Genomic DNA, 576716 nt, shown 5'->3' on the forward strand with positions numbered 1-576716 from the left:
GAAACAACATTAAAAAAACAAAACAAAAAACTTCAAAGAAAGATAAGGTTGTTTTGCTTTGCAGTTTTTTTGTTTGTATTTTATTATTTTTTAATCTGATTACAAGTAAGTGCTCTTGATTACAAGTATATACTGTTTGTACTTTTACATATTTGCTAGCTTTTCAAAAACAAAATATAAAAACCTCTCTCAGTGGCAGCTGATATTTTCTGTGGATTATATGATTGTAATTTAGAGTCTCCTTTGTGTTTGTGGTGAATTGAGTAATATATTAAAACCTTGGCACTTGCTGCCTGTAACAGAGTGGAGCCTTCACCTGTCTCTTCCCCCTAATATCACACCTTTCCAAGTAAATGGAGAAAAAAAATACTGCTTCTTTCAGCTCCTTGCTACATCCTTTTTCTGTCCAAAAGCTTTATGCATTCTTTGCAATTATCTTTTTGCTGTTTTTATAATATACTCAGGAGATTTTCTTTGTTCAGGGGCTTTTCTGGTTGGGATATTGCCCATATAAATAGTATGGGCTGCCTGTGTTCCTGGCTTTTAAAACACAGACTGGCCCTATGGCTGTAAACTGCAAATATCTCTGTGCTGGGGAGGGGAAGTGCTGTAATAAAACCTGCAGTCCTACTGGGATAGCTTTTCATTTGTAGTAGTTCTATGCATTCCAAGTTAGTAATAATAGAATGTCATGGTTTGTAAAGTAGACAAAATGTTGTGTGCTGAGGTGAGGAAGGGTTTGATCTTTTGGTGAGGGTAGTAGTAATCTCTGTTGCATAGTACTCGTGGGAGGCATAAAATTCACACAGAACCTTTTGTACACAAAACCTCCCCCCTCAACCAGTCAAACAAATAAAAAAGAAACCCATGGGAAAAGGAGAAGGCAGTTTGGGGAAAAAAAATGCCAATGAGGCAAGGGAAATAATCATTTTATGGTGAAGGATATTAAAATTCCTCCAAAGTATTAAGGTAGAAGCTTTTAGTCAAGAGTGAAAACTGAAGTAGGTTTCCTCAGGCTAATACACAGGATTCTCCTCTTGGCATCTGTAAAACACAAAATTATTAAGAAATATCATGAATGAAATGAAGAAAAGATAATGTATAGGACTAAATGGAAAGCAAAAGTTTTAGAGAACTATAGCAGATGGTATGGATTTAGGATTTTAGGTTACTTATTCTGCAGGTTTATGGGTATGATAGGCATGACGGCTTGTCTTCTTACTCATATAGTAAAAACTGATTTTCTTGAATTGTCAAAGCAAAATGAGTAGTTAGTAAATAAGACAGACTTATTATAATTGAACAGGAGTAGTAGTATATCAGAACAACAAATGTTAATATCTCCATTTTATGAACAGTAAGTATTTAGTTGAGTCCAGTGATTTTACTGCTACACAATAACTTTGAGAAATGGCATTAAGTACAGGAACATTTTTGTTTTCTAGAACATGTTATGACTGCAGATTACTGTATAAAAGCTTTTATTCTTTGTACACCAATAGATTGCAAATAGGGCAAGTGAGGAGAAAAAAGTGGATAGGTTGGAAAGGTGGCATACACAACATTGGAACAATACTGTTGAAATGATTTTGTTTTTTACCATAGTTGCAAAGCTATTTTCCCTTAAAAGTAGTCTAGACTAACAAGAGTGTTACAGAGCATCCTCTATGAGATTGTAAGTCTCACAGAAGTTGGAAAAAATGACAGTACAATAATAAGTGAGAGCAGTTATTCAATTTATTTTTAAAAATATAGTAATTAACAATATAAGAATTTTTATTAGTCTATAATAAACATTGTAGGTAGACCTGTGTCCAGCTCCCAAAATTATGTGAAAAGGTCTATGAGAAATGGACAGCAAATTGCCAGAAAATGTAAATTCTAGTTTTAAACAAAAACTCATAAATTTAAATTAGATTATACAATAAAATTATAGCTAAATATTAAGATGAAGGGCTTAAATGAACGAAATACAAGTAGAAAACATCCACATGTACTGTTCTTTCATAATAAACACTTATTTGAAGAATGTGCTGTCTAAACTCTTTCTGACTGCCACTAGATGGTGACAGTGATCTTTAAACAGTGTGGACTTGATCAGCTATGCTGAAAGTGGCTTAGCAGACTGCTATATAGAGTCTGGAAGCAATAATATTCACCAGCTCTGTAAAGCTGGGATGGTATGCAACCATTTCCTGTTTCAAAGTAATTTTTAGAGCCATTACTTATTAAAGACCTAAAATCCTGTTTTACCTCACCCTCTTTCTGGAGTTTAAGGCCAACTGAAGGCTTTTGATCTACCCATAGATTTAACAGAAAATTTAATAGGCTATCCAATTCCCTCTCTTAGGGATATGCAATTCAATGCATGCCCATCCCCTTAAGTTACCTCAGCTTCAAAGCCTACTTTCTGCATTAGGGTTGACTCTATTCCTGTTTAGTCCTATTTACCTATCCAGAAGTATTAACATGTAACTCTTTCTTATCAGATGACTTTGAGTCTTGCAGCACTTATTTTGCTTAGCCAAAGAAAAAGTAATCAATATTCTTCAATGCAGTAGGCCCTTAAACTTTAAGACATGATGAATTCAAATTGGAAGTCTGGTCCAAATAACTGACAGCAAGACATGTCTCAGGTTTGCTCAATTTGCAGATTGGTATGTGTAGTAATTTAAAACTGAGAGTCAGCCAATAAATAACTATCTGATAAAGATGACTAGATGACAATGGCTTTCAGAAAAAATTACCTTCGTTTCTGATTTTATGTTGAAAGCTTATTTTCCCTAGGGTAATGTTCCCCATTCCTTTATGTATATTAAAATCACTAGCATGACTGTTATCCCTTAACAAATCTGCTTGAATTCCACCTCATGAGAAAAGTAATACATCTGGCAGCCTTTCAGTACGGCAAACACCGGCAGTTTAGGCTGGAAGAGAAGTGCCATGAATAGCCCAATTGTCCTGCTTTCTGTGCTTTGACTGATGTTGTGGAGTTGTAAGTGTCTTAGTACTTGAACTTCAGTCCTCAGAGAAAACCAAATTAGAGATGCTTTCCAGGAGTGTGTTCAATGCACATCAACCTTCAGTGGCTATTTGGTCCCCTGAGCCAGTGTGGAGCTAATTCAAACAACTTACAAAATGTGTAAATATGGGTAGTAAGTTGTCAACCCATTTATTCAGACTTGATGGTTTCTTATTTGTCTATGCTTCTGGCTAAAAAACATGATCTTATAGTATCAAAATTGGAAGATGTTTGCCTATTCATAATTTTTTAGGTTTGATGGGCTTTTGGGGTTTTACTTGGGTAGCAGCAGTAACATTGAATCCCTTAAATTTGCTAGGTAATGCAAGAAGAGCTGTGGGGGCACAATTATAATCTCAATGGCTAAATAAAAGTGTTCCCAATATTTGGGATTGGGTTTATTGCCCAATAAACCATATATTCCAAGGTATAGTTAGGAACTGGAAAGAGTGGGGTGCTATAGTCATAAAGTCACTTCTTTAAATTATGGATGCTATTAAAAGAAGACCAGATGTCCCACTGAGCCAATTTTGCTCCCAGTATTTTTCCTGTAGGTACTATAAGAAGTAATTATTCTGGCTTCAAAATAATGAAGTCAGCTCGGAAGGGGCAAGCTTTCAATAAACATGCCAAAAATGACCTCTTTTGTTAGTGCTGTTTCTTGGACTTGGCTGTGGAAGTATTATACGTTGTTTATTTCTTTGTAAGAAAGTCATTTCAGCTAACTAACTAGTTTGTCAAGATTATTGACCCATGAGAAAACAGCACTCATTATAGAAATGAAACTACAGTACAAGCTTTAGATCATTTGATGTAAACATTCTTCATAATTTATGATACTGAAAATTATTTTTGCCAATAAATATGTTGATATGTCCCTACTTTATTTATCAAGTCTTGCTCTGGAGTGCTGGTGGGAGTTCTCAAGTAAATACTTCACAATGTGAAACAAGGAATGTAGCAAACTAACAAGCACCTTGCTATTTTTAACATACTATATATATGTTTTCACCTCACTTTACAATACACAATGAAGTTTAATAACTTATTGCTTTTTTAAAAGGCATCTGAATTGAAAAATCTGAATTTCCATGTATAAATACTTGGTTTCTACCTTCTACATGTTTTTTTTTTTATTTCTGCACTGTTGCATTATGGTCACACTGCATGTGTTTTCATAAATTCTAGTGGTTTTCCAATACAAGATTTAATTTCTGCTCTTCACTTTCAGTCAACTGTTGCATTTACTCAGAACTAAATTTTCTTTGAGTAAGTTAGCACAAGGCTCTGCAAGTTAGCACTCCTTTATTTATTTAATATCTATATCTGCAGAATGTTTCCAACAGAGAAGCCTACAGGAATTCCTAGAAACACCAGTAATTTGAATCATCAGATAAAGAAACTCAAAATATGTAATAGATACTTTTTTCCCTAAAATGTGTCTCAGTTTGCTCCTATTGATGCAGAAAGGCAATTGTCATTTCTGATATACAGTGCTGGAAAAGCTGATTATATGGCCATGGATGGTGCTGTTGATGGATGTTTTGCACTGTATGCACTTCCCTTGCTGTTAGAAATATGTTTTACTGGAACCATAAAGTCTGAGAACTGAAGTTATTTGTTTTAATAAGAGAAGAATGTATGAACTTTGTGATCATAGAAACCATTAACAATAAAAGACAGCGCCATTTTACTTAAAAATAACAACAAAACACCCAACAACCACACTGAAACTTTTCCTGTTAACTTTATTTATCATGCCTTATGGAGTTTATTTCTCCCTAGGCATCCACAATTTATTATTTAAGACATGCTTTCAAAAGACATTAAAGAAAGAGAGAAATTTAATGCTGGAAAAAGGAATTGACATCCTATTACTCAATGGTAGGAATTACAGAGAGTAATTATTCAGAATGGTGCTGAACAAGTGAGAAATAATGCTATCCATATATATTATATTTGAAGTATTGTCTGCTCTAGCTGCGTAGGAAAAATAAGTAAATCAACCTCCTCTAGTTAGCAATTACAATTTTTTAGCCAATAAGACTTACATACTTGGGTTTTCCTCCAACATCATACTTAATTTCTTGAAAATAGAAGATTATAACATAAATATAACACAAACATTTTTACATGACTCAAATGAATTTCAACACAGGGACAGAAAACTGTGAGGAAAGATTCATAAACGTTAATAAGTCCTTTCAGAAATATATTAAATCTGAAAGGTGTGGTTGCAGACAACAATTTTGAAGTTCAGTATGATGACAGAGAAAAAGAATTAACCTCATGTATACTGGCATGTTATGTTGACATGTAAGATACAGCCTTGCGACTCAAATGTGGCAATTCAACACTAATGTTGGTCAATTGTCTTGGAATGATTATTCATGGCTTATATTGCCAGTAAGTTGAGTTGTACAGCACTTGATTTCATGTTCTGCACTGGTCTGCATAATATATGGTCCATTTATAAAATGACTTTTACCTGCAAGAAAATTTTGCTGGCTGATATATAAAACATTTTCAGGCTGTTCTGCCCAGGACATTATATGCATATGTGATACATGAAGAAATTTCTAATGTGTGAGGAGATATAACAGAAAGAGGAAACATAAAAGTAACATAATGGATTATTGCACAGACTCAGAGAAATGGAGAGAATTATTATCTAGTGAATGTTGCAAATTATGCTGCCATCTTTTGAGAACTATGCTGTATTTGTAGAATGCATTCAACGAAGGGAATAATTATCATGTTCTCTGATGAGTCTTCACCAGACAAGGGGTGAAATTTAGAGCAATAGAGCTTATTTTATGTTTTTTTTTTTTGATCCAGACAGACCCAAATTACAGATTGAACAATAACTCTACAAAAAGCCTGGTAGGAAAGAGACACGCTAACTTTGCATCCAGAAATGTTGCCTTTGACATCCAAGAAAATAAAAGATCTCCCCTTAAATCTTTGTGGAAAACCATAAAGGATTGCAGTAGCCAGTGAATGTAGTTTTTCTGCTATTGGGATCAGAAATAGATGTACACTTGATCTAGATGTTTTTACCTTGCTGGTGGCTGAACAATAAAAGGACAAGATTAATAGGGGATGTACTTTTTTAAACAAGTGAGACAAGAATACCTGCATGCAAAGTACTGCCTTTCTCATTGTCAACACCACACATTCAGAAATTTATGTAAATTTATGTAAGTTTAAGATTTATGAGCTCCCTCATCTAATTCTCTTTGCAATAGCCCAGGTGAGTGAATACCACTGCAAAATGTGTCCATTTTAGTTAAGGCTGTCCTCCACATTTGATGATCTTGCTAAGTAGAAGGTAGCAAGGTCACATTTGGTTTTGGGGATGGAATATCCGTACTAATCTGTAATGCAGTTGCATTAGGGGCATACTGCAAAACAATGTCAAGTGGAGACATATCATCTCCTAAACATGATGCTGCCAGACAGGAAGTAAATCTAAGTATGGTTCAGGTTCAAGTCTGTGCAAGTCTCACATCTGACAGATTCACCTCCAAAAGATACTCAGCATTGCTAACCTTGCACTCTCAGTCTACCTATACTCCTCCTGGGTCACTCTTCCCCATTTCGTACTCTTCATTTTTGTATCAAATCTTTCATCAAGAGGTACTTGTTCATCCATACAGGTCTTCTGTCACCTTGCCTTGATTTCCTGCTCATTGGGATGGACTAATCTTGAGCTTGGAGGTGATCCTTGAAAATCAACTAAGTCTCCTGATCCCATCTTTAAGACAGTATCCCATGGGATTCTTTCCAGCAGGTTCATGAATTGATCAAAATTTGCTTTTCTGAAGTCTAGAGTTATGATCTTGCTGTTTGACTTATTTCTTCCTCTCAGGACTCTGATCTTCATTATCTCACTATTACCACAGGGAAGACTACTCCCAACCCTTATATTCCCAACCAGTCCTTTCTTGTTTATCAGCAGGAAGTCTAGGAGAGCACCCCCCCATAGTGACTTCTGTATTACTTGTGGCAGGAACCTTGCGCCCTTGGCAATGTCTGCTGTGTTGTCTCTCTAGATGATAGTGGGGGTCTAAGTCCCTCATAAGAGCAAGCGCCTTTGACCATTAGACTTCTTCCAACTGTTTAAAAAGGCCTCATCTAATTCTTTATCCTGGTCAGACAGCCTGCAGCAGACATCCACCATGATGTTGTCCCTGTGTCCCTACCAATCCTGAACCATTAGCTCTTAGCCAGCTCATGGTTTCAGCTTGCTGTTCTTTATTGATTCTTTATTGTTCTTGATTGTTTCCTTCGTCATTTAAAATAATATTCTTACTTGCTTACTGCTTGATCAGATTTTCCTGGGCTTCTTTATAATATCTATGATTCCTGAGGAACTAAGAGCAGGCTAAGGGAGAAAACCATTCAAAGCCAAGTCCTAATTGCCAAAGAATGTAACTGCTACAATTAACTTATTTCCAACTCTTCTTCGAGGCAAAAAAATGTAACATTCAACTTTCTTTTACTCTTTTGATGTAGTGTCACCAAGAGTTCAGTAATGTGACACAAAATCTTGTACTTAAACTTTCTTCATTTTGTTTTTTGTGGGAAATATGTTTCATATGCCTTAAATTTTTGTTATGAGGAGCTTGTTGGAATTTGCAATATATATTGCACAAATCTTGTTTGGGCAGCTGCCATTTACATATTCTATACAAGGAAGCAATCAACATGTCGTGCTAGACACTCTCTTCCTTCTCTGTCTGTGGAACACACTTGAATAATGTTCTAACATAAAAGTAGCTACTGTGCCTAAAAGCTTTTTAAAAGCCATGTAAAACTGCTTGAGACAGAAGTAATGGTCCTTCCTTCATGAAAAGTGAGAACAGAATGTGCAGTCAACAGCAATACAGTAAAAACGGGGGAAAAAACCCAAGAACTTTCCTAGAGTAATTTCTCATACTGACAATCACTTTGTATTACCTGAGTTTTCAGGAAATGAGAATCCCTAAAGGATTTTAATTAGTAATCAATAATATTGCTAAGTTTTTTCAATAATCTGTTTAATAAACAAGTAAGAAAAGTCAGCTATCCTGTGATATGTCATTTAATTATAAACATAACTCTAATAAAGAAATGTAGTGATTCTGTCCTAAATAGGAACAAGCTGTACAGAATCATTCTTCTGCTTCTGTAAGTCTCCTTTTTCAACTGATAACTGCTGAGAGAAAGTAAAATGTCAACATGCTAGATATTAAGAAAAGAAATCTGCTATTATTTTTCAGTAAAAGAATGTTATTTTGTAGCAAGCTGAGGTAATGCTGCTATAATAGGGGTATATCCTGCTTTTATTTCTCTTCTTTTGTTATGAAAAACCATTATGAAAAGGTGCTGAGAGATCAGGTGTGTGTATAAACACAGAAAAGAACTGAGACAATGCAGCAATACTATATTCTGAGAACATCTGGGTTTTGGATTATTAGTCACTTGGAATCTGAACCTTTTGCATCTTTTCTTTTTCAGAGTATGTATAGAGGAATGAACTTTCAGTGACATTCATGACTCTAATGAGAGTTATTAATATGACCACACTCCTCAAGTCTGCTCCTTGAGGAAGCAGAAGTAACTGGCTTAGCTATGCTTCTAAAAAGTGTAATGAACTGTATTATAGCCCAGGTTAAGGTTTGACTTACATAAGCAAAAAAAGAAATTTGAATTGAGGGAAAAAACTTGGCATGTGTTTATTCTTCTCTGATACAATTTTAAAATGTCTCTTAAAGCAGAATGTATCATTGGGCTAATCTGTAAGTCTGTAATTACAGATGGCCAGCAAATGCTGAGCTGTTCTAGTATCATAAATGAATATTTCTGTATATGCTAATATGGTGGGACAAATTTTATTCATTGGGTCTATTTAAATTAGAGCATTTATTATGGAAGAAATTATTAAAATGTTATTTATGACATAGAATATTTAAACAAAGTTCGTTCTTATTCTGCTAGGACTTCCACAATGCCATAGTCTAAATTAAAAATGAGAATCTGAAGGAAGAAAAGGAGACAAAAAAGTTCTTTTGACAGATGGGGTAGGAAAGGAGCGTGAAACTGTCGGAGAGTGCTTAGAATATGACAATTTTTTCTTGTATTTCCTTGTTTTAAATTTTTTTTGGGTGTTCTGAGGGCATAACAAAGACAGCTTCAATAGGCATCCTATCAAATAAGCACCTACATGAATTACAGATGCGGCTCTTGCTGGGGCATGTTTTTATCTCTGTGCCACACACATCTTTACTTTAAGACACTTGTCATTCCACTGTGCAGCCTTGAGCATTTGTTTTGTCTTTTCTCTCCTGTTGAGCCAAGGAAACAACTTCTTAGCTCCCCTGTCTGCATTTCTGCATCTGCTGTGCCTTTGTGAGTGGCACATGCCTGGCTGCCTCACTGGAGTGAAAATGATTCTGGTTAAGAGCAAGAAACATCTTATTATTGGCCTCCCTCCATAGGTCCCAATCCAAGGGGTTCTAACCACTTTTCTGGATTATACTTTCATTCCTAGTTCCTGCATACCTTTTCTTCTCCCTATCCTCCCCCACTTTGCACTCCCCCACCTTTTAATTCCCCTTTTTTTTAAAACAGTGCTATGCCTAAAATGTTTGGTTAGGATGGAGCCACTCTTATTTTATTTCATTATTTCAGTAAATACTTTGAGTCATGTATCTTCCAGAACAAAATGGATTTAAATGATTTGGGAATGTTAACTTGGTTTACCCCAACTACAGATCATTCTGAATAACTCAGAGACAGGGGAGATAACCAAATTGACTTGCCATTGTTTTTTTGTAAGATCAAAAATCATGTACTCTGTACAGCTCTGTAGAAGTACTGACTGTCTTTGTTTTGGGTTTCGGTTTGTTGCCTTGTTTTTAATTCTCATTTCATTAGTATATCTGAAAAAAGGGTGATTCTACTAGTGCCTTACAAACACATGTAATAATATTTTCCACTTTTCCAGATGAGAAAAATGAATTAGGGATATAAGGAAAAGAGTTGCTCTGTCTGTTGTTACTGAATGCCACTTTGAATTTCATTTTCCTCTGGTAAGATCAATTTTTCCCAAAGGGACTGGGCTCTTTGTCATGACAATAAACATGTGGAAAAAAAAAACCCCAAGAAACCCAATTTCAACTTTGTAGGAAATTATTACTTCATCTGGGTAACTCATCTTTCTGAAGAGGTCCTGAAAAGTTTTGCATCTCCTCTTGTGCAAATGTTTTTGTCCACTTGTATTGATAATGGACACATTCTTCTGATACTTTCTCAAAACACCAGAATGCAGTCTTTGTTTGGGCTCGCGGACAATCCAACAGCAGCATCCTACAGAAAGAATGACAAATTTTTATTTCTGTATGTTATAAAGCCTCAGTTGAAATTGTATGCTCAAAGTTAAGGATATTTTGTAACTTTAGGACAGCAAACTCATGTATGTTGTGAGAAGGTCCTTTTAAGTACATGCAAATGCTTTTGCCCTAAAACTTGATCAAGCTAGTGTAATCTCTTTTGTAGTTCAATTTACCACAGCTTGTTAGAATCTTGATAAACTTCAATCAAATATTACTAGAGGCCAAAATATCTCTAGATATTTTGGGGTTTTTGTGGATTATTTTTGTGGGGGTTTTTTGGGTTTATTTTTTTTTTTCTTTTCTTGTTTTTGAAGGGGGTTGGATTGGTTTGCTTGGGGCTTTTTTCTGCTGCTTGATTGTAAGGAATAGTAATAGGGGCAAAAATTGCCCCCGGTTGAAGACGTTTTCCTGTTCTGATAGAATGTGACGTATGCAGTTTCTTTTTTTATTTAAAAGAAAGTAAAGGATGCTGCCACCATACCAGATCGAGGCAAGCCAGACACTGAGGTGTAATGCAGGACAACAAGGAAGAAATCTTTGAGTTGAGCCCAGATGTTCCTCAAAATTAGGTCCAAGGGACTCTGCCTGCTTAACCAAGAAGTGTAGCTTCTATTGGGTTCTGAGGGAATCAGTGATACTTATTAAATAAGTTAATTAGTAAGTTGAGTACAGAGGAGAATAATTGTCTTATAGCAGCAATTATTTTCAACAATTTGTTTAACCAGGAATAGTTTTTCTGGTTGGAAAGATCTGTGCTTATAAATAAGGTAATTAAATGGCAGTATGCAATATACTGTAATTATAGTTTTATATTCCTAAATATAACAGAGAATGTTGGGTTAATTCAGTCATAACAATACAACTATTTTGAACCACATACTGCCTTGGAAGATATGTAATGAGAAACTTTCTGAAGTAGAAATTCTTTCAAAGAATGTGATGATAAAGTTAAATAAACATATTTAAACATAAAGTATTTTAAAATTAATTTTTATATCAAATTTTCCTGTGGTTTTTCCCAAGATGCTATTGTTTAAGACAGATGCTAATTTTGGAGTCACCTCTGATTATGATATTTAGTCTGTGGGTTTTTTTTCTAAAAAAGCAATAGAAAGCTATGTTACCAGTCCCTTAATTTAAATGCTTATATTATTCCAGGAAGAATGAAATATTAATTTTTGTCAGCCATAGATAAGGATTAGAAATATTTATGTATAGGGGATTCAGATATGGTGCTTGAAACCATTCCCTGGCTTGCACAGATAGCAGCGTTTAATAATTGTATCCAGCTGCATGTGCATTGTGACACTAAGCAATTTCTTATATGTGTCTATTGTCAAATTCTACAGTATGCGTCTCAGTATAGAAAAATGTAGGATCTGAAATTTTAGTTTTCAGTAAAACTATTGTCTGTGAAGTTGAACTTAAATGGACATGAGAGGAATGATAATTTTATTCTGAATTTAACATTATGTATATTGAGTTGAGATTAAGCGTTTGTGCATTTGTGATTTGTTCAGTTGACATGTTTATATGCCTCAATTTACTGTGACAATGCAGTAAAGGAATTGGGTCTTTTAAAGAGTAGTAGGGGCTGCTTATTTGGACATGCTAAAAAGATTGTGTGGCAAAATAGTAGTGCTTGACTTTTACTAGCTGACTAGTTTATTTCTTGTATCAGATGTTCCCTCAGGAAATACATGGAAGGTCAGTCAAAAGCATGAGGATTTTCCTCTGGCTCTGTACTATGAACAATCTTTCTTAAATTTCCTCTGTCCACTTTTTTTTTTTTTTTTAATGAAAAATTTGGTTGCTGAGGATGGAAAAAAATGGATTTGTTCATTCTAGTAATTAGCTTGTGGTTGTGAGTGCCAGTGGGAGAAAAACAAGAAGTCCTGTTAAGGAATAGTAGGACAAGTTATTGGGGTTTTGGGAAGTTTTTCTACTTACTCGTGTCAAGCAAACCTTCTCCGCAGAGATCACAGTATCTCACAATTTATGCTAAATGGTACTTGCAGTGGGAGGCTACTAAGATCAAGAAAAACCTATGAGAAAATCAATACAAACCCTAGGAAGCAGATGATTTGAGATTAGCATTAAAAGGCCATGATAATCTGAATGTTTCTACAAGTCTAAGATAGACCTCTGTTAAAAAATCAAGTTGCGCATAAACACTTTGTTTCTATTCCATGCAGAAGGGGATGGCTCTAGCTGTTTTGTTTGTGAAAGCCAACTCAAATTTTCTTCTGGAGTGAAAAGGTGTACATGACCAATGAAAGGAAAAATTAACTGTGAAGTTAATAAAAATTATTAGGAGGACACTTGCTACTTCTGTATTGTCAGATTTACCACAGGGCTACTTTCATCATCCCAGAGGGAGTTACACGATTAATGATCTGAGTCTTGCCTCATGGCTGGAAACAAATAAATATTAAACATCTTCCTAAAGGCTTGTGACCTCAGCTTTGTGTTTCTAAATATTTGCTTTTATTCCACATTTTGAGTTCCTCTGGAAGGAAATATTTCCTTTTTTTTCATTATGTGGGGAAGAGAAAGAAAGCTGAACAAGAACAAAAAAAACCTTGTATTAAATCCATTCAGCAGAAGCCATATTTTTTTCTATGTGCTGAAATGAACTGTATCATTCCCACTTCTACTATATTTATTATTGTATCATCTAAGCAGAAATTAAACTTGCTGATTTAAAGATTAAAATAATTAAACTGATGGTTTTTTTATCTTACTCCATACTACATACTCAAGTGGATTTACTAGATAATTTTATTTAGTCTCCCAGATTATGATGCAAGCTGTATATGTGGCCTTGAGTTTTGGTCTTTTTTTAATGCAAAATTGCTCTACTCAAAAAGGGACAATGGATTATTCTTGTACAATAATTTTAATATATGCAGCTTTATGTATTTTTTCCTCATGTTTTAAAATATTTTTTAAAATTATTGTAATTGTCATGTGTATGTTTTACATTGAAGTCAGGGGTATTATGATGAAGAAAAACATTTGAAAAAAAAAGAAAAGGAGTTGGGCTCAATGATCCTTATGCATCCTTTCCATCTCAGACTATTTTATGAATCTATGGCTGTCTTGAGACCCTGGGACACTCTGAGAAAAGAACAAAAATCTTAGTCTTAAAAATTTTAGATTAAGTAGATTTCCTCTCAATGAGTCATTATGTAAAGGAATAAAAAAAGATGGAGAAAGAATCTATTTAATGTTTGAATAGGGTTGCTTTTTGTTTTGCCAATTAGCCTTTATTTCTACTGTCACAACATTAGCTACAGAGAAGGCAGGTTGACAGAATGAGTTTAAATCTTTTGTTGACTGAAAATTAAACTTCAAATCACTAAGATACTGACAGTGCTGATCAGCAGCTTCCTGGGTGCATACCTTCAGACTCTTAGTGAGTACAGTGCCTTTTGCACAGAATGCTGCACCAGCTGAAGAGCATTACAGCTTTAATCTCCAACCTAACAACTCTGTGTTAAAGAGGAGGATTAATAGAGTTCAGATGAATATTGTTCTCTTATTTGTGGGTCACAGTACAAACCTCCTTAATTCTGCAGGAACATCTCTAGAACAAATGATCTCAAAACTGTAGAAATGAAAGAAGCTGCTTTAACCCTGAGGTCTTGTTTCTTAGCCAGCTGGGCTAGTCAGGGTCAGATACATTGGAACAGCACTGTCTGCTTGGATTTGCTTAGAGAAGAAGAGGTGCAATGCTGACTGCACAGCTGCTATATCAGGGTCTGTAAAGTAGCAGTGATGCAGTAACATCCCAGTGATTAGGCATGGAAAACAGACAAATCCACAGAAATAACTTCGCTTCTGGTAAAGTGCCAAAATCTTATCAATCTATCCCAAGCTATTCTATACATTACGGCTGTGAATGAGGAGGGTCAGCTCTGTGGCTTGGCTACATGTTCCAAATGAGTTACGTCTGCTAGTAAAAAACTTTAGGAACAGCAGTAGAAGTTAGAAACTGTGATGTGCTCAAGCTGTAAAAAATTTTGGGTGCCCTTCTGCCCACTGCTATGAATGGCCCATGATAGGCATTTTTTTGTTCTTGTTATGTTTGAAATTTTCCTTTATTGATGGAATGCTTTAATTCTTTGTGTTTGTTGAAGAAAGAGTAAAATGTAATTAAACAAAGGTGAATTTTTCTTGTTTAATTCTCCAAGAAACCTTCTAAATACTTCAGATTCCTCAGTGCCTTTTAGTCACAGAGTATATATGTATACTTCATGTTAAATTTGACTGCAGTTTACTTCAAATCCATACTAAAATAGATTTTATAAACTGCATCTTGGGTTTTTAATACTTTGGTTTAGAGCAAATAAACACTCCAGTCTTGATTCTCAAATGGAAGAAATTAGTAATCAAAATATAAAAGTAGCTTAGGAAGCAATCTATGCCTTGAAAACATGCCAACTAGAGGCTGTTTTCTTTCCCAGAAATTGTGTGATGAAAGGATACTAAAGTTAGTCTTCTGTCTTAGCCAAATCTCTGTCTTACACCTGACAGCTGAAGCATTTCTTTCCTCTCTATTTCAGTCCGATGATCAGCAGGTTAATTTAAACCATTGTGAGAGCAGAGCAGGATCTCTCAGGTAATTGTCTTGTTTGCTTCTGGGTATTGCTTGCTAACGAGTTCCACGGTGCTTTACTGCAATGTGAGATCCTTCCCCATCTGTGGGCAAATAACACTTATGTCCAGAGAAGTTCTGATGTATTATCTGGAAGAAGGTAAAATGATTCATCCATTACAGTTCACCTTGAATTAAACATTAGCAGCAGGTTGGAATAATGAGAAGAAACAGATCCCTCGCAAGCAAACCTAGCTGCATTCCTGTCTCTGCAATGGGGGTTTCCACTGATGACCTTGACTGCTTACACTGTTGTAAGTAGTAGGGATTTTGTTGAGGTCAAATTATCATGGATGATTGTGGTCCTTCCTTTTTTTTTTTTTTTTTTTTTTTTTCTCAGATCTCTTTGCTGCATACCTCATTAATCTATTTCCCCCACCAACAATCAGCTCACTTTTATTATCTCCTGCCTTCCTCTTCCTGCCAATCCCCAGGGCTGGCACCAGTCTTCATTTTAGGGCTCTCTCAGCTACAACCCCTTGCTTTCCTATTGCTGCTTCAAGGCTTTGAAGCTCTAAAATGAAGGTTGCCATTAGGTAGGGAAAAAGTAAAAAACAGTAAGGGAAATAATATCTTACAGAAAGGTCACTTCAAGCTCAGATACTACTTCCTTACCTCAATCATGGCTTTGTGCAACCTAATTGATACATCTTCTTTTCTGAAAGTGCTTTGACATTGTGACATCCAACATTTCAGAGTTGCTGTCACATGAAGTTTGTCAATATCCAGTACAGGACCTCTTTTCTAAGATTTGGTTGTACTTCAAATGTTTACCTACCTCAATGGAGAGTGGGAAAGAAAGACATTATCAACATCAAAGAAAGAAGTCCCATTTCTATTGCTGCAGGAAATGAAAACTTGCTTATCCAGGCCTACCTAAACTTTCACCTGACAATCAAAATTTGAGCTTATTTTAAATCACCAGAAAACTACAGAATAAAAACTGAGCTATCCACAGAAAAAAATTATTGATACAGGAACTGGTAAAGGAGTACTTTAACAAATGGTAGGCTGACATTTTTTCTTTAGTATATTTTCTCTCAGATTTTTTTTTAAAGGAAATGGTTCTTATTACTTTGTCAAGTGATATGACAGTTTAGTCTGTTTTACATATCATCTGGAGTGATGTATCAAGTCCAAGGACCATTGCATTATACCAAATTTTTCAGATCCTCAGAATTAATTTTAGCCTGGAGACTGAGCAGTCATTAGGACAGGAAATTTATTTCTAGGTAAGGACTCACATGGTTCTTCAGAATAATTCAAAGAACTTTACTTTCATCTATTATTCTGTATTTGCTCTTTTGGAATCTGAGAACCTAGCTTCTGTCACTACTAGCATGCAAGTACTCATTCAACTTCCTGAAATTGGAGAACACAGAAAAGGGAGGAGGATGACTTCCTTTAAATTTCAGCTACATCTGAATAATATAATCTGGAAATAAATTGAGTGTGTTATTCATAAAACTTATCATCCTGACCCTTTCTGTAGTTATAAATACATTTTAAGGATGTAAGAGAAAAGCACTTCTGATTTGAAGAAGCAATTTATTGATGAAAGATTTTTTTGGTTTTATGTGACAAACATATTTCAAGTGGTTATATTACATATGTCACACTTTGCCTTTATTGGGATAAAATTGTAACTTTAATGATTTGTTAGTGACAGCAGTTTATCTTCAGTCTTGAAACCACAAGTGTAAAAATTTGGACTGAATTACAAATTAAAAGCACTTGTTAATTGTCAGATATTGAGGCTACTCTTTCTTACATGAAGATAGATTTTAAGGGGAAGAAAATTGCCAGAATGCACATGTTGGAAAAAGGAACAGATGAAAAGTTCAGTGACAAAAACACACAACAGAAAAACATATTCTTCCAAATTAAAGGAGGAACAATGTCTTGCACAGCAACCAGGATGGCAGAATTATTTCTTAGTGGAGGGCACTGAGCAAGGGATACAAACATTCTAGTCTGTGTTGGAGATTATTTTATTACACTGCTTTAGGTAAATACTTACAGAAAAACTTCCACAAACACATATTACATAGGATTTAAACTTTGGAGAAAAATTGAAAAAATTTGCTGTAAAATTGTTATAATGTTTCTTTTTTGTTTTTAACTTCATGAAATCTGAAAGTAAAGAGGTGTTAATATGCTTTGCTTCTTTGAGGAAATCTTTAGGTCATTAAAAAATATACACAGGAGTTGGGAATGGAACTTTCCAGGGATGATAACTTATCCAGCAACTTTGAAAGGAAAGTGCAGATTTATAGACTTCATTGCTCTAAAATGATAGTACACTCAAGTTGGCAAAATAACATGCAAATGAACTTAACTCTCATTTGTAAATAAATGGAAATATATCTCACCCAATCTAAGCTGTAATTTGGAGGGAAAATCAGTTTATTATAAGTAGCTTTGTGGAACAAAGTTAATAACTGCTTAATTCATTCAACTGACCAGCCACAATATTTGAAAGTGAACCTGATCAAGAAATGAGAGACTTTATAAAACAGTAACTGGAAAAGAAAAGCTGCTTTACCAGCTCTTTATAGCAATGACATGGCTCTTCAAGGTTTCTTGTATTAAGAAAGCATATATTTGATAGGGTTTTTTTTAATCTGAAACACATTACAATTATCAAAATCTGATTTCTTGAATATTAAAATGCAATATCACAATCAAATAATTAGAGCGGGAAGGGCCATTTATTTTGGTTACAATGCGTTCCCTCTTGGGAAGTTTCCCTTCTTAGAAAATTTCAGCAAAATGGTTAAAGTTGAAAATCAGATACTTGAATGTTCCTACATATTTGATTTCATTTAATTAAATCTATGTCTCCACAGCATTTTTGTTTTTTATAATGCAAACAGAACAGTCAACACATACTAGGTTTCTTGTTGAAATATTAACAGAGAGTAACAAAATTGAAAAGAAGATTTGAACCAACTGATCTTAAATTGCGGAATTTATGTTGATAGGAATTTTCATGGGTAGATTAAAAAAAAGCTAAACCAACATTCTGTGCATGCTAAAATATATGCTGATGTTATTATACAGCTAAGTAATTTGTCTTGGCAATTATGCATAGTAGAAAAAAGATAAGTCATTTAATAACTGTCTTACTTTCTTATATGGTATACAAACCTCATTATTGTAATTTATTAGTTATTGTGTTTGAAGAAATTACTTAATACATTTTTTGGCTTACTTACTGGAAGGACAGAAATAAATGGCTCTACAGGAGACAGATGGCTAAATAATTACATGCTGAATTTATTAATATTGAATACAAAGAGCTACAACATCAACAGTTGGGAAAGATGTTGTCATGGCCAGCCTTACCTTTGTTGTAACTCAAGCATGCAGCTTTAAAAATGTATCTCTCAACAGCTATGGTATTTGTAGAGTGAATTCCAACTTTGACTTTCTAAAAAACAAGTCAGTCACTGTGTGACATATTAACATAATTAGTTTTCATAAAGATGCAAGCCTAAAGATGTACTTGCTAATGAGCCATCTGAAATCTGATGTGTCTTCCCCTTGCCTTCCTACCCCAGTTAATGTTTTTTTTTTTTTCCCTGAGAAGTGGGGATTGCATCATTACTTCCCAAAATGATTGACTCTGATCTTTCATGCTAAAGCATCTGACCTGGGTGATCTAGATAAAGTGGAAAATTTCCCATTACAAGAATGTTGTTCTTTATGTGTTCTGTGGAAAGTAGAATTTTTCAAGTTTTTAAATTAGTCTTTTCACACTTTTGGAAAGATATGTTAAATCTCAATAAAAGGTTAGAAGCTATGCTCTTGCTTTCCCCTTATACATCACAGAAGGCTTTCTCATGATCAGATGAGTATTATATAATTTCTGTCATCTTGTGCTAAAGCCTTTGAAAGAATTCATTTATCCTGTTACCAGTTTTCGGCTGTATAAAGGAAACATATACTCAGTTAAGTGCGGAACTCAGAGTGAAATTAATGAGAATCTCATGTTTGAGTTGCCTATGAAAATTCCCTGGTACCTAAGTGAATCCAAATGACACAACCACCTTCAAATCTCTGGCTTTTAAGGAATGCTGTCATATTTCTGCGCAGAGGTTGGGAAAGAAATCAAATTTTCAGAATAACTGACTTTAACAGGGATGTTCCTTCAAAGCCAAGTGCTTTGATTGCTGCTTTTTCTCTTTCAGTTTTTTTTTGCTATCACTTCTAAAACTAATTTATATACTGACATATTTTTTAGTATAAACTACCAAACATTGGTATATAAAAATATACACACATGGTGTAACACTTCTTGTGATAGGAATAGCATTGTGGAATTTGAAACAAAGATCTTGATTGCTAGAGCAATCTGGAGTTCCAGATGTTTGTTTTACCTAGCTCCTGATATTGGGGAAGGAACAAACTGTGATCCAATAATGCATATTTATAATTATCTGTTCCTGATTAGATAAAATACAGAAATACAGCCAAAAATTATAAAACAGGCTTGTACTTGAGCAAGGTGTCTCATGAGGGCAATCCCAAACTTCTCCTTATTAACTGCATATTGTTATAGTGCAGATGTCTAGAATTTTTATAGTTATAAATGGAAGTTATATCCATTGTATTATATCAAATATATATGTTGATTATAAATGCTGCAGTGACCACTTTTTACATCACAACTTCATTCAGAACTCGTGTGGTAAACAGTAAATTTGGGGTTAACCATTTTTGCTGGAAGGTTTAAAGGCGTGTCTCCCAGGAAAGTATTCTAATGGCCTAATTAAAAGCCTGAGTACACTCTGCTGGCCTGTGCAGCTGTGTAATTTTCATCAAACAGGAGCAAACAGAAAGGAAAGGAGTTGTACTATGGTCTTCCTCCTTCTTCTTTGTTCCAGAATTCTTTTTTACATTTTACAGTTTAGAATCAAAGAGATGAAAATTTCAGAGGTAGAAATTAGAGTTACAAATCCTCACTTTGAAGTGCATAGGCTTTAGGTCTCTTGGCTCTCTGTTATTTTTGGTTCCATTAATATCTCTCTCCAAGAGGAAGCTGGGGGCTAGAAGTGTATGCTTTGCAATTACCTTGCTGATTAAGGCTCTTCTGCCCTGTTAAGAAATGGGGCTTCTTGGAGGATTCTATATGCTAAAGAGTTCCATAAATTTTCCTGACCAGACTACAGATGTTCTAAGATAAAAAACTTATACAGCCAGAACATTTTTAGTCTAATCGAGAAGTGTCTTGCAAGTTAAAGCACCCCACAGATTGGGACAAAAATGTTGAGCAGAGATTTGTGGATTTAGTCTGGGATTTATATAAGAAAATACTGAGGAGCCTAAATTCTAACTTGGATTTAAGTATTGATGTACACTAACACAATGGCAATGTAGTTTACACCAGCATTTTTCACTTGCTTAGAGGAGAAATGGTTGACAGGATGTGCAATATGTCTCTGAGAAATACATTCACTTAGAAAAAAACAAAAAAAAACCCAAAAAGAACCGAGCAAAAAAACCCACAAAAACTCATGAAACTCCCCAAATCTAAAGCAAGCATCTCCAAGCTGTAGAATTCATACCATACAACCTAAACAATGTACACTGTTGTCCTTGACTATTAATAAGAAATGTGGAATGAAGATTTAACACTGCAAAAAATTATTAAGTTTGATTAGGAGAGGCATACTGACCTTACAAATGTGAAAATGAGATTTGGATGGAACGTATCATAGGGAATCAAGAAAGCTGTGCAAGAGGATTAATAATTACCTGATTACATCCTTCTGGATTTAATCAAAAAAGCTGAAGTGGGTATGAACCTCTATCACCCAGAATAGCTATGGCAATTGAATATGTGTTTCTGCTAAAAGGAGAGAAAAATCTAACAAACTAATTTGCGAGGCTCCAAAAAGCAAAAAGCACCCAACCAGCAGCAGCACCCCCCCAAAAAAAAAAAAAAATTGGTTTGGCTTTTGTGTTGCCATTAGAAGATTCAGTAGTGACAGAACATGGAGTACAGATATGACAGAAAGTTTCAATTAACATTTTAAGAGATGTACACGTACCTAGATGTAGAGTACATGTTCCATTTACTATTTCTCAGACACTGAACTCATGTTTTTTTAATTCATTCAGTATTGTAGTGTGCATTAGTGAATCAAATGAATACCCCTGCTCATGCCCCTAAACCATTATATTATTAGCAGAAAACTGGATGTTAAAAATTACTGACATACCTGGTCCTTCAGACTAGGAGCTAGGCTTGAAAGAGAGCCCTCTGTTATACATCATGGCTTGTTTCTTTGTGCACTCACTACAGGTTGGTTTTCAGTGTGCTTTTTGCTTTGTTTTGCTATTTTCAAAGTAGATTATGCTTTTATAACCATTAAGACCATGGCTGGCTTGTAGCTAACTATTTAATTGAAACAGTTATTCACAATTTATGTGTTCATTTTAATTTTAATATCATCTTGTCTCAAATTTAGCTGTGAAATTTTTACTGAATTTGAAATGATAGCACATTGAGTTTTGTAATTTCAAGATTATAACTCATTCCAGCCATTTTTAATGCTGTTTTTACATTAGAAATTCTGATCACAAGTCCATTATGATAAGAAAGCAAAGAGATTTCCTTAAAATCCTAGAGTATTTTTCAAGATAAAAAAAAAATTGTTTAATTTTTTGTCTAGCTTTGGATTTTTTTTTTGTTCTTGCATTAATATGCTCAGAAACAATTCCACGGTTTATTTTATAATCAGAGAAGAGTTTACACTAAAATAAATTTTAAAAAGGGAATTTGTTAAGTTGATAAAAATACAGATGGGATGCTAAGAAAAAAGGAAACAGGATGCAGGATTTCTACTTCCCTATCTGTTTAATATTATCCACATAAATAGCTCTGCTTCAGGTAATTTCTCTGAAGTTAATAGTAATCTTTGAGTTGAGGTTTTTCAATAAAAATTTTACTGTGTTTTGGTTTAGGCTCTGAGGGCCCTCATTCACAGAATCATGAAATGGCTTGGGTTAAAAGGGGCCCTCCAAAATCATCTAGTCCAAACCCTCCTGACAAGGGAACAGACACCTCCAACTGGACCAGGGTGCTCAGAGCCCCACCCAGCCTGGCTTTGAACACCTCCAGGCATCTACAACTTTCTCTGGGCACACTGTTCCATCTTCATAAAGATTTTATTACCTAAAGATGCAGATGAGTCACTAATACAGGTGTTTTTGAAAAACCTAATACACTGATCCGCTTCAAAAATGTGTCCATATTTACTATGTGAAAAATTAATGTCGCTGAAGGTGTTTTGCATTGAGTTGCCATGATTATCGTCTGTGGAGACTAGCAGGCAGCAACTCATCTTAACTATGTAGCCCTCCCAAAGAAACATAATTAAAAATGTAATTTGTCCCTTCGCATGAAATGAGTTTTAACATGAATGCTTCAGTAAACAAATCTACCTATATAATTAAAGTAACATACAAAATCTATTTTAGGCTCAGAGAAGGAGAAATATAATATAAGGTCAGCTCAGTATTTCATCCTACTATCATTTTCATTGCCAATTAGACACAGGTGTGTGCTACATAAGTAAGGAAAACTATGAGTGTGATGGATGTGATTATTATTCATCTCAAACAGCCTTTTCCTTTTTTCCTCCCTGTTCTAATTAGATAGTTTCCAGCTGTTCAGAATGTGCTGCTGAGATATGCCATTGGAAAATCACATCAAAAACACAACACAACCATGCTGAATGCATCATTCTCTTAAAATAGTGTTAGAAATGTTATAGTAAACATTGAAACAGACTTAGACAAAAAAAATCAGTACTGCAATAAAAGCAGTGAAGAGAAGAATGTGTTTCAACTTAATAATGTAAAAACAGAATGAAAGTCAGATGTACAGTGAGGGGAGAATGCAAGGTCTCTTGGAAAAAGTAGGTGACTTTATGGGAATGAAAATTACTCATGTATAATTCTATAATGGTAAAAAAAAAATTAATGGTCATCAACATGGAAGATCTTAGCTGCATCTTTCCATTCATTACCTAACATTCCCAGAAATGGGCTACACCCTTATAGAAGTCAAACTGGAAAAACGGTAGTGAAGTACAGCTTTACAAATTTAAGCTTGTCTGGTTCACAGTCTGGTGTGATGCACAAATATTGCTATCAACTCTCTAGGGCAGTTCACAAAACCAGAAATCACAGGCAATCAAAGTAGCTACAGAAATGCACCTACCCACAGAGCCATAAATTGATTGCTAGTCTGCTTAATTAAGAACAGGGAATTGTTGAACAAGGAGCATATTATTTGGAGGGTTTCTTCCTCCTCATTCTTGGGTGTGGCTGTGTTTTTATGTTTATGCATCTCCTAACACAGTTTATTTACCTGGGTTTTGGTTTTCTTCCCCATTGGTCAGCAAATGTGCCTGAGTCCCATAATCTGTGGGATGTTTCATTTTCAGTGTATAAATACCCTTTTTATCTGTTACTCTGAAAGTATTTTTTTCCCTGCTACCAAGGTTGCAACCCTCCAGGAACAGGTGGAGACCCTTAAAGTTTTGTGATCACAGGGCCTCTGTGATCATCCTGTGCCTGTACTGCTGGGGTTTCCTGTTAAGGCTCCATTTTATTTTCTTCAGTGATCAAGCTGTAATATCCTGATAATGTAAAAAAATAATTTTGTTAGCACAGCCTGTTTGCAAATATTTCACATGTATTTCTGTCCTAGAGTCATTGATTAATTGACTCTACAAAGAGAGCCTAGATGCTATTAGGAGATAGATCTATCCATCTATCTGTCTGTCTATCTATCTATCTATCTATACACACACATATATATACGTAATGTTTTCAGGACTACTTGTTAAAAAAGTTGTTTTGCAACGTGAATAATAAATTGTTTTCATTGTTTCATTTGCCTTAAAAATCTGGGAAAGGGGTCATACATGGTATGCCAATGTGTGGCAATTTTATTCAGCTGTCCTTGAAGTTCTGACTTCATTTCTGCATTTAAATACATGAGGTAGTTTGAGAAATTATTTTTGGAGGCCTGTAGGGAGAAAAATGAGTAGGTAACACTATGAGCTTTGTCACACTCAGATTGCATGTCCTGTCAGCCCCCTGTGTGCTGGCACCTGAGGTGTGTGCATGTAGGGCTTTTAGGTAGGATGGCAGAAGACCCTGCAGCAGTAGCCAAGGGGCTATAAAAACTCTCAAACTCTTCTGGAGGGCATGGATGTGGCTGCAGAGGCTGTCTGGAGCCAGAGAGCTAACACTGAGTAGTTAACTGCTGGAGCAGTCCCTGGTGAGCTCAGAACCTCCTAATTAGTGTTAGAGGCACCTGCTGCTGCCCCTCCCCATTACCTTCCCCCAATCAAGAAAGCAAGTTTCTTCTCCCAGGGCACAATATGCCCCCTTTTTATAAATCCCTGATGTTTTTCCAAATGATCAACAGGATTTTAACACTGTGCTCCTTGAGCTTCTTAGAGCTGTACAACTTGTGAGTACCAAGGCAAATATTGCTGTTTTGTTGAGCGCCAGTAAATACATATAGACTTGCAACTTGGAAAGTCATCTGTAAGTGCCAAGGTTTCATTTATTAAGGAATAAAATCCTCTCAGAATTTCAGCTGCACAGTTTGAGAAACTGATATAAGCTTTGCAGTACTTTTTGCTCTCTGTAGTTAGACAAAGACAGTTTAAAGACTTAAAGATATGTTGCTAAGGAAGATGCACAGGAAAATGTAAAGTATACAGTTTGAGAAGTCAAAGAAAGGTAAAGAAAAACTTCAAAGGTATTGCTGCTGTTGGAAGAAGTTTTTGCAATTCTGGAGTAACTTGTGATTAAATATTTTTGGCCTTTTAATACTGTTTTCTTTGCTAATCACTAAAGCTATTTTTGTGACTTGCTAACAAAGTTCCTTTTTATTTTCCTGCTAACTGTAGATGAGTATGAATAAGTTCTAGGTTTTAAAATTTTGCTTGCTTCTTGTATTGTTTGAGTTTTTAATGATGATAAGCTGCCTCTTTCTTTAAATGCTTGATTTGTTATAAACTATAACTGTTAATTTTGTATTTTATGTTCTTGAGAGATTATTCACTAGGAGTATAATACGCCAATTAAAATGCTATTACCTTTGACAAAATTAATTACAATCCAAACTCAAGGCAGGAAAAAAACACAGGGGAAGACTTCAGATGACAAAAGAATGCCTTGTTAGATTTCCAAGGTTTCTCAGGTTTCTGCTGAGGTCAGGGGTTGGGGCATGACTAAAGTTCTTGGGAGGAATTAATACTCTTTCTACTATGTGTATCTGAATTTCCAAATGTTTATCAGATGACAACGAGAAATGGAAATAATTTAGGGTGATGTTTCCAGCTATTTCTATGCCCCAGCCTAATGCATATATGTTTAAATTGGACAAAAGTGAGTTTGGTATGCTTCCCTATCCTTATGGCTATAGGCTCATGTGTCTTCCAACTTAAGTTTTCCTCAAGGCCTGATTATAATATTATTTTTTTTTTCTGTTTCTCATTGTCTATGAGCACATGCTCATCTATCCTCTCAGCTTTTCCTATTTCACACTTTCTTAAGAACTATATTAGATCCTAGAAAAGCCTGAAGATGAAAAAAAATTCAAATGAGTGTTAGCTAAAAAAAATATTTATGTCAGACTTGGTGATTGCAGGTATGAAGCTGCTCTAACATTCTAGGGAAACTCATACCATAGCAACATATTTGGTGAGTTTTTTCAAAAGCCAACATTCTTGGTGACAGTATTTTAGTTGTGCGCAGCTCCTTCCCTCTAATAACAGTTGTTTTGGCTTTGAAACAAAGCAGATTGTGGAAAAGCAGTGGCAGAAATTCAGAAGTGTTAACATTTAGGCAAAATCATGACTGCTGTCTTTTATTTGAATTAATTTCTCATCTGCAGATGGTCTATGCATCCATACACTGCAGTTTTTTAAATTGCTTTCTATATCTTCAGTGATAGCAAGAATGAACAGTCAGAAATCAAAAAACCATGGTGATGGGAGGGGCAAACATGATCACTTGTGTTGTTTCTAAAGTAGAAAAGAAAGGATTTAGTTCTACTGACGTCATTAATACGGGATAGCCTTAAGACTCTCATGCCATCCTGCCACTCCCTCCAAAACAGGGAATATCAAATGAGATTTTGTAGCAGCTCAGATTTGGGTTAATATCTTGTATAAAAACTGTTGCTTTTATTTATTTGTATAGAGCCATAAAGCAGTTTGCTAAGGGTTTCAGAAATAGAGTTGAGCATCTCCGCTTGCACAGACTTGAATGCAAGTAATAGGCATTTGTTACTGAGGTGATAAAATGCAGCATACTCTGCATGTACTCACGTATTTTATGAATATTTTAGGATAAATTTTTCAGTTCAGAATGTATCATTCCACTGGTATGGAACAGAACATTCAGGGCTGGAGGTGGGTATGTTAAATAGGATTCTAATCTGCCCCATAAAAAAAGGTTGGGCGGGGGGGGAAAACTCTTAATTTTATATATCTAATATAAAAAATAAAATTTATTGCATGGAGATGCTGGGAAAAAAAAAAGCATGAATGTTTCTTGATCCTGCTTCAGTGGACAAAAAGGATTAGCTTGGGTGTGTAAACCTAAAGCAATCAGTAAGATGTGCTAAGGTGCTGCTTCCCACATACAAAGGTGTGTTAGTGTTCCATGTTGTGGACTGTGTACACGTGTGCCCTCTGTGTGTGTATGTGCCTACTGGGAACAGGTGCTTGGTCTTGCTACAGTTTGGAATTGGGGGCATGGCCTTTGCTGTACCAACAGATCTGGCTCTATTCCTCTGAGAAAGAGGTTGTTTCTGGATAGAGATGATGAACTGCTTTTTCTTAATCTAACACAACATTTGGCTAGTCAATGTCGGAAACATAACATTTCTGCCATGACCATTTAGGTTTTTTGTTTAAGGAGGAATCAAAGACTATTTTCAAATGAGAATAACTATATGGGGCCTGACCAAAATTTTTGCTGAATCAGGTGTCTTGTCTTAGATAGTGGTGGGCAGCTTGTGTCTAGGAAACAGCACCAATTCTGAATGTGATGTGCCGCTTCAATAAAATGCTCCCCACACTACAGCTTTTAAGCTTAATGGAAAGCCTAGGGAAAGATACAGTCTTTCTAAAATTTCACACTAAGATAAAGTAGGCCTCTTGAAAGAATGTAAATTGGAGTGTAGTTGTTTTTTAACATTGGTGGTTCTGGTTTAACCATGGCTCAGCGCAAGATATGTGTCTTGCTAAAACGTGGTTTGCAAAGTACCAGCTCTCTTCTATGGAATTTAAATTTGTCTCTGTTATGTCTCAGTGACAGTGAGAATCTTGAGGGTTTTTTGGTTTATTTAAGCCTCTCTAGGCTTCACATTTAGAGAGAAAGAAAGAATAGTATGGTTATTCACCATCTCAATAGGTTGCAATCATACCACACAACATGTAGGGAAAATATGAACAAGGTCCCCTCTTTGTTCATTAGTTTTCCTTGTGATTTTGTCTATTCCTTATTTGTCTTGAATTTTACTACTGGGTAGTAGTACAATTGAGACTGGGGGTATGTGGTTTTCAGTCAGTTTTCTTTCGAATGCAGTTCTGGGCATATAGGAGAGCTTGTCTGGGAGAAGCACTTGTACAGGAGTACAGTACTCCCACAGGGCTTACCAAGGGGATCAGAAGTGCTATAATTCTGTTTGAAAACTGTTTCTTATCTTCTCAGAGTTTATATTTATTGAGGGCCAAGAAGGAATAAATCCTGCTAATGCTCTAATAGGCCTGTCATGGTTTAAGCCCAGCTGGAGATGAAACACCACACAGCCACTCACTCAGTCCCCATTTCCCCATGCTCCAGTCTGCAGAATGGGGAGGAGAATCAGAGTAAAACTTGTAGGTTGAGATAAGAACAGTTTAATAACTGAAAATTAAGTAAAAATACCTTAATAATGGTAAATTATAATAATAATTACAATAATAAGGAAAAACCCCAACGAGTGCTGCACAATGCAATCGCTCACTACTGAACCTAAGTCAGCCCCCCCTTCGGGGTAATTCCCCAAGTTTATATACCAGGCATGATGTGCTGTGGTGTGGAGTATCTCTTTGGCCAGTTTGGGTTACCTGTCCCAGCTATGCTCCCTCCCAGCTCTTTTTTTGTGTACCCCCTCACTGACAGAGGATGAGACAAGGAAAAAAGAAATGTTTGACTTAGGATAAATGGACTTCACAAAACCCCAAAACATCAGGGTATTATCAACATCATTCTCATTCTGAATCCAAAACACAACTGGAACAGCTGTTGAGAGAAAAAAATTAACTCTATCCTAGCTGAAATTGGGACAAGACCTATCACAGAAGCAAATTCTAATTCTATTTGAACTGCTAGTACATATTTCTGACTACTTCATCACCTTTAGGATGCTAGTTGTTGTATGTAATACAAGTTGTTAGAAAGATAAAGATATATTCACTGTTTTCACTCTGCTTAGTTTATTTGTAAGGGTGAAGGCCAAGAGCTTGTATGCTTCCTATTCTGTTCCCAATAAGTGTTTGTTTTTTGGGGTTTTTTTATCAGTTATGGGATAATTTACTTTTCAATTATTAATATCCATAATTCTAAATGGCTCTCTCTAGTTCATATGTACCACCTGCTGTTAGTATCTTTTTACATACTGTTTTACATACTGTTTTTTTCCTGTGTACTCTTCTAAAAGTACTCTTCATTACTTTTCCACATCTGACCCATTTCCCATTGAAAAGTACAAATCTTGTTCATTGCATTGCTTCCGTGAATATGTTTTTAAAGTTTGTTTTTTTTTTAAGATCTGGGAAAATATTTAGGTGTGTTTTTTCTTATGCATCTCAAGATAGTTCAACCTTTAAGGAATTTCTAGGAATTCCTACAAGCTTTTATTCATTATCTAGAAAGAAGTTCATTAGAGTAATGATATGATAAATGTTGTTGAACTTCTCTGCAGAATTCTTGGCAGTTCCATTAAATATGAATAATTTAGTGGTCTTTTAATTAAACTTTCATGCACTGTTCATGAGCATGATAATCCTAATATGTAACTCTAATTAACAGAAAATAGAGTAATATTTGTTGCAATGAAGAGGCTAATTTTTTTAAAACACAGACTCTCTTCAGTTTAAATGTCAAAATACTGTAGTGTTGAGACTAGCAAGAAGCAAGCCTGTCATCTGTTAAACTACCTCATTCCTTATTATGAATATCTTTCACAAATATCTTAGAATTACTTTTCTTATTCTCATTATTTTAGTGAACAACATCTTCTTCACTGTCTTGAAAACAGTTGAATCTAACAAATAATTCCTATCACGTTGTTATTTTTATAGCATTCTTATAAGGACTTAGAAAAATGGTGTAGGCAGTTTTTTTCTGTTTATGTATAACGCAATATTTGTCATTGCTAACACCTAACTCAAGCTAGCAGTTATCTGTATCTTGAAGACTAAGATTGGCTGATTTCTCTATATGGTCTAATTACATGAATATTTTAAGAGGTTATTATTTTTGGGCACCCAGTATAAAGTAAAGGAAGAAGGAGCTGTCATATGTCTAGCTGCGTATTAAATTTTCCAAATGAGAGTTTGAACTTGAAGTTGCTTCCACAAGATTTCTCATTAGCCAAGCTGTCTTATTTATTTATAATTTTTACAAGGGCATATATGTCACAGAGTTGAACAGTATACTTCTACGTGTCTTGCTTCTAACAGCATAGTTGAGGTGAAGGGCTGTGAACAATCTCAATGCTAGAACTTTAAAACAGATTCATAAGGAGATTAAATTGCAGAATTGAGTATAAAATTTTGTACCCTTTATGCATTCATATTTTATGGAGTCTTGGCTACTGGGTAATGAAACATATTTGTTTTGGTTTTGTGTCCTAGCTAGTAGATGTGATGCTAGATGAGAATTCTTGTTCCAAATGCAAAGCAACAAAAAAAAATTTTTAAATGCTTGCATGTTTTTTCATAATTCACTTTTATTATTTTGCTTTTTTTTTCCTGTCCCTCAAAGAAAGTTTGTTCATGATCAAACACTGAAACCAGCAACCTGTGCCTTACTAAGGCGGCGAGTGCAGTTTGACTGGGGAAAAACAAAGTGAAAATGATCTGCATTTTAATTTATTTTTTTCTCCCATGCACATTGCATTATTTCAAGTGTCTGAGTCATGGACAGATTTGCTGAGTAGGCTATTGAATCACTCTTCAGTCATATCCTCATTTTACCTGTAATGGGTTGCAGCCAGCATTGTGGAATCACATCCCACACTGAGGTGTGGTTGGCCTCTGTCAGCCTAACAGTCTATGAAACTTTAGTCATTGACCTGAGCACAGTGGATATACTGCCATACAAAATTCAGAGAACTAGATGCATATGTATTCTTATCAGAACCTCAGTCAATCAGTGATTTTTGACTTATTTTTAAAGTGTCTCTTTAGCTATATTTGTTCCTGATTAATACATAAACTGCAGAGAGGGTGTAATTGTGTACAGGCTGAATAAATCATAGAAATGTTTGGTGAAATAAAATCTAAAGATCTGGCAAATAGTTGCATTGTTTTATGCACTTGCTATATAAAACAATATTCACAGACTCATAATAAAGATGAAAAAGAAAATGCTATTTAAATTCCAAAATTTTTTGGGGGTAAGGATTACCATTGTTGCCTTGGCAATAAAACCTTCATGTAAAGCAACATGTGCTTCAGCACCACAGTATGTGGAAGAAGTAAGAACAGACCTTTGTGATTTTGCCTAGAAGGGCATGAAAACTCTGACCTGTGCTGTTTGCTGATGGACTTTAGCCTGCCCTGCAACACTGCTATGGTGCTGTGTGACATTTCAATGCCCTAAGTATGCATCTGCTGGCATGCTGCCACTGTGGATTTTATACTTCTTTCCCAACCCCAAGAACAGGAATTATTTAATGTTCACTTGAGATGGGGAGAGGGGATGTGTAGCAGTCCAAAGCATTAGGTTAATAACTGCTGTAACAATGTAAAAAAAAAATAAAAATTAAAGTTTCACTTTTATGAAACCTCGGATCATAGAATCACAGAATGGGTCAGTTTGGAAGAGACCACAGTGGGTCATCTGGTCCAACCTCCCTGCTTAAGCAGGGCTGTCCTAGAACACATTGCACAATATTCTGGGTAACTTTTTTGGAGACAGGAATGTCACTGCAATCTGGGGTTGCAGAGAAGAACCCATACTTAAATACTGCTACTAGTTTAGAAGAATAATTTCCTAGTATTTTTAGTAGTCATTGTATTTGCAGCACTGCAACCTGCAGAACATATTGATGAATGTAAAAGGACCATACTTAGTAGGGTTATAGAGGATATAGTTTTAAGACATCCTGATACATACTTACAAAATTATAGTGACCATATTTAGATTTTTCCTATTTTGCTTGGTTTGAATCTCTGCTGAAACTGTTGAAGCAGCCTAAAAATACTTTTTACCATGGTTAATCACCTCTTTCCCTGCTCTTTAATTTGTAATTTAATTTGAAATTTGTAAAGTAGTGTTGACAAGCCCACAGAACAGGAGAGAAGAAGGGGAAATGCATGCTGAATACAGCAAACAATATAAATTTTGAAGAAAGGGAAGAAAGCCACCAACCCTTCTGATTCTACCAAAATTGATATTTGAGTAATGCAAGTGATTAATATCAATGTTTTATGTCAGAATGGGCTGCATTGTTGTATTTATTAAATATTGTCTATATTTTATTACTGTGATCTTTTTGCTGCCTGAAGTGCAGAGGACTGGTCAGATTTCTGCATTCCTTTCAGGGTGTTCATCCTCTTGGTACCCCTTCCACTCCTCCTCTTTTGAATTCACATAATTGAGAAAAGGATATCAATGGAGATAATCTGCTTCAGCAACAATATTTTTAACCACAGGCTGGCATAATAGCAATTTTAAAACTCAATCAGTTTAGCAGGAACACATACCATGTTAAAAAAGGAAAAAAAAAAAAAAAAACAAAACAAAAACAGGCACAAAACCTAACCACGTCTAGTTTGATACCTTTATTTTTTTAATCTACTTGATAACATTTTGTACCATCAGGACATTGTCAGCATATTGTTAATCCTAGATTGTAAAGCAACCGCTGTTTGAATGTGTGAGTGCACATTGTAAATATTGCTGGGATAAGAGGCTGTAAAGCTGTAATTGCAAAATTTCTGTACAGCAGCTCTGTTTTCTATGTTCTGCGTTCATCTCTGAGTTATTAGGAAGTTTTGCAAACCAATGCACAGGCACGATTTCATGTTAAAGAATGGGCAAGTCTGGGTGCCTCATTCAGGGCGTTCCCAAGCAGGCAGGGGGGTCTGAGGGAAGGGTGGGTGGAAGCAGAGAAAGAGTTTTCTGGACCACTGTGTCAGAGCAGAGCCCTGATCACATTTGGATGTTCCTGCCACTGGTCTGAGGGAAGCGTTGCCCTTTCAAGGCAATACTGAATGAGCCTCATTTCCAGAAGGGCAGCCCCACGAACCCAGCAGTGGATGGAAAGTTTAGATGCAGTCACCAGCTATGATCATATGTATTTGCTTCCCAAGTACTATGAGCTAGAAGTCTGGTTGTAATTAGTAATTTCTAGTAAAGGTATAATGTACATAGTGTTGCTATTTTTGAAGGAAAGTCTTTATTTCAAAATTCCTATGCTGAAATGTCTTATTTTCTTGGTATCTTTGGAATTATGCCGAGCAGCATAATAAGTAGATCAGAGGCTCTTTTTTTTCTTTTTTTCCCTCATTGTCTGTAGCAGAAATTGAATCAGTCCTTTAGTTTTCATGTTTGGTGGGGGGGTTTTCCAAACCATATATATGTGGAACCCATACAAATAACATGATTTTGCAAATAGTGGGAATAAACATTGATTTCTGCTGCTTGGCAAGTTTGAAAAGTTTGAGATGTATGTTTTAGTATGATTATAAAATTGTCGGGTTTTTGTTTCTCTTGGAAAGTCTAAGATTTTTTTTTCCCCATAAGAATCATTGGGTGCAAATCTTAAGTGATATGGGGATCACAGCCACAACTGTGTTGTCACTAGTGTGATGATCTAACCAACAGTTTATCTCAGGGGAAAGTGAAATTACAACAGAAATTTAAAGGTAAAACATCTTTTTTTTCACAAGAAAAAAAAGGATGTGAGGTATTGTTAAATACAATTTTATTTACTGAAATATTACATAATTGTTCCTAGTTTAAAAGGATAGTGCTAAAATTGAAATGTAAATTGTTCTCAAGGGTAATTCAAAAGGTACCTGAGCATTTTGAATACCATTCCTTTTTATTTTTTGCATTTTATATTATTTTAGTGACTGAGTCACACTGCCTGCAGAAAAAGAATTCTTCCTATAGAAGAGAGTATCATGAAGACTGATATCGTTGGTATCTTAAAAGATATTAAGGCAATGACAAAATTACCTGTATAGTAGAGAATTAATAGTGAATTAAGTGAATTATCCTCCTTCTGGTACAATTTTTTTTTCATGCCTTGTCAGAGTGGTGATGCTGATGTTCTGCAAAGATCTTGTCTTGTGGTGACAGAGCAATGGCTAAGCAATTTTAATTACTGAATCCCAAAAGGAAGTATTGAGCAAGTATCACCAGAAGAAAAGCAATAGGAGTATGGAGGAAAGGGAGGGAATGCTGTCACTGTTGAACTTTTCCATGAACCCAAAATAAAAATCTCAACAGCTGAGGAAACAGATATCCAAGACGAAAGTAATGCTCATTTAAAACGTTCAAGTACTGCTGACTTCAAGAAGTATTTAATGAGCTTCATACTTGACATGAAAGTTATAGTTTCAGCAATAACAACAAAATACCCTTTTCCACTTTCTCAAATGTAGTTTGAGGTTTCATTACAGAAAACAGTCTTTGAGAAAGATTTCCTTGAACAACCATTTCATGGAACTTTTGTAAAAATATCTGCCTAAATAAAGTATTATAACTAGTAGGCGATGAAAAACTTTAACTGGAAAGCAATTTCCTAATGAGGTGTAATGTAAACAGCCTGTAAATTATGGGCTAATGTTGGTATCTTTTTACACACTTGGATTGATGCTTGACCTTTCGTTACTCTGTTACTCTGGTCTACAGAAAGTTTTACATCATCAAGCAAGACTGATTGCATAGTTAAGAGATGCTGTAGAATCTCCGACCCTGGACATATTTCTAAAAAAAACCCCAAAAAATGATTAAATTGTATAGAAAAATGATTCATAAGCAATTAATGAAGCCTTATTTAAAGCCCATATTTTTGCATAAAATAATTTCAAACACCAACTAAATATATAGTGCATTTTGCTGGAGTATGGTTGTTTTGTTTGGAGATTTTGGTGTGTGTATGTGTTAGTTTTTTTCCCCAGAGAAAATGTCAACAGTGATATTTGTGCCAGTGCCAGGCCAAATTATTATTATTTACATTACAATAGACAAGTGGTATCAAACGTTCAGATGGAAGGTAAACCATAATAAAAATAGTGCTTTCTGTATTTTACTAGTAGATGTTTTGCTTTTAAAACTAAAGATTTTTTTGTCCTCTTCTAGTTGTTTTTAAATCTAATGTGGTCTTACTCAAGGTGTATTAAGGCTAAGAAAAATAATTATTATTATAATTTTTGTACATGGGGAAATATTTTGCTTGCAGCTGTTTGATTTGACCCTATGCAGTTTTGTGTAGTGAAACCTCTTGGGTCCACTCTGTACACCAGCTTCATTAAGAATTACTCTGTACAGAGCAAATTATCATCTTGGAAATGATCAGCACAGAGCTGCAGCTGGATTGTTCCTGCTCCCTGGTTTGTCTGCTTGTCTCAGATTGCATCCTAGTGTAGACTCAGCCCAGGTATTCGCAGCTTTCAGTGTACCTGTAAAATCAAACCCACTAACTAGGCCAGTGGAACATGCCTAGCTTATTTGTCTGAAACCATCCCTGTGCTGTCTGAGCTTATGCTAGGGTCTTCATTAAATGCTTCTAGCTTGGAGCTTTGCACCTGTCAGAATAGATACATAAAATTGCATTTGAGTCTTTTTGAACTCTCTGGGATTGGAGTCTTGTTTAAGCCAAAGAGTGCAACAAATGCTTTGCTGTATTTGAACTCATCACACATCTTACAGGAATAGACTCATAATTCTGTATATGAGAATAACTGTGCATAGTCCAAAGTTCAGGAAATGCTGCTCATGCAGTCACTGAATGACAGAAATTTGTAACTAGGATCATGGAAGTCACTTTTAATCTTGATCTGACACTATGAGAAAGACACTATCCATTATGTATACTGTTTTCTTAGGATCTTCATAAATTTCATACAGAAACAGTAGTGACATAAACAGGGTATTTTTAGAGTAAGGATTTCCAAGATGTCAAGTTACACCTTAACAAAAAAATCTAATCAAAATAACACAAGATTTTTACCTCAGAGATTCTGAGTACCTGCTGTGACCACAATATCTCCAAATCTCTCTAACTCCTTCTCAGTCATACAATCAGCATTCAAGAATAAATCAGTAGTCATTGAACATTTCTAGAAGTTCTACATGGGGGCAAAATTCTTCCCTCAATTTCATCTCATCTATTCTGGAAACTGGGTTGAAACAGGACTTTAGGGAAGAAACACTTTAATGAGCTCAATGTACATTAAAATACTCCTTATTCAATCCCCTCTGGAGATGCTGTTAAAGAGTCTTCCAGAAATGTGTAGCATGATAGCACTTTGCAATTTTCTGATGGAAAGCATAAGTTTCTGCATATTGAAGACAAAATGAAGTCTTCCAAAACTCTGAGTATGCTCACAATGGGCTGTTAAATTTTACAGACAAAATCTGTAGCACTCCCTGTTGGGTGCATAATATATTTCATTCTGTGCTAATTAGTGCATAGCCAAATTCAGTTAAGAAGAAAGTCACTAGAGTGAGAGGAATTGAGCTGAGGTATCTGAGACAGGCAACTGGCTTTTTTGTAATATAGATTATGTTAAAAAAGATGCCATGTGCAGGATCACTAAAATATGTAGTTATTGAAAGCCATAATAAAGGGCAATAAGAATTTTTCTTAGTGTATATAATACAAAGAGAACATATTTCTAAGAATTTTATTTGTTTATACTTAGCTAACAATCCTTAGAGGTACTCATCAATTTTTCTCAAGGGATGGGAGTGGGGATGGGGTGTGGAGGGAAAGTATCTAATATTTTTACTTCAGTCATAAAGTATATTTCTGATTTCAGACAATTTTATGGATATAGATGGCTTCAAATTTGAGTCTGCTTTCCAGAAAAAGTAATAATCTTAGGATTTTTAAGAGTTTGCATGAAAGAAGAAAAAATGGGTTATTTTCGTATCATAAAATTGTACTCTACAGTATTGTGAAACAAAAGAAAACCAATGAAAACTGGGTAGGGGCTGTAAAGATTCACCTAGAAGTGAAGGGCTAAAATATTAGTATTGAAATATGCAGTGTCATTTTTGCTTAAATACAATGTAAAGGTTGCTTATTAACTCCCATTATTTGAATTACTATCTAGATTAATATTTAAATAGTACTTAAATTTTGTTCTAGGCATCATTTAACTGTTGGCCATGATATTATTATTGTCACGAGTCTTAGCAAAGATAAAACAAACGTTAACCTTAGCATCTTGTTACAGACAAAACAGGCAAAGACCTTTTACGGAAAGTCAGAATTTTTTATTTTTCTTAATTGACATCTTCACAGATTAATCTAAGAATCATCTTTAGCAGTTAATATTTAATTATTACAGAAAGAAAAATAATAAAAATGCAAATACTAGTACAGGAATAAGACATATATTTAAGTAATCATACAGTTAAACACTCCTCATAACTCTTAATATTTCCCTGTTGCAAGGAGTAGTGAGAAGGAACAAGATAGAAAAATATAGCAAGTTACCAGCATCCTTTTGCTTCAAGAAGTTTGTTCATTATGCCTTCTTTTTCCTTGGACTAGAGCATATAAAATTTTAGGTATTCTTACATGTTGCTAGGATATCCTTCCACCTAGTTTCTTCACTATTCTGCAAGTGTGCTCTGTGGTGAAATTTACATGTTAGATGCAAACCCCATGGTTTAGTCTGAAATTGGATTAGTCAGTAGCCTGTAAATCCAGAGTTCCCATTGCCAGCCCAGGCACCTACTCAACAAGTACACTTCTATCCTGCATTTGGCACTGCCCCTTCTGGAAGCCTTTGCTGTCATTCCAGGCCTTTATTTCTCTAATTTTTTTTTAATTCTAGTAAAGCCATAAATCCCCCACTCTACACAGAATAACTACTTGCTGCTACTACACACATTAAAACTATGTGTGCACCACACCAAGAAAAGGACACATAAACCAAACATGCCCATCTGGTTGTTAACAAATCCCTGTTAGAGCTAAACAGAGCAAAAGGAAGGCTGGAGGCAGGTGAAGACAAGTTCAAAGCAAAGAAAGCAAACTGATAAGCTTTAGCCCTGAGGCCTTGCAAACCCAATAGGAAGTCTGTGACCTCCTGATATTGATGGCAGGACTGTATTCATAGGACCACAGAGCTACACATATCTTATGTTCATTTGCTTCTGAAGGGACAAATGAACAATGCTGCTGTTGGGCAAGTGTATCTTTTAATAAAGTATTTACATCTCGTTTTAATGGGACAAAGAAAGAGGACACTATTTGTAGTCAGTGCAAATATTGACACCATCTGAACTACGTGCATTTCTAGTCAGAATAAATTGTTAGACTTTCAGACAGCTATGTCAAGAAGATCCTGTTGATTGCAAAAATATCCTTTCACATCATTTTTCCGCTGGCATGCCTAATAGCAATTACTAAGGTTTGGGGGAAATAAATCATGTTTCAATATTTACAAAACACTTTGTAAATATTAAACTAATTGTTTTCTTGGTGTTTTTTTTTAAAGGAAGATAAGAAAAAAACAGTTGATTGACAGAATGTCAATTAACTGTTACTTCTCCTAGTATGAAGACATAACACTACTCTGAGGATCCAGCATATTGATTCTTATACCTACCACACATTAGGATTTCTAAGTCTCTGTAAAATTAGCCCACAGATCTATTTTGGTTTATCTGCTTGTTTGGAGTTTACGGATAAGATTGTCTTACTCATTTTTAATAATATTTTTAACTTAATTATTAAGTTTTAAATTGTTATTATGCTTATAATGTGATCTTTAAATATAATCAGAAAGTCATAAGCTCAAAGTATACATGTCATATTTTCTGCATTTTGATATTTTTCGTGTTTTGATAACTCCAAAGATGAATGTCCAAACCCTCTGGACAATCTATTCCAATGTTTGTCAGCTCTTACTCTGAGGATAGTTTTCTTGCAAGTAGTTGGGAGTTTCTCCTGCAAATTCTATTTGTTGGCTCTCATTCCACTGAGCACTTCCAGAAGAAACCAAGTCTATATTTTCTCCAGATCCTTCTTAGGCAGTCAGAGGCAGCAATTAAATATTCTCTGAACTTCTGACTTCAGACTCAGCTCTCTCATCTCCACTTTAAGTGGTCTGACAGGGTATGGCTGTGGTGGCAGTCCTCCACCTATTCCTTTGAGAAACCTGCTTGAATATACTCTGTCTAGTTACTATTCTGATGCCACTTTTCAATGGCAGAAATAGATAAAGACAAAGGAAAAGGAAAAAAAAAATGTGGCTTTAAGTTGGTTATAGAATATAGCATTACAGAATTTCACTTTCTCATGTGGTTAAAATAAGGGAATTTTGCCTTCCTAAACCAGTGTTTTTCTGCACACATTTTGAAGGCTGAAATACTTCCTAATTTAAGGGTTACATCCCATAAAGCAAAAGCAGCATTAAGCATTATATTTCATTGTTTTCAAAGAAATGTTACAAGGTTCATAAAAGATACATTTATATGATTTTATTCAAATTTCCTAAACAATGGAACAGAACATCAGAAAATAGGAACACAGGAGAAAAAGAAGCCAGTTCCTTCATAGATTTACTGAAAGACATTCTAATTATTCCTTTCATAGGCAGCCAAATAACATTTCAAAGAAGGGGTCAGGTGGCTTTTGCCTAAATATACATTCAGTGTTACTCCTGAGACTGTTTATTTGACCTGAATCTGTGGACAAGTATATACTATTTATTGTTTATGACAGTATTATCTTTGCTTTGACACAGAAATAAAATTTAGTTAGCCTTGTTTTTCACATAAGGCTTTTTTTACAAACTTGTGTTACATTCTGAGTTATTCTGTTTCTTGGCAATGGTGAATAAACCAAGATCCTCTCCTTTAACCACTGAGCCTCACTACTCCAACCCAGGGTTCATTTATTTGTTTCAGTCGTAGTCTTCAGATGTAGAATTCATCTTCCTTGAAAACAAATGATCATACAGCCTTCAGGTGAGCCTGTGTGTGCTACTGCCTGGGGTTTCATGTGTAGAATGAAATTTTCACACAGGAGCTACAGTTTCTTGCTTTGTTCCAGAAACTTCTGGTACAAGAATAAAATCTGCTGGTATTTTTTACAGGCCTTTATCTTTCTTATATTTATATTTATGTTCCATATGTATAACTCCCCAAGTTTTTCTCACTGGTTCCTTCACAGTATCCTACAAAAATCTTCTACCTGCAGCTTTGTATTTAAAAAACATTTATTTTTCTACTTGCTCTTAATCTTCTACTAGCATTGGTCTTGAGGTTAGTGCAGAGACAACCTGAGCATTAAAGCAAAGCCTTGCAGCTCTTCTTCCTAATTCTGAAGGAATCTGAAAAAGAAGTTAAGGTTAAATGATTCGCTTTATTCACAGAACAGAAAATTTCAATTTTTTCACATTAAAAAGGATGTGATTTGGTAAGAGAAGTACAGGTCTTACAGACCCTTTCCTAATGAACAACTCCTCAGTTCCAGGCTTGGTTTCAGGCAGCTCTAAAGCTTTTTGACCATCAGTCTTTTCTGGATAGTTTGGTCTATAGGACTATGCCCTTTCTGTCCTAGAAGAAGGGTTCTCCATCACCCTATTCTTTTAACTAGTTTCTGAATTGCACAGCAGCTCTGTATTTCCACTTCCTTGCTCCTGCTGAGCCCACTGTGGGGAGTCTCTTACTCCTCATGGGAGATGCAGTTATGCTGAAGTTATCCATTGTGGTCTAAACAAAGTTCTTGAAACTCCCACAGTGAGTATAGTGAGGAGAAACATAAAAAAGAGACACTAAAGCTGTGCTTTAACCCACTCTTTAAACAAAAGTTAACTGGAACGAAGTTGGGCAGTCATGGAGCAGTGAATGTCTAAGCACAACACCAAATGAATGTGGTAGGTGTAGGGCTGGTTTTAATCAGAGTGCTTGGTTTTTTGCTAAAATACATATTCACTCAGGTCAAAAACGTTTGGCTGCCAAGAACAAAGGCATGTTGTAACAATTATTTGCAACAAGTAAATTCTAGTTAATTCTAAGCAAAGAAGATCTGTGATTTAGGGAGAGTCATAAATTATGGGGAAACGTTTTTATGAGAGTTGGACTTGAAGGGATCTTCGTGGATCCCTTCCGACAATATTCTGTGGATCCTTATGAGTTCCTTGCAAGTCAGAATATTTTCTGATTTTGTTATATATCTGGCCTTGGAATTGTTTGGATATGAGATATTTTTGGTCACAAGCCTACAAAGTGGTGAAGGGTGAACAATGTGTGGCAATAAGATTTATTCTTTTTTAAGGCATCTAATATGCTACCACATGAAACTCTGCAATATCAGTTTTAATTGGCTCAAATATTAATATTGTAATGCTTTCTGCACATATTTGGAAGAAAAAATAGTTTTAAAATTTATTAGACAAATATGAATCTTGAATCTTGATATATTTGATCACTTGAAGGGAACAAGAAGCCATTGATGGTTTTGTTTTACTTAAAAACCATAAACACTTAGCATGTTTATGGTGACCTTTTTATTTGTATTTTACTTCCAGTAATGTAGTTCACAGTCTGTCTTTACTAAACTGTTCCTTTACTCATACTAAGTATGATTTTAAGTAAAACATGTACCTATTCAATGTTATAAAAAAAATTATAGGATAGCTGTTGAATTTTTCAAGTGATAATAAAGGAAATTAAAGAGATCCAAAGTTGGAAACTGCAGTTAAGGAATTATGTAGACACTTGCTGGGCAATCATGTCTGTGTGAAAATGAAAAGATGGGAAATTTATCACTGACTAGGGGTTATGCACTACATGAAAAATAAAGTAGTTTGGCCTTGCATCTAAGTTGCTTTCAAGGAAAACTTGTAGATTTTCACATTCTTGAACAGAGATAAGTCATCCATCAGTGTTGAAAACAAAGCAAAATTGATGTGGTTTACTATATTTGATTAGAAATCATTGGGCATGTGCACAAATGAGTGGTGATCTGAGTGGGATCTGATTCACCAAGTGAAAATTAGTAACTTAAAAAAAAAAAAAAGTCCAATATAAATCCTTCAGAAGTTTTATTATAAGCCCCCCAAACATATTTCACATGGTGTTTTTAATACTAATCTTGCTTTTAAAAAAATTATTTTTATTATGAATAACTATCACTGATTATTTTTCTGAGTTAATTTTCCGCCTTTTGAGTTTTGTTTTTTTTTTTTTTTTTTTTACTTTTAAAACACAATTGTTTATCTTTTCTGAAAGAAGTGCCATGAAATATTTTGAATAAAATGTAATGTCACATGTCTGTGCAATAGTGAACCTCCATACTTAGGCTGGAGAATAAACACACATTTATCTGGGGAGTAAGATACTCTTATGCACACATATACAAATGTACCTATAGACATGTACACATAAAAATCTGGTGGCCTGTATACAGAAGTAGACAGTGGAAGTATTTATAGCAAACTACACACTTTTCATTATCACTTTTCTCTATATAAATCTATTAATAAATTACTTCAATTTTTCATTGGGAGGTAGACTCATACTTTAAATTCATAAAGATCAGTTTCTGTTTGTTGAACTGACTCAGGTGGAAGTGGAAAACATTTCAGGCGAAGTCAACTGAGAGGACAGTACTTGAATTGATCAGTATAGTATTGACTCATGACACTGTATTTTATATGGCCTTTTATTTAATCATTTTTAAACAGTAAATACTTAAATGATAATTTTGAAATATTTAAAACATTTTCTCTCACTGAGTGTGGCATTATTTTTGGTTGTTGGACTTTTTAATTGTATATTCGTAGGGTATGGGATGGCATGAACACATGTAGGTGCTAGAAGGAAGAAGAAAGGCAAATGAGATGAAACTAGAGTGTTATTCTGGATTATAGGAAACTAACTAGGCATTTCTCTAATAAACTGCCTTATCAATTGTGTTGAGAATCTCAATACAAGAAAATTGAGAAATACATTTTGAAAGCAATTATAAAAACATTGTATCACTAGAGCAGGTATTGGTTGGACAATCAGGGGATAAGTCTGCAGCTGTGAAACAGGACACACTAGCACCTCTTTTAGTTTTCATTTTTTTCACCTCTCTTCTCTTCTATAGCTTCCTTTCATGGTCCAGTGCTCTGACACACTCACCCAAAAAGGGTAGTGGTAAGCAAATGAGGATCAGTCTGAGCCAAAACCTTCACTTTTTCTTACAAATAAAATCATGGTTAACCTTTTGGTTTATTTAGAGGTACCAATAGAATAAATAAGCAAAGTTTTCCCTTGACTTTATATATCTTTATTTACACATTGCTTAGCTAAATGTCGTTCAACTCAAAGGAAAACCTCTGGGAAATTTTAATAGGACCAAGAGTAATGTAGTAGGCATTGATTCAAATTATCTTTAATCTCTTGGTAAAAACTGATAAGCTTGGAAAAATATATTATATTGTCTTGTTAAAAAAAATCACAAGCTAAAATGTACTAGTAACCAAGAAAATTAGTTTAAGTGCTCTGAGACATTTGAGTTTTGTCTTTTGTTAAGGTAGCGCCTATTTGCTGTGACAGCCAGTTCTCCTATTAAGTCCATGCTAACGTCATTTATTATTATCATGTATGGAGTTATGGAGAAAAATACAATGACAAAGAGTTAGATGTGCATAAGGCAAAGCAGAGAAAAGCTGTTATAAGTGGTTGTGTGGTAATGGAATGGCAGCCTGAGGTACGAATCTTTATGTGCACATGAGAAACTCCTAATCAAAACTGCTCTGAACCATGGCAACCTGTGGTTTTTATTTTGTGTTTGTCTGTCTTAAATACCAAAATTCTTGCAGAACTCCAAAGCTCAAATAGTGATAAAAAATTGTTTAAGTGTTGTAAAATCCATTATGAAACCAATAGATGTGGAAGGCTGGGCTACCCAGCTGGCTTTTGCTACGTCTGTGTTATTTTGTGATAGTCCATATTCAGTGGAACGTGGTACTCTTTTGCTGTTGTGTTACAGTAAAACAATACTAAAGATATTAGTATTATAATTAGTATTAATATAAAGGTAATACCTGTATGACCATGTGGCTGTTGTCACTGTGGGCTCATGTGTGTGTAAGATGGCAAGCTGAGGGTTGTGGATGTTTTCCTGTCACAGAGAAGACTTTCAGCTGTGATGCCAGGAGTGCCTTTAAAGCTGAGATTGCTAGGAATTAGATGCACTCATCAAATGCACACATTTACACTGCAGTTTTGGACATGAAAGTAGAATTGGTGTAGACACTGATGGTCTAGATATGTGTGTAACAAATTTAACTAGATTTGACTTAATTTAATCAGTGACTTGGTATTAAAAACAGCTTGAGTATTCACTATCAATCAAGAAGAGATAAGAACTGGTTATGACAGTAACTAAACCTTATTTTAACAGTCTGATATTGTCAGAGCTTAGTGCAGTATCTCTGTATTTGTGGAAAAAAAACCCAAGATAAGTGGTTATAGCTCTCTTTCCCCCAGCTTAAATCTTGCATTTTAATTCTCCATCAATTTCATTGTGTCACTTAAGTAAGTAGCTACCAGGTATAACTGTGCCTCTTTGCCTGTTTTCTTTTTATTCTTATATTTAATAAACATTTGTATGTATTTGCCACTAAAGCTGTGATTTTCTGCCAAATTTAATGTTTTATCCTTCTACACTCTAGTATTTATACTGATATTTTCTCTCTGTGTGCCATATAATCAACTACATATTCTTCTTTCTTTTTAGGTAAGACTTCACTTTACTGTTTTATGTCTTCAATTGAAATGTGGCTTTCTGCTTTCTAATTTTCTCCCAGAAAGAATTTTTTTTTCCTGTCATAATATTATTTTAAGAGTGTCTGCTTAAACAACAATCCACAGCTCAGGAAAAACCCCAAAGACAAACTCATTAGGAGAGAAATAAAATCTGAAATGGTGAAAAATTTGAAACCATTATATCTCTACCGACTTATATTTGAGTACTGTTATTTTGAGAGGAGGAGATTGCAGGAGAAGGCTACAGATTGGAGTGTTTGGGGGTGAGCAGAGGGAAGCACTGCTGGGTAAAGGGATGTTTTCTGTTGGGCCTCATGACCTAAAACTGCATCTGCCAATCCCACAGAGAATATCACAGATCATATGGGTGCCATCAAATTAAAACCTTGGATAAAATGTACTGTAATTTGAATTTATAGTATCTAGGTTTACCATGTTGCAGGGGTAAGGGACTTAGAGCAGTAAATCTATGTTTATTTTTCCAGTTTCTAGACCCCTGGTAATGTATAAAACCAAAGGAAAGAAGCAGTACTCATTTTCAGGGATCCAAATATCACGGTTCTCATATTTGCTCAAAGCTGCCTGGAGGCTGAAGCACACTAGTCTAATTACAGTTCTTATAGCAGTGATCATTTGTGAGCACAAATAATACCACAGGAAGCAAATATAAGAAAAAAACCCCATAGGTCCCTGGAGATCTAGAAGTCGTGATGGAAAGAGAAAACATGATGCGCTGAACTGGTAAATTTTGATCTGACAAATAGGAATGTGTTGAAAAGTGTGAGCATTCTGTAGCAGCCCTGTTCTGTCAGCAACCATTCTGTTGCTTTCTGGTCAAAAGTCTTAAAATAGAGCCAACAAAATATAGGGAAATGGAGAAGCAATCTCACTCGGCATATTAAGTGCATGCTTCAGAAGAATAACAGAAATAAGAGACAGACAGAAAACTCTCTGAATAAGCCCTTTTGGTACAAATGCATAGAATCCAAATTTAATGTACTTCTCTAGAGATGCAGTTCTAGAAAATGTGGGGGAAAAAAGGATTATTTTCCATTTAAAAAATGGGACTCCAAATTAGCAGAGCTTTTGAATTAGAAGGTCCTTACTTCACAAGAGAGGCGGGGCAAGCCTTAGAATGGCTAAAATCCTACCCTCTTGAATGCGTGGTGTTTTATTTTTCCACTGAATTTGAAAGAATTATGATTTCATAAAATCTCCCAGATAGACTGCACAATAATGTTGCCCAGATGAGAGGATTTCATATAAAAATCCTCACTGATGCTACCAGAGCTTTTCCTGTACAGATGGGTACCCCTGAATCATCTGGCCATTATATTCTCTTGCAGAGGATTTAATAAGATTGAAGAGAGTTAAAAATATGGGATAAAAATAAGAGACACATAACTATTTTTGCTGAAAAGAGCTTACAGAGAGGGGGAGCTTGACAGAGGCACTCAAAGCAGCTACTGGTAAGCATGCATGTAAAACCAGTGTCAAAGTGCAATTCCGGATTGTCCCAAGCTGAAATATGGGAAAAGTATTTTTGAACATTCTTGTTGATTTAATGACTTCACTAGTATGAGACACCAAATACTCTGAAAAGGATCAGGAAAATGAATAACAATAGCGAAGCTGGGAGACTGCAAACTTGGTCTTGTATAACACTTAGCTGATGAAATTTTCCCTGTATTTACTCTCAAATTAATTTGCTCTAAAATCATTTAAACATTAACAAATTGCAAACTACGTAATCTTCAGATTGAAAGAGTTCTCATACAAAATAAAAGTGTTCAGTTTCTTTCTCCCATTAGTTCCCCAGGCAGTTGCACAAAAAACCAGAAGGATACAGAAAGCATCCCTCTTAAATCAATTTGACACCAGAGAAAGTTCTTATTTCATAAGGGAGAATTGATAATCAAAGACTCAGGCTGCCTGTTCCTGGAAGCTGGGTTTTCACCACAGATTTGTGATATCACAGACAAGTTGGAGGTTGCAAAGAACTGTGATCTCAGAAGAGCAAGGTGGACAAGTTCAATAGATTACATGTTTGGAAGTGTTATTACTTATCCTACTTATTGAATGAGTTGTAGTGACCTCCTCAATGCTCTGATTCTTCTGCTCCCATTTCAGGCCTTTGTTTTTCTCAGCATTGCTACAACAGGGACTAATTTAAGAAAGGAAAGAGAACTTTTCTTTTAATATAGTCTCCAGGTAATACGCTAACACAGGAACAAACAGAATCATCATAACAATACCTCAGCTGGCTTAACTAGAAAGTAAAAGACTAGCAAATAAAACAAAAGTGCACAACTCTGAATAGTTAAAACTAGCATTTAGTGAAAACATGTAATTCTTAGTATTTTTGTAGCAGGATACAGAAGTTAATGACACCATAGAATGTATTTTTTTTCTCCTAAAGTATGTTTCAAACAGTAACATTCATATTTATATCTTTTGGTAACTGCTAGATGTGTGTCACAGACTTTGTGTTGAGCCAATGGCAGTTCATAAACATCAGCTATTCTTGGAGAATATGAGGGGAGTAGGGTGTAGAACAGTTATCACACGCATTTCTGTAAAACTGTGTTCAAGACTTTCCACAGGTACTTTGATCTCAATTCAGATTTAAACCGCCATACAATTTTCTGTACACCTCTGCATAAGAAATAGAATAACATGCTAGACTATCACTACCAAAATGAGTGATTTTCATCATGGGCATTTTAACCAAAATCACAGTGACTGTAGGTTAGTTTGAGTGCTGCCTTGCACCTCTCTCCTACAATTTTTGACACTGGCTATGAAGCAAGTCTTTATTCTTACAATTTTTGTTGGTGGGTATACTTTGACTAAAACTCCATACTAAATTAATGGACCAAAAGAATATGTATGTATGTAGCAAAAACTTTATTTATGGATAATCAGATTATTGGGGTTTAGTAGGTTGGTAATATTTGAGTTGAATTCTTGCAGGATGACTAAATGTCTATTTGGACATGGTATCTCAAGTCTCATTTATTAAACATTAGAGAAATTCTCTAATTGTTTTGAAGAAATCAGGAAATCTACCTAAAATACTGGACATTCTGAAATTCCACCAAAAAAAATCCAACATCCTTTGGATTAGGTGCTACAGGAAAATGAATGTAAACTTGTTTCCTAGAAGAAAATGTGGGCAAAATCTCAGTGATAGTGATGAAGCCCAAAGGAATAACACCTGATGTATTTGTTTACTAAAAGGGTCAAGAATTTTGAAATTAAGAAGGCAAGAGCACTGTAAGTATAATTTTGAGGTGTATATTGAATTTATAAAAAAAATTACATGGCTCAAATTAAGTAACTGTAAATAAAGTAAGATAAAGACTATGCAGTTCAACAATATATCAATGATTTTTCAGTATTATGAAAATGTGATGCTTTCCTTTTTTTGTGAGTTTATTAAAGCTTTAGTAATTTAATTATTATTACCAAAAGTCAATTAAAGTCAAAAGTGGTTTTTATAGCACAGTACAGCCACAGTCCACAAAATCAGAAAAATTAATCATCCCCTGTAAGGAAAGAATATATGGTTAAATTTTCATTTTATGTTTATGTCAAATTATTAAAAGCAAACAACGTACTTTTTTCATCTCTAGGATGAAGTATGACCTTTGAAATGCCCATGTCTAAGGACAGCACTTTTCTAAAAATTCTGATCTGCACTGTGCTGTGTAGTCCGTAGAGCTCCATAGGATGCTTTTAGGTATGCTGTTTACTTCTGAGTCATATAAACTTGCAAGGGAAGGAGGAAAGCAATGTAGAGTGAATATTTGATGTTCTACAGATCGTTCCACTTGTTAATTTTTTCAATAACACAGATTACACTTCTACGCTTCTACATTTCCTCTTCAGAACACTGCATGTGACAGATACGATTTAGCACACCAAGGAGTTTCTCCTGTTTCATGTTTGATGAAAAAGTCACAAAAGATAATGGAAACAAAAAGCACAGCTGCTAATGCCAGCATGAAATTTGGAGCTGTATGCGGGATGACAAAATAGACCATGAGAAGGTGTGCCAAAATCAACCAAACATTCATATTGAGAGTTTCCTAATTATTTTGTGTTTATCTAATCAAAACAAACACTGCTGGAAGAGCTCAAGTAGAACAAGCATGATTATTCTTCAAGTCTTGATGCTCAAAATCTGGTATCTAAATCTTCAGTTAGACTCTAAGGGAATGTATCAAAATAATTGTCTCATTGCTTTAGAGATCATTAAAGGAAACAACATAAGAATAGTCTTAATCATAAGCTAAATAAAAATTCCCTACATTTAAAATCACAAGAGTTGCCCTTTTTAGGAGATTTTGAGGGCTGGATTATTAAAAAAAAAAAAAAAAAAAAGACTACTCATAAAAAGAAAAATGTTTGGTTGATGATGTATCTGTAGACTCTACGAAGTTGAATTCTAAAACAGAGAATAGTTCCAAAAGCTACAATATGCAATCAGTTGGAAAAGTCATTAAGTCAATTACAGCTTGGATCAGTCCAAATTTTACTTAATTCCTTCAAAGACACCATGTGGAAAGAATCAATATAAACTGAAGCACAACTTATGACAGTTTTTTTTAATACCACACAATAATTTGTCTGTCCAAAACAGACTTTATTAACTGACCTGTGTACAGTAAGGTGCAGACTGCTCATTAGTGTGTTAAGACCTGTTGGATTTATCTAAATACAAGGAATAAAGGCCAGTTGCATAGTGACCTTATTTTGGGTTTAATTACAATAAATTATACGTTTCAGATGGGTATGAATGAGTGATTTGAAGAAAGATCTGAAAGCTGAGATAGAATTTAAAGCAGGTTGGCCATACATGGAGGTAAGGTTTACTAAGCAGTCATTGCTTATAGATTTGAAATGACACTTCTGCATCCCAACATGCAGGATTGGTCTGATGAAACTGTACTGGGTAAATAGTCCACAGATTGGACAGAAATAAAATCCATGCATCAAAATATGTCTAAATAATCTATATTATTTTCCTACTTTGTTTACATGACAATGCACTTTTTCATACCATCCCAGCTATGATTTAATATTGCAGCCGTCACTCTGTTTCATATGTAGTCGCACACTGTTTCATACAGGGTCAAACAGATGCACTGGACCAGCTGCAGTCCTAGTTGAATAGATCCAAGGGCAGAAAATCAAAGCATTTCCTATAACAGTGCTCTTAATGTTTGAAATTAGATGTGTTGTACCAGTTTCATTTTTTTTGAACTGTTTTTTTAACTCTTTTCTTATAGTGTTGCTGGAATGCTTTAGCATATTCACAGCATGATGAACTTGGCTTTGTTTCTGCATATTTAGTTTTAGAGTAAGGCTACTCCACTGAATATAAATGTATCATCAAATTAGGAAAGAGTGAGAGCATAATCTCCACAATTATTAAACTGTATTTTATTTTAAAACTGTATTTCAAAGGATAGTTGCACTAAAGCTGCTCTACCAGTAGGCCGTGCAATATCTCATTCTGCTTTGTTACTACAGCCCTGTCTTGGCAGGGGGATTGGACTACACTATCTCCAGAGGCCCCTTCCAACTCTAAAAATTTTGTGATTCTGTGACACTTGTACCTGACTTAGTGTTAAACTACCTACAGAGTTATTTCTATGTTGCACGACGGGGTTAGCAGCCACAGCTGAGATAGCTGAAACTTCACTCTTACGACTTCTGTTTTGCATCCACAGACACTTAGACTAAAATATGGTCTTATGTGAATGGCAGCTTAAAATAAGATAATGTAGTTTTGCTATGCTTTTATGGCTGGTCTAAGCAAATCTCTTAATAGGTCATGTACTGCTTGGCACCTATAGAAGGTTTGAGTGCAACAGGATTTTATTTTTAAGAGCTTTGGGTAATTGCTAGACAGTTATGTGTTGCTAATTCTACCATAAACTGCATTACTAAAGCTTATACATAGTGCACATGATTTGTCCTTTTGATTTCTTTTTATTACCTGCATTTTGGGAGTACTAGCTAAAAAAAAAAAAAGAGCAAATATATTTCATGGATATCTCATTAATTTTGCCATTTCTGTATTTGCCAAATCACTGGTTCTGAAATACAATAATTATTCAAATTTATCTGGGAGTTTATTAGGAGAATATATTTTCATCTGTAGACAATTTTTAATAGATGATTATCAATATTACCAATGTATATTTGGTTTATCATTTTCTGTAATAGACATAGACATTCTAACATGACATGCAAGTTATTATTTTCAAGCAGCTACTGAACTGAGGTTTCTTAGTTCTGCAATTCAGAGTGAGTTTTTGTTTATAGTTTGCTATTTTTTGGATGAAACAAGTAATTATTCATCTCTCTGACTTTCCTCTTTGCTCCTTTCATTTTGAACAAAATCTTGCTTAGTGTTCTCCATTAAAAAAGCAGGTGAAACCTGAGGTGATTTCATTATATTTATTTTCCCTTTCCTCAGTATCATATGTACTAAGTTTTCTTATCCATTCACTGTCACTAGCCATTTCACGTATTCCAGGAACTTAATTCTGTTCTCTCTTTCTCCATCTCACCTGCTTTTTCTTCTATTCTTCAACTCTTTCTTTGGTCTTTTAGTAATTTCTTGTTATCTCTACTTCCTGTACACAGCTGTCCAGAGAAACTTTTTGTCTGTGTTCTTGTATTGCCATTTAACCTCTTTGGTTGTTTCAGTGATGTTTCTCTCAGGAAATACCCTTTCCTGAAAATATAAATGTCATTACTTCAAATCCTTGTCTTCTGTCCCTGTTTTAATGTTGCCAATTCCATACTAGTTGTAAGTCACTTTACCTAATCCACACCTCTCTGTCTAAACCTGGAGTTTTTTTTCTCTGTCACCCCTCAAAACTGTGAAAGACACCAATACATGGTAAAATACCTCCCATATGAAACATTTCTAGTTGCAGAACACTAAGTTTATGTTGTGCATGATTGCAAGTAGACTAAGGAGAGGCTTTCTGGGTTTATTCACCTGCTTGCTGCCTTGAAACTTGACTTCTGCCTCTTTGGGGCTCAGTAAGCCACTAAGAACAAACACCTCACAGGTGATTAGCAATTACATGTGCCTGAAGAAAATAACTTTTCCATGTAGACAATTGTCTCACCCATACCTATTCACTGAATGAAGAGCTGCTGGAGAAAACCACTGGTGGTGTGTGTGGGCAGAAACTGTGCTAGAATATATATGCTTACAGATAAGTACAAAATGAGTATGCGTATTACACCTGCATTTCAAATCTCATGGTTTATTTAGCAACTTTGTAGCCTTTTATTATAGCTTTCTAATGTAAATTTACATGGATGTGAGTAGCACCTAATACACTTTTATAATGTATGCTATGAACTGTGTAAATCTCTGAATTCTGAAACTTCAGAATGATGTTGGCTTCCTGACTGAAAACAAGTGACTGATTTAGCAGAAAAGCAAATGCAGAAGTGTGGTATGTATTCTGATCCTGCTTCAAGGTGTTGACAGTGTAACTGTACTGTCTGCATCTCTGGAGGTTTTTAGTGAAATAAAAAGGTGTGTATATTCTGCAGCACATGCTAAGCAAAGTGAGAATAGCAGGCATTTTTACAGTGACTATAAGTATTTTTCCTGAATCAACAGTATTGGATTATATCAGCCAAGCAGTGCTATTTATGCTACAAGGCAGGCTACTGTGATTTTTCTGAACTCTCCTTGAAGTTCCGTTGTGTGTCTTTTTTCATGGTACTGAAATATTGGATCATCACTATTGATGACTTGTAATCGCTGCTTTTAAATTGACATGTGGATTGATAAGGCAGGATTATCATATGATTAAGAAAGAATAAGAAATAGGAAACTTCTGTTCCCAGCATTGCCCCAGATTTCTTTTGTAACTGCTTAAACAGCTTAGCCTCTCAGTATTTTTACCATTTAGGCAAAAAGAGGGCATCTGTGTTTTCTTTTCTTGTGGAAGTATATGGAAGTAATGTGATTTGTAGTTGTGAATAGTAGTAAAGTAATCAGACGTGTTAAGGATAAACACAAAAATTTCTTATTTAATGAATTTCAGCAACTTCTTTGTAATTACTTTTAAAACCAAAATAATATTTTCTCCTAGTTTTTTCTTCCAAATTTTATTATATTCATGGGTAACTGGGTAAAGCTTCTCAAATTGCTATAAATTCACAAAAATGATGAACAAGAACCTACTTGGCCTATTTCTGACTTAAACAGAAATTACATAAAGGGCAGGATAAACTACAAAGAAGGAAGTCTTTTAACTGAATATTTAACAAGCTGTAATGCACTCTTTTTTTTTTTTTTTGTTCTTCTTGAGTAAAACACTTGGAGAAAATCTCGTATTTTTGGCAAATCAGATCTCAACTTTTCAAATAATACTGTACTGGTAAAAATAGATTTTTCTACATTTAATTGGATAATATGTCATATGTAATTAAAGGCCTGTCACTTTAAATTAGATAAGTTTTGGAGTAGAGATGGCTGATTCCTTAATTGGGTTCATTGAGAGGTATAAAAACTGAGGAGTCTCAAGAAACCATTTCACATCCCTCATATTATTTTAAAAATATATGCTTATTAGTATTTAACAGTATATTAGTGGCAGGAATAAGTTTGTTTCTTGTGAATATCAGAGTTTATAGATTGACCTATGAAAAGAAAGGAAAATGAAATCAAATTAATAAAATGTGTGCATAATATGAGACTGCAGCTTGAATTTCATCCCAGGAACTATTTTATAAGTAAGAAGTATGAAGATATCCTTTTTCTTTTAGGATGTGCCAACATGAAGCTGTCATACTACCCCTTTTACATTGCATTGTTCCTCTGTGCAGAAGCAGTGGCAAAATGGTTAGAAATTAGTAGCGAGGGGATGAAATTTCCATTTTTCTTGAACTGCTTAACTGTATTTTTTTTTTCCTCTTATTCAGACTGTTAAAATGTTGTCTGGAAAGACAAAGAAGGATTTTGGCTGAGTAGTGCTGTGAACTAGCTAATATGTAGGATAATGGCATTGTCTCCCAGCTGAAAAGTTCACTGCATTCTTTACCATATGTAGTTTTGTAATATGGGTATGAACCTTTGATGAGATTTATTTCTCAAAGAAGTGAGAAATTCTGCTGTATCAAAGTCACATAAACCAGAATATTCATCCCATTTAATATTCCTTATGCTCTTCTGGGACAAGCTGATTGGTCTCAAGGAGAGACAGGGTGTAAGATGTGTCTACATCTCTTATTATATTCTCCTCTTGTTCTCAAGAACTGTAGGAAAAGTCTCTTACCCTGTACAGATATCAGAGTTCACAGACCTACTTGCTTCAAAGTCAGTTAAGTGCATTCTTTGAAGAACTGGTTCCTTTATATTCTTAGTACCACTGAGGATGGGATCAGAAGCATGATGAGATACATGACTAGGAGGGCATTAGGCTACACAACACTGTATAATAATTTAGACTTTTGTTCCAGACATGCAATTACTATTTTTAATGGCCTATTCCCGAGGAAAACCCACTTGAAAATAAGTGATTGTGCTTCATCTCCATCACTGAGATTTAGGACAAATGAAGGAAGAAGTCTGAATGTCTTTTCAAAATTTTTTGTGAAGTGTAATTCCTGTAGCAATGCATAAAATGAACATAAGGATGATATTTATCCACTGTTCAAGGGGATTTTTATTGGTTTGGAATAAGTTACCTAAACTGCAGTGATAGTGGATATTAGCAACTTGCCAGTGTGCCGCAGCAGCAGGTTAGGTGTGTTATTGTTCTGGGTTTGGTGCTGGTGTTTTTTAACAAGGTTCTCCATAGAGTTTTTAAGTGACTATTACTGGTCACAGACTACTAGAAAACACACAAAAATGTTAAAGGAACAGAGAGAGGCCCTTATAGAAATTTTGCTTAAAAATAAATCCAACTTTATGAGGCTGATATGAGGTGCTTGCTACTTCATGGATAACATTTCAAAAGCTATCTTTTCTGTAAAATAAGTTAAACAATCTTTTTCTAGCACAGGCTATCTAAAGTCCTTGCTACATCCAAGATGTCTCCAGAAATCACCTGTGAGGGATTTTGAGGAAATGAACTATAAAATAGAGGATATTCTGTATTAGTGGACAGAAATAAATCAAATGGCAAAAGAAAATGATATGGCAAATTTTTACAGAGGTCAGGATTACTACCAGAGAATTTCATAGGTAAAAAATCAAAAATCTAAATATCTAAATACTCTGAAAAACTGTCTTAAAGAATCCAAAAGCTTAACCCAAAGACTTTGAGATTCTTGTCAAGACATAATTCCTATTGTCGTAATACGACACGAAAGGACGACACGGACACTGCTGCTCTCCAGGTGAACAAAAAGAGGGACCTTTATTTTCTGACTCCAACATTTATAGTTTTCCAAAAGTGACAGTGGATTGGAGGGTGACAGTGCCACCTCTCCAATGACACTGGACAGACCAAGAGTCCATCAATTCTTTCCTCCTCCATGAAAGAATGCAAAACATAAGTTGTTTACAGAACTGTGTGTGAGAAAGTTCGTTACAAGAATGCAAACATCAGAAGGCTTAGCAAAGTCTTAGAAAATCAGGGTGACATTCCTATGAATCAAAATTTTCATCATGGTTTTAGTAATATTTTTAATGTAAAATATTTTAATATAAACACAACATTATATATTTAACTTAACAGACATTTAAATAGTCAAGAGCTGCCAGATTCTGAAATGTAAAGTATTAGCTCTTTCCCTTCCATCAGTGAATACCTTCAGCCATGAAGTTTTCTCATTTGGTTATTTGTATGAAGTATTACAGTCAATAGAAAGAGGACTGCCCAGAGGAGGAAAAAAAAAAAAAAAGGCTGAATTAATGTTCTGGTTAAAAATGTGTTAGAAAGATTTTTACCCATTTTACAGGCATTCTTTGGCATGCAATGCTAAAGTTCCCCAGTAGGTGCCCTAAGAGATCTCTTATAAATGTTATCACTAGGCACTGAAATTGACTATCTGCACCTTTCTCTTTGTGTGGTTTTTTTTTTGTTTGTTTTTTTTTTTAATAGAATCTGTATTATCTACTATTGAGTGGTAGTATGCTTTCAGATTTCAACGATAATGAATAATGAAATTATTTGATCCCAAATGAAGTTGAAAAAAGCGAGATGACATGAAATTAAATATTTATCCTCATTGCCTAATTCTTTTCCAATAGTAATTTTTAATGTGGATATTAGTTCTGCAGTATATTATCTCCTTCCTATTTAATCAGTTGTTACTTTATTTTCACAAGATGAGAATGGGCACAGTGTCATCTTGTCAGAATCACTATCATTGCAAATCTGCTACACACTGAAATGAATTTATAGCATTTATTTTATTAGGCTTCCCCCCATCCACTCCAAGTCTCTACATCTGTTATTTTGTGGCACACTTTTGAATTATTTTGATGAATTTCAAAGGTAGGTTCCTTCTGTGTGAACAATAAAGCATATTTCTTTTATTTGTGTCCCTTTGGGAGAACTGGCTTTGAGGAGATATGGGGAAAACCTTAATGTGCCTTTATGATTCTTGCTGTCATTTGGGAGATCTCCTGTGACAGATGGTTGGCACAACCTTTCTTCAAGCCATGAGTAAGCTAATTTTCCTCTCTGCCATTTGCCAGTGTCTGTCATTCTGGTGCTCACGATGCCCTGCTGTCATCAAAGCGCCAGTCCAGGTCTCAATGCATTTCTTGTGCTTTTTGTTCAGGACTGAGTTTATAGTGGATGCACTATCACCTTTCATTAAAACAGTGAACAGACACTGAGTGAATTAGACCAGTGGAAAATGAGGGAAAGATGTATGTGTCCAAACTTCACGCTGTGTGTGTGCAAGAGAGAGAGATTTGGAGGATTATTCATGCTATCTCATATCAGAGCATCCTGAGAGTTCCTTTGCTGTCATTGACTTCAAGCTAATCAATGATCTTCACTAGTAACAGCTGCACTGAAGGGGCAGCTGTTGTCTTCAAAAAAAAGAGGAATAATTTGTTAAAGAAGAAATGGAAATTGAATCCTATCAAGGGCTGTATACTTTAGACTGTATATTTTTGAAATAAGATTTCATTATTGTTAGAATTTATCATGCCTAAAACCATTTTTGATATTAAGCTACAAATATAATTGTAGCTTAATATCAAAATTGTGTTTCAAGTGTTGCATATTCTTCATTCAAAGACAAAAATATTTAATTTTTTGGTTTTTAGTCTTATTTACCACATTGTAACTGTTGTGTAGTTTTGGACAACAAATTAATTAACATTTAGTAGTATCAGATATTAATATCCTAAATTTTTGGTAACTATTAATGAGAATGCTTGCAATTCACTTGTTTAAAGATAAATCACAGAAAAATAAATTTTTTCTATTGAACTTGCAGGTGTTTTTTTAAACGTCCTGGTTTTATCCCTGACTGATTATTGACACAAAATCCCAAGCACAAATTAAAAAAAAAAAAAAATTGTGTTAGAAGTGCTAGTGATAGAAAAGCCAAGGGAAGTAAAACAAGCCACTTCTGAAAAACTATGCTTATCCTCTAATTCTACATTCATTTTGGGTGCAATGCTGTTTACAAGGAATATAACCCCTTCTCCACATTTTTTGTAGTAGAAAAGGAGATACAAATTAGTCAAAGAAAGTGACTATTGTTCTAACTTCAGTGAGTTTCGGAGAGGCTGTGAAGTGTAAGAGCAAATGTTCTGGTCCTGGTTTTTGGCTGCTAACTGGAGTTAGACCACAGCATGGACAATACTGAATAGGTTGTTACAACTTTTATGATTTATTAGTTGCATTAACTTCCCTTTAATATATTGAGACTTTGATCTTTTCTTTGTCTTGCATAAAGCTTCCTGCTGTATCAGATACTAGATTGAGCAGCATCTCATAAATACAAAATAGAGAATCTTTATTAATAATATCTATAATCTAACCAAACATAAACCAGCTTTGAAGTTCTTCTGTGTTCCTAATCTTTACAAGAAAACCCCAGTACTTACTGCATGTGCTCTCCTCTGCCCAATGACAAATGTTTCAAATATAGTGATTGGGGTAGAAAATATAGAAGCCAGATTTAACTGATTGTCAAGCACATTGGGCTCAGAAGTATACAGAACAGAAAACTGTCTGGCATATTATGTGGGATGTACCAGACATGATCATAAAGTGTCCAAATTAGGATTATGGAAATCAGAAATATACTACTAAGCAGCAACAGTCTCTCTGGACTAGCAATTACTTGTTAGGCACAGAGTAAGATCTTCTTTGCAATAATATATATTGGTCTGCATTACATCCAATAAAGTAATATCCCAGTCACTCTGTAGATGAAAATGTCTGAACTGCAAAGTGATGATGTAACATATGGGACACAAAACAATCGCAATAAAAAAAATCTTTCACATATTTTGTGTGTGAGTGTAGGAACAGATCCAATAATGTATGAAATGGAGATCACAAATAATATCCATTAAGCAGAAGACAGAAGATGTCAGGATGTGAATGAACAAAATTTATTTTCCAGGTATGGTCTATAGCTGATACAGATATAGATTAGAGGAAAAATTAGAAAATATGTATGGGCTAAAAATACATTAATTTTAATTAAATATGAGCTTTTAAATTGAATACCTCAGTGAGTTTACAAAGAATAAAGACACGTATGATCACATAAACACACTCAGAAATGCAAGAATGCCAAGATACCTTAATGTATTACGCAGTTGTATCATTATTTACACTGAAATTTAGGAGTGCAAGATAGAGAGATTTCCAGAAGTTTTGAGGGTCTTCCATATGCTAATTCATTGTCTACTAATTTGCAAAGCTAACAAGTAAGTTATGATACGTCAGACCTTGCATAATTTGACCAGCTTCCCAAATACTTCAATAATTGGGTTATATAAAACATCTACGTAATTGTTGTTTGTTTCATGTACTTTCATAATGGCAAAGAAGAATGGATGAACAAGGTCCCTATTCATCCTCACAACATTTCAGTTTCCCCTCAGTTTTGAACAAGCCACTTTGGGGTTTACCTCTGTCCCATGAGAGTTTCTGGTGCAGCTGTGCCAGTAGACTCAGTGTCAATTTTGTACTGCAAAAATTGTCCTTAAGTAGTCCAATTATATTGTCTGTACTTTGCAAAAAAAAAACAACCCAAAAAAAACCCACCAAAAAAACCCTGAGAGGGCTTAAGAGAAAAACAAGAAGTAAAATACTAGGGTTTCAGAAATGCAACCCAGATGCCAGACAAGCTGCCTTCATGATAACTGGCAATTAGAAAGGGTTGGGTCAATGAAAGTCTGCTTTATTTTGCTCTATACTCTACACTTTGTGTGTCGAAGTTAATCATGTTCCTTCTTGCAGTGCCGTGACCTAATTATTAGTCCAGTAAGAACTCCCTCAAAAAATAGTAATAAGCTAATGCAATCCAACCTGTCCTGTTTTATTATTTCCTATGTTAACTAGTTCTGTTTTTAGATATGGCGTTTACCATACCTAAAACTATTTATTTTTATTTCTTACTGCGTGTTCATTCCACATGTAGACACAAGTGTAATTAACCTAGAAAGCTGATGTACGTCAGAGCAGTTGACCTCTGTCTGGCTTTACCCTAGCCATGGGTGATTTAAAGACAGTTTAATACTTTAATCTGTAATGTATTTTCCCAAAAGGCACGGAACAGGTAACCTATAATGGCATGAGGAGTAGATACTTAATTTTCATAGTGATTTCACATTGAAGATGAAAGAGCTACTCCTTAAAAGTGGTGGAATGGATAGCAAATTAATTTAAAAGTAATAAATCAGATAACTAAAACGGTTATCTCATAATAAAGCAGATTCAAGTGAGACTTCAAAATACTGTTTCTCTGCTTAACTTCACATAAATATATCTCTAAGTTTTTAGGCGATTAGTTTCCAGTTGGATTTTTTGTTTTGATTGTTTCCATTCATCCAAAGGCACCTCTTCTCGTGCTTATAAATGGAGCACGTAATTAACGGTCTTAACTCAAGGTGATTCCCCCCCCCCCCCCCCCTTATGTTTGGAATAACTAAATAAGATTCCAAATCACACGTCCATGTTTCTGGCAAGGGTTACCAGGGACCTCTACCCCGGCATTCAAGCACCTCAATCTGGTGTAGACGTTAGGGCTTACCGATACAGGGGTGCAAAGCCTCCAGCACACTCGAGCTTTGATATATTGACATATTAAAGCTTATGAATATTGCATAACAACCCCCTGCTTGGAAGACGCCGGCACAAGACCCCTCTGTGCTCCAGGGGGGAGTTCCTCGCTGTTTCGCAGCAGTTGCTCCGCTTGCTGCCGGCGCCAGCGCTGCCATCTGCCCGGGCGTTGGTGCCGCCGCCCGGGCCAGGGCTCGGGGAGTGCGGGCAAAGGCAGCGGGGCCACGGCGCTGCGGAGGGGAAGCCGGAGGAGGAATTCGGTGACCTCTGCCGGGTAACAGCCCCCTGCGCGGGCAGAGAACCCCCTCGGCGAGAACCGCCTGGGCAACACGACACGTCCCACCCGGCCGGCCCGTGGAAAAACGCCACAAACCAGGAGAGGGAGGCGGCCGGCGGCGGAGCGCAAGTTTGGGAGCCCGGCCGGGCGGCGCAGGGGGCGGCGCGGGGGCGGTGCGAGCGGCGCGGCGGGGCGGGCGGCAGCGGGGCCGGGCGGGAGCGCTGCTGTCCGCGCCGCGCCGGGTGCTGAAGGGCGCCCGCCGCCTCCCCGCGGCGCCTCGGGCCGCGGAGCCTCCCCGCTCCGCCTGCTCCCGCCGGGAAGCGCCCTGCCGGCAGCTGCGCCCACTTTGCCCCGGAGTAGTCGCTCGCTCGTTCGCTCCCTCGCTCGCTCGCCGGATCGCGGCGGAGCCGCTTGTGGCTTTGTTAAAGGAAGAAGTGGTGCTCCTCTCTTTGCGATTTGCACGAGGACTCCGTCGAGCTGGGGTTTTATATTTTTTTTGTTGGGTTTTTTTCCCCTTGTGGATTTTAGTGACTCTTGGACAAGGTAAGCAGCAATATCAATATATATACACGCACAGACGTATGTATTTTTCACGTAAATGGTAGCGGGGTGCTGGGTGGGATGGAGGAGCTGGCAATTAAAGGCAGAGCAAAGTTGGAAGCTTGGTAGCCCTTAGGTCAGGGTAGGGGCAAAGCTTGGAAAAAGGGTGCAGCTTTCAGTGAAAAGGGCTCTATAAACAAAAGATTCATCTGAGTGAAAAGTTCAAGGCTTGTTTTTATTGAAAACTGGCTCTCAGGGTAATTTTTAAATGGTTGAAAATGTTTTATATTAGGAATCTTGAATATTACAGAAAGATCTCAAAAGACATTACAGAGCCTACTTGGTATAAAAAGCGATTTGGAGGGACTAGAGAAGCTCTGGTTGATTCTGTCTGGGGGAGGACAGGATATGTGAGGTCATTCTGGGAAGTAGAGAGTAAAGACGGAATTAAAGAGGATTTGAAAGCATAGCCGCATGTTGCTCTGTGTTCTTGTGCGTGCCTGTATACGTGTGTAACAGAAGGACGGTGATACCCTGTTACTTGACAAACAATTCAGCACTGTAACGCTGTCAACTTGGGAAGCAGCACCTTTATGAAAGGCATCATCACCACCTCTGCCTCCAAGGTCAATGTGGGATGTGTGTGTCTGTGAAAGTCGTGAATTTTTGTCCTTTGATGTTGGCTGAACATCAGGCCTGCTCCCAGGCTGCAACTAGGCGTAAATGAGAATCTTGGATTTAATAATACTGTATTATGTTGCACTTGTAGGACTGCTGTTGTCAGTAATTGAATAGAACTGAGAAGTGTGGGCAGATGTAATGTCTTTTTTTTTTTTTTCAGCAGCGTTTAACATTTCGTGAGCTTGGTACAGAGCTCTGCTTCACAGAGGAGTTCGCTGCTGCTTCAGTGAGTTGTCAGAGTTGTGCACATGCAGAGCTCAGTGCTATACAGGGATTTCTGCGCACACTGAGCTGAGTGCCGTGCAGTGACTTCTGCACACGCAGGGATGAGCACCACGCAGGGGTGTCTGTCTGAGATTAAGGCAGATTCCAGAGGGAATAAGCTGCTGCTGCTGCTAGCCACTACTACTGATGAGATAACTGAACAGAATAAGCAGGCAAATGAGGTCCCCACCTTGTGTTTTTAGGATTATGTAGCACTTCATACTCTTTTGGTTGTGATGAATTTTCTTAGGAACTGGGACCTCAACCACAAGCATTTCTGTACACAGATGCCCTGCGCAGGTGCTAGCAGTTGTAGTAGCTGTGAACATAAAGTAACTTTTGTTGATGGGATGAAGCTGATGAAAGATGATTGCTTGTTAGTATTGTAGCATTTTTTTACTCCTGCATCATTTCCTTAATGTTAAGGCGGGTTCTATTTTGCTGAGTGTATCAGCTGGAGTATAAAGATAACCATCAGGCAGCAGCACAGAGCTACTGATGGGTAAAGTTGAAAGCTAGAAAAATGAGGAGAAAGTAGCTCAGATAGCCAAGACTTTCATTGCATTTGGGTAGAATTAGGAAATACGTTTTTATTGTTCTCTCCCCAGTCATAAAGCAGCTCTCTTCTTCCTCTCTCAGCAGTAGGGAATGAAAGTTCATTACATAGCACTTGCACTAGTTGCAAGCCTTCATTAGCAGTCTGTCCATCAGCTAAGACAGCTTTTATCATCTGTCATTCACATGAATATTGATTTGCTTTGAAATATTCTAATATAATTTTAAATTATGTCTTTTAAGGTATGGAGATTCAGGATGCTTACTTTTTGAAGTAGGCACTACAAAATTATTTTGAAAAAGTTACTGTGAACCATGTGGTGCAGGCGTTACAATAATACTGAGGGGAAGAAAGACCCACAACATTGCAACACAAACCTACCAATTATATATCTAAAATTTTAATGTTTATAGAGGGCCTGAATCTGCAAATCATTGTTCACTTGAGTGGTGTCTATTCATACACGTAGTCTTTTTCAGTTAACAGGACTACCTCCATCATTACATGATTAAAAGTCATTGACCTTTCTGAGATCAGTCATTTTACCAGCATAAATCAGATGATAAACTTTGATGCTAAGATATTAATTCTTTGCTTTTAAATTTATATCTAGTTGTTTTATTATGTAATAATTTGCCTTCATTTGTATTAGGCTGATTTATTTGACAAATCATGTTTGAAAAAGGGGTATTTGAAATTATAAATATACTCCAAAGGAGATAAAATGATGCTGCTATTTTTCAACAAAATGGTGTTCTAAATAGATGTAGACATTAAGTCTGGTCCATAGCCATTTTGGTCATTGGTTCTAACTAGAAGAAGTCTGTCTGCAGTGTCTGCAGCATGCTTGTTCAAGCACATTTGTAAACTTGTAAGAATGTGATTTTGTATAACATGTAGTTCCAACTCCTTTATCAACATCACACAAAAGTTGTTAATGACGTGACCAACCACGTGACTGGAGAACTAATGTGAAATCAGGGAGGAGTTTTATTACAAAAACAGGATTTAAAGAAAATTGAGTTTTAAAGAACTACTTTATGGACCCTTCTTAAGCTGACCAATGCACAAATGTGTGCATATGAGAGCACACAACTATTGAAAATATCAGCATATGCACAACCCTGTTAGGGGTCCAAAGCTTACTTTTTTCAGTGGATCACTTGGTTATTTCCTGATTTAAGGCCTTTGACAGCAAATGGTGATCCATAAAAGCCCAAATATTCTGGTTGCTCCATTCTAGGTTCTAGATGTACCTAGACATGGTTCTAGATGTACCATGTCTGATCATGTCAGTTTTTCATCCTGTTTTTATTTGTGTGTGAGTTTATCCAATCTCTGTTTAAAAGCAATGTTCAATCTTAGAAGAGTTGTTACAATCATGATATTACAATCAATTATGCTTTTTAAAAATACCAAACTTTTATTTTTAGAAAAATTCATGCTGTCCCAAACTGTGACTTTATATAACTTTTCAGAAAATACAAATTTTGTGTCACTTTTCTCTTTTAGAGACTATAAAATAATATTAAAAACAAAGCTCTGCTCAATTTTGTTAGTTTGAAATCTAAAGGTGGAGCTCCAATAGGAATAGTTCTGCCATTTAGCAGATCTGAACTTGGCTTTGTTATCTCAAAGGTAAGAGGTCAAATGAAGTTTCAGAAGTCATTTCTGATTAATTTTCTCCGGACTGGCAAATATTATGGGATAATTGTGGACATTAAATATTGCAGGAGTGAATCATTGGCTCAAGGGAAAGCAATGACTCAATTGCCACTCTTGACTTTGTTCTACAATTTTTCTAAGCAAAAGCAGGACTGTATTTGTTAACCATTCAGTGTAGCTTGTTCTGTTATGCTACATAACTTTAAAGCAAATAGATTAGCAAGTTTGTTTGTAAATCTGTTTAATCCTGTTTTTTTAGTTAAGGTTTTGTTTTTGTTTTTGTTTTTTTACCTTCTGAAGCACAGGGGATAGCTGTCAGCAAATGAAAAGACTGGAAACTTGTTTGCATATTATATTGTACATATTTAATGCAGCATGCTTTTTCCTGACTCTTGGTAGACGGAAAAGACAACAATTTTATATTATCAGAAGAGCAGCAAATCAAATGTTTTCTCTGTAGCAAAGAGACATTGATAACTCTTGTGGGCTGACCAAGAGCAGTGGTAGTCTAGCCCCTTTGAAAAGAGCGCCCTGTGAATTTCCCTTTAACACCTCCAATATCAAGGGTTACTACTGCCCTGGAAAAATATTTAGGAGAAATCAAACCCACAGCTTTATTCTCTTCTGTAATATTTTACAAGTTCTTTCTTTAGGTTTTGAATTGAGTAACCTCTAGTTACAAAGTTCTGGTAGGTTGTGTTCCTTTCTAGCACTTGCATTTGTTAACAGATGCATCTGCATTTGGATGGGCCAGTGCAGATCAAGGAATTACTGCACAGTTGTCGTTGCAGAAGAACTTCGAAAAGGCTCCCTAATTGCTGGTATCTTTCTTTTCCTCCATGCCATTGTTACTTCTGTTTGTATTGGCTAAATATACTGGCCAAGAGAGGTTGCTGTGGTTTAGCCAGGCATGATTCCTTACCAAGTGGGCATGGGAATGACTGGAAATGTGCTATTTGTTATCCATTTTTAGCTTTCTTTGATAGCAATGTTTATGCAGGTATTTAGGCCTTCTATCCTAGAAATTATTATGGTAAGTCTATTTAATTAATCTCTCTTTACATCATACATTATGTAAAATTAGTGGTGAATTATTTGGCTGAATTTGGTGAATTATATTGCTGAATCCTGCAAGTTGTAAGAAAATAAGTTCTAAAGAGTTAAATGAGGGGAGAGTTGGCAATGCTTGTACTGATTGCTTGAAGTAGGTTGAAGTTCACAGTTTATTTGCATTTGAATTACCTGAGGTTGGTGTCCAGCAGTGCTGTTCAGAGCAGACTTTTTTTTGTGCAATAAAGTAGTTGAAAGTGTTAGATGGAAGATGAAGGATATTTAAAATACTTCTTTCTTTTCCTGACAGAGAGAGCTTTCTTCTCATTTTATTCCAACTGAGGCTTATTGTAATCTGAAATATTTTTACCGCTGAATAGGCAGTCTTGTGGTAAAAGCCACTATCATTTTCACATCAGCATATTAAAAACTTTCTGAAAGTATTTTTAGTTCCTTCATAAGGAATTTCCTACTATCTGCAAAAAAACCAAAGTAATTTGAAAACAGCTCATAACTTTAATCAGATAAAAAACTTATTCATTGCTAAAAATACTCTTTTATTAAATGATAGGAACTTCGAAATTATTACTGTACATACTTTTGCTTCCATTAGGAAATAAAATGTTTTAGAGGCTTCCTTCATTGTAACTCTGAACTGTACGTGCTTTTGTTATTATAAGAGGCCTTTGTCTTCCTAAATAATATGTAAATCATTATACATATTTAAACAAATCAATGAGCAATAAAACAAAACAGGTAGAAAATTCTTACATGATGAGCAGAAGAAATAAACTTTGTTTTCAAAGAGCTTGCAGATTATGATTTGTTTTTGTTTCAAAGTTCAACATTTCAAGTTCTATTTCCTTTATGCCTTTTCTTTTGTAAGCTTTATTTAAAACACCACTATAACTGATAATATATGTTGGTTTTGGGTTTTATTAAATTTTGCTATAAATTATTGCTGGGAGAGAAAAACCAAAGCAATTTCACATCATTCTGGTAGATCAATGGAAATCTTGATTCATATGCAAAAGCAGTCAAAAGAATAAATGCCACCTTTGATTCTGTTACAGCGTGAATATAGTGCACTAATGTTACAATTATTTATGTTGTTGAGGATTATATTTGGTGGCAATCATGGCCTCCCAGTGACACTGAGAAACATGCAAGGTTCAAACACATTTAGTATATACACAGAAAAGACTAGTGTCTGCTTTCTGAGGACAAACTGTAGTGCAATGGGAAGCTAAATGCACATGAATGAATGACTAATTCACAAATACCTGTGGTTAAGAGTTGCAGTAGTCCAAATTTTTATTCATAGAGCAGAAAATTGCCTATTGTACCTAAATAAAAGAAGAGATGCACATTGTTAATTTTGAAAATGCTTTTGCATTTGTATTTTAAGAGAAGGAGAATTATTTTGTCACATTTTGGAGAGGTTTTTGTTCCTTTTGCATCATCATTTGTAGCAGTGTCTAATTTTCTCCCTCCTAAGGGTCTGGTTTGAGTCTTAAATCAACAAAAAGTTTTTGTAAGATGTGATGTTTGTACAACATCTTGGTTAACTATTCACCTTTTATGAAAGGTTTGAGACCTAAAAGAAATCTGAAATCCTGTAGCTTTGTTAAAGGCAGATTTTCTCAGTGTTTTACGGATATTCCTCAGGTCTGAGAGATGAATGCTCAGAAAATTCTCTGAAAGACAGTATCATTTCCAAACATTGGCGCAGTTATCTCTGCGATATTCATAAGAGTGCAAAATCTGATATTATCAAGGAGAGAATGTTTTGGATTGGGAGGACCGAAGAGATCTTCTCTTACCAACCCCCTGCCATGGGAAAAGACACTTTCCACTAGGTCAGGGTGCTCAAAGTCAGTCCAGTCTGGATGTGAACACTTCCAGGGCTTGGAACATCCACAGCTTCTCTGAGCGAGCTGTGTGTCAACACCCTCATAGTGAAGAATTTCCTCCTAATATATAATCTAAAACTGCTCTCAGTTTATTCTCCCTCATCCTATCACTACATGCCTTTGTAAAGCATATTCCTTCATCTTTTGTGCAGGGCCCCTTTAGGTACCAGAAGACCTCAGTGTGGTCTGCCTGGGACCTTCTCTTCTGCAGACTGAACAACCCCAAAACTCTGAGCCTGCAGAGGTGCTTCATAGGAGAGGTGCTCCAGCCCTCTGGTCATCTTGGTGGCTGGATGCAGTACTCCAGCTGGAGTCTCACAGGAACAGAATGGAGGGGGAGGATCACCACCCTTGGCCTTCTGTCCACAATTCCTTTAATGCAGCCCAATATTTTCTGTGCTCCAAGTGCAAATTGATGAGTCTTGCTGAACTTCTTGTCAACCAACACCCCCAAGTCCCTCTCACCAGGGATGCTCTCAATCAATTCTCCACCCTACCTTTATTTGTACTTGGGATTGCCACAACTCAGGTGCAGGACCTTATGCTTGGCCTTGTTGCACTTGAAGAGTTTTGCACAGTCCTCCCTTGCAAGCCAGTCCAGGTCCCTCTGGATGGCATCCTTTCCTTCTGGCGTGTTGACTAGACCACACAGCTTGGAGTCAGTGGCAAACTTGCTGATGATGCACTCGATCATGCTCTGCATGACACTGACAAAGATATTAAGTAGTGCCAGTCCCAATACCAACTCCTGAGGAATGCCACTTGTCACTGGTCTCCACTTGGATATGGAGCTGTTGACCACAGCACAGAGGGTCTGACCATCCAGCCAATTCCTCATCCACTGAGTGGTCAATGGATCAACTCCATGTCTCTTTACTTTAGATAAAAGAATATAATTTAAATTAAATTTAGTTTTGTTTTTTTTTTTTTTTTTTTTTTTTAAAGTAGCATCTTATTTTCACAGTGAGATCCTCTTTTCTCTCTGCTCTGTTTCAAGATGGAAACATAACTTCATCTCATAATGAGTTTTTGCAGTGGAAAGGCCACAGAGAAAGAAGAGAAGCCCATTATGACAATACTTTGGGTTTGTCCTTGTCAAGTTGAATTAAGTTGCACAGATCCTCCCTCTCCTTGCAACAGCCAAGGTTAGCCATAACCTCAGCTTCAGTGAGAAATTGATGTTTTTAATCTTGAGGGCTGATTTTTAAGTTGAAATTCAGTTCATCACAGAGCTGCTCTTCCATATTATCAAGTGCTCTGATGGAGAGAAAATTCTTATTTAAAATAAACTACAAGACACAGCACCATGTTATGATAGTTTGATTATATTTTTCATTTATTTCCTATGCTTTTTAAGGTGAATGAATCTTAGCTAGTATATTGGAGAGTTAAAATACTATTTTTTAAAATTGTTTGCCCTCTAACCTATATGTTATGTTTCTATCTTTCTTTTATACTATCTTTATATTCTCATGTAATTCAGAATCCCAGTGATAATTAATGCTATGGTAGTATTTCAACACAAAAAAAAAAAGTTTCTCCTTTAGATTTTTTTGGTATTTGCTCAAGGCTGATTTACAAAACAGTAATATTCTGTAAAGTTTCCTCTAGACCTAGATGCATGGGCTGATTTAGTTGTTTCCTTAGGACACTGAAAGAGAAGATCATCATTAACATCGCTCCTGATATTTAACTTTTGTATAATGTTAATTATTTTTTTTGAGCTGAAGATAGTTTTTCTAGTGGATTTAAACTGTGCTGCTTAGCTATAGTTGCAGTTTAGTCTAATGTCTAATAATAGGCTGGTTCTCTTATTTTATGCTTGGAGAATTTTTCTCTCAGAAATGTTTGAACAGTCTACATTTGTCTGTTCTTGGTGCAGTCAGCAGGTGGGGGGAGTTTTCTGCACCTTGGAGGTTGCATTTGAAACATTAGTAGACTGCTTCAAGCATCAGATCTTAAAATTGGTGTCCGCAAAAGACTAAAAATCTAATGTTTTAATATATTTATGTCCTTTATATCTTTTCTATGTGATAGCCACATTCATATACTGCTCTAGGCTTTCAGTAATCTCTTCCATGCATAAGTAAACTTCTGAAAGGGCTGCTATGCTTTTCTTTGTAAAAATATACATGATATGCCCTTAAATCATTAATAAATCTATACTGAAAATTTGATTTATACTTCCAAAGTCTCAGAAATCCATATTAAAAAAATAGCACCCCCCCGTTCTCATGGTTTCTCAGATAAAACAGCTCTCACAATAATAAAGAGATTTAAATGACAGTTTGTGATATAATTTGCTGACTCTAATGATTTAGAGTGCTTTTATTAATTTATGTGCTGCATCTGACTCTTCAATGAACAGTGTGAAGTATTATGGCAAATAATTTCAGTTTTATCATTTTCTGCTTGGCCTTTGAAAGACAAAGATCCAATCTGAGTGAGTTAGACTTGTAGTTTTTATAAGCTGGGCATGTTTCTGGAGTTATGAATAAATGGTGAAAGCCTAAAGAGCTGATCATGAAGCTCTCAATGGTTAAAAAAGTAAGCAAACAGATTTGTGCCTTCATTATTTTTTCTAACGAAGAAAGTAAACGGGCATGCATGGATGGAAATTCTCAATTTTGAAATTTTTATTGTTCAAGTGTTGAGTGCTAAATATTTCCCATTAAGAAAAATGTCTTCACTAGAAGGGTGGTCAGTCATTGGAACAGGCTGCCTAGGGAAGGGGGTTTGCCACTATCCCTGGAAGTGGTTGAGCAACATGGGGATGTATCACGTGAGGACACGTGTTAGTGGTGAACACAGCTGTGCTGGGCTAATGGTTGGACTTAATGATCTCAGAGGTTTTTTCCAATGATTAATGATTCAGTGATTCTGTTCAGTTGGGGCTCTTCCAAAAAGAGCTATGAAAGAAGTTGTGGTGTTATACATAAGCATTGCAAAAATCATGAATAATTGTTGGGGTTTTTTCAATATTCAAAGTAACGACTTGTTTTAAACTTCTCATACATCTGAGATCCTTAACATCTCAGATTATAATTTTGATTTTCAACATCAACTTTCTTATCCCATCATGCAGCAGAAGGTTTCTGTGGCATATTGATTTGTATCCATCAACTATGAGACCCACTTCAGTGTTTTAAAGGAAGGAAGATATTTGGGACTTTGAGGGATTTTGAAGCATGTGTTTACCATTTCTCTCTAAAACTGGATTTCTGAGGTTAGTATTGGTAAAGGTAACCAATTTACAAGCCACAGCAAATTTGGTGGGGGTTCAAGGAGGCCATTTGCTTCAAAGAGTTCACTGCTATCACTCTAATCAGTGAACATTTAAAGAAAAGTGTCTTCTCATCAGTCTTTTTTCTGTATTTCGACTACGTTTTTACACCAATAATCATTATGAATTTTTGATTGCTTTTGACCAGTCTGAGGGATCAGTTCTTTTATAATCCTGTAATAATTGCATTGGAATTATTTTTGAGTGGAACAGAAATAATGATAAGTAATTTTGTTCTATTTCTGGTATTTAAGTCCATCAGTAATTATCACTTTGTTTTCCCTGTGTCATCTTTTACACTGGGTTTACTTCATCTATTTTTGATAGTAATTTATTTTACAAAAGGCCTTTTTGGCTTCAAAAAACTTTTTTTTTATGTTAAAGATTGTGTATTTAATAATTTGTAACAAGTTGTAGCTGTTCATCATGTATCCTTTCCATGGAATACAAAATGTCAACAGCAAGACTTGACAAATTAAAACACCTCCGTAAGGAACTTAAATTGATGCACAGTGAAATAGAGAAGTGCTACTGAAAAGAGTCAAACTGCTTTAAAGTGAGTATGCAGTGTTGTGGAGGTTCAACTAATTTGCAAAGATATGAGGCCTAATAGTGAAACTTCAGACTTGAAATTCCCTGATTGAAAAGGGTACATCTAGGCAAAAAAAATTATTCTGAAGTTTGTTAGTAAGTACAAGCAGAGGAGAAGCAATCTAGAGAAAGACTTTTCCATAGTAAATGTTTAGTTATACTCCATGGAAAGTGGGGGCTTGGGAGTGGAGGGGAAAGCCGGTATTATCATGATGTGGAAATTTCATCTTTGAGTGTTTGAATATGAAAAATTACTTTTTAAGAAGTGTTGCTCATGAATTTCTAATTTAGGACATTTCTGAGTTTACCTAGTCTCTCCAGACTATAAAGAATTGGAGGACAAAATGGGAGGTTCTGCTTTCTAGGAACTGAACAGTATGAACAGGAGTTGAATCCTGCTCCTCCTTTTGGCTTGTACCAATGTCCATCTATACTGAGAAAAAGACACATAACTGCTCACAAGTGAAGGCTCAGAATTTGGCAAATCTGGGCTTAAAATCAGAGTGGAAAGGGAGTGGTGAAATAAAAACCTAGTAATTGTACATACAAATGACCAAAAACTCTAGCATGTGCTGTTAAGTATTTTTACAGGGAAGGACTTTAGGGACTGAGAAAGTTTTTCTTCTATTGTTCCATGTTAAGGGACAGTGTAATTTTTCTCTTCAGCAAGAATTAAATTTTAGTGTAAGATATTTAGGCAGAGGGTGGAAGCTTTGGACATATTTCACTGGAGAAACTCTTTTTTTTGGTGGTTATCACAGCATCTAGAAGAAGCATGTCATAGCATCTAGCATAGAAGAATGTAATTCCTTCTAAAAAGAGAATGAAATTCTTTGTGTATTTAAGGGAAGTAGCTACTTCCCTTAAATACATGAAAGAGAAGAAAAGTCTGCAATAGCTAAACCTGTAACTTGGTAGTTACTTTTCTTTCTTTCACTTTCTAGTGGGAAAAAAAAAGTGCAATTACTAAATTACTAGTGGAAAAAGAGAAGGAAAAAATAGCTTTTCTGTGCTCCCAGACTGAAAAGTGGTATGGTTACATTTACATTAATATTATCATAGCAAGTTTGCATCAGTGAAAATATGAGGATAAATCAGACACCATATGTGCAGCTCCACATTTAATTACTAGACGAACACTTCTGTAATGAAGATTATGGCATTGTTTTGAAATTTGCATTCTCCTTTTTATCCTTGCATGTATATTATTTCTGGCCATCTGCAGGAAATGTTATAAAATTGGAACAAGTGGGAACATCTAACAACAGAAAACTATTAATGGCAAAAGTCAGTATTACTAAAGAGTAGTCCTAAATTGCTGGATGTTCATGAAGGGCTGTTATGACGAGAAAACCACCCTAAAAACTAGAATGCTACTCTAAGATGATATTTACAATAGATAAAATACTAGGTAATTGAGAGTCACAATAGCACAAAAGTCTTCCATTTTGCTGTGGGGTTCTTGGTCACGTTTGTTGTCACAACAAAGTAAGAGAGACACTGATGTACTAAGCTTGCTTAAACAGCCTGTCAGTTATATTTTAAATAAGTTGATTTAAAGTTTATTGTATTCGCTTTGATGTGACTGGGCAAGTAAAGCTATGATCAGAGAATAAGGTGTACAATTTCACTTTATAGCTAAATCGATTAATAGTATTAATTGAACTGTGTTGGGGTCACTGCTATCCCTCGTGTCTCATTACACCTGTTGATCAGTCTTTCCACTGGCCAGTGGTGTTGATATGAGTGGTGAGCAGGATTACAGAGCTGATTCATGGGTGATGTTCGAAGAAGTCAAGTGACTTTGGAAATAAGGGATACTTTTTTATACTTATAATGGCATCTATTCTCTTTTTTTTCCTCAGTATGTACTGAATATTCTATGGTTCACTCAGAACTGTAGGGAACTCGGAGGCTGTGGTATTATTTAGGAACATTAATAGGGAGTATGTAGCAGAACCTTACAAACTGGATCTTGGGTTGTTGGTAGGGCTGGCTTCAAGCACAGGAGGCTGCCCAAAACAGTCAACTTTGAGAGAGAGCAGCAATGGCTGTGCTCTAGTTTTGTTTCAAGTGTTCAGCATAGAAATTGTAACCACTGGGTGCAGTGTCAGCACTGAGTGTTGACACTCTTTTATTAAGTGAGGAATTAGGGAATATGAGCAGTGTGCATTGCTACATGGAATATCCCCTCTCCCACCTTAGCAGCATCTGCTTTTCCCTCATCTGCACCATGCCAAGAAGATGAACAGTGAACGTCATTCATCAGTTTGGTCCCCTGCGTTTACTGCCTTTATTCTTCTTTGGCACTTTCTTTTTCTTCCTGCTGGAACTTTCTATTGCTACAGATCATACTCAGTATTTTTGGAGGAGGCAAAGAGAGAAAGTCTGACCTGGGTTTGCTATCAGCTGTGGTTTGAGATGATCTGTGTCTTACTCTGGAGGATGGAAGTTATCATCACTTCTCTTTGCTGAATGTCAGATTGCCTCATTTATGCAAATTTAAGACTTTGAAGATGACAAAGAAAGGTGGATTCTTCCCTCTATCTATAGGCAGGGTAATCCTGATTTTTCGAAATTAGAGATTTTCAGAAGGCAAGAATGATTCTATGAAAGTAATTAATATTAAAGTGATTAAAGTCACTTGGCTATCCTCCACTGGGGCTCTTTCCACTGCTTAATAGTCACATAAGAACTGCAAGAGAGTAAACAGTCTTCAGACTCTATTGCATGTTGCTGAATCAAATAAAAACCTTCAAAATAACTGTATTTTCCTTCAAAATTTCTGTATTTTGTGGCTTCTCCTCTGGATAACAAGAAATACTTGAATTTGCTGAGAGGTAGGCATTCCCAGACCTTCAAAATACAGACAGAGGCAAGAGAAGCTTTCAGTTCTGATAGCATAGGGATGCTTACCTTAGTCAGCACTGAGGGTAATTCATGTGACAGTAACTGATTCATCAATAAAGAGCCACTTGGACATTTGCCACGTGATCAGTATTTGTGACAGAGCAGCTGGAATGTGATGTTCAGCAATATCTCCTGGCTCCTCTTTGTGAGCATTGCACTTCAAAGAGGTGTCCTGGACAATCCCAGAGTCAATGTGGTTGAATCAAAAAAATGGGAATAGTGTCAAGGTGGGTTGAAAGAGGGGGCACAGACTTGTATTTCAGGGAGGTGGGGTGGTCATTCTTCAGGCTGTAGCTTCAGAGTGACATTTTCACATGACAACAAATGGGATGCTCTTGCCTATGCACAGAGTTCATACCAGATGTGATATGGAGTGTCTGGTGATGGCATCTGAGCGTTAATTTCTACTAGAAATAAAGGGGTTTTTTTGGTTCAGAGGCTGTTTCTAGTATTTCCTGGCACATTGATGGTCAAAACTTAATTCCAGTCAATTCTATATGAACATTTTTTGTATTTCTGCTGTATAAATAAAACTGAAGATATTTACCTTTTTGCCTTTCCAAAAGTAACCAAACAGTGCAAAAAATTCCCCTAAAAACCTAAAAAAACCCAAACCAAATAAAATATATAAAACTTTTTGGTTTTTTAAGTCAATGAACACAAAAAAATTGTTTTCAATGCATTATACAATGGTGGTTGAGGAGACACAAAATACATTCCTTTCGCATACTACCATTTCATCACCACATACTGGCTGCTCCTTGCTTTGTATTATCTGCATTCCATTCTTCTTAGAAATGACAATTGTTTAAGCTCAAGAATTAAAAAAACCTCCTGTTTTTACAATCGTATTTAGCTACAACCTAATCAGGAAATGGCAGGTTTTTCTGGTTTACTGCCAGCTTTCCAGCATGCATGTGGAAGGCTTCTTCCTAGTAGTTATATTAGAGTGGTATAAAACTATAAGCAATATAACCCAGTAAAATAGTATAACACAGTTAAAACATAGCAGGAAATGAAGGTTTGGATCCTATTGAATGGGGTTACAAGCATGCAATATGAGAAATGCATTGTTTGATTGGAAATATCTTTGCAAAATTTAAAGAAGACTTCATTTTTTCTAGGAAAAGTACTAAAATGATGAACTGCATTTAATATAGATAATAGAACGTAAATGACCAAATCAGCTGTCAGTTTGGTTTTTTTTTTGATCAGGTATGATAGGGTGAGGTTTTTTTGTTCTGTCAGATCTCAGAAAAAGTGTGTGTTTGCTTCCTGTCTGGTTTTTTTCAGTCTGTTAATTTCTTTTTATGTAAGGTGAGAAAATCCTTCTTTTGTAGACTTGGACTTGAACATCCAAGCACATGGCACTAGGAACCTCTGCCAGCTTTATGACTTATAAAACAAGTGCTATTTTCTGTATTTCTTTCTGATTGTGCTGAATTGAGGCTCATGAAGAAAGTTGACCTTTGTGACAATAAAGAAGAAAGAGAGTTGAGTCACCACAAAGCAGGAAAGGAGAGAGGCAAAAAACTCCACAGCAGTTATATTGAAAAAGAGAAAATACCTGTAACTAGTTTGGCTATTCGAGTACAGAACACTTCACTCTATTTGTATACTTCTGTTAACCTGTATGAATAGACATAGATTTTTTTCTAGAAACAATAACAAGAAACTTTGAATTTTTTTCATTTTAGTTAACGGAGTAATTTTAAAGTTTTGTTTCCATTCTTGTGAATGTTCATTGCAACTAAATACTATAAATAGGGTGAAATTCTGTACCAAACATAATAAATGTAGATTTTAGAGTTGTTTTCATGTTGTCAATTGGGTCAGGATTTCATCTATAGTTAACTTAATTATATTAATGTGGGCATTGGGGGAGAGTACTGGAGGGCAAATGTATTTTTGGTTCAATCCTGATAAGGACAAACTGCCCTCAGCTACAGATAGTCCTTGTTTATTTTAATAGCTGCAACATTCGTCAGTCCGTTTGGTTACTGATTGAGCTGTGCTTCTATCCAATTGCACCAAAATCCACATGCATCTTTATTCTCTGCAGTTTGATAACTTCATGTTTCCTGTCAGTGCTTGTACTGCTGTGTATGCTCCTCTCCATCACACCAGAGTGCATCCATGTCCTTCTGTGTTTCAGGAGCTCGTGGTTACTTACATGTCATGGACTTTCCCACATCACATCTCTTGCTGATATGCACTCTTGTAATCTTCCCATCCTATGAAGACTGCTGAAATGCTACTTCCCCTGTCCCTAACTACCTTCTCTCTTCACATTTTTGTGGTTTAGGACTTGGTTTCCTTCTACTGTCCTTTATAATTCTTTCATTATTTCAAATCTGATTAGAGGCAAATAACTCAAATCAGTCTATTCTGATCTTGCAATTTTCTTGGTGATCTTGAGGAACAATCTCCAGGGGGGTTGAGTTTAAAGCAGCTGAGTTATTGAAGAATCTCTTTCTCTGGGTAAAAAAGATGGGATCCATCTCTGTTGGCTACAGCACTTCAATGCAGAGAGTTTCATAGGTGTAAAGGGATAAAATCATAACATTACCCAGAATACTTAATGGAAAGTGATTCTCCAAATTATTATGGCTGTTCATATCATGGTTTAGCACTCATATCATGGTTTAGCACTTACCCCAGGAATTCAGTAACACAAAGGTTTCAATGGTTTTTTTGGTAACTACTGTTTTACCAAACCTCAATGTTTTCTTGAGTAACAACAGAGAGAAGTAAGGATGGTAGATGAATACCTCACAGCAAATATGGAGAAATTTAATCTTTAATTTAGCAGCTCACCTGTTTAAAAAAAAATTGTATCTTAAGTGGCCATTTTGCTTTCTCTAGGATAATGTCTTTTCTCAAATGTGCTCTTAACAATTTACTATGGAAGTGCCAACAGCTGTTGTTTCTTCTTACATTTAGTTAATGTTACTAGTGTTTGATTTTAGAAGGAAAACATTAAAAGCTTGAAAACCAAAATATTTATCTTTTCTAGCATGTGCAAAGGACACAGCTACACAATGGTATGCTAGGTGTCAATTTACAAATTTTGTGAAATATTAACAGTACCAAGATACTCACCTGAGTTCTAAGCTGGCAGGTTTTCTGTTTCTGGTTTCATAACATAAAGTGGTTGAATTCCCATCAGTTCAGATACTGCCATGATGGTAAACATTAATCCTCTAGGATATTGAGGAACCAGCTGTGACAAGTTTGCTTAATGAGGGAAGAAAGAGACCACTTCACTAACAGTATAACCTCCACAAACCAGCAGTTGCATATATCAATGATGCTAAAATCACCCTGAGGTTGATACTGAAGTCTTGGGAGAAAAATAGATCAATACACACAACTCAAATCCTTTAAACAAAGCTCCTCTGAGTAACTATAGTACTCTCATTTTGTTCTTCTTTCGGAAATATTAAAGACATTATGAGACCATGTGAAGAACTTATAAGAAGGCTTTAAAATTGCCATTTCTCATTTTATTATAATTCATTGAAACTGGGGTTGCTAACACTAAGACATCTGGGTGTCATCCTTTGTATAAATAAATAAATATACTGAAAATGGTAAGATAAAATTAGAGCATGAATTTAATGTTAAAGGTAAGTGTCCTTGCTGCATCTGCATTTCAGGAGCTTCTCAGAAATGGCCCTGGCATGATCAGGCCACTTGTGTACAGGTTCACATGAGCCACTGCAAATCTTTAGGGCCAATCCCAAAGAAGCCCTTCTAGAAAAGCCCTGGGCAAATGGATCTTGCTTGCATACCCCCACAGAGAAGGGATGGGCTGCCTGGGCTGCTGCTCTTACCCACCAGCACCTGGCAGTGCAAGTGGCGGAAGGCAGAGAGAGTAACAGTGAAAGGCAGGGAAGTCTGGCCCTTGTGCTGGCTGCTCACCACGGTGATGCCTGGATGTTCAAGGGCCTGCCCTCCACCTTCTGCTTATGCGGCGTGATGGTTTTGCAGTTTAAATCAGGAAAGGAGCGAGGGAGAGATGGACAGGAGTCAGCAGAAGGCAGGGTTACATCTGGCATGATGACGGCTTTCTGTGAGATTTAAAAAAAAAAAAGTTTCTCATCCTGTGTGTTCCAGCACATGAGCTGTCAGTGGCATTGCTGGCTGTTCCAAAATGACTTGCCAGCCTGTTTTGGTGGGTGAAGGATGAAGAGCATGTGCCTGCACAGTGAGTGGCTGTAGCCACATAAAGTCGCAGCTGAGAGACAGAACAGATTGGTGCGCAGATGTACGAGCTGTCGGCTGCTGTGGCAGCGCTGCACTTCACTGTTGCAAGCCCCAAGCCTGCTGTACATAGTTAAGGTGACCTAACCACTCTGGTTCAGAGTGTAGCTGCCACTTCTGGAGGAGAACTGGAAGGTGGCAGCATGAAGTGTGCAGTGCTCAAAAGCTGTCAGGAAGTCGTGGGGTTGAGAGCTGCCCCCATGACACTGTGATCTGCTTTCCACGGTGCATTTTGACAAGGAGAAACATTCCTGGATATGTATTTCAGCTACATTCATAAGAAAATATGATACTGTGACTACCTTGTAAGAGACTCATTTTTGGTGTAAAGATAACTATTGTAAGGTTTTTGAAGGCAGGCTGTGTGTGAAGATGTGGGCACTAGGGTAGAGTAGAGGCAGGCTAATGGGAAAAGACATGCTTTTAGCTAAAAATTCTGCTATTCAGTCAAAGTTAATGCAGTATAATTTTCTCTGCACAAGAAAATACTTTCTTTGCTGCTACCTTTCTGCCATGAAACCATAAGGGTAGATAAAGGTATCTTAAGAAATGGTAACAAAGTATTCTTTCATGCCGGGTTATTTGTGTCCATCACGATATGCAATGAAATCCTCAAAGTCATGGGCGATGAATCATGGTTTATATTTATTACTGCGGCTGTATTATAAACCTATTAATAACACTGAATATGGTGACATAGCTTATGGTCTTTTTTCTGATCCCCACAAAACAGACAATTAATTTTATTCTTATTTATTTTCAGATTAATAATATCTAGAAGACAGAGACTGACATTTTCTGTAAGCATACAGTGCGACTCCTTGATATGTTGAAATTGACCTTTTAAATAATTCCCGGTTAATATCTGATATATCTTTTCTTTTAAAGGCAGGAGGAATGCAGTAATTGGGCCATTATTTAAGATTTCATTTATTATACTTTGTAAGGGTGTTAAGTTGATCATATCAGTTTATTGAGGTGGAATATTTACATTTTCAAATGAATTATATCTCTTCTCTTAAAGCCAAATATCCTGGCTAGTCACCATTTATCAACACAGAACAGAGTATAACAGCTGAGAAATTCTGGGGGAAAAAAAAAGAGCTGAAAAATGGCAAAGTTCTTAATTTGAAGTATGTATGCATTTTAAAATAGTGCATTCTTGTAACTGGGTGTATGTTTCAACTCTTTATATAAAGTCTGGCTGAGCCAGGTTACATTAATTATATTTTTTTAGTGCGCTGTAAATACACATTGTCACATTTGGAAGTGGTTGTGTAAAATACAATATCTTTTCAATCTTCTCTGTGAAGATTACAGCATGGGGACAGGTAAAGTAGTGCTGATTGTGCCTTTGCTAGACTCTCATAGGCGAAACCTCTTTCCTATTCCAACAAGAAAAAGTTAGGCGAAGAACAAAATTTGTATTACCAATGAACTGCTGAGAAGATTTAGAAATCATAATAACTTTGAGAAGAAACATTCACTATGGTATTGTAGACTATGTTAATTATTATTAGATATTTATAGATAAGGTGTCAGAACTGGGATTTAGTTTGTTTTCCACAAAGTATTGGAAAAGTATTGGAAAAGCACTAGCAGGAGAGAAAAGGGAGATATAGGTTTGCAGTACATTTCCTCAAGAATTTTAAGACATTGTCTCTAACTCAGCAGTGACTATCTGATCATCAGGGTGATGGTGGAAACGCTGTGAACTTTTCTTTGCTTTAAAAAGAAAAAATCTCTGAAAATTATTTCCCTTACCTAAAAAAGGCAAGTGAGATATCCTAAAGTATTCCTTTTGCCAGTTCAGAAGCTATAGCTCTCCCAGCAATGCTTCTCATCCAAGAGTTTTAAGGTATAAAGCTTGACACAGAACAAAAAAATCCTCTTATAGGTTATAATTTATAAAAAAAATTCAGAATTAACTGAAATGGAAAGAAATCAATAGTGGGAAAACTGCAGAGTACATCAGATTCATGAATGCTCTGGAAATGGGCTAAAAAGTGAAATGATAGATCCTTCTGAGAATCAGAAAGTAAAATCTAAATTTGATACTGATTAAATTACTATACAGTGAGAAATAAGGAACAGCCATTATGTGTTCGACATCCTTCGTTCTATTCCTCCTCAGCTCATGAGGAATATCTAAGGATGATAAACAGCACATACGACTTCTACAGCATCGATCAATTTGATGCTAAAATAGTGCATTAAGCTCATTGTTAGTAAGAAAATTAATGCACATTGAGGAAAGAAACTCAGCACCCTACTTATTTGTGTGCAACTGGGGAGAAGCCCACCCCCTAATTATTTACATGCAATAAGTGGCTGTAAATTAACTGTTTCCATTAATAAGATGGATGATATGGAGTTACTGCTAGTAGTTGTTTAAGAATTTCAGTTCAGTGTTTACAGGCAGAAAAATAGTATATATATGTTAAAATATGTACAGTTAAAATATGTACTGGAATATTTAATAATTTTTAAATTTTTCTTTGCATTTTAACCTATAATCTACATTATAAGTGAGCAAAGAAAGTGTGCAGAGAAAGAAACAGGAAAATGCAGAGATAAAGACCGATATCTGCTTAAAGAGAGAGTAAGCCAAGTAAACTCATCAGATTTCCATACATGGTTATATGAATACAAAGAAGCAGTCTTCAGTGAAAATAAAAGTAGACATATAGTAATAACCTAGAAGCAATTATTTTACAAATATTTAAGTAATGAAGTTAAAATTACAGAAGAATGTTATCTAAACACTGAAACACCAAGTTCTGCTGGATTATAATAATGAGTAGAGGGTCTATATAATTAATGCAAATTTGAGTTCAGAAATATGTAATTTTGCCCCAGAATGCATGATATAACAATTTTTCAAACTTTTTTTTCATTTCTTGATAATACAGTGTTAAAAGAAAATTAAAACCCCTCTTTGTTTATAATTTGGGCTGTACCTTCAAGTAGAAATGAGAAAGAAACAATTTTAGGTAACATGAATATATAGTCTTGATACCTTATTTCTTTCTGTTCAGCTATGTGCAGCACCAAAATCTGGAGTTGTAATGAGGCTTTGAAAAGTCATTTTTACTCCTGACCTTAGTTCAATGCACTAACAGTGTAAGTCCTTACGACAGATCATATTTTCTCTTAAAATAAAGGCTTCATAATAGTACTGTATTAAGGAGAACTGTGGTTTTGGTAATAATTTTATAATAAGTAATCATTTAAGTTACCCAATAAATTTAATAGAAAACGTATGCTACTTAAAAAAGGTGGATATTTTAATTTCTAAAAAGGCAAAAAATAACTGCATAGACCCTGCATACTTTTTGGATTTCAGGTGGCATGTGTCCAAAAAGCTTATTTTTTAAATTTGTGTTGTAAGTGTTCAAGTATCAGGCAATGAAGTCAGAAACTGAGCATGTAATAATTTTCTTTTCTGTACTAGTACAAAGGATAAGCCTTTCAAGGTCAAACAATTTTCAAAACTATAAGGACTCTATTCTTTTACACCATGTGAGACTAAAATATATTCAGTTCGTGGGAGGGTGGTGGAATGTGGCTGCTCTTACAACCTTCTGTGAAATGACTGTTTTCCAACCAAATTTTCATTGTACAGAGAGGTATTCTAGAAGTGCACAAAGTGGACAAAAGTTCAACCATGCTAGTCTTAGCATGCACAAGTGCTAAACAAATCTGATTCTGACCTTGAAAGTCAACAATTAAGTATTTTTAAAAAAATTCAACAAGCACAAATAAATGTTTTCTTTGAGATTAAAAATCAAGGTTCTGATTTTCCATATTTCTTTTGTTCTGTTTCTTGTGGACTTCTTTTTTTGTGGTTTTTTTTGTTTGTTTGGTGTGGTTTTTTAATGGACTTACTTTTCCAGTAACAGTGATATTGAGAACTCACACATAGTCAGTGAAGGAAAATGCCATTCCATAATGTACTTGAATCCTCAGAGTTCTGAAGCAGTCTTTTTTTGGTGTTTCCTGTCAGTAAACTAGATTACTTCTAATAATCCCATAGCGAAGATCCACCAGGACACCTGATTAGCTCTTCTGTTTTGGTGGAAGATTGAGGGGAACTCAAGAAGAAAATTTCACTGTGTCATTTCCTATCCTCAGTATAATATCCTCTTACTGAGCAGGTGTAGAAGAACAAGCCTCAAGTTATTTATGTAAAATATCCTTCTGTAATAGAGCTTGTTTTCTGTGTTTCAAATAATGCTCTGCTTAATGTATTCTGTGCAAGCTCTCCTAAGAGAGATACTTCTACTATGTATATTAGAAAAGCTGGAGTGACAAAGAAAGGTAATTGAAGTGAAAACTGTTGGAAAAAGTAATGATAAACGAGATGAAATGTTACGTTTGATTAATAGGGAGAGCCAGAATGAGATTGGGTTTGGTGGAACAAAAGGTAAGTGATTTCAAAGTAATGTGGTGTATTAATGTCGAGCTTTTGTTTGAATTACAAGTGTGAAGGCAAGGCAGGCTGGTAAAAATCCGCTGAAATGAGGATGAAACAGACCTTTCAGTGGTTTTACCAAGTTTGGTAGAGTAGTCCCCAAGGAAGGGTAGCAGACTTAAGTAGGATCTGTTACTGAGACTGTGAATAGAGGTAAGAGTAGAGTCCATTTACTACATGTAATATCTCCACAGGAATTAATTCTATTCAGTTTCTCTGCCTTCAGGTGACTGTGAAGACTACTGCTAAGAGAGGAATGATAGGAATCAGAACCACAGTTTGTGTAACAGTATTGCCAGGAGCATGACTGTAAATGATACAGGATAATAAGTGATCCCCAATTTGTTCACATTTTATGCTCAGATGGTTTCCCATAGAAAAGAAAATGTCAGGCAAGACTTCAAAATTTGGTGCACAGTCTGGCTGCTAGGGTACTCTTATGATGTTTTGTACTTATTCCTGTATATCTTGATTCTTATCAGAGGTTTCCATATTGGCAGGCTAAGTGAAATAAAAGCAAAGTAGAAAGAGGAAAAAAAAACCCACTCATGCATGAAAGTGGCTCATCTCTGCCCCATAATGCAGGACAAAATAATATAGACTAGCAGACTGACTTGGGAATATTTTGAAGTAGTGAAGATCAATTTACTGTGTTGTCTGTGTAACATGATGGTTTCAACACAAATGCTGATTATCAATAATAAATACTGCATATCTCTAAAAGGTTCTGAAACCACTTATGTAATGTATGTGTGTACATTCATTAAGAACTGTATAAGGTAACTCTCATGCCATATGTATCTATGATTCTGTGAGTATGATTATTATAAACTTTTAGGTTGTGAATAGTGCATCACAAGAGACCACATTTAAAATAAAAAGTTGATTAACATATGATTGATGATAATTTCTTTTCTTTCATCTGAGAAAACTTACTGCATTTTTCACCACTGCTTTTCTTTTATGTTCTGTCTTTTCTTTGGCTTTTCCTGGTTGTTTCCTCAGTGACTCCCTCATATGAGTGATAAGAAAATTATTAGTTCAACACAACTGAATTGATACTGCTGTCCCAAATACTACCACCATTTTTTCTCTTTGCTGTTGTGCCAGATGGATTGTCCTGTATCTACTGCATTTATTCAAGTCCACAATTGGATTATCAGCATTGTAAACCTTTATTATACAGCTTATGCTAAAGTAATATTGCATCTCTGAACTCGTACATTTTATTTTCACAGAAACAGACCTGTAAAGATGTTTATGTGGTGGTCCACTGTTTTACTTCTTGGATGCATTTTGCTGGGAGCAGAGGGGTGGCCAGTCAAGGAAGGATACGACTTTAGACCCTATCAGCCCCTAATAAGATTACGGCACAAGGTATGGATTATTCTCTAATAGTTCTTCCTTTTCTTCCATGGTCAAGGGATAAATTGCACTCTAGCCTTGTCTTTTTTTGTGTTTATTGGAGTTATGTTCAGAAAACAACTTTTTCAAAGGGAATGAGATAAGATCTGTTTTAGCTTCAAAAACAAGAAATGAGTTATATTGACAGAAACTCAGAGGGGGAGCCAGGAGAGGCTCTCTCTTAAAGCAGCTGTCAGCATCTGCTTAAGGCAATGACTTGTCCCAGTCCTCAGTGAATTTCAGTCCAAGCAGCATACAGGGAAACTGCCCATGAAAGAAGAATGGTGTTGAAATTAACTGATGAATAGAAGCTTGTTTATAAGAGGTAGATGTTCCCAGGGCTTGCTGAATTTAGCAGTTTTGGACCATGGCAAAGTGCAGATGTTTTGTGAGTTACATGGTTCCCATACTCAGCTACTACGTGCCATTCAAATTTTGCCCACCTGATGCTCCTTTGTCGTGAATCCAGGACTCTCAAAACAGTTCTCAGCTGCCCTTCTTCTGGTAGCTGAAAGGGAAACTTCTGTGGTGCTTCTGTAAAACAAGGAAAAGGGCTGAAATATTTCCATGGGCTATCTAAAGTTAGCATAGTTCTGATCAACTTAATTCTTTCTTGGCATGGTAGTCATGGGAGCAGCAACTGAGGTGTCTTAAGACCTACAGTCAGGCCAACAGAAATAATAAAAAAATTTCACCCTTCTGAATTTCTGTGTTACAAGTAAAAGGTCTCAATTATAGCCAGAAATTCTAAATGTTAGTTTCTATTAATGTTTCAAGATATTGCTAGTTTTATTTCTCAGTACTTTTTTTTGTGAAGTATGAAAACTATTTCTTTTTGGTCCTCAGTTTAATAAAAAGACCCAATAGTGTGTCATTCTATCTCAGCTTATAAGGAGGAACTGACAACATGAGTTCTCAAACAAGTATACTACTTGCCTATTAGCTAATTATTGTATGCTGTGTACATTAAATACAAAAGGGTTCTTAACAGATAGAAGGTAAATCTTAAAATCATACAATTATGCACCCTCTAGAGAATGTTCTCAATCAGAATATGACTGAATCAGGCCACAGTTAAGGAAATAATAACTGTATCAGCACACAGGTTTTTATGCTGAGTATTTTTCAAAACTTTGTCTCGTCACTTTATTTCCATTTGACAGCTGTAAGCAAACTAAAATAAAATAGCAGAAGAAAAGTACTTTGAAATCTAGAAGGAAGACAGAGACTAGTAATGAAACCATGGAATAAATCATGTGAGAGAGAAATCACATGTGCAAAAAGCCCCTACACAAAACCATGAGGACTGAGAGAGCAATGAAGGATAAAATGCGGGCTATGATTAGCATTATATCTGAGGTTAGATGGTCTCTGGTCTTAATGAATGTATGTGGAACTATTCATATGTTGCTGTTTCTTAATTATACTTTTAATATACTGATAACTCTCATATAATTCTTGGAATATGCTGTCATAAACTTTTCATGTTTAATATTGGGGGAATCACACATATGCAAATAACATACAAATAATTAAAACTTGATATAAAGCTTTGTATTGAAAAATATGGTGGGTTTTTCCTTAGGCAATATGTCTAGATAAAAATTGTTTTAGTGTAGTTCAGCTTTTAGTATTAGGGACATATGTTTCTCTAAAAAAACCCTAGGAATGTAAAACTTTTCTAAAGTCAATTTTTAAAACCAACTTTAGCACAGGTAGGCATACTCAAAATGTAAATAATATGGTAAAAAACTTTCTGCTTCAATCAAACACTTAATAAATCAAGTGCTTAGATTAAGTTATGCTGATAGAATACTTACAGCAAACAGATGATAATGAATATATGCAGTTATATTTGCTTTGATCAGGCAATATGTATGCAAGTTTATGTGTGAAAAGATTAAAAAAAAAGTAAAAAGAAGATTAATCTCTCTTGCTCTAATAAAGGGGAATTTATCTGACTTGAACAATAGTCCAACCAGAGCAACTTTAAATGTCAACCTGCAGGGAAAAGCAATCCTGTTGGTACTTAGGTATTATCTTGAAATAATGATTGTGTTTGTGGTGGAAACAGGCATTCATATCATAAAGGTTGTGTTGTTTTAAAAGGGATTATGAACAATTTCAGCTTCTCATGCATAGAAATTACAAGTAGGAATTTCGTGTGTATATATGATAATCTGAAAGCATAAGAATAGCATTTCTATGGAAAAAACTTTATAAGTAGGAAAAAATTATGCATAAGAAAGCATTATTTTACTTTGAGCACTGGAACTGATTGCCTAGAGAGCTTGTTGAGTCTTCATCTTTGCAGGTGTTTAAAAACTGTCCAGACATGATCTGGGACAGCCTGTCACGGGTGATCATGCTTGAGCAGGGAGATATGACAGGGTGACCTCCAAAGGCCCCAGTATTCTTTGATTCTGTACGTTATTATAATATACCATTAATTATAATAATGTTCATTATCATGGCCGTTATAATGGTAATGAAGATCAAATGTTCGACTGCATTGTTTATATATGAAATATTCAAACCCAGGAAGAGATGAGTTCTCTTGAACCAGAACTGAGAATGATTATTACAAAGCACTCCTCAAAGTTGTTTTCAGTCACCTTCCCTTGTTTATCTGCCACATTTATGTGGTTATGCTGAAAAGTACTAGGCTGTGTCTGAACAGCATGTGAATTTTTTGTTGAGCCAGGTAATCCTGGGTTTTTCATTTGTCAAAACACTGGAAAAGTTTGTAAGGTACTTTCCATTTGGGAGTCTTCTTGCATTGCTGCTGAAGTATTGTGAGCAATTTGTTAATACCTAGGTTCCCACCTGATATTGTTAGGAAGTATTTTTAGCATCCTAATGAATTTTCTTCTGGTAATTTGCATGCCTCTGACAGAGACCAATGTTTATGCAATGTCTTCAGTGAAAGAGTGTATGCTCTGAGATTTCCAGGTATAAACAGGCAGGTGGCAGCCAACAGAATGGCAACAGTTGGCTGCAGATTCTCTGTCAGACGCTAAGAAATATGGAAAATAGCCTGTACATCCATATGCATACTCCAGAGCATGCCAGCTCTGCATATCTAGCTAACACAGGCGTGCACAACCCTCCTTGGCATGCCAAGTGATTCACATGGTTTAGGAGAGAATGATACCAGTGACAGTGCCTTGTTGTTAATGAACTCCTCATGGGTGGGGAGCAGTTCAGTTTTAGTCTCAAGGGACAGTCAGTGAAGACGTAACTTAGTCCTTGTCCCCTGGACTTCTTCTACTTAGGCCCAGTGCTGAAGTTTTGAGGTTCCCAATAGTCAGAGATCCCAACAGTCAGAGTTAACCCCTCACAGAGAGCAAGCGCTGCCCTGAGAGCATGGGTGCGGGTGGGAGCGGAGAGGGGAGAATCCAGGGAAGTCGGAGTTTAGCCTGAGCCTCAGACTTAGCCTTGGCCTGTGCAGGATGCTCCATCAGAAAAGAACTTCTGCTGTCCAGCTGAGCAGGAGTGTATGGAGGATACAGCAAAGGGAGCGTGCCAGGCTTTCACTGGTTTCTGGTGATCTGTTGATTCAAACTTCTTTCCGGCCTTGTTTGTTTTCATCTTGTTTTTACCAAAGGGCTAGGGGGAAGTGACTCAGCTGTGCAATCCTCACTCTTGTCTGTGATATTTCTCCAGACTAAAATACTTCTTTTAACCTATAAAAAACACGCCTCTCTTTCTTTTCCCTCTCCTTCCCTACTTACTGTTGCTATTTGCTGCTAAATTCATCAGTTCAACCCTGATTCATGTTAAATTAGGTCTCAGGGCTAGGTCGTGTTAGAGGGGTTTAGGTTACATTAGAATTAGATCCAGTTTAGAAGTGTTTAAGCAGTAAGGACTTTGAATTAAAAAAAGCAAGAGAAGAACATAAACTTCTGTCCCATGTTATTAAACGCAAATTTGAATGCATAAGCGCAGAAAAAAAACCATGTATGACTTCTAGGTTTTTGCCCAAAGCTTATAAAATGTTCTCCCTCTACAAAGAGCACTGAAATGCCTGAAATATAGACACCCTGAGTGTTCAATGATTTTATTGTCATTTAGGGTGTCATGGCCAAGAAAGAAATGTGCAGAAAGTAGTATTCCTGGATTCAAAAAATAGGCTGTGCTTTTCCTGTGTTGTCTGGTCTCCAAACATCCTGAGATTTATAACTCACAGTGTCTATCTGGAAAATCTGTTTGCTTGCAGGATCTGAGAAGTCATAAAATTTGATCCTCTAAAATCCTCTGTTCTACAGAGAGAAGGGAAAAAAATCTATTGAAGATGAGCAGTGAATCCTGAGGACTAAGAGCAGAGCTTTTTCAGTCATGTCAGTGCTGTTCTCAGCTCTAAAGCAACATGAGGATTTTCTTCCTTCTGAGGTTCCAGGATTAGAAGAAGCAAGACTCAGTTTTACTTTTTTCCCCCTTAATCACTTGTAAATGTAGTCAAGAAATCTTTGTTTTTTGTTTTAATTTTTGTTGTTGTTTTTTTATTTTGGTTTAATTTTTATTTTATTATCCTTTTCTTAGGAAAGGGAGGGAATTCTGCAATCTAATCTGATTTTTTTCCTGTGGGCAATAGCATTAAAAAGGCAAGCGTAATTTTTTTTTAACCCTATTACAATCACTGTGCATTAATAAGCTAATATCAATTAAACATTTTTTTTTTTTTGCTGTCTCTCACTACATGCTCAAAGCATTTTTTAAGTCTTGGGAAAGTTGCTTCTAAAATTTCCCTGTAAAATGTCTTCTATAGTCCTTCTTCTGATTAGTCAGTCACTGGGGGGGGTGCGAAGTGTCAAAATCTGGAAATAAGGCAAGGCTGATTCCTCCTTTCAAGGTGCCTGCTGATACTTGATAACAATGACTAGCTATAAACTTGTAGTCAAATCAAGAGGCCCAGACAGGGCGCAAAGGTGCTTCTCAACTACTGGGCTGGACCTTTTGCTGTACCTATCTTTTTTGTTCTTGTTACTGAGCATCATCACTGTGGATAAGATTAATCTCAGCCAAATATTTTGAGGGGTGATGAGATTCACATCTAGTATCTACTAGTATATTTTGATTGACGTTGTTTTTTTTTTTAATTTCTCGTGCCAGGTTGGCAACAAAGAATAAAATATAACACGGTGGTGTATGGAGGCAATGTAATTATCTTCTCCAGTAGTCAACTTGGCCTTCTCACATTGAATCCGAGGAGGAGGATTCCTCTGTATAGATAAGAAATGTTTTTTTTACCTTTCTGGTATTTGGAATTCAATGCAAACACAATCTGTATCAGCTGTCATTTCAGATTCTTGATTAGCATGTTTTTTCATATTCTGTTATGATGGCAAATTGTAATCACTAATTGCAATTGCAGTAATAGCAAAACAAAGTCAGGTGAGATTTATTTGTTATATATTACTTGAGATGATTTGTTCCTGTTTAAATTTGTGCAGTTTGGATTTCTGAGATCATGAAAGATGCCAAATACTTGAAGTGTGTGTTTATGAAATCTGGCTCTTCTCCATAGCTTCCTTGTTGCTTCATTTTCTTTAGGTCCTCAAGACTAATCTATAATTTAATTCCATCTCTTATTTTTTTTTATATTGGACAAATGCTTTATTTTATTATTTTCCATTTCTTTTTTTTCTCATTTTCCCCATGGATTTAATACTTCTATTTATTGCCTAGAAGATGTAGACTTTTATTGTCTATATTAACCTTTATTATCTTGGTTTGTTAAAATGAAAGTGATATCCAGAAGCATAGACAATGCTTATAATATGAGAAATAATATTCAAAAGTCAATATAAAATTATATTAAGTAATAAATACGATGTGTAACAGTTTCATTGGTATGTAGACTGTAGGCTGTACCCCAGATTATTATTATTATTTTTTAAACTAAATAATAATCAACCTATTTTGTGGTTTATTTTTCACCTCTTATTATCTATTGAAATTCTGGTTTTAAATTAAAATAATTTTGTAGTTTTAGCATTGGCTTTTGTGTTGGGTTAGCATGACCTGGTTTTTGTAGCAGGGGGCTGCAGGAGTGGAAACTGCCAGAGGCTACCTTCATGTCCGACACAGCCAGTGTCAGCTCTGGACTCAGGATTGACTCACTGCTGACCAAGGCTGAGACAATCAGAAATAGTGTTAACCACTGGGATAAGAAATTTAAGAAGGAAGAAAAGTTATTGTGCAGATACAACTGCACTAAGCCAAGAGCAGAATGAAAATAAGTGAGAGGAGCAGCTCCACAGACACCAATGTCTGTGCAGAAGGAGAGGGAGGAGGTGTTCCAAGTGCCCCAGCAGAGATTTTCCTGCAGCCCGTGGTGAAAACCATGGTAAAGCAGCTGTGCCCCACATGGAGGAGCACGGGGATGCAGAGATGCACCTGCAGCCGATGAAGGAGACCCACACCAAAGCCGGTGGATGCCTGAAAGGAGGCTGGCAGGGGCCTGCAGACCCATGGAGAGAGGAGAGCTCGTGCTGGAGCAGGTTTCCTGGTGGGACTTGTGACCCCATGGGGAACCCATGTTGGAGCACACTGTGCCTGAAGGACTGCACCCTGTGGAAGAGTGACCTGTGTTACAACAGCAGCATTAAACTATTGCAGAAGGGATGAATTCAGGTTGGAGAACTTAATGAAGGACTGTTTCCCAGGGGAGGGACCTCGTGCTGGAGCAGGGGAAGGGCTTCTTTCCCTGAGCAATGGCAGGAACAATGTGTGATGAACTGAGCAAATCCCTCACTCCCATCTCCCTGCGCTGCTGGGGCAGAACAGGTAGAACTCATGATGGAGGGAGGAGTGGGAGGAAGGTGTTTTTAAGGTCTTATTTTCTTCTCATTATCCTGCTCTGATTTTGTTAGCAATAAATTCAGTTAATATCTCTGATTCTAATGTCTAAAACATTTCTCTAATGTTTTGCCTGTGCCGGTATGTGGCCAGTGATCTCTCCCAGTCCTTAACTCATGAACCTTTCATTATACTTTCTCCCTGCTGTCCACTTGTGGGGGGGGGGGGGGGGGGTGATAGAGCAGCTTTGGTGGGTGCTGCCATCCTGCCAGGGTTGGCCCACTACCGTTTTAAACATTAGTATACAATGATGTATTCCCAACTGAGGAAGTGTAACACTTGTATACAGCAATAAAAGAAAGAAAGAAAGATCTTTCTTACACTGGGTTTTAGTATAAAATCAAATCACAATTTTCGTGCACTATTAGACTCCTTTTAAATTGTCTCAAATTAGATTGGCTAAATATTAAGTTTTGCGTTTATGTTTTTTTTTTCAATATCCATATTTTAAAAAATCCTTAATACTTTTATTCCTATACTTTGTGTGGTAGAAAAACAAGTTCAGAATAAATTATCTCCTTTTAGGAGTGAGAAAATATATCCTATTTTTAACTCTTTCTTCTTCATTGCTTACTTTTTTCTGAGTAGGTTTTCAGTTGTCATTTTGAACTTTGATAAATTTACTAAATGTGTGGTATGCAGTGGGAGCACAAATTGGTATCTTTTAGATAAAATCATATTTAATTAAATAGTACTATACCTTTCTCTTTTACAGTAGCCACTGTTCTGATTTTATGTTACCAAGATGTCAAGTAACACAACCCATCTGTACTTCCTGTGAATCATGGCTTCTGTAATCTTAAAGTACAAATATTTGCCATCACAATAGCTAAGCAATTTCTTAGCATTTATTGTCCTGATTGGTTTAATTTTTTTCATTTGAAAGCATTTCAAAAAGGCATGGTAAGAAGCATTGATCTGTGTTTATGTGTATTGGGTTTATGTGTATTTGATTTGGCTCTCTTCATCAGCCTTTCCTTTTGAGAATTTTGTAACTTGAAAAGTCAGTGGCTTCATCTCCATTTTTTATAAAGCAAAATAGCAGTAAGAAAGTCTCTGACCTCGTGGACTTACTGAAATAGGCTATGCTTACCTTAAAATGCCTTCAGTTCTGGGTAAGGTGACTGCTAGATCACAGTAGTTGTTATGAAATGTTATTTTTTCTCTTCTATAATTCCTGATGGAATCATCTAATTAGTCCAGCTCAGGGTATTTTATTTGTTCTTGATAATTAATTCCATGGTAAATCATACCAGACAAGAACACTACATCCATCAGAATATTCAAATCCCTTCAACCATGAGCTAAGGGAATGTGATGTCTTTCAGTTTCAGATTTTTTTTCCATTATCAAGAAAACCCAAACAACTGCATTAGTAACAACAACAAAAAGCCCCGGCCTCCTTTCAAAAAATGAGGCTAAAGAATAGGATACCTATTGAAAGCATTAAAGGTTTTGGTATCTCTGCTTAGGCCTGACACAAAGAAGATGGAGAGCTTAATGACAGCCTAACGAAAGATGTCTAATTACATCTTTTTTTCTTATTGTTATGCATTGATACAACTACAATTAAATAATCATAGTCTTAAAAACATGGACGCTTAATGCCTAAAACATAACATTCAAAACAAACCTCTCCCAAACTTTACTAATACAAAAATGTTGCTATATGACTTCATTAAAACTGCTCACAGAATCACAGAATGGTTTGGCCTTGAACGTATCTTAAAGATCAGCTAGTTGCAATCCTCCTGCCTTCTCTGTGGGCTGAAGAACCCCAAGTCTCTCAACCTGTCTTCATAGGAGAGGTGCTTCAGTCCTCTGAGCATCCTGCTTAATGTTCATTGTCAGTTCTATCAAACAACTTTATGGAATTGAATTCCCCTGCCCAATGCATTCTAACAAAATAATATTTGAAGTAAGAAAACTCTAACAAGCTTATTCTGTGCCCCTTCTTCCAATGAAAACAAACCAAACAAAATTTATTAATAGTTTGTTTCATGTACTGCTTGTAACTCTGCTTTTGTAACCCGGAATAAGCAGCCTGTAATTCAAGTCTATTTTCTAGGGATAAGTAAGGCCTATCACTCTCTTGAGGCATCAGTGGAATTTTTATTTCACTAGTGTTTCATGAAAATGCCATTACTTTCTATTACTGTTATCTGAGGATTATTGTCATACATCAATGCAAGTAATAAAGCCCTAATATTACATAGTCTTAATGGAATGTATTCAACTTGGTATATGTGTCATTATTTGGTGTTGCATAATTTACAGGCTACAATTCTATAATTAATAGTAACTACTGTATTACTAAATAACTAATGTATTACTACTGATAATAAGCTAATAAGCTGATCCCAAAATTGTAAAGGACTGATCCCACTGCAACAGATAGTGGTATTTTTAAACAGGTCTGAAAAACTATTGCATTGGTCAGTCTGACTTTCCATATAAAGCTCACCTATTTATTTCATTGCTCCTTCATTCCCACTCTAAGTGAGGCATGAGTAAAGCATGCCTTTCAAAGAAATTGCTGTCTCTTCAAATATTTTCTGTACCTTCATATTTTCAAAAAAAATTTTTGGTGGTTTAATATTAGCAATTAGTAAAGAACAGAGCTTACCGTTTGGATATATCTGTATTGTTTTGCCAGTGACTGCTTCCTTGGTTTGGTATGAGGAGATATTTTCAGGAGATTATTTGAAGATTATTATTCATAAAAAAAGTCTAATTTATTTTTTTTACTTGTATCAGTCTAAGACAGGGAAGAAAAATAGATGTCTCTTATATATATATAAAGGAACTGTAATTAAAAATAAAATACCATCAATTAGATTAGAACTTCATCTATTTACTAGATTGTTGCTTCAGGTCTCTGCAACCTATTTTTTTAAAACTAATTGTTTCCAACATGGATGCCAAGAGAAAATAACTAAAAGCTTTACAGTACATTGCCTACTGCACAGTAGAAAAAGTGTAAGCAATTTTTAGTATATCTGCAGAGTGTATAGCTGCACTTCATAATTCATTTTGGAAAAGAAGTTGAAATTCACCTATCAAATACTGAATTAATCCTGAGTTTTCTAAGATTCAGTAGAAGAAAATATGATCCTAATTTTACTTTCTAGTTTCCTAAATGCCACACGGTAGGTAGTATGATATAACCTTTCATCAAAACTCTGGTTTAAATGAATGTATTCCTCAAACATAGAGTTGAACACTTTGCAAAAGGGCAGTTGCAATTGATTAATATTCATATCATGAACTTCTCTTTTGCTTTGCTACACTACCTTATTTGCCCTTATAAGATGAATAGTAGAAACAACCTGTTTGTAACCTAGCAGTGTCTCAGCATACTGGTTTTAATCAATATTGGTAGATAGACTACAATTTTACCCATAATTATGTCTTAATGCAGACTAAATATTACTTGAATTCCTGTTTTGTAAGAAGGTAATTGATGTTTATGCTCTCATGTCTATACTCCCTAATTGTCATTCTTCCTGTAGATTTTCTTCTGTCTGTACAAAAATTTGCCAAGAGGAAAAATGAAAAATAAGATCTGAATGAGCCTCAGACAGACTGAATAATAAAAAGCAAAATACATTATGTGGTTTTAGAAAATTACACTTAAAACCACCTCTGAAATTTAGAAAGAAAAACGAATGGAGATTTTAGGCAAATTGCTTCCATTAATGTCATTGGGAATTTTGTGGCCAGGATCCATCTGTAGTAGCTTGATTTTGCTTTTTTTTTTTTTTTTTTTGCTTTTATTTATTTATTTTTTTAAAGTAGTATTATATTTTCAGGAAATATACTACTGTTCAGTAATTGTGAGGGTACCTAGAGCTTTAGGAACTCACCTAAAGAGGAAGGTAATAGAATACCCATTAAATACTGTATCCTAAAATTTCCAGGGATAATTCACTATGCTAAAGTGTTGCTTCTTGGAGATCTCTTTCCCCCTTCTTTGCCTATTCAAGGCTAGAGTGTTCTCAGATAATTGCAAAATAAATATATATCCACTGAATATGATTGAGATATATCAAGTGTATCGATCTGCAGCACCTCATTGACTGTTCTGTGTTACTGCATTTCTTTCTTGGTGGGCTTGAAGAAGCTGCATCTTATGCTGTCTATGGATGGGGAAGCAATACTACATTGAGTGTATGAGCATGTAAAGTTTAATGCAAAATATGCACAAATAGCAGTAATAACTTCTGTAAAGTCTTTATTTATGTAGCTCCTCCAACTTAGCTAAGGAGAGCTGTAGCCTGGATTTAGCTACATAAATTGGCTTGAAAAATTTTCAGTATATAAGTGGTTTTGTTCATAGTAGTACATGTTCTAATGCAAAAGTATGCACTTCTTCTGCTGCTTGAACCATGCATTAAGCATCTTAATGCTTAAAGCGTTATAAAAACAGCAACGCTGCATAGCAGCATAAAATTGGTGGAATGTTTTTCTATCATGTGCTGTGAAAGTGCTTATAAATTTTGAATGTATTTGGTCTGTCATCAAAGAACAAAGTATGAAGACGTCATATTAAAGAAGCTATAGTTACACTGTATTTCTGTAAGAGTGAGTGCTGTGCAGAGTAACCTTCTGTGCATGTTCCATTGGGATTCTTTTTCCTGAGTTCAGCTCAGAACTGTGACCAGTTCCAGGACAATTGATGAAAATCAGGTGTATGGATAGAAGGGCAACAGCAAATGGAAGAATTAATCCTTAAAGTCAGCATGTAGATTTTATTAGATTTTTTTCATTGTGGAAAAATGACAAGATTTGGAAAACAGGCCATTCTCTGCTTCAGTTAAATGAAGGAATATATATTTGGCCTTTTACTACAGCTTCAATGGGCCTGTAGGATCATTAGGATTCCTCATGGACAAGGTAATACATTAGAAAAAAAAAAAGAAAAAAAGGGATAATTTTATAGTACTACTAAACCCCAACAATTTAATGAAATAAGAATCCTTGAAATTAAAACTCTAAACTATTACTCAGCTGCCTTTCAAGGCAAGAGTAATTAGGGCTTATAGGTCCTATAGGGTGCTTATTTGCTTATTTGTCTTGGGAGCTACCTGCAGCCTGCTACAGGCAGGTCTTTTTTACACTAGCATTGCTTTGAAATGTGTCTACATGGATCGTGAGCAATCCTACCAGAAGGAATTGTTTCTTTGAAAATGTTCTAATCTGACTGACTCTGCCTATTTTAAAAAAGAAATATTATTTTATAGAATGCAATACACGGTGTATACATTTGGTATAAACAGCATTACTGTGTCATTAGCAGGAAGCTGCTTCAATTCAGTTGGTACTGAAGAAACATTGTGATTTATACAATAGCTTTAGCCCAGAACTGTTTCACCTTGAGGGCAAAGGCTTTGTCTGCTATGCTTTACATGATCCAAGGTTGCCTTTGAGAATAATATATGCCCTTGCAGCCGTCTAGATTATTTGCTTTTATATCAGACAGGTCTGAATAGAAAAACCTGTGGATCTTTGTGTGGAACTTCATCTGTACTTTTCATCCATAGAAGTCACACACTTTGTTGAAGCCTAGTCTAGAGATAGTTTTCCTTCAGAGTATGTAGACACAGACAAGATGTTGGACTTTTTAATACCTTTATTTCTTCTCTGCTTCCTCTTTGCTTCTAAGTGATTGTAATCTGCATGCAGAGAGGAACAACTGCTTCAAACTCGCCTTCCTGGGTCTGCCATGATTGTTCTTCATGTTCCTCAGGGACCTAAATCAGCAAACCAAGAACCAAATCAGTGTATTTCATAGTTTACCCTTCCCATCTCTCTGGTTGGGCTTTTCTTGGTTTGGTTTTGTTTTTAATGACAATCATTTCACTCTTGTATTGAGGCTCCCCAGATGCTGTTGGGTTGCTTTCATATAGATTCATGAATTCAAGACTTCATCGTGTTTCCTCCTCAAGCCTGTAAGGCTTACTCTTAACACTGTAATATTCAGTAATATTCCCGGGAACACCATTAATTCTGAGCACTTCAACAGCTTTATATATTACCTTATTTTTGCCTAGCAACCTTGCTTCACATCTTGTTTTCTTCACACAATCTTATATTCATGTGATGCCTTAATCAATACAAGAACAACCCGTGGCATATTATTTTCTCAGAATTTGCTGCTATAAATGGTGGCAATCTCTAAAAAGACTGGGCTGTGTATGCAGAATACCAGCTCAAGAATCCTGCTGCAAACATTAAACTAAAAAGCTTTCTGCAGTAAATAGCATTCTGACAAGAGCAAGAGGAAAATGCTTCACTTTTTGCACATTCTTTCTTCCTTACCATAGTAAGCAAGGCCTTGCTTACTGCTGCTTAACAGAACAGCTTTACAAATGTAAATGTCATTGCTTCTGCTTTGCATGCATTTCCAGTTTAAATTGCAATTGTACTTCTGTTGCTAAGAGTCTGCTGAAGTCTGATTCTATAAAACTTTTTGAAACACAAATGTTCAGCCTAATGTCATTGATCAAATTGGGTCTGAGAATAGTTTACCAGATTGCTTTGTGCAGTATGTGTGCAGTATGTGTGCTTGTATGCCTGGCTGTGACCATGCTGCTATTTCATCCATGAATAAAAGGTTTATGTACATTTGTAATTCAGAATTCTTGTAATTAAAGTTGTTGTATTAATTTAAGTGAATGTATTGTTAATTCAGCTACTACAGCTTGTACATGTTTTAACAATAATAACTGTTCTGGTACCTCTCTTAATGAAATATTTTCTTTAATAAAAATTATTCCATTATTATTATTGTTATCATTTTCTGAATAGTACCTCTACTGCAGAATTAGCCATAAAGGCAATGAACACAAAACTGATTTTCTACATTTTAACTATATTTTATTATACATCTAATGGTAACTTTTTGTTATAAAATGTTATAAAAGCAAATAACTTTACACTCTTTTTCATCAGCTTCTGTAATTAATGGTGTCTGCTTCTTAAATTTTTTAAATGTTTGTCACATGTCAAGGACAATCTGCCATATGCTTTATACTAATTAGTACTTTGTTTATTTTAGGAATTTGATTAATTCAGCAGCCACTTTTTAAATAGAGCCAGCATAGCAAAGGAGGCTTTGTCTGAGTTTTCCAAAGACAAAATAAGGCTCCTCTTTTTTATCAGTTGCCCACTCTGGCAGACGCATACCCAGATCCTCAGCAGATGATTCAGGCAGAGCCATAAGTGGGGTTCTGTATGAAATACAGTTATGTAGTTTGTCTTCTTAAAAATCATAGAATTAAGTGGCAGTCAGAATGCTTTTATGTGCAACATCCAAGGTTTATAAACAGTAATTCTCTTTCAGAAAAGGAAACAAACAAACAAAATTTGCATTATGTATATTTAAATGAGGCTAAGAAATGAGCTTTACTTTTTCTTAAGTGGTTGGTGCATTTTCTTAGTCCTAGAATGTCATTTACCTTTACAGATCAACTCTGGTCTTTCTTATAAATAGCTTTGTACCTTCTTGGTAAATTAAGAGTCCCTTTTATCGTCCTTCTCTATACCCTTTATTGGTAATGTGAAGTCCTTCTAAATAAGACTTGGTACTGTGCCGACCTTATTTAGCAAACATGACATTTTGGAATAATGATATCAAAATGTTTTAAGAGATGTTGGTAGTGTTTGTGTATTAAGACAAAAAGAAAAATAACACTAGAAAAGGAGCTTTTATACCTTGGAAAAACATTTGTGTATATTTAAATAAGTTTCTTTGCAGAGCCTTATTTGATTTATATTGGAAATAATTTTTGACTAACAATTTGTAACAATAGTTATTTTTATGGTCAACCATCTGTGATCTTTTTCAGTTCACAAACACAACAGAAAATCTGACATTGTCTCTGTGAAAAGTTTACTTTAAAATCAGCCTTTTGGGCACAAAGGAAAGTTTCTTTACAGTTCTAATATCTTCTGCATTGATACGTTTCATCAGGCTGATACACTGTAATGCAACACAAAGCCATAAAATGCCATTCAACCTGTCTGAATAATTTGTTTGGAGAGTGTTAAATTCAAAAGTATTTTGCTATATTGAAGCTGATACAAATATCCTAGAATGCAAAATGGTTGGTTCTGTTTCCAGATGGCTCATATCAATAGGTACCAATATAGCATTGTAGTTCATGTAATCATTCTAGACATATAGATCCAGAATGATTATGTGAATGAAGATATATATGTGTGTGTGTGTGTGTGTGTGTATAAAATTTATTTTTAAATTTATTTATACATAGTTTTTGATTGTTAACACATTGGGTAGAAATATTTTGTTTGTATATCATAATGCAGTACAGGAGAAAAATAACCAAAATATGTGTAGTAGTAGTTCTGTAAAGTCCTCCACATGTGTTTAGACAGAAGTATGTTTTACTTAATACCATGATGCTTGCACATTTATATATTTCCTAATAGTACATGGGTAGAATTTTGTTGTTTTCAGGCCAACAAGCATTAAAATCCTAGCCCACTGCACAAATGCAGGTGGAAATAAATGTTATTATGAACAATTTATTCATTATGAACCATACTGAAAGTTTCAATAGTTCATTTACCTTTCTCACATTCCAAGACCCTTGTTTATTTGTTTGTGTGTTTCCCATGAGGATGAGCAGTTCCTTTTCCCCTGAGCATCTGAAATTAATTTTTCTAAGTTTCAGCAGCTTTCAACATTGGGTCACTAGCATAATTCATTGCTTCTTACTCATTTTCTACAGAAAATATTTCACATCACTTATCTTTCAATATTAAGGAGGAATCTGTATTTAATTCACCCTCAGTATAAACTTGTCTGCATTTTTTAACTCTGTGTTTTCTGTTGAAAAGTCTTATCTAGCAAGATTTCTCTAGGCAGAAAACTGTTTTCTGAGTTCAGAGATGTTGCACCTAGTCTGATCACTGGTTAATTTTGAAATAACTTGAGGCATAGAGACTTTTCTTTCTGTGTGAGTGCTCTTTGCTGCTACCAAGCATCTTGGCTCAAGGAATATCACACCGAGGTTGGTCAATGATCTGCTAAGAACGTCTTTTCTTTCTAGTTTGAATGGCAGCTTAAAATTAAAATTTGAGTGTTTTGAGAAAGCTAAGCCATGAAAGTTTGCTCCAAAATCTTCAGCTGAAATTAACAAAATAAAGATAGTTGAAAAAATAGGTCTGAAAAGATATTTTCAGTTAATGCCTCCTTTCCTTGAAATCTTAGCACAATTCATTAAAAAAAAAAACCCGCAATCTGGTTTTTTTTATGTTACAATTTCATCTAAATCCTTTTGTTTCTACTCTAAACTTTGCCAAGTTTGTTGCATTTTCTTCTTCCTAAAAAGTAAGTCTCATCCTAATTACTGTTTCTCTTCTCCTTTGACTTTTAATGTTGCTTTCCTGCAAGGCTACTTTGATCTAGTAATCAGTTACCGGATTAAGTCTTTAGAATCTATTGCAGCTTTGTTGGCAAAAAGTTCCATTCTTCTGATTCAAACTAAAGAAGGGAGAAAAGACCAGTGAGTTTTGTGGAACTGGACAGTGTCTGTGGAGCCCCTAAAATTGCACTATCTGAAATGCTAACACAACTTGGCTACATCTTGACTCTAAATCTTGGTGATTGGTTGATATTTTAATAAGCACAGACTTTTTATCATGAACAAGATTCTCTGTGTTTACACTGCCCTATTAAAGGCTAAATTTCACTGCATTACTTCTAAAGATATATAAAATAAAAGTTACAAGCAAGTTTTCCTTTAGAAGACTAGAAGAAAGTACTAGACAGGTCCTCTAAACCAAATGCTGATTGTAGTGTAAAATGAAATGCGAAAGAAATTCAGTAATACTAAAACTATTGCTTTAAATTTAGTATAGCATGGAAATCAGAATGGCATGAAAATTGATTCTGGTAAATTCAGCACATCATATCGAGTATTTCAGGAAATACCATTCATTTGGTTTAGAAAATACTAAAAATGTATCTAGTACATCACATTTTACTGATAATGAATTCTTTCCTTTTTTTTTTAATATCTCACTAGTGTTTCTAGTGTAGTCATGGAGAAATTTGAAAACATATTTTCCAAATACATACAAGTTTTGACATACTTATTTGTTTGAAAAGAAACAAGAAAAGATCATTGACTTAGATTTGTAAAATTGGCTTGCAGGGAACACAAAAATACTGCATCACTAGCTGTATTATTTATTTTTTTACAAAATTAAAAATGTTGGAACAGTATGTTTTATGTGTTTAAAGATAAGATGGCCTTGTGCTTAAGTTCATGTTAACTAAACATTTCCATATCCCTGTGAGTTAGAAAATATTAACTGATATGCTGTTAAAGGACATATGTATTGGTCTAGAAGTATTAATTTCTTTCTATAGATTTCTGTGTACAGTCTGAATGTTTTTAAGACTAAATGAACCTGTTATGAGCACAGTAATAATAAATCCTTGGTGTTTATACGTAAAATAAAACAGTGCAATTAGTACTGAAGGGTAATCCATACACTCTCTTTGTTATCAAAAGCTAAAATGCTTAAAAATGCCCATTAAAATTTGCAGCAAAAGAAAAAAAAAGCTATGTAACTTCCTTTTTTTGTTAAAATTGTAAAAGAAAAGCTATCTTTTAATGGAACAAAATTTAGAAGTGTTTTGAATTTAGCCTATTCCTAATGCTATTTTTACTGGCATAAATTTATATAGCAGCAAATATTTGAGGAATTGCAATACCTGAAATAAATAGCATCTTTTTGAGCAAATATTATGTAAAATCGAAGTTTGAAATTTTGGGGGCAGATTAGCGCATCGAGTAAATTTTCATGCTTCAGAATTACATCATGGGACGAGTCCCAGTTTTACAGGGACTTGAATTATGAGCATCTCCCAAGACAGAGGTCAAGTGACAGAGACTGCATGGCCCTGTTGGGTAGTGTGTTCCAGCACTTAATCTCAGTCTTTGTGGGAGGTAAAAAAAAAAAAAGTAAAAAACACTAGGGGAGTTTACAAATGGGTTACACAGGACTCTTTAGGCATCAGGCAAAGTGTAGTTGATTTTACATTGGAGCAGGATGGGGCAGGAACTATACTGTCTCACTTGGATCATGTATGTCTATGATTTTATGATTTTTGTGATAACTAATTCTGCAAGTAATACATTTTTCTTCTCTTAATTGCAGCAGGAAAAGAATCATGAAATCTCAAGAAATAAAGGTAAGTGCCAATTATTTTCAAAATGTGGTCATTCTTGTAATTATCAAAAATGCAACATTCATTTTTGGTAAAGAAACGTCCAGATGGATTGTTTGCTAAATGTTTTACTATTAGAAATGACAAATATATATTTAGGAAAGGGGCTGAAATTTAGAAAGTAAATGTGTTAACTACTAATTTTGGAGCCCTGAGATGAACAACACTGATTGCTGCACTCTGGATGGGATGGGCTGCACAGTTTCTCACTCAGTTCATGTCCTTGACTATGTCTGGTTATTATCCTTTCATAAAACATCAGAGCCATCAATTTAGTTTCTCCCTTTCCATTCAGTAAATCTGAAACTGGGTGTGATTCCAATTTGTGCACAAATTAATCATATCCTTAATAGGTTGTCTTGCAAAACAACTGTTGTGAGTGGTTTTTGCATACAATTTATATTTTCACTGCACCTTACTCTCTGCCAGTGGTTGCGCACTATCTGAAATAGAATATCCATGTTAAAGAAGCAACCTTTTTTAAAGAATATTAGGACTTCCTAAACTCAAATGCAGAATTCACACCTTTTTTTCCTAAAAGAAAGTATGTTAAGAGACAGAACATCCAAACCTCTTTATTAAAAATTGCTAAGCAAGCAATGAAAAGCAAATTTGCCAATGGTGGCAAAGCTTGTTCGCTTGATATTTTAGTTTTTTATAGAGATAGGATATGAGATACTTTAAAAAGGAAACAAAGGGAGCATAGGAGAAAGAGCACCAGTTAAATGTTGAAAAGAAAGGAGGGAATTAAGTGACAAACCAACCTATATCTTTTTTATTTTTGAGCAATGTGTAATCATATCATCTGAGTTAGCTGTTCTTAATTCAGTTATTTATGTATCACAGAACTCATTCATCTCAATTTTCTTGCTTTCTCTCACATGGAGGATAAACACAAGCATCTAAAGGCAAGCTAAAGCTGATGGTTGATTTGAGTTGTGTCAGGACAATTAGGTTGCTTATTCTGATATGATAATTTACATCATCTGAATGACCTATGGTCCTTCATTTGAAGAGTGTGCATGGGAAAAATAATTGAACCAAGAAATGCCCTTTATTTTCAACCCATTTTTGATTTATAATTTTCTTTTCAGAGGTGATACAATATAAAGGTGAATCTTCTCTAGATGTAGTGAGTTTCTCCAAGATGTATTGTTCAAAACGCTTTCCTGTCTGATGACTTAATACAAATTATAAAAAAGACTGTGACAACTCTGATCAGATTACAGGAATAAATTATTTGTGAATACTGAAGGATTCTGAAATGGGCCATTCTTTGTGTTTTTTTATGATTTATGGCAGTCATATATGATGTTTGACAGTCTTTCTCACACACCCATGCTGTTGCCAGGTGGTCGTCACGGTATGTATGTGAGCAACCAGTAAAAGTTGGGACAAAGTAATGAGCTTGATGGGAGTGCCCATCTCATTCATTAGCTGTTACTTTAGTGAACTAACCAGGGAAACAATTTTCAAAGGATTGTGAAGGGGTGTCCACACCCCCAACCAAAGGAACCCATTAAACTCTACTTGAAGGGAGACATCCATTTTCTTCAGCTAGGCAGTGATGTTGGTGCTGAGCTGCACAGAATTTATTGTGATTCTGGCTGTAACATCACTTGAGGAAATATTTAACCTACTAAACTTCCTGCAAGATATGTTTGTCTCTGCTTAAACTGACAATTCAACTTGGAAGATTTCAGTGTTCTGGAAGACTAATTATGCACAGAGTAGTCTTTGAAACATATATGTGTCTACAGATATTCTTTATTGTATAATGCCATTTTAAGGTGAGTTTATTATTGGGTTTTTTTGGTGGTGTTCTCTTTTCATATTCTTTGAATTTATTTGTTTTCATGTATTCTTTATCCATGTAATTGCAAAGTTTTAGAAAGACATTTTTATTTCACTTACAGCATCTAAAAATCGTAAAATTCTTTCTACTTAAAATACTGGTTGGCTCAGATGAAACAAGACTAAATTAATGTTTCAGCATAAGCATTTTTGTCTTGTCAATGAGCAACTGCAATTCACATGCAATATCTAAATGTTTTGTGCTCTGCATATGTTCTTCTGAGATAGGTCAATTTTCCTCAAGTTCTTGGGATGGGTTTCTAACAATATTCCTTACACTCTACATATTTCAGCCACTACATATGGTAAAAGGACAAAAAGTTTTCTGTGGTTTCTTGACAGTTCTGATGCTTTCAGAAGCAATGTGTTCCTCTTAATTCAGAGGGCAGTTTCATCCTTATCAAGAGAAATGCTGATGTCTCTATTGTGCCTTTTAACTTCTATTGAAGTCAGTAGTTCAGTATCTAATTTTTATTAATAATTTCATTAGGCTGTATCTTTAAGAGGGGAGGATATTTCAGCAGAATTCAAGTCAAATGCTTCTTGACTTCAGCAGGATCAATATATTAGTATAAAGGAGCATTCTGTATCTTTTATTACATTATAAATACCTATGAATTTTTCATTTTAACTAATTTATAAAAATTGCTGTACCGTACATCTGATTACTATTTTTATTTTAGTAAGGGTGTTTTTATTGTTCTGTAGTGTTTTTTTTCCCTCCTGATGCATTTCTGATGTGTCTGTTTTTCCCATCTGTTGCTTCTGTGTTCAGCCTCTTAAGTCAATCACACCAGGATAGAAGCCAATACTCAAACACCCCCTGTTCTGACACTAGTCCCATCTCCTTCTGATCTGTGATACTCTTTTTCTTGTTTTACCTAACAGGTAACAGATCTTTTTGTACGCTGCTTGAGAAAAGCAACACTGCTTTTATGTAAAACACTATGTTAATATTTTACAGTTTAAATGTATGCTGGCAAACTTCCTTATGCTTCCGAGAATTTTTTGTATGTGAAAATGATTATTACCAGGGCAAAATACAAATAAAATTAGTTTTATAACACTTCTGTAATGTGAAAGAAATAACAAGGCAATTACCAACCAAACTTTGCTAGCTTTTAATTGCTTGCTTGAAGTCCCATTTGACCTTCCTTACCTTTCTTTTCCAGTGTTAACTCCTTCAGACAAAAGAATGTTTTATTTCCAAACCTATAGTGGAAGATAAAATAGGCATTTTTGTGATGATTTGGAAGCGTCAGAAATTGCGTAACATTTAAGCAATGTGCAGAATTTTCTTCCCAGCCTATGTTTGACTTTGGAGACACTAATGTGCTTTTAATAAATAACAATATAAACTTTAAAGTCGAAATAGTTTCTGGCAGTATTATTCTGAAAAAAATTTACTTCTAAAGTACCAGAAAGTTGACCCATTTCAACTATTTGCCAAACCTTGAAGGCATCTCAGTTTCTTTCCACAGGAAAAACACTGGCACATAGGAAATGATGAGCCACAAAAATATTTCAGTGAACTGGTAGCATTTCAGATCAGTCCCTAAGCCTGGTAATAGTTTGAATTACAGTACAAAAACTTTTTTTTTTGACAATTAAAAATGGATTTCAGTATAGAGAAACGATGTGTAATATCTTTCTAAAAAACCACGAGCAAAATCAGAAAAGTGTCTGAATTTAGGCTGAGAGTAAGGTGGTTGTTGTGTTTATATTGAGCAATGATACAGTAGCGTAACTTTGCCTAATAGTTCTAGCAACTTAGAGAACACCTTTTGAAAGATAGAAAAAGTGCTCCAGCTAACATTTGGAAAATATGCACTTTTCATAAGATTTTCAAAGTGTGCATGCAAATAATTTTAATGATATTAATTTGAAGATTTTTATTTTACATTGGTTAAGAACACCTGTATAGGTGTCGCATACCAGCTGTATAGGAGGCTTTTACAATGTTTGCTAGCTACTATTGATCTGAGCTTTGAACATCACTAGCACTCAAAATTAAACCATTTAGAGAATTTTGACTGACATAACTTTAATTACAACTTGGATTTCTAATTGTACTCAATACTTCTCACTTTATGCTTACCTTAATAATCTGAATGTAAAACCATTATTGACTCACAGATTAGTTTAAAAAACATAATTATCTATGATTATGAACATATTGCCAGACTCCTCTGATATCATTAACAAACATCTGTTCCTTTTATAATCTTTAGCTACCAGAATTAGAGAGGAAATCGTATAGGCATCACCAGCATATCTTACTTGCTTTTTTGCTCTTTAAATAGTTAGCATATCTTCACCATATTCCTGGTCTTTTCTGAAATCCCAGATTGGTGTAATCTTTTTCTATGCACTGGTGAATGTAAGACAAGAAGAAATGAAAAAAAGCTTAAGAAATTTTAAAATTTGGAGAATTTAAGGGACAAAATCAGTAAGGCCTTATTTGAATAATAACTTGTAAAAGTGAAATTGTGTCTGGAGATACTCTCAAATGCCAGTGGGTGAACAAACTGTTAGATCTATTCTGCAATATGTCTGGCTGTTATTACTTTTGGTAATGGACAAAGCTATGCATGTTCTGATGCAGAATACATGATATCAGCATTCTGTGTCATGTTAAAACCATTAACCGTGGCAAAAAATACAGTTCATTACATTCTGTAATGTATCCAGTGATTCAATTTGTCTACTCAAGCATTATTAAAATATCCTAAAAATTATAATTATTAAATATTATATTAATATTACAGTAATTATAATACTAAATATTCTAGACTATTATACATAATAATATCTATAATATAATATTTATTATATTGTGTTATTGTGTTAAAAATCATTAAACAAATTATTCTTAATTCATTTTTCAACAGACCTCTATTAATTTTGTGTGGTTAAAATCTGACCTACAATCCTCCTGGACTGAACTGACTAATGTTTTAGTTTCTTATGCTCTGGTAGCTTCTGTACTAGATCAGTACATTTCAGAAAAAAATGTAGTAGCAAAATGTTGGTACCTGACCTGTAGTTTTTGTTCTGAAGTTCTTTTTATTTTTTTTTGTGGTTATGTTCCAATTTACCTGAGTGAATAAACTTTGAAGAGTTGGTATGAGGATTTTTGAACTAAGTATGTCAAATCCTATCCCCTTTATCCTGTTCTGTTCTCCTCCAAGGCCTGGTCAACTGAAACTCAAATCTCTTTGTTACTTAAGAATTGTCACAAGAAATGGAGTTCTGTTTTACACCTGAATAATTCTCTTTTCCCTTTCTTACAAAAGACCTACAGACGCAGTATTATTAACTGAATGTTTTGGAGTGTTCTTTCTTTATTATTATATTGGAATGGCTTTATCATGATTAACTTTTATAGAAATGATAATGCTAAGGTCTGAATCAATTCAGAGTCCGAATATGAAATGCATTTAAAAGAAACAAATTTCTTCATGTGTGAAAATAATTTTAATATATCAGTTAATCTTAGGATTTATTTTTCAGCAGACCTGAAGCTCATTTTGAGAAAGTAAGGTGTGTGAATCAGTGTCATGTATCAGTTCTAGGTGATATCTTTGATAACAGTGTGATTACCTGACACAGAAAGTATACACTAAGAGCAAAGTCTCTACTGTATATACAGATTTATGAAAATGTTTTCTTATTTCTTTTAAGCAAAGCATTATTTGACAATGCTGAAATCCATTTTTGATATCTATCTGTCAATGCAGCACAGTATTTGTATACTAACCTAGTCAGACCTGCTACCAGTGTGATGCCATGGACATAAACAGTGTAAACTGCACAAATATGGCCTCACCAGTTGTTATCTTGAGGTAAACACACTTTATCTTAGTCAAGAAATTAATTAAAAAGGCTAAAGTAATAACAAGTGAGTACAACATGGTGCATATATTTTACAGAATTGCAGCATTTACCTTAAGATTAATTCTAGACCTACATTCCATACTAGTGAAAAATTGCCTTCAGTTTTATTGTATTAGTGTCAGGGGAGGAACAGTATCACATGGAATTTCTTGAGTGTTTTGTTACAAATTATGTCTGCATTTTCACAGTGGAGTTATTTCCAACTTTATACTGCTTGCCTGCAAAGTTTCCAAGTCCATTTTTGCTGTAAGACTAAAGAAGTTTTTTAAATTATACAAAAATTCATAGCTGTGAGCCTATATTCTAAAAATCATTTGGAATAATTAGATGCATCTTTAATGTTTCTTAAATGCATAGCCATTATTTCTGCCACTTTTTAAAACTATGTGGGGGGATGCCCATATATTCTGATAATGACTACAGAGATAACTACAGATATTTATTATGTATATTTATGTATTATATGATATTTTATATATAAATGATCCTATATATGTTATGTAATAGTGTATATATAATAATAGTGGAGAAAATATGAAAGCAAAAATGTTCTACAACTGTGTCTGTTGTATTCATAAAAGGATGAAGTTCTTCATGCCTGATTTGTTGGCAGCTTTAAGAATTATACATACAGAGAAGTTCGTTCTTCTTTGGATTTTCTTTACACCAGGAAAATGTACATCTGAGTTTGGTTTTCTTCTCATATGCAATATTCATGACTTTCAGAAAATTTGGAAGGGAAAAATATGGTCTGTGTTAAAATTCCAGGCAAGAACTCTTCTCCAATATGATTTATCTATTCCAACAAGAGATACAAAGGTTATTTCTGCATGTAGTAGTTTAGTAGAACTAACAAAAGAGATTGGTATCCCTCTTTTGTTTTTCTAAAAAAGTTCATCCATGTCCTCCTAAAATTTAAGTTGCATTCTGTTAAATTATTAAATCTACTTCAAAGCAGGCATTGTGAACTTGACAAGAGAGAATAAGTTCAGTGGTATTCATGAAGTTTCTCTCTGTAGTGCACAAACACTTAACTTGAACAGATACAGTGGAGAAGAGATTCAGCACTGGCAGGGGAGGGGAGTGCTGAATACTGACTGGAATACATCTTCATTCCTATTAAGACTTTACTATCTTTAAAGAAGTCACTCAGAGGATGAATGTAGCAATTTTGGTTATTTAAATTTAAATGTATTGGTCGTCTGAATTTTAATGTTGTGTGACCCACAAAAGACTTTGAATAGCAATACAGTTTGATTTTTTTTTAAGCTTCCATGTAAGAGTCGCTACTGTTTAACTTGAATGTTATAGTGAAAATGTTTTGGGTAATTTCTTGTGTTGTTTCAGGAGTAGGCTGAGAAGAGCTAATTAATATGACTTGACTTAAAGTTAGTCTATTCTTTTATTATTAATAATGTTGAGGTTTTAAAGTTAAAAATTAATGCTAAAAGCTTTGTAGTTTTATATATTAAGATTCTTTTTTGTGCTTAAAAAAATGTGTATTTTCAATAATGGCTTTCATTTACCTCTTTCATCTTAAAAGAGGTACACTAACCGCAGATGGCTATATGAGGTAATTTGAATCAGCTCTTGAGCACTGAAGGTTTGCACTAAATTCACAGAAAAAGTATTCTTGGATCCTTTAATATGGCTATAGATACATTAGTGCAGTGTCTGTAGGCTATGCATGCCATGTTTCTCACATGTGGTGAATATTCCTTTGATTACGCTAACAATAGAAATCTAAATGTAAAATGGGTCATTTCCTGTGAAGCTTAGCTGGTTTAAAGTATTATATACCTTTTCTGTGTGCCCTATGCTTTTGCAGAGCCTTCATTCTCAGAATGAATAGCAAAATATGATTTGTTTCAACACCACAGATACCTCAGTTAAGTTTGGCATATAAAAGCCAGGTGGAGCAGGCTATTTCACACTGCTTGTGTAGTGTAGCAGGAAGTTATTATGCTTAAAAATAAACAAATGAGAATGATAGAAATTGCAGCTCACATTTTGTGTAACAGACTGGTGAAGCAAAATAATCTTCCTATCTGAACAACTTGAAGTTTTCCTTTTAGAATAGATTTTCAAAAAGCTAAGTGCGGGTCAGAAAATATACTAATGCTATTAAATGAAAAACTTGTGGTTTATTTTTAAATAAAAAAGTATACAATGTAATAGCTAAAAATGTATATATGAATTTATACTAGAAGAAAGCAACTTCTGTTATTGTGTTTTATTTGCCTATAGCATAGCCCTTGCTTTATCAGTAGATCTCACTATTATCTCTATGTTTGTATAAAATAGTCTGCTGTGATACCTTGTTACTGCACAGAAAGGAGGCCATGGTGTGTATGTGTATATATATATATATATATATATATATATATATATATATATACATAGAGATAATTTTTAAAATCCACAGAGATCTTTACATGCTCTATAATAATTTTTTAGATATGAACTTAAGATCCAATGTAGGCAGCAGTTTCATTAGGCTATTCATACAGAAGTATTTAAAGTTGAGAAAGGGTTGTCATGAAAGACAAAAGTGAAGTTGAGGAGAATACATAGCATTTAGAAGCAAAAGATCTGAATAAAAACTGGTATTTCAGAAATAAATTCCATTTAATTTTTATATTTTTTCAATAAATACCTGTAAATAGATATCTTTTTCATTCAGGTATGAAGCCACTGGTTTTATTGCATATTTGTAACATTGACAGCTATCAACATAACTTGCATATAGGTTTTCTGTGCTGTTTATAGGCCATAAACTTTTAAGAACACTTATGTGGAAAAAACCTGACACGTTAGTGTTGCATAGAAGAAATTTCCATAATCATGCCATCTTAAAAAGAATTAATTTTTGCATTCATATAGTGTTCTTCAGAATGCTGTTGATTATAAATTAAAAACATATTTTCTCCTATCAAATGAGTCTTGCAAGCAACTTAACGGACAATCAGAACTTGTGTAAACTTGAAAAATGAGTCTGTTGAGCACAATTTCCACCTCAAATCTCTCTCCCAATTATTGCAGCACTGTGTATCATTCAGATGCTGGTTGAGACAATTACAGTATTCATATTTTGCCTTTGTCTCTGAATAGCAAGGGTAGATGTGTTTCATTATCATTAAGGTCGTGTTCTGGTTTACTCCAAGCACGCTCTTTTGTCACTTGCTTTAGACACCAGAACATGATTGATGGTGTCAGATCCTGTTAAGGCTTACATCATAACTGAAAGTAGGTGTTACAGTGGAGTGCAAATTACAGGCTGCTAAAACGCCTGTCACTAACAATTATGGTGGGGCAGTATAAAATTTCTCATTTGTTTCCAAAGGTCAGATTAATAAAGCTGCGTGGCACATTATCATAAAGGGTGGACCCGGCTGTCTGTTTAGATTATGCTTAAGAGTCCGGTGTTTCTAAGGAAACTTTACAGGGAATGAATGCATCCATTTTAACTAGCAGTTTAAATGTGGGTAATTATTACACCTTCTTCTGAAGGGATCCAAACCAGAGGTTGCAGTCTGTCCTGGGTTGGCTATATGTTGTTTGTATGTCCTGTTGTCCTGCCAACCCAGCAAACAGTCACTCAAATGTCTTTCTGCTTAATTCATATATATGTATTTTTTTCATACACACACACACACACACACACACACACACACATATATATATATTTGTATATGTATATATGGGACCTTTTTTATAAATTTCTTTTTTAGTCCTCAAATTTAAAGTAGCTCCCCAAGACCTGAAGAGCTAATTCCTTAGATGAATGAGCTGTAACAAAAATGCATCAAATAATAAAAATAGGCCCACTCATGTGTATTCCTACGTGACACAAATTAGAACAACAAGGAACTTAGCTATTTAAATAAAATATTTTAATTCCATTAAAACAATAAATGGATATTTTATAGCTTAAAAATAAAGAGAGTAAAATTAAAAATTATGTTTCTATTGTAGCTATTCAAGTGATTAGTACAAAAAGCATACAAAATTTTTTGATTATGCAATTGTGTACATCTTTAGCAAATGGATGCTGCTTTCTAACCTTTCTTCCTAATAATGAAATTTCTGTTCATTTTTTAAATTAGCTTTTAAAATATTTTCTGAAACATAAAAGTTAATTTTCTATTATTAAAAAAGGTGGTGGTTTGGTTTTGTTTTCTTTTCTTTAAATATATATAACAGCATCCTGGGAAGAAAAAAAGGAGACTTCTGATTCGGCAAGAAGTTGGCAGTAGAGTTACTGAGATGTAGATCTGAATATACTACTGAAGGCATTAATGTTTTAGATTGAATTTACTTTAATCATAAGCAATTATAGAGAATAGTTATTCCAGTGATAAGACAGTATTTTTAAGTAAAACTCAAGGACATAGTTTGTTTTTCCTAGCAGAACGGGATACTTAGAAAGCATGTTGATACAAATGCTTGAAAAAAGCATGGAATTCCTGAAATGAAAAGTTAGGTATATTATAATTATTTTAAACAAGAGGCAGCACTCCTTGCATGCAGGAGGATATTTCTTCATGTGCAGTTTTCTCCTCTTTGCATGAATTAATATGATAATAAAAATGCTATGTGTGATCGTGTGCAAATAATAAAGTAAACATTGAATGAAACATCTTTCAGGAGGCATTTCCCTGGTTCTGTGAAGCTAAGCAGGAGATTTGGTGCTTTACCTGTGCACAAATTTATTTGAGTTCATGCAAAGTGACACATTATTGAAAGAAAAAACCTCAGGAAATCGCCTGAGAGAGATGATACAAGGAGTCACTCAGCTTCTCCTTTAAACTGAAGCAAGATCTCTCTTATCTGGAAGACTAATTTAAGGTGTTCTGTTTATAGGGCAAGGTAAAATGTTTCATTTTATGGGTTATGATAATGGCTCTGTTTTTCTCCTTTACACACCTGTGTAAATATAATTTTTTTTGTTCAGCCATGGCCTGGATCATTTTCTCTAAAGCCTTCTTTTTCCATGTTCTTTCCCACCTGTGCCCCTTTTTGCATAAGCTCTGTCTCCCTTTTTCATACCAGCCATTCATATCTTTCAAGATTTGACATGGCAGAAAGTAATCTGTGTTCTCTGGGGGAGAATATCTGTAAGGCTTAAAATGCAACCTCCCTTGAATATTGAAGGGTAGGATATGCCTTTGAACTTTCAAAGGTTTTTTAGAGATTAAGTATTTGAAGTAACTTCTAGCTTTCTTCATAGTCATGGGGCACACGTGAGCCTAAAAAGTACAAACTAAGTTTTCAGTTTCAGGTTCTGAAAAGGAGTGAACTTTAAAGGTCTGAGTGAAAACAGTCAAGGTGAACATTCATTTTGGATCATGTCTTTACAAGCTTATTTTTTGTAAATTTATCTACCATCACCTTTGTGAGCCTGGTGATTCTTCCAGAAATAATTAATTTTATTAATTAATAGCGATTCAAATATTTTCTACCCTTAAAAATATTATCTGAAATCATGTCAGAGTAAATTTTGACTGATTCTTGAAGACTTTTTAATTTTATATGACATATAAATAACTGTCAGAAAAAGTTTGTATTTCAAAATTGTAGTAGTTGACAATAAGGTTTGCCAGATTTTGTTTTGCTCAGCTATGGAAAGGATATCCATATAGTATCATTGCAATGACAGCAACAAACTGTAATTCTATGTGACCCTGAATAACTGCATAAAGTGAGGCCTTTGGCTGTTTAGGCAACAGTTATTGATCAAAAAGCTGTTTATCAGAGTTTCCAGCCTGGGAAAGAAATACAGTGGGATAGATTTTTGTCCATGCACTTATCAGAATTTTCTTGCGCGAGGGTTGGTTAAAAGGTAAATCCACAGCTGATAAAGTAAGGCTGATGGTTTGTTAAATAATCTGAGAGATTTGACATGAGTGGTTCCACATCTAAATATCATCTATAAGCAAGTGTCTTTGTATTCAATGGCAGCGTAACAGAGTGGGATTCTTTCTTCTCTTTGTGCTCTCACTGGACTTTGTAGCACCTGTAATTTATTTGCACATATGATGCCCAGGCTATAAATTTTTGCTTCTCTAGCATTTGGTGTCCTGTCTAGACCTAAGTGTAGGCTTAGATTGCTATGCTGGAAGGATATCAAAACAAAAATTCTCAATAATAAGGTTCAAATTAGTCTTCATTTAAATTATGCACAAAATCCACATACACATTTGGGAATGCTGGTCCACTAGCAACAATCAGTCAAATCTTGATGTTTTCATTCTTTTAAAAGACTATAAAAATCCATGGCAGTGTTACTTTAATGGCAATTTAAGAAAGCATTTCATTATCTCAGAAATAAATAAATCCAAGAACATTAAAACAAGCATTTTTCTTAGCTTTTTAAAGTCCTGCATTGAGCTGATTAAATGAAGGCTCTCAGAAAGAAGGAAAGATTAGAGAATTTTAGCAAATAGAAAGGCGTACAAAATTCCCATTTGTGTTATAAGTGCCACCAACTTTCTAATAAGCACACATTGATTCTTCCTCATAAAATGTAAAAGCTGTGATTTGTAGCCTTAAGGATAATTGCCCACTAAAAATGCATTACAAATGGAGGAAAAAACCCAATAAAAACACTCTGGTATCAGACTCATGATTTCTGTGCTCAAAGGATCATATATGTAGGTTGCACACAGGTTTAATTAGCAGTAATCTGACCTTCTTTCCCCAGAAACATTGAAAAATCTTATTACTCTCTATAATTGTAATTGACATCTCAAAATAAAAACAGTACATAGAGCTAGGAGTATCATAAATGAAATATGTTGGCAGAAGTAATACAGAATTATGAAAGCTAAAGATACAAATATAAAGCTATTTATATTGCCTAAACATGGTCTTTCTAAGGTGGTTCAACATATATATTAATAAACTTATATAAGTAAATCTGTATGTTCACAGATGTACAGATAAAATGTCAGGACAGACATACAGTTAAAAATGTGTAGAAAGAGGATCTCAGGACAGAAATCAGAACCTAGGAAAAAAAGGATTTCTAGTGAAATCTTTAATAGCCTTTAAATACATATTTTAAACAACCATTTTGCGGTATCATGTCATCTATAGAAAGTGTAATAAAAGCAGCAGGAAATGCTGGACTTTTTCCCTTTCATTTCTTCATTTCCACTTCAAATTGAAGTGTTTGATTAGGCAAAACTTGTAAGTGTAATGTAGTTCAAGATTAAAACATACAAACCCAAATGTACAGTATTATAGATATTTCTTCTTATAAATTTGGGGTTTTACAGCGTGTTTGATGAGGTTTTTGGTAAAACATGTTACGTGACTCTGTATGACTGTATGCACTCATTCTGGATGAGCACTTTTTAAAGCATTACATTTTTTGTAGGTCTGTGTTCCACACTTGCTGGACATACTGATTGCTGAATTTGGAAGGTGTGTGCCCTGTTATCCCCTCTCCTTGCTTATTAAGAAAAGAAGTCTTTTTGTGTGCCCACTGATCTTCATAAGCAGTCAGTTGCAAATGACAGGTCTTCCTTTCCTTGTCTCTCTGGAGAGGTAATATGAGACATGAAACATGTTTACTTTCTTTCAGGCTCTTCTGTACTGACTGAGATTGCCCTTTTCCACATGTCTGCTTTATTCTTGCAGTTGTGGCAAACGCTCAGAGTTTAGGGGAATCATAAATGCAAGCGAGCTAGAGGCTTGCCATGCAGAGCATGAAGGTCAGTACTGTTTCCCACACTGGGATTGCTGTGTCTCATCAGGCACCTTAGCAATCTGATCTAGTTGCTATCAGAAAAGTCAATATTTGCATTTTGTTGAATATGCATGCCCAGCAGTGTTTGGAAAAAGGGTTATTTGGTATCTGTGCTTGTGTGATTATCTTGTTTGCATTCACAAGATACTATCTGCAAATCCTCTAATGATTCAAAGACAACGTTGTATTGAAGTTATTTCATTATTAGGATTAATTCATTGCTATTCTAAATTAAACAGGCTTAGCATTTTTGTTCTTTAATTTCAGATAGGGCACTGGAAGGACAACTTGAAGAAAAATGTCAAAAAAAGCTTTAACTCATGGAATGTTAAGTGTACACAGAGAAGCTATTGTAGTTCATGTTATGTTTGCATATCACTTTTTAAAGAACTTTTGAATCATGCTGGTTGCTGAAAAACATTGGTTTCCCTGCAAACAGTAGTGCAAAATAGATTAATGATTTTTAAATGGCCTAAGAATTAATAGATGGAATTTTAAAAAGCCCTCTCATTTGAATATGAAGATTTTCTCAGCTTGTGTGCAATCATCTTCTGCAGGCCATAGAGTCAAAAATATTCTCTACTGGTATATTTTTATATACATATATTAAATTTGATTAACTTCAGTGGCATTCTGCAGGTGTGCTTGATTTTAATGGCAGACAGAGAGGTAAACCAGAGGACATAATTCTGAAAGAATTAATATGTAGAAGAAAGTTCCTTTTTCAGAGTACCATCAAAGCATCTTAGCAATACATTTACAAAATTTCTCCCTTATGCTTTGGGAAATATAGGGCAGAGGTCAGTCATTTAGAAATTTGTATCTCGTTTCGGAGTGATTCAGTTCATGAAAATCACACAGGAAATTCTAAATCATTGATTAAATTGAGGTAGAAGAGATGGGTTGTGCTTAGCATGAAAACAGGGACCAAAAAGATCCTGCCATCTTCCAACAGCAGATGGAAACAATTTATTGCTTATTATCAAACATTTTAAGGTTTTCTTTTGAAGGGAATACCCCTCTGTTAAACATTGACCAGCCAATTTAATTGTGCCTCTGTTCATCAAAAACAGTATCTTTAGAAGATGAAGCTGGACCTCAGAGCAACCAGGAAAGTGTTTTAAGGTCGTAAGAGGGAGATCTGTCCACTTCTTCTGGCACCATTCTCAAAACAAGAGAGAAAAGCTGGATACCAGTGTACCAATTTAGTTAATTGTGTCTTAATTTTCCTTGGTCTTTGACTCAGGGCTCGTGAGCTTCTCATCAAGTGGGTGAATCATATTATGCATACAAGGAAAGCTAGCAGACACCTAACTATTTATTCTATCCTGAATGTTTTCTAACTTGAGATGGTATGGAGGCCCAGAGAACCTGACTTAAGTTGCAGGGTGGACTGTGGCAATGCTACTTAGTGAAATGTAAGATTTTCCACTTAAGAAATAGGCAGAGAGAAAAGCTCTTCTATAACTCAGTGAGCAGGAAAACCTAGGGGCTAAATATGTTGTTATTTTCTAATTAAAAATAAACAAGTGCAGTTTAGCAGCCACAACATACAACAGCCCATGCTGCAAGAATAATGTTAAATTTAGAACTGTCTATAGGATATACATCCTCTTATTTGAAGGAATACTCATGCCGTATTATTATTTGGTTCTATCAAAGTTATGGAGCACATTGTAATACAGCCAGCTACTGAAAATGACCTTTATTTGCAGTATCTGTATGTCATCAGTTATTAGTCTTTCTTTTATTCCTTAGAACTCTGTGGGATAAGCTAGGCCTTTCAGAAGCAGGAGCTGAAGTGCATGTTGCATGCAGTGAATTTGTTAGAGCCTTTAGTCTGTTGGTCTTTCCACAGAGGTTCATGGCCAGGAGCTTGAAATACACATTATATTCATTTCAATGCCAGTGCTTATATATTGATTTTGGAAACTTTGTCATGTCATGTATAACACAGAAACTGAAAGCCGGTTTCACAGTGGCAAATAAGAAATATTTTAGATAAGGAGAATTCTTCCACTCAGCTTTACAAAGCCCACAGAAATTCTTTAATTTTGGTGTATTCCTCTCATAACTATTTTCTCACTAGTAATTATTCCATGGTTTCATAATATTTGTTTTCATGTGGGTACTGTTTGATTGATTCTATTTTGTTGTCCCAAGAGCAGGAGAACAGGATATGTCTTATTCTTTTTTTGTTCACCTTTTACATTTTGAAATGTTTTTCTGGGTTTAGAAAGAATGTCATCTTGAACAATATCAAACTGATTTTTTTGGCTGTTGGGTCGAAAATGTTTGGCTACCCTTATACTAAATAAATAAGCAGCAAATGATAAATAATGAAGCAGTCATTTTCTTCTACTAAATAATGAAATTCATATAATGAAAAAATAAACCATTCTATTTTATGTTAGCTGAAAAATTGATAACTAGTTTGTAGGCTTTACATTATTCAGGTAACAGAAAATATGCAATACATTTGGATTTGATCTGCTTCTTCCCTTCAGCTCTACAACTACAAGGTGTAGCAGAATATGTTTTATCTGTGCACTTTGAAACCCATAAACATATATATTACAGATATAAAAAATTGAAGTTTATTTTTTGGCTTTCAATGGAGTCATAGTTTTTGACTAACTTTTTGCCTAAAAGGTAGTCTTGAAGAGCAACTGCTATTTCTTCAAAGATAAAAATGTATTAGCTAATTCCTTGGTACTAAAAATATATTTCCTGCTTTTATTTTACTAAGAAATCTGTAATTAATTTATGGAACAACAATACCTACCTTTTTTAGTAATAATTGTTGACAAAATTGGTGTTACCTTGATTCCAGTTTGCACATACCACCATATGCTGGTTTTGACAGAGAGCCATGTGTCTGACATGCAAATTCACATGCAAATATCTTAAAGGAATATCGAAATGCTTGACGTTCTCTTTCATAGTACTCATGTTTAAAAAAATGTGTTATGTGTGCTTTAATTGTGAATTTCAGGACCACACTGAAGAGATGTGGCATAAATTATGCAGTGCATTGAAATAGTGTTTTGTACTTCTGTTGGTCACATCTCATACGTTTTTAGAACCTCAAAAGTCACTTTATTGCCGAAATGGTTGCAACTTAATCAAAATGACATAAATTTTTGGATGAATCTATGAGCTAAAATTGGTAGCACTTCTACCTTCTTGGTAGATTTGTATTTTTTTTCCTATATAAGTAATAATTTTGTTAATCTTAAATACAAGCAAACAATGAATATAAATGAAAATTCATCCATTGCAGCAAAGTCCTTGTACTATAAGAAATGCAGAACCTCACAATTAATGTCAGGCAAGCAAACCTTGTTTTCCTTTCCTTTCTTTATTCCTCTTTTCTTTAATAATTTATAAAGTTTGGAACAGTACTATGAAAATCCTGTTTAAAATAATTAAATAAAAGCCCTTAAATCTAAGCAACCTTTTGTGTTTGAAAGTTATAAAGACAAGCTAGAAAACGTTTGCCTTTTTTTAACAACATTTTTAACAGTTGTGAAAAGTTAAAATGTTTTAACAACTGACTAACAGACTAACAAAAATAAATGCTTGAAAAGATATTCAGGTTAAGAAAATAATGCCTTTGAATTCTTGTAACTTGGTTTTCTGAGCTTATGTTTGGAGATGTAAATTTTATATGGAATAAAATAATTTCAACATAGAGGGAGTGAGAAACTCTTTAAGAGAAATCAGAATGTGTAGAAGCTAAATGGATGCTAAATGACTGGTGAACTTACACCTCTATTGACACTGCTGAAAAGACAGTTTTGTGCTGTCTAATGCTTTTGACACACTGTTACAAGTCAAAAGGTTAATTTTATGGTTGTAATTAAAAATTTAAAAAGTTTGATTATATGGTCTGGCAATAAAACATAAACTTAAGCCAATAAAAATAAAATAAATAAAATTTTATGTAATTAACTGTAATTTTTTAATATTAACAATAACAACATAAACTATCAAAGGCTACAACTAGAGGTTTTGAGTAGATTACTCAGCAAGACATGGCCACCCCTAACCCTGACCAACACTGGGCAGGAGTCACTTTGTGAAATGAAGATTATACTCTGATGTTTGTCGTGTAAAGGTTAAAATGTTCTTCTAGGCTGTGAGAGATCTAAGTTTGAGTCAGATCCTACTGATTTCCCTATTGAAGTTAGATCATAACACTGCTAAACATGATGGCAAGACTGTGAGAGACAATTTGACCTTGTGGTTTAGCAGATACTTAATTTTGTTTCAACTCAACTTTACATGACTCATTTGCTTACAAGGTCTGATCAGAACTTACTGCGAAGTCTGTGGTGTTGAGTTCATGAAGCAGCTGCAAATATTTTGTGTTTTAGCGACTGCCATCCTGTACTTTTAAAAAATACCCTGAAAGAGCAACAAAAAAAAATCTTTCAGGCATCAGAACAACAACTGAGCTTCCTTCATATATGTGAGCTGCCACAATTAATTTAATTCCTCTAGTTTAATACACTCTTGAATGCTAATTCATTTGGCTGATGCAGGGGATAGCAAATTATAACATTCCACATATATTTGTGTACTGGAGATTCCCTCATGTAGAATGTAGTAGTCAAAGATGCAGAAATTAATTTTAGCCCATGCAGTTCTCTTCTGTAGCAACTTCATGCTCCAAGGGTTCTACTAAAGTTACAGACTTTCTTGTCTTTATTTTTGGCACTAAATGACAATACATATTTTACATGAAGCATATCAAATCAGATTATCGTAGGGAAATCTTATATCTCTCAAAAAATGATACTTTGCTGCACAGACCTTGACTGTACATCTTTAATGTCCTCCAGAGCTTTAATCTGAGGACTTCTGTACTTTTTTTGTCAGCTATTCTTACTGAAATATATATATATTTCTTTATGTATGGAATATATGAAAGCACCCTACTGACTTATACACACAAGGTAGGTCACAAGTCGTATTCTTCTGTACCTAACAGATATTTTAGTGTTTTGGTAGCAGAATGTTTGAACTAGAGAGCTAGCCCCAGTATGAGATTACATTTGTAATCCTTGCTTGCATTAAAGGAGTCCAGAATTTTGTCTCAGAGGAAACCATTAAAGCATTTGTAAACCACTAATCTGTTCAGGGATTTTGTATTGTTTATCTAGGGCAAGCCTACTGGGTGGCAGTTCTATTTATTATTTTCTTATTTGGAGGAGACAATGTTAAGACACACAGAACAAAAGTAGTATACAAAATAGAAACTAATCATTAAATAATCAAGCTAGCATGAATGAACCCATGTAGAGTCTAAAGCTGGTGTGGTCTTATGCTTATTATTTAGAAATTTTTAAAAAATTCCAAAAAAGCAGTTTAAAAAAATCTAGGTTTGATCTTGAGGAAGACATCTCTAGTTGCTTAAAATTGTCTTACTTGACTCAGCTGAACATGGCTGAAATGTCTAATTACAATAGAAAATGCCTGCGCTATTGTTAAACATTTATATTACAGCTTTAGATGCCTGTGAGTGGTGCAAGTTCTATTATTAAGCCACATTATTTATAATTTTGCCTAGGGATCACTAGTTTCTGCTTGAGAGGGAAAAAAAATAAATATTGGAAATTTAGGAACATGAACAGGTATTCAAAAACTTAGGTAATCAAGGCTACATGCTTAAGGTATTAAATTTTCACTGAATCTAGTGTACAACTTACAGGTGAATGTGCAAAAGAAGGACTAGATTTATGCCAATAGGCAGGGAGATGATTGCATTCATATCGAGGTTGCCTAACATGACAAACAGCCTTCAACTTGAGGAAATGAATCTCATATTTGTTTATTTTTCATTTCTGTTGCAGGAATCTATTTCAAATTTCTGTTGTTCTGGAATGTGGCACTCTGTGATAGGGAAGAGAGGCAATTTTTATGTGTCCCCAAACCATCTAAGGTTAAAATTGGAATTCTACTAGAAGATAATATAACTCAGGCTAATCACAGTTCAAATTCTGATGTGAATTTTGCTGTTAACAATCAGTCAACAAGCCTGTATCCGTCTCTCTCTTTCAGAGTTTAGTTTTGTGTATGAAGTACATTTATATATACCAAAAAAAAACCCCCAAAACAATACAACTGTCAACTGCCTTAGAGGACACAGGCAAGGGAGGAAAGGCTCAGAAAATTAAAGGCATTCTTGTAGATACAGTAATGGTATTGACACAAAGCAGTGCCAGGAGTCTAATAACAAGGAACTTGTATTCTGAATATTTGCATTCTATCTCAGGCGTTGTAAATATGGTTACATTTCTAGCAATTTATCATTATATTCTTGACTTTAGGGAGACAGCTATAAGAAATGAAAAACAATTTTTTTCAGAACATATAATGTATTTTGGTTTAGTGAATGCAGAGCATATGAGCACAATGAGGTGTATGCTTCTGTTGGCTTAACTCTGACCTCGTACCTTAGACAAGCTAGTTTCTGAAGCATATCTATATAATATATACAATACCTATTGGTATTCAAAGTTTTAGTAGTATGAAAAACAGTGGGGAAAATTGAAGATATGAAAGCAGTGATTTTTCTTTCCAAATCTCATTTTCTATAATTTCTTACAGCTAAAATTGGATTGGATGTTGTGCAAATAATAACAACAACTTTAATTTCAATAGTTAATGTGTGTTTATATGGTACTAATTCCCTTTTTTTTTTTTTTCTGGTAGCTGGTCACATTATCCACCAAAATAGGAAATTAACTTTCTATGCCACATTTTCTAGTTAATAGGAATTTTATGCTTTATCTGCTATGCTAGAAGTAATTTTCCTTTCATTCTCCATCTATCTATACCATCCACAGAAGACAAAATCTTTTGAGATGCATATGCCTTGAGTGTTGGTGCTGGGGTTTTTTTCAAAAATGTTGCCCTTCTGCTTTTTTTTGCCTTAGTTAAATATAGTGAAAATGTGAGTAAACTGTATCATGAAAGGTACATATGCTTAAAACTAAATGAGGTAAAACCAAAAAATAAGAAAAAATCAATTTTCACATTATCTCCTTACTACAGAATAATAATTTAGGTTTTTTTTTTTTTTTTTTTTTTTTTTACATCCCTGAAACTTGAGAACTGGAGCTTCCTTAATGCATACTGGGATTTCTTTTGATGAGTTTTCAACACAAGCATGCTCTTAGTATTTGTAGTTAGAGCATTTTAAATAAGAAATTGCAACCTAAGAAAGAAAACATTCTCATTTCTAAAATCCACTGAGCCTTTGTGTAGCAGTGGTCATTCCAAGATGCTATGCAGAAAAACTTTGTCCTCGTTATTAGGAGCAAAGGAGCTTATACTCCTCAGTGACATGGCTGCTGTGATACTGATGGTGATTTACTTGAAGTGTTCAGTGCTCTCATGCATCCCACAACTATAGGCAGCAGTCTGAAAAGTCTGTCTGCTACCAGATTTTCTAGGCTCTGAAAAAGCCCAACAAAATTAAGAATGAAAAGAGGGAAAACAGAGCAACTGGCATTTTTTCTCATCACTGAAACAATATTTTAGCTGTGGCATCTCTGCATTCTGTGATTTACCCTGGTTACTCTGGATTTGCTTCTGTGTCTTTACGTAATAGGGTGTTAATTCCACTGTGATTATAGAGCAGAGATCCACCCCTAAGCCTGGTTATGACAGGACCACAGAGAAAAAGGAACACTTCTAGCCCTGAGGAGAAATTGCAAAGATTGGAAATGTTTTCTATTGGTGTGCTGAAGAATCTGAAGATGGGATGAAGGAGATTTCAGGACAGCATATGACTTTTAGTACAGCTTTCAGCAAATCTAAACTATCTGCAATTTCAGCTGTCAAAATTTTGATGTCAGTATTTAGTACATGAACTCTTCATTTTCTTCTACTGTCATATTAAAGTATATAAAATGAACATTGATATAGAAGTCATCTGTGATTCAAGCACAATTTACAGACAAAAAATCTATTTTAAGAGGATTTTATATTTAAGAGGATTGTATTTTTGTAGCTCCGACCTTCTCACACTTGCAGTGAGCAAGTGTATAAATGTCTGTAAAATTTAAGAATTTATTTTTATTATTGAATTTGGGACTATTTAAAAGATGTTGTAGGTGATTAACATTGAGAAAAATGACAAGAAAATTTATGCAGTGGTGAATACAGCTAACAATGAAATAGGCAAACAAATCCAGGGACAGCATTAACTTGAACTCATCTTGCATTTATAAGATGCTGACTGCCTTTGATGACTGCAGTGAAGCTGTTTAATAGCATCAGGAATGTGTTTACTTACAAGATGTTTTATAGACCTAGTACAAGGAGTTTAACTGCTGGATGAATTTTAGGTAACATTAAAATTATTTTGAATCACTCTCACTCTAATAAATCTCCTGGTGGTCATTCTACTTTATTGTTGTTGTTGTTGTTGTTGTTGTTGGGTAAGTTGTTTTCTTACTCTAACTGTCCAAAGGTAAATTAAATACTTCCTAGTCAGTACATCGTTAACTATTTATTAGCTGCCATTTTCTTCCTTATATTTTCCTTTTTCTCCTTATATATTTAGAAAAGGAAGCTTATAGAGTCATCTGAGTTATCTTTTCCTTTTTTTTTCTCCTGACAGTCCCCTCATAATATTTTTTAAAGCATATTGATCAGGTTGAGTCAACTTGGAAACAGAAACTGTAGTTTTAGAAATACATTCTATCCTGTTTATCTTAGTTAACAACTTTGCAAAATTAACTATTTAATTAGAATATCACAGACAGAAAAGATGTTTTCAAGATGTACTGCACATAAGTATTGTCAGGCTAACTTCTGTATACCTGCTGGCATGTCAGTTGGTGTGTCTGTTTGGTCTGTTCACCATATACTGTGACTGTTATCTGGTAGCATGTTATAGGAGACATGGATTTACTGTAAAATATGAGAAAATTTTGGGACAAGGAAAAGAAAAATACAAAGGCAGTGCTGAGAGACAGAAGACTATGAAAACACAAGTTTCATTGGGCTGGTGACTCAAAGAGCAATCTATACTCTTTATTTTTAGTTCTTACTAGATATAGCCAAATTATTGTAATTTCCGCCATAAGAAAATTATGTAAGTTCATAAAATACATGGAAGAAAGCAAAGTGGGTTATAAACATTTTTCTGCAGAGGGAAGACTGAGTGTTTTCCACAGAGAAGACCTCAGATGTGGTGTAGGGTACTCAGGATTTAAACAGAAAAGTGTCTGAGACATTGAATCCTAACCCTAATGCAAGTAGATATGTGGACCTTAACACTCATTTTGTTCGTATATCTCAGGACTGAATCTTGTGGGCTTTGAACACCTGATTCAAATTAGTCATTAGCCAACAGGGGGTAGGTAACATGCCTGTCTTTTCCCTTTGGCTTCCACCTTTTCCTTGGATCATGGGTGACCTGCATGGATAGTTTCCTGTTGATGCACAAAGTGGTGTGAATTGCTTTGTTTCCCTGCAGTGACCAGGAGAGTGCCTACTATTTTGAGAAATAAGTTTGCATTAACCTGGCTTAATTCTGCCTTCTGACTGATTTCTATTAAATGGAGCTTGGCTATTTTAAATAAACTTTTTAGAAAGTCATCTCATGCAAGTTTGCATACAGTGCCTTTGTAATAACACCATATTGTTTATGAAGCATCACTATTACTCTGTGGTGTTAATATGTTGTTTATCAGAGTACTGTTGTGGAGAAACAGCTCCAGTCGCATGGTATTCTGTGGGGAACAAAGCTATTGCAATTCCTTCTTAGCTTTACTAGAATTACCCTTGGGTGGGTGAGAACATTTCTCACTTTTTAAAAACTTGATCTCAGAAGAAATAGCAGGAGGCATTCAGAAGATATAATTATTTAAAACTGGAGTAGTAGAAATTTAAAAAAATGAAAAAAGTTCTAGGTTCTGTTCTTTAGGAGTAAGAAGACAAAATTTTGTTCTAAAGTGTTGCAAATGACAGTAGAGAAGAGAGATGTGCATGAGTATTAGTGCAGAATGAATAGCATTCATCATTTTCCTTTTCTGAAATTACACCAGAAAGAATACTCATTTCACTTCATGAGGATGGAAGAGTTGAGGTCTCTAAACAGATTAGAAGACTTCTGTACTCTGTTATGTGCTGTCAGATTTTTATATAGTTAAATCTTAACTCTGGGTGGGTTAAGAAGCTTTATACTACTGAGTACCATCACTGTGAATAGTATTGATGAAAATCAAGCTGTGGAGGGACTTTTTTATTTTACAGTACAGCCCTGCACTATGTCAGAGACATATGGTGAAGACTTCCCCTATATGGGGAAAATCGAAAGTATACTCAAGCTTGGACAAATTTTTGACTAAAGTTGATGGTCCTGTTCTGTCTCAGAAGTGAATCAAAATTTTATAGTGACAGTGAGTTGAGACTTCTCAGAATTGCAACTTGTTCAGAGCCAAGGGGCTTTTTACCCTCAGTAAATTTTATTGCCTTCAAGTATTTTAAATGTGAGCTGTTTTAGTATCCTGTGTCCTCAGCAAAAATCAGGCTACTGTCTATTAGAGTCTCAGCCACTTTACCTGGTCATTTTTTTCAAGTGAATATCTTCCCATGGAGAGTTTTTTTTCCAACAAATTTATATTTTCTAATAAAAATCTATGTTACATTATTTCATTCTTGCTAGAACAGTGTTTCCAGTCAGCTTCATTCCATATGATCGTTATTCACTTAGGATCCTTAGCATCAAAATGCTTACTACTGCATTTTAAACTCATCTGTGACCCTGAAGTGTACTGAATAGTAAAGAAAGCAACTGAGATGACTTTGCTGTATTTTGTGATTTTATCACATGCAGGAAAACTTGCAGTGTGACTTTAAAATCTGAAGGTAAAGTTCTCTCTTGCAGAAAACTGTATTTTCCTTAACTGTTCACCAGGATTCTTTATTCCTTAATAATTTATTAATTTCCTTTGATTTGATAAATACCTGTCAAAAGCATAAAACAACATAATGATTTTTGTAATGTTCTTCATTAGAATGCCTGTGAAAAGGAAGAGTTGATTTTTGGACAGAGTTTGGTTATTTCTTCATGTTGCTGAGTGCAATATATATCTTCATTACAAGTTCAATTTTGGTTTTGTGGAATCACTTGTCATATGTTATGTAGACCTGATGCATAAGAGTCCTAGCAGACAAAGCATGAGGACAACTGTAGTACAGCAAAATATTTTTTATGTGACAGGTTGACTTTCCCTAATGATATATTCGGCTTTACTATTAAAGATGTGCTTCAGCCTTTTTAAATAACACATTTTACTCTTCCTATGTATGAATGTTCAGAATGTTACTCTTCCTAACCTTTTTAGTTACTTCTCTTTTTAGATCAGTTTCTTATACTCTTTTCCCATATTGAGAAATTGCTGATTTTATTAGCAATTACTCTAAAGTTGACCTCTTATTCATAGAATTGTTCATGGGATTATCATACCATGTATGGGGAACATGATTAGAAAAAGATTAACAATACCTTGTAGACAACTTACAACTATTTTACTTTGTTTTTAACCTTTAGGTATTATTTATGTTTAATCTTTAGGCATGTTGCTCACTTGAAGGCAGCATTAAAAAAAACTATTATGCAGAGATGAATATACCAACTAATAAAATTTGGTGAGATATGATATTTCCTCTTTTCTGGTTTAAAGAAGAATCTATAAGTATTTGTCAAGTACTGTCAAAAAAGGTTGGCTTAATAATGAGAAGAAGACCCTAATGGACACAAGAGTAATTTATATATTACTGAGGGATTGGGTTTTTTATAGCTATAATATCACTAAATTCTTTTTTCTACTTTTGTTACATCACAAAGATACAGCAGCATTTGATATCCAAACAAAAAGTGTTGGAATTCTGGGCTCAATAATCAAACATGTGAAAAGATTTTAGATCTTCTCTGTAGTGACAGAAGCACTTTTTTGAAGTGCCTTTGATATGTTCACGAGTCCATTTTTATCATTTTAGTCTAATGTTTTGATTTCAGAATGATGATTTAATGAGAATGAAATTTTTTTCAAAATTTGAATGCTATTTCAGAAAAGAAAGTGAACTGGATTTCCACTAGCAGTATATGCAGTGGTGGATGCACCCTCCTTTTGCACAGTTCCGCTATCTCACACAATAGGTTTTTCAGGGAGAATTTTGGCAACTGACTGATTTTTCTTCTTGAACTGGAATAGATGAGCAGTGATACCTTCCCTAAATTTGTGCCCATTTCAAAAAAACAAGTATCTCCATGAAAAATCTGCTCACTGCTTCTTGAAGGGATTTTTTTTTCTGTATATTTAAAATTGCCTTTATTCTCAGGAACTATTTAATGATCAGTGATTTGTGCTTTGTCCATGTTAATTGCTGGCGTTACTATGATCTGGATTTTTTTTGTAGTTTTCCTTTTGATCCCTCAGAAATATTCTACTTAAAAAGGAAACGGAATCTGATTGCAACTTAAATGTGTAAATATAGACTTTTGAATTGGAGTTTTGTACAGAGAAAATTTATTAAGGTTGAATGTTTCCTCTTCTCTATAAACAGATTATTTGACTCCTCTCTAGATCAACAGCTCATTCTGAACCTAGTCTTTTTCTGGAGAAATCCATAAGCATCCTGCTTTGTTACACACCACTTTTTAGTTTTTGTTTCTCATCTCCGTATAATTCTTACAGATATGATGTTTACAAACTATTCATTTCTGACATACCAGGAATACAAAACGTATTTCAAAATTCATCCATTGTTTGTAAGAGTGTGAGTCAGATATGTTGGCCTAGGTGGACTCAAATAGAAGCATGACTTTCTGTCATAACTTCCAGAATCACATAATAATGGATTTCATTATTGTTCTACCAGAGGTAAAAAGAAATAAATACAGAATAATAAAGCTACCTGCCAAAGCTTTTCACATTAAGCAAACTTTGATTGACTAAGCATAAATGTGTAGGTGTTTGCAAATCTCAGGAAGAGAGAATTTTCTCTGTCGTTGGAACAAATGAAAGGATAGTAGAAAGGAAAGAAAGTTTTTGGAGGGAAGAAAAAGGAAATGTTAGGCCAGAGCACCTTATTTCCCCCAAAAGATCCACTATCTCTTTTTCTCAACTGTAAGAATGGGTGAGAGACACAGCAATAAAGCAGATTTTCTTGAGGAAGGAGAGGGAAATAATTTATTTTTACCCTGCTACATTTCCATTTTATTTTTCAGAAAGTATGGCAGTATTAGGAAAAGCAGTCAGAGAGTTCCAGAATAACATCTTACTTTTTCCATTACAGAGAAGAATGCAAATGTCCTTTGCTCTTTATGCTTCCCTGTTATAGGACAAGATATGTTTATTATATTAAAACATTCTTGAAATGTAGCTGTCAGTAACAGCTCTTTTCACCTCTTATACTTTCCTTTGTTTTCTCTTCTTCAGAATTACACACATTGCTATATATTTTGTACTCAGAACACAGTTCATGTCAGTATTTCATAAATTTAGTTGTGTAATAGCTTGGAATTCACAGTTTATAAAACAGTTAGATATGTATACTAACATAGGGATATAGAGTTATATGCCTGATGATAGATGTTATCAAACCTATTCATAAAAAGCATTTTTCAGTTTAGCCTCAGATTTTGTTTATCCTTGAAAGTCTGTGTCAGCACCAGCATTAAAGTAAATCTAGTTTTTAATGCTATTTGAGTTCATTTTATGAGACATTATAGAAGATGAATTATGCATTATTTTATGCATAGTTGCAATGGTGTCTTTTAGAGTTTAGATTTCATTTTATTTCATTTCATAGTTTTATTTAACACTTGAATTGTCATGGCCTTGCAGTGTTCTACTGTTTTGGACTTCAGCCTAGGGTCTATAGACCTTCTATTTTCCTCCTATTTCTTCACAGGCCTGTAACAGCTCTTCTGTTTTGTTTTTACAACTGTTCTTCAGGGAAGCTACTTTTTCGACAAGATTGTTTCAGAATAGTCCAACAATAGTATCAGAAAAATAAACAGTGAGTTTGTTTAAATGACTATTTTCTAATGTTGTTCTTATTCTAGGGGGAATGTAGAAATTATAGTCTTTTTGCACATTCCAGTCCTAATCACTAGTGTTTCTTTTAAGAATACCATGCTTGAGGGAATTCATCTTGCTTACAAAATTTCATGATCTCAAGAAACAATTGCCAAATCCCTTATGTTTATCTTTTTTTCTTTTTTTTTCTTAGTGTAGGAATTCAGGCTATTCAAGGCCCAGAATTTACACCTGACTGAATGAATTCCAAATTGGATTTTCATGGAATTTATTAGGGAAGCTATGTAAAATAAGGCTCTAGTAGAGAAGCAGTAATGAAAAACAACATCCTTGCTTAACTTTTACACTGGTAAATTCATTTATTTATTTATTTAGGTACTGAAGAGGAAAAACCCTGTTGTTCAATACAAGGCCTCTGGGTTTTATTTTGTTTTGAAAACTGCTTACATTCTTAAGCTTTCTCATTTTCTTAGAAAAAATCAGAAGCTGAACTATTTTCTGCATGATTGCTGAATGCTTAAATCAAGTCCACACAGAACCCTTGACTAGCACAAACAAAAGTGGAGAGTTCAATTGAGGTCAAGAACAGATAAATGTTTGAAATAGCAGCAGGTTAAAATATGAATGCTTGATGTTTTGGTCTTCAATTATTTCCCCTTTCTTATGTTTAAGTTATTGGCAAAAAAATGCTATGTCTTATGCATAGGAGGATATTCTTGCCATTAGAAAACATTGCTAATATCTTGGCATTGAAAACAAGTCATGGTGGACATGCAGATTATTACCACATTTGAAATCATAACACAGACATGTCTTTTTTCCAAATGCTTTGGGTGAATCAAGTAAACAAATGAAACCTGAAGATTTACTTTTTTTTTTTTTTTTAAGCTGTGTTTTGTGTATTTCCTTAGATGCAAACTTAGGAACCAAAATCACATGCTTTTCATGTTGATTTTTCATTAATTTTTTTCTTGTCTTTGTGTCTTCCATCAAATATAAGTTCATGTCTGGAGAACTAGTTTCCCATGGCTTGGACAGGTATATTCTTCACTGGTTTATAAACTGACTGGATGGCCAGCCCTGGAGAGTGATGGTGAATGGAGTTGCATCCAGTTGGTGGGTTGGTCAGAGGTGGGATTCCCCAGAGCTCAGTATTTGGCTCAGACCTGGTTAGTATCTTTATTGATGATCTGGACAAGAGCATTCAGTGCACCCTCAGCCAGTTTGCAGGTGACACCAAAGTGGGTGGGAGTGTTGATCTGCTGGAGGGCAGGAAGGCTTTCCAGAGGCCAATTATAGTATAGGCCAAGGCACAAAAAGGCCAAGTGCTTGGTCCTGTGCTTGTGTCACAACAGACCTGTGCAGTGCTTGTGGCAGAATGGCTGAAAAAATGCCCAGCAGAAAAGGACCTGGGGGTGCTTGTTGACCACCAGCTAAACATGAGCCAGAGTGTGTGCCCAGGGGCCAAAGAAAGCCAATGGCATCTTGTCTTGTATCAGGAATAGTGTGGCCAGCGGGACCAGACCATGATCATCCTCCCAGACTCAGAACTGGTGAGGTCACACCTGAAATCCTGTGTTTAGTTTTGAGCCCCTCGCTACAAGAAAGATGTTGAGGTTCTGCAGTGTGTCCAGAAAAGGGCAGTGGAGTGCAAGTCTGATGAGAATTGGCTGAGAGAGTTGGGGTTGTTTTGCCTGGAGAAAAGGAGGTTCAGAGGGGACCTTATTGCTCTCTATGACTGCCTGAAAGAATGTTTTAAGTGGGGATTGGTTTCTTCCAAGTGAAAAGCAATAGGAAAAGAGGGAAAGGCTTCAGGGTGCATCGGGGTGTGTGTGCGTTAGATTGGATCTTAGGAAAATTGCTTCACTGAAAGAGCAGTCATTGGAACAAGTTGTCCAGCGAAGTGGTAGACTTTCAAAAAATGTAGATGTGGCACTGGAGGACATGGTTTATTGTTAAAGATGGCACTGCGGGGTTAACAATTGGCGTCAGTGATCCTAAAGGTGTTTTCTAACCTTAATAATCAATGGTTCTGTGGAAAATTGATTTTTAAAAGCATTACACTGTCTATTTTCTAGGTTGGTGATTATCCCTCTAGAAGTCTAAATTGGACCGAAGCTTCTTCCTCTCTCTCACATATTGCAATAAAGAAAATAAACCAAAGTTAGCCAGAATTATCTTAAATATGAATTCAGATGTGAGAACAGGAGTATGGCTATTGCTGTTCACCAGTAGATTCTAAAACTGAAAATTAGGAAAAAAAGTAATACTTTATTCATCTGCTGTTTCTTATGGTGTATTGTCTTTTAAGGTGTCTGTTGGATATTGTTATGAGATTGCACATTATTTTAAAGTAAAAGGCACTAAACAATCCCTGAGAAATTTTCAAGAAAGGTTTCATTTTTATTAAAACACAATATTAATAGATAATAATGTTAGAAAAAATATTCTATTTACTAAACACTTTTTGTCAGTTGTTTTGTTATGCATTTATTCAGTATGATGCATTACTTCTCAGTTTTACAGTATTCAAGTTAAGCAAATGCCAAAATAAAATGGCAAATAGTCCACTTAGAGGGGAATAAAAAAGAACTGAAACAAACCAAGTAAAACCCAGACCTTGAAAGTCTAAAGAATTTAGTCATTAGCACTTGGAATGCTCTCTGTATTAGCTGCAGGAATTTCACAGTACTGACACAATTTCAGATGGTTCACTTAACACTTTGCTAAATCATTTGTACATTTTTATCTGTTTCAGCTGGCATGGCTGCCTTGGAAATCTTCAGTTTCTCTTTTATCATAGCACACAGGTATCAAGTTACAGGAAAGTGTGCCTGGTTCTGAGAAAACCGTTTGACTTGACTGCAGTGCAGAATCCATGGAACTTTTTTTTCTTGCTAAGTTAATTTGTGGTATTCTTGTGGTGTCCCTGTGAGTGGAATATTACTGTCGAGACTTCTGCCTATTCAAAAAAGTTCTTCAAGAAGTGAAATGTGGGAAGGAAAGTCATATAATTGTTATGGGGATGAGAAGAGGAAAAGAGAGGAAGATAGAAATTCAGTACCTGCACATTGTCAAGCGCACATGCCCAGACAAAATCACTCCAGTAAAGTTGTGTTTGAAAAAAAATAGGACATATATACTGATGAATATTGTTTACACTGTATAATAAATTCAGGAGGAAAATTTAAAATAAATATAAAGGAAATGCGTAGCCTTTTTTCAAGGTACTGGGCTTTCCACCTCCTTTTCAAAAAAGGTGCAAGAGCTCTAGAAAGCTTTATAAATACATTATCCGTAATTTTTCTGTTTTCTTGAATTTGTAGTGCTAACAGAATTGTGTGAAATTCGTTTACAAATACATGTGTAGCAATGGTGTTAAAATGTCTTTTAGCTTTAGTTGAACATTCGAAGAGTGATCCAGGTTAAATTCTGTATGAACTAAAGAATAGGTTTAAAGACTCAACAAGAAGTTTGTCTTAGCCAGAATGACTGGAAGTACACTAGTGCTCAAATTCTTCAGAAATAGCTATGGCAGTTAATGGATTAAACTGATTTAAAAATCATTCTTATTCCTACTTGTACTTTTTTTTCCCTAGACTGTAATACTGTGCTATTTCATGTGCAAAAAAAGTGAAATTATGACAGTAAAATAAGTTCTGCCATGACTTAAAATGGATTATATGAATGTTACCTTACAATGCAGTGTTGAAAAGAAAATCATACAGTTATAATTCAGTCATGCTTGTGCATAAGGATGAATTTATAGTGCCAAGAGGTGAGTGTTTTATGGCAAACAAAGCCAGTTAACCGGGTCATTCCAGCAACTTTGAACTAATGAGTCATTTCACACAGATCTCATATAGGTTTGTTTGACAGTTTCCAAAATGCTGTAAAGGCAGCATTTAAGAATAGAGGAAAATCTATTGTGGATTATAATTTCAGTCATTCAACTAAACTGTTCATGAGTAAAACAATTGTAAAAATTTAGTTACAAAGGCATTGCTACTTTCAAAGGACTTGTGATTAAATATTTATTTCTGCTTCAATTAATAATTTAGGGTTGCCAAGCATAAACAGGCTTTGGTGACCTGAAATGACTTTCAATTCACTTAAATAAATAAAAAAATACAGCAGCTCAAAATAGTTATTCCCATGGCAAAGTTTATTTCTCTAGTTATAAAGAGTAAATTTATATCTGTGTATCTCATTTCGTAGATTTCTTGACATTACCTAAGAAAGTATGATGTGCAGCAAACTCTCTAGCTTTATTGATGGGCATGAAAGTTAGTATTGCTTTTAGAAATTCAATATACAACAAGTATTATAACAGGATTTTCGTTTTTATTCATTTGAAATATTTCTGCACTTCAGTAGCTAGACCATGGAAACAACAGACAGGGCTTGGTAGCTGTGGTGGCCAGAGGTTTCAGTTTAACACTCTGCCATTTTCTGGTGGGAAGAAATGCGACAGATGAACCAGTGTGGAAGTTATGCATCCCTAGAAATGTTCTTGTAGATAGCACTCCATTGAATAGAAGTTTAAAATTATCTCTTATGTTTTTGTACAATTAGTTCTGTAGCTTGTATGTCTTAAATGCATAATAAGGATTATCTATTACTATAGCCCTAGATTAATTCTTACGTAGAATGTTGGTGGGTTTTATCAAATTCTAATATTATCTGTGAAAAAAGTTGTGGTTTTTTTCCATGTTTAGAAGGGCAATTTATCACTAGACAGAAGTTATATCAACTAATACAAAAAACATGACTGTTGAAATATCTGACTAGAATTTTTCTTTCTATTGAAAGCTAAATGCTTTCTCATTTGTGAAGATATATATGGTTTTCTCATAAGATTGATTTTCTGTGAAGTAGGTGATAGGATTGTTTGTAATTTGACTTCAGTTTCCTTTTACATATTTATTAGAAGAGAATAATCGATTTGATAGCAAACTATTTCTATGAAGACTACTGGATATAAAATTGAAACTTTATTACTCAGGTTTAGCAGGAAAACTATAATTTATTCTCTTTTTTTACCTAGGATTTTTATATCACAGAAAATATCTTTAGTCTAAACACAGAAAAATTTTTCAGTAGTCACATTGCTTGAATGAATCATCTCACTTGGGCATTATTTTCTGTGAAAGTAATCACATATATATTATTTGAGTGGACATCTCTGGTTTTTCAGGTATTTTTAATAGACATACATAGATGTAGAAGTAATTTTAAATGGATTGTTCAGGTAGATTATTCTCATATGTCAAGATAAAGATTTTTCATACTTTACTTTTCCATATTTTTTTTCTTTTCATAGAGCAATATTCTCTTCTTAAATAGGTTGGTAAAAGCACTTTGAATTTTTGTGTTAATACTACCTAGCATTCAATGTGAATTTTCATATTTCTAGATATTATGAGTTAATTCTAACATCTTTAGGAAAAAACCCACGACTTGGCTGAATTTAGGGACCAGATAGGATCAATACTGCTCTGAAAAAAAAAAAAAAAAAAAAGATAAGAGGTGTGTGCACAGTGCATGGGGCTCTGCATCACGTTTAGCTTACTTAAAATGGCAAAATTAAGTCAGGAAAGTTTAAGCATAATTAAGAATATTTTCTTCTAGCAAAGTCCAGAGGGAAATATTACTTATAGAAACATTATTTTTAAAACTCTCTCTTTTCTCTAAAATATTTACCTTTCATATGTTGTTTTTTGGGGGGCTTTTGGGGTTTTTTTGTCTGTTGATTTTTTTTGTTTGTTTTTGTTTTTATTTTCCTTTCAGAGTCCAAACATGGGTCAGTGGTGTCAAAGTTTGTTAGCTAATTGTCTCTGAGAGCTACATTCATATATACAAGTGTGTAGTGTTTTGCTGTTCTTTGTGAAGGGCTTGTAAAGATCGTATCTCACCTTAATAATCTTTACCTTTCATGTGTTTATGTTTCACACATGTAAAGGAGATGGAAATTGTTAGTATCTTACTGCTTTTGTAGAAGAAATTGAATGAGAAATTCCATATAACAAAAATATAATGATATTCTTCTAAATATATTTTTTTTCTAAAACGTGCCACTGGTTAACAGTTTGGATTACAGCACACACATCCACTTGCCCTTTGCTGGATTATTAATGCCTGGAAAATCTCTCAAAGCTCCCACAGTGTTCCTGTACGGGGTAATTCCATCATGAAAGCAGCCCACATTATACTCTCATTGGTGACCACAACAGCTGAGTTTTAACACTGAACATTCTTGAATAACATAAAGGCCTTTTTTATTTCCACTCTGCTCCTCTGAAAGCAGGAAGCTGGGAGAAGGCATGGCTGGTGGAGCTGGCCCAGACTGGCCAAAGGGGCATCCCACTCCATAAAACATTCTGCTCAGTGATAACAGCTGGCCAAAAGGAGGAGGATGGGCTGGGAGGGGGAATATTGGTGGTTAAGATATGGTCCTGTTACTTCTGCTGTGCTCCAGAAGATGGCTGGGGATCTGCCTGCCAGTGGAAATTAATGAATGAATTCCTTATTGAATTCCTTCTGTAGTCCTGTGACAGTGAACAAGCCATCGGGTGAGCAGTAACAGTTCCTTACTAACAACTGGGAAAAAATGGACAATGTAAAATTTACTAGGAGCAAATGTTTCACATCAGTAAACCTGAAAATACTTGACATTTCTTTTTTAGCTTTCCTTAAACAGAAATGATGCTGCACTTTAACCATATGGTTTAAATGCTGCTCAATGTGTGTGCTACTTTTTCTAGTACAGGTCCCTGGGGAAGGTAGCAGAAAGACATCACAGATTTATCTGTAAGAAGGGCTTTGAAGTTAAAAACTCCAACAAAACAGTGTTGTTTAAATGTCTAACACAGGAATAGAATAGTATCTAGATTATGGTATGCTAGTTTTTAACATGGATAATTGAATTACCTATTTCATGACAGCTACTTGATCCGGGATGACTTAAATTTTATCTTTAAAAGGCTGTTTCATACAGAAGCATATTTAATCCCAGGGAAAGCCATATATAGCTATCAAGGAAACAATAGTTTTTTAGTATAATATGAGCTCAAAATGGACAAATGGTTCCTTCATGTGAAGAGTTTGCCAAAGAGGAACAGTTAATATTATTGTGTGATACGGCAGTTAAACCTCGCTTCTTGAAACCAAATCCTGACAGCCTTCCTAATTTTAACTAAGTAAAAGGAAAATTCTAGTCAATAATTTACTCAAACTTTTGATTGTTTTGATCATTGTTGCTAAAACTAATCAGTTTGGCTTGTGAATAACAAAAAAAAAATAGGTTGTTTTGTCTGACTGAGAACTAAGCTAGCCCTTTGTGATATTCATAATGCTTATTTCAAATAAGCATTAAAATGTGTGAAAGGTTGTTCAGACTATGACCTTTTCAAAACTGCTGTCGCTATGATGCACATTTCCTGCTCTTCCTGACATTGGGTGATGTGTTTGGCAGAATAGAGGATTGCCTGCTGTGCTGCAATTGAAAAGCAATCAACCATTTGAATAAGGGTCCATGTATCTGTGATGAGGCAAACATGTAATTTGTTTCCTGCTTTGTGTTAAAGAGACTCTTTTTGCCACTGGTTTGATGTTAAATGAATTATAAACATTTTTTTCAAAATAAAGATAATATGTGAGAAAGACAAACACAGCTAATGCTAATCAGAGCTAAGGATTTAATTGAAAGTAATGAATTGCTGGCTTGAAACTGCTCAAAGACATCAGTCTATATTTATACTTAGAGCCAGCAGTCCTCTTAATGCAAATCTATTCAGCTGTTTATGGCAGACCTGTGTGCATTTTCCATTCCCCTTGTGTGAGGCAAGTAGCATGTCTGGAGCCTACAGACCATTTTATAAATTAAATGGTCGCTGGTCAAATGTAAGGAGGGTGATTAATGAAGGAGATTTTTACAAGGTCCATATTGTGCCCAAGAATCACCTCCTAGCAGTGAGAGAATTGGGCAACTCCTTCTTGGTTCGCATGAGCATGAGGACTGTGCTTGCCAGGAGAGTAATGTCACCTGAGGGAGCTGGCAGGTGAGGTGGCACCTGGACCCTGCTGTGTGGGCCCTGGGCACAGGGCCAGAGCACTGCTCAGCATCACTGGGATGGTGAAATCGAATTTGGTACAGGCAGAAATCCGAACAGACACCTCACAGGAGGAAAGGCTCTGCAGTGGAGTTGTCACAGGCATTTGCTCTGATGTCAAACAGGTGTTTCAAAGCCCTGTTAGCGAGCAAGAAAGTTTACTGAAGCAGGAACACATGGAAAGCCTTTGTAATTGCAGAAGGCAAGGGTCAGGCAGCTGCTGAGCCCCCTGATGTGGGCACCTGGAGTGGAGTAAGCCTATAAAGGGGTTGCAACGAGAATGAGAGAGGACCAGGGGAAGGCTCTGGAAAGGGGGAAAAGTTTCTGCCTAATAAGCAAAAGAGGTTTTTGTATAGTTTTGGTTGCATTGTAACTTCTCATTTTCTTATGTGGCATTTTTTGTTCTTGGTCTTCCATTTCATTCAAGTAAAGAAGGTATGATTTGATTTTTCTCTTTTCTGAGGAAACTAAATTCTGTGAATTTTGCTAAAGATGGTTTCTAAGTGCTGGCAAGAAAAACAAATTCATATGATCAAAGATGCTAACTTGTTTCTGGCTGACAGATGGACTTTTATGGGAGGTTTCAGTATTTCAGGTTAATAGCAAGGCAATTCAGCATTTACAAATCTCCCTGATATTACTTGGTATTATTTTGTTCTCCTTTTTCTTACTGTATTTTTGCACATTATTTCCTTTAAAAGTGTGGCACATTCTCCTAATTTGTTCCAACTTACCTTTTTAGGGCAATAAGAAAGTCACTTTATTTGAATATAGGCCCCCTATTCTCATAAGTGTATTTAGGCTTGACTATTAAGGTTGAAAAAAATCATATACAGTCATAATGCCTGTGTCAGTTTCTGTTAGCTGGTCCTCACTGATAAATACTGAGTCCACCAGAAGATCTCAATCATGTCCTATGGAGGTGTAAGTCTTTACAGTACTTCCAGTGCCCCTACCGGGAAGGAAGGAGGAACGGTAGATGTGTGTCTGAGGGCAGAGGGAGATGGCAGGGAAGAAGGAAGGAGAGACGATACAAGACCCAGCCAAAAACTTATTTTAGACACAAGTGGAACAGACTTTTGTATAAAGCACTGGACCTTACTTGCCTGGGGCTGAAAGAAAACCGTGCCATGGACCGATAATGGTGAGCCACGTGTATGGTTTTCTTTCACTCCTGCAGGTAGGAGCAGGGCTGAAGGGTGTGAGCTGCAAGGTGCTGTTTCTGAGGGCCATGGGCTGCAGCTCCTCATCCTACCCCTGCATGGCTATGGGGCTTTTGTTTGTCCTTGCTTCCCACCCTCCCATCTTTGAGCCACTAGTTCTCCTAAGTTTGTTAAGATATGTGCCGTTATGTGGTGTCAATTAATTACTATAATCATTATATTGGCAAATTTTTGAAAAATTTTTTATTTATTCTCAAACAATCCACTCTTTTCTTTAAATTTTGTCTTCTGCCCAAAATATTCTGAACCAAAATTAAAAAAAAATCTAAGTTTCTGAAGAATTTAATATACCAAGACTTCTGGATAATGAGTAGTGCAGATTTAGTGTCATGTTGAGTCAATGTAATTATAAGCTGTTCTGGCTAGTGAAATACAAAAAAAATTGTTAAAGAACTGTTGCTAAAATGCTACAGTTCAAAAAAAGAAGTCTAGAGCTTTAATATTTATGAGCAGCTTCTCACAGGTCATACTGGGGTCTTGCTCAGTGCTAATGCCCTACGAGTCTTAATGGTAGGTGATGATAAATCTTATTTGCTACTAAAACCTGAGACTACACTGAGGACCTACTAAAATAAGCATTACAGTCTTGGTTGGGCCTTTCATAGATAGCATTTTAAGCAAAGATATAGCTGTAGAGGTGGAATTGTAATTTGCAGAATGGTTTTAAATAGAGGAAGGGGGAATGGGACTAAAGGTCTTTTGACCCCAAAAATTACCATTAGTTATTTGCACACAAAATATCAGTGCATCGTCTTGAAAAATAGCTAAATAGCTACCACTTTGTTTTACATGACACGTGGGTGATGCAGCAGGTTAGGACAGAAGCCATGAATGTAAATTATGTTTTTAGGGTAGTAAGAAAACAGTCTGAGTTTGTGAGAGAATGCTCAGCACACAGAAAGCCTCTGTGTGTGTGTGTGTGTTCCTGCCTGGGGCCAACTGTAGAACATGGTGATTCGTACTCTCATGAATTTCCAGAGTTTCACTGTGCAATGTTTCTCTAAACTGATTAGATAAAAGGATAAAGTATCTGTGTATTTCTGTGAGTCTTTAGCATGCTAAAACATCAGCTTAATTCCCAGATGTAAATGAATCAAACTGTGACCTACAACTTGCTCAGCTATGGATGCTGTTGAAGTATCCTTTAAATAGGCAGCCTGTATGAGGAATCCCAACTGAAAACTTGAAACTGTATTTTTTTTTTTAAGGTAAAACTATTTTACTTTATTTACTTCTAAAAGTAAAAGCTTCTGCCCTTCTATTTGGTATCTGTTTAGAGTTTTAAATTTCAAGAGGATCTGAAAAATCTATGTGACTTCTTTGACTGTCTTGGGTGTAATACATTTTCAGTGATAGTTCTTAAAGTGAGGTTTTTTTTTAACTTAAGGCTGTGATGATTTGAATGTTTATTGACTTATTTTCAGATGGAACAAAGTACATTTTGTTTCCTGTAGTACTTTAGATCCTTTCAAAATGTGTAAATATGATACTTTTTTTAGCTGAAAATTTAGAGTACGTAGCTCATATGGGTACATGCGTCCCTGTTTTTGTGTTGTGGCATTTGACAAATGTAGACTTGCCTATCATCGCATAAGCAATAACAGTTGCTGCAAAAATATTTGCATTCATGGCTAGATTATTTGTCATCCCAAATTACTGGCTTTCAGTCTCTTAATATTGAATAGGCTGCTTTCCTTCTCAACTAAATTACTGAATTATATATCTAAATACAGCATCCTAAGTTCTTCTCAGACTAATTTACTTTCTAAAACGTGTGCTTATATAGAACAACAGCCTTCTGAAACACTGTGTTTGTGATGATGATGGTCTCCTGAATGGGTGCTGCACCGTAAGCAATTTCATGCCAGGAGACTTAGCTACACTGACATTCAGGAAACCCACCCAAACAACCAAAAAAATCCCCAACAAACTGAAAAAAACCTCATCAAGGTATCAAAATTATACCTCCAATAATAATATATCCAGGAATGAATAGCAATAGTGTCAATTTCCTGATGGTGACTGAAATAGTCAGCCATTCGTGGATAGGCTGCATATCGCAGCCCATATTGGTTTAAAATGTGATTTCTTTTTTGTTAATGGCAAGATTCCTGTAGCTTAGTAGCAGTTCTAGTCCAAGATTAAAATTATGGAAGTACCTTTTTGGAAACAAAAATAAAATGAAGGATTTGCCAAATATAGTGATTTTTGCAATTTGGACTTGAGCAGTGAAAAGCAGCAGAAATTGATTTTACTTAAGCTCATTTTTGGTTTTTCATTTGTTTTTTAACTTATATCTAAACCCATTTCTTGATATTTCTCAGTACCTCTTTAGATTGATTGATTTGTTTACTGTGGGATTTGCAGGGGTCCCAGGATGAGGGAAGAGACAAGAATCTTGACTCCATGTTTCAGAAGGCTGATTTATTATATTATGATATATATTATAATAAAAATGCTATATTAAAACTATACTAGAAGAATAGAGAGAAAAGATTCATCAGAAGGTGAGACAGGAATAGAAAGCAATCAATAACAAAGTCTTGTGACTGCTCAGAGAGTCGATGCAGCTGGATCCTTGATTGGTTATTAAGTAGAAACGCCTCACATGGACCAATCAAAGAAGCACCTGTTGCATTCCACAGCAGCAGATAGTTATTGTTTACATTTCTTTCTTGAGGCTCCTCAGCTTCTCAGGAGAAGAAAATCCTGGCAAAAGGATTTTCATAAAAATGTCGTGGTGACAGTTTACATTTTCATAATTGTGCACGTTTAGTTCAAATTTATGGTTGTGAGCATTTTGTCACCTGTTTTGGAATTACATGGATTTAGTTTGTTTCTTTGCTGTGAGCGATCTGGTAAACAGAGTTTTGTGGAGTGCTTCAGTGTTCACTTCTACCTGCTTTTTCTTAAATATGTGCTGTAAACACCACATAGCTGCTTCTTCTCAGTGCAGAACAGTACCTGTTCAACATGTTAAAACGTATGGCTATAACATAATGCTGACTGAAGGCTTTAGATTGTATCTGGAGAAAGAATTCTGCTTCTCTTGAGGTCATTGGGAATTTTAATACAGACTTCAATTGAAGGAGTTGCATATGCAGTGATGTATGCAAATTTATGTATTGTTTTGGAGCAGTTAATGGTGTAAAATGAAGACATATATAAAACATTTCATAATAAATACAGTTTTTCATTAAGGCAGAAAAGTTGCTTGTTTATTGCTGTACATAATTGGTATATGTTGACAAATACCAATATTATAAATATCAATATATGTAATGTAAATTATTCTCTCTTATCTGAAAGAAAGTGTTTTGCATTCAGGCATCAGATTCAATTATAGTGCTAAGATGAAGTCCCAAGAGAACTCTTAAATGAGTTCTATTTTCATAACATACAGCACACTACATTTTTGAGTCACCACACACCTCTCAATAATTCAGAGCAGTTGTCAGATGGAGTTATGAGATCTTTATCTTCAGTTCAGAAAGCATAAATAATAATGGTTTATGTCCTTTGTCCTCAAACTGTAACAATTCCATCACTTCAGAGAAGTTCTTGCATTCTGTAATGTGAATACATGACATGTGCTGTAAAGCACTTTTGGGTATTCCAAAGCTTTTCTTGAGCTTAGCTTTAGTATAAGTAAAGAGGGAAATTTGGTTGACCATAACTTCTGTCAGTTGACAACTGTTGCTCATGTATAGTGGTGATACATTGGCACAAGGAGGCATACTTTCAAAAACTTATGGGAAAAACCTAATGTTGAATTGGGTTTTCCTGTTTCAAGTCATTTTGGTGCATAAGCAGGTAAACCCATTGTCAATTGGGTCTTTACATGTATATAAAAATCACTGTGGCTTAGTTATATCAGCCATACAACACCTGAGGTGAATATGTAGTCCTCTCAACTTTGTGCTGAAATTGTTATCAAGTAATACAGTGAAAGCATGTCATTAGAGCTGAATTTCATGGTTGTGTGCTTTCTCTAGTACATTTGTCTAGAAAAATTTGTGCTGTGTGAGAAAGCAAGAAATCAAAGCATGGTTGTCTAATAGACCTCTAGGCTTCAGAAGAAAAAAATGGTGAGATTTTATATCTGTCACTGAAGTGAAAAACAGAAATCCTCAGTGGCTGAAGAAATGTGTGTCAAGCTCTTGTATTCACATGTTAGCATTTTGCTATGGAAAATGAATCTAGAATGATCAAATTACTACCAAATTATGCATTGTGATTTCCTTCTTCATGCTATTTTTATGTGGGTTAGCCAAGGATGGATTCAGCTAGGATGTGAGGATAAGGGAAGTATTGCAAGGAATTAGAATAACAGGTGTTTGTTCGGGATATTAGGAGTACAAATTGAGAGACTAAAATTAAGTAACTGTGAAGGGCAGTGTCTATTTCAGCATTTGGAGGCATTTTAGTATTTTTATTTATATTTTATGACACAATTATGTTATCAAATAACTATTTATTGATAATTGCAATTGACATTTCTGCTTTCATATTCACATCGTTTTCACATCATACACTTTCTCTTGCCAAGAAGCCATAGTTAGTTCTATGGCAGTCAAAATGGAAACTGGGCATATAATTAGGAAATATTATTGTTCACTGAACTTCCCCTTTCACCAAGAGATCTGCTACTGACAATAGTGCTTATCTTACATGGTGGCAGCAGCACAGATAGGATAGAAAGCAGACAGATGGCTTTGGTAGCCTAGTGTAGACAATCCATATCCTTATTTTAGGAGCAGAAGGAACTGAAAGTTATGGCCAGCAGAAACTCCTCTTTTCTACTGCAGCAGTCTTAAAGCTCTGTTTGCCATCCAAATCACATTTGTCATAATTCATGTGACTCATTCTAGCCACCATTCACTTGATATATCTGTCCTGCTCTTCCATGCTCTGTTTCCTGAAATGTCATTGTAATGCCACCACAGAGGTTTTGTCTTTTTTTTTTTTTTAATTCTCCATATTGATTCAGAGCCCTGATTCAGCTTTAGTTATTCTCATGGATCAGTCTCAATGTCTAAATGTCTATTTTATCTGCCTGTCAGAGTTTGTGGTGTTTTTGGAAGATGCTATTAGTCATGTGGTTTAGGTTCAGGTAGTCCTGCAAGGAGTGCAGAGTTAGATTCAATCCTTATGGGTCTCTTCCAATTTGAGACCGAGCCTATGTTTTAAATTCTAGAGAATACATTGTTCCATTGCATGCAACAAAATAGCAATCTTATGGTGGAAAACTTCAGCATACATTAAAAAAGTAATGATTTACTATGAATTTTTTAATGAAGAGTAACTCTTGTTACTAGGTCTTGCTCTAAATTACAGTTTGCCTATGACAATGATTAAAAGTATAAAAGTCATGATAAGGAGACTAATTTTTTTAAAATCAGGCTGACCTATATTTAATATTAGTCAAGGATGTAACAAAAGACATAGTCTCACTTCATTTACTCAAATTAATCCAATCCTTTTTGTATCTTGCATGCAATTAAGCAAAATGAAGCTATTAAATAAAAACCTATTTTTTTTTTCCGTTTTTAAAGGGTATTTTGGTCAGGATGGCCATTTTGGATCATGTGAAAACAAGTACTGTGGTCTGGGCAGGCACTGCGTTGTGAGTGGGAAGACTGGCCAAGCCGAGTGTGTGTGCATGGAGCACTGCAAGCCACATTACAAACCTGTGTGTGGGTCTGATGGAGAATTCTATGAAAACCACTGCGAAGTGCACAGAGCTGCCTGTCTGAAAAAGCAAAAGATCACCATTGTACACAATGAAGATTGTTTCTTTAAAGGTAAGCCTGGCTGAACAATATCTGGAATATTGCTATTGGGTGTGTGTTTTCAAGCTGTTCAATTAAATCTCTATAGCGTCTGCACTCAGTGTACAGTGAATAAATGACTTGAAATATTAATACAGCAAGTATTGCACTCCAGAGTTACCTTATGGATTTTTTTTCCCTTTTGTTTATACTCAATGCTCTAGGCATTTAACCTGAATAAACCAGTTGTCTCTTAGAAACTAATCTACGGCAGCTTGCCTTACAAATGTGGTTGCTGACCTCATTCATCTCAATGTGCTTATATCCCGAAGCCTGAGGGATGTTAATCTTAGTTGCAGGAAAAACAGAATTTAGGATTTCAGAGGAATTTTGGAAGGTTGCAGGACCTGTGTTGAATTTGGTGTTGAAGTTGATAGATCAGCAGCTTGTACATGGCTTAATGGTTCTTTCTTGCTTTGAATTTGGATAATGAAAGTTTACTTGTGTAGTCATCTAAGCATGCAAGATTAGTTACTTTTTAATCTTTTGAATGCTGAGATGTCAGCCTGAATTCTGAGAGCTACACCTTATGCTAAGCATTTTATGCTGACAATGTCAACAATTGCAACATGCTCTTTTTTTGTATAATTTGAGCACACCTTGCAGGTTTCTGGAACTCTGCCAGTGCAGACTTTGAATATTTGTGACTACTTTGACAGATTTTGAGTGTGTTTTCACTGGTTAAAAAGAAGTGGATGGTTTTGGTGGGAAATTTTTTTAATAAGGCCCTTTTTTATTAGTCTTTTTAGTGCTTCTTGAAAACATCATAAACTCAGCAAGTTCATCAAAAAATGCTGAGGTACAGGTATCCATAGGTTAAACTGGGGGTGTGGAAATCTTCTAACAGGAATCCCTATGTAAGTAATAGCAAAAGTTTAACTTTGTTCAAAACTAACTGTGAACATTGTATAAAATTGGTATGTCATTACAATATATAGGCCTTAAGTACGTAGCATGTTTTCTGAGGTAGTGGAAAATAAAAATGGGATTCTAGGAATATAACATATAGTGCTTGTAGGGAATGGTTTGTGCATTAACAACAAAACATGAATGCTTCCATCTTAACAATCACAATCTCTTTAAAAAAACAAACAAAAACTTTGATGAAGTACTCTGGTAGACGAAATTACTCTAGAAAACCACAGAATTTTTATATTTATGGGGCTAATTTCAGTTCTTTAGTATGGTGTATACAACAGAAATAATTTCAGAGCATGTGTGGGAAAAAATTATAGCATTGCTAAATTTTTTTCCCCTTAGGAAAAGAGAGATTTATTTATGGAAATAAGGCAGTACTTAAGGTAGAAATATAACCCAAAGGTTGCCTTAAGTTTTGTTAGCTTATCTTTGTTTTAAATTCACCATGCTTCTTTCACACTCGTTGTTGTGGACAATGGAGTATCTGAATGATGTTCAACTTCAGACACCTAATTTAGATGCTGGATTAAAAAAGTTAAAAAGTAGGTTTTTGCTTTAGTCAATTACAGTCTTTAGCAGAGAGTTAGGGTATCTGACTTTGTCCGAGATGCCTTCTGAAAACTATTATTTGTCAAGATACTCAAGTTCTCTAATTTGGGCTATAACTGCGTGCCTAAAAATAATGTTAAATATTTCATTTTCCTTCTTGTTTCTCCTCTTATTTTGACTTCAGTAGTGTTAAACATATGAGATGAGAACAGTTATTTTTCTTTTTATTATTTCATATATATGGGCCTTATCAATCTCAGTTTCTTCTACGTTAACTTCACCTGCTTCATTGCTGTAGTAGAGCGCCATGCTGTTAAAGCATTGTTGCCTTTTGTGACTATCTTCCAACATCTCCCGTATTTTGTAAATATCTTCCAACATCCACTGTATCTATATGGTAGTGGAGGCAGAAGATGTCATGCTATTTTTATATGATTTCTTTCTTTTACAAAACATTTCTAAGCTAACCACTAGTAGATTGCCTTCAACAAAGCTGAAGGTTCTGCCAGTTACAGGTCAAAATTATTAAAAAGCTAATAGGAAAAGCCCTTAAGAGTGCTCCTCCTGGATGGAGAAGGTGAACCCCTTCACTACTGATGGTGTCAGAAGGGCACTGCCACATGTCCTCCTTGTTAGTTTAGCTGACGTCCTCCAGCACAAGTGATCTCATTTCAAGGAGCTGCTTCTGAGACCATAAAAATTCAAAGAAGATCAGAAAACAAATATTCTGATGTCGGAACCCAGGACACCCCTCTGGGTGCCCTGGATGGCCCAAGCCCCTGGCAGGGGCCTCTGAGACCCTGGCATGCAGACAAAGACACGATCTTAGCCCATGGAGCAAATTATCAACTCTGTATGAAGAATTACAAGCCACACAAGTTTAGGTATTACAGTAGAAATAATCACAAAGTGAAGGAAAGAGTTTTTGAGTGCTGTACAGGGGGGTTTTAAGCCTTGTACGCAGGGGTCTAAGTTTTGTACATGGGGGTCAGAAGTTCTAAAATGGAGGGATTTGGGTGTGCCCTGTCCTCCTTCTTTCTTCTTCCTAACCTCCATGTTCATGGTGATGTTGGCACTTTTAGATTGGCTTAGAATAGAAGCTGACTGTCTAACATAGGTGATAGCTATTGGAACGGAATAGTACACGTAGTTTTTAGTATAAAAGATAGCACCAGCCTCGGGGGCGGAGAGTGTGCCTCTGGCTGACCTGCTGAGCAGACTGCAACAGCTCAGGGAGAACATCTTTTAGATAACTTACAATAAACTACCTTGAGACCGGACAACTGAAGACTACTGAGCCTTTCTTTGAAGGCACGGGTTGGAGGAGAGACTTTTCCATCTTTCGGGGTCACCCCTGACCTGGGGGACACTCTGACATTCTGAGTGCTTTGTTCAGGCTTTCAGAAAATCCTTTAAAAGAGGCTGGTCTGAACTGGGGCAGGGTGTGAGGAGAAGGAGTGCCTGCAAGATGCTGTTAAATTATAAAATAGTCACTGTCAACAATGACTAAATAAAGACAGCAGTTAAGTATCTTTAATTTCTGGTTCATTGCTAATCATTGATTTTTAGATCAAACTAGTGTGTACTTAGCTGCCTTTTTTTTTTTCCTTTGGTGTATTTTATCTCTAGCAAGGCCATGCTTTGAGGCATTTGTGCTTGAAATCCTCATACTGGGTTCTCTGTTATCCTCTCTTTGGGGGAAATATTTCTTGATGCAGAAAATTTAAGTTTTAGATTGGGTATGGAGCTCAAGATGAGAGAAGCTGAGAAAGACACCTTATTTAAATGAGTAAGCTTACCAGAAAACACTAGTATTCTGTGTCTGGAGAAAAAAAATTTAAAAACCAATGTTCTATATACCAAATTAACATTATAATAGTAGCTAGGTAGCTATAATTATTTGAATAATACATCTAGTAACCAAATGATTTATAGTTGATCTCAAACATCATGAGTTCTACTTAATGGTTTGAAAATTGCCCTTTTAAACACCTACATGCTAAGTGGAATTTAAAGATTGCCTTGCTAAATGAAAGAGTTCTTTGGTTTATATGTTGAAACTCCATTAAAATCACTGAGAAATGTGTCTCAGCTAAGCTGTGCATAGAACACAGATAAAAAGCATCAAGGCCGTCACAGAGAGCAATTTCTGAAACAGTTGATAAATACATTTTGAGGTAGTAAAAGCTGTGTCAAAGCTGCACTCTGCTGACATGCTGTTTTTTTAAACTAAAACTTCAAATTCTGATGCATTACCTGCTTTATATTGTAACTTATTTATTTCCAGATTCATTGGACTACTTGCTTTTTTCCTTTTTTTTCCTTTTCACTTGCTATCTTTATTTCTTCACACCAAATAAAATCACACCTTTTTCTGAAATACTGTGCAAAACAGTGAATGAAGTTGAAAGTTTTTCCTTGATGATTGAGACTGTTATGCAAATGTTATGTTTTTCACACAGATCAAGATAATGGCCATACTAAATTAGAAATTACTTTTCCTCCACTCCTGTAATTATTCCCTCAGTTACTTATTGGCATGTCATGATGCATCAGACACCGAATGATTTTTCCTACTGGCTTGGTTAGATGTTTAGATGCCAACTGTGACCCTGAGAGTTAGTCAATAAACTGTCTCAATTCTTCTCATATAGATACAAAATGAATTCTAAAGAGAAGCTAATTACTTTTAATCCCCTTTTCTATGAATTTAAATTAGAAGTATTTTGTATACCTGTAGAGTCTTCTATTTCTCTTAGGTAAAGTCCAGTGTCCTGTAACTGGATGTTAGATTATGAAAATTCTCCAATTACTTTCAGAGGAGCTCTCAGGCCTGAATGACCTAAAAAATGTAAAATATTTAAGATTATTCTAATAAGAGATTAAAAACTTTCCATGACAAATTCATCTTGTATTTTCTATGCACCCTGAGCTTCTTGTATATTTTACATTATATTTATTTCCATACAGTGATACACTCAGTCATTATGGCAAATGGCAATTTACTTTGAATCTTCAGGAATGTAGCAAATGCTCCTATATGCTTTGAATTTTATAGAATATTTGTAGAATAAAGTTTACTTCATATGTAAACTTTTTACTTATATATAGCTTCTTTGACATCTTTATGATATTAACATTATTTTAATCTCTTATCTTTCTTTTTTGGTCTCATTTTCATTTGGTGAATATTTTCATCTGTAAAAAAGTCTGCGAGCTTCAGATTTATTACTACTATTACTAAAATATCTAGATATCTAAAGACTGCCATGACATTTGTATTTCCCATGAGTGTTCCTGAAAGACAAAGTAGAAAAATAGATTTGAAAGCTTGTTCCCAGTACTAAGCTGTTCAGGGAAGAGGATAAGAGCTGACTGTGAAACTGACTTTCAAATTATTTATCCAAAATAAGTACAAGGAAACTGGAAAAAGTTCAGAAAACATTATCAGGAATGAGCAAAAGTAGTAAATGGCTTAAAAAAATATATGAAGGCGTCTTAAAGAATCATCAGGGCGACCTTAAAGTGGATGTGAGTAGGCTGCATTGTATTCCAAGAAAAGAAATAAAAATTATGAAATAAGAAAGCAGGAACAAATTCAGAGCAAGCTTTTTTTTGATGTACAGCAGATCCTGTGAGTAAAAGCTACTTAGGATTTCAGCAGCAGACTGTAAATACTAGGGAAAAGCCTATAGGCTTTCTTTGATTTTGAAGAGGGTTGGGGGAATTAGTTAAAATGAACTAAATACTAACCCACAGGAACGATCTAGGATGCCTGTCTAGCCTCTACAGTGACTTCCACAGATTAGTTCAAAGACTGTACTTTTTAAATTTTTGTTTGTGTTTGATTTGTTCCCTAGGTGATCTAAGACTAGTTCTTAAAATATTGGCACATTAATTTAGAAGCGCTGACATTTATTTAATCTTACCTGATGTTCATATACTTCAAAAGCAAGCATATGAGTCTCTAGAAGTTTCACTTCTAGAAATATTTTATCTTGTATTTTATATAAATCTTAAAGCCATTATTTGAGTTTGATCATTAGCCATCTTTCAAAAAAAATAGGGTATGTTTATCTGAGTATCAATCCAGTATTTTCATTGAAAAGGACTTTTTTCTAAGATGTATTTGCTTTTTTACTTTGGCCATCCATTAGCTTCTCTGTTGAAGTTCTCAAAAACATCATTATTACACTCTTTCTAAAAGCCTGAATTTCTGCATATAACATCACCCTTAAGGTTGCTGCCAATAAAGTGTCAAGCTTCAGTTATCACTCCAGAAGTATATTCAACACAAGCTGTATTGTGAAAAGAAATCTGAAAAAATCTTTCAGAACTCAAAGTTTCTGCTTGATCTAAAAACATTTGATAGGGCATAGGAATTATTAAACTTAGATTACTAATCCAGTTTGTGATCTACATATCTTACCTTTAGTGCAACACTTAAGAAATTAATATTAAATCCGGAATTCATGCAGAGATAACATTAGTAATTGCACATTGACAGAGTGGTAAAAATCACTGCTAATGGCTGGCATGCTACTTTTTTCAGCACTTTGTTGGAAAGTGATGCTCTAACCAATAGAAAGCTGGATCTTTTTAATACTCTTTGAAACCATACTAAATTTTAGCGCTGTTCTTCTACTCTGCTTTCCCCACGCAGTTGATTTTCCTGAGTTGCATTGCTCATGAGATTTGGAAAACTGCTGGTTTTTCCTCCAATATCTATGCAAGATTTGTCTCAAATATCTCTCCTAAATTCCCCAGTGTTACCTTAAATTGCTGAAACTAACTGGCATGCAGGGCCAACATATGTAATATCTGCTACTAGATCCGCAGCGTGAAGCTAAATTCAAGGTATATATGAGAACATGCATATAAGAAGCTTAATTTAAAAACTGAACATTTACCATTCCCTCCTTCACTGCTGTTGGTGATATTGTATATCTTTGCAACTGAAGTCTTGAACTCTACTCTCTCTTTCCTCCTTTGCATTGAATTCAAACCTCTGAAATGTTGGATGGGGCAATGACAATGGGGTAACTCTTGAAACAAGTTATGAGTGTAGGCTTGGCTTTTATTGCCTGGCTAAAGATCTACTGCAAAGACATAATTTATTTTCAGTGTCTGGAACAGTCCTAATCTTTGTATATCAATGCCTTCAATGCTGGGATAAATCTATTAATCAGCTCTAACTTATTATGTATTCTATGTTTACATAGTGATGAAGAATTAGTGTTCTCTAGCTAATCTGTACAAACTTAACAAAGTTTAAAATTTCTTGTAAGGTCATCACTGCTGTTTGATACCACACAAAGAAATGGGTCTATGGACATCACAGATTTTCACTGGTAGAAAATTTTAAAACTTTTAGTTTTTTTTGACGGAGCATATTGTTGGCCTTTAAAAATCATTAGCAATTGGATACATATTCAAGGAATTGGCATGATATTTGTAATTCAAGTTGGCTAGTATATGGTATAACAACTTAAAAAAAGCCATAGCTTCTTTCACAAAATCTGAATATTTTGAAGAAAAATAGGCATGCAAAAATGATATTTAACTTCCATTTCTGGCTCTAATAGCTAATAATTGATGGAATAAGTAAATTTACAGTGGATAAAACCTGTAAGTTAAAAGCTTTCTCCTGTGGTTTGCCATTTAGTCTCTTTTAATATAGGATGGTTGGGTGGGGTTTACAGGAAACTAAACTAGAAATGTAGCATTGCCTTTTCAGGCTTATCTGCTTGTTAGTAGTCTGTAGCACCCTAGTGAAACCTGAGAAATGAAATTGGTTTAAAGAAACTTAATCTACTCAGTTGACAGTAGCTAGTTTAGGCAAATTGTCAGCATCTGTAAATATTTTTCAACTGTGTTTTTTTTACATTTCTTGGAATCGTATTGTACAGAATATAAGTAATGAAATGCAACAGCCAGATGCTTCCAGATTACATTTTATAGTAGATTGCTACCTAGATGACTTCCAGTTTTTCCCTTTGTCTCATATTATGACTAGAAAACAAAGGAAGCTTCCTGTCACCATGCTTGTGATGGCAGCTATCATGTTATTATTATTATGCTTTTAATTTTTATAGTATGAACATGTACTAGAAGCAACCAGAAAATAAGTAGCCATAAGCACTTTCTAAAGAAGAACACTTGGACAGCATACTCTGCCAATTGTCACAGACAGGAAAATAAAATAAACAAGGTAACATGATTTTGATGAATATTGTATATATTCTATTTACTGCCAGGACTTAGCAGTTTTTAACCTTAGTTAAAAAAAAATAAAAGTATTTATACCACTGTAACCAAAATTTATACTGTCACTTCTGTAACAGCGAACATTGCAAGCAAAAGATAATAATTTAAAGTTTGACAGAGACTTATAATCAGTGATTCAATTACAGCACTTTTTTGTCATGGAATTGTTGATTATACAATACTCCTTTTGACATAAACTGTAATTAAAGTAGATAATATTATCAGACTTTATCTTGAGATTAAAAAAATGTGGCTCATATTTAAATTTATATAGAGTGGCCCAAAGAATTCTCCAGCTGAAATTGATTTTAAAATATTAATTTCAGAAAATCAAAATAGTTAATTTTTTCCTCCTTCTAATCCATTTTTCTTCTTTTTTGGCTCTGAACTTCTCCCTTTTGCTGTCATTGAAACCAGATCTTTGTAACTGATAACTTATAATAATTTATATGAAATTTATAAAATTTGTATTGTTTGAAATTTTTACTTTTCATGAAGAAACTAGTCTTTCTCATTTGCCTTAGCAAATGTACTTCTCCTTATACTCATGCAGAGAGTAAATAAAATTTGATAAACTGGGCAACGAAATGTTATTAGACCCTTTAGCTTTCTCTTTATCTGGAATGATAATGTGAATTTAATTTAAAATTGTTGAAATCAAACCACAGAAATAAAGGAAAACAGATTATAGCAAAAATAAGTTAAACTATAGCCCTAAGAAATAAGCTAAAATAAAATTATACAAAGCTTCCACTCACTAAGAGTGATGTTTTATATTTTTGCATGTATTTGTATGAGCTTTGGGTGCAATTAAATCCTGAACTATATACTGCCAGGAAAGTTTGTTCCCCTCAGGGCTGGAACAGATGGTGGAGATTCTTTACTTTTCTTCTCACCATTTAGACACCAAGTCTGCTGAATCTCTACAAGAAAAAGTATTTATGCCAAAGAAAACTGCTGATGTTGGCCTTAAAGCAGTAGAATTCTTAGCTGTATTCTCTAGAGGGTAATTACTAAGAATCCTGGTAAACAGGCAGTGCACTGAAGTTTTGCTATTAGCAGTGTTTTAATACAGATTTGATATCTGTCTAATCATGGTTTTTTTACAGAATAAAAAAGTGCTATTGACTAATAAAACTGCAAATTTTCACTTAGTATTCAGCCTGTTTGTCAGGATATTTCACTGTGCAAGGAGGACGCTATGAATTAGCATTTCCCAGTCATCACTTTGATAATTAGAAGAATAAAATTCTAAATGCATGGAGAATAGCAGAAGTGTTGTTAATCATGAGCACTCCATATTCCTAATCCCACCTGGAAAATGAGAAAAAAGCACTCCTGGGATCTAGTAAAATGGCAAGCCTTGTATATCACTAAAAAAAAAAAATCTAAAAGAGGGAAAAAATATCCTTGCTGTGTTAAATACTAATTATGGTCAAGAAGTTTCATTAGTGCTTTTAAATTTAAGACAACTGCTTAATGCATCAGATCTTTGTTATTTCCTCTTCCATCTTCTCTTTTATACAAGTTCTTGCCATTCAAACAGTATATAAAGATTTTTATTGGTCCCTTATGATGCAAACTATAGTTGTACAATCATCATTTTAGAATATGTGCTCTGTGTGCTCTTAGATTTGCTGTCACTTTATCTCAATTGTAGAAGCATCTTGAAGTGTATTTGCTTAAGCAGGTGGTGAATGGCCACACTGGGAATATATCTATCTTCTTTACTGTATGATGAAGTTTTAAAGCAGACATTTTAGCTATGGTAGTAGGAAAAACATACTTTCGTGATAAATCTTGTAGGGGAAAAAAAACCAAACTGGTAAAAGATTCGAAAGCCCCGAATAATACTGAGTACATGAAGTTGGTGTAAATTGGATAGTTGGGTGAGCACAAATGGCACATACAATATATGAGTGTTAATGCTTTCTTTCATTTTTACAGTATTTTATAATTAATTTTTTTAAGGAAACTAAAAATTATGAGTTTTAGATTTTCATTTACAAAAAATCCCAAACTACTAAGGATTACTGTGAGAAAGGGAAAATCTTCTAGTTTATATGAGAGTTTCTCCAACCCTATCATTTCAGTAATCTCAGGATTTAATTCAATCCTCCCTACTGAGTTTAATGAAGATTAGGTTCATTGAAATCAGTCAATTGATGGGTATTTGCATGCATGAAAGATGTAAAAGGGAGCCCAAGGAAGAGAACACTGGGTTAGAAGTTTGAAATAAATAAACCATAAAAAAACAAAACAAAGACCACACATACACTCCTCCCCCCCTCAAAAAAAAAAAAAAACAGAAAAAAGTGGAAAAAAAGTCAAAACCACTGTGTATACAAATAGTGTGATGTAAACTTGAATGTTGTCCTGAAATGGTCTCAGGATTTGCCTGAAACATAAATCCAGTTGATTTGGCATACGTCACAACTGGTGGCAGATCTTCACTTATATTGGATGGGCTTTACCTACTCTGTAGGTTATGGAAATTTGCCTCAGAGTTTAATTTTTTGATGATTTTCTTTTATGACTCCTTTGAAATATTAAAAAGTTTAATATTCTGAAATTCTTGATGCTCTTTAAAAGGTAGAGTTACACTTGCTTTGCCTATGTCTAATACTTGTAGAGAAAAGGTAGTTGAAAAAAAGGAGAGACCAGAAAAGACTCCTATGATGTTTCATGTGCTTGTGATGGTTTGGGGTTTTTATTTTGTCACGTTTTTGGGGCTTTTTTTGCTCCTAATACTCCTTATTTATTAATGATTTTTTTTTCATTTTTGTGGTTCACTGATAAATGAATGTAAGTCTAGTGTCCAATATGTTTAGCCATTACAGTAGTCTTGATATTCTCTTTGCATAACCAACCTATGCAATCATATATTTCTTTGACTTAAATTAAAAAAAAACCTCCCACTTCCCTTCAAAAATAGTGTTAAAAAATAAATCTTTGCTTCATTTCTTTAGTTGTTTTAATCTATAAGAAATGTTAGTGGTGATGGTGGCAATGAAGGCATTTTAAAGCCTCATGGGATGTGGGTGTGCATTGTAATATTTCTTTTTCATACCATGAATGATGTGTGAATGGAGCCAGTCTGTGGTGCCTGTTTTGCTTCTTCTGGAAGATGAAAATCTGGGTATGTAGGCCAAACAGAATTGTTTTCCTGAGCAATGCTATTGTTTAGTTGATCAAAGGGCTGTGACACTAGGATGCATTGTAGATCCATTTTCAGTCTACATGTGAGAAGTATATTTTCCTGAGTTGTATACAAATTTTTCACAAAACATTCTGGACCTTGCTTGAAGTTAAAGAAATTTTTGAAATGTGAATGGTGGCACATGATAATCTGATAACACAAAATGTTGATGCATTCATGCATCACCTGTTGAAGCTTTGATAGGTGCAATATTTAACTACTCTTTTATAATGCATAATTTAAGGACTTGAGTTTTCAGTGCAGAATATTGTATAAGGTATTATTTTTTTTAAAAGACACAGGATAAATCAAACAAAGCATCGTAATTCTCTGGCTCTTGTAAAAGTGAGTGATTGTACATAAGATTACAAGTGAAAGTGACTTCATTTTAAAATTGTAACCCTTTTTATTTGCTTATTGGACTTGTGGAAAAGAGAAGGTTCAGTTTTCAAGAAGTTGAATGCAAATCTAACAGAAATTACTTGTGGAAGTAAAAACTATCTGGAATATTCTTGGGAAATTCTTCCACTGTTACTTTAAAAAGTATTTTAAATGCCAGTTCTTCATTTCTAATTGTAAAAGTGATAGAAAATGGATGGACAAAGCTTTTCTTTGTGTAGATCTGAGTAGATGCAAGAGTACAAAGCCAGGATGATTAATCCCCACAAAATGTAGAATAAGGCCAAGTAACTTCCCAGAGATGACATCAGTTTAAATTTATTTACAGTCTTTATTTATGAGGAAAGAAAAGTAAAGAAAAAAAAAAGAGAGAAAAGCTTGTTCACAAAAAAAAAGGATCTGTATAAAAGCCAAATATGTAGAGTTGTGAGATCTCTTTCATTAAACCAAGAGTTATTATGCAGGCGATATAGTACAATCACAATTTTGACCAATCAAGATGGACATAAACTTTTGATAAACTTTGAAAAACAAGTTGTGGTGAAAAGAGAATAGGGTGAATTACTTGGATTTTCTCTTTTAAGTTACACTTCTTTACTTCTTGCTTTGCTGTACGCTGCTAGGTTATTTGGTCACCTGCAGTGTTGTGTGTGTGATTTTTTTGAAAAAGTATCATAATTTTTTATATTCCAAGTTATTCACAACAATTTTGACTTCTTTTTACTTACTTGAAATTGCTGAAAGACTGAGAAACTGAGATACTGAAGAGTCAGTTCTTGAAAAAAGTCGAAACTAATCAACCAAACAAAACCCCCAACACAAGAACACTCAACAAAGAAAAGAAGCTGTCAGACTGGAATTCCCATCAAAATAAATTGTAAAAAATTTAATCTACAGGCATTTCACCATTTTCCTTGACATACAAATGCTGGCCACTCCAGTCTGTGAATTGGCTGGCCTTGTCTCCAGTCTCTGTCTTTGGACAGCAGTGGTACTCAGACACGTTATAAAGATCTCTTCTGATCTGAGGTGTCAAAAAAAATGGAAAGTTATGAGTGTGCAAGTAAAAGCTTGTATAATTATCTCATTATTCTGATTGTGTTTCTCACTTATTACTTTCCTAATTTCAGCAAAGTAGGAAGATTCTCTTAACTTGATGCAATGTACCTCAACCAATTGACTTGCATAGATTATTGAAAGCTCAACTCATTCTGAATACTCCAGAAGTGTTTCTGAATGCTGAGGTGAGGCTATACACAGTTTGGTGTGCTTATTTCAACAAATCACTATGTTTTGAAGTTCAAATTAGCACATTCCTAACATTAAATTTTTACTGTGTGCACTCTTTAAATACTCCTAAAATGTGACTCTGAGAATAATGGCTTGGGCCTCCGAAATGTAGAGAATTGCCAGAGAAGTGAATTGTGTTTTTCCCTTTAAATTCTTGTCCTTATTGGTAATGGAGGAATAATGGTGTTCAGCAGTGTGTATGCTCAGGTAGAGCAATACTAGTATGTTATGGAACACAGGGATAGAGATTTCCTGAGAAATTCCATTTCCTGTTGACTTTATATGTCTTAGTCTACTGGTATTTTTGGGTAGGTATATTTTTTGGATTTTGCTCCCTGTAAGACCATCCTAACTTGGAGAATGGAGAATTTTTCTGTATGAATGACTCAGAGGGATTTATTTTCTCTCTGAAGAGGATGCACACCTATTATGAGAAACCTCCATCTTCCTTTGTATTTTAGGTAATAGAATACAGAAGAGACACTCACTGAGTCTGGAAATTTTGTTGTTCTGCTTTGTTTTGCATTTTGAAAAATTGCATCACTGAGGTTTTTTTCCTCTTCCTTATGTGACAGGTGTGACAGTTGAGACAAATTGCTGTCACACCTTTCAGTGTTCTGTTATTAAGTACTCTGAATCTACTTGGTCTTTCTTCAAGTGTCCTTAGTCAATGTTTTTTTAAGGTTGAAGTTTTCTTTCTTGTCTCCGTCCTATCTCAGTGTCTGTAGAAGGAATTGTAAATAGCTCTTTGTTAAAAAAGTAACCTTCCAAATGAAGGGTTTATTTAAAGGAACCTTGATGGGTTTTCATTGTGCTGCTGAGATTGAGTTATCTGTTTTGAATCTCTGCAGGGAGTATTTTCATCAGCATGAGCACTAAATGACCAGTTCAGACTTGCCTATGGGAAGAAGTTCCCTGATTACTTGATAATCCTCTCTGCTAATAATAAAAATTGTTCTGCTCTGGGCAGCATTTTTAAATGTTCTGGTGATCTGAATTTTTTTGACTGCTAATAGATGCAGGAAGAGACATCAAGTAGCTTTGGGATACATTTCAAAGTACAGGCATTTAATAGTGTTTTAACTGCATTTGCAGACAATAGCACCATTTTCTTAATAGCACTATTTTCTTAAAGGTGGAATCTTATCAACTGAAGTATTTTCAATTTCCTCCACTGACATCCAGTATCAACTCTCAAATACATCTCCTACCATTATGACAGTCATAGCAATTCAGACAGTCTAATAAATATACAATTGTTTTCTTAATTCACAATTTAAAAACAGTGTCTTTACACAGTCTTCCACACATAGTTTTTATGGCCTAATTCATAAATTTGTATACATATCTGTAGGCCTTTTGCTGTCTAATTATACTTTGAGAGTGCACAATAATTTGCTTTTGATTGCAAATCCAAAAATATTTTATTTTTAATTGAGTTGATATTAAAAGAAAAAAAGGGAAAAGTTATGTTTCTGGTAAATTTTCTGGTGCATAAAAATAATAAAATATCTGTGGCTAAGGGAACACAAAGTTTGTCTATAGATACACATACAGTGCTATTTCTAACAAGGAGAGGACAGTGTGGCACTTCTGATTTAAGGCCTAATACGAGAGCCATGTCAGTCTTTCAGCTGACTTCAGTAGGTACTTGAGCAACTCAACATTGTGTTAAACAACTAAGAACACTGACCAGTTTAAATGGCTGAGTTAACTTTACCTCTTGTCATCAACTCAAGAACCCGTAGGACTGAGCTGGGCATTGTGTACCAAGAGTCAGGCAAGAGATAAGTTCTGTAGAAAACTGCTGCTGTGTCATGGAAACAAAATCCTTTGCATTTGCCAATACAGAATAACTCATGCAATTTTTATGAAGACACAATATTTCTTTCAACTCAATTTCTTCTGCTGGGAATGGGAACTGCATTCAATGGTCTGCCTGAAGTAACATTCTGCCTGAAGTACCATCACTATTATGTTCCTGTTCTACTTGTTAATATAGAGAATAATGGAAATTGTACTTATCTGGTGGAGTTATATTAGTAGCAGTGATTAGAAGAGGCATGTAGCATGGCCAACAAAAGACGAAGTTGCTGGGGGAGTGTCTGTGTGTGTGTGTACTCACTCTCCCTCTCTCTTCCTCTTCTTCTCCCTTTCTCCCTTTTTCATAGAATCACAAATGGTTTGGGTTGGAAAGGACCTTAAAGGTCATCTAGTTCCAACTCTCCTGCCAGGGGCAGGGGTGCCACCCACTAGATTGGGTTCCTCAAAGCTCCATTCAGCATGACCTTGGACACTTCTGATGGCAGATAGGTGCAATGTCCTTGTGTCACTGAGCAGGTCTGCTTTTGTTCTGTGGAGTACACTTTATACACTACAAACTCCACTGCTGAGGATAATTTTCCTGCAGTTGCTTAATCAGATAGCAGCTACAAACCACCTCTACAAAGTGAGCATGAGACCATCAGGTGCCTGTTTTTACCAATGTGTACTTTTCCAGAGTGGGCCTACAAATGCTATATTCAAATACATAAGCCAAATTAAATATCTGAAATTATCTGAAGAAGAGTGCAGGAAAAATCAGTTTTGCTGTGCACTATATGGAATTCCAATGATGAACTACTAAATGATTATTGGTTTGGAAATAGTAAGTTTGTACTCATTAAAAAAAAAAAAAAGCCTCAATTATGAACATTTTTGATGAGACAGATGCTCAGCACAGTAGAGTACTCAAATGTTCTAAGAAGAAAGGATTAATACCTCCTAGCCATACTGAGAACAATATCCAGCAGGGGGAAAAGAGACTGAAAATGAAGTCTGAGAATGAGTGTCAGTGATGGATGAGAGGAAAAATCCCTTAAGAAATATAATCAGAGTTCTATCAGGAGGAATGGATGAACCTGTAACTTAGGCAATTCTAATGCAAGTAGTTGTAAAATAATATATCTCTGTAAATCAATATGAAGGAAGAAAAAAAGCTTGAGGTTTAAACTCAGAAAAATAGGGAAGTAAGACATTATAAAGCAAATAATTTCAGATATGCTGATTGCAGCCTGCAGTACAGTTCGTTCTATCAACACAGCATCCATGCCTTGAGCAGGGAAAGGGATTTTGGAACCTCTAGAAAAATGTTGTTTTACACTATAGCTTGTGATTGATATAGAGAATTGTTTTATATTTAAAACAGATCTTTGAAAGATCCATTTCTGAACTCTGAATCCTTCATGTGATCTTTCAAAAAGAAGGAACAATGTTATTTTGACTAAATAGCTGAGAGCAGTAATGATGGAGGTATCCAAGATGTCCCTTGGCAGATCAGTGAATATAAGATCCAAGAGGAAAAGCAATTGCAGGAAAATTACATGAGATCTTTAATTGAATTGCCAGTCACTCTCTGTACACTACCATAATCCTTAAACTGGGTTTTGTAATTTACATGCTAGTGATCCTTTCAAAAAATAATTTGATAAAACACCCTTGTGTTCCTACCACATTTAACATAAAGAATTTCTGAAAGTATAGTCTGCTTTTGTGCAGCTCTCATTTGATGCTGGATGGCAAATGGACTTTGAAAATGGAATACAATTTTTTTAATGCTTTTCACTGTAGTTTAGACAAGGGAGAAGTAGGTGTGGTCACAATTGTTTATTAATTTTTGTATGGAAGCTACTATTGTTCAAGCATAAAAAATACTAGGCTGACCTTTTTTGTAAGAATTTTAATTTTATGCATGGAAAAATATTGTTAGACTTGTTTTCAGGAAATAGACAAATTTATGAGAGATATTTGACTAATAAGCGCAAGATATGCAAAGAATATTTTGCCAACATCCATTTCCTACTTTGTGGTACATTATGCAAGGTGAAACTGTTAACTTTTGTGGTTCGAGTTAATGATTCTCATAATTTCTAAATCGTTTATGAGCTGCAAATATCCATGATGAGTTGGCTGAAGTTTCATTTTTGTAAATTTGAAGGTACTATTTGACTTGAACTGGTGATCAGATGCTTGGATTTTGCTTGCTTAGTGGTTTATGACCTGAAGAATATTACTTAGCTGATGTTTCCATATGGAATATATTTTTTTTCATCGCAGCAGACTTAATGGTTCTAAAGAAGGTTGAAAAATGAATGTGCATGGGTTATGTGATGTTGTCACAAAGAATGATTATAAAATGTGTTTGCAGATAGCAGTAGGAATAGCATTGCATAGGAAGTTTAATTCTGTGTTTTCTGCTTCACAATACAGTCTACCTTGCCATTTCAGACACATTGTTATATGTGTTATCTGTCATTTTTATGCTTTAGAAAGAAAGTTTTGAATTTTGTGTACAGTCTCAATTTTTTTGTCCTTTTCAAAAATTTGCTCAGTTTTGTCTGAACCTATTGGTTAACTTGTGCTGTTGCTTGCTTAGTGGAAGGTAAATTTTGCACAAGATAAGCTCCAAAGATTTAATCTGAACAGAATGTGCTGAAGTCCAGAGATGGAAAGTTTGCACAGATAGCTATTTTGTTATTAAGTTCCTGCTGGAATTTAATTAGAATCGAGAACAAAGGAGTAGGTACCTGTGCTGCTACTCACAGCAATAGAGAATATAAAAAGTTTTGGATGGGAAGGGACCTTAAGATCAACTAGTTCCATCCAATCTGCCATGGGAAGGATGCCATTCATGAGACCAGGTTGCTCAGGACCCCATCCAACTTGGCCCTAAACACAGAATCACAGAATGTGCTGAGTTGGAAGGGACTCAGAATGTTCATCAAAGTCCAACTCCTGGCACTGCATGGGACGGCTCCAGGAGTCACATCATGTGCCTGAGAATGTTGTCCAGACATTTCTTGAACAGCATCAATCTTGGCTCTATGACCAGGCCCTGGGGAGATTTGTTCCAGCATTTAACCCCCCTTTGGATGAAAAACATTTTTGTAATGTCTAACCTAAACCTCCTCTGACACAATTTCAGGCCATTCCTTCTTGTCCTGTCACTGGTCACCACAGAGCAGAGATCAGTGCCTGGCTTTCAAGCCCTTCCCTTCTCAAGGAAGTTGTAGGCTGGGATGAGGTCCCCCCTCAGTCTCCTTTTCTCCTGTCTGAACAGACTGAGTGCCCTCAGACACTCCTCATTCGGCTTGCCTTCAAGGCCATTCATTATTGTTGCCCTTTGCACATTCTTTAATAGTCTAATGACCTTTTTATATTGTGGTGCCTAAAACTACACACAGGATTCAGGATGAGAGCAGAGCAGAGCGGGACAATCCCCTCCCTTGCCTGGCTGGTGATGCTGTGCCTGGTGCCCCCCAGGACACACTTGGCTCTCCTGGCTGCCAGGGCACATTGGCTCGTGGTGATGCTGTGCCTGGTGCCCCCCAGGACACACTTGGCTCTCCTGGCTGCCAGGGCACATTGGCTCGTGTTCAACTTGCTTTTGACCAGGACCACTAGGACTCTTCCTGCAGTGCTGCCCTTCAGCCTCCCAGACCCCAGCCTCTGTCTGTACATCCAGGGATGGGCCCTCCACAACCTCTCTGCACAACCTGTCCAGTGCTTCACCATAGTGAAGAATTCATAGTGAATAATTTCTTCCTAACATCCAATCTAAACCTGTCATTACAGTTTAAAACCATTGTGCCTTTCCTTGTCACTATCTGGCTGTATACAAAGTCCTTCTCTATCATTTTTATAAATACCATATAATTTGCAAGTATTCCTTTCAATATGATGGCTAAAATAGATACAGCATTAATAATTCTCATAGATCCTCATCCTCTGTGACAAATTTCTCATGTCTAGGTTTGTTGGGTTTTTTCCCCCTTGTATGGGTATAATACTAATAAAATATCTGTACAAGAAAATGTGTGTACATCGGGAAAGTGATCTAGTTGATGTTCCTTTAACAATAACAGCTATTTAAAATACCATGGTGTTGGCTTTTTGGTGGGTTGTTTTCCGGTTTGGGTTTTTTTTTGTTGGTTAGTTGGTTGATTCTGTTTGGTTTTCCTCCTGTTTTTCTACTAACATGCTTGGGAAAACTAGCTTGCTGTGACAGCTACTCTGTTCACAGCATATGTGTCTGTCCTATGAGAGTAGCCATTCAATTTCTCCTAATATCAGCTAGATAAAATGTTAGTCTGCTCCACATTCTAGGTTTAAAGATTTTAATAATTTCATATGTTTTTCTAATTATATTTCAAATAATCCATACTTTAAAATTTGCAATTTACAAATATGTAATAAAATCTATGGAAGTTCCATAAAATCTATGAAAGTTAGGTTTGTAGGGAATTAGTTGTTTTATTTTTTTATTATTAGTCGCTTTGTGTTAAGATGTAATAACTGACTGTAGGACAAATACAGGTCAATACGCACATATTGGTCAATATTCAATTGACCATTTATTGGTCAATGCACACATATTCATTTCAGTAGGATAAACACAGTTCAGCATGTAAGTTCCTCATTTAAAGCATCCTAGATGGGATTTTTGGGGTTTTAGACAGTAGGTCTATAGGTTTGCTGTTGTCAGACATGTAAATATCACTGAGAGACTTTTGGGTTACCCAGAATGTATCTGAATCTCTCCCCTAATGGACCCATCACTGCAGTGGGATTTTCCAGGCTGTTGGCTCTGTCTCCTGCCTTGCAGTAGGAGTCACAGAAAGCTGACTCAGCTGAAGTCACAGAGTGTTTCCTTGTTGGCTTTGTTATGGCCAGTAAATTTCATCACAGAGAGAAGGAAAGAAGTTGTAAGGAGGCCAAAGTAATACCAGGTATCACATCACTTGTTTCAATGTCAATTGGCATCCCTTCGTAAGGACTTAATGCATTTTATGTCCTTATCTTACATCATCAGTTTATAGGAGTAGAAATCACATCTTTATGACTTAAATCTCCAGTGTTATAGGAAACTATTTTTGAAATTACTGTGTGTTTTCTGGGAAGAGACTATGGCTTTGGTGGCAAGGATTTGTGTGAGGGGGTAGAAAAATATTATTTATTAACTTTTTAATTGATACTGGCTCAGAATACTCTTGCAAGTAAGCGATATTTTGATATAATAGCCTCGTAATATTTACAAATATTGAAGTTGCCCTCCCATTTGTTTATGGTTTGGATTTTTTTTCAGTTCATTTTCAACAGAGTTTTAATCAAAAAACATTGACTAGCAGGAACACTGACTGTATATATATTTCACTACAAGTTATTTATTTCTAGCAATGTGTTGAATGTAATAAATTAGTAAATTCTTAGGAACAAAGAACTTCTTTGGAATGGCATGATGGAACTTTGTTTCAGTTCTGACTTATGATAAATAAAATGCTTATTGACACTGAAATTAATAGTTGATTTTATTTTAAATGTTGAAACAACTAAAAAATTTCTTGGGAATTATCAAGAATATAATTTGCCATAATCTAATCTTTGTCTTATTTAGAGTTATTTTATGCATACTTATCCTCAGAGTAAGAGCTAACAAATGGAAGAACGTTGTTTTGCTTCAACAGTTTCAAGTCCCAAAACTTGCATAGGTAGTAGCTAGCAAATATAGAAACAGTCAATGCTTACTTTGGCTGAGATATTTAATATTTTGTCTTGCTTTAATACAGCCATCCCTCTCAAAGCTACCATATGACCTGTGCTTCTGATACTTTCTCAGTATATACATGTGTAGGTATCCAGCCATAAAATGTATTAATTTACTTATTATAATTTTACAGAAATTTAGGGATAGCAACTGAATACTTAGGTTTTTTAATCACATTTTTATTTCTCTCCCACACATACTTTCATAGCTATGTTTCTTGAGATTCCAAGCCATCTACTCAATTGTTGTGATTTTATAGCTCCCCTTCTCTTTTACTTGAGCATTAAATATTAGTACTATTTTTCAAAGTAAAACTCTATGCTGGGGGAGGAGAGATATTAGTTTTATTCCTCTATGCATTTGTATAGTTAGTCTCCTTGGCTGTCTCAACTTTTATTTTTCCTTTAATTTCTTCTTCATTTCCATTGCATGTTGCTTTGTCTGTTCAGTTTTACATGATTCATCAGTGAAAAATATACTTAGTTTACAGTTTTTTATCTTTATTTTTCTCTTTTTCACTTAACTTTCATGCCTGTGTAGCTTTTTTCTTTTTCATTTGGCTTAATGTCATCTTCAATTTTTTTCAAATCTGGACATAATCTAAAGTAGCAGTGAACCTTCAGTGCTGAGAAACACAAACCTGTAATTGCTGAGTCTGAGAAGGCATGCATTTTCAAATGGATCTTTATTTTATTTTTAAATATTGTTCCATGGCTTAGCTCTTCTGCTGGATGTGTGGGTGCTATAGCACATACCTCACTGACTTACTGTATGCACATTATTCTTGGCATATAATATGGTAAGATCAATTAAGTCAAATTATATATAGTGTGATAATAGTGAATACTTCTGAAAAAGAAGCAAGAAATAGAAGATGGATTGTGTCATTCTCACAAGTATATCTTTCCAGATTCTGGTAACTAGGAATTTTAAGGACTGGGAACTCCAAGCTGGCCTGTTCTGAAGCAAATCCAATTATGCTTTTGTTTTATGAGACATTCCATAAAAAGGAATTTTTAAATGGAATTGTGCCCTATATGGAAAGGTCTTCCTTTTGGGTTTTAAATCTACTGATTAGAAAATTTATTTTCAATTCCTTTCTTTGAGTGAGACAGATAATTCGTGGCATGGCTATACTCCGCATCACTGGGGATTTTCAAGCTACCAAAATACTTTTTCTATGCCAAATCTTGCATTAAAAAACTCTCTAAGATACACTGGGAAATGGTCCTCTCAGAATAAAGCTAATTGGATCTGTTTTACTTGTCTTACTGTTGCTGTTCTCTTTTATTTTTTATTATTTTTAATGCAGTATTGTATAGTAATTAGCTTCAGCATATCAAACTCTATGGGACTTGGGCAACATATGTACATTATTTTCAAAGTAAATATCCTAGTTCTTTTTCCTAATAGAGAAATGTTGTCACATCGGATTTTGATTCTGGTGTTTATTTTGGTGTTCCAGTAGATTTCCATGAATATTTATGGAAAATTACATTTAAACAACAACAGGAAGTAGTATGAGGTTAAAATCTATGGTGATAGCAGAAGCAGCATGTTGGAAAGATTAATTTAAAAAAATATGATAGAAGAAAAAGTGTGTTGATAAGGCATGACAATCAAAAAATACTCAAGGTATGAGACATTGGTAGACCAACAAGAAACAGACAATTGCATAGTAACCCTCATGGTAACCACACATTTCCTCAAATTCCTGCCAGTTCCACCCCAATGCCTTAGAGAGTAAGGACTGAGTTCTTTGCTTGTTTTTTTTTTTTTTATTTCACCATCCCTTTAGATTTGTAGTTTAGCATTTCAATGCAAAAAATAAGTATGTGCATTTCTTGAGAAAGGACCTGAGAGCTTTTTGCTGCCAAAGTATGTGACTGTCACAAATATCCTGAGTTAAATTGCTTGGAATCTGTCTGGCAGAGAGTCAGAATGTTGTTTTTCTGTGTATTTTACCTGTAGGGACTGCTTCTGCTAGATGTATTCCGAGCTCTGTTGAAGCAGCTATAAATTTTATTGAAATGGAGATGTTGTTGTCCCTCTTGGATTCATCACGTGGTGGGGAACACGAGTCGGGTGCTCCGTCTGCTTCATTTGGGGTGTAGACTACCCCAAGAATTGTAGCTCACAACATTTGTTAAGTTTAAGGGTTGACCTATTCTGTTATAAAGCCATTGTGACAGTCAGTGACAGACAGACAGTCAGAAATAGTCTCCAGGTCGCCAGTTGGAGCACTAATGTGGGAGGATCACATCCTAATTCTTATTTCAGGTACTGTTTTAAGCTATGGAAGTTCAACTGAATAGAGAGGTAGATTTTTCATAATACTCTCAATTCTCATAGCTGAGGAATCTTTCTGGAGATGAGGCATCATAGAGAGAATAATTTGTCTAAAGAAAGCGTCCAGTTTTTAATTTTTTTTCCTACATCTGTGAATGTATCAATTGGAAGAAATATTCCCCACTGTTTTGTTTCTTCAAGCCTCACTCCATTTCTGGATGCTTTGTGGCTCTAAGGACTTTTGTAAACAGAATGTACATTAATTTGGAGAATTTAATACTGATTTGAAATGGGGTAACTAAGGGCAAAATGTGGTCCCAAATGTGCTTTGATATGAATGTGGTGGTTATGATAGAGTCTCTCAGAATTCCTTAACTATGGCTATTAGAGTTGAAAACTTTAGGGATACAGTTAGCTGGTTTGCCATAATTAAAGCAATTTCTTATTGTAATCTGCCTTTAGTCAGGCATACCTGAGAGCTGAAATTAACCTTTTGAAAATTCTCATCTTTCATGCCTGAGAGGCCCTTGAAGTGTGAGTGTATTAGAATGACTTTTTTGCTTATTTTATTCTGCAGCAGAGATTTTTTTTTTTTCTTTCCATGGCAAGTTTTTAAGTCAGCTGTCTCTGAAGTATATCTTTTGCATATGTACATTTGAGTCCAGATAAGCTAATTACTTACAGAATAAAGTGAATTTAGTTTGTAAGAAAGCTAGATTTTGATTATTTTTTCTATTTCTATTCTCATTTACAGTTTATTATAAATATTTTTATTACTGATAGTAGAATTTCTAGTCAGAATACTCTCAAATATATACCTGCTGTTGAAAAACATGTTCTGTTTTTCAAATACTAAACAGTAGAAGTCCTGAGATACCATTTCTCAGCACTTCAGTTGATACTTTTGTTCAGGAATTTCTGGTATTCATGCTCTCTCTTAGCTTTTTGCACTGGTTTCCTTTTCTCAGGCATTGATACATCACTGTTTCCTGCTATATCCTAATTTTGTCCCTGTCCTGTGTGCCTCTTCGCTTCTTTAAGTGTTTAGAGTCCTGGACTATCCTAGCTTTATTTTCCAGAGAAGCTTTTCTCAGTGTCACAGAGAGAAAATTGCATCAAGTACTTTTACTCTAGTCTTAGAATATTTTCTCATTCAATTAAATGTTTCATTTTTGTAAAATTTAATGTTGGGATTTTTTTTCATATGGCAATTAAATCTTCAACATTATAATTTAACCTTACTGTTGTATTTTTATTGGTATTCTTTGGGTGTTCTTGGTCCTTGCTGAGGACAGTAGTTCATATTTAGTTCACCTAAATCTGGTAACATAAAGTTCCTTCAGGCATTAAAGTTCTTTACTGTTCTTCAAATCTTTTTTTAATTTCCTGGTGATATGCCCAGAACTGAATATGCTGTTCCAGAAGCAACTGTGGAAGTGCAGGATACCAAGAACTGAAACACTGTTGTATGTATCTTTTGATGTGCACAGTCTAGTGCAGCAAAGGGGTTTTGCAACCAGTTCACATCAGTAAAATATATTGTAGTTCTTAACTCTCCTGATTTTATGTTTCTCTGAAAATTTTTCTTTTTCCTTCAGAAAATTTTCCAAATTATTTTTCCCCAGTATAATGCAATTCCATTATCTTCAGGTTGTGTTGTGAAAATCTTTATCTCTGGTGCGATTTATGTTATTTCTTCAGCTTATTACTTATTGACTGTTCCAGGTTATTACTGAGGATGCTGAGTACTGGGCCCAGTAAAGTTCTGTATATCATTCTAGAAGGGTCCTTTCACTATTCAATGCACACCATGTCTTAAAACTCTTTTGAGTATAGATTGAGATTTTCTTCCCTTATGGATTCCGATAAATATGAATTAACTTTGTAACTGTGCTAAATCACTCACTGAAATAGGAAAAGTTTTAATTTGTTAGATGGCTTTGTTTACCTTTGTGCTCCTCTGAATAACAAGGAAATTCAATCAGAAATCATATTTCAAAATTGAATGACTGTTTTCTTCCCTGTGGATTGAGACAGTTTTTCACCCCTCCTTTTTAAAATTAACATTTGATATTGATTTCTAATACTGCTTTTGTATATTATTAATTGCAGTGTACCAAACTAGGCAGAGTTTGATACTAATGAAAGAACATATTTTTTAGATCTCATTCTCTAAAGTGAGCAAGCATATGCTTGCACCAGTTCTAGGAAAATAAATCATGAAGACTTGCTCTGTAACCAGTGTTGTATGTCCCCTCTCATAATATGCAGAATATGGTTTCCAAGGCTCTAAGTAGTCATTTATTCAGAATATAACTTCATTTTTCGTCGCTGAAGATACATACATAAGACTTTCCAAGGTATAAGATGTTTAATTACACGTAAGTGGGTAGTCTAGTCTAGAAATCTCTACTTGGACACTTTCCTCTGAGAATAAAGCTCTCTTTTCTTCTTCCCCTCGCCACTAATTCTTCTACCTTTTGTGGGGAGAGGTGGAAAGAAGGCAATACTGAAAAGCCAGCTCAGGAAAGGAACATACTCTATAAAATAAAATGCCTTCCAAGTACAACGTTTTGATTTTTGTCTGAATGTGTAAAACTCCTTAATATATTATACTGAGTCAGAGGTGCTAACCGTTTGTTTGAGCCTGAGCATTTTTTCCCTGAGCCCTGTCTGTATTACAGACTTAATGATATGCATTAGCACTTGTTCCTTTAATGCAGTATCTGATTGGTTATGTCCACTGAAGTCAAATTAAGTTCAAACCAAATAACATTAGCTTACACTTAAACTTTGTGACATCCTTAATAGTTTATCTATGTCTTTAATATTTTAAACACTTTATTTCTTTTTTAAGAAATAAACTAGAACCAGTTGATGTGTGTTACCATGTTGCTTTTCTGTAGCTGGGCTGGATTTCTCAGGTTCATGAAGGACATTTCTCCTGCATGCTCAGAGCTTCTGAAACAGTGCGATATAACCCATTGCTTAGGAAGAATAAAGGAAGTATTTGTCCATTAGTTTCATAGCTTTTTCCTAGAATGTCAAAGTAAAAATGGCAGCTCAATATCTGATTATTGGCTCTTCAGATTTTATGTCTTTCTGGCCCATCCTCTGTCACACAATCAGTCTCTTCTCATGTAATAGTACCTCACCTGCGCGCAACAATTTCAGTCTATTCCTCATGTAAGTCTCAGCTCATCTAAGCTGCCAATGTTCTATTATTTCCTTTATGGCTCCTAAACACTTTGTCTCACCAGCAGGACACTTTCTACTTTATTGTGTCTGGACAAGAAAAATCCTGGAATAACAATGCTGCAATGCAAAATCAATTCTAGATCTCTTTCTATAATGCCCTTCAGGAAAAGCAATTGGATATGGGGAGGGATTAATCCCTTTGTGGTCTATAGTCTTTCTGGTTGTGAGGCATGCTTGTTGAAGTGGAAACGTTTAGCTACCAGAGTAAATAAAATCTATGTTGATTTTTTTTTTAAACTGACTAGTGCTGGAGGAATTATTGCCAGGAAAATATGTCTTTGTAGTTGCAAAAGGAATCCTCCACCCAGTCAGGTTTCAAGCGTGTTGGAGACATTCTTTGTATTTATGGTAACAAGAATGCTCCAGAAATAATAGTAAAGATGTAAAAAACCTTTAAAGCCAGTGCATTTTGTATATGTTATCGTACAAAGCATAACATGATCATTGTTAAATTTTTAAAAGGACAAAAATGACAAACAATATTGCAGTCCAAATGCTTAAATTTTGGCATGGTTAGAATAATGTACAGCAGGATGCATCATGGAAAATGCTAAAATAATAATTCTACAGAGAATGACCTTAATAGAAGTTGTCCCTTGACAATGAATTAATGGCAATAATATTTAGCTCTTCTATAGCAATTTCCATTTTCAAAGTATTGCACTTATTTAATAGATTTGATAGACAGCAAAACAAATCTTGTCTAAAGCTCTTAAATTACTTCATGTTTTCTCTTAGGGCTGGGTGAGGAACCCTTTATGAGGGAGAAGAGCTTTGAACTAGAAAGAGTTTCTTCAGTCCTGTAGAAAGACCTGACTACCTCTTTTTATGTATTCTGAATATGAAATGAGTAGAAGTAAAAACCTTTTTAGAACGGTGGAAACTGGAGAACACCAAATGTTCTACCACGGAATCCTTCTAACCAGCAGAACTGATAAGTCCTAAAGCAGTTTTCATAGAATAAAACTATAACCCAGGGTTCTGGAAACTAAAGGCAATTTTCTCTTGTATCTCTTCTTTCAGTGCGATGTTTGACAAATTTCTGTGGTTTTTTGACCACTCAAAGTCATGCAACTCTAAAAGATCTTTTAAAAATAAACCAATTTATATAACTGAGGGGGGAAAAAAAGGGATGGACACTCTCATGAGATCAGCATTGACCTTTAGAGAGTTAGTCCCTAGAGAAGAACTAGGCTTTTTGCCATTTTTTGGTAATCTTGTAGTTCAATAGGAAGGGATTCTTTCAGAAGCTTTCTTTATTACTTCTGAAGATTATCAGTAATTAAGTAAAAATAAGATGGAATGAACATGCAGCAAAAGACTGTAAACATGTTTACATGTTTTGATAAACATTCCTGCATTTTTTTCCTCTTGTAGCATTGATTCATCTGCATCATACTAAATGGAAATGAGCAAGATGTAAAATTAATCCACCCTTGTAACTATCTGAAGAGAGTAATTATCTGACGCTTACAAGCTGTTTCTAGAATAGATCCTTTCCAAGCTACATTAAATTTTATTGTGTCTGTGTTTGCGTTTCAAATTACAGTGGATCACGTTCTTTAACAATGTAAATGCTCTGGGTCCCCTAAAGTCAGTGGAGCTGTACAGATTTTTCTTTTACAGGAATAGTGCCCCAAAGTATCTAGATCTCCATTGCAGTTTAGATATTGCAATAGATGATAACAATTTATGTGTGCTTACTGTGAGAAATTAGTGTGTATGGACTACTTGCAGTGCCTGGTTAATTGTGTTCAGTTCCCATATCACAAGTGCTCAAACTGGAGCCGTGTAACCAAGCCCTTAACAAGCATGACACTGTTTGCATAGCAGGAGCTCAAGAACAAGAACACTCAGATTTGACTGCTAACTTTAGGCTATGTGTACATAAAAGAAAATATCCTCTCTTGGAAAATCAGTTTACGACTTTTGGGGAATGGAGAATGGGAAATTGCCAGATTAAAGTATAAAAACGGATGAAGGATTTATTAGGTTTTTATTCTGTGTAAGTTTTGGTTTGGTTTTGGGGTTTTTTTGGTTTTTTTTTTTATTGGTTTGTTTTGGGTTGGGACTTTTTGTTTCAGAGGAAGTGAAATGGCTAAGTCCTCACTTGAGGCAGACCAGACCAAGAAAAGCTAAAGACATCTTGATCTAGTCCAAAGAAGCTGTTATCCTGATACTAATACTCTGTACTAATAGCCTGCAGACTGGGATCATAAACCTAGAAAGCTTTCTTACGCTGAGTTCTGAGATAGGTAAAAGATTGTTTTTATGGTAAGAGTTCACATACTCATCAGTAATAATCAAGTATAGTTGCAGGAACCTGTAGGAAGTTCTAGACAAGTCAGGTTAACAATGACAGCAATTTTATATATTAAAATAAAATTTAATTTGAGAGTTAAAAATTCAAACATTTAAAGATTGGGGTTTTTTCCATTTGTATCTAAGGTATTAGAAAACTGATGCTGACACATTGGAAGGAAGCACGTTGACTGGCTGCAAGAAACAGAGTAATATCACTTTTTGCAGCAGTTTGGACTTGAGTTAAGTAGCTCATGAAATTGCACCTTTACCCTTTCTTGTACATTTATGACATAGTTATTTTAAAAAAAACTTTTAAAAAAACCCCAACAAACTCAAAATTTTAAGAAAATGATGCAAAGAGCTTCTGTACGAGGTGTTCAGGAAATGATAGAGGACAAACAAGAGCCTAGCTGCATAAAGCTATGTATGAGAATTACTATTCAATTTCTCAACAGCAGAGGAACTGGAGAGTGTGTAAGGATTTAATGTGACCAGAACTGTCTTTCTGAAAATTCATAAAGTTTCCTCCAAGGTTTTTTTCTGAAACGTGGTAGCGAGAACTGACAAAATAAGCCAATTGTAAGCCAGGTTTGAAAACTTTCTGGATCTTCTGTAAGTGACTTTCTCTTTGTTAAACTCGTAGCACATTCCAAACTTGTTTTTCAGCAGTGCAGCAATGATTTCCAGACCTTGTGAAAGTGTGAGTGATGTGAGTACATTATCTCTCTCTGAACATAATTACGAATCAGATTGTATTTTAGAAATGAAGTGCAGCTATTAATACTCTGTAAATCAAAGGGATTATTTAAGTGGAAATGGAGTCCATTTATGTAAGAGAAATGAGGCATAAAAGAAAGGCTTATGGAAACCTAACCTTTTTTCTTTTATTTTTCTCCCCCTAATGCTGCCTTTATTTTTTTAGTATTCAGCTCCATATAGCATTAAAAGATAAATATGTTAGCAACATAAAAGCCCCACTTTCAGTAAATACTGATGATAAGATTTAAGTTTAATTGGAGTCTCAAATAGAAATATAAGTTCTCAGTCAAGGCTTTTCTAGACTTTACCTTGATGGTTTGCCCTGCTTGTGGTCTGACTTTGATCTCAGTGATCTGCTCTTCAAGCTTTTTTTTCAACACCTTTTCTCTTAAAAAATCCTGTCCACTCAGGTTTAAGATTATAAAATGGAGCCTGTCAAAAGTTTCATTTGTTCTGTCATAGATCATGGTGACCAAATCAGTGGCCTGGACATTAATTAGCTTATCTTTTCAGGCTTGCTAGTGCGTGATCACTTCTCCTGAAACCATTCTCCCTCTCCTGAAACCTGGCCTTTGTTTCTGTCTTTGTTTAACATGCTTGTGAATAGAGCTTGGATAAAAGTGGAAATTAATATATTATGGGAAGCCCTAGTCCCAGGATCTACTGAGAAATATAGGGACTCTCTCACTGGTCTCCATGGATACGGAGGAAAAGCAAGTTGAGTTCTTGCAGGTCTTTAGGGTTGTGGGAGTTGGTCGTCAGCTCCAGAACATTGTTTGAAAATTCTTAGATGATTCCAACCTTGAGAACCTGGGATTTTCATTTGGTTTTACTTACTGCAAATTGAAAGAAATTTATATCTTGTTTCCTCTGTAAAGTGTTATAGAAACCACTGATGAAGAGTGCTATATGAAGCTTTCTCCAAGAGGAAGGAACTTAAAAAAAAAAGTGTCCCAGTGAGGAAGATAATTAAACTCAGTAGTATTCGTTTACCTTATCTAACTGTGTTTTCTGAAAAAAAAAAATCTGAAGAGACTTGCATTGAATTTTCTAGCTTTTTTTTAGCCAGTGAAACACTCAAGGGGAAAAAAAATTCTGTACTTTTATCCCTAGGACTGTAACACTTTAGGCAGAGGCTTAGTACACTACTTTCTCTAATTCTTTTATTGTTGTGAATTATCTTCTGCTGAGAGCTTATAACCTTTTTTTTACAATAATTCTTGATACTTGATCTATCTGCTGCTGCATCAAAGAAGATTTGAAGAAGATCAAAGTGTTCTTCCCAGATTTTGTCCTCTAAGAGTTTAGGGTTACTTTAAAAAAAATTCCAGTTATTGCTGTGTTATTTCATATTACAATAACTCTTGTCATGTGACTTTCATTTTTGCCATTTGGAAAGCACCAATACTGGCTGCTTTGGAGAAAATGTAAGATTAAAACTGTGCAAAAAAAACCCCTTGAGTTCTTTATGACCATAACCACAAAGACAAGTTGGAAACTTGTCAGATTTCCCTTTGTTGTTTCAAAGCTGGTGTTTTTCCTATGAATGGGGTCATACAGGTCATCATCATCTTCATCTCATTGTACGTATGCTTTATGCAGGCTATCACCCACTCTTATGGCCCACGCACTCTTACGGCCTTTGCTTTTATATTGAGTTCCTAAATATTTTCTTATAAAGAGCATTGCTTTTTTGAATTGTGACGTTGCGTCCTGGTTGTGGGAGGCGATCGGGATGCATGTCAGGAGGAGCTGCACCCTGCCTTAGCTGCTGGCAAGCAGGATCACGGTTCAGCCACTGGTGGTGGTCATAAACCGCCAGAGGCGGCCGATAAACGTGGACCCAATGCTGAAGGATCGAGGTAAAGGAAAAAAGGAAGGACTCTCTGCTTGCTTCTCTGAGCTGCATTATTTCTTTCCCGCGCAGTGCTGGTGCCGGGGCGCCACCGCTTGGAATTGGCAGCGTGGCAAAGGAGTTATTCTTTCCCGTGGCGGAACCCTTGCCCCGCTGGGACTCGAAGGGGATGCAGTGGCAGAGAGCAGGAAAAAGAGGAAAACAGTGGCTTTTAAGCAGGAGGGGGGTGTGGAAACTTGGGAGGGGATTGTCTGGCTAGCTGTAAACATAACCTGAAGCGGGAAAGATACAAACCAATAGCAGAAAGGAAAAATCCCAACTGACAGTGAACTCTCTAGACAAATGGGTGTCTACAAGGGCAGGACCTTCAAGGACAGAGAAAAATCTGGAACTATTAGCTGCCACTGCTAGACAGGGGGCCAAGAACCCCAGACAGAGACTAAACATATTCCTCAAACCCCTACTGCTCTAAGCAGGGAGAGACCAAATATTCAAACCCCCACTGCCACAGAATTGCTAGTAAAAAAACCCGAAAAAAACCAAACACAAACCAACTACACAAAACTCTATATTTTATGATAATTACCTGGTTCTTCTTGCCTTTAATAAAAGATGTTAGGAAAATCCTTTTCAGGGGAAAATGACACATTCCCTAGAAATGTATAAAACTCTGCCTTAATGCCACCTATTGTTATTGCCAGATGAGGAGGTCACAAAGTCCCATAATTTATTTTTGTGGCTTTGATACATGGCTTTTGTAAACTCTGGAGGAAAGCTTGTTTAAAAAGGCACTTTGAGCCATAAGAAATGCTGTTAAATTAGATTTATGCGGTTTACTTTGCTAGGAAGTGCTGTGCAAAATAAACCCTGAACATGTGATTTTAATACTGCATGAAGGCTTTTGTCCCTAAAGTAAAACAGTGATGAAAGTTTATAAGACAGTACCAAAAATTTTTCTTTTCTTGCTAGCTGAATCAATCTGGCTTTTAGACTCAAGTTGTACACTGTCTCTCATTGTTAGATGCTGTGCTTGACATTATGGGAGTAGGAAGGAGCTGTGGCATTGTTGGGATTGACCCTATTATCAAGGCTGCTTTGAACACTGGGCACAGTTAAGCAGTAAATGGGCAGCTGCTGCACACAGTGGCAGCCTTTTTGCTGCTTCATGGCACTGTGCACTGAAGCTTTTGAGCAGGTTGTGTGTGAGGGTGGTCAATGGTGGTGTCAAACATGAGGTGATGAGTGTGAGAATGATGACACTGCAGTACAGCACTGCAGCATCTCTAGCCCTGCTTGGCCCAGCAGGCAGTTTCTTTTACATATCAGCTCTGCAAATGGGTGAGATTACAGGGTTAGCAAAATGTGTGTGTGTGTGTGTGGAGCATAACCAGAAGCCACAAGAGTAGTTCATTGTCATTCACAGTCCAGTACTTGTAAGATCTGATTATTTGTTGAGTGGCTGAAAACATCTTTATTGAGGTTCTGTAATGAGTCAGAGAACTTTCTCTCTTTGTCTCCACTGAAGCTAAACCAGTATTAGAACTCATTGTCTATTCAAGATGAATTGCTTAATCTGTTTTAAAACGTCTATAAACCATGTCAGTATTTATTAGGAACAGTTTTTAGTATTATTCTAATCCATAAAGACTGCATCTTTGTCCATCTGAATCCATAAAAGCCATCCAGTTTAAATCCCTTCCACAACCTACTGGTCATGCAAATATTTACAATTCATTGGTCAATAGAAGCAGTATTATATACTCAGTTTAAGATTTGTAATTGTTTTACATTAAAAATTTACATTATATACAACCTGTGTATACAATCAGAAGCTGGAAAGGCAGTAGTTACTTGTTGAAATATGCAGGTAACACACATTATTCTGTGCCTTTGTTCAAACTGGCTCAGAGTAACACTGAAAGATATTAATTTAAAGATCAAAGGGATTTTTAATTTTTTTCATTGAGAAGCTACTTTGGTGGATGGGACTACACAATTATATAGCCATGAACAGAGTGATTCAAGTTTCTCCAGGGGTATTCCTATTCAAGGACTTGGAGTCAAAGAATATTCTTTTATCTAGACAGGAAGGATTGCTTCCTCCTGCCCAAATAATTAACTTTTGGCATGGTTTGCTTTAAGGTTTAAATGTCACATTCAGGAATATCATAATGAATGGAAAACTTGAGTTTTGCTTTACTATATGTGATATAATGGACTTAATCTATAATGGGCTACCTGATAATCTAAGATGGAAAGCATGACTACCAGGTCTGCCTCAAGCAAAAAAAGTAATTTAAAAAGAATGATGTGGAAATCTTAGCTATGAAGGAAGTAGTGCTGTTTGGAGGCCTGTTCAAGACTATAAATTGAACTCTGTCCAGACCTACAGAAACATGACTGTGTTCTGCTCCAATACTTGGCACTTCTCTTGAGCATTTCTTTCTCTAGCAAGATATAAATATGTACAGCAGCAGATATACTTGCTATAAAAGAGAAATGCTAATGAAGTATGCCATTCCACTTCATGCCTCTTTTGATGAGGGTTTGGGCACAAAAAGGTGCATGTTATGTAATTTCCTTTGTTTAGTGAGCATCCTAAAATCCAATCTGACAGTCTGGGATGGCTTAGTATAACTTCTATAAAGAAAAAATTAAGTTAAAAAAGTTAAATACAGAAGCAACGTTGTCTTAGAAAATTATCATTCATCTCCTAGTCAATGGCCAACTCTGTCCTTTGATAGCATAAATACAGCCAGCAAAAGAAACTTTATTAACTATATTCAGTTTTTGAAAGTCTGCTTTTTTTTCTCTCCATGTACTATACGATTATAGTTGAATGGCTAAATTTAGGTCTGGTGTTCTGCCATCTGTCTTTTAAAACACTGTAGTGTGTTAATGATTTTTCCTCAGTCCCTCCTTGTAAACAAAATCTGTTGTTGGTTCTTGCTTGAGTAATTTTTCCTAAGCTCTTTACACTATGTGTTGGCACTACAGTCAGTTTGAAGTATCCTTCCACTGCACGATAAGTTAATGATCACAGCTGATGAAATTCAAAACAATGTTCTTACAGCACACCTGCTCATGCAAGGGGATATTGACTGCAGAAAGGCTTTTATAATCCAACTATATTTAGTGAACAGCTATGCTAGATTAAAGAGAGAAGAAATTTAAAGTTTAGTTGTGAGTTCTGAGGCCACATTTGTTTCTGAGATGTAAGGGGATTCCATTTATATAATGCTTTGTATCAATGCAATCCTGATGGTACTTCTGAAAGAATTGATTAGAAAGCACTCTAAAACATATATGTCCATAAAATAAAATTTAAGCATGTATAATGTTATATCAACAGCTGTTGCATATTCCTTCAAAGGCTGACAGGAAATGTTATGTGCCTGTACATACTGTTTTAAAAAGAGAGAGACTATGAAGATCAAAGATAAAGTGGTTGTTTGTCTTGGAGACACTGGCACTTTCCCATTACATTCGATATTAAAAAGTGTTTCAAATATTATGGGGAAACCTCTTGGAAGTTTAAGCCTAAATTCTTTGTGTAAATTAAGAAAATAATACACTGAACATGTAGCTTCAGTCTGTAGGACCATCCCATTTTACTTCAAATCCATATTCAGACTTGAATGTTTCCCTCTATATTACTGTGAGTACTAAAGCCAGATCCTAATCAGTAGTATTTCCTTGTGAAAATTCAATGAAACTGCTTAATATTTTTGCTTTCAAATGTCTTATGTATTTGCATAAAGATCATTAAGATAAATCATAGGAATTTTAGTGTTTTTTTGAATATCAAAAAGTGCTGACCTATATACACACACATATGTAGAAACAAATGTGGATAGATAGATATTTATTAAAAACTTAATAATTAAATGCACAAAAAAAGCTATAGGCTCAAACTTCCACATATGAATGATGTTATCTTATGCAACCTCTTGTAATAGACATGTTATACAGGCTCTCGTTTTGCTTAGGGTTTCAGTGAAATATTTTAAAGGTTTATATTTTAGCTACTTAATGGAAATGTTGAGAGGAAGAAGGAAAATTGAAAAGGAAAACCTGTCACTTATTCCAAATGGCTCAGGGCTATTATAAAGGACAGAATCTTGAGTAATTAAGAGCAAGCACCTTATGCCTAAACCATATGAGGCAAAGAATGGTACCTGTTAAAATTAAAGGAAAAAAGGTTTGTTTTCTTTTTTTTTTTTTGAACCATCACATACTTTGCTGTACAGAAAAGATTTGCCAGTAAATTGTACACTAGAGTTATGTAACACATTAATGTGGTCTGAAAACAAAGACTCCTTCCCACCTTCATCCATTTTCTGCAAAATTCAAAACACAGGAGTTCTTCATTTTTTCAGTCATAGGCACATCTTCATTATAAATTTAGTCAAAACATGGGTAAAAAAATGGTTTTGAAACTTCCTTATAGATTTACCTTCATTCTGATCTCAGTCTCCTTCTAATTTAAAAGGAAGCTATTCTGAGCAGAGGAATTTAAAATTAATTTATGAAAGAACGTATTTTTATTAACATGGAACAACATTCATGTGTAACTAGGTGGACAAAAATAAACACTAATGCTACATGCACGTTTACATGCAATGTTTGAACTCAGTTATAAAAAATTGGCCAATTATTTCTGATGTTTTCTTGTTTGCACTGTTTTCTGTTTGGAAGCAAATATACACCTTGCATGTCACTTCACATCAAAGGCTCCTCACTATGTATTTCCAGCTGGGCTAATTACCTCTAGCTGTAGGTATTTCCACTGTTTGCCAATCTCAATTTTGTTGAAAACTGAGGCAATGAGAAGATAGAAATGCATGTATGTCTATGGAATTATTACATGGCCAGCAAGTCATGCCCACAGTTAGGACTAGAAGGCCTCTTAAGTGTTTTTTAATGTGCATAAAATGATTCTTTTCTCACTGCTGCAAATAATTGGCTTTGCAAAATATGGGGGACCCTAAAATTTCTATGGTGCATAGCTACTGTGTCTTTGATAGTAATTTTGTTCCAGCAAAACTTAATTCAAAATAGATTGTAGAAGGAAACAGAATTGATATATAGCCATTTCACTTCCTTGGGCATGGTGTCAGCATTTATGGAATTAATACAGAACATATACTTAATCTCCTTTGGATTCTGGTTGTTTTAGACTTTTGGAACACCTGACACCAATTAAAAGGAGCAACCACATGTGAATCTCTCTGGGAAGAATCTCTCTTGGATCCTTCTGCATGATGTAATAAAGTGCTTTCATATCATATTTCTTAAGGTCAGGAAAGTAAAGTGGCTGCTCCATCTGTATGACTGCTGTAATTTTATGATTTATATATTATCCATAATACTTTGAAAATTTAAAAATTAGATAAACACTAAAACTAATTTAAAAACCACTAAACCAACCAAATTCATTAATGTGTTTAAAAAAAGACTTAATTACATTCTAAATATTTTTTAAAGGTTAAATTTTACTAATTAGATATTAAGCACTAGGGAATGTTCATATATTTGTATACAAAACAGTGCTTTTCCATTGCACTTTAACGACTTCAAGTAGTAATAATAGGCCTGTTTGTCCCATTAAGGAGCACTGTGGATCCATGGTTTGCTCTGGGAATTCAGCAGTTAACACTGGGTCATTACAGCCCCACCATTTTCTAGGAATACTGATGCAACATGGATTTGAATCATACTGGTTCACATAAAATGCAGACAACTGTTTAAAAAGTGCTGATATGTCATGGAATAAAATGAAAACATTCTTTTAAGAAAAAGATTTATGCAGCCTCAATGTCCATAGAATCCTATCTTAGAAAGAAGCAGATCTGGAAATATGACTGTGCATTTGCTTTACTTGTCCTTAACTGAAATCCTAGTCTTAAATCTTGTGGACTGCCATTCTCTGAGGAGCACATTTCTCTGCCCTCTAGTCCTTCATATAGAAGCCTTAGCTATTCATGGTACCTAGAAATAATTTTTAGTCCTCTCATTTATTTTTTTTCAAATAATATTAGCAGGCTTTAAAGTACTGATAGGTATAGAAGTCAACAAGTGTGGCCCTAGAGGGTTTTGAGGCTTACCTGATAATAATTGAAGGATTTTTCACTACCTCTATTCTTAAAAAGTTCCAGATGTGTATGCTTTTATTAATTGCTTAACTGAGATTCTGGCATTATGACATAATTCCCTTTATAAAACAACTGAATACAGAAAAGCAAGTAGGACTTATTCCCATATTTTTATTTCATCTTGCCAAATTATGAGGTCAAGTTGCTGATTCTGTCCTGACCTTTTTATAGGTAATAGTGTTGATTTGCTTGGGTTATCTGTACAACTTTGATATGTTGTTTTACTGCATATAAACACATTTCATATGGATGTTCAAGAAAAGTGGAGACAGATTTCTGGTGTTTTGGTTATTTTTGGTGCTATCTGATTTGATTACTCATTATATTGCCATGCATATGCAGGTGGCAAAATGTGAATACAGGGCACTAACTGTTATGATCATTTACTTTGCCATTGAGGAAGCACAGATGTTGACTATATAATAACAAGGTGTTTGTTGTTGAAACAGTCCTGCTGTGAGGTCCCCCTGCTACTACAGTAGTTTGCTGCTTCAATGTGTTGGAGAGGTCTTTTTCTGGGAGCTTGTAACTATACTGTCTATTTTTTTAATCTGTTTTTAAATTTGTAACGTCTCAAAACAGGAAAAAGAAAAGGAAGTTAAGTTTGCATTGTGTTTTGTGTTCTGCATAAGATATTTCTTATTTGAATTTCTAATATTTTATTCTTTGGGATTGTATTACCTTGCTGTATGAACAGATGAACTTAATGTACATTTGGAATAACAGGCAAAAAGTACTGAAAAGTATTGCTCTTTTTAGACCTTGCTTCTTCTATTATTTGTAGTTTTGTTAATTGCTGTTTGCTACATCCTAACAAATACTCGTGCTAAGTTGCCTAATAAATATTCAACTTGAATGTTCAAATCCTTGATAATGTTGCTTTTTTCACTTGTGTGAAGTTATCTATTTACTGAATATAGTTGAATCCATAAGTCCTTTACAGTTTCAGTCTCGGTGGTTAAAAGGACTTGGATTTTGGAGGGCAAGCAGGGAATTAAAGCTGAAAAATGAAACAAAGGTCAAAGCTCTGGGAGAGATTTAACAAAAACCCAAAAAGCATTTAGTAGAACTACCTGTATATCTGAGGTCCCTATTCACTGAACATTTCCCATCCTTGAGTTTCTCGGAGTTCAGGGCACTTCTGGAGTCCTCAATGACACTATTAAACCATGTAGTCATGTTTTCCTAAAGTTAAAAAGGAAAGAAAGGAAAAAATACCTGAAAGATGAGATACTTTGTAACATAAGGCTGAAAAGTAGATGATCCATGGTTCAAGCTCAATTATTGATAATTGTTCATGGAAATAAAAGTCTCAACTCTGAGAAATGTTTCAGCATGTTTAGAACTGAGCAGCCTGGTTAATGACAATAGTCAGCACTATTGCTCCTCCTCTGTTGGACTGTGCTTGCAATACGAGCTCGCAGCTTGAATACAAAGTGGAATTCAAGGTCTACATTTTAACCATCAAAGCCATTCATTGGATTAATCTGAACTGAGACAGACTCTCTCTTTTAGTCCATGGCTATGCCCTGCCATAAGAACTGCAATGAAGCTACCAGGCACTTTAGGACTCCTGAGCCCAGCCTGTCAGCCCACAGATATACAGTTCACTGCTGTTGCAAGACAACATTGCAAAAGAGGACACAAATACTGTCAGCACTGCTGGACAGAGAGGCCTCATAATATAATTAACAAGCCATGCAGATTCCTGAATAATTTGCATGTGCTAAGCAAATAGGTTTTTTTTTAATTCCTAAGAGATATTTTTCCAACTTTTACTTCATTTTAAAAGATTTAAATATTCCATATGATAAATAGAAGAAAGTTAAGAATTTTGTGTCCTTTTTCCTATTGCTGATCCTGCAGAGAATTTCAGTTGTTCTGTTTTATGCTAAAGCCTTTAAAGACACTAATCATAGGCATTTAAAGTATCACAATACAGAATATGAAGTAATGCATAAAAATTGAATTGAATATTGAGAATATTGGACAAATTGAGTTGGTCTTTTCATATGCCAAAGTGATATGCAAAGATCTTGCTGAGTTACCAGTACTGCTATTGGCAGGGTACAATTCGTTCCTAAATTTTGCTGAGCATTCACAATGGCACAGTGCATCTGGACCTAATGAAATAAAGGAAACCAAAAAATATTTTATTTTGTTTCAGAGAAAAAAAGTTTTAATCTCTCTGGAAAGCTGCTTCCTATTTGTTTGCAACATGCATCTTTCTCAAACAATTGATACAATTTTTACAAAGAAATGGCAGTCCCTAAACTCAAAATCACACCTAGGGGTTTTTTTCCCATTTCCATACCGTTGCTTTTAATTTCTCTACAGGTCTATAGTAGACATATAGATACAGACACATTAATATTAGTCTCTAGCAGTGCAAACATATCTGTTCGGGGTTGTTTTGCTTGTTTGTTTGTGTTTTCATTGTTATGGTTTTGTTTGTTTGTTTTTTATTTCTAATACAATGTCAAGAAGTGACAATCTGTGTCACACCAGGTTGTCTATTTTGTAGTTTTACAATCTTAAGTAAATGTGAGATTGATTTCTTATCCATTTCAGCAGGTTACAGAGTATTAAACCAGTATACTTATGGCTGGAAATAGTCCCTGGTAGCCAGGATTGTCCTGACATTTTTTTGGTAACATGCAATCAGTCATAATATGTGATCAGTCATAAAATCAAGTTAGCGAAAAGACCGCGAGTTAAGAATTTCTTACTTCGATGCTGCGAAGATGCTCACATGCACCTTTTCTTTCTTTTCAGTAGCAATCATCTTACCCTTGTATTGTTTGAGGAGCTTGCTCAACTACTTCTATGCAGTGCACTTCCCAGTACTGCTGGTGCTTTCAGGAATATACTTATTTCCCCTCTTAAATTTAGTTTACAGGCTGTGGAGTAGCAACTTAATGAGTGATTGGTGGCTTGTTTGTGTTCTACTTGAGTCTTATCCTTTCCTCTTAGTCAATAAAAGCTTTTTTTCCCTTTTTTTCTGTCATCCTGGCTTGTGACATTTCCCTAAGTAGCTCGCTGTGTTTTCTGACACTGAAATCTGCTCAGTTGCATTACAACATTCTTCTGGCAGCCTTTTGAATGCTCTATTATGACTTAGCAGTCTCTGAAGATACCTTGTTTGGCAAATTCTAAATGCTTGGTGAATTATTACATCATGTTCTTCCAAAAATCTATTTTTTATCCTAACAGTCAGTCTTTCTTCTTGTAATCCCAAGAGTAGCATAATATTATGAGTTGCCCATTACAGTGGGTTTTGAATCCTTAAAAGGTTTTTTTGGGGAAAGGGGTGGAAATTGTGTTTACTGGGTTAGGATTTTGTTGTTGAATCAAAGTCTCTCTCCTTTTTTGTAATGATTTGGTTTAGCTTTATAAAATCAATAGAAAATTATTAAAGTGTCAACTTTTTTAGAGCATGTGATTGTCAAAAGTCAAGCCACAGTTTGATGTCTCTGTCTGACATGTATCACTCCATACACAGAGTTCCAGTAACTAAGATTTTTCCACTTGTTCTGCCTAGTTCCAGCATTTTAACTCTGGAAATATACTTGAGAAATTCTGCCGTGAAGTGGGTGTGAAACTACTTCCATGTAGCCTCTGAAGGACTCATTGCAGAGTAGATTGGACAAGAGGAAGAATGAGCTAACAGGAATTGACAGAGAGACAGTTTGTCTCAAGACAAAACTGTAGACTGGGCACTTTGATCTGAATGAATTAACAGAGATCTTTTGCAGTTCTTATTTTTGTGTAGGTAGTAATCTAGATAGATTAGCCCATCAATTTTTTTAGTCATGAGAATTTCATATGAATCGACATTGCTAACTGCAATCTTTTGGACTACAAAATTAAATCCAAAAAAATTTAAATGATAAATTATTCAGAGCCCATTTTCCTGACCTGCAAAGATTGCTGTGATACTTGAAATAAAATAATACCAGTGCTGGGAAAAGCTTAAAAAGGAAAGAGCTCATTCTCTTTAGAAATTAGACTGGGAAGGAAGAGTTTTAGGAGGTTTTGATTTTGTGTGAACTTGTTGAGTGTGATCTTCTATACAGTTCAGAAATTAATAGGTATCCTGTAACAAATACAGGGGGAAAAAATCACTTAACTTTATTATTGTCTGAGATACCAGGAGAATAACTGCAACTGTCATTTTAATAGTTATATAATTCAGTCAATGAATTTGATGATGAATTCAGATAATTGGTGTACTGAGTATTCTTAATCTTCATGGGGATGATAACCTTTCTTGAGTATACTTTTCTTAATTAGCGTGGGTGAAAACTTTGAGCAGTCTATGTATTAAGAACGTGCAGCATTTCTGGAGTACAAAACCACTCACCTACTTCATGTGGAGCACCACTGAAGACTGAGCTTCCAAACACCACCACTAGACCCACACTTTTCTATTTGAAAGAGAAGTGGCAATTGTAAAAAACCACGGCAAGCAGTCAGAGTGGGGAATTATTTAGCAAAGTTGGTATCGGTACAAGGACAAAAGACTTGAATTACTAATGTGAGAGAGGCAGACAAAACAGACCAAGGCAGCCTTGTCCCTTCTTCATAACAGCATGTGCATGTAACTCCTTCAAGCAGCTGAAGTAGCAGAATCTACATTAACTTTTCCATCCATGTGAGTTTTTGAACTAATCCATCTACTGTCACCCTGAATTTCAAGCCAAAGAATTGATTTATGATGAGATTGCATATGCAATGCAAAGTGTTCTTTAAGACATACTGTGGAAACCATTTTATTCTAATATAAAGATTGAGAGGAGGAGGAATATGTTACTTAGAATAAAAGGAAGAATACAAAATAGAAGAGAGATGAGAAGAAAATGGGAAAAAATGAAAATATATTTTCAGGAGGTTTGGAAATGCTAAAGAGAGTTCAAAGGACATTGCTGTGCATGTAGAAATATTTCTTGTGTATTTCTACTGAGGGCTCAGTGCAAGAGAAAATATTTTTTCCCATAAATACTGCCTTTTTCTTTTTTTTTTTTTTCTTGAAAAAGCTACACCCTGTAGTTCTTACTATCAAAGATTCAATGAAAACTGTTCTTTGTATTGAATTTTTTTTTTAAGTTTATTAATTCAATTAACTTTAATTGGGAGTTATAAGGAACATCAGCTAATTGATGCCTTGTTTTGCTAACATGAAATAGTTTGAAAGCATGGTTTCAAAAAACTCATATCACTGGTTTATATTAAAAATAGAAGTATTTTAATGCTTATATATTTGTTCTTTTATATCATTATCCTATACTTCTCTTGTCAAACTTCATGGTCAATGACTTGCTCATAAACTAATCTGTTCAAAGTAGTTAATATGCAGGCATGCTCTATTGAAAAAAGTATGATTTGTGGATTTATTAATTTAGGAAAAAAAATCAGTTTGTTTATAAATTACATACTGTTGGCTTGTACTTTTATCTTTTGGTCTACCTTGAAAAAAACCAAAATAAAGGGGTATTGCATCTTGCATTTGGTACTTTCAGAACTCTCCCTTATGGATGTAAGCTACATTTTATGTTTCATCATGTTTGGACTAATCACAATACAAATAATTGTCATATTTTATAATAGTAAATCATAGAAGGACTTCACTTTTCAAAATGCAAATTTTCAAGTGAGAAAAATGATCTATTTTGATTATTACCTGGAAAAATCATTAGAATGCCAACATACCTTTCAAAGGATAAGTTAGTTGCAGTCAGTATGAATGTTCCCTGAAAATATATTTTTAGTGTGGAGCAAAATTCAGGCTACCAGCCCACACACACTTCTTTAAAAACTCAATTAAAGTTCAATTAGGTCCAATTAAGCATTAAATATTTCAACTGCTTCACTTACCACTTTCTTAATTTTAAAATCTTTGAAGCCCATAATAATACAAAGTAAAAGGTATAGACTTCTTTTTAGCTGTACTTGAAAGGCAGCAGAAAATCTAAATTTTTGAGTTAAATTGTTTAGACTTCAAATATGTGGAAATTCAATTAGACTTGGGATAAGGAATATGTATCCTTGTATTATGTTAGTGGGATTTCGCTTTTAGTTTTCTAGCTGCATTTTTCACAAACCAGTTCTACATACATTTTCTAAGAATATAGCTCTCACTTTGGGCTAAGGACAGGATGTGGAAGACAGCTTTGTAATCTACCAGCAGTAAGCATATTTGACAACTTATTGACTTCACTAATTGTGTTTTACCCATGGAACCATTAAGAATTGAAAGTAGTTCCATAAACTGGTTCTTTGTTTGGTTGGCTAAGTCAACAGAAGTTTGTTTTTTGCCAAAGCGATAAATTTTCTGTGTTAGTATGTATGTATGTTTGTGTTATAATATTTTAGTGTGATAACTCAAAAGTAGGGTTGTATTTTTTCTCAATTAATTGCCCTTTCATGAAGTTCTTGTACTCCTGTTGGATTTGTAGACTAAGTATATAAAGCAAAATTGCTACTGTTTTCAAAAGAGCAGCAACATTAACAGTGACTGAACTGAAAGAAAACTTGTTTTGATAAGTAGTGGGTTATGTCCCCCAATTTACCTGTGTGTGTGGAATCATTCAAGCTCTTCAAGTATCTTTGTTGCATTGCATTACATTTCCACATTGGGCTTGTAGTCAGGGTTGACTGCTTTCCAGATTGCATGCTATTTTTCAGAATGTGCTCATCTACCAGCAAATCATGCAGTGCATAAACTGTCTTGTAAATTTTTGAGTAGGCTTGATAATATATGTGTGTTAATAATATCTACATAAATACTTTTAGAAACAAATAACAGTTGGGAACAGTATTACTAGTTTTGGAAATTTACCAGAAATTATATTGTATGATGAGGTAACAATTCTTAGAGGTCACTTAAGGTTGGTTTTGCAATTTCTCTCAAGGCTGATAAAGACTAGCTTCCCCTAAAGCCTATAACAATAAAATCCATTAACATTTTGGAATTGCTACTAATATTACTATCTAGATAGAGCTGAAATACCCCAGTAATTATAATTTTAACTGTTTGCATAGAGAGTTTTTCAGTAAGAGAGCAGATTTCAAACAGATTACACAAATATGTAGGTTATTATTCTGGAGGAGAAGAAAAACAAGCACAAAACCAGTATCCTAAATCATCATCTTAACCTGCTTCCAGTGTGCTTTTAAAAATTAAATGGGTCATAAGAAAAACATTAAAATACAAAATATATTAAAATACACATACAGGTTAAACACTATTCTGTCTTGACAGAAGATATTTTTAATTGTTTTATTTTTTCACCAGAAACATAGATTAACCATCTGATTAGTTTCTGTAATTACAGCATAAAATAGAAGAGTTCCTTTTTTTAACTCAAGAAACATAAACATTTAATGGGGAATTATAAATAAATTATTGTCTTTTTTATGTATAATTTCTGAGGCTTCCGAGCTTGTAACTTAATATTATATTAGGTTATCAAGACCTTGGTGAATGAGTGAAAAATGTAGTTAATGTTAACATTTTTTATAGAATCTACTTAAATTTATTTTGTATTTATAAATATTCTTTATTTTTGCAGAGATAATATTTTCTTTCCAAATATAATTTTTATCCAAGAAGAAATCTATTTTCTGCATAGTAATAAATTGCTATGAATACAAAAAAATCAAACTGTGTTCTAAAATTTCAGTCCTAGTGTTTTTAGACCCAGAGCTGTTAGATTTTACATGGGCATGGAAAAGAGGCTCTGCGGAGAAGGACGTGAGGTCCTGGTGGACAACCAGCTGTCCATGAGCCAGCAGTGTCCTTGTGGCCAAGAGGCCACGGAGTCCGGGGAAGCATTAGGAAGAACCTTCCAGCCAATCAAGGGAAGGGATCCTGCCCCTCTGCTCAACTCTGGTGAGGCCACATCTGGAGTGCTGTGTCCAATTCTGGGCTCCTCAGGACAAAAGAGATGTGGAGCTCCTGGAGCACATCTGGTGGAAGGCAACAAGGATGATTGAGAGATTGGAGCATTGCTTATGAGGACAAGCTGTGGGAGCTGGGCCTGTCCAGTCTCACGGCAAGACAACAGAGAGGGGACCTCATCAATATCTGTCAGTATCTGAAGGAAGGGTCTTAGAGGATGTTTCCAGGCTATGCTCAGTGGTGCAGAGCAATGGAACAAGGGGTAATGGGCAGAAACTGATGCACAGGAAGTTCCACCTGAACATGAGGAACAACTTTTCTGTGCAGTGACTGAGCACTGGAACAGGTTGCCCGGAGAGGGTGTGGAGTCTCCCTTACTGGAGATATTCAAGAACTGTCTGGACCCAATCCTGTGCCTTGTACTCTGTGATGACCCAGCTTGATCAGGGAGGTTGGACCAGATGTGACACACTGTGGTCCCTTACAACCTTTCCCATTCTGTGACCCTGTGAAGTAAATTTCTTATTCCCTTGGCTTAGTGTTCCCAAGAACATGGCTTTTGGAATAAGCAATGTTCAACTGTAAAAAGAAAAGTGTTTACTTCCTTTTAACAGTGAACAGAATGTTCCTAATTTAATGGAGGAGTAACCTCTTGTCCACAGCAAGAGGCTGAATTTGCTTTTTTTTGTAATTTACAGGAGTTGTACCTAAGCAAATCCTTCAGCCATCTGCCACTAGTCAATAAATCCTTTTTTAATTTCCATTAATTCTTGTTAGAAAGATTGAAGAAATCCACCCATCTGTTTGATGGAAACATTATATCCACAGGGGAAGCACATAGAGAATTTTATCACTCTTTGCTTTAGGGGTGGGGGAAGATAATCTAGAGCAACCACAGTAATGTGTAGGAATGTTCAGTGTGCAGTTCTTAGATAAACCTTGCATATTAATTCATTGAGTAAATGAGGAATGAAATATTCTGATAGTCAAGAATTCAGTGCCAATACAAGAGTGCAAGAACTCATTTGCTTTTAACATAGTTAATCCTACTCTAGTTAGTAAACAAACTCATTTAACAAGTCAGAAACCATCAAGGAAAATTAAGTGGTAGAGAAATAGAAACGGGTAAGGGAATGAGGTAAGTGATCATATTCTGTGAATTTGCCTTTGGAATATAAGTTCTTCTGAACAGATAGCATTTATATTTGCTGAGCATGACATTTTTAGCATTGAACAAATACTAATCTAGATAAATTGGACCTGATTTTCATGTCAGATGGCGAAAGGACAATAATAGAAACCACATCTGTTTAGAGAGCTGCTCTCTAAACAGCCCATTTTTGTTGCTGACCAAATACTTTCTTCTGTTCTGACAATATCTAATGCACACCAATAAATGGTTATATGACATATGACTGGTGAAATTCTACTTAGAGGACTACCTTAGACAAAAAAAAGTCCCCATCAGTATTGTGTGATAAGAAATAGCTTTGAAGGAAAATATTTACTATAGACTGTGTTCCAGAAGGTCATACCATGGCAGCATGCCTTGATGATGAGATAAAAGAACACTCAAATAACTACCTAAATATATACCCACTTGTGAATACTAAACTGGGAAGAGTTTCTGCTGAGAAGAGTTTCTGTGTGTTCCTCAACTCTTTTGCTGAGATATGCAACATAAAATTACTTTATGCTCAGATTTGAGTTCAGATTTCTATATCTGACCCTTTGCAAGGAGATTTGTTAGCAAAGTGACAGTGTAGCAGTGGTAGGGTTTTGTTCAGCATGAATTGCAGTATATACTTATTTTTAATGTATATGTCAAAATGGTGTATTTCAGAAGTGTTTATTACTGGTATGTGCTTTGGCTTCAGCCATCAAGTATCTATTGAGGATGTTCTGTGCTCATGCATGGATAAAGAAGTTGGTGTGTCCACTCACATCCTTAATTTTGTCTTTCTGTTCTGATTTGAAATATTAATTAAAAAAAATGTTGAGTGATTGTTGGAACTACTCACTTTTAAAAATATTTGTCCTTATCATGATGGTTTTCTTTTTACATGTCTGGTCTCTTTTTCTCCTGGGGGAAAAATGGAATGATAAATTTGGTAACCTGCTTGTGACCTTCACAGGTCAGGTATTGCTTGGTCTTACTGTTTGTAAAAAACCTGGCACATGTGGACTTTTGAATTTATTCTGCTAAGGCTTTTTTTACCTGCCTTTTTCTTAGTGCCTTAGAACTGTCTGATGGTAACCTAGAAGATTACACCCAGTTAAGATATAGACTGGTTTCTCAGTTAATAGCCAGGATGTCTGCTCTCAGCACCTGAAAGGCACCTGAGCTCATGCCTTGTAATTAAGAAGCTTCCCCTGTGAAAGCCGAGGGTGTTGATCTGAGGCAGCAAATGGATAAGCTTGTAGAAGCTGAGGTGTCAGTGTCATGCAATGGCTGTGCCCCACTGCCTGGTGAGGAACGTGACTTGATGAGGCTGTCTTACTTTTTTGCAGTATGTTTTAGTCTCAGGCCTTTCACACTGAAATCTGTTCCAGTTCCTCTGCTTCAAATTCTTGTTGCCCTCTGGCACCTGTTCAGGATCTGAGACTGAGCCTGTGAAGATGCCTCAGGGATGCCTCTGTAGCCTGGGCACTCATTCAGGCCTAGGAAGGCTGTCCCCATCTTCTTTAAGGTCAGATCAGCTTTATTTTTAGCAGTGCAGCTGAGAATAGAGTGTAATTCACTTTACTGACACACACTAATTTACAGAACGTGAGAATTAAAGTAAAATGCTCGCTTCTTAATGAGATAATTTCTGTTGCCTAGAATAGTTTGGAGTTTGGGCACACACCTCTTGTCTCTTGTGATACATAGTATATCTAAATAGAAAGCGTTCTTCAAGGGGGTTGAAAACAGTTATTTAGATTATTCTTAGACTTGAAATGCCCTTCCAGAAGAAACCACTACACACTTACATAAAAAATTAAGCAGTGAATTTGGTGTAGGTGATAGGTTCAAATTAAATAACAAATTCCACCTTCATTAGTGTGTCTTCTCAAATTACTGTTAATTTTTTCAGAAGGACTTGTGATGCTATGAAGCTCGCCATGTATTGGTATTTAATCTCAAATGCAGTCCCCAAATTCTTGACCGTTTGTCTTGGTGGATTTTTGAAGAATAACCAATGTTTTTAAACCTCTTACAAGTCAGAAAGGATGAAACTGCTTTGAAGTTTTACAACATAATTCAGCTGACCTATAAATATAAGTAGATGATCCCTTTCTGGGAGATAGTTATTGTGGTTTCTTGCAGTTTCTGTTTACACTCACACAGCTGTGTATCCCTGCTGAATTAGCTATCATTAACAGCTTTTAATGAAGGTTGCTATTCCCAGGTGAGACTCAAAGTAATTTTAATTGGTGTGGGCATTTCTTGAAGTAACTAAAGTTTTGAATTGACAAATAATTGCAACTCCTTAGAGTTTTAAAGAATCAGTAATTTAACAAAAAGGGAGCTCTTAAAGAATTGAGTGTCACGTGCCCTTGCTTTCCAGCCTTTTCCTATTTATTCCAGTGTTATGTTATGTGTAGTATGTGCACAAGTGGCCACGTTGCAATTTACACGCTGATATATTGTCCAGTTCATTACAAGGCTGAAAATATTTCTTAACCCCTAGCATTTGTAAAGGATAAATGAACAGGTTCACTTTGCATCTCAGAGTATTCTGATTACTGTTAATTAAATTTGGTTAATATTTACTGTCTGTTTGATACTTCAAAAATATATTTTCAGTATCTGTGAAGGTTGACTCTCCTCTCCTTACAACAGAATGGGTGAAGTTGGAATGCAAAATAAGGTTATTCATTTATAAAGATGATAATTTGTATCTAAGTGCCAATGCATATAATGAATTAATTATTTCTGAGAAGAATGGAGATGAGAATTTTTAAATTCATGTTTTCCCTTAAAACAAAACAGAATCCAGAAACAGCCCCCTGTTAACCCAGATCCAAAGATATCTATATTTACAATTCTAAAATAGCAGGACAGCAATAGTACCAATGACTTTTAACATCTCAGTATTTATCCAGTTTAAGGGTTATTTTTTAATTTCTAAAAGACAATTTTATGTCCATTCTCACCACTTCCCCTTTATTATATAGGGAATGTAGAAAAAGAAGAGAAATAAAGATTGAGTTTCATTCTCAAGGTTATTTTCAGAGTAAGTCTTTCTGGAAAGCCTGCTTTTTCAGAGCTACTGGAATGTCTTGTAAACATAATTACTCTTATTTAATCCCACTCTTTTCTCAGAACAGGAATAGTAATGATAGTAGTATTAGCAGTAGTAGTAGTAATAATAACAGCAGCAATAACATCCCTTGCCTCTATTACGTGAATGTTGTGGTAACCCTTGGTTGCAAAAGATAGAATTCAGTCTCCAAGTCAGATGGCAGACTGAATTTGGGTTACTTGTCACTGGTTGGAAGCTCTGCAAACTACCTAACTTGAAAAGAATCTCAGAATTAGGATAATATGAAGCTCTTTTTCACCTTTTTTTCCCCTCTTCTTCCCTTTTCAGTTAAGGTCTAGAGGTAAATTTTGGGTTAAACCTGTGTAAATTTACAATCCTTAAAATAAGATTGTCATCCATTAACACAGTGTGGTACCTATCACAGTACAATCTTCTTTCCAGTGTACTGCTTTTTCTAAAGACTTCAGTCTTTAAGGCAGTTTTGTATTCCTATGGATACAAGAATAAAAAGGCTTCAAGAGTAATAGTAATTAATACATGCTTTTTATTTCTAGGCAGGGATTTTTGAACATTTGTGTTATGTGTCTTATTAGTTACAATGAGAAAAGTCTGGTCCTAGTATGTGGAATTCAGTCAGGCTGAATCACTAGAGATGTTGTCACCACTTTTCAGTGCATATAAATTATGTTTTTACACAGTATGCATTTTCTATGAATTTCTTGTACATAACTTTTTTGACTAGAATGAGTCTACAAAAGTAGAATATAGTTTGAAAAAATCCACTAAGTAATCTGATAGTACCTAGTACAACTGTATTTGTGCATTTTCTGTAATGTATGGAAAGGGAATATCTTTTTTCAAAGTAAAATTTCTTTACCACGGTGTTGTTCAATATAAGAAAGTAAAATTGAGGGAATTTTATCTAAATCAAATCTGTGCCTGCTATTTCAAGCAACCAACTAAGATGAAATTTATAGATCAAGTTTGTTTCTAGAGTTTCTTGAATGAGTTTGTGGATTTAATTTCTATTTAGTACAAAAATAAGAACTGAGGATACTTGTTTATAGCTCCAATTATTTCTATGCAACACCTAGTACTTTATTATAGTGTTCCCACTGTGTTCCTGTTTTCCTGAAACAACAAAAATATAACAGCAGCTAAACTTGTTCTGCAGTAGTATCTTAAGCAGTATTATGCAGATACGATTTTCCCATGCTTAACAGGGTAGTTTACACCTTTACAACATTAAATTGTTTAAACAACTCATCTTTTATCTTATTTGCATTTGAACCTGGCTGTTGCTTTATTATCATTATTACATATAAAGTATACATATTTATATACACACTCTGTTTCTGGCATAATTTCCCAACGTATTTTCTCTTCAACTGTAATAGCAGTATCACATGACAGGGGGTTACTTTTCATTTGCATTTAATGTTTAATGTATCTACTCTTATTTGTTAACCTGTTTGATATTTGCACCTATTGTTTAGCAATCTGAAAATTGAAACAAATGTGTTTTCACAATGGATTTGTGTGTGAAGTTTCTGTGTTGTCCACACCTTGTCTTGCATTACTTTCCTCCTGTTGTAGTTCTGTTAAGCAGCACCACTGCTACTGTCTTGTAGCTGAGGCAACTCAAATATCACATTTGAAACTGGAACTGTTTTTATTCTAGAATAATATAATCATATCAGGTTTTCCATTATATTTAGGAAGAATTTGAATGCAATGATTTCTTTAATAGCTTTGAGGAAAACTTGGCCCTTCTCACTAGTTTTCTTTCACGGTTAAGGGTCTTTTCAGTAGGCAGATGTTAGTTTAATTCAGTCACTGAAAGATTCTCTGCTCTTGGCGTTTGCTGTCCCGGCACCTTCTCCATAAACTAGCTGAACCTGTATGGCTTCAAGACTGTGCAGAAACTTTACAAAATTTATGATGGGGCAGAGCATTTTAGTATGGTTCAAGATGAGAATCCACCTGAAGAGAAATACCCCAAAAGACAACCTATCATGTCCTTTTTCTTTCAGAATTTGTTTTTAGGGATTGAGGCCTATTTACTTCTGAGTAAAAGTGTGAAAGGAGGAAAATACAAACAGCAGGTGTGGGTGTAACACTTCTACAAATAGACAAGAATTGTATCCCTTTTGCAGGTTGCATATTTTGAAATCTTACACTACCTCCCTTCATTTATCTGTCAAGATGAGACATATAAAATGAAAATTGTCAGCTATTGTGAGGGGATAGATGTACCCAAAATTGCTCTGTGGCACATACTAGTTGACAGGTTGAAAGTCCATATTTTAAAGTGTTGGATGTTATCTTGTGATCACTGTCATGTTTCCATATGTAAACCTGACCACCTCTTTCAGAGATTTTATATAAAATTTATATAAAAATAATATCTCAATTAAAACATATATTTATAGGAATTCAGAAGTATTGAATTCAAATATTGATCTATTTTCTGGACTGTGAAAGAAAACAATGATCAAAACACTGTTTAAGGATGACTGGTCAAACTTTGTGCATAATCTGAGAACTTTGCAAGGTTCACACTGCATCTCTAAATAGAAGTCAGATTATGTTGGCCTGGCTTTTCTCTTGTATTGATTTACACCTCTCTAACTTCGAGTATGAGCACAAATTCAGGCACAAGTATGTGTGATGCCATGTTATTGTTAATTTTTTGGTTCCATATATACACACACACTCATAAAACTAAGTCTCCTTTTCTTATAGCAAAAGACTGAATGTAACAACTTCTGCAATTAGCAGCAAAACTCAACTGTGCTAAAGGTGAAACAGAGGAAGAGGTGGGCATAGATGATGGTGGAGAAAAAATAGAAATGGAGCAACAGAACTGGCTTCTTCCCCCCCGCTCCCCCCACCAAAGTTTTAGTACTGCTTTAGTTAGGCTTAGCCCAGTCTTCATACCTCACCTTCATAAACCTATTAATACTCCACATTTCTGGGAAGCTTTTAGGAAAAGGAAGATTGTGCCTTAATATTTCATCTGTTTCAGTAGCTTTCTCTTTCTTTGTTTTTAGTAAGAGAAAGCCCCCTTCTGCTTCCCAAGAAGTAGAATTCTGGATAGATTTTCTGGTGAGGCTTACATTCCACATGTGGTTTTTTTTGCTGGATATATAGGCCTATAGCATTTTACAACTTTCATAGCATCACTTTAGATACTTCAAGTCAAAAGTTGTTTAAGCAATGTGGGAGGAAGACTAACAGCAGCAATGGTTGCATTAACTCCACTAGAGGGGAAAATAAAATGCTGCATTAAACTTCTGTCTCAATCTTCATTTTTAATAATGCCTTCCTTTGGGACATTTCTCTTTTTTTCTCTCTCAAATTTCTTTTAAAGAGGACAAGGAAGCCCAGATTATCTTGTTAATGTTATGCATTAATGTTTACTGATGAAACAGAAGGTTAATTTTTTTAAGGTGATACAAATAGAAAAACTGATCTAAAAGCTTGAGCTGGATACAAGAAAAAAAAACCAACAAAACCCTTCATTTGTAAAATGCACTCATTTTCATCTCTTCTTTACCATGGTATAATACCTCAAAGTTAGCATGAAAGACATGAGAAGTTCTGATAAGTGATATTATTGTATGAAATCAGTGTGGATTTGAGTTGTTTCACTACAGGGTCAGTCCTGTACAAGAGTCCTGCATTTTCCAGTTTTAGACTAGCACTGCTTACAGTGTTTGTGGTGCTAACATGCAGTCCACACAAGCCCAACAGTCACTGGTTTCTCAGCTGTGGAAAATGATGTTTTGCTCATTACTGCCAACCTGCTAGAGCATTTAAATGCCAGCTTGAAGGTGAAAGTTTATATGACCTATTTTCTTCCATCCAGAGATCTGTGATATAACAACTACTCTGCATTAACGACCAGAACAACAACACAGATCATTACCACAAAAGCTGATTTCGTACTTTTTGTAACTGATTTTCAGGGTTTTTTTTTGGTTAATCTTAATGCAAATTTATTAAAGCTTCTTGTGTCTCTTAACTTAAATGGCATTTCTATAAGGAAGATCTGAATAGTATATCTGAACTATTGATTGTTTAGGCACTGAAAAGCTGTTTATATGTGTCCCCAGATAAGTCTGGACCCCAGACTTGTGCCAATATGTGGAATTAAGTGAAATTATTACTTTTGTCTACTGAATTTTAGCTTTGAAAAATTGCAGTGGTTCAGAACATTTTAACTGGTGGTATCTGATGAAAGGACAATTATTCCTTATTCACAAAGTACATCTAAGGCTTTGAAAATCTAGATTAATTTCTGTTTATATACCAGCTATGGTAATTAATTAGAAGTATTTTTCAAGGACAATAACAGATATAGCTTTAAACTTTTGTTGTTTGTGTGCCTGTCTCTGGATAATTGCATGGTTTGTTTATGTGGGAGCTATTTTTGTATGTATATCCTATAACAATAGAGAACACTGTTGAACATTCTTAAAAAATTTGTAGCTATTTAAACCTATTTGCACAACAGAATTGACTGACTTTAGCAGTAATGCCACATTTAGATTTTAATAATTGTATGTGTCATTAGAAAGTATGGATGGATGCTACACAATAAGATGTAAAGCATCACAGCTGCTGTGTGTAAATTGCCCAACACCCCCTCCCCCCCCCAAAAAAGAAAACACCCAGAAGCCAAACACAGATTCAAAATGTCTTTTTTTTATTTATTTCTTTTTTTTTCAGTGACTCTGAATGTGTAAAGCTGAGCAGCTGTTGGGCCAAAATTTTTAGGCCTGAAATCTCTTGTTTTGTTTTGTTTTTGTTTTGTTTTTTTTTTCTAATGGTAGAAAATTCTCAAATTCTCACCTTTTATTTAAAAAGGAAAAGCTTTGATGTTAATCCCTGTTTATTTGCTTTGAGTGTAAAGCTTTCCTCTCCACCTGCTTCAAACTCTGGGCCATAGGTCAAAATTTAGTTCTATTGGATGGGTGAGATTGTTTCTCTTCTAGGTCCAGAGCCTCAGTGAGGAGACCAAAGAATAAGGTTCAAAACTTTTGACCTCTAGATTTGGAAGATATGAGTTTTATATTGAAAAATAAGATACTGTGTAATGATATCTGACTTGAAGTCTCTTTCAGATTAACCTAAGCAATTTTGGTGGTCCAAAGTGTCCCTTTATTTGTTAGGGCTACAAGTAAGATTACAGCTTTCATGCTTTAACTATAGACAGATGTTGAGAAATAGCTGAATGGATGAAGAACTTCAAGTTTTCCCTTATGTTTGAAATTGATTGATATCAGATATGTGCATGTGTATATGTATATGAATGTGTGTGTGCATATCTGTATAAGTTTCTGTGCGTGTGTATGTACGTGTACATACATATATACCCATATATATATATATAAATCTTGGATTAATTTCTCATGTTTGCTTCGTGCAATATAATTTGTAATTTCGCAGTGAATCGTTTTGATTAATTAGATTATTCTGAATATGTTCAGAATGTAGAAGGTTAGAGGTTGCTGCTTATCAGGTCTGTTCCATTTCCTACAATCTGATTTGTGTGTTTATCTGTTTTGGATTATTTAAAACGGGTTATATGAGTTATGCTTCACTGAAAACTAGTTGTCATGTCTTAAAGATCCAAAGTTATTTTAATTTTAAAATAATAATGTGGAAACCATTTGTGCTATATAGATAGAGATAAAAATCTATCAATAGTTAGAGATAAAACACAGTGCAAAATCACATCTCAGAATCAAATTGTATCTCAGCAGCTGATGTCTTTTGTAGGGATAAACATGCTGTGAATATTAGCTTTCTGACACAGGGATTGTTCCTGCTAAATGGAGTGGCTCAGACAAAGAAAGGCTAAAGTATTAACCATGAATGTGATGAAAGAACTGAGAAATCAAGTGGTTTGCTTTATTGTGTTTTTTAAATAGGTGCATTCTTTTCTTCTCTGTCTATATTAGTATTTTTCTAAAAACTACAAAATACAAGAAACTGAAATCTGACTTTGAATGTAAGGAGTGTTCCCTAAATTAATATCTTAGCTGATTCTTTAATATTTTTCTGCAGGCGTTAAGAATGTGTATATTCCTTTCCTACATTTTCATAAATAATTATTTAATTTTGTGACAATTTTTTCTCTTACAAATTAAGCATGACTAATTGTCAAACAGAACTTTTTCTGTTACAGGCAGATACCACTATTCAATACTGACTAGAAGGACAATAGCACTCAAAATCTAACTTAGAGCTGTTTCCTAGGTAACAAAGATACAGCTACAAAACTGTTGCACTGAATGGAAGGAAACAGCAAATGTTTCCATTTTTTTCTACTATTTTTGAGTTTGAATGAATTAAACCATAAGAATATCACTACTTCAGAAAGTACAAGATATGGAACTGGAGACCTGCACTTAGATGCCATTGTGTTTTTTCTGTCACTTTTAGGTTTTTGCACATCTTCTGTAATTGTTCTGCACAGAAAATGTCAGAAAACTTGTGAAATAAATCATAGTAGGGGTTTTTTTTGTTTTTTTTTTTTTTTTTGTTTGGGGGCGTTTTTTGTTTGTTTTGGGGTTGGTTGGTTGGTTTTTTGAACAAAAACTCTTGTGTAGTATAACTGGTGCTTTCAATGAATGAAATGAACAAAAAAGGAAATTTTGTGTTTTCTTTCTCTATTATTACATTCTAGGATTTTTTCAGAAAATAGCTATTTATTTTTGTAGGAATTCTAGTTGAAAAATAACAGAAAAAAGTACTATGGAAAATGGAATTAAGTTAATAAATTATGTACATGTTGGTTACCCTTTCATGTATGTAGCTAATTATATAGAATTTAGTAGGCTGTTTTGGATGTAATATATTTATAGTGTATTCCAGTAGTTTGTCTTTCTCAGTTTTGTAGAGCATAAATTACTTTTCCTCACTATAAAGGTTGACGTACTTAATCCCCATTTACCATTCATGTGTCATTGAGACAACTATTTCACAACTAATGCTTACTAAATTAGAACATAAATAAAGCAGCTGAGTTTTTCTCTGTGCTGCTACTCCAGCCTGGGGGAGGTCTCTTGGAAGCAGAGACTCATTCCTGTAATTCAAACATCAGCTTCACACTTCTTCAAATACTGCAGTAAAAGGCAATCATGACAATGAGATAAGAAGCAATTTGTAAATGAAATTGTGCACTGTGTTCACTAGGAGTCTCTCATTGTTTCTTTGTGACTCCTTTATCTGTCAGTAACATCCATCCATCATGTTTGTCCTTAAATTACAGATGTTAGTGTAAAGACTACTTTCAATTAGGTATAAAATAAAAAGGTTTTAATGTAGTGTAGCTGTGGAGACCTGGTTTACTGCAGCTGTAGTTAGCTAAGAGCATAAACTGACAGTTCATCTCTCAATGGCTTCAAGTGAACTGCTAAAATTCAAGGTAATATTTAGAAGGTGGGTGTTAGATCAAAATAGGTATAATATAGTACTTCTAGCAGATTACTTTGCTTAATTTGTGAATGAAGTTTTTTCTACAGGAACTACCCAAACTTGTGGCACTAGCAGTCTCTCAGATTATTTTGTATTAGACAGCATTTATGTTTTATATTAAAAAATGGTACAAATACTTTTCTGGTAAAATGTGTAAATAGTTTATGGACATGCAATATTTAAGTGCTCTTATATTACTCTTATACTAGCTACAGAAGCTTGTGCTATGCAAAGAGAAGTAGAAATGCCATGGAAAAGATGTTCTCTCTCTGAACAGGTGTTGTGACAGAATACATTAGTTCATTTTTCCTTTAGTTTTAGATGTGAAGTTAATGTCTAAAGTACATTTTAATGTCTTTCTTGGACTGTGATCAAACTTCCTTACAACATTTTCCCATAAATTCTATTTGGAGTTAAAAGTAGAAAACACAACTAATTATTGCAATGTTTTTCATGATTATGTGATACATACATTTAATTGTTTTTCCTCAAAATTTGCATGTCTTTTTAAATCATTTGTGGCAATATTTGTGCAATTTGCGCATAAGTTGTCCAGAATTTATGATTAAATAATCTTCAATATTCAAATGAACATTAGTATCATTATTGCCTTCATAGACATGAAAACCTCTTTTCAATTCTTGGTCAGTCATTAAAGTGAGAGACATGGTTCTGTGCTTGAAGGAAAAAAAAATCATCAGTTTGAGTTTCTCTTTTAAACTCAGATGTGAAGCAAATTGTCAATGCTGCTGTGACAAATCCACGATTTAACAGATATTATTAAGAAAATTAACTCTTTTACTATGTGCTGTATCAGTAAAGAATAGCTCTTTGCAGATTTAAACTTGCAGAATAAGACTGGTCATTTTAGGGGCTAAAATCTGAATGTGGTAGCTAGCTCTGATAGCCAAACACTAACAAATAAGATTTGTCTTGTCTTTCCTGCCATCCCTGCATCCCTGCCATGAGCATAGGCAAAATGGTGTTAATCATCACCTGCAGCCAGACTGTCTTTTCAAAGGCACCACAGCCAGAAAAGTTTTCTAGGAGAGACAAAGATGGTACTTGTTTTCTGGCCCAGTCTCTTGGAGTCCACCCAAATGAATTAGAGTATGTTCAAGTTAAGTGCTCTTTTCCCTCCCCACCACCTGGAGCCTGCATCCCTTCAGATGGCAAGGTTTGCTCACTGCAGCTTCAGAATGCCTGAGGAATAAACATGTTTCCCTACTGAGTATTTCTGCATTAGACCCCTGAAAAGCAGTCACACAGAACTCAACTCTTACAAATTGTATGGCCTCAGTCTTCATGCCCCTGGCAGATGAGGACAAATATGTAAATATTATGCATAGCTTAGGCTGTCAGTTAAATACAACTTGAGTTGTCTATTTCTGTTACTTTAAAACATAACAGTTGGTGGCTTTTAGAAAAACCAAAACAAAAAAGGCTAGAGTGGTTTTGATTCCAATAAAACATTTTTTCCTCCATGACTTAATATCTATCATAAATCCTTCTCTTCTAGATCTGAGTCTTTCTAGGATAGTGAGAAGCATTTTCCCTCTCTGCCTTTTGAAATGTCTGTGAATATGTTCATAGTATCACCATAACAATGCACATGCCATTAAATATACCAAAATAATTAATTCCAGTACCATGCATGTAAATTAGATAATTCTTAAAAGATCCACTTACAAAAAAAAACCTGCCTACAAAGTTTCCATGAGGTAAATAGTGAGAAACATAGTATGAGAGACATAATAAATGTTTCTCATAAATCCTTGTATCTTCAGAATAGTGACTAAAACAAAGGTTGCAAAATACCTTTCTTTGCTAATCATTATGTTGCTCTAGCCTTGAAGTCACTGCTTAAAGTATTGGCTAACTGCAAATATACATCTGCAATGAATACATGGTGTTAGGCTGGTACACATTTGCGTTTCTCATCTTATAGAAAACCCTTTCAAAATCCTAAGATTATCTTAATAAGAAACAGAAAAACACCAAACAAACTCTTTTAAACTGTTTCTCTATCCAGTTTGAAATATGCAGCAACTGACATGCGAGAACACTAGGCATACATTATTTTGTGGTTTGGTTTAAAATAAGTACTGACTGTAATCATTGTATGCAGGACATTTTTGTGACATTTTTCACTTTATAGAAGACTTGAAAATGAAAGGAGTAAATCAGATCTTGTCAAAGATATCCTTTCTTTTCCGTTGGCAATCCCACCTTTTCTTGTTCAAATAAGCTGGCTATGTCCAAGAAATGAAAAGATAGAGATATCTTATAAGCACTCAAGAGTAATTTCTGCTTTCTGAAGTCAAATATTATTGTGAAATATATAGCATATATTTTTCTATCATATTTGCAGGGGTTTTTGCATACATTGCATTTCTATATTTATATGAGAAGTTTTACTAAAGGTAAAACTTTAATAAATCTTCCAATGCACATTTACAGAGTGATAAATTTAAAAAACACAGGCTTGGAAACTGATAGAAGTTTCCTTAGTTTCTATAAAAAGAAAACCTTGTCTAGAAAAATGCCTAAAACTGCAATACTTTGTTTTTGTTTTAATTTGAAGTCCAGACAAAGAAATGTTCAAACTACTATGGAATTAATTTCTCATCTCTTAAAAGAACCATGTTGGTAGTGCTGTATGCTTTTTCATGTGTTTTGGTTTTGTTTTGTTTACCTTTAAACTTCTAATAGGAAATCAATTTCCAAATAATCTTCGTTTGTGTATTTTCTTTTCAGGGGATAAATGCAAACCTACTGAATACACTGAAGTGAAAAATATGTTACTGGATCTACAAAATCAGAGATACATTGCACAATCAAAAGATAAATCTGTTGCTGAGAAAATGGCATTAAAGAAACTTCTTATAGATCAAATGTTCAATTATTTTGATTCAGACAACAATGGACTTGTGGATATTAACGAGTTATCTCAGGTAAGGTTTAATTTTTGTTTCTATTAGCACAGTGATTATTCAGATGTCTTTTTCAGGATATGTACAGAGGGAATATAATTTAGAAAATGTGAGTCTCTGAGATGGAAAACATCATTTAAGAATTTTTGACTGTCTAAATTATTCAGAAATTCTGTAGTGATTATTTAGAAATTTGAATATAATGCTTAGAAATATACTGCAGTGTGTTAGAACACTCTAGGCTGCTCTTACCATGAGTTGTTTTATTATCCATGGCACGCTATCATCAAGTCCAAGTGTACAGATGTATTGGAGAAGTTGAAAACAATTAAAATAATGAGGTAAATCACTTCTGAAATACTAAAGAAGTGTTTCTGCTTTATCTTAGTTAGGGCTAGAGAAGTACAGAAGAAATCTTCTGTAAGATCATAAAAAATGCGAAGAGAGTTTATGGTGGTCTCTAAATAGCAAATTTTAACTAATAACAGATCTAAACCAGTAATTGTTACTCTGGTAGACATAGCAGCACTAGCTTTAATCTACCTGAAAGGATTGATTCTATTAAAGAGTGTTGATGGCAAATGTACCTTGATTTACTAGAGATCTGTGTTTGAGAAACCTAATCATGGCTAAACTGTATTAATGAGTCTAATACTAGGCAGCTGATTAAAATTTTTTAAAAATGGGATTCTTTTTAGATGAGAGTGTTGAACATTATCCTATTTTAAGTTGCATGGCAGTGTTATGAAATATGCTGGAGTTAGCATTTCCATACAGCTAACTTCAAAAATTTTAGTTGCAATTCCAAGGACAAGAGGGTGATTGTAAATATAAGTATCATGTCAACTACTAATACACTATTTCAAAAGATTAATTTAAAAGTATTTTTCTGTACTTTTCCAATATTGATTTTTCCTGCAGCTCTTAGAGTCTTTCAGAACTTCAACTTTTAAGGGACTTTGATGCCTGTATATATCTTACAAATAATAATTTATCTATGAATATACTATATGAATAGATAACATAGATAGGAATCACATATATAGATTTGAAAACTATGTTTAATTCTTCTTTATTCAGTTACTACATGTATACTTTTCCTTTTTGTGTGTGCATTAAACATAGTTTAAAATAATTCTTAAATTTATTTTTAAATAAAATTACCGTGTTTTCAAACTTTCTATGCACTTTCTACTTTTTCCCAACATGCTTTTTTTTTTTCTATAAAAAGGAATTTATACTAGCAGATGTAAAGTAGTTATTTTTTACAAGTATGGAGACAAGTCATCCTTAAACCCCAAATATGTGGGTTTTGGTTTTTCTAAAACTCATTGCAGAAACATCAAATTATTCAACCTACAGATGAAAGTAAAGTAAGTTCATTGTTAGTGTTGTTTGCGTTGTTATTGTGTGTTTGACAAGAGACTCAATTAAACCCATGAGGGACTCATGCTGGAGCAGTCAGTTCCTGAAAGACTGTGTCCTTTGGAAGGGACCGATGCTGGAGCAGTTCATGAGGAACTGCATCCCATGGGAAGGACTCATGTTGGAGCAGTTCATGGAGGACTGTCTCTTGTAGGAGGGGAAGACTAAGAGGAGTTCTCTCTCTAAGAAGGAAGGAGTAGAAAAGAGAACATGTGATGAACTGACTGCAGCCCCCATTCCCTATTCCCCTGCTCTGCTGGGGAGGGAAAATACAGAGAATATTTTCAGTGAAGTTAAGTCCCTTGGAGAAAAAGAGTTTTTAATATTTAGTTTTATTTCTCATTTATCTTACTCTTGTCTGATTGGTATTGAATTCAGTTAATTTGTCCCCAGGCTGAGTCTGTTTTGGCCATGACAGTAATTGGTGAGTGATTGCTCCCTCACTTTATCTTGGCCCATGAAACTTTCATTATACAGTCAGGGTCAGCCATCCACAGGGAGACATTACCATACTCCTGAAAATGTTCTCAGAATTAGGAGAATTTTTCTCAGTTGTGCTCACAGTCAAAATTTTGAAATCTGCAGAGTTGTCATAAATAATAGCTCCTGTCTGCATTTTAAATGTAATCATATTAAGGGGATAAGAAAAGCAACATACTTGCTGTAGAAAAAACAAGGACTCCTGAAGTTAATTTATGTTCATGGGAATATTGAATTTCAGTTTACAGTGCATCTTAAATTTTACATCTCGTCAATCTTGCTGTGCAATCAGGCCCTTGGATTGCATTTATTATCTCATAGGTGTCCATATAGTCATCCTACCTAATGTAAAATTGAAATGAATCAGTTGGAGATTGGAAATGGTGACAGCAGCATTCCAATTTTATTGATGTATTTTGGAACAAAAGTCATAAGGTTATTGAATTTGCATCTTGATGCAAGAGAAACAAGTATTTTTCTCCCAAAAAAAGCAAAAGTAGTGTTCTTCTTAAAAAAAAACCCAACTATTTCAAATAATAAGAAAGGCTTGGGGTTTTTGGATTAGGTTTTTTGTTTTGTTTGGTATGGTTTTTGCTTGGGTTTTTTTTGTGGTTTTGTTTTGTTTAGTGGTTGGTTTGGGTTTTTTTTAATACTTCAAGAATAATTGCAATACATTAAAAATTGGCAGACTATTTTTTCCTACTGTTTGAACAATTTTGTCATCTGGGTATAATATTTTTCATGGCTTTGTAGTCCAATAGAGAATTGCAGCTAAAGAAGAATTTTAACTCCAATACACTGTGTAAATGTAATAGGAAAGCAGTGGGGTTACGTAGCTCCATGAACGCTCAATGGACATTTTTTTCCAGTATAAATTCTTCTCTGCCTTGACTGCTTTAATCATTACATCTGACTCATGTAATGTTTTAGTTTCCAAATCCTGTATTGGCAAGTGAGATGTGGCTTGATTTTAAAAGGACTTATGACTTTAACCTTTTAGACCACTCTGTTTTGAGAAGTCGATTCTAACCAGAGAAAGTATCTATCTTTCCAAACTGGGAGCTGTGAAATAGGCAGGATTCTCATCATCTTCATCATATCTGAGCAATATATCTGCAAGGTTTCCAGTAAGGGGAGGTGGTTCCTTGGAAGGTTTGGTTTGTTTTTAAAGCACTTTGGCACATTTTAAATGAATCCAAAATAACGGAAGATAATTGAATCTTCTGGTTAGCTATGAATGTTCAGTTGTTAACAGACTCATTCATTTATCTGTTTTATCTTATGCAAAACCAAACTGGAATTTAATAAAAATTTGTAAATTAAATATCAGTATTTCTATCACTGTAGACTGCTTGATTACTTGTTTTTGCTGTATGGAAGAGAAAAAAGAGCAGAAGTGTTATGGGTGGGCATGATGGCAAAATGTGTTTTTCCAGTTATGAATGCAGTTATTCTACTATGGTGGAACTGCCATTTTATAAACAGTAAGCCTTTTCTAGTTGCCATCAGTGAAAGATGCATAGGCTCTAAAAGTGTTTCATTGCTTAACAATGAAATTCAAGGTTCTTTTTGAAGGAAGAAGTGTGTGAAGTGAAATAATCTATACTTGATTAGACTTAGAGGGGTTTTTTTATTTATTTCCTATACTAGTGAACTAAGAAAGCAAAAGGGAAGTGACATAGCCTGAAAGCAAGTTGAATATATAGTAATAAATTTTCCCCTTCCTTTCCCTCCTTTCAATAATCAGGTTTTAGATTCAAAAAAATAAGTCAGCATCCTTATTTATGAACTGGTATCTGTAATTTCAAACACCTGAATACATTTCTTTTACTTACTAGTTTAAATTAGGACAAATGAAAATACATTATATTTCTATAAAAACTCATCCTTACTTCTGCAAAAACAAAGTTATTTTGGTTTTATTTCTGTATTAATGATAATACTTTTGCACTTTATGCCAGCCGATACTTTATGGGATTTGTTTGCAGAGGCATAACTTATATAAATTGCATCTCTCTGTCAGACTTTGTTTCTTAAACTGATCAAAATACTTGGTTGGACCTTGGCTTTTAAATTGTTACCTTCATGACTTCTGATTTGGCATCTAATCAGTGATGTTATTAAGAGTTATTTGGAGGGCTTGGAGCTCAGAGAAGGGATAATGAGTCTCTCTCCTCTTTGTGTTCTTAATCAACTTGTTACATAGGCAGAAGAAAATTTTGCATGTTGAGTTATGGTTCTATTTATTTTCTGCTGTTAATTAGGGACATATTATTTAGCTTGCATTATCTATTTTTAACGTTACTAATCTAGGAAAAAAACTAAACATGCGCTATATTCAATTCTAGGTTCAAAATAAAAATAAGAACCCTACATGAAACTTTCAAATTGGGGGGAATTAAGACTCTCTTAGGGATGAGTAGTGAGATAAAGCTTACCAACTCTGTGAACGTCATGCAAACTCCAACATCTTGATCTTTCTTGGGTGCCTTTGATTTTATCAAGTAGCAGCATTTCCCATTATGTTCTTGCAGGCCGTGAAGGAAGCAGGAGCAAGTGTCATTTCTTGAGAAGATTCAAGGACTGGCACTAAGTGGGCACAATGGTGTAGGATTTTGTTTGCACTCATTGTTTTATCTTAATTAAGTCCAGAGCCACAGTCTCAGAGTCATGGTGGTTCCAGGTTTGATTCTGCAATGTAGAATTTTATCCAGCCTATCTGTGTGGCTGTAATACCTATTCTGGTCTTATACTGTGAGCTAGGCATCTATAGCATTATATTTGCAGACACCTAAAGACACATTTACATCTTCCGAGTCAGATTAGGTCTTCCCTCTGCTAAATGCAGAATTGGAAAGGCCGGGAAATGTGCCTCTCATTGGAGGAAGTTCCCAATTGGAACTAATTGGGAAATTAGTTTGCAGAAATATTTCTCATATCTGAGCTTTGTAACTTGATCAGTTTGGGATAGTATTGAAGTAATATCTTTAAACGAAATTGAGCACTTGCCTTTGTAGGCCATTAGGTGTGGGTTTAGCAGTTCTGGTATCTATTTGCTCAGGGATCTCTGCATCATTCTGTGATGCACATGTCCTGTATCTTTACATATATCAATGGTTTCACACTACTATAAATAGAGGATTGTGTTGCTGCCTGACAGAACTTGGTGGTCAAGTACAAAAAATATTGATTTAACTAGATTAACAGGAGCTAAAGCAAGGAACAATTTACCAGCCTTTATTATCAATTTGGTTTTATAATTAATCAATTATTTTAATTTTTTAAAAGTTATAGTGCTGTGGAAGATGGTGCAACAAGTAATTGAACCCCCTCTTTATGCAGTCAGAATTAATTTGAAGCACAGTTCTCACAATGCCTGGTGTTCGATGTACTTGGTGTTTTAGTGAGCACTGAGTGGCACTGCTGTGATAAGGTACTTGCTTTCAGGGAAGATGAACGCCCATTAACTGAGTGACCATATTTGATTCAAAGGAAGGTTTTGTTTGTAGTTGCATTTATGTAGCATTTTCCTTGGGGAGGTACATAAAGACCATTAATCACAGGCAAGCAAAAAAACTGCTGACCAATAACACTTCAGGTTAGGTGGGCTAATGAAGGATGTGTTATGTTATTTGTGGTCCAGTTTCCTAAGAGCCACATATTTTTCATTTTGACTGTCAGGAACCAGATTAAAAGGAATGAAACAATCTATGCTGATGTGCAGTTTGTAATTTTTAACCAGATTAACTTTCCCAATCTTCTAAAATTTGGAGTTGTATTGACTAAATTTCTGAGAGGCTCTGAATTGAGGTGACAGTATGGTGTTTCATAGAAAATAGATAATTGTGTGCTGTGTCTTTTAGACATTTAATCTTTTCGACATTTAATCTTTTCCAGAAAATGCAAATCCTTCTTCCATGTTTCAAAGAGTATTAAATTCTAATAGATGAATTTCATTTTTTGAGAAAAGACATATTTAGTTTGAAAATGTAGGTAAGTTTCTAAGTTTTCAGTATTTATAGGGTTTCACCATGAACCATCAGCAGTTTTGCTGTATATTCTGCCTTTTACTAGTTTATAATATTGAAAGTAAATGCTTCACTGTCTTTATGCAAATTCAAACTAAAAATTGTGGGCATAAGTACTTGTGAACCTTCTCTGGTATGAATTTTCGACTTAAAAGTTGGAAATGAAATAATCCATGTTTGACCTGTATGGCACAATCATAAAATTGTGCAGACAATCTTAATCAGGCTTTAGCCTTTATACTTAATTTCTAGGTTGTGACTTGCTAAAAATTTTGCCAGTTTTTCTTCTGCCTTGCTGACAAATCATCATTTAGTTTAATTTAGGAGTAGACAGCTTGGGTTTAAAGAATTGGCTTAAGAAACAGTTTCCTTGTATTTTGCTCTTCTCCATGGACAGAAATTAATAGATTAATAGAATTTAAAATTTGAGGTGCATTGTTGGATCATCTGTGAAACACAAGTGTGATTACATGGTGGTGTGTCATATACATGGAATTTTATTCTATTTATCCTACACTTTTAAGTAATGTCTTGCAAAAAACTTCTATAAGGAAGTGTGCAACCTTAATTTGTCAGGCATTCATATTGGTTTTGCTAGAGACTCCATTTGCTGGGGTCTCATATGGCTTGTTAACTTCATATCACAATTGATCTGCAATTCAAGTTGCTACAGAAACAGGTGAATTTTCAAAATCCAAACCCCCACACCCTGAGTTGTACCTGGTTCTGAGTCATATGTCGTGATAGAATATTAGTCTCCCTCCCCTTCAAAAGGAAAAGCCAACCAACAACCCAAAAGTTCTGTGAAGGTTAATTTTTCTTCTGATGACAGAGCTGATCTGATCCACAGATCCCATTGGAGAACTGGGAGATAGCTAGATCCTGCACCAGAGAATTCAGGTTGGAACAGCTCTTATAGCAGGAAATCACAGACACAGATAATTAAGATTAATTATCATGTGAAATCCCTTCTGTAGCTTATAAAATCTATTTTCACAGACTCACAGGTTGGATGGTTTATCAACAGTGAGCGTATTTTCCAAAGAATTTCAGAGTACATCACCAGCATAAAAATGTCTGTGCAAAAACAAACATTGAATCTTTTATCTGTAATCAAAATGGTAGATTTTCTGTAGACAAAAATTAAGTAATTGCCAGGATGATAAGATGTACCTGTCTGTAGTATCATTATTAGAAATAGTAGAATCATTCTATCCAATATTTTTTTAATAATTCTTTTTGAAAATATGTTGCTTTTCATTTATACTTGGTCAATTTGAGCAGATAACAGATTTTAGTTTGAAAAATGGAAGCTAAGAACATTAATTTTAAATTTAAAATGTGGTACTATAAAGCCTGGTGTTTTGGGGATTTAAAAAAAGGTTTTCTTCAACCTTAGGTATAAAGTTTCATCTTTATTTGTACAATTGAAGATAATGAAAGCAAGCATTTATAACAATGACACAATGAGAGGAACAATGCTTTTCGTACTGAATGTTCATGGCCTTGAAATTTCAGTAATTGCTAAAGTTTCCAATATACACCATTACATATTTAGTTTGTCTTGTATAACTCTAATGGGTTTAGAGTTTCTAATTTTTCCCAGATTACACTTTTGTCCTTTATGTACCAGCTGCAAGATCTACACAATTTCATGTTTTCTTAATTCACTTTAATGTGAACTCAATAAAAAGGCTTTTAAAGGATAGGAAGTAGTTAGCACTAATATTCAGGTAGCATAGTATGTATTTTTAATTGATAATAGCAAAAGCTGGTTTTGTAGCGATTTTTCTTATCTTTGTAAATGGTTTTCATACTCTCTAATGTACTAAAAAGGTGATTATCCTTTATAATGCTTTTATATTATTATGTAGGAGATGACTTCTGGTAGCATAAAATGTTTGTGTCTTTTCCTCTAATGCTCCTGTTATTCCCTATTATTCTTTTAGGTATTTTGTGTTGACATGAATAGTAACTAGACAAATTCCTTTGCAGAACAACTGAAACACAATTGCCCCTCTATTCCTTGTTTTTCAGAAGATATTCTCTGTTGGTACAAATATAATAGTGGTTTTGCAATTATCATAGGAGACTGAAAAAAGGTTGGAAGAGTAATTATTTTACCTAGAAATTACCTGCAGTTACATTTTTTTTCAGTGCCTAATTTAAAACTGTAAACTGTGCAATATTGCAATGCAAAGTTGCATTAGTTTGGGCTCTTTCAGTTATGAGGTAGCACTTCTAATACATGCCCCATATAATATGACAATTCTAAATCCCTCTCAGCATCTTAAAAATTCCTCAGCTGGAACCTAAGAAGATGTCTATGACGTACACAGACCTAAACCAAAATGGTGCATATATTGAAGAACGTTTCTGTGGGATAAGCTCATCAGGGTTAAAAATCTCACAGCTATTAATTTTGATCTATTTACAAATTGTATGTGTCCCCAGTGAGAAACAGAAGCCTTTTCAGGTCAGCTACTTATATAACAAGTTTTGGTAAGGTAATAGGCTTGCCAAAAGCCTGTAAGAACTTGATACAATTAGAAGGGTAGTAAGAGTTTATATTAGCTATTTTTGGAAGTGTCTGCATTTAGTTTCTGTAGGTTAGAAATTAGAGGAAAAAGACATTATGCCATTTATACTTGGGAAATTAATATTTTAGGTGTATTTGAATGTTTCCTAATCACCATTCCTGTACATGTAAAGTAAAATCAGCTTTAAAATTCCCAATGTCTTCACAGTGCTTCAGTCTGTCTCCATTATATGCAGTGTATAGTCTAAAAAACTTTTGTGTAATTTCAGAGAGTCTGTCCTAAAGGTATTAACTTTAAAAAGTGTAATAAATAATTACAAAGTAACTGAAAATCCCTGACTTTACACAGCTGCAGTTCATTGCCCCACAGCAACCTTAAAATGATCTATTAAATGATTATTAGAAACAATTAATTATACCAGAGAACTCAAAGAGCTCAAATGTAATTTCATGGTTATAATTTTCTTGTCAGGTAATAAAACGGGATGAGCTTGGCAAGGAACCATCTGACTGCTCCGTGTTCGATTTGCTGAAATATGATGATTATAACAGTGACAAGCACCTGGACCTAGAAGAATTCTACAGAGCTTTTCGTAAGTACCAAGACTAGCCTCTTCCTTGAATCTTATTTTCTCTTTCATGCTTTGTTTTTCTAAATGGTACTTTTTTTGGTTTTTGAAGCCTGAAACATTTGGATGCCGTACTTAAATTTGTGCAATTTAATAGTCATGAAACAGCAGAAAACTTTTTTAGCAGAAATCAATGATACCCAGTAGCTTCCTGATTTATGAAGGATTTTGGTAATGGAGAATTCATGGATAATCTTTCTTGATGCCAACATGCATTGATAAGTCTGTGTTGTGTGCAAGTGGCAAGTAGCGTGATCAAGACATAATCAATGGAACCAAAATACCTTCCCTCACCCTTTGTTTATGAGTGCTGATAAAAGCATTTTTGACAAACCCAGCAACAAATGTAACACTTCTCTTAGGTGCCTTATGGCCTCACAGGACTCAGAAGGAGATAAAGATTCGTGGTGTAGTTTTGCAAGGTATTTGTTCTCTGGATGCCGCAGTGGTCTCAGGGCAAATGTGTGTAGTACAAATAAACAACTTGACCAAATCACTGGGTTAGCAGACAGAAGAAATATATTGATGAGCTTTTATACAGTAATATCCATATATTTTGTTATATCCAGATAAGAACTGATGATTTTTCACTCTTGTCTACCCCAAATTCAAGATTCAATCCTAAAATCTGACTTCAGTTTAAAAGCTGTTTCTCCAAACTCAGTAACATGGCAGCACAGGAGATCAAGTTTTTCCTAAATTATTTTTATAATTACTTATTATACGTTGACTAGCCCATTAATGTATCTTTATTTTGAGTAATTACAGACTATTTCTTTAGTCTTCCAATAGTTTATCTTTGGGCAGATGAGCACTCAGCCACTTCAGGTGATGTCAAATGAAAAAGGGATAAAAAACTGCTTCGTTTTAAACTATAAAGTAGTGAGTTGATATTAGAAAAATAAAATAGATGCATGGTAAGCAAAAATAATAAACATGAAATAAATAATCAAAACAGACTGCCTGAAAGTATCTTAGTTTTTTACCACTGAATTAGATTTTTATTTTCCTGAAAGTCTTTCAGAAAGTGTGATTTTGTGATGCAGCTTAGCTGAACAAATTACTTACAGCTTCTAAAAATAACTTGATCCTGCTTCCTGAGGTTATCTGACTGGCTTTCTTGCAGTGTCCTAACAGTCACAGTCTCTCCTGTGAGTCACTCACTAAGTCAGCAGAAAAATATTCACCCTCCACATCCCACCCTAATCCTGTTGTGTGACCTGAATTGATTAAGTGAAGGGTCAGACCATAACTCATGCAAAAGAAGTGTGAGCAAAGCCAAGAAATAAAATAAGGTGGAGGAAGAAAATGGAAGCTATTAGGACATTGTGATGGCGAGGTAAATTAATTCATCTGCAGCAGCAAAACACTAGGAAATACCTTAATTTCTTTTTTAAAGGTTGTGATACAAGTTTGGCTTACAAAAATGTGCATAATTATGTAGCATCTGTAGAAAAACACACATTAGCTATGATTATATGGCTAGATGTTGTACTTCTAGATCGTGATTAAGTGCATAGATGTTGAAGTTGATTTAGATTTATCATATACAGCAATCCAAGAAGGTGAAAGACATGTTTAAAGCATTAGCATGATTTCTGCAAACATTGTATTAATGGAAGCATAACATTGTTCTTCGAAATAAGACTTCGATGTGTCTCTGAGGGACTATTTTGTATAGTTGTAAAACTCCAGACATAAGAATAGCTTTTTGTTATGTATTTTTAATGGACTTTTGAATAATGAAAATAATTTCCATATGGTATGTTAAGCATTGCCTTGATATGAATGTTAATGAAAATATTAGATTATATAAGATTAGGAATCAATTAGGTTTCTTTGTTGCAGTAGAGTAGTGGAGAAGACCCTATTTAAAACTAAAAGGCTATCTTGGAAGATGATTTCTAGAATAAGATTCACTCTTCTATGTCATTAACAAAACTTAGATGTATTCATTGCATAGTAAAAAATAAAATCTAAAATCAGCTTTTACTTCATTGTACTGTGTGTGCCCAGAAAGCCAAAGAAATGCGACAAAGTATTAGGCTTTGTAATGAAGATATCTTGAAGTAAATTTGAGGAATAACCCTAGTTCGCTTTCATTTTATCTTAAGAGAGTTTGAATTCAGTTAGACTTACCTCACCAGCATTAACAAAAATTATATAATGCTATAAAAGTATACTTTGCTAAGCAAAACCAAAACCAATTGAGTGTGGCACCTGGTCACTCGACTAGAGCTCTTATGGCTAAGCAAGATGACACAAAGCTGAAAGTAAGCTGTCCACACAAGCCATGCCAACCCAAGGTAAAGCAGATGTGACAGCCCCTCTCCAGAAGCCTGTGGTGTTTGCCTATGGCAAAGCTGGTGAGATATTACTAGTAATGCCACGTCTGGATTTACCAGGATAAAGAGAATTAATATATACATGGAAGCAGATCTGTGTGTGGAAATGTACGCAAGAAGCATCACAACACATTTTCCACACACTATTCCACAAAAAAATATCTCTTCAATTAAGCACCCACCTACAAAATAATTACACATTTTAATTTTCTTCAATAAGTGGTATAGGAAGGTTGCAAATATTTATTCCAAATAGAAATAAACCTGGTTTTTTTCCAGGATTTTCTTTGGGTACTTAATATTTTCAAGTTTACATTCTATTTTCTTTATTAATTAAGTTATTTACTAATTTATTTATTCTTTGTCTTATTGTGTTTCATTGTGATTATATGTTGTATCTTTAAAATAATCCCATTTTACAATATGAAAAAGATAATTTTTAACCAGCTTGGACACCTTCAAACATCTTGAGCAAATAGAAAGCAAAACAAGAAAGTTTTTTTTCCCAAATTATTTTTATAACTATCTAATGAGTGAAAGATTATAATTGAGTAATGGTATTTCCAAGGGATTGTCTCCTAAAATATAATAGTGTTACTTGTTATTTGGAGACATTTAAAAGACTTAGCCATTAATTGAAATAAAAAAGTGCTTCTAGGATTTTTAACCTCTTGCACGATCCCATCAATTGAACTTGACAGTGTGTTTCTCATGTTTTTTCCATTCCTTTATATCTACCATTATAGTGTACATATGGAACCTAATCTCAGTTTAATACCTGCTATTCCCAGTGGAATTGCCTCTATCCCTAATTGTAATGAAGGGGTGGATTTGAGAAATGTCAAGTTCTCATTGAAGTTTGTGCGACTGCTCGAATGTGTTACTGACTTTTATTCACTCAAAATGGCAGTGAAGAAAATTTGGCTTTGCAGTGATGGAGAAATTGATGCTATTCAAAGCTTCCACACAGAATTCAAAGGAGTTATTTTTTTCTTTTATTTGTGTAACAGAAATCTGAGTCGTATGAGCACAGAAATGCTAAGGCAAGGTGGTAGAGGTTGGGCAGGGCATTAGGGGTCACAGCACCACAGTTTTTCTGCATGGCAATACCACAAGGGTTCTTTTCAAGCCATTTTGTACCTAGCACTGCTAAAATATAAAATGTACAATAGTTAATAAAATATCCTATATAAAATTTACAATACTTAATAAAATATCCTTTAAGTCGTATTTGAATTTGATCAACATTAAAGGGGTCTCATTTTCTAAAGGTAATTGTCCATCAGCATGTTCTATTAAGAATAGAGGAACTTTTGAGAAAGCTGGAGAAGGTGTGAGAAAAGGCATAAGAGAAATTTTTGTCATCAGCCTTGGCCTAAAAAGGGAATAGTGATAATCAAGCATACTACTAGTGTGCACTTTTCCAGCTGTGATATCAAATAGTATTTAAAAACACTTAAGTAAGATTTTGAACACAGATAGGATTGAAAATCATATTTATTGTGATGTTGAACACTCTGCTCCATTAAAGTAGTTTCTTTTTAAAGAATTAGGCAATTGCATTTTATTTAAATAGGAATGCCTATCTTTGGAATTAATTATCAGTCTTATTTCATTAGCATTTGCAGGTAGGACATTTTTTCATTGGCATACTTAATTAGAAATTTTCCTCATAAATACCAACAATTCTATTTTTAACTCTGGCAGTAGAAAAGGAACCACCTTAAGGGCAAAGATGAAGCATAGGCTGTTTTAAAGGTATTAATATGCACATAATTCTATATCTATACATACATACATATACATGCTCACTTGTATCCTGTGATTTACTTTCGACAGTCTCATTTTATCTGACAAAATGGATACACATTAGACTGGACAGCCAAATGTAAATAACTATGTGCAATGGAATAAAAAAAAATCCCTTTCCCCTTTGAAAGGTCAGATGCTGAGGCAGTAACAAACAAGGAATATATCTCAGCCTTGAACGTTTCTGCCAAGCTTCACAGAATGTTGCAGACAGATGAAGATGCTTACTGGCTTCTGTAAAGTTTTACCTGCTATTTTCTGGGTATAGGCTGTTTTCATATTGTGAGGCGTAAATTGTAGTGCTATAGCATCTATCTCCTAATTATTTGTCTGCTATATTCCGTAACAGTTTAATTAGATCAATAGTATGTGCAGAGAGGAACCTGAAAAATTACTTCCTCTAACACAGGCAGATAAAGCAGAAAGTTTAGCTCTAGCTGGATTTTTGGAGCTTGGGACAGAAGTAATCAGCTGATTCAGTCCTCCACTGCTTTGGCCACATCATGTAAAATTTTATCCTAAAAGTGATCCAGTTCCATCTTGGTGTTTTGTTGTGCTTTTCTGCATTCCTTCCTCATCCAGTCCCAAGCTAAAGGATTTTCATCAGCAAACATTTTTTTAGATGGGGAAGGATATATTTAACTTTTTCTGAAAGGGCAGGCAAAATCCTAAGATGAAGGAGCTGAACAAAAGCTAAAAGGCGTGTGGAATACAGTTTATATGTTCTGTAATGCAAATCTCAACCAGTGTGCTTCCTTTATTTTTCAAAGGTTTTCTTTCTTTGGTTAATGTCTCCTGTGGTATCATGATAATTTTGTGTTCACTGTAAATGTTGTCTCCTTTTGTTTTTCTTCTAGTGTTCTTTTCTTAAATAAATAATCTTACTTGTTTTCCTCCCATATAAATAAAATTTCAAAGCAGATACTTCAAGTGGCCTTCATGGTGGGCTGTAAAATCTCAAGGCATAGCACAAGGAAATAAATAGTAATAAATTATTCTGTTTGATCACTCAGCAGATGTATATGTAGGCACTTCTCCTTGTAATTTCAGTAGAAAGAATTACACTAACTTAGACATTTATGAATAGAACTGATTTAATACAATTAATATAGACCCCAAATTTATTTTACATAGTTGAACTAACAGCTCAATGTTTCAAGTGACATCCTGCATGAAACATAGAGAAAAAAAAAAGCAATGTCTCTCAGCATTTATTTCTATTGTTAGTGTAGAACTATTCTTGATGTTGTCTTATGCTCAAAAAAAGGGGCCACAGAAGGGCTGTGGGCAGTGAGGACTTACATGACATACAAGAAAGTGTGAGAATTATCTAGGCAGAACAAAATATGACCTAATTGTCATTCTTCAATTAACCATGCTTTTTAGTTTTGCTGGAATTACTTGTGCTTTCAGGCATCACTCGACACTGTTAACAATATCTAATCTGTTGTGCAGCTGTTATTTGGGATCTTGTATGTTGCTACTGTACATACTAATCTGTATATATTTAAAAGTTCTCTCAGTTTTGAAATGACATTCAGGTCAAAGATATCAAATTTGGATTTCAAGCAGTCCTAGTTGCAGAAGTATTGGTAAGAAGTGATTTATACACCTCCAGTCATAACAGATATTATGGAATTTTTTTAACTGGTCCAAAATTACAGAACCTGATTTGGGCTCAACTTTTAGGAGAAAATTCGAGGCTAGAGACTAATATGACTGTCAAAATCAGTGCTTTGTCATCTTGAATCATGTGGAAAGGAAGCAGCCATAAGTTCCTATAAATACAGTGGTCATTATGAACACAAATGCTTAGTTACTGTATTCTCTCAGTCCTGAAAAAATATTCTAAAACATCACTGCTTTCATTATAATAGCTCTACTTCTACTTTAAGTTGTCAAATGCAATAATTACAGTTGCATGTTCAGAAATTGTATTTTGAGATGTGAATCTTTGTTTCTGAAGCAAAATAGATCAGAATTAAAAAACAACCAACCAAAAAACCAAACAACCCTACAACAAAATCTAAATTTTAGAAAGGCTATACTGAATTACTCAATGAAGCAAATGAGACATCCCACTGAATTCCTTAAGTTATCTTGAAGTCCACAAAGGCTAATTAAAAAAAACCCTTATGTAATTTATATTTCAAATTGATTCAATATGAGGTCTCAAATATTGTATTTAGTGTGTAATTTGAGTCAGAGCTTTATGGCTGTGATGAGTCTTCAAAAGTAAAACATGCTAACAAATAGTAGAGGAAACATTTTCTGGGGGAAGAAGAGGTATTATTCTGTCTCCTGCTACCATTAATTCCTTTTCAGCAACAACTTGAGCGTATTAGATTGTTCCAGGGGGTGTTGTATTTCACCACTAGCCTCTGAAAACACCAGTAAACATCATACTGAGCAGGAGCTATTGGACTTCATGGTAATTTTTTTTGCTCAATCTGATCTATCTCTCAAATTCTTACCTGTGCTGTATTTATTTTCAATCTAGAGAATCTCAGCTGGAAGAAAATGAACCCTCTTTTATTTATGGGCTGAACTTTAAACTGATCATTAGAAACAAGGAAATATCTAAGGTTTTAAATATTGTTTCCTGGATTGAAGTTGTGTACCTGAAATTTCTCACATGCCACTAAGGCAACTCATTTTGATGCCAACTGATTTTTCTTCATGTTTTGGGGGAATCAAGTAACATATTTATGGTCACCATAGGTTTGCATGAGTAAATAAAACAAATATTCCACAGGCTCTTTGGGCATCATACTGAAGAAACCGGGAGATGTTAATGAACCTTGAGCTCTGCTGATCTCTAATCCTATCAGCGCATTTACCTGAAAGCTTTTGTCTGCTTTGGTGATGTAAGTTACTAGAGATAGCAGTATGAAATACAGGATTGCAGAGGATGAGGACTGGAACAAAACACCTTAGTTATACTAGCTTTGTTTCAGACTAGGGGATTGATGGAGATTGACTTGCATGGCATTTGTTACTGGCTTGACTTGCCAAAGACTGAAGTCTTACGTGTCTTTCACGGAGCTTATTCAGGAGAATGTCACAAAATGGTGAGGAAAAAATAAACACCAAACAGCTACACATATTTGGCTATGGTTAACAAAACACCTCAGTAGTTGATCTGTTGCTTATTGGTCAGGAATAAGTTATCTGTGGTGAGGTATAGTATTATTGCTAATATTTTTGTTGGGTTGTGAATTATGGGAATATTTTCATTTCTGCAGAGCAGTGTACCTGTGGATTTAGGCTATGACTGATGTTCCAACATCCACAAAAGCCTTTATGTAGATGTTTTAAGGAAATTTCAAGGAAAATTTTAAATAATAATTTATAATTAGTTTCCTTTACAGACTATTTTAAGGGAAGCTCTCTTCTTAATGGGGGTGAGGTAGAGAGAAGAAAGATGCTATCAGAAACTGAGAAGTAATGACTGGGCATTAAAGGAGAAAATCACCAGCTAATCCACAAGGAAGAACATTAAGTATCTCTACTTCAAGGCAGAATTACTCATATGGAACTATAATGAATAATAATAGCTCATAAAGTATTATTTAGTAAGAAAGCCATTTGATTAATCTATTCATTGTTTTGCTTTCTTTTGCCTACTGGTGCTTTTTAAATATCAAGCACTAGTGTTCATTTTAGAAAAGTGTCGCATAGTAATTTTATTCAGAACTTTTCTGGGTTTGGGTTTCTTTTCTTTTTGGTTTGTTGATTTATTGTTTGGGGTTCTTTTTTAGGTTTTTTTTGGTTTTGTTGGTGGTGATATGGGACTTTTTTAGAGAGGTCTGGTTTGCGTTTTTTAGTAACTCTTCTACTCTACTTTCTTTGCTTGTTCTCCCATTTGGGTAAATAAAAATTTTAAAAAATCATTAGAAGAATGTAGAAAGTTTTAATTAATTCCTTAGACATCTGGATTTCTTAAGAATATCTGACATTTCCACTGTAAAAGAAAATCTGCAGGCATGGTTCTGTACCAGATCTTATAAAAGTACTTTGAAAATTCTGTAAAAAGAGTTAATAGAAAAATAATAATTCCAGTTTGGCAAAACTTGTGAGCTTTCCTCACTAGACCTTAGAGAAAAGTGAATTACATTGCTCTGTGAAGATTTTTGTTGAATGCCCTCAAATATCCATTACATACAGTAAGGAGAAATTGCCTCAAAACATCTGCATTGCAAAGAAATATTTTGCAGAAGAAACCCTTTTAGTTCCCTTCATTGTTCATGGTGGATTAGGTTCCAGTAAAGTTTTCTTATTTCTGGGAATTTCATTCCTAACAATTTTTCAAAATAATGGGGCAGTTAAAAGTTTTATTGTAGCGTTTCACTATAGCTTTTGAGTTTGGTATTTTTTTTTTCTCTTTAATATAGTGATTCCATAGTGTGAGGGTTTTTTTATGTTGTATGCTTTTGCAGTTTATGACTATCCTAGTGCATATGTATTTTTGGCTAACTGAAGTACACAGTGAAGGATTTATTTTATTAAATTTGCAAAGAAAACTTGAATAAAATAAATTTCAATAATAAAATTATTGATATATTACCTTTTAAATAAAAGTATATTGATCTTAGCATCCCAAAAGTATATGAAAATACATTCACTTCAAAAAATATATTAAGGTTTGGGTTTTTTTAAGGCACGATATTGTTCTTTAACACATCTAATTATCTTATTGGTCTACTTTGTAACAGTTGCTAGTACATACGTTAGAAAATGTTAGTTGTTTTAGTACATTTACAAAGTGCATAGAAAAAAGGATTCCATCATGATAAATTATTATTTCTGATAAGTACTTAGCTTCATTTTCTGAAGTTATATATTGCATGAAGGAAAATATAATATAATTTCCATGTTGTTATTTTAACTCAGGAAATTAGGACCAATTCAATCCAGTAGTTATAGAACTGCTTGGTATGTTTGGAAATACACATGAAAATCTCTTTATTTCATTCTGTTTATTTTTTTAAAATTTTATTTCAATAAATCTTAATCTTTTGTCATCAAGTGTTTGCCTGGTTAGTACAGCACAGATCTCTAAGTGTTTGTAACTAGCTTCCAATATACTGTCACTCCTAAGAATATTTGTATGTGTCTAGAGTTAAGGAGTGTGAATTTAAGCTGCTAAAACTTGGTATAAATATTGACAACTGTATGGGTAGGGCAGAAAGAATATCAACTACTCCAGCTATTTTAGTGGTCTGTGATATTGTAAACTGTGAGACTAATTGCTTCTCATCACTCCTGGCTTTCCAAATCTTCAGAAATAAATATCTCATAATTGCATGCAGTATTGTTAATGTCTTCATTAAAGAATCACATGTGAACTGAATTCAGTAGGAAAATTTATGCATGTATGGATTGCATATATTTGATAAAATTATCTATCATGAAATAGATGAAATCATCTGACTCCACTCCCTCTGATGACTGCAGCCCTTATTTAGGTGGATGAATATTATCTGAGATGTATAAATGTGACACTTAGTGGCATGGTTTAGTCTGGACTCCTCAGTGCTGGATTAAAATTAGAAATTATTTTTTATGTCTTTTGTAATCTAAATGATTCTGTCATAGTATCTACAGCCTAAAAACATCTTTGCAATTTTCCAAATGTATTATGGATGCTGTTGGATATTAAAAAAGCCTAATCTTTTCTCCAGCCCCCAACAAGAAAACCTGAACATTTGCTACCAAAGGAAATGACGAAACAGGTTAACCAAATATCCTTGTGCCTGTATTATATACAGAATTAAGTTGTTAGTAGATTCTCAAGCTGGTCATCATGCTCACAGAGTGTCAAATCTTATCTTAAGTAGGTTAGCAAGTGATTTATATGGAAATGCAATTTTGACTGTAGTAAAAAAGAACGTGTCATACAAAGGCTATGAAGCAGAGGCTTACATAGTGCAATATTGTGTCAAAAGAGGTCTTAAAAAGAGATGCAAAATAGTGAAAACCTAGAGGAGAGTAAAACCACATAAGCCTTCTTTATGTAGTTATTTGGTATAAGAATTGCGAACCTGATTGTGTAAGATTGGTAGGGGTCCAACAAGTAGTCTTTTTGCCACTCTGGCACGAATAAATATTTTGAGAAAGGGTAATTTTTTAAAAATTTCTTTTGCATTATGATTATAATTCTTCCCAACCAAGACATGTGGTAGAGATATATTTCTTGGAGGGAATTTTAATAGTGTTTTAAAACTTCATGAGTAGTCTTTTTAAGAAATATTTGATGCTAAACAAAGATTAATGTTGTCTTCCTGCTCATGAATTGTTGAGTTAATGTCTACTTTAAGTAACAACATATACATGCTAACTTTTCTGGGTTAGAACAAAGGTATATCTACTGCAGTGTCTTCATTGTAAGAGTGCTTATGGAAGGTTGCTAAAGAAGCAAAAGCATATAAGTTTCTTATAAAATATTTTCTCTTTTTTAGTTGTTTTTTTTTTCTCTGAGGTTGCCTCTCTTTCATAGCTCTTGATGGATGCCTCACTCATAGGTTTGTTTACTTTTTAAACCCAAGTGGAATTAACATCTACAACATTCTGTTTCAGAGACACAATGAAATGTGTCCTAGATACAAGTTTTCTTTTTTTTTCTTCATGATACACACCTCCTGTTTAGTTTATTAAGTTGTGTGTGATAAGAAACTATAAACAATTGTTCCATGTTTTTTTCTGAAACAGTTTTGTTGTGTTTTTTTCTTTATGTTCCTGACATATCTTTGTAATCATCTCTTTTCCATTCTGAAATTCCTCAGTCATTTTATAGTTGCTTGTATGGAAAAGCTCCCACATCTTCGGTCATTCTTGTGGTTCTCTGCTCTTTTTCAAGTTTTACTGGAAGTTTTTTACAGAGGGAGAGACATGAAGCAAACAGTCAAGTTGCTCAGGCAACAGTGCCATAGGATTTTTTTTCTGAGTATTGGTCTTTACCTCATAATTCCTTTTATTATCATATTACCAGGAATGAGTAGATGTTTTCATAAAACTGCAAAGTGTACTCTAAAGCCTGTGTGCTCAATACCTGAGCAATGCTAGCTATTTGAGAGCCTATCATTGTGTAAGGTTTGGCACTTCTTAAATTTCCTTCATGCCATACTTTCCGTATTGAATTAAGTATATTGAATTTGGCATGCCAGTATCACAGGTAAGGCCTTAAAGCAAATCAGCTTCTATGTTTGCTACCTAAACTACCCAATAAGTTATTCTCAAGACATTCTTTCCCAGAAAAATTTATCACTTCATTTTCTTTCCACTTCTGGATGATGTTGAACAGTGTGATTTTCAGTGGAGGTCCAGATGCTACTCCACTGGTGACTTTTCTTCATAAGAGACCTGCCAACGGATTTCAAAATCTGGTGTCTGAGAAAGGGTAGAAAATACTGTGAGTAGGACTGTATGATACAGGACTGAAGTGCTAAGAGTCACAGCTTAATCCTATCTGTCTTTAGGTTGTGCTTTAACCTTTGTGCTGTTCTGCTTAGATGCATAGCCCATTGCCTGCTTTGATCTTGGGGAAACATAACAGATATGCAAAGCTAGGAGCAGAATATCCACAGTCCTTGTTCTCAGAATATGTTAATGAGCTCAACAAGAAGTCTTGGTCCTTTGCACAAACACCTGAGAGGAGTCTTAAGAGGAGTAAAACTCTCCTCAATGAATAACAAAAATTAGAAGGCTTAAGAGGAGTAAACATAATAAATAAAAATAAAGTAAAAATAAATAACAAAAATTAGAAGGCTCTGTACAGTCAGGTAACAGAGCCTACCTTGAGTTCTGCTTGCTTTATTTTTCCCCTCTAAATGTAAATAGGCACTTCAGCCAGCTGATGATTTTTCAGAATCTCTTTCATACTAAAACAGCTTTCATTTATTCTTGTTTCTATGTTAAAGATTTCTGTGAGGAGCTGCTTCATAACTCTAGTCTGATGATTTCAGGGAAGTATTGAATAACCGTTGCTTGGACCCCTTCTTTTTATGTGGAAATATAGTTGTTCTGCTATGCTTTAGGCTCTCTAACCACATTCACAGTTCAGCTAATTTAATCCTGAATTACTATTTTAGAATACTGACTTCTTGTTCTCCTCACAGAACTGGATGAGGAGATGGTTTTTACAAAATTTGGTCATTATGAAACTGCAGACAGGTTCAGAAATCTAAAATGTTTGGAAATTCTAGATGCCATTCTGAGAAAAAAGCCTTGAAATTTGAAAGTGAAATGAAGGTACACAATAAATAAAATTGGCAAATTATTACATTTATAAATGTAATAATAAATATATATATATAAATAAAATTGGCAAATTATTACATTTATAAACTGAGAGCTTCATGCATAAAACTGTGAATTACCAAGGCTGTCAACTCTCCTCTTAAAATTCCCATTTCATTATTGATTAGTTCCAGAAATACTTCATAGATTGAAGCATTTTAAGTGTTTCATTTTAAGCAACAGCAAATGTGCAGTATTGGTGCTCATCATCTATATTTGCAATAAACAGGAGCATTAAATTTGGATCTATACTAGTAAAATTACTTGAAAATATTTATGCTTACTCTTAGCATTTAGATAAAATGGTTTTACTTGAACTAGTCATGTGCAAATACAATAAGCATACAGAAATTGATTTTTTGCATAAACTCCTGTTTTTGTTTAGACAAATTCAGCAACATATTCTACAATAAATAAGGCCAAAACAAATTATCACTCTTACTTCAGTGAATTAACGCTTCTGTGTTCTCTGGATAAGAAAACTGTGTTTAACACCCAACTTCATTTTCTGTGAAACTTCATTTCAAGAGAAATCGAGAAAACATTATAAGGAGTAATGGACTAGATGTCTTTTTAATTGTGTGTTATTCCTAATGCACATTTTTGGCTGTTCTTACCCAAATACCATTTTTCTTAAGTTATTGCTGTGTAAATATTTTACAATATAAAGTAAAAGTATAGCATATAACAAAAGTTTGTTTCTTGCCTATATTTTGCCTGTTCCTTGCCTGGATTTTTAACTTGTCCATCATTATGACTTCATTGCAAAAGGGTGGTTTAGATTTGCAGATGTTTTGAGGTTCATTTTAACTATTCAATCGTTAATCTGAGAAACAGAGTAAGGAACCATTCTCTGATTACATTTACCTTAAGGTACTTTCAGACTTCTATAATGATGGAATTTTTGTATATGATGCAAATTTAGTTTGGCTTGCAGAGAGAGGGCATTTGATAATATTTGAGGTATTATGTCCTTTGCTTCCCTATGCTTTAATAGATCATATAGAAACAAGGAATTGCAAAAACCATTGCTTTTTGGATAATGTATAGGTCAAGAAGTGAATATTTATGCTGCAAGTTAATTAAAAATAGCTGAGTTAGCTTTAAAACAACTACTTTAGATAAAAAAGTTGAGTGCAACACACAGTTTGCATGATCTAATCCACAGCAGTCTCCAGCAGGAAATGTGGCTTGTTCTAACTAAACAAGACATTTTGGATATCTTTATACTCCACAATGGACCCATCTTGAGCCTTTGATTAGTAAGTTTTTCTGAGGTCATGTGTTATTCAGTGAGACACCATTAGTTTCAATTGATTTCTTTGACAGCAACTAGAGAGTAGGTAAATGATGATAGCACTGGTGGCAAGAGTTGCTGAAGAGACAAATTACACAAGGAGGCAGTTTGATACAGTGATGGATAGAGTGAAAGAAATTTGCTAAACAAAAAGATGTAGAAGAGGCTATAATTGACAGCCACTCCCTCAGAACCTGAATCTGAAAGGCATGATCCTTGGTCATTTCTCTTGGACAACGCCAAATAATTGGGGAGTCCCCAGCAGAAATAGTTAGCAATGCTTGCAGAAAGAAAGATAAGAGGCTGTGGCAGCTCTTAGGCCTCCAGTTATTTAGATCAATTTGGAGATTCGTATACTCTGGAGATTTAAATCCATGTAAGCTTGGCTTTCACTAGTGCTAGATGGTGGGATTTTTACTGATATCCTCCTTTTATTATAATTTATAATTCAAGTCTTTAAATAGGGTATTAAAAAAAGTTTGTCTCTACTTGACTTTTTGTTACTGCTTTATGAAATTTTAATTATCTTTGCTCATATGCCTTGGTGTTCTGTCTCATTTGATGAAGAGAATGGAGAATGAATCATAAGTAAAGTGCAAAAATAGCTTTTGTCTGTTAAAACTTCTGTGTCTTTTATTATTGATGCTGAACAGTGTTTAGTGAAAAAGACAGATAATTAAAATTTTAAAAAAAGAGAAAACTAATGGTAAACAAATGTGTGTTTTTAAGTGGAAAAATTGCTTTTACTTTTGAGTCAAAGCTCCTAACTAGCGCAATGCATCAGACTAATAGTTTATTCAATTTAGATTAATTGTTTAGCAGGGCATGATTGCATATTCCTCATGTTCAGGATAAAGGATGCATTTGCAGAGGTTCTAGGTAGTCTTAGATGAAACTAGAGTGAACTGAAGCTGTACTTTGAGCAAATGAAATGGTATCCAGATAAAGAACAGTATCATGCTGGGAAGCTAGGCCTGTTGAACACTTGGACGGTTTACCCTTCCTTTGGCTCACTTCCCATGCCTCTGCTATGTTTTGTCACTATTACTGCTCCCTAGACTCACACTGGGACATGAAGTCATGCTGACAGAGTTTGTAAAACATGTAGCTGTCCTTTCAAAGCTCTTGATGAAGACTTGAGGGATACTGTTAAGAGCTTTTCAGAAATCTGTCTGGGCTTCATGGACTGGATCACCTTTGCCTTTTGTAACCCTAACCACTAGCATTAATAATTCAGATTTTTCACGGACTACTTCAGAACTGGGATTATTGAAGTACAGAACATGTCAGAGGGGAATTCTTGCAGGCATTTGTCCAAACTCCTTTATTCACATTCCAGTTGTCGTCTACCTGAATCCTTGTCTTCAAAGCTGATTTCTAGCCAGCTGAATCCCTGTATTTTTACAGGTACTTACTATGTCCCAAGTGCAAGACTTTTCATTTGTCTTGGTAGAATTTCAGTTTTTCAGCCCATTCCTTCTGTTTATAAAGTTCCCTCTGAAGGACAATCTTGTAGAAGTCTGCTTTCTGATGCTCTGAATTTGGTTACAGCTGCAAGATTTCTGAGGGTCCATTTTGTCCTGTCAGCCGAATCACTAATGAAAACATTAAACAGTATTAAAACCACTTGTAGTAAACTGACTTTTAGTCTGTGAAATGCTGACCCTTTGAGCCTGAAGGCAGAGTAAGATACTTGCAGTTCACTCATGCTATCCACACCTCCCTAAGTGGGGTTCAACAGGGCTCTGAGTGAATCAAAGCCCGCCTAGGGTAAATGATGTTCACTAGTGTTCACTGATGTTCACCACATTGCTCATCATTTCACAGGAGAAACAGGTTCAGGCCTAAATTCATGGGTATAGTCTGCTAAGTGTTCCCCACACAAAGCTGAATAGATACAGCTTTTTCATGTCTCTAGGAAATCCTCTGATGTTAACCCCAGTCTGTCTTTATAGGCTGCAAATTCGCTAACATTGTATTTTTAATTTTTTTTTTATAAAATTATAGTTCATTCTTTAGCAATCTCTGTATCTGAATTTGCCATCACCACAGGGTGCATAATTTAAATGGATTTATTCAGAGTTCAAAAATTACCATGTAGTTTTGTCATATAACACCATTCATAAGTACTTATGTGTGCCATTGTTTTAATGAAAAATATTATTTTCAACTTTATGGTATTCCTTTTTTTTGTCATTGCTAATTTCCGGTACTGGGTGAACTTTGTGCCCGTGATGTGCTAAACATTTGCAATTCATCTCGTAATGAATCATAATTGGCTTTATTCCTCATCAGAATTCCTGTGAGGATTTAGAAAATGTAGTGTATAATCTTCCCTTATGTTTATTGGTATTATAAACCTCTTGTGCATGCTCCAAACTGGAATGTCTTTGTTTGAAAGTAGTCAGTCATCATGCTTTATTATTTGTATCTTAAGGTTTTAAAGATGCTTTAAAGAAAAGTACTGTCAGTGGTTGTTGATGAATATAGGTGATAATAAAAAGTCAGTGTGAGGTGTCTTTTAGAGTTGAATTTGACCCGAAGGTGGTGGTGTTTGTCTCATTCTTGGCTTTTTTCAACATCACCTTGTAACCCTATTATTGTTTACCTAGAAGTGTATTTACTACATGAAATTCAATTATATCTCATTCATGTAGAACGTAAGGGCAAACTTATGACAGAGACTTTTGTGAAGGTTAAGCAAAGAGAGTCTGTTGTCAGTAGTTTATGCTTGCTAATCAGCAGCTTTCACAACAGCTGGACCTTTGTATGCTCCTGAAAATTAAAAGCTGTTGAAAGTATCCAAAGTAGAAACTGAATGTAGTCTACTATTAAAAACTGTCTTTAATATCAGGTCTTTTGTTCATAAATTGTTTTGCTCATCCATCTCAGATTTAGATCAGAAGTGAGATTAAGGATAGACAAACTGATTTGTAGTGACTGAATTTTTGGCAGAATTTTAGTTTATATTTCACTGCTGGTACAGCTTGTGGAGAATATTTGGTCTTTTGTCTGCTAGATGAGTAACAGGGGACCTAGGGAAAATCTCTCTCTCCCAGAAAGATGGGAGCTTAGAAAATGAATCCAAATGGTGATGTCCAGTGAAGCTGGGAAAAAGTGAAGGGACATGTACAAGCTGAGGTGAACTTCTTAGTAGACAACACACAGTTAGATGGGAGTTGTGTAATAGTTGAAACAAGCTACATATTTTGGTGTAAGCAGCCCAAGAAAGTTAGTAGAATCAGCTTGAGGAAACCAAAGAAACTGACACCTGGACTGAGTGTAGAACTTGAAATCCATGTTAAAAAATATGTTACAGTTTGCAGGGATGGGCGTGTCTGTGGAAATCAAGATGATTGAAATGTAGTTTTTATTATAGAAAAGCTTTCAATTTTTTTTTATTAAATACACATTCTGATTCAATTTTCTAAATTTTTTATAGCACTTCCAAGGGGTTTTTAATTTTCCTGATCCTATTTCATCTTAAAAAATCCTGCCTTTATTTCATGTACATTTTCTTATGAAGTTGTTTGTAAGTAAAATTTCTGTGTCTGTGAGAAGATAGATATATACCAGAACTTCATCCTTTACATTTGTGCTTATATGTTTGGATTAAATGTGTAGTTATCATAATTGCTACTATTGTTTTCCTCTGACAGCAGTAGTTTAATCTTTATCAATAGAAAAGGTGTACATTTTTCAGATTTAAAACCTAATAATCAATATTATTTTCATAGATTTGAACCACTCAAGAGTTTTTAGTTTAGGAGTCATAATGAATTAATATCTGAGATTTACATTTTTTTAGGTTTTTTTTTCCTTACAAGAAAAAAAGGCAGTCATTTTGGTAATTTGATTTGGGTTATATTTTCTTTGGGTTGGTTTGGTTTTCCTCTTTAATATCACCTTAATATAAAAAAACATGATGACAGGATTTTATTTTCCTTCTTCTTCATTGAAAAATACTCCCTCCATTCCAAATTAAGGTATTTAGATTAAAGCAGTGGAATTGTTGAGTTCTTCAGCTAACAGGACAGCTAATGCTTGTCTGTGTTCCTTTTCTTCCAGGATAGTTTACTCCCCTGACTCATTATGCTAGTGTCACTACCATAAACTGTCTCTCCTGGCAATTTTGTATTGATGGGTGCTAAAACAATATTATCACTCTGTGCTTGCCTGGTGTTTTCTTCCTTGTGCTTTTGCTGTTGACCACTATTAGTTACAGGATACTTTTGTTCTGACCATATGGATTTATTCATCTGATTAGGGTGGCTTTATTATAAAGCTGTGTTACTGCAATAGTTCATGGACTGTGCTTCTAGAGCTATGGATTCTTCTTGATGTTCCAAATTCAGACTACATTTGGAGTTTAGACTGCAGACTTTAATCTATGTGTTATGTGTCTCATTGTGTTTGTGTCCCAGCCTTGTGTGTATATCCCACTCCAACACATCCTCTTTCCTTTTGTCATTCGTCTTTAATCATTCTTTGTGAAAAGTGTTATCAAGAAGAAGCATTTTTCCGTATCAGGAATTTATCAGCGGACGTTGAATAGGAATTTTTATATTTCAGAAGATGTATCTTCCCACATCTGAAGCCTGATGTGATGGCTCAGTACCATAAGTCCAGATTTTGAGGAATTGTCAGGAAAAGAGTGATCTGGAGTAGGGAGAAGTGAGACTAAGTTTGACTTTCTAAAACTTTGTGAAAACTTTGTTTTAAAGTTTAAATCTACATCTGCAATATGCATTGGCATGTTCTGTGAATGACTGAAAAGATAAACTGTGAAACTGTGCAGTCTTGGATGGGATGGTGGGAAAGCCCATATTTCAGCTGAGGAAGTCTTCCAGAGATGACAGGACCTGACACTGTAGAGAGCTGAATGCTGTTCCAGGTCTTGTCAAAAAGCTATACAGGAAAATCTGGAAAGAGTGGTCTAAGAGGTGGTTTCTAGAATCTTTGTTTTATATTGTGATGACACATGGTGACTGGGTCCAAAGAAGATGACTTCTACAGGATATACATGGAGAGAGATAATTGCAAATATTTTTATGTGTTTTATACACCTATGGAAAAGTCTGAATAGTTTCTAGTATCAATTTATATTGGCTAACATTTATATTTGTGATCAGTGTTTTGAAAACAATTTTTTTCTTATCTTGGAACAAACTGAAAAGTCAGTAGCAATAGAAGACAATCTGGTTAATATGTTTGTATTTAATTGTACATGCTCCTCCAATTCTGACAGCAAGTTATACTCTGGTAGTATCTTCTAAAGGGTGTGTTACTGCTTAGATTAAGATTTAAATCTGAAAAAAAATTATCTCAGATAAATTGTTGGGTGAAAAATAAAGTGCTCGCTGTCATGATCTCCCTGTTTCCAGACTAGCATACTTACTAGATAGAACACTGGAGCTCCCACCTTGCTATACAGGAGGAGATGTGAATTTGGGAACAGACACATCATTCCCAAAATTCAGGCAGGAAGTTGTAAGGGTGCATACCTGCAAACTCTAATGGGTTATCACACCAACTTGTGCTGCCAAGCCACAAGGGAGGCATAGCTGTGAACCCTCCTCCCCTCCCTCACCCAGTGATGAAGCCAAGTCAGTTCCAGATGTGGTAAAAGCCAGCTGATGCTCACTGCAGTATCTAGAGTTATTACATAAATAGTACATCTGGATGCATTTAAGAAGGGACTAGATGAACTAACAGGATCAGTGGATGTAAATAGTAAGGTAGAAAAACAAAAGGGGAAGTAGGACTGGGGAGGAATAAAATATGAGAATAAGAAGAGATGAAATGAAGGGGTGGGAGGAGGGAAAGAAAAAAGCACAGACTGTTCTAAATGCATCTGACATTCTGTATAGCTGGAAAAGCATCTAGAAGAAAAAGCAAAAATTTATTAACAGTTTTTAAATGAAAGTAAATCAGAGAAGGTGTCAAAACATTGATGTTAGGTATAACAATCTCATGAGGTTGTGTACATATACAAATAGGTGTGATTATTGATTTGCAGAGAAACACTGAGGTCAGTGGCTGTCAACCTCCTGGTTTTCTTTCTATGAAGTATTATTTTCATATGTTCTTTCTTTTTTTTTACCTGAAGACAGTTGTTTTTTGAAGCTATTAGTGAAAAATAATCTTTTTGTCTTTTGAATGGAACTGATGCCATGAAATGATAAGTATTTTTTAAACACTTTTATGGGGAGAAGTATTCTGGTTTTAAGTTTTATCCACCATGATGAATACCCCTTTAGTTGGGCTATTTAGAAGCCTTACTTAGGCTGCTCACAGCTGCAAGTACATCCCCATTTTGGAAATCTGTAGCTTGATCTGCCTCATTGCATTTCTTCCTCACTATTGTGTGAAGTTTTTGTTACCACTCATTACATATTCTGGTACATCAGAGGAACATTCAGTGTTCTTTTCAGAAGAATGATCTCTTTGTAGTACTTGTTTCTGTCTACATCATTCCAAAACTGAAACATAAGATACTAAATTTATAAATTATCCAAAACTCAAATGAATAAATGCAATGGTATGAATAATTTTTTTTGAAACAAACTAAACCACACTGATATGTAACTGAAGGAACATAAGTAAGAAAATAAGGAAAATAAAGACCTTTTCCTGAACATTTTCTCCCTTTCTAACTAAATATAATCATAATTTGAAGACAGTGATATCTGTGCTATCACTGCCGATATATGCCTATAATGCAAGATCAATCGTGCACCCAGCTTAGGATTTGAAGTTACTGAATACATTTACAGTGACTGTAGAAAGTCATCATATTTTTATTTGCTTTTTTCCATCTGATCAGTCACTATAGTAGTCAGCAAATCCAGAAGAAAAATTGTTAAAATATATATTTTTAAATGTGCAGTTTTGGTGTAGATAATTTCTAGTGCACAGAAATATGTCCCAGAGGAGTTGGTGAAATGCACAGAAACTGACAGCACGCACAGAAGTATCAAATTGAAGCTTTTCAGAAACTTGGTCATGTGCATAAGTTGGTGTTGATGTGACGTTATCAGCAAAACTAGAGAGGTGTTTTGGAAATGGTGCATTACATTTGGCAAAATTGAGCAATGCTCCTTCTCAAAAAGAAACAGGATAGGTCATGTTAGTAATGAAATTGAAAAATTTATTCAAGCTAAGTAACTTTCAACATTTTTTCAATTAGTATCTTTTTTATATGCCTTTTCTCACTCTCTTTTGCATTTTTTCCTCTTTTGAACATCCTAAATATCTTTCTCATCACCGTTGCAAAGACTCAGCACAGCAATTTTGGAAGATTTGAAGTTCAGCTTTGTGCACCTAAAAATACTAACTTCAGAAAATTAAGCACTGAGATGCCCCAAAAAGTGCTGAGACTAAATTTAACATCCCATCCATGTTGCATCAATACCTGATATGCTTTCTGCTGTGGTTTTTTTTTTTTTTTGACTGCCACAGTCCAATTCTGCAATGGTTGTTATTAAAAATACACTAGCGTAGCAAGAATTATTTTTTCTATTTTAAAAGAAAATATCTGAAACTCAAACACAGGCAGTATTTTTTAGTAACAGTGTCAGTGTTGTTGTGAAGAGTCATTCTCCATATTCTGAACAAAGACACAAATTCTCTGTTGAATTTACAAGGATATAAGAGTAGAGCCTTAAGTGGTAAACACAAAATAAGAGAATTTGTAAGTCCATAAGGTTTTTTAAGTTCTAATATATCACATTTGAAGTACACATGCTAATACTGCTCTATGATCTGCTAGATTTTTGTTTCTGCTTTATTTTTGCACAGGTCATTTTTAGCATATGTTCTTCTCTTACCTTAAATTTTTTTAAAAAAGCATTTTTTCATAGATTATTAAAAAGTAACTTTTGCTGCAAGAACAACTGTCTTTTAGAAAATGTGTTAGAAAATGTTGAAATGCTCCGGATGCAGTCATTATTCATGTGTGTCCACAGAAATGATAATCGCTTTGGATGTGATGTCACATATCAGGACAGATATGCTTGGAATTTGTAGTTTGGTATATTTTCTTAAATAGCAATGTATCATTTTATTTGAGAGAATTTATCACATATTCTGGACTGTTGTGGTTTCTGTTATTTTGGAAATATTTTTATGTACAAGTGTTTTAACTATATCTTGCTAATCTTAAGTGTAACCTTTAAAATGGGATCTAAGTCTAAAAATAGGAGTAGGTTAGCTGAAAATTATTACTTCATTTACTCAGAGATCCTTTTCTAAACATAATTTATAATTAACTTCTGCAGCAACTTTATAGGCTAGAAATATATTGTTGTCTACCTTGGAATATTGAATCTATAAAAGTTGCAAGTTTATATACACATAAACCTAGGATACCACATCTGACTACTTTCAGATCAGCAATTCCAGTAACACACATCAAATCGAATTTTAACCCATCACAATAACTTTGAAATTTCCCTTAGGATTCACTGAATGGTGCATGAAATCAGTTACAGAGCATACTGAGAGGATATGTTAAGGTTGGGCAGGCAGTTTCAGTCTGCTGAGATGATAGTAGAGACAGGAGAGAGAGAGAGACTTAATATTTGCCACTTCGTTTGCTGTCTCTTCAAGAGACTTAAATGCATCAAAGCTGGAATTCCATTCTTCTTCATGAGGAGAAAGGACTAGTCTGTCAATCAGGATATGCAAAGTTTGGATTGTTTTGCTTATGCCTAATAAATAGTCTGTGAGAAACAGGCTGTCGACATTATGGGAGCAGATTGCTGATTTCCCTTGCAGTGGAAGACATTGAAGCTGTACAGATCAGGAGTTGACTTTCTTGGCCTGGTTTTTCCCTTAGTCTTCCAAAGATCTCATAACAATTGAATTCAACTTCACAGGGTTCTCAAAACAACATAGTCTGTAGGGGAGACCCTTTATCCTCACTCTTGTAAATATCCTTAACAAATGCAGTAGTGATACTTTTCAAAACATGCTCACTATTACTGTAATATAGATACAAGAATATAAGGCAATAACTAATACATATGGATTTTGTGCCCATTTGTGTAAAACACAGGGTCTTGAGGAGGAGTTTGAGTCAATAGACATAAATTAAATTACTTAAATTAAAGTGAGAATTAAATTTAAAACACACGTATAATGAGCTCAGAAATTTTGTGTTAGCTTAATCAGCTTATGAATTTGAAATTAACAAAAGGTAATAATTGCTGATTTTAATAATGATTGCCATTATTAATATTTTTTAAAACTTGAAATACATAATTTGTGAGCAAAGATATTCAGAAGAAATACTATTAAAATCAATTAAAATTATCAGAGGGCTAAAATTATTTTCAAGAGGTAATACACCCTGATTATTAATTCAACTGCATTAATTAATGTATTGCAGTTGATTTACTTGTTTCATTAAAAATGTTAAATTACCTTAAATTACATTCACTTAATTTACTAAATGAACTAACAGTTAAAGCTTTCTTTCCATAAAGAAAACTTGTAAATCCCATTTCCTGGGTGATTTCCATGTAGAATTAAGAAATATGCCTCAACACTATAAAAACAACTGTATTGGACAGATCCAGCCAGTCCAATGCTTTCTTTCAACCATGAACTTGAGTTGATGTTTAGAGAAGTTTAAAAATAATATCATAATTTCTCCCAATTGTTTGTGTGATCTGCACATATAATCTTCTGGAATTTATAATAACCTTTGGAAAAGATTTTTTTTCATATATATCACTTGAAACTACTGTCCTTTATTTTGAACCTGGCCTCTCAGTTGTTTTGATGACTTTCCAGTGTTAAAAGAAAGAATAAGCCATCGTGCTGTCATGGAAATGCTTTTCGAGCATTTCCATAACATCCACGATTTTGCTGACTTCTGTCAAAGCTCTCTGCATTGTTAGTTTTTTTTTTAAATAAAAATTCAAGTCTTTCTGATTTTTAATATATATTTGAACTGATCCATGCCTTTATCACTCTTATCTTTCCTCTGAGCTTTTACCTACCATGCAGAGGACACAGAGCTGCATATGGTATTCACGTCTACAAATGATGGAGCAAGATTATTTTGTTTTTGTTTTTTTTTTTGCTTTTAGTTGCTTTGCAAAGAATTCCTAATCATTGATTTGAATTTTTCTTGGCTGGAGGGGACAGAGTTGATAAAGATGCTTGTCATCACTTCACTATTTCTCTCTTGACAAATGAACTTGCAGTCCATTAATCCAAAAGTCTTTCAGCTACTTCTTACAGTCACAGTCTACAGTCATTCTTCTTCTTCAAATAACCATTAAATAACAGACTTTGCTTCAATGGTAAGCACTAAGTACACACCTCTATAAAATTCTAATGAATAGAATAATCTGAAAATTATTTAGCAATTTTATTTATTTCATTTTTTTAAAGAATTTTATTTAAAGAATTTTTGCTTCTCTAGTCATTTTTGGTCCTAAAAAAATCAAAGATGAAAGCTGCTTCAGTAATAAAAGAATTTGATGCTAAATTCACTGAAGCAAGAGGTCAGCTGATATATTCTACTTTATCCCTTATGCTTTTAAAGCAAGAAGCACTCAATGTTTTTAGATATTTGAATAAAATATAGTGTCTTCTTGTGAGAGGAAACAGAAACCTTGTGGTTCACATTTGTCTTTCAGAGAAGTTGTAACTTCTCCCATAAAGTACATGTTTCCTAGGATGCCATACCAATTCCTGTCTATTAATTTCATTAGCTATTACTATTAATAAATGCAGAAAAGATTGTGTTTCCTTTCCTGTTTTCTGATATTTTTTTCATGTAATTGGTTTCTACAGGATTTCCTAAAACCAGGAGCTATTACAATATTACATTTTCAACAAAAAAAATGTTTTTCAAGTCTCTTGTTAGTGACAACAAAAGACAACAAAAGTGATAATTATAACATTAAGAGCTTTCAGCTTTTTGTAACAATTGTCTGAATTTCAATCCAAGCTCTGCAGCTAAAACATTAGGAGTCATGAAAAAGTTATTTATGCTTGTTTGTTTGTTTTAGGTGGTTTTTGTTGTTTGTTTTGTTTTTAGGGGGTTTTTTTGGCATGTTTGTGTGTGTGCTTTTAAATGGATTGTGGGAACTGAATGACTTACTAGCTGGCATAAGATCTTAGAGAACAGGCACTCATGAACCATGTTCTGTTACTTTTCATACTGAAAGAATCTACAAAATATGTGAATAATATGTTTACAACAAGTTCAAAGCAGAATATACAGCAGATAATGACAAAATTAGTCATGCTAATGGTGATGTGTGCTGATTTTAAAATTGCTGTAAAAGAACAGCAAAATGACACTGATGAAAAAGCTTTTGTTACATCATTTTAAGGAAAGTGGGATCAATGCCAGAAGAGTAAAAGGCACATTACCTAACTGGATTTCACCTAATTCAAGCTACTAAGTAATGTTATACATTAAGTACAGAGCTTACTGCAGTTCATAGACAAAAGGCTTTTTGTTTGCTTTTAAAAGTTGTTTTATTTTAAATTAGGTTTGAAATAGGCAAACAAAATAAATACAGGCCTGATGTGGTCTTAATTTTAAATAGTGGGTACCATTTGACATAATATTCATTAGTTTAGACTTGGAAGAGTTTTGTGGCTGCTTTGAATAAATACACAGAACTTAAGGAAGCAAATGAGAAGGTTCAAATTGCACATTTGTTAATGGTTTTAAATTAACCAAGGCAGTCTATACAGTTGAGTAAGAACTTCCTCCCTTCCTCCCTTTAACAACATAATAAATTGTAAAGTGATACAGAGACTACAAATGTAATATCTTCTCATACATTTTAGCTTTTAAAACCTTTTTTTTCAGGGTGGTATTGTGGTTTTTCTTTACTCATCTTAAGAGACAGTAAGGAACTATTTAGCCTCAATAAATTTCATACACTTCCGTGTTTCTCTTCCTATTAGCCTGACTTGGTATTCTAAGACCACAGATGGCTTTTGTGATTGTGTACAGTTCCCTACAGGCCATTTGGGCCATCAAAGGAGTTGGAGATTGGATTTTTTCATGTATAGGGAAAGAACTGAATTAGCCCTGCTTTTACTCTTTATTCATTACCTTCTTCAGAAAACTCAAATCCAAATATAACAAGTCTTTCCCTAAAAGTAAATTTAGACCATCAAACTATTCCATGTGATGCACATCAACCCAGTGTACTTAGGATTAAGAAAAGAGAATTGTTGGTCAAAGCACTGCACAGCTATCACTATCTCTTTTTTTTCCTAACAGAGCCCTACTGCCCCACTCTGTTTTAAATGTACAATGATATGTTATCTGTCAACTTACAAGAATATTGATAAAACTTAACTCATATTAAGAATGACAACCCAAGATGCATGACTTTTGAAAACAACAACGCTTGAAATAAGGCTCCATTATTTGTTTGTCTGTATTGCTGTTGGAATATTTTTTGCAACATGGTCAGCTTTGGAAACTCCTTTTTCCCACCTTTCTCACTTTAATGACTATATTTTGGTTGAACTGAGAAAATTGAAGCACTTACCTTCTAATATAACTGATCATCATTTGCAGTGTTTCTTGATTCAATTGAAGTGATGCCATTTTGAATTTATTTCAGTAAGTTCTGAAGATTTTTGAAACATATCACAAATATAATTATATTAGAAAGTATTTAGAAAATTATAATAGACAAACTACTTAGAATTTTATCTAATTTTAACCAAAGGACATACAAAAGTAGGTTTATAGCATAGATTCTAGATAAAGAGAAGCAATGAGAAAAAAAGTGCTTTCATAATTTCAGTAAAGCACTTGGGATGTTTGCATATTAGAATCTGTTTAGTGTCAGACAAAATCATGGGAGTTAGTAGTGGTAAAATGAATAAAGATCTGGATGAAGGGGAGATAATATGGGTTCAGTGAAACAGGAAAATACCAGTTTGAGAAGAAGTTATTATTGAAGCTCTCCAAAGACCATCTGGGAAGCAAACTTTTTAAAAGGTTGGAATTGAATAACCTTATAGCCTGGCACAGTAAAAGTGATATGAAAATTAATGTTACAAAGTACAAGTTCTTATACTTGGTTAAGAGTAAGAAATTTTACTTGAAGCTAAGAAGTAATCTACTGGAAAGAGCAGAGTAGAAGAAATTTGTGTGGACCTGTCATTTACAGGGCAACTGTGAGGAACCAGATGAGATCTGTGTGAGAATCGCAATTGCATTGGACAGATGTATTGACTGAAGTCTTTCAGGAAAAGATATGGATTAGTTGATAAATTCCACTTCATTAATCCTAAATGTTGTGTAAAGTTTTCACTCGTGTTTTAAAGAAGGATAAATTCAAGTTGGATCAAATACAGTGATAACTTCAGTAACAAAAACAAGGTGGGAGGTGCCAGAAGGACTTGGCTCAGGACCATTAAGCAGGATGAAGGGTAGGGGAGTTGGCAGAATGGCTTCAGCAGCCAGGGCACTTATCAGATCCTTTAAACCATCTCTCAGCCAGTGTAAGAATGTCTCATATTTAAATTATTAGTTTTGATTTGATTTACTTGTTTGGGTTGGTTGGTTTGTTAGTTGGTTTTGGTTTTCCTTTGTTGTTTAAAATCTTTGATTTTTTGAGCCTTTCGAGTAAGTTTTCCTTTTCCCTGGTCAGTGTTAAAGTTCTAAAATGTCTTACCAATAGTTAATGTTTATTCTGCTTTCACATCTTTTGTCCTGTTTAATAATATCTTTAATTTATTTCCAACCAGATATTTTTGCACAATTGTCTGTTGTTTTTGTCTCCTAACTATACTTCTAGCTTTTATTTAAATGTTTGGGTTGTTTTGGTTTGGTTTTTTGTTTGCATTTCTCCCCTTTATCTGAAAGAGTGTATCCAGTAACTTTTATAATTAAGAATCAGGGATGCGTGTCAGATTGATATTGCATCTGGAGGAGTTACAAGCAAACTCATTAATATGGTACACCATAGCAGACGATCCATGTTTCTAAAAATAGCAAGCTATAAAAGGTAGTCTCTACTGGCTACTTAAAATATTACTGCTCTGTAACCAACAGTACCCATATTTACTTTTTTGTGCGTGATGGTGCCTGTAAACAGAATTAATTTTGCTTCCAATTTTTCTAAACCTTTGCTCTGCTTTTTCATTTAATGTTAAATAAGCAAAACGTGTGTGACTAAACTTCAAACAGTTATTATTGATCTACAAAGGCAACATAGAGGGGAAGCTAGAAGTCATCCTAGTCAGGAGTACCTCTTAATGACACAACTTCAGTACCTGTCCAAAAAGTATTTGCTCTCAGAACCATATTTCTTTCTTTCAAGGAGAAAATAAGAGATGGTAAATGCATCATTTAATTCCTGGGCCAATGTTTTTTATTTCCAAAGGAATGCCATAGTGCCTGAACTCTGAGACAAGTGCTGACCTGTGCACCTGACAGTTTTGCACACACCACACTCCTTCCACCCCCAGCAGTGTTTGCCTTTTTCACTGTGGTTGCAGGCAGTTAATGGACAGCAATTTTCAGGGAGTTACCTGCCAAAGATTCTGCACCAGGTGCTGCCCCCTAAGCTTTGGGCTTTTGGGGTTGGGTGGTAACTTTTTTTTCCCCCTAATAAGGAGAAATGTGTGCAATAGTTTTCTCTCAAGAAAATATGAAAAGCTATAATGTAACTTATATGCCTTTTTTCCTATTAAATAATAATATGAATATACATAATTGTATAGTTTTATGAAGGTTTTTACATAAATTTTCACTATTTTACAGGAAAGCAGTGATTCTAGTGCATTGATTAAAACAGGATTTTTTCATAACTTTTAAAAACTAGATAACATCAGTGCATTGAATAGTTCCAGGTAGTACAACTGTCTTCATTTTTTAAAATTCTGCATTTGGCCCTTTTGTTACAATAGTCATGACTTAAATAATTGCAAATGACATATCAATATATTATATTGAAGACTGAAAATTTCTTTAGAAATTCTTTGGGAGTTTTCTCTGGCAAAATTAGTGTTGTCATCCTATGTTATTATTGTTATTTTTGTTGTTATTATCATCATTATCCTAATCATTATTTATGATAAGGCTGTCATTATTGCTAAAACTAGGACAGTTTTAAAAAAAAAAACATTTGAACTCTTGGTGTCAGTAAAATGATAGCCTCTCAGTTTTGATTTCAGAAAATCATCTTTGCTTATGTAGGAAATGTTAAGCTTTATATTTGACAGATGCTCTCTTTTCTAGCATCATTCTCTAATTAAAAATTATAAACATCTGTAGCAGTGACTGCCATTGTTTATGTAGGAATCCATACTAATACTGAAGTTGATTGAGAAAAAGACTTGAAAATCTTGCAGAATATAAATTGCCTGTTTCAGTTCATTGTGTGAAGGTTGGCAATTTTCACAGATAGCCCAATAACACCAGCTGATTTCATGATCCCTCCTTCATGCCTTTCCTAAATTGAATAGTGAATTTGAAATATACAGATAATATAAATTTGTAAATGAAATATCAGAATGCTTACTTCACTTTTGAGATCTTTGCATAGTGAGCTGAGTAAAGAAGCAAAATATGTGTGCTATTAGTTGGCTACCAGAAGTTCTGAATAATTCAGTAGCCACGCAGCTGTCTCAATGTCTGAAAGATAGTGTCACTGAGGAACCATCTCTTGTAACATAGAACATGAAGTGCTTCTGAGGATGAAGTGTATTTTTAAAAGTACAGTAAACAGCAGAAGAATCAATTTAATTTAATTGGTATGTTTCATTTTCCTTAGTGTAAGGCATTGTGTCAGGTAATGCATCTGGTTAAAAAAGGTCAGTCTCATTTGGGCATGTCTGCTGGGCACTATCACTCATGTTTTGAGTCACAGAGCACAATCCTTCTAAAAGAGGAAAGAATCAGGGGCTTCTCTTTAGAACTAAGTATAGAATTATTACTTTTAATCACATTTTTAAAGAATTTTCTTCAATTATTGAACAGCTAAGCTTACTTTCATGCTTTTCTAATGCTTGCACTTGTAGAGGGGGATTGGGAGGAGGGCGGGGAGATGTGTTAGTTACAAAGTATTGGTTGTATAGGGCTGAAATGAACCTCTAGAAGATCTTAGCTTCCTTACAAGCTCCTTCTTTTCTATAACGAAAGAGTAAATGTCTCTTATATGAAAGTATTTGCATAATTAAAAGAGAATAGACACATGATGCCTTTTGTAGTTTACTTGAAGAATGAAAGATAAAAACCAGAGATTTTTCATGCTTTAGCAGCTGAATGGAAAAATTTTTATTTGGATGATCTTTAGTTCCTATGTAGTTCTTTTATCTAATATGGCAAAATCCTTACAAATCTAGAACTTCAGCAGGTTATGTTTAGTCAGGTTCACTGCAGGTGAAAAGCTAACTCTCAGCTGATCAGTCTGTAACTTTAGGCAATTACACAAGAGGGAAGAGTCTGCAGTGTTTCATCAGTTTGATGTGTATTGCTCCTTTTTTATGCAAGTGTCCAAATGAATTCTGAGACATAGAAGTGAAATGACCTCCTGTTAATATTGGAGCTGCTTAGTAAATAAAGGAACAGAGAAAGTTTCAAGGTCTGGACTCCTATCACATATGTCTAATTTTTTTAAAGATTTTTTAAACATTGACTAATGAGGAATAGCTAGTTAGCCTGAAAATACAGAATAAATGTTCTGACTAGTCCACTGTGCCTACCTTAGCTATCAGATAACTTCCAGCGTCTGACTTTGTGTATTACAGTCCTACCTCTGGAATTCACTTTCATGTTAAATGCTGCTTCTTACAGGCTGATACTTGCCAGTCAATTTAATTGAAATGTCACACTGACCTTTTTATGAAAAACACTGAACTTACTGGGGTTTTTAGAAGCTTCTTTTACTTTTGCTCCAGTTAAAGTTCTTAAATTACCAGTATACAAAAGTTCATGCTAATTAAGCTCATGAAACTGCCTGCTCATCCATCTTACAAACAATACATTTTTTTGCAGATATAGTTCAGCTGAATCTGCCTGAAGATCAAAAAATAAGCACCACTGCAGCAACAGTGGGACAGAGTGCGGTCCTCAGTTGTGCCATCCAGGGAACCCTGAGACCTCCTATCATCTGGAAGAGGAACAATGTCATTCTGAACAGCTTAGATTTGGAAGATATCAGTGTAAGTACCAGAAAGTCCTATTTAACAGCTTTTTATCAAAAGCTCTCATAAATAATAGAAAAGTGGTGCATAACAAGCTACATACTCCTTCCTGATGCTTCAAAGGAAAGAAATGGAAATGATATGTGACAAACTCTGCCTGTTTTTATTTGCTGTGTATTTTAACCCCTGTTAAATATAGAGAAAATATGTTTCACAGAGCAATCATTTAAAAAATAAATATAGCAATAAAAGAACATGAGGGCTAAATTGCAGCCCAAAATACAGTCAGCATTATACATTCAGGATTGTAAAGCCTTCACATATTTAGAAGAAAAGAGAAATCTGTAATATGTAATATGTAAATCTGTAATATGAACAAACAGATCATAATAGTAGTTTTCTTTCATAATAGTTCAATAGAAATATATTTTTCCCCAAATAAGTATTTCATAATAAAATTAGTTGTTTTGCCTGTTCCTCCAAATATTCAGCAGTGCATATGGTACCTCTCAAGGAATGAAAAACAGAATATTAGTATAATTTGTAAATCTTTTTGTTTCAGAAAGGCAAGTGTTTGCCACCTAACATTACCATGACCTAAAAATACAGAGGAAAATAGAAAATGAGTCTTAGAATTACATCCTCTTGCAAGACTAAAAATAGGCTTTCATCTGTATTTTGTGTGCTTCCGGGTGTGCTTTCTTTGTTTTGGCCATTTTGCGTTATCTAAGTTGTAAATGTGGACAAATTGTTACATTGGGAGTTGTGCTGTCTGTCTAGCCCACGTGAGTCTGAAATCACCTGAACTGTTATGTGTGTGGAATATTGCTACAATGAAATATCTAGTTTGTCTATTTTTATTTATTTTTTTTATGAATGCTTTATTTTTAAGGTGAAAATTGTTCCCACACATCATCTCTCTTTTATGTCTGGTTTTGTTAGTTCTGATGGTAAACTGAGCTTCCTCAGTGTGGTGCTTTGTAAAATAATGGACAATTTCAAAGCTCATCTTGCTTGAGTTATGGCTTTAAGTCCCTTGAGAGGCTTAGGATAAACCCAACATAATCTGAAAAGTTCTCTGTTAAATATAATTGCTTTTGTTAGTTTGATATTAATTACATGACTTACACTGAAAAGTGTCTTGCCCATGTCCACAAGATCCTGTCTGCAATATTTGTTATGTTCAAAACCATTATTTGGAGTTCTTACTAATCAGTGCTAAGTGTAATAGCTGGCATGGGCTGTTGACATAAAAAGGAAGATGCATCCATACACACAGAAATAAAAGGGAAATGATGAATGGAAATGATGAAGCTAACAGCTCAGCTTAAGACTGAAAGGTTCAGTTGGCTTTTTTGCAGACATGAAAAGAGCAAGTGATTTCTAAGCTGGATACATACATTTTTGAGTATGAAAAAAGCCAAACAAAAACCAAAACAGAAAAAAAACAAACAGAGAAAGTTCTTGTGCTGGGTGCAGGTGCCCAGGAAATGGCAGCAGGGGCCGCAGGTGTGGCTTCTCAGGGAAAAGGACAGGGGATGTCACGTGTTGTGTGCAGCCATTCCCAAGGCATTCCCAGTGGCTCAGACACACCCATGGCACCTCTGAAAGAACATTCAAAAAAGGGCAAAGAAAACAGGGAGAGAGAGAGCGAGAGAGAGAGATTGGAGAACAAAAAAGAGCAAGAAACAGCAGAGGTAAGTCCAAAGCTGGAGTCCAAAGCTGAAGGTACTCCTTGGTGAAGCAGATATCCAAAACATCTGCATTGGAGCAGGTTTATCTTGAAGGACTTGACCAATTGCTTGACCAGTCTGGTGACTTTTTATGATCCAGTGGTGGCAATGGTTGACAAGGCTGGACTAACAGATGTCACCTATCTCGACTTCTGCAAGGCCTTCAATATGGTTCGATGCAACATCCGGATGGATGGATGGATGGATGGATGGAAAGATGGATGGATTGATGGATGGAGCCAGAGGCTGGAGGTTGTGGTCAACAGCTCTATGTCATAGTGTCTAAGTGGAGGCCAGTGACAGGAGGTGTCCCTCAGGGGTCTGTCTTTGGCCTAGTGCTCTTCAACATCTCTGTCAGTGACACAGACAGTGGGATTGAGGGCACCCTCAGCAAGTTTGCTGATGACTCGAAACTGAGTGGTGCATTTGATACATCTGAAAGATGGAATGCCCCCCAGGGGGACCTGGACAAATCTGAGAGGTGGATCCGCAGGAACCTCATTGTTCATAAGCAAAAATTATGTTGTAGTTTAGTCCCTTAATATTAACAGTTTAGTTATGACTCAAATACAGAAAGAGAAGGTCAGGTTCAATATCCACAGAGTGAGGCACTAAAATTAATAGAGCTCAAATCTATGTGTATGTGGGATATTAATCTCTCTTTCCAGATAAAGTAAAATAGGGAGGAAGAAAGAATTAATAGTGCCTGGATTAAAAGAAGAAACAACAAAAGAATAGAGAGAATGACATTGAGTTAGATTTGTCCCCAGACCTTGTTTTCTTCAAAATTTATGTTACTTTTCACTGTTTTCATAGATTTGATCTGCCTCTCTTTATTTCTAGATTCTGTACTCCTATCATAATGTAAGATGTCCCCAGAAGCAGTATACTCCAAGTTTTACTACAGCTGTATTGTAAACTATAATGATATTTGCCTAACTCTGGGAATTCTTAATTTACTCAGTTATACAAGAACCACATCTGAGCATCTCAAGACTAATAATGTGTAAAGAGCTGTGCGTTTTCTGAAAATGACAAGGCAAATACTGACCTGGAAAGATAGATAGATAGTTAAAGTTTTGGGTTTTTTTCAGTAAAATGGATCAAAGATCAACATAACTGGAAGTCAACAGATATATAGGAAACCAGACTAAGCAGTAGTGGCAATGTGATTTTGTAAATCATAGAAAGTGCTCATACTTGGAAATTAAGCTTTTGTGCTATCCAGTTCTCAATGTGAATTAAGCTATTTGCTTTGAGGAGGGACAAACCCAGAACAATGTAATGTCCTAGTATTTTGTCAAATGGAAAAATGCAACAATGAGGAAAGGAATCCAGATCTAAATTGAAATTGATAGTTCAATTTATATTTTTTTTTACAATATTCCACTCCTCTACTGAAAGTGTACAAGATATATCTTTAAAGCTGTCAGCTATGGAGTGGCTAAAAATTTGTCTTGATAATGTCTAATGTGTTGTATACTCCAAGACATTTTAAAGAAATATTAAATACTGTTTGACTTTCAAATGATAATAATAGAAATTTTTATTTAAATAGTATATTTTAAAATGTTCTATGAAGTGTGTGTTAATAACATTACTGATAATATCCAGCTGATAATTTTAAAAGTCCTTAGTTCTCCCCAGCTCTTCTTATGGTACTTATGCCTACTTTTTGCAGAAGTACTGCATCTTGCTACTAATCCTTCTCTTACTGAAACTGATGGGAGGCAGGGATAATTAGCACCTATCTGAGTGAAATTATGAAAAATTATATGCCTCTGGAAATCTTACTTATATTGTAATAGAATTGTGCTGTGAGTCACTACAGAAGTGATATCACAGGGCATTTTGATGATATTTCAGTACACATATAGAAAGGTTTTTTTCCTTTGCTGTTATCTTGCGTCCTAAATTTAATATTTGCCTTTCCATTTTCCTCTTGTTTTTATCTAACCTACTATTCATTAGAGATAATAATTCCCATGTATGAAAAATAGCAGATGTATTTCCCAAATGCATTGCATATTACTTTTTTAGTGTTAATTCATTCACTATTTTAAGTCTTTGTAACCTAATTTATTTTATTGTTTTTCTGATACTTTATTCCAGCTTTGCCTTCAGGTTCTTTCCTATGCATGTGAGCAATCATACTTTTCTTATAAGATATTGGCCCTTTTTCTTACATTTATTGAAGATCTACTGGGATGGTTTCTCCACATGCAAAGTTTAACAGTAACTTTTCAAAATAGTGTAGTTCAACTTTTTCCTTTTGGTAAAAGCTCATTATATCTTTCTCTTTAGATGCTTCATGGAAAGCATCTAATATTTTCATTTTGAGGTTTTTGAAGTTATGTATAGGTTACCTTTTTCTCAAAACTTCTGATTTGTTTATCTTGTTAAAATTAATTTGCATATTAAAGATGACCCTTTTTTGGTGGCAGTTGGCATTTTCTTCTTGTTATCTTTGCCCTTCACCCACCAAGAAAACCCAAAAGACAGTAAATACCAGTAAAAACTAACGTTCTCTAAAGAACACAATAGCTTTCATTGTGTAGAGTTCTAATCAGAAACTGATGACAGAAAGGTTTTCAGATTCTCCAAAACATTAAGCACCTTTCCTAGAAAGGACTCCAGACATCTGACCTCTTCTTTTTCTTCCACCTTCTCATTCTGTGTTCCCCCTTTTATTATTCTCAAGAAAACTCTCAGGAGAACCTCATGAATTATTCCTTTCCACATTGTTTTCTCCCATGGGATAGTATGGACCTACATACAAGCTTCTCTTTATGCATTGTTGAATTGCTCTTAATACAGCACAGTTATGACTCTAATACAATGTTAGAAATATGAATGTCTGAGAAAAATATGTGTGTGCGCATGTGTGTTTGTACTTTTGACAGAATCCCAGGTGAACCATAAATGTCAGGGGAATATTCTTCAATCTTTTCCTCAAATCACATAAAACAACTCTTAAAAGTAATTTTTTTTTTTAAAGGAGTTAGGACATAAACTAGAGGACTTAAATTTGAGAGTGAAAATTAATAGTTTAAACTGAATAGTGTCCTGGTTCTGGCTAGACAGGTTAAATTTCTGCAGTAGCCAGGAGGGAGCATGTCTAGGACCCAGACAGTAGTCTTCCACTTCACATCATTTTTTGGGAATGGGGGAACAGCTCCCTTCCACATGGAGTAGCATGGCAGAGGGAGCAGTCAGGTGTTTTCTGTGGAGGAAGGTGAGCAATCATGTATGAATCGTTCACTTCTTTTCCTCTTGTATAATCTGTCATTAGTATTGTTGCTGTTACTCTTTGTTGTCTTATTTCACTGTTATTTCCCATAGATTGTTCTCACCTCAAGCCATGATCTTTCCCTCTTGCTCCTTCAATTCTCCTCGCCAGTCTTCTACATGGGGATAGGGTGTGATTGAACTCCACATGGTTTGGCAATTTTCAGTGGGAACATTACATCAAGGAATACCTTTCCTAAACCTTGACAAAAAGATATTCAAAGTTTGTGTACATTTCTTTTTTCTCAAATATCCTAAAAGAGGGAATGCCTGCTTGCAATCAATGCACTGACTTTCTGATTTGCTGCAGCAAGCTCTGCATGCTCTTGTTTTATTCCTGAGGAGGTTTTCCTCCTCCCTGAAATGTTGCTACGGGCCATCTTACTACACTTGCGTGAGGGAAAGCATAGTGGTCCTATGAAGGGAGCCCCAGAACCTACTTCCCTTCAGAAGTGATGCTTCTAACCTTGTCCTTTTTGGAAGACAGTAACTCATATGCCAACAATGAAGAAATACAGTTCCATAGGAAAAAAGCTAGCAGTCTTGTTCAGTACGAAATCTGGATCCTGATCAGTTTATTTTGAGCTTTAATTACTAAATGGCAGTGCAGCAATTTCAGCGTGTAATCTTCCGTGTGGTATTGTGTGTGTTACAACCCCAATATATATATGAAGTTGTATATGTATAACTTCATTGTATTTGAGGTTCATTTTAAAAGCTTAGTTGCAGGTTTTCCTTGTACATTATGTTTATGACGCCTCTTAAACACACTACATCTCTCAGGTATTTTCCACTCATTTTTCTGATGAGGTGGTTGGATTTGATTAGCAGTGACTCATCAAAGTCAGCATGTTTCTATTTTTATCTATATTGAATTGCCCTTTATCTGTTACACAGTTTTTCTTTTAAGTAGGATGCATTACCTTTTCTTTTGTATTTCATGACTTGAATACCAGTTTTGTTCTTTTCTACTCCACTTGTTATGATCCGATTGTTGAGAGATGCCTCTGCCTGAATTAAGGTACAAATGAGACCACATACCAAAATCACTAGTATGGATTTAATTTAACAGTAAATGTGAGGTACAGAGATAGAAAGAAATAGGAAAGAGTGGGGGGGAGTGAAGGAGAAAGAGATCAATAAGAAAATAATCACCACAGTGCAGATCTAGAGGCATCCCATTGGTCCTTCTTCACCTGGTTTTCTTGGTAGTGGGGGTCCCAGATTCTTCTGGAGGTGCCACTTCACTTTTATACAGGCCAATTTGTGGGTACCCATGGGTATTCACAGATGTTCCTGTAACTGAGGGTGGCATGTGTATAAGCAGCTGTTTCCTCTCCCACAGTTAGCCATAGTGGGAATTTTTGTCCAGATGCATTAACCAGGGTGTGTTAACCAAACTTGAGCTCCTCTAGGCCTGGAATAAGCACCTTCCTGTTGCAAATTCCCGTCTTCTGTGCTTAATCTCAAGCTCACGCTGCTGTGGCCTTGACAATGTTTGTGGCAGTTGAGGTCTTAAAGTCTCTTTTTAAGTCTCTCACATCTCCCTGTGGCTCAAACAGTGTCTTCCTGAGACCTTTTTTTCATTTCACAGTTTGCCCTTGGGGGTGATGTGTTTGTAGAAAAGTCAGAGAAAATATGAAAACAGCAGGAAAATGACACAAGCAATTGTACAGTGTACAATAGCTATCCCAGCAATTACAAATGTAACTCCAGTTGCAATCAACCCAATTTTCATTATACCCATTGCCCCCACCCCATGAGTAACAAGGATTAGAATGTGGACATCAGCAAGGAAGTTAGCCTTGGGTTTGGAGTGATTGGAAAAGCTCTGATATTTGACCACCAATTTCTTCAATTTTGGCTTGGGCTTCTTCAATTGATGATGCATTGTGAATGGTAGTGCAACAGTCCATTTCAGTAAGATTTAACATTCCATGTATTCCTTGTTCCTTTAATAATAACATATCTCATGCCAACTGATTTTTTAAAGCCATTTTTGACCCTAGTTGGTCCTGCAAGTTCAGCTGTAGGAGCAGATACTTGGCTCAATTACCTGGGGGCATGTACCTGCCATGTAACATTTCCCAATGCCCATTGGTGTTGTGTGATAACTATGGAAGGTGTAAAAAATATAGGAAGTCTCAAAGCTATATTTTTTCCCTACTGTGTAATAATCACATCTATTACTGATCAATTCCCATCTTTTTTCAGGAGAACTTGTTTTCTTCTACATCTTTCCTGATAATGAATAATGAAAGGTGGAATTTGGGTAAATGGATGGTAGTTCTATCCTGCACCTTAGACCAGCATGCTCAGTTAGGAACATCCTGAAGCTAATCCATGTGGTGCAGGGTAGCTGCATATCCAGGTGTCTATCAAGTACATTTGGGGCTTGAATTTAGGAGCAACTCCTACTCCTTTTTTTTTTCAGGCACCAGAATTTTTATCATACTTTTTTTTTTTTTTTTTCACTCTTGCCTATCTTTCTTGTATTTCAAAATTAGTGGAAAGCTGTTTTATATTTTGTGTTACAAGATAACTTCTAAAACTTCTTAAGCATCTTTTCTTCACTCCCATAATATCTTTCTTCCTTAAGCTTTTCTTTCAATTCAAATTCATTGTTTTCTCTGTTCTTTTCTGTATATCTGTATAAAGATGCAGATTATGTCTGCATTCAATATTGGTGTTACTAGCAAATTCATTTTGTGCTATTAATTTCTGATTAGTTCATTAAAAAATTGCAGTTCAATTTTTTTGTATGGTAATAGACATACTCTTCTCACTTCTTCTGCTTTATACATCCATCAACTGGGTGAAAAACAGCATCATTTCTGAATAATTTTATTACTAGTTACATATTTGTTCCTCCAACTTTTCCAGGTCATTTTGCAGTAGTTTTGCTATCCTTACTGCTTTTCACAGCTTTCAGAAGAATTATGCGAAAGGGTTTTATAGTACACAGAAAGAATACTAAGATTTTCAGGTTATTATTTTAGAAAAGAAGTCATGAAAGAGCAACCTGACTACGCTACAACTAGCAGTAAAGGTCACTCCTTCTAAAGAGCATGAGAAAGATGCTTTGTTAATAATGGCCTCTTGTGGCTCACAGTCCTGACTTTCCAATCATTGCTACAGTACATTAAATAAGAGGGCCATATCACCAGCAATATAAAGACTTTGATCCAGGAGTCTGTTTCATTGAACAGAGAAGCACAAAATACAAAAAAAACAAAAAACACAAAACCAAAAAAAACCAGAGAGAAAACCAGTCTGGCCCACCATCACAAGCAGCCCAGGAGGAAAAATTAGGATAGGTCGGATAGGTAGGATATAATTACCTATTGGGAACTTGGCTCAACTGTCATTTATATATTTTCAAAAATAATATATTTTTTTTAAATACTGCAGAAGTTTACAAGGCCAATTACTTAGTACTGACTCAGGAAGAAAATTTCTACCTACCTGACATATAATTGGTACTGCTACTTGCAAAAATGAACATGAAGCAAATTGTTTATCTATACTAAGTTTGATCAGTTTGTGAACTCTGACTAAATAACAAGAGAAGAGGATATATCTGCCATGATTTTCAAATGATGATATTTAAGATTTCTCTGAATCAAACTGGTCACTGATCTATCTACTCATAAACCTGACACCATGTATCCGTTTATATCTAAATTGATTTAGATCTACTTTAGCTCAGACTGATTTCTCTTTCACCTGTTAATTTTATCACCTTCATATGCATTCTTCCTTCCTTTCTTTTTCATTGTTGTACTGTACTTACATAACTATCTTCATAATCTAGAGCTTCCTTTTCAAAAGGATACATTCAGAACTTTTTCTGTTTGGGTATATACAAGAGCCTTTCTTTCCATGGCAGAGTGTTTTCTTTGATCTGTTCAAAAGGAGAGATAAAGGAAACTCAAGGTTTTTCTAATTTAGTATGATTTAAGAAACAGATCTATCAATGATGACCATCTGATTCTCCTTTCATGTACAGCTGGCTTAAAACTGCAACTAGAAATAGGGAAGTTGAAACAGTGCTCCTAAATAATATCTAATTTGGTTTGGTATAAGAAATTTTTCTTGAGTAAGGAAACTTTAGGTGAGTTTACAGAGGATCACTGAATGTGATTCTTTATTATACTTTTATGGGTAAAGAGAGATAGAAGTGCCTGGATTTTTTGACAGTTACTGAAAAGCACCTGCTAAATATGTTTCTAAATATGTTTTGGTTTTGCTGATGAACATTTTGCTTCTAGAACTTTCTAAGGAAAATACAGTAAAGTTTTCAAATTATAAGCATTTGCATATGGATACTTAATTGAAATCTTGAAGAGAAAAAAAAAATTACATAGAAAATAAATTTCAGAGTACCTTAATGAAATCACACAGTCTTATCACTCTCACCTGAAGTATGTTATCTTGTCTGGTTTAAAAGCAGATTTGTGTGCTTTAATTTTTTAAGGATTTTATTTCAAATAGTTCTGTTACTTAAGTGGGAGGAGGCTATGTCTTCCTTTCTAGAATATATGCTCCTTCTAGGCAAAAATCTGTCTTTACAGACCTGTTCATATTAATGAGAAATAAAATGGAATTGCCACAATCTAGCACAGTAAAATATCAATGCCATACACCTTTTGTCTACAAGATACTTAAAAGTTTGTGCAGAAATTTGGCAAATGCCATGAATTCTGTGAAGTTCCTGCTACTGTAACCTATAGTTAATGAAAGATGACTGAAATCCTGTTTTGCCTTCACATTTTTAACATGATATACATAGTTATAACATCAGAGGAGAAATTCATTCATGAAGAAGACTTTGAAGTTTAACCTGTGATTATTGAACAATTAACATGTCAAAAGGAAGGCAGGGAAGAAAAAGCTGCCTTTTCTCCTACCCCTCTCTATTAATAGAGACTTTATTTCTGACATGGATTCTATGATTAGTTGGCAACAGCTAATGATAGAGTTATAATTGGGGTAAAATATAATTGAAACCAAGGGTTAGCTAGAGAAAAAGAGCTTTTGTACATTTCAGTCTTCCAAAGTAAGACTGTGCTGTATATAAGGAAAATATATTATGGTTTTTCCATGATACAGTTTTATATGGTGACAGTAGCATAGAACCTTTTAATGAGTAGTGCTGGCTCATTTTTAAAAATAAAAGCAAAGAACAAGGGTGAAAAAAAGAAAATACAGTGTATATAGCTTCATATTTTGTAAAGGCCTTGCACTTCTAAAAAAAAATTTGGGCCCATTACAGAAAACAGAATTAGAAGGGCAAAAATTAATTACAGGATGCAAATAATGGTCCACTAAGAAGTAAAATTATTTTGGTACATCTTGTAGAAACTTGAAGTGTGTTAACAAAGAGTTAGCTATTGTTGCAGCAGAGGAAATGTGCTTATTGTGATTGGCAGACCAGTGGTAAAATTGAAGTAATGTCTCACAGAAGAGAGAACCTGTTAATTTAAAGAGAGCACAGGAATGTGATCATGACTCAGTGTGATCCTGTCATTTGCATATAAATTTTTGTATAAGCATATCATTTAACTGAAGTTTGTGGTCTTATTTTTAAACTGTGCAATTGAAAGAACTTGTGTTCAATTTTTTTTTAGAAATATTGTAATGTATGGGAAACACGTGTACCTCTATTAGGTACTTTGCTTTTAAATAACACACAGTTTACCAGCAATAGGATATAGTAAATGTTTTATGTATAACAAATATGAGCATTTAATATTAGCAATGTTTCTAAATATCAGCAATACCTATTTATTAATACTATCCATAAAATATTTATTATGACTATCTCTATTTATTATGACAATCCCTTTTGAAATGGGGAATTTCCAACCTCATTTTATGACTTGAACACAGACCACATGTAACAGAAAGAAGAAACAGAAATATCTTGTTGATAATAATGTATAGACACTAATGAGATTTTGCTAGTTCAGCATTATACTATTGCCTTTGTGTATGAACAACCATTATGATACCTCTAGGCTTATCATAACATCTTGGCTTCATATCAGTAAAAGAACAGAAGTCCTGCTTGGTACAGCTCTAGAAAAATATGTTTGTCAGTGCCACTAGATGCTGAAAAGTCTTAGTTTTTTTTACTGAAAACTTTTTGAACACCCTAATTTTTCTTGTTTTATACCAGGATGTTCTTCCACTGTCTTACAGTTAACCTGACCAGGAACCAGAACCAGACGATACAATGAGACTAAAAATATCACAGTTCATTTCAGTATAGACGGAAAACAAAACAAACAAAAATCCTGACTCCAAAGCAAAACCCAAATAATTTTCCCTGCATAAATAGTTCTGTGCTTACAGTAAGAGGTTGCTGCCTATGACCTTGAAGTGTCTTTTCTTTCATTGATATCAAGGAATCAATCTTGCCAGTTAAGATTTCTTGTGATAAAGAATTAGACTGATGGACATGGATTGTTGTATTAGTGGTTCGAGCAAAGACAGTGTGTGTGATGCTTAGATAACCAAGATTAGTATTAAATGTAAATTGTCCCAGCTTTCAGTATTTTATTAGTGTAAATTCATCATCTTCTATTTGTAGTACTCCAGTTTCAGGCTGAGTCCTTAGCTCAAGTGACTGGAATTTTCTGTTTATTTAAAAGGCTCTAAGAAGAATATTTCAGAATTATTGGGTGTGTCAATCTTGGTTAAACCCTTAAGTGAATCTGCTGCGCTGGCGTTCAAACTGCCAATATTTTGATTTTATAAGAAAACAGAAAAAGATGGCAAGGAATGGATGACATTCACTTTGTTGTATGTAATCAGTGAAAGTGTTGTATGTATAAGTGAAAGAAAAAAGTTTAGTGTAGAAATTACATCCTACATTCATCCCAGAATCTTTTTAAGCATCTTTGTGCCTATTTCTTCTATGACGTACTGGATAACAAACTGACGCAAGTGGGATTGTATCAATAATCCAAGTAATGTGTGACTGGCCCTGCTTTCTTTCTACTCTTGTCTTTAGATCATACATTAATGCTGTATTTAAAATTAGAGATCAACTTTATAAAAAGTGTGTGAGTTATAATGTGTTTGTTCCCCCCTAGTATAATAAGAATGGGCCAAAGTGAATCATTCTGATTTTTAAATCATTTTATGGTACAAGTTTCCTTTTTTTTCCCCTGCCACTTACCCCAGTATATCCTCTTCAGCTGCCATATAGTGGGGGATTCTCAAAAAGTCTCTATCTTTTTTTGTTTAGGTTGTTTTGTCTGCAAGATATTTAAAAGTTGTTTGAAAAGATGTTTTTGTTGTCTATTTATTGATTTATCACATGTACGTAAAGGAGTTTGTGACAACCCATAATTTATCCCACTGGGCTTTTGTGGATTATATAACCCTTGAAGACACTCTACCTACTTGTCTGTCTCACTGCTGGATAATTCATAAATACATGGGATGGACTAGATAATAATTGGATTAAAATTTGGGAAATACAGAAATTTAAGAGTTGTTTGTTTGTTTGTTGTAGATTCTCTTGGGTTTGTAAAGAAACATCTGGAGAAATTTGTTTCTATGAAATAAAGTGGGTTTTTTGTTTCAGGATGAGTGCAGTTCAGGAACCAGAAATATGAATTACTTTCAATGTAAGAAAAGGGGTTTGGGCTGATGCAACTGAAACTGAAATCTAGTGTTTTATGCAGTAGGAAAATCAAAAACTCCAATAAACTTTATAAATTTAAAACTCAGTAGTTTGTAGTATAAGTATTTGAAAGCAGATTAAATCTTAGCGCCCTGTAATTATATAATGTGATATTTTTAGAATCAGAAAAATTTAGGGAATATTCAGTGATTTCTTTGCACTCTTTCTACAAATAAAATGTCTTTAAAAAAGGAAAGTAGAAAGGGGGATGCGCTTGCTAAAAGCTCATCCCACAAATCTAACTCTGAACTGAATCACCTTACAGAGTAAATTACATCAGTACTTCTGCTTCTCTGGGCCTTTCTAACGCTTAGATACACTTTGAAATATGATCCAAGTAAACTGCATAGTGCAGAGCTAGTCTCTCTTTGCAGAACTAACTTGGAGCGTAGTAATAAATGCATCTACAATTTAAGCTGACTAAAAAAAAAAAAAGGAACAGTTGGGGGAATGATAATAAACTGTGCTAATTGGGTAATTATTATAAATTCATTTCATTGGTTGTGAGTCTAACTTGAAAAATACGTGAGGAATGAATGTCAAATAGATTTATCTGTTTAAATCTGATTATATAAGAATTTGGTTTGTTAAAAAGGAGTAAAAGTTGAATGGTGTATGGGTCATTTTGAAGATCTCTATGTAACATGAAGCAATAAAAAAGACAGCTGTATCAGAGCGTGCTGAATTTTCCATTTAAAATATACTGCATCTACTCAGTTGGAGATTTTGAATGTCTAAATAAATTAGCAGTCCTTATTGCCGATTCATCACAAGAGAACATAAAATTACGGAGTTTTTGGGGAAGAAAAAGGTTAGTGATGTTTTATGCCTAGCCTCAAGAGCTCTAGTACTTTGGCAAAGCTCTCACTTATGTCTAGTGTCTGCTATAAACAAGAAAAAAATTACAAACTCTCTTTACACATCTACATGTCAAATGAAGTCATTATTCTCACTGGTGATCTGGTACTGAGTTTTATGTCACTTTTCTGTGTCATCCCTCTTCAGGTTCTTAAGAGGTATGAACATTATTAGATTTCAAAATAGCAAAACCAATTTTTAATCAGCTGACTTTTTTTGGAAAGCACAAAGCAGTTGCATGTTTTGTGTAGAATAATGGATATTTTTATTAGCTGATACATGTATTAGCTGTTACTATGGCCTCATGAAGTGAAATTGCAGTCCTTACTGTATCCTAGAGAATAAAGGGAAAATCATACATATCTAATTAATTATTTAAACAGGTACAGTGTTATTGTATTCATTCATAGTCAGAGAAATAATCTTTTTCTCAGATTTGCTGAATACAGCCAAATCCTTCTCAATTCAACTACCGGCCTGGTCTCATGCATGACAAAGTCTTATTTTAGGAAGCAAGAATAGAGGGTGACCTCTGCACTGAGCATTTGTAATACAAGCTTAGGAAGGTATGCATGAAGACTTTCTCAGCATGGGAGATTTAGCTAGATGTTCTGAATTACTCACCAAATGTTCACCACTTTACTCAGTCATCAGTGGAGTAAGGCTAGTAAAGCTATTTTGGGGTAATGAGATACAGCCTTTGTAAAATTCAGTCAGTAGTTGCTTTTTTCTTTCTGTTCTCCCCAGTGTCAAGGAAAGAGGAGCCAATGAAATGCTTGGAATATCTAATTGTAGCTAGGAAGTTTGTTTTCATGGTCAGCAGAGAGAGGTGGGCGGCAGCTAAAAGAGTGAGCACTGACAGATCCACTAAATGATCCCATAAAAGGATTTTGCTACACTGAGCTTTTTCAAATGACTGTAAAAGAAGCTTAGGAAGATTAATTTCCTTTGACCAAAACTAGTCTGCATTAATAGTTAGGAATTGGTGTCTGGTGTTGTATTTTTGAGAACATAGTTTCTTTTAAGATTTTGTCACTTTCTACTGCATGTACTGTACTAGTGCTTATGTTAGACTGTGCACTTTCCTTCTTTAAATATCACACTTCAGCATGATTTGCAGTTTTCTGTCAGGCTGATTCTTCAACCAGTGGACTTACACTAGATTCATGATTTCTTCTTGTTGCAGCTGTAAAATATGAGACTGAGAGAAGGTATGCAGAATTTGTGCTTATGAAATGTAAGGTTTATTTTCCCTCTAAATCTAGAAGGAAAATTTTAAAAAAAACCTTGGCTTTCAGCCAAATGCAATTTTTTTCAGTGTTCTTTGTGGAATATAATTTCTTTGTGACAGTCAGTAGTAAAATGCAGAGTTGCATTGCTTTGCCAATGTGAACAGAGAAACTGATTACTTGGAAAATAGGAGTTGTAACATTGACATTAGCACAAAAAGCCCGAGCTGAGTTTGTCTGGCAAATGAACCATACATAAATAATTATTTTTAAAAATGTTTTCAGTTAACCTTCAAAAGGACATCTACTCTCTGTGTCCTTGTAATAAAGGAAGTTAGAGATACTGAAAAATACGTAAAATATGAGCAAGAACATGATATTAGTATTACTGGTACTTCCATGAGTTGACTGAAATAAAATGCAGAAAGCTTGGGAGGATGTAGGGGAAATAAAAGGGAATATGTATACTGGTTGTGTTTTACAAGCAAACAACTGTTGTTCTGAAAATACCTGGTTTCAGTTATTGATACAGCCTTCCCCTAGCAAACCAATATAAAATTTTAATCCTTAGCTTCAGATTTTCTACCTGATCAGCTCAGAGACAGATGATGTGGGGTATTTTGCCTTTCCCCATTAAAAAAAAAATCAAGATTTTCCCTTAAAAATAAGGGAAATGCCCCCACCCAGCGTGTGTTATCATTATAATTTAACTACTATTGATAACTATCAATAAAAAAGTGCCCAAACAATATATTTTTTCTTTTGCTGTGGATTTGTTAAGAACTGCAAATAAAAATAAAGATAATATGAAAAAGTATGAATTCATAATATTTGGTGTTCACTAATTCAATTTATTAAGAACACAATAAACTATTTTTTTCTGTTTGAGGATAATGTAAGTAAGAATTCACATCTTCAGTTCACATAGCCTATGTACTTTTCTTTATTTTTTTAAAAAAAATATTTATGCAAAGCAAAAAACCTCAAAAAGCTGTTTAGGAAAGCAATGTATAGGCAAAAAAATGCTGGAAAAAAAAAAGAGAAAACAAATGGCACAAACCAAAGCAAAAATACTCCTGGCTTCTATGATGATGAAGAAATTCAAGCAGTCTGTTTCATTATATGTTCTCCTGTGGGGAGAAAGCTAGGAACAGTCTTCCTAGAGCTCTTAATGAAGAAATGCTGGAAAATGGTCATAAATTCTCTCATATGCAAAGTGTTAACATATGAAAGCTGGTTATAAACCCCAAGGAAATAATTGCTGATTAAAACAAAAAATCACCTCTAGTTTTAGTTTTATAAACAGTAAGAGAGCAGAGCAAAGATTCACTATCAAATTGAAGTCTTTCTTTATTAGTTTGCTCATTATTTGTAGCATATATCATGATTTGTAAAATGTCACATTCTTCAGGAGAACAGAATTGCAGTGGAATCATTGTTAAGGTAATTGTTCAATTCTATCTTTTCATATATGACAAAAATAATTAGAGTTTCTCAATGTAATTTTAGAAGTGCCTTGCCATTTCTGTGTGAACAGTAGGAGAATAAAAATTGAGCTTGTAGCAATTTTATTTTTTTTTACTGTAATCAAATATATTTTCCAAAATGTAAAAACCACAACTTTTCTGTATTTGTTGCTGTTGATTTTTGAAGGCTGTGTTTCAAAGATGTTTGTGTGTCAGTATAGATACAGGGTTTTTTAAATTACTCAGCTTGTTAGTCAATAAAACACTAAATACTTGTCAACATGCAGTGTCAAGTAGCTCTGTTTGTACTTCACCATCCCTTTTCAAACGCTGCTTACAACATTAAGTTCGCTTTGTATTGAGTGGTTTGCTTTAATTAACAAAACAAACATTGAACTCAGTATAACAATAAGCTGGGGACTTTTATTTTCTAGTTGTAAAAAAAGCCAAACCAAACAACCAGTCAACAATCACCACTACCAACAAAACATACTGTCCATAAAATTCTAACTCTCTGAGAGTCATCATGTGTGAATTCTATTGAAATACTAATTTAAAATAACCACAGGAGTGTTTCATCCATGGTTTCTATGAAAAAGAAGGGAAAAACCATTCACAGGCACACATTTACTTGGCAAATAGCGATGGTACCTAAAGATATCATGTGCCACAATGAATCAGTTAAAGAGCTGAAGCAGGTAGGTATGCTTCAAAGTAATATCTAATAATTTAGCATAAGGAATGTTAAATTAAACTAGTCTCTAGACTGCATTGTAGCAGCTTAATTTTTATACACTCCATCCTATTTTGTTCACAAATATCTTTGGCAGAGATTAGGCAAAAAATTCCAAATGCTGATAACAAAACCTGTTTTCCAGATAAAATGTAACTACCTGTAGTGTGGCTCTTTTGAATAACTGTCTTTTCATCTTTCACTAATAATGCTGTTGAAGAAGAACGCTTTGAAAACGTGTGTTCAGCTAGTAAGGGGGAAAAAGTAAATTAATCTTCTGCTTCATATATTTTAGAACAAGATAAAGATCAAAATATCCAATGAGAAGTTTTTTTAAAATTAGTTGGGTGGGTTATTCTGAAGGGGAATTGTGTTGGTTCGCATCATCAGTTAAAAATGAAGTCTTAAAGAGGGTGCCTTTTTTGATCTTTGCAGTGGTAACATGTAATGGTATATTGAAGATTTGGTAGAAATATTTTCTGTATAGTCAAAGTGCTAATATAGAAACCTATAGTTATCTTGAGGAAGTCAAGTTATTGATAGTATTACCAGGTAGATTTATTTTTTAGGCATGTTGTTTTGTTCCCCAAGGAACAACTAGCAGAAACATTGGAGCACAGAGTTGAACAATGTGAGATTTAGCTGCCCACACGTCTTTGGATGAAGAAATTCAGAGAGACACATGTTTTTTGAATAATATTTTGAGTGTATTTACAGAAAGAAAACTGAGAAATTAAAAGGAATTTCATAGAGATTTCAGTTCTGTTGTTTTCTCTGAGTAAGAATAAAAACTGGAAAGTGAGAACTGAAAAAAATAAATCCCAATAAGTTGCAAAAGTTGTAGGTGAGATCATGGAAGGATGCAAGAATAGTCGTAATGAACCAGAGGTTAATGTAGTCCAGTATTTCTCATTTTTAAGATCCAAAGGACAGAATGTAGGAATAAGGCAGCACACAGTAATATTTTCTATCAAAGTTCTTTTACTGTGCAATTTACAGTGACTGAGGTATTGTAGCTGAAGTTTTGGATTTTGCTAGCTTTTGATAAAATCTTCCTGGATTTGAGGACTTTATAGAGAAGGTTACAAAGTTTGTGAAGAAAAAAAATAAGGAAGAACAGGTTGGGGATCTGAAGGCGAGGACAGCCTTGGCTACAGTGACTGTGAGATGGATGAGTCAAGGTGCCTAAGAGGGGACAGCAGTGCAAAAGGCAGTACAACCAAGGACTTCAGGAAAGGAGACTTCAGCCTGTTCAAGGATGTGCTTGGAAGAATTCCATAGGAGATCATGCTGAAAATAAAAGAGGTCTAAGAGAGATGGTTGATTTTCAAGGATGACCTCCTCTATGCTCAAGAACAGGCTTTCACAATGAACAGTAAATCAAAAGCAGCAAGTCTGTATTAATGAACAAGGAGCTCTTGACATAAATAAAAAGAAAAAGGTGTAAGGAATGACAGGTGACCCAGGAAGAACCTGGAGACTCTATTTGAATGTGCAGATAAGAAAAGATGAAGCCATCCCAGAATTGGATCTGGTCCAGATATTTGAAGGTCTACAGAGTTTCAGAACTATATCAGCAGCAAAAGAAAGGGGAAAATATGGCTCTTTTGCTGAGCTGTCATGGGAGCCAGTGCCAAAAGTAGATGATAATGTACTAAAACCCTTTTTTGCCTCGGTCTTGGTCATGAACATTTGCTTTCAGGAATCCCAGATCCCTGAAATCAGTTTACAGCAGTAGTGCTTCTGTAATGTATCAGTGAATCTAATGAGAAAAACTGAAGAAAAATGAGGATTTTTTTTTTTTTGTCATGTCTGCTCATTACAGAGGATGGCAACACTTCCACAGGATGTCATTTAACTTGTTAACTTTTGCATAGATTTAGTTTTTCTCTCTGATCAGATGCAATTCTCAACAGCTTTTCTTCTGCAAATAACTGTCATAGCTAAGTAAACATATTGCTTCTGCTGAGTTTATCTAGTTGTAAAAATAAAAGTTGTATTTTCTTTTACACTCACAATATATGTAGCCAGATTAAACAACTCCACCATTCACAAGTATAATATTTGAATTTCAGATTACTGTCAGATATGCTGGTTTAATATTTCTGATGTGTGATGTCTGATATTTGCATCACAGCTTTGTTGCTGAGATGATGAGCGTAATTAATGTAGAGATGTGGGTTTAATTATGATAACCTTGTTTTTAATCTTTCCTGGTAGGATTTTGGAGATGATGGGTCCTTGTACATCACTAAGGTTACCACAACTCATATGGGAAATTACACCTGCTATGCTGATGGGTATGATAAGCTCTATCAAACTCACATTCTCCAAGTGACTGGTAAGGAAAAATGTTCTAATTATCAAGTCATAAGAAGCCCGAATTTTGTTATGCAGATCTGTTGTTTATTTTCTTCTTTTTTTTTTTTTGTATTTTTGTATTGTGTTACATCTTAATAGAAAAAGGTATATAATTTTTTCTTCATTGATTGCCTTCAAATAACCTTAAAATAACGAAACACAATAATTTTAATTTATTGCTTCCATAGAATAATAACTAATAAAAGGTGTAAAGATAGTCCAGAGGACTTGCTTTGCACCTGTGATGTTATGCAGAACAGTAAGTGGTTTATATACACATATACACACAGATAAATTAGTATTAATTTAGTAACCTGGAGAACACACTGAGAAAAATAAATGTGTAAGTTTCTTGTGTGAAGAATGTTTTGTTGAATATAAGATTATTAGAATGCACCTCCCTGAAGGTTTTGTAATTGATGTAGGCTTCTAAATTCACTTTTATGTTATTGAAATCTACCCATGATTTTAGTAGATTAGCTTGAGGCACCCGAGTTTGAAAACTTGCTCTTTTCATTTTCTTACATCTGTTCAAGTTCCAGGTGACACTTCGTTGAATTCTGTACGTGGACAAAATTTAACTGCTTTGTTACTGGGGCCCTGAAGACAGGCCTTTACATTCTCTCAAGCTGGTGTACCCTCTCCTTTTTCTTATATGCAATTTATTTCTTAAAGTATTTTAAGGAATTCTTTTCCACTGCTTAAAGATCTGCTTTACCATCATTGAGGTTTAATGTCTTTTTTTTTTTCTTAGAGTGCTTTCATGTTATTTCAATTAATAATTATCTTTGATTCTTAAGACTCCCTTTCTACTGTAAACTACTAGTGTTTGTCATTCCATGTTGTTGTTTAATCCCATCCAGAACCATGTTTGACCTCAATCTTCTCCAAATTTGCTTTGCATTAAGAGGGTCTATTTCTCTTCTGAGGCATACTCTAGCCCTAGTTTCCTGGCCACTGCTGTTACCATTGTTCTTTGTTTTGTTACCTATTAATCAGTTACATGAACCCTTATTCAGCTGACTTTTTTTAACATCCAAAAATGCTGAAATATTTTCTTTTATTCTTATCTTTCATGTATATATGTATGAAATACACCTTCCAAGATTATTTTGGCTTTTAATATGATTTTTCTTCTTTTAATGGCCTTTCCCCCCTTTTCTGTTCTTAATATCTTCACATTTTAAATTAATTTGACGCTTAGTGCTTGTTTGCAGTTTCAGAAACATTTTGTCTCTGCTGTTACGTTTCTTCAGGAAGCTGGCTTGTAATATTTCTCTATCCATATATTTCAACTTTTTTTCCCCAGTTTCTTCCCCTCCTGAACCACAACATATTGTACATAGAGTGTTGTCCCCGAGCTAATGAGGACGTGTCATCAACATATTTTCCTCCAAAGTTTTCCTCTGGGATTATTTTCTGTCTTTTAAAAAGCCAGGTAGCAACTACTGGCTAAACTAGTGAGAAGACTGAAGCGCAGTTTATTGCTATTTTAGATCCTGAAGACATAGCAGAGTTATTGGCAAGCTGAACACATTAGTGGGTTCTTGACCAACATTCTCCTCTGTTTTATGGGATTTGGTTCACCCTAAATTATTAACAAAATTATATTCTTAAAAACACATTCCTGACCAATCCCAATGTGTAAACAATCCCCCAGAGGAGCACAGCAAGAGTTAAAATACTAGAATTCGCGTTTGGCTCAGTTCAGTCCATAATGAGGCAAAACTCCGCTCAAGTTGAAGGTTTTCTGCAAGACTAGAAAATCAAGAAACATAATTTGAGAGAGATGAAAGAGGACAAATGTAGGTTTTTCTGGTGATAATGTGTCTGTCAGGAAATTGGTTTTTCATCTGGAAACCCCTGTAAACCTCAGATAGCTGCTATTCCAAAAGCTGGCACTGGAGTGGTACCTTCCTAAATGATTTTGGATGTTGATCTTTTGGGGAGTGAGAAACAGGAAAAGGAGACCTTTTGAGCAATAGGATTATTTGCTGTGCATGTTGTGGATAAATTGAGTTAAATCCACTGAGATTAAAGGTCAAATGAACAGCTCTTCCACAGTTTAGATCTGTACTTCTAAGGAATAAGCTTCTTAAGCACAGGCATGATGGTCAGTACTTGTAGCTGTGATAATGACTAATTAATATAATGATACTTGTATTAACTGGAGAGTCAGTCAAAAGGTTAATGGGATAATGAGACTACGTTGATCACAAAGATTTAATGTAAAGGTTCAATGAAAACAATGTAATTAGATTTTAAGTTCTTTCTTGGTTTCCATTTTTGTACAGCTATATATTTTTAGGAAAAAATAATATATTTTAGGCCAGTATGCAATTATTATAGATATAAATCTGATTTATTTTTAAGATTAAACTCTAAGACATTTTTAGTTTTGAATTATCTGGCACAGTAGTAAAGAATAATGAGCTTCCTTTGGAGTCTTAAAAATACTTTAATGAACACTGTAAAAGACTTGTGTTATGGTGAAATAATCAGTCTACTCTTATACAAATAAGCAACCCTATAAATTGATATTTTAAGCCTTTTCATATAAACTAAAAAAAAAAAAAATCACCAAAATAAAAACTTGTGATCAGGAAGAAGTAACTCTTTCATGACACAGTCTTCATTATTAGTATTTACATAATACCTAAACTTTCCACGTGTACAATTTTGAGATTGTATGACTCTGAGACTATATGACTAAATGAATTTGAGTCTTTCAGTTTGATCTTTATTTTTCTTCTATGTCAGTGATACTTAAATAAGATCAACAATTCTGATACCTTAAGCTACAGAAAGCAGAGCCCAGTCCCTCAGCCAGATGTAAGCAGGGAATGTGTACTGTCTGAAGAATCGTTTGCCAGCTTTGTTTTTCCAAAGTATCTAAGTTTAAGCAAGAATTATTATATATATATATATAGGAGTTGATATAGTTCACTATAGCTATCCGCTGTTTCTTTTTTAAACGCGTGCATTCTCCTGGATTCAGGACAGCTGGAATAGACTATTTTCTCACTTCCTTTTCCCATGAGACCGAGCTGAAATAATGCTCAAGAGGTTTTATAGCAAGTGCTAGAGCTATTGAATGGTTACATATCCACCATATTTGGAACCAGAAGTCTCACATTGCTTTTTTGAATTGAAAGATAAGGGATATGGAATTCACTCAATTTTGTGTTATACTTTACTCTGCCAAATACAAATGTGTGGTGTCTCCCTTCCCTTTTTAATATATGTAATGAACTCTCCCTTGTAAAGTGAGCTTTTTTAGCTTAAGATGCTAAAACATATCTCTTTGAAAGTCAGTGGGAACAGTCACATTGATTATGTACTTAAAATTTTATTTCTGGTGATATTTATTTATTTATTAGTTTTTGGTCGGCTACACCAAAAAACCAAATAAAGACCACAAAAACAAAACAGACAAACAAAAACCTAATTCAAACAAACCTAAAAGACTTTACATTGAACTTGTCACATCAAATTAACTTTTTAGGTTGAGCCCACAACGGCACTTATATTTCAGTTGTCTGCAGCATGCCTCAGTGGCACAGTTGTTCCTTAGTGGAATATGACAAATAGTCTTCAGGGTAATATGAAATAAAAATTATAATGCAAAACAAGTGTTGAAAAACATTTCTAGTTGTATAGATAACCTATCAGACACAGAGTTGCTGAGGAAAGAGGAAAATGGCAGTAAATAGAGGAAATACCTGGCAAGAAATAAACCCTACTCTCATGCAAGAACCTCTCTGTTCCTGGAAAAACAGTGGCAAAGGGAACAGGATCTACTATAGAAATAAGGGATGATAAAAGAAAACTGAGACATATTTTCACCTGAGCAGGTCCTCTTCTCCCTCTCACATCTCCTAACAACCCTTAAGTAGTTAATTTAGCAACAATAACATTTTGTCATGCAGGGTGAGATTTTATTTGTTGGTTTAGGAAGAACTGGATTTCAGTTATAATATTTTCTAAAACTTTTTTTAGGAATAATATTGCATCAGAAATACTGCATGCCTTTTGCACAAATAAAACTAATACATTCCTCTTTCCTGTCAGTGAAAGTTCTTTGCAATGGAACCGTTAAAAAAAATTCTCTTCATGTGTGTTCAGTAGAAGTCTGTCAAGGTGAGGTAGTTCAATACCCATAAGGTTTTATATGCAATTAGACTATTTTACTGACACAAAAAGAGACTAGAAGTATCCTGGCATATGTAGTCAGAACACAACTAATTGCAGTACCTTGCTATTGGTCCTAAAAGTTGTTTTTGTTGCTGATATGCTTGAGAGTGTTCAGTGATGGTAATCCAGTCTCTAAGGAAGTGGAGGTCCTTGCTTTCCCAGAGACCAGGTGGAAGAATAAGCCATTTGCTTTGCTGCAGTGGGAAATCTACAACATGAGGTAGGCTACCTAAAGGACCTTGGGTCAAGAAATGCTGAACCAGGCAGACATGAAAATTGGACTTTAGGAACTGTGGCAGAGTGAGACTGGGAGCTGAGGTGCCAAAAAATGTTGAAACCACTGAATGTGCAGTCAAGCAGGGCCCATTCTGAAGAACACGGTGGGGAAGGCAAGGTCTCAGTATGGAGAACACAGTGCTATGCAAGAGGAGATAGAAGAGGGAAGAAATGGAAGGGAAATAGGAGTGTGAATGTCAGGCTTGAGATGAAAAATTAAAATCCACTTCCATGAAAGCAAAGTCCTTTCCAGAAAATCAATAGAAGCCTTAAATCTCTGATATTTATGTGCTCTTCCTCTCTGCTGGTAGTCTAAGAAACTAAAAGCCATATTATCTAATTTTTAACCTTCTCCCATGTTATTATATTACATTTTTGCAATTTGCATATTGGGGTTATGTAGAAAAGACTGTCCTCTCTAACTGGGTTTAAAATATCCCTGAAACCTACTGATTTTTGCATCCTATCTGAGATAAGGTAGTTTTGTGCATTTCTTGCAATGTAGAAATGTAAGGCATTTCTATGATCTAATGGGACAGCATGCTGAGACATCTCTTGTAAATAGTTGAATAGGATTTGAAAATATTTAATCTCATGCCAAAAAAGACAGTTAATTTTTGATCTTGTTATCTTCTTTCATTATCAACTGATACTTCATCCTCTACCCAGCTGTGTTTTGTGACAACCTAACTATTCCACACTTTTAGAGCTGCATTAAACAAAACTTTGGCAAATAGGAAATACACTTCCTTAATCTTATTACAGTTAGTATTTTTTTTTATTTTTAGGAACAACCTCAAGGAAGTTGTTTCTATAAAAAATAAAGATAAGATAAATAATTATTCATCTAAAAAAATCTACATAGCAGGATTTTTAAATCTTGCTTAACCATTGATTACTAATAGGAATATATCCACTGCAATGTCATACATTTTCTCTCTGACACTACTGGTGTATGTAGAAGATTTTTAATTGGTAAGTGTATACTGCAGCAAGTTTTCAAACCTTGGAAAAATGATGTCAATAATTATTATTTTTTTAAAAAGAAACTCATAAGACTAGTCTTATACATAGGATCACAGAATCTGCTGAGTTGGAAGGGACCCATCAGGATCATTTGAGTCCAACTCTTGGCCCTAAACAGGACAGCCCAAGTCACATCATGAGCCTGAGAGCATTGTCCAAACACTTAATGAATTCTGTCAGGCTGGTGCTGTGGCCGCTTCCCTGGGAGCCTGTTCCAGTGCCCAGCCATCCTCTGGGTGAAGAACTTTTTCCTGAAATCCAGCTTAAACCTTCCCTGACACAGTTTCATGCCTCTCGCTCAGGTTCTGTCACTGTCACCACAAAGAGATCAGTGCCTGCCCCTCTTCCCTTCATGAGGAAGCTGCAGACTGCGATTAGGTCTCCCCTCAGTCTCCTCCAGGCTGAACAGAACAAGTGTCCTCAGACACTCCTCATAAGGCTTCACCTCAAAACCTTTCACCATCCTCGTGGCCTTGCTTTGGACATTATCATTTGTATGTTATGGTGCCCAAAACTGCACACAAGATTCGAGGTGAGGCTGCCCCAGTGCAGAGCAGAGCAGGACAATCCCCTCCCTTGCCCAACTAGTGATGCTGTACCTGATGGCACCCAGGACATCCAAGGTTGGCCCTCCAGGGCACTGCTGATTCATGTTCAACTTGCCATCAACCAGGACCCCCACATCCCTTTCCACAGCACTGCTCTCCAGCACCTCATTCCTCAGTTTGTACAACCAACCAGGGTTGCCCCATGCCAGGTGCAGAATCTGGCATTTTCCCTTTGTAAACTTCATACAGTTTGTGATTTCCCATCTCTCTAATTTGTTGAGATCTCTCTGCAGGACGTTTCTGTCCTTGAGGGAGTTAACAGCTTCTCTCAGTTTGATGTTATCACCAAAGTTACTTAGTATTCCTTCAAATCCTGTGCTGTGTCCAAGTCTTTAATGAAGACGTTGAAGAGAACTGAGCTGAGGTTAAGCCCTGTGGAACCCCACCAATGACTGGATCCCAGCCAGTGCTACCCCATTCACTGTATCTCTTTGTGCCTGACCCATGAGGTGGTTGTTCACCCATCCCATAACACAGTTATCCAGCTGTGTGGACATTTTGTCCAGAAGGATGCATGTCTTGTTTAACATCTTAATTAATGATCTGAATAATGGGGCGGAGTTCTACCTAGAACAGTTTTGTAGATGGCACCAAAGTGGGAGGAGTGGCTGATAAACTACAGGGTCGTGCTGCTATTTGTTTGGAAACGAGGAAATGAGCCAGCAGGAATTTAGGAAGTGCAAGAGTCCTGCACCCAGGGAGGAACAACCTTGGTGCACTAGTATATCCTGAAAACCACCTAGTGGAAAGCATCTTGGCAGGAAAGGACTTCAGAGGGAAATCAGGTTGAATATAACCTAGTGATGATAAGAAGGAAAGTGGCATCATGGGTACAGAAGGTCCTGTCTGAACAGGTATAAAGAATTATAAACCTGAACAGGTTTTATGCATGTAGAAGGGATTGTTACTAGGTGTTTTGGAAAGAGGGGAAAGGTGGAGATGAAATGTTAAGATTTGTGAAACAGGTAAATTAAAATCTCTGTACAACATATCATGACTTGCTAATTGTACATTAGTCAAATTTTATAAAGAAATATAAGGAAAAATAAAAATCCTATTACTCAACCACCAGCTATTTAAGAATTGAGGCTTCCTTCTTTGATACCACAGAGAAAAGAGGTTTTTCTCACAGAATATTTTTTCTGCTTCATAAATTTTTTGAGACAGAATTCTGCATTGAATGTCACTGAATATCTGATGAATACCGCGTCTGTATGTAGTTATATATAGCTGCAGGGGTCTTCTGAATTGCTTATAGTTATTTTTCTTAAAATGAAAATACTGTTCTCCACTAAATTATAATTGTTTTCTGTATTCAGTTCCACCAGTTATCCGAGTCTATCCGGAGAGCCAGGCGAGGGAGCCAGGTGTGACAGCTAGCCTTCGGTGCCACGCTGAAGGTATTCCCAACCCACAACTTGGCTGGCTGAAGAATGGAATTGATATCACTCCAAAGTTGTCCAAACAGCTAACTCTTCAAGGTAAAGGGGTGTATTTGTTGTTTTCTACATCTTGCTAATGTTTTATCCATGCATCATTTCCATGCTAACTGCCCTTCTTCCATAGTTTTAACAAAGGCTTAAAGTCTAAGCTAAAACATTTCAAAAGATGTGATTTCTTCTGTTACTCCCCAAGACACACCTTTCTGCTTTCTCTCTGTTAGAATAATGATTTTACTTACAGACAGCATTACCAGTAAATTCCAGTATGCTCTTCTCTGTTTGAAAGTGTGCAGTATCTGAGTGGAGCAGGCAGTGCAAGACCTGGTCCCAGTCAGAACTGATAAGAATTTTGTGAGATTTGGGGACCTGATAGTAGAAAGGACTGGAGGAGAAATACCTGAAGTGGATGTGCTGTTTTCTGAAGGGTATCAGCAGACTTCTGTGGGAGTGCAAAGACATTGCACACACACACATGAGCCCTACCTCCCCCGCTAAAAAACCCCCAAGCCCCTCAAACCCCAAAAGCCTGCAAAAAAAAACAAACTGAAAAAACCCCAGCCAAAACTAAAGGAAAGTCTTACCTTTAGCACCAGCTCATTTCTATGAATCTTCAGGGCTCCGCAAAATCAGTGGACCTGTCCAGCATAAAATCTCCATGCTTCTTCAGTCTTTCTGGTAATTTTTTGATCAAACATAAGAAAAAATCTCCTGCTGTTCTTGTTCCCTTCAAAACAACTTCTCCCTCATCAACAAAATGATTTTAGGATAGGACAGCACTCAGCTTTCACTGTTAGAAGCAGTGGGACAGACATGGCAAGTGCTTCTCTGAAGTGTTACTTCCCCTGGAGGTGTCATTGTCCTCTGTTCTTTCAGGTACAACTCTCCTGGATATTTGTGAGCAATTGCCTTGCAGAAACACTTTCCACTATGAGTAGAAAGTTATGAACTTCTCTTCCATAGCAACATTCTCTTTAACTTCTCCTCTAGGGATTTAAGAAATTTTTTCTTGCCTTTCTCTCTGTTCCATATATTTATCACAAATAAATTAAAAGGGTTCTTCTCTAAGCAAAATACATTCAATTCAATTTTCTAGCATGGACTTATTTGAAATAAATTTTTGAAAATCTCATTACATTTTCCCAGAGACTTTTCTGAGCTAAACTATCTGTGAACTTGCTTCAAGCTAGAAGGGTGCTACACCATAAGACAATGCCCCTTTTAGTCCATACTTTAGAAAACCTACAAAACTCGGGTTTTGTGTAGTTCCTACAGCTGAACAAGTATACTATACTTAAAATTCAATAAATTGTTGTTCACAAAAATATTCACATCATATTTTAAAAGACCTTTGCCAGTGACACCTGGATTGTTTGTTGACATTCCTACACAATCTGACATAAAATTCCTGAGGTTTCCATAAGCTTCTACATTGATATAGGTGAAAATTTTCAATGCACCCGTTTTCTCTGTTGTTACACTGTAGTCACACAAAACCAAAACTAACTAGGTGCCTCTGGTTAGGAGCAACAAATTAAAATTTTTATTTATGTTGAATGTTTGGCCTATTTTATTCCTTGGGTTATTTTGTGTAAAGGAAATGATGTTGTCTAGTAACCAAATGCAACATAATAAAAACCTAATATTTACCTAATATTTACCTAATATTTACCTGACTTTAAAAAAAATCATAGTAATTTAAATATATATAAAACCTCAGATCGATATTTGTCTCTGAAGTACAAAATCAACTGAGGCACTCTGAATAACTGTGAGATGAAATAGTGCATGTAATTCACTAGCCAGTTGAATACCTTTGGACTAATTTGGCATGCCTCCAAGTTATGAACTCAGGAATGAAAATGGTTTAATTAGTGTAAGCAGAGAAACCCTTCTGAATTTATAATCTGAAAGCACTAGCGTGTCCGCATGTTGATTTTTTCCTTTCCTTTCAGCAAATGGTAGTGAGGTTCACATTAGCAATGTGCGCTATGAAGATACAGGAGCATACACTTGCATTGCAAAGAATGAAGCAGGGGTGGATGAGGATATTTCTTCTCTCTTTGTGGAAGATTCTGCTCGAAAGACTCGTAAGTATTGTGAGAAATATAAAAATACATGTCCCCCACACTCAAACATTTAATCAGTATTAAAACTATGAAACATTAAATAAATTGGGTTTGTGTAGATAGGTTATTTAAAAAAATAAAGTTCAATTAATGGTATCCAAGAGTCATTGAAGGCAGAGTGTGCAATCTGCAGTGCATTTAGAAGTAAAATGAAATCTCTGATTAATTGTGTGAACAACCATGTGTTTTACATTGCTGGTAAATTTTTGATAGTTTCCTCATAAGAGATGTGTTGCACAAAGGGAATGTGAAGGGAAAAAGGAAAGGAATGTCTGTATATGGCAACTATTAGTGTGTTTTCCAGTGGTTGATGGGGTGTGGGAGGAAGACCTTTCCTTCATGTCTGTTCTTGACATATACCAAGAGTCAAAATCAGCCTCATGATGTGACAGTAATCACATGGCTTGATCTCACCTGCTGAAGTGCTCGGCAGGTCCAGAGCAGTTCCAGCCTGCCCGTGCTGTCTTATGCCTGGAATGTGAAGGAAAAATGAACACATTCGCTTCTATTTTGGGAGTTGAGTGTGCCAAAGAAATCATTATCACTACTAACAAGCAGCGTTCTTTATCCTCTGTTAAATGGTAGTGGGATTTATAAACCCTGTTTTCCTCTTTGTCTAACAATATTTTTTTGTCTAACAGTATTTTTTTTTCTGTTACCTCACTGTGCTTAGAAAAATCCATTCCTGAGTTTATACTTCACCCATTTTTTGTTTGGTTTGATTGGTTGATTTTGTATGTTGGTTTGGTTTTTTTTGCTTTTGAATCTCTTATTTTAATGAGTACTACGTACTTATTAAAAATACATCCAGTAAAATTATAGTTATCTTACTAGTGAGTGCGATTGCATTAACTTAACACATTCCTGTTTATTTAAAAGCAAATTCAGCAGTGTCAGGTACTCAGCAGGATGCCAGAGGCAGAATTAGTAGCACTGCAAATCTGCCTGACACTTACAAGCCACAGGACATTGAGTTCAGTTACATATAGGTTTTCTATGCTTCAAATATTTCAGAAGAAATCTTCCATGCAGGAAAATTTTATAATCTAAATGTTGATATCTTTACTTAGCTCTTTAAGTAAGACTAATTATTAGTGTGATTTTTCAAAAGCTTTAACATGGATTTTTTTAAAGTGTCATGTCAGTACTGCTCAGACATTTCTGAGAAGACACCTGAGGATGAATAAGTTGTTTCATCATGTAGAGTTTCTGGTAACCTGGTAATGTGAAGAAGTTTGCATTTGCCTATTGCATTGTGTGAAAAATATTGTGAATGTTGCCAGATTTCAAGACCCTGATGAAATCTAGTTGGTGTATGTTTGGTTAAAACTAGTCTGGCCTTAAAAACAAATTATTTGTAGCCAGTTTGCAAGTGTTTTATTTAAGTTAGTCAGTTTAAGTTTAGTTAAGTCAGTTCACAGTTCTGAAGATCTGATCTGCTGTGAATATGTATGGATATCCACAACAATGTAGAACGCTTTTTTCAGGACTTGTAATATGATGTAATAATTTTGGATCTGCTACCTTGGCAGGATTTGTAAAATCACATGCCATACAGTGAACACAGCTTGTAACAAATGCTTTAATATCTGCTAACAGTAAGTTGTTAGAATGACCATTGGTGTCATGAAAGGTGTAAATGAAGGAAGAAAGAATAGAAACCAAACTATTTCTAAGACAATTCATCCAAAGGATATAGTCATTTTCCTTCCTATAAAAATAATTTACTCTGCAAATTCTGTGTTGTATGTTGAAGGGAAGCATTTTACCATTATGTTCCTTGGCATTTGAACATGGTTTCCCAATAACTGATGCATGTGTAAATACTCATAAACCCAAAAGATGTATAATTATAACATTCAAATTTAGATGTAGCAGATATTTACATGTTAAACTCCACTTTGTTCAGAATCCCATTTTAGTATGTTTAAGACTAAGGTATGTACTAATACAGAAAGCACTGACTCTCAAAATCATTGTCACAACTACATGAACAAATTACAACAGGTACACATTTTAATAGATGCAGTTTAAAAAGCTGCTGCTGTTTTTAAAAACAATTTCTTTACACGGAGGAGTTGCTAGCATTGCAGAGCTGCTATCAGAAGAGGAAGGGCCTCATTTTTACCCCTTGTCTGCTTGTTTTTATATTACCTCCAAAACTCTTCTTTATACATTAAATTAGGGATTATTAAGGAATAAAATAGGTAAATAGGTAAAACCACTTGGGTGGGATTGTGGGCTTTTGCTTTACCCTACCCACACACATTAGGCGCAATGCTATGGCTACTTCTATTTCAAGCCTCTTAGATTAGGTCACAAGTTACATTCTAAAGATAGTCTCTGGTGAATGTAAATGTGGTTCTGTATGATCTCGTATAAACTATTTCTGTAATTTATGACATTTTTATAAATTATTTTGCTTTTATCCTCCTTTAAGAGAATAAAGCAGACATACTTCTTAATTTTTTTTGGGGTGCTCCTTATTAGAGAGCTCCATTTTGGATAATCTTAGGATACTGTTTTGAATAAAATAAGATCACATTCTCACTAGCTTGTCAGTTGGTCTGGGCTTTTCTCCTTTGTAATGTCATATAAGATAAAAATCAAAGCAAAATAAAAGCATTTCTGAACATTGAATTGATTTTCTATTTGGAGTTTAGTGAGAACTTTACAGTTGAGTTCTAAAATATAAAGTACAATTGCACTGCCTTGAGCATGACAGTAATTTCAAAAGCTACATAAGAAATGCAGAACACGATTCTTATTGCCAGTGCATATATTTTATTTCCTAGGAAGTGTAATAGTCAAAGTAAATGTTCACTTTTGTACTTATCTGACCCATTGTTTGGGTGCATGGGAAAACTTTGGGGGTTTAATGTTACTTCACACAAAAACCTAAATTATTGTTTTTGTGTGGAATCTTGCTTTCAATACATCCCAAATTTATTAAAAACTCAGTTCAATGCTTTGAGAAAAAAAAAATAGTATCTGTGACAGAAAGGGCATGGCTAGTTGATTTCTCTGTAAATTGGTAATTTAAACAGCTCCTAAGAGAAAATACTATATTTTCTGCTACCTTGGACTAAATAAAAATCAGTGTAATTGTGGAAAAGTAGATTGTTAAATAATAAGCAAACATTTACCTCACCTGTCTGTCTTAAAGTGCTATCAGGTTGCTAGGTTTTCATAATTCATAGGATTGTTACAGAAGCATGTAGTGCATGTGTCTGTATTATAAAGAGAAAAGAAATGAAGGCAAAGCTGTACTGAGCTGTGGGAAATGTGATGCTATTAGAAAAAAAATAAAGTTTCACAATGTGAAGTATGAATTAAGGGTGCTAGGAACTTGTTTATTTTGAAGTTTCCACTTTCAGAAATTTGAAGTCCACTTACCAAGAAAAGTCAATATACTTTGATGATAGTGGTTCATCATCTGGATGGTAATCTAGGTGGAAGTGAATGGAAAATATTCTGAAAATGCTTTGTCATACAGATGTGTTCAGGAAATGCCAGCACTGAACAGGGAAGCATTGCTCTGTCTCACATAAGTAAAGGTTTGAATAGTGGATAATAGTCTCAAGGATAGTTTGACCTCCTCTTAGCACATCAGCCTTTTTCAATGTGCACTAAAAATAAGACTTCTGAAAACATGCTTTAATTTTAACATTGTCTTAAGTGAGAGAAATGAAATTATTTTTAACTACTTTAACTTTAGCCATGCCTTTTACCAATTAACTCATTCTGTAGCTGAAATTTTATTTATTTATTTATTTAACAACTATGTCCCAGTACATGGATCCTTTTCACTAGATTTGTGAAGCTATAATGGAAAGTTTTAGTTTATATTACATATATAAATGTCTCTTACAAGTACTGGTGATAAATTTCTACTGCTTTCTATTATCAGAACCTATTTAATTCCTCTGATGCTGATAATAGCAGTAGCATCTAAAATACTTCTGAATGTGAGACTGTGCTGTTTTGATCCTCTAGAGACTGAAAATTCTCTTTTTGCTGTGGATTCCATTTTCCCCTCAAGCCTGCAGTTACAGCCATTGAGAATGAGATAGCTGGTCTGGTTGATAGCTGAATAACCCCTGTGGTGACTGGTAAAAACATTCTGGGGATTAATGACCTGGTCTAAATCTCATTGAAGACACAAGAGTCTCCCCTACTGTCATGATCCTCTAATAATACCTGAGACAGCTCAGCTGTGTTGGAAGGACTCTTTGGTGTAGTCATATTTGTAAATACAAATAGCAGTTCAAAATCTGGTTTTATTTTCATTCCAACGTATTTTTATTTTTCAGAACTGGTGTTGCATGGATTCATAGATTTAAGCATGATGGAACCATTTTATCTAACTCTATTCCATCTTCTACATTTCACAAGACATTGAATTGCATTCTGTTCTGCCTGAATACAGAGCTAATGCTTTGTTTGCCTGAAGCGTGTCCTCACAGAGATGCGTATACCTGAGTCAGACATGCAGAGAGTCAAAAAATCCCTCGTTTCTCTTGGTATTTTGCTTCATTTAATAATCAATTTCACTAATACAAAATAATGCTTAGTTTCCATTTTGAAGTCAGTTTTTCTTCAGTTGCTTCCTTTGAGTCTCTCTCATTTTTTTCTCTCCAATAAATTGACCTCTTAAGAATTCTTGCCCTATGAATATATGAATATTGATTGCAAATTTTCACACACACACACACAATATATAAGTTTCTCATAATAAGACAGTTACCATAGTATTCAGTCTTTTTGTCTTAAGAATTCCAATTGGTTTGGTACAGTTTTTGGTTTGTTTGTTTTTTGGTTTTTTTTTTAAATGAGTACTGCTCTTTGCAGAAGAAAATGCAATATTTGTTTTTTTAATGTTCTGGAAAGAGAAATATTTATTTGGTAATTTTTTCTTCCACATCCTTTAATCCTTTGTCACTATTTTGCGCTAATACCAGCAGTGGAAGTTTGTTTATTTGTTTATCTCCTATATGCTATCAGACCTCACTTTCCAAATCCTATTCCTTATCACCTGTCTCAGTTAGGCATAGTCTGTTCTTTGTTTTCCAAGACATCTACATTTCAATTTGGATAAAAAAAAAATAATTTATTTTACAGATGAACTTGACAAAGTCATTCAAACAGTTTGTTAAAGCTGTTGTTTATCATTACAGGTAATTCACAGACTTCTGAGGAAATGATTTTGTCTTTGTTTACAGATCACTGGTGAAAGTGGTTAAGACACGATTCACTACCTGTTGCTCTAGACATGCTCCAGACCTTTCTCCTTCACCTTTTACTAATGATTTAACTACATTTTCAGATTAATTATTTTGGCAGTTTTTAATTCCATTAACATATATTTTACCATTATTAAATAATTCATATTTAATCAGAGTATTCTGTCTTAACAAATTATATGTTTAGCAAAATTATGGGTTACAACTATATGAATTTTTACTTTACCAAACTACTATTTACATTTTAAAAATATCAGGTTTGTCTATGAAGACCTGGTCTCTGTTAGAACATATTAGCTAACTTATAATTTTATTCTTGGTTTTTGATTTCTTACTGAATTTAATTCCATGGAAGTGTTGTCTGTTCTTTTTCTGGGTCATATACCCAGTCTAACTAGCCTACAGCTACTTGAGTTATTGAGTTTCAGGAAGTGGGGCAACTACTAGGAGCAGATATAGTGGTACTTTATGGCACTCTTAAAATTTATGATGTATTCTGAAATGTATTCAAAACTAATAGCACCATACCAGCTGAAACTTTTAGCAAGTATTCTATGCACTGCATTTGGACCTAGTTATTTTAAATATTTGTCTTGACTACACATCATTTACCCTCCCTTTTAGTCCTTTGTAGGGTAGAAGGTATTCAATCAAGCTCTGGCTTCAGTTATTATCCTGCTCCTGTACAAATGCAGGACAAAAATATTTATAGAAGAATATTGTCAACAGAACACTAAAAAACCCAAACTGGTTCATTGCAGTACAATTTAAACCTTGAATAGCTCTGATGTGACAATGCTTTTCTTCTACCTTTAGCAGCAATCTGTGATGTTTTCCAGGGTTTTTGCTGCTGCAATGGTATAAAGGAATGTCAGACGGCTTGAAGCTCTTCTGCTAGCAGAAAAATGGGATTTCATCATAACCAAGACTCCTCATTTTCTTTAGGACTCCAATTTCTCTCTTTTTGTAAACAGGTTCTATATTTTCGCACCCAGCATCTCTGCAGCAACTGATAAAAGATGGCTTTTCATTTTCTAGCTTGTAGTACGTGCAGGTACATTTTAAGAGACTCTCAAATCTTTTATTAACAGATAACTTTCTCCTCCATACTACTGAATTTAGCATCATTTAAAGCATGAACACACAAATGGACAGCTCCACTGTAGATCTCTGTTGGTGATTACATATGATAATCACAGACACAGATTGGATCAGCCCAACTCCTAGAAGCCATATGGCAAACCAAAGCCATCATCTTGCTGTTGTTGAAAAACTGTTTGGAAGCTGAAAAATTAAGTATAGGACAAAGATAATTTGATAGTGTATCTTGACAATATATTTATGAGAAAGGTGGAGCGGGAAAAATGTTACTGCATTTTTTGTTGATACGCAGTAGAATAATAATTTCAAAGAGGGGAGGAAGAAATTACAACTTCCATCTGCAGAATTTATTTATTTTGTGAGATGCCATTGAAGTAGTAGTAGGACCAATGGAATTGGTCCAAATTTTATTTTTTAATGAAAGTAACATTAACAGACTATGGAATATATTACATAGCTAAATATACCAAATAAACCATTTTGTTAACTTAGAAAAAAGATACCTAGGAAGACTTAATCTAATAATGGAATATTTAATATAAATAATAGAGTAGAAGATATCACTGTAATTTGATACACATATGGAATATCAAATTACACTGAATATAGGGGTTTTTTTTTCCCTAAATAAGAATATCTGGTAGTATAGAAAACAGGAAAATAAAAAATAGTCATCACCAAAGAAAAGTGAATAATTTCAGGGGTAATTTTCAAGTACTTTTTTTTTTTTTCTTAGCTACTAGCAAAATATTTTGAAGTAAAGTAACTTTAAAAATCCATATTTTTTTGTTGTTTCTTGATAACTATGACAGGTACTTTTAATGTGCTTTACTTTCTTTTCTGTTTCAATTTAGATTAATTCTACTATACTAGAGCCATACATCATAAAAACTCATGCTGTTCCTTTTGAAGTGAAATAGTTCTGTGGGTTTGTGGGGGTTTTTTTTTAATATTTTAAATTTTCCTAACTGTTTCTAAAAAATTGTGCTACAAAGTGCAGTTCAGTTTGTGATTGATTAATATGACTTCTTAGGTGTTTCTCTAAATTTTTTTTGTGTCATGTGTGCATCTTAGGGAGACAGCTATCATGATAGAGAGTTGTCAAGTTAAACTATTAGGAAGGACATTTCCAAGACTGATTTGAAAGTACTTGAACTTTTAATATTTGGTAGCTTTTATTTTAGTTATCAGCCACAGGCTCTGGTGTTACTGAATTCACCCACTATGACATCATCATATATGGCAAAGTAATTTATCTTACAGTTTCTTTCGCTTAGTCACAAAAAGCAAAACAAAAGTTCCCTTTTTATATCTCTCCTTCACTGTATCTTAGGACTAAATTAAAAAAAAATAATATAACTGTTCCATGTCATTAAGTAGCTCTATTTCTAACTGTGCCTTTTTTAGGTAATGTCATAGTCTTCTCACCTAAAAAGATTATGTGGTCTGAATGCTACTGACTTGACATGTTTATGGCCATCATAAGCAACAAGACATCTCCACTGTCTAGAAGTGGGAATAAGACTAAAAGCCTTTTGACTGTGATTTATGGCCTAAATTCTCTCTGAAAGGCTTTATGCAATTTTAATAGAATCTTCCTGTCACATCTGATACTGAGTGGTACCTATTTACCTAATTTTCTCAGAGATAATTTATGCTGGCATTTTATTTTATGGTAGAGCTAAACAAGTTTATACTTGTTGACAGCATTGTGGGCAAAGACTTTATTTCAAACTTCCAAGTAATTCAGCTCATGAACCATTTTTTCTTCCTGCTAGGGTACACTGGATTGAGTTAATGTGCTATGGGAAAGGACTTATGCATGATTCATTATAAAGAGTTATACAAAATGTAGAAAAATAAGGTAACATGTTCATATTTGACCAAAATTAAAGTGTCAACTGTTGACTTTTAACTGATAAATAATAGTCTAATATATATATAAACCAGATCTTCAGTTATTGTATTAACCTAAAATGAAATTGAAGTGCATATCACGTAAGAACAGACTGGAATTTGGATAGAATTTGTAATGACAATTATTTTTAAAATACTTGAAGCAAGCAATAGAGAACTTTAAAAAAGTGTTTGCTTCACAAATAAATTAGGTTTTATATATTTGCATTTGTATATAAACAAAACCAATCTGAATTTCTTATAGAAAATGAAATTAAAAGTAGGTATGTGATTGTGGCATCTCAGCAAAAATGTAATTCATGTAAACCTCATCTTCACTTTTAACCCTATTATTTCTAATATAAAAATAATAATTAAAAATTATGTAGTTCAGCAAAAAGATAGTAATTTTGGTATAGATTTACCCTGTAACATAAGGGCAGGTTTTTATACATTAGAGATGTGAGAAAAGAGAGTAAGTAACATATACACTGTCTTTATCCTGTGTTTAGGATTAATCAAAACAGTTGTCAATGGTGGTGGCTATGAGTGGAGTAAGAAGACAACATCCCTTTAAATATCTTGAAATAACGCTTTTAATGCAATTGAAAGTACAGCAGATTATGATAGCACAATTCTAAAAAATTATGTTGAAATACACATTTTTTCTTATGACTTTATTGTGTTTTCCTCATTGTCCTATTTTCTATTACATCTATTTATAACCTCTTGCCATCATGGAACTGAAGGCATTGAAAGGGACAGTGGCTTCCTATCTTTTAATTGATATCCATTTTCTTTGAGTATGTCTGCATATATAGTATTGCATGCTGATTACTAAAAATTTTGAACAGCTAATAATGCCAAAAGGAAGTAGAAGAGTTACATTTAGTCTTCAAACTCACTCAATGTAAATTTTGCCTACACACACACTTTATTTCCAAAACGTATGGAATGTTTCATGAGAAGAAAAGTAGGGAGGAATAATACTAGTTGACAGTTGAAATCTTTGAAATTGTCTATTGAGGCAGAAAAGTAAATGTAATGAAATTTATTACCAATACAATAAGAAACAGAAGGATACAAAATTTATTTGCAAAGTGATATTGATGCCCTCATTCATTTAGTACTAGAAATACCATGGATTTTTGCAGTTGTTGATTCCATCCAAAGTGGATAAGAATTTACACTGCTATTAGTCTGCTGCAGAATTTCATTAATTACTAAGGACAGAGTTTAGTGAAACATGTGCAACCTATTACCATTCAACCAACACAATGTATAAAAAAGGTGGAGAACAGGCATTCAGATGTTCTATTAGCTGATCCTAATTGAAGGCTGGGGCTGTACAGAAAACCATAGGGTAGCTGTGGAAGGACCATGAAGAGTCATTTTTATGGAGCTGTAAGTGTGCTGTAAAAGAAAAGAAAAAGAAAGAAAATATCTTTCAAGAAAACTTGGATTCTCTTGTGTCTTGTGTCTTACATTGCTGGGGGACAAGGGAGAAGGAGGAGCAATGCAGACTTCTTTTTGATGACAATACAAAAGGCCCAACAACAAATGATGTAATAAAATAGCTGCTTAAAATAAGATATAATAAAAAGAGGAATATAGGTAGTGTGTAAATCTTGCTGGGCATCACAGATTTATTTATGCAGCATGGGATTAATTGTGCGTGGATTTTCCCACAGCAAGCTGCACAGATCCTGTCCATGGAGAGGTTCCTGCTCCCTCTCATGCTGTAGTGGTTTTATCTACTGTAACAAAGAAAGCCATATATCTTCTGGCATGTTGCAATTTGTCATAAGGCCCTGACATGAGTGTGCAGCACAGGTTTTTATGGGCATTCCAGCACCTACCCTTGCAGCAGGTACCCATGTGACATGCAGGCTTCCCTGTCACAAGGCCCCGTGTAGAAGACGTAGCCTGCTCAAGGTCACAAACTTTTGGAATACAATGTCTTCTGCAAAGCTCCCAGTACATCTCCTAATACTATTTAATAACTCTGTTGAATCATGGCAAAAGAGATGGTACTCCATCTCGAAACCAGAGCATGTTGCTGAGATCTATCAATAATTCTGTATGCTTACATAGTGAAGTTTACAAATGGTTGATAATTTAGTGTAAGTGAGGCTGAAAAATGTTAATTTTTGCTTAACCAAAAAGGAAGTCAAACAATATGCTCCTTAGCATACTTTATATCTATGCATGCTGTACTTGTTCCAGCATTGACCTCTTTATCTTGAGACTTGGCATCTTTCCTGAAAAGAAGTTATAAGTCTGATTAAAAAAATAAGTGAGGTTTCTTGTTCTGTTAGGTGAGATCGTGGCTGTTGTTTATAATATTTTATTGCATTCTTAAATTATATCTCAATTTTCTTCTAGCTGATTTGCTAATTTTAAAATTAATATATGAGGCTTTTTTAAAGCACTTTTATTATCCTGCCCTTTTTCTTGAGCAAAGCTCAGAATCATGCATATCATTTTGCATTAACAGAAATTACTGTGTTCTGTACTTAGCATCTTAAATCATTTTGTTTGATCCTGTACAGTTCCCCACACTTGTGTAATTGTAATTACTTTTTTTATTTTCTTTCCTATGTCACCCCTAGAAAAACGCTGATAAACTGCAGAACATTATGGCTGAATTTATGGGACCTCAGGTGTCATGTATTACATGGTTATTTCCTCACAATGTAAGAGAAAAGTAATTTTAAAGGAAATCCTCCAGATTGCTCTGGGGAAATAATTTTGCTTTATTTCATAAGGAAGACTGTAAGATAACACAGGCAAATACAGAATTGTGATCTGCATGTGGAGACACTGTCTAGGCATGTAGGGATAAATTTTGAAGTTCTAGGGCTCATTTGCAGCTGAGCCTGGTGAATGACAAGAGATGGGCTTCTACAGAGACATCAGCATGAAAAAGAAGGTTAAAGGGGAATATGGGCCTGTTGAGGGGGACGGGGACCTGGTGGCAAAGGATCTGGAAGGGAGCAAGTTGTACTGAAGGTTTCTTCACATCTGTCCTTCCTGGCAAAACTGTTCCTAGGAAGGTTTGGGAAGGAAGTCATCCTCTGGCAAGGAAGCTTTCTTTTTTCTTCTGTGGTGTATAGGGTCTGATTGAGACCATTTCAATGAAGTGAACTTTCACAGATGAAAGGGCCTGGTTAGGATGCATCCACAAGCACTGGGCAAACTGGCCCATGGCATTGTGAGGTGACTCTTGACAATCTGTGAAGGATCATGGTGATAAAGGCGTTTCCTGCAGACTGTAAGAAAGCCAGTACTACTCTTCAAGGGCAAGAGGGAGAATCCAAGACTCGATAGGTGCATCTGCCTCACGTCAATTTCTGGAATAGAAATGGAGCATTTCACCCTGGAAACCATTCCTAGAACTAGAAGGTGTTTAGAGTGATCATCATGGATTTACAGAGGAAAAAAATCTTGGTCAGCCTGACCGCCTTCTGCAGTGAGGTGACTGACAAGGTGGATGTAGGGGATGTTGTTTAGGAAGTCCTTAGAAATCTTTTGGACACACTCAAAGACAAAACCATGAAGTTCAGGCTGGAAGCACCAACAGGGGGGTGCATCCAAAACTGACTGCACTACCAGACCCAAAGGCCTCCATCATATCCCAGGGCTGTTTTTTCCCCTGTCCTGTCTGTTCAAGTACAAATTATGTGGGAAAATCTTAGTCTCCAGGCCATTTCTAGAGTGTTAGTTTCTGTTTCCATTCTTAAACTTCTGCTATTAGCAGATGAGGAACTTCTGTGTGCCAACATAATTCTTTATAATATGTCTTTCATTGCTTTTTCCAAACTTTTTTTAAAAGCATACTAATGTTATTAGCTTTTGTAGCACTCTTAATGAACCTTCCAATATTGTTATGTGTGTGTCTGTGACATGTTTTCTGTGTTGTATTCCTTTCCTTTTTTTGGGATTTTTTAAATTTCTTATGTTACTTTGGAATATGTGTTGGTTTTCAGTGATAGTGTTTTAAAAATTTGATTCTGTTGCATACTGAGTTCTAAATATTAAAAATTTGCAAGACTATATTTGTTTTCTTCTTTTTTTTTCCTCTGAAGACAGAAAGAGCAATATTAGGATAATATAATTTCATTGGTCTCAAAGGTCTAAAATCCAGTTGTAAACAAGATGGCTGAATAAAATTTATGCTTTCAGGGAAAAAAATCAGTGTAAAAATTTAGCTGGTTACCATGCCATCTTATACTTCTATTCTTTGTCTTCCAAGGAGAATGGTGAACATTATAGAGCATGACAGTTTTGGTAGCATGGTTGAGCTACAGCCATAGAGAAAAATATCTTGTGTATATATTAATTTTGCGTATCTGTCTCATAACTATGTTCTGAAATTTTTCTCTTTGAAGTCCACGGTTTAAAGGAAATCATGAAAATTGCATCACCTGTCATTAATATGTATAATTTATGTACATGAAAACTGCACATGCTTTTTGTAATGGATTATAAAACACACTGTTGATAATGGTTAATGGAGTACTGGAGCTAGCTTGGAGGGCTTTATTGGGAGTGATGGGGTTTACCCTGTCCCCAGTAACTACTATGGCTAATCACAATTTGGTCACATGACAGGGAGAAGTATTGTTAGTTTGCTGTTTCCAGTGGTTTACCTGTAGGAGTATTTTAGTGAATCAGAGGTTAAAGCATTATAGTGATTTCAGAATTGATGTGTCATTTCTTGTTTTCCCTTGTTCATTTGTATTTTCTGTTCTTTCTCTTACATGCTGCAGTTGCAAACATATTATGGCGAGAGCAAGGTACTAATAGAGATGACTTTTGTTGATATTTTCTGTAGTGTGATGAAAAGCTCATCTGTTGTTTCTTGTGTGTATGTATCTATGTTTGTTTGTACTCTACAGTTTTGGTAATTACCTACCCCCTTGCAATACTGAGGAATTTGACTTTAAAAAATTAAAGTGGAAATGAATCCTAAAAATGCTTATACTTTTGTAACCTGCTTTTCCTGTTTGGGAGAGAGAAGGAAATAAGCTATTCACAATTTTCAGACAATTGTTTAAAGATACACAACAAGAAGCTCAGATTTAAAATGTAACCTTTAACTTTTGATTGTTGTAATGGTAAAACTTCTAACCAGTCAGCCTATATGCTGTTGAGATTGATTTTCTTGTATGAATCTCTTTTATTTGACAAATTTACAATCTTAAACAGTTTAAAATTGATAAACCTGTTGTTGTTTAATTAAACTAAGCATTTTATTCTTACACTCAGGAAAGATTTGTAAATAAATGTTGGGGCAGGAAATGGATGTTTGTGATGAACTGAAAGATAAACTGAAGGATAAATAAAGACACAATCAGGTGTTGTTAACATAAAAATCATGGAAATATTTTTTACAAGCAAAAGATAGGTATTAATTTTCATATATAGACATGATTTCAAAAATTATCCTCATATTCCAGAAAAATACCATAATCAAAGAGTTGTCATGAGTTCCCATTCTGTTGCTCTTAGTAGCCTGTTCTTCATCTAATGTTGCAATTTTTGGAATTAAAATATTTCAGTAGAAAGAAATTATCTCAATTATTTCCATTAGAAGATTCATTATACAAGGTAACAAGTGAATCAGGCTTTGCTGTGAATTCACACTAGAAATGGTATTTCTGTAGACTCTTTAAAATTTTGTTTTTAATTAATTTAAAGATTTAAAACTCTGGCATTTCATTTGCCTGTATGTAGTAACCTTTGGCACTCCCAGTGTATTTATAAATATGAACTAGTTTTATTTTTTTATTCCTGTTTTATCAGTTGCTCAGCTGGTACAAGCAATAATTTCTGTGATTGTAGTGGAGCTCAGCTGTGATCCTCATGCTCTATTGGCCTTGCAGGGTACAAATAATGTGTTTAGAGTTTCAAACAATTACACTGTTAATGATTGAACTGATATGCAACAAATTTGTACCAAATTCTCAAAAGTATGGTGTTCTCATCTCTTGTTGGGAAAGTATTAAGTATAGTTCATCTCAAAATGGAAAACATGATTAGTATCCCCTTGATTTTTTAATTTATTGTCTTTTCAAGTCAATTTGTTGCTTCCAGTCATTAGAATGCACCTAGGAAAATTTAAATTCTGTGACAAAAAATACCAGTTTAAAATAATAGCTTACCAGAGCCCTTATGGTAAAGATGTTCAAAATCCTCCACAACTAATGTGAAACTAATAAAAAAGCAATGTATAGTATCAGATTTTGTGTCTTCTAGAGCAGATATTCTCAATCTCTCCTGCATTTCTCATTGGCTTATCCTTGTGTTTTGAACATATTCTGTTACTAATTACAATGTTGGAAGTATTTTACAAGAGAGCAATACCCTGATGATGCCAATAAACATCACCACCAATTTCTCTGGGCCATCCATATTCTGCCATTATCTGTTATGAAAGAATTACCAGATAGGAAGGGAGGGATGGGTGATTAGTAGGACAATCAAGATCATGAATCCATACACAGGCCTAAGTGCCAAGAGATATTTCTGTATCAAGTTCCCAAAATCTTTATCACAACCACTTGCATCAGAAAATCTGAAAGGATTTTGAAGGTACACGTATATTACAGTAATAATGTAATATATAAGTAAATGTAAATCTATTCATATACATGCAAAAGAACCCCAACCACTGCCATTTAAAAAAAAATGGTGTTAGCCAGTTTTAAGTATCAATTTAGTCTAAATAAAGCAGATCTATTTATCTATTGCTTCTGGGACTGAATTAAAAATGTGCAGGATTGTATTTAGTGGGAGGAGGGTTGCAAAATTAAGACTTCAAAGGAATAGTTCCTGCAGTTCTGAGAAAGTGGCTTGCTGAGGGGATTAGATATTTATGCAGATTAGGTACTCATACAGGTATCTGTAGCCACTCACTCAAATGAGGAGTTTTGGGTCATAATAAGTTGGAAAGGGGAATTAACTAATTGGATCCAGAGGTAAAGGTTTGTTATATGAACTGACTTCCTTAACTTGGTATTGAAATGGAAGAAGGACATTTCATACTGTATGTCTTTCACTGTTTTTGTAGAACAGTTTGGTGAACATTGTTATCCAGACTTTTGAATTAAAGCCTTAAAACTTTGGGCTGTTTATTAGTCACAAATAATATCTGTGTGTTGGGAATATTACTTCAGAGTATTGGCACTTGAGGTGGAGATTTTAGGAGCCTGATTACCAAATGTCTGGGTCACCCAGGGCTGTCATTGGAGCTACTTTCTCACATTCTGGTATTGCTTATCCTGCTAATAACTATAATACATTTCAGCCAATGAGAGGATGGAGAAGGGAAAACCCTGTTTTGTGCCCAGCCATGTTCACATATTCATCTCCAAGGCACAATATGCCAGTTGCTCGGCTGTAGATCTCTGCACTGTGTTCATTGGTACAGGCAGCCTAACATCAGTCAGGCTTATCTGCAAATTTCAGCTGTTCTTACATGATACAATGTCAGGCACTCTCTAAAGAGGGACCTGGACATGCTCTCTCATATAGGCTGTGTGGTTTATCTGCATACAAGGCACAAAAGTGCCCACTGGCCAGAGTGGGCATATTGCCCTGAGTGCACCCTGTGCTCTGAATAGACATGACTGGGGAGTTTTCCATGAACCAAGCCTGCTTCTATGTTATACCTCATGCAGCATAGACAAATTTCTCTCCCAATATTTGCTAGCCTATTAATAGATAGATTCAATATAAAGTGAGGAAAACCCTTCTTGGAGTATTTTCCCTTTCTGGGAAAATTTGGCCGGACATGGGAAATAATTCCACAAGGTTTCTCAAAGATAATTGAATGTGTTTGTTCTGGGCATAGCCTGCCAATCTTCTGTGTATTACAACCTTTAAAGAACTGTGTTAGCTTGTGATTCCTAACAGGGATTGGAAACTTTTATGTACACATGTACATAAATGCATATATACATACATACATAAACATTCATTCCCCCTACCCCCTCTTGATTTTCTCATTATTTTATTTTGTATTAAGACCTGTTCTCTCTCTATTAACATTGGTTTTCCCTCAGAATTTAGGATAAGCAGAATTTCAGATTAAAATTTCTTTTTCATGTGTTCCTCTGTGTTCCTATACCAAATATTGTTATGTCAAGTGAAAGCTTAGGTCCTTTGCCCAGGATGGATGCAAATCTGTAGCATTGTAGCCAACAGTTTAGTTGTCAGAATGGTTATAGTTATGATTTTATGAATACTATGATTTTCTTCAAAGAATTTTATGAATATGAGCTGATCATCCATTACAGCATCCACATAGCAAATCAACCATTGTTGTCTTAGTTGGCACACAGAAAACTAGTGAGACTGTCCTTTTCTGTGGTCGTGACCATAACCACAGATATTGTGAGACTTCATGCTACAGATATTGTTCCCACCTTCTCCACAAAACTTAGCATCATGTATTTCAGCAACATTGTGGAAGAAGGATTGAATGGTTCTGTAAACACCTATGGCCCTTCAACATTGGAATCAATATCTGCCCAACTGTCTGTCATAAAATAAAATAGAGAATATTTCCTTTTCTAATGGAAATATCAAGTTTATAACAAAGATGCTTCTCTTTTAATGTTGTAAAGAAATTATGTCAAGTCCTCCATCCCTAAGCAAAAGTAAAAAAAAGCATACATAGAGAATTTATATTAATTTGAGTTCAATGTAGATGATTTCACAAGATCACTTTTATTGCTGTAGCTGTCAAACTGTGTATTTCTAGATCTGTATTCATAAACACACTGTCTTGCCAATGGAAAAAAATGCTATGAAAAATTCTAAATAATGTAACAGTTTTGCTTCAGTTTTACAACAAAAGATCCCATAGGTTTAGCTGTATTACCATTGTACGCATTAACAAACTGATCTCATACCAAACTGTGATTAGGTTTTTAGTTCAAGACAAGGATTTTCTTTTTTGTTCTTATTTAATTTTATACATTTCAATATGTTTTTCTCCCTAAGGTCTGGGAATTGGGAACATGTTTTATGTTTTTTATGAAGATGGCATCAAAGTAATACAACCAGTGGAATGTGAATTTCAGAGGCATATTAAGCCTAGTGAAAAACTCCTCGGTTTTCAGGCAAGTTGTCTTTAAAAATCTATTTGTAGTGTTTTCTCAATTATAATTTTCTTTACATACAAATTTATTATTACTAGTTCAGTGTTTTCTGCTTGATAAATTCAGCCATGTCTTCTGAATGAATAAATAGCTTATAATAGTGATCTCAAAATTTCTTGTATTGTCCTCTATTAAATCCAAGCTTTCAGTCCCTATTTTCTGTTGAATATTCCCTGAATACTTTTGCAAACCTTTTCTTTCTTTGGCTATCTTTCTCCTTTCCCAGTTCTTTAACAGCTCTCTATTTCTGGATTTGTTGTTGGCTTTTTTTAGTCCCCAACAGCTTCCCACCTTCAACCCACCAGTTTAAGTTCATCTTAGTGAATCAGGGATTGGTTCTCTCTATATTAAATATAGGATCTTTTGAGGAGCAGGGAAGTGTTAATGTTTTTTTTTTTCTCCACTGGAAGTTTGTCTATATTGAACTCATGAGGCAAATCCCTACCCTGGTAAACACTCTCACAGCTTCCACTGAAGATAGTAGAGATGATTGATGCTTTGGTTCCGACTTAAAATTCATATAAGTAGTTTCAATAACTTTACTGTTAACATATTTATAGCTGATTTTTCCAAATTCTTAGAATTTATGATATAGTTTTCCTGAGCAGGATGCATAAAAACACTAGTGTATTCTCCACTTCCATTTATTCTTGTGATGTTTTTCCTTTACTGCTAATCAAATTGCTAGCAGACATGATGCATGTTCCCTTTGGAACACTTGATACTAGTCACTACATTAAGACTTACTCTATATGATATATCAGCTTTCAAAAATAGTAACTTTTTCTCATTTGGATTTGAATGAGTGACCTTGAAATATCTACTAAGCATTGAGTTGTACACTTTGGGTTTTTTTGGTTTTTTTTTTCACTAATGCCTCAATGACAGCAGAGCTAGAGCTGTCTCAATGGAATTTGCCTCTTCTGTTATCATTAGTGATGTCAAAGGCTGCTGTGCTCAGCAACAAGAGTTATTTTAGTGTGAATAATTATGCTTTGAACAGCTAATCATACCTTGATTTACGCTGCTTAAGTGAAATTACACAGTGTTGACACAGTCAAAAATAAGCCAAAAAGTTTTTTTTTTTAATGGCTGTTTAATTAAAAAGCTGATTATTTAAGAAGTCTGACAAAATTTTATTGATCTGAAGTGCAGTCTAGATTTGAAGAGTTTTTTTATTGAAATGTGTCAATCAGGATGAATAGGTAAATTTTGTTCCCTTTTGGAACCTCTCAAACCTGGAGTAGCATAATAAGTGTATCTTCTTGGGGGGGGAAAAAAAGGAAAAAAAAGAAAAGCCCAGGAAAGTAGGCTACCTGATAACTTTAATTCTAAAGGTTTTTAAGAAATTTCTTTTAAAAAATTATTCTTCTCCTTTGAAGAATATCATATGTTACTCAAGCCTCTTTTGAAAGTCTGTTTCCTCTGAATAATAATAATAATAATAATAATAATAATAATAATAATAATAATAATAATAATAATATAACCCAGTTCTGTCCCAGGATCAGATTTTATCAAGTTCAGCGTGTAATTGCTTAGTGGTAGCAGCTCATGGCATAAATTGCTGGTTAGTAATTATCTTTGGCTCTGTCATATACTTTTACTAATCAGAGATGTTAGTAAGTATACCAAGAATATTTTGATGTAGCTTCGCATGGCTTTTGCCATTTGGGCATCTCCATGACTTAACTATTAACATATTAATAATAAAGGAAATATGTGCCTGCTTAAACCTCTCCCATTTCTCATTTCTTTACATGTCTCTGAATTATCTGTTCAAATGATAAGTAAAACCACAGGAGAGTTGTTTATTGCCAAGCAGTTGCTAAAGCATGGGGACATTTCTAAATTCAGCAGTGCAGTTTAGATAATAGAAAATGTCTGGATATTACACATGACATGCCAGTGTTCCTCCACAGGTTTACTGTTTGTCTGTCAACAAACCTGAACTGAGCTTCAGTAAAAGAATGAGCTCAGATGTTTCTACACAATATTGCACTGTATTGTGAACAACACTGCAGTATTTATACGTGTACATATTTAGGTATGCTAATTTAGCTAAAGGTAAATATATTTTCTCACTTGCTATATACTTGAGAACCCTTATCTAAATATTTAATTACCTCTTATGCAACTGAGTGTCAATACAGCAAAACACTTTGGTGTATATCTAGCATGGGAATCAATTAGACTCACTGGGTTTAAAGTGAAGGAAAATATTTCGTGCTTTACTGGATTGTCATGGGTCACAGAAATTGTAAAGATCTCCTTCCTCTTCTTCCCAGAATCTCCTAAATTACTGGAATCTTCTTCATGTCAAGTGCAAGTAGAAATTTATTAGCCTGATATTGAAAATTCTAGATGCCGAGGGACAGAAATAAACTGATATGTATTTGCTGATACAGTTAGACCTGCTTTGACAGCTGTTTGTTTAACCTGTTGTCAAATAGATTCTTACCATGGTTCAAGTAGAGTTCACCTGTTTAAATACCTCATCATTGAGAAGTGCTTGGGACATTTTCCTCACTTAACATTCAACCTCTGTTTATCCTCTGCAAATTAATATTATCCAAAGATTTAAATTCTAATTCTTATGCAAAAGTGTTTTTATTTTCCTTTCACAATGAATCCCAATTAGAATGATTATTTCCAGAGACTGGGAAAAAAGCAATTGAAACAGATGCCTTTTGGAGACTAATGAAAAAAATCCTTTTGGCTTCAACATAAAGCTGATTTTCTGTTTATTACAAGAAGTAGCACATAATGGCCAAATTTCAGTAAAATATGCCATCTCACATTTGAATATATGCTGGAGGTCAGAGCAAAATACCTCATTTTGTTATAATTAATGTGACTACATGGCATACCAAAATTTCCATGGGAAATTAGATTGAAGCATACTTTGTAGTCTACAGAAACTGCTTTGGTTTACACTCTTACAGCACAGAAAGTGTATTAAATGCTAGGCTTTTTTTGTTAAAAAAAAAGTTTACAAAATTCCAGTCTGATTTTTAGCATAGAATGTCAAGAAAATGATTTAATGTAAAGGGGTGATACATAAATTAATGAATTAAAACATGCACTGTTGCAGCCTGTTGGTATAATCTTACTCTTAGGCACTTATAACATAGCTGGACATTTCATTGCACTCCATAGAGGTTTGACTCTCATCCTGTTAAAACACTGAGGACCCTTGCAGTAAGTGTAAGTTAATAAACACAGAATTTGCACATATAAATCTGCAAGTACGTGTTTCCTCTTGAGATTTTCTTGCCCCAGACTATCTTGAAAAACTTTCTCTAAGGATTTATTTTCCTCCATCTGCTGACTTGTTACAGAGCAAGTCACTTTTTGATTAAAAAGTCTGGGAGGAATACAACAATGAGGTAAATTAATGTTTTATCAGATGTTAATTTTTTTTCAGAGAGAATAAATTAGGAAAAAGTAAATTGCTCACATTTTAATTAGAAAAAGAAAATGGTGGGTTTATGTTTATATTTTAAGGAGAAATAATTTTAACCAATTACCCAACCACTGGGGAAATTAATATGGAACCTCAGAATAACAGCCTGTATGTAAAAGAAGACCAAACTGTCTAATGAGATAAATGTTATATTTTCAAAAGCAAGATTTCAATTCTGTTGAAATAGCTTCAGATAAATGTAGATTTGAATAACTAGAAGAAGTTTAGAGAAGCAACCACATAAACCAGTTTATACTGGGAAAAAACACTCTGTTTTGGATATATGAATTCTGGTGCATAATTTTCACTGTTACATTGAAAAAAAAAGGTTTTTGCTTTTATTTTATATTTTCAGTCTTTTTGGGCAAGGTGAGAATTGGCATTGGATTATAGAAATTTATGAGAACTTGAAAAATATTTTAGAACCTCTCTTGTGTATGTAGATATGTATATGTGTGGTTATGTGTATATGTATATAAGGCTATATTTGTACTGGTGTTACAGTGAAAAAATCTTTAAAAATGCACTTCTGAGCATTTTAGACTCATATTCAGGAAAATGTTTAAGGCAGTAGCTCATCTCTGGATATAGCTGTAAGTGCTTAAGTTAGAGTATTTTGCTATTCTGCTATACATCCCACAAGGGGAGGTGGAATTAGAGAAATCATTTACACTAATCTATATGATGCCATGTGAGAGAAACACAGATTCCTTCAGCAGAAGTCAGCGTTATTTTTGATTCAGATATTGAATATGTCCTTGTAGAATTCAGTCCCAGAAACTCATGTAAATTAATGTGAGTCCCTGAGAGACGAATGAAAATAACAGCTCTGTGTAGATTTGTTACAAACATTTGTGGGTTCATTGTTTGAAGGTGCTCACTCTGAGGAATAAGAGGATGGTGTAGAACAATCTAGATGTAGTTATCTGTTTAGATAAAACATGAAAATAAGACAGGGTATATTTAGAACAAGTATGAAAAATAATGAGATCAGTGAAACAACCTTCCACTTGAAGTGACAATTACCCAGAAGGCAAATGACAATAAATCACTGATATGATGATTGCACATCATATTAAAGACATACTTGTGTATGTTGACTTTATGCAACAATGAAAAGCGTTTAGCTACTTTTAAGAATGAAAATCCCATTTGTCCCATGCCTGTCATTCCTTAAAAAATCAGATTTTTCACTTCACCTTTGATCTTCATGGCTTTTTATCAGCACAAACTAAATCTCACTTGTTACTTATTTCTAAGTTGTCCTGAAGTTCCTGATGATGTGCTATCGTGTGGTACCTGAGTTTAATAACCTTTCCTTATCATGTGATTCCTGAAAGACCTTCCCTTTGTTGAGGTTTAAGAGCCATGTAAAAGCAAGCAGTGGCTTTCAATCTTCTGCAAAGAAACTCCCTTTTTTAAAGCTGGAAATTGATTTATTTCTTCTTTTGACGTATAAAGATTGAGTGTGTTTTCAAAAATGTAGAGGCATGGCAGGCAAAGAATGTTGATGATACAGAAAAGGAAGTGTTGAAATGCATCATCATCTTGAAGAGCATTGCTTGGTGCCAGAGATGGTGTTCTGCCACATAATGTTTCCTGTGCCTTTTAAAAGACATTTGATGCTTAGAAACAGAATTCTTGTTTAAGAGCTCATCATATCTTGCTGCTCATTCTACATTGAGTCATTATCTGCTGACATATCATAATTATTTTCACAGCGGCCAGTTATGATGTATCAGGCAGAGCATTCTAAATTAGGAATAAGCAGCAGATAAGTGGCAAAAAGAAATAATACTTATGATTTGGTAAAATTGTCCCTTGTGATGCAAAGAATTTAAAATAAGAGGCAAAAGAAGAAAAGGTCAGGAAAACAAAAACACTTGATACATCCTGTAATTTTCCAAGTAGAGTGTTTTTCAGGTCCATATTTTTAAATAATGTCTATTATAGGAAGGATATCATGTTATTTCATAAATGGAATTTTCACATGTAGTAATATATTTGACCAAGTAACCTTTAATTTTGATACAACCAAGCTTTTTCTGGGAGAAAGTATTCAAAAATAGGTGGTTAAATACATGATGATTTGCCATATATTTCTACAAATTAGGAATAGTGAGCATGTAAACTGCAGTAAGCTATTTTGACTGAGAGTGCATAGTTATATGTATTATGAAATATCAGTTCACTGAAGTGAACAGATTTTTATTTTTTTCAAATTTATCCTTTTTGTAGGAATAGAAGGGAAGAAAGGGAAGGAATTGTAGTAAGAAGATATTTGGTATTTATTGGGTTGAACACTAGTAAGATATGCCATGAGAATGTCTTATGGCAGAGGTTGCCAAACTTATTTAAAGCAACTTATCAGTACTCCAAGTGACCAAAACAGCTGATCTCTCTAACAACTGCTTTGCCCCTGTGCCATGTGACAATTTGCACCACACCACCTCCCTTTTCTCTTCATGTGTACAATTATCATCTTCCCAGTTACATGTTTGCCTGGCTTACTGCTGTGCTCTCAGCTGCAGGGTAAGCCATGCCTGCACTGCCTCCCTCTGCAGGGCACTGTGCTGCTGCTCAGGTGGGAGCTGCCTGCTCCTGCAAGAACCAGGGACTGGGTGTCTGGGTTGGTTTTCTGGTTTTAAGATCTTCCTGTCCTTTGCTCGCTTTATTTCTACATCTATGTTTTTTTCTCAAATTGGTTTCCTTGTCACGTCAACAGTACTTAATTCCTGAATTTCTAGAAAACATCCTAGAATTTGGTGTATGAATTATTTTATCGTGCTTGTGAGTTGTGGTGCTTACAGATGCCGTTTGGCTAACATGAGTTTATGTCCTGGTGTCAACTCTCCTTTTTCCTTCCCTACATTTTCTGAGGTTTTATTTTACAGTTAAAAAAGAAGAAAATGGCTAAAATTTGTCTTTCTATTACATTGTTGACTGTTTTGATTCTTATACTTTTCCTGTTTTGCTTGAAATATAGGATGAAGTTTGTCCCAAAGCAGATGGTGATCCTGTTCAGCGGTGTGTTTGGGCAACTGCTGTTAATGTAAAAGACAAGTTCATATACGTGACTCAGCCCACACTTGACAGAGTTCTCATTGTTGATGTACAGTCTCAGAAAGTTGTACAGGTATTTATTTCTCATTTTTAAGTTACTATTTAATTTATACTATAGAATTTAAGACTTTCCTTCATATTTCAGAAGCAGAAATACAATTATATCTAGAGTAAACACTTTTTTGGAAAAAAGTTCACCTTCTTCCAACATTTAGCAGCAGTTTCTGTTTAGCAACTGTTCTTCTCAATAGACAATTGTAAGGAACATAACACAAGAGTAGCTGTAATAAATATTATTCGAGTAGCTGAGAAAATGAATTCTTTAGGAAGTTTCTGACTGTGGAGGTACCTTTCAGTCTAAAACGATGATTGGCTAAAAGAGTCTTATCACAAGGATGTGTCTATCAGTTTTGACAGAAAGGTTAGGTTTGGCTACAGAAGGTGGAGGACTGTTACTCTGTCACCCTGTCACTGTTACTCTGCTTTAAGACACAGAAATTACGGAAACAGTAAAAATAAACACCACCCCTAGCTAAGACCAGAGACTTTGAATTCACACTTATACTCTACTCCTTTTTCTTGGTCTCTGGGATGCTGGAGATACTCTGCTTAGTGAAAATAATTCATTGAGTAAAAGAGAGAAATCAGTGCTATGCTGCAGCAATTAATACAGTCACAGATTTTGAGCAAAACCAGGTGTGGTGTGTCGACCTTGACTGGAGGCCAGATAGCACTAAAGCCACTCTACTACTCCTCTCCCCAGCTGGACAGATGAAGAAAAGGTTCATGGATTGAAATAAGGGAAGGGAAAGATCACTCACCAGTTACCATCACAGGCAAAACAGACTTGACTTTGATAATAAATTCAGCTCATTTCCCTACCAAAATCTAAGTAGGATAATGGATAATGCAACAAATCCTAAACACCTGTCCCCCAGCGATCCCTCCTTCCTGGGCTTAGTTTTATTCCTGACTCTCTGCCTCCTCCCCCACCAGCAGTGAAGGAGATGAGGAATGGGAGGTCAGTTCATCTGTTGGGTCATGTAATTTCTACTGCTGCTTCTTCATCAGAGAGAGTAGTCTTTTCCCTGCTCTCTTGGTGGGCCATTCCCATGGGAGACAGTCCTCCATGAACTCCTCCAGTGTGTCTGTCCCATGGGCTTCAGTTCTGCACAAACTCCTCCAGTGTGACTCTCTTTCCGTGGGATACAGTCCTTCAGGAACAGATTGCTCCAGGTTGGGTCCCCTATGAGGTCATGAGTCCTGCCAATAAACCTGTTTCAGTGTGAGTGCCTCTTCACAATTTCACAGGTCCTGCCAGGAGCCTGCTCCAGTGTAGCCTTCCCATGCAATCAGAGCCTCCTTTAGGCATTCACCTGCTCCGGTGTGGGGTCCTCCAGGGACTGCAGGTGCATCTCTGCTCCACCCCAGACCTCCATGGGCTGCAGGGGCACAGTTGCTTCACTGTGGTCTTCACCACAGGCTGCAAGGGAATCTCTGCTGGCTCACCTCAAGCATGTCCTGTCTCTCCTTCTCCACTGACCTGGGCATCTGCAATGCTGTTCCTCTGACATATTCCTACTCCTCTCTCATCTGGTTGCAAGCACAATAGCACTTCTGTGCATCTTAGCTATGTTATCCCAGAGGCTCTACCCCACCACTGATTGACTGGATATTGGCCAGCAGCAGGTCTGTGCTGGCCCCAGCTGGCACAGGCTGTGTCGGGCATGGGGGAAGTGTCTGGCATCTTCTTACAGAAGCCACCCATATAGCTCCCCCCTGCTATCAAAAGCTTGTCACATAAACACAGTGCACCAAGGTACAAGGCAGTGCTTATAGTATCATCATATTTATAGGAAGCAGGTGTTCTTTAGCTAAATAAAACACAGATTTTTTTCTTTTATTAGAAACCTCACTGAATTGTTAATAAAAAACCACACTTGAATAGAGCTTTTCTTCATGCCTTTTGGTTTTCTCACTGCTAAGTGAACGAAAAATCTTTAAAGTATAGATTTTATGTTATGCTCCAAGGACACAACATTGTGTCCTTAAAGGGGACTTATAGGGAAGTTGGAGACAGATTTATTAATAGGGACAGTAGCAATAGGCAAGGGGTAATGGTTTTAAACTAAAAAGATGGAGGATGCAGACTAGATATAATGAAGACATTTTTTACAATGAGGTTTGCCAAACACTGTCAGAGATTGCTCAGAGAGGTGGTACAAGCCCCATCCCTGGAAACCTTCAAAGTCAGTTGAGATGGGACTCTGAGCAAACTGATCTAGTTGAAGATGTTCGTGCTCACTAGGGAGGCTTTGGACTAGATGACTTTTAAAGGTCCCTTCCAGCTCAAACTATTCCATCATGTAAGTGTACACCTGTATTCTGTATAGGCATATAACATTTAAAAATAAATAATAAAATTGCATTTATAAAATTACATTAATTCAAAAAATCATTTTAATACTTTTGCACACTTGAAACACCTGCTTTCTGAATTCTGTGTCAGCTGACTCAGATAAGGCTTCCTCAAAACTTGAACTATCCAAATGGTGGCAAGGACTTATAAAATATTTTCTTCAAGAAGTTAATAATAAAAAGATGGGTTTTTTTTTTTTTTTCCAAAATTTACTTTTGCATATTAAAATAGAGATAAAATGAGTGGGTAATGATTTTTTTTTCCTGAAAATGATACTTTTTTACAACCGGTTTGATATATTACTTCAGGAAGACAGAGTAAAAACCCAGAGTCTCAACACAGTCTACAAATTCGAGAGACTGGAATATCTGGCAGTGTATTCCATGGTCTCTGACTGACATTCAGGTGTCAGCTTCCTTTTCTCCACAGGAGGGATGAAATATCAATATAATTGCATTTATTAGCATTTAGACTTCAGTGTCAAAAGCACATGATTCCTCTTGAGCTCACTGAAAATTGGTTTTAATTTAGGCTTTATGAAATATGTTCATTGGTAGACTCTTCTAATTTGTCTTTAGTTACATTATTTATTGCTTTAAATATGTAAAAATATATATCACTTTACCATTAAAAAATTGCAGAGATACTTACTGCAAAGATGTATGTTAATTAAAAAGTAAAATTCAGTAAATTAACCACTAATTAAAAGTTCAGCCCTTACCCAGAAATATGTAAAGCAATTGGGCAGTTTTTGAATGACATTAGATTGTTCTATCAAAAAATATTCAAGTTTGGAAAAAAAACAAAACACTTTCAAAGGAATTTTATTTTGAGGGATAGAATAGCATTGCTTTTCCCCTAATTTAATAATATCCAGATTATGAACTAAGGCAAGTATAGAATTAAATTTACCCCTGCTGTGGAAAACTTCTGCAGGAATGGAAGTCTTGGTTTTGATGGTTCTAGGAGTTTAAGTAATCATAATAAATTATTTTTCCTTGTCACAGTACTTAACAAAGATTTTTGGTGAGGCAATATAACCAGTTTAACTAGACAAATAAACTGGACAGTTTAACCAGATAAATAGATTAAACCAGATGTGTTACTATCAGTTTTGAACACATAAGTAGAATTTCTACTATTTTTTACTGATCTGAATGTTATTTCCTAGGATATGCTTAGCCAAATACATGGGAGAAGTACAAGGGGACTTGCTCTGTGCCCAGCTTACCCATGCCATTATTCAAAATAGACTTAAAAACCAAGCAAAACCAAGCAAAAAAAAAAAACAAAACATAAAACCTATACAATCTTTTAGCATATAGTATAAAACTGTAAAAAGTAAAACCACTGTTGATTCACAGATGGGTTTTAGAATTGAAGTAAGGCTAATTTGGAATTTAGTACACAAGTCAAGAGATATTTTGTTTAGCATTTCCTAAAACATGCATGGCTCTGTCTTCTTGTCTTTTAAAAATAAGCATTTATTTCCTAGCTTTATTTTCTGCAAGCACAAAGAATTCTAACCATTAAATGTTGCTCTATTCATGTGATATGCACTTACAAAAACACTTCTACAAACAGGAAGCACAGAAGGGAATTTAGTTTTCCAGATCAGTCTATTTTCATTACTTAGAGTACTGCCTAGCACGGAGTAAAATAAAGATTTAATTCATTTTTGGAAAATAGAGACTCAGCTCAGAAATGAGAGCATTTCTCTTGTTAAACTGCTTTTTTCCTGAAGATCATATTGATACATGTACACGTGCATGTAACTACTTCTAGTCTACATCTTAATAAGAAAGCTGTCTAATAAAAAAGTCTACATTCTTAATAAGAAATCACCTTGCAAAAAAAGCACATAGGCTAGTGGGAATAAATATGGAGATAATTTCATATTTTAAAACCAAGAGCACTCTAATGAAACTTTCTTCACTGTGCAAAAACCCTAAAGAAAATTAAAAATTTATTTGAAAGGACTTTAAGTCATGTAGCAATGCTGTTTTCTGTGTAAAAATAATGTTTATTTGGTCTTGCTTATTACAATGATTTCTCTGAAGTACTACTGTACATGTTATTCCTCTCTACTATGAAAGTTAAAGTAAAAGGTGTGCACATATGTGACAACTGGATTTGAGGATGATTTATTTTTATGACAGGTACATTTATCAAAGTAAGTACTTTAGAGGATTCTATAGCAGATTAAATTGAAATATATTGGAAACATGGATGTTGTATCTTTAGAGATTTATATAGATGGAGACTTTTTGACATCCAGCTAATTCTCATTCTAAAGTCAAGGGAAGCATTTGCTTTCATTTTTAAATTCTTGAAAGCAGGAATTGTGCAGTACTGCATAGCAGCACACCACTAAGTGGGAAGACTTAAGAGGCTGAAGTAGACAGAGTCATCGTCCTTCAGTCCTCAGTGTGCTGCTGACAGATCAGCCTGGTCAGCTAGAAACAGCTGTGGAAGTCTGATTCTGAGATGCTCAACTCCTTTTTGCTGCTGGCTTCCCTCTGGGGAGCTGTACTGCCTGTGCCTGACCCTGCTGGCAAGTCCTTGTGCTCCTCCTGGCTGTGCCACGACCCCAGCTCTGAGAGCAGCTGGCAGTCCTCTGGCAGAACATGTATGGGTCAGACCTTTGTCTGGGGGAGCCAAAAGGAAATTTGACATGCCTTGACAAATTAGCTATACAACAGTTCAAGTGTTATTTTAAACAACTTGTTTTCTAGCGTGTAGCAGAAATAAGTTATCAAACACAAATGACCTTTTTCAGGGGGTAACTTGTGATTTTAAATGAGCTAGTGAGCAACCTGGCTTCATATTCCATTTTCAAAAGGAAAAACAAATTCTGCTTAGATGAAGTGGTCGCTTGCAACACCTCAGGAGTACAGTTAAGTATCATCAGCAGTCTCAGCCAGCCATTAGTGCATTATCTTGAGGATCTACATCATTAGTTTAAATTAGGCTCACTTAATTAGCCAGCTGGTACTCTCCTTGACACACTGATAAACAAGCTGTGCTTTACAGTTCCATAATGGTAAGACTAAAAAACAATTTCCACCTATTTTTTCTTCTTAAATGATAAAAAAAGTAATCCCCCCACTTGTTTAGCCTGTGCATAACATCTCTTAATCGAATACATTGTTCTCCCATTTAATACCTCTGAATCCTTCCGTTTTTGTAACAAAGCAAGTTTAGAGCTCAGCTGTTTAATAGATTCATGGTCCCAAGTGGCAGTGCTTAAAGTTGTAGGGAAAACACTTCAGTTCTGATCTCAGGTCTATCAAAGTAGCAAGTGTAATTGGAAAACACATGAAAACAATCCTTCCTACTTTGACAAAATATGCACATTTTAACAGATAGGAAGTTTTGGGTGCGGCAACATCATGGTGATTTTTTGCAGTAACACCTTCATTAATTCCAGTATGTGGCTTGAGAATACTCTTCCATTTTTAACCATTTTTTGGTTAAAATGGTGTAGTTTTTCAACCAATACATGTTAAGTGAGAATGATGGCAGGGAAGGAAGGTAAATAGTTTTGTACTTGATTAAAAACTTTTGTTTTGAACTTCTTAAAGGCTTCAGTATAGCATAGTTTTGATACATTGTTCTCCCATTCTCTCTGCTAAGTGTTAGAGTACAAAATAAATAAAAAACACATTTTCAGCAATTCAGTAACAGAGGGCTGTTTCAAAAATTGACAACATAATTCCTAAATACAGTCTGAAAGTATCTGAAAATGTATATCTACTCATAATTTTTATTCAAGCATATATATTATGTTTCCTTTGAAAATGTGACAAAGGATTTCTTTTTTTTGTTCTCTTTCAGGCAGTGAGTACAGATCCTGTTCCAGTGAAACTACACTATGATAAATCACATGATCAAGTTTGGGTACTGAGCTGGGGAAACATGGAAAAGAATTCACCAACTTTGCAGGTGAGGGGGTCACAATGATTATATGTAAAGAAATACAGACAAGTTGAACCTTGGTGTAATTGCAATGTGTTGCATATTTTCCTTTAGGAGTTATTATCATGATCCCAGCCAGGGCAGAGAAATGATTTTGAGAGCAAACTGTTGCTGTTCATGATATTTTTGTACCTAATTAGAGGATAAACTGGACTTTAGGCATACTTCCATTTCATTAAGGTCATATTGACATTCTGGAGGTGTCAAGCTCTGTCTTTATTGGGTTTTTTAATATGAAAAATATTAAAAATCTTGATTTTTCCCATATCTTGGAGCAGTGACAAACATAGGGACAGTCCCTAAAGAAACATCTCAAGAAGCTGTACTTACCTTTATACTTTTTTATTAATTTCTGTTCCTTAGCTACAGCAATCCCCTGAGACTATGATGATCAGCCTTATATCATAATTTAATTTTTTTTCTAATTTGTTTTCCTTTTCCTCATAAATTAATGAAATTCTTATGCATTTAATATATAAATATATATAAGAAAAAGCATGAGATTAATTTTTTGAGCAAAATTAGTAACATTTGAAATCACCTTTTCAGCACCTACAGACCCTTAATAACTTTGACCATGCAAGGTAGTTTGTGGAAGTTTAGTTACCACTCCTCCCCAGAACTGATAATTGAGTCAGCCTTTGTATATTTTAAAGTGGCTGATCCTACTCACCCTCATTTTTAATTACAGTATAGATAATAGATTGTTTCCTTTTCTAAAAAAAAAAAAAAAATTAAAAATCCACTCTTAAATGCAAATATGTGAAAATCATGGTGGCTATTATATGGGATTGTCTTTTACTCACCCATAAACATTTGCTTCAGAGAAAGCCCAAGATTTTGGGATTTGAATAAAATTGGTTCGTAACAATTTAAGTAGTATGTAAACTCAGTTCAGCTTGCTCTTCTGAAATATCTCTGTGCTATGTTGAATTATCTCACGATTGACAAGAATTGGGAAAATGCATAGCCATATGTTCCTGTGGATTTGTTGATAGCATCTTTTCACTCTGGCTGAAGTGCTTAAAAATTTAATCTCATTCTAAGATCTAGTATAAGAAAAAAGATAAACAAAAAAACTTATTTTAAACTAAGAACTGTTAAGGGCTTTGGTAATATAAATTAATAAATATGGATTGATAAAAAAAGATGAAGGAGAAAAATAAGTATGAAGACTAAGTGTTCCGGTATGTAATAGTTCTCTGAAATCTGTAATGTTGATCAGCTTTATTCACTGTTATTTGCACTCTTTTTCTTGGTAACATGGGAAAGACAACACAAGAGAATACAGAGGCAATGCTATATATTCATTCATTTGGATTGAGATTTGAGTTTTAAAGAGTGCTTCTATATTTTATGCTGATGTTGTTGTGTGCAGGTGATAACGCAAGCCAGTGGGAGTGTTTCTCACCACACAATCCATACTCAGCCTGTGGGGAAGCAGTTTGACAGAGTGGATGACTTTTTCATTCCAGCCACAACCCTTATCATTACCCATGTGCGGTAAGTTTGTCTGAATGTAGGGAATGTTGGGTTGTCTTTGTGTTCATCCCAAGAACAGGTTCTGGCTGTGACGGAACTGAACCATTTGATCAGCTGGATTTTAAAAGAATATGGAAGAAAGAGAGGCTGAGGAAAACAGGACACTTAACACAGGCATAAAGCAGAGCTCTCCTCAAGACCTCTTAGAGGAAAATCTATTTTTCTTTCTCAAAATACACTAGTAAGAGTGTGATATATAATTTTCTTTCTATGTTTTTTTTTTCCTGTAACATTTCTATCTCTAGATAGTGAATAATTCTGCAGTCTAGGATTTTTTTCATCTGAGTATTGCATTAATGTGTATTAGTAGTTTGTATGTTTACAACTTCTAAGCTGTTTTGCAAGCTGACACAGATCCATTTTGCCTCAAAACAGCTCTGCCAACAGTTATCCATTATTTATTCTGATATCCCAAGTTCAAATTTCTGTAGGAATATCTTCTTAGATAATCTTAACTTTCATCATTCTGTTCTAGCAAAATTCTCAAATTACAGGTGTAAATAGGCAAATCCATTAAAAAGGATATAATTTCTGATTGTAGCGACTAGTAGTCTTCTAAATGTGAAAACATGCAATTTAGGATGATTTTACAATTGATTTTAGAATTCCCTCTGTATGTGCCTGGGAAGAATCTAGTCTTCTGTATCAAAGAACATTTGGCTTCTAAAGAGGTTGTTGATGAGAGATATTTTTTTTATTTCCTACAACACTCTAAACTAACAAGTAAGTTAGCAATCAGCCATATGCAATTTCAAAAGAAATGTATAGATTTATATACCTGACTAATACATTGACTCTTAGTACCATAATTACTATGTTTCTTGAACTGAGTAGAAAAATTCCTGTTGTGTCCCTGAAGTAATCTGTAGCCCTCACATTCAGCCTTAGAAAAACATTAAATTTTTCTGCTGTATTTGGAACAGATATGTATTGTGAGGTCAAAAGTTACTGTTTCATAAACTAGCAGGTGCTAGAGGTACTGCCCAAACAGAACTAACACCAAGATACTTTAATGTTCAAGTAAATAGGAAGATAGAACCATGGATAGGGATAAACATCATACTAGGAGGGAAATCAGGACTGGGGAAAGAAAAATATGGCCAGTCCAAAGCTAGTGTTGGATTTGCCTTGTCTAACTCAAACTATTTTAGGTTGATATTTTGCCCAAATACGTCAAGTAGATGCTTTGTGCTTTGCATGTTACCTTCAGCTGCTGAGTCATTTCTCACGTCCTGTATGCAACTCAACAGAAAATACAATGAAAGAATAAAAGAAAACACACAGGAATAAAAAAGGAGTATGAAATCAATTGAACATAGAAAGAATAAAATCTGATACGTGCCTCAAGATATATAATAAACATGTACATCAATTCAGGCCTAGTAAAGTTTTTTAGTTTGCTTGTTGTTTGTTTTTTGGGGTTTTTGTTGTTGTTGTTGTTTGCTTGTTTTGTTGTTTTTTTTTGGTTTTTTTTTTTTATATTCACATGCCAGATAAAATTGCCAAGATTGCCAAAATAACAAAAGAAAATTCCTGGTCTGGCAAAAAAGCCTGCAGTAGTTTGTCCACTGCTAAACCCATAGATTTGGGGGTTTTAATGAACAAAATCAATTAGATTTTATCAAATAATGAGCTTAAGGGAAATGCTATTAATTCTGTGTGCCTTTTCTAAGAAGAAAATTTTTAAAACACTATGTATACAAGTACAGTGCTTTTCTTTCAATGTACTCTTCAAGAGCTGTTTATGTTAATCAGTTGTTGAAGAATTTGTCTTCCATAGCATCTGGCCTGCAAGTACCTTGCTTTTTTTGCTTAAATTAGAATGCAATATGTGAACAATGTTACGGGAAAGATTTAAAATTAACTGTATTCATCAAATTAGTAGTGATATAGAAAATCCCAGTCTATTAAAGTTAATATGACCAGTCAACAAAAAACAAAAAATAAACAAACAAACAAACAAAAAAAAAAAAAACCCAAAAAAACCAACACAAAAAACAACTCAATCACAGAATGTGTTTCTTAAGGCTGTTAGGCAACAAACATAAAGCTTGAGTTTATTATTCTTGGGAGTGTATAACAACCAGGGGAGCAATTTATGAGTATGAATTGCAAAAAACAGCTAAGAGGGAAATAACCCCACTGGCTGAGTTGGCTAGTGTAGTTAATTGCCCGAGGGCCCTATTTGCTCTTTGTCAGAAATCAGCTCCCTTTGACCATGCAACACCAGCTCCTTTCAGAAAAATGAAAACTTTCTGTAGCTAGGTGCATTTGTCACTTGTAAACTAAAATTTTGAATGATGAGGCAGAAGACAGTATGCATGGCTTACCAAATTAGCATCCAGAACTAAACACACTGTCCAAATAAAGGCAATTCTAAGCAAAAAAAAAAAAAGCCGTATAACTTATAAGAATTAAATAAGTTTCCTAACAGCTAGCACAAACCATCTGATACCATCTGCAGTGTATTACTGTCTACAGCATATTCTGTCCTATAGGTTGACTTGTTGACCCATAGGAACAGAAGTAAAGGCAAATTATCTAAAACCATAGTGAATCACTATTTTTTAAAAATTTTTAATAATAGCTAAAATGGTAATTGCTAGTAGTAAGTATATAAGTATTTAAAACTTATTGCAAAATAATTTATTTAAGAAGTGGTGGAACTATACTTTTAATTTACCTAGGTCGGTTATTTTTATATATGAAAATCCAAATGGACTGCCTATTATTAGAAAAGAAAAATCCACACATTTTAATGCTATTTTGGGCAGCAGACAATTTAGAACACACTTCCTCCAGATAAAACATTTGAAGAGATACTATAAATTTTGGTCTCAGGTAAACAGTAATTCATTCCAAAGGAAAAAAAAATGTTTTCCCATATTTTTCCTACCAGTGACTGAGTTAATTTTTTCTTGTACTTATCATACAGCAGGAGTCAGAGCATATAACCTTTTGGTTTGGTAACCAGCAGGCATAATATTCCTTCATGCTCTGAACAACTGTGATGCACCATCGAAACATAACTAACCAAAGTAAGCATGAGCCAAAAGAAGTAGAGGAAGAATAGATGAATTTATTGTCTCTAAACTTCCTTTTATAATTGGTGGCTAGTTGATTTGTGTACAGAAGAGGACAAGAAAAGAAACTCCATCATTTTGGGGAGAAAAATGTGGTAGGTTCAGTATGACCAGTTAGTTTTGGCATGTTAGGAAGGTACCTTCCTCTCTTTTATGCTCCAGTAATACTATTTCCTTCCACTCAAACACCATTAGGAATCAAACAATGTTTTGTCTGTAATCCTTTTGTAGCTGCATTTCTAAAGATATAGATGTGTGTGTATGTCTCTATAAAAAAAAGAAGATATCTCTTTTTTATTGAAAATGTACTAATTATCTCCCTAATAATGTCTAGAGCAGCCTCACTGATGTTTCCAGATAGCAAGTTCATGCTTCTGCAGAGTCTCAGTTGCAGATAGACTTGGTTGGCATCCCATTATAGAGCTGACTTCATTCTAGATTTTCCTGTCTGTATTTTTTGACAAGACTAGTTCACCTACTGACTCTAAGGGAGGAATTACACCATCCCTTTGAGCATTCCTTCATGATGGAAATAAATTTCTTTCTTTTTCTCACTAAGCAAGCTCAGAGTTTAGAGAAAGTCAGTTTCCCATGAGTTTTCATGAGTTTCTTGTGCCAGCTGGTTGTAGTGCAATGCACAACAGATCTTCATCTTGGAAAAAGAGGTTATGACACAAAACAGTAAAACTTACTGTTAGAAAGAACACTGAAATAAATTTGTTCAGTCTTGCAGTTAGAAATCTGAAGATTTCAAAGGGAAGAAATTATATATTTATCTTGCCTATCTTGAAAAACAGCCCATCCTGCTGTTATCATTGGCTGTGCACTCACTGTCAATATACTTTGAATTATACAAAGAGAATGAATGAATGTAAACTACTGATTTTCATGCACACTTTCATGCCCATATTTTCAGTACACACAGTTGAAAAAATTCCCCCTTTCCCCCAGTTCTGTTGAAAAATTACCAAACTCCAGGGCCACAAACGTGTGTAGGATGAGATCTGTCAAGCTGTAATAAATAGTACAAATGCCAAGGTGTTTTTCTTCAGCTCTTTCTGAAGATTTTTCCTTCTGTAGATGCACATTGTGGATATACGTTTTCAATATTTGTCTTTATACGTTTAATAAAAAGAAAATTTTATTCAGCAAGCTATTTCTGTTCCAAAGCAATTCAGGACAACCAATGGTCTTGTCCTTAATTGTCTGCTAATACCACTCCTTATCATAAAAATAGACTTTTGCAATTAGTATGTGGGATGGTTGCAGAAAGATGACTTCTACAATACTCTTGAAAATATATTTTTGGAAGGCTAAGGAGCAAAAGGGCTGATTATCTGAGCTCCAGTGTTCATAAATCAAAGCGAACAAAAGATAATTGGAATAAATTAAGGTCTTTCACTACACTGCAAAATGTTTCAAAAGCAGTATTAAATGAACTCACTGTAATGAAGTAACTCCAGGTTTTTAGGTGTTTTAATCTTTGAGCAGTGTTTTAAATGTCATACTGTTAGCTGACCTAACAAGTGGAAGAATGAGCAATCAACTCACTGGTGAGATGGCTCAGGCTCTGAAAAGAGTTAATATATTCTGTTTGAATCTTTTTCTCTCTTTTTTGCCTCTGTTGTGTAAGGTAATAGGGGAAGCAGTCTTTCTAAAATTACACCTGTTCATTTGCACAAAACAATCCAAAAACTAAGCTTTTCTTTAAGAGGTAATTGGAATGTGCTGCCAATGCATTCCTGTGAACCTTCTTAAATGAAACCCATGTGGAGCAGTGAGTCGGTACATTCACATTTCATTTCAGAGTTTAAGCTCCTACAGAGGTGTGAAGTAGCTGACAGGGTGTGAGAGCATTTTCAGTGTTTCTATGCAAATAATCAAACAGAAGATACTATATCTGTTGCAAAAATCCTACATAATCAGAAAAAGCTTTCTATTCAGTAGTTTCCGAGTGAAACAATGGAAGCAGTACATGCTAAGTCAGCTGTAGATGAAACATTAACAAAAGAAATATAATTAATTTTGGGGTTGAATTTTTCACATAGTATGATTTAGTGTGAAGATAAGGAACAATTTAATATTTTACAAGTTCAGTTAACAATGCACATTAGGGGAGCAGAAATTTTGACATAGTTCTTAGTCATCGAGCTATAAGCCTATAATGATACAGGGAAAATAGGGAAAGAGCTTGAAAGCTTGAGGAAACTGAGATAGCTCAGTAGTACCAGGGCAAGAAAATAAGCTCTAGAAAATATTCTGCACTTTCTAATAAGGATTGTGGAATCTAGCAGTGAATCCTACATGGTGACACAGTACTCAAAGGAGGGATAGAGGTTCACTCTGCAGCCTCCTACTCTGTGTCTCAGTGAGAGACTCATGCTAAATGAACTGAAGAATTGTGGTCATTTTTTTCCCCTCTCCTCATATTTGCCCCCGCAAAAGAAGGAGCCTTCTGGTCCATAAATATGTTGCTTTAGAAAAATATGGTTTTTTGGGAAAGATAGAGAGGAGACAGCAAGAAGTCTTTTTCTCTATCTGTTTTAGGCTTTAAATAGTGGATTTTAGAGCATCTTTGTTCCAGAGGGAATCTAAAGAATGAAAGATTGAGAGATTCAGCTCAGACAGTCTTACAGCATTGAAACTTACTTTGTCCAACTACCACCAGTGGCAACAACAACAACTATTAAAATAAGTGACTTTTTAGAAATGTGAAGTCCTCTTAAGTACACCCAACTTATATTCTCTACTTCAGTCCTTCTCTGTTCACTTGTTCCCACCCAAAAATTTCATAAACGTAGTCACTACGTATCTCTAAACTACGAAATTCTCAGTCTTTTAGGTAATTAGGAAATTCTCAGTCTTTTAGGTAATTACAAGATATACCAAGTGCCCAAATTTACATCTACATCCTCTTTTAGCTCCACTCCTATACTCCAACTGAAAAGGACCAGTGTTTAAAATGTGCTAGGGAGTACGGTTTCCCAGCTGCATCCATGAGAAAACACCTACAGAAATGATGAAAATGAAGATTATTGCCATAATTCCACAAGTCCAGTTAAGATTTGCTGTCACTGAAATGATGTTCAGAGGTGTACATAATGTTTTTGAAGCCAGGGCATTTTGGAATTCAGGAAGAAAATATTTTTAAAATTCATGTTCATCTCAGTGCTATGAAATTTAATAAATAATTAATTGCACATTTAAATTTAGCCAATATAAAAGAATTTTAATATTTTTATTCTGTGTGACTGCTTCTAACATTGCAAAATAAAGGTATGCACACGTAGACACACACACATATGTATAAGGAATCCATCTGGAAAACTGTCTTGTTTGTGGAATCAGTTACTCTGAGTGCCTTTTCCCACATCAGCTGACAATTCAATACTGCTCGACCAATTTATTTAACTTGTGGTCCAAATCTTTTCCTCTAAGGTATCTTGAATAAAACTTCACAAAGTTCTTGAACAACAAATTCCAGCTGTCAGCAGGAAAAAAGATTACATAAAAATCCATTTCCACTTCAGTGTGACTGTAGAAATGAGAATTCCTTTCAAATGTTACCTGAAACATGACGTTGCAGCCAGCCTTTGTAGCACTATAAAACAGCATCAGTCAAAAACAAACAAACAAAAAAAGAATTCTTTTGTTCTACTTGATCTTCCCCATTAGCTCAGAGAGTGCCTGGAACTTGATTTAAGTAAGTCTAGTCAGCAAAATAATAATACAGCAAAATGTAATTTTGCTGTATTGTAGTATTTGTAATGTAATTTTGCTAAATTGTATTTTTTTTTATTTTTCATGCAGTAAGGTTTCTTCTCTTTTGCATGTGCAGAAGTCATTACAGGAATATTTACCTTTGGAAAAAATACCATCTTCCATCTGATATAAAGGATATAAAGAAATATATAACATACATATATATATATTAATATATCAAAGTGGACAAAGCATTGCTAAAAATAAATGTTGTACCTGTCTCCTAGAACCTACCTTCTTTTAAAAATTCAGCATCTACCAGTACCAGTATGTAGAAATACATGAAACAATGTAATGTTTAAAAACATAATCAACTGTAAGAAGAAACTAATCCCTGCGATTATGGCACATAAGTTGTTGTCCCTGGTAGATAGAAGTTATCTTAGTGTTACCTTAATTACTCGGTGGTTTACAAAAAATGCCCCAAATTATAAAGACTCATTTATTAGCTTGGAGGCAATCTTAAAATGATGCAATCAACCGTTTGTTTGTTTGTTTTGGTGGGATTTTTGGGGTGTTTTATTTTTTGTGCGTTTGTTAAGAAACAACCAAAACACTATTATTTTTAAAAATTTTGCTGGGTCTGGCTTGGATGGAGCTAGTTTTCTTGATACAGCAAGAATCGTGCTGTAGTCTAGATCTTTGACAACAACCTAGTGAAAATGTGATAGGAAATTTTCATTTGTTCAGTTCAATTTTTTAACATTTAGAATAGATTTTTGCTAATTGTGTTTAAGCTGTCCTATTTGTTATGTTACAAACCCATTGTAAATGGGTTTAAATCATATGAATCAGACTGTAAGGAAACTTCCAAATCTACACAAATAGACTATTTTTGTGTTCCTTCCATGGGTCCTCAGCCATCAGCATGTAACATCTTATGGTGAATAAAACATCCAACTTCCATCCTAACAGAGCCAGTCAAACCAGCTCCTACACCCTGTAAAATCTACAAACTAAAACAGGAATTTGCCCTGATGTGCCTGATCATTTTTGCCATGACAATCATGCATGTTTAAATCAAATGTCACCTCTAATGCTTCTATGTGCAAAAAAAAAAAATTATCATGTTTTTTAAAAACAAAAATTATGAGGTTTTTTTCTTGTTGGTTTTTCTTTTGTTTGTTTTGTTTCTGTTTAGTGTTCTTTTGAGGGTTTTTGTTGTTGTTGCATGTAATATTTTCTTAATTTGCGTCCCCAGTAGAAACTAAAAGGAGAGAAGGGAATTGTGGTAAAGCTCAGTATTTTTCTTGACATATTCACATATCCCCAGCTATAACAGTATGTGGACTTCATGTTTAAAATGAAGAAAAAGATCTATTGAGACTGTTTTGCTGTATGTTATTTACTACCTTTGTAGTCCTTATCTCTACCTCATTATTCATTTTGTGCTAGTGTTGACTATTTCTTTTGACATAAATAAATTTGACTGTTGAGTCCATATGGCATCGGCCCACTTTGATGTTACCACATTTTCTGAAGTGCCAGATTGTCTTAATCCTGTTCTACCTTGTACTGATATTTAGGAGCATCTTTAGAATGTCTTTTGTTTGCTGTGTCTGTATAGCTAGCCATTTCTTTGACTTTTATTGCTTTAAAAATGATTGGGATTTTTTGAATTAAATTTCTAGCTTTCCTTCCCTAGAAAGTATGAGAAAAATGCATTTGCTGCCAACACTAAAAATAGATTTCTGCTGTGTGGGTTCCTTTATGCTATAACATGAACAGTTTCATATATTCCTGGATACTAAAAATGTAGAAATTAAGTTACTTCCCTTTGTCCTAAAATTTCTTGGACTGTTTTTTGCCAGCATTGGAAAAGAATTTGCAATATTTTTAAAACTTTTTGTAATACACATCTTGCAAGTGCTCCCCCAGGGAGACCTCAAGCAATTCATAGACACCTGCATCACTAGTACCCTAAAAATTCAGAGTTTATCCCTAAGCTGTGCAAATGTGCACTAAAAGTCAGAAGTCCTGGGCTTTATGCAGTGTGTTACAAGAAATCATCTCTTCCCACAAGAAGTGCTTGCAAGCACTTGATTTATCCAGTGGAGTTACAGAAGACATCTTGCATGGACTTTCCCCAAATAAATGCTTAAAAGATTGTATCACTTTTGGTTTTTCCACCCTAGTGAAAATTATCCCAATAAGAGGGAGGATTTTGTTGATGGCACTTACAATGTCATTTACTTCAGCTCAGCAGCATTAAATTTGTGGTGTTCATTCTTTAATCCGGAGCCCATCTTATTAACTATGTTGTAGGATAAACTCAGAAGCTGAAAGTTTAGCAATGCGTAAAACTATCTATTTTATAATATTATCTTCTATCTCTGTTATATATTGTCTAGTAATGGATTTTTTTACTATTCAATCTCAGAGTACAAAGCTTAATTTGAGATCTCTTTATTCTAAGAACATAACACTTGTCAGGATTCCTTTGAGCCCTTGCTGAAATATTTCTTCCCATCTGTCTTGCATGGCTGTCTTGAAGTCCTTGATATCCTTATTTTTCAAAATAATGGTCAGAATGGGCTGAGAGAGTAAAGGAAAGAGAGAGAAAAAAAATAATCATTTTTGTATATTTGACCATCATTGACTGTGGAGTCTTTGACATCTAATTTAATCCTCTCTACACTGAGCTCCCTCACTGAGAATGGAAATAGAGGCACCATATTCCATGGAAATAGAGGCACACATATGAAGTATATAAAAAGCACTATCAAAAAAGAATAAAATCTTCAGAACAGATCTGTGAATATCAATATCTGCAGTCTTGGAATACTTACTATAAAGATCACTTTCAGATCTCTCAGGTGATATTCAGCACTTTATCCCCTTTGTGTGGGACAGCAGGTCACTTATGTTTTTATTTCTTCTCCCCCTAGTCTTTGCAATGTCATTTTCTATTATATTTTAATACACTTGAGCATCTAATCAGGAATTTTTTCATTATTAAGACTGTCTGCCCCCACAGATCTAAAAATATTCATTTCATACTACTTACAATTGAATATTAAGTTCCTTTCTGAATTAATCTATATTTAACCTATATTTATTTTTTCAGTATTATTAAGCAAACATGCTTTCTGATAGATTAGATCTCTGCTGCCATCTATTCTTATCATAAAAAGGTATTGCCTAATCCACATAATAATAATAATATTAATAATAGTAATAATAATTTCAATGAAAGCTAGTTATATCTGGCTATATATTAGTTTTCCTCTTCCATCCTATATAGGCTGTAAATTTCAAAGGTTGCCTGTTATTGAATAGATATTTTTTCTTGTAGTTGGAGAAGTATATATGAGATTTTTAATGTGCAAATCTGTAAGAACACAAACATTCATGTTTTGAAACCTGAAGTTTTCAAACCCCAGAACGTCTTCCCAAGCAGAAGTATAAAAAGAGTCAATATTTTTAGAAAATTAGACCTGCCATCAAATTCTGTTCTTCATATAACAGAAATTATAGTGATGACCTTGTTTTACTCTAAAATGGCTCGTTTTTCCATAAGAGTGGCCCCACAGCCTTATGTTCTGTGGGTTATAATTTTTCCCCCATTCCTAAGCATAGAATATTGGGAAGATTTAAACAAAATTTTTATTCACTCAAGATAAAGTAGATAATAGTTCAGGGTTTTTTTCTTGAACAAAATCATTTGGGTAAGAAAATTTCTCCTTTGTACAAAAATACTGCTCTTTGCTTCTTATTCAGTATAATATAATTATATAATATATATCATTATATAATATATCTTATATAATTTTGACTTTAGCTTATTTAATTATCTTCTGTTATATTTGCTTTGTATTTTGAGAACATCATTCTCCTGAAGTGATTGATTTCAGATTTAAAAAAAGTCTATAGTCTTCATAAGAGTAATCTCTTGGGGTAGGCCAAAACCAGAAAGGATAGAGGACATCAGTTTTTATATTATCCTTCTCCTCCTCTTCATCTTCTAGTCTGTCGATCTTCCTGAAGTGAAGAATTCTTAAAATTCTTACATTTCTTAAAATTTTATGTTAATATATTCTTTAAAAGAAATGAAAAATTAAATTTATCCTCATTTTTAGGAAAAAAAATCCCAAAGGTTTTCTCTATTTCATCTTTTTAAAAAATGCATAGATATTTCCTCTTTTATTCTGACTGCAGTTGGAGTGCTAAGCAATATATATGGCTTGTCTAAAGGAAGAAAATAGCACAGAGGAACTCAAGTTGTTAATTTGCCACCTGTTGGCAGCTCCACACTTGCATCTTGCTTGGTTATGTGTGCATGGATAAGGCAAAGTAAGTTGCTCTACCTGAAGGAAGAGGGAAAAAAAAAAAAGACACCTTGCAAATTTAAATAAACAGTGTCAGGAATCACAGGACTTTGGCACTTTTCTAGTACAGAACTTCTTTAAGTCCTTCATTGAGTTTCTTCTTCATGCTTTGTTTTTCTCTTGTGACCTTTGCTTTAGGATGTTTTGCACAATAACCCAGTACACATTTCACAGTATTGTAATGGCATTAAATATTGGTAGGACAGTTTGGACCTAACTCTGCTGTAGTTAATGCAAGTAATTGTGCCTCAGTGGGCTTTAATTTCTTCCTGTGTTACCCATGCTTTAGAATGGGAAAAGTTGTGTAGCATAGTCTGTGTACATAGTCTGTTCCCTTGCATAGCTTTTATAGATCCTGTCCGCAGAAACACTTTAAAAATAATTCTTTATAAACCTGGAAATGTCCTGAACTTTTAAAATCAGAACATATAGCATGGTTACTAGCCACATTCTGTTATATTTGGTTTTCTTGGAAAATATTAGTTATCTTTTGTAAATTTGTTGTCTGAAGTGGACTCCATCTCAATATTTTGCAGTGGAGTTAGTTCTGTCAGAGTATACCAAGTACTTCAGTAGTGTCATGAAAACATAGTTCACTAAGATACGGTGATAAACAAACTCGCTCTTGGAAAACTCATACATAAGATTTGCACACAGTTCTTAGATCACAAAACCCTAAGACAAAAATGAAAGGCAGACTGAAGGGTTTCTCTTTGTATGTTTGAGGACTCTCTAGCCTTGAAAAAGTACTGAAGTTGATTGTTGTGGATGGCAAATTATACTTTCTGTGGAAAGAGAAGTTATGGTTTTCTGTTAAAGCAATGCTTCGAGAGTGGTGAAAATCATCTTCAGAGATTCCTGAAGATTCTGGGAGAGACGTCTCTGTTTTTAGGACTGTTTTGCATGGAGACTTATGTAACATTCTTCACTCTATGCAGGCACTTTCAGCAGTGCTAGCTATTCCTCAAATCAGTTGTTTGAATTTCTGACCGCAAAGGCAAGTTTAATAGCCCCTACGCTGTAGGAAACCTGAGCTTGTTATAATGGCTTGGAGAAACAGACAATCATATTTCAAATGGAATTCTAGCTCATAGTCACATTGTGATGTAATGTCAGTCATTTAAGCTTCAATTGCCCTAATCTGTGCAAAGTTTTATGAGGCTATATTTGGATATTATGTTTTCATGCTGAGAGGATGCTTATGGTGAGTGTGAGGTTCAGATTGTAGGCACCTAGATTGAGATGTGAAAATGCAGTATATCTGTGGGCGTTAACTGTCTGTCTCCTGCAATGGTTACTGGAGATTTAGTCTATACACACAGTGTAGAAGCAGTATTTCTCACCCCCTACAGGCCTCTGGTACTGATTATTTTAAAAAATTCTTTGGACTTTGTTGACTGTGTGGTTTAGATTTCGCTGGCAAAAAATAGCAGCTTAGATTTTCAGCTCATATTTAAACACACATAGTTGTGCATAGAAATGTAGGTGTCCTCAGAAGAGGAATGCTACCTGTGGATAATTATTTTTGCACTAAGGAGTTGCGGTGATGCTGTACATTTGTCATGGCAATTCTTGATCCTCCTTATTGATGACTGATACGATTGAAGGGGAGGGAAGAAGCTGTGCTGATTAGAACTGCAGAAATTGTTTTTTTCTTGTTTATTTCAAAGCAATAAGGGTATAAATATAAACAAATTGATATGTTTATTTACTCTGGAAGAGATACAGTTAAGACATATAATTTTTGGGTTTGTTTTTTTTTATTTTCTGGTTCATATATCAATTTTTAATAAACTGGTGAAAAGAACAGATTATAAAAAATACAGTACTTAAACTGGTCATTGTGGCAGAGCACTCATTTTGCACGTGTGCTTAATCTAAACAACTCTTCCTTTTTAAATTTCAAAGTGTATTACTTGAAATCCTTATCAGAACCACCCAGAACTCAACTCTGTGTGGTTTGAGATCTAGCACTGCTGTACTAAATGATATGTGATACTTGATATCTACACATTCAACTCTCCAATTCATCAGCTAAAAATGAAAGCATTTATGTTTAATCCTAAGAAGAGAGAGAGAGCATGCTTATCCCTTGAGAGGAAAAGTCGTTGCTTCCAAGGATACTACCACTTGATGTCAAACAGCATCAGTGGGATCTTTATAGGAAAATTTGGATGATACAGGATTGTGCGAAGAGTAGCAGTGAAAGTATTTAGAACCTTAGGACAGAGGCCCGGAATATGCATGGCAAAAACTATTTTTAGTTTTCCACTTCTTATTTTAGAAGAAAAAGCAGTGAAAGGAGAGATGCCCTAGTATGTGATTTTCTTCCTATACTTCAACTGCAAGCTGATATTATACCTATATATATACACACATATATATACACTCATATATATATATATATATATACACTCATATATATACATTATATATATTTATATACTCATATGCACATATGCATGTTTATGATTTGTAACATGCTGTTTTTCTATCAAATACTACATACCTCCATTAAAACTCTGCAGACTGGCAGTAAGTAAACTGCAGGTTTGTGAGAGTGAGATTTCATGCAATTTCAGCACTGGTGTAGGGTTTTTCCCCTGTTATCCTTCCCTCTGTCCCATAGGATTTGGATGACAGAAGAAGGGTCCAAAGGAGAATCAACAGATGCTTAAGGATGCTTTTGCTACACATCTATTAACAGTCATAACAAAATGGTAGCAGAATCCTTGCCAGTGTGAAATACACCAGCTCACAGGATGAGTGTTTGCCCTGTGACGCTATCAACTGAATTCAGAAAAGGCTTGACAGTAAACAACCTCCTAGTGCAATGGCTATGTATTTTGGTTTGTAAACAAAGTCAACTCCTCTCAGATATGCAAAGAGATATTAAATTGTGGTGGTACTGAAGTTCAGGCAACAATACTGATCTTCTGGAATAAGTTTCTTATTAAGCGTTTCCTCAGTAATAGAAAATAGAAAAAAAATTTTCTTAGGTACTACAGTGATGAGGATGGAGAGTTATGCACACAAATGTGACACCCTGTAACCAGGAAACCTCCCACAGAACTGGGTGAGTCACTAAAGATTTCAGCCAGATTTCTGTTTTGCAGGTTTGTTTACCACTACCAATACATAGCACATTCCACCAATGATACTTCTACAATACATTTTCTTATTCATTTATGGAAATCTACTTTTTTGTTATGGAACAAACCCACAGAATCCAGAGCAGGAAGCTGCACACATTTTAAATTGTTTAATGACATTCAAAGCACTTTTGGTATAGCTATAAGGAGCATTGACATAACAGAGATATAAGAACAGTGAGATATTTGAGAGGAAAAAGATGTTTTGTTCATTCCTGAAAAGCAAAATACTCTTCTTGAGCTTTGCCAGAGTCCATGCTATTTAGGCTGAACAGACTTGATAAAGAAGTTGAGAGTTATTTTATGTAAAACCATCATTACTTGTTCTAAACCATAATAAACCAATTTTCTACATTTATAAAGGTTTGTTTTTCTGGTTTGAAAGCCCCACACCTTAAAGGATACTGATTGAATACATTATTTTGGGCAGTGAAAGGGAGCCAGCTATATAAATACTGTGATTTATATAGCAGATATTATAACCTGCACTGTCACATTTTCTCATAAGTGAAAGCTGTATAGCATGTCAGGAAAATTTCTTTTTTACCTTTTATACCTGTTACAAACAATAGAACTTAAGGTGATAGGAATTTTGCAGGTAAAAAAACCTAAAAAATAGGTATGAAAAGAGAGAGGATGTGAAAATACTTGTAAAAAACTGGTAATATTTATGTGTCATAATAATACCTAGTAAGGTTTCTAAAATTGATACCTTTTAATATATGAATTTAGTGTTGGTGCGTCATGTCATAAGTTACTTCTCAGTGATGAGCAAGTTCCTGTGAGCACGTTATTCCAAAGAAAGATTTGATGAAAGATTTCCCTCACTCTGAGACATTTGATAATCTGATGAGGGCAAGAGAGAGGACTAATTTTGGTAGAGCAATAATCTGATTTGCTATAGGGATTACTTTGGCAGCTTGGCAGTGAGAGTCTTCAGGTTGTTTTTTAGGAAATAAGATAGTGGTAATTACAATAATTACTTTGGGAAGAGAATGATGGAGTTCCTGGGTTTACTGTTCTTTTTTTAATGTGTGTGTTACAAACAGGTTCATAAAACGTGGAGCAAAGTCCCATATTTTAAATACCTTACAAATGCTGTAAAATACTTTAAAAATATGTTCTTGAATTTATTTTGTGAGATGAAAGCAGAACTGATAATCTATAGTGTTATTAACTTTGTCACTGTAATTATGTAATTTTAAATATGTGGGCATGGTTTTTCATTTTTAAAAAATAAGACAATCGTCCATGTGATCTGCATTTTTTTTAATTGCATTTTGCAATTACCACGTTTTAGGATACTCTTTCTGTCTCTTTGAAGTTGGTTTGGACAAGTAAATTTGAGTTAATTCAGTTTCCCTTTGTCTGGGTTCTGTAAAACTCATGGAAAACTTAATGACTCCCTGTGGAGAGCTGTCCCCAACCAGCAGCTGAGCTCCCACTTAGCAGGAGCAACAACTACTTAGGAAGAAGTTTGAATGTTGAACATAATGTTATGAGTTATGGAATATCCCTGGGGTAGCCTGCTGTGTCACCTTCCAACCTTACCCAAACCTGCAGACTACTCATGGGAAAGGCAGAGTAAGAAACAGAGAAGGCCTTGGTGCTGTGCCAGCAGTGCTGAGCAATAACTAAAACACTGGTGAGTTGTCAACACTTTTGTTCATAAATTTAAGACACAGCCCCATGCAGGTTGGTATAATAAAAATTAACTCAATTTCAGCCAAATCCAGTATACTACTCTTACAGAAACTGCTATAGAGTTGCTAAGTATAATTAGCCCTATTGCATTAAAACTTTTGTCACAACAAATGGTCAAAAATCTTGAAAATCTGGGATTAAAATCGTTATTGTTTATTCATATGGAGTAAGGGAAGAAAGAAACAGTCACAGATTTCACAATTCTACATTTACTCCAATTGGAGTGATATGCCCACAGGCTACAGTTCCCACTTGTATTAACTCTGCAATAAATTATTGCAAAACTAAAGATTTGCTCTCATACCTGGCAGGTTTAAGTTACACATTATTCCAGTATGAACTGTGAAAAACACCTTTATGTGCTGGTATTGTGCATTATTTCACTGGATAGAAGAGACATCAGGGTTGAAATTGTTATAAATATTAATCAGACATTAATGAGCAGTGGGAGGCTTCTACATACTAAGCTATATGAGAGGAAATTTTGAATTGAATGTTCCATCAACTATATATAAGACATTCCGGAAAAGTGGAGGTATTCTCGACTATCACTTGCTGTTTTCCAGCAGCCTAATCATAAAACCAGGATAAATGAGCAGAGGTGACAGACACAATTTAATGACAAAATTATAAGTGGCTGTATTTTTTAAATACTTTTAGGTAGCCAAGTGCTTTGGATAGTTACAATGTTTTGGCTACTTTGGGGATTGGGTTCCATCTCTATAGAACATGGAGTAGTAATGCAGACTTCTTTACTCAGATTTGATAGCTTTCCTTTACTCAGAATGGAAAGAGAAATCTTGGGATAGTCAAAGCTCAGCACATGCATTTACAGATTTGATTTCCGGGGACTTCATGCAAAAGTCTCACTAATGTAAATTTTGTGAAATGTCCCTATTTTGCTGGTGCTCCAGACACCACTGGAGGACAGCATTTTCTTAACCTGTTTTATTACATACAGCTTTTTTGCATCCCCCAATCTACTTATCTGTGCAATCCAAAACTATCACCTTAGTGACTTACAATACTTTTTTCTTACATATTTGGTAGGTACTAATTTTTTTAATAGTTGCTCATGTCTCCTTATCAGAAAGATGAGACCAAATCTGGCAATGGAAGCAGAGTTAATAATCTGACACTGGCATGCTGAGATGGTTCATAATGCTGGAGAGAAGGGAAGACAGATTCATCTGTTACTTAGAAGGCAGCAATTAGGTTATGGAGAGTTGAATTAAATTTGTTTGCAACTGATCATTGGTGTGTTTAAACAGGTAACTGTTCTGAAGCAGGTCTCCATGGTCTAACACCATTTCCCCAGCCTGTCCACCATGATCTTGTACAGTTAAATCAATAAACTCAAAAGAATGGCCATTCACTCTTAGACCATCTTTCACCCCATTATATAGCTTTTATAGTTGTATAATTGTACTTTTACAAGCAATTCATAAGCCTTCTGAATTTGGAGATCAATGTGTTGTCAAGGACAATGCTCATTTTGAAAATATATGTGTGTATGAAAGATTGGTAATTGTAATATTATTAGTAACTCATGTGTGAAATTCACAATTACTTAAGGTCAGAAACAGTGTAAGACAAGTTTTAGAAAACAGCTATTTTCTATACAGTGGATGGAAAAGTGGCATCACAACCTTAGGTCTGCAGAAGGGCAGATTCCTCTGCATTCTACCTGTGTGTGTCTTGTCTGTGAGCTAAGGGATTGTGTCCAATCACAGTCATTTCATCAGATTTGAAGCACTTGGTTACTTCTTTTAAGGCATTGGAATAGGCTGCCCTGGGAGGTGGTGGAGTCACCACCCCTGGAGGTGTTCAAGACATGTCTGGATGATATGGTGATATGGTTTAGTGGTTTAGGGGTTACAGTGGTAGTGCTGGGGGAGTGGTTGGACTGGATGGTCTTAAAGATCTTTTCCAACCTTGATGATTCTATGATTTTATGATGGTTAATATCTCACCATCAAATGAATGAGTAGTATAAGATTAAAATCTGCTGTACCTATGCAATTTTGATTATATGAATAAAGCAAAAAAAATGGTGTTTCATATATCCATCAGCTAGAAGAGGCAATGAGAACATTTTCTCTGACTTCTGCATGTACTTTAGGTTTTAAACATTTCACATAGCCATTCAGTGATTCAGATAATGAATCTGATATTTTTGAAGCTACCTCTCTGTATCCGTAAATAGTAGTATAATCTTTACCTGGAGAGTCCCGCCACAGAAAATTCATCATGGCTATTGTAGTTGGTTGCAATTGTATATTGTCCCCATTGTTAGGAAAAATTATCTATTCCTAATTTAAAGTTTTCTGTTTTCAGTATGCAGCCACTTTTATATTATACTCAGAGTCTTGCATAAAACCATTGTTTCCCTTCCTCAAATAATTTTCAGGTTTTTCCTTGCCTCTATTTTTTTTTCATTTCTTTTTAGAAGGGCAGAAATGAGGAAAAAAAACCATAAAGCATTCTTAGTTTAGTCTCCCCAGTGTAGAATACAGGTGTGTTGAAGTGAGTGTGTTTTATTATTCTTACTCTCCTCTCTTTTGATATACCCTTAAGGACTTTACAGAGGCTTTTGGGTCTTTTTTTTTGACTCATTAGACTCAGATTTCATATTGACTTGCATGTCTGCTATGATCATGAAATCCTTTTATAGCTGCTACTTTTTAGGATACTGTCTGTGTTCATGTCATGCATTCCTCACTCACACATGAAGCTGCTCAACTTTACACTTGGCCACCTTTGAATACTTTTTGCTTGAATGAGCAACTGACTGCAATGATTTTGCAGTCATTATCTACAACCTTAGTGTCATGGACATTCATAGACATTTACATGCAAATAATCTGTGAAAATTTTGTGAAGTATCAGCTTTTGTACCAACAAATTTCCTGTAAAATGATGATTCTGCATTGACAACTACATTTTATTACAGATAAATTATTTTTCTTTCAGATACGAGTTTTTATTCCAAGAAATCTATGCCCTCCTGATATTCAGTTACATTCAGAAAGTTTTCTAATAAAAAAATTAAATTAGGTTTGTCTGACAAAGTTAATTTTTTCATAAAACCATGTTGACTGTGGTATATTCACGATTTTCTGTAATTCATTCTCATGTAATCTATTTTATTATTTCCCTTGGATATGCATCAAGCTGTTCAGCTTAGGTAGGATACCTGACTTTGTCTTATGAATATTTCAACAATCTTTTTTTTTCAGACTCTCCAAATTTTCCTGGTATTCTGAGATTTATTAAAATGCTAAGAGCTAGTCAACTCTCTCAAAATTATTTGGAACAAATTATCTAACCTGACAGATATATGTCCCTATAAAAAACCTGTTTAGCACCTTCCTCAGTTGCCAGTGGCTTGGAAAGTACTTTTTCATTTTAGGTAACAAAAGTATATTTTTTCTTGTTCTTTGTTTCTTTCTGTTCGGTTTGTATTTTTTTAAACTATACCAGACATGAAATTCTTAGCTTTTCTTATCAGTTTTCTTCACTTCCTCTTTTCCCTTCTGTGCCTTCCCTCCAGAACTTCATTACTTTTTCCATCCTTACGCCTCTGCCTAGCAATTCTCAGAGACTAAGAATCAGCCTCACAAACCTCACAGGCACAGGAACAGACCTCTCTTGATTTGTTCAGCTTCTCAAAACTCCAGCCACACAGCTCTCACTGAGACAGGCAGACAAACCTATGAAACACACAGCTTTTTTATCTGTATTACTGGGCTGTTAGGGTATTTACATCCCTGTCCAGCTTTACTGCATTTTATTTGGAGCACTGAAATGTTGCAGGCAGTATGACAGCCAAGAAAGAATTGTTTAAACAGTTGTATGGATAAAATCCTGTTAGTTCTAATAAATTGCTTTTGGCAGCTATACTGCTGGTTTTGGGAAGGGTAGACCCTTCATGAAATTTTACCAACTTCTCTCCCAGCCAGGTCCAAAGTTCTGTCTATTTTTAGTAATTTAGTAAAAAACATTATTTTCATGGAGTGATTTTGTATACTCTTATTCAAAATTATGTATTTTTATATGTTTTTTCTCATATCTGTCTCTTTAGTACCTCAGTTGCAATAGTAACCTGTAGCATGATAGGTTAGAAACCACGCTGGGCCTTAGATAACCCATATTTTCACCTGGACTATGCCAGGATTGTTATATAGCCTTATATTATTATATAGCCTGGATTATTATATAGCCTTAGGCCAGTCATTCAGCTTTCTTTACCCTCTGTATTATCTGTAATAATAAGTAATAGCACTTTTCAAAGTGCTTTGAAATCAGTAACTATAAACTGCTAAGTATGTTCTATACAATATTCTGCTCACATAACTGATCTCTCAGTGTATTCAGCTCCAGAAACATTACACTGTGGGCTAATTTTACATCTGTGTCCAAAGCTGTGACTTTTTAAAGTTTGAACTAGAAAACATTATAAAGCAAAAAGTATTTTGCATGTTAATGTTACAAGAAAATGGAGTTATATTTTATCGGGGCTAGAGAAGTCAGTTCTCTAAGGAAGGAAAGAGAGCATATCTTCCAAACCTTTGTTTCCAATTCAGAAGTAAATAGAATGCAATGAATAGCATGGATAGCTGTAAATAATTGTGAGTTGAAAATAAATAATCACTGGAAAAAATGCATTAAGCTGCTCTTTTCACACTTTATAAGTAAGATACATTGTAAACAAGCATTCAGGTATAACTGATTACCAGAATACATATGGTTAGCTGCTGTAGCATATAAAATCAAGTTCCTTAATAGCTCCAAAGCAAGGGACAATAAATTTCTCAAGTGCAATAAAAAACAACATCACATAAAGTGGATAAAATGTTGAAGCCAGTTTCTATAGTTTTCAGTTAAACTCAATTACCAAAGCTGAACCCACTGTTAACATCTGAGGAACAGTCTGTCCAAGATATTGTAAACTTTTTACTTGTGGCTTTTTGAACTGTGAACTAAATATTACAAAGAGACAGATAAAGCTATAAAAGAAACTAGTATCCTAATGTTAGTAACTGGTTTGTTTTTAAATGTGTTTGCCAACTAAGTCTGGAGATCTGGAGTCCCTTGCTGTGGACAAACATAATTTTTATTAAATCTGTCTGTGCTAGTGGGAAGGTGTACATCAACATTCTTCCATGGCTCCTAAGATATTTCATTCACACTAACCAGGTTAGTCAACAAAAAACATTTAAAGGATCTTAATTATTCCACAGTAGCTAAATTTATCCTGATGACATGCATTGGGGAATGCTTATGCAAACCTTTTGAGTTTAGGGGATTTGTGTGACAGAAGACACCAGCAGGTAATGAGAAGCTGGAGTACAACCCAATGGCAGAGTCCTTTGTGGGGAAAGCTAGATGCCAAACATGAGTCTTTCCACATGTGCAGCTGATGTCACCCCTAGGGAGTGACATGTCACTCCCCTAGGGAGTGACATCAGCTTTCTTTTTAACCTTAGATAACACATTCACATTTGGTAATCAAGGAGTTTATGTAACCAAAGTAAACATGGGTTAAGTGTACCTGTGGTTCAAAAACATACATTCTGAGAATAATATTAGAAAAATTAGTAACTTATATATTCCTCTTGAAATCAATAACATTTGGATGCAAAAAAAAAAATCTCATAAATTGATCATTAACACTGCTTATTCAAATAATCATAAGCAAGGCAGATTTCTTTGAATCAAATTGATTTAAATACTTCATTTTAATCGCAATTTAAATCAGCAAGTAAGATTTGCTGATTTAGATAATTGATGATAATCTTGTTTTGCATTTGTATTTTACTTTAGAAGAAGGTCATTTTTATGACCTGGAATAATCTTTAGAAAAAAATGAATTGTCAAGCAGCACAAAAATTTCTTCTTGCTTGATATATGATAAATGAAAAAACATGGTTTACATTTTGACCACTTTAAAATATATCTATTTGGATTTTTAATTTTTTTTTAGGTTTTTACCAGTTTAAAATATATGTATTTAGATTTTAAAATTTGTTTTGTGGTGGAAAATGGTTAAGAATTCATTTGGGTTTTTAAAAAAGGATTACCTATTTTAAAGAAAGATTACTTGTGTTTTCTCTCATGCAGGATAGAAACTAAAGTGCAACTTAAAACATACAGTCAAATTTTAAGTCTTTTTCCTGAATTAAATAAAGGTACTGTGAAATATGATGGACACATGTATAGAATAAAATGTCTCAAATATATTAAAGTGCTAAATGACTGTTGTTTGTTTTTTTTACAGAAGAGAATTTATTACTATTTTTAATACAGTTTATGAAAACAACAGGCCAAATATTAAAAAACATTTATAGATTTAATCATGTAAATGATGACTTGTATTTTCAAAATCACAGTAAGGATTTGGTGTACGTTTATGTACACTGGATATAAGTCTGTGGTTTAGTACCTATGTAAACTAAAAACAACTCAGTGAGAGCCTTTTCTTTCACTTCTAAAAAAGATTTCCTGATTTTTCTCATGACTATATATTGGTATGCTGAAAGAGAAAAATAATATTTTCAAACCCAAGGTAATCTTGCCAGTCTCAAACAAAAAATGTACTGTGAGTTTGCAACTGAAATTGAGATCAGAAGTAGTTAAAGCAAAAACTCTCTGCACTGTGTCCTCTTATTAAAATAGATTAAATAATATCATAATAGCTTAAAATTAAGTTATTCAGTACCTGTCATCACATTGACCTTAAAATTAGGTATTTTCCCTTATCTTCTTGAGAATACCTTTGTTCCTGAATAGGTAACTGATTGTTGCTTTACATTGTTATGTAAAAACACAATCAATAAGCCAATTCTATTGTCCTTTTGTAACCACTGCTCATGTGTCTAACACTGGTTATTAAACATGGAGATGTGAAATGTCAGTGTTGTTATCTATTTACCCTTTTCTATTGCAGGACGATTCTGTACATAATACAGCATAGGCCTGTTTCTTATAGCTGAAAAATACTAAATAATAATTAAACCAGGAATCAATGAGTTAATGGCTACCTAAAAAGATTAAGAAACAGAGGTTATGTGGCCAAAAAATCTAAAAATCAAATTCTGCCTGATGATCCTAGTCTTATTCTATGACAGAATAGCAGACCTCATGGATGGAAAAGTAACATTATGTTAAGTAAATTATCCAGATATAACTTCCAAAAAAAGCTCACTCACACTTTCCTAACCAAGATGATTGAATTCATGTATTTATAAGTGGCTGAATAATTAAAGACAAAATTGATCTCATAATCATATCAAATTGTAATTGTAGACAGTGTGATTCACACTGAGCCTTCTTTGGACCAAATGAAATCCTAAGGTCCCTAACAATTGAAATAGGTCTTTAGTTCTGTGCTTTTATGATACTGAAGCAGTATGCTTCAGGATAGGATTTTGGAAGGTGGGGCTAAGATTAAAAGTGTTCTTACATCAATTCAGTAGGAAGCGCAAATGTAATTCACTCTATCTTATACTGAGGAACTGCCTGAACATTTTTTGCCTGTTTCTTTGGTGGTTCACTGATTAGTAAGTACACTGGGGTTACAAGCATAGTGTGAAAATTTTGTGTTATTGTCAACTCAGTTGTTGGAACATTCTGGCTGTCATATGGCTTTATATCAAAAGGATGTGAAAGGTATTTTTTATATTATATTTATCATCATGCAGCCTCATTTTTAGGATCAAAGATTCAGAGGAAAGTGCCAAGAAATGAGCCAAAAGAAAACAGCTGTTTGGGGAAAGTGCTGTGTAAGCTACTTAGATAAGTAAAGCTAATACACTTTCACATGACTCCATAATATTTAGAAGTATCTTTTTTGCATATATATATAAATAGTCAATTGATTGTCCAGTCAGAACATATACATTACCATTAAGAATAGTGATATAGTTTATATTAAAAGGTTACAATCAATCAGCTCTAGGATTTTAAAATTTAACCATATTATTAACGTTCAGTGAAAGTTTCTTGATGTATGGAAGAGCATAAAGGATCATTTAAATAGCAAGAAATATGGTGTTTGCGTAATTAGGAGGCATAAACCTAAATCCTTTTATGATATTCATTTCTATTGAATTAAAATAAGGAAGATTCAGATAATGATCTGAATAACAATGAACGCTGGGTTAAGCTGATGTTCCCAAGTAAGTTGAAGAGCTCTCTGAACTGAATTCAAATATATGGGATGCGTTATCTCTTGATATTTAATCTTTTTCTCCTTCCTGGCTTTTGTAAAAGTTAGACGTGAATAGGTATAGAAAGTAATGGTTTACTTTTCCCTCGTGTCAGTAGGAAAAAAGGAACTTTCCCATTAATCAAATAAATGAGTTTTAGGCATTTTTTTTAATACATTCTAAATTACAACACTAAAAATAAAATATTATAAACTGTTTAATATCTGAAACATCTGAAGCTGAGATATATAGCGATACACCACTGCACGTATCATCTCCTTTGCTCATGGTGTCTTTCCCCATTCATATATTATGCACACAGTAGCTCTGACTTTGGTTTTGTGCTTTTCTTTTCAGGTTTGGATATATTCTTCATAAGGACGATCCCATGCTCCAGAAAATTGATCTAGAAACGATGTCATACATCAAGACAGTTAGTTTAAAGGATTATAATTGCATTCCTGAGTCACTGGCTTATACACATCTTGGAGGATATCTTTTTATCTGCTGTAAGCCTGACACCACTGGGGCTGTTCTGCCACAGCTCATAGTGGACAGCGTTACTGATTCCGTGATTGGATACAACGGCGATGTGACAGGCACGCCGCATATCTCTCCAGACGGACACTACCTTCTCAGCATTGATGATGCAAAAGGCCTCCTGAGGATCCAGTCCATAACAGTGAGAGGAGAAATACAGGATGCATTTGACATTCACACTAATTTGCACATATCTGATGTAGCTTTTCAGCCATCCTTCACTGAAGCTCATCAATACAACGTCTACTGCAGCTCCAGCACACAAACTGATGTTCTCTTCATGGAGCTCTCTTCTGGCAAGGTGAAGATGGTGAAGAGTCTGAAGGAACCCATGAAGGCAGGCGAATGGCCTTGGAACAGTAAGAACCGTCTGATAAAAGACAGTGGCCTTTTTGGTCAGTATCTCATGACCCCTTCCAAGGAATCTCTGTTTATCCTGGATGGACGGCTCAATAAGTTAAATTGTGAAATCACGGAAGTTGAGAGAGGCAACACAGTAGTTTGGGTTGGAGAAGCATAAGAATCTATGTTAGATATTTACTGAGTTAATAGTTTTACAGTACATTGCACTTAAATTACACCATTCTTCAAATTTACACAATACTAATTTTAAATTGTTAGGCCCTTCTATATCTGTTCTTTCTTTGACATGTATACAATTTGAATCAGCTTCCACAAAAAGTGACTAAAATGATGGCTATTTGATAATGGTACTCCTTATTAACTATCAGCTGAGATTGTGTTATTTGAAATAACTAAATATTGAAATTGATGATAAGCATAATAAATTAGTGTAAAAAAAAAGAAGAAAAGAAAAGAAAAACCAACCAAAAGAGCTTCAGGAAATTTAATATGATACTTTGTATTTGTAAATGGAAGACTTAAATATTATTCAAATTTTGGGTTTTTTTGCTTCAGACACAAAACAAGAGCTGTGGTACAACAACCTTTGACTCCTTAAGTTGAAATGTTATGTCCTGTCCAGTCCACTGTTAAATCTTTTTGTGCCTTGAAGCGAAAGTCTCACAAGAAAGACAAACATAGAAATTATAAAATTTATTCCCACTGTGGCTAAAGGATTGCTTGTCAATGGAAAGAAAGTTCAGCTATCAAATTCCAGGTGACAAGTCGTGCACATGCATGGACAGGAAAAAAAAAAAAAAAAGAAAAATTGTATTTGCAGTGTTTTCTGATCACTGCATCTTGGAGTTTATTTTTATGGTGTCTTAGTTGAGAAAGCTGCTTGCAGAAGCTTTACCTTTTTTTAGGAAAAAAAATAGATGCTAGGTTTTTCAGCTATCAGAGGGTGTCGTCAGCAAGGGGTTTCGAGTCCACTGAAGAGAAATATTGCACATCCTTTCAGAACATACCACATTCCTAAAACCTGGCATCACAAAGCTTCATTTATATCATTGAGGAAACTGTTAATTAAACATAAAGAAAATGCATTTTAAGAAAATGAGAATTCAAAGAACTGAAGTCTACGACCAGTAGAAAACATTTTTGCTTATTCATTGTACCATTGATTCCTATTTGTTAAACCATTTGGTTAGCTCAACAGATTTTCTAGTTCTTGCATCCAACTGGATAAGTGCAAAAAAAAAGAGACAAAAACAAAAAACAAACAACAAAAACTTTGTATTTTTTATAGTTTGTTTACTTAGTATTCTAATATAACACTGGTTAAACATGTAAATGGGAAATATAAGATTCCCAGAAGTAGAATAACAAGTCAATAGAAAGCCAGCAGTGAACATCTATCCAGACTCAGAGCAATGACTTAGAAGTTTGAGAGTATTTTTATTTTTATTATGTTTTTGCTAAAGAATGCTTATAAGCTCTTAAAATGACCTCCATTTACTGAAGGCAATCAGAAAAAAATATCTTTTTTTAAACAAAGTTTTACTGCAATTTAGATTGTGTAAAATTGCTTTGAAATCTGGAATTTTCTAGCATTGTAATCTTGTGTGCATTGAGCATTCTGCCCTGTGTGGTACAGTAGATCTCTCTTTAGCTTGAGCGAACCTCCTGGTAAGTAGCTTTAACTGAGATAAAAATTTGCTTACATTTCTAGCTACTGAATCTATTTTCCTTTTTAAGAACTCCTCTCCATTGTGAACAAACAATAATCATGTAAACTGTCTGTTACTCAATTGCAGTAGTCTGTCTCATGCAGTTTTTGTTCTGTAATTTATACCACGTGAATGTTCTGTATGTAGAAAATGCTTGACAAAAGGAAATAAACCCCATAAATTTTAAACAGTCCTGACTTTGGTGAATCATCCAATCAGCCACTGAGCTGGCAAGTAAAACTGACTATTCGAAAGCACCTATTATTTTAAATAGATGTATGAAAATAGATGTATTTTTATATATGCAAAAGAATATGTAGTGTGGAAACAAAATTTTTTAGGAAAACTGAAGTAAATGGAGAAGTTTCCTTTGACTGCTACTAAGGAAAGCTCATCTTATACCACAGTCTCATTATTAGCACATCTAAAGCACAAGTACAGGTTGAGTGCATAATGGGTTGAGGCAAGCCTTCAGGAGAAAAACCTGAGAGTGTTTGTGGATGAATAGTCCAGTATGACTCAGCAGTGTGCATTTGCAACCCAGAAATCCAACTCTATCCTGGTATGCATCAAGTGAGACATGACCAGCAGGTTGAGTGACGTGATTATTATTATTATTTGCCTTCAATAATTCTACTTCCTTTTTGACAATATTGTCCAGACTGTGTGTGTAAACAATGGTCACAACTTCTCACTGTTGTTTTTTCAGTGAAGTTAAACAAATATTGGATCACCATGGTTGCTTTCATAGGTCTTATAGTTAAAGTTCAGCTTTCTCAAATACAGGTGGCCTGACTGAAAGCTTTAATCTGAATAAGGGGAAGAGCTGGAACCCGTTTCCATTTTTTGCTGGCAGCCTTATGAGGAAAGCTGATGTAAGGAGGCTTTTTCAACCCAGAGAGGCAACATCTCCAGGGAGGCCTAATAGCAGCCTGCCAGCACCCATGAGAGGTTATAAAAGAGACAGGGTTAGATTCTTCACAGCTGTGCATAGCAGAAGGACAAGACAGCCGCATAAATTAAATCAAGAGTTTTAGGCTGGATATAAGGAAAAGCTGTGATGACAGTCAAGCATGGGAGCAGGTTGCTTAGGGAGACTACGCAGTCTCCATCCTAGGAGTTTATTAACATCTGTCTGGATTATGCCCATCTGACCTTTAGTGGAACTGGCTGTGACTAGCAGTGTTGGACTAGAGACCTGCCAAGCACCCTTCAAACCTCAGTTTTCTTGTTATTCTGTCATTACAATTTGGGGATGGAGACTTAATTTTAGTTGTTTAAGTTTCTGATTAAGCTTAATGTAAAACCTGCAACTGTTATGGTTGGGCTAAAGTATGGCCTAAGCAAAACTCAAAAAACAGTATCTTTGGTCACTTGAAATCCTTAGCTCAGAATATCTCACTTTAAATCAAGAATGTTCTCATTTACAATCTGGAACACGCTTCTTGGATTCCATGAAAGCCTAAACTGATTGTAGAACTTGCAAAGGATGAAATATGCAGAGGTAAGTGCTCCTTTGTATCTGAAAAATAGCTGTGGCAGAGGGAAGGAGGACTTGAGAAAACCATTGTAAATAAGATCTGAGTATGTGTCCAAATGTGAACACAACCACTTAAGTGTATCCTTAGTCACAGATTTTCTAGTAAATCTTTTCTAAGCATTTTTCTAAGCATATTGTTCCGTAGTGGAATAAAATGATCTTATAAGTTACTAATCAATCCGAGATAGGAGAGCTTATGCCATAACTAAGGTCGTGTCTTCAAAAGAAACACTGTAATATAGACCAAGTCCTGTTCACCTCTCAACAGTTTGTCCTTTGCATTTTGGTCTTCATCTTAAGCAGTTCCTAGAGAAACCTACTGAAAACTTTGTTTTGAGGTTAGCAACTAAAATGTAGAACACGTAAGAATTTTTAAAAAGACATATTTAAGCATTATTTAGCTGTAATAACCCATAAGTATAATTTTTTGGGGGGGAGTGAATACTGTTGTTAAATGAGAAAAACAGAGTAACAACTTTGTATCTAAAAATCCTAATGTCAGCCAAGTTCAGAAAGTGACAAGATGGAACATATGAGATGAGAGAGAGAAAAAATTCATTGTGTACATACATACACTAATTAGGGAGATGTGAGATGGAGCCCAGCAGTTGAGAACCTTTGCACTTGCACCACACTGACACCGCTTCACTATGACCAATCTCCCCACAATGGAGGAAGACTTGGAGGAGAAGGGCAAAAATAATGAGCTCAGGGAAGAATGTCAAAAATGACCAATTATTGTAAAGAGAGCTGCATTTTTTAGGAGGACTGAAAAGTAAACTTTGGCTTAGATACACAACTGTACCAGTGAGTCATCAGATTGTATAAACAGCTTTTCCTGAGATAATTAGTGGAGACTACTGTTCTGAGCTAGGCAGAGCAGCATGGGGGCAGAAAGTTATGTGTGGCTCAACCTAAGGTTGAGTATGAAAACTGGCTGGCTACTAAAATGAACTTTGAAGCCCAGGTAATGGGCTTGACCTGGTTCATCCCTTGTACTCCTTTCTGGTGACTTGACACACCCAGCACCACAATGATGAGAATGCAGGGACTGGTAATGGGAACCATGTCTGCATGGTGGTTCAACTGCATATTGCAATAGCTACATCCTGCTTCTGGTGTGATTTCAGTATGTTGCTGTAATACTCTAGGAAATCAAAACGCCATGAAACAAGAATTATATAAAGTAAATTTGGTATTAAACTTTAAATCTCCTAATGTGGAACCTCCTAAAGAACGTAGTCAGAGGGTGTCCAGCTCCTACCTCCGCAGGGTATCAGTCCATTTTATGTAATATTGGAATTTAAAAAAAAAATAAAAATCAGCACTTACAGTGCTTCATGGTATCACAATAATTGAATTTGGAAGAAATTGGTGAAATCCTATTTATGCTGATGTTAAGGAGCATTTCATTTTATAGTCAGTGAGTATGGCATGCAGAACACAGTTATGGCAACAAAAACAATGTGGTGAACTATTTCCTTGTTATAGTAAGGAAAGAAGAGATTCTGACAGGTTTGTAACCTGAGAGTTAAGAGATCATCATCTAAGATATGTTTACATTCCTTAGCACAGGTAATTCAACTTCCAGATTTTTCAAGGGGGTTTATGTTGGGGTGTTTTTGTTTGGATTACAAGGGCTGTTGATGGGGGTTTTTGGGAGAAGGGGGACAGAGGTGGGTTTTTTTGTTTAAATAATAAAACATTTTTAGAGAAAATACTAACAAGACTATGTGTCAAAAATCTATTGACACAACTGATAAAAATTCATAAGCAGGAGTTAAAAATGCTATTTCACTTGAATCCTGTCTGTCACCTCTTAATGGGTTAAATGCCCTGTTGGTGTGCCACTACTTTAAAAATTATTTAAAACTGTCTTCAGTGAGCTATCTTTCACAAAGTATGACAAATTCAGTTACTGATAAAAGACTGAAAGACACTGAAATTGCTTTTTTCTATTTAGAACTAATGTATGAAAGATTGCTTCTTCTAGCTTATGAATATTAAACTTCATCTAATAGATGAAAAAATAGTTTCCTGTTATTAGTCATGATGGTAATGTTCTTATTTTTAATCTTCTCAAGGTACGTGTCCTTTACACATGGATGGATAATACTCTCTGATTTTGCAATGCTTCTTTTTAAATTTTTTTCTCTAGTAATGAAAACTTAGGTATGTGCTTTCCTTTTAATTGTCATTAAACCTATGACAAAAAAAAAGTATATGCCTGGTAATATTTTTCAGTCTAAGATTCAAGAAAAAAAGCAAACCACAATTCACCATACCCCAGTAACTTCCTGGAATCTTCCACAAGAAGATTCCCTTCCCTCCTCTGACCCTCATCTTAGTAGACCTGTGCTAAATAATTGCTAATGTGACAGACAGCCAATACTGCAAAGAATTAGAAGAAACAGCATAAGGAAACATTATTGCACAAATGAGAAGGGAAGAGGAGCTAAGTCTCCCAGTTATGGAAAATTAGTTTTTAAGTGTTCTAGTTAAAATTTTAAATAAATACCCGTTTTCTCTATGTTGACTGTAAAGATTAAGTAAGGAGTTACCCTTGTAAAGTGTACTTGAATGCTGTTTCCAAATAAACTTTCTCCCTATACTTTGAGAGCAGAATGACATAATTTAATGCTGTTCAGGCTGGACCTCCATATCCTCTCCTTCCCCATTCGGTGGCTCCTGTGACCTTTGAATTTCTAGTTGGATGGACAGACATTTTGGGTGGCATTTGTGTTATCTTAGAACCACAGAATCATAGAATCAGTAAGGCTGGAAAAGACCTTCAAAATTGAGTCCAAATTTTGACTGAACACCACCATGTCAACAAGTCTGTAGCACTGAGTGCCATGTTCAGTTGTTTCTTGAACACTGCTCCCTTCCATGAGCAGCCCATTCCAATGTTTAACTACTTTCAGTGAAGAAATCCTTCCTAATGTCCAACCTGACCCCCGCAGTGCAGTTTGAGGCTGTTTCCTCTTGTCCTGTCACTGGTTGTCAGGGAAAAGAGGCTGACCCCCACCTGGCTGCACCCTCCTTTCAGGTAGGTGTAGAAAGTGAAGAGGTTACCGCTGAGCTTCTTTTTCTCCATAGTTAACAACCCCAGATCCCTCAAGTGCTCCTTGTAGGATTTAATCTCTAAACCCTCCATTAGCTCCAGTGCTTGACATGTTCCTGCACCTCTAAGTCTTTCTTGAAGTGAGGGGCCAAGGACTGGAAACAGTATTCAAGGTGAGGCCTTACCAGTGCCAAGTCCAGAGACAATAATTTTCCTGGTCCTACTGGCATTGATATGTTGTCCTCTTTTACCTTGTAAGCTTAAATGCAAGATTTAGCTGTGGGAGTTAGCCTCTTTCCCACAAGATCAGCATGACCTTTGGAGTTATTTTTGATGCTCAGATCAGATTTGTCTAAAATGATTATTCATTTTCATCTTAAATCATATTACAGACTCACAAAATATTGCTTTTACTTTATCTGTTTTGCTAAACTCTATTTACCTTGGATGATCCCAGTCTTGTGATAAAGAGAGATTTTCCTCCTTCTGACTGTTTTTAAAACCCAAATAGATCACCTTTCATTTACTTCAGTGAAGAGAAATATTTGCCTATTTTTTCCAGGCAGGTGGAATATTATCTTCAGTTTAGTACAGGAATCTTCAGTGGTTTTGGGCTCAGAATGTGATGAAGACAAGCCTTGGTTCCAGATTTCAAATCAAACTTTACACACAGCTCTCTGAAACATGGGGTCTAGGAGAATTCCAGTCAATGCCACGGCACTGTTGTTTTGGACTAAGGTCAGAGAAGTTAAAACATTTTATTTTTCATCATCATTTTTAATACTAGTTTTGGGATCCATAACCTGTTGTTCTGTTACAGAAAGCTTCTGTAACAGAAGTCTCGCTACTTGTGTCATCTTCCCTTGTGCTGATAGCAGAAATGATTGTGTGTTCCCATTTTTCATGCTTGCCCTCATTTTGTTTACTTAGGTAAATAAGTGTGCATGAGACACAGTAAAACTACGATGTTCTAAGGGTAGAGGCCTCCTAGGAAGGGATGAACTGTTAGTTAACTACTTGCCATAATGGAGAAAAAAGCAGAAATATTTGTACATAAATGAAACCTTCTTCAAGAAGACCTAAATATCTGATGAGCTTTATCTTAAAAAAATTAAGGGCTTATTTGACCATCACACATACATGAGAATGTCTAATACACTACCTGGTGTGTTCTACAGAGTATTCCTCTGGTTTTGCTAAACATTTTAAATTAATTTAAACATTTTAAATGTGCCAAGGACTAAATATTCTGACTTCAACAAATGAGATTTTTCTTTAAGGCTTTCATTAATACTATTATACTGCTATTACTTTTTTATTATTATTTTTTACTAGAAAACTTATTTTTAAGATATACTAGACTTTATTTTATTTAGAGATTCAATTACAGACTGTAGATTTTTATTCATTGAGATTCATCATGATTTACACACCTTACAGACAGATGATAATTTAATAAAATGAATATAAGAAAATTAAATTTCTCCATTGCTTCTCCAAATATATTTCCATTTGAATAACAAACTTTTGGAGAAACAAAAGCATTGTATTCCCACTCTAATTTTTTCATATCAATATAACTCCAACTCATCCTGCTATTCTTTGAAAACCTCTTTTTTCCTGACACATAGGCATATAATAGAAAGCAGGAAAATAGAAAACTCTTTTCCTTTTTATTCTAAGCTTCAGTAATTCTTAAGTATTTTTCTAAGTGTTAGTTTATACAAGTGAGCTACATGGTTGAAATTCAACAACTCTTCAGATAGTGTTGTATTGCCAGTCACATCTTCTCTTGTTGTTCAAGGCAATCTTTGTTTTAAATTGTGACCCTCACATTTGTATAAGTGTTTGAACCATTATATGCACCTAAGAACCACTTAGGTTGTAGAACAAGCATAATTTTGTAATATTCCTTTTCACACTGACCAGAACAAGTATGAAGTGTTTCCTTTAAATCTAAAAATATATATATATATATATTTTCATCAGAGGTTTTTTAGTATCTAAAGTCAGGATTTCACAGAGTCCAATTACGCTTTACCTGTAACATGGCTTTCTCTTTCACTATCCATTGAGTAACAAAACACATTTACATCAAAATACTGTAGTACTAGAAAGTGAATAGGGAGAATGATATTAATGTTGTGATTAGTGATCACAAAAAATTCTTAACAAAGAATCTAAACTCAGAAAATAGTGAAATATTTTAAAATTTCAGCTACACTAAAGCCAAATTAATAAGAGTACTCATAGTATAGGAGGAAGTCAAAAGAAGAAAATATGCTTTTCTGTGGACACTTTGCCTTCTAATTTATAATGGTATCAGGTATTATTGATTTTAAATACTATAATTCTTCTGTTTTTTTCAAATACACACAGTGTTAAGGATATCATAGATGACTAGATAATTTCCATAAAGTGCTGTTAAGTACATGCATTTAATTTTCCTTTACAATTTTAAACCATGTATTAAACTGCTTCTCAGAGGTTTCCCTTTTTAGTGTTACTTATCCCAGCATTTTAATTTGTGCATATAGTTTATCCTTTGTCTCATAAACAGTGATTCCATCCAGAATATTTGTTTTAGTCAGTTTTAAATATCAAGTAATACCTTTTGTCTGGGCAGAAATAATGCACTCTGCCTTGTTCCTGAAAGTTTGAAGTCATTTAGTTCAAAGTTCTATGAACCCCTTTTCTCTTCTTCATCTGAGTGAGATGTTGATAGTTTTCAGTTCAAGAAAGGTCGTCCCTCTGTCAGGAAATTTTTGTCAGAAATTCTCAGAGGAATTCCTTTGGCATTGTATATCAAATGCTTAAAGCAAAGTATTTGATACACAAAATAGGATTTGTTTTCCTTCTGGCTGTTTGAAAGATATCATTATATAAGTAGATGAACAGAATCAGAATTTGGGAAGAGCAAAAACCTTAAAACACCTTTCTTTCCTTACTGGTGTTCATAAGGCCATGTTGACAGGAGAGTGGGGACAAACAGTTTAAATCTGTAAAGAAGTATGAGCATTTTGGATCACAGAAAAGAGTTGGAGAACAATTTACCTTTATCTAACCTGGTTTTCAAGTGCATTTAAACCAAGACAGACTTTTCATGCCCTTCTGGTGTTTGGTAACTAGGACAGGAAAACACCCTTGGCACACTCCTCTGGCAAATTCAGATCCTGAACAGACATGAGAAGAAAACATTAAACCACAGAAAAATACAAGAAAATAAAAATGTATTTTGGTCTTACAGGACTTAATCTGCTTTAAAAATCACCAATAAGATGCAGACTTTTGCCTATTCCCAAATATTATACAGTAATCTGCTTGGAGTTCATCTGCTACTTATTGTGATTTAATTGATTTTAGTAAAGTTGTTTTTCTCTTCCAGTAGGATACATTAGACTCACTTTCAACTTAATGTTTCTGAAAGTGCTGCTGAATGTCCAAGATTTGTGGAGAATGAAACAAGTCTGTTGTAATTTCAGAAGAGTGCCACTGAGCCACACACTACAGAGTCATTACAGAGCAGAAACACAATGGTTTAATCCAAAGTACATACAACATGAGGATGTCTGGGTTTTCTCTAAGTGAATTGAACATTTAATTGTATGTCCTAGACTGCTGAAGGGTAAAATTTATCATCAGACTTGTCATCTTGGTGCTTATATGTGCTTAATATTGTTTGAGCATTTCTGTAAAGAAACAAAAATTATGTAGGACTGGACTGAAACAGAATTTGGCCTGAACTTTGGAGCTGGGAGTGGCATTCACGCACACAAACAAAAGCTCTGGATCTTCCAATGTAGCATGGGGACAGCTGGTGTCTCAGGAGAAAATGTGACAGAACCCATTGAGCTGAATGGGCTTTCTTGTTTTACTAATTCCAGTGTAAGTAAATTGGGTGGCAATTTCCAGGCTTTTAGATTTATATTAAATATTGCAGATGGATTTTTATTAATTTGATCAGATTTTGTTAGAATGATATCAAGGACAGGGTAAGAGCACCCTAAAAGATTAGACCCTATTATTTGTCTGAGGAACCTACTCTCTACTGACATGGGTCTGAAATAAATCCTCAAATTTCTCAGCATTGTGGGAATATAGTCTGATCTTGATATGCTCCAGAAAACAGACACTTTGTCGTCTGGAAATAATGTCGAGGAAGCTGACATGCACAGGAGAATTTAGAGGCTCGAGTGAAGGAGGCAGGTAAGCACAGCTTCTATGAATCTAAATTTTGTATTCATACATTTTATATGTTTCATGGGTCTAAAACTTAATTAGGAACCCAATAGAATTCAGAGCATATGAATGGAAGTTCTGTGAGAAAAGGTAAGTGTATTAAGCGTCATAATACCTTGTCCTCAGCAACCCTATCACAAATTGCATTTTCAAATAAAATGTGGACAAATTCTAACCAGCACAGTCCACATGTTACCAATATAAGCATAAAATAAGCAAGTATTTTCTTCTGTTTATAGGGCATTGGTTCTGTGCCTGTTCTCAAGGCAGGTCAGCAAGCCCTGACCAATTCTGATCCATGAGGTTTAAAACATCAAATGAAAAAATACTGGGACAAACAATGACATACCAGGAAAGCAGTTCAGTTTGTTTTTCCCTTTTAAGCAGTATAAGTGACAATATGAAAAAAAGCTGAGCAAGCTTTTTGCTATTGCACTGCAATAGCTGCCATTTGGTTTCCACAGTTTTGCAGATTATAAGCAAATGCCAGAATTTCTAAGAATTGCTCCTCTGCTGCACAAAGTAACTATTGTGGCTTTTCTCTTAACTCTGGAAATGCATGCAAACAAGGCCCTGCAAGCAGGAAATCATGGGACTTCTTCAGTTTGTTACATTAATACTGTCAGAGTCCGGTTAAAAATTCAGTATGACTGGGACAAACAAACTTTAATCGGCTTACTGGAAGCTTCAGTCACAATAGTGCCACTGTTCTCATTGCTGGCATTCCTTTGTTTTAAAAAGTCTGAAAGGTTTTCTTTTTCTCCATAGTATTCTCTCTTGCTAATACCTGAATTGGAGCAGTATGTGGCTGTGTGCCATATCTCATTTTTATGCTGAGCATTGTGCAGCATTCTGAGGCAAACACCTTTATCCTGGAACCCCACAAGTACTCAGTGGGATCTGCTGGCTTACTCAGCACACAATGCCAAACTGTGTTTGAATTTGTCAGCAACTTTTGTCACAGTCTGAGGCAAGATGTTCCCAGCAGGGTTGTTCCAGTTTCTCCTCTTTAGTGTTCCTTCTTAACATACCCTGAAAAAACCAGCAAGGGCAATTTTTTTTTCTGGGAAGGAAAGATCTAGCAAACAGTTAGACCTTCATTAGCCTGTTTACAGTTGGACTAAATTTTAAAAGTCTTTTACAACCTAAATGATTATTCTAGCAGTTTTGCACTTTTCCGTATTGAAAATAGAGATTAGAAATAAATTGAGATTTTGACATGACATTTCATTATTACCTTATCCAATGGCATTAGCATTTTCATATGTTGCTTGGAAATACCAAAAAATACTATAGTCTAAGATGCCTTTTCTATAGCTCTCTCCTCATCAATGAATTTGGGCTAGCCTACATTCAACTAGTACTCCTCTCTGCCTTTCTAGTTTCATGCAAACTCTTGTATTACTGCTATTGGGTTTCTAGGCACCACAGAGAAACTGTACATTGTCAAAATTCAACTGTTTCTGTTATTCCAGTAATTTTGCTGTCCACGGCTTTTTGTACGAACCTTTAATCAAGAGTTCTGCTGATTCAGCTTTTCAGGGAAACTCCATGAGGGATTACTGCTTTCTTGACCCAGATCATGTTGTCATGAGTGAAATGTTAAAATCTCTTCATTTCTATGAAAGCTGAGGTACCCTTGCAAAGAGCCAGAATGTGAACTTTTCAGGATGGGGAAAGTCAAACTCAAATGTAGGTTACCTGTCTCCACAGCTACGCTTTATTCTAACTGGTGTTTCTAGGAATATGCTTTTAGACTTTACTAATATGCACTTTGTTAAAATATTTGGGAGTTTTTATGTCTTAAAGAATAAAATCCCATTTCTCTTCTGTGAGGTTTTATGAGGTAATTGGCAGCCAGGTCAGCAACAACGCAGTCAGTCTAAGTCTGGGTAGACTCTGTCTTAGTATCTTCTCTGCTCTCTGGAGAGTTTTACTGGAGGAACTTCTTTCCATCTTTACATTCATGTGGCACTCTTTTGTGCTTTCAGATTTGTTAAACTTTAGTAACTGTCATCAATGAAAGGAATTTCAATGAAATATATGCAAAGGGGATTTTCCTGCAACTGACATTTTAGTCTTTACATTACAAACTTCACAAGAGAGTGAACGATGCAGGTACCATGGAAATTGTTTAAGAACAGCAAGTTGTGTTTCTTGAAATAATGTTTTTCCCTCTACTTTATCCCCAGTCTTCATCCATTCATTTTGCCTGGAATGCATTAGAAAAGCATGTCGATGATAGAAAAGCATGTTCTAAGAATGAGAATTCACAACAACATATCAAGGACAAGTGGAATGGAGCTCTTAGCAACCTGATCAAGTACGAATTGTCACTGGCCAAGGCAGGGGGCTTAGATCATCTTTAAGGTCCCCTTTAAACTAAAAGGCATTCTATGATAAGAAACGTGTTGTTCTACATACTGAATGTTAGAGTAAGTCCTCTAGGTCTGTATGTATAATTAAAGCACTTTTTGCTTTCACTGTGAACTCACATACAATTCTGCCTGTGATTAGTGTGTGATTTCCTAATACAATTTGCTTTTTCATTGGACATATCAAATGAAATACATTCAACAAAATCTGAGCTTCCAAATTTGTATGCAGTCTACATAGAAATTCCTGACTTACCCGAAAGTCCAGTTTGTGGGGTTTTTTTGGTGGTGGGTTTTTTCGTTTGTTTGTTTGGGTTTTTTTTGTTTTTTTTTTTTTTTTTTAACCAGACGTGCATTACCTCATTTTAGCCGTCAACACAGTGGTAAGTTATCATTTACCAGGGATCAGAAGTATCCCTGGAGAAGCTGTTCCCACAGTGAGGCTTGGAAGTGGTGTGCTCAGTGAGCAACACCGCCATCTAGTGTGACATCAGACCCATCCTTCCCGCCTGGATGGGCGTAAAAGCTCCTGGGGCTTGCAGCACCGAAGGATGCATCCCTTGGGGTAGGATCTTGGATGTGACAATTTCCACAACAAGCCCCACACCTAAATTTCTTCTACAGAGATCCATATGCTCTGAGAAAATTCTTCTCAGTACTTTTAAAGCACAGAAATTTGACATTCAGCTCATAGCAATTTTTAAATGTGTGAGCTTGTGTAGGCTTTTGTTTGGGTTTGTGGGGTTTTTTTGCCAATATTACATTTTTTTTCCTACCTACCGAGTGCATTAACTGCCATAATACATTTTTTACCTAACTTTCTGACCTAAAAATTTTCATCTCTTATTCATATCCTTCCATTTTTTTGCTGCATCCTTGGCCTTGTTCAATGATTTTCCTCTTTTTAATCTGTAATGACTGAACAGTCAAATTTTGTCATTGCATAATCTACTAAAGCAAATTGCTCTTTCAGTGAGTTTCTTCTGACCATTATTGCCGTATTTTCCCTGCCAGTAAGATGGTAAATACGACCTTTTCCATGACTAGTAAAAGGCTACAGATTTTGTATTGACCTGATTGTGCAGTTCTCAGGACTTCTCTAGACTTGCCTTGGCCTGAGCTACTTTTATCACCTTTTTATACCTCTCTGTTGGTCTAATTCCTAGCTTTAGTTACCCCTGTGAATAGATTTGACTGTAAAGTTCAGACAGACCAGGTTATTCACTCTTTGCCTAAAAACCAGTAGCCCCTTATGGCAAATAAAGTTGAGGGAGGCCATGGTGCAGTCTTCAAACTTCAGCTGGGAATCAGTGAAAGAAGCAGACCATGATAAGAAAGCATGAAAAGATGGTCCCAGCTGAATGCCAGCAGTGAGGCAGACAGGATCCTATACACCTAAACTGGAACCCCATTTGGAAACACCTCAGGATGCTGATGGTCCACCACCACTTCCATGCTTGATGCAGATAACTAAAATCGACCCTGTGACACAACAGATGTGAACAGTGATCACACCACCAGAGAAAAAAGTAGTTGTTAGTTAAGTGTTGAATATCAATCTTAGTGACATCAACAGTAAGGCTTTTCAGTATGAACTTGGACTATAACTTAATATTACTGTGGCAAGACCAATCAGTTGGTTCTATAATATTAGACTGTTAAGATTATTTTTAGGTTAAAAATAAATTCTAGATTCTCTTTCTCCTTTCACTATTCCTGAAAACAAAATTAGTCTGCAAGACCTGTCTATAGCAACTTCCTCCGATTGAATAGTTAAAATTGATCATATAGCACATCAATACTAAAGGAGAAAACACTGCAAGAACATTTTGGACTGTAAAGCACTTATTAATTTTGGTTTATGAAAGCCCTGGAATAAAATCTATTTTAGGTTTTCTATGAGATCTGTAGTGCCAATTCTATCTCATTTGATCTAATTTCTCATAATAGCATAATTTGCGTCTTCTATTAGTTAGAGGCATAAGTGGCAGCACTAAGAATCAAGTGCTGAGCTACCTGAATTATATCTTCCCCAACTATACATTTGGGGTTTTATAGGACAGTGATGTTAAACAATCTTTTTTTTAAAAAAAAAAATCATCCAAATGCAATATTTGTTATAAATTCTACAGATGTACACAAATGACTCTAGTTCTTTAGTTGTCCCAGCATTTGAAAATAGATAAATATAATAATTAAAATAATATTTAAAAAAATGAAAGTCTATGCAGTTTTCGTAAGGACAAAAGTTTAGAGGATAATTATTTTCAAGAACACACAAAGAGTTTCAGGTATGAAACATAGTTCTATCCCTTTGTCATACACAAGTCAAAAAGCCAGTATGTGTAGCTCTTGAGAATACTAAGACATTTTCTCAAAACTTTCTTAGTGCCTTAACATCTTCTAGACACTTATTCTAGAAGATAATGCAATATTCTAGAAAACATCTGGTGTTGGGTTCCTAGGGTTCCTGAGTAGCATGAATTCAATCACATATTTCAAGAAGGAGCCATTTACAAAAGGTTTGTCATACACTGAAAACTCTTTCTTCTGGAAGAACTTTACAAGAACTTTGCAATTACAGTCATGATGAATGATGTATCATCTTCTTCCTTCTCCACATTGTGCTGAAGAACTGTCCTAAAATTCTCAGCACTGTACCACAACTAGTAACAGTGTAGTAGTTGTCAAAAATATTCAATGCAATAATTATTTACCTGTATACCTACTTACCTTTTGGCCCTGCCTCTGAAATGAAAGATGGGCACAGGGTAGGCATGGGATGCAAAAAGGGGCAGAATGTTCAGGATCTTTTTATACTGTTGAGGATGAAATTGAGATTCTGGATTTTCAATTCTTTGTAACTTACTACCATACGCAAAAAAATAGCAACTACAAATCTGCATGAGAAAGTCAACCATTTTCCAGAAAAAAAAAAAGGTATTGCTCCTACAACAAAAAACCCCCAATGAAACTAGACAGGATCTTTTGCAGAAATGCAGTTGCACAGTAGAAAAGTTACCTGATAGATGAACTTTCAAGTCTCCTTTACCATAAGGAAATTAGGAACCAGGATGGTTCTCTTAATCTATCGCTGGTGAATTGAATTTTAGGTGATTTTTCTTCTTACTAATACAGTAGTATTCAAACTTTATTTGGACAAGTGACAAGTGGGAAATCTGTTTAACAGAAGGTGCCTGAGTTCTCAAACCCTTTAGAATTTGTGGAGTATCAAAGAGAAGGGTTAAGTCAGGACATTCAGATATGAAGCATGCTGCAGGTGCTAGCTGTAATGGCATCCTGCACACCTGTCACTCAGATTACTCCTTTAAATAAAAATAAATGTATATTTATACATTTTAGAGTGATATTTATTATAACCTCTTTCTTGTTCACAATCATATATTTTATTCTGTATGATCCTAACTTCCTTTTTTCTCCATCTTCCTCAAAGACTTCTGTTTCACCAGCCAGTTTCCAGGGTACTGTCTTTAAAGAAAAATCAAATAATGTCACAAACGGTGACTTGCCTAACACATTCTTGATATTTTGAAAATATAGTTAATCCTTATTTCATGAAACTGATTCCAGAAAATTTCAGAATCAGACAACTTTTTGTGATAAATGCAGAATTTTCCTTTCTGATCTGATTAATCTGTTTATATACTGCTTATTGATCAAAACTGCAGACCTCTTTTTTCAATAGGTATTAAGGGTAATGCTATAAATCAGGTCTCTAGTTCAGAAAACCCCTACATTCTAATCAGAAGATGGGAAATATTTCTCTATTATCCCATTTCTTAATAATGACTACAGTCTGATATTAAAGCAGTACATTATATTAGATTAATCATTGCTACGAGTCTGTAAGAGTTCTTACAACTACCAGAGCACAAGATAAACTGGCTTTCCCATTTGTATGGATAGTCTAAACTATGATACCACGTATGAACTTTGTGGCATCAAAAATAAGAATATAATTTCTCTATGCCATCAAAGTCATACTGTATCACAGCATTCTCAAGTTTGAATTTTCACTGAGGAGCTGGGCTTTTTTAGCAAAGTATTTGCTAGTCTTTGCTTACTGTCTTTCAACAGTGCAGTAGGGAGGGGAAGTATCACAGCTACTTTCTCACAACATCTTCCTGTTTCTCAGAAATTATTTCAAACATTGCGGCATTATTCAGTATGACCAAAATATCAAAAGGACCTTTGTCACTGACAACAACAACAACAACAACAACAACAACAACAACAACAAAAAACCAAAGAAAATTCTTACTCTAACTTAGTGAGTCCTTTTATTTATAAAATGCTTTATTGTCCTGTTGGGATGCCTGTGAGATGCTTCATAAATGATCATTTACATAATAATTCCCCTACCCATCATTATGATTAGCAGTACCAGTTGGTTAGGATATTTTCTTTTATGGCTAATGCAAATGCGTTGCTCCTTAGGAGAAATTTGTTGATAACATTCCTAAAGCAGGGCACAGCTAAAAAATAGTTTTCCCCTTAGACAGTTTTCAAGATTTGACTTTTTTTTAGAAGACATGCAAAGAAATGTTTCATCAAAGCACTTCAGAATTTTCTCTTGTCTAGCCTCATATTTGCACTTGCAGTTTGAGAGCAGGCATTGTTATCCTTCACTCAGGTACGCAAGCTGCCCACCAAGTGAGGGAGTCCTTTCCTTTTGGCAGCTGAACATGGAATGGAGCAGCTGCAGGGCAGTAAATGAGCAATTGCAACAGGGACTGCTTGAGACAACAGCTCCTAGCTTTACTCAGAACTATGAAAAAGCAAATATTTGGACTAAGATCTTCTGCAGCTACATGGAAATCCTTGCCTATTTCTTTTATCTTTGTTGAGTTTTCAACTAGTATCTGGAACCAAGAAACATTTGTTCCCCTGAAATCAATGAATTTCCATTGAATGTTTTAGTGAAAAGATAGGGGTTTATTTTATACATTCACATTTTTCTTAATAAAGACATTTTCTAACAGATATGGTATCTTTATATGTTACTGACAAGCAGAATTAAATTTGTATCCATTTTTCCTATTAGACAAAGAATGAGGATTTGAAAATTAATGGTTAAGTTTTTTTACTCTCCGTAAATCAATAACTTTTGAAGAAAGTAAAGATGTAAGAATATGCTGGGACTGCAAACTAGACAGAACTTTGAGACTGATCTGCCTGAAGCTTAAAGTTTATTAAAGCTAAACTAGCATTCATTTAAACATTGGTGGCAATGAATTTCTTTCAACAAAATCATCAATCAACATATAGAGAAAAACAACAAAAAAATATTTTCATGCCAAAACTCCACTTTGCTCTTCCTTTCCCCACTGTTTATTAGTTCTGATTGCTATTCCCAGCTCTTCTTTTCAAGTCTCCTTATCCACACCTGTGATGTGTTTGTTTCCTGGGGGTGTGCCTGCCCAGCTGAAGTTGTTCAGGTACATTGAGAAAGAATGAGGACTCCTTTCTCTCTGGGAGAAGAGCTTGTTCCACAGATTTGGTTTAATCTCCAAGAACAGGCTGTACCACAAGTCTTGAGAGATTTCCTGCCCCAGACTCAGTCTGACTGCTCTTTTCCTGATCAGCTGTCATTCAAGAAACAAAGTGTACACCTACAGATGAGTTACAAAGACCCTTTCTGTTGCAGCAGGATGTTAAGGTAATTGCATGATGAATTTCATGTCTCTTCTTTAGAGAGAAAAACTAATCATTTAGCTAGAACTAGAAACTTTAAGTGTGTTTAAAATGTGCAAAGAGGTCTGTAGTGATGGATGGACATCTATATGGGCTGCTGACTTTAATGACATGCAGTGCATCTATTAATTCTGAAAAGATATTTAAGATGAGATATTGTGAAATAGATTTTGGCAGTTTTTGCATTAACCTTATACCTTAAACTTTGTGCACCTCCTGGATGATTGCAGATTGTTTATTTTGTTTTATGTAATTTAAACTGGAAACTGGCAGTGATGAAATATGAACAGGTTGTTCTTAGAAGTCTTTCTGTTTCCAAATGCTTTCAAAGGGTGTGGAAAACTCTTTAAAAAAAGTACAGCAGTCACACTATTGATAGCTTGGTGATTTAGAACAGAGTCTGTGAGTGTAGTTGGCAATCTGTCTTCAAGCAATGGGAGATTTAAAGAAAAGAAAAAAGAGAGGAAAAAAATAGCAGTAATGAAATAATTTGGTGTGTTGCTAATTGGGAAAAAATGGATACTTTCAAAAAATGCATACTTTGCTGGTACTAGAAGTTATTTTTGTGTAAGAGTAAAGTCAGATAAATGCTTCATTGTGGGTGAGAGAACATAATTATCTGGCTTGTATGAGCCAAAGAGGTATCTGAGAAACCAAAAACACTGAAAAAGTTTCTTCTCTCTTGTTCTCTAAGTATTTGTGTCAGTTTGGGGATAAATTGTGTGTCCTGGTCGAATTCAGCTGTAATGAGGTTCTTTCTATTAGAAAACAAATTCTAACTGTTTGTTTGCTTTGATATGCAATATTATATCAGACTGTTTGGTATAGCAGTAGTCCACTCAAAAACACCATGTAGGTGTGGAATGATGTAATGTAAAATGTTATTTTTCAACTAACAGTTACCAGTCATGCACCTGGACGTAATGTCCTATCTGTTGTTCCCCAGAAAGATATTTTTTTGTGATCTAGGGATACTGTGCCTTGAGTGAGCATATCCTAGCTGGGAGCCTGCTGAGGATCCAGCCATAGCTGTGGGCAAATTAGAGGCACAAATAAGATGCAAAACAGTGAAATCTGCAAAGGTGATGATAGGCCTGTTCACCTCTGAAGTGGCACATGGGATCACAGAGGGTGTCTGGTCTTTGTAGAAAACTCTGTAACTCTGTGGTGTTCTGACAATATCTGCAATGAAATAAAGATATTAAAAATTTATAGCGGAAAGAATAAGCATGATGGCTGTGAATATATTATTTGGAAAACAGAGGGGGAGAAACATTTTGTTAGTTTCTGTGTTTATTTATATAAATAAAGAAAAAATGAACAAAACTGGATTAGTTAAGTTGCGAAAATCAAAATAAAGTGCATAAACCTTGCCAAATGTAATGGAAATGAGGAAAAGCATAAAGCTGTTATATAGTGTGGTCAAGAGCACAAGTAATCTGGATGAAATCCAAACAATTGTTATTTTTGCATTGACACAGCAATGTGAAGAAAAGAGGCTTGCTGGGAAATGAATTAGAAATTTTGCGGTGTGACTAGTTAGAAAAGACATTTCCATTAGGAAATAATGCAGTCATAAGAATGTTTTATAAAAGCTGATGAGATCTCTTTTGTGTACAACTTGAGAGTTGAACTCCAAGTTGAACCCTGAAGGAAGAAAGTAAGAATAATAATAAAATTGAATGCTTACACTGTGGTTTGAGAGAAAAATTACTTTTTGGTTTTCTTAGTTTGGTATAAAAACAGTTGAAAGGGGATACATATTTTCCTAAGTTTCAAAAGTAGAAAATTAATGGGGATTAGGGTAAAGAACAACTGTGATGGAAAAGTTAGCAGTTAAATAGTCTGCACAAGCACAGTTAGGCTGAACACTGCAAGTCTGTGGAGAAGGTGGTGAAATGGATTTGTGGCTGGAGTTATGAGGGAACACAGGCTAAACAATTAAAGTTGGTGAGAACTTTTTTTGAATTAAATATGAAATTTGCTTGCCACATTTGATGGAATGGGTTGAAGCATCAGAAATATAACACTGGACAAATGCAAATGTTCTCTGTAGTGCTTTGGAGGCTAATCTGACTCTAACATCTAAATATAAACCAGTTTCCTAAGAATTGTGCCAATATTATACATTTTCCACCAGTTTCCACAGGTTTTGAATTTGTTTGTGGAATTATTGTCATCATATTTATGAATTTGGTCCATTTTTAAAGTAAGAAAGTGTTCATTTCCTCCTTTATCTTTTTTCCCTTTTCCACACTTTTCCATCTGGAATCATCTGAGTATAGCCATGGTCAAGGAATAAATGAACTGAATTCCATTCATTGTGCTTCTTCCTTTGAAATTGTCTAGATAAGACAGATATTGAAATATATCCCACTAAAAACACTTAGGCTTTTGTAGTAAGAGTGGTCTCTCCTTGCAACATATTGCTTTCCTTTCATGAGCAGAGGTTGCAGCATTTCTTGTTTCTAAGAAAGTGTTTCAATTTCACAGATAAAATGCATAAATCCAAGATAGTATATACTGAGAATTCTTTAAAATTCCACATAAAGCTATGCCCATTAACCACAGTCATACAGCTGCCTTTCAAATTACAATGATAAGAAAAAATTCAAATTGAAAACAAGTTCCAAGACCAATATATACAGAGTATATTCTTTGCAGAAAAGTGCTCTAGCTGCTATGGAAGGAAAACAGAGGGCCTTGGATGACAATATCACTTATGTAGAGCATGCAGTTTAATCTTTTATTAAGTATCTTGAGGCAGTGTCATGATAATGTTTCCAAGCATTCAAGTATTCAAAATATTTTTCAAGCATTTATAACTGGCAGTCAAGACTTGAATAAGACTGTATTTGTTTGCAATTGCATAACATAAAATACATTTAAAATATTTTCAGAATGAAAGAAGGAAGAGCTTGAATTTTCTATGGTTTTTTATTTTTTTAATCAATCCTCTCATGGATAAGGATGTCGATTACAATAGCAGGGCAAAGTAAAATGATAAAAGCATTCACTGGCAAAAAGTGAAATGAATAAGAGATCAAATAATTGTGTTCTTTGACAGAGATGCCAGCCTATAACTGTGTCTGGGGTGGTTGGTTTGGTTTTTTTTTAACCTTTGCAATATCAAATAAGCAGTTAAGATCTACCCAACAGGACCTAGAATGGGCTATTGTCCATAGTGGTGACTAGTCAGCCTCATAGCTTTGCCCATTTAAACTCTATGATGGGAGTTCAGAAACCTGGCTCCAATGAAAATACCTGACTTTGGGTAAACCATCTCTTTTTCCGAAATGCAGTGGGTTGGCAAAAAAATTTTGTTATTTGGGGAGAACAAATGTGCAAAGAGAGGAACGTGTTGAAGTCAGACTGTTAAAGCATTTATTTGGAAATAAGACTATGGTACTTTTTTTTTTAAATAACTGTTTTATGTATTTTCCTCAGGAGTTCTAAGTTATCATATTTGTTCTAATGTGAGATGAATGCTTTGCTATTTCCTCATGAAACAGTGAAATATTGGTATCTCAAAACTTTCAAAATAATCCACAATATTGGGGGCAGCTTTGACAAAAAGAATGCTATTAGTTGAGTCCCACAGGACATGTTAGTAGACCAATCAGTCCCATAGTGTGAACATATTTATAATCCTCATCGGTTTTGAGATTATGAAAAGGACATTTCCAGAGGGCATTGGTTCTGTTTCTGCAAATAGAAGCCTCAACATTAAGGCCTTGCCCAGTGCACAAAGGTGAACATCCATGTTATTTCTGAGCACTTAAGAAATGTGTTAAAGAAACACAAAATATGTTAAGGAAGTGTGTTAAACTGTTAAAGAAACTTGATTTACCATAAATTAAAATAATTCTTCCAAACACTCAGCTCTTTGGATCCAGGTTTATGTTTTGATCACTTTTCAAAAAATAAAAAAGTTAATTTTTTAGGTCAATTTTCAAAAAATAACAGATTTAATTAAAAAAAAACCTTTGTATTAAAACAATTTTATTACTTTCGACTTCTTTTAGCTATTAATAATTCTTTGCTTGTTTTGATTAGAGGGTCAAATTCTGCTTAGCTAGGTTTTGCTTGATTAGAGCAAAGAATTTACTAGTGAAATAAGGAAATAACACCCTTTAATTATGATTATAACATACAGGGGAAAAAAAAATCTTCTGAGTACCAAAATCTTTATTCCATAATGTTAGCTGGAAATGCCACAAGAATTCATTATATCAATGGTTTAGAAGAGGTTAAAATGTTTATTTGTAGAATCTTATCACTTCTGATCTACTATTGAAACAAGGAACAGAAATTCAAGGCTATAAAGACATACTGTGGGGAAAAAAATCCAAACCTAACACAAACACTCAAAACACACCCCCTCTATGAGACAACAAACAAACCACCCTGAGTTATTCAAGTCTGTTACATTTAAGCAGAACATCACATACACATAGAAATTTACTACTGATTTATGGAAACATTTGGCTTTTCAGTCTTACCTGGTTCTTCATGCTCTAAAATATTGACAGATGTTTTGCTTTTAGCACAGTACCTGAAGTTCTGTCACATTTCTAGTACTGAAGTGTGGCATAGCTGGAAAAGAGGGCCATGTGCTGACATTGCAGAAGTTACTACAAATGCCATTCTTGGACTATTTATAAACATTTTTCTCTATGGAACTGTAGGTTTTTCCTTTTGACTTGCCTCTATTTTATATGACTAATTGCTGCATCAGAGATGCTAGTGCATATTTATCTCTTCTTAGCCACTGGGGGGTTAGGCAATCTTTTCTTATATAATACACTTCTTCTATAATACAGAAGATTTTTGAAATACGTGGTTTGTACAAATGCCATTAAGGAAAGTAGAGTGTATGCAATTTCCTAAGAGCCTTTTTAAGTTTTTCAAATATATTTGTGAAGTAATTATAGCCTGATTGCAGTTATTGAGCATCTATCATAGTAAAACGTCATAGTATAATGGTACTGAATCATTTTAATGAACAAAACTCATAACATTGTAGACACGAATCAAATCTGAAGTTTAGCAAAGGAGACATCCACTAGGAGATCATAAATATCATTCAGTGCAAAAATGCTTCTCCACTTTGCTATATTTTCATTATTCTTCCTTTGAATCCTGTCATCAGAACCACCTTCCTTTCAGCTGAGTAAGAACTGATGCCTGTCCCATTGGAGTGTCTTATCCAGCCAGAATGATCACTTTTAAGTTTCATGCAGTAAGAGATAGTCTCTCTCCCTATGAAGTTAAGTGAGCTGTCAGTTTTAGCCCCTGCTGCCCCTGCTGAGGGGCAGAGAACTCAGATCACAATAGTACTTCTGATTCGCTTGGATGTCAGGAAGAAGATTCATTAGAACTAAAATGCCGTTCTTAAAAGCACAGCCTTCTGTGCAGCAGTAGCTCTTGTTCTCTGCTAGCCCTGTGCCTTTCATTCCTTGGGAGAGCTAGATCACATTTCCAACAGAAAAAGGGCTTTAGCTTTCTATTGTAGACCAGGCAGACATCGTGAGGATAAGTAACGAAAATTGATGGAACAATAAATCTGTATAATTTGCTGTATCTAAGTGAGGTTAGAATTAAAAAAAAAATGCACTGGTACTCCTTGTCTTGGTGGCTTTTAATAGGTTTGATTGAGAAGAAGTGCTTCTTGCAGCTTTCAGAGTTTGCTAATAAAATTAGAGGCACAATGAATTTTTTTTCCTTTATTTGATTTCCTTTAAACTGTTCAAATATCTCACTAAAACCATAATCTTTTAATTAAAAGAACCTAACAGATCAGAGTATATCTGATGTATCTTAGGAGAATTTGTAGATGCTACGTAAACTTCATTTTTACTATGTTTTAATTTCTAGAGGATTTATAGAAGCATAGATTTTCATTCTGAGACTTAATAAGACAGTATTTTCTTACTAAGTGACAAAATAATGGAGCAACAGCACAGAAAAAAAGTTCTGTACCCACACGGTAATATGAAGTATTTTAAGCTGTTCTGGTTTTATCAATGGAGTCTTGAGGTGCATACTAATCCTCTTAAAAATTACTAGTTCTTCCTGTTTTTAAGGAATAGCCATTTAAGTCAGTTATGTAGTTTCAGGACTCTAGTTTTCCATGTCTTACCTTGTAAAATCAGGCAAACAGTCTCACAGATATAAAGGAAATCCATTGTTGATCATGAAGCTGTGCCAGCTTTGGAATGGGAGATTATTAACATCTAAAATGGACAGATAAGTTTTGTGGCAAACACAAACTTTTCACTGGAGTTTTGCATGGCTTTTAAATGAGGAAAGTTTGAAGACTGCAAACAGTCACCTTGCTCCTGTACACTTGGGAATTGCTGATTATGCTGTATATGTAGCTGCGGAGCAGCAATACATCAAATAACCACATGAGTCTGCCTGGGCACAAAATCTTTCATTTCTTTATAGTGAAGGAGTGAAACAAGTTTGCAGCAGTTTTGGGGACACAGCGTCTTGGGAAAAGCAGGAGTATGAGAAACTATCGGCAGGCTGAAATTGTTCAAACACAGCTGTCTTTGCTGGAGTTCTGAAAGGGCTGTTACACCTGTGAATTGTAAAATTCGCTGCTGATGTTGCTATCAAGACACCTGCTCAGGCATACAAATAATTGTGAATAAATCAACCTTGGGAATTTGGTATTCTCTGCTGTAATCCAGTTATTTCTTTCACAATGAATTAATTACAGCACCTGGAATCAGTTCTTTTCCAGTCACTAGGAAGTTACAGCAATATTTTCTTCCCCAGAGGTTTTGTACTATTATATTGTATCTTGTTCAACATACTTTTTATATTTATGCTTTTAAATTTTTATGACTGTGGTTTCACTATTTGATGTACGGAAATTCTCCTAAAAAAATAGGAGAGCGTGCCAAGTACTCCTTGTTACAAAAAGGCTGTTCAACTTCTTGCAGCCGGAAGGAATGCGGTAAGAACCCTAGGAAGGAGAATCACCAGTTTAACAGTTTGAGAGCTTTTTGCTAGTTAATGTCAAACACTAACAGATTCTCTTCCTGTTCTTATGTCTCACTCTCAGCTTTTCTATTGCAGACAATCTAAAATGCTCTACAGAGGCAACTGCTTGACTTTATCAGAGTAATCCTTTACTTTAGGGCTTACAACCAGGATAGACTTTTTTATTGCTTTTTTATCTGGAAGACACTGGATGTCACAGTACTATGAGAACAAATTGTTGTAGAAATCAGAGTTCTTCCCTTAGGCTGATACAACTTGGGATATTTGTGAATATTGGCAGGTTTTATTCACATTCTAATTTCACATAGATATTTTTAGACAACTTCTAGAGTTTTCTGTAGACATGATAAAACTTAGTTTCATATGATCTCTTTTAATTTGCGCTTACTCTTAATCCAGTTTTCATTTGAAACACAGACCATATGCAAGTGACTTTTTTAAGACTGATATCTTTTCATGTTGTCAATTCAGACCTATAACAGAGTAAGCAAGAAAAGTTAAATTACAGCACAGCATGGCAGGGCCTTTTTCTGCTCTTGAACAAAAAGCTGTTAAATTCAGGAGTTAGTAATCTCTAGCCATTTTTCTAACCTGTTGCTTCCTGCTTGCTTAAACTAAAGTAACTACATTTTTTTGCTGAGAATTGCCTCTAAGTAAGAAGTGGAGTGAGAATTCTGAAAGTGATTTTTTTATCAAATATGTTGTTAGGTGAATGGTACTTTCAGATAATGCTGAGTACCTGTCTTCCAGAAATCACGTTCAGATTGGAAATCCAAAATCACTAGTAGTGAAATTGTAGGCAGGTTAAAAGGATGTTTACTTTCATTCAGGTCTGAATGCTATCAGGAGCTAGTCACTGATGTTCACTTGCTGCTGTTTTCCACAATGCTGATAACAGTTGTCATTGAACAAATTTCTGAAGGCATTTATCTAAAGAGGTGCAATTGGCCTGATTTAAAGGTCTTATGCATAGCACAGGACCTTATTGATGTCCTGTGTCATTGCTGCAGGAAATGATATTGTATTAGCCTTCTAATAAAACAATTAGCTTCCATTTTTAGATGACTCCGGAAGGCTCTCCAGAGTTCTTTGTGGCTAAATAATTCTTATCCTAGGTCTACAAAATTGTAGTGGGTTAGCCTTGGCTGACTGTAAGACCCTCATCCCTCCCTTCTCAGGATCAAATTCACTCATGGTGCTTTTGCATCCTCTCCCACCAAGCATCAGTGTGGATATCTGCTCTGTGTTCCTGTCCATGGTTTGCAGTTGGATAAGCACCTCCATGCTGTCTACATGGGCTGCAGGTTGATCTCTGTTCTGGAGCCTGGAGAATCTCCTCCCACTCTTACACTGGCATTGGTGTTTGCAGGGCTTTTTTGCTCACATTTTTTTCACTCTCCATCTCATAACTCGCATGCAGCACTTTCTGCCCTTTCTTACATATACTATCACAAGGGATAATGTATTTAAGAAATGCACTATCCCTTGATAATGTATTGTTGATGGGCTCAGCTCTGAACAGCAGTGAAGCTGGCTGGGACTGGTTCTGTGTATGGGGGTGGCTCCTGTTCTCTCGTCACCCAAGGCACCCAGGCAGGTCCCCACAATCACAAATTTGTCACCTAATCCATTAATAACTTCTCCTGAGTAGTATAAGGCTTTCCTTTATCTGCTTTCTGCTGTGACACTTTCCCTGTGGAGCAGTAAAAGTGAACTGGCAAATACCTGTGTGACCTGATGTTTGATATCAACACTCAAAGCAGAAAACCTTTTGTTATGAATAGAGTCAAAATTCATAAAATAGTAAATGTTATAGTGAATGTAATATAGTTATAAATGCAAAGTATGATATAAATAAGTTAGAAATAGTTACAAGAATTAAGAAGTTGTATTTTACCATGAGAAATCTTGTCAAGGCATGTTTTAAGAAACCAAGGAAAAGCAGCTACAAGATTGGGAAACCGGCCGACACACACATACCACACAGAAGAACTACATTTACATGTGAAGTAAAACAGCAGCACAGAGTTTCGAGGTTTTAGCTGAGTAAAGAATTACGCCATCAGCAGCACACCTGGCTGCTGAGGACCGGAGAGGGGGGACAATACAGTTGAGGAAAACCCATTCAGACTTGTAATCTGTTTCTGGGAAATCCCTTAAACATGTAAGAGATTTCTAGTAAGTAAATAATAAATTTTATACTTTGTTATTTTATCATAATTTGGCTCTTGCAAATTATTGATTCGATTTGATTGTCAATTTCATACATAACACCTTTCAAAGGATATTTTTCTTGCATTTTCCCAGTTCATGAAGGAACTGTTTAGTACTTTCTGTAAATGAGATTTAAGTGCCACTGAAGAATATGTGAAGAAAGAGTATTGTAGGAATTAAACACAATATCTCCTGTAACCTTGCTAAGATATTCATACGTAAAGTTAGAGGCTTTCCTTTGGTTATATTAAGGCACTTTTACAAAATGTGACTGTGCTCAACTTAAGTTTGACTGAAGAACTTATAACAATTAAATTTCCTGACTTGGTTGTAATTATATACACACACACATACACACACCAGCTTCTTGCAACATGAGTTTTCTTCCAATTTACAGATTTCATTTAATAAATTAATTTTACAGCTAAGACACTGAAAATGGTTGAAATTATATTGTATTTATTAAAAATGTTCTACAGCAGTAGAAGAAATTACTTGTAGTTTATAAATGTTATTAAAGTAAACCAACTCTGAAATTTTGAAAATTACTATACCACTTCCTGTTAAAAACAAAGTAATTTAAATCAAAGAGTGTGTTCTTAATATTGCTGTCACACATAAGCACCCATTAGAACGACCACACAATATTACTGATTCTCATAAATAATGGAAGTTTTACAAAGCTTTTAGGTATGGTAGTAGAAAGTTTCATCAACTATGACTAAAAATACTTGCATGTTGAAAACTGAAGGTCATACCAGCTATTCCAGTGGTAGTTCTAAAGCATTAAATAGACCTGCTTCTATAAAATAATGTTTTTTATAGGATATGCCTCACTTCTTTCTCCATTTAGGATTGATAACCTTTGTTTGAGTAGATAAGTCTGCTAGAGTAGATATACTATTTCACTGAATATTGGCATGGAATGCCCACGCAGCTGCACTGCTGCATGAAGCAGTCCTTAGCAGAGCTGCAGCAAACTCGTACCATGACACTCTGCATGTGCTTCCTTTTGCTGATTAGTCCTGTTTCATGGTATTTATTTCAGCACTCCAATGAGTTTGCTGAGTAGTTATTTATAAATCTCTCAAGTGCACCCTGACAGTAGGGAATTGAAGAAAGAAGTGAACTGAAGACAATATCATAGACCATCCTGAGTTGGAAGGGTCTGACTAGGATCATAGGTTCCAACTCCTGCCCCAGCACAGAACACCCCAAGTGTAACACCATGTGCCTGAGAGCATTGTCCAAATGGTTTTTGAACTCTCAGGCTTGGCACTGTGACCACTTCCCTAGGGAGCCTGTTCCAGTGCCCAACCGTCCTCTGTGTGAAAGATTTTTCTTTCATCCAACCTAAACCTCCCCTGATGCAGCTTTGTGCTTTTCCCTTGGATATGGCATCATATCTTGTACTTACTAGAGATTTTCAGTATCTCTTATGGGAGACATGGTAACATCTTATTCCTTCGTAAAACCACTACTTTATTTTCACTTTACAAATGCATAAACTTGAAGTCTCCTTTGTATATATCACCACAGGATCTCTACAATACAAAGCTTTAGGGTTTTCTATGTCTCTCTGAAACCCTGATGTGAGGAACAGCTTTGAGCTGTGGAGCAAAATAAATGCTTCCTATTTTTGTTTCATCCCTACTTTGTATAAATATTTCCATGAACGTTTTTGGACTTTATGCACTGATTTTTGCATCATGCAACTTCTGTTTGACCAAGGGATGAACAACAGGAATGGCTTTTACACGGGGGTCTCCTCTTTGTCACCAAGTGAGTGTTACAAGTAACAGCACATAAGTGCTTACAAAGAAGCCAGTCATCCTTTATGATTTTGACTAAGAATGAGTTAATGAAGTGTTTCATAAGTGTTTCATTTGGCTTTACAGACAAAACAAGCATTTAAACCAAAACTCTTTTGTTGGACAAGAATTCTGATTTTCCTGAAGTGTGTAGAGGACTCTAAAAGAGATGCTTGTTGGCTCATCTGTTAGATGTGACTGACAAACAAAACATTTACAGGCCCCTGAATAGTTCCACTCTACAGGCTATATCCTCTTCTGGTGACAGCATTGAGTAAACAACTACATTTAATTGTTGTTATGGGATCTCTGTAAATCTCAGTGATGAATGACAGTAAACATATTCTCCACAGAATTTCTAAGCATACCATAACTTAACATCAATGATGACAGCAACAACAAAAGAGTCAAGACTAATTGAAATTAAGATTTCCCAGAACTCAACAGCACTTAATTTAGACCAACTTTCCATGAGAAAAAAAATGTAAAACTTATTTTATCTTTTTTAATTAGAGTTTTCTCCCTTATTTTAAGTGAAAACTCCACTTCTTTTAGTGTTCAGATGGGCTAAAGAGACAACATTCTTGGAAGTTTTATCATGTCCTGGAGATGAGCATGCAGAACAGACTTTACATTTAAAAGTGAAGCTGGGAGCTTGAGAAATAAATACAGAATAGCTAAGCCGGGTACACTAATTAGTCATCTTATGTCACTGGTGTGAGGTACCACACCTCACTGATTCCTTACTTATTGATAGCTTTGCTGGTGCTGGGCAGGACAGCATCAGGAATGGGCACATACCTGGGCAAATACCTCTGCCTTAGGTGGCTTTAGTAACCCATCCATGGAATTTGCCAATTACTGAGATAAGAAGTTCATGAAAGACATATATCTCTATGAATGTAAGATTTTTTTTAACTGTACAAAGGCAACACCTTCAGATATTTTTTACACCTCCACAAAGCCAGAATACTTGAAATGAAAATGTATTCTTCCTCAATATAAAGAGAATTTAACTTGAGAAAAATGTCAGTCTTTGAAGCTCTGAGATTCTTTATGAAACACTGTCTTTAATGACTAACACATACCAAAACAAAGTTTTCAAGAAGCAACTATATAAAAAAAATCCTCCCCATCAGATGTCACAATGTAACATAAGCTTTGGAAAACTGCTTTTACTAGTTATGAAGTGTTACTGATCAAAAAAATTTTCGGGTTTGCACATTTTGTAGGTATGTTTTTAGTTGCTGCTGTAATCCAAATTCTCCTAAAGTGGTTGCAGAAGTTACTGTACCTAGAATGGCAGAAGAAACTCCTATAATTAATACACTACATAATACTCAATTCTATTAAGTTTTCCTTTTCTTCATACTTCCTTTCATGTTCAACAAAACATCTTACAGATTTTTTTCTGTTTGAAAAGTCTTTATAGTTCTCAATACTTTAAATACTGAGATGAATGTGTGACTTGTGCTCTAACTGCAGGTCATATTCTAGGATTATTTGTATGGACTTTTATTCAGCAAATGTGTACCAGAACTTGTTACTTTATCAGAATAGAGAAAAAAACTGTAGTATATACCTGGTGGAAAGCTGAAGAGCTTCTAGTTTTGCTGCAAGCTATACTCCAAACTGCTCAGTACACTTCTCAGTGTAAGATGGTGGACACCACATGTCTGAGATTCCTTATTAGTGATCACTCTTTTAGCCCACAGCACTCTAGCTCTGCATTTTAAAGGATTTGCCTGAAGTGTTTCACTTCAAATATTCAAGGGGTTCTGTTACTTCTGAATGCATAGAGTAATTTTGGAGATCAAGAATCATTCCGTTCCTTTTAACTATTTCTGCAACATCAAAGTAGGAAGCACAGTTGGGCAACAAGAGAGATCTGCTGGGCAAATGACTTTAACTAGTAAAGTAGCAAAAAAATTATTAAAATAGAAACAATTCTATCCTACTTGGAAATAAATTTAAAAGGACAGACCCCTGTCATTTTTTTAAAATTCAACTGCAAGTATTTTAGAGAATATTTAGCAATGTGACAAATTTAATACCAGAAATAAAGCTTCACTGTGCATTACTTCAGAAGAAAAGCCCTTCCCAAACTGTCACACTCTTTCTATTACTGAAGGGCAAATCCTCCTGTCAATTCAATGCACGAAGGTAATCAGTACCAGGTACAATACAGAAAATGCATCTTATAAACTCTTGAGAAGGAATAAAATGTTGCTCTTATGGGTTTTTCTGCTGACCCCTGTGTAAGCAGAGCTCAGGGGGTATGCGTAAACTTCAGTGCTCATAGAAAGATTTTTATTGCACTGTTTGTTGAAAGAGACTTTCTTCTTTACCAACCTATTTCTTTTGGGGCTGATGTTACTATTGTGGTTACTGAGAAATCATTCCACACAACTGTCATCTATGATGTTCTGAAAACAGCTGACTTTTGACCATGGATTTTTCTGAGCACCTAATTTACACTTCTTTAGCTTCTAAGTTTTTGAGAATTGTATCTGGATCTAAATAGTTTCACTAGTGCTTTGTCAAGCACAACAGCTTTCCTAACAATTACAAAGTTTATTTTGACTGCTATTACACTTTAAACTGTCCTTTTTCAGTTGTTTTTTTTTCTTTTCTTTGTTTGTTGTTATTTATTTTCTTAGAATTAACTATTGTAGCCCCAGATTTTGCCTTCTTTTAATACAGGTAGTCTCCTTAACTATCTGTAGGTGCTGGAATTTTTTGTTGTTGTTGTTACTTTCATCACTTCATGTTAAAGTTCATTTCCCGATTTATAGTCCTGTGACTTTAATAAAATCTATTTTAAACCAAGTAATTTCATAAACAACCTTTTCTACGTCATTCTTTTTTTCTCTTTAACGAGTAGTTTATATGTTTGCAGTGTTGATTGGCATGTGACCCAGCACATGAGAAACCCTCAACACATTGTCTCTACTATGAAAATTCACTTTATCCAATCTTTCAACAAATAGTACAGGACCATCCTTTTATGCCATGACTACTCAGCTTCTCTAAGCTAAGCTTTAACTGCTTTGGCAGTTAATCTTCTTGAAAGCCTTGTAGCATTGGCCAGATATTCCTTATCCATGAACTTAATTATTTTAAATGCTAGTTCCCAAGTCCAATACTGCTCCTTTATTTTTGAGAAGCCATTCTGACTTTATCCAGTATCATACTAAGCAATGTTTCTTTTTAGATGTGTTTTGTGATTGGTGTTCTATTTCTTTTCCCCCTCTTCTGTTAGTTTCTGCTGCTTTTCCCATTGCAGATGGCAAGCCTACAGGAATTTGTTTTACAAATTAATGCCACTTTTTTCCTGTGACACTTTTCGTTATGTCTATCTGCTTACCTGGGCACTATCAAACAGTGCTGTTTCGGTAGCATGTAGCTCAACAGCTGAGCAGTGGGGTTACTGGGATAAGTGCTGGTACAGTTACTGTGATACCAGAATCACCTTTGTGCTTTTGAAATTGATTGAGCTCTGGTTGCAGCTTCACCTTATAGAGAAAAAATACCTGAGAGCTTCCCTGAAGAGATTTGAACCTCACTTTCAACTCTGTAGAGATTTATTTTAGCTTCCGAGGGACTTTAATAGGAACCAGAGCAACAAAGGAGTTGTTCTTTCAGTAGTAGGTACCAGTGCAAAATGCTGATTTTTTTAATTTGTTTGTTTACATGGTACACTTTGTAGACTAAGATCTTATATTTCTTTACAAGTGGGAATATGCTTTTAACCTTTGAAGAGTATTATGAAAATACACTTAAAATCCCCACCTCCTGTATAAAAGGACGTTACATAGATGCCAAATAAGGATTATTCAAATATTTGTTTGATATTTCATCAAACAAAATTAAGAGCATACTCATATTAGGTACACTATATTTTTCCTCCTGTTTGGTGGTCATAGCTACTTTCTCAGTAGCCTTAATGGCAATTATTTTTGCTGTGAGTCTTTATTTGGATAGCAAAGTAGAGATCAAGGGAAGCTGAGAAGAAAGGCTCAAAATACATATCCAGAGAAGGGCATTGAGCTGATGAAAGATCTGGAGCACAAGCCTGATGAAGAGCAGCTGAGGGAGCTGGGGTTGTTTAGCCTAGAGAGAAGGAGGCTCAGGGGGAAAATGTATTGCTCTCTACACCTGGAAAGGAGGGTGTGTAGCCAGGTGAGGGTCAGTCTCTTCTCCCAGGCAGCAAGTGGCAGGACAAGAGGACACAGCCTCAGAGGAAGTTTGGATTGAATATTAGGAAAAAAATTCTTCACCACTCACTGGCTGTCCAGAGAAGTGGTGGAATCACTGTTCTTGGAAGTTTTCCAACAATATGTGTGTGACACTAGAAGACATAGCATAGTGGTAAATGTAGCAGTGCTCACTTAATAATTGGACTCAACAACCTTAGAGGACTTCAACAACCTTAACATCCCATGGGTTGTCAGTGAACAAAATATAGTTATGTGAAGTACCACATACTGTTTTGAATGCCAGTGTGGAAGAAATTGACCTTTATATTTCATTCATGAGACAAAATGCCCTTAGTAAATACAGGGAAACAATTGGATTTTCATCCAAATAAATGGAAAAACTTAGTGAAGATGCTAAACAGAGTCACAATTTTGTATAAGCTGACTGTCAGTAAAGTTATCCTCTTTACTTCACACTGAGAGATAATGTAATACTTTGCTTTATCATGCTATCTTGGGCCAGTGAAAATACAAGTTTTGTTGACTGGGACCTTTTACCAGCCAAACGCTTGAAAACAGTGTTATCAAAAATTATCCAAAAAAAAAGGTATAACCACCAGCATGGTCACCATGAAAAGTTTTATCTTCTGAAATAAATGAACAAAAAATTTGCTTGGAGATTATTGCACAGACCAAAGATTTTTCTAAGGTGTTATGTGTGGGATTTGATCCATCAAGTCTTTTGGGACTGGAAATTCAAACATGGTTTTACCTTAGGACAAAGTTCAACGCTTTGGCTAAAATTGTAGAATCAGGTTTTGGCTGCTAATTTTAAATAGAGTTAGTGAAGTTCAAGTGTCCTTAGCAAAGCTCCTGATGTTTAATGCACCATGTGAGCATCTGTGCTAGTAGGTTATAGTGTCATGATCTCCCTTGCCATTCACTTATGACCTGAAATGAAAGCATTACAATATAAGGAGTTATCTGCATATTTTGAATGTTTTCAAGTAGAGAAGAAAAATGAAATAACATCTTGGCTTTAATTATCTTTCTCTTTATTAGCTGAAATACCTGCATCACTTTATTTCCTGGAAGCTTTTTTTGAAAAAAAAAACTTTTTGAAAGAAGGGATTTAGACACTGAAGTCCAAAAAAGGATTCAGGGATGTAATCCCCAACTAAATAACCAACATTAAGAAGCCTAGGCACTAGAGCAAAATGAAATTTAAGACTCATCTTTCCTGAAGAGTTGTTGCAGCCTTTTCAATAATGTAAGCCATATCTGAAACTCACTGGCCTAAGGATAAATAGAAAATAACTTATTTATTTCAGGGACATTGAGGGAGAACAATTTCTACAGCAGAAGTGAATTTGGGGTTGCTAATACATATAGTTCTGAGATGAGTCAGAGTAAGTTAGAAAAGAGCTTCAAAATTACTCTAAGGTGTCTGAAGAGACTGAAAATCTTTATGCTCTGTTGAGAGTATTAGATCCCTCTGTATTCCACAGCCTCCCCAGCTCTGCCAAATCCTTCACTCATCACTCTACAGTTCCTCTCCCACAAACCTACCAAGTTCATGCTACTGTAAGAAGTTCTTCTGCCACAGGATAGGGAAAAGTGTTTTGGGAAGAGACTGAATTTTGCTGTTACAGCCGGCAGGGCTGAATCACTAATGTCACTTGCAGAGCCACAAAGGAAGTATTAATTTTAAACATACTACTGCCCCTACATTTCCTGAAGAACTTGGTAAATAAATTTAAAAAATTAAAATAAATTTTTGAGGGTTTTTTTTGATACTACATCAGGGAAGTGAAGTATCTACATTTGTCAATACTCTGTCTTCTGTGACTGGGCTGTTTGTTTCTGGTTTTGTTTTATGGTGGTTTTTCCCTAAGCAAAAGAAGATCTATATTTCACTTTATGCTGGGAGCCAAGTATTCAGCTGGTGAGCAGGCTGACTTGTTGAAAATCCCTTTTGAAGTGTCAAGTACTTGGTAGGATGACAATTTCATTGGTGATGCACCACAAACACCATAAAGCACAGGCAGACTTCAACAGCAGAATCTTGAGTGTGGGGCTTAACTGCAGCGTTAGGCAGCTGCTGAATGATGTACTTGTACCTCTGTGCTAGAATTTATATATATCCAGTCTTCTTATGCCATGGTTTACTGCACTGATTTTTTTTTTTTTAATTTTTCTTTCTTTTTTTTTTGGTGTTTTTTTTTTTTTTTTAATTACCATGAGAAATAAAGATGTAGGGATTGACAGAGAAGGACTTGTAAAACAGCAGGAATCCATCAGAGACTCACTATCTAGAGCTGATTATAGGACTACCTTCCTGAAGATCACATCCCTGGCGGGCTGGAGTTGCACATATGTGGTGTGTCAGCCCTTCAGAACTGTTGAGGAGAATCCAAAACAAATGTCTGTTTTGAACAAGTCTGTGCTGCCTTTGATTTATCAGCTCCATGCAGTAGAACTTGTCTGCTCTGAACGTACATCACCTGAGGTCGTCTCTGAGTAGATTAATTATGAGGTTAAAGCAGGCAGTGACAAAAAAACTGAAAAGAGGAAGAAACAAAGAAAACAACGCAAGTAGAATCTTCTAAGCAGCATATAACTCAATTTAGGTCCTTTGGTTAAAATATTTATGTGGCTGCATAGTCACTTGAGCTAAGAAACTTTAAAACTTTTTGTGAGTCATCTCTGATCTTGCATCCAAGAAGATAAAAAGTACACTATGAATAATCTCTGCAGTTTCTGCATTGGTTAAAACCAAGAGATTAAAGACATAGTGATCTTGATTTCAGTTAACTGGCTTAAAAATCTATCAATATGTATTAGCTGTTGTGTTACAGAAATAGTGGAGAAGTAAAGAATTTTTTATGCTGAGAGCTTATTCACTTAGAATAAAGATATGAAAGTGCATCAAGGTGGAAAAAAAGGTCTAAAAATCGAAGCTCATGGAAGAATAAGACTTACCTAACTAACTTTCTTTCTTTTTGATTCAAACGAGAGTATTGAGGAAGAGGTACTATTAGAAAGAGGTATAATCACACTGCTATGGAGTTAGCATAGTTCTGTTCCTAGAACTAGAGCAGGTCAGTATCTTCTCTGCGAAGAAAATGCAGTTTTAACATGGTAGAGTGAAAAAATCTGGCTGAATATTTTAATATTAGCAGTATGGCTAGGGGTTTTTTCTTAAATTCAAGTTGCTAATACTGTAGTTTCTTCTACTGATTTCTGCAGCTCCATTCTTGTACCTTTCTCTGTCAATGATTTTCAGTGATTTTCAACTTGTAATATGCCTTTCTTATATCTTTTTACTCTACTACCCATTGATCTCAGGCAGCACTTCTAGTCCAGCAGTAAATACCAAAGCTAAACTCAGGAAATTTGGGATTTGGATTTGATTTAAGCAATAATTCAATTTATTGAAGTGTATTATTGATTCTATTTTTATATATACTTTGCATGAGGTAAAAATAGACTATTCATCACACTTCTTGTGGGTATACTGCTACAATTTAAGCAACTTGAGGAAAAAAAATGTAGAGGGTATGTTTTGCAGCTTTAAGAATCTGCTCTGTGTGCAGAGCCTTGAAAAACTTAGTGCAAATACTTATGTTATAGGAAAATAAGCTATATATGGACTGGAGTTTTTATTGTCAACAGGATTATTTCCAGTCCTAGTAGAGAGTCCTCTAGTACAATATACTTTTTCTTGAGAGAAGTGCGATTAGTGAGTCATATAGCCCTTTCAGCTGAAGTGGAGTGTTTTGGGGGAAAACATTCAAGGTTTTTATTCTTCATATTTGCATTAGTTACCAAGAAAAAAAAAAGTATTTTAAGTTAAGATTCAATAACGATAAACAGAATATAAAATTGATGGTGTCTGAAGTGCAAACAAATTTTTAAAATTCAATAATTTTATATGATTCTTAAGAATTGTTAACATTAATAATTCAATTATACTAGAAGTTGTCTGTAGAATAACAATTATACTAGAAGTTGTCTGTAAGATATAGAAATATTTGACTCCTTGATGATCTTGTAGAAAGACCTCATACAAACCATTTGAACATACACACATCCAGAATTTTGGTCATACATGTTCTAATTTCTCTGGCAGCAGACTTGATTTTATTGTATTTTTATATGCATTTGCATCTCCAGTTGATCAAACTATTGTGGTTTTGACTATTGTTTGTTTGTTTTAAACCATGGTCATGGATAGTGATGGTAACATGCTGAAAAATCTGAAGTGAAGATTTTTGTCTCTCTGCATCAAATAGGACTTGAAATACCTTCTTAGATCATTAAATATAATTACATACTGACACAAAGCATGTTCTCTTTTATTTATCTCTAAATTATCATTTTGTCCTCTGTGAGGTAAGATTTCTCTTATATGTAGTGATAAAAAACACTCAGGACCTCTACCATATTTCAGTGTTTGACAGACTTCCATTCCCTGAAGAGACTTTGTGAACTTTTACAGTAGATCATATGGAGGTATTCAGAATAAAAACAGGGATTCAGCAATGCTGCTTTGTTCAGCCTGTGATGCAAACACCAGGCTATTAAGGATAAGATATCTCCAAAGAATTTTATCACTAAAACGTTGAAGAATGCTTGGCAGATCAAAACACATTATACACTTTCCAATTAAACAGTCCTGCTTAAGTTATGTGATAAGTAGTGTGTGCACTCTTGAGTATTTCTGCTCGATGATGCTTTGAGAATCCTGGTTTTTTCTCCTATTGAGACACTTTATCACATCACCACTTTAACCACCTGGGGAAATTCAAGACCAAAACTAGAATTTTAATAGAACTTTGGTTTTGGCGTTGCAATTAATTAAAATACTCAGACGAAGCCCAAGAGTTGTTCTATAAGAAGGCATTTCAACGCTTTAGTGGAATAAGTCTTCCTTAGAAACGTGGTCTGTGGTGTAGCTACTTATGTGCTCTGGGGGTTGTAGTGCTGCTCTACTATTCTGCGAAATGGTTGGAGGTCAAAGAAAATGACTACATCATAATAGCCTCAGGCAGCACTTACAATATCTCACTTGAAAAGGCACCTTGCATCCAAAGGACTTCAGCTACAAAGATTATAGGAGCAATTATATGCAACTTGTAGGGAGGAAAGTCAGGAGAAGGAAACCTTTACATTTCTCTATAATTTGAAAAGTGCTTTGTTAGCAGAGAACAAAGGCTGAAGAAATTTGAGGGAGGTAACTGAACTGATTAAAAGACTGTTTTGTATTTTGATTTATGAAAAGCAGCTGAAGTATCGATTTCAAGTGTGACAATTTGAGTAAGACACTTTGTCCTTCCATGTCTTAATTTTCTCACCTGATGAATTCAGTAAATGAAGCTTTCTTTCATTTTGAAGCATGGTATATATTAGTGCTGGAAAATACTTGATTACTTTTACATATTAATAACAGGGGGGAAAATTTGCAATTTTAATAGAACATCAAGCCAAAGCCTGATACTATATGTGCTTCAACTCTTTTTAAAACAATTTCAAAAACTTACGTCAAACAAAAAATTCAAACTAAGAAGAGGAATGTTAATCCATCAAACATCTGGAGGAAGAAAGGGAGAAAAAAATAGGAAACAAAGGTAGAATTTAGGGAAACTGAGAAAAAATGCATTCGATAGACAAATCTGTCAGAAAGGGCCCAAAAGGTTTAGAAAGTTGGCAGCCGGCAGCCTTCTCTGTTTCTCTATTTACCTCTTGCCTCAGTTGCCCCAAAATTTAGTCTGGTTTTAAAGATACTTGAGTCCTCTGTCAGGCCTGAACTTCCAAGAAAACGTTTTGGGTAAATATCTTATTCTGCCTAATTTTGAAAGTGAGGTGTTTAAAAAAAAAAACAAAAACACTCGGAAATAGTGTTTTCATGGGGAAAAATAATTTGCTAATAACAACAGAGTCTAGAACTATCTTGTTACTTGATAAAACACTAAAAACATTGTACCCTATGGGTCTCCTGACAATCCTGGCTGTCTATAAAAAATGCCTCTCTATAACCTGAAAATTGAAAGTCATCAAATACTTCCTAACATCACATAAAAGACTTAAAGGTTTTGGTTTTTTTTTTCTACTGAAGGCCTCAAGTTACAAATGAAGAGGAAGATAGTTTTTTTAATTATTGTATTTGCAATTAAAGCTTATGTGTGCGCTCACTTTCATAAGCAATATTACATAATAAGCAATACATAATTAATATGACATAATTAAGCAATAAAAATACATATTTTTTCTATCACTTGACATATGACCTATGACATATGACATATGTTGAATAATTTTAGGTGATATTTCTTTTAAACCATAAGAGAAGCAACTCATATTTTAACACATTTATTTATATTAATGAAACATGGGGATATTATCATGCTCTTTACTATGCGTTGCTGTGCTTTCTTCAGATGGGTCCTCTGATTCCCATTTGGTGAAGGTTTGGGTCTGAATCTTTCATATATTTATTTTTACTTTTTAAACTGAATCTTACTCCTTGGGATTATTTTTCCATCTGTGTTCAGTTGCTGATCTATATACAAAAACCTGTGAAGGCTTTAGTTGTTTTCAGAATCCTATAATTAATTCTTTAGTAAGCAAATCTCAGGCATAGATGAATCCTTGAATCCTTACTTCAAAATAGAGTGCAATGATTTTTTTTTACTTGATTTTTCTTATGTAGTCTCATTGTAACAAATTAGGAAAGTGACTTAACAATTAACTGTGAATGATGATTATTTTAAAATAGCTTTACACTTAAAATATTATTTTCAATGTTTAATGGAAAATAAAGGTCACCATTAACACAGGGTAAAAGGGACAGGGTCTATATATGGAAGCTAAAAGAAATACCCTGTAAAGTAATGTCAGATTAAGTTTTTGTCTGCTCTTACTAGTGACAAAAGAAATATAAAATTTTAATTATAGAACAGAACCAGATTATAGCAGAATAGATGTAAGTCTGTTAAAATTTGTATACAAAGTAGTCGCAGAATCACAGTGCTCTATGTATACAAACAGCCCACCAGCATGCATTCAGCCAAGTACATATTTCAATAAAAATGTGGTCTTAAAATTCTTTAACCCCTGTGATGTATAATGCAAGTCCATCCCTATAACCTCTTCCAGAACCAAGTACACCTGTTAGAATCATCTAGATGTAATTCTGGTCTTTTCCTAGTGAGATTTAAAAACAGAAATGATCATGCCTTGTGCAACTCGCTGCGAAAAGCACTGATTAAAAAAAGAATGAAGTTAGCATTGCGTGGGTTTTTCCCTGCAAACCTGGGAGTGTTACTTGGAAAAAATGATGCTGTTTGTCACTGACATGTTCTTTACTGAAGTTATTTTGGGTGGGCGGGTGGCACAAGACCCCTTCTCTAGTTACAAAGATGTTATTCTGCATGTATCCATAAGAAGCACAAGGATAAAACTTTCCATGCTCAAAAGCACTGATTCAGAAATATCTCCTGATGTTAAACATCTGTGCGTTGGTGTTGAGTTTTTCTTCTGTGGGGGTGTTATTTAAAAAACCTAGAAAAGGGGAATGGCATTCTGCCATTAACACTGGTATCAGCATTACATTGCACACAGTCCTGAATTCAGTGAGAATACTTCCTTTAGAAATGCAAAGCTGCAATTTTCCTTAAAAGCAGAACAAACTGTTGTGATATCTTTCAGAAAGAAAATACATGCTGAAATAAAATCTTCCCATATCTCTGGTGAGAAATTGAGAAATGCACTTAAGCAGTGCTCCTGTGACATGTGTCAGCTATGGTAAGAAAATTTACAACTCCTCTAGAAGCTTCAACAGGATATCACTACTATTAAATAACCAATAGAAAAATGCAGGCTTATATCTACTTGATTCTGTTGCAGTACAGCAGATTTAAAGGAAGAAATACAGTATAGTAGAACTCCTTTGTGCAGCTGGGTGTTAACACTCAAATACCATGAAATTGCAAGCTCTGTGGAAATGATATATTTCTAAAAATTGACCCCATAAAATATACAATACTCCAGAAAATCTTAAATGAACAGCAAGTTTTATTGCCACTATATATTACCTTTGGTAATCCAGGGCTGTTCCACAGATGAGACCAAAAAAGATTACTTTAACAACACAAATCTGAGATGACAATTAATAATGAAATCTTGATAGGTTTTACACATAAAATATTTATTTGTTCCTACAGTATTTTCTAACATTAGCCGCCAAACTGTGGGTGTGTATAGCCAGCTGCACAAAAAGACAAACATTCATACTGAACCTTTATTTGGTCCAGCTAAAAAAACTAGTATCTCCATTCACCAGTAATAAAGTTATTCTGTTTGAATTGCGAGAGAAAATGATAAATAAAGGTTCATTAACCCACATCTTATAAGGGAGATGAAAGGAATTGATTACTGTTATTACATACATCTTGAAGTCCCTTTAACTTTTCAAGGTAGTGTGACAAGATGGTGGTGCAAATAAGTTGTGACCTATATATTGCAGCATGATTTAATGAACACTTGCAGATTACAATTAGTTAGAATTGAAATAATCTCAACCATATGTAGATGAATTGCCATTTTGTTCTATGTGTATCAACAGAACGTTTAAATTTTGAGTAAAATATTGTTTCCTTCATTCCTGCATATTTAATTTTCAAAGTCAGTTTACATGCTTGATGCATGAAGTATTCTTCTTGTGCAAGCCATAATATAAAGTAATATAATATTTACTGGACATTAAAGCATAGAGAGGAACTGCTTAACCTTCCCTTCAAGACTGTGTTTGTGGGGTTTAGTGTTTGGCTTTAAATTTTGAATATGATGATTTTAGTGATGTAAAAGTTACCAACTGCATTCAAAGGATCTTTGGTGCATTGATAATAAAATATACTGTTATTTTCAATAAGAAAAATTAAGTTGTTTCTCTTGTTCTTTGAGGAATTTGATCAAAGGACAATAGAGTTATGTGAAATTTTAAAGGGTAATGGATTTTGTTTTTCTAAGAAAAAAAATAGAATCCTTTTCTTTCTACATTTAGAATCTTCAAAAGTGGGAATAATTTTACAGTGACATAATGGAACTACATAAAAAGTGCCAATAGAAAGGAATTGATTGCAAAGATTTAAAAAAGATTGGAAGAAAGAAATATCTGTAACAAATCTTGTTGTTCAGAACTTCGAGGTTTTAATTATGTCTTCCTCTGTGCCATCAAAATCCTTTCTCAAAATCATTAAAATATGTAGTAGATAACTTCCTTTTGATCTCCCATATAATCATTTTCTAATTATGTATGCACATTTCAGTACTTGTGGTTGAAATACTGAAAAAGAAACCACAAAAACTGATTATGTCTTTTGATATTGAGGATTACAAATATTTAAGGGTTAACTAAACTTCCACAACTTTCTTGTGACAATCTATTTTCCTGTTGAGAGGAGAAAGTTTTTCAGATGACAGTTGAAAATGTGGAAACCAGTGTTTTGGTACATGTGGTGGGGGATTATTGGTAGTGGTTGTAATTTTTTTTTTTGAGTTTTGTTTTAGAAAAACTGCTTGTATGGTCCTTGTATGATCCTGTATTTGAAGAAAAAAAAAAAAAACCAAACATTTATGGTGTAAAATATATGAATAATTTAAAAAGAAGGGAGGGCACAAAAAAAAAAAAAAGGCACAATGCTCACAGTTCTGAGGGAAAATAGTATTTAACTAATATTTCTATGAATAGTTTGAGTTGTTTCCTGTTCCACCACTGGTGGTTTACAGTTTTATCTGTATGCTATGCTGGGAAACTTTTGGGGGTCAAAAACCTTCTGTCTTCCTGATGAGCAGTTCATTGATGCCTGAAGACTATTAATGGTTCAAACCCTCCATGTAGTCAATGACAAAGGGCCCCGCTCATTGTGGGGAGACACAAAATTGCTTCATGATGCAAAGATTGATGCCATTTCAATGGCAGTGGCTGAGATTTCACTGCTAATTTGCAGTGGACTTACTGGCACAATCGTCTTTCATTTTGCAGTGGAAATTATTTTCTTTACCCCTTCAAAGGATTGCTCCATGGATATAACGGAATTGTTTTCTTCAGTAATTTTGTATAACATACTCACTTTCCTGTCTTGGTTGATGGAAAGGATGTGGACAACTGGTGGTTCCACAGGAGCAGGTTAATTCTGATCTTTCCCTGTAAGTTTTACTGGTGCTGTGCCTGGTGTCCCTTCATCCTATTTTTTCACTGGGATAGCCACAGCAGCACAGGATTCAGCTAATGAAATACAGTATTCTTAGATAAGAAGATAAACAGAAGTACAATTACGGGAAGTTTTACAGCACTTAATTATACCGAAAAAAAAAAATAGATGAAAAGGAGCAGGTAAGGTGCGAGCCCCTTTACTAAGTCTGTTCTAGGCTGTTCCAGGAGTCAAAACCCAACTACCACATAAATAAATCCCTCCACGAAAGGTCATTATCCATGGAGGGCCAAAATTTTTCAGTGATTAAGATTCAGCAGTTTTAAGTTTGTTAAAGAGCTACAGCTACAAAAGTAATCTGTAAAACTTTAAAGTTTGTCTAAGAGTTTGGTAAACTGTTGAGAGAGGGGGAGAAAAGGAGTTTTGTTTTTCTTTCATGTGGCATGAAAACACCCAAAATGCATTACTAATATGCAGAAATGTTTTAGTCAGTAGGAATTACCTTTGAATTTTATAAATCAATATGTTCAATGTTTTGGGATTTTTTAAATAAATATCTGAGCAACATGTTTATACTTCTCTAGGTGGATATTTTGAGTGTCAAAAACTTTCTACTTTTCTTTAAAAATAAATTATTATTTTTAACTGTATTTGTTTTTCAACCATTTTTAGTATTTTTAAAATTTATCTTCTAAAATTTATTTAATTTTGGAGTTTTTTTATTTGGATCATAAAATTAGTTAGCTTGTTTCCCTCAAAATGGCTTTTTAAGCATATTGTGGTAACTGGATAAACTACTGAAGTTGTTAGGAAAAATAATTTTTTTAACAAAAGCAAAAAATTATTTTTCTTCTCTCTGTTAGATTTTTTCTTCCCAAGAGCAATGAGATCTAATCACTTGCTCTATCTCAGATTGCACAGAATGCTGGAGAGGACCCTGGTGTGATGCAAATTGACCAAAATGCAGCTGAATGTTGGATTCTGACAATAGCTTAAACACCTCCTTTCTTCTGGGATATTAATATTAAAAACTGCAAGTAGGACTTTACAGGACTTGACTACTAAAATGTTTAGACAATTCGAGATTACTTAGACTTACTGGATAGGTTGCAATATTTTAAAGACATAAACTCAGAAATTTTAACAGTTTTCAGAATAATGCAAGATCATTGCGATGTATGTCACTAGGGGACAGGTACAGGAGAATTTAAATACCTAAATAATATGAGGCTTTTTCCTCATAATTTCTCAGAAACAGTAAAAAGTTGACAATTTTATCCTTGAGATTAATTTAGCCTATTAATATATTTACATTGATGCTGGTATGTGGAGATAAACTAATACTAAATTCTTAAAAATATCTGCAGCTTGCAAAGTTGGGTGATGCATGTACTTCCCAATTACTGCTTACTGTAGGGTCTTCCCTGCCTTATTCAGACATTCAGGGTGGCAGTAATGGGAAGGGCTCTGTAAAGGTATTATATTTATAGAGAATTATACAAAGCATTGAACATTCATATTTTCAGTGAGTGAAAATGGACTCTATCTCACCTTAAGGGTTAAAATGCTGTCCTAACAACAGAATGAGTTATGGAAAATGTACACATGGTTGACATATTGCAAGTACTAACTCTGAGATATAATGAATATTTGCTTCACCCTGGCTGTCAACATAAGGCAAGGTAAAAGGACACTTCAGATTTAAATGAATATAAAATTTTTCAACTAAAAATATTCTCAGGATCAAAAACTATGTAGTAAGTCAAAAAGACGCAGGAGTGATGTGGTAGATTTTCCGACAAGTTGGCTTGGGAAGCTTCTACAAGATTGGTTTTTTGTACTTTTAAAATCTAGCTGCTTCATTGCAAATATCTCATATTAAAAGAAAGAGTCTGAAAAATTTGGTTTAAACAAAAAAAATTTGGGAAAAAATTCAAAGTTTTTTGAAATAGGGAGAAATATAATTTAAATTTATTTTCTGACACACCACTTGTAAATCTCTGAATGTAATGACTGAGCTGAAAAACATCTGTCAAATGTTAAACATCATTAAGAATTGAATGAAGTATACTCTAAAGTGATCAGAAACCCTCTTCTTTCAATTAATTCCATAAACAGTAATGAATAGGGAGTTTATAAGAGTGTCTGCTAGCTCTTGCTGTCAATTCTTTGTGAATTGATTTTTTATAAAAATTCCAAACAAAGTTTAGGGGTGGAGCAAAGGTGTTTATAAGGAACTTTTCCTGAGTTAAAAAAAATAAAAATCAATGTATTTTATACAGTCCTCAGTGGTAGGGAAAATGTTGCTTGTCTAATGGAAAAACAGTGATGCAGAAATTTATGAAACATAATACTTGGAAATTTAAAACTGTTTTTTTTTATACCATATCTAATCAATCCTTCCTAATCAATATTTATGTTGACTCTACAGCTATTCATGTTCATGGTTGTCTGAAATTAAACGCAGATGGTTTTAATTGACATTTTCCTGGTAAAGAAGCAAAAAATTATACCTGGCAATTAAGGTATAATTTTCTGTTCCTGTATTGAGTTTGCATGGTCAAGGTTGAGTAGCCGGAGGGATATGTAGGTGGCTTCTGTGAGAAGCTGCCAGAAAACTTTCTCATGTCCGGTAATGTCAATGCCAGCTGGCCCAAAATAGACCTGTCACTGGCCAAGGCCAAGCCAGCCAGAGGAGATGGTAGGAGGGAAAAAACTGCTGCAGAACAGCAGCTGGAAAGAGTAGAGAGAATGTGACAAAGACAGCCCTGCAAACACAAAGGTCAGTGCAGAAGGAGGGGCAGGAGATGGTCCAGGCACTAGAGCTGAGATTCCCCTGCAGACTGTGGTCAAGACCATGGTGAGGCAGGATGTGTCCCTGCAGCCCAAGGAAGACCATTGTGGAGCAAATTTCCACCTCCTGCTCATGGATGACCTCACGTTGGAGCAGGTAGATATCCACAGGTGACTGTGACCCTGTGGGAAGCCTATGCTGGAGCAGGATTCTGGTAGGGGCCCACAACCCATTGGATAGAGGAGCTCGCCCTGGAGCTGGTTTGCTGAAAAGACTTGTGATCCCTGGGGGGAAACCACACAGGAGCAGTCTGTTCCTGAAGAACTTTACCTTGTAGGAGAGACGCATGCTGGAGCAGTATGTGAAGGACTAATGCTCACAGGGAGGATGCACATTGGAGAAGTTAATGGACTACTGTCTCACATCAGGGAAAAGAGCGTGTGGAATTCTTCCACTTTCCTTCCTCAGGAGGAAGGAGAAGCAGAAGCAATGTTTTATGAACTGACCATAATCCCTATTCCCCATCCCCCTTCATTGCTAATAGGGGGAGGGAGAGAAAATAGGGCCTGAAGTTAAGCCTGAGAAGAACAGAGGGGTGGGAGGAAGGTGATCTATGATTTAGTTCTACTTCTCATTATCCTACCCTGATTAAACTAATTTCCCTTAAGTTTTGCCTATGATGGTAATTGCTGAGTGATCACTCCTTGTCCTTATCCCAGCCCACAAGCCTTGAATTTTATTTTCTCTCCTGTTTCCAGTTCAAGAGGGTAGGGGCAGAAAAGCTTTTGTGGGCACTTGGTGTCCAGGCAGAGTCAACCCCCCAGTGCTCCCAAAAGCAATGTGGACATTTTAAATGTCTGTTTTCATTAGAAGAAATTTGTGCTTAAATTACTTGAAATTCATATGGGATAAAACTTTAATAGTAAATGATCTTTGAGAGGTAGCTCAGTTACACTTGAAGATTGAAATCCTCTTTTAAGGTCAAATATTTACTCTTTTTAGTTACGTACACCTATATTATAGTTTAATTATCTGGAAAGAATATAAGCAACCACCTAGATGCTGAAATAATTTTTTATTAATGGGGAGTGACTTGAGTCTTCAGAGGGTTTCTCAGCATTTCCCCATGTGGTCTAGTAGTTAGGACATATCAAATGTGGCTTGCAGTTTCCTGAACATAAATCCCATTACCACAATATTTTGTCATAGAATAGCATCTGGTATTTGCTTTCTTCTTGCAAGCTAGGGAAGAGAAGAGACAGACACTTTCCTTTGAGTGACAATTTCCACAGTGCCAAGTGTTATTCTATCCAAGTAAACCTGAAGTTGTCTTAAGGCTTACATTAAACGTCTGTAGTGGATGGATGCCAGACACCCACAAAAGCCATTCTGTCACCAACCCCCCCCCCTTTCAGCTGAACAGGGGAGAGAAAATATAACAAAGGTTTATGTGTTGGGAAAATACAACAAACATTCATGAGTCCAGAAGAGATCACTCAGCAAATACTGTCACAGGCAAAACAGGTTCAGATTGGAGATATTAATTGAATTAATTACTAGCAAAATCAGGATCATGAGAAGTAAAATAAGACCTTAAAAAAACAGCTTTCCCCCACCTTTCCCATCTTCCCACCTCTACCTCCTCCCCGCAATGGCTCAAGGAGGAAGGGAATGGGGGTTATGGTCAGCTCACCACACGTTGCTTCTCTCACTGCTCAGGGAGAGGAGTCCTTCCCCTGTCCCAGTACAGGGTCCCTCCCATGGAAGGAGCTCTCCATGAGCTGCTCCAGTGTGACATCACATGGACAACAGTCCTACATAAACTGCTGTAACACAGGTTACAGTCTTCCACAGGGTGCAGTCCTTCAGGTAGAGCCTTGTAGTTTTTTAGGGCAGTTAGGATGAGGGAAGAGACGAGAATTTTGACTCCATGTTTCAGAAGGCTGGTTTATTATATATGATATATATTATATTAAAAATGCTATGTTAGAATTATATTAAAAGAACAGAGAGAAAGGAATCATCAGAAAGTGAGACAGGAATAGAATGGAATGAAAAACAAAGTTTTGTGACTGACCGAGACAGTCTGCACAGCTGGACTGTGATTGGTCATTAATTAGAAACAACCACATAGGACCACAGATGCACTTGCTGCATTCCACAGCAGCACATCATCGTTGTTTACATTTTGTTCCTGAGGCCTCTCAGCTTCTCAGGAGGAGAAAATCCTAGCAAAAGGATTTTCATAAAATATGTCTGTAACAGACCCTGACCCAACACAGGTCCCCCATGGGATCACAAGTCCCACAAAGAAACCTGCTTCAGCATGGGCTCCTCTCTCCATGGGTCTGCGGGTCCCTGCCAGGAGTCTGCTCCAGCACAGGCCACCCATGGGATCACAGCCTCCTCTCAGGCATACACCTGCTCCAGTGTGGGTCTCCCCAACAGGCTGTGGGTGGATCTCTGCATCCCTGTGGTCCTCAACAGGTAGCAGGACAGCTGCCTCAGTCATGGTCTGCACAGCGGTCTCCCAGAGAATATCAGTTCTGGCATCTGGAGCACCTCAGGCCACTCCTTCTCCACTGACCTTTGGTGACTGCAGAGTTCTTCCACTCACATATTCTCACTCATCAGCAGAAAAACAGTTAAAGCACAGAGCTGAATTTTTCTTATTCCATACAGACCGTAGGTTAGGCCGAATGGCAACTAAAGCTTCATACATGTATTTCAGTGCTTTCATAAAATGAAAGAAGTTGTTCTCTATGAAGAGAGTAGTTGCAATCATTACTTGACTGCAAATGCATTTTCTCTGCCTGGAGCATTCTAGTGTCCACTAGCAGAGTTCTTTAATCCTCCAGCTTGCTGACTTTCTCTCAAATTCCCAGAGCTAAAAACTATTTCTGTATTAGATTATCTGAAGATTCTTCATTTTCTACATATATCCTGGTTAGTGAAGTAGCTGTAATGCCCTTCAGCTATCTAGTTCACGTTGTGACATACAAAAATACCTACCATCCTTCCTTTCCTTCACCCCTTTTGAAAGCTGATCTTTGAATCACTAGTGAGTCAAAACCATTCTGAACTTCTTGTTTGATGTTGCTGTTTCTTCTTCAGCAAATGTAGTTTCTATCAGAACAGCACATTTTTCTTTCACTTGTGCATTTAAACACCTGCACATTACCCACTGACAGGAGATTGGTGTTATGCAAAGTAAAGTATGAAAAGTGGCCTGGGTGACAGAAAGGACCACAGGTTTGTTTCCTATCTCTCACCACAGACAGCTTATTGTGAAGCTACATAGGGAGAAAATTGGAACAATCAAAGCCCTATTAGAATTTAGTCTGGCTACTGCCATAAAAGACAACAAAACATCTTTCTATAAATACATCAGAAATAAAAGGAGATTTAAGGAAACTCTTCATTTTGTATCAGCCATCCTGGCTAACCTGGGAGGATCCAGTTGACTGAAAGTCATCAAATGTGATTCCCACCTACAAGAAAGAAGGATCTGGTGAACTACAGGTCTGTCAGTCTGATCTCTGTGGCAGGGAAGATCGTGGAAGAGATCTTCTTGAGGGCTATCACAACCCAGGGATCAGGCTCAGACAGCAGCGGTTTATGATAGGGAGCCCCTGCTTGACCAACCCAATCTCCTTCTATGACAAGATCACCTGCTCAGTGGATGAGAGAAAAACAGTGGCTATTTTCTACCTGGACTTTATTAAAGCCTTTGATACTGTTGTGATCTGCTGGAGGGTAGGAAGGCTCTACAGAGAGGTCTGGATAGGCTGGACCAAGGGTCTGAGCCCAATTTCACGAGGCTCAATAAACAGCCATATTCTGGGCCCTTCCCTTGGGTCACAACAGCCCCATGCAGTGCTACAGGGTAGGGCAAGAATGGCTGGAAAGCTGCCTGGTGAAAAGGGTTCTTGGATTGCTGGTTGACAGCCCGCTGAACATCAGCCAGCGTGTACCCAGGAGGCCAAGGAGGCCAATGGCATCTGGATCAGCAATGGCGTCTTGGATCAGCAATAGTGTGGCCAGCAGGACAAGGGCAGTGATGGTCCCCATGTGCTTGGCACTGGTGAGGCACCTTCGCCCCTGTGCTCAGTTCTGGGCCCTTCACTACAAGAAGGATATTAACATGCTGGACAAAATCCAGAGAAAGGCAATGGAAGGGTCTGGAGCACAAGTCCTGTGAGGAGCTGCTGAGGGAGCCAGGGGTGTTTAGCCCAGAGAAAAGGATGCTCAGGCTGACCTTGTTGCTCTCCACAACTGCCTGAAAGGAGGGTGTAGCCAGGTGGGCAGCAGACCCGTCTCCCAGATATCAAGTGACGGAGTAAGAGGAAGGGACCTCAGGTTGCACGAGGGGAAGTTTGGACTGGATATTATGAAAGACATTATTCACTGAAAAGGCTGTAAAGTGTCAGAAAATGTTGTCCAGGGAAGTGCTGAAATCACCATCCCTGGAAATGTTCAAAAAGATGTGGATATGGCATCTTGGGATATGGTTAGTAGTGGACTTGGCAGTGCTGGGTTGGACTCAATAATCTTAAAAGTCTCTTCCAGCTTCATGTTTTCTATGATTGTGTGGCACCATGGCAATCTTTATATTGTTTCAACATATCCCAGATGCAGCAAGTGCAATCAATATCAACAGAATAGACAAAAAATTCAGATGGAAAGGTGATATATTTTTGAATTTTAACACAAAGTCTAAACAAAAGTATTCCAGCAATTTCCTGCAAGTTACTTAGTAGTGGTAGCCTCTCTCTGATATTAGCTTTGCTGAACATAGCAAACTGTGAGGGAGCAAAGGTCATCAGGGATGTGGGGTTTGATTAATTATAATGATCAGCCTTGGTCTTGACATCCTTCACAGTCCAGATCATTTGATATACTTTTTTATCGTGCACAAGCAGAGAATACAATCAGTTTCTAAACCACAGACCTACAAAGCACTTGGTTTTTGGCAAATGTGCACAGCTGATGAGACTAAGCTAGCTACTGCCCAAGCATTATATATTTGTAATTCCTGTGATATCACAAGTGTCTTCACTGCCTAAGATTTCATTGGTCTTGTGCAGAAGGGTCAGTCTCTAGTCATCCTTGGATGAATTGTATGCCTTTGCATATTTGTATTTTTCTCTTTAATGTGATCAATTTTCCTTTAATGTCTGAGCTTAGCTTTGACAGAAATTTTGTCTTTCCCAATAGTTTTGCTCTAGTCTATGTATTTTCTCACAGCTTAGCCTAGATTTGGCAACATGAAAAACGTTGCATAGCTGTATTCCCTCAAAATTAGACCTTGCACTAGAGAGAACTGAGTGCTGGAAGGGAGGCTCACACAGACATTTCACTTGCTGCTCTTGTCAGGAGATGTGGAGGAAGACAGCAGATGAAGATTTTCTGCTATTTCATAATGTTTACAGAAGTAGAAGAAACATGAGGTTCAGCAGTGTAGGTATGGAGTTGTAATGAATCTGATTGCAATTAAATAAACATATCACCACCCCCTGCTATTTCCATCTCAGAAAAGAATAGGAATGACACTTCCCAGTTTTGCTAAATGTTGAGATAATGCAGAGAGTAAAGGCAAAAATGCTGAAGCAAGAAGAGAAAAGAGAAGATTGGGATGGAGAAAAGCAAGAGAGAAGAAGTATTTGTTAAATGTATATATGGAAACAACTGTTGGTAAACTTACATGCATTACTATGAACAGCTTAAACTTAGGATCAGTAGGCAGAATTCAAAGAAACATTTGAGTATGGAGTAAAGAGAAGGGAGACAAAGAAACCAACATTTTAATTTTTGGTGTATAAGAAAAAGATGATTAACAGGTGAAATTTAGATAGCAAAAAGATGAACTCAGTATAGAAGTGCTCTGAAGACAAAGGAGGGAAATGGAATAAGGACCTGGTAAAAGTGAGGCTGTATAAGGATTAGCAACCTATTACATAAAAGAAATAACTTTGTTTCTCCATATTTCTCTGTTATAAAAATTCTGATACTTCTTGATGTAAGTATACGGGTCTATTGATGAAAGAAATTTGCTCATTTCCTTTGACTAAAAAAAAAAAAAAAATCCTGGATGAAGTTTTAAAGACTTAATAAATAAGGTTCTTTTCTCTGTTTTCCACCTATTTAAGTAAGTACCCTTGGTCAGTCATTGCTGCCCAATGGTCTCTCTTAATGTTGCAGTATCTTTCTATCATATGAATCACAGGACTGTGATATATTCTGGTTAGCATCATATATGGCTAAAGGGGCACAGCAATTCTTCCCACTATATAAATAGAGGAAGACATCATTTTTTCAAATAGATGTTAAAATCTGCTTCCATTTGTTATCAGGAAGCTAAGTATGGTGTCAAGATACCTCGGAAGAAACTTAAGCATGTGTCATGGCTGCTTTTACTTTTAGTCATGATGCTGTTGTGGGCCACTTGAATGTGTGGTGTGTATTTATGGCTACACACAGGATGTCACAGAAGTAGTGTCTGAATGTTATCATGGCAGAACAGATTTGTAACTCCTTCACCCAGAAAGTCACACAAAAATGAACACATGACATAGCAAACTTTCACAAAAAAGGTTTATCATGGCCAAATGTTAGGATTGTACCTTCAAGCAAGTTTCTGCATATTATCTTCGGTATCATGGAAATTTCTGTCTTTGTTGATTGAATTCACATGATATTTCCTCTAAGTTTCCCAGCATTAAGGCCAACTGCCCAAAAATTATAGAGGTAATAAATGGAAAATGTCTGACAGCAGTAAACAGACTGCAGGATTTGGCATTGAGCAATGAATGCTCTCTATGGAAGAGGAATTCTTAACATGAGCATTTGAATAAAAGTCCTTTAGAATGATTAATGTTATTGGAGGGTTTATCTAAAAGGCAGCAGCACCAGTAATCTATTTGTCATTCATTTTGCTACAATTTATAAAATTATTACCTTCTTGGACTATTACCTACTTCTCCATGTAATCATAAAAATTTATGATGTAAACCTTTCAATTGCTTGTGTAGGGAAAAATACTGAGTAACAACAAAATATAATAAAATATGGTTTGTGAAGAGAGTAGAAACTGCATCCTTATTTTTAAAGATCTTTTTATTTTCAATGAAGGTTATATCCTATTGAGTAAATTGTCTGCTTCAGTTTAACAATATGAAGTCTGTCATGTAGCTCTATTCTTATCTTAATGAATGAAGCACAACAACTATATCATCTAAATGTATACTGTATCATAACAAGGCCTTTCAAGCACTTTGAATTCCATAGAGGTGAATTTTGTAACTTCAATGAAAAAAAAAATCTACTTGGTTTTGGGCTATGTTTTTTGTTGTTGGGGTGGTATTTTTTGTGTATTATTTCTGGTTTGATTTTTTTCCTTTTGGTTTGGGTTTTTTTTTGGGGGGGGGAGGAAGAGGTGTTTTGGTTTGTTTGTTTGGTTGGTTTGTTATTTGTGGAAGTACTGTATCTACATGTTTGCTGACAACCTGTACAAAGCTAGTATTTTATAAGAAGAAATAATGCAGAATATAGTAGTATCTTTCTCATGTAGACTTGTCCTTTAAGTGTTTTGGACTGGGGGGAAGACAAATGAAAGTAATAAAATATGGATGGTGTTAATGGACCTTTACTGAATACAGGTGGATAATATAATCGAAGCTCAACATGTTTTTGAGTTAATTTGCCCAAAGGTACTCTTGGAAAGAACTCGTCAGGAATTTTTGTATCCCATGAAATTATTTTAGTTTTAAAATCAGAGAAAATGGATAAACATTCAAGTGTTAATTCTCTCTGGTTCTCAGCTTAGTTTTTATTTCCAAGTCCTACATAGCCAAATTTTCTGTAGCCTATAAATGGTGAATTAATTAAAACTATCTCTTTTACTGCATGAATTTCCAGACTGGTAGTATACAAATATGTTTTTTTATCAATACAATTGCTGGTACTACAGTTTGTTGGAAAATATATTGGTATTCTTGTGCTGTTTTCTCTATCATTGTATTGTGATACTTCCTTTAAAACCAAGAAAAACACTGAAATAAATTTCCTAATAAAGATGATAGAGTATTATTTTAACAACAAAACTAATTGATACAATCCTTTAGAACAATATGGGAGTGGAGAATAGTCCTGCACATAACTCTGCTCCCAGCCTGTTGTGTAAAAGTTTCATATAATCTCTAATGTATGATCCTAAATTACTTCTTCAGATATGGTTCCAAAAACAAAACTATGTTTGTAGTGAAATAATTTTAACATAATTTCTTGAAAAATTAAGGTAAGAAACAAACTTTAAATTTCATGGAGTAGGATTAAGAAAGAAAATACCAGTTTGGGGTTCAAATGGAGGTTATGACCTTTAGACACCCTGTATATATTTTTATTCTGTTGCACATATAAGTATTTAAGAAAGGAACAATGTGTAAAAATAAGTGGGAACTTGGCTTTTCTATTTCTGGCAGATCTTTCATAGAGAGGACATGCTTTGACCAAGGAGTGTTTAAAAAAATCTATCTGGCAAAGACCTTAAAATGATCAAAAAGAAAACCAAACAAAAAAAAAGTCAGAATGGGTGCTATGCTGGAGTCAGATACCTGATGTGTGAAACAACGAGGATTTATCACTTCTGGCTAATGTACAAACACAGTGATTCAGAAATTTGGTGCACCTTTGATGGTTTAGCAATCTCAAACTGGACTGCATTGATGCACAGACTTTAATAAATCTCAGTATTCAAGAATAATTTTGCAAAATCAGATAATAACAATGGTTTTCTCCCCTCAGGATGCTTCTTGCAGCCTGCTCAGAGAAGGAAAATCATTGGGGGTGGTACATAGGAGGCATGGCTCCCACAAACTGTGTGAGCTGTGTATTGCTGCTATGAAAGGATCCAAAAATAGAAATTTTCAAAACTAGAAAGACAAATAAAACAAAGCATGTGACAGCTTCAGATCTTCTGTACAGATCATTTAACAGACTTCACTGATATGCCAATAGCTTTCAACCTCAGCAATCATCTCTTCAGCCATGACTTATAAAATAAATTAATGTTTGTCATGAGGGACCTGTGTGAATAGATTGACATCTCTGGAAAGTATTGGTTTATCTTCTCCAGGAAGTAAGTGAAATAAAATTAAAAATTCAAAGCCATGGGCTCTTCTTAGGATCCAGTACAGTGTAGAACTGTTTCTTCACACTTTTTTTTAATGAGTTCTACCTTTTTCACTATACATAATGGGCTACTTCCATTCAGATAAATTAGCTAGATACACATGAGTGATAACTGAAACTGCCATTTGGGATGTATGAAATGTTCATTAGTACCTTCAAAATCATGTTAATTAAATTCATCTTTCCATGAGCAATTAAATATTAAGTGTTTCATTAAAAAAATAAAAAGGTTTTGCCATGAGAGATTTAAATTGTTCTAGAACAAGAATTTTTTTAAAATTTTTCAATTTTGATTTCTGAAGAGAGTTGAAGATAATGGGATTTGTTGGTATTATTTCTTTGCCTAACCAACTGATGATAGCTCTAATTTGTGGGAATTGTATTGTTAAGAACTGAAAAAACAACTGTAAAAATGTTAAGCTCTTAATTTCAAAGATAAAACTGAATTTTGGATTTCATGCTGTTAATAGAAATGCTTTTAATTTTTCTTAAGCTTTCAATTTCGTCATCAGTACTTTCTTGGAAAGAAGATTGTATAGAAGGTTGACAAAATCTGAAATCTTTTTTACCACGTGTTGCAAAAACTTGGTATTTACAAGCAAGATAATCATGTAGTGCAATGAAAGCTCTTTATAAATTAATTCTGTGTGCTTTCCATAGTAGTGAAAGCAAGTAACTGAATTTATGTGTCTCAGAGATCAAGAAGTTCTCAGTGGCTGCAGGAGCTTTGACTTTCTCCCTGTCCTGGCTTGTGCATTGTGTCCTCCACCATCAGCACACAGAGGGGCCACTGCAGCTACAGGCTCTCCTCCCTATTCCCCAAAAATGCTAGCCCCTCCCACTGCAGCCTTTATGAATGAAGAAAAAATGTCATTTCCTACATGTTTGCATCTCCCTACCTACTACCCACTATATCTTGATGGCTCTCTTCCTCACAACTCTAGGCTGTCGCTCTTGCACCGTGAGGGACACAGGAACAGACAGGAGGCAATCTTATACAGAAGAACAAGAAGCCTTTATTCTAAAGAACCATGCGGTTTTTAGTGTTACGATAGATTCTATTTGATTGGCTAACTAATAAAAACATCATCCTCACACACTGTCCTTGAGAGGGAGAAAAATAAGAAGTAGAAAAACACCACCTGTGAATTATTTATACTTAACTAATTATCATGTCCCTACAGCTCCCTAAAAATTCTCACAAGCCACTGTGAGAAACGCTTGCCGTTACTCTCTCTCTGTCCCATGGCATCCACACTAGGCCACTGGAGTTTATAATCTGTTCTAATAATGTAAAAAAAAAAAAAAAAAAAGAAAAAGAGATACTGTGGTCAAGGGTCCAGTTCAGTTTTTAGTATGGGCATCTATCAGCTATCACAGAAAAGTAAACAAATTATTGTAAGAGATCAGCCTCACTTCCAAACTGCAGAAGGAAATCTAGGAAGAAAAAGGGAAAAGGATAGAAAAACTAATTTGCTTTAAATCACCAGATACTGAAAAACTACAGGTGACTAATTTCCTCTTTGAAAGTCGTTGTGAGACAGAGTAATAGGCAGCTTAAAGTTGTATCACAGCTTCCCACCCTTGCCATTTAAATTAAGTCCTTTTATTTCACCTTTTCACAGCTATTTAAATCACAAATGGTGAAAGGAAACATATCTGGTCTCAGGTTCCCTGGTGTCAGATTGACCTTGAGAGTCCTTTTTTCCAGCCCGATGGTCGAAAGAAAAGTCGGAGTTCTTTGGCTCTGGTTCACAAGGTTGTTTATTATTTCTTATCTAAAACATTTTTTCTCTGGTCTGCCGAGATCTGTTCAGCAGGTCAGTCCAAGGCACACTGCCCACCTCCCGGGCTGGTGCTATCTTTTATATGGAAAACTACGTGTACTGTATTTACAACTGTGTTCCAATAGCTATCACCTATGTTAGACAGTCAGCTTCTACTCGAAACCAATCTAAAAGTGCCAACATTGCCCAAATCATGGAGGTTAGGAAGAAGAAAGAAGGACAGGGCACACCCAACTCCCTCCATCTTGGAACCTCGAACCTCCATTCTAAAAATCCCCAAAATTCTATTTTTCACCCTGTGACAAATACTATTATGCTACTTAAACTTGTGTGGCTTGTAATTCTTCATATAGAGTTGGTAATTTGCTCCATGGGCTAAGATCGAAACCCCACATGTCTTTGGCTGCATTCCAGGGTCTCAGAGCGCCCTGCCAGGGGCTCGGGCCATCCAGGGCACCCAGAGGGGTGTCCTGGGTTCCAACAACCTGGAACAGGGGAACACAGTAAGGAACTACCCATTCTGGTGCTGCAGCACTCTAGTCTGGAAGGAAAAGCAGTGTGTTTTCCTACCTGTGGAAGGGTTGGTTGAATTTTAGTGAATCATTTGGGAGTTGGTTCCCTTTCATGTAACACAGGGAAGGGAAGAATAAAGGAGAAACTAGAAACTGCTTTCAGTCAATCATTCAAGTGGTTCCTGAATTTTAAAACAATCAGAATTTAACTTTCTTAAACTATAAAACAATGTAGCACTTTAACTCCCACAATCTTCCTAATTTTGTTTCATAGTAAATTTACTTCATCAGCTTGTGTTTTATGTTTCTTTTCACTTATTTCTATTACTGTAATTTTGAATTGAATTTAATTTGGGGCAACTTCTTGTGGACCACTCTTCCTTAAATTGAAGTAATGTTTTTTTTTGTTAATGGTTACAGTCAGATCAGTATGTCTGTAAGGAATTTGCCAAAGATTAGTTTACCTTGATATTGAGTATTACCCTTGCTTGAGTTAACAACCATCACTCTTCTTCCCATGCAAGGAGTGCAGTCAATAAATTGTTCTCATAGCCAAGTTTTATTTACATGAGAGCTACAGCTCTTTCTTTGTTCCCTAATTGCCATGAATGTTTTGTTTTATACAAATCTGTTTTCTGAAATTGGCATTGTAACAAAAGTATTGTAACAAGTATTGTAACAAGTACATTGTACATTGTAACAAGTATTTATTTAAGTGGGGATAGAAGTGATATAATTCACTGTGAAGATTATTCTAAACAATGAATAACAACTTCAACGCACTTTGAATCACCAACAAAGAATATTATTGTATTACTGAAAATGTAAGTTGACAGTGTACCTTGACCACTTATGCTGTTTACTTTCCAAATATCTTAACCAGAGAAAGTTTAAGCATTTTCTTGTAATAATTTCTGAAAAATGACATATATTTAAAGCAAATATAGTTTCTAGTTGAGATCTGCTTAGTTAATAATATACATGAAAATTTTGGAACGACCATCAGTTTTTCTTCACTGAGAATGCAGACCCAGTTACTCTTATTTCTAGACAAGATGCTTTTATAGGTCAGTATTGAGGTGCAGTGGTGCAGCACAAGGCAGAGTTACTAACAGAATAACAAAAGGCTTTTGTCTCTGGAATTTCATTAGAAAGAAAAGGATCATTATGGAATTCTTGAAGTCTCAGCATCAAATACAGAGGTAAATGGAGAAATAAGGAATTCAAACAAAGTGCTTTCTAGCAAATATTTAGTATGTAAGGAACGAATCTTCCTAGGCTTTGACTGTTTATGTCTCAGAACTGCAGACACTGGTTCAGCTACAGGTTTCAATGTCTCATATGATCATCACACTTCAGCTGAAGGTCTGAACTTTTCTGGTGTGGTTTCTTTTTTTTATTATTTGCCTTTTTTAGGAGAAAAAATAGTATTTTTTTTGTTGTTGTTTATATACTGTTTGATTTTTCTGGTGCTTTTAAGTCATTAAACTCATTTTTAGACAATGTTAAAGCTAAGTTATGGTCATAATGATAGTACAATGATAAAATAGCCCAGCTATTGATTCTGGTGATATTTGTACTTATCTTTTGTTCACTGCACTGTTTGAAAATGATTCATTATTGCCTCAAGCTACAGTTAGTAAAGTAAAAGGTCTCAGTTAAATGAAAACTGATGGGAAAAGGTGGAAGAGTTCTGGCTGAGAGGAAGTTTCAGTTTCACCCCAGTAAAACTTGTCTTCTATAGACCAAAATGTTTCTTCAGCTGTGAGTGAAAGGAGAGAGAGACATAGATAACAATAAGTGAAAAACTGTAAATACTTGGTGGAAACCCAATCTAGGACTTAGTTGAATCCAAGCTGAAATCTGGATGTTCTTCCTCCTCATTTCACTCAGATAGTAAACAAAACTGCTACATTTCCCAGAGTAAAAATTAAATCCCTGTAACTAGAGAATAATTAACAGCACAAAATGTAACTCTTTGTACACCTGTTATTTTTACTGGAAACTGCTATTTGCAGAGCACAAGGGAAAGGGAATATAAAAAAAAACTGAAATAAATGATAACATCATGACTAATACCTTCAAATACTAAAATGGATTACATTCAGGAAAAATGAGAGATTTCTGATGCCTCATATTTCAAAAAGGTTGTTGCTCCCAGGCAGATACTGGAAGTGCTCCTTTAGGATGTCTTCTTATGGTTGAAATTTCTTTGTACTTCTGGGGTCCAGGGCTTTGCTTGGTGATGTGGTTCAGGAAAAAAAAAAAAAACATTGCAGCTATCTGTTAACTATCAAAACTGAGTGAATATAAAACATGAAATACAGGAAATGCTATTTGACTTCAAATAATAAGGATAAAATTTATAAAAGGCTTAAGGGGCTTTTAGTTGCAGAGTTGAAAACACAGGCAATTACTTAGTATAATTGAAAACTGGCAAGTTCTTATTAGGTTACTCCAGAAGTTTTCCATTTCTGAAGGCCCCATGAGCAAATAGTTTCAGATTACTTAAGGCTTTGATTCCACCTTATCAAGAGAAGAGAGATTTATAGAGGATCTGGGTGATTTGCCTAGAGAATCTAGGGGCAATTAATAAAAGATGAGACACCTAGCTGATGCTTTTTTTTTTTTTTTTTGCATTTCCTAAATGTGCTATGATTAAAATTAATAACTGAAATCTAGTGATATGTTTCCTTTTGCCTAAGCTTGTGCATGTGAAATTCAGGTACCTAGATTAGGCTTGTCATGTAAATCTCTATAAGCAGTTGTGAGAGTGAGGTCCAAGCCAGAAGCAATCCATTCCCTCTAAGTAAGTTTTGTGACAGTAATTTTCTTCTGAAAGCAAGGTTTAGGCTTCTCTAGTCTGGTGCAGTTATCTTTTAATCAGCTGAATCCTTCCTAAGTGACTATTTTGCAGCACTAAGCTGCTGACTATTTAAGAGGATTATAATGTATTTGTGGTTAGTTCTCATTTAAGTGTTCTTATACTTGATTTTTCTGAAGTGATTTAGAATAAATTACTTCTGATCAGTTGTAAAATATACTGACAGGTTTATAAAGACTCACATGTTTAAAATTTACATGTAATGAAGAACGTTAGTACAAATGATTAAAAATTCGTCACTTTGATAATGGAGTACTATTATTTGAAAATAGGAAAGTCATGAGAAAGGTGCAAGTAGACAAAAAATACGAAACAACCTTCCATTTCTTCTGTCATTACTATGCTAAGGAACATCTAAATACACCACTGATCAGCGAATTTAGGTTGTGAATTCCTTATAAATATAAATTAGAAAGAGGTTTTCAGCGCTCGATGCTGTGTCTTGAACACAATGTGGCAGCTAAAATGCCTGGTCATATCTCTCAAATTCTTAGCTGCAATGCAAGCTGACCAAACCAGTCTTCAGTTATGCTAGGTAGTCAGTAAAATTTTGGTTTTGGAATTTATCTGTTTTCTGGTACCCAGGTTTGAGACTGAAGGCAGTTGCAAACAACAAAATTAAATTAGTGTTATGTCCAAATTTAAACGTGTTAATATTTTTTTAATTTATAAACTAATTTGCATAAGTGCCACAGCTATGATCCCACAATAATAATTTTGAAGTGCAAAGGTACTTTAAAGGCTAGCTTTGTTGAAAACATACACCACTAACTTGTAAATTTTTTTCTTTAAATTTTTTTTTTCTTTTTTTCTTTAGTAGGGGAAAAATATCTTATACACATCTCCTTTTTCCTCTAGTTTTTATTTTAAAAAGGATGTATTCATATGTTGTTTTCACTCAGTTTGAGTCTAGATACATTTAATCAGTTGAGTCAAAGTACGCTAAAAAAGGGGGAGAAGAGTGCAATGGCATTTTTATTATATTCTTTAATATGATGCTTGAAACTAATGCCTGTTCATTTAGTCTACGAAATTAAGTTCCAACTTGAGTTTGTTGCACAGCATTTTGCACTAAAACAATGGGTAGAGCTATTCTTCTCTTTTGAGGGGTGTGGAGGCAGGGTGCATAGAAGAAAACACAACAAACCAAAGAAACCAATGAAATTTGAATTCCCTATAGTGACACCCACTGAGAACCTTCCCTTTTCCTGTCTCATGAATGGAAGAAACAATAGCTTGAACTTATGTCCTTCTTTGCTGCAACATTTTAAAATTCTCACATGTTGAGACCCTTAAAAAGAAAAGGAAACAATCCAGACATATACTTTAAATGTTCAAAATGCAGAATTTTTTCCTGTTTTCAAACTTTTTGTTTTCCTGAACTTGCATTCCTCCTCCTTGTATTTGGGGCAGAAATCACAGCTTATATCTCAAGAGGCATTATGGTCATTCCCAAGGCTTCAGTTTTGCTATACATTATCATTTTATGGATGTCACAGAAACTTCACCAGTAACGAAGAATGAATACATTGAAACAGTAGGTAAAGGTGATTTAGGTTCTTTTTTTTTTTTTCCAGTTTACTTTTAGATTGAAATGGATGACTTGTATTTCTTTTTGTGACAAGCTAGGTGATATACTCTAATAGCTCTTTCTGAGAGCTGTGCTAGGCATGAATAGAATTAAATAAATCCAGGAACTGTAACGAAGCCTGATGGGAACCATATATTATTACATTACTAGTGTACTGTTTCAAGGCTTAGCCTTTGGCTTATATTTGTCTGCTTTAAGTGACACTTTATTAGTTGCTTTTTCATGTTATAGGAGTCAGTTTGGTTATTATGAAATAACACCAATGTCCATAGCTATCTTATTAATTTTGTTATTTATTATCAGTTTTGACAAAAAACCAATGACAAATAGGTGATTAAAGAATGCAAACTGTGAAGTAACCTTTTTTCCTTCGAAAGAAGTTCTTCATATTCATATATTGTAAATTTTTATGTATTTCATATCTTTAGGGAAGAAGAAAACAAATAGAGTATTTTTTAAGCCAACCATGAATTCAGAAGGCACTAAAATTAGGAAACACTAAAGTTGCTTATAGCATGAAGATGGGAAAATATTTTGAAATGGTATCAGATTAAAAAATAAGCATCAACACTAGGTCAAAATAATTAAAAGGTAATTTAAGAATCTAATACAAAATATGAAATAATGTTTTCATCTATGTAGCATAGATTTTGGCCAATCTGTATGTAAATAGACCTTTTTATTTGGTGAAAATACTTAAAATTGAGAAGAGAAATCTGATTATTCAGACATAATTTTTGAGGCTATCTTGATGCTCACATGGCTTTGAAAAATTAGAGGTAGGAGATAATCAGAGTGCTAGATGTTTAGCTGACAAATAGGAGTTGTTTGCTTGTGTGTGTAAGGTGGGGTTTTTTTCTTGTGTGAAGAGCCTAAGAAACCTTAATGCCTAATCATCAAAACCACAGTGTAATTTAACAAGAAATACACTCAATTAATAAAGAATCAAATTGTGTAGTTTTAAGATATTCTACTGATTAAACAGTACATTAACATATTTGCTTTTTTTTATGCATTTGTTTGGGTAACATCATAATTGGTGTAACAGAACTCAGAACTTGCATTCTGCATCAGTGACTGCAGGAAATTGTTTCCTTCCCAGAACTGTCTTATATTTTCACTCAGGTTTCAGATGTAAAAAGGAAGGGCACCACTTAGATGAGTGAAAACTCAAACCAAGTACCTCTACTGAAGTTGTGGGTTTTATTCAGTTTGGGGTTTTTTTTAAGTGCAACAGAAGATTTTATCTTCTCAGTTGCCCCATGCATTTTACTCTCTGACCACTTCTTCCTGCATTACAACCATGTTGTACACATGCATTACAACCCCTGTTCACCACTGTCCACAAATTTCTTCCCCTGTCATCATCCCAGGTCTTTCCTTGTTGCATGTCTGTTGTTGCATTTGCCTTTACCATAAATTGATGCTGTGATGTGTGTTGCCTTGTGTTACACATGTTACACATGTAGAGGTTGCTCTTTGGAATTCTGGAATTTCAGAAATCATAGATAAAATATAGGAAGAAGGAAATCAAAAAGTAGCATTCTTCTTTTACTGAGGAGGAGGTGGCTCCATGTGGATGTTGATGTACTGGCACTGGTCAGATATTGCATCTTCAGAGAACAATGCTGAAATAATTCTCTCTTGGTTCTCATTGTCATAAGGACTGTGGGTCTCTTGAATGTTTTCTTGTTAACAATTTTGTATTGTCTTTGTACCTGACCATTTCAAATTTATTGGATATGTTCTTGTTCTCATTTATAGCCTGTAAATCAACTTCCACGCAACAGTGAAGACTGCATTTCTTTAATCACCAGTAACTAACCTCCTTGGGTTGTACTTTTACTCAGAGAACTCTGTTAGCATCTTGACCTTCTATTATTAGGGATTTATGCTGAACTAGAATTATTCTTGTCATTCTGAAGATCTAGTAAATAAAATCCTGTGTTTACTTTCAGTAGGATTAACACCATGTCCTTTTTATCCTTTTGATACTCTCTCGCTTCCCCTCCCCTCTCCTTTCTGGCCCCCATTATCAAATGTTTTTGAAGTAATTCTGGCAATAAGAATTCACATTAAGGACCTCTCCAAAAAGGGTTTAGAATGAGTATGCCAGCCGAGTGTCACAGGTAGGATATTCCCCACAACAAGCTACTTGCCTGAACCCCAGAGCATTGCTGTCATTGAACACAATCTGTGACATATGGACATACTGCTTCACTTAAATGCTAGGGGAATAAGACATATTTAGACAAAATTGGAATATGGTCTGCTCATAACTTAGAGGTTTCACTCTATTCTAAAGTTTAATGTATTCTTTAGTCATTTCCACAGATAAGCAATACAGAAACTTCATTAAAAGCAATGATCTCATTTATTATTTTATTATAATTTATTGAACAGTTTTCAGTAGCAGTTAATGAGAGAAGGCAAACAAGGGCTCTCAGAAAACTTGAAATTTAGTTATACTAGCTCCTTTTACAGTCATTTAGTTTTGATGTATGATAGATTCTATGACAAGCAGCAAAATGCATTTGCAGAATTGAATCTCCGTATTAGCATAACCATAACAATGACTGCAGAAGCATAGCCACAAAGTGTTAGCAGTATCCAGGGTTATTTTTCCCCTCTCCACTGAATATATGTGTTAAAGGTAGTTGCATTATTATAGAAGAAAGTAATTGCTTACACTTTGCTCTCTGTAATGTTCTGCATGAACACTAATCAGTCTTAAGGAAACTCACTGTGCTCTGCCTGATCTGAAGCAGAGAGAAGGAAATACTCATTAGGCATGCATTATCTACATTGTTCAATACAATAACTGTTGGGAAGCAGGCAAAGAGGAAGCAATAGTGTTTTCCTACAGTTCTTTATATAGTTAAAATATGCTTAAAAAGGAAATACAAAAGATATGGTTTCTAAGAAAGTGTTGGATTTTATCTTCACTGCAGTGCTGCACTGCTTGAGCTCCTTATTCTGATGATGCTGCCATAATGTGGTTTTAAAAGTAGTCCCTTGTCATGATAAACAATGTAATGTAACATTAATAAGCTATGCAGCCATTTTATTATTCTTTAAATTTGGTCTTATGTAATTCTTTAATTTATTAGGTTAGCTGCTACATGGATTAGCTATGTGGTTGAGCAAATCAAAGGGACTAATGGCTGGAACAGATTTTCAGAGCCTCCTGTTTTCTTGTGGTCATCAACATAAATGCTTGTGTAATTTGACATGTTGATAGTCCGTAGGTGGACGTCACTGTCATGTCTAACAATCCACAGTATGCTTTTTGCTTACTGTATAAACCGGAGCTTGGGAAAACTGACTGTGTTACTTCCCTTGGGCTGTGATGCAGCTGCTCTCAAGGCAGACCTCTGGGAGCTGACAGCTGCTTGGAGTTGTCTCTTGCTTCATCAGTACTGCTCTGGATAAATTACTGGGACTATGTTTTGGGGTTTTTTTTCCCCTTCTCTAGGAGCCTTAGTCCAACATCTTCCAACTATTTTCAGAAAATGGTCATTGACATGCTGGGGATGTGACATTATCAGTTAACACCACATGGCCAAGTCACTATGCAGGACATTGTGCTGTCACCTACATTAAACTAGGGTAAAGTTTCCTTCAAATTTTTCCCAGGACCAGTGGAAATGATAATTTTCTCGTGCCCTTATGGTGATGGTGCAATAGACAATTAACATATGATGTATTTGAGCTTTATAGGTCCTGTTGACACCAAGTAGTGGAATATAATGTTAATATTGGGAACTTAGCATCCTGAATATTAGGATAAGGCTATTCATATATAGGAAGAATAAAAAAGTAAAACGTCCATGGGAAAGTGTGACATCTTCACAAGTAGGAAAAGAAAATCAAAATAAAATCTTTTACATAAAAGATGTTCTTGGGGAGGATGAGACTATTGACAAATGACTGCCTTTATTGATGACACCAAAAAGAAGAGTTAGTAGGCTCTTTTTAAACATGAATAATAGCTCTGACATTGGCAAAGAAACATAATCATGTCATAGTGGACATGTTGATTTAGATTGCTTCTTTATAAAAATCTATAGAATTTATACTGTGAAAAGTGCAGCAGGTTTGATAAATGATTCTCTTTTGTACCTTTCATCTTTAATAATTTAAAATGTGAAATTCTCAGTAAATTAAGTCAGTGATTACTAGAATATGTTCTAGTTGAGTGAATTTAATTAACAGTTGTTATTGCAGTAAAGTAATGTCAGAAGTCTGTGAAACATCACGATAAGGAATTTGCATCAGTTGTCTGTTTCAATCACTCATCAACAATATAAAAGTGGTTTTCAAAATCTCAGAATTGCTTCATCCTGGTTTTCAAGATGTTTTATCTGAAGGGGGTTGCTGCTGCTCTGAGCACCTGTACTGAAATGCCTTCAGTCGCAAACTTCTGTGGACAAGGCTGAAATAGTCTACGAACTTCACCCTTCCCATCATTTTCACAGAAAGCCTCAATATGTCTGTTATTTTAACCATTGCATTGGCAAGTTTCTTACTGAAAGCAGCAATGTGATAATTTATTTATGCACCATGCAGTTTCCTGAAACATTCCAGGGTGAAGAAGTACCTATTTCATGGTAATTTGGATGGCTGGTTTAGAATACTTGTCTGCTCGGGCTATATTAAGAAAGTAGTTTTTTTGCCTGATAAAGGCTTGGTTTCCTCCAGACAAATTTGAGAAAATTCCAGAATTATATATTTTGAATATTCTGTTGCATTACATGTGTGTGGGCAGCTTCACCTTCCATCCCTGGGTAAGAGAGGAAAATATTTAAAAAGATAAGGTGAGGTCTTCCAAGAAACTAAATTTTCTTGGTAATCTTTGCCTGCTATATATCTCCATAAATCAAGCAGAACAGTAGAAAATTATGTAACCATTCTGCTTATAGAAACTGAGAGAAACAAATCTTGACCTTTTATATTCATAGATTTCAGTGATTCCAATATCTAATTGAAACACAGTAACATGAAATAAATGCTCCAATTACACTGAAGCAGATGATACAGCCCTAGGGGCTGTGGTGTCTGAATGAGCTGGTTTAAGTTTTCAGCAAGTGAGATTTCTGTAAAATAGAGTTTGGTTCTCTGAGTTAAGACATAATGCAAAACTTGGCGAAAATCTTCAGACAGGGAGAAACGAAAATGCACTATTCCTATCAGTGAAAGAGTAAAAGTAGTGACATAGAGCTATCTTTTACCTATGTCAAATAATATTTGCTCTGGGATATGCCATAACAGAAAGCTGGATACTGCCAGCTTTCAAATTGTGGAGATGACCTCCTTTCTGAGTGCCAAGACTCTGCTCAAATGTTCCAAGCAGTCTTGGCTTCTCAGCACCCTGGAGAGGTAACACAGCCTCAGGCTTTCCCTGAAATCTCTCTCAAATCAGTCTTCAGACAGAGTATGCAGCATTAAGCTGCCAGGTTAAGTAACTTACTCTGACTTCTCCCAAGTTCCAGTAGCACCGTGTGAATGATCTTCTCAAAGTTCAAATGATTGCAGAAGAAGAAAAAAAAAACAAAACAAAAACAAAAAACCCCAAGCAAAAACATAACCAAGAAAACATTAAGAAAACCCAAAACCAAACAAAAACAAAGCCTCAAATAAAATAAGCCAAAGCTTTCTGGGTAGTTGATGAAATGTTACAACCACATACCTATTATTTTTAAGTAATTCTCAGCACAAGGAAGAAAGGGAGCTGGAAGGAGTTCCAGAAAACTGTAGTAAAAGACTATATTTATTTGCAGAGATGCATCTTCATATACCTTATTCCATATGCTTATGTGGATGTATTTTGTTGTTGTGCTTATATATCTTCCTTACGAAATAGGTCCTTATCTGTTAGCATGGTTAAAGAATGGCCTGGGATGGGTGACTCTGCCTCAAGGTGCATCAGGCAGACCCAGGAAGGCAGTGCAGCCATAGGAGCTGGGTAATTTGGGTTAGTGGAACTTGCAGTATGTCAGGGCGGGACTGGCCTTTGTGGGGTACCCAGCAGGGGAGGGAGAGTGAAGGAGCCTTTCCCCCCATTTGTTTTGTGAAAGCCTTTGTACTAGTGAGGGTAGTGCTGCTTTACTGCCATTGTCTCATTACATTGTGATGGGACATGGCTGTGTTTGTGCTCCAGTGTTACCTGTGTTCAATACACACAGTATATGCTAAAAGGAAGAAAGGCTACTGTGGTGGGAATAGAGTATAAGAAATGTGTAAAAAGCAGTTTTACTCCCAAAGAGTTGCAGCCAGGCCAATTATCCAAGATCAGAAACAGGCTTGACTCACAGCTGTAACCAATAAAGAAGAACAGTCCTATAAGACAGGGAGAACTGGGACCTAGAGCCAGTTGCTGTCTGGACTTTGAAGAAGAAGGAGCAGTGTTGAGAAGAACTACCCATGAGAAATCACTGAGAAGGTATGGGACTCTTGAAATAAGATAACAACACTTTTGCATTGAGAACACAACAGGCTACAGTTAGATATATGAGTGCATATAGATGGTTAGATGACTCATGAGTGAATTTTCCTACTTTACATCCAGAAAAGCTTTTTGAGCAGCTGCATAAACCTGTTCTGATTACAGCTCAGTTTGTGACAACTTTCATTACAGTTTGTGTAACTTTCCATAATACTACTTAAAATTTCAAAATTATCAAGATTGCACCTTTAAAAGTTTAAGGCCACTGATCTCATATTTTGAGGAACAGAACTGTTTGCTGAAAACTCGGGTTGGAGGGCAATAAATCCTGCAGGAGACAGGAAATTCTTGGTGATAGGAATAAAACTGAGGGTCTTATTTAGAGTAAGTAGCAATAGGGGTGTGCTTTCACCTGAAGGAAGATTAGATCCTTTAAATCAACTTCCATTCTTAAGGGGTTTCTTCATGTTTGCTAAGAAGCAGAATTCATTCTAGACCATATGAAAACCCTTCCCGTTGTTTTGATGTAAAGCCTTTGGGAACCTGTAAATCACAAATAACTTTGCTGTTTCACTTCATAGCTCCCACTTTCACAATTCCATGTCTTCAGTACGTCATTCAAGGTGGATAGAGCTTCATCAATCTTCAAAATGTGCAATGGGATAAATTCCCAATGTTTAATTTTTCACTGTGCTCAAAACTTCAGTAAAAAAGAAGAAAAGCAAGCACAAAAACCAGATGATTATTGGAGAAGAGAAAGATTTTTACTCATATCCAAAATATCAAAATTTTCACTAATAACAGAGTGTGAATCGCTGCTGTAGTTCATCTCAGCTCAGGGTTTTAAGAAAAATCTTTGGTTTATTAAAAAAAAAAGAGACGAAGAGCAAACTAGTGCCAAATAACGAAGCATTTGCTGTGAAGCTTCTTGTATCTCCTTTTGGAAAGAAGATGTTTGAATTTTATTTTGTTTATTATAACAAATTTTTAATAATTTAAATACCCTTCACATTTTAGAGATAGAGGTTCTGATCAACAATAGAATAAATTTTTTTTGAGTTAAATACTGAATTTAAAGCTGTTAAAAATTGACTAAACAGGACACTGGTCTATGTCGCAGAAAATCCTTTCAAGTTTCCAGAGAAATAGATATTTCATTGTCTTTGCAACTGGAAATAAATCGTGTCTTTCAGAGCCCGTTTCTTAATGAAGTAGCTCACTTTTGCTAATAAAAGAACTATGTCTAATTATAGTTAGATGTGTTATCAGAATGTTCTTTGGCTGTCACCCGCTACCACACTATTCGATCCTCTGTGTAACTTAGAGCTCATTTTATTCTTCATTATGTGACAGAGTAGTATTCATTTTGCCATTATCCTCACACTTTATATACATACTGTGTATATAGTAGTATAATTTACAGCTAGCTGTTGTCTGTAGAGCTTTAATCTTACACATAAAACCAGTGTTGGCAATTTAGTCTTTCTACAAGTACATTCTTACTCCATTCTTAATATCCCTTTAACTACGATGTCAGGAATTGTCTCATGGATTTTTTTTAGGAAAAAAAAACCAACCATCAATTGTAAAAATAAATAAATTAACCTCCCTGAAGTTCATTTCAATAGGTTCATTTGCTGCTAACTCCATAATAAGACCTGTACTATGGGGAAGAAACAAAACAAAAAGGTTGCTATGGGCTTTTCAAAAGGCATTTGGTTTTAAATTCCACATGTTATCCAGGGAAAAGTAAGAGAAAAAAAAGGTAATTAAGAAAAATACAGGATAAAAGAGACTTCACTTGCAAGAGACAGAAACTTATTGTCATCTGTTTTAGGACAAGTGGCTGATGTGATTACTTGCACAACTTCTGTAGGTCATCATTTCATCCCATGACCATGGTTTATACTGCTCTTGAGTAATTACTGTGGGCTAGTAGCACACTTGCATTCAGCTGGGAAAAGAAAAAAGTACAAAATTTGCCCTGTTTCAGGAATATCTAAGAAAATAGTGTCTAGATTATTTTTTTTAATTTAAAAGCTCTCCCAGGCTCTGTCTCAAGCTCCAGAGATTAAAAAAAAACAAAAACAAAAAACTTTTAAAAAAGCTTCTGCAAAATATTTTCATAACATACTATTATATTTATGTTATGGTTTTTGTCGTAAAGGTCTGTTCTATGTTTTATACTCCTGTTTGGGGCCTCCTTGTTTGTTTAGTAGAAAGAAAATAACCAGGTAATCAAAACAGTTAATAACCACTTAAACATCATTTGTCTTTGCACAGATAAGTGCAATAACTGCACAAAAGGGTGACTGCCAAATCTTGCACTGGCAAAAATGGAAAAATTATGACTTGTTCTCCCTTCGCTTTGCACTTAGAGTTGCTGATACCGGTTATTAAAGTTAAAAAAAATATTTTTTTCTTGTGAAGGAAGCCACAGAACTAAGTGGTTGTACTGTCTCTATAAAGTTCTACAACTATTTATAGTATTAAGTTTTTCTATTTATTTCTTCCGAAAGTATAATCTCATAAATGACTATACTACGTAGCTATGTTGATATCTTAGTGTTTAATCCAAAAACAATAATGTACTATATAATTAGAGTTTATATTATTTAGGAACTGTCCAAAAAATGTATTTACACTCTTTGTCATACACTCCATCAGTAATTATTATTTTATTCACACAGTCAAGACTTCAGATCCAATGCAGCAACAGTTGGTGGTATAATCCATTTTCCCTATTAATCTTCATGACAGCAAACATTCTCATTAGGACATGATATCATCCATTTGCTTTCTTACTCACCCACAAATATTAAAAATGATTGTAACAAGTGAGATCTCATTACAAGGATCAGAGCAGGTTTTAAACACAGATTAATACCAACTTAAAAAAAAACCACTAAACCAAAAACCTTCCCTCAAACTCCTCAAACTAGACATGAACAGATTTCAGTTTGGAAGGGATGGGAAGGCACTGTTCTGCTGCTACAATTTCTTGATGCTAGGAGGACTAGAACAGGTATAAAATGTGTGGCTTAAGCACTCGGCTCTGCTTTTGCATAGGAGCAAGCACACAGATAGAGATCCCAGCTGGTACCAGTTCTAGGACTGCTTTGTTTCTGCAGCAGAGTTTTGGATTACTTGCTCCCAGATTTTATTTTTTACTTTGATATTAGTATATCAAAGAAATTCAACCTGGACACTATATGGGATGGTTTGGGGTTTTATTAACTTACTTTCTTTGAAGTACTTTATTAATGCATTGTTGGTAATGTATTTTGTATGCATAGGTTATGTGTATAAAACTTATGAAAAAGTTGATATTATCCTGTAGGGAAAAAATCCCTTGCATTTAATAGTCTCTGGAACTTGTGTGATAAGGAATTAGTATTATAGCATTGCTGACATTCATAGCAGGTTTTAGTTTGAATTCATTTTTAGTTTTGTAAAATTAATTGAATTTTTTTCCAGCTAGAGATAACTATTTCCTGAGAGGTGATAAAAATTCAGTAGTCTATGGTACAGATAAATAACCTTAATTATTGTTCTATTTTCAACAGAACTTTTGCTTTTGTTGCAACATCAGTTTGGCTTGTTTGAAAGGTAAAAAATAAGAAAGTTAAAACCAACTTATAATACCTGGCAGCAAATAATTTTTTTCTTGGATTTCTGTCTTCCTTTTGGGAAAACAAAAACAAAAAGAAAGAGAACAAGAAGAAACCCTAAACAAACTCCACACAAAATATTGTATCATCACACTTTAAGGTCAGAAGATACTAGAGGATTATCAAGTCTGTGATTGTGTATCAAAAACCAGTGTCTGTTTTCCTGCAGCGTCAAATATCTTATGAATATTTAAACAAACACTGGATCATACAGCTTTCTGTAAATTACTCTTTGCATCATAATTTCCATAAGGCTGCCCAAGACTTCAAAGGATGACTAATCCAATACTTTTCTAATAAATTGCTCTAATCATGAGCCAACTTTGATTTCTGTGTTCTCACTCAGCTAGAATTTTGAACTTAATTCAATTTCTTCATTTTGGGCAATTTTTTATGTAAGAGGAAAAATACCCTTGAGTCTGAAAATTAGCCTTCCCCTCAGAGATAATCAGGGTTCAGTTAAAAGGGTAATCAGGGTTAGGTTAGAAGTCCTACATGTCAGTATTTATGATGGTTGCAACCTTTTCCAGAAGTTTTCCTGATCACTTGGAAGTAAGATGTTGCCAGTGAAGCTCAGCTAGGGGTAACAGTGGTAAAGAACATATTAGTGATACCATGACACAGGTAAATATTTATTCCCCTACTTGAAAATCTATTTAAAGTTACCTACTTGCAATCAGGCATCTGGTTCATCTTGAAATTAATCTGGAAACTGTCATAAATGAGTGCAATGCGAAGGGGAGAGTAGTGTGCTTTGTGCTCGAAAGTGGGCATTCTTAAATGATTATGAAATGCTTAGTCTTGTTACTGAAACATTGAAACTATATCCCTCTGAAACTACTTCTCCCAAGGGAAAGTTCCTGCCGCCACCACAGCTCTGAGATCTGCACCTTGCCTAGAACATGTAGCACACTTAACAGAGCTTGCTCTGCTCGTGGGCTTTGGTCATCCCAAAGAGCCAAAGGTGTGATCTTTTCTGCTTGTATTGATCAACACAGCCCATATCCATCACATCCAGGGCACACTGGTACATAACAACTTTATCAGTGACAGTACTGAGTGGTAGTTCCTGCCTACTTTACTCTGCCCAGAAAGTTGGGTAATATTTGTCCTGCAAATCATCTGGCCTGCCTTCAGGGTTGGCAGTTCTCACCAACCAGCACTGAGCCTCTGACCTATTATTCCTTTACTGATATTTTGCGACTAAAAGAAATAAAGGCTTTTAATATTTATTAAGACAGGATCACTATTCTATCTGCCTTTGGAAAAACATTGACATTTTAGAGCCAATTACGCAGCATGCAGGTGTAATTTTTCAGGAGAAAATGGCTTTTATGAGAATTAGGATTCAAGGGGTCTCCCTTTACACATACTGAACTCTCTGGTGCGAGCCAAAGCAGAAAGGTGCTGCAAAAGTGAGCTGGAATAAATGTGCCCTCTGTCAGAAAGGGATAAACAGATTACATGTTTAGAGAAATTAGAAGTCAGAAGTGAGAGACCATTCCACTCACCCCAATTTCAGAGACCAGCCTGAGTGCCATGAAGGAATATCAAGCATGGTGCTGTGCAGCATAACCCAGGCCTCGGAAGTTACTCCTTGGCTAGACAGCATTGCAAATATTAGAACTCATGCAATATAATTAAAAAAAAAAAAAAAAAAACAAAACCGAATCAAAAGTAGAGTTCAGAAATGTCTGCTTTGCCAGGATACATAAATATGTATGATTTTGCTATACATAATTAATACAGGCCAAAATACTGTCCTCAAAATGTCTTAAAAGTAAGTAATTTTTTTTTTTTAAAGTTAAAAATAGTCAAGGGAGAGCTACGTTTGATTTCCGTAAGAACAGTATTTCACCAACAGTTAAAGTCTTTAGTATGCTGGATCTCAATGCGATATGTGATAGATCAGCCATCTACAAATATCCTCTTGTGTGTGGAAAATTTAAAAAATAAGTAAAATTGTTCCAAAAATATATTAATATTTCATTAGTTAATTTTTTTTTCTTTTTGTACATAAAAAGACAAGGGGATGGCTATCTCCCTTGTACACCTTCTTTAACAACATAACAACATAGGCTTATAACTCCACTTCAGATGGAAAGAATCCTGGAGAAGCTTAAATACAGAAAGATTTAAAAGATAACTGTATCTGATTTCTTTTGGTTGTTTTTTTTTTTTTCTAAATGTACCTTTAATTTAACATTTTGTTTCAGGAAATTATGTTGAAGCTTTTGTTTTTTTTTTTTTTTCAATAATGGATGCTTCCTATGGCTCATGACAATGAAGCTTGTAAGTGATGTTGCTGTTAAGTTCAGCCTGTGTTCCAATGCCTGCTATGGATGGAACAAATATTTTCAAAGATTTCTCATTTTCCAGATCATTTAGTTACTCTTTGCAGAGTGAAAACTAATTGTGCTTCTTCATACAGGTCTCTGTTTCTAAATATACAAAAGCTTTTTTCTGTGCTGTGCCTCAAATTGGCTGCTTGTACCTATCCTAGATACTCTATGAGCTCTTAAAAATCCATTTGGCTACTGAAATAAATAATGAGCTCTGAAAACAGTACTTGGAGTAACCGCAAACATAGCATGTACAAACATCTGAAAATTTTTAATATTTTGTATTTTTCATACTTTCCATGATTCACTTCAAAGAAAACACAAACACTTTAAATACTCAAGTATATGGCTTTAATACACCAGAAGTCTTGGACATCTGTGAATACTTTTGTTTGTACCTGATAGGTAGCAGCTGTTTTTTGCACTTTTTTTAGCTGAATATAAAAAATATATGCTATTGATCATTTTCAAAAGTACAAAGTGACTGTGTACCTATCATTAACATATGCACCAATAATTTATGTATAAGTGCACACATTCCCCTTTGTCCCCTTTCTGCCCCACTCTCCGGTATGTTCCTGTACTTGTGCAATTTAACAATTTTCTCAGGGTAATTTCTTGTGTACAAGTGCAATGTGCATTTTAAGGTATCATAGAAACAAATCACTTTAGATGAAGAGAAAAAATAGTCACAGCAACATGACACATCATGGTAGTGCAATTACAGTTTCCAATCCCCTTCCAGCTTGCTTAGGGATAGTTCACTTATTTTACAACAATTTGACTTGCATGCTATAAATTCAGCCTCTGTGCTGTCATCTCAATTATTTTCAGACCTGGAGAAGAGTAGGTGTCTTTATCCTTGTCTTTACCCCCCACAAGATTATTACTGTGAAAAAATTCTGCAGAGAAATAATATATATTTATATAGATTACACTTCATTAAGAAGTTCCCATTCTGGAGGTTAGTTTTTTTCCTATAATAGGTGGAAGGTGCACACTTAATAAAGTGACCATATTCTCTCTATAATTGAGATAAAAATCACAATTTATTGAGGTTTAATTAAACTATTTAATGCTAATTTCTTTCTTATTTATTCGTTTATACACTGTTTTTAACTGTATGGAAATCCAAGTACACAGGCAAAATTGTCCTGGAACATACAAAGGTGAGAAGATACCCCAGGTTTTGGTTTAGTCTTCAGTCTGGATGTCTGAGGCCCTGGTAGGTTGGCACAGAAAGTAGCACATGCCCACTTCATGGAGGAAAGGTTCATCCAGGCACTGTGTGTCTCTAGGAGCTGTTAAAATTGGCAATCCCACAAAGGCTATAAACCCCAGGCAAGCATGCAATTCCTGTGATACACTCAGCTCTCTCGAAGATTAGGATTTTTGTATATTTGGTAATCCTGGACTGCTTTGTTCTATGCCTGATCAAGTAAATACTCAAGATGAACTCTGAAAATAGAGACCCTGAGCATCTTTTTTTGATGCTGCTTTGCCATAAACTTGTTTGAGTTGAATTGCTTGGCTAACAACAATGCAGTGCACTGGCAGATAGCCTTGACTCACTTCTTCCAAAGAATGTATGGGTGTTTATCTGCAGGAATACAGTGAACCTCAGGATGCCCTGGCTGTGCCTGTCCTCAGCTCTTGCTGGGATAGGAGGTGGTGTCTTTGATGCTCCTTAACCTTAGTTTTCAGTAAGGAGAAAAGTTCAAGAAGAAAAGGAGGAGGATTCTCCAGGCAGGGTAATGATGAGTTCACATAGTGGTGCATATTCCAGTTTTTTACCTGCAGATCATAATGAGAACTGAAAGAAACTTTATTGTAAAATTTATTAGACATACTGTGCATATTTTCTGGTAAGCAAGCTGAAAATATATCAAACCCCTGCCCCCCCGAATAGGTTATTTTTCAGAATTTTTAATGATTAGACATTAGTATTTAGATTGTCAATAAAGAACTCCTTCAATGTTTTTTCCTCCTGACGTGTAGAATCTTTGTTGTTTTGATCAGTGATATAAATAATGAAACATAGTTTCTGTTCCCTGGATAGCTGAACATATCTTAGGAACCAAATAATGTCTCAGATGTCAATCACTATAAAGGTGAGATTCATTTATCATGAGTATTCTGCAAAATTAATTTAAAATAGGCTTTTCTCATTAAATTTCCTCTCCTTTAGTAGAGTCAGTCCTTCAAATGTCCTCTATGTTAAAAAAACCAAAGACCTTTAAACCAAATTGAACACTGTGCTAATAAAATTACAAAAAATCTTTATTAAAGAACTGAACTTTTAATGTTAAAGACCCAATTGATCTGTTTTTCCAAGCACTAATTACAAATAGAGATTTTAATACTTTTCCATATGGTGAGTTTGACTTATTTTATTATCAGTTTTGGGCAGCAAAAAAAAAATTGAAGTGTGGAAAATAACACTAGAACATATTTGCTAAATAATTATTGTTTTACATAATATCATGTAGTTGACCTGATTGCACATTATGGACTACATTTTATATTTTTATTTAAATAGAAGTATTCTTAAATGTGACATTAACAAGCTAGGCAATGGTAGCAGACATCTTAAGTATTTTGGAATTATTTTCTTTACTGTCAAAACTAAAGTGACCATTTCTAAAATGTAATTTATATGTATATGTTTTAAGGGTGCCTTTTTTTTAATGAAGACTTTATTATAAGGGGAGATAAAAAGCAATGGACTCGTTCAATTTTGTCATTTCTGAGAAAAGGTTAGCCATGTGTTTTGCTAATTTTATTGATGACTAGATTTATATGAAATACAAATAATGTAAAAAAATACATAGTTGAAGTAAATAAGATCATAAAAGACTAAAGCTAAATAGTTACAGTACAACTGGTATTGTCTAGTAGAATTGAAAACCTAATGACTTTAAATATATCCTTCATATCTGTGGATAACGTTATGGAACTGAGAGATCAGCTGTAGAAGAAATTATAGGAAGGGAAAAGAGCCAGTCAGTGAATTGGATCTAATATCCACTTGAGAGTTGATTAGACAAGTTATAGAGTGGTGGCTGCAAGTCAGATTGCTGTAGTTAACACATGGCCTTAAAAGGAAGGGTTATTTGTATGAGGGCAACTTTGTTTTCCTTGTGCACTGGCAAAAACAGCTGTGTATGTCATGCCCAATAGTCACAGATTGGGGTAGGGCACTGAACAGAATGAGAGTGGAGAAGGATCATTTGTATTTAATTCTTTTACTTACCACATGCTAAAGCAACTAAACAAACAAAACTGCAGGAAAAACAGAACAAAACCAAAAAACTCCCCAAACAGCCCCTGCAAACATGGTTCTGCAGTCTCCTCAGCCTGTGATGACAAAATGTATTAAAAAAAAAAAAAAGGAGCATATCAAATTTTTTTAGATTGTAATGGTTATTTAGGAAAGACAAAAAAAAAAACCCCATTTGCTATGACTTGGGAGTCATCTGAGTGCATTTTGTACTTGGAATGCACTTACCTGACATAAGCTGTACCGCTTAGGTGTTACTGACTTCTACAGTTTCTTTTTTTGTTCTCAGTTTTAATTTATTTGACAGGAAATGAAATTTGCTTGTGTGAACCAGATACAAAATTTACAAAGACAAATCTTGGCAATGTTAGAACAGGTTGCAATTTTGAATGTAAATTTTTTTCTCTTTTTTTAATACACATACAAACATGAACAGAAAGAAAATTTTGACTAAGATAAAGTGGAAGTTGAATCCCCACATATTTTGGGTTTGTTTGCCTTTTATGTGGAAGCAAAGTGGCATGTAGAGTTCTTCCATCTTTGGAGAGTGTCTTGCAATGTGTTAGTTCTGGAACCTCCCCATAGAGCCTTTGACTTCAGAAACTGTGCAGCTGAGGGAATTAGGCTGTCCCATGTGAGCTGGAAAGAATCTGAGGATTTAAATACCATGTTTAGAAGCAAACAGCCTTGGCACATTGAGATCTTTTCTCAGTTTGGACATGTCCTCTATTTTCTATTCCATAAAAATGAGGACACTGAAATCTACAGGTCTTGAAACCAGAATCTTGGCTTGAAAGATGGTTCCCTGTCTGTTTGGCCTCCCTAATGCAGAGCTAGAGCACACACAGCTCCTCGCCTCTGCTGCAGGATGCTGCTCTTGCCTTTACTTCTCTAAATTTATTTAACAGCAGGGGACTGACACCCAACTGATCCAGAACGCCCACCTCAGTTAATCTGCACGTAGCTAAGGTTCAACATAATGCAATAGGGCACTTAATTTCATTTGAAGCTCATGCCAGTGTTGCAGCCAGATTTAAAACATTTTTCTCAGTTTTGTAAATACACACAGCTGCATTGTTCAAAGCCCTGCTCCTCTGAAGATTCATTTTTGTGCATAACCTCAGACAATTATTAGTCTCGCTGAAATCAATGGGACTGCTGACTTTCATCCTGACTCCTCTGAAAACAATTTCAAATTTCCCACTGACTTTAGTAAGGCCTGTTCTCAAAATATTTTGAGTGTTGCATGCTGGGTAATAATACAAAGGGATGCAAGCCTTGTGAAACTAGATGGGCTTTTTATTGTGAAAGTGTGTTTTGGTTTTGTTTCATTTCCTTGAGATGTGGTGATATTGTATAGCATTCAAATAAACATACAGGGAGGAAGGCTTTGGTCCAACTTCCATATTTTTGGTTTTTTTACTTGTATTGCATCTTGACTGTTGTTTCCTTTTAACATTTTAGCTCGTTTTTTGTATAGGGATTTGTTTTCTGGTGTCCCTCTAGTAAAAGATGTGTTCCCCACAAAGGAAAATTGCTTTGACACCACATTATGGACAAAATGATAACTCAGATTCCTCAATACACAGTCCCCCTTCTGGTTTATACTACTGTTAATACTTTTTTTTTTCATTTTATGACTTCAAGCCAGCCTTGGAGTTTAGACTTTGTCCAGACTTTTCTATATTTGAGTTGTGCCTCATTTGTTGAGGCGCCCCTTTTGCTTCATCTCTGAAGCGTTACATCTGTGCTACAAATGTTACATATCACCCCTGAAATATGCCTTTTACAGTCTGGATTGGGGACCTGATGTCATGTTTTAAACTCCTGGGATAAATAAAATAATACTTCCAACCTATCTTACAAGTACATTTTCCAGGAATAAGACTTATTTTTAAGAGCCTGTGGCAAGTCACCTTATTCAGTGATTTATTTGGTATCTTCAAGTCCTCTGTCAGACACACATCTTTAATGTAATATGCTGATCATTTATTCTTTGCACATAAATATACTGTAAAGTACGTTCTGTTTGAACCATTTTCTAGTACTCTTGCCCACCTTATCAGCCTCGGCTTATCATGTGGAAATTCTTGCAGACTTTTGATCAACTAAGGAGTTTTTGTGATGAAATGTCTTGCAATATAACTTCTAATATAATTTTGGTTTGAAGGTGAAAGTTAGATTTTTCACTTCCAAAATCTGTGCATCAAGTTGTACAATTTTACCTGACCATAATCACTATCTATCTCTGTCCTGTCTCTAGTAATCACTTCAAATATATGTTGGCTGTGCACTAACATTTATCCTCATGCTGCTTTATAAAATGACTGCATGGGCAGAATATTATTTTAGTGTTTAGGGATGGAAGGAGTTCTATTTATGTTTTTTTTTTTCATCAAACACTTCAGCACATGAGCCCACAAGCTTCTGTATGTACTTACTTCAAAAAGATAGTTGATCATGCCCATAAATAATTTCTTTCATGCTTTAATCAGAATAATTTGATTTTCCTCCCACCTGCCCTCCGGCAAAACCTAAGTAAAAACTTGTTAGTAATTTTGTGAGTACAAATTTACTTTAGAGTTGTCACACTAGTTGTCACACTTGCAGATGCACTCGAAGCAGTCTCAGGTACTATAATGGTGCAGACTCTTTGTTGAGAGACAGAATTCTGCATTTGATTCCCCAATGAATTCCACATGGGAAAATGTTTCTAGCGCAAACTGGCTTCCTACATGTTTAGTTTCTTAAAGTATATCTTGATAAATATTAAACTATGTCCTTGGGGATGTAGCTCCCTGCTCCTTCACTTGGTCATAATTGTGCTCAAAAGCCACAACATTCGTTCTCTGCTTCTTAGAAGTGCAGGATTCTGTGTTAACTAAATTTCAACTACTCCTTGTCTAATGGTATTCTTGCTTATAGTAGGCATTTATAAATAGACATTAAAATTAACCATCTATCTGATATTCACAATGTTTTCTACTAGCATAGATGAAATAAAGTAGTCAAACACGTACCAGCTACTGTCAATTATCTGCAGTGCAAAGCTTTGTCTATTTGCAAACCACACTATGAAGTTCAGAGGTTTGATTTGAATTTAGTTGTCTTCTTTTACTGGAGAAGTTAAGGAATCAGAACATAACTTTCTCCTATCATTTTACTGATGGCTGTGGGACATTCTTTTTGCCTTTCTATTTTCTATCCTATATGTGGAAATATCACAAGTCCTGTAGTTGATTTGTCTTTTCTTCTTTCTTGAGTCCTGGTAAATTTTAAACCTGTTAATTCATCTATACCAGTGGATGTCAGAATATCAAACCTATACCTGAACAGTTACACTAGCCTTGCTAATTAGAGTCATCTTTTGGTTGTTAACTCTGAAAACCTGATGCAGTACAACCCTCAGCACCTGTCTTCCATTAAACAATTTTTAATGTTTCAGACACTGGGTATTGAAGACAATGTTGCTTGACAGTTGGTTTCATTTACAAAAGTAAATAAATCATCCTTGTCACCTCTTTAGATCACTTTATTCAAAATTGCAGTTAAGCCTTTTAATCATTATTATAGAGCTTCAAGCAACTTCTACATAAGGAATTTCTGGTTGATTTCTAATTAGTGTTAAACCATATAATAGCTCTCTTTCCTCCCCCCTGCCCCCCTTTTTCTTACTTTTTTTTTTCCTTCAATCTCACTGACAGCTCTTATTGTTGGATGAAGCTTGATTCTACATCTGTCACAAAATATTTCATTTTAAATATCACACAGCCCTGCACGTCAAGTTTTCCAGGTTTTTTTTTTCCCTGTTAAACATATGGCAGTAGTAGTAGTCACTGCCCTATGATGTTAGGAAGATGTTAGGCTATAAGAATCTTTCAGTGAGTGAAAATATGAAAAGACTACTTATATATAATATTGTATGGTTCTTTTAACAAAGCCTATGCTCCCAGGAAGGGGTTCTTGAAGTGCAGCTAGCATTCTGACCATGTGCATACAAGTTCCTTTCCAGGTGCTTCTTCTCCATTTGCATTGAAAACTCTCTCAGGTACGTGGTGTGATTTTGGGTTGATCCTGTGCAGGACCAGGAGCTGTACTTTGATGATCTTTTTGGGTCCCTTCCAAGTCAGGATAATGTATGATTCTATGATTTCCTGTAGTGGAAAGAAGCTGTAAGGCTTCTGCAGAATTAGATCTTAATCAGAGTTCTTATTTAGGTACAAGTAGCAGTATTTAAGAAAAATAAGAAAGAAAAAGAGAGACAGTGGAAAGAAAATTCTAAACCAAGTACATTAGTTCTAGTACTCTCATTTAATACCCATAGAGGTAGTGAGTGATATATAAATATTAGGGTAATAGGCATATTAAAATGCACTTAATAGACACAAACAATTTTCTTTTAATTATAAATTAACAATTTATCTTTTTAATTTCCCAAATTTTCATTAAGATTTACGAGTGCTGTTGTTTCCTGTTCCTTACAGAACAAATGCTATTATAGGTTATAAAAGAAAACCTTCCCCAGAAAATAAGAGATGTTTCCAGTCCCTATACTGAATTTCAGTTTGAGTTTGCAGGATGATGCAACTCCACAAACAGCACTAAGATCTTTAAATCTTTTAAAGTTGTACATACATGTGAAAGGTATACACCATTTGATTTCTATCTATTGACTCTGGGGAAATGTGCTGTGGGTTTGTTGCCTTCACCTAGTTTCTTTTCTGTCATAAAGTGTTCTGTGGTTAAAATCAATCTGGAATTATTTTAGCAAATCAAAAGATTGTGGTCTTAATTATGAGGTGGCAAACTGGGTGATGAAGAGTCAAAATAAATAGCAAAATTATCAATATTTACAAGAAGAATTAATCTTGGCTGCCCTGTTATGTCTCATCCAATGCTATTGAGATCTGGCTTAGATAAACTTTTAAACTCAGGGATGTTTACTGCCCTTCAATAGTGAGCCCTGAGGTTTTGCTGTGCAATTGTTAAGAAGCTCCCTTTTAGACTGAGTCTGTCTGCCTGGGGTTCTGTCTCATGGATTCTGAGTTATGTCTTCCCACTTCTTCAAAGAGGGGGTTTTGGGTCTCTCGATTTCAAGCTTTTCATCTGTTATATTCAGTTCCTAGGAATGCAGTTCTGGTGGTTCTGTTTTTCTTGTTAGGTTTGTTTCCTCTGAGCAACAGTAGTGCATCGACAGGGGTGGTAGCTGAGCCATTCTCCCTTAACAGGAGCAGAGAATTCAATACTTATCTCAGTAATTTTACTTTGTTAGAATGATTTTAATACATGAATAATACCATATGTACATGGTTAACACACCATATATAATAAAATGGATAAAACCCACAACATTTCTAGGCCATTAATTTTCAGCATGGCCTGAGCTCAAAATGCACTAGTTCGAAATTTATTCCAAGGAGCTGATTGTTGCAGATGGCTGTAGTGGGCAGCAATAATGTATCTAGGATTTTTAAAGTGTCTTTCCATGATGACAAACATTAACAAGCAGATTAATTTGTGGCTTAATTGTAAAAGGTTACCCAAATAGCATTGCCTTCAGAGCTGTCTTTCCAAGCACAGCCTGCTACAGAACAATTATTTTGGCCAGCACACAGGAAGAACTGGAAGCATGCTCTCATTTGTTATGCTGGTATCAGCCTGTGGTGATCCTACAACCCTTGCTTAATTAATCCAATTTTGGCTTTAGACTTCTATCTCTGTTTGGCACAACAAATACAGCTGTGCTGTGAATTTTTACTGGAAGCAAACATAACTGTGCTATGCTCTCAGAAGGTTTTCATGCTGAATATTTATTCTTTTGACTCATTTCATAGTTAATATGTGCAGACACTTGCGACAGGTTTCTACTTGCTGACTGATTGGCACAATTAATTTCTGTGTTCCAGTTGAGCTACAATCCTGAAACACAGTTTGCTCATTCATAATGGGCTATTGCACAGAAATGGAAAAAAAAAATTTCTCAATTGAAAACTGACCTTTCCATCAGAGACTGTCAGTCCTCTGGCTGAGATTTTTAAATGTTCAGGGACCCTTCTACATGTTAATTGGATAGCAATTTTGAGAAGCATGTCCATTTCTTCAGGAGGAACAAAGCACAGAACACAATTCAGATTAGTGAATTTGGAGATACAGTTTTTTAATATACAGAGAATTCCAGACTGTTCTGCTTTTTTGGTATTTTGCCATCTTCTGTAGAATATTCCACTTCTGTTAAGATAAAAAAGATTAGTTGTCATCCATTACTCTATTCTGAGAGAAACAGAGGCTCCAATATAGAATTTGAATAAACCCAAGACTGCTGCCTCCTTGGGATCTGGGTAAAGAAACGTCACCAGGAAGTTCTCCAGTCTGATGTGATTTATTCTCCATTAGTGATTGTTCAAGTGGACAGTGATGAAATCACAATAAGAAGTTTGAGGACAATGAATAGAGACCTCAGGTTCTTGGAATGAATAGCTGGGGCATCAGGAGCACAAGCAGTGTTCTGCTCTCTCTTGTCAATTGCAGGCAATGACATGGGAAGAAAAAGGATCATACAGGTGAATACATGGCTCAGAGCTGTATACCAAGCACCCATAATCTGAGGAGAAATGGTCAGGGACCCCCTACACCAGTTGGAGGCACATGTGTCTATGGGGCTTAATAGGATCCAATCAAGTTTTTTGAAGGAGCTGGTGAAAGTGCTTGATGAGTCACTTTCCATCATTTACTAGCAGCCCAGGTTAACTGGGAAGGACCCAGTTGACTGGAGGTTAGCCCATCTACAAGAAAAGTTGGAAGGAGAATCCAGAGAACTGCAGGTCTGTCAGCTGACCTCAGAGCAAAGGAAAGTCATGGAGCAGATAACTGTCTGTGCCATTAACGTGGCACGTGCAGAGAATCAGGCCCAACAAGCATGGGTTTATGAAAGGCAAGTCCTGCTTGACTGACCTGATCTCCTCCTGTGTCAAGGTTATCTCCTTAAAGAGCTGTGATGTATTCTATCTGGACTTTAGTAAAGCTTTTGGCGCTGTCTCTTATAGCATTCTGGAGAAACTGGCTGCTTATGGCTTGGACAGGTGTACTCCTCCTTAGATAAAATACTGGTTGGACGGCTATGCTGAGGGAGAGGTGGTGAATGGAGTTACATCCATTTGGCAGCCAATCGCTGGTGGTGCTTCCCAGGGCTCAGTACTGGGGCCAGTTCTGTTTAATACCTATATTGATGATTTGGATGAGGAGATCAAGTGAGTCCTTAGTTCATAAATGATGCCAGATTGGGTGGGAGTGTTGATCTGTTGAAGAGCAGGACAGCTCTAAAGAGGAATCTGGACAGGCTGAATCAAAGGGCAGAGGAAAATTGTATGGAGCTTAACAAGGCTGAGTGCTGATCCTGCCCTTGGGTCACAACAACCCCATGCAGTGCTACAGGGAGAGTGGCTACAGTGGGAAACTGCCCAGGGGAAGAGGACTTGGGGCTGCCTCTCAACAGCTGTCTGAACATGAGCCAGCATGTGCCCAGGTGGCCAAGAAGGCCAATGGCATCTTGGCTCAGATCAGCAGTAGTGTGGCCAGCAGGAGCAGGGCAGTGATTTTCCTCTTGTACTCATCACTGGTGGGGCCACACCTCAAATACTGTGCTCAGTTTTGGGCCCCTCATTGCAAGGACGTTGAGGTGCTGGAGCATACCCGGAGAAGGGCAAGAGAGCAGTGAAGGGTCTGAGGTACAAATTTTATGGAGACTAACTGGTGGGGCTGAGGGTGTTTAGCCTGGAGAAAAGGAGGCTCAGGGGTGACCTTATTGTGCTGTACAATTGCCTGAGAGGAGGTTGTAACCAGGTGGGGGTCAGTCTCTTCCCCAGGTATCAAGTGTGAGGTCAAGAGAAAATGGCCTCAAGTTGTATCATTGGAGGTTTAGGTTGGATGTAAGGAAAAAATTTCTTTGCTAAAAGAATGGTCAGGCTTTGGAATAGGCTCTTGGGAGAGGTGGAGTCACTATCCTTGGAAATGTTCAAAATCATGTAGATGTGGCACCTTTGGATGTGGCTTAGTGGTAAACATGGCGGCACTAGGTTAATGGTTGGATATTCTTAGATAACCTAAAATAACCCTAGAGGCCTTTCCAGGCATAACAATTCTATCATTCTATGAATAATTAATACATTTCTTAGGTGTTATATCATGGTTTTAAGCAGGGCTTATTTAAGCAAAGTGTTTTGCAATTGCATCTATCTGATTTCTAGGCACAGTGATTAATTTTTCAACTTAGAACATATAATGTTTCTCCTGGTACAATCTATGCTGTTTACAGATTTTAAAAAGAAATACAAATGCCAGTTTACAACTACAGCAGTCATTTTTTCCTGGTGCTTTTTCCATAGACAAAACAGGCATGAAACACTGGAAGACTGTAGGGAAAATAAGTTATCACACGCTATTCGTTCACCACTCTGAATTCAAGTTTCTCTTGTTTCTTAGGAGAGGATGAAGTAGATGGCAGTTGTTTCAAACACAAGAAATTATCAAATAATAATTCATGAATAATTTGATCTGAATTCTGAAACCTTGATATCATTAAGTGTTTCTCTTTTGTGGTCGTTATTAATAAGACCTCTCTGTTGGAGTTTGAACTGCCCAGTGTTCTTTAGGGCTACACAGTCCAGTACACGAATAAAAATCCTATTTAATGGAGCCTGTAGAGTGCAGGGTTTACCCATAGTTTTATTTACTTTATGAAAGTATAGTATATATATATATATATATGCAGTATATGCAGTATAGTAGATATATATAGTATATGCATATATATATGCAGCTTATTACAAGACAGAAACAGCCTCAAAACTGTAACAGCTGCAGAAAAAATACGTTCTAAATGCTGCCTTAGTCATTGAAACAGATTTGATAAGTACTATTATGCTTTACATAGTATGTATACTGAGAAGCTTTCCATCTCATCACTTAGAAGAGTTAATCTTATTACTTAATTGATAAAAAAAAACCCTTGAATATTCTAATTCACATTTCTCCTACCAATATAATTAAAGAGAAAATGTAACACAGTGACACAGAACATGTAAAGGTAATGTAAACAGGAAATTATACCCATCACATGAAGCCTAGTCAAGATCAAGCAAAGAATTTGGTAGTGTCATTGTTTAAACAAAAATATATTTGTAATGTAGCACAAATGAAATCTCTGCATTGCAGCACGACACACTGGGATGTGGGTTAGTGTTGTAGTTCTTACTACTGGCCATTAGAGATGATAGAGGTTTCTCTTTGTTGGTAACAGTAGCACCTAAAAGAAGGAAATCACTTTGACTGAGCATGTCTTGGTGCCAGTAGGGAGAGGATGCTTTTTCCATCAGTTGTTTTTCATGGTAGCTCACAACAGAAGTATGTCTTGACTACTGCAAAATTTATGTATTAGATATAAAGTGATCAAGGCGAAGAAAGGCTAACAATGAGTTAGAAGAGGATGGAAAACTAAACTTGTGGGGTACTGAAAAGCATGAAGTATTGATCTCCATCTCTTGACAGTTCTCTCCAGAGAAAACTGGAAACAAGGAAACATGTAGTGCTAGAAACTATTGTTAAAGTTAGTGGAAGAGGAAAGTGTATAATCTGGGGACTCAACATCCTTCATCTGTTGTGGAAATCACGTGGAGTGAATCTATAAAACGAACCAGTAGCATTGAGGTGCTATTTTTCCAAAAGGTCTTTCACTTAGGAAAGATCCAATGCATATGTTTTATAATCAGCAGCCGTGATTTTTCCAGTGTCTGGGAGCAGCAAATAGCAGAGCTGATAATTACAAAGTAATCCACAGGTCTAACACAAGTGCAGAGCGTGCTGAAAGCTAATTTGTCATATCCCAATGATGTCACATAATTTGCAGAATTAATTAGAATATTTAAAACTGTAAATGATCATAATAAATAGAAAAATTGATGAGCATGTTGTGGCAAGGAGCAGGTGGGAATTGTTGTTTTTTAAGTCCCTTCCATGAATGGGTTGGAATTTACTTTTTGCTGTTTTGCATTGTGTGCTGCCAATCAGCTAGAAAGCAGATAGTGGATTAAGAAATCCCTTTCCATGCTGTCAGAGGTTATGCATGGTTTCTGCCCATCTTCTCATTAAAACTATTTATTTAGGGTTACAACTGACATTAAAATTATATTCTGTATTTTCACAGAGCACCTAACATTTAGTTTTGGAGGTTATAGCAGTGTTAATTTATTAAACTTCCTTTCACCTTAAAGGATCAATCTCAGGTCATCTCAGATCCTAACAGAAGTGCACATTGAGTAATTTTTTAGTAGCTCCTTATGGAGTAGTGATGATATGTCCCTCTTCGTTGCAAGCATGTTTCATCCTACTAGGCAGATTGAGCAGCAACACCAAAAATGATTCAACCTTGGAATAATAGCCAAGTGGACAAATATTTCCTTCCTTTTAGATAAGTATAGCTACAACTGCTCTTATACTGACTTCAGAAATAAATTGTCATGGTACAAAATAATTATTTAAGGAATTATTTAAAGTATTATTCATATCCTTCACTCACTACAACTACATCCCTTTTTCTTGTGACTGCAGGGGATACAGCACATTGTATAAAAATGCTAAGACTGGATGTAGTCTTCAATTGCCAAACTTTTCTGTTGGTTTCCTTGCAGTCCTGTTCTCTGAGTTTTTTTCTCATTTTCGAGAAAGATGGTTAAGCTTTTTTCTGTCCCGTGCTCATTAATGCAGATAATATTTGGACTTGCTAAAAATATGTCATCTCATTTCCTGGGTTCTTTTATCCTTGAATTTTCATTTTTCACATCTCCATTTTTTTTAAATTATATGCATTAATTTTCTGCCTACTCCCTTGAATTTTTAAAATATATCCGCTTTTCTCTGTCCATTTTCCCTATATTCTTTCTCCATTTCTATTTAACAATATTGTTTTCCTGCATATCTTATTGTAATGACTAAAAAAAATCCTCAAAATGCTGATGATATCATTTTGAAATATGTTTAGAAACAGCAGTTCTTGTACTGTTTTGGAGTATGCACATATGCTGACTAATCATGTAACATACAAATTAGTGTGATGAGCCACATTTCTGAAGGTTAGTAGGAGATTTTTTAAATTTGGACAAACCAAAAGCACGAACAAAATGACAAAATTTGCAACTAGTTTGATAGCAACTGCCCCTAAAACAGAAACAGTTTTTAAAAAATTCTTGACTAGGTTTTTTTTAATAGAAAAAGAAGAAATGCAAAATCTGTCAGCCTCTGGTGATCTGAGCAATGTGTCTTTGTAGCCACTAACACAAAGTCATCACCAGTGGGAGGGTTCTTTGAAAATATTTACTGTATTCTGAAAAAAGCCATCTCATTCCTTGCCTTTTGATTGGTTGCTTTTGTTGCGACTTGGAATTTTGTGTGATCCCACTTCTGGCTGGAATCTAATGGAAATTTCTCTCAGGAAAAAAAGCCACTTTACAATTCTGTGGTGATAGAACTACCATGCTGAAGTCAATCAAAAGCAACCAACCAACCAACACAACCTCAAAATTCCCCCCAATATTGTTTTAAATATTTATTGGAATTCTTTCACACTGCTGTTAAAAATAAATTCATTCAGATCAGAACTTTTAGAACAATAAAACTGTGGTGATTTATAGTTAGGGTGGTGGTGTTCACATATGGTATATTACGTGGACTTGAGTATTTTTATTGGACATTTACAATTATTTGGCAATATAATGCCTCTACAAATGATGCTTTGGATTACGTAACTTTTTTTTGTATGTTGAAGAGCTAAAATTATCTTTTTTCATTTTGTGGCTATTTTTTTAGTGATTATAGACAAGTGGTTAGTCACTTGTTCTTTATTTGCTGTGCCATATTGGGCTACCACTAATAATTTTTTGGATAGTCTTTGTTTTAACTTTTTCAGACTAATGATGATTTTAAAAAAAAACTTGTTGTGCTTATTTTTGCTGTAAAAGGCTGTGCCATGTAGTCCAGTGCTAACGTCAGGTAAAGCTCAAATGAACAGAACTGACATTGCAGAGGCAAAGATAATTTTTTTTTACAAACTGTATTATGTGCTTGGTAGGGATATTTTTAATTATAGTGAACAGACTACCTGGCAATACTTTAAGGTTTTAGATATTAGCCCATATGATATTTTCTATACTGAAGCATATAGTAGATATTTGCTGCCTTGGAAGCTTCATTTTTTTTTTTTTTTGGTGAGAGCAGGGGGAGACAGGCATATTGTTTTCCCCTTTCTCTGGTTTATATGATAATCTTTGGTGGTAACTAGGCAATAAAAGAATTAAACACAGATAAAATATGCAATAACTAAAGCAAAACGGTGAGAAGCAGCAACAAATTGACCTAAGGCTGGATAGCTTCCTCTTCGTATTTATTAAACGTTGTGTTCTCTGTTGCTTTTTCATCCTTTTTTTTGCACAAAAAAAAAAAAGGGATTTACAAAATGACATATTTTGGTAATATATTATAAAATGAAGCGTGTATGAAAATGCTGAATGCTGTAGGTGCTGCTCAAAGGGTAAATTTCTGTCCTCCACCAACAAAGCTCTCGTAAATGAACCTTTGAGACATTTCCTTGTAAGGTTTAATTGAGTTTGCTTGCATAAAACAAATTTAATTGAAATACTCTAATTGAATAACAGAGGATTGAAACAGGGCTAACAGAAGCGTGTTTCTTTTGTTACAAAGAGAAAGAATTTAATCCTTTGCATGATTAAGACACAGAGTTTGCACCTGAGATCAAACTCTGAATTGCAATCATAGCTACATTGTCTAGCTCAACTATATTCTTATTTGATTTATACACCTGCAGTTCAGCAAAAAGCAATTAAAAAAAACAATGACCACCATCTACGGCTAGGTCCAAATATGGCTCCTAATACCCCTTCACTAAAAAAAGACTATTTGAAAAGCTATTAGAAGTAGGACATCAAAATCCAGTATTTGGAAGTTGTTCCTTCTCTGGATTTCTTTAAAAAAATATTTTCTTAGCTTCCTTTTTCTGAACAATGCAAGGAGAGTTCTGCCCGCCTTTCACAAAAATTGACTGATTTCAGTTCATTTTTCTGTACGGTACAGGACATTTGCCTCTGAGAACTGACAGTGTTTCTTCTTATCTTGATATTAATTACATTTTGTAGAGAAAAAAAAAACCACTAGGCTAAAAACTGAGTTGTGTATTATCCCAGGAGATGCATTTATCATTAAGTTAAAAGGGAGCAGTATCAGAATTGTGAAAGGACCTTAGGAAATTCCGCAATTTGGCTGACCAATAGCCTAGATAGCTTTCTATGAATGTGCATCAAAGCTTTTTCTGAATTTCAATTTTATAGTAACTTGAAACTATAGCAGCTGGAAAAAAGGATAAAGAGTAGAGTATGAAATTACATTGACACAGTTAACCTAAAAAGAATGCATTTAATAAAAACAGAAGTAACAAAAGGAATGGAAAAAAAGAAGAACAACATGGGTGAAATATTGGAGAATGGAAACTTTTCAAAAGCTTTTTGAAGATCCAGATTAATTATATTAATTAAGCTATGTTTGTTAACACCTTCAAAGTAATCTGATAGGCAGTAGTCCTCCCAAAAATCTATAAAAGCCATGTGGAGCTTTAGCAAATATTTCATATTTATCTATCATCTATTAATTCTAGTATAGTAATACTTAGTTTTTTGATGGCTATCCAGTTTGCTATTCTGTATTTCCCTAAGTCCTTGCATGAGTCCTTTCTCAAGTGCTTTATCTCTTCCATTCTATTTTTTATTCCTCTTGACACAGAGTCTTATTAGAGAAATAGTTTATATAGTACAGTTTGTAACTCAGCAACTTCATACTAGACTTCCTTCACTCTTGAACAAATTGCCTGGTCCTGACCACTGTTGCTGTTCAATTTATTAATTTGTACTAAAACCTCTTCTATTGATGCTTTCAGAAATAGTTTCTCTGTCGCATGCCTTGTGAAGAAAGGAACCTTCCTGACCTTCTCCATAGTGAACAGTGATGAAAGGATTCCCTTGTGATTTCTGTGGTGGTCTTCCCTGTCTTTAGTGTGCCTTTTGTACTTTGATAACCTGCTGGCCCCACTGACTCTGTGGTCGTCCTATTTCTGTGCTTGAAAACATTTTATTTTATGCTTCTTCAAGTTTCATCTTAAAGTATCACCTGTTTTACTATAGTTTTACATTTAGCTGGCTAGATGTGTTTTATTCTTTCTCATATAAAATTGAATGACAATTTTTATCCTTTTTGACCATTTTGTTAACGTGCTGGATTTTAAAATTACTTTTGTTATTATTTTATTGTTAAAAAAACTTTATTCAAAGATTCCAATGTATCATCATCACCACTTAACTGTCACCCCAACAGATATCTGAAAGTTTCATAATGTTACCCTTCAAATCTGTGAAATGGAAATTTGGAGAAACCTAATAACCAAGAATCTGTGAGAGATGTGCATGAGTCAGCAATCCCACATCTTAATAGAGGTCACTGAGATGTATACAATTGGAACTTCTATATTTTTGTCAAATTTTAAAAATAGATGGGCACTGAACAGAGCTATTTCTGGATTGTAGTACTACTACTTCCAGGTAGTTTTTATCATGCATGACTTTTCCCTTTTATTTCAATTTATCTGTAATACCTCAGTTCTTGGTATGATTTTTATCTTTATAATGAGCCATACGCTTAAGTTCTTGTCCAGATATGGCTCCTTGGACCTATTATTTGTGTTATGAAGTCTGATACGACTTATTTAATCTAGTATGTCTGCAGTACTTATTTCAGTGGCATTCTGAAATCCAAGTCTTCTCAGTATATATACTGTTAAGCACATTACTAAAGATTTAGATAGGAATTGACATTATGAGCAGTGTAAATTTCCAATGTATTTTGGGGGCATTCTTCTCGAAACACTTTTTTTTTTGGTGCTATTTTCTGTGGGCACATTTACATTGTTTTATTCTATGTTTGTTTGCAGATGGTATGCTGTAACATATCTACAGTTATCTTTCTAATGCAAATGATGACTGTAAAAGTAAAGAATTTAGCAGTATAAAAATGAAAAACATCATAGTAACTGAAGGTAACAGTGTTTTAACATATCTTTTTGACATGTAAATGTGCATGATTCTCTCATTTAGTTTTCATTATGTAGCTAAGTTAAATTGATTCTAAATTGATGCTATGAAAAACGGAATTACCTCTTCCTTTTCCTCCTTTTTTATAGCACGAAGTAAGAGTTTTAGCCATGAAGAAAGTACCACTGCTATCATAATTTATTTGTTTAGATTTATGACAAAGCTAAGAAAACAGCCTCTCACATGTTCTAGGTATCATTGTAAAATTACTTTTCAGGAAATTTAAAAAAAAAATATAAATCAGAAGTTTTACCACATCTACAGCCCAAACAATCAAAGCCAGTAAAGATGACAATGTTTGTCAGTGGTTGCTCACAACGATGCATTTGTTTGCAGGATCATTGTTGTAAATTATACATTTTAGAGCACTCCTTTCCCAGGTGCCTCTGTATTTTTTGCTGTATTTCTGAATCAGAATGGAATTTCAAAGTAGCCTCAATACTTACCTGTTTGATTTGGGTTGGGGTTTTTTGACTTTTTTTTTTTTTTTTTTTTTTTTTTTTTTTTGAGTTGCAATGTTTTCCATCAATGAGCTACTAAGAATGAATTGCAGCAAGTGGGCTCTCAACATATGTAATTGGAATCTCAGTAACTAGAACCTTAGGGACCAAAGAAAGGACAAAGGAATTATATTCAGTACAGTAGAGAATAAGTAGGAATTGTGAAATGAAGCTCCCAGATAAATACAGTAGAGTATGCCATGGATAGATTTTAGTTGGTATGTGTAGAAATACCTGGGAGTTTTGCTTGTGGTTACACCACATATGAATTATTGACTCTTTCTGAACTTGTGAAATAAAACATTTGTAGATTAACCTTTTCTATATGACTAGAGGCTGTCATATATACCTGCTTCTAGTCCTTTACAAAAATAAATGGGCAATTAAAAGTAATTCATGTAGAAAAGAATTCTCTATGGGACTGAAAGAGAAACCCTTGACTGATCAATAACCTGGTCTGTTTCTTGAGCTGAAGGTAAAGCTCTGCACAAGCACAGTCTGGAGGAAATCTTTCACGCTTGATCTGCTGTTCATTTCTTATCCAGTCCCAGTCTGCTATTATTTTCAACCAATGTTCTTGGTTAAGATCAGCATTGATTTCCATTTTTTGCACTTCCATCAAATGTGTATGGAGTGCTCCACACACATTTGCCCTGAATTTCATCTTTCAATGGAACTTTTTTTATGGGCTAGATATACCATGACTCACTTCTCCCATGTCACAAGCTTTAAATAAAATCAAATGGTTTGGGGATATTGCTATACAGAAAGGATTTTTCTTTTCTTCATTCCTCCTTTAGATGAGAAACTAATCTTTTCTATTTCATATGGAAATTGCTTCCTGTTTATTTTCCTAGTTTATTTTCCTACCCAGAAAAATTTGTTGGGTTTTTGGGTTGTTTTTTTTTTTCATTTTTGGGGGACTGGAAATCATTAAATGCCTTAAATAAAAAGTAGCAAGCATAAAACAATAAACAAAAACCTAGCTTTATTTGACTTGACCTTCATGTGATAAAGACAAGATAGTTTTCACAAATAATACTCAATAGGAATTTCCCCCCTCACCCAAAGAAAAAAAAATCATAGTTAGCTCTATCTCAACCAAACATGATACGTACAAGACAAATACCTGGCAATTTAACGTAATGCAATCCAGTTTGGGCAACCTTTCTTTCAAGGTGTATGCACTTGTATTCATTGACTGGTTTTGACAATCAAGAAGAGAAGGAGGGAAATAGAAGTGAAGAGCACAATGCCTTCAGGTCTGACCTTTAGCAGGTACAGTCAATACCAATTTTAAAAGCAATTTTAAAAGACAGTTCTTAAAATGTGCAGCTACTACCTGAACAAGTCTGCTGGATGACAGAACATATGACAGAAAAATAATCAGTATTAAAATTTTCCATTTGTTTAACACATTTTACAGTCACTTCTTTCCAAATTTATGGTCATAGGAAATGTAGCTAGTTCTGGGATGCAATGAAGAATGAAAAGTCATAAAGCTCTCAGGTAAAGAAAAATTACCCTGGAGAGATTAAAAATGAAGTCTGTGTAGTCTGTTGGAATTTAGTTGCCATTACCATCATATTGGAATGATGCTACATGAGAAAGTGTGATGAACTGCTGCTGAAATGCACCGGAGTTTGGCATCATAGTATTTCACAAGCACTGATACCCTTAGATAACAGTGTATTTTGACACCCAAGAGAAACTAAGTATATAAATGAAGGCAAAAAAAAATATACAGTGAGAAAAAGTAAGTAGTAAATACATAAACTCTATACATTTAGTGAGCAAAGGTGTTTTATACTTGTGGCTTTATATTTGCCCCTTTTATTGATGCATTACTAGCTTGCACGGAATAATTAGGGAGCGCAGAACTTCACTTTGCAATTCTAGTCTGAAGCCCACAGCTTGCAGCTGATTTATACACAAAGAGAGAATCAGATTCTACTCTTTGAAGAAACCATTTTACAGAAGAGTAGTGGCTGTGGGTGACCAGTAAACAGAAACATAGAATATTTCTTTAGGGAAGCATTGGAGCTGTATAGTCCCTTAACAGAAAGAATAAAAATAAATGTACATGGAGTTTTTATTGTTCTTTAGAGATATCAGTTTCTCTCCAAATCATAAGCTGACTAATTTCCAGATTTCTAGGAATTTTATTGTCCTCCAGGCAAGGCAAACTAAGCCATCACTTATACTTCAAGTGAAAAATTTGTTTTTTGGATGGAAACTCTTAATGTGTATTCATTTTACTGGTATCTGATATAACTACTCACATATGATTGCACAAGGAGGAAACAATATGATCCTAGCCATTCTACAGCACACTGAATAGGACTTCTGTGCATCCCTGAGCAGCAATATTGGTTTTTAGAAATGAAAAAAGCTATCTTATCAGATGATGTTAGCAATGACAGTGACAGAGAATCCATTGCAAACCCTGCTAAATTGTTTCTATGATTAGTTTCCTATGATAAAAGGTGTGCACCATGTTGCTAGTTTGAATTTGTACGGCTTTCTTCTCCAGCTCTTACATCCTTGTTGTGTCTTTGTGTGCTGGACTGAAGAACTCATTATAAAAGTTTTCTCCTGCTGTAGATACTCACAAACTGAGATCGATTCAATACTTAATCTTGCACTTGGTAATTTTAAGTAGCTTGACCCTCTTTACTCTTTCATGTTGTTATCCAGCTCTTTATAGGTTGCCCTTCATTCCAGTGAGACAAGTGAGTCTAGCTAGGGAAACCAAAACAAAAGAAAATTGCTCAAAAAGTAAGTCTCATCTACTCTCCCTCACCTCTTCTTCTTTCTCTGAAAAATAGCAGTCCGCACAATAAATCTCTTTTCAGTTAGAATAGCATCCATTTTCCCCAAATTATTTTAATAATTATTTGATCTGATATACTTAAAAATGTATCATAACAGAGGATAAAATATACAGTACTTTCAAAGTAGTTCTTGAAAAACCTTACATTAGTATTGGGAAGGAAGAAAGAAGTTATGCTGTCATCTTAATTTTTAGGCGAGTGTTCCTGAATGCAGATACCAAATGATGAGGTACATGAAATAAGTCTGATAACATTGCCTGAGCTAAGACAAATGCTATTTTCTGTATTTCCTCCATTAGCCCTCTGAATAAGTAAGGAGCTGCACACTTAGAATCATGGAATATGCTGAGTTGGAAGGGACCCATCAGGATCATAAAATCCAACTCCTGGCGCTGAGCAGAATCACTTCATGTACCTGAGAGCATTGTCAAAATGTTTCTTGAACTCAGGCTTGTAGCTGTGAGCAATTCCAAGGGGAGCCTGTTCTGGTGGCCAACCATCCTCTGAGTGAAGAACCTTGTCCTGATATCCAACCTAAACGTCCCTTCACACAGCTTCATGATTTTTCTTTGAGTCTTGTCGCTGGTCATGAGGCAAGAAGGAGTCAGTGCCAGTCCCTGATGAGGTTTCCCCTCAGTCTTCTCCAGACTGTACAGACCAAGTGACCTCAGCCATTCCTCATACAGCTTACCCTCTGGAGCCTTCAGCACTTTTATAGCTATCTTTTGGAAGCTCCTTAACAGTGTCTTTTTAATATTGCAGTGCCCAAAACGGCACACAGTGCTTAAAGTGAGGCCACAGCAGTGCAGAGCAAGACAGTCACCTCCTTTGACCAGCTGCTGATGCTGTGCTTAAGGATATGTATTGTCCTTGTACGGCTTCTGGCCCTTACTGACTGGATGCTCTGTGTCACTCTCTACTGGGAGTTCCTGGGGATCCAACACAGGTTTCCAAATATTCACTGAGTGCATGTGGCACCAACATTATGTTCGCAAATCTTCTATTGGGCTCCTGAGGTTGACCACAGATATCCCACTGCAGCTGCAGTGACTGAAAATTTCAAATGAAAAGTGAGCTTTCAGTTCAAAGCTGAAATGTTGCTATTTTGAATTGCTTTGATTACAAGATTCATTTCCTTTAAATACTGCTCTCTAAGTGCATTGGATACAATTCTAAAGCTTTCAATTTCTTTTTATTTTTCACAGGGGTTATGGGTTTATTAATGGATGGAGAAATGTCTGACTGTAAAATACAATTTTTTGTCTCATAAAACTCTTCCAGCATATCTTGTGGAAAGAAAACAGAAGGATGTTCCTTCCACATCTTATTCCATATAAACTTCCCTTACACTGTTGTTTTTGCAACATGTTATCTCTGATAAACCCTATTGAGTGTTTGATGACCCATATTGCTGAAGAGACTCCAAATACACGAGAGGCAACCAGCAACTTCACTTAATTTAATTCACTTCTCTATGAAGAGAAACAGCTGAGCAGATCTATTTTTAACCATCTTTACTGTGTATTTTTCAGTTTTAAATGGTGAGTAGTAAATTATTAAACTTATGTCTTTCTTTCAAAGTGAGAACTAAAACAAAGTAAGCATCTTAATGAAAACTTTTCAATGTATTTCAAAAGCAAGAGAAAATTTGAAACCTGGTTTTTATTAGACTTTTGTTGACACGTTAGAATTCAGAGAGAAGTGCTTAATTTTTTTTTTTTATTTTCTCTAGAAAAAATATTTTCCTTATCTATTTTTACCCACACTATGGACAGCAAAAGGCTACTAGTGACTCCAAATAAGAAAACCACATATGGCTGTAAAACAGTAAAATATAATGATGAAGCAAATTTACTCCTACAGCTTTTTCGACAAATGTGCTGTCAAAGTACAATAGCTGTCAAGAGATTGAAAGTAGTATTTCCTTTGTATAAAGAGAAAAAAAACATATAAAAACATTCATTAAAATATTGGTGTATTCTAGGAATTAGTTTTATTGCTTTCAACAATAATCAACAGTTTCCCTACTGGCAATTCTGCTCATCTTTTTGCAGCATGGTGGGACTGCCACTGAAAATCTTAAATACAAAGTATACTTTGCATAGGAACAGAATCTGTGTAATTTCAAATTTCAAAATAGATTAGGGTGCCTCACAGAAAGTTCCTTTTTGAAAAGTGGGAGTGAATTTCAAATAGGCCTTAATGGTACTATATAGATTAGAGAGGACTTTTTACTATTTCTAGATATATTGCACAGGACTACAGGGTAAGCTTTTATTGGCATAAAATGCCCTGCTTAGAGATGCCATTTTCTATACAAGACTTCAGAACCTTCCAGCTAGATTTTTGGCTCCTTTTGGACTTATCAATTACATTTTACCCTAAAAAATGGAAGCAATGGGGCTAATGGTAGATATTAAATGGGGAAAAGTGTCATGCACAGGGAACTACCAATCTGCTCCAATCCCATTTGGAAAATAGCATGGGGAAGTCTCAGAATAAATGAAATCCAGCTAGTAAGCTGCACTCAATGCCTGTTAGTCTTTGAATTCTGTACAGATCTCCGTTGAAAAACCTATAGAAACATCCAAGTTTCTGCTTATTTGCAGTACTGTTGTAGTACTAGAGTTTTTTGTTTCTCCAATACACAATTATTATTATGCTGTACATGTCCAAGGTGTGTAGCTATTATTTCATAATGATGTTAACAAAAGCTGGAAAGAATGGTTGAAAGAGACTTCCTTTATTCACTTAAAATTATTGTATGAGAGTAATTTAAGTAATTTCTGTAATCTCACATCTCAGACATCAGTAGTTTTATTAATGTAACATGGCAGCTAAGTGGAAAGATTAAGATATATCATACACAGATTTTTCTCAGCAGCATATTATAGGACTGTCGGATGTGGACAGAAAGACATAACTTTTCAATTTTACTACTGTTATTATTTAGACAGCATGGTTTTATATAAAATTTAACCATGTAGGGAACTTTTCAAGTTTTGGAAAAATCCCTCTTTCAAAATGTTAATAATAAAAACATTCAAAAAATTGTAAGAAATAGAGATACAAACAGATTGTTCATGTCAGGTGTGGGTTAAGCTATCTGTGTTTCGTATTAGGAGGTTTTGGTGGTGAGAGAATGGAGGAAAAGTATGGCAAAGCTTGCTTGATATAAACTATATCAACATAGGTATATAAAAGACAGAATCCAGTTAAGGTAAGGGGAAAACAACAGACTGACTCCTAGCTGGAAACAAACTGTCCTTTCCTCACAATTTTGGGTGTAAAAAGGATCTGGAGTTGTGAGTTATGTTATAATGTTTTGGTTTGAGTTTTGCAACAGCCTGGAGATTCAATAAAATTAGATTTAGAGGTTATTAAACCTTCAGTATGAATGACTCAAAATTAACTTATGTTTAAACTCCTTATGGTAAGCAGAAAAATAAATTAAGAGAATGAAGCAGGCTGAGGCATATGTGAATAACTAAGCAGTGGGAATACCTGAGTGGTTGAGATGGGGAAGAAGGCTCTGAATGAGATGGATATCTGATTGTCAGACTTTGCTGTTTGACCTTGACAGCAGAGCATTCTGAATGGCCCACCACATGGCTTTGTTGAGAGGCATATTTTAGTAAAAATTTATTTGGAAATCAGTGATTTTCAGCTTGTTGTTTGGTATCATATCCCAAGGCTTCTAGTTTGAAGTTTAAAAAAAAAAATCAGGAAAAACAAGTTTGTGTTTAGCTGACTGAAACTCAGCAAAGTAACATTTACAGAGCTAAAACATGAAAAAGGAAAAAAATTTAAAAAAAAACCAAAAAAGAACAAAAGCTGAGAATAACTACGTGAGAAGCAAAGGAGAGAAATTGCAGCTAGGAGACAAAAAGGAGAGGGGAAAATTCAGAAGGTAAAGATGACAGATGTTGTTGAACCTTGCTTGAATTATTTCATGTTGCTATTCTAGCAATTTCAGATTCTCAGTCACTCTCTCTTTCCTAAATTTATGTGGTCAGGATGAGGTGAATCTGTATAGGTCTTACTCTGACTCCACTGCTTATCTAAAGGTTGTTTTTAAGGGGTTGATCTCAAACCAGTTCTATATTTTTTTCCTCAGGTGAAGTAGCATCTTCCTGAACTGCTTTATGGGGCTATTTTGTTAGATTTATGCCGTTTGGTTCTTCTATGTAGTTTCTTTTTCAAGTTCTGTTTAACCAGTGAAAGATAGCAGTTAGTGCCCCATAGCAATTACTGTGCCCCTAGATATTTTTTCTTTTGTAATTTTGGGGGAGGGTGAAGTAGGATTGAGGAGGTAGGTATGAAATAAACTTAAATTTTGTCTGCTTTTCCCCCTCTGTTAAGCATCTTCAGAGAGGTTTAATTTTATATCCTAAACATCTATTTGTCATTCCACTCCCACTCTTTGTATAAAATATTGTTCCTTTCATCCAGGGGTTGACAACAGCTACATGGTTGACCTTGTATGTATATAAGGACAGAGAGAACTGAAAAGATAATAAACTTTGATCCTGTTAAATTAAGATTTTTAGAATCAAAACTTGTGGGTTTTTTGGCTTTTTCTTTTTTGTTTTGGGATTTTTGTTTATTTATTTCTCCAAGTTGTCTTAAAATGGACTGATAGGAAAGCTATTACAATAAGCTGTAGAGTTGCAAATAGCAGTAGTAATCCATGGTTCCAATGAATTTCAGCTTCTTTTGGTTTTGTTCCACAATGGAAATTTACTAAGTTCAGTGTTTATTCCAGAAAATAAAATTGGCTTTTGAGATTAAAAAATACATTGAACCTGAAAGTTTTTATGAGAAAAATGCAGGAGTATCTGGCGGTAAAACCAATCCTATCTGCTTTGTCATGAATGATGATAATATGTATATGTAGGAAATTTTGGAGTGTGAGGGGATGTTACACAGTCAAGATTACTGATGTTCTTCTATTGGAAATTTCTGGAGGAGGCGTGGGCCACGTTGTTAGTACAGAGTTAAAAGCACAGAAACTCTGCTTAGTCTGCCACCAGTTCTCACATCTATGACTTGCTCAAAGGAAAACAGCAGCTCTCTACTCCTAAGTGTCAAAATGAGTGCATCCATGGTGTTCGACCTATTAGGATACAGATGTTCTCAACAGACAATGTCATATAAGTGAAAAGTGAATCAATGTGGCAGGTCTCAGCAGAGACTTGAGCAGGTCTCTCAAACATATGGTGAAGCTTTCTCATTCTATCTATATAACTTGCTCCAAATATGGCTTAAATAATTTAAAAACTTTTTACAATGCCTCATGACATTTGCTGAGTAAAATGACCTAGTGAGCTATGGAAGATGTCTAGATGACTATGAACTCCAATGAAGTGTTCAATTACTTTCCCTTAAGAAAATGTATGAACTTTCCCAGCTACATATATTCATGTTATTGCTGTGAGGGATAAAACATAAAATTAATCAGATAGTGCTAAAAATTAAGAAATTTGGCATCTGTAGACTAATACTGCATCTTAGTTTCTTAAGTCTGAGGAGATGTCATCAAATCCAGGAGATTCACTGAAGACGTTTTCTCTCATAGGAGCAGTACAAAGTATCTGACAATTTTATGTATTTTTATGAAGCTGTTTATAGAGGGTGATATGATTTTTGACACGATTTATTTACCAGTGTCTGTGAGGTCTTGTCATGCTATATAGCTTGGATTTATTTATGGAAATTTATAGGTGTTAGTGGCAGAAATCAGAGGAATTTCCAGGATTCATGAAGTCAAGTTACAAATAGGATTATGACTCTCCCCTCTTTCTCATCAACCTCAGTTTCAGGAGCAAAAGTTACATGTAATATTACACCTGCCTAATAATGATTGCAGAGCATTATATTTTGTTGCACCAAGACATTAACAGATCTACTCTATCTAGTAAAAATAGGTAGAATAATTGATTAATGTAGAATAAGTTGAATATTGCCTAATTTTCTGGGCCATTGGTAAGCAAAAAGAAGCCTTTCAGAATATGTTCTAATGTGGTGACATGCACTTATTTAGAACCCTGGGTGCCATGCCAGCATGCAGCTTGAAAACTTCAAAAGTCTGTGACAACCTGCTTTCTTAAGCCAACCTGTTTTTCTTAAGCCAAATACTCACTTAAAAAAGAAATGGAAGACTTGCTAGCTTCTGAAAGCAAAGTGTATTTCAAAATCTGTTACAAGAAAAACAGCTACTATTTTTCCCCCATCATTGTTGCCAATTGATGTGCCCTCACTTTCTATGTTCATATAAAATATTATGCCTTTTTGTCCTGAACAAAATAATTTGTTTTAATTGTAGATATTCCTTTGCCGTGGACTGATTGCCTCAAGCTACTGTAAAGAACTTGTGTCAATATGAGCCAATCCCAGCAACTGAAACACTACACATAAGGAATTTATTATTAATCAATTTTTCCAAAGTGATTATTCTTAGGCTAAGCCAATGGTATTAATTATGTTTAATGCCTTTTAAAAGGAGGTGTTGCCTTCTGTGTTCTGTAAACTCTATTACTTTATACATTTGAGAAGCTAATTTGAGGCTAAGTAAAAGATGGAAAAGTTGATTTGAGTGCATTGGAGCATGCATAAATGTGTGTCAAACAGTAATTATTGAATTGTTCTGAAGGTTTTGTTAAGGGGCTTTTTTGTCTAACCTTCAGATGCTCCTGTAATCTTCCTTTGCTGTGGATTCTGCAAATCTAAAGAAAAGAAATATAAACTGAATTTTCTCCCTCTGACAAAAAAATTTTCCAGGTACAAGAAGTTCAGGAATGCTAGATGACGATGAAACACTCAGAAAGATAGAAATTTTTTTTTGACAGTATGACAATCAAGATTTGCTGGTTTAAGCTACAAATCACCATGCTGTTTAAAGAGAAGAAACAGTATTTTTTGAATTATTTTTAATTTTTTTTCCTTACCTAACTCAGTTGTTGTGCTCATATTTGTAGTACAAAAATGTAAGTTACAATGCTGAACAGACTATTACATGTCAACAGAGTAGCAAATAGCTCACAGGAGCTTGTCCTGATATTAGATTTAATATTAGTTCTGCTGGACTGTTTATTTTTTGTGTGCTTCAAGCTATGAATTTTTATCCCAGTGCAAACACAATTCATTTTGGACATATTTCTCCAAAATCCTCTTTTTACTTTCTTCAGCTCTTGCAAAAACCAACAGAAATATAGTTTGTTAGCTAGTGTAGCTAGCTATGCCATTAATGTTTTGTAGTATGAGAACAGCAGCTCTCCTCTTCCAAGATTTCTTTCCTTATCTTGTCTGTTTATCTTCTATTGATGCAAGGATTAACAGAAGTTCATAACACCTTAAGACTTCTCATCTTTTTCTTAATGGTTCTGGTCTGATTCATAATAAGGAATAAATTATTAAAGGAAAGACTGATAGACCTTTCCATTAATTACTTTATTAAAAAACAAAAACAAGAACAAAAACAACAATGTATGCCTTCCTCTCTGTCTCCAGAATAGTGGCAGTTAGGAATTTATTTCCAGACCACAGAATATTCTGAATAGAAGGGACCTACAAGGGTCATCAAGTCCAACTCTTAAGAGAATGGCCCATGCAGGGATTGTACCCCCAGGCTGGGTATTATTAGCACCATGCTCTAACCAACTAAGCTAATCTTACTAGATTAGGAGGAAACAATTTTTTTAAAAAAATCCCATCTGATTGTATGAGTTTGGAGTAAATGGAATAGGGAATTATTATAGGTACTTTGCATGATAGTTAATTTAACAGTTATTTAATTGATATCACTCTGTAGATATTTCCATATACTGTGAGGACTGCTTAGCCATGCCTGCTCAGTATTAAGTAACTGTAAGAATTATACATGGGATGGTGTGCCCCAGTTTGCTAGCAGAAGTGCAACTTGTTTCAGGGATTGATTTCAACCAGTTCCCTGATTTTCTGTATTACAGCACACTCAGTCCTCACCATCAGGCCATAGGAAGGTTCCTTCTGTCCCTGGGCTGTAAGTCCTTTTTTCTTTTTTTTTCTTTTTTTTCCTCCCCTGCAGGCTTCCTGTTCACTTACTACACTCTGTAACCTCTAAATCTTCTATTCCCAAGCTCTTAGCTCCTACCTAAAGCAAGACCAAGCTGCAAGGAAATTCTTTTAACCCAGTCACTCTTTTCAAAGAAACTTAGAGGAAAAACTGAGAGCACATATACTGTGTCTATCATACCATTTCCTCTAGGTAGATGGAACAAGATAGGTAAGGGGGATTACAGAAGTAGAGAATGTGGAGAGATGGTGATATGCATTTATGATTCTAATTTAAATGCCTTTAATAACTGGTTTATGATAAATTATGGGGAAATCTGGATGAGGCAACATGGTCTTCAATTAAGAAATTTCTGTAAATAAATTAAAAACTGAAGGATGTGTGAATCAAAGGGAAATAATTAACAAATCATACTTTTTATGTTAAATTGTTTTTTGAAATGGTACAGAGGAAAATGTGCAATCTATAGGAATGTGGGATTGGATGTTCTGTGAAAAAAAAACTCAAAACCATAAAGGTAACTGAGAAAAAAAGTCCTCTGTTAACAGACTTTATTGCCCTAAATGCTAAAACCTAAGAATTCTCCTGTATCCTTCTTTCTTGCAAAGTGTATCTCCCCATTAGGTAAAAAATTGCATTGCCTGCATTAGCCAAAACTGTCTCAGTGTAGAGGTGTTTTCACATGATTAACAGCCTGCTTTCTGCCTCCCTATTACAGCAAATTATCCAAGAGTGAAAAGTGAATGTGGTATTTTTGCGGCTTTCTCATAATGCAATTAATAGTAAATAGAATTAAGTTTGAAGAGTTTCAGAATATTGTGCAAGAAACAGATGAGTCTAGGCAGATGAAAGCAACTGCAACAGTAGGCATGAGCCAATTGACTCAGATCTACTTTACACTCTGTCATTTGGCACAACAGTCCCATTGTAGTCCACCACTGCAATAAGCTGCTGTACAATTCTTACCTGAGAGCTACAGCCTTGGGGTGACTGATGCAGCCCAGGAATGCTTCTGAAAAATGAGAAACAGCTTTGAATGTCCATTAACAAATGATTTCAGATCAGCCACAAAGCTACAGAGGCTGGCACCATGTATGAACTTCCCCTCAAGAATAAGAAGAACAAAGATTCCTTGTACCCTGTGAAAAGCTGGGTTCAACTCAAGCAGTATTAGGCAAAAGAGAAAAGTAAAGACAGGCACTACTGACTTAGGGCAATGTTTTAAAATATCCTTTCTTTTTTTTCCCCTTTCAGAAAATGCAACTCCCCCAATCCCACAGGCTTGTATTCCTAATACATCTAACTGAGGAATTTGAGCTGCTTGGGTATCAAAAAGTAATGGGAAACCTGTGACTAGCTACCTCTTTCCGTGACAAAGTAATTTAGACAGTTAATTTTGTCACCCCCTTGCTTGGAAATTTTCAATTCTGCAGTTGATATTCTGGACTGGGCATCTTGAAGTAATTCCCAGTCTGTACTTAGTAGTTTTAGTCAAACCCTAAGTATCTGGTGATGCTGCCCTTTATGGCTTAGTCTAAATACATTTTCATGCTGAAGATTTTATGTGAAGAAATTGACCATTGTATCTCACCAATATAAGTACCTTTCCAATGACATTTGTAATTTCCTTTTTGTCCAATTTTTTTCCCCAGGATGGACAAAATAAAAGAAACTCCCATAGCACATCCACTTTAGAGTTATACATTAACTGAAAAGAATTGCTTTGAGGCTGAGATGATCCCCAGAGCATAATGGATCAGAATAGAAAAACTGATAAAGCCTTATATCTTGTAGTGTGAACAGCATTTTTATGATATATTCTGTCCTCCTTTGATACTTCCACTCTTATTTCCTTGTCTACATACATAATTTATTGCTTTCTACTAGGTGGAAGTGTGATGTTGCATAATTTGTTTATATTTTCCAGGGGAATAATAAAATAGGTTTCCTTCTTTTGTTTTACGGATAAGTAGTAATTTATGTTTTTAACAGAATCTGAGTGACATGTAGAAAATGATGTATGATCTCCATCTATTGCAAAAAGACCCATAAACAGTGCACCAAAACTGGCATCCCATCCTCATTTGCAAGATTATATGCCTGCTGCAGTAGAAGCAGCATTTGGTTGATTTGCAGCAGAACGTGCAGCTAAGACTTTTACTTAACCAGGCAGCACCTGAACCCTGCTGTGAGCAGCAAACTGTGATATCTCCAGCTCACACAGTACAGCTGTCCTGGAGTATAAAGGTTCTTTCTTTTAAAGGCAGCATTTTAATGCTGTACCATAAAACTCAACTAGTTACTTAGGCCTGTTCTTAAGGAAGAGGCAGACTTAGGTGCTCATTTGTGTTTGAAATGTTGGTGACCAGCTTCAACAGTGATGTAATCCAATACAGTCAGCTAAAGTAACCTGGCTCCTGAGTTTCAAAAGCCCTTGTTGGGGAAAATGCTTTAGCAGCTCTGAACTATTTGGCTCCTGGCAAAGTTTGGAGTTTTCAGCCAGCTGAAGGCATGGTTTATCATAAAATAATATAGTGCATCAAATTAGTACTTCAGAATGTATGTATAGATAATACTAGGAAAGATCTGAGAGGGCTTCACTTGCTTTATGTGATGAAGTGGATAATGGGGAGAAAACATGAGCTATGCACTAAACTGCAGTCAGCTTCAGAAACAGTGATTGTCTAATATGAAAATAATACTTTTTTAAGTAATTACAAAAGTTTTAATTTCAAAAGGAGTAACAAGGTGTGAAGTGTTTGCAACTGCAATAAAAACCAGCCAAGACTCTGTGTGCTCATGACTGAGGCAATTGCTGCTGGACTGCTGTAAGATTTTTAGTGCTCCAAAGCATTTGTAAAATCATTCAATGGTGTTGTTATCCCTTTTCTTCCTTATTTTTGTTCTTAAATGGCAAGCTAGTATTAAGGTTGTCCTTGTTAAGATTAATGTGAAAACACTCCAAGTTTTGTCCTAAGTGGAGAAAAGAATCTGTCCCACACAGTACAGGAGGCATGTCAGAAGAGGACAAGAAAACTGAGAGATTTTTTAGGTATTAGAAACAAAATGACTATCAATTCATACTGACTTAATATATAACCGATAACAATTTCTGAGTGAAAGATATGAGTTGTTTTCCCCCATTTCATTATTTCCTTTTTTTTTGCCTGTTTTATTTAACATATTGATAAGCATCTCTTCTGTATGGCCTCTATCCTCCAAAAACAACTTAATCTGGTGCTTCTAAAACGTAAATAGATTTAGGGACACTGGCTAAAAAATGGGACAACTTCCACTCAACAAACTTAATGAATAGAAGATAACACTCTTACAAACATATACTCCAGTTCTATTGAACTGCTTATATTTGTGAGTTTGCTCACAAATATAGAGTACTTTGAAAGCTAAGTTTAGTTCTCTTCTGAATACATAAATTTGTTCACAACACTTCACCTGTGAACGGGTGATAAAATCTCTTCCTCTTCCTCAGCAGTAACCTGTCGGTTTGGGAACTGCACAGCACAGCCTGCACAGCCTTTACAAGGTTACTAGAAGGAGCTGTGAAGAGACACAGTGAAACTTTTTCACTTCAGAGAAGATGTTTAACTGTAGATCAGTTAAATATGCAGCTGTAAGTTTTGCATAGGTGTGACAAAAAGTATCATTTTCAAACTTTAGTTTTCCCTTCCAACTGCAATATTCTATTCTATTCTATTCTATTCTACTCTATAGAGGGGATCTTGCAAAGCAGTTAGATCTCTTTCCATGGCAAGTTTTAACACAGTGTTGTTGCAGAGGAACACATTGCAGTGTGTTGATATCTACTTATTGCTGCTAAATTGGGACTAAAATTTTCATTTTTTCTTTTTTTTTTTTTTTGCTAACAACTGACTCTATCAGAAAACATTATTAAGTTGAAGGAATGCTCCTTATACTCAGTGTGAAATCTGAAAAGTATATCTTGTCTGATTTCTTATGCCACTGTCATTCTGTAAACACAGAAAAGGTCGTAGCTAGTCCTTGTTGTCTTCCTGATCACATCTATAGGAAAATTAACTCATTTCTGGAATGAAGAGATAGTATTTGCTCTTAAAAATTTGAATTCTTATATAGTGTAGAGGATTGTTAACATGATGTTAGGGGAAAAAAATCTGGAAAGAACAGGCTGCTTGCAGTATAGGCTTGTGAATTTCACACAGGCTATGGCTGTTATCATTTTCAGCCATTCTGAATGGAGCTGAAGGGAGGTTTGGGAGTTAATATCCATGAGTAACCCTATTGTGAGCTTATGTTTTTTATTTTTATATTAAGCAAAATGCTTCTTGTGAATAAAAAAATTATTAAGTGTTTGAGATCATATCATTACAGACTTGCTCTCTCCAGCTAAAAATTACAGACACATATTAAAATAAAATCTTGAGTGGTTACTGTTTATTTACTTATGCCAGGACACACAACTGTGAGACAGCTGCTCTTTCGTTCATCTCTGGTTTTGGTCCCCTTGGTCACATCTTATGTAGATGTCTCAGTCCCCAGAGCTGCACATCCATGCCTCCAATTGTTCTCTGTGCTCTACAGTTTCCCTAGTGTAGTGGGGACAATTACTGTTGTCTTGGTAAGCAGGGTAAAACCTTTCCCACTGAGACTTGGGTAGGCTGCTACAATATTTTCATGTCTTAGAAGTTATACTCAGATAACTTTGTTACACATGCAGTATGCTCAAAGATGATCTAATTCTGGGAAACATACAAATAAATCTTCTTTTATTGAATCTTGTGTACTGAAATAGAATGGATTGTTTATTTGTTTGGTTTTCTCCTTGAAATTTAAATGCTGCAATGCACAGATAGAGGAGAATTAGTTGTGAAGCATTACACAAAGAAGTCAGTTAAAACTTTTGTCGGATATGACTGAAGTATTCCCAATGCCTGAGTGATTCAGTCATTGGTTCTGTTGTTGATTGATAGCAATTTTAAGCTTTACTAATGGAACAAATCTTTTAGATTTCTTCCTTTTGAAGTTTACATAGATTTTTTACACACATTGTAGATAGGAAGGTCTGTGAGTAAGAAGTTAAAAAATCTAACTCCATGTCCTTGAAATGTTTAAGAAAAACATTTCAGATGTTTCAGGCTTAATTTTAAAAAAAACTGGACATGGAGTATGGATTTTGGAATTACAAACTTGAAATTCTACATCTGTGCAAGCAAGTTTTGCAACTGTAAAATGACTATGTCTGATATTATATTGAACCTTTACTATGCATTTTTAAATGCTGAGCATTTTGCCAAGTGTATTTTGTAAACCTAAAACAGCTCTCAGAATGACAAAAAAAGTATGTCTAGATAACGTTATAGAAAGAAATATATGGGAGTCCTAGAAGAGATGTGCAGCTGAAGCTTCTGTCGGGTGAAGCTGCAGATAATAAATGAGCAGAATGTGAATGATTGATTTGCCTTACAAGAGGGACTGGTGTAGGTAGGTAGGGTGCTTTACAAAATTGTAGACCCTGCACCTGCAATCAATCAGAGGCAGGTCGCAATAACAGGTAATGAGCTGTGGGACAACTGATCTTAACTGTCAGGGGCTAAACAGGTGACAGAGGAGCAGAGAGAGCACTTTAATCTTTAGGCACAAAAAAACCCCTGCATCTATGTATACATCGAAAAGTCACTGTGCACTGATAATTTCTTGATCAAATTGCACCATTCAATTACAAAACCAGGGTAACATTTCTACTGGACTGAAACCTGTCTCTCTTCATATAATTCTGAGCTTTTTGCTTAACAGAGACCCTCACAGAAGGGAAATATATTTGTCATCAAACCCTCAAAAAATTTATGTTGGGGATCTTAAACTCAGATATAAACTTTTAGGCTCGTAATGTGAAGTGAACAGCATTCTAAATTACTTTTACCTGCAAACAGATTTGATAAGGTGCCAGAAAGTAGATATTTGGTTGCATAAAACCAACTTTAAAGGTATAAAAAAAGATAAATATGATGCAGAGATGAGATAGGATGTGCACACCACTGTACTGAAGTTTGGTCTCAGTGAGACACTTGGAACTTAAAGTGCCTGGAGCAATTTGCAGCATGCAGCTTTGTTACCTAATTTTCTTTGTGTTGTCTGAGAACTAGTAAGAGTTAAAAGGCATTCACTGAACTTTGAAGTGGGTATGGCTTGTTGTGAGTTCTTTGCTTTTCATGCTAGCTTCTTGATCTTGACCCTGACCCAGTAAGGTGCTTCACAATAAAATGTAACCTTGCAATTCTTATTCAGTCATAGTGGTCTCAGAACAGTTACCTATGAAGTGGAGGAGCAAGAGGCACAAAGAATGGATAAAAATGGAAATATTAGGGGTCAGATTTGGATGGTATGACTTATTTACTTCAGTGAAATTACTTGGAGCAATTCAGTCAAATAGTAGAAAGAATTTCAGTGTGTCCATGTGGAAGCCTGGCTTGTTAAGGCTATGTACAAATAAAGGTGTTGTGCTAGTTTTGGCTGGGATAGAGTTTGTTTTATTCACAATAGCTACTATGGGGGAAACTGTTGGTAATACAGAGATGGTTTTGTTATTGCTGAGCAATGTTCATATGGCTCCAAGGCCTTTTCTGTTCCTCACTGCACACCATCAGTAAGGAGTCAGGGGCACAAGAAGTTGGGAGAGGACAAAACTGGGGCAGCCGAAACCCACTGAGCAAAGGAATATTCCATACCTATGGCATTATGCCTAGCAATAAAACAAGGGGAATTAGTGGGGTCCTGCTGCTCAGGGACTGGCTGGACATGAGTTGTTTGGTGTTGAGGAATTCTTTTCATTTTCATCACTTGTCTTTCTAGCTTTTATTTTCTCTCTCTATGCTATTTTCTTTTTTCATTGCAAGTTGCTATAACAATAATAGGTATTATTATTGTACTTTCTTCATCTTAACCCGTAAGTTTTCTCACTTTTACCCTTTTGATTCTGCACCCCTTACCCACTTGCCTTGTTTATTAAAACCTGACAAATCGAATGGGAAAATTACTTTTGAAACGAGACAATTGAAGTTATATTAATGGAAAAAACTGTACTTATAGTACTGAGTTTAAGGAAAGGAAAGGTTGTGGAATACTCATGGTAAAATAAATCAGCTTCTTAAATCCTAGTATTCCTAAAAATTCAGTTGATAATATCTCAGATGTTGAATTTGCCTCCATGAAATGCATTCACTCTTCTAGACAGAATAAGGCTCTTGCTAAACAGCACAGAACAAATTCTAAGTCTCTATTTGTACAAAAAAATGTTTCTTTCATATGTTGAAATGAGAGGCAGCTTTTTTCTTTTTCTAGGAAATAATTATTTCTTGTTGCAGAAAATTCACTGTTCCAGGATGGGGAAATAAGTAAAAAAAAAAAAGAAGAAACAATGGGAAAATAGGAAAATAAACAGATTTTTTTATAAGAACAGTTTATTAAATTAAGAATTTAAAAAAAAAGCTTAAAAATAATTTGCATTGTGTTTCAAATGTGTTCAAAGTAGTATTATCAACACAGAGAAATCTTTATTACATGCTGATTCTGAGAATTGAGAGCTCTTAAGAAAATTAGTTACTGCCAGAAAAAAAGCACAGCTTTTTAAACAGGTAAAAAACAAGCTACTTCTCTTAAACTTAAATGGCTATCAAAGGCAATGTAAAAACAAAATTGGATTCAGTCCTCCAGCTCAAGAGAGCCTACAGGAGAAGACTTTTTATTCCCAGGTGAATCAAACAGTATTTATCTTTTAGCCACATGCAAACTGCTCAATCCAGCTTTTTGGACTGAGTGGCCTTTTTCAGAAGACCAAAAATAGCATTTAGAATAACTCTCATTGCAAATGGAGAGCATATGTCTGGGTCAAAAGTTAGTCCATTGTCAGCAAGATTCCCCACAGCTGAGGACAGCAATGACTGCAGTCTGAGAGATGTATGAATAAAAAGTCTTTTCTCAAAAAATGAAACAAATGTTTTGCACACTCAGACTGTTTGGGTTATAAATAAAAATACAGGAAATAACAGATTATAGTAATTCCTGGAAGTGTACCGAGAAAAAACACACTAAAAAAATCATGTTTGAAGAATGTTTGGTTGAATAGAGAAGAACAAAATAACTTCAAGTGTTGGAAATAAAATAGTATTCACGTAATCATATGAGAATGATTGGAAAAAAATCAAACTAAAAGTTTAGAGAGAGAACATAGAATATATCAGTAATTCCCAAATAAATGTTTATAGTATGTACTATAATTCTGAATACTGTAAGGACTGTGTTTTGAAACACCACACAAATATTAATGTTGAGAACGGGTTGAGGCTTTGTGGGTTTTTTCGGGGTTTGTTTGTTTCCTTGTTTGTTGTTGTATTTCTCTTTTAATAATGGGCCTTTGTATTAATAATAGGTTCACAGAATGAAAACAATATATTGTTCTGGATTTTCTGGATCACAGGACGAAGTGATCATCCCTTCTCAAGTGGAGACAAGATGATATATACACATAGTGAGGAAGTAAAGAAAGTAATAAGGAAAATGGACACAAATAAGAAAATATAATTTTTCTTTTACATCATTATTTTCTCAGTTTTAGATTCCAAAACATAACTAGGCTGCTGGTAAACCGAATCAAACACTGTTTTCTCTGGGCCACCTCATGGCTTTTCAAGCTTTGTGATTTATGACAATGAGACAACTGTTAAAAATAGTATAATTGTCACATTGTAAAGGACATACCAATGAACTCAAGGCTGGTTTTCTAGGTCTGATCAAGAAGATAAGAAGAATGCACATGTACAGAGATTAGACGGGATTATCTTTCTCTTCGCCCTCTTTGATAAATCAATCTGCTTTAAAAAAGTGGGACTGAAGTTTCTGATGTGTTTCGTTCATCAGACATTGAGAATGAATATTATAGTTGTGACTTATAGATGCTAAGCCAGTCATAAAAGCCACTGATTGGTAAAAGATAAAATTATTCAAAACTGTTAACAGTATTTTCAGAAAAGTGATGGGATGGAGAAGCAAATTCCTGCTTATTAATTAATGCAGTTTTTCTTCTTTGCACTCTGATTATTTTGATAATCAGAATGAAATAGATGTTTCATGTTTATATGCTTTCTGTTCTGGTTTTGTCTGGGATAGAGTTAATTTTCTTTACAGTAACAGGAACAATGCCATGTTTGTTTGTTTTTTTATTTAGCTTGGGAGTATTGTTGATAATGATATTCTAGTTGATGCTCAGTAGTTCTCAGCTTAAGACTTTTCACTGACTCGCGCTCTGCCAGTGAGGAGGTGTACAAGAAGTTGTGAGGGAGCATATCTGAGACAACTGACTTGCACTGGCCAAAGCAATATTCCATACCATAGTGCATCATGCTCAGTGTATAATCTGGGGGAGTTGGCCAGGAGCAGCCAGTTATTGCTCAGGGATGGGACAGGCATTGGTCAGGGGGTGGTGAGCAGTTGTATTGTTATGGGATGTTATTTCTTCCTCCTTCCCCCTTCCTGCTCTCATAATCATAATATTACCTTATTCCAATCATTTAACTGTTCTTAACACAACACATGAACTTTCTCTTTTTAACATTCTGCTCCCTATCCCAGTGGGGCAGAGGAGGGGAATGGAGGGCTCCACTGCATGGGTCTTAATTCCTGGATGGGGTTAAATCATGTCAGTGTCTTATTTAACTTTTCTCTCCCAGACTTTGAAGTCCAAGGCAGAAAAAAAAAGTCAAGAGAAACTTTACACAGTGCATCTTTGAGGGTAGAATAGCTGTAGCCATTAAATTGCTTCTCTATGATCTCTTGTTCATCTGGTAGAAAGTAATTTTTTTTCAAAAGTCAAACGTTGCTTGTGGCAGAGACCACAACATGTATCTTTCACTTACTTAGGTTGAAGGTACCTTAGCTGAAAGCCTGAAACCACATTCATTTCTGTGCTTTCTCTCTAGCCTGATAGATCTCCATTCCTATCTGCAGGTGCAGGAATGCTGCTGGTTCAGATGAAAGAAATGTGGAAAATATCTGATTAGCTCCAGTTTCTAGTGATGAATCAGACTGCCATCTATTGATTTACAGGTCAAACCTAAGAGACAGCCTACAGAGATGAGTAAAACTGTTCATATTCCCAAATTCCATTGCTTCTTGAAACTGAAATTACTGATCTTCTTGTTTTTAATACAACTTCTATTGCTTTCTTTTCAGTTATTTAAATGGCATCTTACAGAAAATGCTTTTCTACACCCCTTTTATTATTTTACTTCAGTTTTCAAGTACAATTTCAGTTTCACATTGGAATTACTTTAACATCTCTCTCAATGATATTGTTTCTTTTACCCACATCTACGTCTGTCACATCTCATCTTCCTTCAGTCACTTTTTTTTTTTTTGAGCTTACTCCTAGGTGCCTAATTTGTTGGGTATTTTGTTCCATCTGTGTAGTTTGTTTCTCTGGGCCTTAACTACTACTTATTCATGATCTCCAACTGGAGTAACTGTTACCAAATTTTTACTTGTTCTGACATATTTCATGGACGTGCATCCTTTTTACTGTTGCTCAGCAGGTTTCCGTCTTTCTATGAAGATTTTAAAAAGTGCATTTTTTTCTAATTTTCATCTTTCCAGTTGAAATAATATTTTTTCTTCTTTTTTCCTTGTTTAAAACAAAAATACGTACTATATGCAGCACTGTGTTGAACAATCATTCCCCTTTTGTTCTTAGCATTTTTACTTATTACTTTAGCTGGTTGATATATAGAAAATGGGATTAGGTCTAAAGAATATATATTAATAATGTGTAGTGTACTGATACAGAAAGTTTTGTCTACCCATTTTGTATCATATATTAGTTATCATCAATTCCTTTTATTTTTCAGGGGTTTTACATTTCTTAGAGCCAACTCCTCATTACACTGTTCCCTATTTACTGCTATCCATACTTCTCTTCTTCTATTATTTAGCATTATTGTGTCAAATCAACTTTAAGGCAAAACTTGAAGAAAACTGTACTTCTGGAAGTACATCCTCTGTGTTTCCTAATATGCAATTTTAAATCTAATATTTCAACCTTTCCATTTTCAATAGCTTCAGTAATACTTGCTCAGTTTATATGGAAAAAATATTAATTGTAGGTGTTATTCATTTCATTTGGCCCTTGTGTTGCTAGACTCTATGAAACCACCATGGCATTTCTGAATTTGATGTTTTTATGCATGTAAGGTAAAATTTTGGTCCACATTGTTAGCTGTCTACCAGTAACAAATATTCTCAGCTGATTTTTAGGTGTTAGTTTAGCTGATGATTCGTGGTTTATTATTGCATTTTCTCCTAAGTTTTTTGCAAAGAAGAGTTAAGGTTGGTTTTAAAAAGTTATTTGTAGTTTTGAAAGTAGCACAGAATGTGTTAATTTAACCAATTCTTATTAAAAATATACATAGAATCCATCACAGTGGTGACTCGCTCTCTCCGTATAGGAAAAAATGGGTTTGGGTTTTTTCTGTTAATTGGTGGGCTGCGTAACAGATCATGTTGGATAGAAAAGTTTGAAAAACCTCAGTTCTTAAAATAATTTATTCTGATCCTAAATACTGAAAAATAGGCAGGATCCCAACATTCACAGTCCATTTCCTACGCCTAACTGAGTAAAGGAGAAATCTGGCTGGACCATTTCTGTGTCCCCAAAACATGGTTAGTCTTAAGCAGTTAAAATGCAGCTTCTTTATTTTATAAAAATCAGTAGAATTATTTCAAGAGACCTAAATAAGTTCTGGTATTTCACTCATTTAGGACATCTCTATAGAAGAAGAAGACCAAAATTTTTGTCGTAAGAAAAATTCATTGCCAAGAATTTAATACAATGCCAAATTAACAACCTGGCCTGGGCTGACTTAGGAGAGACACTTCCTTTTTAGGTCATAGCCTAAATGACCTAAAATGACCTTCCTTTTTAGGTCATAGCCCACACACAGAAAATATTTAATATGCTTTTTACAAGACTGTTCACAGTGGAACATCAAATGCCACTCATTTAAATCAGAAAAACTAAAATTGCATCTCCTAAGTTTTGGCTTTTTTACAGAAGTGATGCACAGCCAAGATTGAAAAGGAAGCAAGGAGCTCGTAGGAGTTCAGAGTTCCTCACTCTTGTATTCTTCCTTGGGTTTTTTTGCGGTGCTGCGCGGTGTCCTCCCGCTCCGAGCAGGGGGAGCGGGACGGGCGGCGGCTGGCTCCCACACAGCGGGCACCGGTGGAGGGGCACTCTCCAGAAACGCGGCGGGAGCCGGAGGGCGCCTGGCTGGAACTGCAAGCGGCAGCGGCGGCAAGAGAATAAAGAGAGTGACTTCGTCCGGGGGCACACTCCGAATTCTAATGACTCCCGGGGATCTCGGAAGGCGAAACGTCGAGACAATGGGTGCACGGGTTTTTAGAGGGGGGGCAGAACCGGGATTGAGCCGGCAGGAGAGCCAACCGGGAAGCAGGGGGTGTAAATCAGGGGGAACTGACGCGGGGACGGAGCACTGCGGTCCGCCGGGCGGGGAGACCCCGGCTCCCGATCCAATCGCTCGACGGCAAGGACAGAAGGTTCCCGAAGAAAGGGAGAGGCTGCCGAGTTAGGGACAGGGAGCCAGGGAGGGATTAAGGGAGTGACTTATCAAAAATGGGCGGGGGGGACGGGAGGATTGACACATCTCTGAGCGGGAAAGGAGAACCAGGGCAGAACCAAAACGGCAGGGAGAATACAGAACGTACCATCGTGAACCTGAACAATACATGAAACCAAACAACACACCGCAACATTGTGGCTTGGGTTTTTATAATATTTAAAATTTTTCTGTCTCATTTAATGTGAGATCTACTTAACCTCTGAGTTTCTGTAATGAAACTCAAATGTTATGTGCCATAGAAAAACGTACAATTGTATTTATTTGAACACGAGCGTGTATTCTGAGGATTTTAAATCTCTCATACTAACAGAGCTGAGATTCACAGAATTACAGAATTTTTGAGGTTTGGAAGGGACCTCTGGAGATCACCATGTTGTTCACTTCTCAAGTTTGGTCAGAGGATGAGATTGTCTTGGATGCGTCCAGTCGGTCTGTGAATATCTCCAAAACTGGAGAATTCATAACTTCTCTGGACAAACCTGTTTTTGTCTTTAACCATCCTCATAGTAAAAATGTTGGTTTTTTTTTTTCCATGTTGACATACGATTTCATATTTTTTTAATTTGTGTCCATTGACCAATTCCACCCTCCAATGAGGATGTTACTAGAAGCTCAGGCATGAACTAAATGCAAGGAAAGAATATAAAGATACTGATGACATTTATCTGAAATTTCCTCTGGGCTCATAGATGGTGTGGAATTTTGTCTACTTTCCACCATATCCCCTTTTAGCCAATAAATCTGGAGGCAGAGAGAAACTGAGATTAGAATTAATTACTAGTAAATTACATTAGAGTATTATCCATACAAGAAAATGAATCTGTGCTAAAAATAGAGGTATTTCAGTAGATTAGCTTTCTCGACAGCTACCAATGATTTCACACATCATCCCTTCCCTGACCTCTCTCTGAAGGAGAGGAATTCCAAAAATGTGTAAATCTTCTAGTTGAAAAACAACAGTATAACAATCTCTCCAAAATTACAGACATTCTCTGAGAGCTTCTAACAAAGTACAAACCAAGTAGATCCAATGTCTTCAAGCATGATTTAAAACCTCAGTATTTAAAGGAAAACAAAACTGTCATAAAATAAGAAAAGGTTAATATATTTATTTTTGTACTTGTATTTTTGTTTCAAGTTGTGATTTACACAAAGGCAATGTGTATCTTTTTCTGGCTTCTCCCTCACCTGTTGGCCCTTAATCTTCATTGTCATAAATCATTGTACCAGCCTAAAATATTGAGAGTGACTTAGGATATTTATCTAACCACACAGCACAGATGGACAAACTGAGAGACTTAGCAGTTAGCAGGTGTTGATTTATGCCAAATTCAACAATACTGTCCCAGGCCTTTTGCTGTAGTTAAACATAAGGTTTATTCTGGTAAAAATTTCTGCTTCTCCTTTTGTCAGAGCAAGGCTTTTCAACTGATTTCTAGGGGAGTAAGTATGAGCCAATGTTGAGCTTTTCTAAACACTCAGACCTACTCTCGACATTATGTTGGATTAGCAGTACAACTTGAAGAAAAACCTTGAGGACAGCAATGGGTTTCATTCTCTGAAACCATGAATGCTCTGTGTTTCTTTGCCCACATTCAATGATCTACTGGGGCACTGAAGTGGTTTGGTAGAGCCCCTCAACAGGGCATGTAGCAAGGGATGGGAATCTCATTTTTTTGGCTGAAAATAAAGTCTGGCACCTAGAGCTTACTGGTGTTTGATTTATATGGCAGTAGTAGAAATTAGACATCTAGTACATGTGTAGACTCCAAACTGAAGTCATCCTAATAGTGAATGTATTCGCATCCAAGAACTGTCTCTCTGTTTATACATATTTATGTGTGTGGCTTTTACATGACTCCTGAATGTGGCCCTACTTCTGATGCTACAAATTTGTCTCATAACTTACAAGTCAAATGTCTCACTTAGATTTTGGCTTTCTGGGGAAACATCATTTCAAACTTTTCCTATTATTGCATTATGTCAAAATGCACTGTCATTGCTGCTTGCTGCTCGGCTGCAATGTTAATTAATTCATAACCTGGTTTCATGACTTGGAAGAAAACTATTCATACCCAATCTGTTCTCATCTGCTTTTTTTTTTTTTTGTCTTCTAACATCAAGATGAGTTCAGGTCAAAAGATAGAAATGGATACCTAAGTTTCAAAATCCAGAAGGAAATCAATTAAGACTCCTAAAAGCTGTTTCAAAACAAAGAAAAATCTGTTGTCTGAAATCCACTTGCTTTTAAAACTTAACTTTCTTAAAAGGTAAATTCTTGATTTATTGTAAAGATCACAATTCTTTCAACTTTTCCACATGTGCAAAGTTAGGATACACATGATTCTGGCGCTTGTTGTGGGTCCCTTCCAAATCGGGATATTCAGTGATTCTAAATAGCTGCTTTTAAAAAACTGTTTGGAACAAAATGCTATCAAATTTTTATCATATCAATTGCCATGGATTTTATGTACTTCAGGAATCTCTTGACCACCTGACCACTCCTGAATGGGACTAATCTGCATATATATAGTCTAAATGAACATGCTTGAAATATCTGAGAGCAGGTTTCAAATAATCTAAATTAACATTCCAAGAGAAGGTTTCAAAGGAATATTTCTGGAGTTAGGCTTCCAGCCTTCAATCATTTTTGCAGACTGATTTGGAAACTCAAATGATACATTTTTCCCTTAGATTATGGTGAAAGAGGTAATCTTCTTGTATGACAAATAGCTCCTGTATATAATGGTATTTCTAACTCCTTCTTTCTGCACAAGCCCATGAGATAACATGACCTTAAGTTCCTAATCAATAAATCAAAACTGCTTTTAGATATCATATGCTTCATGACATTTAGAAAGAGTGTCAACTTGAGCGTTAGGAGTGATTTCTCAGTATCATTTCTATACTTACCAAAATTCTTCCCATAGAATGGAAGACAGATTGACTTTATTTCTGCATAAGACTTTTAATTTTCTGCTGACCCTTATTTCACTTGTAAGAAGGGGGAAATTATGATGTCTGTTTTGAAGTCCCAATAACCCTCATTTATGTCAATAGCAAATTTAACTCTAGTAAAGCTTTTTTGTGTTTTAAGCCACTGAAATACAATTCAAACACTGAATGCAGCCCAAAGGCTTGACCTTTCTTAGTACATTGTACAGACATGTCTGTGTGTTTCCCACTGGGAGCTTTAAATAGCAGGCAGCTAATTTTTAATTACTCAATACTGCAAGTTGGATTCTCGTGGCATAATATCAATTAATAGGAAACAAGCGAACTGCAACTTTTGACATTGCAAAAGTTTTTCTTTTGTCCACTGAGAGTTGGTAAGCACTGAAAAAGAAAAACATTGCTGTCATTTTGCTTTGCTTGGGCCATTTTTTCTCTTGCACTAACTTCAACTAAGAAAAGTCTGTTGTTTTGTTTAAATGCACAGTAGAGACAATGGTATAAAAAAAAAAGTTCAGCTGTTGGGCTTATTCTAAAAATGTCAGTCAAGGCACATAAACCTATTAAGACACAGCTAAGTAAATGAAATTTTACATTCTGCATGCAGTGATCTATTTTGACATGCTGACATCTTCTGACATCACGGACTTGGGTTAGAAGGGATCTCTTGAGATCATCTGGTCCAACTACCCTGATCAAACAGGATCAGCTACAGCTGGTTGTCCAGGATAATGTCCTGCTGGGTGTTGATTAAACCCACAGATGGAGACAGCACAACTTCTCTGGGAAGCCAGCATTTACTGGTGCATGGGATTATTCCTCCATAGGTAAATTGAGGATGATTCATGTCACACTACAGATAATATAGACTTTATATAGAAAAATAAATGCGTCAAGCAATAAACATAATTTTTATTTGGATGCTTCCCCACACCTTCAATCTCAAAGAAGTGGGTGGAGTTCTTTTCCTTGTCGTTCGAAAGAAGATCTTACTGTCTGGAAGTCAGAGCATTTAAGGAGGTTTTAGAGGTTGCTTTTTAATTTTGTTTTATGCTGTCTAATATGACATCTTGTTTATATGTACTAAATACTTTAGGTAAAAATACATATTCTTTAAGAATTGGTTGCTTTCAGCCAATTCTTAAAAAATTGGTTGCTGTCAGGAAAAATAATTTCAGTTTGATTACTAATGTTTGCTTTAGTTGGGGTATTTTCAGTTAGTGTTATTAGGAAGTGACTGAATGGAGTTTTAGATTTTTCTTGGTTTTAAAAGTGAAATCATGTGCAGTATGTATTATACAGAGAGGACATTTGGCATGCCCACAGTGTGTTATGGTGTGCAGGAATATTTGTATTGTCACAGAAACAACCAGAAGGAGTGGAGTACAGCTGTGCTATCAGCCTGCTGTTAGGGATAATCTGTCATATCTGCTTAGATGCATGGCATTTCATCATGCAATGCAGCAACAACCTTTGTTTCTGTCCTATGGCAGAAAAAATGTCTTTCGAATTACATTCACTAAAAGATAGGATTGGGGAAAATAGAGGTAATTATTTTTGTTGTCCTTATTTTTGTGCTGGTTCCTCATTCCTCTGGGGAAAGTTTTGTGAGGCCCAATGTTTTGGAATCCTCAGAAATACAGTGGTGAACATTAACACAGCTTTCATAAACAGTTTGTTTGCTTGAGAGGAAAGTTTTCTTGTTATTGGGCTGGTACAGGAGAGCAAATCAATCATTATGTTTAATGGACCAGTGTGTCCACTTAAAAAGGACTGTCTTCTTTTGTTATTTTCCAAATTGGAAATGTATCGTACATTTTAGTGTAGGGACAGGTCAGGTATGAGCAGCAGAAATTCATAACTTGTTTATTGACCTGAAAACAATATATAATTGAGCATGCAATGTAGACCATGTTTCAGATTAATTTTTATAATTAATTGATCTGTCAGACTCTTCAAAATAAGGACTTTATTGGTCATGTAGATCAGAATTGGAATTAACTGTTTGATTTCCAGGGTATGTTCACTTTCACTCTGAATGCTTGTTAAGAAGATAGCCTGGCTAAATACGTGCCCTTACACACTTTTCCTTTTCTTCTGGACGCCCCTACACACAAAGTATATAGGTAGATATAAAAGGCATCAAATGTTGTGAATGGGTTGTTGTATGATAACCAGGTAGCATATGAATTATAAATATACTTAAAATGCTGCTGACAGCTTGAAATAGTTTTTAGCTATTTTTTGACTATCCATATTCTTTCATTCAAGTTTTGGTTTTGCGTGTTTGTTTTTTGGAAGCTTGTGAGTGTAAAGAAAATTTCCAAATTTAAAAAAAAAATACCCTACCTCTACAACCTCTTCATTAATGCCACTTCATGAACTGATTCCATTGCAAACTTTCTCCAAAGCTGTATCATCTGTAAAGATTACCAAAAAATTGAATAAATGTGTATCTTGCACAATGGTTTGTAGTTTTGGGCATATGAATTAAGATACCATGAAAGGAATGGTAAATTAAATTTATAGGTAGAAACTGTCATTAGTAAAAGAGGTGTTTGTTATTGACAATATTAATGGGGTTATAACTTATCTGCTTCCATTTTAGGCACTGAATAAAAAGTCAGAGTGGTCAAAAGCAAGATACTTGGTTTAGATTTTTATTAATCCATTATTATGTTTGATTTACCTAAATGGCATGATCAGGTAGCACAGTTTTGAGTTGTCTTCTGCTTTGACATTCCCATTTGAAAGGGTCAGTGGGTATACAAGGTAGACCAATTATCCTGGCCAGGCTTATGTGATTCTGAATCCCAATCAGACACGAAGTGTGGTCCTCTACCTTTAAAAACAGCACTGATGAAAAAATATAGTTAATGAGTCTGAAATTATTTTTAAGATGTGAGGGGTGGACAGAGAAGTAGTGGAAACTTCACTGGAAATTTAAGCAAAGGTGCACAGTATCCCATTCACCACAGAGTTTATTAAATTAAAATCCCTGGTGGAATCATAGATGTACTTCTAGTTTGTCAAGAATTTAATGGTAAGATAAGCATAGCAATTACTGCGCCCTGATATAGTCCATACTTCAGAATAACAATAGTAAAATAGTGTTAATTAAACATTAGTGCACTTACATTTCATTGTTTCTACAGTCCAGAGGTTATATTTTAAGACATCTTATGTAGTTATTCGACTGCCTGGTTCCCTTTATATCAATAGTCAGTTGGGGGAAAAAAGTGCTTCTTTCATATGTTAAACATGTATAAAGGTATCTTTGATAGTTAGAAGCAGTATGCAAGGTAAAATCACTATCCAACTCCCAACAATTCCTCAAGCTTAACATGGGAAATATAGATTAAAAAGAGAACATTGATTACATGTCTACATAATTACCTATTAAAATCAAAGAAGTTTTTTTAATTATTGTGTTCATATAAACCAATTACATTATGTGTATCAAATGCTGATTTAAATTTAAAACTGAAGGATTTGTGTCTGTGCTATCATAATGAGACCATTTTTTTCTCTAAATTGGTGGGGAATGTTCCATTAATATTTGTGAAGCAATAAGTTAATATTAAGATCCTAATTAAATTTAAATTTTTGTCCCTCATTGTAAATATTACCTGTAAATTACTGTCAAAACAAAAGTGAATAGCATACTTCATTGTGATTTTCCTTTGAACTCATTGACCTAGAAATGTGCTTTATATATATTTTTCAACATAAAGTGATCAAGATTTAGGATTAAAATATCCTGCAGGATCATTTCTTTAGTTTCAAAGTTCTTTAACTAAAGATTAGTAGCTTTTCTACAGCATGACGAGTCAACATATCTCTTCTGTCAGAGTTGCAGGCAAATATTGTCACCCTTTAGGTGATAACAGAGGCAGATCTACATCTTTTCTCAGATACTCTCCTTCTGTGTAGCAGCTGACATCTTTAAGAGCACCAATGGTCATAGAAAGGGGTAATGAGACCCATTGACAGAGTCAGGTCTTAGTTTGAAACTTTGATGCTGGAACCAAAATTTTCAGTTATTGTTATCAGTTATCAACATAATCGATTCTGGAGCCGGAGTAAATGCAGGTAACTCAGAATTTTAAAGTGTCAGACATTTTTAATTATTACTGTACTTAGTGGGTGGTGAAGTTTCATGAAATAACCTACATAAACTGTGTCTAAATGTTTTGGAAAAGTAGAGCCATAAGCAAATAACACTAAGGCATCAGTCCAAACTGCTTAGCTAAATGTAAATGAAGAAACTGTATGCAAAAAGTACAAAGAGCTGTATTAAAGTACAAAGAACAATATCCTTCATACAGATTATTTGCTGATCACAACCAATGCAAAGATCAAAGTGTGACATTCTATAACCATCTTTCTACCCTTTCCGAAAAGAATTCCAAATTTATGTTGAAAAAGCAGAAAATACTAGCTTAAACAAAGCCAACATCAGATCTTTGCTAAGTTAAATCATTTTGACTTAATATGAGAGCCGTAACTAGCAAAGCCACCAGGAGCAATAGCTCCTGATGTAAGAGTGGTAGCAATCAGCTGGGCTCAGGCTGGAGGCAGTTGACAGAAGATGTATGCTCATGTCCAAGCTATAAATATAGGTTATGGTTCTCTATCAAATTCTTTTCTTTCTCTAACTTTGCTTACCGGTGTCTATCTTGTTTGATCTGACCCCTAGTTCAGTTTTTCTAGATATAAATCACATCTGCTTGCACTGGATTTTTTCCCTTAGTTTTATTTGTTTTGGTTAGAAGATAATGCAAAGTTTCAGCAATAATACCACAAGAATTCACAAAGCTATATGGGAATAGTTGTACACATTTTAAAACAAAAAGAAAGCAAATTGTATATTTCAAACAACTGCTATTTGAAAATAATTTTACTAAATTATTTTCTTTTTTTTGATATTTCAAGATGCTGATAAAGCATTAAGTCTAATATAACAAAAATAAAGTGTTTGGAAGAGCTGGTTCAAAAGCAAAATAGCACTTTTCCATAGATTTGAAAAAGTGAGCAAGTCTTGAGATCATGATCTATGTATTGTCCCTACTTTATGTGATTAATTGATACTCATGTAACAATTCTAATGTTATCAACACATAATTTTCTAAGTTGTCTATGCAAAAAATGTGTAGTCTCCTGAGATGCAGGGGGTTTAGGGTTTTTTGTTCATTGGTTTCTTTTCAGGAGTATCTCTAATAGTGTGAATTCTGTACTGTAGAAATAAAAAAAACATTCCTTCTAAGTTTTCACAGGTGACAGCAAAATGTGTGTGTTCTCCAATGAGTGGTAGGACCTAAAAGCCATTGAGATACAATATCTAAGTAGCATCAATAACTCCAGTGTTCTCAGAGCAAGTAAAGCATATGAATCCAGCAGAAAACAGAAAAACTGAATTTGGAAAATTATATTTGTTCAGTTTTGTGGCTGGAGAAAAGACTGTCTCACCAAGCTGTCTCACTAGATCAAGTGAGACAGATGATTTTTAGGTATTATAATATCAAATAAAAGATGCTGCTTTGAGACAGTTGCTCTTGTAGAGGCATTAAAGGAAAAGAAAGTAAGATATCCAAATCTGATCTTACTGGTATAATATACAGTAAGACACAGTGTACTAGACCAACACCAGAAATGGTCAGAGCAGATAAATAAAACCCAAACCCTGTGTTCATAGTGACTTCTTATCTTTCATTAAATGTAACTCTAAGTGGGTTGTATCTAGATTGCTTGTAAGAAATAATTTGGGTTATTGTCAATCCATTATTTTTTTTTCTGTTTTCCTAATAGGATTAAGACCTGGGAAGGAAAGTGAGCCGCTGTACAGGATGCATGGAAAACCCTTTTTGAAGCGTTTAGGAGTTTTGAACCTGAATAGAGTACCAGGTTAAATCTCAAGTTAAACACCAATATAGATCTACTCACAGAAGTCAGGATCGAGAGAAATGCACAGTCATTCTTGTAAGACTGACTAACAAAATCAGACTTAAGACGCAATCTCTAAAGATGCAGATCTACATAGATCTAAAATAGGATTTATTTCTGATGGTCATTTATTAAAGACTGAAAGTTTCCATTCTCTGATATTAAGACTCTAAAAATAGGAATTGAGTTTTTAATTTGTATACCTTTGCACCTTTATAGCTGAGAAGGAAATCTGGCTCAGGCTTTTGCTTCGATAGTCCCTGGATAGGAATATAATCCCAATCCTCAGAATTGATGCACATTTTGATTTCTCCTGACTAGCAGCACTTACAGCTATCTGTTAGACTGGCAGTACTCCTAGGCCAAGATTCTTCTGCCAGTTTAAAAATGGCATAAAAGAGCAACTGGTGGAAAGAATCAATTAAAAAATGGTTTGAAGGAGCAACTGGTAGAAAGAATCTATTTCCATTTCTTCTCCCTCTTGTGGTAGCCTTCATCAGATATTGCTCTAAAATTTGGTTGTTTTTTTTTTTTTTCTATCATTTTAAGTGTTTCTAGTTAACAACAAGGCTAATTATAGAAAGTTAATTGCCCATGTACCTCTTCAACCACTATTAATCTTAGACCTCTATCAATTTATTTTTGTCAAATTATGTTTGAGCTTTATGAAAGTTAAAAAAAAGAGGATGAAGTTAAAAAAATTAGGTGAGGATTAAGGAAAGTATTAGGAACTCCATGAAATGTTTATTTAATGGCTCAAGTTGTGTTACAGAATGACTTTTTTTTCTCCTTTTAAGTAAAGTAATAATTAATTTTATATAAAGACGTTCTGTCGGAAACATAGCCCTCATTTTTACTTCTAAGAAAAGCAATTGGCTTTAGCAGTATTCTTCCAACTGACCCTGAGATATCACGTACCCTGGGATATCATAGATTCTGAATAAGCGCAGTGATTATTGAAGCATCCAAAAGAGTATACTTCTGATTATCTAGAAAGAGATATGCAAACAAATATTCTCCGGAGGTTCTTTGAAGAAAAAGGTTTATTCTAGACCTGTAGCACTGCAGAGCTTCAACTATAAAGCTTTTAGCTATTTTAAACATTTTCAGAAATTGTTATGATTATTCCTTAATATGGAAATCCTTCAGACAGTCATACATGGCATAAAGTGGTAAAAAATATCAGTCAGGTATCTACCGTCTGCCGTCTGGTTTAGCACTTAAAAGTAATGAATGTCTGCTGCTCACAGCAGTCACAGTATGGCCTCAGAGTGTAGGCAGACACAGTCACCTTTAAATCTTCTGCAGGGGACAAAATGCCAAGCAAGCTTGCTGGTGTTGGAGGAAATGTTTGGAACAGGAGCAACCAAAAATGTGTGACTATTGCTGAAACTAATTTGGTTCAGAAAATGCTTCCACCATAAGAAACTTTTCCAGCTGTGAGAGGATGAATGCAGCATCTCTCTTATCCACAACTAGACTAATTTAATGAATATTCCATGGAATTTGACAGCATCAAATGTTTGTTTTGAGACTAATTCACAGCTTTGACTTCAATTAACAATATGTTCTTGCTAGTTTCTTTGTGCAGGACTCAGTTCTACTCTAAATTAAAAACTCTATTTGAAGAGTTTCTGCTTTCAGTTGCATTGCATGCATCTTTTGGGAATGCCTGTATTTTAAACTGTCATGGTTTCCTGGTTTTATTTTTACTGAGAATTGTTCTGCATTCTTAAGTGCTTAATTTTCAGGCTGTTATATTTGTTCATTAATGTTCTTAGTGTCCCTTGCTTGTCACTGTTGCACTTTTACTGTCTAACGTGCATCGAGCTCTCACTCATTTATCTCATCATAATGAAAATTTGGGACTGTGACATTGTACTGATACAAATCAATCTGCTCTTACTCTGTATACACTGGCATTAATTGATTGGTTTGGCATTTATTTAATTGCCTAAGTTATGCTATTATGACAGATCTTATGAAATGGCAGTAGCCTTAAACAAACCTGTTAGGAAAAGAATTTTTTTCTGGGATAAAAAATTATGAAAAAGATCCCACTCACTTATAGTCGAAAATATTTTGTATTGTGACATTCCAAAAATATGAATCAAAAGCCTGCTCACTAAAATTGGCTGTATAATTGGTTAAGTCATATTAGTTTAGTAGTTGTCCCATGACAACTTTGTATATCTTTAATTCAGTGAGGATTTTTTGGGCTTTATTTCAGACAGTTATTTACTGAGTACAATAATTTTTATTTGAAATTTGGTTTCGCTTTGCCTCATGATATAATCCATTTTAAAGTACAAATGATAGAGTTTATCTTACAGATGAAAGGTAAAATAATTTACTATCATCAGTTTTTCCCAAGAATGATTAAAGTTACATTTTCCATGAGACTTGCGCTAGGCCAGGAGGGTTGAAAGTGAAGTATAAAGGATGGAGTGAAGACAAACAAAGGCATGACAAATAGTATTGTTTCCAATGGAAAATATGCATGGAGCCTGGGAGACAGATTAGAGAGGGACCTAGCTGAGAGATCAACTACTGAAGCTACATAGAAATACTGTCTGGTTATATATAACAAAATACTGACGTGTGTAGGAAGTCCTGTGTGTAGGACAGCACAGATCCATAGTTCAGAAATCATTATGGGATGGGGATCAGTTCAGTCAAATGTGATGGACTGTTAGTTCTTGTGTACTGTGCTTATGCTAGAGTATGCTTATTTCCAGAGTTTGTTATTTCAAAAGAGTGTTATATCACAATGAGCAAAAATTCCAGGATGCTCAGGTTTACATAGCAAGATATATGGCTATTATGCCATGGAAAACATACATGCTTTGGAAGATTACTTTAGCCCTTCTGTGATTGTGTACGTTCTTCAAACCAAAAATTAGCTGAAGAATATTTATAAGTATCTCTTGGCATGAGAAACTGTCAGAATTTATTCTAACAATTGAATAAGAAGAAAGCTCAACCAGAAAGTGATTGAATATTTTGTGCAAGGTGAATAGAGACAGCTCTAAGTAATGCATGTATAATGCAATAAATTATTTCTGGAGCAGAGGAGCCATATTTCTCAACAGCAGCTTGAAGCCTTGTATGTGAAATAGTTGGTGGTCTAATGATGCTCGCAACATAAGCCTTGCTCACTATTGATGTACCTGTTCCTTCAGATGAGAATCCATTGTTTCCAGTAACCCCCAGTAGCTTTACACCACCTTCAGTTAGTGAGCTAGCACTTTTCAACAGTTCTTCCCATTTTGAAAGAAAGAGAAAATATAAAAGTTGATTCTCAGTTTTAATGTTTTGCATTCTGAAAGACTAAAGGGGTTTCAGGTATGCACTCAGTATTTTTATGGAAAAAATATAGCTCTGTCTTCATATGTGTGTAGGGAGTCTGTGTAGGGAAAGCAGAGAATAAATCTAGTCTTACTAACATGAGTGATTATACTCCCTGCCTCTAAATATATAGACCAAAAAGGCTACACTTTCTCAGATAAATCTTAAGATGTCGATTTTCTACAGTATCTCAAACATTTCTGTGCTCCCCAGAATAGGAGCAAATTAAAACACTTCATTTTTTTTAATATGACTGAGAGTAGAAACACATGATGCATAACTCTAGACTTCGTTACACTCAGAGAAAAGATAGTAATGCAGTAAGTTAAGCTTTGTCTCTGATCTCTGTACCCTTAGATGTCTTGTCTATCAAAGGCTTCTGAGAGATCTAAAGATGCAAAAATGAGTCCTGCCTTCTTGATGATTTAAAAAAAAATAATTGAAGTGTGAGACTACTACTAATGCCATATGTTACTGCATTGGAAATCTGGATGTATAGAGGCAAAAAAGTCTCAGAATGTCATAGTATAGCCAAAAAAATGGAAATGCAATCTTTGTCTTGTTGATAGTTTTCATATTAAAAAGAAGGTAAAAGGGAAATTGTTGATATAAGGAGACTCACTGTGGCAGCAGGAGGCAAAAAACCATTCTTTTGTGAATAAATGCTACCTTCTTTAAGAATGACTGGGTCAATTTAACAAACTCAGAAATTCCCCTAGGGATTCAATGTGCATGTAATTCTGCTTTTGGGTAGCTGATTTCTTAAATTACTCCCTCTTTCATTTTCCTTCCTTCTTCCTTCCCTCCCTGCCTCCTTACTTTCTGTTCATTTGTCAATTTTGTTCATGTATTAGCATACTTTCATATCTCTGCTGGGTATGTCTACAGATTTCTTTGACATGTCAAAGGAGAAATGAGCTCAAGTTCTTTAAACAAATGCCAGGAAAGCAAGAGATTTACTCTTTGGCTCTTGCTTATGTACATTTGCTTTAACTGTAGAGTAAAATTTATTTAAACTGATTTCTTCTGCTCTCTCATGAAGAATAATGCTTTTATAGGGTGATATTTAGAAATTGTGGCATACCATAACACATTGATTCGAAATTATTACAAAACTTTCATTGCAAGTACATACTAACCTGTTAAACAGGAAATTATACAAATGTTTGCAAATAAGGCTACAGATCTTATAATTTTATGTACTTCTATTATACTGTATTTTAAGCAACCACACATTCTAGAGAGCTGCAAGACACTTTTGTGGATTTTCTCTTATTTTGGTGCTGAAAGTGGAAAAATATTTACCTAATCTGTTTTTTGTTTTTTCTTCCATGAGGTTCAATGAATCTCTAAAATGGCAGAAGCTTGTGTGACATCAAGTGTTAAAAAATACTCCCTTTGCACATCTATTTTCCAAAAAGTAAACTAGCAATTTTCCAGGTGTAGTTGCTATCCAGCCACAAAATATAAATCCTAAATATAAGCTTCCTTTTTATGTTTTAAATGCATATTTATAGAATTATGTGTCAAAATTATAAATCCCAAATGACACATGCCTTCTGTAACTCTATAATAAAGGTGTTTCTGATTTAAATCCAAGTGGGAGGTAAAAGAGGCATTTGTAGGTTTTTCAAATCAGTTCCTGGTTTCACGATGACTACATCTTCAATTTCAATTTTGAAATGACGGTCGCGTTGCTATCTCTCTACACAATACGTTTCTTCAACAACAGGAAGCAAGATGAATCCAGCAATCAGATAGCTTGTTCTCTTATCAACAAAGCAGATTTCATTATGAGGCATCCCTGTTTATCTAATTTCTTTCTGTACATACTGTCTGAATGCAGTGTCAACCTCCTCTAGCTTAGTATGTCTACAGCTGCCAGTGGATAAATGCTCTTCACAAGTAACAACTATTTTATACTTACATATACAGGAGTGTGAGTGTATATATATGTGTATGTGTGAATATATATATATGTATATATAAAAATATACTAAAAACCTTCATAAATATATCTGTGAATATATATGAATTTCTGGTCATCCCCCCCTTTTAAAGCAGTGAGAAGTAAGAAAAATAAAATCATATGGAGGAATAATAATATAGGGGTATAAACTTTATTGTGACTAAAGTTTTACATCCTTCAAACCAACAAAAATCAGGATGGCAAGCTCTTTTACCTCCAAGTTTCCTTCCCCCAACCCACCACTCAGATTCTCCAGCCATGCTGTGGCTAGGGCTGTGCAGAAGACAGCTCTCGGTGAAGGCAGGCCAGTATTTTTATGATTTATCTCAGTATTTTTATGATTCAAATCTTTTCCATGGTGATATATTGGGTCCCTAGTTCATTCAGTGGCACATGAAAAATGGAGTTTATGTTGTTTTCTCAAAAGACCTAGGAGATCCAAATACATTGTAGCATTAGGTCACCCTGCCCCGAAGAAAGACTATGACCATAGTTTGTGTTGCTTATCATGATTAGTTTTGCATAAGAGTTTCTAAAGATGTGGCTAAATGAAGTAAAAATTGTTTGTGGTGAGTGCCTCAGTTTAAAGGCAATTTTTTCTTGAATGAAAGTTTGAGTTTTCTGTGGGACTTCTTCCCACACCAGTTATTCACAGCCTAGGAAAATGGACTTGGCATGCAGTGTGAGAGGTGCAAGAGAAGGTATTTTGAAGCTACTGTAATTGTACTTTCCTCCATTAAATATATTACTACACTTCTCTCTCAAAACAACAGCCAAAGATCACTTCAGCAGGCTCTTTAGCTACTGGTTTAGCCAGATGTATGTTCCCTTTTCTGTGACTTGCAGACTATCATTCAACTGCCTCTTCTTTCTGTAAAGGAGCTCAAAGAACTTTTACAACAATATTGGATGGAGAACAGCAGTTATTCCCAATAGCTTGGATGTAATTTCTGGCCTGAGAAAAAGAGAACTGTGTAATGTGAACCTCCTAAAATGAAGCTGGTGAATGTATATTAATATTACTATACTAATGGAGTATGCTAATATTATTCATAGATATTAATATGATAGGGTGTAACACAGAGTTAGCCCCCAAAAAGAAGTAGGAGGAAATTTTATTACTCCTGAAAAATCAAGTATTTCAGGCAAAGTAAGCTTGTTCAAGACAAAATTATTGCTTTTCTCTTTATGATTGCATTATGTGAGGTAGCCGGTTTGTAAATTAATCGTAGATATGGCAAACTTAACCTCTTGTTTTAAGGGGTCCGAAAAGAGTATGTATTTGTTTAGTGACATGAAGGATTTTTTCCCCTTAGAGTGCTTGGTAAGAAAAAGGTTGATTAGCCCATAATTTCCATTTCAGTGTAGCAGTACAGATAGATGTTTGGTTCTTTGTTGTTGTAGTTTATGCTTCCTTAACAATATTCTGTAAGGGTAATCTTTCACCTTAAGACCTGTTACATGCAAGATTTCTTTTGACAGCTACTACAGGGATCCCTCCAAGTGTGCAATGTCTCTTATTAGAACACCAGGAAATTTCTAGGGCTGCCTTTGCTACACCAAATTAAGGCATACTTTTGCTCACTCCACAGCTATTGTGTGTATCCCTTCTGTTAAGGAACCAAATTTTATCAGGAGCAGTAACTCTTCTATTCATGCATCAGGTATCAATCATGTATAACCTGTGAGAATCAGCAAATATCCCTGAGGCATGCATCAGTTAGGTGCATGAAACACAAAAGTGACTTTAGATATTTGCAGCTATGGTTTTTGTTCAGGTGTCTGGTTGATATTTTAGCACTAGGCTAGAATTACTTTGCCTTCCAGTTACTCCTAATTCTAGCTAGCAACATGTTGTCTTTCAAATCTCTCCTGGCATTTTGATATTTTTCAATATCAAAGCAAGTCTAGGTAAAAAACCCAAAAACACCCAAAACAAACAAAATACCCCACCCCGAAACAAAAATAAACAAGCAAACCCTCCAAACAAAACAAAAGCCCAAAACAAAACAAAAAAACCCATAGATTTTATTGTTTTATAAAATGTATTTTCTCAGGCTTAACTTACATATTCATGCAAAATAAGAAAAAGTTTTACCTTATTAGAGATTATTTACCTATCAAAGATGTTTGAAACACATAAGGGAATTTATTTTGCCCTAGTGCAATAGAAGTGACTCTTTGGTAGTAGTTTATTGATTTAAACAGTTGAGTAGCCATAATTGTCTAGAAAGTATTACATCATAAAATGTATTATGTCTGCACAGAAAAGCAATTGCACTGGGATCTCTGAACTGGTAAAGATAGTTCCTTAGAAATAATAGACACTTTTCCCCAAAACTCTGGCACTCCTGATTAATTTTGCTGCTTTCTACATATTGTTGCTGCTTCAAAGATATGAATTACTAGGACTTCATAGCAGATAGAATCTAGATTTTTATAGCTTCTAATCAAAAATTTCTGTCTTCTGCAGTGTTGTGTGGCTGTGCATAATAAGTGCTGAATTGAATATATAAAGCTTCAAAATGATGCTTAACAGTAGCAGCTTGAATTCATTAGTGTTAAGTAAGCATTTGAAAATATAATAAATAAACTTGCAAACTTCTCAGTGTTCCTAAATAGTTTTATGTAAGTACAGTTAATATTTTGCTCATTGGGATATGGTGTTAATAGCAATGAAGGTATCTTGTAAGATATGTTGGTGAAGAAATTGTATTTTCTGCCTCCAGAAATGGTAGCAGAGTTTTTCATTTAAGAACAGGCTTTCCTGAGCTAAGGATGCATGAAAGCTATCAATTCTTAGAAAGTATCATATCAGTATAACCCTTTCCTGAATTCTCCTGTCCTCTTTATAGATTTTAGAGATGAAAAAGATTAAAAGCAGGATGATGGTTCCATGATTTTTTACTTAGTACATCTTTTACTTTTTTTTTTTTTTTTTAACCTGGAAAATGTTTCTAAAAAGTAAAATAATAGCTTAAGAATAGCTGAAGCTATTCCTAATTATACTGACCTGGAAATAAAATTGATCTGTTTAGGGAAAGAAAGGCAGCCAAATTTCAAGTTGAAGAGATTATTCTGAACATTTTATCTAAGAGTTAAACTCCAGCAGAGGTATAATGAATCCCCCTGTGTATTACAAGGGAGATTTTGGCTAATCAGACAGAAGAAACTGATAATAAACTTGTGACTTGAATAGTCTGCTTCATATCCTGCATAATGTAATGTGAGTTGTAAAAAAAGCTGGTGAAAAGAAAAAAAAGTCAGGATCAACAATTTATCATTAGTAAATGTAGATAAGGGCATAGCAGACAGTGTTTGTCTCTCTTGGGACTGCAGTGTATTGCTTTCCTTGGTTATTCCACTGCTGATGGCATAAACTTCATCAGTGTTTACTCATCCACTGGAGAAATGCACTTGTTTTTCATAGGTTATAAAGACCTTTAAGAGTTTGATATTCACAATATTCACTGTAGATCTTAATTAAATGGATTATCAGAAAGGTATTTAGGAGGAAAGATTTAGGAGAGAGAGGTTCCATTTAAGTCATAATTCTATATTTGTGACGTAACCATGCTTCATACATTTCTTCTTCACAATGACTAAAGCAGGAATTTATAGAAAGTAGAAAGGCATTTCACCACAATAAAGTATCTTGCCACAATTTCTTAATACACTGTTCTGGAGGAGTTGATCTGAGTTGTGGGGGGTGGAAATATTAAAAATATTCAATTTCTAAGGAATAGCTTAATTTATTGGTAGTTTTGTGTCACTGATTTTATACAGATTTTTCCATATAATTCTGTAAATACTTCTGGAATGACAGAATTCAAGTGTATTTAAGGAATAAAAAATTTTCAGATCAAACTTAAAGTGGGACCTTTTTACAATATGAGGGTTTGGGATTTGGGTTTTTTTTTCTTTTTAACATAAAGATGAAATCAGTGAAAAAAGCCCTTAGGTCACATTTTTGAAGATGTGTTTTCTATTTTTCTTATATTAGTGAAATTACAAAGGTTATTTGACATTAGGGAAATTGGTGTACAATAGTGATTGCCTTGTATTCTGACTGTTCTAATCTGTTGCTAAATACTGAAGTTTTTGTCCTTGAGGTGTTAGTCCAAGAGTCCACAATGTTCTTAAGATTCTGAAAGAAGGTGATATTATCCCTGTTACTTATTTTTTCTCAGAGCTTGACAAAGGTTTCTGTCACAATGGAGTTCTCACTGTGCCAGTTTTTGGAGTGGTGAGGTTTGGAGGTTTTTTAGTTATTAAGAATATACTGGAAAATTCAATTGAAACTACCAGAATTGACAGAAATTAATAAACCCTTAGTGAAGGTAATCCTGAGTTGACTGTAATCTCAGGTGTCAGATGAAGTGTATTGAAGTCTGTGGCTAGCTTTGAAAAGTTTTCAGGGAAAAAATAAGTGAAAATTGAAGTTCCCCACAGACCCTTTTTATAGTATGGCAAGGTTTCTGATATCTCATTTCATATTAAAGCAAAACAAAACAACCCCTCTCCCCCCAAAAAAAACCCAACAAAAACAAAACAACAAACCCAAACAAATCCAAAATGCTAAACTGTAAGTCTGTATGTGTTTTCTAAATTGCCTTCCTTGTTAACAGCCTTGATTAATAGCTTCTTCTTCATTTATTGCTTTTTGAAGTTCTTGGCAATGCATCATTAGTCCTGATGGAGCTATTTTAGCTATGAAATGGGGAAAAAATACAAACCAGGTTCATTGTTCCAGGTGTTTTTTGTGACAGTGAGATGTACAGACAGTATGGTTTACTTAGTATTGCCACAGTGAAGGGAATATTCCAAGTTCTAATGTTGCATATATTGGCCCAAAGCTGCTGAGCTCAGAAGTTTGCCCTGTATCCTGAATAAAAATTCTATTTTTTTGTGCCTTGCTTACAAAAAAAAAAAAAAAAAAAAAAGAAGAAAAAAAAAAAAGAAGTGTAGCTGGAGATTCCATTTTTAGAAACTTTCCTGTTAATTCCCGCTCATGAGAATTTTCTTTAACAGATCCTTCCTTAGTCTGCTCTTTATCATTAGCAGAGAAGAGAGTTAACCTAGAAAATAGAGTCAGTAAAACTCCTGTAAGTTAATGTGTAGTATTAGCAATTAATGAGTATTTAAAAACATTTTGTTTTCAAGTTAAGAATTAGTAGTAAACATTTTATGTTGTCATCAGGTGTTTGTTTATTAAGTTAGAGGAATGAAAATATCTTGGATAGTTTTCATTCAAAACTTACCATATTTTCTGGCGAAAAAAACCCCAAAAACTAGATGTAGACATATTTAAGCAATGCATGGACTGTGTTTTGGGAGTCATGGACAAAAACAGGGCACCAAAAAATCTTTTTCTTGCTTGGGGCTTTTTTGTACTCTTAACCTCCAGTATCATAACAGAGTAAAAGTCAACTACTTCTTCCCATTGTGTTGTTCCTTGGGTTTAGTATGCTAAGGTTTTATATTGTGATCTGAGTTTAGAAATTAATATGGGGAATGTTGTCTTGCAGTGTAAGCCCTGCAGTTTGTTCAATGTCAATAATTGTAATAATTTTCACATTTTTAATCAAGAGAAAAAAGTATCTGAGCTTTGAAGTTTTAAAGTTTTGCCCCAGCATTATGGAAAAAGCAGTAATATTTACTATGTACTTGTCAGAATATTCAATAAATGAAATACAATGAAAATATTAATTAAGTGCATAATTTCACTGCAGAAATCTTTTGTTTGCAAAAAATTCTCACTTATATTCTGCTCCACATTTGATTCTATTGATGAGTTTTATAACAATGCCAGAATACTACAGTGGATTTTTTCCTTGAATTCAATCCCATACCATCTGTTACATTCTAGTATTACTACATATCATACAGTAAAATACATTTGGAGACTAGGTTTGTACAACAGATCTCTTAAATATAGTTTGCTATCCTATTTCTGAGTTATTCTAAGTGTTGTCCACTAAAGAGAAATATCGGGCATTGAAATTTTTGCTACCAATCCTGTTTTTATTATTCCCACTGTTTTAGATGTTGATGTTTTCAAAGCTGAAATTGTGCCTGTGGAATTACTGTAATTTATAATCTTCCCTAAATATTAATGGTTTTTTGAAGTTTTTTCCCCTGGACTGTGTTTGATTTGACTTTTTATTAATTTTTACTTCCAGGATTTAGAGGAAATAGAATGCATTGCATTTACATGATTTATATGTAAAATATATTGGTTATACATGTACTGCACATAAATTGCATCACACAGATTTAGACGTGTGATACGTTTATAAATACAGTTTATAGTTTAGAATGTTTCACGTATGTTTTTGATTTCATGAGATGCTTTTTATTAATTTGATTCAAAACTTTTCCTGAGATTGTAGCATTTTTTCTTTACATCTTGAATTTGAATTATACATATGTTTTTTTCCCTTTTCATTGGTGAAAACTCATATAAAGCATTTTCATGCATGGAGCAAAAAAAATCCTGACTAAATTGTATTATGCTAACTTCCAGGTACTGCAAAAATCATTGATGTTATAATAGAAATTGCATTTATACTTTTCCTCATTAAAATATTCTGCATAAGCCCAATAGTAAAAAGATCTATTCTGTGATTATAATGAGACTAACATTTATAATTTGATATTTTTGTGACTCAATTTGTTTTGTTTTCATTTGGGTTCTTTAACATTTTTGATGCATGCTGTGATATATATTTAATATGTATATTCACAACATAAAAGAGCTAAAAACAAATACGTTTTAATTTGTGAATATTTTAACAGCCTAGAAAGCTACACTGTACAAGCTCCAGAAAATACCTCCCAGTATTACATTCCTGAGTCAACTTAAGAAGATCTTCTAAAGATTTACTGCAACTAGTTTATCTTTTCTACTTAATAAAATATTAACAATTCTCTCACACACATAATATATATCTTCAATAGATTGCTGGACTTCTTCAGAAAGAATCCTGACGTAGCTTTTTCCATCTTTGGAGGAGTCAGAGCTGGGGCAAGTGACAGGGAATGGATGTATTCAGTAAATTTCTTGCATTGTTTGCACTAATATATGGCATCAATCTCTGCTCCATGACTAGAACCTAACCTACCAAAGGCTAATAACTAAGAGCTCCGTACGCAAATGCATTCTATGTGGTGCAAGGAACAAAATCTTACATGCTTCAGAAATATGTCTTGTCTTAGAAATGGGGCATGGTAAATAGGTAGACTAGTCTAGTGAGAAAATGCAAAAGCTTTGATCTTCTTTCTCCTGAGAGTGTCTGTAGATTCCATGTCTGATAAGTTGCTAAACATGAGTTGAATTCATAGTATTGTGATAGTTTCTTTTAAGTCAGGTGTTCTACTGAGGTAGAGAAAGAAAGGCTGTAATACTCAAAATGAGAAAAGGCTATAATTTTATTTTGTTGATTGAATAATTACTGATTTAGAATTCTAGTGCTTTCTTCTTGTAGAGAGGCTCAGTCTTACTATTAAAGATACGAGCAAAAACCTCATTTTAGAAGAGAATAAAAATAGCTGTTCCTCTTCTGAAACAGCTTACCAATGTTTCCTTACATTGGCATGAATACAAACAGTTCTACTGAAAATAATAGCTATTCTAGATTTAAGCCAATGGAATGATGCTCAGACTCTGGACCAGTACCCCACATTATTTTATTTATGTAAGTTCATGCATGAATTTTGATAGCAAAAGGCTTGAGGTGGGAAAGAAGGCATCTGAAAACCTATTAAGGAATGTGTATTCACTGCATAATGGGAGCAGAAGTAGCACACCACATGAACTGCTGCTAAAATTATCTTCCCTCTTCCATGGTCTGCTGTTCTTAATGGAAACATTGGTTAGTGGTGGTAGTGCAAGAAAGGGCTCAATAAATATTTTGCTATGTAAATATATTCAGGATTCTGTTGAAAAGAACATAAATTGCAGTGCCCAATGCAATGTAACAATTTGCTTGTAGACAGTGAGCACACACACACAGAGAAATGGCACACAGTCATTTTCAAACAGAGCAGTATTCTGACAGAGACTGGCAATTTTCAACTCAATACATTTTACAGAACTATTGCTTTTGTGTGCAAATAAAAATTTCAGCATGATTAATAACTTATAAAGATATTAATCAATATGTGCACATCTCAAAAGAACATAGATTAGAATTATGAAACCGAGGTCCTGCTTTAAGCAAGTCATTAAATGTGTTTTAGCTCATTTGAGTTCAAACCTAAAATTAAGCCTGTATTTATGTGTTTGTCAAGGTAAAGCTTAAATTAATATGACAAGTCCTCTTAGAGAGAGCAGAAGTGTGTTTGACTGCCACATACCAAAAAGGGAAGCTATTAGAGTCAAAGCACAAAGTTAGGAGAGAGATAAAAGCAAAACTGGATCACTGAAAAGAGAAAACTGTCAGGTAAAATAAGGTAGAGAGAAAGTAGTATGGATTATGGAAAAAAAAAAACCAAACAACAAATGTCCTCAGAGAGACAGGGTACAGTCCCCACATAGGAATGTTACAAAGACTTTAGAGATCATGGAATTGACTCTAAACTGAGCTTTGGAAGGCAGAAAAATGTGTCTGGTGTGCTGACATCCTGATTATTTTTCTCCAGACCTTCCTTAAATATTCAGCCCCAGTAGTGCTCATTTTTCTTTTTCCCTTCTTTCCTATGCCAACCTACCTCTCATTCTCTGTGTGTCCTGCCCTTTCTATGTTTATTCCTTGAATTTTTTATATAATCTTTTCAGCCATTTTTTACCCATGAATGCTTTTTGGACTGCTGAACATATCTGATGTTTTTAAATGTGAGAAGGTTTCCTGCCCATGTTAGAAAGGTTGGAACTAGATGATCTTTAATGTCCCTTCAAACCAAAACCATTCTGTGATTCTATTATTCTCTAAGGTTGCATGCAAAGATTATGCAAGATATTGTGACAAGTCATTGGTATTGAGCAGTAAAAACCCAAGGAAAAAAGAGAAAACTGTATTATTCCTAAGTGCAACCACTGTTTTCTTAGCCAAAATTACTGAAGGGATTTTGAAAAGCTGAAGGGCAACACATAACTTTCCAGAACAACAAAAAACTCCTCATTTAAACCCCCAAACACACAAACAAAACATTAGCCATATCTAGACAAAAATGTGCAATCTAACTACAAAGAAAATTCTTAGGAGAGAAAAAGGATCAGTTAGAGCATAAGAAGTTCTTACTTTGGGTTTGTCAGAGTATTCCCTCACCAGAAATTTCTAACCATTTTTAAAACCTTTGTATCTCATTTTGTTCCACTTCTAATTGCAGACAGCACAATTGCTTGCACCAACATTTACATGGCAGTATCAGCACCAGAAAAGCCAGGTGTTAATGATGTGAATTTTCTTGCTAGGTTATATTTACTTAGAATAATGTTCAGTTTCAGAGGCTTGAGGTGAACTTTGAATATAGAAGCGCTTCCTTCTATATATGGGAATTTTAAATCTGCCTTTCAAAGTGTTCTGGTCTCAACTATGTCTGACATGTTAGTACCTGCCAAAATTGCTACATTAGGGGTTGTATTAAATGCATATTTTTACTAGGAACTGGTTGAGTGCACTCTTTGTGCTCCAGATTTTCCCTTTCTCTTCCTTCCTACTGCATCTATTTCAGCAATGAAGAGAATGCACAAGGCATTTTTCTGAGCAAGAGCAAATAAGTCTATAACTTGAGCTGGACCCACATCAACAAATACCTGTAAGAACTCTGAGCCCTTGATTACGATAAAATGGTACATTAGCTTCTCCAGCTGTAGCTTTAGCTAGAAGTATTTCCCCAGTACCTGGAAGACCTATCAGAATTGCCTTTGGAATTTTGGCTCCCAGATTCTCATATTGCTTGGGATTTTTCAGAAAGTTATCTCTAATTTTTCTTCCTCATATCCAGTTTTATCTTTGAATTTAACAACTATTTCATTCTTAAGGACTTTGGCTATGGTTTCACCCACACTGAAATGTGGAGCCATTCCGTGTTTGAGCCTGAAACACTGAGTTTGTGTGTTCAATCCCTCTATGGGTCAATCACATAAGAGTTGGACTTGCTGATCCTTCCGGGTCCCTTCCAATTCAGAATGTTCTGTGATTCTGTGACTTAAGCCTGGACGACCTTGAGGTTTACAGTAAAGAACCACTAATCAGGACTGTAGGCAGCAAACTCCAGAGACATCAGTCATACCTCTCTGATGAGCAGACTACAGGCGATCTATTCTCCAGCTCTTTTCCCAGATCTTGCTGCTTCTTTTGTTTCTCCAGCTGTACCTCTTGTTCCACTAGCTTTCTTTCCATTGGGAAATTATATTTCAAATTATTATGAGGAATGGATGGGGGGGCTAGGGTTATTTAGCCTGAAGAAATGAAGACTCAGGGGAGACCTTATCACTCTCTGCAACTATCTGAAAGGAGGGTGTAGCCAGGTGGGGGTCAGCCTGTTCTACCAGCTAGAAAGTGATAGGACAAGAGGAAATGGCCTCAAGTTGTGCAAGGGGATGTTTAGATTAGATATTTAGCAAAATTTTTTCATGGAGAGGGTTGTAAAGCATTGGAATACACTGCCCAGGGAAATGGTAGAGTCACCATTCCTGGAAGTTTTAAAAAAAAACATGTGGATATGTCACTTGAGGAAATGGTTTAGTGGTGAGTGTGGTGGTTGTGCTTGATTAATGGTTGGACTTGATGATCTTAAAGGTCTTCTCCAACCTTAAAAATGCTGTGATTCTATGGCAGTATGACCAAAACATGAGTAACATGTTCAAGGAGGATGTACATTGTGCTTGTCCAGTTGCCCTCAGCAAGAGTTTCTGCAGCTCTGTCCAAGATCGCAGGGACTGGCATACAGCAGCTGTGACAGCCTGCACAAGTGTCAGGTGCAAAAGATTAGAAGGTCCCAACCGTCCCTGCCTGTACTGGCCTTTTTCCACAGAATGGTGAGACTTTTTCTAATAGCTTCATGCTTTAAACTTCTTTTTTGAACAAGCATGGGCAAAATATTGGGGTTTGCGTAGTTTTTTTTTAATTGAAAAACAAATTCAATCAATGCATTAAAGAGTTTACAATTCATACTTGTACTGCACAGTACTCCTCAGTGAGTATTTTGCTGGTTATTCCCAAGCTCAGAGAGCTGAAGTGAATTGAAGGCATGAGAAAGAAATTTAGAAGGCCTTTTACAAAGTACTGATTATCACTTCTGATTTCGAACATGTAGAAGCTAAATATTCTTATCATGTTAGAACGGTCATGACAATTAATAACTGAGGCAGATTGTATTTTTGTCTGGTAAGTTTGTCTTAAACCTCTCATATCATATGCTTGTGTGTTCTTTAACATATACAGCCATTCACATATCTAGTACGTTTTCTTTAGTTGTTGTTGAAGCCCCGCCAGTTTAAAGGGTTAAGCTAAAGACACTGGATTGGAGGCTATCCAACAGAGCTGATGAAACAGCAGCTCCTTGTTGTAAAACAGAGGAGAAAAATGAGGAGGTAAATCCTCAAAATCCTCAAAATGTGGCAAATCTTGTTTGCAGAAACACCGAATTTTCTGAACCTCTGTGGTGCAGGCGCAATGATCACCAATAAAAGGCATGCATAGGTTGTGTGATAGTTTCCAAAGGGAAAAAGATTCATCTGCTCATAGACTGGGTTGCCCTTTTAATTCCCAAGTGTGAATTTTAATAGGCTTCCTTATTAAAGAACCTCATTAAATTCAAAATCCCACTGAAAATTAACTGTGCCATGATAATGCTGAGAAGAGAAGCTCATACAAAACCAGAAAATATATTTTGGATATCCTATTAATCCAGTGAGATTAGCTGTTGAACATGTTGTCTTGGACCTCCAATGACCATAGTAATAGGTTCATTTTAATTTTATTTTCATCATTCTACTTATGCAGTAACATGAAAAAAAAAGCATCCCTTTTGCGGTACTGATTAACTGGACTGTTTTGCAATAGATTTTTCATGTCTACTGTATTTCAGTGCTCATCATCATTTCTGGTAATTTCATTTTTAAGAAGGTGGATGATATAGCAGAATATTTCATGGTTATCAAAGTGCGTGGAAACAAGGCTGAAATACAGAATGAGTAAAACTTGAGTAAAGCAAGAAAAAACATCCAACAATATTTGACTCCGTTAAAGGCTGAACACTGAACCAGCAATTTAATCACAGATACAATTTTATTGCTTTTTTTGCCTTTGAAATTGTTTCTTATTGTCCCTCTTCCCTGATTACTAGATGACCTCAAAGGAAGGTCTTGAGTTCCACCAAGGCATATGGCTTCCCTGTGGGGCCAGACTCAGATTGTTCATGATACTCAGTTCTGTAGGGTATGACAACTCCTTTACATCACGGCAATTTCTTTCCTACAGAAAAGTGTGGAATTTGAAATTAGTAATAGCTGCTTCACCCTGCGTGTTTCCACAAAGAAATTGTGTCTGGTTGTGAGAAGGAGAGCGCTGTTTGGGACGTATAGGTTTGCATAAAGGCTTCATGTCTAGCATTTTCCTCTCCACACACATGCAAATCCAGTCATACTGTGGCCTGTTCTGCACATTACAAAATCAATCTTGATATGTTTATATTGTAGCTAATGTTAACTCCATACCCAGTGCCCAGTGTTGTGATAGGAGGTGATTTATGGCTGGAAGAGGCACAGCAGCTATATTTGTGGATGTGGAAGACCACTGGTTAGACAGGACAGTGTCCCACTCACTTGTAGCTGCAGACTTCCTGCCAAGCAGAGCAAAAAAGGAATCAGCTTTACAGTGGAAGTTCCAGTACTTTTAAATAAATGTGACATATTTTTTTTTGCCCCATGAGAAGCCCTGTATTTAAGGACTCAGACAAAAAAACTATTGATCTGTTCCTCTAGGACCAGGCTTTGTATCAGCACATGCTGACAGACAAATTGCTAATGCCTGGCTGCAAGGAGGGAAGGAATACCATGTCACTTTGACTGTTGAAGAAAAAAGCATGATTTGGTGCCAGGATCTTACCATACTATTTTATATATAATCGATTTTTCTTTATGCTGGTCAAGATAAAGACAATATGGTTTGAGTTAATTTGTGGGTACACATAATTAGCCAGAGCCTTTCTAATTTTATAAAATTTTCTACAGACTTATTATTTAGTACAATGAGGTCACTTATGTATTTATAATTAGATATGTCACTAAGAAACATGCTAGATTGAGATGTGGACCTTTCTTGAGGTCAAGAAAGTTTTTTTGCTCACCACAAAAGAACTCCATTTCCCTACCACTAAAATAATTATTAAAGAAGTCTTGCTGTGACAGTTATTATGTATTCTAATCTTTGTGAATGCATTAGAAATTGACAACAGTTAGTCCTGCACTAGAAATGGTCCCCATACTGAGTAACCATGCTGCTAGCTAAAATGGTTTAATCTTCTGGCAAAGAGTTTTTTTGTCTAACATTCTTATTGTTGCTTAGTTCATGAGTGGGATACAGAGGTCACTTACAGCTTTATGGTTGATAATATGCCCCTCTCTGGGACATAATTGACACCACTGCAGTTGCAAGCCAAGGAATAAAAAGCTTTTATCTGTTCTAAATGATTATTTCATGAGCTTTTTTCCAATCAAGTATTTAAAAATTATACAAATAATAAAGGAAACCCAGAAGCTTGTGACAACAAATATAAGTTCTAGACAAAAGAATATTCTGTATAAATAAATAAAGGGATATTAGGGCTAATTTTTTAGTTTACTCAGAGAATCAAAGTCTCATTTATTTAGAAAAGAGTAATTTTCTAAACTCATTTGAACTTGTCAGAAGACTCACAAAGCTATTACTGCTGTGCATGTAGTCCATGCACATTTAGCCTGTTCACACAGATGGGAGAATAACTATAAATGAGAACTATTCACAGTTCTTCAGCACAAGTGAGACATGGACATACTGTACAGAATCCAGCAAAGAGCTGATGATTATGGGACCTGGAGCATCTCTCCTGGAGGAAAAGGCTGAGGGACCTGGTACTGTTCAGCCTAGAAGAGAGAAGGTTCAGTGTACTCCTCACTGGAAGATGCAAAGAGGATGGAGCAAGGGTCTTCTGTTAGGCTCAGTTTCAGGACACAAGGAAAAATGAGCACAAAGAGAAAACACAGGAGGCTCCATCTGAAATTTAGGAAACACTGTTGTTTTTAAATTGTGAGCACTGGCACCAGTTTTCCAGGGGGGACTGTGGAGTCTTCCTCTTTGTGGATGTATCAAAATTGGCTTTGGTCAATTGGCTTGGAGTAGCCCTGCTTGAGAATGGCAGTTGTAACAGCTTATCTCCAAAGGTCTCTTCCAACCTTACTTGATCTGTGATTAGGACACACATTAAATGAAACTCAGAGGTGAGAGCAGTTGACAGAGCCGTTTGAGAAACCAACCATTGTTCCAATAGCATTCTTAGTGATCAGAGAGACACCACAGAAGCAATGATGACTGGTTTTTGGTTTTTTTCAGGGGAACTCTGGTTACTGTTGTCTTTCATTGCTTTTACCATTAAGTGCCAATGACAGCTCAAAGTAAATTTGGTTATCATTTTATGCAACTGGATTTGAAAGCAATATTTGGCCCACACAGATTTAAAATCAATTTTAAGCTGCATTATTTTATGTTTCTAGGCACCAAAATACAGAATATTCAACAGTAAGCCCTCAGATGTTTTTGGAATTTAAAATACTTAGGATAGTTGACTACCAAAGAAGCTACATCTCCTGCGTGGGAATCAATAGTTACTCAGATTTCTCATGCTGATTTCAACTGCACTGAACTAATACATGTGAAGGAAGAATTTGGCCCACGGAGAGAGCTGTAACACAGATGAATGCATTTAATAGATTTTTCAAAGGCTTATACTGGTGCAACAACGTGTCGTTATTTAATTTTAACTCTCTCAATTTAAAGAGCAATTTAAACCAGAATGATAGAAGCTAGAGGGAAAAGACACCTATTAGATCATTGAGTTAATCTCCTGCCACTGCACAAATGTTCTTTATTGTGCATTTTCAAGTATTTTGTCCAGAATTGTTCCTAAAGTCAAAAACAACAGGGCTTCCTCTCCTTAGAAAATATTAGGATTTTCTGGGCCTCAGGATATTTCTCAGACATAGTCTTTATTTTCTTTTTCATACTTTAATTGATGTAGGTCTGATGTTTTGCAAAAAGAGTAGGATGTTTAATAAAGACCTTTATTGCCTGCTTTTTTTCTGACAGCCTACAAGGAAATGGGAGCTACAGCTTTAGGAGTAATGCAGCTTTTTGTGATCCAGCAGAGCTGCAGTGAAAGTTCAGCCCCACCCTCTCAGACACTCAGCATAACCGGCTCTTTCTTAAGCTCAAGACAAAGTTTTACCTTCTGGCGCTTTTTTTGGCTCTGCTGTTGCCTCTAAAAGCTCTTTTAGCTTATCTCTTTCTTTCACAGACAGAAATGTTCATTTTCTTTCTGGCTGTTTAGTAAGAATGTCAAATCTAATAGTGAAGATGTCTCTCCTATCTATTCCATAGACATCCCTGAGCTTTTTATTTCTTTGCCCCTTCTCACGCAAATAATTTTGTTCATGTAGTGTCAGTTTTCTTTCCCCAAGGTCTTAGATATTTTCTGACTGCTAGTTGTTGATTTTTTCTCTTTTTCTGCTGTTTCTCTGAGATGACATGTTCATTATTTAGCCATTATCTTTCAGGATTTTTTTTCCCTCTGTTATTCCCCTAGCCCCTTAATTCCCTTTATTACCCATTTGAAACTACTCACCCACATCTCCTCCTGCTTGCCAAATTAGTTTCTTCTAGATTTTTTTCATGTATAATAACTGTTGGAGATGCTGAGGAACCAGCATATTGTGTGGTGGGCATACTGATACTATGCATGCTGTAGCTTTTTTTATTTCATAGAATAGTCTTAAAGAGTGATTAGATCTGAGTTGGTCATAGATTTAAATCATCTGACAAAGAGGGGAGAATTAGGTTCTAGACCTAACAGAAAAGATTATGAAATAAAAAAAAAAAAAAAACAAACCAATATCCAGGGAACTGATTGATCTTCATACATATTTAGTAGAGAAACAGTGCCCTACTGTTTGGGACTCATGTTGATACTGAAGATTGCTAGACTGGCCATTAACATTGGAGCAGCTTGAAGAGGAGGAGCTGCCCGGCTATAGGGCCTTCACTGCCATAGAAACTAAAGAGCTCACATAATATTTGGGCAGAGCACTGAATGCTATCTGGATCTTAAATGTTTAGATGATAATTGCTGGAATACTGCATTAGAAGACATCCCTTTTAATGGGTGCCCTTTTCCATGACAGCTTGGTGTTCTGCATTGGTTAACTTTGGTGACTGGCTGCTAATTTCTTCTTTATTTTTTAAAATTGCTATAAACAGAGTCTAGAAAACCTGGCATTGGGTTTGGGGGACTATATTATGTACTGGAGACCAAGTCATCTAGAAATTAATGCTGCTGTGTCACATTTCTTACTGTGATGCATAAATTTGTTCCCGGGTCTATATTTAGTAACTACTAAGACTGCAATGATGCAAAAAAAAAAAAAAAGCTGAGCAAAGGTCGTGGGATAAGTACTCTAATGAAGAGGGAGAAGGAGTTTAAAAAGTTGATGGATGAAATAAGAACGCAAGACTTATGGTATACAAAATGTGGAATATATTGATGGATGGATATGTCCAAAACTTGATTGACTGTTTTGAAGAAGGCTTTTGTTTTTGAGTTTGAGAAAGTGGCTTTATTCTGAAAAGTTAAAAATATTTTGTGAATCTTGTTCAGATGGAGTATTGATCCCTGACATTAATGCAGAATGGTTTGTCCCAGTTTGTCCTGAATTACTTTGTTTCATGTTTACTCCTCTCTCAAATTCATGTGCAAAAAGCAGTAATTTCTTTGACATCAATTCTTTTTTTTTTTCTGTAGTTTCCAAAACTGTTACAGGATGATTATTATTTTAAAGAAAAAGACTATAAAGTTGAAAATCAATTGTTAGTTACTGTTTAACACATCAAGAAAAACACCATTTTCTTTCTGAAGTTAAAATAGTAGAATACTCCTTTTTCTGTCATGAGTCAAAACTACTACACTTTACATTTGTTAGACTGTCAGGTGCACCTTTTCAAATAAGGCATTGACTTAATTACTAAGATATTACTAGCTAAATTAGATAAAATACAAATAGATAATTATGCTTTATAAATAAAGCCCTAAGTATTTTAAAATGATCTTATGATGAGCTATTGCAAGAATAAATCAAGGCATAAAAGTTTTACAACAGCAGCATACAACGGAAAAGTGCAATAGAACTAATTACTTTACATGACATAAGGAATGTTCTAATCTGATCTGAGAACATGAATAGACAGACTGATAGAGACATGACCAGAAATGCATGAGGAAAGAACTGATTAAATCTGGAAAGACTCAGCCACTATGGAGAACTCACCTCTCAGGGAGTCAAGGCCCTGAGTGCATCCACAAGCACTAATTGTCCTGACCAGTCTTAGTGCATCAATTTATCCTCTGCCTTTTGGTGTAGAAGCTTTGCTTAGGCTTAGGTTGTGGCCCTAGTTCTTGTCTGGCCAATGAAACATGTATCCTTGCGCCAAGCTGATTTCCTCTGGGTCCTGATGTTTTTGCTGGATGTACAATTTAACCTCTGCCCTGACTGTTGCATCACATTTGCCTGATGATCACTGGGCTGAGCTTGTTACTGCCACCAATCCACTGCTTGGTCCTGTGGAACTGCACCCGTGTTGAAGTCCCTACCCTTGTCTGTGCCAAGGTCACCTGTAGCTCATCCTCCAATGTGTAGAAGCCTTGGTCTTGGTGCTCCCTGACAGTCAGTTCCAGTGGTCACTTCCCTGCAATAGATGGCTGGTGCAATGCACAGTGTGATCAGTCTCCATGGTTGAAAGGGAGTGTGGGTGGTTTGTGCTCAGCTTGTTGCCTACAGTAAGCTTGCAGGTTATTCTGTACAAAGCTGCTTTTCTAACCATGTGGTTCCTAGCTTGTAAAATTGTAAGGATTTACATCATCACAGGTGCAAGCCTTTTCATTTGCCTTTGTCCTTTTTATATTCAGTCCACTTTTTTTATCAATTCAACATCTCTCCAGTGTGGACTTATCACCCAGCCTGATGTCATTTGCAAACATGATGCAGGACCCTTTTGTTATGCTAGCAGACTATTAAAGAAGATTTTAAACAGTATCAGCTCCAATATGAAAACTTGGGAACACTTCTAGCTATCAGAATTTATTTGCAACTGTAGTTTTAGAAACCAGGAGTCCAACTTAATGCAAAAAAAAGCATGAAGTATTTCTAAGTATTAATCAAAATTTCTCATTTGGTATTTTATGAATTGTTACGAATCCAAAATCTGTGGAGCAAATACGTCTGCATATGAACAAAGGCAATGAATTCACAAGTTGTAGATACAGGGTTGGAAATTGGGCAGCTCTGAATATCCCTCTGCCAAACTGAGACAATACACATCTCTATTTTTGCCTTGTTTCTCATTGAGTATATTGGAAAGGCAGTGTACTTGGGAAGTAGACAGACATTCAGCAATTTTTCTGATAAAAAAATAGCTTTGAAATGTCTTAGTCATACTCATATAATGAGATATTTCAGCATTTCAAGCAAAGTAGCCACTTTTGAAAGTAGCTCTTTAAAATGAAAAGTACAAATATTTTTGACCCATAGGAACAGAGAAACATATTTATTTTGCCAAGGTATTTCACACAGTTGCTTCAAATCCTTATTATTCTAAATTACATTCTTCTCCAGCATGCCCAGAATTTCCAAAAGGTGTTGAACAGATGCCTCAGTAAGAGGCACGGAGCTGCTATGAAGTGCTGCTCTCAGCTGAAAGGGAATACACTCTTGCCTCTTTGACAATCATTTCTTTAAAAGCCTGTCATGTACTTCAAAGGAAGCCCAGGAAATATTATTACCCACTTGTGAGTTGTTGTATCTGTCTTTTATCAGTTATTTCTTACAACTAGCTCAGTAGAGATGGTATATGAAAGAGGGTACAAGAACATTCTTTGTCTTCGCTTGCTTCATTTCATAGCACAACCAGATCCCTACTCAGGCAGCCCAGAGAAGTCAAGCAGGTTCAAACAAGTCCTTGAGGACCATACATGAAATGTAAACCTGAATTTCTGAAGATAGATAGGCAGACTCCTAGCAAAAGTAGTGTTTAAAATAATGTTAAGTAACAGTATATATAACATACAGATGAGAATAGCTAGGGCTGACTCTGCTCAAAGTCATCCAAAGTGTATGTTTGAAGATACTTTGGACCATTGAATCAGGATGGGACATTTCTGTGAGCTTTTGAGTCCTTGTGGTTTTTGTGCATTACCTGTTACAGGTTTGAATTCTACTTGAACCTCAGGTAGGCTCAAGCAAAAACCCTTGTTGCCTGACATCTGATTTTTGTGGCTTGGATCAGTTTCCACTTGCTGAATAGACTTTATGTGATTGGCAGTCTAGCAAGTACTTCATTTTATGAAATGCATGGAATAACAAAAAAAGTATGAGTTTTTGTTCTGTAATTGATTCACTGACGTGTTAAAGAAGTTGTTTGGAAGATTAAGGAAAAAGGAAATTGTTTAAGTAATGAAAAACAAGTAAAGAAAACATGCATTTGAATAACATCCAAGTTACTATTTACCTCCTGTCAGTTTGCTTTTTTAGTTAATTTTCCTCTGAAGTGCCATGTATTCAATATAAAAAAATGCAGAGGGGAAACAGAATGCTACTATTTTTGTTGTGGTTTTCTGTTCTTGTACTTGTGCAGACCCAAGATGTGAAAAACTGTTGGTCTGCTAACTTTCAGAATTTTTTGCAGTTATTAAAAATATCCTATATAATTTCAACAGAAATATATAACAGTTATCCTTGTAGCCATAATTTCTCAGAATGATTGGTGGATGAAGTAACTTGAAGCATGAGTGCATATCTAAGTGGTTAAAAATCAAATGCAAGTAAAATGTAACAGTCATGTAAACAATTATTTTCTCTAACCAGAGAAAATACTGAAGTTACTTTCAAAGGAACTGTCCTTCATGGAACAGGTGTGTAGATGTATATATTTTCATTTTAAAACAACTGAAGCTACATTATTTTCCTTTTTTGCATTTATCCACATCTACAGTGTAATTTGCTGGTTTAGTTATCAGGTCACAGAGACTTTTGTAGGGTTTTTTTATTGGTTTAGGGTTTTTTCAGAATTCAAGCAGATTTTAAAGACTAGTTAAAACTAAAGCCTTCACTGTTTTATGAACCTGGACAAAGTCATAGAAAAGTGAAAAAGAAAAATTAAGGTCTTGATTGATTCAGGAGTTTTGATTGAAACCTTCATGTAAGTGCTTTTTTGGACATGGGCCACGGTACTTGGTTGTTCTTTCACTCGTGACTCTCCAGTGAAGCAGATCTCTCAGACTGTTGACACAAGTCCTTGCTCCAGTTTATTTTGGTAACTTGGGCTGATACAAGACTGAAGTTTGCATTTCAATTATCAGGAAGTCTGGGGAGAATTCAAAACAGAAATAGGATTTGAACCGTGCTGTTTAGCTCACCTCACATCCTGAGAACTCCAGAGAACTCCTTGATGGACTGGCTCACATTCCTGCCTACTGACACAATCCAGATAAGCTGCAGAACAGCTCAGTGTCTCCTCATCTGAGAGGAAATGTAGCTTTTAGTTACATTTCAGTGGTTTTTATTTTATTCATCTATGATACCATTTTTTATGGCTGTATGGCCTAACATAGTCTGAGTATGAACTATCTTTCATTTAAGTTGTTAAGGAATATGCAGAAGCCTGTCTGCTTCACTGAAATTAAAAACATGGTAAATTAGTGTTCCTTAAAAAGATTATTCTAAAAAAATTAATATTTAAAAATATATGATGTGTAACTGCAATTTTCTTGTTAAGGAATTTGAACAAAAACAAAGGAGCTTGAGTAAAAGCGTTAAAAATTGAATCTTTGACATCTTAAAAAGCAACAGAGGAAACCCTCAAAAACCTGTCAAAAAAACTCCCAGTATTCCACTCCAAGTATGACTGAAAGGTTTTAGAGAGATGAGAGCTGAGATTGTGGGCATGTATCTCTTATACACAGAAGATTTTTCTTCCTTTAAAACTTCTTCCTTTTATAAGTAACTGGTAAGATATTTTCCATTACTCTGCAAGAGCTGACAGATTCTTTTCTGCAAATCTACAAATGTCTGCTTCTGTCTGATTTCCCTTCATCTTGGCTGTGCTACTTTTCCTGCAGTATTTTAAATTCTGATTTATAAAAAACTAAAGTCTACCGGAATTTTAATAATAACCTCATTGAAATTCTCTACAACATAGCAAAAAAATTTGTTCAAAAATCCTGCTTTGAGAACTAGAACAGTTTTCAATAGGCACTAAATTGTACAAAATACTCATAAAGTAAAATGCAAGGAAATGCAAATCACAATAACGGATTTTCTCTTCTAAGAAGCACATTTGTGTATGTTTACTTTAAATGCCCTTATAAATCTCTTTCTCTTCTAACAACACTTCTGGCATGTCCAAAGAAAGAGAAAACCACTTTTTTTTCATTTTAAAATATGCTTTCATCATTGCCATAATCTGCAGCGTTTTACTGCAAAATTACTTGTTTTGTGGTGATGTTTTGTTTTAGCAAAGTCAGATATTGGATCACTGGCTCCTGAATGTTGCAAAAACTTTTAAAACTTACTTCAGATATGAAATTTCTAAAAGAACCCCTCAGCTTTCTCATATTCACAGTAGTCATTAAACTAATCCATAAGGCTCATAGGTGAGATTACTGTGCCAGTACATTCAGGACAGCAGAAGTGATGAATTGGTCATTCATTATTAAATAATTTGCAAGTTAGTATTGCATAAGAGCAAATCCTTAACAAGAATTTTTCATGTTTAAAATTTTCTTCTTTTCCTATTCTGAAAAAATATGATATTTTTCTTGCTCATATATAGCATAATTATTGTTGGAATTAATACAATTTTAACAGGAATAATATTTCTAGACCATCTTGAAATAAATATGGATATGGTGGTCTGGATGTTATGAAATATTCAGCATGTGACAAGAAATACTTCAAAAGGTAGATATGTTCTGGCACTCCAGTAATTGGGTTCATGAATTGCTTTCAGTAGGAATCTGAAAGTTGCTTTTCCTCTTTCCAATTAATTTCACTAGTGCTCATGAGAAAAAAAAAAAAAAGCAATTTTTAAAGATAGTTTAAGAAAATGAATCTGCTCACACAGTTGAAATACTGAATACTGGCCTTTTTCCCCCCATGATCCAGGTATTTAGTGACATATGCAGTTTTTACAGTTAATCTAACAATACCTGCAGTCCTCAGAGGTATACTACCAATATTTTCCAAGAGAAATTCCACAACAATGCTTGTCTTCATTTATGTTAAACCCTTTTAAAAGGAAATTGAGGGCCTATTGTCAGGGAATTGGAAAAGGTTAAAAGGAGATGCTGTCATTTTTTTTTTTTTCTCCAGCAAATTGAAATATCTTTACATAATCTGAGAGAATAACACCACTTGGTAATGAATGTCTGATAAATGCATCCTCTCTAAGTATTCATCTTTATTTTTGAGAGAATTTATATCCATTTCTCATTTGTTAAAGATGAGACACTACTAGAGATTAAAGTATCAAAAGAAGTGTTTTTAAATTTCAAGCTTTAAAACTGTTAACCAGCTACAAGGTAAATATCAGGACATACCAAAAAGCTCAGAAGGAAAATAGTGAAGGTGGTAGAAATCCTATGAAGCAAACAAGCAAGAGCTCCCAAACTCAACTATTCATTACAATGAGTTTCTGTAGCAGAAAATATTTTAGCTACCTTTATGAGAGGAGAAAATGAGATCCCAGAACTCACTGATCTTCAGTAAATAATTTAGTTGAAGTATCAATTAAAATAAAAATTAATAATTTCTTAATAAATCATAATTTTACTCAGAGGTTGACCTTCATAAGGGGAAAACATGGTCCTCTAATTTTATATAATTCCTTGAAGATGTCAATGAAATGGTGAGTGAAATAGATAGATAGACATGTTTATCTCAATTTTAAGAAAACTTTTTGTAGTATTTCACAAGAAGCCATAAAAAATGATCAGTCTTAAGAGGAGAGCTAATGTTGTCTCACAGGTCAAAAGCAGGATGAGACACAGAAAGCAAAGAGCCTGAATATTTCCTCAGTTTTGGAAAGTGTAAAATGTAGTGATATGTTTGAGTATTGAAAGAGAAGTACCCTGGTTTAAAGGACTGTTTGCAATAATGATCTGGAAATGACATTAAAGGAGCTAATTTTTGATTATGTGTAATAGAAGTAAAAAAAATCATTTGAGAAGTACCAGGAGGATTCAGCAGAATGAAGTCATCGGTATGATCGTGGGTATAATGTAAAGCTGGTCATGGTAGAACAATGCTGGCAAGAGTGTTGGCAATTTTCTAAATGTTCTTGAGTATCATTGGATCTATCATTAGGATTGCTCATTAAAGAAAAGAAGATTCTGATAGGTATGTCTCAGTGATAGCTCAGCTCCCTGCCATCTTCCCAAAGAACAAGAGGAAGTAGAAGTAGAGGAAGAGGAAGAGGAAGAGAAAGAAGAAGAGGGGGAAGAGGAGGAGATAGAAGAAGGAGACGATGATGATGAAGAAGAAATTAGAGATCACATGACAGGAACATTTGGGAAATGGACCTATATTAGTATATGATACCACAGAACTGATATTTTATTAGTTCTGATGTGAATGGTCCTTGCTGATTGTAACCATCAAGGCAGCCAGATTTCAGAGCTTTCACTCAGATGATCAGAAGCCAAGTCAGGCATCTGCTTTTTCTCCCCAAACATCTGACATCTAGCCATTTGAAAGACAGAAAGACAGCTGAGTTTCACCGCAGATCGCAGCTCTTGGTCTGTGTCCCTGGGCTAGTTATTTTCAGGGATGTTACTTTGTCAGATCAGTTCTTTTATGCTGTTTCTCAACTGTTATTTTCCCTTGCTGAACTTCTGCTGCTTTAACCAACCCCAGTCCTACCCCAGCTCTCAAGGCTGACCTTCTTCAATGACCTACAACAGACTATTTGTATTGGGGCCTCCACTTCCAGGCTGTGTCCACGTTCTCAAAGCTCCTGCTGGTATCCTGCAGTTAATGTGCGCGTCACAACAGGAGACACCGGGTATCAGGTTTGGGATCACACAGCCAGGTCTCGTAACAAGCTGATAGAGAAACTGCCGGTCAGCGTTGGCACCTTGCACTGTGAGCTGCAAACATGCCAGTGACCTCTTAGTGATGGTTTCTGTAATGTTTTCAAAGGGCACTTGTACACACCCACACAAACACACAAAAGTATAAAGAAGTTTTTCTGTGTCTGTGTGCTTATGTTTGGGTTCAGAAATCAGTACTGTCAAAGCCTGCAGAGTGCGCTTCTACTTCTATGGGAAAATAAGGTTTCTGCCTTAGCTACACGGGATACAGATTTGCTACAAATGTGTACTTTAATGGTGAATGTGTACCCTGGGAGAATAATAGGTTTGGATTTGAGACCCTGTTATAAGAAGCAAGTGTGTTTTTTTCATGACCAGGCCATTGCATCAAGCATAAGGATTATTCTAATGTTACCAACTGATTAAATGAAAGAACAAAGCTTACTTTGGTATGTGCAATGATTTTGGGTACAAAGTGAGAGGAACTGAAAATGCTGTGAGAAATGGAGCTTTCAGAAAATTATTTAACTTTCCTCCAAATTGCTGCCTATTTTCAGGGCAATATATTGAACTACACTGATGACTTATTTGAAGTGATGTGTCTATTTCTTTCCTATAGTGGTCTGGCTTACAGGCATGGTTACCAACAACATCTTACACAGTGCTGTTAACAACTTTCTCTTTTTAATGTTGGCATATTCATTTTCTGTCTAAACCAATTCAGGTAACAGAGTATAAGTCTCTGTTGAATAATAAAACTATATTCACAGGCAGCAATGCTGTCAAAAACATAAGAATGATATTATAATTAATTTTCTTCAAAAATCTGAAGTTTCTGCTGTCACAAACACACAAGTATCTATGCTGTAATCAGTGGACATTTGGTAAATTGTATGCTAGCTGAATACTCATCTTTCCCTGTAGAATTTTAAGGCAAATCATCTTCCCTGGTAGGACAAATAGAGAAATCTGTAAAACTGGTAGGACAACAATGCATGGATAAACGTTTCAATTCGTGTGATTTTGTACAGTGTCACAGCAACAATCTCAAGCAGAACATCCATAGGAAAAAAAAGAAGTTGAAAAGTTGCAGGAGCTCCTATTAAGCTCATAAAAGTGACTTTCAATGCTGATTGAAGCAATATCTTAACTATAATGCAGCTACTATTTAATGTTAGGCAAGCTAAAGGGAAGTATTACTAGATCTATATGTTGCATGACATGATGTGATAAAACCCTTTGATGTATTAGCTGACTCCAGGAGCTAAATGTAACAAAGATAGCTAACTATAATAAATCTGCAATGGTAAAATTCTGCATTTACATAGTGCTGGATTCTAACCCACTTGCATTCATTTTTATTTTTTCAATTTTTAGTAAAAAAAAAAGATTTTTACTCAAAAAAAGCCTTTTGATTTTTTTTAAACAAGACTGTACAAAAACTGAGATAGGATCTTGTATAATAGATAGGAAAGGGCAGGCTTGAGAAAAAGAGTTCTAATCATGCTCATATGGGAATAAATTTTATACTTGAAATTCAAGGGTTTTTTCTTAATTTTTTTTATAATTATTTCTGTTCTCTGTGCCTTTGAATCCATATATATATGTGTATGATTGCTGCACTGTGTCCCTCTGCTCCCGGCTGGGGGAGCAGGATCGACGGCGGCTAGCTCCGACACAGCCAGCACCGGGGGGCACTCTCCGGAGGCACTGCGGTGTCCAGAGAGCGCCTAGCTGGGATATTTAGAGGCAGCTGCGGCAAAGTGAAGAAAAGAGGGTCTCCGTCCGGGGGTAGAAATCCGGTTTTACTGAACACCAGGGCAACCAGCCGACCGGGGACCCCGGGCAGCCGGCTACACGGGGTTATAAAGGGGGCGGAGAACAGGGGTGGAACTGGACCCAGGTCCAATCAGGAAACAGGGGGGTGGGGGGCTACAAAGGAGTGACTGCTGGGGTAACAAATGCATTTGAACTGGGGGCGGGACCCCGGCTCCTAATCCAATCACTCGACGGGAACAGCAGAAGATTCTGGAACAACGGGAGGGGACGCTGAGTGATGGATAGGGGTCTGGGGAGGGGTTACAGTAATGAATTATCACAAATAAGGACAATTGGGGTGGAGATAAGGGGATTGGCATGAACTGATGGGGAGGGGAGAACCAGGGCAGAACCATGTAACAGGAGTGGACAGGGGTGAACAGAACATACCAACTTTACATCATCTGCAATAAAAATGACACACTACAACATATGATAATAACAGAGAAGTTATACAAATTTATGTTTCCAAATATAATGTCAAAATTCCTACTGTCAAACATTTCTAGAACAATCCTGTCTTTTTTCACTGAAGAGGATTTTGGTATTTTGTCTTACTGAAAGGAGGAGGATGTGGTTTTTTTCTTATTTTTACAACTAAAGTTTAGTTTCTATTGAAGTGTAAGTTTGATTGAACTGTTGTTAAAAGAGGGACCATAGCACCCCTATGCTCATGCTAAACTCAGCCTTTTCAAAGCAGAAAAAGATTTAAGGGTTACCCAAATGCTTGAAATTATTACAGCAAGGAGATTATAATTTTTCTCAATTGAACTTTTTTTAAATCCAGACACTTTGATCACTTTTACTGTTCATCCACAAAATAAGAAGAGCTATTTTTTTTTTTTTTTTTTGGTTCTGCCTCAGTGGCTCTGCCCCTTTCCTCTAATACAAATGTCTGTGGGAAGGCTTGATGGTGACAGAGCTGTTTCACCCATCTTTCCACTTTTGAGATATTCCTAAAAGAGGAGGAACTTTAAGAGGTGTTCTGGCTGTTTTAAGGATAATTTATAGAGCAGACAATTCTGTCACTTTATCCTCTCTCCACCTGATGAGAAACACTTCTTTTCTTTTAAGAAAATCAGCAGCTCCATTTGCACTATTTCTTTCAATAAAAATTGTAGCAAACAAGCATAAAATCATAGAATGGTTTGGGTTGGAAGGGAGTTGCATTTGGGAGTTTTTTTCTCATTTGCTGCTGTTTGAAAAAAAAAAAAAAATTCCCTCTGCTTCTCAAAAGCCATTTCTTTTACAAAGCATCAGTTTTCCTTACTGAAGCTGAAAATAAAGCATCAGGCAGAACAAAAGAGGACATCAACAGTAAAATCTGGGTTTGAGTCTCTTCTTCCGTATCTCTGTAACAGAGAATTACTGCTGCAGTGAACCCCTTATCTGAATGTGAATAGCTTTATTGTCAGCTCTATATCTACTTTATGTACTAAATGACAGCTTTTCCAGTGCTCTCCTTTTTCTCCCCTCATTGCCCATTAAAAGTATTTGTACTGATATGGTAAACTAATATTCTATTCAGATTTTGCAAGTTGTGATGCAGCAATTAAACAAGAAATTCTTCCCAGTTTTTCCCCACAGACTTTCTTTAACTTCTGTTGTACATGATAAATAGGAAATACTTTAGTAGATGGCTGGTCTTCCACGTCAATTTATCATTAATTCACCAAGATAACAAAAGACAAATTAAACTGCAGTAGAAGGGTCTATTTAAGCAAATATTTTGATAATGCTGGCACAAGTAACAATTGTGTTACTGTACAAAGCCCAAAAAGCTGAACTTGGTCTGCTTTGTACATGGTAGATAGAATGAGCAAAAAAATAGTTTTAAGTGGTTTCAGAAATGTTCTCCATATAACAATTCCTAAAAGGCAATAAACACTGAAATTATGTAATAGATTATTTGCAACTGCTAAAACCAACAGAGATGTATCCCTATAGTCCTGTAAAATCATGCTAAGTCTAGTGCTCTGTGGTACATGTAGCTCATGTATTCACATGCTGAGTACACACTGTGCTTCCACATACAGAGGCAAACAAATTGTTTCAATTTACTGTTTCCTGGGCATTATCTTCATATTAGCTCATTTCAGCCTTCTATAATATTTCTTTCTTTTCTAGTTTTACCTGCTTTTTCAGTGGGGCAGTTTCTATTTTACTTCCATAGCTGCCTTTGTAGGAACTTCATAGTTGACTTGTTTGATACTGCTTTAAAAATTCTGTGTAACTTATCAGTGATACTGGCCCAGCTGTTCTGCAGCATTTGCAGCTGTGGAAGAAGGAGTTAAATCTTTTCAGTGGATATTTTGTCTTTACAGAAGATCTCTTCTGGATGGTTATGAAGGTTGTTGTAAACCAACATCTCCCATGAGCAAGCTGCTGTGGGAGCAGCATCTCCCATGAGCATGTGCTGAGAATCAGTCACGCAGCTCCAACTTATATTAATGGGATTTTTTTTTTCATACTTGCTGCTGAGAGCATAATTGTAAAAATCTATTCATTTCTAGGGAAAAAAAAACAACCCACTTGTGGATACGATAAACATCCCATAGGACATCTTAGAAAATTGCATTATGTCTCATGTAGTAGTCTGAAAACTTCTAGAGCACACTTTTCATTCATACCACAGGCTACTATACCCATTTCTACTACAAAGAATTTTTGCAGACATAGTAAATTTTAAGGAACTTTTCAAAAAGGAGCAGTTGAAAGATTCACTGTGATTATGTTGCAAGGACTACATCAGAATTTGCTGTGCATTGGTTGCTCCCTCCCATGCAGTCCCTGTGGAGCCAGTCTTTTGGGTTTGTATTGTGGGAATGAAGCTCACGAAACACTTCAGGTGTAGTAATCTACTCTGAAATGAGTCTGCAGAGTCTCACTGTGCTCTAGTTTCCATCTATAAACAGCACCTGAGAGTTTTGTCCTTTTCTTTGAGGGCAAAACTCAAGATTTCTGTGTTAATCTTCACAGGGATTAAATTTGATGTATTTCACTATGTATCTGCATGTGGTCACTTTTTAAACAAGGACACAGCCTTGCATTTGCATTGAAGTGACTCATTAGGAATTGTCTCTAATTACATGTGTTTGAACATTTAGTACAGATCTTGTTTCTACTGAAGTATTGTTATGGTCAATTCACTTGAAGAAGAATTTGTGATGATTTAGTCACAGCAATAGCCAACTACCATATTCCGTTGTGAGACATGCTTTCAAACTATTTATAAAAGCAGCAGTAATTATGTCCATAACTCAGTGAAGAAATAAAAACAATGTTGTTTGCCTCCTTCAGCAGAACCATTTAATTCAGAGAAACCATGTAGCTGTTTTGCCCCACTTTGGGACATCTCTTTGTAACAGATTGCACCTGTATGGCCATAAAAGGTTATGATTATCTCTACATAAAAGCCTTATTCATCTCTATAGATTACCTTTTAAAGAGATTAAAGACTAATGCCTTCATCCTATTCAAGCCTGGGGAGACAGCATTGGTACTCTTGTCACACATGATGGAGAATAAAAGTACAAAAGAAAGGTAATCTCCTGAATAAACTACATTTGCCCTGGAATTACTGTTTTAATAGCTTGGCATTTTCAATCAATCATGAACAAAGAATTTAGCTACTACTCTATTTCTTTCTGATGCTCACTACAATTACATATAGAGTTAACTACTCTTGCTCAAATCAGTATTTGCTCAGTGGTCTTGTTTATATGGACCAGGATTTAAAATGGTTTTGCCATTTTGAGTGTTATTTTATAACTTTTCATGACATGTACCAGTTTTTTTTTCAATTCAGTACAAGCCACTGAATTCTGACTGCGTGAGCAGTGAATGACTTTGTCAACTGATTCAAAGGTGAAGTTGCCTGGAAGCAACAATGATGGCAGAAATGAGGAAACTATAACATTGCCTTATTCCCTCAAATTTATCTATTTATTTATTTAACTTTTCAATGTGCTTAAGGTGCTGTAATCTATGTGGCAAGTACTTTGGCATTTTTTTATATGGGCCAGACTTAATTCATTATTTTATCTATTTTATAGCAAGGCTCCATTCTACTGTTTTGCTAAATTAAAGTAATTTTTTCTTCATATTCAGTGAATTATTTTAGGAGCAAATTTCATAAATTTACATAGTAGAATGTGGGTAAACAATTAAAATCTGACAGAGTAAATTAAAATATAAGTAAGCCATTTTGAGAAAATTCATATGCAATACATGAATTTTCTCTTCCTCATCTTAATATGGCTACTAAAATCGTATTTATTATGTAGGCCTTGTGAAATAGTTTTCTTTAAAGGTATGAAAAAAATAGATTTTTTTTCTGTAAGGTTTAAACTTACAGAAAATAATGTAAAAGGACAGTTTTAATGGGTAAAACTAGGAGTTTTGAGAAAACAAGTTCAAATGGAAAATTTCAAATATCACTTGACATTTCTAAATTCAGTAATTTTTATGGACTAATTTGTTAGCTGAAGATTTTCTGTCAGTGTGCTTGCAGTGAGAATGTTTCTGGTTACTGTTTTCACTTTCTGAGTTAATGCCATAGGTGCTCAAGTTTCCAGAGCTATGTAAAATGTTGTATAACACAATAGGGGATCCCAAAGTTTCTTCAACTGCAGGAGCACACATCAAGTTAATGATAGATTTGCATTAGTAGGAGGAAGGGTGCTTATCTGAGAGCAGAACATTGCTAAACTCCTCCAAAATAGTCCGACATATTCAGAGCTGGGGTCATGTAAAGTCAGTTAAAGCATTCAAATGCAATGATAACTTCAGCCAATATTTGGGTTGCAAACCTGCATGACTGAAGACAGTATTATTATTCTTAATACCATAAATAAATAAAGTTCCAACTGAAAAGTTCTGAAAGTTAATACCAATTGATGTCACTCCCAAATTATCTTAAATCACAGCAGTACTCAATCTTAGTATTTGTCATGCTTCTTGACAGACTTGTGTTACATGCACATGCTTGTGTGCATTTTGTCTTATAAATATTAATATACATACTGTTACATAAAACATTTAAAAATTCTATTAGTACTTCTGCTACCATTATTGTGTAGGCAAAATATAAAGAAGTGATAATAAAGCATATTTTACTGAGATGATTTTGACATTTTAGCATAAATGAAAATGATCAATTTATGGCCAAAGCATTTCTGAAATAATTCTCTAACATAAAGCAGAAAACAATGAATCGTGTGTCACAATTTCAAAATTAAACTGTGTGCAGCATGACATTTCTCCAGTTACTTTGAAGCAAATCTGGAATGATGTCAAAAGCTAGTCCTTCAGTATTTCTAAATTATTTCCATTCTGTCATAGGCACCTCACTTGTGTGTTTTCCCACCAGCATAAAGAAGGCTAGCAATGATTCAATGGCTTTTTATCATTATTGACAAAGGCTGGATACCTAAGTGGCTCAGTGAAGCTGTGGACCATTTTCAGAATGTGTGGCTGCCAGGCCTGGATGATGAAAGCCCTTCCTGTCCAAGAGCTGCCCTTTTCTCCTGGAAACATGATACAAAGAAAGCAGTTTGTGTAATAAGACCCCAGTCAGTCATCATTCTTGTTTGTGTAACAAGACCCCAGTCAGTCACCATTCTTGTTTGTATTTCTCCTGCGCTGGATAAAATTAATTTGCCCTTTTTATGGTTTTTCTCCCTTCAAGCACTTAAAACTCCACAATTTTAATAATGTTCTATGTTACTATAATGGCTGTGCAGAATATATTTGTCCAATTCTGTGTTTCTCAAACACAATTAACGCTTCTATTTAGTCTTAAATATTCATAAATTTGACCTTAGGGAGCTAGTGACTATTAACTAACACAGAGATTGATAACAGCCCTCATATCAGAGAGCTGATGGGTTTTTTGCTCTTTCGAAAGTGGTAAAGGTACACCCAGAGGCTGCAATGTCAGGAAGAGATGCAATTTGCATTCTTTTTTTTTTCCTTATATCATAATTTTATTTTGCTCAAGTACTTCTTTCATGAAAGAGGGAAAGGAAACTACATTCTACAAATGTTTCTAATATGTAGTCTTTCGTAAGAGTGACCCATTATTTGGGGGTTGGAGATCATAAGTAGTTTTGTCCATTCTTTGCCAGAACACTCCTTACCAGTTGATTAACTTATGTTGCAATATCTACTGTTCCAATGTTAATTTCACATGCATGAAGTTTAGTTTTTACACAATAAAATGCAAGAAGTTCCAATAAACCTAGAGAACACAGTGATCTTGACCAATTCCTGAAAAAGTGTGTGAGACTTAATTTCCTTCTGCACAGAAAAGTCAGATTATAAATCAAGAAACATTAAAGACTTAGAAACCATCTTCTTTCACTCTTTCACATTACAATGTGCTTACTGAGACTGCTTTCCATGTGCTGAAAAGCTGTGTGATGTATTTCCTCTCTCACTATGACTAGATTGAGCGAACAATGTGGACTCAGGGAGCAGAGTGGGTTTGAGGGCTATGAAAAGCAGGTTTGGATTTTCTGAGAGAGGAGTTTCAGCTGAAAATAAGACTCCTATTTTTTTAATCTTATATCTTGGGTGAGTGGGTGGATTGCTTGGTGGGTTGTTCGAGATTTTTTTGGTTTGGTTTGTTTTTGTGAGATTTGAAGCAACTAATTTATTGAGCAGCAACCTTCAAAATGCTGTTGGGTATAACCTGTGTTCACATCTCAGCAGCAAAGGAAACCAATCTGTAGTTTTGGACTCAACAGAAATTTAGTCCTAATTTTCTGGAAATATATTGATGGACAAATGTTAGAATTAGTTTAACATTTTTCGAAATGCCATACAGAATTCTACTCAAATATTATCATTCCAGTGTTAAACTTCTCATAATGAAGGTATTCTGTTAGGGTGTCAGCATTAGAGGGCAAGGCAAAAAATATAATTGGTTTCTTTCTTAACTATTTTTAGATCATTTGGAGATAGAGTTATTTGTATGATTTTCATTTGTATAGGAGGAGATGGGATCTCTGAATGTCCTGCCAAAAAAGCTCTGTAGGCCAAGCAGTAGTGAAAATAAATGTCTAACTAGTTAGATAATAACAGATTTACATGATTATCATGTCTTCAGGGTTGTGCAAGGATGTAAAAGTAGTCACGGAATAAAGAGATTTTATTTGAGATGGATGCAATGGAAGATTACAAGAAGACATTGCTAATTTTGATTTATTTATTTTATTAGCTATTTTAATTAGATATTTATACTAATATCTATACTATAATATCTATACTATACTAATATCTATACTATATATTATATATACATATATATCTTTTTAGCAGATGCAAACTCAGTAAATTTTTGAGCCAACATGCCTTCCTGAAACTGGCAAACAGAAACCAGTGTTTATGAAGAAATTACTATTATTATTATTATTATTATTATTATTATTATTAACCAGAAAAAATATACATAAAAAAGTACAAGGAACTTCCTTGAGATATAGATATTTTACCTAGTTGACTAAAATTTGCTAGAATGTCTTAGAATTCAGGAACTTCATCATTAATTGACTCTAGGCATGAGCAGTTAATTAATAGTATACTAAAAGAAGTGCAAAATCTCTTCATTGAAAGTGGGTCCTCTGAGTAACCAGTGACACAAACAGACTTTTCTGGAGTCCTGACTTCTATTGTCAGTTGTACCAGGAGAAAAGTCAAAAGAGAAAAGTATGATTTTTTTCTCATTTTATTACAGCTGAAAACAAAATGAATGTGCCAATGAAATAATGCTTGAGATAACAAACAAGGACTCATTTCACGGACAGTGTTCTTTTGAAAAAACACATTTTCTGTTATCTCTTAGTTTGCTTAACTGGTTTTATCTATCAAAGCTATTTTATTTGAAGGTGAATCAAAATCCTAATTACTACAAGGTACAGACAGAGGACAGTTATTTGATTGGGTTAAGGGTACTGGGTTCATTTTCTTTTTATTTTTTCTTAATTATGGGAAGTCAAGGTGTACGCATTATCTGAGATTTGAAAAGGATTTAGAATCTCTATATTACTTAAGATACTGTAGGAACAAATGCTCTTTTTATTTTAAATTGATGGCAAGCCAGTTCCTTTCAATAAATAAAGAAGCAGGGGAAAGAGATTATTGCCAAAGAAAACAGCTGTATCATCAGCATACAGACAGAGTTCTTTGCTTTTTAATAAGCTATATTTATGTCTGCACTCTAGTTCCAACCTCACCATCCCTCAGATCCAGTTAGAATATATTTTTTATCGTGTCAAATTTTCCACATGGAGCATGTTCTCTTTTAGCTGAAAAAGCAGAACAAAACAGACATGCTTTTCCAATGTTTTCATATTAATATTATTATATACACTAATAGATAACATGTTCTGACCATGTGGGATTTTTTCAACCTCTTCTAGCCTTAACATTTTATACCAAAAATATGTGGGGTTTAGTTTTTATTTATTGTATTAATGTATGGATTTTTTAATTAAGGAAAAAAATCCTGATTATTTCCCCTTTTTTAATAGTCTTTTGTGCAATTTTTAAACTAACTATGGGGTATTAATTATTTATAAAAAGAGTGAACAAGGCAGTTGAGAGGAAATGACAGAAGATGTCTCCTCTTTTCTGATGTCTCTGGGAACCATAAGAAAAAACCTGTGAAACTGATAAATCCCTAGGGAACAGTTGTGTGGCACACATATATATTCACATGCTTATGTGCATATATATGCATGCTTATACATAAATGTGAGCACCCCTCTGTATTTCCTGTTTGCTATCAATGACATAGCTATTAAAGGGTTGTACACTGCAGGTACCAGTGCAAACACAAAGGATGCTCTATTATTTCCATAGTAGTCAGTTTACTTGGGAAGTGTCATACATAGAATATTATAGTAGAAGTAAGTGTCACTTTTGCATTGCAATTTTTCAAATTGTAATCAAGCAAGAGCATGTTGCATTACCTATTTGCAGCATATAAATGTAATCTGTAGAAGTTAAAGCTGATCAGTTAGTTTGTCAGTCTGGACACAGGCATTAAATTGGAGCTCAGCAAGGTACATCCTGACACTGGTGTCAGGACTAAGTGTATAGACTTCTGAATTCCTTCAGGCATCTAAAAAACTATTTTTATTTTTCTTCTCAAAAATTGGGAAGATGCTGCTGATATCTCTCCAAGGTGCATATTTGACACTTGAGAAAACAAGACTGTAGCATGCCTTTTTTTTTCCCTAAGTCTACAGCATTGTTATTATTGTTTAGTATTTATATCCTGCTGTTATGCATGGATGTTCTTCATATGCATAATTTCAGGGGAAGCTACTTTTCAGTTACTTTGGCAGTTGTATCACTAATTCTGCTGTCTTAGTGTATGCTCCCTACAATATTTTGAAATGGTAATCCAGAATTTCTATTTCAGGAGGCAAACAGATCTTTGATTTAATTCCTTCATAATTTTTTTCTTAGTCAAGCAGCAGCAAAGGTTTAAGCCTTGATTCTTTATATCTTTAATAATTCTCTGTAGAAACTGAGCATTATAGTGTGATTTAGGTCACTTTGATAAATAGATGATATTACAAACCAACTGCACTGCTTTGGAAGGCTTTTATGTTAATGAATGGCAGTAGGATATCTTTTTGCTCTTGACACCTCAGATATAAGTCTGAGCTAATAGTGTAGGAGTAGGATCTGTAAGCCTGTGAAAAAATTTTAATTGTGCTTCTGACATTGACATCCCTTTGCTTCAAGAAAGCCATTAGCCCATCTGAGAATTCCCTATTATGAAATAGTGAAGATATTTAACCTCATGTAAGTATCTTTTACATAATATCATTAACAGTTAATGTTATAGGATATGTCATGGCATTGTTCTTTAGTTCATGAAGTTTGCATAATATTGCATTTATTTCTTTTGTGTTTTGAAAGTAGTGAATTGGCTTAAGGTTTCCCCTTGGCGTTTAGTCCTTCTTTGAAATCAATGCTGTTGAATTGGTGAGACCTTTATATTGAAATATATGCTTATTTCAATAAGTATTTTAAAAAGTCAATCTTTCTTTTGATGATAACAATATAGGAGCAAAATATTACATCTCAAGGGTGCTCAAAAGTAGCAGCAGCTGCAGAGACTACTTGCAATTCATGTGAATGCCTCGGCTTTACACAGACCCCAGTACTGGTTGGTTATGCTGGACATAAAAGACAGAGCCAACATAACAGCTGTGCTCAAGGCACAGAGTTAAGTGGGATAGCAGCAGGACAGACACCAGCATAACATATTCTCTGAGGCAGTAAGAAACTTCCAGAAGCACTAGTTCCTCTCCCTGCTTTGTCTTTGTGAAGCATGAAACATGAAATGTGTCTTCAGTAACAGTCACTGACGTGACTCCTCATGTCAGTGTGCTAGTTAGGTCCTACTCAAGCAGTCAACTAATTTACTGCAGGCAGCTCCTAGGGGGCTGCTAGGGCCAAATGTTCACTCCAGGTTGTTGCAGGACGCTGAATTCAGAGGTTGTTTCAAAACAGGCACTTTGATGTATTGCTTCCAAAGGAATGCATGCAAACCTATCACACCGTGCAGTTAAACCTGTGGATTTAAATGATACAGGAGTCTGAGTTTATTCAACAAATGTGTTCTGTGTTTTCAAACACTACTAGCATGAACAGACTGTTTCAATGTTCTCAGCTGTGTAAATATTGCTGAAGGCTTCTCAGTGATTGTGTCCAGTTCCCAGACATTGGAGCCTTCAGCAGTGGGCTGCTCTGTTTATAGCCTTGGGGGGAACCCTGCAGAAGCAATCTGAATAATGAAGCAGAGCTTCCTTGGTGATGAAAGAGCCTTTTTAGATGTGGCAGTAGTATTCCATAAGGACCAAACCATCAAATTGGAATTGGTCATTCCTTGGTATGTTAATGTATCTCTTTAGGTACCTATATAGCTGTGCAGCTTCACATGCCTACATCCTTGATGACTATTTTACCCCAAATAATTGCACTGTAACTGGTGTAAAGATATTTTGCTGTAGATAATTGCTTCAACAGCTTTGTCTAGTAGTTTACTTATCTTTGTTCCCCATCCTTCACCTGACTTGGCTCTTTTTCCTTCATAGCTTCTTTTTTTAATATTTACTCTCATCCAGGTCATCCACATCTGTGTTGTCCTTGTTCCCTCATTACTGATAACTCTGTCTGCTCTCCTAACATACATTAACATATATTACATGGATATTAAACCAGATGTCATTCCCTCCCAGAATGTGTCATGGGCTGGAATTATGACTAATTTTTTTGACAAAATAACAAAATCACAGAGTATTTGGAGTCAGAAGGGACTCAAAAGGATTGCTGAGTCCACAGCCCCTCTTTTTGTGCTCTAATTACAGATAAATTTCAGAGGATAAAGAAAACAACCCTAAAGTACAGTTTAAGACTAAAAATTTAATATCTCATGAGTTACAATTGTTTCCAAATCACATTTTCCCTATTGTTAATTTGGATAGTTAATCCCTTTTTATTTATGTGTCCATCATAAATAAATTTGCTTTCATATGAGGTCATAATAACCACAGGGAAAATTTCTTCTTGACTTCTGAAGACCTGAACAATCAATGAAAATATTGCCTTAATTTATATTTAAAGATCTGTTTTGACATTCTCTTCTGAAACTCTTTTATTCTTTTACTGGAGTAAAAGAGTTATTGAAAGTAGTACATTGAAAGTTCAAAGTCAATTGGTTGGCCCTTGATTAACACGTTCTTTTTATATACTGGTTCACATTCACACATCACGATTCTCCTTAGTGATTCAAAGGTTACAATTTCTTTTTAAAATAAGTATTCTAATGTCACCACAACATTTTTATGAAAATCCTTTTGTCAGGATTTTCTTCCCCTGAGAAGCTGAGAGCCTCAGCTTCAAGATGTAAACAATTATTATCTGCTAGTGTGGAATGCAACAGGTGCTTCCTTGATTGATCAATGTGAGGTGTTTCTACTTAATAACCAATCAAGGAGGCAGCTGAGTCAGACTCTCTGAAAGTCACAAGCCTTTTTCATACGTTCCTTTCTATTCCTAACTCGCTTTCTGAAGCATCTTTCTCTCTATTCTTTTAGAATAGTTTTAGTGTAGTTTTTTTTTTTTTTAATATATCATAATATAATAACCTTCTGAAACATGGAATCAAGACTTCTCTGTCTCTCACCCCTTGTCCTGACTGCCCTAAAAACCACATTCTCTCACTTCTTCCTAAGTCACTATCTTTTCCTCTCATAAGTTTGAGTTTAGGGTTGATTTTGGTTTTCTGTTGTTATTCTGGGTTTTTATTTTTCTGTTGTTGGGTTGGTTGGTTAGGTTTTTTTGGGGTTTTTTTTTCCTGTGGGGGAGATGGTGCAATTGTTTGGTTTTGAAGATTTTTTAAAAAATTTTTGTCATCAGGAAACTACAGTAATTTTGATATATGCAAGGCTTGATAGCTTGTGTGTTGCAGGAAGCAGTACAAAGATGGGAAATATTTCAGAGAACTACATTTGACCCAGGTTAAAATGAGAACCAGGCTAAGTGACTTAGTTCATACTGTAATAAATGAAAAGCCAAAAAACTTATGCTTATAAGTCTTGGAGTACATGTTAATAAGAAAAATGAGTTCTACAGAGTAATCTGGTTTCAGACAGCTTACTCTACATTATGAACCAATACCGTCTAAAAATCAGGATCACAAATGTATCTGAAGATAGCAATTCAAATTTTCATGTTAAATATCCAATTTTTGAAAATAATTATTGGTGGATGAAAAATTAATCATTAATTAAGAAAAATTAATTCATCTCCAGTGGATGAAAAATTAATTGAGAACATCTGAGAAATGCAGTGGCTAAAAGTTAGGTTATATGATTCTTGAATTCTTAGAAAAAATAGTGCAACTATGGTCAATAATTTGCAATGCTATTGAGATTCATACTCTGATGGCATAACAGGTTTTAATGCCCACACTCAAAAATAATATTGGAAAAAAAGAGGAAAATATTAGAAAAACTAGTAGAATATTTTGGCTGACTTTAAGGCAAAATTAAGAGGCAATGTTAGCATGATCTGTCTTTTACATTTGAATACAGTCTTTGCTGGATGGAAGTGTCTATCCAGAGAAATATGCATGAATCTGTTCCTCAGAAGCTAATAATGGATACCTTATAAAAAAAAAGAAGCGACAATTATGTTTACTTAATACATGAGAATAATTTTAAAGGACAATTGAGATTCTCAATAGATGGATGAGAGATCATAAATATATTTTTCAATATATGTTCTTTTAGATATATAGACTTATTGCAAGAGTGGACCATGCTAACTAAAACTGAAATAGTTTTTGTTCTCACTTGAAATCTTATAGAATTTTAAATCTAACTCTACCCTAAAAGCTGTGGTATACTTAGTGTAATATTTTGCTTTTACATACTTTAATGTCATATATCAACAAAGAAAGTATGGAAGACACGACCAAAATTATTTTGCATCACAATTGGTGCCACTGACTGTTAAAGTCAATGATTGCTTTATTGTGGGAAAGTCTAGCTAAGAGCTTCAGTGTTATTAACTAACAGAGGGGAGATTTTGCAAGCAGTCTAAAATTTATTACTGTTCTTCAAAATAGGCTGTTAACAGAAATGTTTAGTGAATAGTAAGTTGGCCAAATACCTCAATCCTGTGAAAATTATTTTCGCTGCAACATGTTGACATCTGATAACAGCACAAAAGTAGAACTGAACATGAATATCCATTATTTTTCTTATAGACCACAATAGTTACTTATTCAAATTTAAACATTTTAATTTTTATCATAATGTCATTTGTCACAATTAGTATCTGTTCAAGAGATTTACTTGAGAGAAATCTGTATTTTCACATAAAAAGACATTCCATTCCTAGTCATTAGTTTTCTCAGATCTTCCACAAAATAAAGCCATCTACAAGAGTAATATTGAATGTGTTGTAGAAGTCTGAATCGTTAATGTCATTGTTTTCTGAAGTAATCAGTATCAGTAATGTCATAGAAGTATTCTTATGTTCGGAGTTTCTGACTTGGGGCAGTTTAAAACTGTATAAATATACATCTAAACGACTGCCATAAATATAGAATTTTAAATTGGGGGTTTTTTGTGAGAAATTTGGTGGTTGTTTTAGTAGCAGGGTGGCGGATTCACTGAGTTGAGCTCCTGTCTATGCCATTTAAGTATTTGCAACTATATTTTAATTCTGCCTCCCCTTCCCCTCTCCCTGCCCTGCCCAATTCAGAACAGTAACCACTGGCTGTATGTGCTGTAACAATTAGCAATATTAACCAGCTCAAATGGTAGTAAATTTATTTTAGTAAATTGTCATGTGAACCAAACTTATCTCTGGCAGTAGGAAAGAGTTCATGATCAGAATAGTAGTTTTCAAATTCACAGTATCATTTTGAACTAAGTCATGTATGGACTTGTCAAGGCAGGGGTAAAAAGCAGGAGATGAAAAAGAGAAGTATAGATACCCTTGTCATCAGTGTGTTAGTAGTCAGATAGATCAAGCTTCCCCGAATAACTGAGTTCTTGAATTATTAAAACATCTTCTTACTTTCCTCCAGAAGATGATAGACTTAATTTAAAAAGAGATATTAAATTTGAAGTGATGGTTCTCAACATCTTTTGTTCTGCATTAATATGATTTAGTGATGTTCATTTTTTTCTACTATAGCATGTTACCTTGCTTAAACTGTCGGGAAAGAAAATTGCTCCATTCAAAAAATGTTCAGATTTCCAGACCCCTCTGATTTTAGTGGTCTCCATATCTGCCCAGGTGATTTGTCTCCCTATATTTGCCCTATACATCAAGAAGTAGAAAGCCCTTACTAGAGGATGATTTGTGTGCTCCAATTTGTCCTCTAAAAGAATGTCTATTTTTTGCTACTAGTAGAGAGAGCCTTAGGAAACCAGCTTAAAATTAGACTTTGTTAATAACCCACCAAAACACAAAGTCCAGATTATGAAAGGAACTCAAGCAATTGAAACTGATTTTAGTGAAATGTGCTTATTGAATTGCTTTTAACGTTCTTTTAAACATTACACATCTTAAGAGGAAAAGTTCTTAAATGGAGCAGTTAATGGGATGAGGAGTTTTACTCAGCTGGTGTTGTGGCTTGTGAAATGAATCATTACATATATTTTTAAAAAAAACAATTGAGGAGTTTTTTAAAATTATAAAGATATCTTAAGATTTAGGAATGTTTTTAATACCCTAGGAAAAATATATAAGAAAATAAACAAAGCAAGTAGCAAGCCCACATATTTTCTTAACAACTAATGTGACCTAGGCTTTTCTTTTATCTTAAGGTTACTGTTTGTATAAAGATTATACAGGTTTGCTTTCACATGTGGGGAATGAACCTAAGTGATTTCTGTTGAAAAGAGAGTTAAAATAATAGAAAACCCAAGGAATATCCTGCATTGCTTCTATGACAGCAAGAATTGAACTGTATATGAAATAATTTCCCATCTCTTAAACAAACGGAAGATTATGTATATAGATATAAATTTATATATAAAATATATAACATAACATACAGAGCATAGTGAATAAGTACACATCAGGAAGTGTTGTCACAAAGCAGTAATCTGAGGCTAATTAAAATATTCTAATATTATAAATCATGATAAAGTAGAATTCCTATTTAATAAGACAAAGAAAATTAAACCAAGCACGTCTCTGTCCTGTTGCCAAAAATTCTATGAAATGTTTGCACAAATATGTAAATACAGACAGTATGGTCGTAGTTTCATATATTTTCCTATAAGTCTAGAACACTTAGTAATAACAAGTGGACAGGTTCAGTATACTTTTGGATCAATTTCTTAAAAAAACCCAAACCTATATCCCCTCAAAAACCAAAAGACAGAAACAAAAACAACCCAAATAAAGCACGACCAGAGGTGACATTTAGCAAAAGATGTGACTGTGTAATTGATTGAGGATATTTTGTTGTCACATCATGAACTCATACCAATTTTCTTATGAGAGAAAATATTCTGGTCCTTTAAGCAATCTTGTGCAAGTGGTGAATATCTTTATTGCATGTCATTAAACAGACCCGTCATTATAACGCAGAATTTCTGAATACTTAGATCATATTGATCTGTAATGATATGTAGCAGCATAGTACCATCCAATTATAGATATCCAGGGGAGGGAGTATAAACAGTCAAAATGTGGATTGATACTTCCAAGGAATACCTACTGCTTCAGGTTCAGAATCTTTTTCAGACAGATCTGGCATTTCTGTATTGAACAGTCTTTAATGCTTCTTTTCTCCAGGTATTTGTCAAATTACTTTTTCAGGCCATCCAAAACATCCTGTAGCAAACATCAACCTATAGAGGCAATAGATAACTTAGACACCTGCCTTCCCTTTGCTTGTTTTTCACTTTCTAACTGATAGTTTCACCTGTTGCTTCCTCTTTTTCCAAGAGAAAAGAGAATGAGAATTTATTCCTTCTAAGTCACTACTAAGGAAATCAGAACAAAGGGAATTCACACAATAGAGCAAAATTGTCAAGAAGGTTGAATACCTGGGTATAAAATATCAATTGTAAAGAAATTGTAAAGGAAATCAGATATAATTTTTATTTAGGGCCATATACAGATATGGAAATACCCATTTCTCATTCTGGGCAATTTAAATAGTCTTGTACAGACTATCATTGTGAATGCAATTTGCTAAGAATGAGACTGAGAATTAATTTAATTGAACTCAGGTTAAATTACTTCAACGGAGATAAGATGAATGTTGATTAACAGAGTCAAATGCCAAGTCAATTAAAATAATTCCAACTTAAGAAGAAAACATTTGTGACATATTTATTGAAGTCACTTGAAACAAGATCGCATGTGTTAGCTTTGACAGTATTGAAGTTCAGGTATATTCAGGACATTATATGAGAAGAAATTGCTGGCAATAAATGTGGAACTTAAAATAAACTTTTCTTAATGTTCATGAAGTTAGAATCTTAAATGAAAAATGTACAAAAGTCACATTATACAGGCTGATATCCTTTAGTTTTAAATGTAAAAATGAAATTGCAAACATTGGAGCAGTAAGCGTGGCCTGCCAAAAGGAATTTTTTTTGCTTTAGGGTCTTGAATAACAACAACAAAAAAAGGATTTTTTTTAATTGAGATTCTTGTATCACACAATTTGTATTCATTCCACAGATTGCCTAAGCACAGCTTAACCTGAAATAAAAATATTAGCTATGATTACATTGGAATTACACAAAATTAACAACTATTGAACTTACAAAACTGGTGAAAGATTAATTTTCAGTGTATCCATCCACTGTGAAATGCTATGGGGGGAGGAGGGAGAAGGAGAGGAAAGTAACAAAACATAGTTGCACTTTACCATTCAGCAAACAATTGAACCGCCTAGAGGAAAATTTTTTTGAGCTCTAGGAGGTGAAATATGCTCATTGTAACTCGGCCTTATATTAGAGAAGTAAAGTTATGAAATCCATTAGTATGCAACAAAATCAAAATATTTGTATTTCTGTTTGTAGGGATGATACTTTTTTTAAAAAATAAAGTTGCTGTATTGAAGGTCTGTGAAGGTGATTAAACAACACCACATTTTAAAGGGAGAAAGATTAATTCTATTGCCTGAAAAAAAATTGTTCACAGATTTCATTGTTTTGGGTTTATTTTCTAAAATTCTGGAGGTATATGTTAGTTTAATAAATTTTCCTTTTTCATCCACCTGTCAGCACTAGAGTCTATGTGAGTGTGGTGCGTAAATACTGAGGAAAAGATTTTTCCAGTATGAAATTTTTTTTCCAGTAACAGATAAAGTATGAGTGCTTAAAGCTTGTGCCTGTCACTGATGAAGTAGATTCTCCAGTCAGCAAAGAAATAAATGCTAATGGCTCTAAAAGAGTATTACTGATTGAGTAATAATAGCAGTGGACAATGAGTAAGGGGTGGATAAAAAAAAAACAAGTTTGATTAAGAAAAATGTTTTAGAGAAAGGTGATAGAAAATGTTCTGCTTGAATATTGTATGAAATGTATGTTCTTCATTCACAGGAATTCAAAACAGCTGGCCTGTGAAATTGGCAGTTATTAGTAGGAATTTCTAATGAAATTGCCAAGTTGGAGTGGCACCATATGACAGGAGAATATAATATCTAGCTTATAGAAGAGAAAAACATGCAGCTGCAAGCTGATTAGTCTATCCTTAGTAATCTAGAATTTATGAATAAATACTGAAAGTAAGTGATCAAGTCATGACATGTTGGAAAATAATGCATCAGTTCATCAAATTTGATTGTGTCAGACTAACCTTGCATTTGTCTTTGATAAGACAACAGATTGATTGTCTAGACAGGGAAATTCAGTTTTAATCTGATTTCAGTAAAACATTTTATATATTATACCATACAAAGAAAGACAGAGATGCCAGATGCTTAAGAAACTTTTATTAGTGAGACAATTGTTGAATTTGTTGATGTTCAGTAGTGAAACTCAAGGATAAGTAATGGGGAAAATCTTGTTTAATACTTTCTGCCAATATATTCACCTGGACAGTGGAAGTTTGCTGATGCAATGAAGCTGACAATCTGTACAGAAAAGGATGAAGATAGAGTAAGACATAGATGTCTTAATTAATAGAAGTAGAGAAAAATTCACTAATTTGAAATTCAAAAAGGATATGTCAATGGTTTGGGCTATATAATGGAAATACTAGTAACAAAGAAAACTTTTGAGACGTCCAAGTTAGCTATGGATTGGTCAGGTTCAAAAGGGCTTTGAGCAACTTGGTCTAGTGGATGGTATCCCTGATCAAGGCAGGAATGTTGGGCTTAGATGATTTCGAAGGTACCTCCCAGCCCAACACATTCTATGATTATTTGAAATCACAAAAGCAAAGCAGTTTTAAGAAATGGTTATTCAGCCTCAGAAAACATCAGTTAAGCATTTTTAAGATGGAGTTACTGTTCTTGCATAAAACACTCATGAGATTTCCTCTGGAATGTTATGTACAAGAAAGAAAAATCTTTATTTTCAGGATAAACAGGGGAATGGGAAATCTGTCTAATAACAGTAAAATAGATAAGTTTGGCTGAAATACGGTAACAAAAAAATGGAGTGATATATAAATATCATAAAAAATATGATAGTTAACAGCAGCTGGGTGAAAATCACCTAAAAATATGTAGATATCAGAACACAGGGGTGTAAACTTCTTACTAATTAAGATAGTCTGAAAAAGGGAAGACAGTTTTGTAACACAATAGAAGGAATAGGACAAAGCTGATGCCTAATTTTAAAGTGTGTTATGATTGTTTTAGAAAGGATTATGTAGCATTGGTGACAGATTCAAATGGTTCCTTCAGGTCTGTACTTCATGATGTTTGTTAAATAGATGAATCATTGGTATTAATTTTATTTTGGTCTAAACTCAGAAATCCTTTATGTAGGCCTACATATACAAAGAAAGAAAAACAAGGTTAAGGATCGGTATTGAAATGAATTGAGCATAAAATTTAGTACAGTCTTTCAGGATAATTTTCTGTCTTCCTGTTTCATCTTCACCCTTATAAAATGATGGGAATTATTGCCTTTACATATTCTCTATTTAGTGTCAAATGAGTTCCATATGTTTTACTGATAAATAAAAGATTAAGGAGATTAAAATGAATACTCTGGCAAGCAGGGCTAAGAGTTTTGAAGGCTTACTTAGAAGCAACTTTGAAGTCACTTGAGGACTGCACAGTAAAGATGTCTATACCCGTGAAAAAGTCTGCAGGATGCCACACTGATTTGAGACCTTTCTTAGTGTCAATCATTATAATCAGCATGTGGGTCTCAATGATAATACTTACCTTGAAACGTTTTTGTGAGTCATCTGTAATTTACAGTGTTTTGATATTCTGAGATAGAAATTAGTCTGGAGTCAAAGAGGCAACACCATGTAAAATGAGATACTAAAGTAGAATAGCAAGCCTAATTGAATTGTGAGCTCTTCTTAGACTTTGTAAATTTAAGCTTTTTTTCATTTTTTTAATTTTAATTATTCCATTACAGTGCTAACCAATCTAAATCTTCTGCTCTTAAAGCATAAAAAATTTCCTAGAACAACTGCTAAATCTAATGCAGATTATAGAATCATAAAAGATTTCTGTAGGTATCTATAGATATCTATAGGTATCTACATCTGTAGGTATCTATCTATCTAGGCATATATATTAAATACCTCATCAAACATGGAGGGTGTAGGGATGAGAAATAAGGAGGAAAATGATAGTGGAAAAGGGTCAAAATATGTTCACTTCAGAAAAATGTGAAATAAGGAATCTAGGTATCACCAGCTTTGTGCCGAAGAGATTTTTTTGAGTACATCACTGGAATTTAGTCATAGTCATACAAAAGCCTATTTCATATGGTTATGTGCGACTTTAAAGTTGTATCATGTTCTAGAATAAAGTTTAAAAAATCACTAATAGAATTACAGAATCATTTTAGTTGGGGAAAAAACCTTCTAAGATCATAGTGTAAATTGTCATCAAGCTATCAGGACTGTCAGCTGGGAACAGGAAAAAAGAATAGACATTTCTTTCAAATATGGAATTAAAAAATCTGTGCCGAAACTCAATGTGAGTAGAAACTATTATTTACGTTATAGGACTCCTGTGTATAACTACTAGATACCAAATTGAGAGCCACAGACTTCTCCACAGACTTGTGCAATAATTCACATTTTTTTTCTCAAGATGTCTATGGGCTGTGGGCTTTCTGCATTTCTGTGTCAATATTTCAGATATACAAGATTAGCCTACCTTTAGTAGTTCTGGTTTATAGTTGCTTTCTTGTGCAATGTGCTCAAGAAGATATCAACATTCAAGTAAAAAAGAAAAAAAAACTTAAATATCTCCATTTAGTTCTGTCTCACTCTACTGCAGATATCAAAGGAGAAAAAAATCCAATCCATGCCTACTTTTATTCCACATAAATATTTTAAAATTGCTTTATGACAATAACTGACACAGTTATTAAAATCAGTTCTACAAAAATGAAATTTTTACAAGATTGGCCCATATGAGCAATTTAGTTTAACTTTCCTCAGCTGTTACCTGACTGGAATGCATTAGTGTCAGTGTGAGTAAATTAGAAATGGAAGCTTGAGTTATTTGTATAGAATGCTGATATTGATTGGGCTAAACTTATACTTTCTCATTGATAATTGTTGGGTGATTTTCTCTGTGGTCTAATATTATTCAAAAGTTACTAATTCATGGAATGAGTATAGATGAATATATAGATGAATATATAGAATATATAGATGAAACTTCACCTAGAAAGAAATTCTGCCTATTCACTAAATTCTGAAGTGTCCTTGGTTAGAACTGTTTCAGGACTAGGCTTAATTTTAATTCTAGTCTACTATCGTATTACTAATAAGCAAAAAATGTTGACTTTTCAAAATCCCTAGAGCTAATGGAAAGACTTGTCGTCTCTCAATGAAGTACAGGATATATTTCTGACATTGCTTTGCAGCTGTCTATTGTTCAGCAACATACAAAACTTTATCCTTCCTCAAAAGTCATTAGGAGCAAATCTTATTCTATAGTTCATAACTCCTTTAAAATTGTCACTTTACCAGGAGGTGTAGTGGACTGACTAGCATATAATATGTGTGATCATGGAATCATATAATGTAGGATAAAGCTAAAAAATAACGTCTTCATTTTGAGTAAAAAAGCAATTGGAGTTTAAGGTAGGAGGAGCATGCACTTTGTTTTCTATTTATGTGAATTTCATTGCACTATTGGATTATGCTTTCTCAAAATAAAATGGCAAAAAATTTGAACATAATGGGGCACAAAATTGTTGTGGTCTGAGCTTTTCATGCTGTATTGAATTTGCCAAGAGCTTAGCTATATAAGGGAACTGTTTTGTTGATGAACCGATATTGGGCAATCCAGAAGAGGTGAGTGCATGTCCAGGCTAATCTTTGTAAATTTGTATGGCAGGAAAAATCAGAACATCATTCTGAAATATGTACTGCATACATACAAGGCAATGGTCTTCTATTGAAATACAGCAAGGAAAAGAATTCAGACTTTATTTACCGGTCCAAATTTCTCGTGAGCTCAATAGCGTCTCTTGGAGGCCATTTCTGGGGCAAAATAAAAGAGGATCAGTAAAGAAAATTGTAGGTTTTCATGAGGTGCATCACATGACAAATGTTAATAGTTCTAATAAATCATTCAGATAGAACTACACCTGCCTTACACTACACTATGGTTTGGGCTACTGCCAAAAAAAAAGAAAAAAAAACCTGAAAGGCTTCCTGAGAAAAGGAACAGAAAAAAATCTGGGAGTTGCAAAGATAGATAAAAGTTAAATGTTACTAAAAAATTGTGACTAAACCCATAACCAGGATAACTTCCCATTGAGTTACCTAGCTTATAATTACAGGGAATATGATGGCGTTCTCCATACTAAACATTAAAGTTAAGTTGAATAGCCAGATGAAACAATGCCAACTTCTGAAAAGGGATTTGGATACACATTACTTCTATTCTGAGACTGAAAACATTATTATTGTAGCTTCTTCTGTTTCACAGAGGTCTAAACTCAGTGTGACAGAAAATTTTTGGTCTTCTCTCAGGCGCTGTTGTACTAGTAGGATGGAAAGGTAAGTCAGGTCTCTTGCAGAGAAGAATTACTTCTTTTGAATAAATGATACAGAAGATTGAATAGACTGTCAACAACATGCTAATCACCTTCAATTCTCCTGCCAGTAATTGTTCCCCACAGACCATAAAAGATATTCTGATTTGACTTTTAGATACCTGGCCATCTGTTTCCTGAGCATCTTGTATTAATTGTCTGAAGAAATAGAAATTTGGCAAGCACATGTAGCTTAACCTGTCCATTCATTCACATGACATGCATCATTAGCAGTACGCTATCTATCGTCCACAGTTGTCTCTCCCTTTAACAAGTCCTAAGTAATTAGGTCTGTGCGGCATGAATCCTGTCACATGTTAATGTCAACTGTTAATGCTGTCTCATATTCAGGTAATCTGTCTGTCAAATGATTATTCACAACAGAAAGGGACAGAATTAGTGTATGTAGTGTCTCTCTTGACAATGAAACTATACGCAGTATCTTATGTGACAGTTATGTTTTTCCTTGCATAGGTAGTCGCCCTGTGGTCTTCAAGAAAGCTGGGATTTAAAATTAAAAAAAAACAAAACCAAAAACACTGTTGTCATAGGTGTAGTTAGCCTAGAGTTGTGCAGTCTGGTTATTGTTTTCATATCCTGGATGTTACTGCAATGGGAATAATCCTTAGCAAGTTCTTGTTATTCCCTCTGACTATTTCCAGTGTTTTTGATGCTGCTCATAGATACAAGACACAAAACCACACTGAAATGAGCACTCTTAGAATACAGAATTGGAAGGGACCCACAAGGATCATTGAGTCCAACTCTTAAATTAATGGGATCGAATCCACAACCTTGGCCTTATTAGCACCACACTCTAACCAGCTGATATAATATAAACCACTCAATAGTTTTGGTAGGCATTTTCTCTCTTTTACATAAAATTTTTCACTTCTCTAAATGGTTATGGGGACCCCAAAGCTTCATTTATGGGTTGAACAAAGCATTTAGTTTAATTATTTGCTTTTAGAAAGGGAAAAAAATGGGGAAAGCTTGAAGCCCTGAAATATCGGCACCACTATTGTGTTTGCTAAAATTTCATGGTATTCAGATGAAGGTTACATTAAGGTGTGACAAATTGCATTATAATCAGGATTTGAATAATATTTATTCTTTCTCTTTGTTTAGATCAGTGTTAGAAAACCTGCAAAGTGCTAATGCAAGTGGAACACTCTGGTAACAGACTACTTGTTAGCATTATTAGCAGTATACCAGTTTTTTTCGAGCTAAAATCAGACTTAAGGAAAAAAAATCAGTCTGTTTTTTTAATAAATGTCCCCTGAGAACTGAGGCTTAACAATAGGAGTGGAGATAGTGAAAAGATTCAGTAAGATCATAGGATTGGTTTAACACCTCAGGACAAGAGGATTGCATTTATGCTTTTCTTGTTGTCAATGGACACATGTTTTAAATGAGGATCTTTAAAAATAAAGGGGAGGGGAAAAAAAACCCAAAAAATGCAAAATAGAAAAAAAAGCAGCCAAGGCTTGAATTTATGTATTTAAAATGCAGTCAGTAACATGAACTGCTGAAGAAAATCAGTGCAAATATTGTGTCTCTTTTTTTAATGTTTATTTATTAATGAGTGTATTAAAAGTATTTTCTGCAACTTATTTAATTTTTTTGAGTTTGAGGGCAGATTTTTTTAAAATGCATTAAAAGGACACATGCCAAAATTTAATCTCATGGGTAATAACATTACATAAGTTTCTAAACTTTCTGAATTCCTTGTTAGTAGCTTTGTGCATTAGCAATAACAAATTTTGTGTACTTTTTGTCCCTACACATGAGCAAGTTGCTACTTGCTTGACTCGAGATCCGATTTTTAAAAGCAGTGTGCAGCACTCCACACGAAAAATCCATAACCACTACTAAGAATTGATATAGAGTCTACTGAAGGTGTTCAACTCAATTTTGATGTGAGAAAATATGTGGTGATAGTTATGTATTTTGAGGAACTTCTTGAAACATTTCTTCAAATATTTATTTGAATAGGATATTCTGCCGAAGGCCACAGTTAGTATTTAAGTATACATATATTTATACTATTTATATACATTATATTCTCCATAATGTTATATTGTATTATTTTTAAATACTTAGTATTTTGAAATAAGGACTCAACACTGATGAAGTATCCCTGAAATACTCTTCTGCAAAGTTTTTAATCATACTGGATATTTTTTTCCTCCCTGGCTTCTCTTCCTTGCCCCTCTTCCTGTGTGAGCTGGGATCAGCTTCAAAGCAGATTTTTTGAGGGACTGAACAATAGTTCTATGTTACTCCAGGTGTGCCTGACACCTTTTAATTGAGTTGAAATAGGTCCGTGGTGGTGCAGAGAGGAAGGCAGGTTTGCTCTGAGAAAATCTTTCTCTTTTATCTTCTTTAAAGTACCTTCTGTAGGCAGCAGCATTGAAGCCAAGGCAGCAAACTGTGCTTCATGGGTGAAAATAGTCCTGAACACTTGGGCCAACAAATGCTGCCAGAATTTCACAGCACCTGAAGGCACTGTCCATGCTGGGTTCACAAAAACCACAGTGTGGTACCTTCATGAGAGATCTCTTCAGCATGGCAGAACCTATAGTTCCATTTAAGAAAAAAAATACTAAAAAAATCTAAATTTAGAGATGGATTTTGAGGATAAGAATTCTGAATTTTTATGCATTTGGTAAGTAGTTACTGGAGAAAAGCACATACCTTAATTAAAGAGAGTGCTTTCTTTCCTTTCCACATCTTTTGATGGAGTTCTTAAAAAAAAATCTTCAAATGTTTTATTGGTAGCAGGTGATACTGTACTAAAAGAGTTCACAATGCAGACCAGGAATATTTGCATCTCCTTCAGAACTACAGCTGTTTGGGAATTTTCTGACCTTTTATTTTCCTATACTTGACTCTTCTTCCATGTTTGAATAGAAGTTTTTTAAATTTATATTTTTCATCCCTTCTTACATGGATGAGCTGGAATTCACTGAATGGCACCTCTAGTGTGAGCAACTGAGCTCTAGGAAGAAAGACAGTAGGAAAAGGGAAGATCATACTGGTTTCATGGCTGTAGTCTCCATAAAAATGATTACGCTTTTTGTTGTTGAGTTACAAATTCCAATCTGCTATGGCTTTCAATTTAAGAGTGTTCCAGCATAAAAGAATTCAAGATGACCTATTCCAAACTAGAACTGTAAACAAAGCCAAAACATAACGGAAATATGTGTTTTGAAAAGCATAAGCTAATTGGTAACTTTTTATAAGCACAGAACTAAATGATTTTTTTTTTTTTTTCCTGTAGCCACGTGATTAGAATTCCATAGAAGCCCAACAGGAGCACTGAGGTTAAAGTACAGTATATGCACAGCATATGCACATGTTTTTGGAATTGGTATGTATTTTTCCATCTGGCACTATCTTATAATGTTACTTCATAAAGATAATAGAGAAAATTTCAATTTTTAAGACATTGCCTAAGCCCCCACATTTTCCAGATCATTTTAGATCTGGAAGCCAGTCTTAATAGTAATTGAAGTCTTGTCTTCAAGTTATGTGAAGGCACTCATTCAGCATTTCCATGGCTCACTTTGGAAAATTCCAAAAGCACTTGAGGTTATGAGCCTGATACAGAAGAATCAGTATTAAACGTTTGAGAAAAGTACTGTTGTGCTAAAAAAAAACCCAAAAAAACCAACAACAACAAAAAAAAACCTGTGGTTAAAAAAGAATATTTTTTTTTACCTTTCAGGAAAATCTAGCAAATATTTAAGATTATAATTTTAGGGGGAAAAAAAGGAGAAGATATAATTTATATGGCATTTATAAGATGGTTCCTTTTTTTCTTTTTTTGAAAAGACACTGCTCACTTTGTTCTTGAAAAGTATTAAGAGCAGTTATCCTTATGGTTAGGTGAAGGAATATATAAAAAATCCATCTCAAGGTAAAAGTAAGAAAGAAGTTATAGGAAAAAGTCTTAAAAGGTTACCTTTGATTTCACTTTGCATCAATTTCTTTCTCGTTCTTGTTCTGAACTTCAGGGTTTAGATCAAATGTAGAAATCCCTTTAGTATCTTCCATGCAAATTAAAGCACTTAACAACAGATTGCTTTCTTGTATTACTCACAAATACACAAATCTGGGATAATAAATCTGAAGTAAGCTTGTAATCTCAGGGTCAGAAGCATGATATCAGTAAAAAAAGATGTTTAAAATTATAAAAAGGAGGAAAAATCCCTTTACATTAGTTGTTTGTTCTCTGTGATATGTGTGATATATTATTTGTTAGTTACTGTAACAAATTTAAAATTACAATTGTCTCAAGAAAGTTTTGCTGGTTTTGAGTTCATTAAATAGCCATTATTTTGGTAAGTGTTGCAATTATTTGTGTCAGCTTCTTTCTACTAAAATGGATAAATTTTTAGTCTTTGAAGTCCCTAATACTACTTACATGATATTTGAATTAAGTATTTCTTTCACTAATTTGCCACTGTTTGTTATCTGTTGGGTAGCTTATAGAAAGCCTGAATGAATCATGGAAGTTGAGGGAGTTTGCTTTTAAACCTCACTATATAAAACATAAAGAAATTTAGTAAGAGAGAAACCCATGAAATTAGGCTTCCTGCACTCTACTGTTCACTGCAGAAGGCTGACCAAAGAAAGGATATCTGACTAGCTGCTGTTCAAAATGGACATGAAGAGCAACCAGTGATCAGAGAATCAATAATGTGCAGTCTGCACGTGACCCAGGAGCAAGGGATCACGTGCAGGAGCAAGGAGAAGTCTGACTTCAAGGCAGACTACCTGGCAAGCTGGAGAAGTCTTGGTTAATGGGGATACCAGGGATCTTGGAGCTGCTTAGCTGGAGACTTCTGATCTGACAGCAGGACCCCAGAGAGATTGAGCACCTGGGAGTCAAACTCTGGTGACATCTGGGAAGGGTTTTTTCCCCAGAGAGTCCCAAGAGTGAGTGATTACTCAGGCAGCTCCTGTTTTAGGTGGGTGCCTGTGCCAATCCTGTTCTGTATGTCTGTCTGTTGGCAAGCAGCTGTGTCTGCAGAGACCTTGTGTGTGCCCATAAGGGAATAGTGTTCAGCGTCATTCCTGGTGAGGCTGGGAAATGACACTGGAGCAGATCCTCTCAGTCAGTTTTAGAGGGGATAGATCAGTTCACTGGGTTAGGTTGTATATTATATCTGTATTAAATAATCTTAATTTACCTACTAATGTGAAAATTTCAAAATGTAAGGTCTGCAATCATTTTCTCCCAAGAGCAAATTTCAGTCTTTTTTTTTTTTTTTTTTGCTTTTTACAGAGGGTGTGTGAGAGTAGGGATGTGGAGTTTTGTGTACTGTGAGGGGGGGTGGCATTTTTTGTTTGTTTTTTTCTCACTATCATTAGCTTGGATCATATTTGGAGTGGCGGTAAGAAAGGGAAAGTCATTTAAAAGTGTTAAACATGGAGGTGTAACTATCTGTTTTGTTATCTCAGTGAAAAATTCATGTTACAGTTGGAGTCAGCACAAATCTTGACTGTCAGGAAGTGACCTGAGATATCCTGGCTCATCTCCCTGTAGGTCATGTTTTGGCTGGCTTTGATGTTTAGGGTATCCAGCCTGCAAACCTGGACTGAACTTTTGCCTTCAAAGAAGAGATTCTGTTTCAGAATTCCTTTACTTCAATAATTCATGGATCATGCATTACTGTCATGTCTTATACCACAAGTCTGAGGTGCAATTTTGTTCCCATGAAAAGCTGCAGACCAAAGTACTTTCTTCCATGACCGTTATAAAGATAAAATACTGCCAGGTGGGTTATCAAGCTATTGAAAGGATTAAATGAGGTTAGAAATATCTTCAGGGCTTTACTTTGTACAGGAAAACACTTCTGTGAAGAAAAGGGACTAACAAGTTGTATCACCTAAAAGAGAGAACATTCATTTTTGAGTCTCTTGAGGCTATCATAGAACCTTACTGGGGCAAAATAATAGAGAAAAAAAATATAATTGATTTAGATTTAGAAGGGAAGCATGGCACTTGAAAATACTTTATATCAATTTATTGTAACTGTTGCTACCAAAACATTTGTCATGAGAAATACTTACACTGATAATACTTACATGAGAAATAATTACACTGATATTTCCATTTGCTGTTTTTACCTTTTTATAACATTCTTACTTTTCTTAGTATTTGGCCAGCTAAACAAAGTTCTATCTTTTTTCAATAAACATTTTTTTTTCAAGGGATTTGCAAAGTAAAAGCACTCCAATTTCCTTTAGGTATTAATCCTCAAGTCCAGAACTGCATCAAGCAGCACTCAGGTACAAAATGTTGACCTAACAAGATGTACTGTCACATGATCTTGCAGTATTAAGCTTTACTTAATACTTTTCCCTGCCTTCATGTCCAGTACATCAATTCAATTTTCAACAATGTTTCTTGTACATTGCAAAGAATTTATATCTAATACCCCTCAGAAGTCCAGAATTTTTTCAATTTCATAATTTTCCAAATTCAGCATATTCAAATGTTGTTGCCTATGAAAATGTGCAGTCCTAAAGAATTCTTTCTCATGGTCATGTAATCCCTTCTTCATTCAAATAATGCTCTATGCAGATAAGACAAAGCATTTGACGCATGGAAAATTTTTATTGATTTCAGAGATTTCTGCCTTAATATTTAGGAAAAATTAAAATTTCATGGCTGACAACCTTTTTCTTACCTCCTGCTATGCCTTGTCTTAATCTAAGTTATAATACAATATGAGTTACCACACTATCTTGCAATATATCCCTTTACTTGAAAAGAACTGTCTTAAAAGATGTTAACTGTCTTAACATCTCAGTTCTGTGTGACTTTTAAAATAAGTGTAGTTTAACTCCTGTCAGTGGTGATCTTTCTCAGGGCTCATATTTGTATATGGAGCTTTATAAGTACTTCCTGAACTGCAGGGTTTTTTAATTATTGAAGAAGATATTAAGTCAAAATGGAAATTGATCACAAAATGAAAATTGAATTTTAGTGGAGGCAATTAAAAAGAACATAGAAAAGCCTTCCTCGTATAGGAATAATTAGACAATTACAGGGAAATATCATAGATGAACAATCTAAGAGACAAAAAAAAATCATGTAACAATGTCAGTAATAATTTTATCAGTGTAAGTTTATAGAGTCTTCTATTATTTCCTCACTGCCTTCTTTACTGTTGTCTGGGGCATGATGCCATGTAACAGAGGGTCAAAAAGTTTTTGTGTACTCAACTCTCACAAATAAAGAAGGACTTTCATCAGCCCAAAGTTTAATATAGACAGACCATCTCTGCAATCACAGGAAGCACTGCCAGAATATTTAGGGAGAAATAAGAGAAATAAAATTACCTGAAATATTTTTTTTCATAAATGAAGGTAACAGGAAATAGAATAGTGAAGAACTAAGGAGCTTTAGAATAGGGAAGAGCTAATGAGCTGTAAGAGGTCTGAAATTAGCAGTCATATCTCACTGATGCTGTGAAGGGTTGCGGTATGCTACTGAAATACTAGCAGTAATTGTAATTGAAAATCAGTGATTAAAGACAAAAGCTAAGAAGAAATTTTGCCTAGAGTAAAACACTCTTTTCTACAGCAATGGTTCTCAAACAGGTGTGGTGGCAGTTTGACACAGTGCAAGCTGGTACATCAGGCAGTCTTGACATGCCTTATAGCATTGGTTCTGTTGTTTCTCATTGCTCTATCCCCTAGGGCAGCTAAAATATTTTCCTGCATCACTTTTTTTTTTTAAAACAGGTGAACAGGTGCTTTAATGGCTAGTGATGACAACTGAGTTGGGAACATTCATAAGAAGTTTTCTATTTGACATTTATTCTGTGTTGCTGCTAAATACACCTGTTCCTGCTGCTCTAAGTTAGTTTTCTTGGTGGTATGCTGATTGCAGGTATGTCTTGAAAGGCTTGAGAAGCCAAGTTCTGTTTCATGTGTACTTTTTTTTTGTCCTTTGGACTTTGTGAGAATAATCACCTTTGACTCATTTCTATGAATTGTTAGTGAATAAACTGCATTACAATATGCCAGTAGAGACTTTACTTACAAAAGAAGGAAAAAGGTAGTTAAGTAATCAGCATGTATTCATTGTGCTTTGCCCTCTATGCTTCAGGCACTCAAAAATAACATTATACTGCAAGAATTCTCTCTCTTTTCCATGTCTCTGATAATTGCCAACAGGTTTTATACAGAAAATTTGTATGTCTGCAATATTGGAAGGATTTATTCTTGCCTGAAACGTTGCTGATGGATATAATGGATATCTAACATATAATAGAAGCATTTTCTTATAATTTATTATTCTCTCTCTCTATTTTTTTATCATCTAATTTCTCCAGTCTGCTAGTTTCTCATATTACTACTAGGCCTTGGGACATTTTACCAGAGCAAAATAATAGCTGCTGGAGGCAGGAAAGCAGGTTGGCTTGCTTCTATTTGCATTCAAGGGGAGGGAGAAAGGAGCAGTACTTTTCCTAGTGCTTTCATTGAAGCGTGTTAATTAAATATTGCAAATTATATCATTTCTTCTGGTTTCCTTAAGAGGTTGTTTCAAGGTTAAGTATTTTGTACTATTGTGTTGCTTTTTTTCTTTCATTTATTTTACTACTTCCTTTTTTCCTTTCCTAAGACCTTGTCAGTCTCCCTACACCATGGACCCCTAATCTTTTCTTTTCCCTTTAGCAGTCACAGATTTAGTTCCTTCAGTAACAGTTTATTTTTCTAAGAAGTTATTTTCTAATTTCCATTTTATCTGAGGTATATGTCTTCCTGTTTCAGTTTCTAAAGTAGCTTCCACATGTTGGTTTAATGTCATTTTTAGAATTCTCTAATTTGAACTGCCAATGACTTATTGTCAAAGCAATAATAGGACTGTACATGGGATCCCTGCCGTGCCACATATGCAATTACTGTTATAATATTCACCTTACATAAAAATCTAAGAGATTTTCTATTCAACAAAAGAAGTTCATTGCCAGATCCATTACAAGTCTCTCTAAGAGTCTTCTTTCTGTTAAATAGCTACTTATATTAGTTCTGTATAGTGGATTGATTCTTAGAGCATTGTAGAATTCATGACTAATGGAGTGGGCCTTCTGAAAAGATCATTTATTCAGGTTTTGGAGGGATGTGTTTATGTTTCTTGGTATTGAAGATATTGTAAAATAAAAGTAACAGTAAATATTAGGAAGTTAGCACAGAATATTTTCAGGGCTCATTACTTTTTTCTGGTGATGTAATCACAAAACCTTTCTTTCGCTAAAGACACTGGAAGTGCAGCTTCTGAGGATGATTGTTAGAGGTTAGAATCAGGTATTTATTTTAAGCTTATTGTTCTCGATAACCTTGTTAACCTAATTATCATTTCTTACAGTATATTCAAAACCCTCATAAATACTTTGACCATTTATAACCTGGTATTACCTACGTATTCAAACTTTTATCAGATCACTTAATGACAGTTTTACATTACATGGAAATTATCTTTTAATTATGGGGTGGGGGGGGGTTTGTCTTTTTGATACAAGCCAAGCAGGACCTCTGCACCTGCCTTGCTTCAAATACTATTCAGTTCCACTGATTTTGTTGTATTTTCCTCATATTATGCAAGCATTATGTTCTTAATAGGAAGAATCTACTGGCAGTTTAAAAATAATTAAATGAATATGTTTTGACTAGATAATTGTAGATCCCTTCCAACTGAATGATTCTACTTTATTATAAATAAACAGGTTCCCTAGAATTTTACAGAAATACTTATGTCTGGTTCAATACTGGTTCCTGGAAAAATCTATTTTTTAAGACCATTTTAAAGGAATAAGGTCCTTAGGCCAAGATTCAGGCTGAGAGTTTGAAAAAAATCTCATGTGGATTTTCTGTGAGTTTAAGCCCTATGCTTTAGATTGAACTCTGTAGAAAAATTGTGTCTGTACATCTTTGGAATATAAGGGAGAGCTAAAAAGAACTTTTATTCGTGGAAGAGACCTTTCATGATAACCGTGGTAGTCTGTGAGCAAAAATTAAAGACTCTTCTAATGATCCTATTCCTCTTCATAAACCCACAGGTATTAAAGTGAAAGAAAAGATGAGCTTCTTTTAAATTTATAATGACAAGAAGGGAGACATCTAATGCCATGAAGTCATGTATATAAAAGGTTAATCTTGGTCCAGAAATCCAAGTAGCTTAGTAAAAGCAATGGCTGGTTACTTCAAGCATTTCTGAAATTACGTACTTCAGAAACATTTCATAATCTTCATTTTCTTGCAGCACTCAGTAGACAAGGCAGCAATTTTCTGTCTTTGTTAAAGTAGCTAGAAATACTTCATGGTGAACTACAGAATAATTAATCATCCTGCAGGATTTGGAGTTTTCAAAGGCCTATTTCTGAACTACTAATCCATTCCTGAAAGGGTTTTCTGTGTTTTTTCTCTCTCATGGGCTTGGGTCTTAGTACCCTAAATCTGCTCATAAAAATAATAGAACACTTTTCTTAATCTTGGCATTTACTCTTTCAAATCCTTTTATACAAGTATTTTTCAATTAGATTGCATTTTGAATTATTGTTTGGCACAGAATCTGTGTTTTTTCAGGTCAGTTTGCATCAACATAAATAACATCAAATGTTCTTTTCATTTTTTTTCTGAAGGCTTGAAGTCAGATACAGAGTCTGATTAAGGGTTATTAATGTAAATTTATATTTTTCTATTGATATCACTGTGTGTTCACCCAGGCCTTTAGATATTCTTTGCGTCCAGATTTTTTTATTGCAATTTTAATTCTTCTCAGATTTCCTGGAAACCAGCAATGACTATGATGTTGTCATTTACTTTATTTGGCACTTTCAACTCTGTGGTGGGTATAATTATTAGCAAAATAATGTAAGACTCAAAGGAAATTAGTCTGAACTAAACAAGGAAGACCTCTATAATTAGTGCTATATGGTTTCAGCAAAAATGATCCAAGGCACGGTAGTTCCTATGTGGCATCCCTGGCTGTTTGCTGAGTAGCACTGGAGTGCATGGACCCTGACTCATGACTTTAGAGCAGCTTGCTGTTTTCTTAAAACCCTAACCTCTGTGATAAGAAGGTGAAGAACTTTATTTCTGCATTTTATATCCTCAGCATACGCAACTTCTATCCATTCAGTATTCACTGGAAGTGTTCATCAGTTGATACACGGTATAAAATGTAGAATGTAGCAACATTCACCAAAACAAAAGCTCTGATCTCTTCACTCTGTAATGGGTTGTTTTACTCAAATCCATTTTTTTCCTCTGTAAAAGCAATCACATTCTTTATAGCTGAGAAGAAAAAAACAAAACACCTCTGACATCACTGTATCCTGTGAGTTCCAAACCCAAATGGGACTCAAAGTGAAGCTGGAGACAGCAGAGGATCAGTGAAAAAAGGTAGGCAGCATTTTTTGTTAAGCAATCATTTCAAATTATTCTTCCTATTTTTCATACTCTGGGATTTATAGTTTAAATAAAATCCACAACACATTTTGCACTCAACAGCCTGAGTTCAAATCATTTCACTGCTGTACTGGATGAGATTAAAAAAAAAAAAAATCAGTACAAGAATAACAGACGTGTTGTGCTCTCTTGATTTTTGTTTTTTTTAATACAGTATAAAGGATACCTTCAGTGTCATAATGTTCATGTTAAAATGTCTTAGGTGTGCTCTATGTCTTTACTTTTTCTATAAAAAACTTATAATTGCTTTTTCTTTTTTGTAGTTTAAGGGAAAAAAGTGAATAAAAAGTAAGGATATTCTTCTGTGAAAAAAGTAATGTCTCAAACACTTCCACAGAATTAAATTCAAGATCTGATTTTTATGGAAAATACCACAAGGTAACAAACAACAAGAACACTGACAAATCAGGAATATGGAGATCAGAGGTGTAACCAAATATCTCTAAACCTTCAGGGACATGAAAGCATATTATTTGTGGTATTCCCATACCCTTTAAATATTTACTCTTGTTTTTAAGAATTTTTTATTACTTTGGAAGACCTTAGTTGAAGTTGGGGACTGGCTGAATGGGAGATCCCAGAGGTTTATATTCCCACAGGATCTAAGTAGAAGTCTGTCAGAAATGGTGTCCCCAAGGGTTCTGTACTGGGCCCAGCAATAGACTTTAAAATGCAGAGGAAACTGCATACTTAAAATTTAATTTTTTTTAACATACTGGATCATATAGAAAAATCTTAGGTCATATAGAAGAATCTTAGATTTAAACTTAGATTTAATCTTAAATTGAAAAAAGAGTTATAAACTCTACCAGACTTCACTGAAATAAAAGTAGTAGGGTTCCTCTCTAGGACAGATTTCTGAAAAGCTTAAAATGTCTTTTTAAGCTCAATTGATTTTTTTTTCAATTTGTTCAAGTTGCTGTTAATAGACTCCCCTCTCAGCTACCAATTTCTATTAAATCTGTGCTCTCATTATTTTTTAATAAAAAGTAGATTTTAATTAGCAAGTCCATTAGTCAGAGAAGCATAAGAAAAATGCACAAAACATTTTAAATTTAACCATTTAATATTAATCTTTACAACTCTTATTTACCTGCAGCTATTTTTTTTGTCTGTGAGTCCAAGGTATAACCTTGTACCCAACACCTTTGTGCTCAGCATTTAGTTATTGTTTTCATTGGAAAAGAGTATAGAAACTTAGCTGTACTTCTGGTGGGTTTTTTGGGGTTTTTTTTATGTTTAGAATCTTTATTTTTTTCAGCATATGCAACCTCTTCCCTGCTCTGTAACTATTGCCTCTCTGAACAGCCTTTACAGAAAAGATTACTAAGTACACTTTCTTGCCCTCCTGTTTTCAGTTGTGCAACTTAAAATAATAGCTCTCTTTGGCTGCTACTCTATTAGAAAAAAATTGGAGGTTTGCGGAATTCCAAATTACAGTTGGCTTATTTTCAGTTCAAGTCTTACTACAGAAGTTGTCCTGAGATGTTATGGTGAAAGTATCTAAAGTAATAATCTCAAAACAAAAGGAAAAAGAAAGGTAGATCATGGTAAATACAGCTGCACTTGATATTGTTATTTAAGGTATAAACCTAAAAGCCAATCAAGAAATTAAGCATTTAGCTGGATTGAATAAAGCTGATGCACTTACACCCAACTCTAAATATGGAAGTAAGAATACCAATGAAAAAAGTCATTTAACAAAAATGTATTACTTGAATGCAAAAATTTGATTTGAGATAAATTATTCTAAGGATACTGAAAGGAAAGTACAAGCCCATGTAAAACAGGAGCTTGCTAAGCTCTCAATTGCCAGATGTCATTTTAATACACAAACTAAAATAAAAGAGGAAGAAGCCTCAGCTAGAGAAAGGCATGCCACTATTAGAAGTATGAGGAGGACACACATATTTGTTGGCTCAGTTGAAGACAACAGTTTGTACTCCTTCGTAACGTACCATGAGTGTGCTTTGAAAAGCTAATGGGCAATGCACTCTGCTTCCAGCATTTCCCTCTACTGCATCTGACAGAGCAATGGTGGGGTGGTGGCAATTGGTAACTCTTCCCACAACTCATCAACAAAGAAATAATAACCTAATCTCACCTTTACAAAAGGAACAAATGGTCAAAATAGTCTTGCCCCAGGAAAAAAAGTAAATCACACCATTGGAGAATTATGCCTTGGTAATTTTTTAGATTCCTAATGTGATGAATTTTAATTAACAAAATTATGAAACTTTCTCTATTTTCATAGAGAATGTGCAGTGTTGAATACCAAAAGATTGGTCAGCTGTATTAGTTAATTGGGGATTACTTGGTTTTGAGTTCTCAGTAGACTATTCCTGAAAATTTGAAAAGAAATAAATAAGCAGAGAGGGAAATTCTTCCCTGCAGAGGTCAGCAGTCCAAAGTAAGATCTGTCTTCAAAAAGAAAATGGAGATAGGATTTTCCTTAATTCTCTAAAAAGAAGTGGCAGGGAGCTCAGTTGATACATGCATATTTCAGTCTATGAGGAGAGAAAAAGAAGGAATTTTGAGTGATAAGATATAAAAGCAGACTGAAATCAAGAACACGGATGTACACAGCAGCTGGTGGCTTTCTTTTTATGTATTTTGTTCATATGTTTGTTGTTAAACCAAATTCTTTATTATTTATGTTTGTGCACAGAGAGGAAACACAGGTAAAAATGGCACTGTGTTTGTTGGGAAAAATATAGCAGGAAACTGATGGATAACAGAGAATTTTACAGTGAACAAAAAACAAAAGGCAGGAAACAGGTATGATCCAGGCTTAGCAACTTCACTGAATATGAAATGAAGTTATTGGAAAAGGATAAGAAGGAAAATAACGGAAATTAAACAAAACCAAAGAAAGTGAGGTTATTAAGCTTAGAAAAAAAAAATAGGCCTAAAGACCTGAAGACGTGTATCTGCTTAAAAAGTGTAAATCAATAGGTAAGGTAGCAAAGAAACTAATATTGTAGGATTTAAAATGTCATAGCGAGCATTGCAAAAATATATTTGCAGGGCAATGAAAAAGTTATCAGTGATATTTCCAGTATGACAAGTAAGAAAACAGAACAAAATATATTTTAGTTACCTGGGAAATAACATAAATGTGATGGAAGCAATAGAAGAGAGTGAGAAGTAAGTTGATTTTTACTCTGTCTCCTAGTTATGTGGCAGTGAGGTGCAATTGTCATTTCACCTGAGCATCACATCACCTACAGAAACATTTTGATATTCTCTCTTCATTGTCATTATTTAATAAAGGACAGGTTATTTTTTAATCCTTTTTGAGCACATTGCTGCAGCTGTAGCCTTGCTCTGTATCTGTGCATATATTAACTATGAATATGTTTTGGCCACTGCTGCAGAACAGATGTGCTTAAACTTACTCCTGGAGAAACTCCCCAAAGAGACCAAAAGGGTTTAGATTCAAAAATAAATTTTCTTACAAAACAGAAGTCTAAATGTGTTGACTTTCAAAATGAAACGAAGTCAAAGCAATGAATAAAGACAACAAAAATGGAGAGTTTTGTATGCTGCCCTTTTTGTCTCTGTAGAATGGAACTTTTGTGTTTCAGTTCCATTAGCTTGATACTCTCTGAACAGGAGCAAAATTTGATCCTTTCCCCTCTGTCCCAGAGAAGCCCTTCGCTCTGTGTTTGTGGCTTTGCTACCAGACTCATCCTCTCTGCTGCCTCTTAACCTCTTCATGAGCTTCAGCCTTCAGGCTGGGTCTTGCTTGCCAGCTCAGCAACCTTTCCTACCCTGCATACACTCAGAAATTCCTTGAAGACAGGAGCAGCCCTGTTTTCCAAAGGGCTCTGTTGGAGCCAGCCTCCTCTTAAGAGAGGAGCTTGGGAACAGAAACATAAATTTCAACAAAGTTGGTCAAGTGAGCAAGTACAGTTGTCTACTATGCATTGAAACACTGTATATTTCAGGATGTATACTTGATGTATTTTTATTGATTTGTTTCTATTTAATCTTCAATTGCTTAAAATTACATTAGCATACCTTCTAATTATTGGAAAAAGCTTGATTTAAATTACCAGGAGGCTATGTGTTATTAATAAAATATAGTTAGCTAAATGTTTATAAGCTTAATAATTTTAGCTTCTGGTTAAACTAAGCCTGATTTTATGGTGGTAGTGTTTTTGTATATACTAGCTTTAAAACTCTCCTCCTTTCTGAAAATAATTTCTAGGACATTTATCAGACAATTAAAATTGAGATGTCTGGGCAGGTTTTCTAATGAAGGATTAATACTGTACATTTTTATTTCTTTGGTTTGCTCTTACATTTGAATCCTTTGCCATGCTATTTTGTAAGCCTTTTATCAAATGCTACATTGGTAATCCCCTTTCCAACATGTCCTTTGCAGTTTTGAGTGCCTTGCTTGTTTTGTGCTCTTGCCACTTCTCTTCCTACAGATTAAACCCCTTACACAGAAGCAGTCGATAGCACTACCTGACAGTGATGGGAGCACTCAGAAAAAAGGAGCATTTTGTAAAGCTCAGAATTTCAGGCAAGAATGTAATTTCACTGTTGATAAAACATGAACACAACCACCCAAACCCACAAAGCAAAACTAAGGAAATATAGCCAATTCAACAAAACAATACTTATCTAGATGGATAAAGATCTAACATCACCTAGACTGAGAAAAGTAACCTTGCTATAAATTCATAAACTACATTCTTTTAGTTTTCCTTTTCATTTTTGTTTTATGTATTCTTAAAGATTGTTACCTACAGGAGTTCACTGAATTGCAAATATTTGGCATAAATTACTCCTTTACATGGTTCTACAGAATAGTTTAGTTGAATGGTAAAGATAGAGAATTTCAGTTGCTTCGTGGAACTATCTTCATGTAAAATGACTGGCAGAGTATAGTAATAAGAGATAAGAAATAGAGGAGGGAAGAACTGAGTTGAGTTCTTGTTGCTATTAAAACTGTTGGAGATAAAATTTATTGGAAAAGTAAAACATTTCAAAGGCTTGCATTTCATTGTATATTAAGATACAGTCCATTGATAATAAGTGGTTCTTCAGAGCATTCTCTTTTCTTCACAGATTAATTTCCTAAAACAAGTAGAAATTATAAATCTGTCTCAGCATTATGTTTCATGTCTTGTAGATCAGAAAATGCTCTGTAGCTGGATGACTTCAGTGCTACTGAAGCTGTATATAAAAAAGCAAAAGAATAGGAGTCAGGGAGGAGAAAAGAACAATGACGAGGAGAAACTCATAATTTTTTCTTCTACCTCTGAATGGGGGTTGGTGTCTCTCTAGAAATCAAGGTGCTTGAGTTCCCTTGAGGCAAAAGAGAACAAATTGCCAGTAGCAGACAAGGTGAATGCAATTGCATATAAGGTAGCTGAATAGAAGAATCTCTCTGCGATTGCTTTCTAAACCATCAAGGGGGTCTGAAATAGGGCAACCAAGGGGTATATTTTTCACTTGACATATTTTTTTTTGTAGCTGTGTAATTTTCATGTAAAATTAATAATGCTGTGTGTTCAAAATTTATTATGAAACCTGGTTTGCAAGTAACAATATGTGTCTATCATTAGATACTATGATTCACTATGTTACCATGATTTACTTAGCTCAATTCTTAAGGAAAATCCTAGACAGTGATTTGGAAAAGCTCCCCCTCTACAGCAAAAACACAATGATTTCTTTCTGAAGCAGAAAAAAATAAGAGCTATTAAATATGTTGTCAATGCATAATTTGCATATTAATAGTTAAAGTATTCTCATAAATTACAGTTTTCTGTCTTTTTAAATCATGCATATAGGACTTGAATGTTGTATAATATTACCACCGGATCATAGAGATTTTCAGTTTTATCTAATATCATTTGTTATAAGCATTAAAATCAAGCTTTCAGCTTTTCCTGATTAACAGTCATATTTTATTTTTTTGGTTTCTATAGCTAATGTCACAACAATAATAAAATTATTTAAAATAAGTATCACTTTGAAAAGAGGACAAAAAGAAAGTATTTTGCTTTAGCATTTTATTTTCTTCTTGCAAATTTTCCTTGTCAGGTTCTTCACAGAACATGCTGTTCTCTCTCGTGATACAATGCCTAACAGATTTCTACTGAAATATTTTGTTCTGTAAAAAACCTAAAACATGTCTAGAAAAAAGAATGCATTTCATGACTAAAGAGTGTCTTTCTCATCCTAGGCTTCCTTTATTCAAATTCATAGATAATTCATTGAATTTGAGATGGTTGCTAACAGCCTATTATAGCAGCATAAGATAGTGTAAATGGTACAAGCACAAACTAAAAGCATTCTACCTGACTACACATGCAGCCATGTGTTTTACTAACACTTAATTTGAAAAAAATATAACAAAGTAGAGGATCATTACTTTAGACTTAATGAAAAGCATCTCTTCATATAGAAGAGGTTAAAGTAGATAAGATAGTGAATGTGTGGAGAGAGTGAAAGAACAGTTGCCTCTCTCACAAGCTCTGACACATCTTTTGTGCTCACTCAGGAGAAATGTGTAAGTGTATTCAAGCTGCTTTTACTGAGAGGGTAATTTTCTATGAAAGTTTCTTCTGGGTTAGTTCTTAAGAGCAGGCAGTGTTTTTCTTTTCTCCAGCAGTCTGGGGTCGGGAAATTTTAACTCCTGGTAAAATGCAGTGAAAGGCTCCATGCCCTAAGGCTGTAATGGTTGCTAGTTGCTCTGGGGAAACCTATAAATACAATACTGTCTCTATCCATATGTTCCTCATAGCTCAGGAAATCTGTGGCATGGCCATATCTGAGCTTTCCCATATGAGACCTATAACACTGCAGTAGTTATCTTTGTGGCATGATGGTTTCCCTCATTACCTTTTCTGAAAAGGGAATAATACATTTTGAGAGAATGCAAAATATTGATTGCTGGGTACTTAAGCAAGAGTAAGATGAATGTTTTCCAACAGGAAGGGATGTTACAGAAGATATATAAATTATAAGATATATAAGATATACCATTGTGTCTGGCCCTGTGTGAGTTAAAAACACAAGCAAATTAAAAAACAACAATAACAAAAAAACAAACAAACACACAGAAGCTTCAAAGATCATATTTCTTAATAGAAGAACAAGGCCAACACTTGGAATACTTAACAGGACTTGTGAGTAAAAGTGCTTCTTAATCCAAAAGAAGGATCAGCCAGAGACTATGATATAAGACCTTGGATGGCACATAAAAACTAATGTGATCTTACCTGCTTCTAAAATCCTTGTAGCTATGGTTGTATAGCTGAACTATTAGTTTATTTTTATTCAAGGAATGACACATATGCACTTCACTTTATCCCCAGGCTTAAACATATTATGCCTTAACTACTATAACACTCTCTCTTTCATCCCATGGCAGACATATCACTTTGATTTTATGTAGTTTTACTGAGTGCTTATTTTATGACAGATTTCTGTTTTGTTTGGATTGGGAAAGGGAAGGGGTGTTGAAGGGAGAAGAAGGAGGGAACATTGAGGGTATTTTCACCTGTATTCAGACTATTCTGTACCTTGCAAAAGTGAAGTTATATTCCTTTTAAAGAAACATAATTTTTAACTACAAATATACATTATTCCCTGTGACAAAAGAATATTTCATGCAGGGTAATAAAAGAATATTTGTGGTGGTGAACTGCCCTAGAGTGAAATATTTCTATTTCTTGTTATAAATCTGTGCAAATGCTTTAAAACTATATTAGTTCATTATAATATATGCACAGGCATCCACATTTTTACACAGAAATTGACAAATATACCTGTGTGTGTCAACAAATATATTCATTCATTCATCCATGCAAAAACGCTTCAGATGAATATTTGTATTGTCCTTTGGTTTGCTACACATACATGCACATATGTAAAAACAGAAGACTGACTGCCTCTTTGTTTTTTTTAACAAATAATTGGACATTAACCCAAAATCATATGTAATATGCTGCACTGGAAGTACAATCAACAAAACTGTATTGGAAATGTCTTTAAACGTTGTGGAAGGTGTAAGTCAAGGGATACTTGTCAGTGCAGGTTGAAAATTAATATTTTCATCTGAATGACAATTTATTTAGTATCTTGTGAATGTTTTCAGATTACTTTAATAGGTACTGCCTCTGATGAAAAAATACTTTGAAGACTTATGATAACCCAGAATCTTTTTTTCACAATACTTTTAATTTAACATTTTCAGGTGAATGTGGTAAACAATGACTCTAGCTAGTTCTTACAAATTGTATATATATGACAATTTTACAGTGATATAAGTACAGTGGGTGCTTGTACTTCATGATTTTTATTTTTTTGAAAAATAAAATTATAGACAGCTATCCAAATGATATTGTGTTGATAGTCTTTGCCACAACTCCTAGAAATTCCAACATTTATTCTCCCAATATCTCTGCCATAAATAATATTTATCAGAAATCAATTTTTATAGAAAAAAATTATCTAAAAATTCTAGGTTGCACTATGAGCTTGATAACAAACATAAGCAATATCATTTCTCTTCAAATATATTTTTTACTATATGTAACATTTATAGAAATAGAAAAAGCATTCATACTCCTATTTTTCTCTCACTTAAGACTTATTCCCAAGATGTGTCAATACTGTGATGAATAAGGAAGACAGCAATGCAGTTTTGCATGGTAAAATATATGCAACAAGGAGTAAAGTTTAAAAAAATGGAATTATTGTTTCATATAACACAAAGTCAAGCTGCAGGATTTATTGTCTTAGGGTGCAGTAAAAGTCAGAATGTATAGGGGCTGAGAAGTACGAAATCCTCTCAGTGACTATCAAACATGACTGTGTGGATGACACTTCTAGAGAGGCTTAGAAACCTCTCATAACCAGTACTCAAGGGGGGCTGAAAATCTATGTTGTTTTCTAACTTTTTTGCATATTAATGGATGCTTTGGAAAATACTAGACAAATCAATGAACAACATACCTAGTAAGTATATATTATAATTTTAAAGAAATTATAATGTAATTTTTAGTCTAGGAGATAATGCTAAGTGCTATACCAATTTTCCTGATTTTTTTGTAAAAGTACTTCTAAATTCAAAGATGAAAATGCACCCAAAAAAAGTGTCAAATTTCTTTGTGGGCTTCTAAATTGAAAGTGATATGTATGCGGAATAATTTTAAAAAAATGGAATTCAGCCTTAAAGAGCAGAATAACAGATTGCAGCAGATTTCACATTGGTACTATTATCATATGCAAACTTGAGCTCCACCTCATTTGAAACCAAACTCTCTCTATGAATAGTAATATATTCATTATTTTATGTATTAAATGTATATATATTAATTTATATTAAAATAATTATTACATAAATTACATTGATAATTTAATATTTGCAACAACATTTAACTAAATATCTGTTTCATAGTGCAGATGTAATATTGTTGATGTAAACTTGAGCTTGGACTTGGGAAAATTCCAACAGGTTGAACTCATGGTCATTTCTTTAGACTGGAAGAAACTTGTAGTGAATAAATCGGTCCTCTAAGGTTTTAGTCCCTTTTGCAGGAGTAACAGAAACATTTAAGATGATGAAAAGTATGTCTGTGTTTGAATGCTTAATTTGATTTTTTAATTTTTTGACACCACTGCTCAGTCTGCCTGTTATTCCAGTCTCTATTTCCTACTCTGCTTTCCTGGCAGATTAGAATGGAGTGAGGTGTTGGAAACATGCCACAGGAGAAAGAGAAAAGAAGAAATTTTGTATCATGTTTCAAAGTTTGTGTTTTTTAAAGAATGTTTCTTAGCTGTAAAATTACCACACCTGTGTGCAACCTGTACCACCCACATTATAGCATCTGTGACTTTGATCAGTGATTGAAGTTTTCTGGTTGAAATGACAAATTAAGGTATGAAACAGCATTTTCCTCCATTTTCCTTTCCTTTGCTTCTTGGAAAAATCTTTATTACATATTTGAAGTAGTTTGCTGAAATGCCTGGAACAGCATATATTTTAGATGATTGAAATTATTTTCAGTGTCAGACTTTCATGAGTAAGCCAAGGGAAAAATAAAACAACCAAGAAAATAATTTAAAGTAGAATACAAGGAGAATGGAGGAAATCATAAAGATTTATAAAGGATACATATTCATAAAAATAAAATTTTAAAAGTTAATTAACTGGGAACAGTAGTTTCTAATTAAAAATAATAAACAATGAAAATTATCCCAAATTGTTTTGTCTGTGAAGCATATTTTGCATTTGTAATTTTCTTCTTTTCCCTGACTTTTATATCAGAAGGTGTTCAGTGAATAAGGTCAGGGTACACCTCTTTGTTGCTTTAAAAGGGGTAGAATTTCTCACTTACACAATTCAGAAAATATTCTGAAAAATGTGTTTCTTGATCAAAATATTAAACAATCACATTTTCATCTCCATTTATCAATAAATTTCTTGTAATCCCAGAAAAAATTGATCCAGCACATAACATCCTGAGTCAATGAAAATGTTAACTAGCCACAGTTTGGATTGGCCCCTCAGTTGGAGGTTTTGGCACCACCACTCAGCCGGAAGAATGTTTATAAACCTGCTGTCATGCACAGTTGTCCAAGTTGCTTCAGAACACTTTTAGTGTCTGTTCATGCTAACTCCAGTCCCCTTGAAATTCCATAATAGACTAACAGGTTATGAATATGGTAATAGAAGAAAATATTTTAAAATATCACAGTTGTTTTTATCACCTGCCTCACAAAATTTGTTCATCCTTTACAATGCACAGTGATATTCAAAACAGAAATTCCTAAGTAGACCAAAAATCAATATTTCTATTTATATCATTCAATGCAGCACTCTGTAAAATACAGCCTTTCCAACTTATACTTCAGGCTAATTTCACAAGACCTTCCTTAAAAAATACAGTCCTTATTTCTAGGATGTTTCATGTACAGCCTCACTGGCTGGTTGAGGAAGGGGATTTTCCCTCTCTGCTCTCTGGTGGTGTGGCCTCACCTTCAATATTCTGTGCAGGTTTGGGCACCACAATGCAAGAAAGATATAAAGCTATTATAAAACACCCAAAGCAGGGCTACAAAGATACTGAAGATACTGGGAAGGAAAGAATATATTTACTTTCTTTTATTTTTTTTGGTAATTTAATAGATATTAATCTTCTATAATATGTCTCCCTTTAAATAATTTAAGCATGGTTACACCTTGAAATAAGACTTGGAGATAACTAATCATGCACAGTTTGGGAGGACAGTCACTGATGGACACTCACTACAGAGAGGCTTGATTATCAAAACCATCTCAAGTTATTGTTGTAGAATGAAGCAGAATAAGTTAAATGAAATGAATAAAATGTATTATTTTTCTGCCAGTCTGAATATTGTTTCCATTACTGTTAATTTCTGTGCTAAGACTCCCTGTTAGGAGTCCTCATTCTGCATGACAATTTTCATGTCACTATATAAATCTTCTACTACTTGTGGAAAACAGAACTCATTAAAAAAAATTACCCAAGTGTAATTACATATGTGACAGGAGATATTGGTCTGCATCTCATGACTAGACAAGAGTGGATCCAGAAGTTACAGCATGGTAGCATCGTGCACGTACCCAAAACTTTGAGCAAAACTGAGATTTTTTTCATTTATGATCATTTTTTCCGTTTTCAGGGATAAAGCAAAAATCAGAGATTGCTGACATTTTGTAAAAAAGTGAAAGAAAGGAGAAACAGAAAGAGAAGGGGTTTGGGTAACAGGGATTCAGATAAGCTTTACCATGGCAACTACTGTGCTGCAGAAAAGGTCGATTAACATGGAGCTGGAGATTAGGATGGAATGCCAGTGGTGTCACTAACATTCTTCTTCCTTCTCTCCAAGGAAGTATAAATGCAATCAGTTTTCACACATAGATACCTTTTTCCTCAGGAAAGATGAAGATGACCAAGAGAGTTATAGAACATTTTATTATTTTTTTCCTATCAAAATACAGAGAACCAGAAAGCGTTTTTCAGTCTGCCCCTGTGATGGCGTTTGGGTCACTCAATTTGCTCTCTGCTGGATATGTTAATAGAAGTCCTGCTACGTCCTATTTCTGTGAGCTATAAATTTTGACAGCCTTTTGAAAGCCTGTATAGTAAAGAGTAGATTTTTAGATTAAATCATCTTGAAGACTTATCTTGTCCGGAAAGGCTCCAAAGTTTATCCAAGCAGGTAAGTTTTTCTCCAAGACAGGAATAACCTTTGGATAAGATTGTATGTTGGTTCTTTTGAGGAGTTTTCTTGAAATAATTATGTCCTACTTTACCCTTTCTTCAGGCTTTCTCTTGGATGATAGATTTATTTATGATGATGACAGTTTAAACACCTTCCACTTTTAAGAATTTTAAATGTTGATGCAATCTTAATCTATATTAGAGCAGATGAAAAATGTAATTTAGCATTGGTACTATGAACCAATATTAAAATATAATTAAAAGATCTTTGATGCTGATAAATGCAAATAGAGCTAACATGTCATCATGAATAGATGATTTATTACAGCAACTGCAGGGACACGTCTCCTTCTCAGAAGTGTTTCAGTTATAGTAAAGGGTACAGCAACACCTTAATCAGCATTTGTAAGTGCTTTCTACAGTAGCATAGCCACTGCTAATAAAGCAGCCAGTCATCAGTAGGGAACAGCAATTCTGCAAATAGCTTAAAATATGGGAATCCTGGACTTAAAATGTATTTAAAGGAAAGGCTAAGAGAATTGGGTTTGTTCAGCCTGAAAAAAAGAAGGCTTAGGGATGACATAATTGTGACCTTCCAGTATCTGAAGGTCAAGATGGAGACAAGAAAGATGGGGAGAGGTTTTTTACAAGAATAGGTAGTAATGGGACAAGGGAAAACAGCTTCAAAATGAAATAGGATAGGTTTAGCTTAGATATTATAAAGAAATTTTTTTACTCTGAGGGTGATGAGACACTGGAACAGGTTACCAAGAGTAGATGCCCATCACTGGGAGGGTTTAAAGCCAGGCTGGATGGAGCTCTGAGCAAGCTGGTCTAGGGACCAGGTTCACAGCAGGCAGATTTGAACTAGATGATCTTGAAGGTGTCTTCCAAACCAAACCATTCTATGTTTCTACAATTCTATGATTCTATGGTTAAAAGTGACTGGTTGTATTGTAGCATTGTAGGTACATATGCATGCTTCTATTCCTGATCTCCTTGCCTCTGATGTTGGTTTTTTAATGATCACAGTTTAGACAATTCTGAATGAAGTTTACTGACATGGGATAGCTCATCAATAAGGGGGATTTGAGTCTAGCTTACACTACATTTTCAACATGTAACTTAGAATGTGTTACACATTAAAGCATTAAATATCACTTTTATCACGCTTCTGATAAAAATTAAAATACATTTCAGTACCTAAACTGAAAAAAGTCAATGTGGAGAATAAATATTTTAGGATGCAGAGTTTTCAGTTGAGTTTGGCAGTTTGTTTGGCAGTTTGGCAGTTTGAGTTTCAGTTTGTTTGGCAGTTTGGCAAACTTGAGCTGCAAGTTTGGCAGAGGTGAGGTGTACAGCAACAGCAGTAGTATGCTGATTACAGTGTTTTCTTTTCTGACCCTACAAAGTGTCTTTTTCTAAGCTCTTGTTTCACTGAAGTGCATCTGACCTATCTCTTCCCCTAAGTGTAAAAAGTAAATTCTTTATAGGAAGCCATAAGCTATAGCTGTACATGGAACAGAATTTAGATGGTAAAATACAGTGTTCCCAGTGGGCCTGCAGGGATAAAAAGACCTCAAAACAAACAAAAAACAACTAATAGCTTTCCAGTTCTAAAAATCAATAACAACAATGTTAGTTACCAAAACTAAAATAAGTATTGAGCATAAAGGTTGTGGAAAAAATTGTAGGTTTACTGAAATTATGTGATTTCTTATGCAAAGGTTCACTCTGTGCTGCCACAGTAGACGTGAAAAAGAAGGCAGAGTTATAAAAAGAAGTTGCCATTCTGAAATCATATCCAAGCTGTTCAATTTGTCATAAGCCACCACAAGAGGTTCACTGCTGCTGCCTATGCTGAGGCTTATGTATAGCATCAAAGAGCTGGAGATTGATGCTCAGACAAAGAGACTCTGGAAGTGGACTTGAATTCTAATTCTGTCTCTCACCTTGTCGTTGATTGTTTCATGGAATGGGTATCGCAGCTAAAGCCAAAATTGTGTTTACTTTACATCCAGCTCTGAGAACAAGCTCTGGCCACACTTGTTCAAGTATTCTCAGCCAGGAATGACTTACAAAGGCTCAAAAGTAAAATAAACTGTCTTCAAAGTGTGTAAGTCTTCTCCAGCTGGATTATAAATCCAAATAAAAAGATAGCCTGACAAAACTTTTCTGTTGCTGTTTCCAGTAAAACAACATCCTCCTTCTCAGATTCTAAAAATTTTGAAGAATGAAAGTACTATTAAAAGGATTTTTTTTCCTGTTCTTTTATTTTACCTCACTCTTGTGCTATGGTAAAGTGAAATTATTTTTTAAATTTTTTCTGAGAGCCATTTCACTCAGGACAACTCATGGTGCTGTGGACACCTGCTGCGACCAAAAGACCTTCACTGGAATGAGGAATAATCTTGAAGCCTAAAAAGCTAGACTCTGATATAGGTAGGAAAAATTTCACTAATGTAATAGCAGAATATAGCAATGCTTCTCATGGCATATATATCCATAAGATATCTGTCATCAGCCATGTGATGAAGCCATCACCAGTCAGCTCAAGGCAGTTAATTGCTATGGATATATTTCAGAGTGAAATGATATGGATTTAATCATGAGTACCTGACTGTGCTGGGTTGGTCTTGGCTGGGTGACTGTTGCCCACCAAAGCTGCTCTGTCAGTCCCCTACTCAAATGGACAGAGAAGAATAAATGTGGTAAAAGGCTCATGGGTAAGAAAAGGACAAGGAAAGGTCACCAGGGGATTGCTATCACAAGTAGAAGAACTTCAACTTGAGGACAAGTCAATTTAATTTATTGCCAATCAAATCAGACTAGGATAATAAGAAATAAACCCAAATTTTAAAAACACCTTCCCCTATCTCTTTCTTCCCAGGCCCATCTTCACTCCCAATTTTCTCTAGCTCCTCCCAACAATAGCACAGGGGAATAGGGAATGGGAGCTGCAGTCAGTTCATCACACATTGTCTCTGCTGCTCCTTCCTCCTCATGGGAAGGAGGACTCATGCTCTTCCCCTGACCCAGTAGGTCCCTCCCACAGGAGATGGTCCTCTGTGAACATCTCCCACGTGAGCTCTTCCCACAGGCTACAATTTTTCACAAACTGCTCCAGTGTACATCCCTTCCATGGGGTGCAGTCCTTCAGGAACAGACTGCTCCAGCATGAGTCCCCCACATGGGCAATAGTCCTGCCAGCAAAACTGCCCCAGTTTAGGCTCCTGTCTCCAAAGGGTCACAAGTCCCTGCCAGGTGCATACTCCAGTATTGGCTTCCCTCAGGTCACAGCCACCTGAGGTGTGTGGGCATCTACCTGCACAGTGATGGGTTCCTCCACAGCCTGCAGGTGATCTCTGCTCCCTGCTAGATCTCCATGGGCTGCAGGGGCACATCCTGCCTCAGCATGGTCTTCCTCATGGGCTGCAGTGGAATCTCAGCTCTGATGTCTGCAGCACCTCCTGCGCCTCCTTCTGTGGTGGCCTTGGTGTCTGCAGGGCAGTTTCACACTCTCAGTCCTCTCTCATGGCTGCTTTTGTGCAGCAGATTTTTCCCCTTCATAACTCTGTTATCCCAAAGGTGCTGCCACCATCGCTGATGAGTTCAGCTTTGGCCAGCAGTGGGTCTGATTTGGCACCAGCTGGCGTTGGCTCCATCAGACACAGGGGAGCTTCTGGCAGCTTCTCACAGAAGCCAATCCTGCAGCTCCCTGCTTCCAAACTCTTGCCATGCAAAGCCAATACACTGACATATGTTTATCTATTTTAAGGGATAGCAGTACCTTACTGAGAAATTATTTATTGATACCATATGGCAATCCCAAAAATTATAGCTAAATTAAGTTTAATTTATCTCATAAAACCCCCATTTGTTTTTCAATTATAAAAACACTTAAGGACTGAAAATATTGCCTAACATAGCTTGTGGGTTTTTTGGGATTGAGTTCATAAGATGTTTTGGCCATACGTTGAGCTGCGTGGTGCTACCATAAGGAAATACAGAAGAGGAATGCCTTTTACACAGGAATTCCTAAGCATACTTTTTAAAGCTGTTGTGTTAGTAACCTCTTGCAGATTTCTTTGAAGACTATAATCCTCAGAGATCTCTCACTTTCTATAGATCCAGTAATGATATATAGTATATATGTAGAAATCTATTGAAGATCCAAAAGTCAGACAGAATATATGTGTAATAAAATTTGTGATTCAGTAAAACAGTTTACCAAGAAGCACTTCACTTTCTTCACATAAAGAAATTTAAGAATAAAGTTCCTTTCAAACTATTCTATCACTACAATATCTCTAAAGCATAAGAGGAAACAAAAGTACATTTGATGTCATGACTGAAAATAAATACAGAAATTTTGAAGAATTGTGTCTGAAATAACTTAGGTATGTCCTCTGAAAACACTCTAGATAATCAGAAAGGGATGTAAAAGGTACATAAAGGGCTATCAAGTTATTACTGTCTTGTGCATTTTACCTGTGTGCTGTAGTTGAGTGTGTGTGTTGGAAACTGCCTTTTTATATCTGCCTGGTGGTTAGACAAAGAAAAAGAACCTGGAAAATTTGATACAGAACTAGTTGTTTTATTTTACATATGTAATGCAATTTCTTTTTCTACTAATTCACATGACCTACTCTACTGATATTGTGTTGATCATAATGATATTTTAGTGTTTATTGTCTAGGAGAATCAGTAAGTTTGACTCTATGGTCCTTATGGGTACCTTCCAGCTTGAGATAGTCTATGATTTTCTATATATAGTGTCTTGATTGCCAATTTCATGATAAAAAAATTACATTAAATACTGGGTTTCTTTTTCTGAGCTCTTCACTGGAGAATAAATGAAAATCTGAAACAGGACCTGAACAACCACCTAAAAATAACACGGCTTTAGTAATTGTCTTTAATCTATTTTCACTGTCATATCTTTATAGCAATGTAACTATTAGGAAGGTTAAAATTTTGATAGACATTATGTATTCTACTAAGTAATAAATAACAATGTAAGCACTGACAGGAAGAGAAAGCTTACAAGTCACTTTCAAAAGTGAGATTATGTCAAAAGTTTATATGAAGATTAATTGCACTTAATATAATCAAAAATACAGTAGAATAGTGCAATACCATCAAAAGTCTCCAACTTATATTTAGGTACATTTGTCTAATAAATATCAAGATCTCATAATATCAGTGCTTCTGGTAAGTATGTAACAGTAAAAATCTGAAATAAAAAAATAAAAATGCAAATTTCATTTAAATCTGTTTTCTTCCTTATCTGGAGTAAGCTACAGGGTATTTTCCTCTCCACTGGACACGACACATATGTGCCTTGCTTAGGGAATTTGCCCATCACACAAATCAAGGACAGTGCATAGCAACATCTGTTATACATGCCTACATCTGTTAAGCAATTTTGTTATGCTGCAAAATAAAAAACCTGCATTACCATATATGACATCTATTCCTTATATTGCAGAAGCATGTTTTCCAAATGTTTGCATAATAACAGACTAATGTAAATAAGCATATCATTTCCTTCAGATAACATAACCATATTATATTTTACCTTCCTTCTTTTTTTCCCCTCCCCCATCCTTTCTGATGATTATGAAATGACTATAAACAAAAGACTATTTGACTAATTTATACCAATTACATTTTGGGAGGAGTGCTGGGACATTGTTTTCTTTTATTTTGCAGATTCATCTGTCAGTTGTTAATGAATTTTTTTTCCAAATGTAGTTCTAGATATTTCCCGAGTCAAAGCTCACTAGGAGAGTAATTCAGAGATATAAATTTAGGGAAGACAGAAACCCCAGGTCCTACCTCCTTGAAGCTGTTTCAGATTTAAGAGAGACTATGAAATATCTACATTTTTGAAGGGAAGGAACAAAAAAAGGACATTTCCTTATGAAAAAAACCCAGAGCTTTATATACTCAGCTAGAAATGTTCTTTCCTTGTGATCACTGGTTGAAAATACAGAATATGTTCGTCTGATTCTCTTTAAAAACCAGAAGCAGATCATTACCATGCTTAATTGTATCCAGAATCTGAATTGTCACAGTGTTCTTGAAGCATAATTGATATACATTATAGGAAGTGACTCATAGTTCTATAAAAGAAGCTTTATCTTGTAACTTCAGTATCTTATCAAAAGTTGGTTTTGCATTTTCAGCAAAAATCTGCATGGCAGGATCATGGTAAGAGGTTCCTTAGATGTAAGCCATTCTGCTCCTCAGTTTGAAGAAGATGCAGGAGTCTGTAGCCCAGATTGCCTGAGTCATGGAAACAATCAAGAAAAAATAGAAAGACTCCTTAGACATTAAATTTGTACATGAAGATAAAAGGTCCTGATATATAGGACATCCTTCACAGCCAAATATCCTAGTCACCTAGACAAGGGTGTGACTAGGCAGCAAAAGCACCACCACCACTTTAAGAAAAGGCATGAGGCAGCTTCTTTCTGAGCAATACATCTGTCTTTAGGCTCTACACAGAATTACTCACCCACTTGTAGTGAAGAACAGGGTTTCTCTCACATCCTTATACTGGTATTTGCTACAGACTGACTCTAGTCAGTATTTATTGCTGTGATTACCAATCCAGGTTAAGTACCTTTCCTGCCTCTATCATTTCTGTAGCACAAATAAGCATACCAGCATTGCCACTGGCTTTCTCAGAGATAGCTGTCCATTTCTAGAAGTCCACAATGCTGAGAATTACAATGACAAAGTCCTGCTTTTATTTGTGACTTGATGTTTGTCAGCTTTAAGCCATTTAGACCTGGCATTGTTAAATAAAACAACTTCTTCATAACCTTAAAAAAGCTAGGTCTAGGAAAAAGCATGAGAGAAGGGCATGCAGTCTAGTCATGTTTCATTTATGCAACTATAAAGAATCCAAGATCTCTCATGTTCAGAACAAATGACTCATAGCAAAAGATTCTGGGAAGAGAAGGATCTTACTCCTTTGATTGTCTTTCTGGTAAACAAAGCAACAGAAAGGAGAAAGGATAGCTGCTATATTATTATGACTAATATGTTGGCATGAGAATCTTAGGAGGATTAGCCAGGATACAGACTGTGCCAGCTAAGTCATTTACGAAGAGCCAGGATAGCCAAGTGCTTAGGATGGCTTGGAAGATCAGGCAAAGCTGTGGATGGGTTGGAAGGATAAACAAAAAAACTGTGCCAAAGGAGTTGACCATCTTTGGGGGGGAAATTTGATTGATTTTATATCATAATGTCTGATGTCAGCATTTCCAAGAGAAATTTTTTTGAATTCTTTCAAGGTGAAAACAGAAGATGCTTCTGAGAAAATCTGTTCTGATGGGAGGGGGGTAACTTTAGGAAAAGATCTCCTGAGGAGGAGCAGTCAAAGAGAAACAAAGGCAATTCTGGTTTGATTCTAAATATTTTTGTCAAATAGAGAAGATAATTTTAGTTTGACTAGGGTCTTTACTGTCTCTATAAATAATAACTCCAAAGGAGAGACTGGAGCCCTGTCCAGAGGGATGTCGTTAGTCATCCCTATCAGGGAATCATTAAATAATCAGATCATGATATTTTACATACATCATAATCAGCCTTTCCTTCTGAGCCAGTTGTGACCTGCATTTGGAAATAAACACAAGGAAAAAACACAATGAAAAAAAATTCTTATGATTTATGAGGTGTGGTCAATCTGGGAGAGATTAAAAGCTAAGTAGTAGAATCTTTCCTACATTGCAATTCTAACATATTGTTTGGATGAATGTTTGCTTTAAAAAACTTTAATTTCATAGAATAATTTTTCACGTAATTCTTGTAGTTATAAAATAGATCCTTTGTAAGGAAGCTGAAGTTCTTCTGTGTGAAAAGAATGAATTTTAAAAAGGATAAGTTTGAAGTAGCAAAATTGTTAAATACTTATTAATATGAATTCAAATAGGAAACCTGATGTACCTAATGGACTTTGAAGGGACTGGTAATTTGAAAAATCATTAGAAAGTCATGCAAGAAAGAGTGAGGTAAATTTTAAAAGGATATATAAAAAAAGATTAACTATATTAGTAAATCTGAACACCCACATATAACTGAAATCAGAAAGAAAAGAGAAATAGACACAGTGAGAAAGAAAAGTTTTAGTAGTGGAATTTATAAGATGTAGGTGAGAAATTATGAACATTAGGTTACATTGTTTTTAACAAAAAAAGATTTACTCTTCGTCTTGGGCATGTTTATGGAGGGTTGTCTCCTGTAGTAAAATGTGTTTTCCTAGAATTTAACCTTAGGAGCCTAACAACCTGCTGCTGACATATATGTTTATATATAACTATAATCCAAATATATTACTAATTTTTAAATAATTTTCCCATCATTTTTATAACGCCTATAATCTTAATTAACTAAGAAAATAAGGAAGAGACAAAAATAGAATGGACTCTTCTGTTGAACATGCTTTTTGATTGAACAGTTGTAGCTGGAAATTTTGCTGTCTGTTCCTCTACACTGTTTAAAAATACAAATGTGTATTAATTCTTTTGAATAGCATTTTTTAATAAAGTGTTTGAAATCATAAAAATATATGTGGTTTTAGTGTTTTGTTTTTTTTTTTTTGTGGGTTTTTTTGGGGGTTTGGGTTTTTTTGGGTTTTTTTTTTTGGTTGTTTTGTAGATTTCCCAGGTTGGTTTTTTTGGGAAATTGTATTCCACTGGGATAAAATTTTTATACTGGTTCTCACAGAAGCAAGAGCTGGGAGCTCCCTAATTCTTAATGTGTCAAAAAAACTAAGTGCTTTTCTGGCAAAACACTCAGAAGAAGGTCTTCCTATACCACAAGCATATTATAAGGTAAGCATATTATAAGGTCTGTAAAATTTCCAATGAAATTAAATAAAATCAAGATTATTAAAGAAAATATTTTTCTAAGGTGGAAAGAAAATGTATTTGAGTCCAATAGTTTCTCTGCTTTCAGAAGTTCTCTCCAAATATGCTCATTGTTGCTACCTATGAAGAAAAATTCAATTCCATTATCACTGCCAGGTTTATTTTTAGTTTATTTTACTGTTTGCAAATTTTACTGTTTCTAAATACTTTCATATTATTGTTAAAAGTTATTGCAGGGTATTTTATTTCAGTTTTCCAAACAAGTTCCATAGTTAACAAATATCCATTGTTTGACCCTTAGATTTCAAAGAAAAGAACAAGTTTTTTGCTTCTTCCTTAGCAATGCCTGTTTCAATTAGAAAAATCATGCAGAGACCCCACTTTGATTTTCCCCTCCTGGCAGGTGTAGGTTTTGACACAGGAATCACTCACTGCCAATGCTGCTGCTAAGGCCACCTTATCTGTCATAGTTGGTTATTTCCTGATGAGGTCTGTCTGATCACCATGTAAAAGATTTTATCCAGGGTGCTGACCTTCACTCTCACATTTTACAGCTTCTGTCTGTCAGCTGCAGTTTGGCTGCCTATTTATTTAGTCAAGAAATTGATTCTAATCTGAGGTGGAGAATGCTCAGAAGACTTTACTGCCTATTGACCTTAGAGCAACTCATAATGCATGTTCCCAAAGCTGGCCACTCTGATGGCACGCTCAGAGATTCATGTACACATTTATCAATCACCCATATTGATATTGTGATATTTATAGTGGGGCCAGTGGGCAGTAAAGAGCAGTGTTTTGAAAAGACACTGAAGATTTGGCAGGTGATGCTGAACAAAGGGGAAAAAGAGGAAAACTAAGCATACAGAAGCTTAAATAACACACCTTTGGGTTTCCCATAGTGATGAAATTCTGAAAGTATTGTGGGAAAAGAAGAAACATTCTGCAAGGAAAATCTGTAGTTTCCAGGGGACTTGTCTGCTCAGTGTTTACATTTAAGAAATCCATATGGAAGGATTAATAAACTAATAAGAAACAGAAACCTATAGGAGATAATGATGGTTAAAGTAATGTTTTCTGCACCTTCAGAAGTAAAATTTAAACAGGCCAAATTTGTTGTAAATGATGTGTCCTGCAGTTCAGTCTTGTAACTGCTGTTTTCATTAAGTCCACAAAAAATATATGACAATTTTGGAATGAGTCTAGTTAAAATCAGTGGGAGCCACCTCTGTCATCTGCTTGCTTTAGGTGTCTTTCTGTCATGAAAATGACAAGATGACGTAAACCACAGCCAGTAGTGTTGATCTTGGCTATTATACATATGTATGAAAATGTATTTCAATAGTAGAGATTAGTAATCACTTCACACACAGTGCTTCTCCTTTTTTCCAAGTCTTTACAATGTGTTACTGTCTGCTAGACATGTCCTTAGTGATGTTCCTTGAGTCAGAATCTGTTTGAATGCAGTAACATCGACTCTGACAAAGAAATGCCCCTCTGACACATAAAATGTGTATGTATGGATAACCCAAAGTAACAGTACTTTTTCCTCAAGTACTGTGATAACTTTTGTGATTTGGGCTGAAATTTAAAAAGCTTGTGTCTTGGCAAAGTCTTTCTGTAGTTCTAATATTGTGACTAGCTGACATTTTCAAACTGTTTCCTCTTTTTTCTCTACATTTGACATAACTGAAGATGCAGAAACTACCATCAGCCTGCATGCAGCAAGATGAGATTTTGACACTTCATGAAGACACACGCCAGAACATAAAATGAGGCCACTGAGGGATAAGAAGAAGGCATGTTTTTTTTGGCCTGCTTAGCTCCAATATTGTAATTTCTATTATCTTGTATATGCAAGATTTTAATCAGGTACATGGATTAAAACAAATTATTAACTACATTAGAAAAATACTTTTTTGTTTCCCAACCCCCAAAATGCATAAGAAGCTTGAAATTGATTTCTAAATTCTTCCTTAAAGAAAGAATATATTTTTCTTTTCTTTTTTTTTTTTTTTTTTTTTTTTTTTAGAGAAGATTGCATTTAGATAGATACACAGTGTAATATGGTAGGAACAACTCATCTGACAATTTCTGCTACAACACATTTCAGTGGTCTCAGCAGTAGCTCATAAGTTAAACAATGCAGAAGTTCAAAGGCTTTTTCTCTTCTAAGGAGTTAGTAGTCTAAGGCTGAATGGAAAGAGAATAATTTACTAAAAACATATGGTGGGGAATAAGAAACCATTGAGTTTATACTGATAAACATGAAAAACAAAGGGAATGGAACAGTGTGCAACCTCCATGCTGTCACAACCAAGAAACTCAGGCTCTTTTTTCCCAATCTTTTCTCTGCCTATCATAAGAAATGTTTATGCTGGTTAAATGAAATGTAACACAAAGGGAAGAGGAGCTGAAATATGAATGATTAAGAGTTTGATAGGTTGTGTACTGAAATGATTTATGACTTCCCTCTAGATCAGGTTTTTCTATTTCTAGATGTCCACTTTAAATCAGAGTAACAGACAGGTCTCTTTGCCTAGAGAGGAAAACAACTTGTTTGTGCAATGACTGAGCAAGAATTAATGAAATCAGTGGATATGCAAGTGCTCTCCTGCAGCATCAAGTAACCAAAACCACAGGAGCTTTGACAGGGCATATATGAAATTGTCTTCAGTTTCTCTCTGGCAGTGTTAGCTGAGAATGCAGACTGTAACATTTCAGCCCTAGGAATGCAACGACATTGATATCAACAGTGGAGCTCAATGTGCCTGTAACTGCTTACTTTTAAAAAGATGTCTTAATTTATTAACTCTCAGATACTAAGTGAATCTGTTTTCAGTGTCAAACCTTTCAAAAGACAAAGTTTGTTGTACTTTAGCTTAACGTTCTGTATTAAGCTATAGAAACACTCTGGTGGGTTATAACTGTACAACAAGGAAATTATTTGCTCTGTATAAAAGTGGAACAAATGCAGTACTTTACTAAGATGATATGAGGTTCAGAAATATTCATTTTATGACCAATCCAAATGAAATCTGAAAAATCTGTGATACAAGTTGCTTAGCTTTCCTTGCAGATGTCAGGAAATGGAAACACTGCGTTGTTGGAGTTGCTGTTGCTGTGGTTGTTTGGGGTTTTTTTTTTGGTGCAAAACCAGCATAACCTCCTGAATTCTCCTGAAATATCACTCCCAAATCTGCTTAATTTTTCTAAGATGTTTTACTTTAAAATAAATAAGTAAATATTTTCAACTTCTAGAAGGAAGAAACTAAATGTATTCCACTCAGCAAAATCTCAGGAAGGAGATAAAAGTAAAATAGCTCTGTGAACCCAGGAGTGAACCCAGGAGAGGAGGATTTATGGCATGAATTTCTGCCTTCTGCTCATTTTGGTGCACTTCCATATTTATTTCTCTTTCTGTATGCTGATTATGAAATCTTTAGATTTTTATCTTGAAAACTTCAGTGGATAAGACCCAAAGTATCTCAAGTCAGGAGCATGATTAAGAAGAGATCTTTTAGCCAAAAGAAATCTTAAAAGGCTGCCTTCTTATTGACTGTCTTAAGCATCTATAACTATAATCTGAACAACAAAATCATTAGTGTGGGTACATTAAAGTTTTCGACCTACTCATAATTTCTGATTAAAACCACTAAACCAATGTTTTCATTAGTTCAGTAGGACAGACTTCCAAAACTTGTTCTTGAAGCTCACCAGGCATTGCATCTGCCCTACCTACAAACATGTCAAATACCAAAGTCAGCTGGTAGGAACTGAAGTTGTGTTGGCAAGAGGAGACTTTGGTGATTGCAACAGCCCAAGAAATTATAGATCCTTTTCTTTTTGATACTTTTGGTATCTAAAGTAATATTAATAAAGAATAATATTATCTTCATATATAGCTGCAGCTTCCCAATTTGCTGATTACTTTGATGTTTCTTTGAAAGTTTGTAGATTGGTAGTCATCCACATAACTTGAAAAACTAATCTAAGTCCAGCATGGATCATTCTTGTTGCAGTCCCAAACCTCTGCTAAGGAAAAAGAGTCAGGTCATTCTCTGCGATTATGAACACTAGTGGTATCATGTCAAATCATTTGCTTTGTGATAGAAACCAGTGGTGTTCCTGATAATATAGGTGACTAATGAAGAATTTGACTATTGAAGAGTTAGCTCTTGGTTAGTAAAAAATAAGTCTGGAAGCTTCCAAAAGAAGTCTTTTTTTTTTTTTTTTTTTTTTTTGCTAATATCCTCTGCAGATTAGTAAGAGTATTTAAAACCTTTACAGGTTCAGAAAAAATCAGGATACTTTCAAATAAGGAATCTCAGAAGTCAATTTGATTCATTAGAAGAGGTTTACAGAGAATTTTCAGAAAATAACTTGTATTCAGTTAGAAAGACAGCTGTGGGATTGTCTGTACTTTGATGGCTTTAATGATGCACCTGACTACACAGAAAATATAGGTGCAGCACTGTGAGAAGTCTCTACCCTAACTGCCTTTATTTCTCACTTTTGTAAATGAATAGCACTTAAAATGCCATTATGGTTTCTAGGTTCCTTCTCAAAAGACATGTGATCATTAAAAAGTATAATATAAATAAGAGAACAGATATTCTGCAATATAATAGAAAACCATAAAGGCTTGTGCTATTTCTTTTTCTTTATGTTTATATTGAAGACATATGAAGCATGCTGAAATACTTTTTTACCATATTCTTTTTGGGGTTTTTTAATTCTGCCTTGTGTCTTCCCACAATCAAATTATTAGTCTTATTTAATAATTTTCTTTGACCACAGAAAACCCTTCTCTGAAGCCCCACATGCACCTGTAAGGTGTTGGTCCCCACTTTCATCCTGGACAAATAGTTCCATATCCAGGTAGGGGCTACTCACAGGATTCCACAGGCAGGTAGCACTTATCTGGCTTAGTGATGAGACAGATTTTATTTGTTTTCTCGCCTAATGCTGAAAAGGTTATTTCTCTTATTGTTCTATTTAAACAGTCAAAGACAACACAGTGGCTTAATTTTCTGGATTTACAAGCAAAAGAACTTCAAATCAAGACAAAAAATGCATGTAAGCTTAGAATTTCAGGTTAGGACTTGAAATTTCTGAATTTCGATTCAATTCAAGGTCTAGAGATCTACATGAGATCAAATCATTTGTGGGATTTAGATAAATTTTAACTACTGAGAAGGGTCCCAGCCTGATTTTTTTTTTCTGATGACTTGGAACATTGGGCAATGTTGATTTGCTGTTTCTGGATGAAGGATGAGTTTTGTTGTTCACTTTTTTTTTTTTTTTAATCAAATAAAAGAGAAAAGGAAATGTGGACATAGATAAGAAAATGGCACAGGTGGAACTTATTTCTCTGGCCTTGAAATAGATCACAGTTTCCTCAGGGAGAAAAAACAAAAAAAACCAAAAAAAAACCCCAACAACAACAACAACAAAAACAACAACAACAACAACAACAACAAAAAGCTATGCATTTACAGAACTGAATGTTTATTATTAAGTTCTATACGTTTACCTTATTTCAGTGTGAAAATTAATTTCTGGTTTCAAGAGACAAAACTAACCTAGTTAGGAGAATTGGCAAAGTCAGCCAATCTTACTGCACTACTGTGGCTGAGTACAGCTGAATTGTTTCACAGCTTAGCTCTGCTAAGCACTGCCAGCTTCTATCACTGGCAATTTTTCTTTTGGGCATCCAGAAATCTATGTGATTCCCCAGGGAACCATGCTGACCCAACTGTTTCTGAAGTTGCTGCTTCAGAATAGCTCTATTAGGGGCTTAGACTGGTGCTGACTGTTAGGAAGGTGATCTCTAACTATATATCTTATGCTCTTTAACAATTGTAGGAGGCAGTAGACCTCTCAGTCTTTAAACTAGAAAAATCCCAGAAGAGCTGTTCACAGGACTAAAGCCTTGAATTATGAGTGCTCTATCAGAAGATTACATCTTCCTAGATAACAGAACAAAGCCTAGTCAATTCTGGCTACTATTAGTGTTAGAGAAATATATCTGCTTTAAATGCTGCTCATATAAAAACATTTTAACATGATATTAGAAGTGCTTTCAGAATATTGTTTCAAAGTTAAGGAGTTCTGGAATTCATTGGTGAGCTATGAGATGGTATCATGCAATAGAATGCTTGACAGAAAATCAAACTCGAGAAACTATACACAGAGCTGTAGATTTATAGACAGGTTGTTGGGGGCAGGTTATTGTGTGGGGTTTTTTTCCTCCATCTTGATCACTTCCTAATTTACTATGTATTACCAAATCTTATCTTAAAACATATATTGTTTTACATGTTTTCTGATGGCTTTTATTCTACAGTTGCAATGTTTCAAAAGAACTAACTCTGATGAATGCTTTGACCAAACACAGCACTCTTTACATACCCTGCAGTCGATCTTACTCTGACTTTCACCCCACCCTGATCCTCATCCTAAGTTCACTCTTCAGTTACCTGATGTTGAAGCTTCCAGCACAGAGCACAGTCTGTTCTTTTTTTCCAAATGGTTGGTATTTTACTTTGCTTTAGTATGCTTCCAGAAATGACAGTAAATCCCCTTACTAATCTACAGCTTATTTATTATAATATTACCTGAGTGTGTATTACAGTATTTATTTCTTCAGGCTACTCATTTCATATCCAATTCACTCAGTCCCTATTAATTCTCTTACCTCCTCCACCTTTTTGCTTGATCACCTTTGCTTACTACTGTTTCTCTGCCAGACTCCTCCTTCCTTGTTCATACAGAATTCATTCTTGCTTCTATTTCTCACCAAACTGGTTTCCTATTTCCTCTTTTGATACAACATATAAGCAAAACAACTCATGCTAAGTCTTTCCTAGGCTGTTCAGCCCATGCTCTTGTTTATTTGGGCACAGTTCTTCATTCACTGTCAGTGTCTGCGGAACTTTTCTGTCTTTATGCTTCCCCTCCTCATGGATCCATCAGAAATTCTATTGCATAATACCATCTCCCAGCTGAAATAATATCCACTATCCTAGTGTCAGCTTTCACTTCTATCTTACCATTTCCTTTCCTCTATAATGCATAATGTATTCCTGACCAAATCCTATCAAACACCTGATATCCTTCTTATGAAAAATTATTCTCTTCTCAGAGACATTCCTAGGATTTCTTAACTGAATTAAAGCTTTCCTTTCTTTGCCTTATAACAAAATCTTACAAAGTAAAACTCTGTAGTCCAAGTAAAAACATAATAGGTGAAATTCCGCAGAAAATAATTGCTTTTTAATTGCATTAGGATTCTGTTTTCATTCTTACATATCACAGTTTACCACCCCAACAAACAAATAGGTGATGCTGCAGACTACTGAAAATATAGATAATATTTGCTATATTTATAAGCATTAAAATTTCCATAAATCATTCTTTTCTAATCTAAAAAGAAACGTGGAGCTGACAATTACCAAGCAGTAAAAGGAAATTATTTTACAGAGCCTCAAAAATGAGATATCAAATTTAATGACTTTTTTCTTGTTTTGACAGATTTTTAATTATACAATAGGTATTTTGTCTTTTTTAACATGATTTTTGAGGCATATGTTTGTAGTAATAGCAAGAATAAGCATAATCAGAATGAGATGCCTGAAACTATAACAATAAAAAGTAATAAAAATAATAGGGTTAAAATTACTTTATATGCCTAAAATTTTCTAGTGCTATAACTAAATAAGCACTGGAAAATGTCATTAAATCAACAATTAGATACATATATATTAATATTGGTGTGGTTCAAATGTGTCCTTATCTTACTCCTTAACAAATACTGTCATTTTAATCTCCTAGCAGACCTCCATTACTGAAAGACCTAGATTATTTTAAGAGTTCTCCATATATAAATTGAAGGTGCATGTTTTATAAAATGATATAATAAAAACTGCTCTCAAAATACTTTGTCATTAAAAGTAATATCCACCCCAACTCCATGGCAATATCATTACAAGTAAAAGCATTCTCGAAAACCTTATTGCTCTTTGTCTTCTAGCACTTGGTTATATCTCTTTAGACAGCTGTTAAATGCAGTGCTGCAAAATTAAGAGGTAACATATGCCAAATATCTGGCAGGAAAGCACCAGGAAATAAAGCTCCTCAATTCCTTTCAGGCCAATCAATTACCTAGAACAGTGTAGCAAAAAGAGCTTGTAGAGAAAAAAAGTGCATATATATTTGGAAAAAGAGAGATAAAAAGGAAAAACACACACACACACAAAAAAAAAAAAAAAAAAAAAAAAAAAAAAAAAAAAAAAAAAAAAAAAAAAAAAGCTTGAGCTTTCCAGAAAGAAAAGTTAGAAAAGGTTAACCATAAAAAATGTAAAGGATGTTGTCTGAAGCAAATTCCTATGTATTCAATGGAGATAAGCCACTCTGAGAAGTGTCCAAAATAAGAAAAGGTAAGCAGACCTACAAGTACCTAGTGCTCTTGTGAAGAGAAGGGCACACTTTAAAGAAAGATAAATTTTGGATGAAAGTATTACATATTAATGCCACAGAAGGAGACAGATACTTGAAACCTGCTAAAGGCTAGAACTTTAAGCATTAAAGGAAGGTCGTGGTCGACTTATATTTTGCCTGTTACAAAGCTTCCATGCTGCCAGTAATGAAATAAAGCTAAAAAACATTTAAAACTCCATCACCAGAGGAGCTCATAGCAGAAAAAAAAGCAGCTATTCTTGATGAAAAGTACTCAAATACTGAATAAATATAATTTAAACTTCAGAACTTAAATACTAAATGCAATTTCATTTAGGCACAGGGGCAACTTGAAATGAAATGAGAAGTCACCTGTGTGAGCCAGCAAAGAGGCAGAGACTTTTTCTGGGTACAGGTCTGTCACTTTTACTTTGCATTCCAGAACTCCTTGTAGCCTCTCTTTAAATATGTGATAAAGATAAGACTTTAAAGTACAAAGGGGTGAAAACAGTGATGAGATTGACTTGAAATAACATATTGAATCATTGAATGGTTTGGGTTAGAAGAAACCTTTAAAATCATCTAGTTCCAGCTGCCCCCTGTGGGGAAAGACACCTTTCACTCAAAGAGGTTGTTGAGAGCTACATCCAGCCTGGCCTTGAGCACATCCAGAGATAAATATTTGATCAAGTCATCAACTTTGAAATCTTGTTAGATATTGATTGTAAATGAAATTTTAAAGAGCCTTTTCATCTCAACTGATTAGTCAGATCATTTCCTCCCAGTGAAAACTGTATAGGCAGTGTAATGTTTCTCACCAGTTCATTTTTCTCCCATGTTCTGAACAAACAGTTTCTTAGATGAAACATTTAATTCTTAGATTGCTAACATAAGCCAACACCTGAGTCTTTTAAAGGAAGAAAGATGTATAAAACTTATACTGTGAAACTTTTTGCAGAAATGGATTATTCTGTCCCATATTTCCATTGTTAATTTTTCTACTCAGTTATTGTCACCACTTCCTTTGAAGCTTTGGAAGGACTGACTTTTATCATGTGTAGTCCATTGGTGGGATGAAATGAGATAATTCAGCTTCTCATTATGGAAGTGATGTTCTTTTAAATAGCTGAGTTTTAGCCATCAAAAAATGTTTTTGTCAAATGGTCTTGATACACCATGGTAGTGTCTTTATCCCAATCTCATTCTGTGGAAACCATTCTTTAACTATGATATCAGGAAAATCATCATAACACCAGTATTTGAGCTTCAATAAAGCTCATGATTTAAAATACCACTTCTGGCCAATTTCAAATTATTTCTTGTGCTCTGCATCCACACAGAGCACAAAGACTAAAAACCTATATAATGTTTTACAATTTCACTATTTTAAGCTAAAATTAATGCCTGAAAAGCAAAGGCCCAATTGACTCCTTTATTTTTCAATAAATAACAGAGTAAATATTCAGTTTCCTGAAGAAGAGATTGCTCCCAAGGAGTAGTAATAATTATAAGGTCTCAATATTTATTTTCTTAATGAAAAAATCACTACCTTAATGAGTGCAGATGCTCTAAAGTCAAAAATGTAAGATAATTTTCCAAGCTTGCAACTGATCAAATGTTTTCTAATATTTTAACTTTCTGTATAAAATTATTATGCAGATGTGCTTATCTCTTTCTTTCTTTTAAATGCTTCAATCACTGTGTCCTAAGAGTAGCTCCTCTTTATCTGTTTTTATCTGTTCTCACTGAAAACTGCCATAGCTGCCTTCAAATACAGGCTCTGAACAAAAAAGGTCTTACAGAGAATAAAATCCTATTAAACTATAGGACTTTAATTTTAGTAGCTCTTTAAGGAGGATATATAATGGAAGAAAGGTAATTTTATAACTTATCTCAGAGACACAGTACTAAATAAGGATATATTTTCTACTGGCAACTCTAGACTGTCACGGTGACCACCTTTCTAAAATACTGCTGTAATTCTATTATTACTCTATTTTCTAGTCTACAGCTACGAAGTGTGGTTAGATTTTAAGAAAATGTAAGTCAGAATACTTTTTCAGGCTGTATTGAGTAATGCTGTGCTTATTGCAGCTGATTGCCATGTGTTACCTGAAATAAATAGACTAGATCAGCATCCATTTTTTTGGCATGTGCACGTTACCCATATAAAAGCACTTCTAGTGTCTGTAAAGCATCTGGTTTTGTCTTTTGGTTTTTGCACATAACAATCAACCCCATTACAAACCAAACTATCTAAGTCGAAGTCTTGGCAAGGATCTTTTGCAAGCTATAGACTTCATGGAGAACAGCTCTTCCTTCACTGATACTCGTTTCCCATATCATTTGAGCTCTATGCTTCATACCCTTCCTGGAATAACTTGTCCTCAAAATCCATTTACATTCCCTTTCTTCCTTTTTACTTAATCTCCCAGGAGCTACTCATTGTTCTGATTCTCCATTTAGCTGGCCATCTATCTGACCTCTTACCATGCTCATACCTTGGCCCTCTAGTTTGCAGTACATGAATTTTCCATTACTTTGGCCTGCTTTTAAACCACAAATCCTTCGCTCCTCCTATTTCCTTTCCTCTGTGGTTTAAGCATTAGTTCACAAATCAGTTCTTATGGGTTAACATTGTCTTCAAAATAAGCCCAGTTCAGATTTAACCACCCAAAATGTCCAGAAGGTCATGTAACTTTCCTCTCAAGAAACAGCATCCCTTGAATATTCTAATGTAATACAAAGAGGTATTTCATCCTCCTATTTTAGCTCTAAATTATTCTTGAAGAAATACAGAATATAGGAAAAGTATGCAGAAAAAAAATGTAGACAGTAGTAAAAATTTTTGCATTTTTTTATCCTAGACATAAAAAATAAATAAAGATAAGACACAGTCCTTTGTAGGTTAATCTGCAGATTTACATCTGGATCAGGTGAATAAAGTAATGAATGTCACAAAGTACAACACCAAGCTGAGAGTCAGATTCCATCTTTTCATATGTTAACACACTGAGGCTGGAATCAAGGGCTTCAATTACTGAACATCAAAAGTATAAACTAATCCTAAAATGATGAAGGCAGATCCACTGTACAGCTACTTAGCACTGAAGTGTTCTTCAGCCTTGCCATTATACATCTAAATAGAGGACATAGGTTACATATTATCTACTACTACCTCAGCTAAACCTTTGAAAATACAATGAATTAATGTGTTATCTCTGAGAGATGTTTATATGAGTTACCTTTGTCTTGGCAGCTCAAAGAGGAAAAGATTCTTTCAGAGGAAAAATCTTTCTTAAATGCTAACCACTTAATATTAGAATAAAATGGAACACATTTCACAAATGCATTTTCCCTTTCTCTCTATGTTAAAAAATATATATTTAAACCACTGAGTTGTTTCTAGATCACAGAATGTAACTAGGTAACTGGTTTATTGTACTTTAATATCTGGTTCCTAGATAAATCTTATATCCTACAAAGTGTCAGCCTAGAAATAGCTGCTTGTTCAGAGCTAGTGAGACTCGTCACATTTAAATAGATTCTTTTTCTTTTCAGCCACATAATTCAATTAATAACTCCCATTTCTAGGAGCTATAAATGAAATATGCTTACTTGGTTGTTTTTCCTTTCACTTTAGTACAGATTTTAAAACTCTAAGTGTTCTCTTTGAATTAGTTTTCTATGCAAACTGCGTTAACATTCAATGCAGAAAATCTGCAGTTACTGCAATTGGCCCCAACCTGCTTGGAATAAAAAGGAACTAATCAATCAGAAAACTCATTCTCCTCTCTGTGATAAGGCAAGCTGTTTGCATACATTTAAAGTGGATATGCTCCACCTGTTTGTTCAATGAAATGCACTAGATTTAAGTGGCAATTAAAACTCACGGCTCTCGCCTCAACATCAACTGCCAGGAAATGCCCCACCCATATGAAATTTTTGCTTAATTAACAAAGGAAAAAATGTTCTATGAGTACTTAACACATGGTTACTTTGCATTAAGGGCTTTATATTTCCCTTTTTATGGGAACAAAGCCATTCAATTTTATGATTTTCCTCACTTATGAAGCACTTATAAATATGAACTTGATCCTGGAAGATGCTGAGCATCTGGCCCAGGTCCAGAAAAGCACTTCAGTATATCTTTTAAGTAGGAAACTAATCTTAGGGTTTAAGTGACATTATCCCAGCTGCCAGCGTGGTTTCATGAATCAGTAGGAGCGGGCAGGAAGGATAAGTCTTTGGAAAACAAAATTTCTGCCCTTTTATTCAGTTCACTGCAGGCATAGTAGAATTCTGCTGCTTTCCATAACCTGGAAGACTGCTCCTTTGCTTTTATTATTATCTTTTTTCTTTAAGCAGTGAGATGCTGGCCTTGTTTTTAGCTGTGATATGATAAGTACTGTCAGGTACAACAGAAAATTGTGTGAAACCATGTGTTTCTTGAAATAACTGACAAATATGCCAGAGCATACTGATTGCATGGTGAGAAATGTACCAGAAGAGATGACGGTTCTGATTTATTTTAAGTCTAGTCATTGTTCACATTCCAGTGAAAAACTGGGTTCATTTCATAGTCCTTATCACATCACAACTTATAGAATCCTTACAGAAAACTTTGTTGCTGTTAAGAGCAGTTCTACTCCTTCACAAAGAGTATGATGAGATCTTGTGCTCAATTATACTTAGGTGGGTAATTGAGCACAAACTTAAGGATGCCCATTGACTGCAGCATCTGTACTTCCTTTTTTCACAGCAGCATTTGATCCACATGATCCACAGTCCTTCAAAATCAATAGTTTTGGTAGGCTTCAAGAATATATGAATGGTTTCACTGGCCAAGAGCTAGAGTCAATCTAACCTACAATTGTTTTTCCAGCAGTGAACCAAAGTAAATGTGTAGACCGGAAGACTAGGAACAGGACAAGGTTATATAACCATGCCCTGTAATATCCTCTGAAGATCGAACTATTTTCATGTGAAAGAATTCCTCAGCTCAAGTATGGTAGGTCTCTTCAGCAACCCCACGGTTTATCCTTTCAATCTTTTCTGTAGCTTCCCTTAGACCCTCTAAACTTGTTAAATCTAGAGCATGTAGTAGCAAAAATCTGTTAAAAATGAGACATCTTTTTCTGTTTTTAATCTGGCTCCTATTGGCTAGAAATTTTATGAGTCTGTATCTGAATATGTCAAGTGTGATCATCACAGTATTGAGAAGATTTTTATCTCAACCCCACCCACTTCATGCCAAAAATCTTATTCTACTGAAATTATTTTTCATAATCTCCCTACATTCTCCTTCTCCTTGTCACCCTATTGTAATCCTAAACCACTCCTTTGAAGGAAGAAACAATAAGGTTTTACATGGTGAGTATTTCAGTTAACTGGTTTTCTAAAGAGTTTGTTATTGAATTGCCACACTAAGGAATATGTAATAATTGATTTTTAGCAACTGATTATATCAAAGCTTTACACTGAAATCTATCTGTCCCAAAAGCTTGAATTCCTTGTCTTCCCTCACCTGTGGCTTTCATGGAACTGTTGCATTAATTGCACTGTATAGTAGCTGATCCATTTAATACGAACTGAAAAATATTTTCTTAGAGTTGGATCAGATCCAAAACAGAAACTTTTTTTCTTTTTCTGTCATGTTCATGACTTTAAAAAATTGGTTTGAAAATGGTTAGATAACAAAAAAAAAAAAGTAGTATTATCCCTCTCAGGGTTTCTAATACAAGCAAGTTATTGAAAGATGGAAGGAAGATGACTATTTTAGCTTTTTGACTTCAAAAATTATGTGTGAATCAGTTTAAAATATCCAGAGTTTTGCAGCATAAACCTGAGTTCAAAGCTTTTCAGAACAAACAATAACTGTGACCATTTTTTGCCAGAAAGTTTATCGTAGTTCATTCATGAATTGGTTTGCCTGGAAGGGAGATAAATCTTTCCAATAAAACCAGGTATTGCAGTGAACTATTTCTATCATGTTACTGTAAAACTTCAACAGATGGTGTGCTTTGGAAGAACTTGGATTAATTTTATTTTCCTGGGAATGCTTTTATGAAAAAAAAAAAAAAGGTGTGTGCAACAAATATCATAGCTGTGATTTGTCTGGTCAAAGAAAATTTTATAGTAAACTAGGGACTCCAAATATTATCATTTTGGTTTATAGTAAAATAGGCTAAGATCTCTTTAGGAAGCAACATTTGTAAGGGTAAAATAGTTTCATCTTCCAATTCTTCTAAAAAGAAATTTCAGTCCACAAAATAAGATAAATCAAAATAAGATAAATCACAAATCTAAATTAAAAATAGTTTAGAATATATTGACTTTTATCCCCTCACAATGGAATTCACATAAATATTGTGTAAAAATAAATACCAGTGGTCAGATAGATTACTCTGATCATTAATAGAACAAAGAATAAAACTATCCCATCAGCTCTTTAACCTAACCTATAATTAAGCTTGCCTTCCACACCATTAATTCTTGTTTACAAAAAAATGAATCAAAAGCATCTCACCCTTACAATCACAACCTCTGAACTTGGTGGTTGGTTAATGAATGGCTTATCCTGCTTTTTGAATAGTTAGTCTGTGGAACTATAGCTAACAAGATATGACTGAACCACTGTAAAACCTGTGGTTCAGTGCTGCAGGACCTGAAAGAGTCTCTTTATTGAGGCCTAGTGATGTCAGACCTGTACTGGGATGAGGCTGGCAAAGACTCCCACTGTTTCTTAGGACAAAGAAAAAGCAGTTGGAATATTTATAATATTCTGAAAAGAGAACAAAAATCCTAATTAAACTATTTGATAAGATGGGTTGAATACATTGACTCTGTAATGCATTTCACTGTTTCACCTATCTAAAGTCTTTCCATTATTTACTTTGGGTCAGATGCCTCTGTCCACTGCTCTGTTCTCATGCAGAATAATTCCAGTAATGCAACAGTGCCACTCTTGCATTCTAGGTTGAATGATGATGATCAGTGAACTCTGAATTGGAGAGAATGATCTCTAAACACAGATATTGCATTTGATGAAATATATGTGGTGGAAATAGTTGGTGACGTAAATAATCAGTGTTTTCAGATGTAACTTGAAACTGCAATTAGAATATTATAAGAATTATATGAAAAGAAAAAGATAAAAAGAAAAAAGTAGTACTGAGTGGCAACATGTATATGCAATGCATATTGCATATATGCTAGTAGTTAAACTGGCTACTGGATTCCTTTCCTTTAATTCAAGATGTCAATTTTTCCGTTATGCCCCAAGGGTCTCTCAACTATGATGATTCAGCTGATTGCAAATTCATCATCAAAACCATTTGGTCTTCTTTTCATTGGTCTCATAACCCAGCTCATTATAGTGTTTCAGTTCAGTGTCATATCAGCAGACGCCACAGTGCCACAGATGCTCCAAAACAGCAGATATAAGTGACAGAGGTAGGCAAGATCTAAATCTATCAATCACACCATTGAAATGTAAGTGCAACCAGAAAGGAGGAGCATATGGAGTTTAAATTGACCCTCAAATGAATTTTATACACAGAAATGTTGTTATTTCAAAGCTGTTATTAGTATAAAAATATTTTCTGTAACAGCTTGCCTGAAGTTAATCTGTACTCTTCTCACATGCTATACTAATACTAGTTTTTTACATTCACAGTTTTTACATTCTAACATTATTGCCATTCTCTTCGCTGTACTCAATCTATTCTTCACATTCAGTGTCTTCCCTATTTTCAGATTCTTCTTTGTATTCATAGCAATGTGTGTTCCATCCATGGAATCTAAAATACAGTATTTCTTAAAAACATTAGCTGCAATTTCTGGATTTATCTGATCTGATGGTCTCAAAATGACAGAGTAGTTTTTCTCTACTCCATATTTTTTCCTGTAGGAATGAGAGCATGTTCCCTGCCAATAGCCATTCTGAGTATGAAGATTTTAACCAGTCTTTAAGGGGCATTTTCTCTGCTATGTAGAGAGTTTTGATGTCATTCCTCTTGATATAATTACAAGATCAATATTCATTTTCTTGGCAGTATTCTTCACAGCTGGCAATAGATGACCTCTGAATTCATCTAGGACAATTATTCTTTTTCTTTAGAGCATACCTGATCTTCTGGTCCAAATATTGTTCAGTCAGTCCTTCATTAAATCTGCAGATATCTATCCTTGATTTTGACACCTCGCAATTATTCCAGTAGCCAGTTACTCATTCAGCATTGCTTTGTGCTTCCATATCACATACAGAAGCAATATTAGGCCATCCCTCAACACTGCCAACATTTCTGTATCAAGCATTTCTTCATTCACCAAAGCTTTGATAGTGGTAGATTTTGTACCTACTTTTTCAATGATACTGTGGATGTTAGATAAAAGTAAATCAGTTTTCTTATTTGGCTCAACAGATAACAAAGTAAAAGGACTGAGGATCTTTCCTATAGACAAAAAAAAAAAAAAACTTCCTGGTATCATTTGAACACAACACTCCTAACTGGTCTTGACTTCTTGCTGTGAAATGTTTGTGCTAGCTCTTGATCTTTCTGCTTAATCATTTCCCATGTATTCAGATTTCATTTCTTTGTCTATGCACAAATTACACAACTTTGTTCTCACTCTCTATGGCAGTATCCTCTTATGGGTCCAGTTGTGTTGATTTAGTACATAAAAGCTTTCATTTTGATTGTTTCAAAGGTAGGTTCTCACATTTTTTTCTGTCATTACATTTCTTCTAAGCCTTACCTCTGTAATTTGTTTTCTACACGCCATACCACACTTAGTTGAAAATTTGCATCATATCAGCTTCCTATACCTTTTAGTATACTCCCTCTTGCTCTTGTACCTCTCATCTCAGGAACAATTGCCATACCACAATTCAATTATAAGATTTGGGGAGATTTATGAAACTGCCTGAGCTAGAGCAGGTCATCCAGCTGAACCAGTGAGGAGGTGAGGAAAGCAGCAATCATGGATTCGCTCTATCCTACCATCTTCATCTGGGCACATATGATATATATCAAGGCATCATCAGTGTCGGATAAGGAAAATCTAACATGAATATTTAGATTATAAATACTTTACTGCAGTCCAGCACCTGAAATTTGAATGACAGGTTTCCTAATGACTCTAGTACCAGGAAAAAGAAAATAAAACCTAGGTTTGTGGTCCTTGGATTGAATAGACGAAGCTATAAATTGCCTGGCAATGGGTGACATAAATTGGAGCTGCAGCATATGTTGCATTTGTTCGGTAAAAAATACTCTTTATCCTCATTAAGAATTCAGCCTTATTACATAAATATTATAGTCCTGTCTCCTACAAGCTATGATACTTATTTGAATTTGAATATATGGTCTACTCTTTATGCCAATATGATAGACAGCCTTTGGAGATTCCTCTGGAGTTTCTTTTGTCCTTCCAAAGAAAAGGAAGGCACAGAAAAAGACAACAGTAAAAGTTGTTACTGGACATTAATAGCAGTATGAAATATAGAGCTTTATCGGGTCTGCTGCTGGATAATTCTCTATTTATTGATATCAGAGGTATATTCTCTCTTTTGAATAACTGTTAATAGTATAGACTTTGACTGAATGAGCTGTCAAAATAGAAAATGTTTCACTGGTTTGGAAAAACAGACCTCACCTCAGTCCTTCTTTTTCTTTTCTTTTCTTTTTTCTTTTCTTTTTTCTTTTTTCTTTTTTCTTTTTTTTTTTTTTTTTTTTAAGTGAGAAAGTGACATCAATGGCAGCTAATACCTAATGTGTCAAGGTTGCCAAGTAACAGGTTAGATGTGTCATTGAAGGCTGTTTCTATGAGAGAAATTCAGTAGGTTATACTTTCAGGTACCTGGAAATAAATTTACACTGTCTGTCTTCCTGTCTCAAAGCAATGGAAATTCATGTAGTCAAACAAAGGATACAGTACGTCCTTAAGACACAAGTCTGATAGTTTGGGTCACTTCTAAATCTTAAAAACAGTGAAATAATTAACATAACCAGTTGCAATTTCCAGAAAAAAAAAAAAAAGTTTGAAGGAAAAATTACTTGAAAGTACTATTTTCTGTGAAGTTAATTGGATTAAAGAGTTACTATAAGCAAAACTGCTGAATCAATTTTGAAATATGAGAATTTGATTGAAAATATTAACAAGGTGACACATGGTCAAATGAACGTGGAATTTATCAGGACTACTCACTAATTTTTGACAGTGACTTTCCTGATTCATAACTTACCCTCAGGCCACCTTAGGGGAGTTTTGCAGTGGTCTGTAGTAGACAAGATAGTGAAAAATATCTCCACTAATGCTTTTCATTATGGAATAAAGCGTTTCAATAGAAAATCTGATGTGAATGTTTGGAAGCACTTTGGAGAATAGGATAAGATATCACAGCATTCTTGATAGACCAGAGAAACAGATTTAACTCATAAAGCTAAAATTCAGTGAGTACTAAAGATAAGCATAAAGTACTATATGCAGGAATTCAGGCAGTAGGTCCTTTCAGGAGACCACTGGCCTCTTGCTGGATGTTGATGAGCAAGAGGATTCCTTTATCTTTCTGATAAAGGAGGTTGCAGTGAAAGGCAACATACACTGTGTTGGACTCCTTGTTAAGAGCTTTTTAACTATAAAGAAAGAGCTCAAGTGTGTCCAATATGGCCATGATGGTTTTAGATCCATTCACACTTGAACTGCATGGGGAGACCTTAAATTGGATACTTATGAATGTGCCAGAGCCAGCCACCTATGATCTATGCATGAAGCAGCTAAATTAGACAAATTTTGTATAGATCTTTGCTGTGTATCTAGCCAAGAATATTCTCTGCATACAGAAATGACATTCACTGTAGTGCAGGCTTGAATTTTCATAAGATTTAAATTTATTGAATGCCAAGCTACATTTGAATCTACTAGTAGTTTTCCTAGACTTTATAAAAATTAAAAATGGCACATACTACCTGAAAAATACAGGAGAGTAAGAATTTTGGAAGGCAGGCTAAAAGCTTATTCCAATTCACTGTGAGTATGCATGTCTGCCTACTGTAAAATGTATCACCAAGGGAATAGAATAAAAAGGAAAAACCAGAAATAATATCCACAAAGGTTTAACTGAAATCTAGTAAGTTCAATGCATATCACTCTCACAAGACATTGTCTACATACCTTTAACATTGGGATTTTTTTCTTTCTTTTCCCTGAGTTCCTCCCTAACATCTTGTTGGCAATGTTAATCATTGCCCTTTTTGAATACTGCACATTTCATTTGCTTTAAAAAAGTACTTCTAAAATTACGTGAATTCATAAAATAAAAATACTTTGGAGAAAAAAAAAAGTATTATCAAAACTTGTATGGATGAAATCGAAGCTTTCAGGACTTTTGTCCATCTTAAAAATGAGAACAACTGCAGTGGAGCACTTCATAGTTTGGTCCAGACATTTATTTGTCTGTGCTTTATGCAAGACTTATTCAGGTCTCAATTTGCCAAACTCAGAGAAATGATACTCTTGAATTTTTCATGGTTTAGAGCATTCCTTTGTTTGAGCTTTGGGTAATGGTTTATTTTTTCATCATTATATTTCCTTCTCTCTTTCCTTCTTTTCAATATGCATCTCTGCAAAGCAGGATAGCTGTAATAAAAACAAAAAAACCAAAACACAAGCCTACACAAACAAAATCTACTTGGTAACACTAGTACTTTTGCATAGCTTTATGCTGATAAATTATTTCTCAGTATTGAGGGAGAGGAATCAAAGAAAAAATCATTTTCATAAATAGGAAAAACTAAATTTATCTAGAGTAAGGTCAGTATTAGCCCAGTAAATAACTACCTCTGTAGACAGTGCTTGTTTTACCTCTTCTAAAGAAGGTGGGAACCAGTTCTTTTAGCAGTGAATGTAGCCCAGATCATCATCTGTTGCCTCTTTCTTGCAGTATTCTCTGTTGCTGATGATGTTGATCCTGAGGGACTCAAAAGAAAGCTTAAAAAAGTGGCTGTTCTCATCCACTGTCTCATCATCAAACCCTGCCTTGCCTAAGGTATCAGCACACCCACCCTGCTCCCCAACCTCCACCATGCTTACCTAATACTAATCACTAACATCAGACACAAACAGATCTCCCTTTGAGCTCCCTTTTTTGTATATGTAGCTCAAATACAGCTTTATTCACTTTGTCTGGCACACCTACCTGATCTCACTTCTCTGAAAATCTGACTGACCAAATGGGCAGCCTTTTTTTTCTACTTTCCTACATTATCAGACTCATGGCATTGTGACACTGACACTGGTCATAAAACCCAAATCCCCTACTCGCTCCCCTCCCAGCTGACTGGAGTAAAGTTTTGGAAGGGCAAAAATCAGAAAAACTCATAGGTTGAGATAAAGGCAGCTTAATAAGTGAAGTGAAATATGTGCACAAACAAAGCAACTAAATTGTTGTTCCTGTCTTTGGCAGGCAGATAATTCCAGGTAATTCAAGAAAAACCCAGCATGTGGAAGGTTTACTTGGGAAAACAAAAGCCATAACCATAAATGATCCCCCTTCCTCTGCTTTCCTTTTACAGATGAGCACAATATCATATGGCGTGGCACATCCCTTTGGCCAGCTTGTGTCAGCTCTCCTGCCCATGTCCACTGCCAGCTTCTTGCCCACTCCCAGCCTACAACCTTTGAGGGAGATAGAGCAGAAGAGAGAAAAGGCCTTGATGCTGTGCAATCATTGCTTATCAATAGCCCCAAACTGGTTTGTTATCAACCCTGCTTCAGTCACAAATTCAAAAATCAAGCACCATTCAGGCTGCCATGAAGAAAAAGAACTCCATTACAGCCAAAATCAGTCTGTGGAAAACTTCAGTGTTATCTATGTTGCTGGAAAATGTCCAGCTTGAAGTTTGAAAGTTCAGAATGAAATTTCACAACTGTTCAAAACAAAGCTGTTGAAAACTTTGAATTATATGAAGAGAACTGATACTTCTGCCTTAACAATGCCTTTCAAAAAATCTGATTATTATTACCAGCCTTATCTCTTGCAGTGAAAATTCACCAAAGTGCATTCTACATTCTTCTAAATTATAGTACCTCAATTTTAAAGTGTGATTACAAAAGAAAATATGTTTAATAGACACAATATTAATAGTGAAAATAAATACAATGCTAATATATGAAGGAAAGTAGTGGTTTGATTTTCCAATTTAGCCTTAAACACTGAAAGCATATCTCTTTCAGCAAACAAAAAAAATAGCAGAAGGCAGTTTATATAAGATTCCACTCTATTTCCATAGATATAAGATGAAAATTGTATGTACTGAACAATAAATTCGAAATAATGGTAAAGAATTACTACTCCCACCATTTTCAAATATCCAAAAATTCATTGAGGGAATATTTTAACAGTTTTTTGTAGAAACTTTTCACTGATATTTCAAACACAGTCATAAACTCAATGATTACCTACTATGCTTTCTCATTTCCTTAGAAATTTACAGGAACATCATACCATTGAATAAAGAATGACAATTTTTCATTATTTAGCTAATGCTAAAATGAAGTTATTCTCAGCTCTCATTTTCCATCAACTTAAAAGTAAAAGCAGCACTTTTCTGGGGAGCATTCAATACCTTCTGTTATTCAAAGTGCACGCTAGATTCACTCCTCATCTCCATCTCCGGTGGTGTGAACAGAGATCATTCACTGAAACCAGCCTACTTACTAGAGTGAGGAAAGAAGGGTGGGCAAAGAAGGTAAAGCCTTTCTTTGTTATACCTCACTGCCCATGGCTATTTTCTTTCTGACTCAGATGCCAAGGTTTCCAGAAGTCAGTAAGTATGCTACTATTTTCAGCCAGCTAAGGTTGTTTAAATAATCATCTCTAATCAAACCAATCACTCAAAGGTACTTAAATACCCACTCAAAACATTCACTTTTTCCTATGTATATGTAGCTAGACTTGATCATTCCAGACATCACTGTGTTTTGCTTCCTATGGTTATCTGAAAGATAAGGCAATTTGGTCAAATTTCTTTTTAGTTCCTACAGTAATGCATTGTTTCAGAAAATTGAGAGTAAATAATTTTGAAACTGGAGATGATTCTTTCTACCAAATTCAACTATTTCCCCAAAAAATTGAATCATTTTATCTTTCACACTGCAAAGGAGATACTGCAATGCTTAACCACCCTTCTGTGTCAAGTCCAAGCTTTTTATTTATGGGGTTCCTTCTCTCTGACCCACTTAGCAAATAAAACAGTATTTACTATTCTGAAAGACATACCATAGCAATCCTGGTGATGGCTGTCAGTATAAAGGCCAACAAAATGTATTGATGAGATAAATAGCTCATTAGCATTCACTTTCCATGTTCGGTGTGTTCAAATAGCTTTCAAATGGCTATAGTGCTCAATAGTTGCATGTCACAGCTGGACTTTCAAGTCAGCTATTACAGACTCAGCAAGAGATTTGAAAACCATGCTTCCCATGCCCAATGGAATCCATATTCTCAGTTGTGTTTGTTATTAATAGCTATGTCACTCTAAGTACAGTATTTAATACCAGAGAATGTTCTGTAATCAGTAAACCCTCATGGTTATTCAGAGCCTGAGGTACATACAGCCTCTCTGACAAGCACAGCAACTGTCCAGATGGCTGCTCTGTGCCCTGGGAAGAGGATCTATGAGGAGGATTTATCCTTCCCATAATCTCCATGCTGTCCTTCAGTGTTCTCAGTGTTCTCAGCTTCTTCAGTGTTCTCATCCTAACATTAGTATTGCACTAACAGAACAAGGGAAAAAGCTTCAGATGCCACAGAGACTGATTTCTTCTCCTTCCATGCAGCCTGTTTTCTCCACAGCTGATCTGTAGCATCGATCCAATCAGCAGAAAGGTGAAACTTTATTACTTGGCTGAGTAGTGAAATGATGAAGGGGGCATTTTGTAACATTAATATCTGCAGAAGAAGCTGGAGTGCAGGGTTTTCTGCTGAACTCCCATCTTAGGAGCACTTTGCAGAACCTGTTTCCCAGCATTACATGTTGAGAGGAACAACTGCAAGGCATCAACAAGCAACCTGCACATCAGCAGGGCAGTTCTTCCCTTAGGCTTTGCTATGTCAATTACATGAATAAATACAGATCTCAAAATTAATGAGACACCTTCCTCCAGCAAAGATTTTGAAATGTGTACAGCAGATGATTATGGGGTTTTTTTCAGCTTCCTCCCAGGTACACTTGGCTTTTCATCTGTAGTGCCTAATCATTTTCTTGTGAATTTCCAGTATTTTATCTATTGCTTCTTTCAGTTACTGAGTTTTCTTCATTAGTCTTCTAGCTTGTCACCCAGCTGTTTCTATGTATTATAACTCTGTCCTTTTCTCATAAATTGCTTCTTATTCTGCTTTATTTTAGGCTCCATTGTTTTATTACTTGATTTTTTCATTTTCAAAAGCCATAATCGAGTTTTCACATTCTGTGAAGTTCTTTACTCATATAAAACCCAAATATTTCTTCTTAGCCTGTCCTCCATTGAATTCAAGAAAGTTCTAAGTTTCTCCAAAAATTCATGATTTGAAGATGGGGGCAAGGAATTGGCTGTTTGGTGCCTTCTTCTAAAGGCAAGCAACTAAATGTTGCAATATTTGTTTAACAAGAATATGTTCTGTTATAAAATTCCTGTAATGATAAAGCAGAGTGGCATCAGCAAATTGCAAACAAATGCATCTCCAAGGCACCTTCTTATTAGTAATCCATATGTGTTTTGTCCTTTGGTTTTTTTAAAACACTGAGGTGTAAGATTAAAATCAAAGATAAGCAACAAAATTTAAGATCAGTGTTTGAGTCAGACATCTGAGAGATTTTGACTTGAAAATTTTTTTGTTTTGTTTGTTTGTTTGGGACTTAGAACTAATTTCTAGAGAAAATGGGCTGACATTTTGATTAAATTGGAAAAATACAGTTTCTATGGAAAACAACAGTAACCCTTCTTTTTCCTTGTGCTTCGATCAGGTAATACTCAAACTGTGGCATCTTCAGATTCGTAGGTTTGTTTAGAAAAAAAAAAAAAAAGAAGTTTAAAAAAATCTTACACCAGAGGACAGAAAGAACGCTTTTGAGCTAAACCCACAATTTAAATAGTTCAAGAGATATGATGTAATATCAAGTAATCTAGTTTGTTTATCATTTGAAATTGGCATATTTATATCAAAATACAGGTTTGGTACTAGAAAATATCTTGACAGACTGTAAATAAACATAAAAAATACAATCTTCAGATAATGATCCTGATATATAAATACCCCTTTTTGATAATAACACTACCTCAACAGGGATAAATGACATTGCAAAAATAGGAGTGTCTGGCATGTCTATAACATCCCCAATAAACAAGCAGCATTTTAGTGGTCTTATAGTAAAGATAATCATCTTTGAGTGAAATTCCAGTGTGACAACATATTTTACAAAATAAATTGTAAAACTATATAAACAAAATAAAAAAACAAACCTAACCATGCTTGCTAATATCTTTATTAAGAACATTATTTCTGCTGTGCTGCTTCTAAGAAAAAGTATATACTTGCAACTTAATTTTTCTAAAGGATTAAATAATTCATTAATCTAGAGGATTGATTAATCTAAAGAATTAAAGAAAAAAATGAAAATAAATTAGACTACAAAAAGTTATTGTGAAAAGCACATTGGTATGTTTCCCTTAGTCATTCTCAAATTTAAGCCTTAACTCTGGTGATAGCTTTTCTAATTGATTGGGATATTATTAAGCAGACTGTGTTGTAAATGGCATAGGATTTTTGTCTCTTTATTTTTCGAGTCAGATTTTCTCAGACTTTAGGATTCTGGGACACTTTCAAGAGGAGATTAAAAACCTATCTCTCAGGAACAATTTTGATGTAGTGAGCCATATATTTTGATGGAGAAATGGCTTAGACAGCATTTTGAGGTGCCTTTCATTGCTATTTTCTGATTTTCTGATCTCCCAGGTAGATATTCTGGTTTGCAAGTGGCCTCTCTCTTCTGTACTCCCTTGGTTTTCTTTTGGTATTGCTTGTATAAGGAATTGTATTCTTAAACCCTCTTCTCTTCTGACAGGTAGTGATTGACACATCTATTTTTAACATATCAATTTGTTCATGCTGCATTTTTTAAGAAATTTCTTCTTTCAGATATTTGCCTCTTTTCAAGAAATTACTTCTGAGATCATCACAGGTCTCTCTTCATTATCCTATTTCTTTCAGTTTTCAGGATAGCACATCAGGAATCAACCAAACTCGTTTCATCTCCATTTGTCTTCTATATGCCTTACTTAGTATTTCACTTCTTTATTGTTTTGTTTGTTTTGTTTGTATTTCCCCTTTGTTATAATTATAAATTATCTATTTTGTGGTATTCTAGCACAAAGTATTCAGCTGAAATAATGGGACTGGTTGTTTTTCTTTCTTCTTTAGGTGGATTAGGATGACATTTCTATAAAAATCACAAGATAATATTATATTTTACTCAATTTAATAATGTTCCCAAAGCAGAGGGCAGGGAATCCATTTATTCAGGAAAACCTTTGAAACTGAGCTAACATACAGTGTTCCTCCTGAAGTATTCAAATGCATATCAGTAGATCTAGCAATAACACACTGTGACATTAAAGAATTGAAAAAAAGACTACACAGATACAGAAATCTGTCTCCATCACAGTAATTCTATTGTTTGGGGGTTTTTTTAGTATATTAGTATAATTTTAAATATAACATAAAAAATTACATTTTGCCACTGTGTGTCTGAGTTAATGGAAATAATCTTTCATGGACTCTCCTGGGATTTCAGGTCTGCAGAAACAGTATGTGAATCATAAAATGGGGTATTTTTCTAACAATAAGAGAATTTTTTTCAAACCTTATTGTTTAATTTCAGGGAAAAAGGAAACCAAAGTAACTGCAGTAAAACAATCACAAATATTGCAAATATTCCAAAGTATTTAATGGTCTGACTACCAACTCTGTTTCATTGTATGTGATTTGTAAGTAATGCCTAGGATTTTATATACTAATGTGGACTTGTTCTGAGGCTCACATTTAGGACTTACCTATAAAGGACTTACCTTACCTTTTCCCTTTGAATAGTTAGCAATAATTTCCTCAGCTGTTCAAAATAATTCTCTGTTATGGGACGTGAGATACAAAAGGCCACTGGGTGGAAGGATGATGGCAGGAGTGTTCTCCGATCCATTCTGCATGGCTCTGGACAGGAAGTCTACACACAGGCCTGCTGTATCTCAGGCATAACTGCACAATTTCTTGCCCAGAGAATCATTATTTTTCAAGCTAGACTGAATTGTGGAATAGGACTTTTTTATGCCCAGTATGTCCTATGTCTGAGAGATTTTCTGATAAAGTACTTTAGAACCATTGATACAAAATATTTTTTCTGACTGAAAATATTGTCAATTTGCTTTTTCCTCTGTATGAACAGGTATTAAAATGGATTCTACTGTTAATGTTTAATTTCTGTTGTAGAATTCTGTTGTTCTTGGTGCTTCTTAACAAGAAGTCTGTCCTAAATGGATTTCCTGAAAGTAATTAGCATCTTTAAGCAGCCATCCTAAAGGAAGGCAATCATAAACCAGTTCCTAGTGTGGTCACAATTCCCTCTCACAAGAGACACATGGAGTGATAATACCACACTAGAAATATTGCTCTTTTATAATGAGCAGATATAACTTTTTACTTCTACCAGAAATATAGATCAGGTCTGTGGTTTAGTTGTACAAGTGCAATGCCACAGAAGGTTTAATTTCCTCTTTCTTTAGGGCCTGCACTTGCTTCTGCCTGTTGCCTCATCACTCTGCTTTATTCATAGTGTTGATGTAGTCACTTGCAGGGTAGACTTTGATTGCCAGCACTGCTTGACTCCTCTAGTCTCAAAGCACTTCAAGAGCAGATGATATTGGAATTCTGCTTTCACAGATGTATTTTTTCCCTTTTCTAACTTGCATCTTCTTAATCCTGAGTTGTTTTAAGCACAAATTGTTCTTCCTGAAAAACAAAAATCATAGAAAATAAGATCTTCTCTGTGAATGAGACATGTATTATAAAAGATTATCAGAAGGGTTACTAAAATAATATAATGCATATAACATTGGTCTGACCAAGGAATAAGACAGCAATTTGAAACACTTCAGGTTCTTTATCAAACTGACACATGCATTAAGCACGGGTCAGTTCTGTGAAACTGTCTTGAGACTACTTGGTATTTAAATGTGTTCATGTTGGTTTTGAAACACCACTAAAACATAGGAAATTAAAATATTAATGAAATACTTGAAAACAATGATTAAGAATTGAACTGGTAGGAAAGCTTTCCTCAATCAAAGACATGGCTTTCAGTAAGACCTGTTAACATGGGACAATTATTCCTAGCTCTTGATAAGTGTAAAGTAGATTAAACTATTGAAGAGATTAATGGTCTAGTACTTTTCCTTAAAGTCTATTAAGTACTATATTAATGCTCTTTCCACTGCACTAATATTAACTATTCAAATTGTCAGTCCTAGAGTGTATTAATTCTTGGCATGTTCATGTTTAGGGATACGGTCCTGAGGAAGGTGGAGACAAAAGGGATTATGATTTTTAGGACCTTACAGAAATAAAAATAACAAAAAATATTCTTATTTTCAATTTTGTTGTGTGTATTTAAATGCTCAGTAGTGTATGCAGCAGCATGAGCCTACACATGTTGTTTATCCCATTAACAAAGTTTGGAGTTTACATCTTTCAAAGAGTTCTAATACATTAAATTTTTAAAGCCAAAAGGTGATGGCAACTTCATGCACGTATAGATATTTAATGCAGTTCAAATGCAAATATGTAACATCTACCTAAGGACATTTAGGAATTATATAAGTGATTATCTTCTTTGTGATCAATTTTCTTTGTGATCTTGTCTCGTAGGTACCTAGGGTTTGAAAAGTGTTCAAAACAGCGCTTTTGTCTTCGATTCTACCTTGATTTTCTTGATATTAAAATAGCATTTAATGTTCTTCATCATGGTCTAAAATTTGCTATTTTGTAAAACACAGAGTTATGCCTATCGGGACAGGATTCTGTGGGCAATTTAGGCTCAGAAAAGTTTGGAGCCACTGTTTCTCTGTAAAGTACAAAAAAAGCTATTGCCTCTTAGCCAACAATATTAGACTAAATTAAATGAAAATTATAGCAAGTTCTCCTGTGGAAAGTTTTGGTCTTCTATCCACAAGATTATGGAAAAGATGAAACATAAAGAGGACTTAAAGAAAAGAGGACTAAAGTAGAGAAATAAAAAGCTTTCAGCAGTCATGACAGGTTTCTGATAACATTGAACAGATTTCCTTTTGGTGATGGTTTTTATAGACCCCAAGAAAAATGCACTTTTATAAGGTATAAAAAACAAATTATAAAAGATTCACAGTTGTCCAATCTGCTTCTTATTTACTTATATCGATACAGGGCTCCATTATGTAGCCAGACTCTGTCTAAGTCTGGTTGACAATATCAGTAGAAAAATATCTTCAACAAAATCTATGGAAAATTAAAATTTATTGGAGTATAATCTCAGTGGTTATGTATAGGATCATTCCCATTTCATTTGAATGATGTAAATTCACAAGAAACTTCTTGGAAGCCCCTCGGTGCAGAGAGCTGAGGTGTGGCATTCAAAGTGTTTCTATGGCATAGAGCACAAAAATGATAGACAGGAAAAAGAATGATATATTCTGACCAGCAGTGAGGTTTAGTTATGGAGATGTATGTTTGTCACTTTCAGCACTGCAGGAGCCCTTCAGACAGTCATGTACTGACAAGCATGAAAGCACACTGACGTGGAAAGGGTCCTTCAGGGAGAAACTGAGAAAGCAATCTTATGGGCTGGTCCTTTCCAGCAAGGTTTATTGTATTTTATTCAGATTTTTTAAAATACAAAGCTGCTAAAAATCAAGGGAAATGGAGGATATACAAACTATCAGGTCACCAGTGCATTAAACAGACTTATAAAAGCTTAATCGGTTTCTGTTCCCCAGGCCATGATTCGCTTGTGCTTTTCACATATGCATTTTACAGTGATTCTGCAGATTGTTCTGACTAGGTATCATAGCTTCTGACCTAATTTTTCTTTCTTTCCCTGTAAATATATAATAAGATACTTGATAAGTCTGTTTGATACAGATTGAACATGAGTTGTTTTGAATTTTCTGGCAGCATAATTGTTTCTGAATTACACATCTCTCATATACATCTCTGCCTGGTGTCCTATTGAGACACAGAATGAATTGTTCTCCCCAAAACAAATGGGCAAATATAATGTCAAATAACCCTATAAATGGGCAAATAACCCAAACTGTAAGATTACCCATTGAACTTGGCCACACAGCTCAGTAACTTGTTAAATGAAATAGGAAATGGCTATCTGCAGTGGTACGCTATGTGGTAAACCTTGGAATCTCAGAGAGAGCACTGAGTTGCAGCTCTGCACAGGGAGGAGGATGATGCCCAGCACATTGCTGCATGCTGTGAGAGAGAATATTGCTGCAGCTCCTCCTCTAGCTCAGCAAGATGCATTGGCACACGCTGGATGAAGTCACCAGAATTTATAGCATCGAAATACCCAGCAAAGCTCTGAAGTGCCTACATTTCTGCTGCTTGGGGTCACAGAAATGCCTACAGTAAAGCTGCCCGTTTTCTATGATGCATATCAGTGACAGTGGGATACAGAGATTAGACCTCCAGGGTAGAACCTCACAGATGAGCTCAAAGCAATCTGAAACCTTTGCAAAAAAAACCACAAAGTGTCCACTCCTGCCATAGAGCACAGCTGCAGAGCTGACAGGGTACTCAGCTGGGACTCAGTTAATGTCTCTTCCATATCTGATTGCATTTTGATGAAAGTATTTTCCATCTCAGCAGAGCGCCCTAATTGCAATGTTACCAGATAGTCAGGGAAATATCTCTCTTGCTCTGAATTTCTCCAGCTGAAGGTATTCAATTAATTACCCTAGCAGAAAGTAATGAAATAGTCACTGGGACAAAGAGAAAGAAGAGGGAAGAAACAAAAGGTTGATTCATGTGCAGGCTCTAGTTCTTGCTCCAATGAACACTAAAGCATCTTAATTGAAAAGCAGCATTTTCCACAGGAGAGGAATTTACCCTGGAATACAGCTCAGCCTCATTGTTAGGCTGTTTGGTCACGTATTAGCATAGACCTGAGCTCTGCTGACTTACTTGAGATTATAACTGTACTGGTTGAGCCAGCTACTGGGGGGCAGAGGAGGTGAAGGAAAGGAGCTCTTCTTGCCGTTCCCTGCCTATGTTATTCTTGGCTGTTTCATATTCCCTAAAAGCCCAAATGTATTGATTATTTTCTATTGAGAACATAAACAAGGCAGTAGAACATGCACGAGCAGTCATTGCTTCAATCTTCCTGTCAAATATAGCCCCCCACAAATTTTAGAGGTGCACAGTTTTTGGAGTAGTGCAAATGTGAAGTTAATTGCAGTCATTCCCCCTCCAGCCTTGTGGACATGGTTGCATCTATTCATCCAGCTTCTAAAGAGGTAATTTCAATACAATATGAAAATGTATCACCAATACAAAGTCATGCTGGAATGAAAGAGTCTATGATAGTGTAAATAAAATTTCAATCAGACTGTATTTAAAGTAGTGTTAAGCCAGTGGCACAATGAAGTGAATGTCAACATAATCTCCTGCTTGTTGAGTTTTTGTATAATTGCTCTTAATATTTGAATATAAACAGATCTTTTGCAACTCAGTAATGAATGAATTATATATAGTCAGGATTCAGAAGGCAGTTAAATGATGCAAATTGACTGTGTCCTGTGGCCTATATACTGTCCATATTCATCAGCCTGAAGGCTACATTGACTGTACTTTGAGTGAATTTAAATTCAGTCTCCCAGTTGCACCTTCAAATGTCTCAAATCATTGCATGCTTCAGTGGAGTTGTGTCAACACAATACCTATTTTTCTTTAGCTGAAATCACTCAGAGAGAGTAATCATTGTGCAAAACCCCTTTCAATTACAAATAAAATATAATGTGAGACAATGTGATTGCATGAAAACTTTATGTGATCCAGGCTGTAGCATGTCCTTTTTTTCACCTGCAAACTTAAAGGTGGCAGATCACAAAATATAAACAGCTTCGAAATTAGGCAATGCTTAATTCTGGTTTCTGCTTAAAGATACATCTATTAGTTACAGTTACTAATCTTGTACTTGTAAACAAGATATAGAAGAAAATTAAGTAAAAAAAGACAAAAAAACACTGTCAAAACAAGAAAGTTAAAATATTATCCAGTAAAAATCCCCACATTTTATGGACAGTGCAGTCAATAAAAAAAATGAATAGGAGGATTTTGGCTGTTAAAATTATTATACCCATGTCTATAATACCAGTCTTAGGTAGAATATTAAGAACAGTTGCTTGAACTGGAACAAAGGTTACCACTCACTTTCCAGGCACTCTGTCATAAAATCATAGAATGGTCTGGAATGGAAGGCACCTTTAGAGGTCATCTAGAACCAATTCTCTGCAATGACATGGGATATCTTCAACTCAATCTGGTTGCTCAGAGCCCCATCTAAACTGACTTTGAAGGTTTCCAAGGATGGGGCATCTACAATCTCTCTTAGCAACCTCTGCCAGTGCTTCAGCACCCTCATTGAAAAACATTTCTTCATTATTACTCTAAGGCTACCCATCTTCAGTTTAAAACCGTTACCCCTTGTCCTGCTCCTGGAGGCCCTGCTAAAAAATCTGTCTCCAACTTTTTTACAAGCCTCATTTAAATACTGGAAGGCTGCTATGACGTCACCCCAGAGTTTTCTCTTCTCCAGATTGAGCAACTCCAGCTCTCTCAGCCTTTTCTCACAGGAGGTGCTCCAGCCCTCTGACTGCTTCTGTGGCCCTGCTCTGGACTTGCTCTAACAAGTAGGTCCATGTTTTTCCTGCACTCGGCATGATAGAACTAGATGCAGCAATCCATGTGAAGTCTCACCCGAGCGGAGCAGAGCAGAGGTGCAGAATCACTTCCCTCAACCTGCTGGCTGGTGGTGTCCCTCCACCTTTCAGACATCAGAGTTCCCAGTGAGAAAATATTAACACTTATCCAACTGCTAACGTTTGTGTAATTCATGGAAATAATGTAGAGGATATTATGTAAGGGAGGAGGGAAGAGGAGTAGGAATATTTGCCATTTTAGATTTCATTTTCTACATTTCTTAGCATGCCTGGAAGTAACCAGTTATAAGTCAACATGAATATTGATTCTGCATTTTTGATCATTTAGTTCTTCTTGAGAACATTCATAATCGAACCGATGCCTTGAGAGTCTGACCTGGAACAGAGACTAGAGAATAAAGTAGGTATTTATTAAAAGGCCTTAATGGATACACCTTGGGCAGTACAAGAGCCTGGCCAGGGCTGCACCCAAGATGGACACAAAAAGGTCAGCCGGTCACAAGGTTTCACACTTTTATAAGTTTTGGTCCATTTTCATATAGGAGTTAATTGTCCAGTTATAGCTTTATGTTACGAAGTCCCATCCTTTTTTTTCTCTCTTCAATTCACTGTTGTTTATACCTTTTGGCCTGAAACTTACAACAGTTGTCCTTGGTCTCAAGCTGCAAAAGGATTGTTTTGTCTTCTTACCCTGTGAAGAGAACCTACTAACACTTAATATGAAGCTCAGAGCTACAGGCCTAGGCAGCACAGAATCTGAAAAATATGAAATTTAAAACTTAAGGCATCATTTCCCCACCTGAAAGATCCAATATCTTCCCATCAAGACCACCTCTTTTTCTATTGTGCAAGGATTATATTTTTCTGACCATTGGTCTTGGTTTAGTTA

The 576716-nt window shown here is 35.1% G+C and overlaps 1 protein-coding gene across 6 annotated transcripts; it reads left to right on the top strand.

Moving 5' to 3' along the window:
• Positions 1-60108: 60108 nt before the first annotated feature.
• On the top strand, positions 60109-331679 carry FSTL5 (follistatin like 5). Of its 6 annotated transcripts, none has more exons than XM_038136446.1 (17): positions 60109-60412; positions 61251-61316; positions 83301-83439; positions 101524-101557; positions 144056-144304; positions 203551-203747; positions 212671-212791; positions 243576-243742; positions 262948-263068; positions 270512-270673; positions 272587-272721; positions 285773-285799; positions 290013-290131; positions 296623-296772; positions 302956-303063; positions 304475-304599; positions 329235-331679. In XM_038136446.1, exons 3-17 carry the CDS (start codon positions 83317-83319, stop codon positions 329935-329937), a joined length of 2541 nt encoding a protein of 846 aa, XP_037992374.1. In that variant the 5' UTR covers positions 60109-60412; positions 61251-61316; positions 83301-83316; the 3' UTR covers positions 329938-331679. The 6 variants fall into 6 exon arrangements, with proteins under 6 accessions (XP_037992374.1, XP_037992376.1, XP_037992373.1 ...); XM_038136448.1 differs by having other exon boundaries at positions 61254-61316; XM_038136445.1 differs by lacking the exon at positions 61251-61316.
• Positions 331680-576716: the final 245037 nt, after the last annotated feature.

This window comes from Motacilla alba, chromosome 4, assembly GCF_015832195.1.
Source record: "Motacilla alba alba isolate MOTALB_02 chromosome 4, Motacilla_alba_V1.0_pri, whole genome shotgun sequence".
Lineage (NCBI taxonomy): Eukaryota > Metazoa > Chordata > Aves > Passeriformes > Motacillidae > Motacilla > Motacilla alba.

What these genes read in the sequence shown, in the direction of transcription:
- FSTL5 (XM_038136446.1), top strand. Translation starts at nt 83,317, where the DNA reads ATGTTTATGTGGTGGTCCACTGTTTTACTTCTTGGATGCATTTTGCTG. An exon ending in CAAACAGCTAACTCTTCAAG is followed by an intron (nt 270,674 to 272,586) that starts GTAAAGGGGTGT and finishes CTTTCCTTTCAG; the next exon opens with CAAATGGTAGTGAGGTTCAC. An exon ending in AGATTCTGCTCGAAAGACTC is followed by an intron (nt 272,722 to 285,772) that starts GTAAGTATTGTG and finishes TACATGCTGCAG; the next exon opens with TTGCAAACATATTATGGCGA.